The 471159-nt window shown below is 37.4% G+C and overlaps 2 protein-coding genes across 5 annotated transcripts; both read left to right on the plus strand.

The window, feature by feature from the left end:
- Positions 1 to 7254: 7254 nt before the first annotated feature.
- Positions 7255 to 454652, plus strand: grid2 (glutamate receptor, ionotropic, delta 2). Of its 4 annotated transcripts, none has more exons than XM_087792456.1 (17): positions 7255 to 8640; positions 98201 to 98356; positions 232166 to 232453; positions 244354 to 244559; positions 269540 to 269593; positions 281235 to 281408; positions 286081 to 286242; positions 294053 to 294172; positions 322533 to 322634; positions 332679 to 332876; positions 340164 to 340476; positions 365200 to 365338; positions 378045 to 378240; positions 421254 to 421420; positions 444496 to 444736; positions 450040 to 450302; positions 451960 to 452204. In XM_087792456.1, the coding sequence occupies exons 1-17, from the start codon at positions 8553 to 8555 to the stop codon at positions 452063 to 452065; spliced, it is 2973 nt and encodes a 990-aa protein (XP_087648582.1). In that variant the 5' UTR covers positions 7255 to 8552; the 3' UTR covers positions 452066 to 452204. The 4 variants fall into 4 exon arrangements, with proteins under 4 accessions (XP_087648582.1, XP_087648560.1, XP_087648575.1 ...); XM_087792434.1 differs by lacking the exon at positions 450040 to 450302 and adding an exon at positions 449301 to 449330 and having other exon boundaries at positions 7256 to 8640; positions 451960 to 454652; XM_087792449.1 differs by having other exon boundaries at positions 7256 to 8640; positions 450037 to 450302.
- A 4284-nt stretch (positions 454653 to 458936) lies between these two features.
- On the plus strand, positions 458937 to 459942 carry atoh1a (atonal bHLH transcription factor 1a). Its single transcript, XM_087812345.1, has 2 exons — positions 458937 to 459105; positions 459179 to 459942. The coding sequence occupies exons 1-2, from the start codon at positions 458937 to 458939 to the stop codon at positions 459940 to 459942; spliced, it is 933 nt and encodes a 310-aa protein (XP_087668471.1).
- Positions 459943 to 471159: the final 11217 nt, after the last annotated feature.

A 471159-nucleotide genomic window follows, 5' to 3' on the forward strand; every position in this document is an offset into this window, starting at 1 on the left:
ACCTCTCGGAGTATTTTCCTAATGGATCCTTATTGCTGCTTAACCTTTTGATGGCGTGAATTTTTAACAATCTCCTCGACTGTTGGAGAAAAACGCAGACCCATTAGAGAAAGTCAAGTTTCTCTGCTGGTGGTGATAAATTAGTTATCAACGATTAGAAAGATGAGAAAGCAGCTGGACCTCGGTTTATAAAGCGTTCTGACTTAAAAAACGGACACATTTTATACTTATTTGAAACTAAATCTTTAAAATAAGTAATTTTTTAAGATGACATAAATTCACTCGTATACCTCACCCTAGAAGCCAATTTCCACACATATTAGGATTTTTGTGGTTTAACCCTTCATTTATGAAAATTTAATGAAATACTTGTACATTTTATAAAATAATAAATAAATATATAAATACATAACTAAATAAATATATAAACTATATAAATATATAATACAAATGTCAAAAAGGAATAAATGCTTTTCCGGATATATAAATAGATATTTATATATCTATTTAAACTTTTATTTATTTTTTCATTTAGTTATATTTTTAACTTGTTTTTTTTAATTTATTCACGTTTTTAGATATTTCGTCTTACACACCGATGTCATTGGATTAATTCCTACTGCCTTGACGAGCATCGTACTTTCCCATCAATTAAATAAATGACGAAATGTAAAAATACACGACTAAATAAACGACAAAATGTATAAATGCCTGAAGTTTGAAAAGGCAAATTGTAAAGTTTGATGAATAATTAAGGGACAAAATGACTAAATGAATAAATAAATGAAAGCCCAAAGGTAAAAACAACAATTCATTAATAACTAAATGTAAAAATGAATAAAAGTTAGAACAACAAATAAAAATAAAAAACAAAAATAAAATCAGATGTCATTTATTTTGACGTTAAGATATTTATTTAGACATTTAGTTATTTAGTTGGTGATTTACCGTCCTTCATATTAATGAACATATACCATCAGATGTGTCAAACTCACACAATCTCTGTTCAAACAAGATTGTGGTCCGAACAAAGCGTGTATTTAACAAACAGAGACTGGATATACAAGTGTAATATTGTCAGTTTATTCCTTGGGGCGTAATCTGAGCTAAATATATCTGTGTTTCTTCTCCGTCAAACCCTCCAATTTCAACTGTAATCGAAACCTTCTTTACATTTCATTGACATCCTTCATCTCTGTCACTTATCTTATCTTAAACATTAGCATCTGTAATGGTCGCCTTATGCACATGTGGAGCTGTGGATAATAGAAACGTCTCAGTTAAGTGTTCAGCTTCACAACAGGAGTGCTGTAATTATTGGGTTGAAAAGAAGGAATGAAAAGGCATGTTTGACAGGAGGAATAAAAATAAAAACAGTCAACAAGAAGTTGTTATGACTCCCGCAATTAAAAATGAATTAAAGGAAATTATAGTTGGATGTTTTTTTTTTTGAAATGTGTATCATGTGATTCAATATTATCCGAGGAGGTTATGTGAACATCTGCTTCTATCTCTTGGAAACTTAATAAAAAGTAGACAATAAATGTGTGATTTAAATGGCCGTCTTGACCCGAGAGTTGCTTGATGGATTTGCCAGGTGAAAAAAAACAACAACTTCACGGCAACATTCCCTGTTCACCTGCATGAATAAACCCGCCCGTAATCGGTTACAAATTGTTCCAAAAGCCGCTGCAAGATTCCCGACTCGGTCACTTTAGATCGGCTCCCATTTATTTTCCCTAGGTTGGCTCCCAATCAATTTCATGAATCATTTTTAGAATCCGTGTTTATGTATGTCGGGAGCTTCGTGAACAGCTGCCGAATTACATTCCAGACATGCTCCGTCCCTGGCCGATCACTCAGGTCTTCTGACCGGGGTTTGCTTGTTGTTCCCCGAGTGCATTTAGAATCTAAAGGTGCTTTTGATTTGTGCCGCGTCCTCTCTGGAACTCTCTACCGCCCTTGGATGCACTCGCCGGCTACGACAGAGGTTTTTAAACATGAGATTAAGTCTGTACAAATGCTCCATGGCTGTTTTATGTTCTATATTCAATGTAATTATTGTGAAGAACTTGTTCTGTTGAAGGTTTAATTAAAAAAAATGGACTTTATCTTGCATTTTAAATGCTAAAAGTTAGTAAATGTTGGATATGAAATAAAAATAAATTATTTTTTACAGGTTCCCTCAGTTATTTAATAATAAAATGATTTTTACACTTGCAAAAAATGTTGTATTAACAATTAATGAGTTTTATATTATCAAATTGTTACACGTTGTATTTATCTGTACATATACTACATACATGGAAAAATAAGAGTTTGCTTAAATTAAAAACTTTTAGGTGTTTGATCGTTTTAGTAGCAAATCAATGCACTCTTGGTTTATGACATCCCAGATAAAAATATAAAGCAGGTTTGGTCTCGAACTTTTTAGTGCCAATCCCTGAACTCTGCTGACTGAGACACCCAGGCGGAATTAGTAATAATTTTTCACCATGTCATGTCTCAGGCTTAAGACTTTTTTTTATTTTAAAGACTGAGGACGATCGATCTGACGGAGGTTTTTGGTCTGAAACCTGACACTTTGCGCTGATACCTGACCACGTCCTAACATGTACACCCGTATCATTTCTACTATAGTGTTATCCTTGACCGTTTTTGTGAATAACCACTGAAAATGGAATGATTTCATAACTTTCGTTCTGATGTCGATTATAAATTCAGCTAGCGATGAAGTAGCGACGAAGTGCTGCACCAGCTTATTCAAAAAATATAGTCGTAATTATTTTTAATTATTTGACGATTACAAGTCTTCAACTACACATGTGTGCCTTGTGTTTTATGGATACAAATATGTAGTTACGTGTATGTGGTTTTGAGGTATATGTACAGATGCCACAAGTGTGTGGAATATATGCACCTACTGTAGCTGTAGCTTGTGAAGTTAACTAACTTGAACTTGTACACAACATACAATCTTCAGTAACACATGCGTACCTTCTGGATTACGAGTACGAGTATGGATACAGATCTCATGTTACGGGAATGTGGGACTAAAGCACCAATTCTAACTTCATAGTTAAATGCTTAATCTTGAAGTTTGAAAAAGTATAACTTATATTCCTGATGAAGTCACTTATTGAAGTTTTTGGCAGCAGTACTGGATAAAACCTCAACAATACCAATCCCCAGTGACAATCTTACACAAATTTGAGATTACAAAGCAAGAGAACTGATCTTCAACTCTACTGCTGTAACATTCTTGAAGGATTCATGTGAAAAATGGGGAAAATATGAGATGGAAATGGGCAAAGAAGTGAGTGCAGGTAGGGCGGTGTTGCCGTTTCATCCAATTAGAAGAAAGCAGGCAGTAGACCTGGTGAATGAGACAGATTACACATGCGTAGTTTCTGGATTACGAGTATAAATATGTAGTTACGTCAATGCTATTTAATAATTTGGATACAGATCTTATGTTACTGGTATGTGGGACCAAAGCACCAATTATAACTTCATCGTTAAGTGCTGAGGTCCCATCTTTCAAACTTTAATGTTGAAAAAGTATTTTTCGTCAACTTATATTCCTTTTCAGATGCATCTATGTATTAGCTCAATGTTGGTGTTTTGGTCATTTTAAAAAGGCAACACGTTGGCCTTTCATCTGAGAATATGGTTGTCCTGGAAACAGGGTTTTCTGAGTGTTACAAACAAGTCTGTAATCTTTGTTTGCTGGCGTCATCTCTAAAGTTTACTTCAAGTGTCTTTTATACATCAGTCAGGATTTCAGGAGCCTATTTCAACACTGGCCGAGTGACAAGCTTCTTCCTGGACTCAATGGGAAGCTTGATTAAAATCCCCGGAACAATCCGAGCAATTAGTCGAAATGTCTTTTTTCCACGCACGCTTTTAGATCTAAATTAGAAACGAGAAGATGAACACAAGTCGGATCCGACCGTGGGTCAATAAAAAGAATGGGATGATCATACGAAACAAGATTGACTGTGAGGGAAGTGATGGAATATTATTTTAATCTCCATAAAATGTTCCAGTTGAACTGAGCTGAACTTGAGTCTGGAACAAAAGGAATAAAAAAAACAAACCCAAAAAAAAAGAAAAAAGATTAAACTTGCAACAATTTTTAAATTATTACTGCCTCAGTCCTTATTCGAGGAGGAAATGGCAAATGAATATCAGCTTAGGATTTATGTGCCGTGGCCTACATTCTGACACCTGCTTCTAGAAACTAGCATCAAGCAGGATTACCGCGCGAGCCAGGTAACTAAATCAGCCCAGATTGTGCAGGTCCATCCAGGACGAAAGGGCTGAGAAATGAACATCGCACAAAAGGTCAAGAGCGTGATGGCGGGTTGCTTGATGTATTCATTGCCTGGGTATTGCAGCAATCACGATGAAAGATAAAGGGGTGGAGCCGGTCAAGTTGCGTTCAATTACAACAGTTGGCGCTGGTGTCGGCGGCGGCGCTCTAATCACCGCTCGACACGAACCCGTGGCTCGCCAAACAGCGGCGCTCAGAAGTCAATCGCGAAGCGCAATCTTCCTGCAAGTGCTGCCATTCATATATTTTTCATCCTCCGCGTGATCTTTGATTCATTGATCTTCCTCCCCGGTCCTGCTTTAGTCGCTCGCGATCATGAGTTTAAACTGCAATATTTATCTTAAAACGCCAGTGTTTGGATCAAGTTGAAATAATCAATGGCCTTAAAATACAACGAGGAAGAAGTGAGAGCATCTTTCACTGAATTAGTATCACCCGCCAGATTAATCCCCCTTTCCTTGAGTGCGTACAAAACAGTCCAATCATAATCTGAGGTTTCCAACCTCTTAATCTCTAATCCACAGCCTGGGGCAGATTAGGGGGCCTCAGGGAGTCCAGTTCATAAAGGAAGCCAAGAGGGTTAACTGTAGAAATGTGCACAAATGTTTAAAAAAAATAAAAATTCAGTCAGGGGTTGGCATAGAGGGGAAATTGGTTAAATCCTGTGTGACCCCTTAAAAAAAAAACAAGAAAAAAAAAAACACCCACGAAATACACTAAGCATAACAGAATCCTGTTGATAAAGACATCTGGTTATGCTCCAAGGCTTTACTCTGGTGAGAGAAGAAAACTATTTTTTTTTATTTAAAGGACGCTTTCGTAACCTCAGAAAAAGGAAGACAACATTCTGGAATCCATGTAGAGACCTTCGCATCCAAGGACGAAGACAGATATTAGGAACCAGAGTGGCACTGATATAAACCGTACAGGTCAATCTTATTGTAAGTGTACTTTACAGTTTAGATACAACTATATTGATGAAAAGAAAAACTGATTCCAGCGAATCAGCAATGAGTGAATCACAGTGTGACAGTGAGGAAAAACTTCCGTGTGGAAGGCAGAAACCTCAAGCAGAACCAGACTCGGTGTTGACGGATGGATAGAGAAAAGAGTGAGGGAGGATACAGTGAAAAGAGGAGAGTATAGAGTCGGTCAGGCAAAAGAGATTTCAGTCCTTTATTTCAGTTTTCAGCGTCGTTTTCCTTGATCCACTGTTTAGTCTGAAACAAAGACATTTGACATTGTTGTCATCATGACTTAAATTTCCTGCACTCGCTTTACAGAGCACCTCGTGCATACCGTCTCACCCACACGATTTACCACCAAAATTATAGTAACACAACTCAGACACAAGGTGTATCACCATGGAAACAAGTTCCAAGAAAATGTGTTATTCAACAACATAAAAAGGGTAACTCTTATTTAAATTGTTGGACATGTTTTGATGTTTTCTTTTAAACACTATTTCGGGCACCGTTTTTAAAGGTTTTTGGCAGCGGTATTGGATAAAACCTCTACAATACCAATCCCCTGTGACAATCCTACACAAACTCGAGATTACAAAGGAAGAGAACTTATCTTCAACTCTACTATTGTAACATTCTTGTAGGATTCATGGGGAAAATATGAGACGGAAATGGGCGAAGAAGAGAGTGCAGGCAGGGTGGTGTTGCTGTCTGATTCATCCAATTAAAAGAAAGGGGTCAGTAGTGAGACCTGGTGAATGAGACAGATTTATAGGAGTCAGAGTTGAAGATACTCACATGTTCTTCGGGCAGGGCTAGAATGAAAAAGCGGATTAAGTTAGCGAGGCCAGATGGTTTGGAAAAGTGAGGAAGAAAAGCATGGACAAGAAAGAATGTTGGAAATAACGTTCATGAAAGTGTTTTTTCCAAAAGTATTGGAAAGCAGAAAACAGAAAAAAAAAAAGAAAATAGAAAACTGAAACGGAACAGCAACCACGATAACTAGTTTAATTCAATTTTGTACTTTCTATTTTTCAACAAGATAAATCTGGTTAGTTACTGTCAGATCTCTTATCTACGGCAGACTCCTCCAGACGACTTCTTATTATCGCTGGATAACGTCCAGGTGAATTTGAGTCTTGCTTTGCAATGAGATGAATAAAATCTGTCAAAAGACTTGACATGGCGCCAAACGCTTTTAAGGCTGGTGTGCACTTTGGTTTTACCGCTATACATTAGAAACAAGCACCGAGACGTCACGAAAATCTTTCCTGGATACTTTAAAATCCTGTCAATAAAACAACCTTTTCTATCAAGCATCAGAGTAAAGTCGCATCTGAAATAAATGTTATCAATAACATTTTGTTAGTGGTTGCGTAACCGTTTATTCTTATAGATCTTTATTTTATCATAAGTGTTTTTGCAAGAATTTGAGTGATACGATACATATCACAATAAAACAATACAATATAATTTGACACTGCAGTAACAAGGATATATTTGTAGTATTGTCGAGAACTTGACTCAGTGTTGCAGGATTCACAGACCACATGACTCTTGGCGGAGTTGTAACTGCTTTAATTTGAAATTACAATATGTCTAAACATCAGCTTTAAAAGCTGCTGGAGTTGACTGTATCCTCTCGTCCTCAGTCTTGACCACGATCTTGCCGGATTTCACAGTTCCTATAGTTGGGGGGAGGAGGTTGGAATGACTGCCGCCATCTAGCGGCCGGAGGCTTAATAGCGACTCAAAAATGAACAAACACTGTGAAGATCTGCATGTTGATTGTAAATTCCCCCCAAAAATATTTTATACACACTTTATTTTAATATATTAACCATAAAACAAACATGATAAAAAAGAAAATATGACTTGAAGAGAAAAAAATCAGCTGTTGAGTATTGTCATAGAAAACATTGCGATATATCTCTGTATCGATAATTTCCCACACCTAATTTATTAAATAAAAATGTGTAGCAAACCTTCTTTTACTTTTTTTTTTACTGTAGACAAAAGCAACAAGTTACACCTTCCACAAGTGTGTTTCATAATGAGTTTCTAAATCAGTATTTTGGGGACAACTCCTCAATTTCAGTCAATTTTTATCCCAAATATCATCAGGCGTACATTCTTCTATATCTTCAACCGTTCATTCCTTCTTCTTTTAAAAATCGTTTCACATCCGTAATGTTTCCCTTTGACGCCTGACATGTCCTCCTTGAACGACAGATCAAAAGGGAACTGCTGGATTTTGATTTATCGCATCAAAAAAAAAAAAGATAGAAGATAAAAAAAAGACGATCTCCGAATGAATCGATGACCTAGATCCTTAAAAAAATAAAAAAGCTCCCGCAGATCATGTCCTTCTTCTCTGTAGCTTCACATCTCTGACTCAAACAAAAAAAAAAAGGTGATGCCAGACAGTTGGTGCACGCCTCGGCTGATCCCCATAGCTGCTCCCTCCTCCTCCTCCTCCTCTCATCCTCCTCCTCCTCCTCCTCTCTCTATCTTTCTCTCTCTCTCTCTCTCGCTTCCTCCTCTCCACCAGACTCGGTGCGGGCTGACGCGTGCAGCCGCATACAGAGTGCGGAGCCGCGGAGAGTCGTTTGCGCGCATCGTCGCAGATTTGAAGAAAAAAAACCTTCTTCTTCTTCTCCTCCTTCTTCTTCTTCTTCTCCTTCTTCTTCTCCTCCTCCTCTCGGATTACATCCATCATCCCCCACGCTATTTCCCACCATCAAGTTGAACTGGTTCAGCAAGTGGTCGAGTCGAGGAAAGGAATCCAAAAAAATATCATCCTTTCTTTTTTTCTTTTTTTTTTTTTTCTTTTGGCTGATGGGAAAAATGGAAGTTTTCGCCCGCGGGTCTGGTCCTCAGAGGATGCTGGTGACTGGTGCAGGGGGGCACTGCGTCGCCTAGGTTTGGGGGAATCACCGGTCAGTCCAACTGCTGGACCTGCTTTTTTTTTTTAATCTTTTCTTTTTTTTTTCTCCACCGGATCACCTCCTCCGCCCAGAATACCATCGGTGTGTGTGTTGAGGGGGGATTTTTTTCAACAGGGCGCCCGGGATTCTCTCTCCATCACTGATCTCTCACCGGGAATTTTCTAATGGACTAAAAAAAAAAGAAGAAAAAAACCTCCCGGATTTTAACTCTGTCAGCGGTGTTCTCGCTGTGGTGCCACTTTCAAAAAAAAATAAAAATACAATTCAATACAAAAAAAAAAGGGGGAAATAGTCGCTGACAAGATGAAAGTTATCACTGCCATGTTGCTCGTTGGGGTTTTTTGGAGCCAGGAGTGGAAGTCAGTGCTGGCGGATTCGATCATCCACATTGGTGAGTTGCTGCGTTTTTTTTTTTTTTTTTTCCCAACCCCTCCATCACCACCACGACCGAGAGCGTCTCTCTGGAAACAGATGAGACTCTCAGAAAAAAAAAGAGAAAAAACGCGTCTCTGTTTCCCTACTTTTTATTTCTAAGCCTTTTATATTGAAAACATCAAGTTGGGTCATGAATGCGCCATTGTTGCACTGGAACTTTGCCATCACTTATCCTAGTGGCTATTTCTCACTTGGTCTTTACACCTCATGACACATCTTCCCACGGAAAAAATGAACGAGTAGATCCACGCTTTTTATTCTTATTTATTGATATCTCGGTTTAAAAAAGAACAGGTGGTTCTGGATGATGTTGCAGTGCCTCTTGACGGACGCACCCCCCCCCCCTCTTTTTTTTTTTTTTTGTTGAGATTTCTGCCTCCAGCTTTATTCATGGTTTTGTGACTTTAAGACAAATCCAGAGTGTGGCGAGGATTATGTATATGTTGTGGAGATGCGAGGTTGTGCGCGTGTGTTGGACGCGCGCAGTGGGGGGATGAGGAGGAGGTGGAGGAGGAGGTGGAGGAGGAGGAGGAGGTGGCGCAGCACAGACGTGTCTTGCAAGATGAGATGAGAACGCAAGGTGGTGGTGGGAGCACATCATCCACGGTGCTGAGAGCACGTCGCTCAGCCTGGACCCGAGGAAACACTATACGACCTGTTGTGAGTGATGCATAGTGGACTAAAGCAGGTCCTTTTTTTTTTTCTTTTTCCCCCCCTAAAATAGAAAAAGTTGACATTATTTCGGCTGAAATACACAATGGAGCGACAATACATGTAGAGATGTTCCAAGGTTAATGTTTCAAGATCAGTTTTTCTCAAGCAATATCGCAGATTAAAGAGCCATGTCATGGGCAACAAGTCAAAGCTTCCCTTCATGCCGGTATAAGTGCCAACCGGTTGTGCTTCCATTTTTTATTTTTTATTTTAGTTGTCAAACTTGAAACCAGACCATCATTTTCTTCAGGCATTCTAGAAAAAGACAGATTTTGGGAGGTTTAGGCTGGATTAGGATGTATTGGATTAAGTTCAATTTCGAATAATAGTCTGTATTTTCCACTTTTATGATATATTATCATTATGTTTACATTTGAGACTCTAACTAGAAAGCACTCACAGATTTACCATAAAAAAATAGAATAAATAAAGGCTGAAATTATTACTACGTTGGGTTAATGAAGAAAATGATGACTATAAATGAATATAGTAGGCCAGTGGGACCTATATAGTGAAACATTATAGTAACAAACTCATTAAATGTAGGTTCTTCAGGGATTCAAGGATTGTTATAGTTATTTCAATACGTGTTCAAAGAATTTAGTTTTTTTTCCGAGTTATGGGGATGACAGGAATCAAAACAAACAATCATGGTAGCATTTATCTTCCTCGACAAGTCAGCCCTCTAGCCTTTCATGACTCTGTGTGCAACACTTCCTTTTGACTTTAAGGTCAACTAATGTTTCAAATGTTGAAGTCTTTCTCTCCAAAGATGCAGTAAGTCTCTCATCATGACCATGTTTTGAACTTATTACTTTATAAAGTTCTCCCCCATCTGAAATACCAGCGAACGAGAGGTTACAAGAGCGAAGTCCATTATGGCGCAACAATGGCTTCATTTCTCCTCCAGCCAGCTGTAATCAAGCCCCGCTTTGTTTATACAACGAGTCCCTTGGAGGTGGATACTTCCGGGATTGATGACTAGCAGTGACAAACCTCTATGCTTGACCAATCACAGCCAAGTGGATGTGGTTTTGGAAAACTAAATTCACAAAAAATAATTTTCAATTAAGAGTTTTGTGCCAACAAACACATACTGATAAGTACTAAGAGAGTCTAATATGAATTTAAGAGATTTTTATAGCAACACGTAACATTGCTTATATGTCGTCTTTAATCTTCCTGCTTGGAAAAGTTCAATATTCAGTTCAGGGGGTTCAGGGGGAAGTTGTGTCTGAACTGACTTTGAATATGGATCAGTTGAGCTCAGCCGTACTTCATGTTTATATTGATTTAAATGAAAAGCAAGGTAACACCATAAGTAGTAACTTGATGGTATTAGTGGATGCAATGATTTTTGGCTGCACATAACTTCCTCTCTGGAGGATCACGAGTTAAGTCATGTTCACTCCAACAGTATTGTCTGATGTACTTATTCCAGATGTTGTTGTTTTTTAAACATATTCATATTTATAAATGTTTTAGCAAAGTGTTTGCTTCTTAAATAGAGCATTTTAGATTCTTGATGAACCAAATATAGTTTAAATATATTGTATAAGTAACTTTTCTTTAATTAACATCTTAATCTTAACATCTTATTTACATCTTTCTTTTATTGTTCAATTACTTATCCTGGTTTCCTATGTCTTGCTATTAGGGCGGTTTAATAGAAAGGATACGATGCATGTGGGTCACGATACAAAAGCATCACAGTATTGTGTCGTCTCCAATATTTTACAGGACTAAAAAACTTTACATGATATTAAACGAAAAATGGGAATGAAAACAACATTTATATATTTTACTTATTTTCTGGGCAAATCTAAAAAAAAAAAGATTTATTCAATTAAAAATAAATAAATATATATATATATATATATATATACTGTATATGTGAGAGGAAAGATCAATAAAGGCATATCTTAATTTCTTCACACCACTAATGACTATCTAAGAAATATTTTTAATCTTTTATTGCTGGTGATGCAAACCCACTTTTACAAAAGTTAAAAATCTTTTTAATATTTTTTAAACATTGTTTTTTTTAAAGTAGCAAAGTGAAACTTGCTTGAAAAAGGGGTCAGATTCCAGAAATCCTATCGTAACATTAATATTTAAAAATGTGAGCTGTAACATTAAAATTTAATCTCAGTTAATGACCATTATGCGGCGGACGCAGAGGTTTTGCCCTCCTGGTCCGTCACTTCCCGTCATTATTTCAACTTCAAGGTTGTTATGACGTCTGTCTTCACAGTTACCTGTTGCTATAAACTGTTACCCAGAGATGTCAGTAGATGAATCCACCTGCTAGATTAAACCTCCTCATGGATGGAGAAACTCTGTTGTGCCGCACTTGTTGCAATAAATCACCGGCGTGTCCGGGCCTCACACCGGGAAGTTCAGGCACAAAAGGGGAGCGACGTTGATCTCACGCTCTGACAGATTGCTCGGCGACCGGATGGATTGATCGCAGCAGAAGCCACGTGTTCTACAAGCGTCTCGCGGTGAGACGCTAAAATATGACCCTGCTCGCAGAGAGCAGCAGACTTCATCGCCGTGATGAGACGCTCTTAATCCAGAGAACGTCCTACACCTAGAGGGCGACTGGCACAAGTTGAGTCGTTACTTATTCCTAGACCTTTGGCCGCCGGAGAATATGGATCTTTAATAGCTGCTGATCGCTCGCGCTGTAATTGTGGAGCAGACAGGCGTGCTTTCATTAAGCTGTCAAATGCACAAATGACTCCTGCAGAACAAAGAAAAAATATTTTTTCCTTCACATAGAAATGTTAGAATTGTGCTTTTATAAAAGAGAATAAAGGTTTAAAATGTTATGTAAAAAAGCTAATGTGTAATTTAAAAAAAAATGGAAACATTGGATTTGAAAGACTCGGTGTGTAATTACGAGCTAAAGATACAAAAATATACACACTAAAGTATAAAAGTTCCATTTTTCTGTAAATAGCTCCTTTATTCTGGCAGACAAATGGACCAGTACTTTTTTGTGTAAATTGTGAATCTTATTTTGTCTGTTTTTTTTCAAATAAATGTTTTTAAATGATTATCTATTTACTAAATACCATATATATATTCTTTTTATTTAAAATATAATTTACAAAACCATAATTTTATGGAATTATTTATTTCAATTTAATTAGAATTTATATTTACATCTATTATTTCTTTCCCCCAAAATGATTTCTTGGGTTGACCCATTTATTTATTAAAATTGAACTTTTAATTCATTTTCCTTTCTTTTTTCTTTTCCAAAAAGGATATCTTGAGCATCTGTTGGTCTATTTATTTAATTACATATTTAAATGTAATTTTAATTTATTTGCTTTTATATTAACAACCTTTTCTTTTCCCCAAAATGATTTCTCGGACGTCTATTGATCCATTTATTTACTTACTTATTTAAATTAAATTGTCTTATATTTTCTTTGATTTATTTTTATATCCATTTTTTTCCCCTAAAATGATTTCTTCTATTGATCCATTTATTTAAAAAAACAAAAAAAAACTTTTTTTTTCCCATTCAGTTATATTAATACTAACATCCCCAGAAACATTTCTTGGTCAATCATTTAATTGAATTGTCATTATTATTTATTTTAATTGAATTTGAATTCATGTATATGCAATATTTCGACCGTTTTATCTTTTTATTTTATTTTATTATTTTTTTCTTTAAAAAATCTTCTTTGTGAGATTATTTCTCTTTTTGATAGATTTTGATCTATATGAACGACCTTCAACTCATCATTGCATAACTTTTTCGGGATTTTTGGGGATTTACTTTTTACAGCCGAGCCGTATAATTTGGCCCTAACTAGAAAAGCATCTTGTTTCCTCTGTATTAGAGTCTCTGGAAAGCTAAACAGTGGAGGGATCATAATGTGTGTTAAGTAAAAGACTGAATATGTTTTTTATAAAATGGTCTTAACTGGATCTAGATGTCCTGTTTAACCAACATAAGAAGATGTAAAAGTGCAAAAAGGTCAATTATATGAAGCCAAAAATGCTAGTTTCCATTCATCCACCACTGTAATGATCATTTTCAAAGCGGAAATAAGAACAAAAAGTCCTCTTTCAACGGTTAATTGAATCGTCTTCATGTCAAAAAAAATGAAAAATATGAATATTTCAGTCAAACGATTCCACGTATGTCACACTCTCTCAGGGAGTGTAAAAGCATACGAAGCATACGTACAGCGCGACCTCCTTTACGACGCTTGAATAATTCATATCTTCCTTTGCCGCCGTACGTCTGCGACACCAGCCTCGCCGAGCCGCCCCTGATAGATGTTCCCTGTCCTCCGAGTCTCCCCAACACTTTGACGATCGACCCGCCCACGATTAATGGCATCGGAACAAATCGATTTGTTTGGCCACTAGCTTTCCAGTGGCTCCTCAAGTACCTAAGAGTGAAGTGTACAATTAAAAAGTTTAGGTTGATACTGAATGCTTCTAAAGAGTAATTTAAATCTCATGACAAGACTTTTTTTTATCTTCTTTAAGGCATGTGAGGAGACGAAGGGAAGGGAAATCTGACTTTTGATTCCCAATTAGTGCTCGAGAAGCTTAGGATTCCATGTCAGTTATTGATCGGCTGAATTGGTTCCTGGTTAGTCGAGACTTTAAGTAGGTCTGCATAAACAAGGGCTGGCGATGGCGTGGATGTGGTGGCGCTTGTAGTTGCCGTGTGATTTCCTTTTTGTTCTGGTCTCGCCACCTACACCCCTGCTCTGATCAATAGTTAATTTCCTGCCTGCTGCAGGTACTTTGAATCCCGGCGAACGATGCTCGTGTCCAGGACGACGGCAGCGGCAGCAGCTCTCGTGGAAGTGGAAACTTTACCATCAATTTATTACCCTCCGTGTTTTTTTTTTTCTTCTTTAGATTAAGCATCCCTCCATCCCTTCTCCAGAAAGCGTGTGCATCGTATTGACTCCGGGACCGCATGAGAAAGGGGGGAAAAAGTCAGATACCCAGCAGGCACGTCACATTGACATGTCAGACCTAATCCCTCTTTAATCTCTTTGTTGCCGCTAAAGATGGACCGAGGGAAATGGAGGGCGAGCTGGGAGAAGACTGGGGCGAGGAGAGGGATGTATATCAAAAGTGTCGGGAGATCAGGAAAAAAAAGGATGCAAGAGGGGAAAAAACCAAGAGCTGGTTTGTTTAGATTAAAGCCGTTTATAAGCTGCAACATCAAATGAGTGCTCGTCTACCTCTGGTTTCTCTCCCGGATGATCACCCACCAGGCGGCGGGGCTGGGGGGTGGGGGTGTGAGGACCGATGGCCTGTTGGTCCTGGACGCTGCATGTGTTGAATGTCAATGAAGTTCCTTTTTTCTTTTTTTTTTTTTTTTACGAGCGGTTTTTGGAATGACGGGCAGAGCGAGAGTGGCTGTGTGAGTGAGTGTCTTCTTAATTGGTTACACTCACGGAGCTCCTGAGATTAAGGCAGATTAAGAATCACAGAGTGATGATGCATTTTTATGATGATGAGTGTTTTCCACCACAAACCCAGGATCTTGACAGTTGGTCTGACCAATACGATCAGAATAAAAAATTGCTCATCCCTTGTTTAGTAAATGTACTCCCCCATAACAAATGATGGATTAAAAAAACAATTCAGATTTTTTTATTTTTTCTCATTTTTGTAAGTAAGTAAGAAAGTCATCTATATTTGTAGAGCGCTTTTCTAGACCAGGGTCACAAAGCACTTAAACAACCAAAACAATACCCAATAAAAAAAGAAACATAAGACAAACACAGGAGTCTAAGAAAGCTTAGGAGCAACAGCCTGAAAGGATTTCTCTCCTCTGGTCCTGAAGTGAGTTCAGGAACCATCAGTAGATTCTGATCCACAGACCTCAGAGCCCGAGCTGGGGTGTAAGGCTGGATCAGATCACTGATGTAAGGATGAGTCTGACCATGAATAGATCTGAAAGTAAGAACCAGAATTTTTAAATTGATCCTGAAAGAAACTGGCAGCCAGTGAAGAGTTTTAAGGATCGGAGAAATGTGAGTTCTTCTACTAGAGCGGCTCAGAATTCTTGCTGCAGAGTTTTGTATCAACTTCAAGCTCCTTCTTGTTTAGACACCAAAATAAACTGTTACAATAGTCCAGACGAGAAGAAACAAACGCATGAATTATAATCTCCAGATCATGTTGTGACAACATTTTCCTAAGTTGACATGTCTTTATCAAATACAACACACAGGTTTCTCAGGCTCAGTTTGACAGACTGACCTAAGTCACACAAGTACTGACTCAACCCTGGAACCTTATCATCAGGAGCAATAACCAGAGTTTCAGTTTTGTCCACATTTAGCTGCAAAGTGTTTTCACTCAGACATTGTTTGATTTCTAGCAAACAATTGACTAAGCTGTTAAGCCTCTGGTATATATTTATTGTCGTTTTTTTTAAACCCAAATGTCTACTTGAGAATTCTGCTAGTTTAAACTTTACACATTTTTTTTTTTTTGGTCTGTCTCTATATGAATCTTTAAAAAATATTGTATTGGCCCTGATGACCCGAAAAAAAGGATTATGAACAAAAAATACGAATCTTATGTATTTTTTGATAACATAAAGCAATCATTTAAAAAAACATTTAGTCTGTGTTTTCTCACTTTGTAACCCGTGGGCCATTAGTGGCCCGTGACATGATATTCCGCGGCCCTAAATTCGACGTTGAGAGACGCGCAGTATATGGCTTTTTGAGATTGGTTTAAATAAACATTCAAATAGACAAAAATGGCTCAGATTTACACAAAACATTCAACAAAATAAATTGTATCAAAGACATGATAAAAGACCCCACATACTGTGGGCAAGTCTGGTAAACATGTGACCTCTGTTGGCCCCCCAGCCAGTAGAGTTTGAGACCCCAGATAACCACGATGTTTTACTAGAGAAGATATCATGCGGATGTTTGTCTGCGACTGAGAAATAATGACCAAACTCTGAGGACCGACTGGCGTTCAACTCCGCCGCCGTATCTTCTGTCACGCCGCGTTAGCGTAAACCTGAACACAAACAGAAAGAGGTTTGCGCTAAATAAACGACAGGCGGGGGAATCCTGGGTGTGTATCGAAGGCGTTACGTATCGTCTGAGCGGCGCCGGGACGAGAGCTGACAGATGTGCTGGCCCATGCTGACTTTGACTGAGGAGATTTAGCACCTCATAGTTTTGAATCTGTGCTGTGATTCACTGAGGTGAAAACTGCATCTTGTTTCGTCCGTGTCGGCAGTATTTCAGGCGCGCATCCTCGCGACGAAGAAGAAGCGAGATGGACAGTGGGACTGACGTCTGCACCCGGGTCACTGAGGCAGAACCCGGGACACTGTGGCGAGGGAGAGAGGGAGGCGATACTTAACTGTAGTTTTTAAGGGCGACGATCAAGCCGAGGTGGTTTTCGCTGCAGGTGCTTCGTTGCATCGTGACGATCGGTGAAGCGGCGAAGAAGGCAGATGGTCTTGAGGAGAAGGACTTGCATATTTGAGACCACTGTCTGTGTTTGTGTTCATTTTGTTGCTACTTAAACACAATTATTATCATCCAGGTAAACTTGTAGAAAGGTTGTTGAATTTCGATGCTGCTATTAGCACGTTAGCACGTTAGCATGATGTGTCACTGATGATGGATTGATGCCACTCTTGGTTTCATCTTCATATTGTACTTATTTCTTAATATCTTTACTAGCTAAGTTGCTATGTTAGGAGGTCACGTCTTTTTAGCAGATTTTTTCCCCATTGATTGACTAAATCAATTGTATACTATCAGAGAATATTCTGTTGCACTACGTACATGTTTAAGTTTGAGTATAATGTTTGAATGTTTGTGAATACTTCCCCAGAAAAATCGTTTTTCTCTATTCTCTTAGCAAATCCTGACCAAATAGAAGTCACAACATTGACTTTCTAGTCGAAGCCTTAGTGCCGTCTCAATTTTGTTCATGAAAAAAAGGTGATATTCTGTAATGGAAAAAACAAATGGACAAATGTATAAAAAAAACTGAGAATCACTTTAAAGTCATAAGGAGCGGCAGCCAGGATTGATACAGAAGGACGTGACAACTTTAAGTAATTCCCTCAAGGACGACCAGAAGACGACGCCCGTTCATGACGAATCACATCCTGCATTATGATTAGACTTCTTTAATCATTTTTTCGTTCAGTTATTGAACCCGTGGATTTTATTACGATTATATTTGAATGGAGATATTTCTCTTTTTTTTCCAGCTGGCTGTAATCCACGAACACTGATGATCTACTACTGAAATGTGCAGGAAACAAAAAAGCTTGAAGGCAGTTTTTCTCGTTTATAATCACTTTTCAGTGGGTATTGATTTCCTATATTCTTACCTTTTGTTATTCAACGATGGAAACATCATTAAAGCTGAGACTTCATTTGGTGGATTTGCGTTATTTCTTTCGACATTTGTCACAAAGTCAATTCCCTCCATCTTTATTTTTCCACCCTTGTAACCAATTCTCCTTTATCCTTAACATCTAGTTTGTGACAAAAAGCTTCTCTGCAGCTCATTTTTATCAAACTAAATACACAAATAAATGATGGTATCATGAATATTTATTCAAAAAACTGCCCTGACCAGGTGTTCTCCAGTCCGCTGATCTGATTTGAATTGTTTGTGAGGCCCTGAAGTATTAAGGTTTATTATTCAGCACATCCCACTAATACACAACAGAATTGAGAGTCAAATCTCAGACTCATGTTCCGCTAACTATAATTTCCTTTTCCTCCTGTTGATCTGTTCCAGTTTTAGGTCAGCTTTGTGAACATGACCTTTTAATGACTATGAGGTAAATGTTGGAAAGATTGAAAATGGAGATCTATTCTAAAATATCCCTTTTTTTTAAATGCTAGAAAAAAGGTCAAAATAATGTTTAGTTTTGGAATTTCAACATCTTTTATTATGTTATCAGTCACGTTGGTTACAAAATTGGAGATAAATCCAGGCGGTTAACCCTTGTGTTATCTCAGGGTCAAGGTCAGAGTCAAATGAAGAGTGTTGATGTCAATTCCTAAATGTTAAAAAATATTTTCCTGGGCGCCTTGTTTTTAATTCAGTGTTGCATTGGATGACATTGGTTGCTCTTTATTTTAATCTACAAAAGAAGGTAGATCTTGATGTTGACATTTCCCCCCCACAATCATTTTCACATCATCCAACATAGGGCTCGGTATCGAGCATAAAACCAGTATTGACACCAAAACCTATCTTCCGATAGCGATTCCTAAATACTTTTTTTTTATACCGATTTTATAAGATCAATTTGGAATTTAAAGAAAATGATTGACTGTTTTCCAGATTCGTTAAGAACCTCTTAAGTGCTAAGATCTTAGGAGAATTCGTAAGAACACTGTGATAAGGATGTGTTGAGTCGCTCTTGAAATTGAAGATTCAGTTAACCTACACTTTACAGCCTTCTAAGCAACCAAATGCAATTTCTTATTGAATTAAATGAACAAGTTTTCCACAGAAATCTGCTAATGAGTTTAAAGTACTACTTTGACTAAACAGTTAAACATTAAACAATCATTGAGTCCAATAAATTCATAAAAAAAACAACAATACACACTGCAATTAATCAATATATAATCAAATGACACTAAGAATCATGCCTGAACTTTTGCTACATTGATCGTCATTTGCGAACGATGCATTCAAGGGCGTAGGGATATTATAACAAAATTAGAAAAAACTCTATAACTTAACTGTTTCTGCTCTAATTAACCAAATAAACCATATACAAACGTATAGGTTTTCTAAGTCCTTGTACAAACACACCAACAACCCTGTGATATTTCAAAGATATGAAGGAAACGGATGCCTTTGAACTCACCATTGATCAAAGGCTTTGCCAAAGTCCACTTAGAGCTTCTTACAAGGCTTCTTTGGATTGATCTTAAGGTTCTTCTAAGACGGCAGACACACCTTCTCAGCCTAACCCTTCTTAAGAGCCTTCTTACATCCTGAAAAAGAGCTAATGACAAAAGACACGAAAGATGAAGCATGTTTCCGTGCTCTTTACTACCAAAGCATTTCGTTTGATGCCATAAAAGAGCCAAAGTTCGATACCAAGCTCTAATCAAACTCAGGGGAATTAAATGTGTATTTATTTCTTTAATTTTGATGTAAACCAACAAAGCTCTTGGATCTTGTTTTGTTTATTCATCAGAGTGCTTTTTCTGGTGCAAACTTTACATTTGGATACGTGTCTTGTTTTTGCAAGTGTACTCCTTCACACACTTTCACTCTCATTTCCACAAATGTAGCTTCACCCTGCTGTCCTCAAAAATATATGGCATCCCATAAAATATTTCTTTTTTTTTGCTGAGCAGCATTTGTGCATGCCAGGCTTAGCACCCCCTATGGCTACTGGTTAAAAAAACAACAAGAACACAAGCTCGCCCTGCAGCAGTGTGATAATGTGCTTTGGCCGCACACAACCTCAAAACATCAGGTTTTCCTTTTTCTCTGAACCAGAAGAAAAAACGCTGACAGTCTTGTGCAGTTCATTATGAATCCGAAGACGAGTTCGACACATATTTTCACTGGTGAACTGCCAAAAACACAATTTCTTTTTTTTTTTTGTTGCTGCGACGTCTTGGCGTCCCACATATGATCTCCTGGAGGCGGGCCAGTGGAAACAGCCAGACATGGTGAAGGACAACGGGTTGTGAGAAACCATGGGGGTCGGGGGTCGGAAGTATTTGTATCGGTTGAAGAACGCTTGCCGTGCAAAAGGTCTGTGTAATCATGGTAATGACGAGAGGAAAACTTCAAAGAGCACTTTCCATTCCTTGGCGTCCGCCCAGTTTATCCTCCGTGCGCATGCATGTGCGTGCATGACTAGATTTGCATTGAAGTGTAAGGACTTGGACGGCCGGAGTCGCCGCGATTCACGCTGGAGCTGGAGCTGGAATCCTTATTTACATTTCCACCTCCCCTCGTTTCCTTTTCACGCCATCGGAATCTGTGCCCGGGCGCGTTTGGACTCCAGCTGAAGGATGCCCTGGTTGTTGTTTAAAAACGTGTGTGAGCATCTCGGGCCATGCATACGCATCCGTGCATTAAGCCGTGTTCATAATGCATGTTCCGCATGCCTCTCTAAGTGTTCTCTGGCAAACATGCCCGCGTGCGGCTGTGTGCGCCTCGTCTGTCGCTTCATTGTTTATCGTTCGCTTCGAGTGACCAGCCGACCCCCTTCAGTAGCACCGTAACAATTTCCTCTTTATATTTTATGAAGATTTCTGTCTGCACGATGCTTTTGTCTGCAAAATAAATCAAGATTTTTTTATTTAATTTATCAGATATTGGAGACTTTTCTGGCTAGACTGCTGCTGGCTTTACGTAAGGAGTTACGTGAATATATTCAGCTGTGTGTGTCCGTTTAAACACATGTTAACACTTGAAGGCCCGATAGCAAATATGTTTGTGGTATCCCCTGTGTTGTCTCTGGGTCAAGGTGACTTGAGGGCCCGATAATTAATATGTTTGTGGTATCCCCTGTGTTGTCTCTTGGTCAAGGTGACTTGAAGGCCCGAAAACAAATATGTTTGTGGTATCCCCTGTGTTGTCTCTGGGTCAAGGTGACCCGAAGGCCCGAAAACAAATGTTTTTGTGGTATCCCTTGTGTTGTCCTTGGGTCAAGGTGACCCGAAGGCCCGAAAACAAATATGTTTGTGGTATCCCCTGTGTTGTCCCTGGGTCAAGGTGACCTGAAGGCCCGAAAACTAATGTTTTTGTGGTATCCCCTGTGTTGTCTCTGGGACAAGGTGACCCGAAGGCTCGAAAACAAATGTGTTTGTAGTATCCCTTGTGTTGTCTCTTGGTCAAGGTGAACGACCTCCCTGGCTTCCGGAAATACAGGCAGTGGTGGAGGTCCTTCATGTATATATGTATATATATATATATGTATTTTAACAATATTTAAAACTAGTGATAATCTGATAGAGCTTCATGAAGCAGTATGATTATTGTCAGAGTCCACCAGATGGCGGCCTCTGAACTATTTTCCTTTTGTTTTTAACAACTGTTCCAATGAAACATCACATCATTTTTAAACTGATTGCGCCACCTACTGTCCTCGAAACCACATGACACTTATTCATGAAGCTTCATCAGCACATCACTATTTAATACATATTAAAAAAAAAAAATCTGTTAATTCCTGTGATTCTGAGTTTTTTATTTTTATTTTCAACATTTATGTTTGTAATTTCACATTTTTTTCTTTTTTCTTCAGACCCTTACTAAAGCAAAACTAAGTAATTGAGTTACCCAGGCAGTGTCAGGTATTTCAGCAACAATTCAATAAAAAAAACATTAAAAAAAATAAATCACAAGACAGGTGGATATGAGCTGCTTGGCAGAGGTCTGTGCTCCACTGATATATATATACTGAACATATTCTTCTTGCGTCTTCTTTTGCTTCCTTTGTTCCACCGAACCACTTGAAAACCGGGCCTTTGTCTGAAGAGAAGAGGCTGACACTGTATGGAAGTGATTATTCACAGATATTCTTCGCTGACTGAAACAAAAGCGATCCGATGATTAAAGGAAAACAGCATCATTATTTGAGAGCTAAGCAGGTGTTCCTCGTTGTTAAACTTCATAGCTGTGATAAATGATTCTTCTATTGAGATATTAAGGCAATGTTGGCGTAAACAATTTCTGACATTCAACAGAATAAAAAAAAGGTTATTATCTTCCGACTGTGAGCTTGTTTACGCTTTCACTTTGTAAATTTGTCTATTTCCAGATGTTTCACTTTTTCCTAAATTGAGACAAAAGGTGTCTGACTCTTTATTAATGGATGCTGTGGGGTTTTGTTACATGTTTGTTCGTCTGGCACACTTGGCAACGCAACGTTGGATTACATGTGCCCATCTGGGTTGCCGTGTTCAATCCGTGTCAATTGTTTTCCTGGAGGATCTGGTGAATGGAAATCGAGTGGGAGGTGCAGCTGCAGCATATGTTCAACTTGAGTTTTGTTGGTTTAATGAAATTACTTTCATATCTTTGATCATCTATGTGTGTCACTTGATGTCAAAGTGTGTAGACTGTGTTCTGTAGCATGAAATAACATCAATTAAGCATGAAGGTTTCTCGGAATGGTTAAGATGCTATTAAGAGCTACAATCTTCTTAGGAGCACTCTTAAGAATGCTGTGGAAAGAAGGGAGTTTCCCCCAGAGTTGCCCTTTGCCCAAGAAGATGTTTCACCAAGATGGAAATGTAAGATCAAGCTGATGCATTCTTAACAGCCTTCTTAGCGACCTAATGCTCAGAGATCAAGAGGTGTCAGGGAAATTCTTATCCTCTACTTAAAAAAAAAGAAATTAAACATTGCTCAATGTAGAATAAGAACAAGTTTTATTGAATTAGACGTTTACGTTTTCCACAAAAATCTCCATAAATGAGTTTATAGTACTATTTGTAATAGCATTTGTGCTAGAGTTAGAAGAAAACACGCCCTAAGTCCACTAAGAGCTTCTTTCAAAGCTTCTTTGGCCTGATGTTAAGGTTCTCCTAAGAAGGCAGTTAAGAAAATTTTCTGGGAAACTCCCTTATCTTTTTTCTCCTTTTGAGCCGAACCCTTCTTAAGAGCCTTCTTAGGTCCTTAAGAACGATCGAATCTGGGAAAAACAGCCAATGACATTCCACACATAGTACAAATCTTGAGTTTAATTTTTCTGCTCGGCCATGAACTGTCTTTATTTTTTATATTTGAAATAAATAATTAAATGCATTTGATTTCGGATATAAATTGTTTTATTTAATTTAGAAATTCAACTGTTGTATATGCAAACTATACTGTAAAGCAGACCTGGGGGCCACATGCGGCCCTTTGACTGTATTTATGCGGCCCTCGTAATGTCAAAGTATGATCGTGTATAAATGGTTCTAATGCATCTAAAAAGTGTATTTTGTATTTATTATTAATTTACTTTTTCCCTCCTTTTTGTGTGTAATTTTTTGAGTTTACTGTATATTAATCCCTCAAAACATTTTTTTTAAGTTAGTTGAAGAAGTGTTTTGAAAAAAACTCAAATATACAAGAATAAAATTGCTGCTTATTTAGCTTAATAAGTGTCACAGCCTAATGACAAATGTCCTTTTTTTTAGGGAATTCCTCGTCTTTCTTTTTGCTCGACGGCCCCTAACAACATTCACAGAATTAAATGTGGCCCTTGAAGAAATTTAATTCCCCACCCCTGCTGTAAAGTGTCATTATGAACAAGCTGAATAATTTAAAATGACATAAATTAAACTTTTTTGTTGTGAGACGTGAACATTTTTAAGATACGACCTAGTGTGATCCACACTAGTTTTATTTTGGTACCACGGAGGTGGAGGCGAGTCCTCCTCAAAGGCTTAACGTGAGCTAAGAGAGGTGCACACGATCCAAAAGCAAAAATATTTTCCACTACTTTTATTTCCATCTCATCCTCCCCTGCAGTCATAAAAAGAAGTCACGTAAACACTTGATGTCGTGGGTTGTAGTGCGCTCCGTATTTACCACAGCCAAACTGCCTTCCTGTGCATCCATGCAGATCAAGATACTGTTATGACTAGCGCAATTCAGGCCCTCGGGCTAAACTGCGTCACAACAAATTGATTCATGCAGACATCATACGGCGAAAACAATATTGGGTAATAAAAGAAATATGTAGTGTGGCAGAGCTGGAAGTGTTTTCTAGAATGTATCGCACACAGTTTTGAAAACATATGGACTGATGACCGATATTTATTTGCGAGATCGAAAAGTGCGATTCACACGTCAACAATTAGCACCTCTTAATGTATATTCCGGTCTATAGGTGCCGCGTAATTTTTCGCACGTATGTTAAAGTGCGAATGAATGTGTGGGTGCTGCTCGGGTGTGACTTCATCTTCGTGGCATTATAGCAAACGACAAGACGAATAAGACTCAACTTTAACATTATACATTGAGAAATAAGTCGACTTATTGGTATGAACATTTAATTCAACAATTAATTTTGATCTTTGGTGATTTATCAACCCTGGTCGTCTGCGATTAATATAACATTAAAAGTGCGGCTTTGCAAGAATCTAATCAAACGCTGGTTCTACCAGTAGTCAGCCGACCACTAGGGGGCAACCACATGGTTCATATGTGTTACAGTTGTCAGCTTTATTCTCACTTAATCACGCTATGAAAGAAGAAATAAAACATGCCCTGTAATTGCAATTCTTGATAGTATATTTATCTAGTTCATTTCATTATACACTTTATAGTTGTAATATTTATTGTTATATAAAAACGTTTTCTTATTTTGTTGTAATGCAATAAAAGTATGGATATTTTCCACCAAATCATGAACATCAATGACTAATAATAGTGATTAAAATATCAAAATAATCGTTATTTATTATAAAATTAATTATAATTTTGAGCGTAGTCTGCCTCTCTACTTATAAGTATACTACAACTTCAATTTATTTTATTTGAAGTGTTTAATGATAACTTACTTATCTGAAGAGAAAATACATCATAATGTGTGTACTTTTGTTATCGACAATAGTTTCATTGGTACAAGAACAAAGTGCAAATAAAAGAACATAGTTGACGTTCAAATATAAAGAAAATACTTTAAAGGAAAGAACACAAAGATTAACATATAATAGCATCATCCTTTTACAGTGGTCTTGCCCCCAAATTCAGAATTATACAGTCTAATAGCACAAGGAATAAATGAATGAATTTTCACTGTTTTGTTTTGTACATAAACTGCTTTTCTTTTCCGATCAAATAACTCAAATCATTCATTCATTTGGTTGCTGCTTTGGACATCTTTTGCTGACATTCCTGCCTTTTTTGTTTTTGGCTGATTTACATATGATCTTGTTATAAGACTACAGGGGGGTTCGTTTTGTGTAAATGTGTCTAATGGGTCAAAGTAAAAATTCTTGTTCCTTAAAAAAAAATAGTATAGAAAGTAAAAAAAGGTTTCTTCAGATCGTTTATTAAAACGATGTAATAGATCAGGTTGTAAGTAAGTCATTTATATTTATAGAGCGCTTTTCTAGACCAGGGTCACAAAGCGCTGTTGTGAGAGAGTGTTTAGCACCTCGTCAAAAGAGTTAGTACCATATAACATAGTTATATTTGTTACGCACTTTCAGTTTAATAAACCTCTATTCAATTTGCCAGCTATTGAAATAAGCCTCCTCCTCCTAAACCGCTTTAATTGGTCGGAGTCATCATGGCCTTCAACGCCCACGAGACCTGGCAGCGGTTCTCCAGAGCCTCGGGTGGATCTTCAGCAGCGACGTCCTCATCGAAAGACGATTCTCTACCACACAGCCAGCAGCCAAAGCGAGTCCTAAACAACTCCGATGTGAGAAGGCAGAGCGACTCACCGATGCTGTTCAAAAGAGAGACGCATGGAGGGTTCAACCTGCTCCTCCGGTGGCCCACATGTTTAACCCGCTAAACTAGCGGACGGCTAAACCAACAAGAGGCAACAGCCTCTGGGCATAAAGCAAACTCAGCCACACATGCAGCGAACACTTGCACCCTCAACCACAAACACACACCAGCGTCTGCAGCATTTATACAAGAAGGAATAGCAGTTACATTTACATGTAAATATTTCCCATAGAGACTTTTGGAATGTACGCTGAATTTATGGACAATATACTCTTCAAATCGTATAAATACATTTAAAAAAGGAAAATGATCTGAAACTACAGAGTGTGAATTCCAGCAGCTGCTTGTTTAACTGTTGTATTATGTTTGCCTCTGTTGAATAGTTTGAACAGCCAGTTTGCTTAAGGTCAGCCACAGGAAGTCGTGGACGCATTTCATAACATAAAGTATTTGTTTTTTTGGTCCCCTCGACGCTACGAGGTCGTAAGTGTTTCACATGCAATGATTGTTTTTGTTTTTGTTCCCGCTCCGCGTTTGTGGCTGGATAACCAGTGTTTTTAAACACAATTTCAACAAACATTTTAATTTCTTAGTCATTAATTATAGAAGGGTAGGAAAGACCAGACTCGTGAAATGAACGTTAACTCACAGTATCCCATCCCTCTCCTGATTCCCTGAAAACAAATGATGACGTCATGACTTATTAAGATAATTGATCAACATTTTAAGTAAAAAAGTAAAAAAACGACGGGCCACATGTGAACAATGAGATTCTAATAAACGTTGTCTCATTCAAACATTCTGAATATATATTTTAAACATTCTGAGAATTTCTTATTGAAAAGATGGAAAAGAAACATTTTCAGTAATCATGTATTGACATTGACATTTATGTTTTATTTCCCTCATGTCATCACGCTATTAAAACCTTGTTTTACATTCAAAAAATTGTATTCACACAATAAAAAACTGTGTTTTTCCGGTTGCAAATTGCAAATCACAGAGAGACAGGGCCACATTGAATCCTCACTTTGGACACATTTAATATAAAAAGACATATGATTGAGACTGCATAGATTTGGTAGTTTGATAAAACCTTATATTTTCTTCCTTACTGTTGACAATAGAATGTCTTTATCTATTTCTTGTTTGTTTCATTAGGAGCTAAGCAATATATCATGTAATAATTACAACCTACCGTTTATATACTTCTGTATTTACTGTTTGAATAAATGAAAGACCATTTCCTAATATATATACAAAAGTAGTTTCTATATTTTGACCCCATTCACCTTTAGCTGTTAATGAACGAGGAAATACGTTGCTAAAAAAGAAAAAAAAAAGAATGGCTAATAGTTTAGATGTATTGCATAACTCTGTATATATTTGAAATAAACAATGACTTGCTCTAACAACATGATTCATTTGAAGGTAGGTTTTCATTTGCCGACGCATGAAAAGCTTTACACTTGACAGTGGATTAGAAACCGTCAGCCTCTTGTCCATAGATGGATGGATGGATAGATGGATAGATAGACGATAGACGATAGACAGATGAAGATCTTCTTTAGGAAATAAAAACAAGAACAAGAACAAAGTTCAAACAAAATAACAAAGTTCAAGGGATGACAAAGTCTAATAGCATGAGGAATGAATGAGTTCCTGACTCTATTAGTGTTGCATCATGGGAGGAGCATTCGTGCTGCATCTGCTTCTCTGCTCACTGATGACAGTGTTCAGAGGATGACTGTCATCATCCATGATGGACAGTAGTTTGTCCAGAGATCTCCTCTCAGCAACTGTCACCAGTGAGTCCAGCTTCAACAACAGAGCCAGCACTACAAGATGGTCTAGAAAAGCGTTCTATAAATATAAATTACTAACTTACATGACGTACATAGAGGCTGTGAGATACAGATCGACATCAACTCTCTCAGAAACACCTACTTTCTCAAACAAAATCACGACAAGCAATTGACCTCATGAAAGGGATGTGGGCGTGAATCTGTTTAACCCTATGAACGCCACAACCGGTATTTTTAGCTCGGATGCTAGCGACGAAGGATACAGAATACAATTTGGTTAAGCGCTCTTCGCCGTACAAGGACGAGTCGAGCCAGACGTGTGATCGATCATTTATCTTGAATTCAAAAGCCGTGGGTTGTAACCACTGGCGATGATGAGGCAATAAATAACGCACTCATTCCAAACACTATTCCAGGAAGCTGTCTCCAATTTCCCATTAATCACTTGTGTTGTTTGCGTTTCATTCACTCGGGTCTCTGGATGCTACATTAAACACGTAGACAAAGTCAGACGGGCTCCTCGGTGACAGAGATAAAGAGACAGATCAGTCCACACAAACAATTGTGCTCCCAAACATAAACGCTTAAGTAAGTGAACAACGGGTCCCATAATTCACTCATAATGCCTTCGCGACTCGCATTAAGACTCTTGACATAAGCTAACACCAGTTGAGGGACATTTATCTCGTTTAATGCGGCTCCTGAGGTACCTGGAGTAAAATAGAATTAAGCCGACGTCAACCTGAGGATGTTCAAACATGACGCTAGTAGTTGGACGACAGGTTCTTAACTCGTTACTAAACCTTGAATAAACTGTTTTAGATAAGTTCACTTAAGTCTTAATTTAATTTACAGTTTATTCATTCATACCATTTATATAGAACTTTATTGATCCCTCAGGAGGTCTACTTCGGGAAATTGTTTAATAATAATAATGAATTAATAATAATAGTTAATAATAATAATTGTTTAATTTTAAATTTGTTTATCTTTTTATTGGTTAAGTAACCGGTTGCTCATTTGAAAAACACGCTATTAGAAGTAAACTATTCCTTGATGTTGCATAATCGAGAATATGTTTCTCGGGCCCAGGGGCCAAATCTGACCCGCCCAGTCATTTTAAGCGGTCCACTGGATGGTTAGCTCGACATTAGAGTAGATTAAAGTATTAACGTTCTGATGAAGTATCATGAAGCAGTGTCATTATTTTCACAACTACCATGGCGGTCTTTTGGCAATATTTTCCTTTGTATTGAACAACTGTTCCAATGAAATATCACTTGATTTTTAAACTGAATGCGCCACCTACTGACCTCTGAACAACATGACACTGTCTCATAAAGCTTCATAAACACATCACTAGATTAAAGAACAATCAATTGGAAAACTCAACCTTCTTTACTCACTTACATGTTTCAAAAGTTCAAAATTCTCCAATTTGCAGTTATTACTTACGGGATTGATGACGCGTGGTGACAAACCTTAATGCATGACCAATCACAGCAGAGTAGGTGTGGTTGTGGTAAACACGATTTAATCTCCATTAAAAAAACAGTTGTCAGTGGGCGGAGCTTAAGCACATTTTGTAATGTAAATATTTCAAATAAAAGAGAGTTTTGTACAAACAGACACATCCTGATGATACAATAGAGTCCAACATCTATTAACACTTAAATCAACACATTTATTGTTAATATTGATATTGTGTCCAATAAAAATATCAGTGTTAAAGCTAAGATACAAAAGAGTATTGTAGATGTCGACAAGTATTCAGGGACTTCCACTCGTTGGCTGCAGTTTTACCCTCTAAATCGAAATTAAATATAAAAGCAAAAATCACTTCAAACATTGTAGAAACTAACAGATCCCATTTGTAGAGTTCTGGGCACAGACGGTGACCCAACTCTGATCCTTCAATTGTCCCAGTTAAGGATAGATTCTCAAGCTCTGTGATCTTGCTACGTAGCCTACTGCTTCTAATGGACATCTTTTAATAATTATGATTCTTTTTCCAATAATCTCCTCCATTGTGTGTTATTAAAAATACAATTAATTATCAGTTGCACCAGTAATCCTGCAAATGTCTCATTCCATTACACCCTGGTCAAGAGTGTAATTCTTGAAGCGGAATCTTGAAAAGTTAAGCTTCAAATCCTCTTCAGCCGGAACCTTTTTCCTCTCATTAACCGTCCAGATATACTTGTTTTTCCGCTCGTCTTCCGTGATACGTGTGACAGGAAATGAAACTCCGAGGGCTCTTTTATTTGACGTGAAAAATATTGTTTTAAGAAGTCGCGCAAGGTCACGGGGATTTTGCACCATTATCTGTTATGACCAGAGACACATTAAGAATATCAAGAGAGTTAGCAGGGCTTAAAACGTGGGGCGGAAGCTATAATTCGGGAGCGGTTTAGTGGTGGAGAGAGACGGGGAAAACTGGATTAGCATTGTGACGAGAATCAGTCGGTGTCTCCGGCTGATACGAAGCACACATGTAAAGCTAAAATAAGATCAGATTTTAATTAAATCTATATTTTCACATGTTTTGGTCTCACGATGTTACATGAAATGATCTAAATAATGACTAAACTGATGAAGCGTCCAAACATACAAAGTAAACAATGATTAACACATAGATTATATAAGAAGATCGTGTCACAGATATCTTGGAATTCCGAGTGTAGAAATGTTGCCTCAGATGCTGGATCAAGCTTTTTTTACCTCAGCAAAAATGTCATGTGCTTTTTTTTTTTTAATCCCAAAATGCTCACGTGCCGAACTCATAAGCCCGAGTGTGTCTCCCTTGATTCATTCCATGAAGATTAATGTCAAATGGAGACGGATAAAAATGTACAATTGTAAAAATGAATGAAGTGCTTCGCCTCATGCGGACCATAGTTTGGACTCATTTTCTTCTTTTGCACGTAAAAAGAAAAAGAGAAAAAAAAGGAGATTATTTTTCATCTACATCTGGTAGTATGTATGCCTTTTAATTGAAGCGATGTTACGACAGTGTTTAATTCAATTGCGTCTCAGTGGACTTAAAATTAAATATCAGTTGGGGAGAGTTAAACAGTGAAGAAACTTACATTTCATCTCTTCAATGCGATGATTTTCTCCCTCTGAGCGAGATAATGAGGCTTTTGATGACCAGAAAATGAGCCGTCGTCCAATGAAGAAGTTTAAACATCTTCGGTAATAGAGAGTTCGACTTTACAATAGAATATTAACAGTCATAGCACCAGATGGATTTCATTAGTTTCACTTGTATCTAAAGTTGATTCTAACATTTTCATTTTAATTTAATTTTAATTATTTAGACGAAGGAACGCTGCAATTTTCGTCCCCACGGGTGGAAAATAAAGGTTGACTTTGGACAAGCATCTATAAATTACTTTATGAAGCCACTTTTCTTAAATATCATCCTTTGATCTGCCACAGCAATACATTTTAATGATAAAACTTAAGGACTTTTCTCACTATTTTAAGGTGAGATTCAAATATATACGTTTAATTAATCAATCCTTTGAATGCCGTGGAAAAACAACAAATAGAGTCATGAGTAGAGCAACTTCAATTAATCAAAAATTCTCTAATGGGAATAAAAGGTTTCCTCTCTGGGATTCAAACCTAAGGGTGACGTGCTAAGAAAGCACACCAGTGTGTAACAAACGTTCCTTAAATCCAAATGAAACCACATAACAACTCCAAATTCCAATCACTTCCAAGTTCAAAAGCCAAAATATCACATTTTCTCCACCATATTGTGAATTAGATTTACTTCTGCAGATGTCAAAAGTAAAGACAAACAACTATTTATTTAAATTTTTTTACCAGTTAATTGAAAAAACGGGTTAGAGCACAAACTGTGCAATCGTAAGAACTAGTTAAAGTTCAACTTAAGTGAGTCTTAAATAGATGTTGAACTCTATTGTATCATCAGTATGTGTCTGTTTGTACAAAACTCTCTTTTCATTGAAATATTTACATTAGAAAATGTGCTTAAGCCCCGCCCACTTCTAGAGCTAAAATCTTCTTATCATAACCACGCCCACTCTGATGTGATTGGTCAAGAATCAAGGTTTGTCAATACGTCTCTTTGATCCCTGAAGTCTCCACTTCTAAGGGACTCATTGTATAAACAAAGTGCGGCTTGATTACAGCTGGCCGGAGGAGAAGTGAAGCCATTATTACGTCATCATGGACTCTGCTCTCGTAACACCTAGTTCGCTGAGATTTCAGACGAGGAAATATAAAGAAATAAGTTGAAAACATGGTCATGATGAGGGACTTACTGCATCTTGGAGAGGAAGACTTCAACATTTGAAACATGGGAGTGAGTCAGGAGAGTTGGAGTTTCACATGAGTTGACCTTCATGGTGGCAATTGCTAGTATTTCTTTGTCACATTTGACTTGAAATTGGTTTCTTGTTTTCACTATGTTTTGTAATCTGAATGTTTTATAAAGCCGGTCAATGTCGTTGACTTGTACTCTACTTCTTTGACCTTCATTGCATTCATTCCTCTTGGGAGTCACAACTTAACATGCAACACTTTTTTCACCGTCCTGTGACTACGAAGGGTCGTACAGGTGAGTAACCTGACTCTCACGCAGGGGAACAGAACTGCCTGCTCATGCCGTCTTGTTGCTCAGGGGTCACCTCGGTGGAATGTACACAAAATTGTCTGTTCAGCGGTTCACGTACCACCAGGACCATTACGTGTTCTCACACAGCAAATGCGAACTATTACGTGTTCTCACACATTTCTGTGCTCAATATGAAAAGGCAATGATCCTTTTGTAAAAACATCACAGTGCTTTTTAACTGCTGCGGAGAAAGAAAGGGAGACTGTTGTGTTTTTCTTAAAACGCCTAATGCCTGGACAGAAGTGATTATGATTCAAACCTTTTTATCCTTTTAATAAAGTTGACATTTTGTGAAAGGAATCACAATCACACAAATAAACTCCATTTGACTATAAATGTTTTGTAATATAACCTCTAAAAGCAAAAGATATTAGAAAATGTTCCGTTCCATTTCTTTTCAATAGAAAAAAATGAATAAAAGATGGTATTTTGTTGGTGGTTAGGAAAGTTTTAAAGGAATAATTCACTTGTATGGCTTCTAACCAGTGCTGTCAGGAGATAAAAAAAGAAGATGCAAAACCAAAGGTAAAGAAAACCCCCAAAAACACATAGTAAAAAATATTTTAATACAAGGCAAGAGATAAAAGAAATGATATTGTGAATGTAATGAATTATCGCTTTTAATCGCATACTTTTTACAAACTACTAACTGCTGCTTATTTTAGCAACAAAAAAAAAATCATACATTTTGTGAACATTCTTCTTCAAAATTGCTTAAACATTGGCCGTATTAAAGTGGCTTCAAAAGTGATTTTATTCATTCAATTTTCTTGTAATTCAAGTGTGAATTTTAGATGCAGGAAATTTCTCTTCTATCTTTTATTACTTAACTTTCTCTTGAGCAAAATGCAACCTCTAATCTTAACCATATCGTATCCCTTGTGATGTCTCTGGGTCAAGGTTAACGACCTCCACCCCTGCATGTGTATTTTTTGACCCAGACATAACAAAATGGATTCAACAAACACATTTGTTTTCGGGCCTTCGGGTCACCTTGACCCAGAGGTAACACAAGGGTTAAGGTTGTCAGGTACCAATTCATTTATGATATCATTTTATTCTTTGTAAGCTTTAAAAAAATCATCATTTATATACATATTTTTATTGCAATGATTTTGTTTTCATAAAAACCACATAGAACTCCTTGGCAGAGGTATATCCTCTCTCTGTGTTCTACTTAATACATGTCTCGTCCTCTTCCAGTAAACCCCCCCCCCCCCAGATTAAATTGTTAAACTTTACTTAACAAGTCTGGGAAGTACAATATGACTAATAGCATGTATAATTGTATCCGGAATTAATCACACAGAGTGCATAACCACGTTCATGTAATCCCCCCGAAACCCCCCACACACACCAGTTATATGCAAATCTTGATAATTCCCATGTACTGCACCGTCACACAAACACTGATTCTGACCTGCACGCCATGTTGTTTAAGATATTCATATTCCGCCGGAAAGCCGACTCGTCTCTCCTACGACTCAGCGTGTTGTTCATCAGAGTAATGGCCTGACAATGAGTCAGCTTTTTTTTTTTGAACCTGGCAGTGCAGCCGGGCCAGCGAGAGCGAGGCGACCACCGCCGGACAAATGCGTCTCTTTTCGTGGTAAGATTCCAAGAAAACCCCGGCGTGGTGTTCGTGCATTTATTTGGTTTCCCCGTGCAAACGTGAGTCTGAGGGAATGCCCGTGGCAGCGCGAGACAGGATGATGGAGCACAAACACATGGTTATCTGCCGGGATGAAGCTTTCTGCTTCTGCTCTTTGCCATCAACTGTTGGCGGAGGTTTCTCCGCACGAAAAAGGATCACCTGCCCCACTTTTAATTAAGATACCTTCAGGAAAGTTAAGTGATTCTACCAGGAGAGAATTCTGCTTTCGATTACTTCCCCCCGAAGGAAAAAAACGAGGAGTTTGTCCTTTTCCTTCAGTAGCTAGATTACTTTAGTGACACATTCCTGAATTAATTCACAGCTTTTTATCTAAAAAAAATATATAGTCAAGGTTACCAACGACTGCCTTAATATGTCTTAGATTCTTTATTTTTGGGGAGCTTCGTATGTGTTTTTAAGACACGTCATGTGGAAAATGCTTTTCTTTTTCTGGACCGAAGACATCATCGCTTCTGCTCCCGTCAACGCCCGATGGGTCGGAAACATGGGTGTCGAGGGGTGAGGATGAGGCTCGGCAGCTGTGAGGACTCTGTCAGCAGGAAGTGGGGAAAGGTCGCTCCTGGTACTGGACAGGTTTCTGACTCGTGTTTGAAAAAGGTTCTGGTGTCTCGTTCGAGTGAGCGGACGACTGGGATGTGAGTTCAAGTGATGGAAGTGATGCTGTTTCTTGTGTCTTGTAGGGTTTTGCTGCATATTTAGTTTAATGTCCGTCAAATAAATGAAGCTTTGTCTTATGGTTCTGGTCAAAAAGAGCTACAGTCTAGACTCTGTACTCCCACAGTCATTAAAAAATATAAGTACTTAAAAGGTATATATTTGTTATTTACAAGATCTACTGAACCAAATATAAATAATACCTAAAATAAAAAATAATAATAATAAAAAGATAAACGTGATTTTAACAGGTTCAATTATAAGTATCAATTTGTTTTATATGACACAAGAGATAGATAAAAAAATGTCTATAATAATAGTTAAGACTTAGATGCCACAACCCTTTTTTTTTCTCCAAAACTTTTTTTGACATTTTTGTTATTTATAGTGTGTGCAAAAGTTTTTAAAATAAAACTGGCTACGTCAATTGAACATGTAGACCTACTTAGTGCACGTACCAGAATTTTAAAATTGATCCTGAAAGAAACTGGCAGCCAGTGAAGAGATTTAAGGATGGGAGAAATGTGAGTTCTTCTACTAGAGCGGCTCAGAATTCTCGCTGCAGAGTTTTGTATTAACTGCAGGCGAGACAGCTGTTTCTTTTTAAGAATCGCTTTGTGACCCTGGTCTGGAAAAGCGCTCTACAAATATAAATGACTTACTTACCTTTTAATACCAGTAAAAAATAAACCACCTACTGTAAAGTCTACTGTAATTCCTGCGATTAAATTGCGATGTTGATTGGAATCACAAAAAAAATGTTCAACCATGATTGATAGCAATGACCTCAATGGATTAGCAGGTGCTAGTTGGAATCCGTGACTCGCTTGCACAACACACACAGCAAGAGTGAGGAAAGAAAAATGGCTCACAGCTCTCCTTCAAAAAAAAGGGTGGAACCAGATGGTAACTAGGAACGATCCCAGAATAAAATAATCTATTCCTTTTCCTAAACATTTCCTGAAAACGTTGTTAAAGAGTTTTTTTTAAAACTTTGATTTATTAGCTAATAAACTAACAAACATTGACATCGAGAGGGCATTTAAAATGATTAAAAATGTCAGCAACATTAAATAACAAGTGAAGTTGTGCATACAAATTTTAATAAAAATGTTTTTTGGAGGCTGAAGGAACTGAAATATGATGTATACTTCAATAGCCTCCCTTCGAATACACTTTATTTCATATTTTTCCAACCCGATAAATGGTCCAAAAAGTAAATTAAAAAAAAATAAAACTTTAAAACATTATTATACAAACCCCTGAATACTCTGCATACAAGAGATGCAACAGGAAACATGGAAGGTTAAACCAGAAGAACGATTGTACGTCTCCATATCTTTGCCCCCGTCGACTACGTCGTCTCACGGGCGTCTTTGACGGACCACCAGAGGTCACCGAGGAACACGACTGGGATTGTAATTACCTGTCTGCCAGTCTGCCTCCCTATCTCCTTCAAACATCTCAGTCGTTCCCCGGTGTCGTCTTTCCTTATACATATAATCAGCGTTGGTAACAAAGCTCGTGTTTGATGTGACTGTTCACGCTGCGGCGCTGACGTCAAACACCAGCCTCGGATAAACAATAGGGATTATGCACAATCGCAATTTTCCGGGAACAGCGGGTACAAACTCACACTTTGTTCCCTTTTGAATGTCCTACGATGAGTAGAACGCCACGGCACACTGCAATGTTGATACAGTATTGCTTTATTTAAAATTGAGATAATTATAATAAGTATAAAAAAGAGTTTTCAGCAATTTAACCAGGCTTTCTTTTTTTTTTGAAGCCGCTTTTACTCCAACCACAGACGTGACCAACAAACACAGGCAACTGAAGATAAAATGAGATTAAATGCAAGTTTTACTCCATTTGGTTTAGAAATATAGGCGTCAATTAATTTGCAAAATATTAAGTTTAGACGAAACTAAATAAGCTTAAAGATACATTTCCAGCATGCATTAAAATACATAAAATAACCTGTATATGACAAAATAAATGAAAAATATGAAGACCAAGATTCAGCTCATAAATTACAACTTTGTCACCAGTGACGTCAGTATAAGTTGGATTTATTATTTGTCAAAGCTGAAGAGCAGTGGTCCCCGACTTATAACTTCCTAAAAAGGGTTTCATTTAGAAAAATAAATCTCTAAAATAACATTAATGTTTGACTCTTGTCTAGTGAAAACGAGTAAAACAACAAACTCTAAAAAACAAAACTTCTATTTCAAAGTCTTTATTCCATATAAATAATTAAACAGAAATTCACACTTTGGCACAAAGTTTCTAAAAGCTAGAAGACACACACATACACAATACCATCGTCGGCGTACAAACATCTTGTTGTAACCAGTCCAGAGCATTATGCTCAGATTGTATTTTTCCGTGCACTTCATTGTCATGCCGTTGTCATTTTTCTTCACTTTTTTTCTATTTAAACGGAATATAATCATTATTAGACATTTAACTGGTCTGCGGTACAAAAAAGGTTGGGCACCCCTGCTTCAGAAGACACATTAAAACGTTGTCCATTATAAACAGAACCAAATTTTGTCAGTGTGGTCACATAAAAGTATTTATTTGATGTATAATTTGATTGGTTTTTATTATTTTTGCTCGACTTGGGAGCAGATGTGGTGAAAGGCTTTTCAAGTTAATGACTCACATCACCAAAACATTCATAAAACTATATCAAAATCCTGAACGATACCAAGATGCAATCTGAAAATGAAAATTTTATTGGGTTTTTCTTCATTATTCTTTCCCATAAGACAAGAAAAAATCACATTACCTCCTTGGGGGAGGTAATGATAAAATAAAACAAGGCGATAAAACTTGCAAATGTTAATGTTCTGGGGTTGTAAATGAAGAACTCTGCTCTTTTGAGCTTAAAAAATAAAATAGTAATGATGATAATAACACAGTTTTTCCCCCCTGTTGTTCAAGTATTCCTCAAACCAACACTTGAGTCACAGCGAGTCACTCAGACGACTCCAGAACATTTGACGGGGATATCACAAGTGATCCAGCTGCTCTGGAAGGGAACCATCTTTGAAACTTTTTGCATTTGAAACTGTTAAAAAAGCAGTTTCTCATGCACTCGGTCTTACCCCCATGGCTTTTCGCACGGATGATTTATCTCGCTGGCATAAATAAACAATGCAGAGAAATGCAGCCCACAGCCACGGAGGGGAAAAACCACGACGTCGGAGAGAATGCAATAAAAAAAAAGTGAGTCTGAAACTTTGCTGATGTTGAACATTTCCTGCAGACGAGCTGTCGTAGTCGATCGCACGAGTCCAGGCTGATGAATGATTTAGCCAAAACGGTGCGAGAGCGTTTAAACATCGCTCATGGAGTGGAAAACGTTTCGGAGTCAAAGGAAGGGAAATATGAGCGGATCAATGGTGTTTCTTCAAAGCTTATTAGGGATTTTTTTTTTTTTACCAGAGAGAGAAAAAATGTTGAGCCTGTCAGACTGAAAACACGTCAAACATGGAGACGAGCGCATGTCAACATTTCCCCGGCTGCCCTCCAGGTTCGCCCGAGACTTGTCACTTAGAGGAAAAAATCTCCCAGAGAATTAACCACTAAAAGCTTTTATTTAGTTTGACTGAGGCGGATTATTGGATCTCAGAGTTTGACTCCCAAACTTCACAGTTGTTTTTCAGTGTCCTTTAAATACTGTTTTGTTAATACTTCGATAATATCACACATGAATCATGCAGATTTATATAATTTTCCAGTTTTAACCATTTGTTGTTCAACACTTGGTGTGATCTACGGAACTCAACAAATACATATATAAGTGTTTCTTTACTATTTAGGACCATAGTGTATGTAAAATATACAAGAACATACAGATGGCAACTTCTTGTATTTTGGGAAAATGATCTGTTGAAATCATTTTTTTACGAGATAGAGAATGTTTTTTGATGTGATATTTTCTTGAATACTCAACTTCTAAACAACTAAAAAAATACTGTACTCACCAGGGCCGGGTCTAGGCAGGGGCAAGAGGGGGCCTGGCCCCCTCAAATAAATGTTGTGCCCCCTCAAACTTACATGTAAGTAAGTAAGTAACAGCACAATGCCCCCTCAAGATTTGTAGCTGCCCCCTCATACATGCCTGTCTAGACCCGGCCCTGGTACTCACTGTTCTATCGTTTCTTTCAGTCTAACCAACGCATGTCCAACATTTCATTGTGTTTGTTAAAAATGAGAGGGAAAAAGACAATATTTTTAATAAAAAAAATTAAACTTTTATAAATGTCACACAAGCTTAATGACCAGACCACAAAGCATTAGTGCTAGTTCCCAAAGTTTGATAATTCATTTTGTGTCTTTTTCGCAAAACTTTTTTTGGTGGGGGTGATTTTTTGTTGTTGTTATGAACGCGAAATGTTCCACTATTAAAATGTAGCTCTCCTAAAAAAAACAACTTTAGACAATGGTGTGGACCAATATGATTCTTTATATTACGATATTAATCAATACCAACCAGAACATAAGCGTTGGTGATTTAACGTTGACTATAATTGAGTAAATAATGAAAAATGTTTGACTTGTCAAACTAGATTAAATGTTGTTTAAAAATATTCACTATGACTAAATACTTGTATTTACATCGACCCAAATGAAGTCATTGTTACAGTTTAATTAAAAACAACATAAAGACAATTTCGCTTCAAAGCATTAACACAGATGAGTGTGGTTTTTAAATGGTGAATTCAATAGTGTCAAATCAAATTAACAACAGAAAAAAACAAAAGTTTATTAAAATAAAGTCAACTGGACATATTAATAAATAACAGAGCAGTGTGGGATTAAAACAAACCAAACATTTTGATCTTTTATCTGCGTCTAGAATAATTAGAATCTTCAGAATTGTGGAATGGATTGAAAAACAAACTTGTTTTCTTGGTATTTACCTGGTCCATCTTGGTCTAGTCATGGTTTCTACACTCTCCGGTCTTGGTAGTGATTTGTTCTCGAGTGAGGCGTCTTGCATTCTAGACACTAAAGGATCATCTCCTTACTGTCTGTTTTCTACCAAATAACTGAAAAACACATCTAAAAAAATGTGATTAAATATTGAAATGTTCAACAGATTACATCATTCAGATTTCGTTGTGAATTACCATCAGGATCCAAAAATCATTTAGAGATTTGACGTTCTCTCTGCTGACACAAGTTTTCCCATAAAGCTTGTTGCTATCATTAAACTTTAATTTAATGGTATTATCTGAATTTTTTTCGTAGCTTTCAGAAATGTTCCCAAAAGGTTTAAACATAATAATAATGTGGTTGGATCTTGGCAAGCTTGGCCATGTTCAATAAAGAAGATTCATCAATTATTTTACTTTTATACTTTCATGTGTTCGCTTCACATAAACTCACTGCAACAAACACTGATGAGCGACGCAACACAATTAGCAACTTCTGAAAGCTTTCAGCCTTTAATCGACCGCCATGATTCTTTCTCTCATTCTTATCTCTGTCCTCAGCTGTCACTGTTTCCTCATCTCCTATCAGTCAGCGTTTGACATGTCAAAGGTCTTAGTATGAACCGAGCTTTGAAAACACAGAGCGAATTCTTTTCAACACGTTTCAATCGACCTACCAAAGTGTTGCTGGACGTCTTTTTTTTCAAGGCTAAACAGAACTTTTGTCGGACCATGTTTAGCAACACCGAAAATAATTGTTAAATGTTTTATTTAAAGCAGTAGTACATAACATTTAACTTGACTTTGTTCGTATTTTTTGTTATAACTAGTTACAATCTTGACTCTATCGCTATTATTTAAACAATGTTTTTTTTTTTTTAATTATAGTCCGGAGAGTCATGTGACCACCAAAATACTTCACAAAAATGGGTCAGAGACATTGGTTCCATATCAAGTACTTAGAGACTTTTTGAACTTACCATGAAGATAAAACTAGAATCATGCATATTGTAGCTTTAAGACTTTTTTTTCCTCCACAAAAACAAACTTGTCAATGTTTATGAATGAATTACTTGGTTGTTTTTAAAATAACGGCCACAATATTTTCAATATAATTGAGGAAAATAAACAAAATCATCAGATTCTTTCCCGAGTTTGAATCTCAGGGCGAAACAAAATGGCTAAATCATGATGAAAATCATTTTACTCATTAATTATTGTCATATCTTGTGTGCTCCTTGGCAGAGGTATGTGCCGTCTCGGCGCTCTGTTGTGCTCTTGCTAGAGTGCAGATGAGTCCATCTAAAAAATGAGCTCATATCTCATATGCCCTTTGTGTTTTTCGTTCGCTATATCGGGGAGCGTTTGTGGTGTTCAGTGTCCGTAGAAAATCATACTGACAGCGGATAATTCTGTTTGAAGGGTCTGTTTAAAAAAAAAAAAAAAAGGAGGCACAGAGGAAACTGCCGTCGTCACAGCTTCTAAATATAGTCGTCCCCCCCCTGACATACGAGGGCTTCATTCATTTTTATTCCTATTGTTCAAGCAAAACAAGATGCCAAAGAGCACAGAGAAAAAGTTATACAATCAGCAAATGAATTATAAATTAAATCCTTTTTTGGGAAAAAAGAGAAATATAAATAAATAATATCAAGAAAAGACCTTATTTATTAATGCTTATGTTTGTCGATCTGTACTTGGCCTGCTGAGTGGAGCATAGTTACTAAAATACTGTATTTATCACTGTAAATCAAATCAAATAATTAATAGAATATATAGACATCACTGTGTCCAGACAGGGTCACACCAAACGACTGATTCCTCTGGCAGGGACGTGATTAACTTGTCATCCGAGTGCAGGATGAAAAAAAAAAAATCTCAATTTTAAATTGGTGAGTAACTTCAAAGATAAGCAAGTTAGTCATAGTCACTGATGGCTCCTCCGAAAAAAAAAAAAAAAAAGGGCTTTGGTGGGCTGCTGACTGCTCTAATCTCTCCAAACTTCAAAAAGATGTGGACTTGTAATAAAAAAGAACATTGCACAGCACAGAACTGCTTAGAACAGCAGATGTGGCATCGCCCACAGAACAATTCCGGGCTCCGAATGTGGCTCATCATTCAGTGGCCGGCGTCGCAGCAAAGTTGGAATAGGTAGTGACATATCCAGGTCACGGTTGTTACGAGTGAATATGGTTTGTGACTGCTGTTTCAGGTGCTGCGCGGGGGGAAAGGGAGTTCTGTTCTGATGAAAAGTTTCTTCCTGGATTCAATCACGGAATGATGGAAGCCTTAGATTTTGAGGTTTAATTTCTGAGATAAAATATGTTCATCTCTATTGAGAAGTCTTTATAAAACGACTGTATATCTGCTACGAATACACCCACTTGCTTATGTTCGTGACTATGTGTCGGACAGAAAAGTAGATTTGATGAGTCATAAAAATGTCAAAAGATTGTTTGTTGTATAGATGATCAATGAAAAATAAAGTAACATCTTAACATATCTCTCTAATGTCTCAAGTATAGCTAACTTGATTTTAGATTCGTCAACATTTTCTTTTTCTTTCATTTTATTTCAAATGCGTCATTCTATTCTCTGAAATTCGAATCATGTTGTAGCTGGAGTTCAGACACTGGATCCCCACAAATACTAGTAGTTCTGTGGGTGATGGTTTTGGTCATTTTTATGGAATTTTCAGTTTGTTTTTTTGGGATTCTTGCACTGAACCTTGTTCTATAACGATGAAGGGAGAGCATGGGAAGTGTTTCATATGTTAAAATATCTCAAATGTATACAAATCAACGTTACTTTTTAGAGTTATAGACAGAAATGTATGTTCATTTTAATGTAGCCACTGGAGCTCAGTTGTCTTCGACTTCATCTTTGTCCAAAAAGACACTTAAAAACATCCAAATACCTCCATACTGCTCGTCTGGTACGGCCATTTTGTATTTAAGTCCCTACATACGAAATTGTTCCAGCAAAGTTCGCTAAAAACAAACCTAAAACTTGGACTTTTCAAAAGTTTTTCAGTTAAGATTCCTCATGTCAAGGCTACAATACAAGAGTATGGAGGTATTTGGATGTTTTTAAGAGTCTTTCTGGACGAAGAGGAAGATGGAGTCAACTGAGCTCCAGTCGCTACATTAAAATGAACAAACATTTTTGTCTATAACTCTAAAAGGGAACAGATTACTCTGAAAATAATCCCAACCCTTAGCCGACATGAGGGTGAGTAGAAAATGAGTGAAATCTTGGGTGAACTATCACTCCAACTATTTGATCAAATACACTTCACTATCAAATGAAGGGCCCATAATATCATGTAACGAGACGAAAAAGCCCACAGGCTTCATGTTTGCGTAGAAGATAAACACTTCAGTTCGAAGTTACTCATCAAGTTATTCCCAAGTCACAATCCGGAGGATGTTGGAAGCTTAAGAATACATATTTCAAGATCTTGGGTAAAATCAATCAATAGTATTTATGCTACATGTACTGTATATACATTTACATAAAGCTCCGTCTGCAGTCAACAATAATGTTATTCAGGTCTTAACCGCTGCTTGTTTCAAAGAGGTCAACTTTCTGCTGGCTTTAATGAAATAAAAGCAAAAGTACAAAGCCAGGAATGAAAGTGTTTTCAAAGAATAGCGGCTCTAAGTCAGCCCCCTGATAATGTGAATTTGACATGGTGTGAAAAATATCTTTGACATTGCTTTCAAGTCTGTTTGTTTTATGCGGAAAAGTCTAATTTAATCTCATTAAGTAACGTCAAATCCCTCCTTTGGTACATATTTTCTGCGTGCAGCCCTGAATACTCCCACTGGACCAACTGTTTACTAAAAGTGTCAAAACATAAGAGATTCAATTCAAGATCAGAGTGTTTAAAAAAAACTATCTCAGCTGGGTTTTGAGCCAGATATTTGAGCGTACATGCATTTAATTTTAAGTTAAACAAAAGTAAAAAGCTGAAAGTCAAACAGTCTTTGTAGAGTACGTTTCATGCAGTAATAAAAGTTATAAGTCAGTGCTTGGCCACTAGGACGTTCAGCTCGTCTTTATATTTATTTAAGAAATTTAATTTAACCAGAGGATTATTTTTTACTTTTTGGTTTTTGCATTTATAGTGCTAGTAAAGCACTTGGACAGCACATGCCCGTGCCAAGGAGCCCATTACACACAAATTAAATAAAAAATAAAAAGGGAATAAAACCACTTACACTATTCATAAAATGTGTTGATTCAGCAAATATTTGTCCAACTGGTTGTTTATTTAATATTGTTAGGAGGTGCCAAACCTTTAAGACTCAACCACCAAGTACTTAAGTAAGTAAAGGTTATTTGTAAAGTGCCTTTCTAGACCAGGGTCACAAAGCGCTTTAACAATCAAAAACAATTCAGAGTTAAAATATATACAGAAAATCAGGGAAAAGCACAAATAAAAATGTCTTAAGATGTTTCTTGAAGGAGTCAGTAGATCATCAAACACAGAGGGAGGAAGATCGTTCAAAAGCTTAGGAGCAACAGCCTGGAAGGATTTCTCTCCTCTGGTCCTGAAGCGTGTTCAGGAACCATCATTAGATTCTGATCCACAGACCTCAGAGCCCGAGCTGGGGCGTAAGGCTGGATCAGATCCCTGATGTAAGGAGGAGCCTGACCATGAATTGATATGAAAGTAAGAACCAGAATTTTAAAGTTGATCCTGATAAAAAGAGCAGACAATAAAATGGTTTTAAGGATCGGTGAAATGTGAGTTATTCTACTAGAGCCGGTCAGAATTGTTACAATAGTCCAGGCGAGAAGACACAAATGCATGGATTCCAACTCCAGATCATGTTGTGACAACATTTTCCTAAGTTTAGAGATTTTTATCAGTTGATGGAAACAGTTTCTGGTCAGTTTTCTGCAGTGTTGAACTAGAGACATGTCTTTGTCAAATACAACACCCAGGTTTCTCAAGCTCAGTTTGACTAGTACTGACTCAACCCTAAGTGAGTTGCATTCTCAAAAAACTCCTAAGAAGTACGTTTTTCAATTACCAATATTATATTTTGTCTTTTTAAAATAAATTATCTATGCTCTTTAGTCAAGTTAAGTGGTTATTACTTTTTCCTTCAGAGTCCTCAATGGTGAACAGCAGCGGTGAGTAGCCATACAAGTGAATGATTAAAAAATTGGATGAAACTTTTTATTTCACGTTTGTGCACAGACAAAACAATCAAAGTAAAAACATCTGATGGAGCTAATGATGTCTTCTACTCCCATGGTACACAGTGATGACACAATGGCCCCCAGATCTGGACGCACAAAAGAAACCTGAGCGAGTCTGTTCAATCAATGTCACAGTGCCCCGTCAGTCAAACATGCAGCTGCCGTGCCATTAGCGGCGGCTAATGCTGTGTGGAAATGGAAATCTTCTTGATTTAATCGTTTGGAAACACAATTAAGTGACTAGAAAGCCACTAATGCCACCATGGGAATGACATTCTCTATGGTTAAAGGTCTTCTGCTTCAGGCTTTATCTGTGAGGGTCCAGGACCAAACAGCTTCTGATGTCACCACGAAAAAAAAAAGCTTTTTTTCTCCAGTTTAAGATGCTCGGTGTATGTCGGTTACTTTAAAATTCAACACCACTTTTTTTTTTTTCCGGCTACACACCGCTGTGACCCGCAGGTCTCTCACTGAACACTGTACCATCTTCTAGGAAATCTCGGCGTGTCAGTCGAGGTCATGTATAAAAGCTTGCATTCTCCGACATCTTTTAGTTTATTCATGTTCTGTCAACGCCGAGCTGCGAGACTTGGTTACAAAACGTCAGGACGCCGATGCAATGCAGCAAGAAAACATTCACGTCGGAGGAGATAGAACTTGAGTTTTTGGACGTCGAGTGAAATGATTGTGGGATTAGATTTTTGCAAGAGTAACCGGGATTAATTCATAGGATAATCAGGCATTTGTCGTCCTTGGTTATAAAGCCTGATCATCCCATGACCTGACCTCAGGAAAGAAGAGATTAATGAATGATATTTACTGTTGGTTTACAGCAGGGGTGTCAAACCAAATCACACCAGGGGTTCAAATCTTGTGTCAGTGCAAGTTTTGGGCTGAACATAATAATAATAATAATATATATATAGATATATGTTTTCCTAATAGGGTGTATGATTTTTTTTTTACTGTCGTTTCATTCTCTGGGACTCAATTAAATATAGATTATTTCAGTTTTTTTTTCTTGTTCACCAAACACATTCCAGTTGTAAGTAAGTAAGTAAGTAATATTTATTTATATAGCGCTTTTTGAGACCAGGGTCACGAAGCGCTTAAACAATCAAAACAATACTAAAAAAAAAGTACATACTTTAAAGATCAAGATAAAACTGAGAACAACACAGGAGTTCCAGAAAATCAAGGAAAAGCCTGAACAAATAGAAACGTCTTAAGATGTTTCTTAAAGGAGTCAGTAGATCCATTAAGCGCAAAGAGAGAGGAAGATCGTTCCAAAGCTTAGGATCAACAGTCTGGAAGGATTTCTCTCCTCTGGTCCTGAACCGTGTTTAGGAACCATCAGTAGATTCTGATCCACAGACCTCAGAGCCCGAGCTGGGGTGTAAGGCTGGATCAGATCAGTGATGTAAGGAGGAGTCTGACCATGAATAGATCTGAAAGTAAGAACCAGAATTTTAAAGTTGATCCTGAAAGAAACTGGAAGCCAGTGAAGAGTTTTAAGGATCGGAGTTCTTCTACTAGAGCGGGTCAGAATTCTCGCTGCTGTTGTACTCGTATTGTATTGACATTCACAATGTTTTTGACCTTATCTTGTCTAAAAGCATCACAAATTCAACATGAATCGATGTTAATTTTGAGTCACTCGTCCAGCGGGCCTCATAAAATGACTTGCCTGGCCAGATTTGTACCCCGGGCCACGAGTTTGAGATTTTGACATGTGTTAATTGGCACCCACTCACCGGGACGCAACCCGATACAGGTTAAGAAAAAGATAAAATTCACTTCATTTCTATTGATAATTATCGTCTTTAATGTGTTGAAAAAAAGACTAGTTTTTGTTGTTGCACAGAAACCAGCTCCTTCTGACTCAGAATTATCTTTCTATTTTATTAATTAATTAATTAATTAATTATAATATTATTTTATTATAGTTTCAATTTGTTCAGGCTTTTCCTTGATTTTCTGGAACTCCTGTTGTGTTATCAGTTTTATCTTGATCTTTAAAGTATATACTTTATTGAATATTGTTTTGATTGTTTAAGCGCTTTGTGACCCTGGTCTGGAAAAGCGCTATATAAATAAGAATTATTTACTTACTTACATTAAACAGTGAATTGTATTTTTATCATGCTGTTTTATTCTTGCTGTCATCAGAAGATCGACCCTTTAACGTTGTAATGTTATAAACCGGTTTTGTGGTATAAAATAAACCAAAAAGATGTAAGAACCCTGGTGTACGGTACTAGAGCGTGAAGTGCGTTATGGGGTTAGTTCTGTTATTACTGGATTGATTTTAAAACTATAAACAAGACCTTAGAAATATGATATACCTTTTCAGTTTCACTGAGATACTGTGATTTTCTACTCACCCTCATGTTGACTAAGGGTTGGGATTATTTTAAGTGTAATCTGTTCCTTCTTAGAGTTATAGGTAAAAAAGATCGTCCAAAAAGACAAACTTATAAACTTCCAAATACCTCTATACTGCTCGTCTGTAACGTCCATCTTGTATTGAAGCCTCGACATGAGGAATCTGTTTGTGGTACCCAGAGACAACACAATGGATACCACAAACACATTTGTTTTCAGGCTTTTTCTGAGACTCCTCTGTTGTTCTCTGTGTTATCTTGACCTTTTAAGTATTTATTTCATTGGGTATTGTTTTGATTGTTTAAGAGCTTTGTGACCCTGGTCTGGAAAAGCGCTCTACAACTATATCTTACATACTTACTTACTTAAAAATATAATTTTTAAAACTTTTTTCCTTTGTGTGATTGCAGCTGGCTTGAGGAGTGAAGCCAATATTATGTCATAATACACTCCGCTCTCGTAACCTCTCGTTCGCTGAGATTTTTAGACTGGGGGAAAAACATGTGAGTCAGGAGTCAGGAGAGTTGCGTATTCAGGTTAAATGACGCATAACTTTGAAAGAAATCGCAAACAAAACTAACTTTAATTAGTGTATAATACGTACTTTAAGGTCATTTAAGGTTCTATGAGTACGAAGCTGCTACCAGTAGGTGGCGCTCAAGAATAATGCATCAACATTTATTATGATGCATTAGACAGACATGAAGTACTCAGGGTTAATATACAGTTTCCAGTCTATGGTCAACATAGTAAAATCGACATACATTTTTTTTACCCTTGTGTTGCTTCAGGGTCAAAGTAACCCTAAGACCTCCCTGGCTTCCACAAATACATATGCAGTGGTGGAGGTCGTTCACCTCTCCATGTTGTTCCCGCGCCAGTTTCCCTCTCGCTGTCATTATAAGCATCACCTGGTTATGCAGGAGCAGTTTTGCATCTCGGAGCTGGGCTGGAGGACACTTCCTGGCCCACTCCTGCCTCCTGAGCCGAGGCGTATGTCAAGCAGAGCCTCCAGTCTCCAGGCGGCCAAGATTGTGGCTCAGACTTCTCACAGATCTCCTCCACAGTGAAATGATCCGGAGGAAATTCCTCTGTCCACCGATGTCGGCGAAGTAACTGCAGCGATAAAACCAGCATCTGAATCATACACAGCCCCGGGGGGGGAGCAGCATTTCTGGAGGAAAATATAGACTTTGGAGTGAAACTTGAAGAATTGCAGTGTGTGGAGGGATGGTTAAAGAATTAATGGCCAGACCAAAGACATCACTTTCTGCGCGACTGAGGTTGCTAAATAAAAACAAGACGGATTGACTTGTTGTGTTACGTCGGCTCATGTTGCAGAACAACAATCTTATTCTTTTAGGCAAGTTGTAATTTTTGTCTGGGAGTAATGTATTACCTCTTACCGTCGTAATATAAGAGACAAACACAGTTTTATAAAATCACGTGAATAACTTTGATCATTCTTTTAAGTCCACAAAGGAAAGGAAATATAAAAATCTATATGTGTGTGTTTGTGTGTGTATGTGTGTGTTTGCTGGAAAATAAACATGTAGACTTCGGGCTTCTCAGTGAAAACTACCTTTCAATCCTGTGAAGAAAAAGGCTCTACAAAAATGATAGAAGACCCCCATGAAAAATCGCATCTGTACCATATTCAACCCATGTGTTTCCTCTGGGTCAAGGTGACCCGGTGTCCTGAAAACAAATGTGTTTGTGGTACCCAGAGACAACACAAGGGATACCACAAACATAATTGTTTTCAAGCCTTTGTATCACCTTTACCCAGGGATTACACAAGGGATACCACAAACACATTTGTTTTCGGGCCTTCGGGTCACCTTGACCCTGAGATAACACAAGGAAAAAAATGTATATAAATAAGGAGGATTTCTAATAATACAACTGAATTTACTCTCTCTACTTTACCTCTCCTGTCAGAGTTTTTTGGGTGTTTTGGTTTGGTAACAGATATTTTACAACTATCAGGACATTGCAAATACACAATAATTTAACATTTTTGGGAAAATGTCAGTCATATTTAATGGATTGAATGGAAGTCCCTCCCCTCTCTAGTTCTTTTGCACTAGTCACCCTCCTTGTTCGTTTGCTCAATACTGCAGATATTATAGTTTTATTTTTCGAAGTATTAAATTAAATCCCAACCCTAATGCTAAATGAAGAGAAAAATGTAATTCTAATATTTAACATAAGTATAAATATGTTGCATCAATATGATTATATTTAATGTATGAATATATCAATATTAAATAATGGAAACTAAATTACTTTTTATTCAAATGTATGGTTAATGTATGTCTGCAATTTCAATTCTTGCCTCATTTAATTTAATTTCACCTTGTTTACACTGTTTTAGTAGCTTGTGTAGAAAGACTTCAACGTAAAATCATAGATAGCTGGTGTTTTTACTTGAATGGAGGAATGTTTCACATCGTGTCTGTTACTAGCTTGACATTTATTATTTCCTCCTGAAATGCTGCTAAACTTATGACTTAAAATACTTAATTCCACATTTTACGACACCATTCTTGTAGCATAATTTGTCGTCCAACAACCACCTGATAATGGATGTGTTTTTGCCTCATATTTCGGTTTAAAAGGCATTAAATTAACTAAAAAAGTGATAAACACAACTGGCTTGTTTGTCTCTTAAATATCTCTTGGACCTCTATTGTATAATCAATACGTGTCTGTTTGTACAAAACTCTCTTATCTTATTTAAATATTTAATATGTCACTGTGCGTCATCAATCCCAGAAGTCGCCACCTCCAATGGACTCGTTGTATAAACAAAGCAGGTGTGATTACAGAGCAGTGAAGCCAATGTTACGTTATAATGGAATCTGCTCTTGTAACCTCTTGTTCGCTGAGATTTTTAGATGGCTGGGAAAACATGTGAGTGAGTCAGGAGAGTTTTCACGTTAAGTACCGCATAACTCTAAAGAAATCGCAAACAAAACTAACTTTAATTAGTGTATAATATGTACTTTAAGATCATTTAAGGTTCTGTGAGTACGAAGCTGCCAACAGTTGGTGGCGATCAAGAATAATGCATCAACATTTATGCTGCTAGTCAAGCACTTTATCTCTACACCAGTTATTACTATTAAGTCATCAGCTTCTTTCTCCAACATAAACAGACAATTTAAAATAATTATGAAGCAAATAAGCTCTTCAAAGTGTTGCGATAAATGCTTCATCAGTAGAGCTTCTCCCAACTCTGTATGCCATTCCGGGACTGCACAGTAGGGGAGCCCTGAATTCATCTTCTTTTTATTTCAAAGCCGCCTTCAAATGATTTTCGAGTGGAATTTTTTGTGGAGTAGACGCGAGTTTGAGCCTCGGCCAGAACGCCATCATCTCTGCTTGTGTTTCACTAACTCAAAAGTCGGGAGTGAACTGTGCACTATGGGTGACTATTTGTGCTGTTATCCATGCATTGAATGTCGGGATGAAAGCCGCTACGATAATACGAGCTATTCTGTTTTTTTCAAAAGAGATTACTTGGGGAGGCCGAGCTGAAAAGGGGGCTCTAATCCACATAACATGCACATACAATGACACTCACTCGTTCACAATTCATTCCTCTTGGACCTGCTCTCTCAACTGAGCACAATGCTGACATTTTCTATTCTTTAATGCTAATACTTTGTATATTCATCCCATTTTAGATACTGCAATGCGCGCAGTTTTTCTATTATATATATATTTTTATCATCCTTCAGGGGCTCCCTCTCATCCACTTGGCATGGTTTATAGAAGACACTAAGGAACACAATATCAAAGGATTAAAAACACATTTTTTCGTCGCAGCAAACGTATCCTCGCGAACAGAAAAGAGTATTCAACGTAAATGTCTTGCATTCTGTTGCTCGAAGACATGTCAGAAACTCTCCATTTGCTGGAAACGGAGACGATTCTTGACTCTCAGTCTCTTCTCTTGTCGCTCAGCTTTGATCAGCAGATGATGGCTTTGAAATTTAAATGTTACTCCAGTACAGAAGGGCGGAGCGAGCTTTTCTTCAAGGGCGAGATGGCTCAAGGAGGGCGTACACTGAATAAAAAATAAAAAAAATGTTGGATTTCGACAACTATTTAAAACATATTCGACGTCCGTCCACATAAGAGGCCATAAAAATTCTGGGAAGTAGTTTAGACCAGAGATGTTGGCAAGAATTTATAATCAAATGGTAAACAAAATAAGGCATCATAACCAGATGAGGACAGGGTCGACCAGGGTCAATTCAATGTTTTCCTATGAATTTATTCATCGCTTGCTGCCTTGAACTCTGACCTTTATACACCACTCTTGTCCAATATACTTGTATGTTATGTGTGAAACGAGGAATATCATGTCATTTGGAGGATTTACACACATAGGACTGCAGAAGTCAGCAAAAGATAACATAAAACATAAATTCCCCATTTTTTTTTCTAGTAATAGTCTTCGTAATTACATATTTAAAGCCAGTTTTAATTAAAAAAAAAAAAATCATAACTTCTTATTTTAACATTTTCGATTTGATTATGTCCCAATTTTCCTTATGGTTTAGTGTAATAAGGGGTATGGTTGCCTCGAATAATTTGATTACTTGACTAGCTTCAACTTAATCGGCTTTATTTTCAAGATGTCCACAAGTTGGTTTCAAAACTGTAACAAACAGTTGTCCATATTATAGAGTATATTCTTTTAACTTACTGAGGGGCTTTGTATTGCCGATACAATACACGATACAGGGGCAACAATACGATATATTGTGAAACAACTGAATTTACAGACAACATGAATCTTGACATGTCCTTTGTTTTGAAACCACAATATGTCCAAACTGGAGTCGAATGTATCCTCTCGTCCTCAGTCTTCGCTGGTATTTCAATGGTTATTTAGCTGTAGGGGATGTTCTGTCAGCTGCCATCCAGCGGCGGGAAGTTTAATTGCAACATAACAATAAGCAAATGGATTGAATATTTGCCAGTTAATTGTAAAACAGATTAATTTTATTTTACACCCACATCGAACTATAAAACATGTAACACGAGAAAAATAATATCGCCATAAATCGCCATACCGATATCGATAGCAATGTAACATTTAAAAAAAAAAAGTTATTTATTTTCATTTTCTTCTGAACTATATACTTATAGTAATGCATTACATTATATTAAAGTGATGTAATCAATGTGAGTTTTTTTTAGTCATTTATTCAAGTTCATTAAGGTTATTGTTCTTCTCTAGAATCTTCATTATTACCGCCAATTACAAATTGAAAAGATCATAGATATTCATTTTCCATGGATCTCATCTTTAACCAAATACAACAGTGTTGACTCATTTAGAATTCACTCACAATCAGTGTTTTGTCTTAAATTCCTGGGCGCCTCAAATGAACACGATCCTCCCCCACATCTCCGTAACGACCTGCTCCAGGAGAAAAAGACGGTATATGATCCTTTGATTCTTCCCCTCATCCGCTTCCCTTTCATCCACATCCATATGTGTGGACTCCATAGATATTTCAGACATAGTTAAACACCGCCGGCGCTGCTCATAAAGTTTAATGCCAGCTTTAACAAGATGTCAAGGTCACACTATTCTAGGAACACAGCGGGCCGCGATCCTCACAGCGGGGAGGGATGAATCTGCGATGGTCATAGCTGGGGCGGTGCAGTGCTGGGAGAAGGGAGCATTAAAGGAATTGATTATTCAGTCTTTTGAAATGTTTATCACACAGTAAAGAGACGATATATTTGAACCATACCTGCCGGTGGTTGACATTGTTGCAGTTGCCCTTCCTTCAATTACAGCCGAGTCCGCCGCTTTATGGTGTTTGATATAAAAGTGTTGTAAATACATCACATTTCATTTGCTAACTTAAGAACCAGGAGATGGATTGGAGATAAAACAGGGCCGTGTGCTTAAAGTGGTAGTTCACCTATAAATTCAGATTTTACTCATTTGCTACTTACCCTCGTGTTGACTAAGGGTTGGGATTACTTTCAGAGTAATCTGTTACTTTTTTAGAGTTATAGACAAAATTGTATGTTCATGTGTTGTCTTTGTCGAAAAGAAAACACACTTAGAAACTTTAAAATATGTCGTCTGTAACGTCCTTCCAGTATTGAAGCCTCACAGACAGACAGATACTTTATTCATCCCCGGGAGGAGAAATTATCCATCCATACAAGCATCCATAAATACATATAAAAACAATTGAATAAATACATGTATAAACAATTAAATAAATACATGTAAAAACAATCAAATAATTACATGTAAAAACAATCAAATAAATACATGTAAAAACAATTAAATAAATACATGTAAAAACAATCAAATAAATGCATATAAAAACGATCAAATAAATACATATAAAAACAATTAAATAATTACATGTAAAAACAATTAAATAAATACATGTAAAAACAATCAAATAATTACATGTAAAAACAATTAAATAAATACATGTAAAAACAATCAATAATTAGTTATAAATACAATCAAATAAAAACATGTAAAAACAATAAAATAAATACATGTAAAAACAATAAAATAAATACATTTTAAAACAATCAAATTATTAAATGTTAAAACAATAAAAAAATTACATTAAAAAAAACAATTAAATCCATACATGTTAAAACAATTAATACAATTTAAAATAAATACAATACATATAAAAAGACATAAAATAAATAATTCACCAAGTAAGAAGTGCATGTTAAGCATGAAGCATAAATGAGGCTAAAGTAGGCTTAAGGAGAAGAAGAGTTAGCGAAGACTATCAAAGAATATAGATTGAAGTAATTATCTCAGGATTTAATTACAGTTTTATTTTCTTATTTTAACAAGAAGTGAAATGGTTCCAAGTCTACATCAAAAGTTACTACTCACGGCCCAGAATCGTAAAACATTTTTAATTAATGTCCGACACTTTAACGTGTCCATTTTATTTTATTGATCTTATTCATATTAATTTCATTCTTTTTTTATTTGTAATGTCATCACCATAAACAAGTAAAGACGGTGCTAAACCAAGACATTTGTTCTTAATTCTATCCATTCGTCGGCTTCATCAAGTCCTTGCTAAGCTGTTTTTGTGTGTGTGTATGTTCACCACGGTCGGTCCCGTGACAAAAAACGAGGTGCATCAGTCTTTATGTTCATGTTTTTGTGGAGCACGCTCACGAGAGATGTGGGGAATTGCACTTTTCAGAGTTCTTGACGACTTCGCTCCCCCCGGGCTCTTCCGAGATGCTGCCGGTGCATCTTTCGGAGAGATTAGCGGCTCCTTCCGCCGGGTCTTTCTTCCCGATGCTCTTGTTTTGTCCAAATCAATAGTCTTGAAGCTTGCGTGCGATGGAGGCACTGGTACATGAAGGATCAGGGGCGGCTGCTGAAAAATTCTCTTGTCCGGTACATTTTGCTGCCTGTCCTATATAGTACATTTAGAAATCAACACAAATAATAGATAATAATGTTGTTTGAAAACATATTTTGATGATACTATAACATACTAAATACAGAACTAACCAAATTATTAAAAAAAAACGTAAGGAAAGCTGTATCATGGTAGCATTTTGCGGTGTGTATGAGTATTATATTATATTGCATTATTATTACTATTATACTCAGAAAGTATATCAATGAAAATATAGTTTATCAAGGTGAGACGTCTACAAACATACAAAATGATCAATGTTGAAGATTAGCTATGGTGTCCCACAAGGTTGTGTTCTTGGTCCAATCCTATTAAACAATTGACATGCTTCCACTAGGGAACTTCGGACAAAACGGAGGTCCTACTCGTTGGTCCAAAACATCTCAGACAATCCATAACTAATGATCTAGCTTTCTAAAATGGACTTGCTCCTGCTGCCAGCACCACTGTAAATAAACATTTTCTCCATTATAGTCTTACTTAAACAGTGAAGTGTCTTGAGATAACTTTGTTCAATAAAATTGAATTGAATTAAATAAAAATATAAAAAGATAAATAAATGAATTTTAAAAAACAGTAAAATCGGTGGGAGGGCAGCGCCCAAGGGCCCTCTATTGGCCAGCAGCAACTGTGAAGGGTGTCGGAAATTTGGCAAAGCAATGGATCCCTGAACACCCAGCAAGGTTCGAAAGGATGTTTCTTGATTCTCTTCGGTTCGAGCCCAGACTTTAACATCTTCTTATGTGTTTTTCTGATCTTTGTCTGTGATAGTTTTCATATCATGTCGGCACAGAAGCGAGGATATATCGCATCGTTTTCCTTCTCTAAATACCACGGACCTCCCCTAGAGTACTCGCACCTGCGCACGGAAATGCATGCAAGCAGGATTATTTTTTTTTCTTTTAGGTAAAAGAAAAAAATATTGCATTAAAATCGATATCGCACATATTCCCAATATCGTGCAACCATAGTTTCTACGTTCCCCCTCATGAGTGTTGCCTTACGCCGCTCCTCTATTTCTCACCAGCAACCACTTACACTTCATTTACATATATCATTCCCAGACATGTCCCCTTATAGAACGTACATAAAGAAGATCTACTGCCCATGGTAAATCACAGGAAGCCAATCTTATCTGGAACAAGATGAGTGGCTGCGGAGACCTGAGGCTGGATGAAGGCTTGATTTACACATGTCGGAGTAGACTTGATTTCATCATGAGCCTGGCGTTGTCAGCCCGACGTTGAGTCATTCAGGAACGTTGCGATTTATGCTGCAAGAATGAAGCTCAGGAGCTGCAAGAATCGGAAGTATAATCAGGCAATACGCCCAGATTTAAATCCATAGTGTGTTGACCTGGTGCTTGTTTACCTTTATGCCTCATTATCGTATTGGGTTTACAGTCCTAGATATGGACTGTGCTTTGACCAGGAACTTGTTAGTTTGGTAACAATTGACTATAATGATCTAATAAGGATTTACAGTAGTTCATGTTTTTCTTTTGGTATTGTCAGACTTTAGTCATCTATAACAGATCGATAGATCGTTGACTGCATATCGAGAACATTATTTTATTTCTGGTTATTGCTTTTGGGGATAAATACTGTATAAGAAACCCACCTTTTTTAACTGGTTTATTTGACTGTAACTCTTGTTTTATAGTTACAGTTAGTTCCCTTGAATTTAATTCAAGGGAACTAACTGACCTGCTCTAGTAGGAGAACTCACATTTCCCCGATTAAAACTCTGCATTCTACTGACTCCTCCAAATAGCATCTTAAGACATTTTCATTAGTGCAGGTCTTTCCCTAGTTCTCTGGGACACCTGTTTTTGTCTCTATGCTGTCTTGGCCTTTTAGAGTTTTTAATTCTGTATGGCTTTTTTTCCGTGTATTGCTTTGTATTGTTCAAGCGCTTTGTGACCCTGGTCTAGAAAGGCACTTAACAAATAAATGTTATTTACTTACTTACTTACCTTGAAAAACAAAACAAAACTGAGTACTTTTTTTCACTTTTTAAACTGTTGTTTTCAATCTGTTTGCATGGTGTCCTTGTGTGTTCTAAAAGGTGCCTTTACAAATAAACAATAATGACTATTATTATTTATTTTACCATTCAGTTGAAATGATGAGTAACAAACAAGTAAAAAAAAAGACTTTTTCCCTTCCTTAGCTATTCTACACATTTATAACAGCTATGTTACGGGGTGTAGTTAAGCCTAAAGGCATCTATAGAATTAGCTTACTTGCAAAACAAACAATATCATTGATATGTCAAGAACAGTAGTTGCGGTAAGCTTTTCTGGGTCAAGTAATTTTGCTTAAAACATTATTTGTTTTTAAAAAAATTAAAGGAAAAAACTACACTTGCTATGCTTATATTTAGTTTTTTTGATAAATCACTTCAATAGTAACTACTCGAAGAGTAGCATTTACTAAGAGGTTTAATGAAAGGAATGGCTTGAAACACAAAAAACGTACAAGAAAATCAGGAACATAAAAAACTGTCAACAATAGAAAAAATAACACTAAAACATCTTATCCATTGACTTTGTTAACCATCACTGAAGAGACTTTATAAGCACTGTATTTTTCTCCTGCTACTGATGCAATAAACTTGACTTTGAGCGGTGATACAAAATCAACAAACAAATCAGTGTTATGTGTCTAATAAATCTCCCTCAGAGATGTTTTTACGAGCGAGGAACAGGTGTGAGTTTGAGTCAAATCTTCATCCGTGTTTTGGAGAAAACATTTACCGCTCGTCTGCGTTAAAGGATGCAGATGCTCTTTCTAGTCTGGAAATGTCATCGATAACAATTTCCTGATATTGATAAACACAATAATGGCCACATCCCAGAAGTTGTTCGGGGAAAGAAAAGCATCCGTGCTTCGCTCCGGATTGCTCAGCGGACGTCTAAAGATAACCTCAGTCTCAACCTCATTCCAACATAAAGATGATGAGCTCTATTTAAGTTGGCCTGATTAGACGTTTGCGCATATCTGGGGCTCCTATGACCCACTACCATATCTAGGCCTTGTTCTGCCGAGGATGTGAGATAGTTTGAGCTCACTCTGTCTTCCTGTCCTCAACTTTTTTTTTACTCAGCAAGGACAAGCTTACAACGTCTCCTAATCCTGATTATACAGAGGCAAACTCGGAGGCATTTCTGATGCCTCTGCTCTGTCAAGCCCCTAAACTAATGTACAAACTGTAATATCTAACTATAATAAATATACCGTATTTTCCGCACTATAAGGCGCACTTAAAAGTCTTTAAATTTCTCAAAAAACAACAGTGCACCTTATAGTCCGGAGCACCTTATATATGAACATTACTTGGTGGGTGACTTGTTTACAAACACTTTCGTGACTCTGCACCGACTGAGCCGACATGCCGTAGGCGCATTACGTCATTGTGTCATCACAGGGTGGGATTAACAACGTCACATCATGGCGGCCGGCTATGGAGTAAGATTACTGCCACCATTTTGAGCGAGTTTGTCTTGGTTTTTGTACATTCACTACATTTTTTTGTACTCTGCTGCGCACTCAACCAGTCATACACGTGCGTTAAACATGTCATACACGCGCGCTCTAGCCGTCATACACACGCTCAACTTCACTGCAGCACACTCTCAACATTTGTCTGCTCACAACACCAGTCTCAAGCGCTGCTGCTTGAAGCCTTTTAAACATCATTTGAACAATGTTACCATGGGAGTGAACGGAGTTGTCGGAACGATTAATAAAGCTTGACTTTATCTAACTCTTTTTTTTGACATTCCGTTTAGCACAGCTCCATCTAGTTGATGCATAAACCAACACCAGTCAAACGTTTGAATGTATCTTTTATTTTGTGCGCCTAATAGTGCGGAAAATACGGTAAATTAAGGTGTTTTTAAAAGTGCCTGGTGTCTTGCAATGCTTAACATCCTGCTTTAACCTGTTCTTTGTCGGATAACTAATGAATTATTTTCCTTATTTCCACAGTATTAAGATCTGTTTAGAAGTTTCCTGGTTGGCAAACTGTGGGTGGGAAGAAAATAGCATGCTAACGTTAGCATCTTTATTTTATTTAATTACATTTAATATATATATTTTGTTGTTTTTAATTTATTTATATATATTTTCCCGATTAATACTGGGATTGTGTATGGACTACATCTGTTTAACAAGCACTACTTATGTATGTCATTTTTTTTTCAATTTAACCTTTATTTAACCAGATAAGAAGCTTATTGAGATCAAGCTCTATTTCACAAGGACGACATGGCGAAGAAAGGCAGCAGCACACATCAATGTTAAACAGAAAGGAAGGCCACAAAAACAGAACAAACACTAAATACAGGAGTGGAACTAGACGAATAAAGTGCAGGAGTTGTTGTCAAAGTAACAAGTTAAAAACAGAGGCTCTGTTCTCAGTTTCGTTGTCCATCTATTAATTCGGAGTGAAAAGTTTCTCACAAAGCAATACACACTTAGTTAGAGAAGCACAAAACAAGCACTTACCCTCCTTTATTTAAAAGTTGTTTTGGCTCACGGCAAAGCTTCATCACGGCCGATCGAACATTTCTAAACAGCGTCTTGAACACACACTTAACTACTCAGTGGTCAAGATGCGGTTCTAAAAAACTGACCACTGCGCAAACGGTGGTCAAAGTTGTGGTTGAACCGATATTGATCCGGGAAACGCATGTTTGGGTGGTTTTTGTGTACTTGTCGCTCAAGTATTGGGGAAAGAAAAAACAGCTGACACATGGAGCGGAAACATGGACACGAGTACTGCCACTACGTATTTTCTGCTCGATAAATTTACACGACTCCAGAGACTTGTGTGTGGGACGTGTTAATAGATTTAGGAGATGTAGTAACAAAAGTCAAAGAAGTAAAACTTTTACAATCAATGACTGGTCTGAGATCTCTTCTAGAAGGTGAGGACTATCAACCCAAAAATATAAACAAAAATTAAATGCAGACTTTTGTATCGTAAAACACGTTTTGTCTCCACATTAACATGGAAGTGTTTTGATGTGTTCTATTGATTTGACTAGTTTTGTTACAAACCATGTAAGTAAGATGAAGAATCTGAAACGGAATGTTTTAAATTAAATTAAATTAGCTTTTCTAAATTGGCGAACCGACAGACAAACCAACAACAAACATTGTCCTCATCAGAGGTAATGAGTTTAATAAAATATATGAGAAAAAGCATGTGTTACACCCTAGAGGTCTTCACTGAGAATCGTCGGCAGATCAGAAATAGATCATCATAGTGTAAGAAGCCCAGAGTTTTCATCTTCTAACTAAGAGGCCCCTTGATCCATCACCGCATCTCTCTCTCCTGCCAAATACATGTGTGATTAATGCCAGTTTGTGCTCTTGAGACTGACACTGAATAGTGAAATATACAAAATCTATCTTGTTTTTTCTTTTTTTTTTAACTCTGGAAGACGTATGCGTCAATGTAACACCAAAAATGTTTCTATCCATTCATCAAATGTCCAGGATGTCGGGGGTTGCGAGCACATAATACATCACTTGTGATTCAAAGTGGCTGCGCGTGTTTATTAAACTCTTTCGTCAATCGATTATAAAGAAAAGGACCGGAGCAGGAAGTGAGGAACACAAACGCAGACCTCATCAATCATGGGCCAGAAACATTAGTTATAGACCAGGACTGAGCTGCCGCTGCTAAAGCTAATAAATGTGAGTATTATTAATCGTGTTTAGTCTTGATGTCATCCTAAGTAAATGCACGCCGGCTTGGAATAACATCGTCTATGCAGCAATATGAGGCAATTACTGTAATTTAAATCCACCTCTACAGCTCAGGAGCGCTAATGAAATATAAAAGTCAACAGGCGTGTTCATGTGTGGCCGACTTATGGGTTTTTATTCTAAGATGTAAAATATCTTTGAGTCATAGATTACTTTATTTTTAACTTGGTAAATGACAAGATAACTATTGGTATAATTAAGACATGTTGATATGACATATTATGAAAAGTTCTTAGTCCCTACATTTATTTTTAAATTAAATTAGTTTTTTCTGCCGGTTTCAACCTTACTAAATATACAGTGAGCCTTGAAGAGTTTTCAGTATGACAATTGATAAAAAAAAATGTGTATGCAAATTTTAAATTTGAAAATATATCCTTTCGAAATAGTTATGTTACACCTGAGAAGACAAGTTAATAGGTTTAGCCACAGGTTTGTTTTAAAGGATCCACATGATGTTGCGGTTCTTTAATTCTGTCTGGCGAAGCTTAGCACACAAATAACTTACTTTTGTTTTCTGTGGTTTCAGTCACCATATTGTGTAGTTTTGAACTTGGATCACGTGCAGACCGGCCCCTGCTGGTCAGGAGGTGAATCCATTTAAGACATTTGCTGGATTGCTGTGGATTTAGAGAAGGGTAGAGATGTATATCTTTATTTTAAGGCGAGCTCAGGGAGGACGGAAACCTCCCGTGGAGCAGAAGGGCAAAAGCTTGCTTGATCCAACACTGTTTTTTTTTACCTTTTTGTTTTTGCTAGTGAGGTCAATAGAGCTATGCAATTCTTTATATTGGATATAATTATAGACCTACCTTCATAGAAAAGCAAATATCTAACTTTTAATATTATAATATTTGTTACTGACTGTTTTAAAACACTTTGAGACTGCTTGACCAAGTGTAAAGTGAAATACAAATAAAATCTAGTATTATTACGTTACGTTACGGTCACAGTTGGATAAGTTCGACCTGAGTATAAAACCTTTTACAACCTGTTTCAGTGACGGTCTTAAACACACTGTGCAGGGAGCAACATTTTTTTTTAACGTTCTTTATTTAATTATATTCCAGTTGATCAGAATCCATACATTTGCATAATAATGTTCGTGGTTGACTTGACTGACGAGTGTTTGAGCCGCCGTCGCCTCATACAAATTGGCTCGGTTTCATCGCTCAACATAATTCATCCTGCCAGAACTCCTCCTCTTGCCTGGAGTCTGGTTAAACGGGAAGATTTAATTTCCAAGATGGTCGCCACGACCGTAGATGGTCTTCTAAACCAGTGGCCCTCAAATCCCTGGTACATGGGACAAGTCCCTATATATAATTTATAATATATACATCGTTACTGTTTGAAAGGTGTTTTGCTTTAAAGAAAGATGGCATTTTATCGGAAGTAGCATTAACCTGTTACAAATCTTGACAAGTAACAAGTCAAAATGATGAATGTTTTTTTAATCTGAATGTTGGTCTGTGAATAAAATGCCGACATGAAACCATGGTTAAGTAACATATGAGTTACGATGTCTACATTTTATAGAGTTAATGGGTAATGGACGCAGTTAGGTTGAAAGATCAGAGATCAGATCTGCCGATCCTCCAACCATTTTAAAAAGAAATACCTTTTAGAAGTTCCTCGTCTCCATTATTGATATTTTCATCTTTGAATTATTTATGAATCTGTAGGTGCGTGTGTTACGATTGGATCAACAAAACATCCACTTAGAAAAACATCAGATTTCATCTACAGTTTTCTAAGGAGGTTTTATTATTTGTGAAGGGATCGGGTCGATGCTCAGTCAGAGATTTGAAGAAACGCCAGCACTTCTTTGAAAAGAATGTTGTCAAGCTGTCACCTGTTGTTGAACTGCGAGACCCAAACACACGCATATAATGAGATGGATCACGGATGTGGGAAAATATTCCCTTGTAGCATCCAATCATTCGGTGGGAGTGAAGAACAACAAAAAAAAAGAAGCCGTGTGAGGTTTAGGATCAGCGGTAGAGATTGGCGGTTAAAGAGAATTGCAAATTGAGCTCGGCGGGTGGTCATGATGCAGCAGGATTCTCTCTCACCTCGCACTTGCAGGAGAGGAAACGGTGACGGAAATCAGCGGCAAGTGCGACGAAGAGAAGCGAGTGATGAACGTTTGAAGACAGTCCTCATGTTAGCGCCTGGTCGGTGGTCAAAAAAGGATGAATTTAAGGGAAATGTTGGAGGAAAGAAAAAGAAAGTGTGTGGGAGAACCTTCGCCGAGCTGAATTATGCATGTGGTGTGATTTGGTGCATGTAAACTGTCTGTAAATCTTTTATAAGCCCTGGTTGACCAAGGGCTACCGTGTGGGGAAACAAAACAATGGTGAGAACGGACAGAGGAAAAGGAGGTAAACGTTTGAAATGAAATAAATGTTTAATTAGTCGTGCGCGTGAGGTTTTGCGATGTGTTTTCTTGTGTACAAATCTTTTTTTTTTAATATCCAAGAACAGGTTTAGCTGTCTGTGCACACAGGGGAAAAGTGTGCACAAAAATAACTCTTTTTTTTTTTCTTCTTCTTCTGCAGTTCAAGTTAAAGTGAATTTCCCATTGACTGAACAAGTTTTCACTTCAAAAGAAATTATGGCTTTTTAAAATTTCATGAACGAACCCCAGTGGGCTCGCTGTGGATCAGTGGGTGGAACATTTCTGCAAAGAACAGACCATTGTTCAGCCTTAATTTTGATTAGCGACTCTAATACTTTAATAAACTGCATAATTGTATCCCACTTCTCTGCCATTGATGTTAAAGTTTGACTAAAAGTTTGGTAAATCTGAGATTTAATCCCTTCTTCCATCAGGTTGGATTCTCAGCAACAAGGTTTTGGATGTGGAGGCTTCAAGCTTTTGAAAAACCAACACTATTCTTTACACTATCGCGCTCAAAATGTGTAACAAACTTCTAAATAATTGACTAAAAGGGCAACTAATGTTGATTTAAGTGTCTCATAAATAGATCTTGGACCTCTATTGTATCATCAATACGTGTCTGTATGTACAAAACTCTGTTTTCATTGAAATATTTACAGTAGAAAATTAGCTTAAGCCACGCCCACTGAAAACACTTGTTTTTTTTCTCAAGCTAAAATCTTGTTTGCCATAACCACGCCCACTCTGCTGTAATTGGTCAAATATATAGGTTTGTCACCGTGCGTCATCCATCCCGGAAGTCTCATTGTATAAACAAAGCCAGGCGTAGTTACAGCTGGCTGAAGGAGGCCAGGAAGCCATTATACCATCATAATAGACTCTACTCTTGTAACCTCTTGTTCCCCTAGATGGAGGAAAACTTTTTAAAGTAATAACTTCAAAACTTCTATCATGATAAACACAAATAAAGTCAGTTCCTCATCACGCTGTTCCTCACATTCAGAATTGTTGCATGTAAAAATCATTATTGAATTAGGACGTAATAATCAACTAATCAATACCTTCATGAACGCTGGAGAGCAACTTTTATTCTCCTGTTTCTGTTGTTTCCTTTAGCTTTGGAAAATCTTTTCAGCAAATTGTTATCGTAGCTAAAATTCCACGGCCACAAAACCACTTACCTCGTTTTTTTGCTCCGTTAAGAGGTTTAATGTTGGCAACATTTTCCCAGACTGACCTTCGTAATAAAACAACATTTCTGGCAAATAAATAAATGTTTACTGAAGAAAAATATATTTCATCAGCTGGAAGACAAACAAACCTCAATAGTTGTTTTGTTTTTTTTACCTATTTTTGTTGGTTTACAGGTTTATTTTTTTTTAAATAAAATGACCTGAAAACAAGAGTCAAGAGTCACTGGCTAGTATTTTCTGCTTCTTTTCAAAGTGGAAAAGACTTGTCAAACAGTAATAATCACACTTAAAATATTAAATTCATTTTCTTTCTGTGCTGCCTGGTAACCATTGCCTCAAGGACTAGTGGTTTCAGACTATATCAGTCTTCTTGCAAAGTGCATCAGGGTCAAACCAGCCTGAATTTAAGATCATTTTTTTTAGTGAAACGGTGAGAGGTTAAGTTAAGGATATAATAAATGTGAGATGGTTTGGCTACAAGGACAGCCAACCAATGAGGTTCATGGACGTAGGATGGATTTGACTAGTGAGGGCTCCAACTCTCCTGACTCACTCATATGTTTCAAACGTTGAAGTCTTCCTCTCCATGTTTTGAAGTTATTACTGTATAAAGTTCCGTCTAAAACCTCTGCGAACGAGAGGTTACGAGAGCGATGTCCGTTATAATGTAATAATGTCTTCACTTCTCCTCCATCCAGCCCTGCTTACGCCACACTTTGTTTATACAACGAGTCCTTTGAAGGTGGAGACTTCTGGGATTAATGATGTGCAGTGACAAACCTTGATGCTTGACCAATCACAGCGAAGTGGGGGTGGTTATGGTGAACAAGATTTCCGTTTTCAGTGGGTGGGGCTTAAGCTAATTTTCTAATGTAAATATTTCAATGAAAAGAGAGTTTTGTACAAACATACACGTACTGATGATACAATAGAGTCCAACATCTATTTAAGACACACTTAAATCAACACATTAGTTGAACTTTAATAGACGATCAACAATCAGTAACAAACTAAATCTGCCACAGATCGAATCCAGAAAAAAAAAATCAACAATATCTAAGCTGTGTTTTGACATTAAGAAGGCTTGTTATGTAAGGGTTCCCACACCAGGAGATCCAAGAGACTGTGACTGACTCTCGCTGGCGTCAAACCCTCGGGGGATGTAAAGCACTTAACCTCAGCTGCCGTGGTGCTGTGGCTCAGTGGACTGCAGCATGGCGGTGGGTAGATCCAGGTTTGATTGGGTTTCACCTGAAGGCAGGTTCACTCTGAGACTGGTCATCCAATCACGGTGTCCCGCATTAACAGTGCGAGTGTGTGACATTAAAAATGTCACGAATGAACGAGAGTTAAACTAATGTGCCCGCGCACGTTTGTTTCTCCTCCGTCACGTGAAGAACTTACAAGTCTTCCATCACCATACGAGCGACCATCAGCAAGAACAAGTCGTGGAAGAGAAAGAAGGAAACGATGTTCAGGCAATCATTTAATGCTGAAAGTAGGTCAGTTAGAATTGAGATTGCATCAAAATGTATTAGCATATAAAGCAATATTCTATCCAGTACTATACTTTATGTACGTGAACTTTTTTTTAATCTCTAGACTTTCAACAGATGTGTGTGGCTGTAAGAATCCTTTATTTCTCACCAGGCTGAGCGTCTTTTTAATTATTTTCATTCCAGTATATTCCTCGTTTTTCTTTTTAAATATATGTACTTTGATTTTTTATGCTGGGAAGGCGTAAGAAAGAAAAAGTTTAGCACATGCGCTCATGCAAAATAGAGTTTTGTTACATATTGTGGTGTGATTGTTATAGATTTATTTTTAATTTGGAAAGTATTAACAATTTTTTAAGGAGGTTACCGTATATTTATAATTTTCAATAATATATTCTACTAGTTTATATATTTGAATTTGTGCGTGTAGATTTTTTAGGGAGGCTACAAGTCAATTAATATTTCCGATATATAACATTTCTTACATATCATTTAATATTTATTATTTTAATCTAATTAAAATCGGTCCCATTAAAAGAAATTGCCTTTGTTTGCTATTTTTTTTGGCCCTTTTCAAGTTGCGCTGTTAAATTGCAACAATATAAAAAAATGTTTTTAGGGCGATAGATATTTCATCTCATGACTGTGTTTTTTACTGTTTCATTCATCCTCTTATATCCCCAAACATCTGTTCTTTCACTGTGTGACAAGGGTGTAGTGGAAAGTTCTTCCCATGAGCGCTGTGTAAAATCATACCGCACATAATGTCGCAAACACCCAACTGGGACGAGTAGGAGGGAGTCATCATGAATAGTCATGAGTCGCTGCCTGTCGCCCTCTGTAGCGACTCAAAAGCATCACGAGAGAAGAAAGAGTGGAACAGACAAGTCCTTCAGATATTTATCTCACAAAAATCAGTATTCCGTCCGAGGCCGTCAAGGCGCGATCTGCTGCGATAAAGCCTGTTTACCGAGCGAGCACGTATCAGGCTCATTTACTCGTTTTAAGATGAACTGAAACAAGTGCAAATCTGTTTTCTCAGGTAGAGAATTGTATCAGCAATTTATCAAGACGAAAATCTTTCAAATGGTTGAAATAGCGTGATCCCCATAAGTACTCCTGTTGAGAATATTCATCTGCAATTTGTGGGGTTTACTCCTAATTTAGCTTGTTTAGGGAGAAAACCCCACAAATATATTCACAACACATTAACTTTTGTAATCATGCGATGAAGTAGTTTAACTTGAGATGTTTTAGCTTTGATGGTGAAAGTAAGCATCACATATTAACCCTAGAAGTCTCAAAAAGCAGCCATTTGGCTATCTTACCTATAAAACCCCAAGGGCAGCCGATCGGCTGGAAACCACCTGTGGACTCTCCTTTTTCTTAAGTAAGGGACGTGATCGTTGTTGCACCACAGGAGGGCAATACACCCTTCTGTCACACCCTTCTATAAGCTGCAGGTGTCTATGTCTTTTGTGATATTAACACAATCTTAATCAATTATTTTTTCAGCTTGTAACACGGCAGTAACACTGCAAGATAAAATACAAAACAAAAACTAAAACCTCATTATCAAGTTCGAGGCTTTTGTATCTAAGCTGAAAGCTTTTCTCGTCTTTTTGACAGTTTTTTTTTTACAGCTGCCGTCTTCAACGTCTCACCATCGATTAATTTATCCCAAGCTTAGATGGAGCATCTTTATTTCTGTCTTTGTGTGTTTTTCATCATGAGGGGGTTTCGTGGTGGTCAAAATCAAACTATTGTCTTGTTAAAATTTCTATTAACTTCCACCTGCCTGGTTGGCTAGAGCGCCTCTTGGAGGCTGGTTGCCCATTCACATCTGCAGGTTAATGTTTAAAAGTCGGAGATTACAAAGTTGTTTCTGACGATGTCCATTTATTTATTTATCTCATGCAAACCAAGAGACCACAGTGACGATGCTGTCTCAAACCCTGTCCTGTTGAATTATAGAAGAGTATGGAGGGGAACATCACGTATTAGAGAAAGGTTTTAGATCAAATAACTTTATTCAAAAAAGCTAACTGTTGGGCCGCCAGCTACCCTGACTTCCAGACCCTTTTTTCCAGGTATGTCTTTCTGTCCGGTGCCGGTCCAGCCTTCATGAGTAATGGTTCATCTACCAGTTCCTGATACCCAACTACAGTGGTCTTAGTCATTATACACACAGCTGTGTTTTTGGTTCCCCTTGGCCGAAACTCACCCGCAGAAACCCCTCTGGTCTCCCCCCCCCACTTCCCTCAATTAGACTCTCCACTGACTTCATTCACAGTTTGTTCGAGCTGTAAAACTGCTTCTTCTCCAGTGTGCCTGAGAAACAACTTTTCAAGTTCGAGTTCATTAGGTTTTCCATAGTCTGTGAAACTGAAATTAGCATAAACATCTTCCTCAGCGAGAGTTTGGTTATGTTTCAACGCGGATTTGTACGGAGACCATATGTCTTTGTTTTGCGAGTTTCACCCAAAGAAAGTTTGATTAAAAAAATACAAAAAACGCAGGATGTTGTAGTTGAAGTCATTGAATACACGCAGCAAACACACGACGACACGCTTAAAAAAAAAAGAAGGTTTCAAGGACAAAGAGAGACAGTAACGGTTACAATCTTTTGACAGCTCAACCTTTGGCGTACCTTCCTATGGTGTTGCATGGCTGATCTTAGTGTGCCGCGGTGTAAATGTCATGTCCGTGCATTTACACGTCAACAAATGTGCTCTTACGCCCCGTCATAACTCAAGTCCTAAACTTCAACAGGCCGCCGCCGCCGCCACTGTCTCGTAAGTGATGTCGACACGAGGCAGATTTACTGCGGAGCTCGTCCACACATCCATTGATGCAAAGAGATATATGCCGCCATCCTAAACATTGATCGCCTTCCTCTGTTTCTCTGGCTCGCGTCTAAGTGGGATTGATAGTCGCGGTGCGAGCTGAGAAAGAAAAGGGGAAGTAAGGTGTGATGGACTCGGAGAAAAGAGAGACAGGGGGGGTGTGGGAGGGGGTGAGCTAAAGTGGAGTAAAGAGAGAAAAAAATACTACAACAAAAAAAAACAAAGCAAGTGAAACATCGTGAAGCTGATTTTCCTCCGCTTCATGAAGTTAATAAACTGTCCGGGAGCAAAGCATCATGGCCATCAATCATCTGAAAGTGGAGGCAGGAGACGTAAACTGAAAGAAAAAGGGGGAAGAGAGGGAGCTGCAGGGGAACGGGTCAAGGTCTGTGGAAGAGGAAGGATGATCAAGAGAAATGTCAAACTGAAGGCAGTAACACGTTCTCACAGCCGTGTCTTCTCGGTCGAAAAGTTAAGATAATAAGTGCAGTTTTTTTTCTTTATTCACAAGTGACCTCCACCAAAAATTGAGAAAAGATTTCATAGATATTTTCTTGAATCTTGATGACGATGGAAGAAGCAGTTGATTAGAGTTTGGTGACGTTTTAAAATGATCATCTGGGTCCTCAAAACATTTGGAGATTCCTAACTCTCTGTGGTGCAGAAGGAGCAGCTCCCCTTTTGTTACTGTTGTTGTGTAGACAAGTGATTATTAACCCAACTGTCACAGTAATCCTTTAGAAAAGTGTACGTTTTAATTATATAAATACGTTTTCACCATATTCAATTTGTGCTTGATGAGTTTACCATTTTAAATATAACTTGTTATATATGTCTTGTTTAAGGCTCTTTTATTATATCTTATATCTTTTATTTATTATTGTCCCTGTTTTAATTTTTCACATCATATTATTTATTGAACACTTCAAAATAAATAGAAAAAAGTTGCTAATTTTATTTTTAAATAAAAAAAAAAAAAATCCAATATTTTTATCTTTCATTCTTTTTTTTTTAAATCTTTGATAGAATTTATATTTTTTGCTAGTATTTATTAATTCAGTATATTTTGGCACCACAGATATGGCTTCCCTGTGATTTACTTGCTATTTCTTCTTACTTCACCACAAAAGAAAAACAGTTTTTGTTCTTACATAAAGGCAAAAAACTCCTCTGTGTCTTTTTCTTTTGCCTGGACGGCCTTCACAACAGTCTTAAATAAACCTTGTTACACCAAAAAAAAAAGGCTGAATAAATAAATAAATGGCAGATTCTTTGTCGAGAAGAATCTTATCGGTCAAAGATACAGTTATTTCGTTCTAACCTTTAGAACTGCATTAAAAACATTATAAATAAACTGATTTTAGATTTCATTTTTTGACATTCATTGAAGATATTTGACTGAAGTTTAGATAGTTAAGCAGCAAATAATGCAGTATATAGTAACTCTCACACATGAAAGTTACTTCTGTTTACAAAGTTACATCAATCACAATAAAAATCTTGTTAGTAGAAAAGTGTCTCTTTCATTTCTACAGGAGAATTGAAAAAATAATCCCTCTGGCACTTCACACGGGCCTCATTATTGGTGACTTTGTAAATAGACACATTCATACAGTAATATTTTGTGTGAAATGGAGGATTCTTCCGTGCATCTTCAGTCTTTGTATTCACCTGTTTGAGTCGTAAATGAGTCTCAGATCTTGTTATGAATATAGCGTCTGCCGAGAGAAGGAACGAGTGAAGTCTAGTAATAAGAGAAGGAATCTTTGAAGTGCATGGCCGCTCTTGTTTTATCACCAATTACATTCTCGGGAATATTTCTCATGTGTTTTAATAACAAATGGTGTTAACGTCCTGGACTCCAGTGCAGTCTATATTTACTCAAGTGTGTCCTCATGATATTGTAGAGCTGCGGGGCCAGTTTCTTCAATGTCGTGACTCTCTTTTATGTCCGTATGAATGGGCTTTGATCAACTATTCAAGCACTTAATGATGCATTATGATCTTGTAGCACTTAAAGTACACTATGGCTGACGTACGAGATTTATTTCAACATGAAAAAACGGACTCAAACATCTTAAACGTAAATTTATTTGCCATTTGTCTTGAGTATTGCATTTTATTGGCGTATGACTTATGAATTTTTTAACATGGTAAACAAACCTTTCTTAGCTTTAAATAATTCATCATTAAGTTAGCAATGACTTTTCATGCTTGTTGTGCGTTTATAATAGGATTCAATTATGGGTGTGTTTATTCAGAGATTTTTCCATTTCTAATTATAAACTATGCCAATGAACGCAGCAACCAAATGGGTACGTTTAAGAGCATGTCTTTTACGTTGATAAGTTTAAGAGCATGTTAGTTTGCTGCTCATTATAATGAAGGAGATGAGCTTACCATATATTTCCATTATCCTACTTTTTCTTTTCTTCTGGGAGATGTACTAAGATCAAAAAGCATTTTGAAATAACATAAAGTAAGTATTTTACTCTTTCTACAGACTACTGTGATTTTGACATGTCTTACATTATCTTTTTTATAGGTAAAAAGATGTAATACTTCTGCAAGGTTGAGAGGTTAAAGGATTTTAAAGGGCTTTAGCCTCATGTCTATAACTTTTATTTTATTTGAATCATTTCTGGTGTTCATTGGTTGTGGCTTTTGGGGTACAGAATAGCGTGTCCCCCAAAGATTGACTTATTTCATCCTGAAAACCAGAAGAGAGACAACTAAAAGAATGGTTTCCTTCTTCGATAACAGTTTATTTTACTTTGTTCTTGACTTATTAAAGACGGGGTAGGCGTTGTCATTTTGGGTCCAACTCCCCTCTTTTTTTCCCCCCAAAAGTAATTTAGTTTACAGAGAACTTTGGGGAGGAAGCAGTTTAATGTGATTGCCATTTAACTCAAAAACTTATTCCATATGTTTTTGTCGAAAGAAATGTCAAACTCCAACTCAAGTCTTCCTCTCCAAGATGCCGTAAGTTCCTCAACATGATCATGTTTTGAGGTATTACTTTATAAAGTTCTCCGCTGTCTGAAACCTCAGCGAACAAGAGGTTACGAGAGCGGTGTCCATTATGACGTAATAATGGCTTCACTCCTCCTCCAACCATCTGGACTCTGTGCTTTATTCATACGAGTTCCTTGGAGGGGGAGACTTCTGGGATTACTGACAAGCGGTGACCAACCTTGTTGTTTGACCAATCACAGCAGACTAGGTTTGGTTATGGTGAACAAGATTTAATCTCCAGAAAAATGTAGTGTTTTTAGTGGGCGGAGCTTAAGATCATTTTCTTATGTAAATATTCAATGAAAAGAGAGTTTCTTACAAACAAACATAACATACTTATGAGCACAATAGAGTCCAAAATCTATTAAAGACGCACTTTATGCAACACAATAAGGTAAAGGTAAAGGTAAAACTTTATTGATCCCTCAGGAGGTCTCCTTCGGGAAATTGTTTTTTTTTTCCAATAGCCAGCAATTTTTCATAAACAATAAAAAATAAATAAAAAATAAAATAAGAACAAGAACATAAAGAGAAAGAACAAGATGACACAATCTAAGTCTAAAGATAAAGACAAAGAACATAGGTCAAAGAAAAACAACAAAGACAAAGGATACAAAGACTAACATAGAACAGAACATCATGATACTTTGACTCCACTCCTGCCCCCGAACTCAGAATTGTACAATTTAATAGCCCGAGGAATGAATGAGTCCCTGAGTCTATTTGTTTTGCACCTGGGAAGGAGCATTCGTGCACTCGTTCTGCTTCTCTGCTCACTGATGACAGTGTTCAGAGGATGACTGTCATCATCCATGATGGACAGTAGTTTGTTCAATGATCTCCTCTCAGCAACTGTCACCAGTGAGTCCAGCTTCATTCCAATAGGTTAAATCAATTAAAAAGGTAAATGCAAACAGTGGCTTATGAATCTATTATTGTCCTTATTTAAAAAAAAAAATCCTACAACATCATGCTGGCCCACTAATGATGTGGGACACGGGGTTATTCAAAAATGCATGACATGGTGCAGAAATATCTCACTGGTTCACACCCTTCTCTCGGATGCTACTTTGTCTAGTTCAGGCGTTTAGTTTTCGCTCCTCCTGAGACTATTTTCCTGGCAGCTGCATCATTACGGCGGGCGTCGTTGGAAACAAGCACTGCCATTACGGCTCAAATGAGGAGAAATGTACGAAAAGCCCGCGCGACGGCCCATTGATTCAGAGGGAAGATTATTTTATTTGCTTTCTCTCAAGAATACTTTTGAGATTGTGCTTGTGTAAACAGACACAGCTCATCTGTTCCGTGTGAGCACATGGACCAAAAAAAGAAACAAAACTGTCACTTCATCACAAGTCGCTTTGTTTGGCGTGTGAGCGGCGTCGACGGATGTGAACTGGTGGATGAAACACCGCACATGTTTCTTCCCTCTGTCTGCAGATGCAGCATGAGATTGGACAAGCCCAGTCAAAGCCATGCGGGATAAATTTAGCCCGTGCTAACACCCTTGGAGGCCTCTTAATAATTGAGAAGGCATCTGCTCCAATTAATGTGGCCCTCTAAATGGAATCCCTATTTAAATTTTCTCTAACTGGGTCATTCTCTGTCTCACACTTTTTTTTTTCTTCCCCCTTTTCTTTCGCTCACTGTAGCGCAGTGTGGGGGAGAACACACTTTTTCTTTACGATTTCTTATTTTTCCTGGGTTTCTGAAACATCATGTGGAATATGTTTCACAAGGCCCCGAACAGCACGAACACATCACATTGTGTGCTGCTACGGAGAGAACAGGGTGAAACGCATCCCGAAATCAAACATTTGTCACAAAGTTGAAGGACGTTTCTTCCAAATGCCAAAGCTGAAGAAATATGTCCTGAATTTCTCTTTACACTATTTTCTCTCACTAGCTCTGATGAATGATAAACACATTAAAAAGTTACTAAACAAGAATGTCAATATAACAAAGATTTAGTTTCTTAGAATGGTTAACTTAAGATAAATGCTGTTTTTCTAGTTGTATATACTGTATTTAAACTAGAAAACTACTCAAATTGAGATCAATGCTCCACCAAGCAGCTAGTTTTTACAAATATTTCGTGCTACATTTGTCATTAATATTAGCACCTGTTGGGGCATTTGAAATGTCTTTTCTTTCTGTAAAATCTTTGAATTACGGAACTTTCTTGCACAACCCAGAAGAAACAGTTTGAAATTACAGTAGCTTATCATTTAGAGACTCAAAGTTTAAATAATTGAGTCAGAAAATCTATAAATTAATAAAAAATTAATTAAAAAGAACGTCACTGGATTAAGAAATTAAACAAAATCAGGTTGTTTCTTAGAAATAAAGACCTGGAGACAGTGGACCAAAATTGACACTGCTGAGGAAAACAGACAAAAACAGCAAGACAAGAGAACCAGCCTTCTGGAACATGGTCATGTATCAAAGCTGGAAAGCTTGACAGACTTAAGGCACATCACTGGGTTCACTGGGAATCCTCACCACTTTCCAGGTTAATGAATCCGAAATCCGGACTGTGGCAAAGAAACAGGAAGTGTCCATGCAAAATAAAAGCGCAACATCTGTTCTTCGTTTAATCATTTCCTTATATTGTATTTGGTGTTGCTACATAAAGCTCAACTGAGAAAAGTAGTGGTCTGATATTCATTAATATTGAAAGAGTAAAGCATTTTTTTATGGCAGTTCTAGATTCTTGATATATAAGTTACCGCTGGGGCCAAACAGGGCACAGTTTAAGTGATCGTCGACTAAGAGTTGCAATTATTTTCAGAGTAATTTGTTCCTTTGTATAGCTAAACACACAAATGTTTGTTCATTTTAATGTAGCGACTGATGCTCAGTTGTCTTCGTCTTCATCTTCGTCCAAAAATACATTTTAAAAACATCCAAATACCTCCGTACTGCTCATCTGTAACGTCCATCTTGTGTTAAATCCAAAACATGAAAAAATGTTCCTTAAAAAACTAAACAAGTCGATTGTATATTTAAATTTTTTTTTTTAGCATTAATTTAAATAATAAAAAGCATAGTATAGACAGGAAGTACTCCTGGTAAATATCGCAAACACTTCCAGTGTAGACAGTAGACTGTATGTGTTCCAAAAATGTGTGTTGAAAATGAGTGTTTTAATTTTGGGGCGCTTAAAATAAAACAACCAAATTATATATGTAATACAGCAAAAAAAAAACAGAACACTACAAACACATTTTGATTCAATTTTTGCTTGGGGGTTAGAGATTGTAGCATATGGACCTGACCTCTGTAGGCCACTCTATAGAATCCCCTTAATCTGAATTATTCTTGTTATTGTGTACAGTAATTGTGTTGAACAAAAGGAAGCATCTTGCCACTTCAGCAATATTGTTTTTGACACGGTACTCGCTTCAATTTGAGTCCTTCACAGCATCAGTGGGACGCATCCTCACCTTCCCCAGAGGGCGTCCACACTTTGGTCCTCATATTTGGTCATGTGACTCCAGTAACAGATATTTCTCCAGCCTTGTCCTCGTCTTGTCCTTGTGCTTCACACCAGCTAATTAGACCTCTGTTTTATCTCGCTCTGTCGCTAAATGAGCCAGTATTGCCCTCTCCCTGACTCCCCCCGTCTTTGCTTTCCAGAGCAGTTAAGCACACTGACTAATTATGGCACCCTGCTTCACCTTGCTCAAGTCTTTACGCGAACAGTAGGAGACAGAAGTTACAACTGTAGTGTAATCCCTGGTGGATTTGTAGAATTTGGGCTCTCCGCTTGTGAGTCACTTTGTTTTTGGGTTAAAGAAGGTTTCTGTGTCTGTCTGTACCTTACCCATAATTCTCTTTTTAGAGAATACGAAGACGTTTCTAAGAAAGTTACCTGCGTCCTTCACATATGTAGACGCTATTTGCGGTAGCTTTTGGACGCTGCCCTGGCAAGGTACGCCCTGAGAATGAGACCTCAGGGAAGACCCAGGACACGTTGGATAGACCAAAGCTGTGTCTCAAATCGCATACTTGCGTACTTAAAGTTTTTCTAGTGCATAAGTGTGTCTCAATTCTTAGTATGCAAAATATAGTGTGAACTATATTGGTGTACTTAAATCCCCACAAAACTGAGTATGACTCGATACTTTCTACCGATCTCTTTCTTACACTTTCTACCATAAATGGCCGCCATCTTAGTGACGTTGACATTGTAAATGGAAGTTACGTCACATAACAGCGTAAATATCTGGCGAATATTTCATTTTTCATATTTCTTGATCCAAACAAAACGTGCTGCCTGCAGGTGTCGATAGTGTTCCTACAGCTGGTTGAAATCATCATTGAGTAGTAGTAGAAGAAGAAGCTGTCGCGTCATTTCCGGTCAGTGTGTAGCGGCAGTGTTTGATTTGAGACATACTATCTGTCGAGAATTTGCATACAAGTTAGTACGTACACTATCCTGATGCATAAATAGGATGCCATAAAATATAATTTTATTGGCCACAAAAAGCCCCTGGGCCAGAAGTTGGAGACCTCGGATCTACTTGTTCATAGATGCAACACTAATAGACTCAGGGACTCATTCATTCCTCGTGCTATTAGACTTTATAATTCTGAGTTTGGTGGCAGGAGTGGAGTGAAAATATGATTCTATTCTATGTTAATCTTTGTATCCTTTTCTTTGTTTTATTTTCTTTAATCTATGTTCTTTATACTTTGTACACATATTTTGTCATCCCTTGCACTTGTTTTTATGAATCTATCGTCTGTAAGTAAGTAAGTAAGTAATTCTTATTTGTATAGCGCTTTTCTAGACCAGGGTCACAAAGCGCTGTGTCTGAAGGACCTCTCCAGAGAGATTAATAAAGTTTATCTATCTATTTATCTATTTTCTTTGAAGAGGGAGTGATAATAAAAGATGGATTTTGGTAAGCCATTGCAGTGGAGTGGTTTGGAAAAGTTTATCAATTAATTTGTGTTTTCTCTTTTATTGTGTGCAGAGAAGTGTTGATTTGTTGACCGTATCATCTCGTATTGCTTGGCGTTCAGTCAAAGGTTGGTGTTGGTGAAGTGGTTGTGCAAATGAAAAAGAAAGACTAGATGAAGAGAAGAGGAAAGTGAGTAAACAACCCGACATGGATCCGTCTGTTTGTGTCACGGTGTATCACCTCGGCTGTGCTGCTGATGAAAATGGAGAGTTCTTCTTGTCTCAGTTTGGCCTTCACGGCGACCCAAATCTCATCACAGCGCCGAGTCATCGTCGGGGTTCAAAACCGGTCGTCGTAGGACTGTTGGCGCAGGAATGGAAACAGACCTGTCACCGGGGCAGAGGAAATGGAGAGATGAAAGAGAGAGGTGAGCGGAGGACAACCGGACTGGATGACGGGGATCAGGATGTGGCGGCTGCAGAGGGCGGAGATAAATCATTAAGATGGATGACTCAAGGTGGCATGAAAGAGAGACTCATGACTCCTGAAAAAAAAAGTTTCTATTATTGTGCACACAGGAAGCGTATCACTCTCTTATCGCCTCCTGATGTAGATGCTGCTGCACTTCATTGATGTCTTGGAGAGGGTTTTTTTTTTTTCCCGATGAAAACTACCAGCTTAGCTCGTCTGCCATGTTGCCAGCTGTACAAACAGATGTCTCAGGCTTAGTGCAAGTGCAATATTGACAGACTTTTTTTTTTATCAACACTACAACATGCACCAGTGGCTTTCACTGCTAACAAGTGTTGTGCATTTAGGTTATTTTTGGTGCTAAATCCCACTAGAAGTTGGAGTTTTTCCAATGTTACCGCATCTCATATGGTGTATTCACTTTAGAAGATTTTCTTTTAAACATTATTAACACATTTTATTGGTGTTTTTTTTAAGGGATTTCTTTTTAGCTCCAGTGTGCCTGGGAGATGATTTCCTCTGCACTATCTTCTCTGCTCAACAGTTTCCATTCATCATGTTCTGACTCGATACTTTTGACCCTCCCACCCAGATTCTTCTTATCTGTGTAACTCTTCTGTATACCTTCTGTTCTTATCACAGAGCTGTGTTTGTAAATCAGGATGGATGATAAGAGCAGAGATGAAATAAAGAGAGCCAAACACACACAGAGAAGAACAAATGACAACGTCGGCTGAGAGGAAATAAATTATGCAGTATGAGTTTCTTGCTTGTGTCATGTGTTTCCTGAATCATAAGTTACTATTTGTTGTCTTTTCTGGAGAACAACAGACTAATAAATCTCTCCGAGGCAATCTTTCTCTCCGGCCTGTTTTCATTCCTCACATTTCCTCTCTTTTTTTTTGCTCATTCACCAGCAAATACTACTGCGTTCGCCGCCATGTTTCTTAATAGACAAAACAAATAATTGGTTTCAAAGGCATTCCTATCCTGCTTATTCTGCAGCCTTTTAAATCAATAGTCGACCCCAGAGGATCCCTGTATTAAATTTATTTTTTAATAAAAAACAGGATACATTTCATATTACGTCCTGGACCACCTGCTGCTTTCACACTTCGCTCTTATGCTCACGACTCTGCCGCAACTGTAGCTAAGTTGAATTATGTCGTGCTAAATATTGACATGGCGACTGGACGCGGCGATATTATTCATTTCAGATCTGATAAAAACTCTAAAGCATTGTTTGGGTTGATGTTGTAGGGTGCTCTGATCAAACAATAATTAAAGGGCTGGCTCTTTTAAGATTTGAGGATGTTTTCTAGTCATTCCAATTTATACAGGGCTGGGTCGCGGGGGCAGCAGCCTCAGCAGACTTTCCATTCCCCTGTTACATCGTCCAGCTCTTGAAGTCTCTAAATAGAGTACTTAGTCTCTCGTGGAGTCATACTGGTGGTGAGGTTTCCGGGAGGCATCCCAGTCAGATGACGAAGCAATTTGCAAAATGAAAAAAAAAACAAGTACCTTCTTATCTCAATTTAACGTTTACATAAGTACTGTGTATTGGCAAGAATCCGGTGGTTTAAAATGTATTATGATACAGGGACAAGAATACGGTATATTGTCATATATATAAATTGCAATACTTTGGAACAACAGTATATTTGTAGTATTGTCCGAGTACTTGACTCTGGTGTTTGCAGAATTTACAGACCACATGACTCTTGACACAGTCGTTTACTGCTTTCATTTGTTTTGACACTAAAATATGTCCAAACAACAGCTGTATCCTCTCGTCCACAGTTCCTCATTGATTTTTTTGTTCCTAAAGATGTGGAGAACGTAATGACTGCTGCCTTCCAGCTGAAAGAAGTTTCACCGATACAAAAAAAAAATGTTGCATGTGAATTTTAATGAAAACAATTAATAATTTAATTCTAAACACGGTTCCTTCAACTGTTAACCATACAATATACAGTATATTGAAAATAATAAAATCATCTTTTGAAAAGAATATTGATATAGTTCAGTCAAACATCGATACAGCATTGTGTCTTTTTATTTATTTTATATATATTGACGTATCAATATTTTCTAACACCCCTAAAAAGTATTGTATGCTTTGTAAAAGATCTTAAGATTCTTCAATGCTCAAGAGATTTATGATATATAAAGCCAGAGTTCAGTTGTAAGTCTGAGAAAAATAACTGTGGTTTTGAAATCGTCTTTCATGTATTTATTTCTCACTGAATAAAAGGTCCAAATTGTCAAGAGAAGGTCATCAACATAGAGGAACTATTCTGTGCGTGGTACCAGATGCAGAAATACAATGTGTAAGTTATTTTAGTAAAAGCTGAATGGTCTAATACACTTTTCTTATTTAGGGACAATACAAGTTAAACGTATCATGAGAAGGAAGAAGTTAAAGCTATAGAAAATCTTTAGCTATAATCAGGATGTTATAGAAAACTGCACATTAGGACCACAATGTTTCACAATGACAGTTTGTATAAACAGCTACTAAAAAGTACAAAAGTATGAAGGTGATTTGTTTCAGTGACTCCGGCTGATGTACGATACAATGTTTCTTGAGTTTGACTTGGTTATTAATCAACCTGGGAGTGGAATAATCAACTAAGTGGCAGTTTTGGGCAGCAATTTTCATGCCTGGAACGAGGAGCGGATACTTGGAAGAATAATCACGGTGAAGTGACAAATGATTCCTTTTTTTCGCACATTATGATGGTCAAGTGTATGAAATACCGGGACGTAATTGAACAATTTCTATAGTAGAAATGTACGTTTCTAAATTATGGTAACACTAGATTTGTGTACGTTATTCAATGAATAATTATTCAAAGAAACTCATTTGAGCTTCAGAAGATCAACCATTTAATAAACCCTTGCGTTATCTCTGGGTCAAGACGAGCCATTGGCCCGAAAACAAACGTGTTTGTTGGATCCCTTGCATTGTCTATGGATCAAGGTGAGCGACCTCCGCCACCCGCATATGGATTCTGGCCTCCGGGTCACCTTGAACCCGAGATAACACAAGGGTTAAAGACATCAAAAGAGCCGAAAAGACACCACTTGGTAGTGATCGATGTGCCAAACTACAATGTTTTAACAGATTGGGTCTCATGTGAAAGCAGAAGGAAGAGAACCTCTAATTCAGATGCTTCCCACCAATGTGGCGACGCTTGAGGTTCATGCCGCACCCTTGGAGATTAGCGGGAGATTAGGTCCGGCTCGGATAACAAGGGACAGATTTGTCTTCACATAAACGGATACAGCCGTGAACACGAAGGTGAAATACCGTTATTTATTCGATGAATAAAAACATCCTGCACTCCTCGGTGATCTTAAGAAGTAGTTTGCACTTCCCAGGTACTTCTACCGCAATCTGTCGATGTCCATCTGCCAATTAGCATATCCCTCTTTCAACACCGTCTTTGCCAAAAGGGAGGAAACCCGTCCAGAAGGCCACATTCTCGGCCATCATTTGCACCACATTTGTGTACCCTTGTAAGTGATGTGTCATCGAGCCTCTAATGAATCCCAACACATTCAAAAATATGAGGGTAATGAAGGGTTTGGACCAAAACAGATTGCTTTAGCAGATTGGGATTTCTCTCTCTCTCTCTCGCTCTCATTTGCATGCACTGTGACAGAGGTTCTGTCACTACTGAACGTTCTAATTGAGAATCTTAGAAAGAGATTAACTCTATTAATGACGATGAAACAACTTCCTCTAAGAAACAGGTGTTTTTAACCATTCGTTCATTACTAGAGGAATCACTTATCAAAACTTAGCAGACTTTTCTAAGCCCGGCAGAGGGATATGAAAGCCGCCACCTATAGCTCATGCATGTCATTCCGTGGGTGTTAAGATTCCGAGGTCCGCCCACCTCACCGCGTTCATGAATAAAACAAGATCCACTCAAGAGTTCTCTGTGTATGTGTGTGAGGAGAGGTTTTTGCTGACGCCGGGCTTTTAGATGAACTCCCCCTGGTTGGCAGTATGGCGGCTTCTCCTAGCCCGGGCTGACGTTGGTGTCGCTTCTTAGAACCGTGTCTACATGCATGCATAATCACCTGGAGGGGGAGCAGCAGCAGCCGCTATGGCTGTTTTCTGTCAAGATTCACCAACATGATATTATTTGAAGTCGGTGTGGATAGTATATAGTACAGTATTTCCTTTGAAGTCATCCATAGTTACACTTTCCTTTCAAGTGACGACTTCTGTAGCCGTCACTATGTTTTTAGCTCAACATTAACTCTATGAAAATGGAAATCTGCATACAAATTGGATTAAGAAAAGGATGTTTTAGATCTGGAACATGCAGAATGGGTCTTGGGCTACCTTTGGTCCGTACTGGCCATAAATACTTGTGGTCATAGAATAACCCCTGGATCCATACTGGTTGGACTCTGCAAGGGTTGCCCTTAAACACTGATTCTGTTCATGAGTTTATGGACTAGAGGGCGTTTAAGGGTTACAGTTTCGTGATCTCAGGATTGAGATTTGATACTGTCCAAATGCAGTATAGTTTCTTAAGGTCTTGGACACAAGTGAGTGAAAAGAAATGGAGTGGGAAGACAACAGATGTTGTACAGCGATGCTGGCGCTTCTCCGATCTGTTGCGGTGAAAATAAAGCTGAGATAAAAGGCTAAACTCTCAGTATACCAGTGGATCCACATTCCTACCCTGACCTCTGGTCAAAAACTTTGGTTAGTGACCAAAGAAACAAGATCCTAAATACAAGTGGCTGATATGTTTAAGCATGGTCTTCCGGGGAGGAGGAGACCAAGGACATGCTGGAGAGACCGGCCGAGGACCACCTTGGGATTCCCAGTGTAGAAATGGAGAGAGTAGTTGGTAGGAGGGAAGTCTAGGATTTCTTGCTCACTCAGATTGCGGATAAACCCATAAATCCCAGCGAAGATAACTAAAAACAATGTTAATAGTTTACATTCCATCCAGTTCCTACTAAGACTCGCTGCTGTAATAAGCACAGCTTAATGAGTCTCATACCAAGCACATTATTGCAGCTTGACCCTGTATGAAAACGCTCTTTGTCACTTTTCTTGAAAGTGTTTTAGCAGATCATGGTTATGCATGAGTGCATGTATGCATTCATGTTTGCTTCTGTGACCTCAAGGATTTTCTTTAATTTTTTTTTTTAATTTTGCTAATAGGATCCCACAAAGAGAAGCTCATTATGCTCTTCATGACTTTTTAACTGACCCGCTGCTCATGCCTGGTAATGAAATGCCGTTATGTGTTTGTTCATATTAGTAATGAGGAGAAGAGAAGTCGCTGCAGGATCGCAACAGAAGGTATTCCCTGGGGATGACGGTTTAGGACCAAGAATGGTGCCTCGGGGGTGCACATGACAAATCTCTGGAGACGGCACAAACAAAAAAAAAAGAAGAGAGAACCGCAAAGATGTGTTGGAGGAAAATGAGGACAACAGAAGTTGCTTTGACTCTGCTGTACTGTGTGTGGGCGGCTGCTTGATAAGAAGGAAAGGAAGCACAAATTAGTAAAACAGAGTTAATAGACGAGAAATAAGCAGCGTGTTGATCAAAAACGTTCTCTAAAGTGATAGTTCACCCAAAATCCAAACTCATTTTCTACTCACCCTCGTGTTGACTAAGGGTGGAGATTATTTTCAGATTAATCTGTTCCTTTTTAGAGTTAAAGACGAAAATGTTTTTATTTTAATGTAGCAACTGGAGCTTAGTTGTCTTCATCCAGAAAGACAGTTAAACACATGAAAATATCTCCATACTGCTCGTAGTGGAAGTTCCTAGTCTCTTAGTTCCTGCCTGAAATCATACCTGATTGAAATACATTGCAAGTGTCAGTGTATGCACAAGGCTACAAGCCTAGCATCGTCCGCTAAAAACAAGCTTAAAATGTAGACTTGTTTAATTTTTTTTACGGGACAATTCCTCATGTCCAGACTTAAATTCAAGATGAACGTTACAGACGAGCAGTATGGAGGTATTTGGATGTTTTTAAATATTTATTTTTTGAACGAAGATGAACTTGCCTAGCTGCTAGCTTGGCAACGTCCGCTAAAACAAGCTATTTTATGGAACAATCTTTCATGTCGAGGCTTCAATACAAGATTGATGTTAAAGACGAGCACTATGGAGGTATTTGGGTGTTTTTCTGTGTCTTTTTGGAGAAAGATGAACATGAGCTTCAGTCGCTACATTGGCAAGGACATACATTTTTGACTATAACTCTAAAAAGGAACATTACTCTGGAGATAAACCTAACTGTTATTCGACATAAGGGTGATTAGAAAATGAACAAAGTTTGAGTTTTGGTTGAACTTTCAGACTTTTGAATGATGTTCAAAGATTCCAAATGGTAACAGTGACTGTGATTCAATTTAGAAAATGCACGTTCAAGTCCATCGATACGAAACATTTACAGGTTGGCAAAGCATCGTTCTAATCATCATTGAAGCATATTTAGAAAATCCTAATAACTCATTTTCAGTCTGAAGCTCGGTGTCGCGAGCGCCTTCTAAATCGCTTTCTGTGGCGCTAATCTGCAAGAGTAGCCTATTCTTTCGCGACACAAAGGTTCATCACCGTGGAGAGGACCGACTGTTGAGTCTCGTATCCGCTTGTGTCGTGATTAGACTTGGCCGGCCAGCTGCCTTTCTCTCAAATGTGTCCGTCAAATATCACTATTTGCTTTGATCTCCTTTTGTTTTTCTTTTAGATCCGTGGCCGTTTGTTTATTTACGAACTTATGAAAACCTGTCATATCTCATAATCTCTTAGATAAATAGAACATTTTTCAGGTGAATGACAACAAATGGATGGCCTTAAATTTCGTCATAACCTCCGAACTGATCGTAGAAGTTGTACGAGCAAATGAAGATGTGGATTCTTGGCGGCAGAGTTGAAGGTGTTGAGAGTGCGATTGTAAATCACAAGAAAAGCCCTTGATAACTGCAGTTACAGGAGGATGGAGAAAGAATCATAGAAGATGAGGAGATAAGCTGAGCTCGTGGGAGGCAGGAAGGGGTAGAAATGACTGAGATAAGTGGACGAAGAGGAGGAAAAAGTCAGAAAAGCTGGTGACCCAGACCTCGGAAGCTAAGAGGACCTTGATGAAAAAGAACATTGATAGTGGATATGAAGTGGATGGGTCTGGAAAGTCTAGTGGTTCCAGTGAGACCTGTGGATGATGTTAAGAAAGACATTCATGATGATAGAGTTCAATCCTCCAAAAATATTATTCAACTCATCCAGTAGCTATTGTCAGCCATTTTGAGGGTTTTTCTGTGGGTATTAAGAAAACTATTAAAATGTAGTACGTTATATTCTAGTTAGTTGATGAAGCTTCAGAAAGCTGCCAACAGATTCTAATGTTGTCTATTAGTTTGATCAGCTATGAAAACCGTGCAGCATTTTTATAACTGAGGGCGCAACTTACTGACCTCGAAAAACGGGTCACAACTTCATGAAGCAAACATATTAATGTACATTAATTTCTTTATTAATTCCTTAATTGTTCTCTGCTCTAAACAGTGTTTTCTAGACTTAAAGGGCTGATTTAAGTGTTTATTAAATTGATCTAGAACCTCTATTATACTCATCAGTATGTTTATTTGTGCACAAAACTCTCTTTTAATAAAGATATTTACATTAGAAAATACACTTAAGCCCCGCCCACTTAAATGCGCTGTTTTGGCTGAGAAGAAATCTGGTCTAAGAAACCACGCCCACTCTGCTCTGATTGGTCACAAAAACACAAGTTGCATTCAAGGACTCATGTTAATTTCAAACTCACCACTGAAACTCCTGTTCTGTACATTAAAAACTAATAATAAATATAAGGTTTGCTGCTTCATCTACACATTACACCTACAGGCAGAACTTACTCTCACCATGTTTATATAAATATTTATTTTGGTTCACGATTAACATGTAGGTTCTTAACTGATTTAGGGCTTCTAGGGGAGGACACCTCCACCAGAGTGATATCAGAATGTTTAATTTAAACCATGATCTCATTTGGCAAGATTTCAGACAGGGGAGAACTTTATTGAGTAATAACTTCAAAACGGAGCAACGTCATGATGAATGACCTACTGCATTTTGAAGAGGACGACTTCAACATTTACAACATCTGAATAAGTTAGGAGAGTTGGGTTTTCACATTAGGTGCCCTTTAAACTTAGACTTAGACATACTTTATTGTCAAGTATCCTCAAGTGCATTGCTTACTTACTTACTTACATTTATGCTTATAAGTGCATTGGAATAAATAAAGTTAAAAAAAAGAGAGAAAATTCTCACTAGAAATAACACAGAATAAAAAATAAAATCACAATCAAAATTGCTATAATACAGCCAATGTACATAAGTTATAAACCGATTGTGTCTCAGATTTAAATCCATTTTGATGACCGTTTGCTGTAAAATTAATATACATTTTAATGCTTCATAAGTATGAAACACTTTATACCAGGATGATGTCTCGTACCGACGAACGGAATTAAAATAATTGAAAGTACTTAGTGATGAAAATGTGTTTTTAATTCATGTCACATGTGACCATTCTGCTCGTGATGTCAAGTTCCCATTAAACATGGATTGAAAGGCGTTTCATCACACCAGGAAGTAGATGGAGGATGAAGCCATTGACGTGCAGGAGCCAGCAGAATAATCGTCAAGTGGAAAGCCTATGAAGTGGAAGCCGAATGAAGGAGAAATGAAAATGGGAGGATACGGAGGCTGTAGGAGTTAAACGGTTCAGTGAAATAGGCAGAGAAAAGGGAAAATGACTTGAAGAGGTATGAGGTGCAGCAGGAATGTGATTGGATAAAGCAGAGGAAGAAGTAAAGTGGGAGAGAGAAGAATTGGCCTCGTCTGGGAAGAAGAAAAGGGAACGAGACCGAAAAATGTATGAACCAGACAGAGACGAGATGAAGATTTGGTTGTTATTCTTTAAGTTCCAACAGACCCAGGATGTGTAATTTGTTTTGCTTTACATTTTTTTGTTGATGCTCTTTATGTTTGCTGACTTGGCAGAATGCCTTGTTTTGCATTGAAGCCCAGAATAGTTTTAGTTTTTACTTGGTGATCTGAGGAAGATTAAACATGTATCAATATCAGAATGAGACTAGATAAATATATGCATTTTTTGTATTTGTAGATTTAAACAAATAAAAAATTACGATATATATTCAGGGATTTAAGAGGTATTTTTAGATAGATATTCCTAGAGTGTAGAGACAAGAAATGTCATGGTTATTTTCCAAATATCTCATCACAATCGACTGAAGAGAAACACTTCAGCGAGATATAGGAAGTCGTTTTTTTTAATAGGTTTGAAGAAAAGCTTTTTTTCACGTGCCACAAGACTTATGTAATATTTTCCGAAGATGAATCATTAAATTTGCTTTATTTAAAACTGCAGGTGGACAACAATGACAACAATTACTGTACGTATGTTGAGTGCAGTGTTGTTATTTTTCTTAAATTTAGTCTTTAATATTGGCCTATTTTAATAGATCTTACTTAGAAAATGTGGGGGTTTTTTTCTGTATTGCATCGTATAACTTGCAGAAAAGTGATTTTTTTCTCTTCATTTTTATTTTTATTATTTTTATTTTTTATTCAATTTTTTGACTTTCCCGTTTTTTCTCCGGTCAGAAAATAGGAGATTTTTTAAATCAAGATTAAAGTCCTGTTTAGTAACCGTGCATGTACTTTCAATAATATGATGATGATGGTGAGATTAATTAGCCATTGTGCCATTTATTTGCCAACAGGTAAAAACAATATCTATGTATTTCCTGATATTTGTAGATGTTCAGTTGATTCATTAATTAATTAGTTATTTGAAACATTAAATGTGATGCATTTTATTCATCATGAATTATCTATTCATGTCATTTTTTATCTCATTTTTATATACTCCAAGCCACCACAACAAATTCCAGTGTTGTGTTTATAATAATAATTCAATAATTAAACATCATATAATGCTATTTAGAACACACAAAAACGTTGTAGATACAAATGACGAATTGATCATCACTGCTCAAAAGTTTCATTTTCACAACATCAATCTAAAGAGTCGTCTCCAGTTCAGGGATGTGTTTGCAGTCAAGGTCTCATCTATTCAACAAGTTTTAATTTAAACTTTATCATTGTTGTAACCCCAATTACGGTCCACCTACACCCTGGCTGGACCGCGTACCTCGCCGTCATTTGGCCGATCGCCAAACGCCGCTGCTGTTTTTAAAGATCGCGGACGATTAGCCGGGCCGCGGCTAGATTGGAGCTGAGTCAGCGCGCTCGCGGACGTGAGCCGGACCTGGCCAAAACACACCAATAGCTGACTGGAACAAAAAAAAAAATAGAAAAACAACGCTGTCAATTCTTTGCCCTTTGATGGATTTGCCACCATGGATGGAATCTAATCACACGGAGGATGAATTGATTACTCCACAGTGTTGGCTCGTGAATGGAGGTGAACGACTCCCTCACCAAATAGTTAGGAATTTAAAGAGGAAACAAAAACAAATGGAAAAAAAGAAATAATGTAACCGGCAACATTATCGAGCACAGCTATTGACCTTGGCCGGGACTTTCTCCGATAGCGAGACAAAGAAGTGCCTCTGAACTAAGACTACAAATTCTCCCGGCGTCTCACCTCCCTAATGGTCGAGCAAATGAATGCACACCCTACGGTGATAAGGCGGCGATTGCATAGGAAGGAAAGTCGAGTGATAAAAGTGGGTGAACGACATTTTTTTTCCTGCGCAAATCAGGTTACCTTGGAGATTTTTCCATTTACACGCATAATGATGCATGGAAATGTCTTATTATCATCCAGGCCAAACAAACACATATCTATCGGACTACCTCACACACACACACCTACACACTCTCTAGGTCTCTCTGGTGATGGTCATTAACATAATGTATGGATGCCTATTACCCTAACCTTAACTTCAAAAGCACCTGCCTCACCCTTGATAAGTCAAGCCACTAAAGCGAGTCACGAGGCTGAAGTGCACGAAGGTTCAATTACAAGCCAGCGTTACGTTTCGCCGCCACTGACGGATGGAGTTCAAACCTAATGTATCTGTCAACTCAACTATTACCCTTAGAATTGCTTTAGCCAGAAATAATTGGCTAATCAGATGTAGCGCGGGATTTATTGCAGGAAGTCTTGCGATATATTAGTCACAGCTTGGGTCACAATTGGGGGAAGCGTCTCCGTGGCAGAGCCTTAATTAGAAGAAGAGAATGAAAGCTAGATGAAGTTATTTGAGTATTTGGGCGTTATGACTATAAAGTTGATACTTTTTACTTCAACGGAGAAAAATCTCTAAACTTAGGAAAATGTTGTCACAGCATGATCTGGATCTTATAATCCATGTGTTTGTGTCTTCTCGTCTGGACTACTGCAACAGTTTGTTATGTTGTTTTCATGTCTCAACAAGGAGGATCTGTCTCGCCTGCAGTTAATACAAAACTCTGCAGCGATAAATCTGATTCGCTCTAGTAGAAGAACTCACATTTCTCCGATCCTTAAAACTCTTCAATGGCTGCCAGTTTCTTTCAGGATCAACTTTTAAATTCTGGTTCTTACTTTCAGATCTATTCATGGTCAGACTCCTCCTTACATCAGTGATCTGATCCAGCCTTACACCCCAGCTCGGGCTCTGAGGTCTGTGGATCAGAATCTACTGATGGTTCCTGAACACGGTTAAGGAGCAGAGGAGAGAAATCCTAAGCTTTGGAACGATCTTCCTCTCCTTTTGTGTTTGATGATCTACTGACTCCTTCAAGAAACATCTCGAGACATTTTTATTCGTGCAGGCTTTTCCTTGATTCTCTGAGACTCCCGTGTTTGTCTCAGTGTTATCTTGACCTTTAAAGCATGTATTTCATTGGGTATTGTTTTGATTGTTTAAGCGCTTTGTGACCCTGGTCTGGAAAAGTCCTCTACAAATATTACTTACATACTTTCTTCTCTTTGACATACTGTATCTAAAATTGTTGGTGGCTACTGAACATTTGACAAATGCCTTATCTGGGTCACGGGGCAGCAGCTTCAGCAGGGACGCTCAGTCAATTACCAATGAAAAGGATTTGGTTGTGAAACTATATAAAAAAATAGAAATATAGTGAAAAGGTCTCTCATTTGTTAGCGATTGGGAACACCCCATGTCTAACAGGAGAGCTTATCTCTCAACCACTAAACAACGTAACGAAGAAGTTAATGTCGAGACAGAACTATCAACGATGACGATACCAATGAATTATTCAATAATAAAGGCATTAATGCCAAAGTCAACAATAATCAAAACGTCAACAACTACAACAATGGCAACTTAACAACGTTTACTTCGACAATAACAACAATGGAATTTACCAAAAAAAACATGCACAAAATAACATGATAACAAAGACAACAACAACAAAGATAAAAAATAAAGAAGAAAATACCAATTATTTATTAATTAATAAAGGCATCAATGCAAAGGAGAAACATACACGACAACTGTAGAATAACGTAGAAATTAATGATATTACAACAAGATCAACAATAACAACTGTATGAAGTAACCATTGAGGACAGCCAATAATTAAAACAATATTATAGGCGAAGACCAAAAACAACAACAAACAACAACACTATATATTAGCATAGACATTAAAGAAGAGGGCAATTATAACAGAAACAACATCAATGATATCCATGGAATTTAACATTTTGTCGTGAGAATCCTGTGCGGAAAATGGCTTCAAAAGCCTGATGTGTATGTTAAATATAGTGCATTAAATAGAATATATAACCTGATGAAGAGGATATTGAGATAAACTACCAAGCTTCAGTTGCTTTATTACCCCAGAAGATCATGGAAGTCAATCCGGACCATTTTTAATTGATGCCTACGTCATTGTACAGTTGAAATTCCATTCAGTTTTCTGGTTATTATGGGACAAATAATGATGTTTTGATGTGTTTCCATGTGGAATCTGACGTCTCGCCCACACTGCATCTCAAGCTTGACCGACTTTTCCGATCTCTACTCGATTTTTTGCACAAACGCTTCTGCCGACTCTTTACCCGCCTCAGATGTATCACATTTTCCTGCCGATGACTATTCATGTGTTAAATTAACATAAGAAACGTGAATCAATGTAAAGCATGTTAGCATAAACTCCCCTCGTTCTCCGCACTGACATCTGCCTTTACTACTGTATACACAACACTTTGTTGTTTGTTCTCACAAAGCGTTTGACCCCGCGACAAACGCTGACCTCCAGCGCTCGTCGATACCATCACTCAGAGCGGCCTTTGCTTTCATCATCACAATGAGACGGCGGCATCGGTCGCGCCCTGTCAAAAAGCAGATATTCATCAACCCGGGGCGAGCGAGCGTTCGGTCCGGAGTCGTCCTCGTCCAACCGTCGCTTCATCACCGCCATCGTCGGCAACAACAGGTGTTTGTGGAAAAGACTTGAGGAATAAGTGCCGTATGCTTTCCACGCGACTCCCGCTTTGTCTTAATTAGTCCGAGTTAAAAAAGAACACCAGCGCGATGGAGACTTTTTTTTTCCAAGAGACAAGAGATGAGATGAGACTGAAGGGCGCAGAGAGACAGGAGGTGTCAGATGGAGAGGGATTTGGCAGAGCGGGTTGCTGTTTTACTTAGTAAATAAAACAGCAATGAGCTGTCAAGCAAACAGATTGCAGCCGATCAGAGTGTCATTTTTCACCGAATGAGAAGGAAATCACTCTGATTCATCTTTTTTCAAGACCTTTAAATCCATGACTTGTTTTTTTTTTTTTCAAGTCTCTAAAAAAATGGATCACGCCACAAAACCTGTGGCATTTTGCTGTTTTGCTTTTCCAAATAATAAAGGGAAATACTTTAAATGACGACCTGAACAAATATTATTCATTCATAATTCAATGTTTAACAAGGAATATCAATGGATAAATGTTTTTAAACAAAATAAATCCTTCCATAAAAACAATTAAAGGTATACTTTGCATTATTAAAGCTATTACAAGTCTAAAAAGTGAGTAGTATTGGCTTTGGTCAGTTGTTTTTCCTATTAAATTTACAATTGTAATCTTATGTTAAAACAATCAGGATGTAAAATTGAAATTACGTTTTGACAATAGAGTTATAACTTTTTATAAAAAATACACAAGTATTAAAAAATAATGAGTGTTAAAGTGCGGCCCTTTTTTATTTAACCCATTTTTTGGCCCACATTAGGGAAATTTGGGTCGGTGATTAGTTGGTTCAAAATAATATACTATAATATAATAGACTTTCTGGGTCTTATTTTAATTGACGTAATACTCAAATTTTGGTCTGTTTTCATACACCATAGTGAAGTTTAATGTTTTGTGCGGCAATTTCTTCTCCTCACTATTTTCATACCTCATTCTTATGATTGACATTTAGAGGACTATTATATAAATATGTTGTGATGACAAAAATGTAATAATACGAGTCTGATATTCATCTCTCATCAGAGTTCATTTATACCGCTGTCATCTGTCAAATCATTAGAAATATTGAATATACAGCAGATAAACTGTACAGATACTGTACTTTCTGAGGAGGCTTCGATCATTTAACATCTGCAAGAAGCTCCTCTGCATGTTCTACCAGTCTGTGGTGGCCAGTGTCATGTTCTATGCTGTGGTGTGTTGGGGTGGAAATGTTTCCAAGAGGAGTGTCAACAGGTTGGACAGGTTGATCAGGAGGGCTGGCTCTGTGGTTGGAATGAAGCTGGACTCACTGGTGACAGTTGCTGAGAGGAGATCATTGAACAAACTACTGTCCATCATGGATGATGACAGTCATCCTCTGAACACTGTCATCAGTGAGCAGAGAAGCAGAATGAGTGCATGAATGCTCCTACCCAGGTGCAAAACAAATAGACTCAGGGACTCATTCATCCCTCGGGCTATTAAGTTGTACAATTCTGAGTTCAGGGGCAGGAGTGGAGTGAGAGTATCTGGATGTTCTGTTCCATGTTAGTCTTTGTATCCTTTGTCTTTGTTGTTTTTCTTTGATCTATGTTCTTTATCTTTATCTTTAGACTTAGATTGTGTCATCTTGTTCTTCCTCTTATGTTCTTTTCTTATTTTATTTTTATGTATTATTTTTTATTGTTTATGAAAAATTGCTGGCTATTGGAAAAAACAATAAAGTTTTACCTTACCTTACCTTACCTTATAAACAATCTGCTAAAATAGCAATGAAACGTTCCCCCGTTTCGAGAAGGTCAGAATATTTCATTCAACTTCAGGGTCAAAGTTTGTACAGCAGATTATAGCGGAGATTATAGCGGAGATTATAGCAGAGATTACATCGGAGTAGCATCTCCCGCACCTGTTTGTCAAGCAGCATGAAACAGCCGATGAGATATAAACACATGATAAAGAGAAGGTGGTGAAAGACTTGCATTGTGTCTTATTCTTGTGTGACAGTGTTACAGTTTAGCTCACAGCAGGTGCGTTGTGAAGCGAGGGAGATAATCAAAAATCTTCGTTACAATCTGCGTAGAAAAATGTGCGTTAAATGACAATAACCACATCGGGGCTTAAATCCCGCAAAATCTGCGTTTTATGAATTATTACTAAAGATCGAGGATGATTGAAATTTAAAGGAATACACCGTCCTGGTGGAAATATTTCATTCAAATTTTTCCTTTAAAGTTGTATTCACCACTTTGAAATATTCATATATAATATGTTTGATAATTCCATGTGTCAGAAAATTGTGACTAAAGCACCAAAAATATCAACACCTCCATTACACAAGACTGTTGAGAATCAAACAAATAATTTTAAACAATATATTTTTAGTAATATTGTTAAAATGTTACGTATTGTTGCTTCAAAGAAAAGCGAATAAAAGTCAAGTATTTCAAATCACTTGTTAAAAAACACCACAGCTGCTGTTTAACATAAAGAAAAAACAACAGGAAGTGCATAATTGAACCCTCTCTTTCCTTTTTTCGAGTTATCTCTCACTACCAGCATGCATTGTTTATTTCAAGAGCTTCTTTTGGCACAGAGTTTTCAGCCCGTCAATACCTACAAGGAAATTAATACCCAACACTTGACGATCAGTGGACATTTACTCAATAACTGGTGGACAAACTACTTCTACACTTTCCAAAGCTGCATTGATTGAAATATAGCGCGGTTGTTAACAGTACGATTGTCACGGAACAGATGCTTCAGAAGCGGTGCGGTGATCTAGTGCCGGTCGTACGTCACTGCGCTGTTGGCCTTTGTTTTTTGTTGATAGAAAAATAAAACGGCAACACTTTTCCATTACTCTTACTGTCACATCAGAAGAGTGGATAATGATCCGGCCGCTGAACAACAGAAGCTCCGTATGTAAGAGGTAATGATGGAGTCTAAACACTTCATTCTATTCTCATTTGTTTTGAGACACAACAACATAAATCTAAGCCACGGGACTCAAACTACTGATGTATCAGTGCGGGGAGGGCACTGGACTCCATCTTTAAACAATGTCTGTTGGATAAAGATCATTGCATCCGATGTTATTATTTGTATAGCTTTGATCAAATAGTTGAGGTAGAACAGTTTAATAAAAACACAAAGTTAGAGAGAAAATGGCCAAAATTCACATTGAAAGCACACAAAAATGAACAAAACATTAAAGAACAAAATAAAAAAACAATTTTGATCAAAGAAAAACAGACGATACATTTGAAAAATCGTTTAAATTTTTATCAGATACCAGTATGTATCTAGTACCTTTGAATCGTCATTATTTAAATAAAATTCAAAGTGTAACATGTTTTTTGGTGAAGTTCAGCCGTACTTTTGAGGATTTTTCACCCAAGACACTATTATTGCTTGATAACAATGCTAATGCTTATGCTAGTGTTTATGACGGACGTGATATCGAGATGACTGAAAACTTGGCTGTGACAAAATTGAGCTGTATTATTATATATACTGAAACGACTCAGTTTTTATATACATAATTGGTTAATGTGTTTTTGGAAATGCTATATGATGATTTTCATGCAGGATGTCAGGGTTGAGGGCTGGCGTCCCTGTTATACTTTTACTTTTACTTTTTATATTGCATACCTTGTGCTCTGCCTGTCTGTTTGTTTCTACCATAAGCTTTATTTTGTTGAACTCCTTATGGAAAACCCTTTTTGGATTAAAATATATGTTTTTGAAAAATTGTCTGCTAATATTTTGGCCCTCAAACAAAAGAAAAACTTAACAAAAATGAGGCACCAAATGCTAGAACTGGTACCATCTTGGCACAGAGTAACAGTACACATCCCTACCCCAGACCCCTAGAACCTTGACATGTGTTTCTAAATCAGGATATTTATTTTATATCTGATGTTTTCACGGCACAGAATGGCTTACTAACTGTGTAACGCATAAACCAACACACTATGAATCACACTTATTTCTTTGGCATGTTAAAACAATAACAACACAGTAAACATTGCAAATTTTCAAAGTCGTTCCGACATGTTCCTGCAGCTTAATAAAATGATAAAACCTCCATTTGTTGCACAAGTCATTTGCATTGCATTTACATTCAGAATTCATTCCCAATTTAATGACTAGAGGCCACAAACAAAAGGCTTGCTCTTCCCTATCATTGTTAATGCATAATAGAAAAGTTAATGAGTCCTTGGGTTTCACACCGAATCACTTTGACCACACAGGGAAATGTGAGGCTTCTCATTAATATTGCAATGTAATAAGGACAACAAAGGCCCAATCAGAGAGGGAATATTTACAGTTGCCAATTGGTTCTGGGGTGAAATTATCGGCAGGATCCATATTTCATGAGGCATCTTGATGAAGAAGGAGCTCGTGTTTTATTTAAGTCAACACGGCAGCTGATTGTGAAGTGAAAGTGTAAACAGGCTCCGACTTGTTGAACCTAATTCAGACTTGGGCGGTTCACTGCGCTGATATTTAACCACTTCAAACAACTACTGTCTAATTTTGCTGTTTCTGCTGATAATCTTATATCAGGAAAAAAAAAAAGTGAACAAAGAAAGAAGGGACACACATGCATCTTTCTATATTCAAAACTAGCACAAACAAAATTAAAGTTAAAACACAGAATACAATCTGATAATGTAGAGTTGAGAGATCAATGTTTTTTTATTTAATGGAAATGTTTTTTTAATAATGATTTTATAAATGCTTTATTTTATAAATACATGTACATTTAAATTTAATTGTTTCAAATGCAGCACAAAAACATCAAATACAATCAGGACTAATAGTACAGGGTACTTGATTAGTACAATAACTAACTATCACTAACTGGTATATAAATACATCTTAAAAGCAAATCAATGCTTGTCCTGGTTTGTATCATGGACTACATTGTCAAAAGCCAAAGTAGCCGACAATCTCCATCTTTTTTCTTTTCTTAAGTGTTGAGCCCTGTGGTGATTTTCTATTTATTTGGATTATTTTTGTGTGTTTTTGTCCATCATATTGAATAGTTAAGTTCAAGTAGCACCAGGGGGCAGCAGTGAGGGCAAGTTGCTGTGCATGCAGGGAGTGAGAGAAGAAGAGCTGCTAATTAAAAACACCTGTGCAGGTGAGGCTTTTTGTCTATAGAGTATCTCCTGCAGCAGAGGGAGAAAAGAGGGAAGCTAAAATGCTAAAGACTAATGCTTGGATGACTGCAGAGACACCATTGGTATTTATTTTGTTGAGTTTGGAGTTTAATTTTCAAGATTGTTGCTATTTTTGGTTGAAGTTTGTTGGTTTAATGGTTAGTTGGTTAAGATGAGTTATATTTAATGTGTCCATTGCTTTGAGCTACAAGGCAGTGGATGGATTAGCTTAACTAGCGTAGCTATAGAAAAATGTTGACTGTGTTTTACATTGTTGGAAGATTTTCCATTTTATTAGTTATTTAAAATATGATCATTGGTCGACCGTAAGACAGGGAATTTTAAAATATTTTTTTTAAAAAGTTGTTTTACGGCATAACTACAAAATGTGAATTGTGTGAAATGAGATTGAATCTCTGTGAATAAGCAAGTTTCAAAAGGTAGTTGACATTATTCTGCTTCCTGTTTCAAGGTTATCAACCTTTAACTTAAATCCTTTTAAGTAAAGTAGAGAAAGGGAAATGTACGGCTTGTCAAGCGTTCTCTTGGCATTGGTTTAAATTGAAATAAATCAACAAAGAACGTGTTGTATTTGATCAGTTACACATTCAGAACCTTCCAAGTTCAGCGGGAGAACGTTATGTTTTTGTTGGAAAGGAAGTGCCTTGGTGCCAAAGAAGCAACTATTTTGGATTCAGAAAAGATGATGTAGAGTAGAGCATCGTACATCCCCACGCAACAACAACAAGCCAATTCACAATTATTAGAATATCGTAGTAGTAGAGCCTGAATTATTTTCCTATTTAAATTTATTTCAATTGTTTTTTTTGTTCTCCGACTTCTCCACCGTGCTTGAGAAAAGCCCACTCCGTCCATTTAGCCAGTCAACTATTGAATGTGTTTGCATGTTTTTGCTCTTGCAAATTGAGCCTCTTTGGGAATTCCAGTATCCTTATCTTCGCCCTTGCAGTCGGCTAAGAATTCAGAGCGAGTGAGCACAAGCGTGAGGTGGAATGACATGAGAGGATGAATGCACTGGTCTTCAGTGGGCGACAAACGGTTTATAGAATTCCATGGCTAGAGTTCCGGAGTCGCAGTGAAGGATGATTTGCATCCAAAAAGAAAGCTGGGTTGACAAAGCCATGAAGGACGAATGTTGGTGAACAAGTTTGAGCATGCACTGAAACTATTTATCTTTCCAGTGTGTTGTGTTTCTATGAATAACGGCATTGTTTCCTTTTAGTAACTACTAAAACTAGCTACTAAAGCAGGTCCTATGCATCATAATTACCGCTTCCAAGGAGAGTTTCTGAATTGTTCTGAAATGCAAAAAATACAAAATTACTAGTAGACATATTTCAATCAATACCATGTTAATTTTAACACAGGAAAACTACCAAACCCTTGTCATCTTTATCACCAGTGTTTCATTAAGTGAAAGTCATATTCATTTACATGTATGGGTTCAAACCACTGCTGCTCTTTCGGCCTTTTTCCACCAGAACCAGCAAACAAAAGAGAAAACCGCTTTATAAAACACTAGTATGAAATGTCATGTGACAATAATGACTAAGTAAGTTGATATTCTTAATTTGACAAACCTTAACGGCTAAGAATTGAAAGGGGTTTAACGACTTGTAACGCAACAGTGCTACGGTTACCAGTTGCCTAGTGGTTAAGACCGTGCAACTAATGAAGTATTTGTGAGTTTGAATACTTTGTATTTCTTTATTAATGAAGCCAATACAATTCTTGACTCATGGACATTTTCTTGATCTAATGCTATGCTCTGTTTTAGAAACCACATTGATCTCCTTGATGGAGATATGCGCTATACTTTCAAAAGTTATAAATTCACATTAATGGCTTCACTAAGTGTAATTATCGTTCATTATTAAACGCTGTATGTAAGTTATAGTTATTTGTAAAGGGCCTTTCTCGGACCAAAGCGCTTAAACAATCAAAAACAATACAGTTAACTTGCATATTTTAATGTATGAATGATCAAAATAAACTCTGGAATATAGAATTATTTTTGTGTATAGCTGAGGTCAACGTGGGCTTTGGATGTGGCTCAAGAGCGACAGGTAGATGAGTGTGATTGAGTCGTAATAATGTTGTTTCCTGGTTGAGATGCAAGAGCATAGGGTTGTTCACATATAAACCGTCCCATTGGTTAATATGTAACGACGCCCATTCATTTCTGGAGACACCTCCCATTCCCAAGACCACCCCCAGTCTCTTTTTATAGTCATTGGGGAAAAAAAAAAACCTTATGAAAAATCCAAATTCAACCATAGTATGTTGCTTTGTGATGACTTGAGTTCTCGTCAGTCATCGTTTTTTTTTTGGGCTGACTCTTTGAATTCAAAGGCTTTTCTTTTTATCGACGATGACATACATTCACGTAAGCGGGAGAAGCTATTTTGATTTTCTCTCGCATTTCCGATGTATGAGTCAGAGTTAAACATTCTTTCTGGTGAGGCTTCACGGTGGAGAGTGGTTAGCGCTGTAGCTCGAGGCGACTCCCGGGGCTGAACTTTGCTGTGTGGTTTCTTGGTCTTTCTCAAGTTAATCCTCCTACCGTACTGGAAAACAAAACGCTGAGCAATTAATAAATGAATCGAAAATTCTTCCGGAGGAGTGAGCCGCCTTGCATCATGTCCGGGGCGTCCCTCGCTTCTTATGCTTCCTGAATTCACAACACTTTCTAACAGCACTTCTCATACGTCCTGGGATAAATTATTGACCCGAATCTTTCCCTTTCTCTCCCGAAAACAGGGGCGATCTTTGACGAGTCGGCACGGAAGGATGACGAAGTCTTCCGGCTGGCGGTGGCAGATCTCAACCTCAACAACGAGATCCTGGAGACGGAGAAGATCACCATCTCCATCGAGTTCGTTGATGGGAACAACCCCTTCCAAGCCGTGCAGGAAGGTACTGTACCAAATTGATTTAACCCACTTTAACAGAAGGATCTTATGAATATTCTTCTAAATAAAATCCATTAAATATGGAATTTTTACTTCTAAAATGATCATCAGATTTCTTATGAAGCTGGTGTTTACATTCCAGTTATTATTGATGGTAGCGGTGTGTTTAAAGTTGTTTCTGATCAATGTCGGCTTGAAGTTAAAAAATAGTAATGAGAACATTCTCTGTGATACATTTTCTGAAGGACAGATGGAATAAAAGCGTGAAAAAATGAAGTTTGACGTGTTAGAATTCAACATAGATTTTCTCTTAACTCATAGCAGGCGAATGCAATGACCTGATTTTTTAAGCTTTGAGTTCTTTGGTGTGTTATTTGGCAAACACTCAACGGAGTGATCGGTACCCAGAGATGTGTGATTATGTCCACCATGACCACACTTGGGACCCTTCACTCAAATTAGGCCGACACATCACACGAGCACAGGCCAATTAGTCGAGTGCCGTCAAACGCTTCAATCAAGCGGCATATGTGTGGATGTTTCGGGATGAAACGACGGCGGCGACGGTGACGTACGGTTTTTTAAACTTTGTTCAGTCGTCTATAACATCCTACCAATACAGGAGAGAGGATTAACGCTTTGACCAAGTCCCCAGGAATCAAGAGTGGCCACCGAACGGATCTGTAAAAAATTCACCACAAAGTCAATCATGATGGCGCATACCTCTGCCAAGGGGCCTCATTTAACAGGGATTTATTATGATCCAGCTTGGACGACTTCAAATAATCAAGAATTATGTTTGATCAGAACAACAAAACTGGAGTACTACAAGTTGGAAGTACAATAATCAAAGTGCTGTTTCATGCATCATATTGACGGACCGACTTTGAAACTGCAAATATAAATGTAGCATGATGGAAAAAATGCAGGAGGCCTAGGTAATGTATATTTATATTGCTGGTCCATAATAGAAAGTTTGCAGGGTTTCAACTCTTCAAGGCTCGATCAAGATTCATTGGTCGTGAAGCTTGTCCTCATTAACCGAACACGTCCATCCATTTTATTTTTATAGGAAGTCTCTGCATGTGTTGACTTTAATCATCTGTTTTATAATGTAATCTTACCAGTGATCTTTCAGGTCACAACGTCAACATGAACATGAATCTACTTAAAGTTTAATCTTTAAGTAGATTCATGTTCATGTTGATTCAATTTCACTGGTAAACAGGCCATTTTTTTCTTCCCAGAGTTAACATGACCTTTACACAAGCGTCTTTTCTTGTCATGAGTCACATAAATTCTGGGAAAAATGCCCAGTAACTGTTCAACGGTCTTTATTCAGTCTTAAAACGGTGTTGAATAAACAAAACTAGACTCATAATGTTACCACTCTCACTCATTTTTGTGATTAATTGCCGTTTCATGAAGTCATTCTTCACGATTTTTACCCTTCTGGGTCACCGTAGTTCTTGGATAAACCATCAGGATGCCAAGTCTACCCTTGAATTTATAGGGATAAAGGATTCTACCATCTACGTCTGTTATTGACTAGATTACCTGTGAAGACCTTGAGTTGATTACTTTGTACACGTCTACATCCGAGGAGGCTTGTCTTTGATTCAGGTCTTCCACGGAAGCGTTTGGCATGGAAACAGACCTCCTTTGAAGTCTAACCCGAGCACCTCCATTGTCTTCTGAGGCATTTTGGTTAGATGTCAGTGGGCATCCAGCATTTCCGACATCTCCCTGGAAAATTAAATACAACACAACCGACTGAAGGAGATGCAAGGGGAGCAGAAAGCAGCAGGATTTTATTTTTTTTCCCTCCTTTAAACATCCAGCCCACGATAACGGCATGTTCCTGAACCCAGCTGAGTCTTTTTTTGGGGCCGTTTGAAGTTCTTACATTTCTCTCTGTAGATTAAAAGGTAGCACGCTCGTAGAGCGAGTGGCGGAGAAGCTTGACGGCTCAAGTATACCGTGGACTATATTCCGAAAATAAAAGAAGAATGGCTTTTCCTTGAAACTTACACTTGCTGTTTGCAGCTTTTCATTGTCATTCCGTAACTGTATAAATTCCCACAGGCTGGCGAGTGTTGCCGGTTCATCTCTCAAACCCGTGGGTGGCACAATGAACGCGTCTCCATTTTACCACATTTGTATTCATGTGAAGAATTTGTTTGCTTCAGTTCAGTGCCAGTCGGGGTCACTGATGTCCCTCCTCCCTCGCCGTCCTTTTGTGTGCGATTGTTGTCGGGTGGAACAACTGTCTCTCATTGTACTCGTCTGGTGAAGTGATCACGTGATCGGAACCATTATCCGTGTCCATCTTCATACGCAAAACTGTTAATGCGAGGAAACTTTTTTTTTATTATAAAAAACGCATCTAAGACTAGCTTAAAGTAAGACACTTGTTACAAACACTAAATAGTTAAGATAGATAGATGGATAAATGTAGTGTTGCATCATGGGAGGAACATTCGTGCAGTCCATCTGCTTCTCTGCTCACTGATGACAGTGTTCAGAGGATGACTGTCATCATCCATGATTGACAGTTGCAGAGAGGAGATCACTGGACAAACTACCGTCACCAGTGAGTCCGGCTTCATGTCGACCACAGAGCCAGTCCTCCTGTCCAACCTGTTGACGCTCCTCCTGGACACATTCCCACCCCAACACATATTCATGAAATATACCCTGAATATTAATGTACTTGTTAATTCTACGTGAGACTCTCTGGACAAGGCAACATTGAGAATATATTTAATTTATTAATTCTCTGTACTTCAATTAACCGTTTCGATCCTTAAAATCCCCTTTGCTATGTCTTATTTAATAAGTTCATTAAGTGGACAAGAAACTTTTAAGCTCACGAAAACATTAGAATTTTAAGGTGTCAAGAGATTTAATTTATCTCTAAATAACTGAGAACAGTCATTAATTTTGGCAGATGAAAAGATTGATAACAAGTTAAAAATGTAATTTATTGTTTGTTGTACTATACTTGATGTAGTTCTAGTTACTTACATGCTGCGGTATTTGCCTCAATATGGAAGTTATTTCATAATGAAAAAAAAAGATAGAAAAACATTAAACTAATAATGATGGAAACTAATTAATGAAATAATGTTTAATTCCTGTTAACAATGTTGCTTGTATTCATTAAATTCAGTCAAAAAAAAAAGAAAAAAAAGTTTAGTTTGGGTTTGTTTTAATAGAAAGTTCAAGCATAAAATTAATTAATTGGAAAATGATCTAAATTAGCTTCAGCCCTGATGAGAGATAATATTTTATTTCTGCTTTTTTTTTCCCGGAACACTTATTTTACTGTAGAAATAAATCACTAGAAAAAGAAATTAATCAGACTTGTTTAACCTGTGACCTCTTTTTTTTCTCTTATTTCTCCAGGAGAATAATTCATTAAACAATGTATTTGCCTTGTTCGCTAATATAATATAAACTTATGTTTGAAAGTGTCTGTTACAAGCCTATCTTAGTCAAATAAAAGCAGCTTCATCTGCTGAGGCTTCCATCTGCCAGACATTCGAACCAACATAATTTCTTGTGGTGTCAGTACAGAATAAAACAATGAAATATGATAACACACCAAAAATAAAACGGACAATCAGAACCCAGCTGTACAAGTTGTCGAAAAGAAACCAGTTGTGTCTCCGTCTTGATGGACATCTGGATTTATTATGGCGAAGGGCGAGAAAGTGCAGGTCGAGAGAGTGTCGTGCTCGTGAAGGAAACATTTAATGACACGGTGAGCGAAGATATCCAGGAGGTCGGTGTCAGAGATGAGATGAAGAACAAGAGATGGGAACTATTGACCAGCTGTGACAACACTAGAGGCAGAAACAAACACCGTCCACTTCTTCTGTTGTTTCTCAGTCCGTCCTGCTGGTGCTGATGTGCAGGAACATTATAGAAAAAAAATCTATTTCTGTCGACTTCACTAAATCTTCAGTTCTCTTCCCGGGTTCTTGAATCAATCAGTGCACGGGTGTCTCGTAGGTCCATACAATTATTAGACTGGTGTTACCATGGCAACGGAGCAGGAGTCAAGGATGAGTGACACGTTGTCAGCATGTGTTCATGTCTCAAATATGGCCACGGAAATCACCTCAGCGCTCGATATAAAGAGCTGGTGCTTAAGAGTCAAGTGTTTGAGGGATTTAGGAAAATAATAATTTTAATTTGAATTACGTTTATAAGTTTGAATCATTTTTATAAGCATTTCCTCATTTATACCTTATATTTTCATTTTGATGACAGATGGATGATGATCTCATTATGGATAGGGGTAAATAAATGATTTTATAAGATTAATGAATAACTGCATATGCAACTAATCTAAGCCACGCCCACTGATGTGACGGGTAAGTTTGACAAATGACAAATTCCTGAAGAGCAGGGCAAAAAATATATTTAAAAAAAAACTTCAACACCACATTTAATGACACTTGTTTTATTTATTTTATTCAATGATGCATGTATTTATTTTATTGTAGACTTTATTTTGGACGTTGATGAAGATTAAATTAATGGAAAGGTAAGTAGTGTTTGAATTTATAAAAGAAATGTATAATATAATATAAAAAATATACAGTATGTTCTCTCCAATTTTAAAACTATTTAATGATGTATTTATGTTATTTTATACATTGTATTCCTCTTAATATAGGTTTCTTTATAAAGTATAATTGAAATTATTTTTCACATAATTATTCAATCGTTTCTTTTTTATTTTGTCCTCCATGTAAGTCAAACTATTTTTGGGTTTCTCTTTCTTCGTATATAACATTTTTATAACAATTAAGTACAGTACATGCTCAGTAGACTTGTACAGTTCTTGTTCAGTTAAATTCTAATTTTCCTTTTTTTTTTTTACCTAAAATTTCTGACCTTTCAATAGACCTTTTATAGCGACTGACACAGTGTCGAACACACCGTTCTAAAAAGTAATTTCAGAGGAAACGTGTTCTTAGAATCAGTCGGAAACAAAATGTGTGTCTTTTCCGTGAAATTTCACGTCGACTCACTTTCATCTAACACACGTGATAATTATTAATCATCGGAGCTTTTTTCTGCAAAAAAAAACGTTGATTGCTCCTCGAAAAAGTGAAGAACATTCCCCCCTGAGAAATAAAGCATTGATTGTTTTTTTTAATTGGAATGACTGTATATTAGAAGGTTGCGTTGTTGTCATCGTCGGTCCATCTGATGTCACCCACTGACTCTTGTATCTGCCCACGTACTTCCTCTTTTGTCGTCATCTATTCATCAGTCAAAAAGTTCCACTAAAGAGCGGCACGGAGCCATTGACTGGCTTCAACGTTTGGTCCGGAAAAAACCCCCAAAACAACCTCTGATACATGTTTATTTCCTGCTCATTATTATCTTGTCTCTATTCAGTGATGAATTACATCAATCCACCTCCTCTCTAGCTGTGCGTGTGCACGGTATCCATGGCAACGCTGACACCGCGGAAGGAAAACAGCCAAACATGATGCTATTTTCTGTGTGATGGCGTCCAGCAGCTGGCAGCTGGGGAGCGACTCCAGCCGAACCCTCTCGCCGACCCGAGCGCGTCCCAGTGCACGTTGCGATCCGTGGACGGCCTGTTGATTGGCCGGCTGACAGGAAGTGTGAGTTGAATGGATTTGAAAAGTGGATCTTCATTGAGAGGTTTCTTTTCCGGGGCTCCTACTGTGCGCTGACCTTGTTCACGGCCAACATTCCCACTCTAGAAACACAAAGACCGCCCTTCAGACGATTGAGTTATTTTGGCTTTGGGTCCAACTTGGTAAAGTGTTTTTTTTTTTTTTTTTTTTTTTTTAAACCATGGAAAACAAGCGGGTAACAAATGGAAAAATCCGAGTCATTAAAAAGGAATTGTTTAAGTTTTTAGGCTCTTGTCAACTGTCAAAAAAAAAACAATAGTTCAACACAGAAAAATCAAAAAGATTGATCTCCTTTTAAGTAGAATATCAAATAAATGATAGCTGTTATGAATTATTAGTGCAGGTTATACTTAACTTAAATTATGTTGAATTGACCAAATATAACAGCAACGTTTACAACCTTTAAAATACAAAAATAAAAAATTGTTGAACATAATTGTGTTTTTTATTCTAGATAGAAAAAAAATGAAAGAAGAAATTAAATTATTTTGTGGGAAATAATAAATATATATATATATATATATTTTTAAAGCATGTACTGTATATAAATGGATACTTGTGATATACATTTAATTAATACACATGTTTCTTGTTAAAGTGAAAAACATTTAAATTATTTTTAAAGACCCATTTTTATATTTAAAAATTAAAAAAAAATATTTTTTTAATTTGCTTTTGTCACTCATGGTCCTCCATGTAAGTCATTGTCCGCCTCATAATTATTGCATGTCGTACAACAGACACAACAACATTATTGATGCATTAAACAACAAAATATATTTAGTGTCTGCTTTTTTTGTTCTGTTTAATTATTTTAATTGTTTCTCCCAAAATCAGAAAATTAAAGTATGGGGGGATTTTCTGATTTAACCGTTTTCTATATATTTTTTAGAAAAAGTCAAATTTATAGTAACGTCAGTTAAAATGTGTAAAACATTCAGGGTACTTTTAAATGTTATATTTGGAACATAAAAAGTTTTCTGCCGAGTTTATCCGAAACAAAAGGTAAAAGAAAAACTACCAATGACTCCACTGAGGCAGAATACTTGATTACGAGGTTAAAGTGTGTCACAAAATGAGTCTTTTTCGTTCTGGAGGCTTATCCGACGCTCCTTCGTCACAGGTGGCCGCAGTGTCCGAGTCGAGTCTCTTTTGTTTATCTGCTCTTCATTAAATGAATCCATCTTGTCCTCGGCTGCTCGTGATCCAAGTGATAAATAAACTTCAGCCTCCGAGTCGGACCGACGTCTTCCTCAATTTCTCAGCTGGCTTTTGCTCTGTCACGTCACATCCATCACTTCGCCCAATGATTACGGGCATCACTCTGGACGACAGTTGATGCCGGGTTTGACAGCGTTACCATAGCGACGGCTCAGACTTCCCACTCACTTGACAAAACTGTTGATCCGCGGCGACTCTCAGGTGAAAAGCCCAAGGAACGGATATCGTGGAAAAGGAGATGCGTGGACCTACACGTTTATTGGAAATGACACGGCGGGTCTTGAGGCTTTGTTGAACCTTTGCTACCATCACTCGCAATTGGTAGAAAAGAAAACGATATTCATTGTCAATAGATTGTAAGAGAAGTGAAACATTTCTCCGACAAATGTAGTTCCTACGCACACCTTGTTTACTTGTCGTTCCCCCTCACGATAGACTCCTACTGAGGCAGGTTTACCAGACGATTGCAGCATTTCCTTGAAGATATTTCTCCTGGAAAACTCTTGAAACTCTTGACGTCTTCACTTCAAGATCCCAGCATCCATCCATCCAGCCTGCAGCTGACCTCCAGAGATCTTATTTCATGAGAGAAAACATTGATGTGTTTAACCTTCTCACACTTTAAAAAAAAAGCTATACTTGTAACGCAGCTTCAGGGTCATGTCGGGAAATGTTAGGAACATCTATCTATACTCCCGTTTTTCTATTTCATGTCATTTCTCTGAAGGTAAATTTCTGGTACAGAAGATCGAAACATCATCAAGCTGTTTTTCTCGAGTGATTACTTGCAAGTTTGCGACCTCCGGCTTGTAATGTTTACGGACTATTGCCGCCACAGATGGTGGAAAGTTGTACTTTTGTAGACACAAGGTTTGTTTTGTTGAAATCGCTTTTCACAAAAGTTCACACCTTGATGCGTTTTCAAGATTTAATTCATGCATTTGTTACTCTACAATTGTCATTTCGCACAGTGTCAAACCTAAAAGTGTGAGGGCCAGAATGTTATGTGGACAACGAACATTTTGTTTTTCTTTAGAGAAAATAACAGTTTTAAGGCAATACAGTTTTCATCTCCAGTGGCTGCAAAACACTGAACACGCTGATCTTTAAAGATCATGATGTTCCTAAATGACTAAATACATTGCTAGATGGCTTTATAAGATGACTTAAAGTTATACTTCACTTATTTTATACTCGCCCTCATGCTGAATAAGGGTTAAGATTATAAGGTTATAGACAAAAATGTATGTTTATGCTAATGCTAATCGTCTTCATCTTCGTCCAAAAGTACACTTCATCGAAATAAATAAAAATCAAAATACCTATATACAGTTTGTCCGTAAAGTTCTGTAATCTTGCATTGAAGCTTCGACACAAGGAATTGTACTGGGGGAAAAAAAGCATTAAACAAGTCCATATTTTTGATTGTTTTTTTTTTTGTTGTGGAAGATCCCAGGCCATAAACGTAAATGTTACACATACGCATTGACACTTGCAATGTGTTTGAATGAGGATCAACACTTGCTAACAGACTTCCATTACAAACAAACTTAGAATATACTAACTTATTTACTTTACTATTGAGGTATTCACATTTGTTAAAATGTGTCTTTTTCATCTAAGACGAGTTAGCGCCTGTCGCTACATTAGCATTACCCAACACTAGTTGACATGAGAGTGAGGAGAAAATAAGAGAAATTTGAATTTTAAGAGGCCCTCACAGTATTGTCAGAATATGTGTGATAAATTACTTCTATTTAAATGTTCCTATTGTTTGAAAAACGCTAACGTAACAATCTCAACAACTATTTAAAGCTCTAAAAAAAAAGTTGGTGTAAAGTTATTTTTGATTTAATTAAACAAGAAAACATTTGAAAAAACATGTTTATTGTGAATATAGTAGACATAAATTCCTATCATTGTTGCTGTTAAACAGGTTATACACTTAATAATCCCTTTATTCCAGCATTATCTACGCATTTTCTCACTCATTGATGCCGTCGTTCCATTCCTGCGCCAAGGGGAAGTGGCAAAAGAAACGGGTGCTTTTGGACCAAAAGATAAATCTCGGCAGACAAACCTCTCAAGCCAAGCAGGCTTGGAGCCTTGCAGGCGGAAAAAAAAAAGAGGACTTGTTTATAGACAGGATAAAGCACTTAGTTCCTCCTTCACACCTTTTAGTCAGAACATTGTCTGACTGTCAGACGGCCAGAGAGAAGGATGGGAAGAGGGAGAATAACGGAGATGAGAGGTCACTGAAGGTGAATGGAAGAGACGCCGTTACGCTCTTCAATGCTATGATTCTAAAAAAAAAAGAAAAAGAAAAAAAAAAACAAGAAATGGATGATGGTGGAAATTGGCTAGTGGCAATCTCTGGCAAGAGAAGTGCTCAGGACACAAATGGATGTTTCTTTTTTTCTGTTTAAAATGGGATTGAATTTCTCTGGTGCGGCATAATGAACGAGGTGAGGAGAACATTTAAAATAGGAAAAAAGACTGAATATTCCAACTTGGACATTGAAAAAAATCTAAAGTGATCACCACAAACTTTTTCCTCATGTGTTAAGTATAGAATTTTACTCCAGGTCACCTAAGGTAAATTGGGATATATATATTTTTTATAATACTATATATTATATAGATTATTGATTGCATAAATGATTCACAAATAGTTTATTGTCTTTAAAATAAAATATACTTTCCTAGTAAATAATTTGATATACTTTTTAATTGTTATAATTGTCAAATGCTGCATTTTTTGCAAAATCCGAATATTTTTAATCAATAATGTTCGGCAAACTATGTGAGATTTTTGTCTATTTTTCAACTTTTGTACACTCGTATCATAAAGTCTTTTCTCAGCCTCAGCTTTTGGGATTCTGTCCTTATCTCAGGGAAAGATTGATGGTTTCCTTTTTTTGCAGCAGCAGCAGCATTAACTTTACAATTCATTTAAAATAAGTTTTTGGGCCGAAATGACGACAGAAACTGGCGACAATGGCAGCCTTTTACGAGATAAGGAATTTCCCGGTTGAATATTGTTATGGTTGTCATTGTGTAGCGTGCAAATCCCTCTCACTTGTGCAAACATCTGTATTTTCTAATAACATAAGAGTGTGTATTTTCGTAAAAACCAGACGATTCAAATGTCTCGGAGCGAAACTACTATCATTGAAATGTCAACTGGAAAAGGAAGAGAAGAAAAAGGGTGGACTAACGGGTGAATTGCAAGAGGACGGTGAAAGAGGAGAGTTTTGAAAGACTACTGGAGGGATTTGTAAGAGGTGCTGATAAGAAAGACAGGTATTATCCAGAGACGTCTGTGGCTGTGATGTGTTGTCTATTAAACACTAATGGCTTTCAAGTTTCTCTGCCGGTGCATTCGTGTTCTGGGCCATTTGTCAAACTTTGATTTTATCACTTGTCCACCCCTCCCCCCTCCACCCCCCAACCACTCCTTCCAGGCCCCCGAAGGGGATTTTGTCAACAGTCTATAAAAGCATTTTATCTTATATTTTGGGAGGAAAGAAAAAAAGTATTCATGTAGCCATGAATCAATCTTCCCTGTGTGACACTTTATGAACCTTCTGCAGAGATAAGTGCTTTACTTCAAATGCTAGATCACACTTGTTTACCCCCAACTTACACAGCCATAGATGTAGATTAAAGGAGATGGATGGATGAATGGTAGGGAAAAGAGGCAGGGCTGGTCTCTGCCATACCTATAGCATAAGAGTGAACAATTTGTGGACAGAGTAAGGCTGAAAAAGCAGGAACAACCAAGGTGTATGAATGTGATATATAAAGAAATAGTGGCTAGTGAAAATGCATGAAAATAAATAGATGGATAAAAATAACTTCCTCTCCAAGATGAAGTTATTACTTTATAAAGTTCTCCCCCGTCTGAAATCCCGGCAAACGAGAGGTTACGAGAGCAGGGTCCATTATGACAAATTCATGGTTTCTTTCCTCCTCCAGCCATCTGTAATCACGGCCCGCTTTGTTTATACAAAGAGTCCCTTGGAAATGAGGATTGATGACACGCCGTAACGAACCTTGTTGATTGACCAATCATGGCAGAGTGGGTGTGCTTATGGTAAACAAGATTTAGTCTCCAGAAGCTTTTTCTAAGGTAAATATTTCAATGAAAAGAGAGTTTAGTACAAACCGACACATACTGATGATACAATAGAGTCCAACATCTATTTACACACTTAAATCGACACATTAGTTGACCATTAATGTTTTAACGCAACATAAAAAAAACTAAAAAAAATCTTAATTTCTTAATTAAAGAACAAATGTTTTCAAATTTCACATCAGCAATTTGACAGCAAATACAATGATATTACTTCTTGAAGAAAACAAAATCTAGTAGAATTTTCCTCTACACAAACTAAGAGTTTTAGAGTCTTAATCTTCTGCCTTCAACACCACAAGAATCAGAAAAACAAAATCCATCTTTAATCTGCGTCCATCAGTTTTATGCTTCTTTGAAATTGGACTGTTGGCATTCATGGCAACTAGAGCGCCTGACAAACAGCATAACTCACTAATATTTGGAAGTGTTGATACCCACATGCTCACGATGACTGCTGGCGGATCTGACGCTCTCAGGCGTCACATGTGAACCATGACTTTCATGTTGACAACTAGGATCAGTATTGACTTCAGCTGGTGGAACCTAAATGGAGCCGAGTAGAGGTTTGATCTCAACACATTCAGATAAATCTGTTTTTTAGAATTCCGAGCCGTTTGGTGCTTGAACATTTATAAACGACAAATTCTCAGGGGCGGATACTAAACCCACGTCAAGGTCCGGTTCTCTTAATGTAACATTTATTACTGAGGCTCACAGCTCAGCTCCACAGCTATGATGGATTTCTCTCCAAGAACCTGCTGCATATCCATATTCCCTGTTCCCGGGGAACAATAATGAATGTTCACCTGATAACTGTTTATTATATTCCCACAAAAAAAACAAATGGTTTTACTTCTTCCCGCCTCCATTTCTGCACAGTTTCACATTCATTTCTGCCTACTCGGCATTAATCGTGTGCATTTCCGTTCCTCTCATTTTTAAATAAAGATGCGGCCACACCTGGACCTTCTCTACGTGCCTCGAATTTCAATCGGGTTCCCGCAGTCACAGAAGGACATCGCTTTAATTCCTCTTAAATTAAAAGTGAACTTTTTCACAGGCAGTAGAATCCACACTGGCTTCTCCGTAAAAGTAATCTCTCCTGGCAAACATGAATCTTAAGGAGAACTGACAAATTAAGTGTTATTGCTGCAGGAAGAAAAAACTTTGAGTTCTCAAAATTGATAACGTCTTAGATTGTGTCCTTTTTGTCGGTCGACCCGAAATGTTCTGTTGTTGCTTCTATGACATTCATTTGTTTTTAATCTCATTTTGAATTTCTTTAAACGGTGATGTTAGGTCTGTCTCGGTTATCTTCCATTGAATATACACTAGTGTTCAAAAGTTTGACTGTTCAAGCTGCAAATGTCTGGTTTTTAATGGAATATCTACTCAAGTGCATAGAGTCCCGTTTCCAGCAACCATCACTCCAGTCTTCTAATGGTACAATGTGTTTTGCTAATTGTGTTAAAAGGCTTAGGAGTGATTAGAAAACCCTCGTACAATTATCTTTGCACAGCTGGAAACAGTTTGCTGGTTAAAAATAAACAACTATAAAACTGACCTTCCTTTGAGCCAGTTGAGTGTTGTGGGTTCAATTGTACTCGCAAAAATGGCCAGGAAAAAAAAAGAAAATTCAATCCAACTAGTGGGAGGAGCTTCAGGAAGTGCCGGGTGAAATTTCTTCAGATTATATCAACAAATTAACAGCTATAATGGCACAATAATTTATTCTGAGTTCATTGACCTCGATTTTTATGTAGCACACAATGCCAAAGCCTTCGAGCTACGAAGGGAGTAGTTTGAGAAATACAATGCGTTTGGCTCCTGATCAGAGCATTTATCGTGGTATTACTATGGAGTAATACTACAAAGCTGCGCCTTCTTTGTAACACAGTCGTGTAGCCTCATAATATAATTCGAAAAGTACAGTAATTTTGTAGCTAACCTAACCTTTACCCTTCAGAATGGAGATCAGAAAACTTATTGCCAGTAACATACAATAACATAGACATAATGACAAAAAATGTAAAATGTTTAAAATGAATGATAATAATGGAATAAAACGAATTACATTCAATTTAATTTAACAATCTCTGGACAGCAGACGGGTAGAAAGAATTATTGAACCGTGATGTTTCTGCTCCATATTGTTCTCGGTCTACTGCCGAGGGGAGCACTTGGAACTGAGGGTGTCCCGGGTGAGAGGGGTCAGCTTCAAACCAGCATCAATTCTTATAGGTACATTTGCACAAAGTCAGGGGTTTTGTAGGAAGTACAAATATCATTCGTGATTTTGGCTGTCCCTGGTACATCGACTGTTAAAATATTTTTTTGCATTTTCTCAAGGCTTATTGTTAGACCATGACATAACTGAAGCATCTCCGAGTTTGTTACATTTTTCTGATTCTGGGATTTTATTTTTCTCAGATTGCTGAATAGACATTCTCTACATTGCCTTCATTTATAATTTCCCTCCCAATGGAGAGTTTTAACTGCATTTTTGATCCAGGAGGAAGTGTTTGTGTTACAGTTGTGTTTCTGACGACACTGGCCTGCAGTCGATGTTTTTGCAGCACCAAGTTAAGGGTCAGTCATAAGAACCAGGCCTGAAGCTCCACTTGCATTTGGTTTTAGCTTGATTTGTCAACATCTTGATTTCCTATCAGGGGGAAATGTGTGTGTGTGGGGGGGGGTCTCTCAACGCTCCCGGGTCTGAATGAGGTGTTTAACCTCTTCTGAAGAATGACTCTATGAAATTTCTGGATCAATTAAAGATGATTGGATGGGAAGCGTCCGGACGCACAAGGATTAGTGTTCGGCCTCCACACTCGCTCTAATGTGATGTGACAACGTTGCGTTTCAGACGCACCTTTGTTGATGTTTCCATTCATCTGGACTAGAGACTGTTTCACTCTTTGATCATGAAGAACCAATGAGAAACAAGATCTCTGTGATTGTTTTTTTTCTTATATTTTTAGTTTTATTTGGCACCCAATATGTTTATCAATATTTGTTTTCATACAGCAGTTTTTAAAATGTGCTGTTATACAGAAGAGGAAGCCGCAGTTACAAATCCTTCAAAATATGCGCAGATCCAGATGATAACCCGGAACTCCGGAACTGTTTTTAACTGTTCTAATGACCGGAAATATAAAAGAATAATTGTAATCAATATATTTGTTCATCAATATTTTTCCCACACTTAACATAAAACGCTGAAATAAAACAAAAAATGTTGAATTAGAGTTTTTACTGGAACAATCCAGTTTTAAATAGGATCGGATAACGGTTTTAATTTGACTTGAACATAAAGTTTTTTGATAGCACTGACTTGTTACCAGCCTTTATTTTAAATAACATTAAAGGGTTGCTTAAGACATTCCAACCCTTCGAAAACACAGAGCATTTCTTTCTTCGCTCCATTTATCCCTGAAAGTAATGACAATAAAAATCCATTAATCTTACCCAACCGTCATGAGGTTATATGTTCTAATCCACACTGGATTATAACGGCAAAATGCAAATTATACGTGTATTTAAGTCTCTGGTCTCCACTTTAGCTCAACCTTGCAGTGTTGTCACTGACTATTTTGCTTCATTTTCCATTGTATATTTGAGCCTTCATTTTCTCTTTTCAAATGCCAAAGGATTAGGAAACATAGCTTTCAATTTCCGCACGCTGCCTCTGTGCAACTCACCCCCCCCCCCCCACCCCACAGTTATTGTAGTTCAGCCCACCTGATCACTGTGTAAAGTCTGCATCGGTAAAAGCGGGATCAGTGCAAACAGAAACTGAAAAATGTGACAAATGAAAAAAAAAAAAAAAGTTATTGTGACAAATATTGGGGAGAATATTAAATATTATTCCTTTGCAAACATGAAAAATGACCCCAAACATTTTTACACACATTTCAATCTATTTTTAAATGACAATATTTATTCATATAAATGAAATTATTTGTGCACGGCATGACATTTACCCGAACGCGTTTCAATAATAACTTGTGTCACTTTTTTAAAATGTCATCTCTTCAAGAGAATGTTGTTTCAGATTTAACATTAGAAAGTCAGTTTTGGACACAAAGCAACATGCTAGCGTGTCGTACCAACAGATGCTTATCAGTGTCACTCATCTTAAAGGTCGAATAATGTGTTGATTTAAGTTTATCTTAAATAGATGTTGGACTCTATTGTATCGTCATTGTGCGTCTGTTTGTACAAAACTCTCTTTTCATTGAAATATATATTAGAAAATGTGCTTTAGTCCCGCCCACAGCTGAAATCTTGTTTACCATAACAACGCCCACCCTGCTCTGATTGGTCATCAATCCAGGAAGTCTCTACCTCTAAGGGACTTGTTCTATAAACAAAGCGGGGCATGATTACAGCTGGCTGGAGGAGTCGAGACCATTATAACATCATGATGAACTCCACTCTCGTAGCCTCTCGTTTGCCGAGATTTCAGATCGGGATAACTTTATAAAGTAAAAAGTTCAAAAAATGGTCATGATGAAGGACTTTCTGCATCTTGGAGAGGAAGATTTCATCATTTAAAACATGTGGGTGAGTCAGGAGAGTTGGGTTTTCACATTAGTTTCTCTTTAATAAACCAAATGCATCTAAAAACCAGCTCTTGTTTGTCATTAAACTTCTTCCAAAACAAGGCTAAGATTTTGATGACTCATTCCCTGCAGCTCTACGAGGGATCTATTAGTCGAGCAGACTAAAAAAAAAAAAAAAGGTTCTTAACCTCATCGTTCGAAGTGCAGCATAAAATCTTTAGTGCACTGGTTGGAATGGGAACACAACTTTCCACTCTGTCTGACACGGCTGTGTTGCAGGAGGCTTTCATGCAGAACCTGTACTCGTTTAATTTGACTAGAAAGTCACGCGGGGTTCAATTGATTTCCCCTCATCTTCGCGGACAAGCAGAGAAATAACGTTCCTCCGCGGAGCAAACTCTCTTAAAAGGCTGGTCTTCAAAAATAAAGAGCCACAAATCACTGAAGGGGTTCAGAAGAGGGCACATAAGAACGATAATAGATCCATGTTCCGTGTCGAGTATCACAGTGAAGATGCTGACAGAAAAAAAGATGATGCACTTTATGTGCTTGAGATTTTGTAGAAATCTATTCTATTTAACTTTGATTATCTCAGTGAGTCTTACAAGTCTTACAAATGAAGGGGTCTAGTTCCGAATTATTAGTATCATAAATATTAATTAACCAAAACACATTTTCAAAAATCCTAACCTAAAACACAAATTAATAGTTGCAGTGAGTCTCCATCGATTCATAATGCAGGTGTTATTACTCCCATGGAGGTCTATTGTTTTTTGTAAAGAGCCTACCTTTTTTTTTTTTTTTGTACCTCAAAGAAAGTTGTGATTACATGTTCATTAAATAGTTATATCGTAGTTTTATATTATATAGGTCTGGTTTTAGGTCTGTTTGTCACTTGTATTGCTGCTCAGGCGCCCAGATCTGTCAGAAATGGCAGAAACTCTCATTCAACCCTTGTTTTCAAAAGGCGCAGATAATATACAGTATTTATTCCCTTTGTTGTCATAAGCCAACACACTCACGGAAGTGTTTATTCATTAGATCAGTTACAGTTTCTTGATAAAAATAGTTTTTAATAACGTCCATGTCATTGCGTATATGTATAAATAAAAAGCAATGTATTCTTCTTTTCTATTCTTCTAGTAAAGTTTAAAATGCGTTAAATAAAAGTGTATCTACTGAAAGGTAAAGTATGACTCCATACTTGTCTTTTCTTCTCTTCAGATATATACACATAAAAAAGCCTTGTTTTAATATTGTTCACCGCGGCATGTCTTCTAATCCTAAATCTAAACGTCTCATCTATCTTTTGAAGTGAACATATTTTCACGGAACAACAGCTGCTCGCCAGTGTTCTCTCGATGGGGTAAAAGTGCTGTGTTTGTGTTCGACAGCTCATTTATCCTAATGTCAGCGTTGGGGGGGGGGGGGGGGGACCCATTACCCATTACCCAAAGTGAACAGTCTTTCTCATCCACACTTTTGAGCCTCAAAGCTAACTCCTGAACACACGCGTCCTCCTGGAGCTCAGTTTGGATTTGGTTGTTTTCAAATCAAGTGTCTAATCCCCGTGACCCGCTGCATTAACTGCCGACACTGGTTACGAGTTTGCTTGTGGAGTTTTGTTGTCTTGAAACGGAGGATAAAACAATGAAGCTTTAACTGATGCTGTTACTGAAACTTTATTTGAATTTATACAGCAGTTTTATATGATTAAAAACAATTTAATCGGTTTAAAAATCAAATCTGATATCAGAATTATAATGCTAGTCAAATCTTCTTATACCAAGTAGGTTAATTTTCCTTTATTGTAAAAAAAAAGGTGTTTATAAGGTAAAGTAAAACTTTATTGATCCCTCAGGAGGTCTCCTTCGGGAAATTGTTTTTTACCAATAGCCAGCAATTTTTCACAAACAATAAAATAAAAAATAAAAAATAATACATAAACAATAAAATAAGAAGAAGAACAAGATGACACAATCGAAGTCTAAAGATAAAGACAAAGAACATAGGTCAAAGAAAAACAACAAAGACAAAGAATACAAAGACTAACATAGAACAGAACATCATGATACTTTCACTCCACTCCTGCCCCCGAACTCAGAATTGTACAATTTAATAGCCCGAGGAATGAATGAGTCCCTGAGTCTATTTGTTTTGCACCTGGGAAGGAGCATTCGTGCACTCATTCTGCTTCTCTGCTCACTGATGACGGTGTTCAGAGGATGACTGTCATCATCCATGATGGACAGTAGTTTGTTCAATGATCTCTTCTCAGCAACTGTCACCAGTGAGTCCAGCTTCATTCCAACCACAGAACCAGCCTTTCTGATCAACCTGTCCAACCTGTTGACACTCCTCTTATGGATCTTGTTTGAGTTTAAAATAAGCCAAATAGCATTAATATCCCACCTTAAATAAAGGGCATAAATTGGGATTTCAGAGAAACATTGTTGCCGTCAACACAGTTCCCGGGGAAGGTCAGTTTTAACAGCGGGTTGACGGAGAGCCTGGAACTGTTTCACTACAGTTTATTATAAATGGTCGAATGGTTCAAAAATCCGTGGATGGATTGAACCGTGGCGCTCCCGCAGCACACGGGACACGTTTTTCTAGCCATTTTTTTTTAAAACTTGCCATTTTGTCAGCTTGCGGTTCAAATCTATGTTTATATTCCAACCCATTTTAATTATTTGTGTTTACATTTAACTTTCACTTTGCCAGCAATTAGATTAATTTGTACTCATTCAATACTTAATTAAACACTTTTTTTTTTAGTCATTGTCATTAAAATTGTTCAACTATAATTGCATCTAATTGCAAAAATAAAATCCATATAATCCTGCCGCTGACTAACTTGTCACGACCCTGCTGGCAGAACTACATGTTTATACAGATTTTTAATCTCAATTAGACTGATTTCCTATTTCACTTCATTGGAGCAAAGCCCGACATCCGTGATTCCTTTCACACCCGTCCACATACTTGCGTATGTGTGTAAATCTGCGCACTGGTCGCTTTTACTTTGGTTTATTCAAGTTTACCCTTTGATAAGTCACCAGCCTCGCTGCTCCTCTGTGTTAATTCTCTTCTTCATTTCGCTCTCCCCTTTGTCTTCAAAGCAATAACCATGTTAAGGTGGTTTGCAATTTTCTGTGTGGGGCTCTGGCGTCTGGAAGATAATGGCGGCTCCACCGAGTGAGCCTATTGCTTTTAAAGCACAGGTAATGAGCCCTTCTCTTATTTTCTTCTCACTCTATCACAGAGGTGAGATTTGTTTTTTTTTTTTCTTTTGGAAACAAAATGAAAGGTGATTTGTGATGAACTCTCAATTTCAAAGATGAGACTGGATCAGCGCATTCAGGTGAACTTATCAGTAAATATTGTTGAGATAATGGTGTCACTTGTGTTTCCGTGAACCTCTAAACATTTCGATTCGACCCATTGTATGATACAAAAAATGCAACAAATGATAGAAAATTACACATTGAGAGAGAAAATATGTGCAAGACACTTTTAAAGATAAAAACATGAAATGAAAAATGTGCTTATTTGGTGCATTTGAAAAACTGGTTATTTGTCTTTGTGTACCATTAATATCGCTATAGAGAACTGTTGCATTATTATTGTTTTTATGTTAATGATATTTAATCCATATTAAATAAGGATAATTTTCTATATTTCAGCTCCTTATGAAATTCTTAAGACGCATAATCCACTTGAGCTTTTACTCTCCTTTCTTATTTTCCTCTCATCCTCCGTTAATGATGGGCTTTTACCTTCCGCACAGGATGTAATGACTGCTGCCATCTAGCATCCAGAAGTTTAATTGCAACACAAAAATGAACCAAAGCCATGTATCTTAATGCATGTTAATTGTAAATAAAATTAAAAAAGATAATTACATTCATTTTATTTTATACACAGAATTATAAACCAAATAATACTATTTTTTCCCCACATAATTGAGTAAAAAAATGTCTCAATATTTTATTGTATCAATATATATATATTTTTAATCCTTACCAGTGATTCCAGTGAGCTGTCTTTTGATATGTGAAACACATGCTCGTTGCTAAAATCTTTCTAAAAACCTCATTATGCCTGAAAACATTTTTTTTTCTTCCTAACATGCACTTACTTGGATCATGTCTCATCATCTCATCCAGACCGTTGAAACCAAGAGCTCTCCCTCTCTCTAAGAGTTTTTGGGGTATTATTATTCTTTTTTTTACCTTGTATTTTCAGCTACTTAAGACAATAGAAAGAACTTTGCAAAATATCAATCTTTGCACGTCATTAATACAACCCTCAATATCAACATTTATATAGAAACCTCCATTTAAAGGAAGGAAATGAATTAATCTAGTGTAAAGTACATGTTTTATGTTTTACAAAATTGATCTATAATTACAATATTCATTATTGTTTTCTAGCAACTGCTCTGACTGTACATGTAGTAAATGTTTTACAATTATAAATATCATGACATCTAAATAAATAATTAAGTGTCAAATGCATTTTTTAAACTACTTTCCTGTCGAGCCCATTGTATTGTATTTGCATCAAGTCTCTTAAATCATTTATTTTTAAGTAAGATACCAGCATAAACCCCAGCGTAAATATTGAAACATTCGTCACCTTTTTCGTGAGGCATCCGTTTTATCTTCAGGCTTCAAAGACGCACAGCAACATTACTAAATACACTTTTGGGAAAGTTTATCTGTGTCTTTTTTTTGTGAAGTAGGTCTCGCTGAGACTTTAAAATGAAAGAAAAATGTATTTTTTAATGTAAAAACCAATTCAATTCACTACAGTAACTACAAATTACTAATTGGTAGCATAAAAAGCTAAAGCTACCAGGAAAAAACAAACCAATTTCAGAACACTCGTCTCCAGTGGTGTGTCCCAAATTTCACACCTCTGCACTTCAACCTTAAAGTTTTAAGTACACAACTGCGTCTTCATTGAGCAGTGTGTGAAAATGTTGTGCGATATGTACTCAAATGGCCAGAAAATTGACGCTAAACGTAAGATACGTCGCCGATGACGGATCTTCGAAGCAGATACCGGCGTAAATGTCTCGAGAAAACACTAACTTTACTACAAAACAACACCACAACAGTGATTAAAAAATGAAACACAACTTAATAACTTCTTTCGCTTGACAAAAAGTGCTGTCAAGTGCTGACGATAGATGTCGACTTGACGTATACGCCAAGAAGTCAACGCCCGTCTCCCCTTCATCCCCCTTAAATATTGACTTAACATGTTAACCATTCGTTCCGTTTATCCTTGAAACAGTTTTTATTTGAATACGACTATTAATATGAAAGAACCTCCATAGTTGTGTGTCGAGGGTTTGAACTTCACAGGATGTTTCAATTATTGGAGCGTTTGCATGTTGGCGTCCGTGTCGACGTTTCTTTCTTCCTCGGCTTGAATCAATTCGCGTTGCCCCAGGAAAAAAAAAAAAAAAAATCCGTGGCACTTAATGAAGAATGCCAGTCGATCAACAAACAATCGCCTGGAGTCGCCGTATTATTGTGCCTGTGTTCCAGTTGCCAAGATACCAGTTAAATGTATTGGAGAAGGGACATTTATTTATTGAGCACCGTTCATACCAGAGGCCACTGTCGTGGTCTTCACAAGGACTGGTGGGTAATAAATAAATCAATAATCAATCAATACCCTGAACTTTTCTTAAATTGCTTTGAATTGGATATACAAAAAAACATACAAATTACAACCACAACAGTTTTTGTTTGATACATACAAAAAACAAACCAATTCTGATGTATTAGTCTAATAGTTTTTAAGTCTGTTAAAATAAGTGATTAAACACGTATTGCTGATTAATCAGGATCCGTCCACCTCTTCTAGTCGTGTTTTTAAAGTATGTTGTAATTCTTCGCAGTGTGTTTGTTTAAAGAAAATTACTTACATTTTAGGGCCAAAAATTTCTCAAATCTACAGTTTTAACATTGCTTCTAATGATGGGGAAGGCAATTTTGCCAGGGGCCACATTGTATACTGTAAAGGGCCGTCAAGTTGTATAATAATATTTGAAAAAAAACGCATACAATATTGTCTTTATGGAAGGACATTGTATGACTTTGATAAATAAGCTACATTTCGTCTTAATTATAAATAAAATTACAAATAAAATATGATCAAGTCAAGTTTTTTTTTTACATTAATACATCATTTATAATATATATTTGGTATTAATATCTATATATCTGTTATACAAAGAAGGAATTAAAGGTTGATCGTGGATCATGGTGTTCTTATGTTACAATTAATGATTGGAAAAACAAAACAAAAAATATATAATTGTTAGTTAGCTCTCAAAGGCATTTGTACATGATAAATAAATACAATATAATTACAATAATATATACAATAAAAACTTAAATACAGTCAATTAAATTGCAGTTTAAAGAGTCAATGATACATTTTTAAAGACTGAATAATGGTTGTATTGCAATGTTTCTTTAGTTGTGACTAAATGGATGGAAATATACAGTGTATATAAATATATACATATATATACAGTATGATGACTCTAAATTCAATTGGCGCCCATCGCAGTCTAACTGAGTTCTTTTAGATGAAGATCGTAAATTACACTCTATTAACACAAGTCATGACTGGTTTGTTAGACAGAGTTTCCGGCTCATTCCGCAGCTTATTATCAGGCAGCGGTGAAAATTATTTTTGCTGATTGTCTCAGGGAAAAAAAAAAAACCCTTCAGGCTGGAGAAGAGGAGGAAACGTGAGTGGATCATTATCTGCGAGTGAGAAATCAAGGATGGAAAAAAAACAGGGTTGGGAAAAAACCAGAGCACTAAACATGGTCAGTCAGGGATTATGATTTGTTGTTGTTGCGCGTTTGATTGTGTTTGTTGCTAATTAGTATCTTTCCAACAACAATTAAAACCGACTATTTCATCAGCGTGGGACAAAGTTTAATGATGGTTATTGACTTATTTACATAATTATACGTCAGATAAAGGCACAGTGTGTTGAGAGTGAGGGATCGGTTGCCATGTCAACCTAACTAGACGTGTCTGACTTCTATGGTACGATAGCTGATGACATTTCTGCTTCTATTCAGATGATTGTGTCTCACCTGCATCCTGTGTAACACGTTGTCCTGGGTCGTCTGTAAATGAGAGCCATTAGATGACTATTTGAAACACCGCGAAGATCAGAGATCCATATGGGTCTCATTAGTTGAACTATAGCTGTGTGTGTGTGTGTGTGTGTGTGTGTGCGTGTGCGTGTGCGTGTGCGCGTGCGCGTGTGTGTGTGTTGAGTTTAAAGATAATGTATCTTTGATTGTTTTTGATGGAGATGCTGTGACAAATGAATGCATGTTTCACCTCCATTTATTTTTCCAAGAACATAACGTCTTCTGTATGAGTCAAGCTAGTGGACCAGCTTTACTCAGGCTAGTTGACTAGCTTGACCCAGGCTAGTTGACTAGCTTGACTCAGGCTAGATGACTAGCTTGACTCAGGCTAGATGACTAGCTTGACTCAGGCTAGATGACTAGCTTGACTCAGGCTAGTTGACTAGTTTGACTCAGGCCGGTTGACTAGTTCGACTCAGACTAGCTTGACCTGAGGCTAGTTGACTAGCTTGACCTGAGGCTAGTTGACTAGCTTGACCTGAGGCTAGTTGACTAGCTTGACCTGAGGCTAGTTGACTAGCTTGACTCGGGCTAGTTGGCTAGCTTGACTCAGGCTGGTTGACTAGCTTGACTCAGGCTAGTTGACTAGCTTAACTCGGGCTAGTTGACTAGCTTAACTCGGGCTAGTTGACTAGCTTGACTCGGGCTAGTTGACTAGCTTGACTCGGGCCAGTTGACTAACTTGACTCGGGCCAGTTGACTAACTTGACTCGGGCCGGTTGACTAGCTTGACTCAGGCCGGTTGACTAGCTTGACTCAGGCCGGTTGACTAGCTTGATTCTGACTAGTTGACTAGCTTGACTCAGGCCGGTCGACTAGCTTGACTCAGGCTGGTCGACTAGTTTGACTCAGGCCGGTCGACTAGCTTGACTCACTCCGGTCGACTAGCAAAACAAATATGATTCCAGAAGATGTTATGTTCTTGGAAAAATAAATAAAGATGTGAAACATGCATTTATTTGTCACAGCAGCTCTATCGAAAACAATCATAGATATATTGTCTATAAACTCAACGTTTCCAGGCCTGCCTCGAGGCTGGTTTCATATCTGTGCTTGGCATGCTGGGATATCACACCTATTAAGCTGTTTGCTAAACGCAGAGATACATTCTCTCTCTCCTCGTTCAGTTGGCCTACATCACCGGCTGGCACTTATTGGCCTTTTCTTGGCAGAGGTTTTTGTGATGAACTTCCACCCAGTGAGGCTTTTGTCATACATCAGATCGAGGCGGGCCAAACTAGCTCATCTCTGGGCTGGTGTTTACTCTCTCGCTCAACCTCAGTGTGACTTTCCTCTGAAGCCAGCGTTGCCTGCAGTCAATTATTTAGCAGCATTTACGGCGCTCAGAAACATAATCATCGATCCTGCGTCCGGATTATATACCGAATGTTTACTTTCAGGACATGAATTCAATGTAAAAAAAAAATAGATGTTTGTGGGATATCAACACGTCAGGAACCCTATTTTCCAGGCACACTATTGACAATGTCTCACCTGGTTTGGCTCTTCCACTGCCAGTGTTGTCGGCAGCATCGACTTCTGCCCTGCAGCTTTCATATTCCTGTGTAACTGAACCTCAACGACTTCTGACAGTTGTGATTCAGTTTTCTGCGAGCGAATGTTTACTGAGGCTTCAGAGTCAGAGATGACAGAGCGTTTACCTTCATGCTTGTCTTCCATCTCTGCTCCTTTTCTCTTTCTATCTGCTGCTTATCTGATAAATAAATAATATATTTATTTGTTGTATCTTTGGCATAACTTTGAGACTTTAAAAGTAGAAACTGATTGTTTGTTTAAAATCTTGACTGTAGAAAAAAAACACGGTATATCAGTGATGGATCTGTCCGAAAACAAATGGTTTACCATATACACGATATGTTTTTCATTAAAAAAAGCATGCACAGGAAGATTATATCAAGAATTACCTTTATCCAAAGTCAAAGTGTGTTTAAAACCTATACAAATTTGGCAAAATTTTAACAAGTAAAGAATTTTTATCTAGCAAGTTGCGTCATAATACATCTGAAAACTTTATAGGGTTTTTAATTTGACTTAATTATATTAAAGCCGCAATAGCTTTGTTCAAAAAGTTTGTTTCTGGAACCCCCTTGTGTCAGATAAGTGTAATTTCAATTTTGTAAAATGGATGGATAAACTTTATTATTACCTCTTGAGTACTCCTTCAAGAAATCGAGTTTTCAGTTCACGGCAGACAAAGGTGAAGCAAGTTTCATAAAAACAAGAACAAAGGGCAAACAAAAGAAGTTCAAGGGGATGATGAAGTGCAGAGTATAAAGAACATAGATCAAAGAAAATTACACAAAGAAAAGGACAGAAAGAAAAGAATAAGGAAAAGAAAATCTCTGTTATGCCGTTGACAAATGCTGCTTATTTTTGTTCTTCCTTTAATATGAATAAAGGGAAGGGGATAAAAAAAAGTACTTATTCCTTCATTAAAAGGACACAATTTCAAATAAAGTTTTTTAACCATGTCTTTTTTAATTGGCATTTCCCCATGAAGGCAGCAAAAATATATTTCTGTCCACACAAAAGAGGTCTCAGTCACCTTCGCACAAATTCTTTGTTGCACACTAACTAGCTTTTGGTTTCCAAGACCCAAATATTTTTTTAATCTGGAACTCACGGTAGATGATAGCCGCTGGTTACCTTCCTCCATCTGTACGAACCAACTTATTTATTAATGATAATGTCATTTAAAAAAAATCAATAAAGTTTCTAGCTATATTGAAAACATTTTTGTCGTGGCCACCTACAGCCCAAGCGTGTGTACTGCAATAGCTCTATGATTCTCTTTTTGAAGCAGGCTATGTTTTGACAACGTCAATCACAAGTTAAAACGATGCAAAAGAACACTTTGAGTTCCCGTGCCTCACTGGTGTGCACGCTAGCGTGCAGCCACCAGGACTGTCCTGATGGGTGGTTTCATTTTTGAAGAGGATGAGTCACTGGCAGTGTTTATTTCCCTCCCTCTGAGTGAAACAACGGCTCTCAGAAGCGAACACTATGGCAACAGCCTCTGCAGCCTTGGGTATGGGATCCCAGCCACATGACGATGCTTTAGAAAGAGAAAATAAGCAGCCAGACGAAAAAAAAAAACACTCTTCTTTTCTATGTCGTGAAATCATCCGTCTGTTCAGGGAAATCACAACTTCCTAGTCTGATGTTCATCGTCCATAAACGAAGCGTCATTTTAATCCACTTAAGAGGATAACGCAGGAATCGAATGAGTTCACAAGTGTTTTAGGCTGTCGCGCTGGTTGTAAAATGGCAGGATAGATTAAACAAAAAAGAAAAGAATGCATGGATAATTGATGACAGAAAATGCTGTTTAAATGGAAGGATTTTTGTTTTCAAAGACGCAGTGTTACTACAATGGTCACTTAAATAATGACAGATCTGTGCAGCAAATTTTTAACAATTTTGTAGTTTGTTTTTCAGAGATTCTTGAATTTGCAGTCTGAAATGGGAACTAAAATCCCTCATGATGAGGTTGTCGACACTCTCAGGTATAGAGATGATTGCTCTCAGTATGTTCTGACCCGCCTGCCTTTGATTAAACAAAAAAAAAAATCTTCAACACTGTCAACAGCCCCGCATGCATACAAACAATCTAATTTCATGTTTTGCCAACTGGGCACACTTTTGACTCCATGAATGCCGCTCAAAGTAATGTGTTCGGATCAAATCCTCTGAAGTGACGACTTCAGAAACGACTTGCCTCTGACTCCTGGCTGAACTGCTTAACAGATTTTTTGCTGGATGTGACTCAAGCAAGCACTTTAACGAAACGATTACAAACAAAGTTGGGAGTTCATGCATAAAAAAAAAACTCAGTTGAGTCTTGTGAAAACTAATCAGAAGCTGCTCATTAAAATCAAAGGGTGAATTTTGCTCATGCAGCAATTCTGATTGTGGAAAAGTAGGATATTTTAATTCTGAAAAGAAAAAAAATGGTGAATTGCTCTTTATAATATAATCTAAAAAATAAAATGAATTCAACCCCTCCACCATTGCATATGTGTCTCTGGAAACCAGGGAGGTTGTATACCTTGACCCAGAGACACCACAAGGGAAATCACAAACCACCTTTTTTTTTTTTTTTTAGGCCACCGAGTCACTTTGACTATGAGATAACACAAGGCTTTAAAAAAGGAAAACATAAATTACATTTCTATCTTTTTAAAGCAAAAAAACACTTGGAGACTTTATTTTCCAGTGAAGAGATTTAAGGATCAGAGAAATGTAAGTTCTTCTACTAGAGCAGGTCAGAATTCTCGCTGCAGAGTTTTGTATCAACTGCAGGCGAGACCGATCCTTCTTGTTGAGACATGAAAACAAACTGTTCCAATAGTCCTAAATTTAACTGTTTTCTTCAACTGAGAACAAATTCTAAACAGTTAAAGCTGATATATGTAACTTTTCTGTTTATTTTACTTTTTTTTTTAAAATATATTTTCTACTATGATCAGTTTAAATTTGGTCTTGAATTAATCCAGTAAAACTAAATAAAGTTTTTTGTTTTTTTTTCTCTACTCTGGCAGCAGTGATATGAAGTCACAACATTGCGGTTACAATGTAATGACACCAGGGGGAGCCAGAAACGATGCTGATAATCTTACCAATTTGTGCTTTAGCTTAATTAATCAAATTTTTATCGAGATTTTTTTGCTTCTTAACCACAGCACTGCATTAAAAAAAGTGAATAAAAATTACTTTCTGAAAGGACGTAAAAAGTATAAAGTGTCAAATTTAACCACATTTATATTCGGTCAACTAACCAATGATGAATGTTTTTTTGTTTTTTTAATGATTGGCTGTTTTGTTTATTTTGTTAACAAATGTATAAACACACCTGACTAATCTGTCACTCGGCAACATGTGTGGTCAGGTAAAGTTTTACATGTGTATTGTTAACAAGATTTTCTTTGTCATAAATTATTTAAAATAATAACATCCAAGAAGACGCGAATGGCATATTTTACCATTTTTGCACTCTCAAAGGTGACTTATTATGCATAATCTACCTCTCTTGATGTTCAATATGGTAATAGTTTGGTGAGTCTTATTGATTCTTAAGAAATCTACATTGTATTTGAAGTTACTGCCAGATACAGCCTGAAAATGTAACATCTGATTCTTTCCCATGGGCTCACTACTTGTGAGAGGGGCCAAAGGGGTACACGGGGATGTGGGCCCGGGCGGAGGAGACCTTGTTGATCCGATCCTCGGCTGGTGAATCTATTGTGACATGGAATGTAGACGGGTCGATCTATGTTGGAAAGAAAAAACATTATCATGCCATTATCAGAGGGAATCTGGTAGTTAACTAGTAGTCTAGGTATTGATGCAGCTGCATCGGTAGATTCAAGGTGCAGCAGATTTAAATTGCGGGTGAATTCACAATCCATCTGCTTTAGCCTCGGCACACACACAATTCATTGTGTTTGATTGTATCGCATTGTCAGTGGATTACAGTGATTTGCATCGTATCGTCAGGGGATTTCAGTGTATCGCAATCGTATCTTTGGGGGATTTCAGTGTATCATAATCATATCTTTGGGGGATTTCGGTGTATCGTATCATCACGGGACTACTGTCTATCGCATTTATCGTCAGGGGATTTCAGTTTATTGTATCGCAATCGTATTGCAAGGAATTTCGGTGTATCGCAATCAATTCTTCGGGGGGTTTCGGTGTATCGTATCATCAGGGGATTACTGTGTATCGCATTGTATTTTCAGGGGATGTCAGTGTATTGTAATGCCAGAGGATTTCAGTTTATTGTATCACATTGTATCGTTGGGGTTCTCTGAGTATCACAATCGTATCGTCGGGGGATTTCAGTGTATCACAATCGTATTGCAAGGAATTTTGGTGTATTGCAATCGTATTGCAAGGGGATTTTGGTGTATCGCAATCGTATTGCAAGGGATTTTGGTGTATCGCAATCGTATTGCAAGGGATTTTGGTGTATCGCAATCGTATTGCAAGGGGATTTTGGTGTATCGCAATCGTATTGCAAGGGGATTTTGGTGTATCGCAATCGTATTGCAAGGGATTTTGGTGTATCGCAATCGTATTGCAAGGGGATTTTGGTGTATCGCAATCGTATTGCAAGGGGATTTTGTTGTATCGCAATCGTATTGCAAGGGGATTTTGGTGTAACGCAATCGTACTGCAAGGGATTTTGGTGTATCACAATCGTATTGCAAGGGGATTTTGGTGTATCGCAATCGTATTGCAAGGGGATTTCGGTGTATCGCAATCGTATTGCAAGGGGATTTTGGTGTATCGCAATCGTATTGCAAGGGGATTTTGGTATATCGCAATCGTATTGCAAGGGATTTTGGTGTATCTCAATCGTATTGCAAGGGGATTTTGGTGTATCGCAATCGTATTGCAAGGGGATTTTGGTGTATCGCAATCGTATTGCAAGGGGATTTCGGTGTATCGCAATCGTATTGCAAGGGGATTTCAGTGTATCGCAATCGTATTGCAAGGGATTTCAGTGTATCACAATCGTATTGCAAGGGATTTCAGTGTATCACAATCGTATTGCAAGGGATTTTGGTGTATCGCAATCGTATTGCAAGGGGATTTCAGTGTATCGCAATCGTATTGCAAGGGGATTTTGGTGTATCGCATTGTATTTTCAGGGGATGTCAGTGTATTGTAATGCCAGAGGATTTCAGTTTATTGTATCACATTGTATCGTTGGGGTTCTCGGAGTATCACAATCGTATCGTCGGGGGATTTCAGTGTATCACAATCGTATTGCAAGGGATTTTGGTGTATCGCAATCGTATTGCAAGGGGATTTTGGTGTATTGCAAGGGGATTTTGGTGTATTGCAATCGTATTGCAAGGGGATTTTGGTGTATCGCAATCGTATTGCAAGGGGATTTTGGTGTATTGCAAGGGGATTTTGGCGTATTGCAATCGTTTCTTTGGGTGAATTCGGTGTTAGTCTTCTTTTTTCTTTCCATGTTTAAAATAAAGATTTTAAACTTTAAAAACTTAAACTTTACAGTTAAGTAAGACTACAGTGGAGAAATTTAAAACTGATCCCAGCAACTCAAAATGAGTGAAGGCAGAAATCTCGAGCAGAACCAGACTCATTGTTGACGGCCCTCTGCTGTGACTGGCTGGGAGGAAGTATGGGGGGGTAGACAGATGGACGGAGAAGATACAGTGAAAAAAAATCATAGTCTTTTATCTTAAAGCAGGTCAACCACTGATGTAATGCCACTTAATTCACGCCACATAAAGTTAGAGACGCCAGACTTGAGAGATCTTTCCAGAGGTCAGGAGGCCAGCCGAGCTGAATGTGGAATGACTTCTCTCAGCCTGTGGAAGACGCTCCTCGGATTGTTACCACAGAGTCGGCCTTTTTTTCCTCACACACTCGCTCCCCCGTCACCTCTCCGGCAGTGGCACTTATCTGGCCGACTGTCACAAAGGGCTAAGTCGCCGGTTTAATGATTTGCTCTCTATCTGATACCCTGAAGAGAAAAAAAGGGGGCCACTTGTTCTAAAGTCAATTAAAAAATCCTTTCTTTTAAGAAATCTGTCAGCCCGATAGGTAGATGCATACTTAAGTGATATTTTATTTTCTCTGATCCTGGACCCGTTATCTTTCACCTGATTTACTCCAGAATTTTAATCCGACTTTCAATTAAATTTGCATTATTGTGCTTATGAATATTAAACACACACGGTTTTACGAACCCTTTGTGTTTCTCTTTAAACTCACCAACACTGCACTAGGAGTCATTAGATCCAACGCATTCCATTTCGTGTGTGTGTGTCCGACCGTGTGTGTTTCTGCGCCCGCCGTGATCTTTTCATGGTTCACATACGTGTCGTTCGCCGCTCTGTAAGTGCATTCGCCACAGTGCGGCTCGCGTCCAATGACGGCGCTCGCTGACACCGAAACTATTCTTTCTAGATAATGCGATAAAATAATAACGTTGCCTGTCGGCAGGGATTTTGACCACATTCCAGACACTGCAGTTATTTTTTCAATAACCGAGCTCATGCGCTTTAGTCTAGTGTGTGGCCTTGCTTCGTGGCTTAAAGGCATGGTGTGTTTGTGGATAACTGGTTCGGTGGTAAATGCAGCGTGAGCTGTGGGGGAGATTTAAATCGGCTCCATATTCTCTCAGCAATGACCAAATGCCTGGAATATTATCTACAATTTTCCAGAAAATAATACTTTTTTTTTCTTCTTTAAATCACCCTATTAAACTGATGATACTAAAATATATATATATTTTTTAAATCAATACATCAAGTGTAAAAAAATCAATATATGATTATGAGATGGAGCAAACCTCTACCTCTGATTTCTTTTTTTTTTATCAGCCAGATAAATATTTAACAGCACCTTTCTTCTTGTTATTTTTGTAAATATGTTGTGTATATATAATATAGTGCAGAATTTCTATTCTATTTAGATTTTTTTCATCTTATTATTTTATTTCTGGGTGTTTTATTTGTGGTATATTGCTCTTACTGTTTAAACCGAATTTCCCCTTGCGGGACAAATACAGGATTTCTGATCTTTTCACATGATTTTTATTCAATTTTTATTTACTATATATTAAAATAAAACTGTTTCAATGATATTTTGGCGATGGAGAAAAATTCTTGCTGCTTGCGTCGAATTGTGTTGCTAAATTAATTTCTAACACGGCAACCCTAAAACAGTTTTGAATTAATAATTATAACAGATTTTCCTCATCACGGCCACAAAAAGTGTGATTTATTTCAGTAATTTGGTTGAAGTTTTTTTTTTTTTACATCTGAGCAGAGAAGCAGCAGTTAAGTGCCATAAAAGTGAACAGCAAAAGACTTTCTAAAACGCCACCTGAAATAACTTCTAAGATGGTCCTCTCTAATTGTCTGGGAAAATGTAATGATTACTTGTGAAAGCATAACCGCCGCCATTCATTGCGAGGAGAAGACAAATCCAGAGGCTTTAATTTACCGTCGGTTTAAAAAAGAAAAAAATACAAAAGAAAAAAGCGTTCACTTGGCCGCCAATATAACGGAGAACATCTCGCACATGAACGTTAAGAATAATCTAGATCTACCAGAGGTCAACAACGCTGAGCCGCGAGGCATTTTCTTAAAATGGCACTCGTCTCTAGCTCGCAGGTTTGGTTGCCAGACTTTCGAAGGTTGGTGCAGATAAATGCATAATGACACAGATAAAGGTTGTATTTTTAAACGCGTCTTACTTCACTTTACATTGTAGTACTACTATTACTGCAATTGTTCCTAACAATAATTTTTTATTTATTCCCAATAGTGGTTTATTTATGTATTTTTGGAGATGTAGGCAAAAATGTATGTCCATATGACACTTGCGAATAGCGCTAACCTCTCTTTGTTCTTCTCGTCCAAAAGGTCACACTTGAAAACATCCATTCGGTAAATATCGTATTGGCTCAATGTGTAGATATTACCAGGAGTGGTTCCTGTTTGTGTAGCATGTTGTCCTTTTAGCTTCTGCTAAAAACAACCTTAAAATGTTCTCATTTCGAGGCTTAAATACAAGATGGATGTTAAAGAAGAGAAGTATTTGGATGTTTTTAAGTGTCTTTTTGGACAAAGAAAAGTGATTGTCACACAGACATATATTTTTGTCTATAGCTCCAAATAGGAATGGAATACTCTCATAATAATCCCAACTCTTACTTGGCATAATGGTGAGTAGAAAGTGAGTGTAAAATTTGAATTGAAGAAGTTTGCATCAGCGGATCATAGGAGCCATTTGTAATACGTGATGCCTGTAAGAAAAAGTTTGAAAACCTCTGACCTTTTTGCGTTTGTTCATCATTCTGTTCCAAATTAAGAACAATACTGATTAGGTATAAATGTGCTTTTGAACCTGTTCAGGACCTTTTGTTATAATATTTAATATTAAAGACTAAAAATTCAGATTACATGTATTTTCTACTTATAAAAACATCAGGGTTAGTAAGTAATTAATTAGTATTTATAGAGCTCTTTTCAAGACCAGAGTCACGAAGCGCTTTAACAATCAAAAAATAACCAATAAAATAAATATTTAAAAGGTCAAGACGACACGGAGACAAACACAATAGTCTCCAGGTTAACTGTTGAATTTGTGTAAGTCAATTGACCTCCACTAATTAGAACGTTTGGAATCATACATTCATTCTTTTACGGGTTAAGCATTAATTAAAGCAGTTGTTGATCAAAGAACTGGAGGAAAAAATATATATATATATCTAAAACTCAACAAGTCGTTGTATCCTGGTATATGTATCGCTAATACACAGCCGATGTTCACGAGTGACTGAGGATGTTTTCCAGTTTTTACTTTCATCAGCGTTGTCATTTTTTTATTTTTTATTTTTTGCCTTCCACTCAATTTATGACCGGTCCCTCCTCTGTCCTTCAATGGGGACTCACGGTTAAAAGGCAATTACCCAGTTAGACGAGAGCAGGTGGAATCGATACGTGCACATGCTCATAGACTCACTATACATCTCTGGGGAGCACGAGAGCATTATTAAATACTTAAGTCTCCTCTTGCTTCAGATGATTACATACATAATCACACCCGTTTGTGTGTGAACTCAACATGCGTGAGTGTGGCTCCATCGGCATTAAAGCTCTAAAAGAGGTTTCATCTTTGCTTAGCATCCTTCTTTTTTTTCTGCCTGAACTGATCCACCGGCGGATTGTCCTCTGGTTTCGTGAGGCTCATCAAGAAGGGCCAGAAGGACCGTGCCCTTCTTCTCCAGCCCGCTCCGCCATTAATGTGGAAGACCGTTAGTAAATTTGATTAAAGGAATGGCTCTGTAATTTCTACAAGTAGTTAAAAGCGATGAGGCGTTTCAGCCTGTATCGGTGCCACCGGGTGAAATGTATCAGCTCCTCTTTGAGATGTAACTAGAGACATCTTCTTTTTTTTCTTTTTTTCCAAGAGAATCATTAAGCTGGTTTGTCAAGCCAATAAAAAAAAACAACTTAGGACTTTCATCCGTTTCTACTGATGAATTCATACTAGAGATTTGTGTAGTAGTGGCTGCAGCTCCTTAAAGATCAGAAAGAAGGACCTGGAATGCATATTAAATCACTCACTTTGAATACACTATCTAAAAACTAAAGATTTTCGGTTGAATTTCGATCTTTTAATTTCTGGGCTGGTTGAAATGGACTGTTGAGCATAAACCGAGAAAACATAAACGCTTAATAACTGACGTCCTTTTCCTTGATGTACGCAACAATAAAGGTGATGATAACGGATTCCAAATTACCATCTGGATCCATTAAAAAAGATCGTCACTCTCTGTGGTGGAGAGCAGTCGAGCAAGATTCTCCTTCTGTGTGTGTTGTGCGAACAGGTACTGTTAAGCTATTCCAACCATGGGCTTGTTGCATCCCATTGCCATCAGCGAAAACTGGAAAAAAAGGTTGCAATAAATGTAGGAATTTCGAATCAAGAATCGGTCTTGATGGATTTCAGTGTCCAGTTCAGTTCAGGAGAAGTTAAATCCATTTGTCTTCCTGGTTTTATTTAGCCCTCTTAATGTCCTAAAAAACTATGGCGCTTCCCACTACACAATTCCAACAAGTCCCTAATGGACTCGACTCCATTTCCAGCGGCTCTACTAGCTACTACGCCGTGGGCTGGGCCGCCATAACATAGCCCTGCTAAACCTAGATGCAAAGAATAATAATAAATATAATAATGGATTTTGTATTGCCCTTCACATTTGCTTAACAACTGTCAAAATGGTAAAGTTTTGAAACGCGATAAAGACATTAAAACATGACGAAGACATTACAAACAACACATTAGAACAGGTAGGTCTTGAGTCCTTTTTTAAAAAGCATAATTGGTGTACTTGACAGACACATTAGATCTTGGACCAAGTAACAAATTATGGGCGGAAATATCGTTCTTCATTAATCATTATTATTTTTGTTAAACCATTTCAATTCACCATGTCACCATTTTAGTGCAGAATCATCTTATTTGGAACCGCGGTGGAACAGGTACAAAAAATAGTATCTACTTTGACATACCGTGCTAGTGGAAACACTTCAAAAAACGGGTCACGTTGAGTTGGACTAGTCAAGGCTGCTATATCCGAAGCTACTACTGGTCATTCTATAATCCAACATAGAATGTTCCAGTCCATTAAGGGTTTTGAAGTGTTACTCTAGTAAGCATCAGCAATGGGAGGTGGAATGCTCTGGGTCGACGATCAGACCAATGTGAAGGTCTCGGCAAGAAGGCGGGTAAACTGACACATTGTAGAACCGCTAAGGTTAAGTTTGGGGTGACTTGACGTATCCAGAAGTTCCTTGTCATCTGTACTGTCTTCTGAGCATCAAACTTGAGGAGCTTGATGGTTCACTGAGAAGAACAAGGGGGATAGGACAAAGCCCTGATGGATACCAGTGCTGATGGTCCCTTGGTCAAAGCTGGAACAATCTACGCATGAAAAACGTCATTCTAGAACAAAGAACTAGAACATTAAGAAAAGTACCATGCAAGTCCATTTAAAGTGAGAAACTATGAACGATTTCATCTTAAAGTAACAGGGGAGATGGATTACTGTTTCCTGTCGCGCCATATTAGAAAACCATCCACCTCTGACTTGTTGTCAGACCAAATACCGAATGAGTGGCGAACAGCGCCTTAAAGGGATCCCAGCTGATGTCCCAGGGATAAGAAACATGTTTCTCAAGCTTAAGAAGCTACTTACTGTCAGACAGGAGGCTGTGCCTGACGGGAAAGCAATAATCCGGCATGTTTAGCTGCGAAAGTTTGTAAATATCCAATTTTAACCAGAATTTTCTCAGGTACCTGAGGCAAGGTGGGACCTTTAAGATGGGATAGCGTGTTGAAGATAAGATTCATCACGGATTTAGGGAAGCCTTTATCATCCAAAAGTATGCTGATGAGTGGTGTAATTCGCTTGAGCTCTGTGAAGCCAGGGATGCCTAATTCACCGCGCTAAAGATAAAACTGATTGAGATTTACACGCAAACAAGATTGTCGCAGGACATTAAGGATGTTCAACTGAAACCAAGCGGCTCTTTTTTTTTTTTTTAAGCTCAATATTGACTTGTTGTTCTCCACTGCAGTGGAGTAGTGTGAAGTGCAACACGACGAAAAAGAACGGCTGCAAACGTCTGCCCGAGGGCGACTGCGGCTCCTCCTCCTGTGGATATGAAGTACATCTGTGGGATAAACATGACAAAAACCTTCAATAAAATAGATCATATGTGCTGATTTAACCCATTGTTTGATGCCATCTTTAGATGACACTCAGCTGCAGTGTTACGTCGTAAGACAAATCTTGGTTAAGAACAGATTTGCTCTGCACACAACAATAGATGAGAGTAAACACCAGGCTGGCGCTGGCTGTGATACAGCAGATTACATGCCGTGTGATTTACATTGGAGCATTTATAAGGATTAGTCTAATGCTTTGTTGCAGATAACAGGAAGAAGGGAGGGATTTGACTGTCGACACAAACGCAACCCAAAATGTTGTTCGGAAATTAAATCTTGGGTTGCAGATTTGCACTCTTTTTTTTTTTGCTTTTGGATTATTGGACCAGAGGTTCGGTATAAACATGCACCATTATCTCACTCATAGTTGTGCATGGGAAAATGCTGAAATACAAGAATACAAAAGACCATTTGTTCCGAAACAGTCTCTGAACTTTCCTCAACCCCTGATCCGCTACAGCGTGTTTTCTTTTTTTCAGCAGCGTTCAGCAAAAATCCTGAGCTGTCATTTTTCAAGCATGACTTTCCCCTTAAAATTCCAGGGGGACGGATGTTGGGAAGCACAAGGTGACATGAGCTAAAATGTAATCCCTCACAACATTTCGTATCCGTTTTGATTTGTCAAAACTATTTTGATTATAACATTTGGCAATGCTAACGGCTAATGTGGATATGAGAGGACACTCTGGGGTGATGTTTGGTGAAAGAGTGTCAACAGATCTTAAAGGGAAGCTTCATAGGAGGATACTCTGGGCAAGTCCTGAGGGATATTATCAACACAATTGTTACTTACATTTGTCAGTAACTCGACTTAAAATGTACAGTATTTGGTTTAGCAATGAACTAGAATTCAGTATATTTTAGCCTGACAATTGGCTTATGTTGAACAATTTCCCGAAGGAGACCTCTTGAGGGATCAATAAAGTTCTACCTTACCTTACACTAAAACATTTTGAAGACGTCGCTATGTTGAACATACAAATACTAAGTTAAACTTGAGATTTAAACATTATATTGAAGGTAAACCTCAGAACACATTGAATGAGGATCTAAAATACACTTTAAAAGTCTTGTTTTATACACTAATTTAGCATGATGATGATGATGGTTGTGTACTTGAGTCACATTGTGCATACATCTGACTTTATTTAGAACATATTTAATGTCATAACTGTGAAATTACTTGTACTTGTAGCGTATTTCTGGACTATAAAGCACTCCCAATGATGAACCACAAGGGGTCTTATTTTTTTCATAAGATTCACCAGATTAGCAGGTGCATTGTAATTGTCTTCATATTTAATACGTTATTTTTTGCACATTTGTATCAAGTAATAATAGCATAAATAAATGAATATAAATAAATGGGAAACATTTTTTTTACCTGACTACCTACCTACTTCTGATTCTGATTGAGTGCTTGTAATAGTATTGAGCTTTGTAGTGTCCTTATGATACTGTGTTGACCCAGGAATAGTTTGGGTCGGCCAACATTACATGCACCGTTATTCAAGAGGATATAGTTGAGGATCGCAAGGGTTTGATGTGCACAGATAAATAAATGGAGGGTGAAGAGAGCGAATAATGAACTGCCTCATCAAAAAGCATTACTGACTTTTATTTGACAGGAAAAAAGTTTCTGCCTCGAGGTGCAGCTTCATACCTTACCAACAGATTTCTTTAAGGACCCGATACAGACGGATTTAAAAACAAAAACAGATGAGAGCTAGGAAAGTTAAGGAAGTTAGAAAAGTTTTTAAAACTGAAACTTCAAAACATAGAAACTATAAACCAAGTGTCGCAGTAAATAAAATAAAATATATTTTTAGCGAGTGTTACAAACAGAATGAATACATAACCATCTATCTATATATTGCACGTATGAGTGTTTTAAAAGTGTTTTAAATGCACTTTATAGTCCCAAATTATGTGTGTATTACTATATATTAGGGCTGTGTATTGCAATAATGTGGCGATACTATATGTTTCACGATACATGTGTGACGATACGTTATATTTATGTATATTTTAATGCCATAGGAACAACGATATTAATATTAACAAATAAACGTATATTTACAGTAAAGTGCATTAACGGCCTCAAACAACCTGGAGCAATATACAGTATCTGTAAGTGTTACATTTTTTTTTTAAACTTTATTTTAAAGCCAAAATGAGTCCAAATATTAGCTTTAAAAAGCTGTTGGAGCCTGATGTATCATTTCTTTTTCACTCATTGTTGCCATTCTGCTGATTTTGTAGTTACTTTGGCACGGAGGAAATTACGAATGTTGCCAACTAGTGGCCAGAAGTTTAATTGCAACACATAAATGACTAAACACCATGAGTATTTGAGTGTTAATTGTAAAATAAAACATAGAACAATAGAATATGAAATGTTTTTAAGATATTAAAGAAAACAAAAACCAACCAAACTAACGAAAAAAGGGAAAAAAAAAATATATATACAGTATATTTGGAGAAAGCACAACTAGTCTTTGTCTTGGAACGATCAACTGAAGTTTAAATGTTTTCAATTATGCACTTGCATTTCTAATAAATGCCATTGCAGCAGGTAGCTAGAATAAAGTAGTGCAGTTCTCTACAGTTTACCTCTGCGACCCCCTGCAGTGAGGCACAGTAAAGGACCCCCCACCATGCATCCCGTCTGCAAAATATAGGATTCAAGCATGTCCAAAAATAATTCCATGCAGACTACCTGGAAATTCTGGTTATGAAAGCTTTACTGAGCGCCATGTTTTCAGGGTTTATTTCTGAATTCACACATCCATGAATTGAAACGATGAAGCAAAATAAACGAGTAGTTTTCCTCATCATCGTGTGTGTGTGGGTTTTAAGTTAAAAAAGATGTTCTCCCTGTCGAGGTCAGTGGTTACTCTGGAGGTCCAGCCGGTGATGATCTTGATCGTCATATAGAAACAATCGATACTCGGCGCAGCTGAAGGGCACAAAAAGGGAAATATTGACTTGCGTGTGCTGCAGCGCGTCGCTCATTTACCCAGATTTGTATTCCGTCCTGGGCTCCCGTCTGAGAGGTGGGGTTCCCGTAAGCACAGTCTCGCTGACTTACGGCTTCAACTTTTGGTTTGAAAGTCAAACAGCCCTGGTGGTTTGGCTCTAATGCCATCAGTCATCCAAGCATCACGCCGCACTGTCAGTCAAAACTCCTGTCCTGAAATTGGCAGAGGTTATTCGAGAGCGCCCTTCTTTTTCCGGGGTGTAAATGTGCCAGCGCCTCATTTAGCTCACTGAAACCTGTTGAAAGCATGTCATGAATATAAAATGGAACCCCTGAAGTGGCTTTAACATCAAGAGAAAACTCGCTTTATAGAGAAATAAATGACAAGAAACGGTTTTAATTGCTGAATCAAGTCTAAGCTTGTGAGTTGTAACAATGCACCATTCTTAGTTTGCACTTTGGACTATAACGTCTTTAGTGTCTCTAATTTAGAAGCCTTTTCGCATTAAATGGTGAGCAAGACTTTTTTTTTCTACTTTAAATTGCTGCTTTTACAGTACAATCAAAAGACCAGACAATTACCTCCAAGTTAACGCCAGCATTAAAGCGAGTGAGGGGTGAAATGTCAGTGTTAGATGCGGCCACACTAGAATTATCGTTCACAGAAATGTCCGTTGTCAGTTCAACCACTCTTGCTTGTTTTGACGAGGCATTTACTCCCGTCTATTGAGCCGAGCTAACCGCTAGCTTGGGGAGCCGTGTGGTCATTTCGAACGAGCGTAGCGATCATCTAGATTTGATGGACAGTCGTTCAGTCCCTCCGACAGTAATAGATTGGACAGTTTAGCTCGAAACGTTTTGTCTCCCTGGGAAAGAAAGGGAGGATGGAGAGCGAGAGGTTCGAGAGGTCATTTCTCCTTCCGAGCACATTCATTTCACAATGTTTTTCCTCAGCACTCCCTCTGGACATCACCCCCAGTGATCATCCTTCCATTCGCCATTATGTATGTGTCAAGAATCATAAAGACTGTATTTGTGAGCTCAAGATGGAGACAGTGACGAGAGACGGCCATTAGAGGGCGGCAGACGAGATCTGTGGAAGCCGTCCTGGAATAATTAGGGTTATTCAGGATTAATTTATACTTCTATTTTTAATAATCCCGAATGTTGCGATGGAGAGAAGTAGATTGGCTGTAGCAGATTAGTTTCAAATGAAATGGTGGTAAATCAGAAGCTACAATCTGGATCTACAATCCTTTAGATGGTTTTGTCAATCTCTGAGCTGCAGTGCTTTCTTCTTTATTTGAGTGACTTCTAGAATCAATACATAATATTTAAAATGCTTGAAAAAGCATTTATTATATCAATAAATAAAATGATTACCGTAATTTCCGGACTACAAGGCGCAACCCTTTTTCCATTGCTTTGTACCCTGCAGGGTATATATTTAACTGTTATAGGTTGAACAAGAAAACAAAAAAAGTTAAAGTTGTTTACTCTGGCTGTAAAAGAAGAAGATGCTGCACGTACACTTGGTGTCAATGAATCAATGGTGAGGCATTGGAGACGGCAGCGTAAAGAACTTAATAATGGAAAAAGAAAATAAAGAAGGCCCAAACTTTAAAATGACTTTTGTAGATTGTATTTTTTATTTTATCTCGACATTTAACTTCCATGTCAAAACAAAAATCATTTTTTTCCTTTTCTTTCTGTGTAAATATCTCTTGTAATCTCTAAAAATTGCAGTTTAATCAAATCCTGGCATTTCAGAAAAAAAACATTTTTAAACTCATATCTGCAGGTGGTGACATTAGTAGTCGTGTTGCCATGTTGGCTTCTGCACAATTGGACTTCTTTTGAGCAAGCCGGGTAATAAATAGCTGATATTTAGTTGTTTTTTCTCTGTTGGGTTTTGTAAAGAATCTGGCAAACTCTGTTGCCTGAACTCTGGCATATTGATGAAACAAAAAAGGATTTTTTTTTCACATTTTAAATGGCAACACGCTCTGTTTTGGTCAAAGTTTCTTTTAGTTTTCTGTTCTGAAAACAGTTTGTGCTGACGTGCAGGAAAGAAGTGTGACCTCTATTTATAATGGAAACTTGAATACACTTTATTAAAGTTTCTATATGCATCTATTTTTGTGTAAAAACTTATGGAAACAGATGCCGTACATCCCCGCCATGTCGCCACACTGCATCATAACTCAAAGTGAAGTATGTAAATGATCACAGCCACTGGGAATATGTGTCTTGAGCTGATCAGTGATTTTTAATAAGGCAATAAGTCATGTGCCTTCTCAGGGCATCGGGGAATTGTGCTCCTGAGGTCAACAAAGTAATGGAAAATCACTTCACGGTAAGATGGAAATATCACGAGGTGATAAACGAGTGCTTTAAGTGTCGAGATAAAGATAGAAACACATGAAAACATGCAAATAATATAATCAGTAACCTATGTCTGATATGGACCATTAACTAAAAAATGCCAACTCAGCACATGGTCCATTTTTAAAAGAAAAAAGAAAGGAATCATTAATATTCATAATTCTGTGCAAGTATAAATAATAGAAATTGAATCAGAGGAATAATAAGTGGCATACTCTTTTGTAGAAGTATTTAAAGTCTTAAGAAATCATGTCTGGTGTCCTCATCTGTGGCGAGGATTAGAGTTTTTTTTTTTTTTTAATGGCGATTTCAGATGGTTTCGTCATCCCAGGGCGATCCCAGAGTGTGTAGCCTTATGAGTCCGTACAGCATCGGTCACATCTAAAGTGGACGTTTACATTAAAACCACCTCACCTGATCAGGCGAGTCGTCCTTGTCGAGTCATTTTTTTTCGTACACTTGACCGGACACCGTTTATCATGGCTGTCATGGCAACGGTCAAATTAAAATTTATAGCAGTGGCACAAGCAAAGATGTACTCATTTGCAACCTGCTTTTTAATGGCCCAACATTTAAAATAAACAGATAAAGTAAGAATATAATATATATAGTCCAAGTGAATAGCTAAGAGTAAAAAAAAAACTAAAGTTTTGCTTGTGTTAAGCATTCCTCAGGGTACTTATTAAAAAGTTTATTTATATTTGTTGGCTGCAGAAATATTTTCCTAAATGTGTCCAAGTCAATAATGATACATTAATGTAAGAATTGAATCCAAATAGACATTTTGGCCTTAAACAATATGAATTAAATTCCCTCTACTGGAAATACCAAATGTCAAAGTATAGTATATAATATAATTATTAGATTTGTATACTGTATAAAAGATAGAATCACATGAAATGCAAAATTTCAGAGCAAACAGTAACTTGACTGCATATAAAGTATCTTTAACATACGTAGGTTGTTTCTTAATAGGGAGCAAAAAATACATTTTCTCAATATTTTATTTTTTCCAGTTTTTGTAGATTCATACGTTGCTGCAGCTCAACCCAGCTAGACAGGGTGACACCCAAGGCAGTTGCCAGGAGAAAACGTATGAGTAATAAGATGGTGGTTGACAAACACAAGAAAATGCAAATCGTCCAACAATACCCTTGATGGGAGTTGATGAAAGTGCCCGTGGAGCTTGTCTCGGACAGACTGAGAGGAAGAGACGGATCCACTTCCTGCGGCGACCGTCTCAATTCCCACACTATGACCTTGGTCAACATATCCTGTCTAGTTCTACGTTTTTTTTCTTTCATGACACTGTCAGAGTGCTGGAGGCAGCTGTGGAGAAACCATGGACACTTACACACACAACAAAGCTTTTTTTTTCATTTTCTTCGTATTTTTGCTTTAAAGACGATATTTCTTTTAGATTAAAATCGATGATGAACCTTTTTGTACATCAGTGCATTAGTTCAGCTGCATTCCTGACACCGCCTTTCTCTACTTCGTATCTTAAAGCAATGTTGAAAGAATGACACTTTGTCGGCCATAGCTTCATGGAGGTCGATCTACATGGTGTGTGATTGTTTTATAAAGAAAGTTTTCTTCGAGGTCTCACTGGAGCTCGCTGTGTAAGCCATATAAATTCAAAAACTTTAATCCAGATCAAACTCAAACTTTTAGGATTTGTCAGGAAGAAATATTTTAAACCTTATTTTGAGTCCTAAACTGGGAAAAGTCTTTAAAAAATTGTTGTCTTGAAATACTGAGCACCATAGAGATTAGGAGATCAAGTACACTTAAATTTCAAAAGGTCTTTAATCCAGATGAAACTGATTATTTAGGGTTGGTTAAGGAGATTTTAATAGTTGAATAAAAATATTTCAAACCTTATTTTGACTCTTAAACTGGGTATAGTCTTAAAAAAACAGTTGTTTTAATATAGTGAGGACCGAAAAGATTAGAAGATCAACAACACTTAAATTTCAATAAGTCTTTAATCCAGTTAAAACTCGTTTTTTAGGGTTGGTTAGGAAGATTTTAGAAGTTGAATCAAATATTTGACACCTTATTTTTAGTCCTAAAGTTGGAAAAGTCTTAGTTGTTGTTGTCTTGATATATTGAGCACCAAAAAAGATTAGAAGATCAAGTACACTAAAATTTCAAAAAGTCTTTAATCCAGATTAAACTAATTCTTTAGGGTTGGTTAGGGAGATTTTAATAGTTGAATAAAAAGTTGAATGAAATATTTTAAACCTTGATTTAAAATGCTGAGCACCAAAATATGATCGATCAAATCAAGTTCATCTCCAACAGTACTCTTGTTTCACTTTTGAAAGACCAGGCAGTAACACTTGGCTCAGCACTGGACGCCCTCCTTATGTTCTTCTCCTCCAAACAATTTCTGAATTCTACAAGGCTCAGCTTTATTAGCCGAGCCCTCGCACTCTGTCGCCTGTCGTGGATTTCCCCAGAGGGGGTGACGGGATACAAATGATCACTCAACTGCATGATGAATATCCAGCATTTTCCTTCTCAGCTCTTTTTTATTGTTCCTCACTCCAAAAACTGTCCCATCAAAGCCTCTCTGTGATTAAAAAAATGACATCCACTTGGCTTTTTTTTTCTTCCTCACCGTGATGAACGCCCATTTTTTTTTTTTTTCATTTCCACCTCCTCACAAAAACCATAAACATTAGCAAACTGCGGCGCGCTACATCCATCAACACTGAGTTCTGGACTCTCTCACGCCACTTTAAGTCGATCAGTACAGAAGTCAGACAACTAATGTCCACTTTGAAACATCATAGAGGAGCTTAATTCACTCACTTCCTGAAGACTACTTTCTGGATTTGACTTCAACTTTGTGCCTTTTGTGTGTGTGAGAGTCACAGGTTCTTAACAATTCAACTGCTAAAATGATTCTTCAAAGGAACATATTTGCTTTAATTTCCTTTTTTAAATGGTGTCAAGCAGTCGTCCCCAACCACTGGGTCGAGGCTCGGTACGTGGGTCATTCGGTACCGGGTCGCGAGAAGTCATCGGAAAAGGCTTGTGGTCCATCGCCACTTTGTAATAGACAGTTGCGTTTAGTCGTCAGTAGGAACGGCTTGTACTGATCAAAAGAAATTGGGGGAAGATGATCATTAGCCAACCTAACTTAGTAATGGTTGACACAAAACTGCAACCTCCCATGATGCATTGCTGTCCAATAGTGGGCAACCACAGGGCTAGAGACCGCTACCGGTCCACGAGGCGTTCGATACCAGGCTTGTATCAATTATTATTATTGTCTTAAAGATGTTTTATTTGGAAAAACAAAAACAGGATTTTCTCCAAAAAGTTATATTAGCATGTGACTCAACAAGATACTATTTCGGTCAGGTTTACTCCAAAAAATACTCGGTGAAAAAGAGTGAATATCAAACTCTATATGGGATCACCTTGTTGTAGAGCGACCAGCCCGGGGCTCTTGCTGACTCGGCGTTTTGGCAAGATGTATTTTTATGCACTAAAAGGTTCTTTTTGCAGGTTGGGCCTTTTTTTATTTTTGCTTTATCTGTAGGTAGTGAAAATAATGCCAGGATTTAAACCTTTTGTGATGCAAAAAAAAAGGTTTGGGGACTCTACTGCTTTATAACATTGCTACCAGGACCTTTTTGATAAAATAAATTGCACAAACAACTTTTAAGTAGTAATAATAACTATCTTTTCTCTGGAACCACACCGGCTATATTTGTAGTGCAAATGATCTGATGAAAATTGTAACATTTAATATTTTTTAAAGGGCTCCATTGTGACAATTGCTATTTTTAGAACATGCCTCACGGGCACCATCGGTGGTTCTTGCAGGCGTCCATGTGCCCCCGTGGGCACAGCCTTGGGGGGTGGGGGGGGGATAAGAAAATGTAGGAGTATAAAAGAATATTTAGAAATAATATGTCAAGGTTTGCAGAATTCGAGTCGAGCTATATCGTCTTTCATCTTGAAAATAATCATATCGTCGTCGTGGAGAGTTTATCCCAGCTACTCAGGGCGAGAGGCAGAGGACCTGGAGTAGACCCATGCAAACACAGGCAGAAGTCCAAACGGAAAGGTATTAGGCTGGAAGTGAACCAACAACTTTATGTTTTTATTTTTCTGACTAATTAAATCTGGAGTAGAATTAGCTTGTTAGCCTGAAGAAACTCCTGTTTTTTAGTCTTAAACTTGAATGAGGCACTTATTTTATTGCCTCAGGTTGACCAGAAATATACTGTATTTTAAAAAAAACTTAGTTGAACCTCAGAATGAAAGGTAATACAGTATTCATGTATGCAAAATATTCTGTGTATCAATTGTTTAAAAAACAAAACAAGTATTTGTAGCTGAAGGAAAATAGATGCACATGAATCCCAGAAATCATCAGGAAGGAAAGACAAACTTTGCTTTAGCAAACAACGGATCACTGTTGCTGCGATACGTCGGCGATTCCGTTTCCAATTACGGCGTTATCTTCCTCCGTTAGTTTGCCTTCTGAGTTGAGAACAGGAGAAAAAGTTAATTTGTAAGAAAATGCGTCCATCATTCTGTCACCCCTTCCACAAATGAGAGGTGTAATTGTTCATTTCCTGTCGCTTTTGTGTTCTCATAGCACATCTTCTGACTGTTTTCTTGTCTTCACCGTCTATCAGAATAATGGAATTTAGGAGGAAATGAGCAATTATTTGCACTCGTTTATGATTTGAACCGACAGTCGCTTTCGCCGTCCTTTTCAGGTTGAACTTAACCTGGAGTTCCTGGAGTTGTAATTTGAATTTCAGCACTTGAGTCTTACAACTTGATTTATAATATTTAAGTTGTACTTTTCTTTCATTTAGACATTTATATTGTATCATTTCTGCAGCTGCTGTCATCTTGTCGTTCTCGGTAACGAATTCCTGCTGCAGTCTTGCTGACTGGAACGAGAATAAACACCCTGTGAATCCTTGAATATCTTTATATTGATGCATTTCCGCTGAGCAATGTTTTTGTCGTTATCATATGTCACAAAGTAAACACCAATGAATAAGTTGATTCTTTTTGAAAGTGAAAAGTTTTACAGTAAAAGTTTGTCGTTCACAAATAATCTTTGTTTTTTCTCTCTCTTTCTCTTGCATGTCCTCTTCAACAAAAAAAGGTAAGAGTGTTTTTGTTCTTTCATTTGATTTCGAACTTATTCGGATAAAAAAATGTGTTTTCAATTATCTTCATCAGACGGTACAATCAAATACTTTATTCCAGTTGTCACTGATAATACTCTAGAAAAACCTTGGTCTTACCTCATGGTACTTTCAAGACAAATTAAAGTTATTTGCTAAAATTTGCATTTGTTGCCCCCTTTCAACATAAGTCACTCAATTTCAACCAAAAAAAAGAAAGAAAAAAGACCCATTTAATTTAGTGATATTTTAATGTACAACAACTTGTAGGCATTGGTCAAAAATGCCTAAAAGTTGTAGAGATAACACTCGTATTGTATTCATCTTTCAGTTTGATTATCATCAGGTAGAAAAAGTACCGGTACTTGTTGCATCCACTGATCTCTCTTGGGGGAAACGATGATGCCAAACAAACAAACAAAAAAAAAGACCCTAACGGGAACAGACCATGACAATGATACGTTTTAAATCCATTCATTTTCTGCCACAGCGGGTTGGACTCCGTCCCATTTGGCTATCTGATTTGATCCAGCCAAATGTCGACTCGTATTAAGCATAACCATTTGTAGTACCGGGAATTTAATTTAGAATTTCCTGTTAAATGGGCCGAAAGGAAAAAAAAAAACCCATAGAAGGAAAAGTGGAGGCAATATTTACTCAGCTTGGATGTTGGTATTGTACGTAGCATTTAATAAATGGACTATGACGGATACTTGCTTCTTCCTAACGCAAGTATACAGATAATGGATTAAATGTGTTTTTTTCTTTTATGAAGGTACATTTATCTTATCATATTTTTAATTCCTTTAAATGTCAAACTCAAGCTGGATATTGTTGAAGGTACAACATATACTTAGTATCTTGACTAATGCCATATCCTATATATAGTTCACCCAAAATCCATATTTCACTAATTTTCTACTCGCACTTACAGTATGTCAAGGTTTGGGGATTTTTTTCAGAGTAATCTGTTCCTTTTTTTGAGTATAGACATAATTGTTTGTTCATTTAAATCTAGTAACTGACACTTGAAAACCTTATGTGGTGCTCGCCTTTAACGGGAATATCTTGTTCTGATTTTTTTGTTTGTTTGTTTAAATCCACAGCTGAGCCACACCACAGTTATCTCAGGCAAAAAAACACATCAAATAAACTTTCGGCAACAACAAACCTACTTAACATAAACTTCAAAGAAGTTACAGTTGCCTTTTAGCAAAGTAACCCATGATCATTTTCTGCCTTGAACTGCCTTTACTTTTTCTTTTAACTCTGGGATTCTGTTTTTTTTTTTTAAATAATTTCTAGTTCTCTGGTGAAAAGCAGACTTGGAAAAACGTTGTTACTCTTGTTTGCTGCCATTTAAATCTCCCCCTCTAACCACCCACTGTGATAATTCTAGCGAGACTTCAGCCAAGGCTGCATGCACTGTTGTTTTTGACCAGCCTGTCGATATGATCTCGCTCTCCGAGCCAAAATACATTGATTTAAGTTCATCATCAAAGATGATTCTGATTGGTTGATAAACCACAATGTTATGTACGATATTAGAGGGTCCTCAATGCTTTTCTCACCACTAATAAGTTTAATATCAAAATTATCAATGACCTTCATAAACATGTTTATGTTTTGTTTTAAAGTGTGAAACCAAAACAAGCATTTTAACAAGACAGGAGTCCCAGAGTATTTTTTTTTTTTTGGGGGGGGGGATAAAACTGGTAGTTTGGTACCTTTGCTATATTAAATGGAAGAAGATTTTGTTTTTAAGGCAAATAAGATCCTCCGGGCTCCTCCCTGCTACATTGACATTTTGACTTCATGACTGCTTTGGCAAAGTTGAGGGTATTAGTCAGATTTTCATTAACAAAAAAAAAAAGATTTTGACAAAATAAGACTTTCGGCTGTTGTTGCCACGGTAACAATGTACTTTTCTATATGCTATAAATCATACATCTTCCTTCAGTCTTGACAATATGTGTTGAAGTGAATTTAAAATACAATATAAGACAAAACGCCAGCAGGTAGTTCTACAAGAGAGAAAGTCTTTACCTCTCGGCGAGAGTCGGGGAAAGTTATTGAATGGCTGAGGAAAAATAGCTGTGGGAGCTTTTAAATCCACACTTTGACATCTCAGTTTTGCACCACCCACTCGGAGGCCCGGAAACCAGCACAAAGTGGGCAGAATATGAACAATTCACACATGAAAAATCGCATACACACCTCATTACATCTCATCACAATCCAAGCCAAATGATTATATATACAGATCGGCGCCGTGAAGCGCGAGTGAAGGAAGATGGATACTGTCTGCGGCGCAATGTTCTCTCGTTCACCTTTTTATGCTCAGACATACGTCTTGCTTTCCATTTGCCTTTTTGACAGCTAGTTATTCAGCCGGTTAGTGAGTTAGGCAACCTGCCAGACCATAATACCCGCGGTCTTGCGACACTTACTTAGAGTTTGAGCCATATTCGCGCCGTTATTCAAATCAACAAGAAGCCACTCCATCGCACAAAACGACGGCGATCCGGGAGACGGCGGTCGTAAATTGTCTCCGGTGGGCAATGTGCTCCAAAAAAAAAAAAAAGGCTGATTGGGACACATTGAAGAGGTGTGGTCTTCCCCGGGTAAATGGAGGGGGACGGGCCAGCGAGGAAGGGTGACAAATGAGGTCAGGGGCGACAAATGATGATGATGCGGAGGAAGTGAGAGGAAGATGTCTGGAGGTCAAAAGGGAGTATATTGTCTTGGTATTATTGTTGGAATTAGAGCGCTCGCACAAACACCCCGCGGGCCCGAGCTGAGCAGCAGAATGCCAGTGCCGCCGGCAATCGTCTCCCAATCCATCAGCCGTGTTTGCACAGATCCATCACTGTCCAAACTTGTCTGTTAGTGCAGACGCCACAGCCACTCCCACACACACACACACACACTAACACACACACGGCATCGTTTAATGACCCAACACCGCTCACATCTGGAGGCTTACTTAGGAGCCGATGGTTTTATGATATCAAACATAGAGATGTAGTGAAATCTGGCATGGATTAAACATCATTTTCCCCCAGACTTTCTTTTCCTCAAAACATTTAAAATCATTGTTCTTAACTATTTTCGATTGTTTGAAAACAAGCCATTTCCTGTGGAATTTGAAAATATTATTAAAAAAACATTTTCTCTCAACTCCCACTGCATGTGTTGTTTGTGCATCAGTTTTACAGATAAATAACGACTAAGAAAGTGAGCAAATAATGTACAATTCCTGCCATGTTTGTATGTGGATGCTGTACGTCACTTTTTTTCTATAATGGGTATATCACAGGGCATAACTTCAATTAGTGATCTATCGCATGTACAGCACATTTCACCATGAGGATTTTGAAGACCTCTAATTAAAAGCAAGTAGAAGAAAATGCTCTTCTGGCCTCATTTGAGGGAAGTTGGGATAAAATGGAAAACACATTTAATGACCAGAAAAACAACAACAACAAGTCAAGTGCAGATGTCGTTCAAAATACTTTTGTTACTATTTCCATCCGTGTCGCTGTGTGGAGTGATCAAGTGTATTTCTTTCTTCAACCTTAAATAGATTTTTAATGGCTATTGGTGTTTGTAACTTCCTGTCTTTAATTCGCCATTTTTAAAGTGGACTCTAGGATTTTGCCGATTTGCCTTCAGTTTTTTTTAGAGCCATCATTTTTACCGCCCTGTTTTAGCTAAGATTTAACCACATTATTGCTGCACTTTAAAGTTCTACATAGAGTAGCAACAGATGTAGGAATAAGGATAGCACATAGCTTAGCTATTAGCTTAGCATAAACGGCAATCATTTCCAACTCTAAAATCAAAGTAATCTGATGTACCTCATTAGAATTGACTTTTCGGGCTTAGTTATGATTTATTTTTTTGAGTCTTAATTCTGGAACATGAGATTAATTTGTCAATTTTTGAATTGAGTACAAACAGTGTAATTTTCACTGATGTTTGAATGATTGAAAGTAATTACTCATTTGCAAGAATCCAACAAAAACAACTTGAATTATTTTGAAATCCAAAGAATTTCTCATTTCTCAACAGATGGTTTAATGGCCTTGATGTTCTCGGTTTCCTGTTGACATATTCGGTTGGATTCCAAAATTATTCATGAGTGAGAATATTTAGCTCTCAATCAATTTTAAAAACCCCGGAGAAGCCTTCATTTATGCATGCTGTTTACGGTCGAAACTTACGGCTTCACGTCGCACATCCGATGAAAGTTTCATTTTTCAGAGAGATTTAATTTCTCCTGCGTGTTCACGTTCACTCAAAGTTCGGAGTGATGGAGTACGACGCAGAATTTGCTCTGAATCATCGTGAAGCATGATTGAGCCGGAGAGACACGACTGTCAAAAAAAAGCCCACGACTCATCATGATGGGAAATGGTTTGTTTTTTTTTGTTGTTTTTTTTAAAGGTTTCTGTTGACGTTGACGGTGGAAAGTCAAGCTCATCCCCGGTTACATTATCATCAGCTTGGGAAGTTTACCCCGATGTCACCTCGGGGTGGATTTATTCCTCAGACCGAATATGTCTAGATTTTCCTTCAGTTTGAGAATATAACGTTGACAGAGTTTACAGCAGAACATTATGGTCTGACTAACATGTTATTTCTACTTTCTTTAATTAAATGATTAAAAGGAAAATGTTAATGTGATTAGGCAGAGTTTAAAGATGGATGATGATGATGGAAATCTAAAGACCATGTCTGCGTTTATGGGAAGAATCTTTTCAAAGAAGTATTTTACGTAGAGTACTGAAAACTTTGTTAATATAATAATATATTTTCTACCTTCATGTGTGATTGGATCAACACAACCACGTGTTATTGATGAACTAAGCATTGGTTTGACTCACAAACTTGTATCGTTTTAATATCGGAATAAAAAAAGTTTTGAACAATAAATATTCACGTGTAATTTATGGATGTTTACACACATCAGCTCAGAGATCCCCCAACATTCAAACTTCACTCATTTTCCACTCGCTCTCATGTCAACTTAGGTTGGGATTCAGAGTAATCTGTTCCTTTGTAGAGTTGGAGACAAAACTGTTTGTTCATTTTAATGTAGCAACTGGAACAGGAAGTGGTTGTCGTCTTCATCTTAGTCCAAAAAGACAGAAAAATCAAATACCTCCACAGTCTTCGTCTGTAACGTCCTTCTTGTATTGAAGCCCCGACTTGAGGCAGTCTTCGAAAAAAGACCCAACTAAAACAAGTCCATATTATAAGTTTGTTTGTAGTGGACGTTTTAACAATAAGAAGCAATACAAACAGGAAGTACTCCAAGTAAATATTGCGAGTGTGTGTACTGTCTACACTGGAAGTGCTAGCGATATTTACCCGAAATTCCTTTTGTCGAGAAGTGTCTTTAACTCTAAAAAGGAACAGATAACTCTGAAAATAATCCCAACCCTTAGTTGACATAAGGGTGAGAAGAAAAAGTTAGAATTTTGGTTGAACTATCACTTGAACAAATCTTTTTTGAAACCAGTTCAATACACACTTGATCAACTACAATTCATCGGTTTAACCAGTTTTTTTCTTCTCAACAATGACACGAAATATCGACAATTACATTTGAATACTTTCATGTGTCCTTTGACGTAATATTGGTGATTACAAAAAAACAAATAATCTTTTTGTCATTTAGGATTATTTTAGCAACCATTTAGTTTTATGTCAAGTTTTATTCGTCAATCATATATACATATACATGACATACAGTAAAGATGAAATTTCAGTCCTCTCTGAAGCAAGGTGCAAAACGGGCAGTAAAAAAAACAAAAACTTCTAGAAGTAGCAAAGGACATAAAATAAACGGTCAACAAGACATAAATGAACAATCAACAAGACTTGTAGTAAATGGAATATCAACACAATAAGAACGTGTTTCCATAACTCCACACAATATCCTGGACAATGTCTACACCACAAAAAGCTTCAGGAGGGCACGATTATGAATGACCTCAAGGCCCATCTCGTCTCCAAACAAGCCTCATAAAATACTTGTTTGAGACTGAAATAGCCTCAAATCCTTATCATGAAAACCGAACATTCTGTTATTTATTCCCACGATTATTCCGCCACTTTGACCCGAGTTGAAATGCCTCCGGCCTGTGGCGTGACGGGAGTCGAACACCCCCTGATCTAAATCCTACGCCCGGAAAGAAGGGCGTTAACGAGGAGTGAAGCAGAAGCGGGTTGGCGGCAGCTTGTTCAGGGTTAAAGGAGAAGACGGCTTTGAAAAGTAAGAGCTTCGACGTTAAACATTCACGAGAGGCTGGACCGTTATTCAGTGGAGTTGTTTCAGGACAAGGAAATGTGCGAAGGATTTTATGATGATGATGGTGATGGTGATGGTGGTGATGATGGAGGCAACTTGGTCTTCGACCATGAAGAGCTTGCAACTCATCAGTGGAGGACAAATCAATGTCCATAGAAAAACTTTACACTCAAAGAAAAGTTTATCATCCATATTAGGAAGCAAATAGATTAACTTTAATCCAATTTTTGTTTTAAAAATGGATAAAAATGGCCCATTTTTTTTAGTTTCTTTGAAGCCGCTGTTCTATCCTGTGTTTCTTGCCTTGACGGGTGTTTCTTGTATGTAAGGAAATTGGATACATTTTATAGCCTTAAGAACATAAAAGAGGCTGTCAGGCTTATTTTTTCCGGAACAATATGAGATGTGCACCGACTGTGAAACAGTCCTCACACCAGAAAAAAAAACCCGTTATGCACTCGCACACCTGACTCCTCAAAATCCATCTCTGTTGGGGTTATCGCCACAACCAAATGCCAGCGATACACAAAAGGCATACACTTACACACCTGCACGCAAATCCAATAAATTCTTATCTGAGTGGCTTCATGGACGACTATCTCTGTCGTGCCTCATGCGTATGTGTATTTCTTGTGTATTTCTGAAGGTGCTGCGTCGATTGTACACCTTTGTATGCTTTATTTTCATGTAGTCGATACACATCTGCATTGTGTGTAGTTTGTGAGTCAAGACTCGGTTTCATCATTGATTCCATGTCCAATATTTTGAGCGTGATATCGTGGAATCTGAATAATTCGTCAATAGTTTCCTCACACCTTCCTTCTAACCTTATTTTTTTTTTGTTGGTTTCTTGATCACTATTCTTGGATCTGGTGTCCCGAGGCGGATTCAGTTATTCTTTCCAAGTGTTTTGGTCATAACTCCCCCCGGGTGGTTATGTTTTCATCGACATTTGTTTGTTTAATCGCTGTTTTTGGCTCGTAAAATGGATTATGCAAATGCTGCTTGGCACATTCCCATCTTTCTTGAAGAGAGAAGGAACGAACAGATTTTGGGTCACATTCGTGTTTGAATGTTTGAATGCAGTTTATTTAATTGACTCCTGTTCACATCTTTAAAGATTACAGGAACTTAACACATTCTTAGATTTTGTTAAAGAATTAACCTTAAATAAAATTGAATTATCTAGAAGTAGAATTGTTTTTTCTTCCACAACACAAGATATTCCCCTTAAAACAAGATCTGTTTTTTCTTGGTCTTTGATTTAAAGAAAAAAAACAATTTTTACTTTTACAGATTGAAACACTTCAATATACACATTATATACTTGTAAGAAGTGGTTTCAGACAAGTCAAGGAAACCAAGAATTTATATCTTCAAAAACTGAATGAAACATGTTCTTTGACAACATTTTTTATAATGAATATCGACACTATGCTGTGTCTCGTCAGGTCTAAAGGTTGAAGTCTACAGGAAATAAACTTAAATGAAAAAATTCAATGCAAGTTAAGTTATTAGAATTATATAAATATGACTGAAGGAATGTGTGTGTATAAATGTGTGTGTATATTTCACATTTCTCCGATCCTTAAAACTCTTCACTGGCTTCCAGTTTCTTTTAGGATCAACTTTAAAATTCTGGTTCTTACTTTCAGATCTATTCATGGTCAGACTCCTCCTTACATCAGTGATCTGATCCAGCCTTACACCCCAGCTCGGGCTCTGAGGTCTGTGGATCAGAATCTACTGATGGTTCCTGAACACGGTTCAGGACCAGAGGAGAGAAATCTTTTCAGGCTGTTGCTCCTAAGCTTTGGAACGATCTTCTTCTCTCTTTGCGCTTGATGGATCTACTGACTCCTTTAAGAAACATCTTAAGACGTTTCTATTTGTTCAGGCTTTTCCTTGATTTTCTGGAACTCCTGTTGTGTTATCAGTTTTATCTTGATCTTTAAAATATATACTTTATTGAATATTGTTTTGATTGTTTAAGTGCTTTGTGACCCTGGTCTAGAAAAGCGCTATACAAATAAGAATTACTTACTTACTTACTTATATACTGTATATACATATATGTACAGTATATATTATTTGGATATGTATACTATATATACAGTATATGTGTATATATAAGTATACTATAAATGTGTGTATATATATATATGTATATATGTGTGTGTACACGTGTATAAATAAACGTATACTATATATACATTTATTAAAAAAGGAAAATGGAATATCACATGGTCATAAGTATTCAGCCTCCTTGCTCAGTATTGAGTAGAAGCCCCTTTGAGCTGCTACAGCCATGATCTAAATAAAAATACGCAACAATAATTCAAAAACATATTTTTTGGGGTTTCAAGATTGTAGAAATATTGAAGTAACTATTGAGATAATCTTAAAATTACCTTGAATCTTGGAGTATTTATCGCACTTTTTTATCCAAGGACGATGGAAACAATTAACCTGAGGTCCATGACTATGAAGAGAACATGTCTAACTGGGTCAAATTGACTTTAATAACTGGTCAGAAATACCAGAATCAAACAATTCGCCAAAGAATCCAACAAAGTTACCAACTCACCTCTTCGCCCTCTTCGTCCTCCTATGATGGATCGGGACTTCCATGCACTTAGTTTGCCAGCGCAGAATAAATGAGACAAAAAAAAAAATACACGCACAGTGAAACAGGCCGTTCAGACATTTTGAAATCCAATTTTGAGGATCTGCACCAATTTATGCCTCTCTGAGGACCTCTATGAGCAGCAAAATCGAGGAGATCAAGAAAAATGGTCTCAACATATTTATGCGCCTCACATTCCCCCGTGGGAAGGAAAGCAAAGTGGAAAAGGTAGGACTCTGAAGGAAATTGCAAGCAGTTTCCTGTAGCTTTTTTGGGGGGGTGGGGGTAGTTTGGACAGCTTTCCTCCAACTGCAGAGGGCTCTCGATGCTAAGCAACCTGTCAAGCAGGAGACTTTATTAAAAGAGATGGAAACTGTGCTTTAAAGGAACCATCAGCACTTTTTAGGAGTATCCGTGTGCCCTTGAGCAGCCGACGACACACTTCCTATTCCTTTTATTCATTTAAACTCGGCTTAGAAAAACCAAGATCAAGTATTTGTTTGGTTGGGTTTTTTTACAAATCATTTTTTAGATAATTAAAAAAAAAAGAATCTGATTTTGTTTGGTTATATTACTATGATTTTTTTTATTTTAATGTTTCAGGATTAATCAATACAACTTAAGAAATGGCAGAAACGATGTTCGTTCAGGAATAAAAACACTACAGGGGGGAGAAAATTATAGACGAGTTTGCTTTTAAAAAATAGGAAAAGTAATTCCGCTCCGAGGTCTGCAGGTAGGAAACAATCAAATCAGTTTAATAAGTCAAAATATGTTGCCATTCAGTAATGTTTTATGGTTGCTAGGTAACACAGTAGACAACATCAGCGGTGGCCCTGTGGTTAACGTATGAATGGGAACTCGACGGTATGTAACAAGCATGTAAATGCTATTTATAGTGTAGCATGTTGTGCTATTGCTGGGCCCAGATTACAGACATTTGTTTCCTTCAACAAAACACTGTTGAGACTTGAGATCTGTGACTCATAAAATGAAGAGAAATCGGATAAATCAGATTAAAATTCATTGGATTGCTAAGAAAATTACTTTTTTTGTGTGTCTAGAAGGATTTTACACTTTTTTATTACTTATTTTTTATTCACTCTGAGGGGAAACTAGTGTTTTATTGACAAGTTAATTTTAAAATCTTATGTATTAAGTCCTGTATGTACTCTCTCAGACAAAAGTGAAGGTTAATGAATATATGTGCTTGAAAAATACATACATTTAAATAGTTAAGTTGCTGGTTAATCTGAACCAAGTTGGAATCATTCGGTTTAATTAGATTTCAACAGGAACGGCAGAGTTTAACATCAACAAATATGCTTTCTCCTTGAACTCTCCCCACTGTACTTTGATAATTCAAAGTAAAGTGTCCTCATGACACAAACGGGTTAGCATGAATAAATCAACACGCTAGCACAGGAGGAACACTGACTTTATGTGTCAGCGAGTCGCCACACGTTACTTCACAGCAACTGTACGACATCATTTTGGTCTTTAGTTGTAATGGATTTATACGCAGAAATCTCCTTTTTATCATTCTTTTAATGTCATGTCTGTTCAAGCGCTCCTCGATTCCATTGAACATACATTAATGCATAGAAATAGTCGAAATGCAGAAAGACAGGGAACAAGTAAAAGATTCTTAAATTACATTTAGCAACTAAACCGCGTTCTTGTCGCCTCGTACATTAAATATAATCGGTAAGGGGAGGTGGGTTTTCTCACTCCAGGCATTGACTTTCTTTCGCAAACGCTACCAGGAAAAAAAAAAGAAAGTGTGTCGATGTTGTACAAGTTTTCGAAAAGAGGGCCAGTGAGAATCACTACCAGGCAACGTTGCAATTTAATGGAGGCCAGCCACGGCTAATCCCTGAAGAAGAAGCAAATTTAAGTTAACCAGCTTTAACGGCAGAGCTGCAGGCGACCTCAAGTTAAACGCTGAAGTAAGCACGATTTTTTTTTCGTTTTCCCCTAAATGAACTTTTCAAATTAAACTGGACTTTCTAATGAGTAGAGCGGTGTCATGTGCCTTGTTATTCCAATCAACTTTCTTTTCGCTGAATTCATCTAAAGAAGAAACCTTGCCTTCCTCAGCAATCCACTCGGATGAAACTAGGATTAGATTCTAAAAAGAGAATTTATATTATGACCATTAATACTTCTGGAATATTAATATTTTCTGTGTGTATTTCAAGCTTGTTTTGTTGCTGCTCATTATCATGTCGTTACGCAGAAACAACTAAATGAAAGAACAAAACGAATACAAAGAAAAGACTCAAAATTAACTGTGAATGTATTTCATCATTACTAGGAGATGCATAGGTTGATGACATGATTAAAATGAAGTTTTACATTTTGTAATTTTTTAGTGATCAAACTAGAAATGGAAATGATTAGCTTTGCAATAAAAACAAAACGAGTTAAGCATAGACGCAAACAATGCTGAGAATATTTTTTTTCTTATATTGATTCGTCTTTTCGGTACATTGAAAACCTTTAAAGTTGGAAAAAGTTTAATTAAATTCATTATGGCAAGCTTTTGCAAATAATTGTATTATGTTTGCTGGGTGTAGTAACATTAAGTATATCATTTTACGCTCAAATAACCTAATACAATGATTTGCAGAATGAAATTCAACACAACTTTTTAAACATCTTTTATTTTTTTTAAGTGTAATGTCCCTTTAAACGTGCGCTTCATTTTTTTTCCTAATCCATAACGTTGCTAGATGCATTCATTCTGGGTTAATTGTTCCCTGTATACCTTGAAGATCAGAATTTTAATGTGGTTAACATTCAATAAATAAAACGACTGTATGATTTCTAATGTCAAATTTAGTGCATTTTTCAAGGCTAGAAAACACAGATAATTTAAGATTAAATGAACAGTATGTAATAAGTCTCAAATGGAATGCATCATACTTGGTGGTTAAGATTAATGATGGGGAAAGTCCTGAACCAAAGTATATAAATCAGATTTACTCGGCTAGTTATATTATTCCCTCACCAATTCTAGTTCTTAAAGCAGCTTGTGTGAAAAAGGAATGTCAGGGTCGTTTTTTTTATTTTCTTTATCACTTGAAAGTAAAACACGTGACTTTAAACTAGATCCGATTTCTATTCTTCAAGTGAAAGTGTTAATTCAAATTACTAATCTGACAACAAATGATCTAAGGTGTGAAACACTGGACTGGAACTCTGGTTTGCAGAAATGTCAGGTTATAAATTGAGGTATCGGGTAAAGGAAGGCGATCAATGACATTGATGGAAGTTGTAAAAGGACTACACGATGTGACAAGAGACAATCATCAAGAAGGGTTAAAGTGGAGGATGACTAGCTCTGGCAACCGCTGACAGTAATCGCTGCAAGAAGAAGAACCATTTGTGAAAGTCTCTTGTATTACTGTGCACTATGACATCTCACTCAGGAGGAGCTCTGGCTCCCTGCACAGTGTCGTGCAGGCATGTTTGCTATAAAATGTTGTGTGTTGGGGGGGGGGTGGTGGCCGCCTGCTGTCTCGTCTCTTTCACCCCGTTATCACCCTCTGCTGAAGTGCCGACAGCCTGTGTGATGATACTGTGATGAGCGGGGGGGGATTTGCATTTTGCTAAAGAGATTTACTGTTTTTGTTACGAGGATAACGCTCGTGTACTTATGGGTTGTTTCCGTAATGCAGAGGCTCTCATTTGGCTCTCGGAGACGAAATTGCAGACTGAGGCTCGGAACACACACTTTTGAGATGATGCGAGTCCAGTTATTTACAGTTCAGGCCAAAGGTTTGAACACACCCTTCCATTTCCATTCAATTTATTTAATTTATTTTCATGACTATTTCGATTAGATAGTAGAGTATCACTGAAGGCATCAAAACTATGAATGACTACTTGTGGAATTTTTACTCAACAAACATGTTTTAAATACCTGAAAACATATTTTAAAGTTTAGTTTCTTGAAAGTATCCACCTTTTTTCTAATGACTGCTTTGCAGACTTTTTTTTTTTTTACCTTTTTCTTGCTCAACAAGTCACCTGACATGGCTTTCACTTCACAGGTGCTTCTTGTCTGGTTTACTTGGCGTGTAGAATTGATTGACTTTTCAATGGAGTTGTGTCCATCAGTTGTGTTGTGCAGGAGACGGATTTAAACACAACCAACTTCCTTATTGGACAACTTTTAAAATTCATACTATGTCAAGAACCAATCTGCTAAATCAAGAGAAACCAGTTAACATCATAACTTTAGGAAAAAAAGATCAGCCAGACCCGAAAATGTGCCTGTACTGTGTATTATTCATCTTTTTAATCGTTTATTATTATAACAATTGTCAGGTTTGGAATCTGACGGGAACGCTTTTACCTACTTAAACAACAAATAGAAATCAGATCTGGTCACACATTTTACTTGCAGGAGAGAGAGTAGTACAGAGTTTACATGTCTGTCTGAAGTCTTTCTGAAGCGCAGAGCCGTTAGTTCGCCGTTATGCATTCGTCGCAGTTTCGCAAGCCGTTAATTATTCAAAGGTTTCAACGAAAAACAAAGTTTAATAAGTTGATGTCCTCAAGGTCGGTGTGGCCTTTACTTCTTCGGAGACGTCTTTACAGCCCTTCTTTAGCACACAAGCACTAATAAAAACATACAATCATAGAGATAATATTTGATTCAGATAAAGTAAATTTATCTCGGGGCTTTCCCGTCACAATTTCTTAAAGAAAGGCACACGGTTCTTGATCTTTCAAAACAATCTCGACTGAAAAACTCTTCAATGCTGCGGCTAATGGCAGCATCCTGTTGCTTTCACGCGGCATGCGTCCCCGTGAGTAAACGTTACGAGCGCACGAACTGCGTCGGTGTGGTGTGTCTCGGCCCCGAAGACTCCACGAGTGCACGGCTTCCATCGCAGACGACCTTCCTCTTTAGTGCCATACTGAGCCAGTGGCTTGTGCTGTCATAGTGCGGGACGCTACATTAGTCAGCAGATACGGCACAGCTAGGAGCTGCAATGTCTCCCGCTCATTACACATTACACTCCTGGATGCCATTAGTGCTCTCATTTGATCTGTGATTGCTGCGCATAAAGAGTTGCTCCGATCTCTGTGCAACATCAACAAAGCTCAGTCATTCGGCACTTTCTCCCAGAGCACGTTTATCTGGACAATCCCACCCCGGAACGACTGAGGGATAAATAAGCAAATGAGGACGAGTAAATAAAGTCTGCTCAACGACACATTGCACATCTTGAAAAGTGCTCTTAAGAGGACAGTAGCTGTTTTTTTGTTTGTTTTAAAGTTGGACCTCAGGGTTAACTCCAATTAAAAACACGTTCACTTAGTTATAGTTACCGTGGCGATGACTTGAGGCTCACAGAATTCCGAGATCTTGAATGGACCAACAAATGGAGGAAACAAGAGGTTTTTAATAATTTCATCTCACTATGTTTGTTTTTTCAAAATAACAGTTGTTTATATCTTATGATATCCCACTAGAACAGTGGTGGCCAATTACATTTCCCCAGGGGCCACATTATATACAGCAGGGGACCCCAAACTACTGTACACCACAAAATTGGCCCGGACTCCTGAACAATACCAGTTATTTTAGAGAACCTAGATAAAAACAAGTTGTTGTTGTTGTTATTCTCTACACCTCCCTATATTTTCTTGCTAAGAAATCCTGGTTTCAAAGCTACACAGTTTAGAGCCTAAAATTATATTTCCATGATATTTTCTGTGAAGACACAGGGAGGATTATTTGGTTATTTATTACACAAATTGTGTTATATATTTCCCTATTATTATTATTGTTATTACTATTATTATTTTACCTCGAAGAACCCATAAAGGGTAATTTGATTATGTGTGGCTTTCTAAAAAAAAAACCTTTAGGCACCCCTTGCAACCTTCACACTTCCTGTTACAAACTAATCCCTGACCCCCATCAGGGAAAGTTATGTCGCCCCCCCAAGAAAAAATTTGGGGACCCCATAAATAAGTGATCAGCCTAAATTTAATGGGGAGTGGAAAAGTTACTGAGAAATCTAATACAATTAAGCTTGTATTGTATAATTGTATTGTATATCACTTTTACATTTAAAAAAAATATCATACAAAAATCTCCCAAATGTATTTTTTTATTCTAATCTTCTTCAGAGTAAATTAATAATCACAAAAATGACAAAAACAAAATAGCAATGCATGATAGAAATAAAAACAAAATAATAGTTTATAATATGCACATGTCCAGATCTGCGCTAGAATGATGGACACTCAAATTGTATTGTTTACGATCTAAGATGAGAATTATATTTTGATCAAGGATGATGACAAGAAAGTCTTTCTCTATCCGCATATATAACACCATGTTTGGTCTGAAATTTTTTCTTTTCTTTTCTAGTAATTATGTTTTTCCGTTTACCATTTTCATTCTTTCTGACTGTGAACGCATCATTCCATGAGAGTGGATCCGTTCCCTGTCCTTGAGGATTGTCCAGGAGTGTCTATCATGAATCTAACTCCTCGGTTAAGATAAGAAAATGAAGACGGATGCAGGCATCAATAATGAAAAGCATAAATCAATGTTGTTGTTTATTTTTTTCCAGGGCTTGTGAACGATCTACCGGAGCATTGTGGAATGAATTATTCACTTCCTTCTGCAATATTAATTCGGGAACCCTGACAAATGACACCTTCCTCAGGAACACACACACAAACAAAAAGTCAAGCGGAATTTTTGATTTAACTCGGCTATCTTTAAAATTTTATACTTGCACTTTAGTTTTAAACTAGTCAGTACTACTCAGTAGTTCTTCCAGTTTATTACAATTTGAGTGCCACAGGTTCAAATATTTAAGCCAGAATGCACATCTCCAAATAAGTTGGTTAGAATAAAGTTATTTTAAAATCAAAAGCAAAAATTCCTCAATACAATTTCTTTCTGTGTTTTCTCTCCTGCTGCCATGTTTGGTGTAGTTGTGCAGAGAATCCCCTTTTTGAATGTAACATTTCAGACATCTGAATTCACACTTTATTTTACTCTTTTTCAACACCTGGGTAAGCCAAAAAAATAAAGAAGAAAACACCCCAGTCTCTATTTATGAGGTTCTTGGTCTACCCAATAGTCTGAAATCCTGTTTGAACCGCAAATAAGCCACAGAATGGTGTGTTTAGGTACTATCGAAAATTGGAAAATCCAAAGAGCGAGACAGAATTCTTGTTGTTCTTCAGGGAAAATGGTTAAAAATATTTTTATCATACATACTTTTTCCCTTGCCTCCAATTTTTAGAGGCATCTCTAGCGCCCCCTAACAACCCCCACTTTGAAAAACACATTGATAAAGACTCAAAATAGATGCAACTTTCAGATATAACATAAAGATTTCAAGAAAGGCAAGTCTTTAATATCTCTGAAACCTTTTAAATAGCAAGTTAATCATAGTGATTGTCAGCTATAAGTATCTTCAGATTAACTTTCTTTATCAAAAGTGTTTTTTTCGAGTTCTTTCTGCTCATCAAACATTAATATTGGTCCGTTGGTAATTTCGCTTGGTAGACACGCCAGAGAACATTTTGTTCATAAAAGTGTTAAATAAATTAACGGAAATAAAAAAAGCACGATATGGCTCAAGAAATGTTGATTTATTGCAGAAGAATAATAGTTAATTAGAGTTAGATGGTCATCCTGGAATTAACTGCGAAGCTCTGAAGTTTCTCTTTGAAGCAAACTATCTCTGAATATATATATATAAATATATACGTATACACGTATAAAATGATCTACTTTAAGTTCCGCATCCTCCCTGATTAATGAAGTTATTATATTTGAAAAAGTACAAACTGAATCCAGCGTCGCTCTGTAATCTGGCAACTGTCGCACCTCTTTGTCTTCAAAATCCATTCTGTACCACTTAGTTATTATACAATTTATTTTCCAATGGAGTTGTGATCATCAATAGCGCGGCACCGAAGGCGTTGTGAGGAGCAAAAAAAACAGATGGCTGGGTTTATTCTTCGCGGCTCTCTTTGTTGTCGCCACCTTCGATGTTTCTTTTTCATCATGGTATTTAACGTCTGCGGCGAAAGTGACTTGTGTGATGCGAAAGTCGTTTTTGTTTCAATTTAGTCTTACAAATGTATACTTGAACACAAACAATGCATGACGGAAGTGTAACCTTTACCAAAGAGATGGAGTCAAAGTCGATTCAGTTTCTCACTGACTCTTGTCGATGTTGTGCGTCCACGTTTTTTCTTTTACGACTTCTGAAGAGGTATAATCCATCTGTTTGTTTGCAATCTAATTGGTAACTTAGAAGTTTTTGATTTAAACCTTCAGGAAACTTTTACAATGGGACAGAAAATCGAGTCAACAACATTCTGTTTCAGTTTCTACAGATGTGTGTATTCTAACCCTTGCTGTTGTGTGTGTGAAGTTGTAGCCTGATAGCGAACAGGTTAAGTCATTTCGTCGTCTTTACTTGAGTCACTGTAAAACTAAACATACAAATACGTTTAATTATATATATATACAAATGAACGCATACAAATTGTATAATCTCAAAGGGAAAAGCCTTCTAGCTCGACGCTAATGTCAATGGCAGATTGCATGGTGATGCTAACAGTTGGGATTTGGTAATCGTAAGTTCGCTATAAACTTTTACTGAAAACGAACAAAAAATGATTTACACTGCAACCTTTTGAAAATGCAAATACTCACAGGCAAATGCCGCAAACTCAGATGAACCTCATGCAGTACGGAAACTCTGAACGTCCAAAATACGTGACGCAAGAAAATCAGTGTTTAACACAAACTGAAACACGTCACAGTGTCGATGAAGCCTTACATGGGCTATCCTAACTTTCACAGGCCACTAATGGCGACTTTTCGACTCTAAAATATATTGCTTTGAACAGTTATTAAACTGAGGGCGCCACCTACTGATCTCTGGATAAAAGGACACTGTTTCGAGAAGCTTCCTCAGCCAGTTTTTTTAAATAAAGTTTCAGGTCATGAACCTTTATTTAAGATTTATTAACTTGAAGTTGCTACCAATGGTATCGATGGTCTCTCGATAACTTGAAAAAAACTGTTTGACTTAAACTTCAATTACAATTATTCCGCTTAAGCAGAACAAAATAAACATTTTAACCATTAGTCCCAATGGTAGTGAGTCAATGATGAGGCTTCATGATGCTCCTTATAATTTTCAGAGCCCACTAGATGGCAGTATCTACTCTAAACGCTTTAGAAGTTTATGATTTTTACTGTACAACTTGGGAAAGTTGTGACTAGTGCAGAGGAAGTGAGCAGCTGCATCAGATCTCTTTCTTCAACTAAAAGAACATGTTGTATAATTGTGTGGTGAGTTGAGTGCATGTGGACCGAGTCACTTGATGTGAGACGTCCACAATAGCGTCAAATTGGCCATTGTGTGTTTTTCTAAAAGCATGATTTACTTGATTTCTTTGAGGCGGAGAAGTGAAGTACAAGAAGTAAAAACGTCAAAATATTTCCTGCTGCTGCAAAACTATTATTAGACTCCCTGCCCTTGTTGAGTGAATATTTGACTCGTATATTACATTTTTATTATCAGTCTTTCATCAGATATAAAAAAATATTTGTTAAAAAGGAAAGTTTATGTTCGAGTTGATAAAATATATTTTATATTTTTGTGTGAGTATAATACAACCTAAACGATGTGTAACATATTTTACAGATTACTAAATTGATCATTTATAGCTCACTATAACACCAGTATTACTGGAAGACCGGGTCTAGTCCCACATGGAGTTTTTTTTTATTTTTATCATTTTTATTTTGCTAGTTTACAGATTTGTTTCGGGCGTCTTAGTGTCAATTGTAAACAGGCTTATATAACAGAAGATCTGGTCTTTTTTTCAAAATAGAAACATTAAAAAAAATAAAAAATAATTATTAATGCAACCTAAGTTTAATTAATGTTTTTCTGTGTGGCCAGTTTATAAAGGCCTCATAAGACCAGTCCAGGACCCAGACCCCAGTGATTGGGGACCACTGGCTTGGACAACATCATTATTTTGTCAATTAATTTATTAAAAATGAAATCAATATAAGAATGTGAATTCTACTTTGTGACTTTTGGCTTTTTAAAAAGCGCAGATCTAGTTTGCCTTCAGTTTTTATTGGCAATCCATCATCTGGATTTTTTACTTTTAGACTCTGAAGTCGTGCCCGTTGAAAGAAGATCCATCATAAAATAAGAAGAGTTGGATGGATGAAGGATGATATTGTGTAAAGAGAATTCACACACAAATGATCGGTCAGTGACGTAGATGTTTTACAGGCCGACAAATAAATGCTTTTGCTTTCAAACAAACCGTCCGTGTTTAGAATAAAAAAACAAAAAAAGCTGTTACTGTCTGCATCGTCACTGCATTGATGACCACAATTAAATATCTCATATTCATAAGAAAATAGAAATGTCAACCTTATACTGAAAAAAATATATGTATTAAAAGATAAATAAAGCGTCATTAAACCCATCGTAAAAAGTAAATTACAAAAAATGGTGTTGGTCCAGTTGCTTAACATGGATTGTGGTTTAAAATATAAAAATCACTTAAATGTACATTTTAATATTGATCTTCACGCATTGACTAATGACCTTCTAATATATATAGATTTGTTTAGAATTTGAGTATTTTTTGTATGGTTAAATCTATCGAAGTTCCTCAGAAGAGGTAATGCTAATGGTTAGCATCTTTAGCAACAAAATATAACCTGGTTAATGGGTACAAAAAAAGCCTTTTTTAAATGGTCTGGAGGTTACAGACTTAATGTCAACATTTATATTTTTTGTTAATCTACAAACACGACATGCTGTACATCGATGATAACACAAATCTTAAGACCAGTCGATGCTAAGTGATGCTTCTGAAAATAGAACGTTGAGATGAGGTTCAAGGCATCTCAGGTGATAATACGTTGTAAAGTACACGTTTTAGCTCATTTAATCTAATCAATTACATTTACAATAAAGCAAAAATGCATATTTGAGTGACATCAAGTGAAATAAAACGGCTGTTGGTAACAGAGCTGTTTTTCTAGGCTAGTTATTTGTACTTATTTTTAAAAATAAATGTGGCTCCGCTGTTGTTTTTGTGACTTTGATCTACTGTAACAATAACCAGATGGAACAGTTTTCAACACTGGCTTTTAAAATGCAATTTTTTTGCATTTTGCATCCTTGACTTTGAGATATAAAACCTAATAAATTGAAAGTCTTCTCCCCCCATCATCAGCGTCTTGACTTTCATGCCGTTGTAAAAACGTTCCTCTTGAATTTCCTCTCTTGGCCACCTGCAGTTTTCAAAGGATAAAAAGACCAAAGAGAGCGAGTGTGACTGTTGTGCCAACGACTCCTGATTCTATGAAGACACGTTTTTAAAAAGTTGGACTCCAGTCAAAATAAAAGTTAAGATGAACCAGATGAAAAACTGTTTATATATACAGCGCTATCTTAAGATGACTTTGACTGTTGAAATAGAAACGCAAGTATCATAATTTAAGTAAGTTGTCACGGCTCCCGTTCTGACTCCTCAAAATGATGTACATTCAATCTCTGAGAGTGAGATTAAACACGGGGAAAAAAAAGAAAACACTCAATCGCGTCGCTCTGAGCAAACAACAGTGATTGTCTGTTTGTCTGAATTGTAGAAACAGAAGTAAAAACAAAAGTTTGCTTTGCTGCAAAACAATGTTTAATTTGTGTAATTGCTGCTGGATCAATGCAATAAGAGGGATGGTAGCAAACATGGGGAATTTTCCGGGCCTGCAGAAAAAATTCTTAGCAACACTTTTCGCCGCTTGCCGTGACCCGTGACCAAAGCCTGTGTTTACTTTAAAATCCTTCTTTTTTTCATACAGTCACACCAGCGTTCTTCATACTAATTAACCTTTCATGTAGTGTTCGCTCGCTCTTTACTTCATCTTCCGTGGCGTAGCATGCGTTCCATCCTCCCTCGTTCGCTGACATTTAGCCCTCTGATAAAGAAGTGTACTCGAGTGACGAGAGCCCTGCATGCCAATGTGTGGGTGTGAGATTGCTTCGCTTGCAAGGACACACTCGTCTCCCCTAATACACAGTAATTAACATATTGATAACAGACTTTTGATAGATTCAGCGTGGATGCTTTTCATCCATGCGTCTGTGTGTGTGTGTGTGTGTGAGAGATGCATAATTAATTATATTGCCTTGAGACGACACGTGTGAACAAAAGTTAAAATTCGTACATTTCTAGACAATCAGACGGCAAAGTAAAGATAAAAAACAGTGATTAATGGCGACTTAAACTAATCACTTTATTTTAATGATTATCAATATAGGTTTACTAGCTATAGTAGCTCGCCAGGGATGTTTATTTTGACACAAACCAGCGAAAAATATTTTAAAAGAGTGTGAAGGCCATGTAATATAGTTTTGAATCAACTAATTTGTTGATTTAAGTGTGTCCTAAATAGATGTTAATATGTGTGTTTGTACAAAACTCTCTTTTCTTTGACATATTTACATTAGAAAATGTGCTTAAGCTCCGCCCACTGAAAACTCTTCCAAACCAAACCGAAATCTTATTTGCCATAACCACACCCACACTGCTGTGATTGGTCAAACATCAATGTTTGTCACCGCATGTCATCAATCCCAGAAGTATCCACCTCACAGGGATCTGTTGTATAAACAAAGTGGGGCGTGATTACAGATAGCTGGAGGAGGAGTGAAGCCATTATTATGCCATAATGGACTCCCCTCTCATAACCTCTTGTTCGCTGTGAACTTTATAAAGTAATAACTTCAAAACATGGTCATGATGAGTGACTTACTGCATCTTGGAGAGCAAAAGTTTAACATTTGAAACATGTGAGTGACGCTGATAAAAGAAGGCTAAAAAAGCTGGAAGAGTTGCAACTTTTAAAAAGGCTTTAACTTGGTTAATATTTAAGCTACAAACTTTTATTATTCTTGTATTATCATTTAAAACCCTTCTAGGAATGAAACCAAAATGTTCCTTTGTTGATTTCAATTGTAGGTATTGTGTGTGCTCTTAATTCCCTTAAAAGTAATTTGTGCTGACATTAAATTAGTGGTATCACAACCGCAAAGTTCTAACGAAATGGCGGATCTTTATAGTATAAATATACAGGTAAACGCCTCTAGTCATTTTGTGCATGTATGGTTGGTCAGATACTCACTTGTCTTCTAAGATGGCCGTGTCACAAGTTTTTAGTGGAATTTTACCGCAGGAGATGTGTTCTAGAGAGAATCTGTTTATCAGTTGACTTACGCAGATGTCTGTCCTTGTCCTTGTTGGAACCAGACTTGCTGGCATCATCTAAAGATTGTTTTGTATCTCTCAGTGAGAGTGTCGACTTGACCTGACCTGACGAATAACTGCGCAAGTGGATTCTAAAGAGAGTGAATGATTATTTAATATGAATTAAATATAAAAGATTATCAGTTTATCAAGTGATAATTTGAAATGTGTGTTAAATCTAGATGATGATTACGGGTGAAGTTGTCAAATCCTTACAATATAATAACTATTTAAATGAATAGCAACATGGACAAAAGCACGAAGAACAACTAAACATCTAAATACTTGACAACATCAAGAAACAAACAAAACATTGTTAACTTTGAAGTAAATATTTAGTTTGTTAAGAAGCTGACTCCAGGCTGTGAAAAAAATTCCTGAAAAATGCAATCTGATTTCCGTCACATTTTTTAAGTTAATGTATAAAATAAAATGAATGTTACTGTCAAAAAAAGATGAAAATCTGAATGTAGAGGAAAAGTTAGAGAAAGGATGGATGTTGTCCACAGATCCCAGAGGAGAATGACTGATCTCTGATACTTTCATCCAAGAACATGTAAAGAAATCCGTCGACACTCATGTAACGAGTTTATTATCCCGGTTTATTCTCGACGCGTCCGGTCTTGAATCAGCTCAGGCCTCGCACGTACAGTTGGCCGACCACCGCTTGGCTGCTTCCTCTCCGTCTCTCAGTCAGCTGACCGCAGACGGACGGCCAATATCTGTCCGTCATTGTCTGGACGACCATCAGCTGGCATAAAACCCACCACTTCCACCGGCGCACACAGTCATCTGTCCCCGACGCAAGATGTCACGCCGTCACCCCAGCACGGAAAATGTATCGCTTTCAATGCCAAGCAGGTGTGATGCGGTCTCGCTGCCAAATGGTGCACACCTGTTCCTCTGGCAGGTCCAGCAACACTCAATTTCTGCAGCGGAAGCTTCTTTTTTTTTTTTTTAAAGAGGCTGCATGTAAAATGATCCATTGATGGGCTATTAGGGAAGAGAAAAAACATCACCTGTGTTTCAAGGAGGTTATTTTACTGTAAGTTTGCACACCTTGAACAGGAAGTTGACTCAAAGTGGATTGTTTGCGATAAATTAGAGATTGGAGTAATTAGTATTTGTAGAGCGCTTTTAAACCAGGGTCACAAAGCGCTTAAACAATAAAAGAAATACCCAATAAAATAAATACTTAAGAAGTCAAGGCAACTAGTCGATCCTGAAAGAAACTGGCAGCCAGTGAAGAGTTTTAAGGATCGGAGAAATGTGAGTTCTTCTACTAGATCGGGTCAGAATTCTTGCTGCAGAGTTTTGTAAGTAAGTAATATTTATTTATATAGCGCTTTTCGAGACCAGGGTCACAAAGCGCTTAAACAATCAAAACAATACTCAAAAAAAAAAAAAAGTACATACTTTAAAGATCAAGATAATACTGAGAACAACACAGGAGTTCCAGAAATTCAAGGAAAAGCCTGAACAAATAGAAACGTCTTAAGATGTTTCTTAAAGGAGTCAGTAGATCCATCAAGCGCAGATCCTTCTTGTTTAGACATGAAGACAAACTGTTACAATAGTCCAGACGAGAAGACACAAACGCATTGATTATAAACTCTAGATCGTCAGTTTATCACAAAGAAAAATGATAGTTCAGATTTAGAGATGGATGATTTATGGACCACTTCCTGGTCATTCCGAGCTCACGTTTCAGTCTGAAGGCGTCGAACACTGACACACTTTCTCTCCTTTGATCGTCCACCGTCTGATCTTCATTTCCTTCTTCCAAACCCACAGAAAAAAGGAAAAACCCCCGCGAGGGGAGGGGAAAGCCCCCCGACTGAGAGAGCAATCCCAGCGATCATTCCGCAGCATTAATTGCTGAACAATAACCATGTTTCTACCAGCCGTCACGATCTCCAGCTTGAGGTTGATTGGCCGGCGTCTCAGCGTGTGCCCTGAACGCTTCACGGTTTGATGGTCCTCTTGCGCTCGTGTTCTATCCGAGGATCGTATTGCTCGTGTAATTTTCCTGTGTCTCGCGGCTCGATAAGGCCAATTAAATGGCGACGTCAGTTTTTAGCCGTCTGTCTTCCACTTATATTCGTGAATTAGGAGGCCAACAAGGCGGTAAATAAGGACACTGGGGGCTGTCAGAGGTTGCCGGTTCAGGGTACAGCGTGAAAGAACGTCTTCATGAAGTCAATTTTATCGTGAGGTTTTGTGTCTAAATGTCTTAGAAAACTGAAGCAGAAATGGTGTCTTGTGAAAAGAAGGTCTTGTTTCTACGCTCTGATTGGTCTCGAATTGTCTGGAATGTCGGGCTTAGTTTAAAATAATTCTTAAAAAGTTTCTGGCAAATCTCTCTGTCTTTATTATTATTATTTTTTTGTTGATTTGAATGTTACATGTGTGTCAACCCGGACACATTAAGTTTTCTATGGTTCTTTACCAACCCTTAAACAGTGTTGAGTGGGCAACAACAACACAATTTAGAACCACATGACCATGTTTTTTAATTTACTAATTTAATTAAATGCTTTATGTTGTGTAGAGCTTTTTACTTTTTGTCCTTATTTGCAAAAGCCATAAAATACAGTGAGGAGGACTTCAATGTCTTCTTGGATACACATGGTCCTTCAATAACCATTGAAAGTAAACAATATGCTTCTTTATAAAAAACATTACCAAACATTTAATTATAACACATTCAGATTATTACAATTTATTTGAATTAAATTGAAATTGAAATTAAAATTTGAAATTAAATTGAAATTAAATTTTAAATGAAAAATAATAAATTAAATGATTAGTTACAATTCTATAATTAAAAATAAATATTTTAAATATATATTTAAAGTAGAAATAATTAGAAATAATAAAAAAAAAAAAAAAGGTTGTATAGAACATTTAAGTCACAACGTGTGTACTTTTTATAAACACAAAAACCAGTCAAATAAAGATGACCCTCCAATAACCAAAAGTAAAACGATATGTTTTTTCACAGAAACATTACTAAACATTTAATTATAACAGATTATTACAATTAATTTGCTAACAAACCGAGGAATGTTCTCATCCACAATAATTAATTTGTGAAGTAAAAATATCTATACTAAAAAACCTTTTTCTCCTTAAAGACCAAATATCCTTTTTGTTTTTATCTGCATTTTCATTTTTTATTTAAATGTGTATCACTTTCTTGAACGCAAATTTGTTAACGACATCACAAGTTCAACTAGTATTTAACATTTGTTTAAGGCTCTGCTGAGCCACAGAAATATATGTATGGCTTGTATTTGGCCTTCAGGCGTTTGATACGGGCTGTGAACTGTGGATTAAGTACAGCCACAAACTTCAGTGCGTCACAAGCATCATCATTAAACATGGAATGGATCATAAAGCAGAGCAAAAACAAACATAGCATGAATCATAATTAAAACTTAAAACATTAGAGTAGTTAATAATTTAAATGTTGTTTGAAAACAGCTTCTTTTTTTTTTTACCGACAGTATTTTTCTTAATTCTCAGCCATCTGTTGTTTGTGCGTTCTACATGTGTTACCATCCCTCATAGTGATTTACACCTTTTCCTTAAACACCTTTGTCAGGATTTATTTTCACCTCCTTCTTTATCCCTTTACTTTTCCACCATTATTTCTAATTAAAAAAAATAAACTTCTCCTTATTCCTACTTTCTTCTGCTCTAATTCTTTTAGCATCGCGACGATACCAATGTGGTGTGAATCTCTCACTTGATGTGTGTTTTAACTTTAAAAATCTATCATCTGTTTAACCTCCAGACAATGCTCAAATATGAATCCTCTCGTTCATCAATCACTTTTAATTTGCTTCCGTCTCTTTCGTTTCACTGTGTTTAATCCACACTTTTATCACTTACACGCCTTCATTTTTCTTCCCTTTCGTCTGGAGATTTTTCTGAAACTCTGAAATAAAAACGTTATCTTGATTCGGGGAAACTTTTCCAATAGATCACAAAAGGCAGAAGCCTAAATATTTGAGTAATCGAGTATTCTACTGAGATCGAATGGAGTAATCTGATAGTTTATATTTTGTGTTTGAAGTATCCCTTGTGTTTTCTCTGGGTCAAGGTGAATGACCTCTGTGGCTTCCATAAATACATATGCATTGGTGGTGGTTCTTCACCAGAGACAACAAAAGGGATACCACAAACACATTTGTTTTATAGCACCTTTGGGTCACCTTTACCCTGAGACAACACGAGGGATACCACAAACACGTTTGTTTTGGGCCACCGGGTCACCTTGACCCTGAGACATCACAAGGGATACCACAAACATGTTTGTTTTTAGGCCTTTGGGTCACCTTTACCCTGAGAAAACACAAGGGATACCACATACATTTTTTGGGGGGGGGCTTTGGGGTCACCTCGACCCAGAGACAACTAAGAGGATACCACAAACACATTTGTTTTTGAACACCCGGTCACCTTGACCCAGTGACAACACAAGGGTTACCGCAAACTTTTTTTTTTTTTTTTGGGTGGGGGGCTTTGGGTCACCTTGACCCAGAGACGACACATGGGATACCACAAACACATTAGTCACACGGGCCACCTGGACCCTCAGACAACACAAGGGATACTACAAACATTTGTTTTCGGGGCCAATAGGTCACCAAATATAACGTAAAAAAAATATAAAATCCGATTTGTCAAAGACAAATAAAACACTTTTACCAAAATGGTGAAATAGCGTTTCTTTGACAACCAAAATTTCAAAAGTTAAGTCTGAACAATGACTCACTAATTACACAACTCCGCGTTGGCTCGACCCGTCTCTCGGCGGCAACAACAAAGTGGAGTTTTTTCATCTAAAAAGTTGGCGACCCTCGTAGCAGAAGTTGAGCGCTTCCACGCCGCGCCCGGCGGCTCTCGCCGTAATTGCTCAGTTAGAACTGATTAAGGCAAATCGATCGGACGCCGGCTGCTTTAAACAATCAATGGCGGGGATCAAAGCTAAACAATGTGTGTGTCGATGTGTGGATGAGGTAGCATGTCTGCGCCGTCCTTCCTCCTCTTCTTTCTAATTGCTTTCCGTTTACATCCACGTTGAAAAAACAGAAAAGAGATAGTACTCTGGCTCAGGTTCGGCCTCTGGGGGATTGTTTAGTTTAATTCTAAACATCGCTTCTGCTTTACCTTCACTTGATCTACTCTGGCCACACGAGGGATGTTATTATGCTCCGAACACGAGCGCTCGCATCCCACACCTGAGCCCGGAGAGCATCCACTGACTCACCTGTGCGCGCAGGAGCGCGAGGCCGTTTCTCTTCGTTCTTCCCCGGCCCGTCGGCGCTTACAAGAGGTATCGACTGTGAAAGTCCATCCACCGTGGCTCGCAGTTAATTGCGTGAAGTGCATGTTCAAAGCTATTATTCTGGGCCCTCGTGGAGTATTACCGACACACACACACCTGCTCACACACACACACACAAATCATTAGTTTTAGGGGTGTTTAGTGTTTTCTATACCAGAGGATGAGTCATTCTGGCGCAGATGATGATGATGATGATGATGATGATGATTCCTCTATTGTTCCGTTCAGTTGTGAATTAGCTCCGATAATGCAGGCGAAAAATCAAACCACCTCTGCCATTGTGTCCATTGTTTCTCATAATCACGACGCGATTACGTCCCATTCATCTTTTTATTTAATGCTTCTCTTTGCATCTGCAGGTGGCTTTTTGTGAAGGGATTCTGGACTTTAAATTGAAAAAAAAGGGTGGGACAAGAACCGTGGAGAGGTTGCAGGATGGGTTCGCCTACTGCACTTGTTAAAATAATACATTAAATTAAATACAAATATAAATAAATGAATAACATGATTGAAATTAAAATGAAAATAATACAAGAAAATGAAAATATAAATTTAACAAGAAATTAAAATTGAAATTGAAAATGTACTTAAAAATTAAATTGATAATTAAATTTTAAAAAATCATAGTTAAAATGTTATATTTAAAATAATAATGAAATAAAAATGATAATAAATGTTGTCTGTACAGCACGTTTGTTTATAAAAACAAATCAATTAAAATGGCATAGTACATTAAAATGGCCCACTATAAAACCAGTTACATGATAAAATAAGGTATTAAAAAAATCAAGGTAAAACGGTAAATTAAGAAGAGAAATTAAAAAACCCTTTGACGAATCCAGTTAAGAGTTAAAAGGCGACATCAAAGAAAAGACAGACTATAAAAGCGCATATTTTTTAAATGGATTTAAAAAAGAAGGCGCAGACTCAGCCAGGGGTTAACTCAACGTTCAAATGCTCAACAAGTGTTTGAAACGAGATGAGGAACAGAGGTTACGGATGTTAACAATTACACACTATCAACCGAATTTAAAAGTAATTTGATACTGAACTGTAAATGTAAAATTTTGCTGGGGCCGAAAATTGTTTGGCAGCTCGTTTGATTGAGTTCGACACCCCGGGTCTAGGATGTTGTTGCTGGATATAAAAAGATTTTATAAGCTTAAGAGGGTATTTTTATTTAAAAAAAACAAACATGATATAATAAAATTGGCCTGATTAAGTAGTGATTTTTAGCAGCGGCTCAAGTCAGCATCTGGATTCAGAAAGTTTAAGGTTTTCATCGTTGATGTTGTCGACTTGAACACTGCTCTGTTTAAGCAGCAAAACATACACTTTTATAATTATTTTCCATTAATAATTGTTTTACTTTCAAACAAAAATAACTCACAGTAGGAGAATCTCGCTGTTATTTTCCACTACATTTGACACTACGCGGGAAAAGGAAACGCATGGACTGGAGTTGGAAAATATAAGTTAAAAACGTAACTTTAAACAAAGTGTACGATCAAATGACTGAACTATAATATATAAACTTACAGACTGTAGCGACAAGACTTGGCTTTATTCTTTTCTTTTTTTTTCTGCTGTGATCCACGTTTTTTAAGCCATGAAAGTTTTATTGATTTGGTTATTATTGTACCTTTTTTAATTTAGCCTGTGTAGTTCCTTTATTTATTGATACTTTAAACAGACTGAATATGAGATCTTAAATGTAACAACCGTTCAGTTTTATTTGACCATTTATTGGCTCAACTGGGTCCCAGCTGCTCGGGGCTAGACGCAGGGGACCCCTAGAATACAGACAAAAAACCCCACTGAAACACGAACACACCTACTGTCAATATCCTATGACTTTTGGACTATGAGAGGAAACCAGAGTGCCTAGAACAGATCCATAAAACACATAGAGATCAAGAAAACCACACTGGTTGCCTCAAGCGACACTTTGTAATTCCTTTTTCTACAACTTTTTTTCAACGTAGGAAGAAGGTACTCGGCCATTTTTAATGGTATACATCGTAAAGAATATATTTCCTCGCACCGCAGCTATAGCATGTTCCCTGAAATTGGTTTCTAACTGTCATGATTCAGTATCTGCTGCTCTCGCTGTATCGTTTAATCACAGCTTATCATTCGCCAGCATGATCGTATCGCAACAATTCAAGAAGCAGAAAGATATATTCAGCGCAGGAGACGTAGAGAGAAATGAGCAAAGGAAGATGGAGGCAAGAAGAGAAAAGTACAATAAAGGAGGGAACAAGATAAGGATTCGTAGATGGTGGTCTAAACTTGTGTTACACAGACGGAATGACGTGAGGAATGACCGAGATGGGCGGATAAGGAAGAGTGGTCGGCGAAAGAAAAGATGCTTTAGGATTGTCGAAGAGATTGAAAATCTGTTTACCTGTGACACTTAAACTGTGGCTCGTTCTTAAAAGCTTCCAAGATCTTCGATCACAGCCTCGCTCCCCGCGGGGTTCACTCTCCACTCGTTCATGAAGTTTCCCTGATTACGTTTGATACAAACCAACAGATGAAGTGTTTCCCATATTAGACCATTTCACTGCCTTTCTTGTTCATCAGTTAGTTGTAAGGTGAAGCTTCATGAAGCGCTATACGTTCACCTCCCACTAGATGGCACTCTGTCCCGTAGAACGTAATTCAGGTATTCTATTGTAACCTCACAACATTTTCTCAAACGTGTTCTTTTATTTAGTTTGGACCGAAAATAAACGTTTACCCAACTGCCCGAAATACCCATAAGTAATTTGGGTACAAACTGTTGTTTTGCTTTTATTAAAGTATAGGTAAAGAAATTAAAATGACAAAGGATTATGTAAGATATACATTTGAAAATAACCCAAAAAACTGTTAACTAAGATAAAGAAGTTAAAAGGAACAGACATTTTAGAAACCATTCTTGTCTGATATTTGAAGTATTGGAAAATATAGGACAATATATCGCAATACTTTTTCACAATACTGCATTTTGATTGAACAGCACTGTATCTATTTATTTATTTTTTATTGCCTCCAAATCATATTTTATCTTTTACCATTGTTCAAAAGGGTACGTTAATAATTAAATAATTTGATTTTTATTTTATATACAATTAACACATAAATATTCACTGCATTTGTTACATTTGAGTTGCAATAGTCATTATGACCTCCGTAGCAACAAAATCCTGCCAGATCCTGGTGATTACTGAGTACGTGACTCTAGCAGCTTTTAAAGCAGATGTTTGGTTACATTTTGGTTTCAAAACAAATGAAAGCACTTACTCTGGCAATACTACACATATATTTAGTTTTCTACAGTATTACAATATATCGTATCTTAACGCTGTATCGTGATATTTTCGTCCAGATTCCTGCCCCTCGAAAATACGGTTTAAATGTCATAGAACTAGTGAATGACCTGCAGAGAGCTGGGACCAAAGTAACCAAGGCTACCATCCTGCAGTGTCCCCATAAAGGCCAGTGCATGTCCAGGCCCGTCTGAAGTTTGCTAGAGAGCATTTGGATGATCCAGAAATTGATTGGGCGAATGTCATGTGGTCGGATGGTACCAAAAATCATCAAGAGCATTGAAGATGAAACATGCCTTCGGGGGTTTCAGCATGACAATGATCCCAAACACAACGCCCGGGCAACAAAGGAGTGGCTTCTTAAGAAGCATTTCAATGTCCTGGGGTGGACGATAGCCAGTCTCCAGATCTCAACCCGATAGAACATTTTTGGAGGGAGTTGAAAGTCTGTGTTGCACAGCGACAGACCCGAACTATCACTGCTCTAGAGGAGATCTGCATGGAGGAAGGGGCCACAATACCAGCAACAGTGTTTGAAATCCCTGTGAAGACTTGGAGAAAACATTGTACCTCTGTCATTGCCAACAATGGGTATAAAACAAAGTACTTTTGTTGTACTTTTGACCAAATGCTTATTTAGCACCATCATTTGCAAATAAATTCTTCAGACAATGATTTTCTGGAATTTTGAGGTATACCTATGATGACAATTTCAGGCCTCTCTCATCTTTTTAAGTGGGATAACTTGCATGGTTGGCGACTGACTAAATACTTTTTTGCCGCACTGTATGGTTTAAATTTAATCAACATTTTTACTTTTTGTTTTTTTTTCATGGGGGTCTTCTTTCCCTTAACCTGACCCAGATGACCTCCCCCAGTAACTTTCAAGCTATTTTGTTTTGAAGTCTATAAAACACACACAAAGTTTTCAACTTGGTTTTTTTTAGGAACATAGCGAGATATTTGTTTATGAATGAAATAAATAGTAATGATTATCACCGTTGAATCACCATTTTAACAATACTAATAAAAGCACATAAAACATGAATTTGATTGAAAAACAAGTGCGCCAATAATTCCCTCCAAACATAAAAATATTTAATTTTAGACATTTTGAATAAACATGCGAGCATTTATGACAAAAAGTATTGATTAAACATCAGTAAAACTTCCTGGCATTCTTTTATAATTAACCCTTGTGTTATTTCAGGGTCAAGGTGACCCGAAGACTCGAAAACAAATGTGTTTGTAGTATCCCTTGTTTTGCTTTTGGGTCAAGAAGAATGACCTCCACCACTGCAAATGTATTCTCGGAAGCCAGTGAGGTTGTTCACATTGACCAAGAGACAACACAAGGGGATACCACAAACACATTTGTTTTAAGGGCCTCCAGGTCACCTTGAACCAGGGACGACACACAAGGGATACCACGAACACATTTATTTACGGGTTAACCATTGTAGGGTTAAATGTGTTCGTGTCAATCCATAAAGTAAGTGTGAAGCTCTCAATAATGATCAGGATGTTGTTGATGAGCTGTCAGTGTGTGAAGGTGTCTCAGGAACAGAAACTAATTCATCTGGAAGAAGATTTAGCGACGGATAAAAAGTGCCTTCACTCTTCCGCTCCTGTCACTAAATCACACCACGGATCCAATAAGAAGACACGCACCAAAAAAAAAAAGTCTGTAATTGTCATCTGGGTCGTCGGAGATGTCAGCGCTAATGAAGGTCCATCCAATAGCTGTTAGCTATGATCACAGAGGCGGGTATCGAGACGTGACAGTGCCAATGAGGGCATCGGCCCGGGCAGGACCTCATGAATATAGATGAGCGGAGGAAGACGGATGCAAATTGACTGGGTTGTCTGCGAAGGTTGCATCATTGGAAGCGTGGAGATGTGAAGATGGGGGTGTCGGTTGGGTTTTCCACGTGAATGGATCGACTTTTAATGAGGTTTAACTGGCGTTGTTTTTAATTAAATCATTAATACCACTAAGAAAATCCCGAGTCAATCTTTAAGGCAGTAAATCTAAACTCATTACGGTGGATTTTCTCCATAATTGTTTTATATTGTGTTTTTCAATTGGCAATTTCCCTTTTAAAATTAAATTAATGCGTAATTTAAAATATAGCCATTTTCTTGTGTATATTTTTTAACAATATTTAAGTCAAACGTACAATAAAATACTATTTAAATATAATATATTTATAAGAAAGAATTGCAAATCAAGCCCCCGATTAGATCCTAACAGATCTTATCGATCGCAGATGTGCCGCTAATGATGGAGAAAAGATAATTATTGAGCGATGAGATCGTTTTTAGTTATGACTTTTATTCTAATGTCCTTAAATAACTATTAGAAATTGTGTATATAGCGGTTAGGTTGCTGTTAAGGCATTTCCAGTTCATATTCTGACCCACATTTTGAGAACCGTCTTCCCCCTTGAATGGGTTTTGCCATTGAGTTGATCATCTGGTCACAATCCCTGATTATTATTATTATTATTAAGATTATTTGTTTAACGTAGCGTGACAGAAACACGGGTGTAATGGCTAAAAAGGTCAGTCGACACACAGACGGACCAGGGAAGGAGAAAACAGGAATAAGAAATAAACCATATTTGAAACAACCAGGAAAGAACATGGACTAAAAACGCACTAATAGATGAATAGTTAAAACGACATAGTGATCAAAACTCTCAGACATCAGGAGATACAATAAGAAAGTCAACAGAAAGCGTGTGAGGGTTTAAAATGACACTAAGGAAATACAGAAGGAATAATGAGGAAATGTTAAACACTATGGTAAAGTACTGAGCCTTTACACCTCTGATATGTTAACTAGTACAACATAAAGTTAGAGCACTAGTTTACTTGATTGGGTTCTGATCACTAGTTTACTGGTTAAGGCTAAAACTATCACAACGCAACTATTTAAATCCATATCTGCTCTTAAGTATAGTAAACTAATTTGACCTGACTTGTGTACTAGCCAACTATTACTAGCATACATGATAAATGCTCAAATTATATGTAAGTGATTAAAAGTGTTTCCCATTAGTTAACATGTGAGAGAAACAACCTCTAGTGCTGGTTAACTTTTTCATGAGAACCGCAACTAGTAAGTGCACTAGTAAGATTTTTTTTATTCAATATATGTTAGGGAACCAGTGGGCACAGTGTCCCTCACTAGTTGACACAGACAATTAAAAAATATCACTAGTTGACATATTTAAGTCAACAATTAGAAAAATATTGTTTACTTAGTTTATTAATACTTTTCCCCTTTACTTGTATCCATTTACTAGTGAACTCGTATTTATCTTAATCTTACTTGTTCAAACTCAAACTAGTGAACTAGTAAATATGGCTCTCTTCACTAGTAAACTAGTGAGATAAAACTAGTGCAACTAGTAAGTTAACTCCATGTTTGATTAGTTAGTGGACGATCTGACACCACGGACTGTAACCAGGAATCTTCCATAGTGTTGCAGAATTGTTGATTGCAGTGGCTGCAAATGAAAGATTTGAGACAAATGGATAAAAAAAACTCGCCAGTTTCTACTGGATATATGTGAAAACAAGTGCTGTCAAAAATATTGTTGTTAAAAACGATTTAGTTTGGAGCATCTTTGGGGAGTTAATAATAAAAATGTTACAGTGAGAAATGATAAATGCAAAGGATACAATGCTTTTGCATGTTTCAAAACAACCTTCCAGCAGACGACCAGAGTGCTACAGACATACGGCGAGAGACCTCGAGAGAGACTCAAGCTGCCACCATGACTTGAAGCACAGTCTGGATCCGCCAGAAGCAGTAAACATTGAGTGGTAGACTTTGTGCCTTGTGGGCTTTTTTTTACTTCACAATAGCTTGTCCTAGTTCCGTCATCCCACCATAGAAAAACACGTGGAGAAAGAAGCACCTTTTTCTTTCTTTTTACCTTAAATGGATTAGAAGAATTATCTTGTAGTGTTGCTAACGGACAAGTGTGGCAACATCATCAGTTTGGCTTTTAACCCTCGTGGCCAAAACACTTGGCGCTCCGAGAAGGAACAACATGACGGAGCAAGTTTTCATTGCATGGTTTGGCATGTGGATTGGTAATTTGGGCAGGAGAGGCACAGTCTGCTGCCAAGGATCCATTGAATCCTGGAAGAGTGTATTATTCCGACGTCTGCTCCGGTAACCTCCTCTCGGAGAGATGAACTCACAGGATCGAAGATGAATTGAGATACCAAATGCAACCAGTAAACTGAATCTCTAAAGAGCCGGGAGACGTGTTTTTTGTTGTTTCTTTCAAAGATAAGTGTCATTGATTAATTCTCTAAAGCATTGAGAGACAGTTTAACTGATTGATTTTTAAAGATTGGATTACGGCTCAGTTTTACTCATGACAGAGTTTAGGATGGAAGCTATATTTAGCAATATTTTATCATATATATAGTTTTTTTTATATAAATGAATACACATTACATTACATTGAATGTAAAGCCAAGTTAGTGTTTACTAGCTAACTAGTGAGCAGAGAAATCTATAAGATGTTAATTAACTAATCAAACATGGAGTAAACCTACAAGTTTAATAGTTGCACTAGTTTTATCTTACTAGTTTGCCAGTGAAGAGGACCATGTTTACTAGTTTACTCATGAATGCATATGAGCTTACTAGCTGCACTAGTTTTATCTTTCTAGCTTGCCAGTGAAGAGGACCATGTTTACTAGTTTACTCATGAAGACGTATGAGCTTACTAGCTGCACTAGTTTTATCTTACTAGTTTGCTAGTGAAGAGGACCATGTTTACTAGTTTACTCATGAAGGTGTATTAACTTGCTAGCTGCACTAGTTTTACCTTAGTGGTTTGCTATCAAAGAGGACCATGTTTACTAGTTTACTCATGAAGGGGTATGTGCTTACTAGTTAAATTAGTTTTATTTTACTTGTGAAGATAACCATGTTTACTAGTTTATTCATGAAGGCATATGAGCTTGCAAGTTGCATTAGTTTTATCTTACTAGTTTACTAGTTAGGAGAACTATGTTTACTAGTTTACTCATGAAGGGGTATGTGCTTACTAGTTGCATTCGTTTTATTTTACTAGTGAAGATAACCATGTTTACTAGTTTATTCATGAAGGCATATGAGCTTACTAGTGGCACTATTTTTATCTTACTAGTGAAGAGAACCGTGTTTACTAGTTTACTCATGAAGGCATATGAGGTCACTAGTTTCACTTGTTTTGTCTTTATAGTTTAATAGTAAAGAGAACCATATTTACTACTTTACTCATGAAGGCATATGCACATACTAGTTCACTAGTTTGAGCCCATGTTTGCCTTTAATAGTAAACCAACTGGGTACACAGATTTTTTTCAGTCAATAAGAAAGATTAGGATTTAAACTAGTTCACTAGCAAGTGGTACAACAGATACAAATAACAGAAAAAAGTACCAACCATTTTTTGTTTACTTAAATATGTAAACTAGTGATGTTTTTTTTAAATGGTTTGTGTCAACTTGTAAGGGACACTATGCCCACTGCCTCACTAACGTTTTTTTCTTACATGTTTATAAGTGTAAAACACTTTAAATCACTTTTCACTTGTGATGCCATATTATTTGAGTAGTTTGCTAGTAGTTGGCTAGTAAACAAGTCGGGTCAAACTAGCTTACTATTAATGGCAGATTTGATTTAAACTAGTTGAGTAGTTAGTTTTGGCCTACACTAGTAAATTATTGATACAAAACTAAAGCAATCAAGTAAACTAGTGTGCCCACTTTATATTGTACTAGTTTATATTGTACTAGTTAACATATCAGAGGTGTAGCAGGTCGCCACTTTACCATAGTGTGTTTTTGACATTTGATATCAAGGATACTGAATAAATACTCAGCTTTCTGACAATAATCATCTTAAACCTTAGTTTTCATACTTAAAAATTAGTATATTTCAGTATTAATATGTATTCATGTAAAAGAACAGAGGTCGTTATATATTTTAATGGTCACTTATGAAGAAAACGGATGTATGGTCAAACAGGAAGTAGCCCAGGGACCACCTGGAGATTTGTTTTTGTTCCTCCATAGTTCAAGATAGTCGAGGTATACTTGACTCACCTGGGTAAAGGACATCACTTGTTGGAAAGTGGTGATAATGAAGCGGTACCATCCAAGACTTCTGTCAAAAACCTGCTTTTTAAAAAGGTCCTTAATCTGCCGTGTCATTTTGAAATCCAATCCACCAGGCTTTTGTGTTTGTGTCGACACTCGTCCCGCTCAATCTCCATGTTCTCTGGAGCCTCGTCTTATTTATTCATCGTGCAAAAAGAGCGTCTACCACGCAGAGAAAGTGGGCTCAGCACAAATGAACACGGGACAGCAAAGAAACGGAACCTTCGGCACCATATGGTCCAGTGAGCTTGTTGTAGTGATAAATGGTTCATTCAGACACCTGGTATATTTTCTTCTCCTTCTTCACGTACTTGACAATGACTGCCACACATATGGGTTCCCGAAAACCTGCCATCTGCTGGATCACTGTACACCTCAGGTACTTTTCAACCGTCGGTGTCTAAGTTCAAACCACAGTTTGAGGCGACTGAACTCAAGTTAACTCTTGTCTGTTCGTACGTTCTACTGGTGCTCGTTTGCTAAACAAATAAAATCCAATTTATAGCTTTAAATTCTGGTCCTCATTTACCCATCATACCTTTCATGCTGTTGAATCGACCGCCTTGTGACGCAACTGCTTCATCTCTTCAGCGAAGACCGTGAATTGCTCACATTAAAAACAATCTTGTGCATAAATATTTCACTTATATTTTCACTCAAACTCTGAGTTGAAATAGACTTTTTTTTTTTTTTTTTCTTCTGTCTGAGCAGATAAGAGGAAGTTGCTTTACACCCGTTCCTTATCTCTTGGCTCAGGGCGACTTTCTTTTTTCATTCTCATCACTATTGTTGGTGGTTGTTTGGCTTGAAGGAGGTTCTGGAGCTTATCAACTTGTCATTCCTACTTTGTCCTCCTCCAAACACTAACTTTGTTTCATCCTGTGATGGATGAAAAGTTAGCTTTCAGAAGCTGAACTGGAAAAGACTGATCCAAACTTCTACTTTACTTTTCTGTCGCCCTTTCTAATTGCAAACCATCAAAATAGCAAATACACAACACGTGTATTAGATATTTAAGTACTCATATTAAAAGCTGCAGCAACAACAAACACAACTTAAAACATGTTTATATTTTTACAATTAATAAAAAAAATATATATATATATAATTTATGTATTTTGGTTTGGACATTTTACTTATTTATTTTGTATTTGTTATTTTAGTTGTTTAAATTATTTTTGCTGTTTTTAATTACTTAATTTCATAGTTATTATTTTAGAATATTTATTTTTATTTTTATTTTTTGGTCATTTTATACAGTATATTAAATTTTTTTTTAATTTTAATTAGGTTCTATTACTATGTCAGTTTATTATCATTATTATTGTTAATGTTGCCAACAATTATATTTGTTTCTTTAATTATTATTATTAATTTAGATTATTTTTATATTTATGTTTTATTATATTATGTCTAAATAATGCAGCCATCAAATAGCATACAATGGTGAAAGATTCTAATGCAAAAAAAAAAACGTTTTATATTATTTAAAAATATATATATATAAAACGTATATAACCATGTATGAGATCTATTTAATTGCTTTATATTATAACACGATTGTGGATTCAAAATCATAACATTGACTTTTACACACATATATTTATTATAATGACTCTAAAGAACATCATGGAAGACCCTCTTAGTAGTTTTAAGGAAGCCTGTTGTGTTTATTTTGTGGACGACACACATTGAAACTTGTTAGCGTCTTGAAGATCAAACACTTCTCTCCACCAGAAAAGCGTCTGCGAGGGACTTCTCGGCATTAAAAGCAACATTAATGTAGTCAGAGTGGCCCTCGTCAGGACTTCCCGGAGATAAAAGTGGTTTCAAGTATTCATCACAGGGAAGGAGGAACAAAGGCTGTGAGGAATCGTACTCCAGTACGACTGCGTTGTTTCCATTGTTGTTGTATTTGGGAGCTGCCGAAGCGCCGATCTGGGGATTACGGATTCTTGCATGGCTGCTAAAAATACAAACCAAACTTCAGGCTGTCCTAGTTATCAGATAATGCTCATAAATAATAGTTCACAAGAGCAAACACACTGTAATTCTCTCAGATTTATAAGAAATTATACTCAAAATGTACAACTTTTGTCTAAACATTGCACGTCAAACCCTAAAAGAACATTTTGTCATGAAAATAAATACTTTCAGTGAAGTTTTCTTTATCAATGGAATCAATTTTGATTGTTTTCACTTTACATTTTAAAAAAAAGCACAGGTGTCAAATCCAACCCTTTAATGTCGCAACTTTCTAAACGGGAGTCGTGAGTCAAAAATACAACATTTTCATAAAATTTCACTTCATTTTCACCAACTTTCCATCTTTTCAAGGTAAAAAAAACATAGTTTAAAAACTCCCTTGAGTGATTTTCGTCGACACAAAAGAGTCCAAAGTTTGACACATATGTTATAAAAGAAGTAACTCCTGTTAATAGACATAGAAAGAGAAAATCTCATATTAAGGGATATAACGAAATATATTGAAATTATGTTTGTCACTTTTTACCTGTATGTGTGTGTTATTTTATATTATCTGAATCAATGTGTTATTATTTATGAAAATCTAATGGGGTTTTTTTCTGTCTTTCTCTCCTGCCTTCCATCTGTGGCTCCCCTCATAAAAGGTAAAAGCACTTTTTAGTTTTTTAAAACACCTCAACTCAGTTCTCTGTCAAACAATATGAGATAAAATGTATTTTCAGATGTTGTTTTTTTTTGTTACTTAGAGGAAATACAACAATGGCTTTGATCGATAACAATATTCATCTCACAGAAGAGATTTTACTTAATGATTTCTTCAGTCAAAGAGGAAATTACAACTTGTTTTTCTTTGACTTGATTGTGTTAAATTTCCTTGAATCAACACTTGTGTGCGATGAGTGTTGTGAGTGTGTGACGCATGACATGTTGTTCTCTCAGGTTGTTTTTGTCTCCGATTACCTTCCCAGAAATAGGCTTTAGGTTATGACACAAGCAGGAGTGTGTGTGTGTGTGTGTTTGGGGAAAAACCTGTGTCCCAGTTGGAGTATTTATGTTTTGTTTCCTGTTGTGAGAGATATTTGGATGTGCACACGGAAGGGATTAACAAAGGCTCCTGATACAAAACACTGGCTTCAATAGGAAAACAGTGTCGAGCGCATCAGGTCGAATGAGGCCAGTTGGTCTGAAAATGATAAGTTTTGGGTTGAAATGCAGAAACATTTTATACTGGATATGATATTTATTTACCAAATATATGATTGATTATTTCACACATACATATACAGTGTATATATATATTTTATTTTATTTACATATATTTTATTAAAGAGGTTTAGATTTGACGAGTATACATTTATTGCATGATGAAGTTTTATTTTTTTTGTGCTGCCAAATTAAATATATATTTTTAAGTACATAGTTATAATGAAACATACTTTAACACAGTTCTTTTTTGTCCCAACATTATCATCATCATCCTCAGAACTACAAAAGCAGTGAGAGAGTGCGTTCTGCTGCCAAGGGTCTAATTCAACTACTTTTTAAATGTCTTCATCGAACACAGGACAAATATAATGAATAAACCACCTTGATATAATTATTTTGTTTGCTCAAGTTCTTTCCCTGGGAATCAAACCCGCTTCATTTTAAAGCAGCATTCGATTTCAACATTAACTTAATTTTATTATTTTAATTTTTTTAAGCATTATGAGTGATGGTCAACAAACAGACTAGCCTTATTTAATACTAAACTATTTAACTTAGAGTATAATTTTCGAAATTATTGGAAGAATAATTGATTAAAGGTTGGTTTATTTAATTGATTTTGTTAAAATTCAAGCTACACTCGTGTAACGGTGTACGTCATATATTGTTAATGGTTAATTGGTAAATTCGTTTTTGTTCTCCTTTTTTTAATTTACATAAAAAAAAAGTTATATTATATATTTTCACAAAAAGATTGAATCTTGACATGTCTTCAGATAAATGATCAGAACAGAAAGTCTTTGGTTCAAACGCTCATGCGTCCCTAAAAACATCAACAACTGATCTAGAATGTATGTTCTCTGTGATTAAAAGTAAACATCACTGACGATTCTGTTTACTTTTCAAACCCGTCGACTCCACTGGTTCATATTTCAGAGATCAATGCAAAATAGATGAGTGTTGATGTGCAACAGTTTCACCCCCAGAAGAAATAATTCACATGAACAGTTCAATTATGATTGAAGTGATCACTGCGAGACTGTCAAAGAGAAGTCAGTTGTACTCATCAAGGCTTGGCAAACCAAATAACCTGGTGGAGGGTTGATGTATATTTTGACTGATTTGAGGGTCTGTCAAGTAAAAATGTGACACAATAAAGTTAAAGTTAAAGTTAAGTTTTAGATTTGCCAAAGAAAAATAGTGTTGAAACTTTTGAAAACTGACGGTTGTATAAAAATATAGAGTGAGATATTAAGACATTTATATCATCAAGTGCTTTTCAAAAAGGAATATCATAATGTAATCTTAAAGAAGAAAACTAAAGGGAAAAATGGAGAAATAATAGTTGCAGAGGTTTAGAATTGAAATGCTAGTAGAACATATTAAATTGTAAAAATAATTATCTTAATGTGTTTAAGCATCACTTTTATTAAAGAGGAAAATTAATCATAGTCTTTACCATCTGGTGGTAAAAAAAAGAAAAGACAACCATTAGCTTGTTCTACGGAAAGGTTAATGTTGGCCATTACATCAGTTTAAAGCATTTAAAGCATTTTTTATTTTAAATACAGTGCCAAAGATATTTAGGATCAGCCATTTTTAGGGGGTTGATTATTTTAGAGTAGCTTAATAAAAATCTAAACTGTAAGTTGTTGCTATTGTATTCTACCCCTTCATACATTTGTTGCTCTTTGAAAAATATAAACATTTAAGGGAATATTATATCTTTCCAGAGAGGGTTATTTGGTTATTGTTTATTTTATTGATAGTGTTGTCATTTTTTTGGGTTATTAAGAAAATATTTATATAATGATGTATCACGCTCATTTAATTCCTGATACTTTATACTTATATTTTATTATTATTTTATAGTTTTGTATTTCAATAGTGTGTGTCTAAAAGAAAACTATTAAATGTTTTGTTTGACATTTAACTCTCAAATGTTCATGTGTTCATTTGTGTGGTGCAATTAAACCTCCATCCACTAGTTGGCAACATTCGTCATTTCCTCCGTGCCAAAAAGTTATAACAAAATCGGCAAAATGGTAGCAATGAGTGAAAAAAAAAAAAAAAGGATACATCAGAGTCCAGAAGCTTTTAAAGCTGATGTTTGGACTCATTTATGCTTTCAAACAAAGTTTAAAGTTAAAAAAAAAGAAACACTGGATATTATATGTTGCTCCAGGATGTTTGAGACTTTTAATGCACTTCTTTGATAATATAAGTTTATATTTTTTGTTCATATTTCGAGAACCACTTTCCTACAAGCCCCTAAACATTGGATTAGAGAAAGTATTCACTCAATTATTTGTTGTAAAAGCCAGAAAAAGGGTTGTATATTTAAAAGAAACAATATATTGTTGTTATTACAGTATCGCAATATATCGTTGTTACTACAGTATCGCAATATATTGTTGTTACTACAGTATTCGCAATATATCGTTGTTACTACATATCGCAACATATGGCAATATATCGTTGTTACTACAGTATCGCAACATATGGCAATATATCGTTGTTACTACATATCGCAACACATGGCAATATATCGTTGTTACTACAGTATCGCAACATATGGCAATATATCGTTGTTACTACAGTATCACAATATATCACTGTTACTACAGTATCGCAATGTATGCAATATATCTTTGTTACTACAGTATCACAATTTACGCAATATATCGTTGTTACTACAGTATCGCAATTTACGCAATATATCTTTGTTACTACAGTATCGCAACATATCGCAATATATCGTTTTTACTATAGTATTGCAATATATCGCAATATATTGTTGTTAGTACAGTATCACAATATATTGTTACTACAGTATCTCAATAAATCGTTGTTACTACAGTATTGCAATATATCGCAATATATCGTTGTTACTACAGTATCGCAATATATCGTTGTTACTACAGTATCACAATATATAGTTGTTACTACAGTATCGCAATATATCACAATATATCGTTGTTACTACAGTATCGCAATATATCGTTGTTACTACAGTATCAAAATATATCACTGTTACTACAGTATCACAATTTACGCAATATATCGTTGTTACTACAGTATCGCAATTTACGCAATATATCTTTGTTACTACAGTATCGCAACATATCGCAATATATCGTTTTTACTATAGTATTGCAATACATCGCAATATATTGTTGTTAGTACAGTATCGCAATATATTGTTGTTACTACAGTATCTCAATAAATCGTTGTTACTTCAGTATTGCAATATATCGCAATATATCGTTGTTACTACAGTATCGCAATATATCGTTGTTACTACAGTATCGCAATATATCACAATATATCGTTGTTACTACAGTATCACAATATATCATAATGCATCGTTGTTACTACAGTATCACAATATATCGTTGTTACTAAAGTAATCACAATATATTGTACGGCCACACATGTATCGCGATACGTATGGTATGCGGTCGTTACACTTTTTGTGTCACAGATGGATGCAGTGAATTCAGAAGCTGTGAGTTTGTGTTAAGCATTGTGATAAAATAGCTTGACAGTCAAAGACACGGTTATTCGTTTTCCTTTCTTTCATAAAATCGATTCTTTGAGACTAGAAGAGACATTTTATCCTTAGCTTTACGACTAAAATTGTGTTTTTTAAAGCAACGTTCATGCTCAAAATGATGGCTATTTTACTGACATTAATGTGCACTACTAGTTGTTTCTTTTTCTCGTGCAAATGGGTTTGCCATCCAAGCACAAGTCAAGACACGCCGTTATACATGCGTTCACATATTCCTCAGACTTGGGCCGTCCCAGGTAATCACTACACGGTGAACAGCTGTCGTTTTTGGCAACTCGTGGCTTTAGAAAAACACAAAAACCTTCTGGTGGACATAAAAGTTTCCTGGATTAAACCCAAGTCGCATCTGGAGTCGGACAACTTTCTAGCTGAGTGTGCGTGAAGCTAAGAATAGTCGGTGACACATGCAAACGCAAGCCCAGTAAACGAGTGGCTGAAGCAGACGTCAAACTTCAGACGGAAGCTCCTGAATATGTAGAAGAAGCAAAAAAAAAGGTACCAACCTTCACCTGTTGTTGTTTTTTTTATCCGAGGGTCTGAGGGGCACGAGGCTGGCAAAGGGCCGGCTGTGACTGTCGGCACCAATCAGGGCATGCGGCTGAAGGCTGGCATTTAGGACTGATTTGTCAGGTCGACCGACCCACAGGGTCTGTGGAATAATAAGCCCTCACCTGTGGTGACGGATCACCTGTGACACGGCTCGGCACACGGAGAGAGACATGGCCACTGGCGAGCCGGGAGACGAGACGCGAGCCGACAGGAAACACAGTCGGTGAAGAGGGAGACGATGAGTGTGTTCTCATGTTCCCTGAGTTCTACACCAGCTTTAGACGGACTGGTGACTTGTTGTTAACAAGTATTGGAGCTTGTATTTATAAATGGATCCACTATAAATGATCATGGTATCGACTATGACAAATGTTAATGTTATAACCCTTAGAATTCAATCATACAAGTTTTTCTATCTCTTTTTTATTTATTTTCTATTGTGATATTGAACTGGGCCATGCAGTATGTTGTATCATAAGAACCAAACGAGCAAGAATATATATTATTGATATATTGATAAATAAAAGCATACATAATGATAAAAACTAAGAAAAAAATGAAAAAAATATATTTTGGATGCAGACATACAACAAAGGTAGAGACACTAGTTTTGTACCATATATTCAGGGTATATACGTATATATATATATATATATATATATATATATATATATTTTGTTTTCTCAGTTACTTTCACTTTCTGTACTTGTAGTTTTAAGATAGTAGTTTCTGAAGTCCTGATGTGTTTGACCTCTGTGTGTGATAAGAGAAAACATCTGTGGCCCGTTCTAGGGACCAGCATTTACATTATCTGTATCCGAAGTTTTGATTCGTTAAATTACAATTTGAAAGCTGATCTCAACAAGAAAGGTACCGTTGAAGGTAACAGAAAAAAAAAAAAAAATCAGTATCGCTTATACCATAAGATTTTTTCTCCCTTTTCCAAAATCACGGCGAACGAGAGGTTACGAGAGCGGATCCATGATTATGTAATAATGGTCTTTACACTTCCTCCAGCCAGCTGTAATCACGGCCACTTTGTTTATACAACAAGTCCCTTGGAGATGTAGACTACCAGAATTGATGACGTGCAGTGACAAACCTTGATTTTTGACCAATCACAGCAGAGTGGGTGTGGTTTAATGGCAAGAAAAACAGTGTTTTCAGTGGGCGGAGCTTAAGCACATTTTCTAATGTAAATTTTTAAATGAAAAAAGAGTTTTTTACAAACACATATTGATGATACAATAAAGTCCAACATCTATTTAGACAACACATTAATTAAACTTTAAATGAAATAATTTGCACAGTCACATATTTACAGATGCTTATGCAACTATAGGGATTGTTTTTGTTTATTAGTTTCATCAGGAAGAATCAAAACCTGCAGTTAACCCGAGTCTAGTAAGGCAAACTAGTTTAAATTCTGTCAATGAGGAACACGTTCCGAGGCTTCATCTCCCAGCCAGCCTGGTCAACTGGAGGCTAAAAGAACTTCCTGCAGTATGTATAACACCAGAGTTATGATGGCAAAAAGAATGTACCCTCCTGATGTTGTGCATTATGAATCCGCTTGACTGGAGTCGAGGGGCCGATGTTGGCAGTCACGGAGAGTTGACGCATATCACAGGAAGGTAGTTTTCAGGCCCAGTAGCAGCAGAGTTGTCAGGGGTGATTCTCAAGACCCGGTGAGAACACAGCTTCGCCTGGAAGGAATGGCAGCCCCCGTCAAGGTTGAGTTTGAGATGGTGTAAGGACGTCCTCCGAGAGATGTCAGAGAGACAGAATTATTCCTGCCACATTTCAGAATCGGAGTAAGAAGAGCCGAGAAACCATGATAGATTCAGGAGAGAAGAGTATGAGGCCCAGCACAGATCCCTGCAGGACCTCTGTCTTATGTAAATGGGTATTGAACAAAAGTTTTTAACAGCGGTAAAGAGTGGATAGTGACAGATGTCTGAACAACAAACCAATCTGGGATGTGCCTGAGTTTGTAAATGAGAATCAAGGTTGGTACTACAATTTGGTGGAGTCTTTTAAAATAGAGCTAACACTTTTTCTTCTTAAAGTCCACTTGTGGGCATTTAAATTTCCTCAGGGGCCACATTTTATACAGTGACTGTTGTGAGAGGCCATCAAGCAAACAACTAAAAATAGAAAAGTCTAAATATAATGAATCCAAACTAATAAATTAAAAAGTAACTAAAATATGGCTAGTGTATATAAACTGTCTTTTTTTGATAATGGTAAAACATTTTTTTTAAATATTCTTTTATATTCAATTGAGTCATAAAATTATCACAAATATTACATAAACAAACATACATATGCAGGTCTGTAACATTTTAAGATTTTTGTGTACTTTATGAAAAATGAAGTTGAGCCAGGAATACACTTTTAAAGACACTTTACAAAAGAGACTGAGGGTCGATCTGTTGAAGGACCACACTTTCGTATCTCAATCCGAGTAAAGTATTCATTTCCAGATGGTGTTTAAGAAACATTTACCTTTGATCAACATATACAATCAAGATGCGCTAATGACTAAAAGTACTGCAATGTAATTAAGAGTTGAGAAGATAAAGGATGATTAAAAACAACTTCTTGGCGAATTGATCAGTGACGCTGAGAAGATACCTGGAAACAGATGAATGCTGACGAGGCATTTCCACTTGGCGTGAGATTAGAAGCGGCTCTCTGGAAGAGTTTCAGTGTAATTGAAGCGTGTTTGGTTTTTTTTGTCTCCTCCACACATCTCTAACTTTCAACCCAAAAATAACCAAGTCAAGAAGAGTCTGTTCCACCATTTTTAGCAGCCAAACTGTCAAAGTGAAGTGCAGAGCCTGCCAGTCAGCAGCGCGAGCGAATCCATAGCCGGGAAGTTGAGGAGAGACACTCAGACACCCTTGATTCAGCCAAACGCTGGTGAGAAATGAAGAGAAAAAAGTGCACACTTCACTTAGCTCGGTGCCTTGTCAGACCTTCTGCGTCTTATTTTAAGTTGCATTCATCAATAATGGACACGTTGAAGGGAATAATTGATGGGACACACAGCTTCCTCTAATGCTGCTTAGTTTGACGGATGAAGAGGCAGCAGCAACGCTTTGGTCAAATCATGCTCAGTCGGCCCGCCTACACACACACACACACACATGCAAAAGCACACACACATTCGAGAAAACACACACACATCCACAAACGCACCTACACTTATTCTGATGGCTGGTTAAACATGGACACATTCCATGTTTCACGGAATTAAGTTAAATTTAACATTTTGTAGATTCACACCTTGGTATATATATTTTTTAATTAGTATGGATCGAGACTAGTTAAGACTAGTCTTCTTTTTTCTGTGCATGATCCACATATGATTTAGATTTTATCATCGAATGTATTTTTGTAAAATTGTGACTTCTGTATTTTTTTTTTAATCTGTTCCATCTAAACTTTATAATCAAAGCTACAGACATTTAAAAATGTGGTTATCAAATGGTGCTCTGAGTGGTCCCCGGGAGCAAGTTTGAAACCCTTGGTCTAAAAAGTTAGACAAAGAATCAGCTTTTGAATATATTATTTGTCAAAAATCTCTTAAGTAGATGGATAGATAGATAGAACTATATGATGTTTTTTCCACGTAGCACACAGCATATTTTCGCTATTAAAAGTATATTTATACACTACATTTTGAAATAATATATAAATCTATATATTTAAAAAAAGGGATATACACCCCATAAAAACCCTTACATAATAAATAGGTGGGTAGATGGGTAGCTAGAAAGATAGATGGATGGATGGGTAGTTGGATAGAAGGTTAGAAAGGTAGATGGGTAGGTAGGTAGAAAGGAGGGTAGGTAGAAAGTTAGGTAGGTAGAAGGGTAAAAAGCTAGATGGGTAGAAAGGTAGAAATGTAGGTAAATAGAAAAGTAGGTAGGTAGAAGGGTAGAAAGGTAGATGGGTAGGTAGGTAGATGGGAAAAGGGTAGAAAAGTAGATGGGTAGTTAGGTAATTAGACGGGTAGGTAGGTAGATGGGAAAAGGGTAGAAAAGTAGGTAGGTAGGTAGGTAGAAGGATAGATTGGTAGGTAGGTATATGGAAAGGTAGGTATATGGAAAGGTAGGTAGATGGGTAGGTAGGTAGATGGGTAGGTAAGTAGAAAAGTAGATGGGTAGTTAGGTAATTAGACGGGTAGGTAGGTAGATGGGAAAAGGGTAGAAAAGTAGGTAGGTAGGTAGGTAGAAGGATAGATTGGTAGGTAGGTATATGGAAAGGTAGGTAGATGGGTAGGTAGGTAGATGGGTAGGTGGGTAGATGGGTAGGTAGGTAGATGGGTAGGTAAGTATAAAGGTAGATGGGTATAAAGGTAGCTGGGTAGGTAGGTGGGTAGAAGGGTAGAAAGGTAGATGGGTGGTTAGGTAGGTAGATGGGTATCAATAAAACAGCCATCGATAAAAACATCCATTAATACATGTAATTACATAATTAAAAAGTTGCCAACAAAGTTCAAGTAAAAGTCCATGTTAAGAAAGAGTGAATGAAAGAAAGTGAAAAAGAAAGAGGGGATGTTGACGTTGCTGCCATCAAGAAACTTGGTATTATAAACACAAATAAAGCAAACGATCTTAGTTAATTACTTCCCCAAGGAGACCGTGTGAAGTCAATGTTTATCTGTCTATTGACAAAAATACCAAAAAAAAAATGGATGAAAACATTTCAATTAAATTTCTCAAAAAACACCTGCTTTAAGCTGCTGGTATAGGCTTAATACCCCACGACTCAATACTGACTTTTAAGTGGTAGAAAAAGAAAGAATGAATGGATCAAGGAAAACATGATTTTATTTTGGTGGCGTTCTGGAGTAAAAATTTTGAAGGTTTCGTCAAACACTTTACCTCTTTATACTGATTGTGGACGGTGTTACGGAATGCTAATGCCACCTGCTGTCCAATTGCGCCAATTGCCGTCATTGATCATTCAAATGCTAAAAAAGGTCTATAAAAGAAATGTAGTGTAATAATGGTGTTGATTTAAAAAGTCACTATTTGAGTGGAAAATGAGTAGCTTTTTCCACTTCCATATTGTGTTCCCAACAATGTTAGCAGCTCATATTTACACGACTGACATTTGTTTCTCTCTGCGAATATTATCGAACTAGTATGCGACTGTTCACGCCTCCACATCCGAAGATATACGGATATCATTTGCTGTCTAATGGGAAGTTTACAACTAAAAGCATTATTAGCTCACATGAATATTTATGTCTGCGCTCGTGTTTATCTCGCAAAGCTTTTCCTATAAATTCAATTTCCTGCTGTTAAAGATCTCGGCTTTCATCTGCTCAGCATCTTTATGATGACCCCTCAAAGGATGGCCATTTACGAGCGCAACATCTACCCGACGTTTAATTTCCCCGTTTGTTGCCGTGTTTGACGGCGTGAAAGAGCTTCCTCAGCAGCTTCTGCCTTCAGAGATGCTACTGTTATGTTATGTGCAGCGACACACGCGTGTTACCGCGGGGCATTTAAAAAAAAAAATTGTAAATGTGGCAGCAAAGGGTGTGAGAGGAGGTGAGGTCAGCCTGAGAGTGTGTGCGGGAGTGTTGCCTCTCTGGTGTGTGTGTGTGTCGTTTTTTTTTTTGCTGGCCAGGATCACTTGGGGTGATGTTCTACATCCTGATCCAGAAGCTGGTTATTCCCCAAAGCAAATAACAAAACAAAATGTAATTTGTTACACAACAAAGGCGATGTATTCTGACCAGCACCTCGTCATGTTTTTTTATCAATAGAAGACGGTGCCATGAATATTTAATAATCAATTGATGAAGTTAATAAAGACACTGTTTTTCTACTTTATAAGACAACAAATGTAATTAAACTCCATGTCTTTCGTTGCATTAACCTGTTTATCTGATTTATCATCTGTTCATTGCAAAAAATAATATTTACTAGCATTTTTTTCCTTATTTTTTGTCACATTTGATCCTTGTATAGATTGTTATTACTTTCATTTACTGGATTGTGAATGTGACGGTCAACTTAGAATTTGTTTGTTATTTGAAAATGTTTTCTTTTACAATCAAATATATTTAATTACTTCTGACCTCATATCTGTTGGTGTAAAAGACACATTTTGAAAAACAATTATTTTACTTGTTTAATACTCATTTTACTTTACTAATGTATCCAATTGCAAATCGATTTCACCTTATCTGGAGTTATTTGATGAACTAAAGCCATTCAATCAACCGTTTTTGTTGGATTTTTGTTAAATATAAGATTATTTAACCAATAAGTAGCAATATTTAACATTTTAATTCATTGTTTTTGTTTTTTTGGAAGTTACCAGAAAGTTTAAACAAAAAACTAAGATTGACACAACAGTCTTTGTTTGATAAACAAATGTACACTGTAAAACAAAAAGAAGTCCCAACATCGAAGTTACACTCTTCTGACACTAGGGGGAGTCAAAACTTATATTCTCCATTTTACATATTGGTGCTTTAACATCCTGTTAAAGTGGTTAACTTAAAATCCGGAGCTTTAATTCAAATCTAAACCTGACTTGAATGCCAACACTTCAAACATGAGTACATTAGGAATTCAACCCTACAGACATCAGACCATAGAAACTTTAAAGTAAAGCAATGTATGCTTGACATTTTGTTTACATAAAATAACATCTTAAAATTACTCAGTTACTCAATAATTTAGTTTCAGATTTTAAATTAATAATCATAATATTACCTTAAGAAACAGTTCCTACATTATTTGAGCACAATTCAATCAAAAACAATCCCAGAATCTTAAAAATACATGAACACAAATGCAGAAATGCATGTTTAAAGATGTCATTAAAGGGATGTTTATGCAGAAGATGATCATAAGTAATCCATGCATGTTTGAACAGACGAGCGCTGCTTCAACAGACAGCTGCGAAGTGATGCACCTGCAAAGTCACGCTATGTATCTTCAGCTCAACCTGTCACCATCACCAGGGAGGCTGTCCAGTCCAGTTAGTGTTTTTGCAGTGATTCTTGTTTTTTGCCATCTCCTACCGGGTTCTGCACAGGAGAGCCAAACATGTTTTGCTCATTACGTCGGCGCGCCTTTGTCAACCACTCAGCCTGAAACATAATCTTTACAGAAGCTTTTTTTTTCTCTCTGCCAAACGACTCCGTCTTCATCTAAAAGAGTTTAAAGATCATAGCTTATGGTTATGTTCACCAGATGCAAGGACATAAATCTGAAGCGTTTTCCTCACACAAGGATTTCTATTGTTTATATTGTCGAGACTTCTGGCTGGGCTCAAAAAAGAGTTTCTCAAGGGTATCTGGGCTGCACTATTGGTTCATATTTTGAACTTGATCTTTAACTGGAACAGAATTATGCAACTGCTGTAATAAGATGTTTGATGTGTTGTCACTGGGTCAATGGAAAGATGCTCCACAAAACGTTTCCAGCAGGTTTTTACAAATTCAGGGATTACAAAGTCTCCCAATTTCCAGCCGTGTTGCCCTATCTGCTGTAAAAATAGAGGTTTTTGGTTATGCTTGGATTAGCGAGGATGAAACTGCTGGGCGGCTCTTTCCAAGTGCAAACACTGAACAAGGCCGTCTGGATAAAGCACTCGCTGACATGTACACTGAAGAAACACAAGAGCTTCAGTGTTTATTATGCACAGTTCTCGTGGAAGAAAGAGAGCCACGCCTTTTGTCATTGCGGCAATATATTTATTATGAGGAAGAAACTGCAGCAATAGCTTCAAGAATCGTACAAATAAATGAATAAATAAACTGATGAGAGCAAGATTGGTGGTTCGACTGATAAAAAGATGAACAAATATCTATATTTAAGTCGGAGCAAAATCGGGTGTAAAGAACTTCTCGTACCCTTATTCAGTTTTTAAAAGATAATTACAAATAAATATAGATTTTCTGTTTTTTAACCAAGAAGCTGAAAGTAGTAATCGGGTTTAAATGTTCATTTTCGTTCTGGTACTTAGCTTTAAATAAGGCTGATTGAGCTGTTAAAAATAGGAAATGCAAATCTACCGTGCATAAATAGGCAGAAAATCATTGTTGGTTTAGTATTAACCAGCTAGACTAATATTAAAGCAGCCACTTCTGGAGTCGCATATTTACATTTATATAGACCAATGTAGATACTTATACCGATACCTTCGATACTGGTTCTATAAAGATACTATTTTCAATACCAATTTACCAAAGATCCATTCAAACACTCCATTTAATATGTTTAGTTTAATTTCTCAGCTTTGGTAAATTTCCAATCCAAGCTGTTTTCTTACAGAAAAAAAAAGATTATAACATCATTTTTCCAGTGCAAACGAACACTTGCTAATCTGTTGTTCACTGTCTTTCATCACTTTTCTTTAAACAAATCCAAACAATTCATTTTGATCACGCTTAAGTAAACTGTTACAGTATTTTTTGGTCGGTGCCACAATCCACAGCTCTATTTAACTTGATTTAAATGATAAATTCTATGATTCTTCTCATTTATTTGTAATATATATCACGTTAAACCCTAAAATAAAGAGTTAAGCAGAAGATACATGTGCATAAATATCATGAAATAATAGTCTTTCAGAAAATATTTGATAATAAATGCATCGTTGAAAAAAACGTGATGTTGTAAACTTGGCAATTGAATAACAGGCTTCACTCTAATCGCTTTTGGGACTATATTTCTAAGCAGCGACAATTGACGATCGAGCGAATAAACGATGGAAGAAAACAACCAATCGAAGTGGACGGAAGAAGATCTTTTGTTGTAATCCTCTTTTGTGTTGGCAAAGTGATCCACTAGAAACGTTCGATATCTATTCCAGCTTTAGTTTAATTCTTCTATTAACTTAATGAAGATTGACGGCCATCTAATAATATAGAGTAAGAATGGTCAAGAATATCCACAAGGATCCACAAAGATACATTTCTTAAAGCATAGGTGAAGTTTATAGCACTGAGGAGATTTCTCGATTGCTATCTTACTTCTGGAGGCGTAAAGAAATCAACTTATCGTGTCCCTAAATAATCTCTATATGCTTCGATGTGTGTCTCTTATTGAAAATACTTTCTTGAATCACATTAAGAGAATATCAAACACACGCCGAATGTCTTGACATCAACTCAACTCCATTGATTCACGAACACATTTTAGTTAAAGGATTGAACATGCTGGCGTTACCTCCGAGGGTTTCGAAGGACCCTTTTTACCTCATCCTTTTGCCTTGATATTTATATACAGCACTTGTCTTGGAGGTCCACCCTGTCATAGTCACGAGAAAGCCCTCCAACTTCAAAGAAGACGACACTGACAGCAGCTAAGCTTGTTGTTTGTGTGTCAGCTATTTAAAGTTGGGAAATGGGATGTTGGTGTTTTAGCCATATACTGTTTTGACTCGTGAGTAGCGACCTAGTAAGTCCAAGAAAACAACTTAAAATCCTTAATTATGAATAAAATCCACTATTTTCATTCATTTTCTGCAACTGATTCACTTAAAGGGGGTCACAGACGGTCTGGAGTCTATCCCAGTTTCTTCGGGCGAGAGACGGTGGACACCCTGGACAGGACACCAGTGTGTTGCAGGGCACACAAAGACACACATCCATTCACACACACACACACACACACACTCATTCCTTTGGACAATTTTCCCCAAGTTCCCAATCAACCTCTGTATGTTTATGGATTGTGGGAAGAAATCGAAGTACAAACTCCACACAGAAAGGTCACAAGTTGGCTCCCGTTGGATCTGGATATATAATTTTTTTTTCAGTTGTGTATCTTATAAAAATCCCTGGGCAACAACAGCTACTTCAGCTGGTAAGTTATAAGAATAATCCAAACAGTAAAAGTATCCAAAGAAGGTTTTTTGTCAGTGAAACTGGCAGAAAATATTACCACAGTATCCGTATGAATGGTGTTAGACGCTCACTGTGTATTGTTATTGATTGTTTGTGACCCTGGTCTAGAAAGGCGCTTTACAAATAACCCTTACTTACTTACTTACTTACACATCGTCTGCTCGCCATCGATCAATACCTTCATCAAAGCCGTATTGGAAACCTGGAACTTCACTTTTTTTTTCTCTGCCTATTCAACAAAAGACATGATTGAACTTGCAAGAGGTTAAGTCGAACAAAGAGCTTCTTCAACTTCACTTCGACACTTCTTTTTTGAGTCTTTTGTTTCATTGACACGTGTGCGTAGATGGTGCTGCTTTGTGCTTCATCGATTGTGCAAAGCCATTAGTGTCGCTGCATACTTCTTTGATTTATCTCTATAAATACGTCTTTCGCTTTTCAAAATAAAATCCCGATTAAAAAACGTAAAATAGTATCCAAAATAAATAATATTTAACTGAGAATAGTTAGTTCCTTTTATGGATGGATTCTATTATCAGGGTCTCAGCAGTCTGGAGCCTATCCCAGCAATTGAGGACAAAAGGTGGGGGACACCCTGGACAGAATGCCAGGCTATCACAGACAGAAAAACGATAATTCAATCAATTCACTTCACAAACCTCTCTTTTAGGAGAGTCAAAGGCAACTGGAGTAAACCTTTTTTTAATAAAATAAAGTGTAAACTCCCATCTTGCGATAAAGTACATCTTTGAGACGTTGATTCGTGTTATCAATTCTCCAAGGGACTAAACTGTTGACTCGTCTCTTCTTCTCAAGTATTTCAAAGAGCGCGTCTGTCTAGTCAGACTGATTTCACTCGCCCTACAAGTACGCTCATTATTTCCGTCTCAAGCACGTCGATGACTGTTGTTGACACACCTTGAGCGTCCCGAGTGTCATAATGACGAGCCGCGGCGTCGACTGAGCCTCACTTCATACACCTCGTCTGGTGCGGCGGATGATTTTGTGTCGCCGGTCGATGGCGTGTGCGACCCTCCTGGTTCCATGTTTGCCGGCGCTTTGATTGTTGCGGCGTAATTAAGTCTCCTCTCCAGCCGCAGGATAATTAAACATGGCACATTTTTTAAAAGCGCATCACGTTGTCGCGCTTTGAAGCGACGCCTTCAGCGTGACACGTGGAGAACGTTCCTCTCGTCTCTATTCCATGTGTACGTTACCTTTCAGGAACGCTTGTTTGAAGGTCTGGCTCTTTCTTGTTAAGCGGTTCTTTCCTCCAGAGAGCGTATAGTCGCCGTCGCTGGGAAGGTTTTTATTCTTGCACTGCCAAGCTATTTGAATGTTAGTAAAATATATTGAATTTATCAAACAGTTGTTTTTTTGGGGGGAGAAGGGAAAAAAGGACAAAAAAAAAACAGATTTTCCAAATGAAAGAAGTGGCATTTCAATGTCACCATCAGTTAAAATGCAATCAAAACCAACACCAAGAGACTCTTGTTAACAATAATTACATTTTTTTTTTGTTTTGGTAAATCTGGCGTCCTGAAGCTTACGTACAACTTCTTCTTTTTTTTTAAAGATATTTGTTTATTGATTTTTTACATAAAACAACCAGTACAGCTCAACAGCATAAATGGAATGATACACAGAAAATAAAAATAAAATATGAAAGAAGAAAATGTCCATCAGAAGAAGGGAAATAACATTTTTGCCGCTGTAAAAATAAAAGTATACATATATATCCACACACACTCGAACATATACAGTATATTCATAAAAGAAAATGAAAAGATGTAAAGATACATACTTGTATAATTAACAGAAAAGATAAAAAGAACTAAAACAAAACAAAATAAATAAATAACTAAAAACAAAACAACAAAAGAAAGAAAAAAAAACAAACAAACAAAACAAGCTTACGTATAACTTCCGCCGTGATTCTGTTTCTCAGGGAGAAAATCCCCCAAAGATTATTTATGCATCTTTCCCTGTCCGGAGGCTGTTGGTGGGCTAAAAAACCAGAAGAGCAGGACAAAAACATAAATAAAAAATACAGTGTACAGTACAGTATATATAATAAATACCCTTTTTAACGTAACAAAAGCAAAATCAATATGAAATCTATGGGTGTGTGTTGCAGTGTTTTTGATTTGTGTAGGTTTAGTCAGTTGGTGTCTGGAGGGGAAATATGTGCAATTAAATGTAGGAAAAAAAAATCAATACACAACATATTTGGTCCGCATCATTTACTGCCAACACAAACACTCCATCCTTGCTTATTTGTTTGGATATTCTCGACTCAACTCTGCTCTTGAACTCAGTAAATCCCCTTTAAGGTAAACAAAGAGAGTAGAAAGCAAACTTCTATTGTGTCAGGAGCTCTTATGTCATCTCCGTGGATCGCCCTGCGGCAAGAAACTGCTTTACTTTCGTCCATGTTCCGGTCCGTCCGAGGTAGCTGTTCTTGCTCTTGCGTAAAGTGTGTTGTTTGATTCGACAAATCATATGGATTTGAATCTCTTGCTCAGCTGGAATGTTCTGCTCTCGGTCCATTAAGATACCATTTTGTGTTGAAGGCCGGTGAAATGGCCAGTGCATTCCGAAACATTGGGGCGAAGCATTACTCTCACCTTCCTTCCTCTCCCGACGCCTCCTCCCGCCACGCTCATCTCTATGACAACTCTGTCCTCTGCTGTTATTTCTGCATCCGCGCTGATGACTATGAAAATGAGGGATGTAGGAAGACGCCGCATCACCGCACAGGGAAGGCTGTGAGCGCCTGCTGCAGACAGATGGAGGGAAGGGCGGGGCTGAGATATTGAAGGAAAATGATCAAACATGGCTAACCATCAATCCACGAGTCCCGCCGTTCAACCTTCAGCTCACTCTCGGGGAGAAGCCGTTGAAAGTGCGGAGGAGAGATGGATGGATTGGTAGCGTGGGGAAATGCACATGCATGGAGGTGCGAGTGGGATTCACTGATCTTTAAAATGCTTGAATCATGACTTTTTTATTGATTTTTCTGCTTCTTCATCAACATGAAATTAATGGTTTAAAATGGTAAAATTCCCTTTTCTGGCAGTCGGCAAACAAAGTGCTTCGATTCTGGTCCAATGCAATTTGTCTGTAAAAAAAACTCAAAAGATTATCTGCATACTTTGGTACGTGAGCATGAGTGCATCATTCGCTCAAAAAATAATGATCTTGCTTTTTATCGATGCCTCCCAAAGTGGTTCATACCCCCCCTGGAGGAGGCAGACCACATTGACAGCAATTAACTTGTCTGTCAGTATCGGGATCGTCCCGTATTTAACGTAAATATTATGACTCATGATTATAATTGCTATTATAATCAAATTTTTGCACTTTAATATTTAGAAAACATTTTTCACAGATCTCAAGGTGATTATAATACAAAATAAATCTCCTAAATATGCACTTTTATTAGTGTATACCTATTTATATGTCAGAGTACAGATTGGAATCCATTAGCATCTGGAATCCTACTAGTACAGATTGTAAATCCAATCCAGATTCCAAATCCTACTGGATTCCATTCTGTACTTTGACATATATATGGCATTCAAAACGTATTTAAAACCTGATTTTGATGGAATTGAACCTCATCAAAAGTCATTTTGAACCATCAACTAAAAGTCAAATCAAACCTCATAAAAGTGACATATGTCCGCTACCGACAGAATTTACGACTTGTTTTAAACGTATCATAAAAATCAATTAACTAAACCACTTTCCTCGATTCCATAAAACAGGATCCCTACATTGTATCTAATCATCATAAAAGTTAAATGGAATCCTTCAATGAGACTCGTACTCGTGCCTCAGGATTAAACCACTGATCAAAACTTGTTGTAGCTTCACCAGCAGCAGCGGTGAGAAGCCATACAAGTGCAAAATCCAATCCTCAAAAGCTTCTTTAATTCAGATTTAACATTGAAACACCACCGAATTTCAATCCAAACTATTCAAACCAGCCTTTAACCAATTTATGAAAATGTCATGGACAACGTTTATTGGTGTAAGCAGATTTATTTTATCACCTTATGAGATTTGTAGGTTTTTATCCTTTATTATCATCCAGTAGATAATACGTTTTATGTAGTTTAAGGTATTGTGCTAACTGACAAACAAACAGGATGTTGACTGAGGTAATCTTGACATTCATCTGGACGTTCTTCATCATTGTTAACTCATGTTTATAAGCGGCTCTAACTCTGAGCTAATGAAATCCAGTAAATGTTACCAACAGCTGCCTGCAACAGAAGGATGGACTGATTTACTTTATGGATATCGGACACATTGCAGGTGATTTGTGTTTTGTTGGCTGTGATCAAATATTCATCATTTCTAATGGCTGAATTGTTTTGATCGTCCCTTTTTTTTCTTCAGCAACAGAAAGTAATTTCAATGTTTTACGATAACTCAAGACACAGAACAGTGTGTAGGTGGTTGAACATCGTGCACTCGTGCTTGTCAGACTATACGTGTAAATATAATCGTTTGTGTTTCAGTCGTGGGAGTCGTTTATTCGGCATAATTATTGAAATTTCAATGAGTAATGAGTTGAACTGAAGGCCTTAAATTCATCTTTATGAAAACATTAAATATGCTCAACAGAAATAATGGAGGGAGCCCGAAAATGTATAGTAAAACATTTATTTGTGTTTGAAGTCGTATAAACTTGAGGTTGAACTGTGGATCAACTCGTGGCAGGGGTCTTAAATCAGGACCATCCAAACTGCGCATGTAGACGAGCTTGAGCCATAAATATGACTTTAATGTCGTTGAAAAAAAAAACTGTTTACAGCCTTATTTAAAAATCGCTTTAGCCTTAAAAGACTCATTTACACACGTTACACGAGGGTTAATTTGCCCATTTGATTTTATTCCTGTTTATCAGTTTCCCCTAATTTGCATAGGGGGCGTGGCTAGGTTTAGTGGCTTTATAAGTGATTTATAGGTTTAGAAGAAGGTTTGCCGAATAGACGGAGATCAGAGTCACAGGATGGCTTGGTTTTTATTAAAGAAGTCATGGATCATCAGTTTATTAAGCAACACCGAAGTAACACCAGCGCTACCAAATCATCAGACAAGACTTAATTAAAAGTTGTCTGAAAAGTTACATGATTTCCTGGAATTAAAGGGCCGTCTCAATTCACGTCATAGAACCAGATCCCCGGCCTCTTGATATACCAGAATTTAGCGAAAAATCCCTCCCTCGCCAGAGAAGTTAGATAACCATCTTAATGGCAAAAACCCATTTCCCTGGTCAACTAGTTCTTTTTGCTGACTCTTCAGATATTTCTGCTCAGGAGTAAGACAAAGAGATCTTTCGTGGCCATTTGGTCATGTGTACATATGCATTTCTGGGGGAAGTAACACTCTGACATAAGCAACTATTCAAGTATAGTCAAATATATCGTTCATGGTCTTTTTTAGCATTTTGCTAAGCTATAAGACTGCATTTCCAAGATGGCAGTGGATTGGCTTGGAAAACCATAACATCTAACAGATGAGTAGCATCTCAAATACCATGTCCATATCTTAAATAGTTTTAAAGTCTTAAAGTCTTGGCCTAATTCTTCTACACAACATGTTACATTTGTAACCAAACAATTTGGGCCTCCACACCTGTGGTTCAGCATCGAAATTTAGCATTAAAAAGCGCAAAGTAAGGAAAACCATCTAAAAGAATCGGTGGCAGGCCGTGCATTTCACACATAGGCCTTCAGTGGTGCACTTTTGAATGAATCCATCAATAACTACCCTAAGGTTCTTTATACACCACAGAGATCTGACAGTGTACTTTTATAGGTACACTATCAGTGCATTACATCAAAAAATCACTCCAACTACAGTCTGTGTGGTTTCCATGGCCACTACACACACGCTCTGCATCTGCATGAACGTATATTTAAAGGAACGTATTTAAATAATGGTGAACAAAGTAAAGTAATTCACATTGAAGATGAATTCATTTCCGCCCACCTCTGGAAAGTAACATGTTAATAAGTTAGCATTGATTCTACGCTAATGAAATTCTCGCGTCATGCTGAGGAAAACTCTTGACTGCCCTCATCATTGCAATTACAGTTTATAGATCATGTGCTCTTGTCACGTATGTCCCAGTGTTCCCGGTACATCCGATCAATGCCCCCGGACGTCAATAAAGCCAATAGTCATCCGTTCTTTTAGTTTTGCCGTACTTTCTCATTTCACCGGTCTCCTCGACGTAGAACAAAAGCTGTTTATAATTGTGTAGCGTCCTAAGCAATGGTCAGCTTAGCATGAAATTGACTTGTTTAAAGAGCCATAAACAAACGCCAGCATTAGCGGCACTGTTGCTCCTCCCTTGCATCCCTTTTTTTATTTATTGATGAGCCATCATTTTTTGTTCAATGTACAGCTGAGCTTGTGTAGCCATCCAACGATCCGTTCATCCAACCATCACTCTGCTCTTAAGATAGCTCTTCTTTTTTTTAACATACACATCAATCTACACCATTTTTAATTAGCTTTGTTCATCTGGAGATTATTTTCAATTCAAACCTCCATCGAGGAAATGATGGATGGAGAAAGAAAGTCGGCTCCATAGTTATAATCTGTGGACCCCGGAGAGCAGATGCTGGGGGAGACGGCCCCTCACGGAGGAGTCGATTAAGACCGTCTGTCGGATTCCTCTGCTTTAAAAAAGGAAAGATGGTGGAATCTTTTATTGACTGAAGAGTTTTCAAGTTGTCAGTGGAGATGAAATACTTAATTGAAATCGTGTTGTAGGATCGCCCTGGAGGAATTCTTAACTCTCCAATTATCTCCTTCATCTGCGATGATTTCTCTTCAGTAACACCCCTCGCCCCTATTTTGGGGGCTCACGGTCTCTCCCTTGTCTCTCTCTCGCTGCTTTATTAGACACATCATAATAGAGAAAACACTTTAGTCATTTTGTTTTTAAAAAATAATTTCCTTTACCGACTTTGGTGTGTTCAGTACAAATATAATTCAGATTTACTAGATTAAATAACACTAAATGAACAAACTAATAACAGAAAATATTTCACTTTTTCGGCTAATTTAAACACAGTATTCTGCTTGTATGCTTGTATCTAATAGAGTGATACAACTTTTCTTTGGGGTGTATTGCATTTTTTTTTAATGTATGTTTTGCTAAAGGTTTTGCCGGGTTGAAATAAAAAAAAGGAAAACGTATATTCATCTGACTAATACTAGTTGGTCTGATAAAGGTTCATGAAGCAGTGTCATTATTTTTCTCTATGCCACTAGATGGCGGTCTCTGCACTATTTTCCTTGTTTTCAACAACAGTGAAAAATAATATCATTTTTAATCTGATGGCGCCACCTACTGACCTAAACAACATGACACTGCTTCATGAAGCTTCATTAGCCCATCACTACCCAATACAAAGCCCTGCTTGACTCAATAGTCACCTAAATATTTGTCGAAAATATCCAAAATATGCTAAAATGTATTAAAAAATTTAATGTTTTTGTACTTCCCCTCTGAACAGAAAACTCTCTCTTTCTTAAGAGTTCTTCAACCTGCCTATTCGAGCCATACCATCACTCTTTATATGCGCTTGATGGAGTCTACTGACTCCTTTAAGAAACATCTTAAGACTTTTTTATTTGTTCAGGCTTTTCCTTGATTTTCTGAACTCCTGTTATGTTATCAGTTTTATCTTGACCTTTAAAGTGCATACTTTATTGAATATTGTTTTGATTGTTTGAGCGCTTTGTGACCCTGGTCTGGAAAAGCGCTATACAAATAAAAATTAGTTACTTACTTCCTTACTTTAGAAAGATCCTAGAATCAACCAAACCAATCCTTCCATCTTGTTCAGATGCCTCTGGAAATCTTTTCCCTGTGGCACTGAAAAAAGGCCGCAGAACAAACCCATGGATTCTTGAATTTGTTTGACTGACGAGACAGAAGTCTTGTCCGGGGTTGTAGCCGTTATAACTGTTCGGACAATGGTGGGACGTTACATAGAGCATTTGTTACATTTATCAACATTTGTTTAATTTCCAAATACAATTATATGATTGATGAGAAGACCATTGTTTTAATTTTTGAATCTTTAAAAAAATGTGTTATGATACCCATGGCAATTAGCAAGTATTTTAAATAACTGTAATATCTGTTGTTTTAGTTTACTAATTGGAGTTGAGTCAACCCAAAAATGTATACACTTTCTGAGGTACTGGGTGCTGGACTTTGTGAAAAATAATACAACCTTAGCACTTACTCACCCCAGGGATGCGTCCTGAGCCCCCTCCTGTTCACCCTGTTGACATATTTTTGTATTCTAATAATTAATTTCACTTTACGTTAAAAACAAAAGCATACAATAAAACAGATATCTAACTTCCATGATCTAATTATTCCACATTTATTCGCTCCAACATCTAGCACATCAAAAGGTCATGACTTCGACAGCGGCTCTTCGCATTGAAAACAAGTTTGTTTGCAAATGGCTTCCCCTAAAGGTTTGTTGGCCCATATTCCTGGAATGACCGGAGGTACAGCCCTTAAAAAATAGGACGAGGCATCGGTTACTACATGAATGATGGCCTGGCAGGACTGCTTTGCAGTGATTGTGGCCGTGTGAGGAAGAGAGATGAGCTAAATGTGACAGGAAGATTAAAGAAGACGAGGAGAAAGTCTCCTGTAAGTAAGAGCCTGTGTGTTGGCCGAGGAGGAAAGAACGCCGCGGCGCGATAGAAGTTCTCTGGGGTGTGTTTTCAAAACGTGTCAAGATGCTTGATGGAACACTGTTTCAAAAGGGCTTGAGATTTTGAAAGGTGCTACGGAGAGGGTCTATTTTTCAGTCTGGTGGCTTTTAAAGGGATGTATTAACCTGGCAGACGACAATGTAAGTGTGCTTGAGTCGACCGTTGCATCTTGACGTTGGTATGAATATCGTAAACATCGTAATGTTGTGTAGCGTATTGTTTAATGGATCACTTGAAGGACTATCAAACATTGTCCTCAATTTTAGTGTCTTACTTGTTTTTTAGTTTTGGTATTTAGTGTTTTTTGTAGCTTACGATATGAAAATAAATAAGTATATATTTTATTAAAAAATAAAACATGAAAATGTTCTCATTTCAAGGCTTCGGCCGAATGAAAACCCTACAGACAAAAACCCTTTATATCTTAGAAAAAAAGGTTACAAAAATGAGACTGTTTAACCAAAGGACACACTCTTTGAAACCCTTTCAACGATTATTTTCGGTCTTTATTCAGCAGATGAGTTGTTGACATCCATGGTCTTTATGGTTCTAGTATCGCATAGATTAGGAGCTCCTGAGGGACACAAAAAAAAATGTTGACAAGTCAGGTTTGTTGTATTTTTGATGTCTGTTGAAACCATTAGCATCATCCTGTGATTGCTTGATTTTAACGTGTCCGTGTTTACACGCTTTCCTGTCTGAGTGGCAGAGTTTCTAACTCAAGTGTTTATTTCAACACACTTGAGTTAGTCTTCCACTTGCCCTCATGATAAGCAGATTATTACGTTTGAGGTTTTAATTTTTCATATATTAATGCAAAAATTGATTCAGACAGAAATGGATTAACAGTGGGAAAAAAATAGAAATAAATATTAATATTAAGACTACAAGAACAGTGACCAACAATACAGTGTTTTAAAAAACAAAACAAAACATCTGTATGTTTTTATATCATATTGAACCTAAAGATTAAGCCTTTTTTTTTTTCAAACCAGAATACTAAAGCAAAAACAAAAACTATAAATAATATATATAAACACATTCTTATACTATTATATTAACTTATCAAACACAATATTGAGAAAGAAAATAGGAGTATAACTGAACAAAATGATTAGTCTATATTGCAGTTTAAAAAAAAACACACAAGGTTGTGAGACTACACAAACGTGCCATCGTTGAAGGAAAAGCTTTGCAAATAAACTCTGAAACAAAGGTGGATTTGGCCTTGAGCTAGTCACATGGTTTTCAGAGGACGACCATATGGAGAAGGAAAGTACAAGCAGTGAAAACCGGCGGAAGAATTTGTGCAAGAGAGCTGAGAAGGGAAGAGATTCATAAAGCTTGACAGTAAAATAATAATCATAATCATACACAGAGATACAGGGTTCAAGGATATGCTGGGAATGGAAGTCACAATGGAACGCATCCAGCAGGAGAAAGATTGTTCTGATGTAACATTGTTGAGTGGAGTCGACCAGATATGCAGCTGTTGCGTAAAGCCTTCATTAGGAACCACCGGGCCTGCAGAACTGGTGTGGCACACGTTGGTAATTTCGGGATTATGTCAGATCACATTAGGCTGTGACGTTATTTTATATGAAGTAGCCGCTCCATGTAAGAGACACACTGTAGTTCAACTTGTTTGTTTTGTTTTGGACAATTTATAGCATTAGACAATATAAGAGTAAATATAGAGTAAAAAGAGAATAAACATGAGAAATTATTATTACAATACAAAAATATGTCAACAGGGTGAACAGGAGGGGGCTCAGAACGCATCCCTCTGGTTAGCCGGTGCTAATGTTGTATTGTTTTAGTCAGAAAGTCCAGCATTCAATGCCTAAGGTAGTGTATGTGATAAGTGTGTTGATAATATTTTTCTATAGTCATACAGTCAACAATCGAGAATAATAATCCCGAGATAGGGTCAAGATATATTTAATTTCTGTCCCTCAATAAATTCCATTACGCAAATCATGAAACAAGCCTGTTTTTAAATTACCTGCAATCTGTGGTCAGTTCCCTGATGCATAGGTAGTTGTGTAGTTAGGGCTCTGTATTGGTAAAAATCGGGGCAATACGATACGTATCACGAAACATGTGTGACGATATTATATATTGCAATACCGTAGGAACAACATTTTCTGGATTTTACAACAAAGAATTGAGCAAATACTTACTCTTATCAAATGTGAAAGTGCTTCTCAAAATATAAACAAAAAATGTAAACTTATATTAACAATTAACAACGAACCAACCTGGAGCAACATCCAATATCCAGTCTGTTAGTTTAATTTTCTCAACTTTAAACTTTGTTGTCAAGACAAAATGAGTCCAAACATCAGCTTTAATATTGATATCATATATTATAATATCAATCGGAGTCGTAACACTAACACTAGTGATTCACCTCCTTTTAAATGCCGTTAATCTCTGTAGTTGTAAACATATTTTTACATATGAAACAATCAACAATAACATTAGTGGTAACATATAATGGGTCGTTCTGGATTCATTGATTTTCTATCTTTAATTATTACTTAATTATTGATCAATGTTTTAAAGTTATTCAAGTGTTTTATGTTATTTTGACATGCAATGAGCTCATGTCATTTATCTAGTTTAATATTAATCGTCGGCCGCTGTGGAATCATTTTGAATTGATCGGACGGTCAAGACGATGGAAAGCACATTCTGCTGACGTCACTTACGTGGAACTAAGTGTTCTCTCAATAGTGTCAAATCACTGTTGATTGATTTGATGCAGATTACGATGATGAAGAGAACATAAACGCTGCCCCGTCCTAAGGCAATAACAAGTCACCGTGATTGGCAAAGTTTAGTAATCGGACACAGTTTGAGGGTTATATGAAAAAATGCCACTGTAATAATAACCTTCGGGACGTTTGCCCGTTTTTAACATTAACCGTTGCATCCCTTCATCTAAGGGATTCTGTTCCTTTTTGAGAAAACTAGAAAACTATGGGACTTATGAGGGTTGTCAATGTGACGGACATATGTAGAGAATTCTATAAGTTAGTAGTGCAAATTAGGGTGAAAAATACTGGCTTTTTGTTGATTTCGGATTGTTTTTCTTTGATATACTGTATATTTGAGGCTTTAAACTTTAATATTTTTTAAAATGGTAAAATTGATCCTGAAAGAAAGTGGCAGCCAGTGAAGAGATTTAAGGATCGGGTAAATGTGAGTTCTTCTACTAGAGCAGGTCATCTTAGTGACAGTGATGACGGTAAACAGAAGATACTTGATACGATGTCACTGGCACGACACGTCTTCGGACCAGATGTCTGTATAAATTACTTAGTAACACTCATATTATCACAAAACCACACAACAACAATAATAACCAAAACCAAACTTAATAACTAGTTTCAATTGTTGAAAAGTGTTGGCGATGTGAAAGTGTGTAGCTGCAGTGTTTGATTCGAGACGGTACTACCCTGTCGAAATCTGCGCACTGCTCAAGTAAGTGCTCTGTCTTACAGTGTACTGTAAAGCATAGCACTTTGAGAAGTGAGAGATTTAAGACACAACACAGGTTTTGTCTCCATCTCCTTTCTCGATACTGTCTACATCACGTTTTTTTTAGGTTGTTGCAAATTGAAAACTTTATAAACATTGCCGTAACTGTACTCAAGCAAGGAGCCTAAAAGAAAAGATCGTCTTTTATGATACAACTGTCACAACTTTCAAGAGTGAATCTGATTAGGAATGTTTTTTGCTGAGTAGTTTTTTCTTCCCCACTGAGTTATCAATCCAGATCTGTTTTGCATCTTTTCATACTCTGTATATCAAGTGTGCAGAGGAAGTGACAGCTGGCTCAACCCTATGGGAGATCCACGGAGAGAGAGACTGATGTGTCGACTGTTCTAAGGCTTCTTTGCTGTCACTCTGTCGATCCATAATTAAATGAGCAAATGTTTATAGCCAATCAAACAGCACGACAACATTTACAAACAGACATTCTTTGTGTGATGTTTGCAGGGGGTCCTCGGCTGCCGTTGCGTTTGATGAATCCATTTGAATCAGCGCAAACTGTCAACTTCAGCTTTAATGATCCTAATGCAATTCCATGGCGACGCCCGTGATGCTAGTTGGCACGTCGGGACGCCCGAACACATTGAGTGTGTCACAGCCTTTAGCATCGTACCTCGTCTCTTCCCTTCTCTGCTCGGGAATGAATTCAGCGGGAAATGGTTGACGTGCTCACATTATCATCCAAACCCTGAGAGTTTTTGTTCAAGACTGTATCAAAGGATGTTGACAAAAGTTTTTCTTCATTTTGATTTACTTCATTTGTTTTTTTGTTCCCATTTCGCTTTCCTACTTTCGAAAATTTTATAAGACCTGATTTCCAGTCAACGGTTTTTACAAATCTTTAAATAAAAGGAACTTGATGCAGTGACTCAAATCGTCACGTCAAACTCCCACCTTATTGGGGTTCCACGGTGTCTGATATTTCGAGGTGAACCGGGGAATGTAAGTCGGCGTACTGCCAAATGTCAGGTCTCTGAATACATCCGTGTTGAGTTGAAATCCTGAGAACCTTCAGGAGTTCTCCATGGAGACTGTTTTCCTAATGAGATTCCCATTGAAAGGTGGCTTTTGCTCGTCTGTCAGTGGTTTAAAAAGCTCCATGACTCTGACTAACACGACGCTCTCCCCACCAACCAGGCAGATGATGATGATTTAGAAAAGCGTTTGTTAAAATTAAGATTATATTCAGTCCAATGAAGCAGAGTCGATGAAGAATATATTCTATTAAAGCCCAACTGAGATCAAATAATGACGGCTTTGTATTTCAATCTGCTTGTATCACAATTCATTAGAAGCTGTTGTTATAAGGTTGGAACATGTTTTTTATATCAGGTCAATCAAGCACTGATCAATAATACGATTGGTGTTATTGATTTATATCCAAATGAAAGTCTTATGATTGGTTTTCACAGACAAATTAAGTAACAACATTTGTATAAGGCCCAAGACGGAACATATCAAGATCAACATTTATCAAGATCAACAGGAATTCATGCACAAGGACACAAAATATTACCACAATATAAAAAAAATAGTAATATCAGTGAGAAAAATGGAACGATACACACACACACACATTATTCTTATTATTGTGATTGTTAGTATTACTGTTATTGTTGTTTTTTCAAGTTCAAAAAGTGCTCAACTAATATTATTTTTGAATCGGATGTTAAGCCATGTAACTGAGTAAAACAAGAACTATTGTTTGATAGCCTTCATACTAGATGCAAGTAAAATGATATTTATTCATTAATAGTTAAACTCTTCATAATTGAGAACGATATCTGTTAAAATGTTCAGTGTTTGGTGCCTGTGTGTACTTTTATGAGTGCTGATAATTGCAGTGAAAAAGGGCAGATAACACAGGAGTATATCAGTTGAAACTTATGATGTACAATTTTAAATCCTTTATTTGGAGTCTGTATCAAACAAGTACTGCTCAGAAGAGGAACATATATAAGAGAAGGTTCACATCAGCAATGGTTAGAAATCGAGCTCTTGGAATCTAACGCTAGCTTTTCAACATAAAAAGATTGAAACTCAGAAGTTGCTTTAAAACATGTATATTTGACTTTCCATTGACACTGTTATGAAATGGTGTATTGTGAGAACAAGCCTCTGGCGCAGCTGAAATTAATGTCATTCAGTCGAGAATCGGGCCAGAGAGAACGATCAAAATGGAAATGACTTATTTTATCTTCTTTTCATTACGGAAAAACAATTAACAAAACCAATCAGTGAAACACATTTGTGACAATCTTTTTTTTTTTTTTTTTTTTTCCTTTTTAATGTCTGACAGAAAACTTCTTCTTCAGTGTCAGCAAACTTCTGTCTTTATCATTCAATAGTCTGAAAAATAATTGAAAAATTAAAAAGTAATGAATTACTGACTCAAGCTCAAAAACACAAAAGGAGATTCGCAACAAGCTAACGCAAGTCTTCCGGTCTGGAGATGCTTGTGGGCAGATATTGCGATAAAAACATACATTAAGTCACATCAGATTGAGTTGAAACACTTTTCAGGAAGTCATGTTTACTTTATCAACAAGCTAAATACTTAAACCAAATGTTGCTGAGTTACAATCAGTATTAGCCTCTCGTTCAACTATACAAGGTTAATGTTAGTGCTAAGCTTTGTCTTTACTCGGGGAATTATACATTTATCAACTTGCTTTTACTTCATCGAACTTTTTGGAAGATTACAGAAAAATGTTAGCCGTTATAGCCCTCCCTTGCTACATAGAAATTAACTATTACCATGACCTAAATATATCGGATACAAGGAACTCTAATGATTAACACAAAACAACAAAATAAAAATAAATGACATTAACTAACATGAACAACATGTCTATATATAAACGAGAAAGCTAACCCAAAATACTATATTAAACCTTGAGGTATTGATTTGGATTAAAACGTAAATACATTTCTTATCCTTTTGTTTTGGACATGTTTTAAAAGCAATCTTCATTTTTACCTATTTTTTTTTTTTATATTATAATTGTTTGCTATAAGTATGAATATGTATGCTTTTTAGTATTATTTTCAGTATATAATGTTATTTGTATTATTTTAAGTATTATTGTTGTTATTATTTGTTTTTTGTTTTTTTATGTCTAAAAACGAATAAACTAAATTAGTTGTGTTTGATATCTGAATTTAAATTAAGTAAAGCATTAAGTGGCAAACACAAAACAAGGCTTAAAACTTTATAGCTCCCCTTGCTAGCCATCTGCTTGTTGAATTTCATTGCTAGAATACTTTTATGGTATTGGAATTTCCTGCAGGATTACAGTTAATACTTTATTTATACTTTAGAATGTTTTTATTGAAGCTTTTGCAGGCCACAAAAAATGACGTATGTACATGTTTGATGGATCAAAATCAAAGAAAACCCCCCTAAAAAAGGATAATAACTCTGAAAATGTGAGAAAAAAGTAGCGCAGAACCTCCGACCTCTTCCTCACCAGTGTTGATGAAACGATGATATCAGACACCGTAACAGTCCAGAGATGCACATCAAGCAGAATAACAGCGTCTGGTAACGAGATTCTAAAAATGTGAGCCTAGTTAAAAAGTTGACTTTCAGTCTGAAAGTTCTAACTTGGGTAACAATTGAATTTTGTAGATTTAAAGGTATCGTTTATCGCCTGTATGGCTTGTCACTGCTGCTGCGCTATGAGTGGGACAAATCTTTTTGTTTTTTCATTAGGAATCAATGTAGTAATTATTGCAAATATCCTGGATTAAAACAAAGGTCATGTGGATGCCAGAAAACGTCTGTAAATATGTATCGTTCACAAGATGGATTTACTGATGCTTATCAATTCATTCTGTGCAAGCAACTGTTTGTTTGTATCTTTAATGACTCTCCCACCACGTGGCCTCCCTTCTTCTGAAAAAAAGCTCTTCGGTATCATCCAGCTCCCGCTCTCCTGTCTCCTGCCCGGCTTCATAAAGAAGGCAGACAGATGCTAATGCTTTAATTTGGCCGACCGTCAGCCCCTCAGTCTCTTTGATACTTGAACATCTCGTCTCATCTACGACTGTGATCACATCCAGGGCGTCCTGGCATCAGCTCTGACACATTTAGGCTTTTTTGCAACCGCTCAGTTTAGCACATGGTTGCTGCTGCAAATATACATGTTGCAGAGATTTTGTCTTTTGATGCACACGTGGGTTAGAAAATGTTATTAAAATAGCTCGCGGAGAAAGGAAGGCCTTCTTCTTGGATCAAAATAGTCTTAAACTAGATATTAATCTGATTATCATAAACTACTTTAAAGTGTTTAACCTACTTATAGCAAACTAATTATTTTGATGCTTTCCTACAAGCATTAAAGCTCCAATAAGTAGGTTTAGAAAGATCGTTTCTAGCTCCCACCGGTGGCAGTAAAGTGTAACTGCAGTGCCGTAAAATCAACAATTGCCAAATAATAGTTTTTTATCTGTTCACGTGTTTGTAAAACCATAAAAAAAAATTGTTGTTAATGGGTTTTAATGTGATGTTCAGGAATTGTTTAACTATTGACTCGTGGTAAAGTGGATGATGGGAAGTTTGTCATTGACTTTAACAGCTGCAGCACAATATATCAAAATTAATCCTAATATTAATTGATTACCTTGGATGTTGCGCAATTGTTTGCTAATTTTTTTTTTTTCTGGCCATCTCGTTCATGTTGTTCTGCACATTCTGTAGTATGATTTTCTTCCACTTTATTTCATTCAAAGATGTTTGGCTTCACAATAACAACAATTCTTTCATTATAATCCAAGTTATTTTAGTGGATTGTTGTTGGCATTTCTTTGCAGTTTAACCTTCAACTATTATTAAATTGAGTCATTTTATTATCTACAATTCTTTGGTCTCATCTTTTTTTCTTTTTTTTTGTCTATTATCTGTGAAATGCAATCATTTTGGTTTCATAACACTGCGCTGACTTTGCATAAGAACCCCCCATTGTGCCGTCTCCTCAGGTGGCCTACTTTATTCCGAGACAACCTTTAGATCTGTCTGAGGCTGCCACGGCTTAATCGGAGAGACGGAAAGCGATACTTAAAATAAATAAGTTAATCAATAACTCGCTGGAAATGGCATAATATAGGAAATATTGTACTTGGAAATCACTGTGAAATGTGTCAAATAACGGTCTCTGGCTGCTGGTGACACAATTCTCTGATGTTGGATGATTTAAAAAAGCCTGGAGAGCGTGGCCCGAGTCTGGCAGGTGTCGATGACAATAAAGAATGTGACCTGAATCATAGTCCTGGTCTATATATGTCGGCTGGAGAACATGGATCTAGTTTAGGGTCTACTTTTAGTTGAACAAACATGTTCATAAAAGAATAGCAACCCATCATAAATCACAATATTTATCAAGCGTTTAGTGAAAAAGTCCACAAATCTGACTTGAGAAAAGTAAATGGATTAAAAAGACAAGATGTAAACAATACGTTAAGTAAACAAAATAGTAGTTCTATATAGTAGTAGTTGTAGATAATTGTATTTGACAAGCTTAGATTTGGAGATTTTGATATTTCCTTTATTAGTACCAAAATTGTATTTCTTCAGTAGCTTCAGGGGAAAACAAGAATACACTAAGCAAAAACAAAAAAAGATTGAATAAAAAAATGTAAATAAGAATACAATATAAATTAATTATAGATTTAAAGACGTATTGATTTCACAAATATACAAAATTTACAGTTTTTAAGTAAATACGAGTATGACATAGTTATTTACTTAAAAAAATTAACATGATTATTTGTATTTTAAATAGAGTTCTAAAGAAACCAGTTTGATTTTATTTTATTGTTTGGAATAAATGAATGTGACTTTTAATATTTAAACTTTTCCAAATGAATGCCTTATCTTTTGATTCATGATTTGAAAGCCTTTCACGCTTTTGATCTCTAAATTACATTTATTTATAAAGAATTTTGATCAAATACTCTCAAACTTTTACTTGCTGTGCAAAACTCAACTGTAGTTACTACACAATGATTTTTGTATATTTATATTCAAGTACTTAGATTAGATTCACTTCAATCATGTAATAGTTTTATTGAGAAATATCAGTTTATATTTTTAAAAACACTCTTGAGGGAGAATCTGGGGAATTTTTGAAAATCCCTTTTTGTTGCAGAAGCTTTAGCCAAAGTCGTGATCATATCTCAAAGGCGCTCACTCCCGCCAGCTTTTCCTTCAGACCTTCAGGACCCTCAGCTTGAAGCTCCTCAGTCCTCTGGCCTTGTTGATGGAGATCTTTGACAGATGTCATCTCTCACCAGACATTTCTAGGGGGAGAATGTGTGTGTGTGTGTCGGAGAGGGTTTGGAAAGAGGTGTGTTGCAGATGCAACTCCTGCAGAAGATGAACATGTATTTGTGTTCTTGTCTTCGTGCCGGAGTTAATCCTTAATTTCACTTGTCCTTGGTTTTCCTGTGTTCCCTCCTCGGCTCCCTCTGGATCACATTTTGGGCATCCGTGCCATGAAGACTTTCTTCTCCATGTTCAATAGAACCTTGATCTCTCCCGTTAATCCAGGGATTTTTATTTTGGCAGACAGCAGGGCTCCTCGGCGTTGAGGCGCTCCTTACACAGAAGCTGATAGGGAAAGATCATAGGCGGGACTTTGACAGTCCTTAAGGCTCCGATGGTATGGGATTCCACTCGTGCCTATAGATGGACGGCTGGCACATCTGGAGAGACTCCTTTAAGGTTGAGAAGTACATTCGATTTTTGAGAAACTCTCACACACTAGACGATGATTGTAGAAGAAATGAGAATATTAGTAACAGTTGGCCTGTGATTCATTCACAAGTTGGAAGAGAACAGGACCTTCGTCTTCCTGAAACCTGGGCTGTGTCTCAAATCGTACACTGCTTTACAGTACACTCTAAGACAGTGCAGTTACTTGTGCAGTGCTTAAACTTCGAAAGGGTAGTACTGTCTCAAATTAAACACTGTCGCTACACACTTACAGGAAATGACAGCTTCTTCTTCTACTACCTGACAGCACTTTTCGCCAATTAACACAAGTTATTAAGCTGTGTTTCATTGTGTTATTACTGTTGTTTTGAGGTAAAATTAGTGTTTTCCCAAGACATTTGCGCCGGTATCTCGTCCGAAGATACGTCTTCAGTGACGCAGCTTCAGTTTAGCGTCATCTACGTCACTAAAATGGCGGCTGTTGAGGGTGGAAAGTGTCTTTCGATCCACACTCAATTTTTTGGCCATTTAAGTGTACCAATTGAGTGCTCATACCGCACTACATTTTCACACACTGCTCAGTGTGAATGCACATTTGTACTCAATATATGTATATAGTATATAAGTGTAAGTGCATACCTCTGCTAAGAACCTTATTTGACTAGTATAAGCTTTTGATAGAAGATCGAGTGAAACATATTCTTTAATACAATAAATACAATAAAATATCTTTCTCATTTTCTGCCTGGTTGAATTTCTCTATGGAGATCAATAAAGTCTATTGAATTGAAATAAAGGTTAACATTGATTTTAAACTACTTTTGTCAAAGTTTGCTCATTGACGGTAGGGCAGGAATTTTTTCACTATATTTGTGAAATCAAACTGATTTTAATGCTGTTGCACAAAAATATTAAGTAAAAAATGGATTGTTATTGATTTATTTTATAGAGTTATCGTAGTTTTTGAATTTAAAGTATTAATCTGTAAAAAGGAAACCAGGTGGCCATTATTTATAAAGTGAAATGTAATTTATTTTTTATTTTATGTATTTGTGATTTTTATGTAGCTTTCAAAAAAGATGTGCTATCAGAGTACCTAAATCGATCACATGTTTATCCAACTATTATATTTGTTAAATAATCAATAGCTGCAGCACTAAATGAAATGAATAAACAACTTCTATGATTGACAAACTGGGTGGTTAAGGGCAAAATAAAGACACTCACAGTGACAAAATCACTATATGACCAATTTTTACTATGTTTGTTTTTATGTCTAATTAAGAATATAAAAACAAAATTGGTCTCCGTAGATCTTGTGTTATCGCTGAATCAATGTGACCCCGAAAACAAATGTGTTTGTGGTATCCCTTGTGTTGTGCTGGGTCAAGGTGAAGGACATTTTCAGGCCTTTTGGTCACCTTGACCCTGAGATAACACAAAGGTAAATCATCCAATAAGTTCCTTTTTTTTAAAGTTGTATTTATTTGTTTTTTCCGCCAAATTCAAATCACATATTTCTCCCTTTGAGTCCATCTTTAAATTGGGTGGATCTGATTTTCTAGACACCGAACCTCATCTTGATAAAAGGTATGTGACCTAATAAAACCTGGATCAATAATGTGTCCGTAGCAACTGAGATGTCTATAACAGTTGACCGAATATTAGTTAAACAAAAAGACATGTGAAGTAGAAAAGTAGAACATTGTCGAGTGTAGCTGTGTGATGCTCAAGAGGTCGTTGTGCGAATATGTTTTTTAATCTCGGCTTGATTTATTTATTTAATGGATCTTGAGGGACAGGCTCCTGAAGGCCATACCTTTTCATTCATACACAACGTGACTTGCAAGGTCGGTGTGGATCAGAACCAGCAACCCCAAATGTTCCCGGCCAGCCTTCGTATTCAGGCTAACACGGTTACGGTGCCGTCGGATCCCTCCAGTGTAACCTTGTTGCGGTTTCCTCCCGAGATGAAGTGCTTTGCTTTGTTTGTTTCCCACTAAACAGGCCTGAGAGACGTTGTGTTGGTTCAAAAACAAATGTTCTCAATCGTTCATGTGTGTCCTCTGACCTTTCCACGTTGCTGGGTAATAGGTCAATGAGACCTTCTAACAAACCTTATCTAAGGCAGCAGCGTCTTTAGCAGTCCAAGCACGCTCACATATCTCTCACATACACATGGGGTCCGACGCACACGCCACGACGGAGACAAAAAAAAAATGGAATAAACACAAGCATAGACGGAGAATATCATACATTCTCAGAGGGCTCCGTTAGCAATTATATTTTGAATTACGTCCAACAATGAATTAATGGGATTTTTGTGGTACATTTCGGCTCTTTCTGTACAGTTTCCTATGTTGAAGCAAAGCATTATGGTCAATTACTTTCTCCTTTCTTCTCCCAGAAAATAGCAATTCCCCCCCAAATAAACAAAAGTAAAAATTGGAAGATAAATTATATCAATAAATCTTAAAGAAACAAGAGCTTGGCATTGGTCTGTTCAAGAACACATCGAGGTTTAAAGACTAAAACAGAAAATATATACAATAAACAACGGTCGCTACATTTATATGTTTGATGTCAATGTCTGTGTTTAAGCGGCAAGAACCAACATTTGGATACAATTGTTTTAATTAAAAAATGACATTTTGAAGTTCCCAGTAAGATTAAGAAAGAAACCAACCATCTCCTGTTTTGTAAAAGAAACACAGAAGTCAATTCACAATTTTACAGCATTGCGATTACACTCTACTGCCACTGGTGGGAGCCAGAAACAATCTTTTTAAACCCACCTATTGGCTCTTTAAAAATAATGAGTTGCTGTAAGTAGGGTAAACATTCGTCAGAAAACTACATTTGAGCATGGAAAGGTTGCCCAACACAACCCTGGAATCAAAATGGCTTTCAGAGAAATAATCAATGCTAAATGTTCCGATCTTGAAGTCACCTTCCACCTGTTTTCACTTCATCATCTTCCCACGATGTCCACTCAACTCTCTTCAATGAATCATATTTGTTGCTTCTGCTCTCCTCGCGGTCTGACAATATGTAAATACTACACTTTGAGCGGCGTGCGGAATAATGAATGAATTAAAAAAGCGTGTACTAGAGACCCTTGCAGTTGTTACTGATTTGCATTTATAAAAAATAAAAAAAACACATTTAAATAGCAATATGGATTAGTGATGCATATTCATAACAGTTTTCACAAGATATGCGGTAAATAAAGAATATTAAAAAAAAAAACACTAGAGATTAATGGATGTTTGAAACATATTCCACCAGAGGACTGGCAGGAAATGAAAGGACAAATCCTCCAGTGGAGACGACACATTGCACAGAGTGTATAACATAAACTACACAAATTGATTTCACAGCCGTCTGTTATATTTAAACATATATTTCCATCTCAAAAAGAGGCTAGAAGATCATAGAAGTTAGTATTTATTTTGCTTCCCAAAACAAACTGCTTTTAAAGTTTGTTTAAGTTCAGTTTATTTCAGAAAATAATACTTTTCAACAGAAGTCTTCAAGGGAAGGACAAGTACAAAAATGTTAATTTGGTCTCACTAAACAAAATAAAATGCAATTTAATACTGGTTCATTTTATTAAGCTTCTCTCTCATTTCGAACATGAAGTTAATCTCACATTCTTTTCCTTCTCGCCATTTTACTGCAAATCTTTTTATTTAGAGGCTAAACTTTTAGATGAATTGGTATTTCTTTGGCTTCTATATATACTTAAATTAGTGTTACATTTCATTTTAAATCAGTAAATGATACATTTTCATCAGAAGTCTTAAAGGGAACATAAAAGAAGGCTGATTCAGTGCTTTTGACGCAAATTATGTATATGTCATCATCATTCAAATGGACACCCAAAAATGATGATGAAAAAGTGTTTTTGAGATATTTGGTCTATCACAAAAAAAAAAAAATTGAATGTACCAATTAATTTAATGAAACTAATAGTTCACCAAAAATTCAAAATTAACTCGGTTTCTACTCACCCTCATGTCGACTAAGCGATTGTCTTCAGCGTAATCTGTTCCTTTTTTGAGTTATAGACTCAAATGTTTGTTCATTTTAATGTAGCGACTGAAGCTCATTTGTCTTCGTCTTCTTCCTAAAAGACATTTACAAACATTCAAATACCTTCATACTGCTCGTCTGTGACGTCCATCTCGTATTAAAACCTCAACGTCTGAAATTGTTCAGTAAAAAATTAAACAAGTCTTTATTTTAAACTTCTTATTGGCAGAAGCTACCAGATCAGAATAAATCGTGTGACACTTGCAAAGTGTTTCAAAAATGTTTTAATGAGCTGTTGAGAGACAGAGCTGTTAACTTCAAAAAGCTACAAAAAGCTTAAAAAGCAGATTTATTTAATCATTAAATTATTTAGACAATTCCTTTTGTCTAGGCTTTGATTCTAGATGGACGTTACAGACAAGCAGTTTGGAGGTATTTTGATTTGTTTAACCAATCTTTTTTGGACGAAGAGCTCCGGTTGCTATGTTAAAATAGATTTTATGTGTGTTTTAGAATAGTTTAAAAAAAAAAAAGTAGAATGAGTTTATAGGGGGGGTGAACTATATCTTTAATCTTCTTTCTTTATTTTATGTTTTATCTTTATTTTGTTCTCGCTGATTTTGTTACTCTTTTAATCCACTTAAAATATACAGAGATATATTGGGAACTTGGGGAAATTGTTTTTTGGTATAAGTGTGTGAATGGTTGCATGTCTTAGTGTGCCCTGTGACATTCTAGCATCCTTTCCAGGGTGTCCCCCGCCTCTCTCCCACAGAAACTGGGGCCCCAGCTACCCCTGTAAGGGAATAAGCGGCAGAACATGGATGGATGGAAAGATGGATTGTCAATGAATATCATCCATGTTACCTTAAAATGTTCCTCTTAACCATAGAATAACATTGACATTATTACCCAGGAGTCCTTCAGTGTTTTGTTAAAACTATTTGTCAATAAAGTTGTGCACAGGATCTAATTTCCTAATCCTTGGAAAAGAAAGAATCCTAAAACATATCGTCCATTTGACTCAGTAAAAAAAGGCTGAGGGCATTAGAAAAGAAATTCAAATCTTTTCATATATAGAAAAACCAAAGCATACGTCTCGACATCACAAACTCTGAACTGAATTATGCATCTTTATGCCGAAAAAACAACACATACAACTTCCCCTGGAGATGCTTTAAGTGAAATGATCTAATATGTTGTTTAGGAGACTTTCATGCTGCCAAAACGAGATATCCAGAGGGGAACGTTGATACAAAAAACACACACATCCAGTCTTCGCTCGTTCTCTCTCCCACGTGTACAACATTTACTCGGGATGTTTCTTCCTTTTCACTTTTTTTTTTTGTAAACCGCCTTCCTCCCCTCGAGTTCTGCATCCCTCCCTCGCTGCCTGTTTTACCTCTCTTTGGCTTCTGCTGACACCCTTGAGGCACACACACGACCCACTCTTTCTCCCTCACTGATCTAAAAGGAGCGTACTCATGTCCTGCTGCTCTTCCTCCTCGTGGCTTGTTTCGCTGGAGGCGCTTGCCATTTCAGCCGAGCCGCACCCACACTTCCTCTCTCAGCGTTCCTCCCGTAACGCATCTGAAGCCCATCGCAAATCGTCGTTCCTTCCTTTTGTTTGATTGACGCGTCTCTCTCTCGCTCTCTCCGGGGTCGGGTTGAGGGGAGGAACCATGACACCGGGATTGAAGCGAGCGGAACAATTGGCAGCTGCAGGAATCGTCGGTACCATCATCCAAGGAAGGTTGCATAATGAAAGTTTAATGCCTTCCGTTTCGCAGCCATTACTATGATGACGTTAACACAACCGATAATTGCTTGTCTTGTCGCCGTAATTGTGTAGTATCTTTCGGGAGGTCCCGGGGTTATTTTCTGAATTAAATATAGATTTCCCATAAAGGACGTAATGGAAAGTAACCTACTCTAATGACTACTGAACCGGAATGTTATATCTAGGATATGTACAGTCACCCGACCCATAATGCACTGCACAAGTTCAAACATGACAGGTTCAGAAGTTAAAATATAAATAGTTTTTCAATATGTCTTCAATCTAGTTTTGCTGGAACTTGGTACTGTTGATACTCTTAACCATTACCTGACTGCAGTCAGTTTTTGTATTACAAATCTAGGTGTGGATCGGGAGCCAGAAACTAGGAGACCAAGCTTTTAAAAATTGTTTTGAAAAGTGAGTCAGAAAAGTATATTTATTCAGCGTTGAAAGCCAGTTCGGAATACAGCTGGATTTTTGTATCGGTTCAATCCGGTACCGTTGCCAAACCTGTACTTTTAAAACAATTGTCTTGCACTTTCCTTAGTACTCTTATATAATTTTATTTTATTTTTTAAAGTTTCTGAAAACTTTTTCACTCCAAATTCAGATATTATTAGATTTGAGAGCAGGAAACTTCAATTTTCTTGATTGCATTGAAGAAATTTGGGGCCAAATGTGAAAGTCAAAAGGTAATGTTTCTATATCTTCGACCAGTTTTAAAAAACAATGAGAATATTTTTCACAGACAGACAGAAATTATTAACACTAACTGCTTTAACAGCTTATTTTTGGCGTTGTTTTGGGGGTTGTTTGGGGGGGTGAGGCTGGAGTCTAGCCCAGTTTCTTCGGGCGAGAGGCGGGCGACACCCTGGACCGGACTCACAAAGACATGCAACTATTCACTTAAGCACTCATACTGATGTTTGTTAATTTGTTCTGTAATGTTTGCTTTTATTTTGAAAACTAGGAGAGGAAGTAGTTTCATGTCGAATTGGAAAGTGAGTCAGTAAGTACTGTATGTGTGTTCAAGTGGCAAAGCTGGTTAGGAATAGTTTTGTATCGTTGTTGCCGAAGCGAAAACGGTTTCCAAAGCGTTGTGTAAAGAAAGAAAGAAACATTATTTGGGATAGGCTCCAATTTATTTTACATTTTGTTATGTTAAGTTATGTTCTGTGAGTATTATTTTGCGGTTGAATTGGGTCATGTGAACATAATAGTTGGTCAATTGTGGGTGAGAATACATGCATGAGCAGCCTTGCTTTGAGTTTCGATGTGCAGTGAAAGTGATATTTTTAAATGTGCATTTGTTTGCTTGTGTTTTAGGAAAAGGTGTTATCACGGAAAATGACGCAAACACTTAAATAAGGAACCAAAACCTGCGTTACTTTTTAATCTGATTACTGTTGTTTATGTCAGATCAAGTGTCGAAAGGATACAATGATTGAATTGTTGCTTCACATATTGAGTCTCAATTAAACTGAACAGTAGTAGAGTTTTCATTTAAATGTTCATAACACCATCCAAAACTTACTGTAAAAAATGCCTGATTTTGAAAAAATGTCAATCATCAACAAAAGCAATCAGTTGTTACAGTTTTTTCTCCAAACCTGTATAATTAAAATAAACACAGACAACGATGGTATAAAGGAAATGTACTAACAGTTATTAAAGGGTTAATTATTAATTTGACCCCTTTTCTATCAAACAAATATTAATGTGCTTTGACATTATTACATGTTTTTTCTGTCAAATATTTTATTGTGTTTGACATTAGAAAAGATTATTTTCGCAGTGGAGGTAGAAGAATTGAGCCGTCCGCTCTGAGGGACTCCAGTTTAGAGGAGATCACATCAAATCATCGGGGTTCTGTTCTGGCAGACTTTCTGCCCCGGGAGGGGAGAAAAAAAAGAGTTTGAATGTTATGCTGATGCAGTTTGATAGCTGGAATAAACCTGCAGGAATTTTCACTTTTTAATGCACTCGCTTAAGGATGCGACGCAAGTGTTCATGGGAAAATGGTGTACGTGTGCATTGACTATGTTTGTCATTTTATGTGTCTAAGAATTGAGATCATTCCAAAACTCGGCTCCGCACTAGTTTAAGATTTCCCTTTTACAATTGATACAATATATATATATATTGTGATGGACTTTCTAGTCTAGTCTATTGCTGGAACATTTGAGCAAAACAAAAACTTTTAGAAAAAGATATTTGGTGTCAAAAAAATGTACATTTTTCTAATTCTAAATTATAATAAAATGAACAAACAATGTAGACTAATTACTTTTGTAAGTATAGCACCTATAAATTCTTCAATAAATAGTTAAAGAAAATGTTTGTCAGCTCGTTACAGAAATACCGGCTTCTTAACCCTTGTGTTATCTCGGGGTCAAGGTGACCCAAAGGCCCGGAAAGAAATGTATTTGTTTCATCCCTTGTGTTGTCTCTGGGTTAAGGTGCACAACTTCAGCCACTGCATATGTGTTTCTGGAAGTCAGGGAGGTCGCTCATCTTGACCCAGAGACAACACAAGGGATACCACAAACACATTTGTTTTCGGGCCTTCAAGTGTCAATTCAAGACAAGATTAAACTACACTTTATTAAAGAAGAGAAAAACAAGATGGATCGAATCACAATAAACTACAGTGGCAAGGAAAAAAACAAAAACTTCCTTTTTAACGGGCAGAAACCTTGAGCAGAACCAGACTCGATGTACTCTGCTGTAACGAGCTGGGAGGGAGAAAACGGACAGGAGGAGAGGGGGAGGAGAGACAGGGAAAGATGATAGTATTGTTGTATTACAGGTTAATTAACCTGTTCAAGTACAGACTACGACTTTTCACTCTTTGCCGCTCCTGTTTTCAGCACCTGGACAGCTCTCTTATGGGCCACCGTACACGATCAACACGTACAATAGGTTCGCAAGAACAACCTTGTCTTTCCTTTCCATTTTATTCATTTCAACTCTCACAATACAAAAGACACATTTGTCAAATACGCACCCGGTATATTTATATTATTATTGGTATTAATTCAGAGTTGATCTAAACTAAGAGGAGTTGAAAGTAACAGAATGGAGGCGAGGTTGTGGAAGCTGTCGATGAACGAACACGGCTCTTAACACGGGATGTCAGATGGGACATCGTGAACTCACAGCAGGGGGTCCATTAACGCTTAATTACAACTAGTTTGCAGGTGGAGAGGTAAACCTGTGGAGGAGCAGATGTTTGTGTCACGTTATTGCTGTGATTTAGGCGACAGAAGAGGAGAGCAGTGGTTCTACTAGTATGACATTCTCAACTAGCAAAAAAAAAAGAAGAGCAACATTTGTAGCTGTCCTCGGACTGGCTGGAGAACATGTGCGGGGCTTCTGGGAGCAGATCCGTTTGAAAGCCTGACAGCAGTGGCACCGTGAGTAACCAGCGTCTCGGTCTCTGACGGTCGCCACCGATTTAGAACAACTCCGCCAACAGACACAATTAGGTCAGAGCGGAAGATGTGTGGTCTGGAGTCAACAGGTGGAGATGATGACTCATCGACGAGAGCGTGTATTTTTGGGGGGGGATTGTCTCGTGTGAACTATAAATTACCGACCTACTCTACAATATATTTATATTTATATAATATATTTTATATTGGGTAACGTTTACTCCACCAGTTAATAGCTATAGAGTGAAGTACACGTTTTATTTAGAGTACATTGAGTCTGTGTACATGTCTTGCATCTAATTTAGCCGATAAGTGTCTTTACAGCTGCAGGCGTACACACACTAGTCTATTGCTTTTCTTCTTGTATTGATGTGTGTGTGTGTGGTTTGTGAACACAGATGGTGAATGTGGTTGTGTGTATTCAGTACACAGTGTTGTGCCACAACTCGTTTATTGAACAACGGTCCACGAACTTGTTCATATTTGTGTGTTTTGCCTGATGAAGGTTTCAAACTCTTTCAGTTCATCATTGATCAATAGGTAAAATCTCACTGTAAACATATTTTAATGTAAAGCAGAAAAACACTAGTTACGACCGAGGTCATCGGAACAGCAGCAGGAAACCCAAAGTAAAAAAACAAGGATTTGTTCTATAATCATTTTAGCTAGTTTTTTTTGAATACCTTGGGTACAGAAAAAAAATGAAAGTGTCATGTTGTTTAGAGGTCAGAAGGTGGCGCGATCAGTTTGAAAATGTTGTGATGTTTCATTAAACAAAGGAAAATAGGGCAGAGACCGCCATCTAGTGGACTCTAAAAATAATGACATTGCTTCATGAAGCTTCATCAGACCGACACTACTGTAAATGCATCATTGCTACTGATTGGTTTCTGTAATTGTATTGTATTTCACTTATCAAGTTTTTTTCATATTTATTTCAAATCGTATCAAATAATTGCGTCTGTGGCAATACTTTTGAAGTCATCCTGTGAACTTTTGAAAATTTTGAATTACGAACACAACTAAATTCTTTCAACTGAACGACTAATTTGTGAACCAGATAAACACGACAAACTGACAAACACGCTGTGGTGAGACATGAATGTTCACAATTAAAGCAGTTGTTACACAAAAATATCATAAAAAATTATTTATAATGACCTATATTACATTTACTTTTTCAAATGATTATTCGAAAAAAAAAAAAGATCCGACTTTTAACAGTATTTTCTTTTTCAAAAGGATATAAAATACACAGAGAAAAATGTTCAGATGTCAAAATAAATCATTTAAATGCCACAGATTTCTTTAGAGTACAACATTTGTCAATTTACAACAACAAAGATTAAGGGAAAATGTGGATATAATATATTGACTCTTTGTTTGATGCCCCTGTTCACATTTGCCCCCAATTAATCTTTATTATCATCAAATGTGGCCCTCTGCTAAAAATAAAAATAATAATAATAAAAAAAACGTGACTGTCCCTGCTTTGAAATATCCTAATAACTTCTTAATTTTAAGTGTTATTATTGATACAATAAAAGGATTAAAACTGAAAAAAGGAAATTTATATGTAGGGAGTTTGAAAGCAAACATACAGCAGTGTATCATCAGCAAACTGGTTTATTTCCTTTGACCTGCATGCGGTCTGAATGCAATCAGAAATCCAGTTTATTGTCATTTAAAATAAGTTTTTTAAGAGAATACATTGCCTGAGGGACAATCCTAGAAGAATCTTTACTCACTGAGTTCCTCATTTAACAACCATTTTGACAAAATCCCATTTCCGCAAAACTGTTGCACTGCATGTTAAGAGCTTTGGCTTCTCCAGTGAAGTTGATCCATGTTGGATTTATCACAAAACCAGCAAGCTGGCAACACAGGGAGGTGTGTGTGTGTGTGTGTGTCTGTGTGTGGGTTGGCAGTGATTGTTCTGTTGTGTGACTGTGGTCTAGTGGGAGGTGATGGCTCAGTCTGATGATTAAGAAACCACAGATTTAGAAAATAAAAGGCACAGCCCTATTGGGATTAAAAAAAAAAACACATTGACTTTCAATTAATTTTTAACAGTTTTCCATTTGTTGACTCAAATGTTAAATGTAAAAATACTAGTGTAAGTACAAGATGTTTTTCCACCAATTGTTCCAAATCCATTTCCCAGAAAGTCGGAAACTTCGTTGCCACGGATAAAATTATTTGAGACAAAATGATCCTGATACACTTTGCGGAGTGAGTACGTAATGTGGATGACGAAGCTAATTCTCTAAAGTATCTAATAAGTGAAGGATTAGCGAAATTGGACCATTAGACCGAGCATTGAAGATGCTAAGCTAATGCGTTGAATGGACTATGAGGCTTACGAGCAAAATAATGGATTCCTTATAATGTCGCTCGTCACACAAATGAGCGATTTAACAGAAAAATGAAAGCGTTAATTATCGTGCAGAAGTAGCTTGTGTCAAATACTGTTGGACGTTATTATTGTCTGTTTTGTTTCGACCGATGTCTGGATAGTTTAACGTGTTCATGACATGAATACGTGAATGAGTGAGAGTTTATGATCAGATAATACATTTATTGTTTCAGATTTGATTGACACTTATTATTGAAGTGAATGTTGTTGTTGTTTTGAGGAATTCCCTATCGTAGGGTTTATTATAGTTCATATTATTTTCATTATGAAATGTGAAACGTTCTCAGGACAATTTTACATTTAATATATTTAATTAAATGTATGCTATTTATATGTACGTTTATATATTCATATTTAAATTTAAATATATTTTAGCAATAACACAATCCTAAAAGTCACAAAAATAAAAGATCGCTTTCATCAAAATAAAATGTGTATAACAACATCTTTTTTAGTGTTTAAATTCATTTGAGATACAGAAAAAAAGGCATTTGAACACTTTTTTATGATTAGTAAAGGTTTGATGTTTAGAGAAAATAATGTTTTTTTTTCATTTTTAGTCGTATATTGACAGTAATAAAAAAAATCAATACTTTTACTTATAAACATCACAGCATCACTGTATAAATTAATTTCTATTTTTAATTTTGTTTGAATTTGTGCGCTTAAAAGTCTTAATAGTCATCTAGGTTAGTAAATCAATGGTACAATACAAAAAAAGCTTATTTTTTTCACATTTTTGATATATATATATATATATATATATATATATATATATATATATATATATATATATATAATTTGTTTATCCTACTAGATAATCTGTGTTTTCATGTATTTATTCATCATATTTTTTTCAAGACACTTGGTTTAGGATTTTAAAAACAAACTAGATCAACAAGTCGGCATCAGAAATAGTTATATTTGAATTCTCCTGTTTAAGTTGCTGTTATATTGCAAATTAAATGTGTTTATTGGATTGTCGAAATATCTAATAATTGTCAAAAATGTCTTATAATATACATTTTAAAGATGAGACAAGAAGTTCTACAAAAGTCACAAATAAAAGTAAAAAAAAAAAGAATTTAGATAAATAAAAATTCAGGCGATAATAAGTCAAACATGAGCTCCAAATGTCTAGAAAGAAGCGGCAACAGCGCGGTCGTGATTTTTTTTTAAAGATGGCCGCGGCGTAAACGCGAGAATCTTGCGTCGGAAGCTGCCGAGTTGGAAATATCGGTGGGTGTAATTGGCATGTGCTGGTGGAATGTTTTGAGACGGGAGAGTCGGGGAACGATGACTCCACACTGAGAGTACAATATTCAGCGACGCTGTGAGGCAACTGGAAGGAAAATCACTGCAAGACTGCAGCTCTGAGATGATTGAGACTGAAAGGCGAAGCACTTAAAGCGGCTGTTTTGGACAAGAAGTGAGATAACAGGAGAGGGTTTGGGTCGAGAGGGTCGGAGGTGTTTTTGTTTTTTTTTCCTTTGACAACATTAGATGTCGAAATGAAAAAGTGGACAGGAGGTAAATGAGGTAGAGAAGTCGGCACAGATATTTCTTCCAGAGCTCAGAAGAAGTGTTCTTCAGAAATAAATATATAAAATAAATGTACGTTAAACAAGCAAACAAAGAGCTTGGACTTGACCAGACATTGAAAAAGTAATGTATGATTTAAAACAGTTTCATAGGCCTTGGATGAGGCACAAACTCTATTTTTGAAGCAATTAATTCGAAGAAAAATGAAAAATCTCGAGGGCTTGATTGAAATCTTTGGATGAATTAACCCGATTAAAACGACTGATAATGGATAAAAGATGGAGGATAAGATCAGGATATTATTAGCCTTAAAATGATGGGTAGTGGCGGGTCTTCTATCTGATAATGTGGATCAGACATCAAGTCCAAATGATTTCCGGAATTGATTTCAATTTGTCTTTAATCATTTTTTTAATAATCATTTGAAAGTTGAAAAGTCTGAAATGGAGGCGACAATACTAAGTGGAGTAAAAAAAAGAAAGTATTGTGTTTGAAAATAAAAAAATTTAACCCTAAAATCTTCTTTCTTTTTGCTTCCCTCTTTTCCCCACCCATCCCTTACCTCCAGCCTGCGAGCTGATGAACCGCGGCATCCTGGCGCTGGTCAGTTCAATCGGGTGCATGTCGGCCGGCAGCCTCCAGACCCTGGCCGACGCCATGCACATCCCCCACCTGTTCATCCAGCGCTCTCCGGCGGGGACGCCTCGCTCCGCCTGCCCTCCCACCGGTCGCGTCCCCGGCTCTGACGACTACACCCTCAAGGTCCGCCCGCCCGTCTACATCAACGAGGTCATCATGCAGGTGGTGTCCGAGTACGGCTGGCAGAGGTTCATCCTCTTCTACGATTCCGACTTCGGTAAGGTTTATCCATCTTTCTCTTTTCAAGAAAAGCCCTGGTTTTTTAGTAGAGGAGTTTTTAAATGTTTTAATTTAGTGATAAAAGTTTTTGTAAGACATTTCTGTACATCATTCAACCCCGAAAAAGCAAACCACGTCAACCATTTTTTAACTTTCAATTAAAGAAAATCAATTCGAAATACAAAAATAAACTTTTACCACATACCGAAAAGATTCATTTTTTTTAAGTAAATTTTATTTATATTTTTTTGTTAAGTCGCTGTTTTTTTTAATTAAGTGAAAAAAAGTTTTAAAATCATTATCAAAAATATAGAATTGTTGTTGTTTAAATGCTAAAAAAAAAAGAAGACATTTTTCTACATCATTCAACCCATAGAAATTGCATAAAAAAAACAACTTTAAATTTAAAAAAAAACAATCGAAATCAAAAATAAAATTTAACCACATACCAAAGGTTTTTTGTATTTTTAAATTGAGTTAAAAGTTTTTAAGTCGCTGTTTTTTAAACATTTTGTTGTGGAGGAATTATCTCACTGAGGCACAACTGCCAGGATGTTTTTTTTTTTAATATTTTATAATTAAGTTGTTAACATGTTAGGAAGAAAATGTTAGGAAGAACGTCACCACAAAAAATATTTCAATAAAAAAAATTGTATATACAAGTGTTTTTTTTTTGGATATGGTTTGAAATTTGTGTCTGTTTTTTTAAACCCCAAAAAGTTGCATTAATAAAAATAAAAAAAATAGAAATAATCAAAGAGAAAAACGTTCAAATACACTTTTAATTAATTTAAACGGTAAAATAAACTTTGTAAAGGTAATAAAGCGCCAGATCCTGGAGGAACGTTACCTTATGAACTGAGCTGTGAAGGTTTTTACTTTTATTCAGTATTTCTAAAAAGACATTTTGTACCAAAAATATTGTGTTGATGTTTTTTTTTTCATTAAGGTCAAACAACATTTGTGAATTAGATTTACTGCCAATAATTAGAAGTATGGAAAAAGATGAAATATTTATTCTAAAATTGTTTCTTTTTTTTTTTTATAATAGAAAAATAAATAAATAAAAACCCAAAAGAAAGTGCAAATCCCAACATCACCAACATATTTTGCAGATCAAATCTCTTCATATAGTTCATAGTTTGTTACTACAATTGTTTTATGTTTATTAAAAACTGATTTTAAAATGTACAAATAGTGAAACAAGTAATCTCTAATCTCTAGTGGGAAAAAAAGAAGCCTTCTTAACGTCAACTCGAGATACGTATTTAAAGTCAAGTAGACTTTTTGAAGCCAACACCTCAAAACACAAGATTACGCAGAATTACTCCATGAAACTACAGGCATTTTCGGATATTACTGAACATTTTCTTCCTTGAATATACCATTTTCATTTCCTTTTACACCAATCCAGGAGTTTCTTGTAGTTCTTTTCATGAAAAGGTCGCATTTTTTAGGGTTCACTTCCGTTCGCTGCCATTTAAATCTCCTCCTCTAACCACTCTGCTGAGATCAAAGGCAGCCATGTCCCCGTGTGGACCTGGTGGTGGCAGGATCGATGGAACCATATCTCTGACGGGAACAATTGAAACAGACGGTTGATTAAGCTGCACAAACTCACATGATTATTGTCCCCGAGATAAACCTCGAGTGAAATGCAGAACCAACAAGTGTACAAACGTCTCTTGACAGCCTGGCAAAAGAGGAACTTCAAATAAAACCTCCCACTTCATAACTCCTCACAGCGTTGGATTGTCTTCAGCCACACTCTCTCATTTCACACTCAGTCTTTGTGCCTCTTTGTTTGTTTTCCTTTCCAATCCATTAACTCCACGAAAAAGACCAGAAGACACTTTAGAAAGTGGTCATTTTATCGAGTGCTCTGAGGTCGTCCGGTGTCACACATGCATTCACAGGTGGATGGTGTGTAATCAGTTACAACAATCGCTGTCGTGAGACTCAACTTTCAGGCGCTTGATGATGTGTTTTTTGCTTTAATTTCACTCATTAACCATCTTCATTAGTGAACTTAGGGAAAGTAATCTAACTCTGAGTCTAGCAGCAATCATCCCATAATGGGCTGAAAACTATAAAGTACTTCAGGAAACTCCCTAATGACCGTCAGACGAGAGCCTTTCCCCGCCCGGTGCTGATGGAAAACACCTGCCTTGTTCGCTTCGAGACGTTCACCACACGAGTACCGATGCTCTGGTTCCTGGAATCCATGTTGACGATTTAGTTCCATCGTGGTCCATGGAATTTCTGAGAATGATGTTCATACTTGTTAGATCCTAAGAAAAAAAAAAAGCACTTTGTTTTGAATAGGTTTTATACCAGCTAATGTGGACGCACAATTTAGAAACATAGTCAATATTTTCATTACACAGAGAAACGCCGAAGGGTGTTGACGTGGAGTTCAAGGAAGCAGATCATTACCTATGTGACTGTGGCTAACACAGCATCGAGATCAATCTGTATCAGTGGCTTTTTTCTAATGAAAAGTTCTTCTCCAACAACATATATATCATTGTTTGTCCATTTTGTGCACCAGTTCTTCTCTGGAAAATGGACGTATTCCTGTAGATGTTATCTCGCCAGCATGTCGTGAATCTCCCCCCCGAGATTTACTTCCTGAAGGAATACCCCAATTTATCCCAATGTGGATGAAGCGTTGGGGCTATAATTTGAGTCCCTTCCAGATGACGGGCCTTATCTACGAGAGAGATCCTTTTAGCCCCCTGGTCCCCCAACTGACCTTCCAAGATTCATCGAAACCTCCAAGATTATATCTGTGGAACTCTCCTTTTTTATCCTGTGTGTTATCTCAGGGTCAAGGTGACCCAAAGGCTCGAAGACAAATGTGTTTGTGGTATCCCTTGTGTTGTTGAGTGGTCAACGTGAATGACCTCCACCACTGCAAGTGTATTTATGGAAACCAAACACATATGGGCCTCCGGATGACCTTGACCCAGAGATAACACAAGGGTTGAGGCAACAGGGAGAGCTGCACAGTTTTTAGATAGAAAGATAGATATAGATAGATAGGTGTCTCTTATAAATATAGATTTTTGTCTTATGTCCGATTCGCACCGGATAAGTATTACCTGGGGACGTCTGGTAGTTTGTAATAAAAAAGTAGTAAAGAAGACGTGCGCACTGCACAGCTACAAACTAAGTTACACTACTGTGACAGGCTGTGTCTCTTCTGTAAGAATAATGTTGGGGCAAATTTATTTGCAGGGCAACGCTCTCGCTGTTGAGCGTCTGCATAAGTTGAGAAACGAAAGAAAATAAACGGTTGTCCACTTTATCTTCTCTAAACGAAGAATGCTTGGTTACACTAACTTTCCCCTTCAGTAATTGCGCTCCTATTTAGATCTGTATCTCTAGGTAATGTCAGTAAAAATGACTATTTTACAGACATCCTTTATCCCGTGTGAATGCACTTAAAATAACACAGAGGAGGGGGGGGGTCTTTTACAAAAGAACGAGGTCCCCAGGTAATATTTATCCCGTGCAAATAGGGCTTTAGTCATCCAATTAAAATTGTTGCTTTAATAAAAACACATATTTTCATCAAAGATCTTCACTTTTATTAAAATCTCAAACATCTTCAATCAAATAAAAAAATAATCTTAGTAAAATGCATTTGAATACTTCTTATTTTCAATTTTAAGTGAAGGTTCTGTTTATTAAAAAAGAAAAAACATAGCATGTTTTATTTTTTGGAATAAATATATAATGGAATAAAAACAGAAATGTACCTTCATATTTCTTAGGCCTGTTATTGACTTTGTCAGTCAGCAGTGAAGAAAAAAAAATTAAAAAAAAGTAGCATTAAATAGTAATTTTAATTTTTGCAGAAGTGCATGCTGGGAATGCCCTCCTGACCCAGCACTTTACCGCATGTATTAATTTACAATTTAATCAGGAATTATATTCTTTGCCGTCATTAAAATTAAAGATACTGACCAAGGTTTTGCATTTAAAGTGTTGAGTGAGTTTGATGAAGCTTCATGAAGCGTTCCCCTCATTTCCACAGCCCACCAGATGGCGCTCTCTACTGTATAATCCATTGATATATTGAAAACTTGGCTGTTAACATGACAAATAATCACAAAACAATGGTGTCCTGAGTTGCGACAAGGTGATCCCAACAACCCCTTTGGAGTCTGATATAAAAAAAGATGCTCCTCGCCCGGGTTACTGCTCCCCCTCTTTTCTGATTTAGCTCACAGATCCTCTGGGTGTTCTCTCAGCCACAGAAGGGTCTTTGAAGATATCACCCCTGCTCCCTAATGGCCTCACCCCTTGTTGCTGGTTGAAGGCGAGGGAAAATAAGTGGCGGCGAGAAGGACAGCCGGGCAAATTTTCTTCTTTTTTTTTCTGCGTTTTTAACCACTTCTCTTCAGTCATTGTGTTCGACAGTCCTTTGTTCGGCGGGTTTGAAAAATCTGCAGACGGCGAGTGTAGAAGGAGAAGATGTTGAATAAAGGAGAAAGATTCCCTCGAGGATGGACTATTTTTCAAGGGGAGTTTCGTGCCGAACATACACCAGGGCGTGTCCTTCCCAAAAGAATTGGCTACAACTGTCCCACTCCCTATTTTCGGCTCCAGTGGTCCGTCGTGAACACATGTTTTCTCTCTATTATCTCCCTTTTCTCTTGTTCTTCACCTCCCCGCACACCGTACTCCCACTCCGTGTATTGCTTCAATCCATTCTCTTTCCGTGTCAATGTTGTAAAACCTGCAAGTTTAAAGAGGCAAGTGACAGGATCGCTCCGGGCAAAGTCACCTTGGCCGTGATTTGTCGCTGTTGATCATCGTTATCATTTATACGCCGCGTTATTTTGGGGTGTATCGTTTGTTACGAGAGGTAACAAACCAGTCCTGAATAATCACAACTTAACCATGAAATACAGAGTTTGGTTTCTTCTTCTCTTTTCTTTTTCAATCAAAATAGATATTGGAGTGATTAAGGTAAATCCAAGTTTAGAAAGGTTAAATGCAGAAGGCGGCATTAGCTGCGGAACACGAGGGCGGAAAGTGAGTAATTACTTGTAATATTGTGAATAGTAGGCTTGTGTATTAACCTACGGTCCAGCGGTGTAAGCTTTCACTGGCAAATGTCAAGTTGAGAGAATGTTTTTTTTAAATGAATTCATCATACTTTCACCTTTAGAAGAGCGATACAGGCGACAATGCTAAGTGAATGTCTTCTTTTCTCTCACTTTATATATTTATATCTAGATATATTAGAGGTGTGCATTGGCAAGAGTCTTGTGGTACGATACAGGGACAATATATTGCCATAGAATCCAATATTAAAGAAACAAGGATATATAGTTTTACTATAGTATTGTTGAGTACTGAACTCTAGTGTTGTAGAATTTACAGACCACATGACTCTTGATGAAGTCGTAACTGCTTTCATTTGTAAATGTGTCCAAACACCAACTTAAAAAAGCTGCTGGAGTGAAGTATCCTCTTGTCCTCAGTCATTGCTGGGACCTCGGGGATTTAAAGCTTCCTGTTAGATGCAGTGGACGTAACGAATGCTTCCATCTAGCGGCCGGAAGTGTAATTGCAGTACGGAAATGAACATGCCGTCAAATATATGTTATTCTAAATGTAAAAATATAAATAATTATTTTATTTAAAACACATATTATTGAACTATAAACCATAAGAGAACTATGGTAACACTCCGGGAACATCGGGTGTCAGATACCCTGTTAAGAGCTATCTGTTCTCCGTAGGAACAGAGTCAGAGCTTGGGTCAAATAGCCGGTATTCATTTGGACTCATTTCCAGTGAGGGTTGGACCGATTCTGTTCATAACTTTTATACAGCCAAGGCGTTGAGGGGCTCAAGTTTGGTGGCCTTGGGATTGAGTCACTGCTTTTTGTGGATGACTTGCTTCTGTCGGACTGATCAGATCATGAGCTTCAGCTCTTCAGAGTCCATGGTTCTCAGTCGGAACAAGGTGGGGAGCCTTCTCCGGGTTGGGGATGAGATCCTGCCCAAAGTTGGAGGAGTACAAGTAGCTTGGGGTCTTGTTCACGAGTGGGGGAAGAATGGAGCGAGACATCGACCGGTCGTGAAGAGAGCTAAGCTCCGTAGGGTGTCTCGGCGCTCTTTTAGAGAAAGGGTGAGAAGCAAGGTCATCCGGGAGAGACTCGGAGTAGAACTGCTTCTCCTCCAAGGACAACTTCCTGGTGAGGTGTTCAGGGTATGTTCCACTGGTAGTAGACCATGGGGAAGACCCAGGACACGCTGGAGAGCCTACATCTCTCTGCTGGTCTAGGGGACGTCTTGGGGGCCGCAGGGAGGAGCTGGATGATGTAGCTGGGGTGAGGAAAGTCTGGGCCTCCCTGTTAAAGCTGCTGCACCCTTGGCCCGAACCCGAAGCAGAAGAAATCAAAATATATTAAATCCCATCCCATATACATATAACTTCAATCCCACCTTCACAGCTAGCACGGTCACATCCTCCTCCTCAGGACGGACATCCTCACTAGTTTACAGGAAGCCTTTTTTTTTTTATTTGTCTCAATATATAGTTTCCCTCATGAGCGATGCAACAACTCAAACTCTCCGCGGACGACGTTTCATGGCCCAGGAGACCAGCACTGATGTCAGGCTTGAGAGCTACAGCCCGAGGCTGAGAGTTCTCGTCTCTCATCCCTGCAAGCTTCTCACCGAGATCGCTGTGGTGAAGGTTGCAGAGGCAGCAGACTCCTTTTAAAAGATCGAGCAAATATTGTGTTTTTAAAGTTCCATTGGTACTTTTTTGTAAATTAACCAAAGTAAACAGGAAGGCCAATTTTTATTCCCCTCTTAAAATAAAGTTTCTTAAAGCAATTAATTTTCTCAATAGAAAAATAAATTGAATATAAAGGTGAAGGAAATGAAAACATCCACACTTACTTTTAACCAATCAGATTTCTTTTCAAATTCCTCGTATTCTGAGGATATTTTGTCCTCCTTCACGTAAAGTTTTGAATACACAGAGGTGGAGAAGAAAAAGACGAGGGAAGAAGAGGGAGTGCTGCGTGAGATTTCAAGGAGAAGAGATTTGGGAAGATAGGGAAGGTGAAGCGCACCTCAAAGGTGCCTGAGCCTTTCATTCAGCTTCCCTTTTTTATTCCTCCTCTTTTTTTTTTATCTGAAACAAGTGTTGGTTAAGCTCGCTGTGGGGGACCCTGGGGATGATAAGAAGAAAAAAATAAAAAAGAGGAAAAGTAGCCAGAACTTATAGCCACTGAAGAGTTGAGATTTAAATTGAAAGAGGCAATTGTGTGTGGAGTTAAGGTTTTTATTTTACGATGTGGAAGTCAACTTCCAAAGTTCCGCTTTAAGACCGAGGGAGGGGAACTTTCTTTGCTGTGACTTCAAGTGAAAAATTGATTCTTCTTGCCCCATTTTAGTGGTAACCGGACCAGAACACCTTATTCAATTTCCAGACACAATCCATATTTTAGTAGTTACTGCCCATTAGATGTCGAAACGGACAACCGTTCTTAGAACTAATCAATATTATCTTCGCCGCATAACATTTTTATGACCATTAATATTGATATAATAATATTTTCCTTTACTAATTATGTGTTAAGATACAGAAGTGTTTTAATCTACAAGGTTTTTGTCTACAGGAAAAAGTGATATATAGGTATTCATTATTAATTATATATTGTATTGTTGATTTATTTATTTTTTACTTATGCAAGTATTTTAAAGTCTGTAATAGTCCATTAGTAAAATATAAATAAATAAATACATTAAAATAAAATAAAGAGTTACTTTTACAACCATAAAACAGGGAAAGATAATTAAATGTTCTCAAGGACCACATTAAAGAATGTCACTGTGACAGAAGGAAAAACAAAAATGGGGTTAATATGAAGATAAAGCTGATGAATATGATTGTGAAATTAAATTGATTATTTTACATATTCTCAATATAAATCATATAAGGAAAAATGTTACTTAATGATAAAAAAAAATGTTATCTACTATTTTTTTTAAGAATACAAAAACGAAATACAAGAAAAATAGAATTTTCGAAAAAATTTGAAAAAGAATTTAAACAATATTTAGCTAAAATGTTTTAAAGTTGAACTGAAACTATATAAGGACCACTTGAATAAAGCCAAAAGGCCACATGGGGCCCCCATGCCGGACCTTAACATATTACATTTTTTCAAGGTGTGTCAGAATTATATAATTTTTTTTTGTGATGACAAATGATATAAAGAACCCTTGGTGAAAACCAAATGTACAGTGTCAAAACAGTATCATTGGTTTAATGACATTTCCAGTCATCTTTGGGTAGATTCTTTCAGGATTAAGACAGATTTGTTTTCCGTCTGAAAAGCAGCTCAGTCCAGTGTGTGAACAAGACAGACGGGATGAAGTTGTCTGGCCACATCTCTCCGCTTGAACATTAATGCTGCCCAACAGCTTCCTTAAAATAGATTTAACCCCGGGCTTCGATCGCACCAATCCGAGAGGAGGACGTGAGCTCAAACGAGGAAAATCCCCGAAAAACATAACAGGCAGCGACACACGAACACAAAAGCTTTTTTTTTGTTTGTGATTTCATTTTGTTTTTTTCCTGGAGAAAAAGGATCATTTGCAAGTTAAGTAGAAGAGGTGAGACGAGGGAAAGAGCGAAGTTTGACAGACAGCCAGGGAGTTTTGGAATCTCATTTGGAGATCCTTGATGTTTTCTCTAAAACCTGGCACCCGGGGGTAAACTTCCGCAACACGGAACGTGGTGAAATCTCCCATTTGGTCCATTTGATTTCTTAAAAGCGTAAAGTTCATATCAGTGTTTTCTCTGCTTGTCTCCCAGCAGATTGGGTGTTCCTGGAGTTAACTGCTTTTCCCCCGACTTCTCTTCTTTCTGCTGCTCTGGCTCTGCTTCAGTAGATAAAGCTTCTAAATCATTCCCCATCATCCCTTCTTTTTTCACACACGAGAAAAGACAGTTTGTCGGGCAAACTTCAAAAAAAAAAAAAAACAACAAAAAATATAAATAGTTATTGTTTTTTAACAAATGTTACCGCTAAGCAGTATTTTATTCTTTTTTTTATTATTATTTAAATGTCATTGAAAGCTCTGAAAGTAAGAACCAGAATTTTAAAATTGGTCCTGAAAGAAACTAGCCAGTGAAGAGTTTTAAGGATCAGAGAAATGCGAGTTCTTCTACTAGAGCAGCTCAGAATTCTTGCTGCAGAGTTTTGTATCAACTACAGGCGAGACAGATCCTTCTTGTTAAGACATGAAAACAAACTGTAACAATAGTCTAAACAAGAAGACACAAACGCATGGATTATAAACTCCAGATCGTGTTTTGACACTATTTTCCTAAGTTTAGGGATTTTTCTCTGTTGAAGGAAACAGTTTCTGGTCAGTTTTCTGCAGTGTTGAACTAGAGACATGTCTTTGTCAAATACAACACCCAGGTTTCTCAGGCTCAGTTTGACAGACTGACCTTAGTCTGTTAAACTGAGATAACCAGAGTTTCAGTTTTGTCCACATTTAGCTGAAAAGTGTTTTAGCTGCAAAGCCACATATGCTCAAGTTCTTAAGTTGAATCTTAATCTTATCTTAATCTTCCTCTCCAAGGCCTTGTCTTGCTATGCTTGAAAACTGTGGGCCAAGACTCATTTGGGAAGAAATATAGTTACTGGATTCAAAAGCAAGAACTGTGGTCGTAATAGAAATGGAATCTCTGTGTGTTCAATGCAACACTTCATTACGTCTAAACGTTCGCTTCAAATCTCCGTCCTGGCGTTACTGTAAAACTATAAACCTTTTTTTTTTTTTTTTTTGATTTTCTAAAAGACTTTATAAAACTGAGCATCCCTTTGCTTCATCAAAGAATCGATAAAGAGCAAGCAGACGAAAGTATCACATGCTGCTTATTTGACCACTTAAACCACATGTATCTGGAGACGCACACTTTTGCAGCCTTAAGGCACTTTACCGAGGGACATCATTAAAACAAATTGATTCAAGCAGATGTTTCAGAAAAAAAGTTGATATTGAAAAAATTTTCCACTCCAAGGTATTTGAAGAATCGTTCACTAGTCTGGCTTCTAACTGCTCCATCTGAAACATCATGTTCCATTTGGAACCAGCAAAAAAAAAATCAACAAGAAATGACTTTATAAATCACAGCCTAAAATTAAATCCCTATAATAAAGAACAAGTCTTAGCTGGGGTATGCACCGTATCTGTGCTTTAAAAGTTCCTCTTTTTCTTTTTTCTAAAATGTTGAAAATAACAGGATGATTTAAAGGGAAACTAAAGTGTTGATTTAATTGTCTCTTAAATAGGTTTTGGACTCTATTGTACTCATCAGTATGTGTTTGTTTGTACGAAACTCTCTTTTAATATTTACATTGGAAAATGTACTTAAGCCCCGCCCACTGAAAACACTTTATTTTCCCTCAAACTACTGTAAAATCTTCCTCACCATAGCCACACCCACTCTGCTGTGATTGGTCACGGCATCACAGTATGTCACTGCACATCATCAATCCTAGAAGTACCTGGAAAGGACTTGTTGTTTAAACAAATCGGGCATGATTACAGCTGGCTGGGGGAGGTGAAACCATTTAATTCGTCATAATGAACTCCGCTCTCGTAACCTCTAGTTCGCCGAGATTTTTAGACAGGGGAGAACTTTATAAAGTAACAGTTGGAGAGTTGGGTTTTCACATAAGTTGTCCTTTATTTTCCTGTATCTTCAGTCCAGTTGAAAAAGGGAAACCATAAAGTGTCTAGTGTGAGTCCGATTGGTGGCACTTGATTTATAATGTATCACACTGCGCCACCTACCTGTTGTCCAGAGGAATAGAAAATATAAACGTATATTTAAAAGCCCATCATGACACTCTTGGTGCATCTACTTTTATAGTTTCAAACCTGTGATGTAAAATAACGTTTTCATTTGGATGGTTTAAAGAAGTCAATTGCATTTCAATGAACATATTTGCAATACAAAACCAAACAAGTGTAGCTCAAGACTCTTCATGATGTTACGTAAATCTGTGACCATCATTATCCGCACTAGTGTGGGTTTGCAAGAGAGTAGTGGTCTATGGGTTGACATCAAAAATAACTCTGTGGAGGCGTGAACAAGGAAGAGAGAGGGCAGTCGGAGAGAGCATGTGATCTTTCCCAAAAAAAAACAAAAAAACATTATTTACCTTTTTCATTAAAAGCTGTTCCATTACCAGTGTTTCGGTAATTCTCGCCGGTCTGTTTAAGCCGCACAGCGTTTGGCACGAAGTCAGCTGCACACGAGTCTGTGCCCTCAGGTCCTTAACCAGTCTAATCAATCCTGGTAATTGTTCGGATGAGACACTGGCAGTGATGGCAATGTCATCCGTTTTCCCAATCAAGTGGTTAGCTGCTTTACACAAACACGCTCGCACATCATCCGGCACGTCATTAGTAGGACGATCAACAAAGGATTGACCTTGAATTAACAATGAACCAACTGAAGAACTGGATCCAAACAAAAAAAAAAGTTGATGATGACATTACTGTGTATAGATAAAAATAATAGAATTATTAAGAAGGCGGTTATTGAATGGTTAAAAATGAGTTACTTTGTGGGAAAAAAAAGTTGGGGATTTGTTGTTGCCATTTTATTCATACTTACGTGTGTTTATTTTTATTTATTAACTGGGTTTTACTTTTGTAAAAACTAGTTTCTCGGGCGACAACGTAGCATAAGAAGAAGAGGCAAGAAGGCGTTCGATCGCTGTGTCTTAGTAGAGAGATTTATAAATGGCCTCCGATTGTGTCCTGTATTATTCTTTTCATCCGTGTCGCATACCCTTTGAAATAAATCTCCATTTCCCTCTTGTTCGCCTCCAGATATCCGTGGCATCGAGGATTTTTTGGATCAGACCTCGCAGCAGGGGATGGACGTGTCCCTTCAGAAAGTGGAATCTAATATCAATATGATGATCACGAGTCTGTTCAGGACTATGCGAGTGGAGGAGCTCCACCGTTACAGAGATACTCTCCGCAGAGCCGTGCTGTTCATGAGCCCGGCCACGGCCAAAGCTTTCATCTCCGAGGTAAGGATGATCTATGTACTCTGTACCATGTACTTTGATGTACGGTAATGGACGGACTGCCCCCTTCTCTGCGACAAACTCGCGTGAACGCATGTTTTATTTAGGTGGAGCTATTACACTTTATTCTGAGCTTCATCAAAATGTCGTAGCTGCTCGTCCTAAGAGGCTGTTTGAAAATCTCACTCGCGTATATGAGCGGATGACGGGGTTTATGAGCTTCTCTGTATGCCGTGGAAGACCAGTTGATTATAAATAGCTTGCAATACTATCCATCAGGTTGGGAATCTCACTTAACATTTTTACTTAAACAGAGAATAGAAATCAGATCAGGCTTAAAGTCACGTGTTTTACTTGCACAATTGAGAAAGAAGAACACAGTTTACATGTCTGTCTAACGTATTTCTGAAGCAGAGAGCTGTTTGTTCGCTGTTATAACTTCAGAGCAGTTTTATAAACTGGTAATTATTAGTTAAAATTACTTAAGTTCGCTTTCAGGTCAGGAGGGAGCCAGCTTGTGACCTTTCTGTGTAGAGTTTTCCACGTGGGTTTACTCCAGGCACTCCAGTCCAAAAACATACAGCAGTTGATTGAGAACTTGGGGAAATTGTCCATAGGTATGAGTGTGTGTGTAAATGGTTGTGTGTCTTTGTGTGCCCTGTGACGGACTAGCGTCCTGTTCAGGGTGTCCCCTGCCTCTCGCCCGAAGTAACTGGGATATGCTCCAGCCCCCCTGTTATACTCGAAAGGGAACAGAAAATGAATGAATGTTGGCTTAGCATTTTCCCATCATATGAGTGTATATGAAGTACACAACTGTTTACCGTTGCCCATCTCGTCATTGTTTCAAATACGTTTGTCCCTCCACTGTCACAAAGTCACTATCGATCTCTTGAATCCTTCCCTCACTCATGAGCAAGATCCCAAGATAGCTGATCTTTTCTTTATTTTTCAAGAAGTTCACATGTTGTTAGACAAAAATATTCTGTCCTTGTTATTATCTGTATTATTTGTCTGTATTGCGATGAATGATGTTAGAAATCACGATTTTCACTCTTTAAATGAAGCAAAAAAAAAAAAAAATTCTCATTAGATTATGAATTTTTGGATTTGAAGTGGTAGGACGGGGTTCAGTCCTGAGTGTCGGCTTAATTAAAAGTGACCTCGGAAAGAGCGATCAGGATCTCATTTAGTTGAAGGCATGGCGAGAGTGGAATGGTGGAGTGGGTTGATGTCGATTACTCATGAATGTTTTTTATTAATGAATGAATAATGGGTGAATGAAACTGGGAAATTAACTGTAAAAGTATGATTTCATTCACTATTATCTCTTTGCCCCCACAAACCTTATTAATGATTATTCTATTCCTTTAATAAAAAAGACATATTTACACACAAAGAAAATGACTTGAGGTGTATAGATATTGAAGACTCATCACTCTGTGTTTGACCTATTAGCTCAGATAGCTGTGAATAAATTCTGCTGGAGGTTAAAGCTGTGGGCGTACCTCAATACAAACAATGTCTCTATAGTTCGTAAATTTTCCTCTGATATCTAGAACAGTATATTTTTCAACATGAGGAGCCACATTCAAATTTTGAGTGTTTTTCCGGGGGGGGGATACGGTTCCTGTGCTTTAGGAGAAGGAATTCATCTCTTGTCAGAATTCCTGCAGGAGTTTTCTCAGGTGAATTGCTCCGTGCATGACAACCTGGGATGAAGCCCAAGAGAGTGGGGTTGAGGAGAACGTCTCAGAATTCCCCAAGTAGACCCGTGGAAGCATCCAGGGAGTGAGAGGTCTATGCCTCCTCACTTAGACTGCAGATCCTGCTGCCTGACCAGGGTTTAGGGAGAGGAAAGGTCGGCGCCAGTTACACAATCGACTCGCTGTAGTGATGTTGAAAGTAAATCAACACGTAACTTTGAGTTGAAGGCTTTTGTAAGAGTTGGTTTGAGAACTCACGGGAGTCTTTACAATTTCCGACAGGAAAGTGGAAGGAACTACATTCTGCCAAATACACAAATAAACGTTCAGTGCGGTTATCAGTTGGCACCACATGGCAAGGGGTTTGCACAACGTTTTTTTCACAAATACATTTTGAAAATAGTCATTTTCTTTTTAGCAGGGAGTGAATACAGTGTTGGTGCTTACATGTTTAAAAAAAGAAAAAGGTACTTGGAAGTACAGAAGTTTCTCAGTAAGTTTAGAGAGATGTTCTTTCAAGATTTGAGCCGCAGATGCTTGGTTTAATGAAACAGCTGATGAGTTTTTCATGAATCAGCCCATGAGAAATTATGAAACCTCTTTTTTCATGAAACGGCCAATAAGGTTCCATAAAAAGCTGATGATGTTTTATGAAACAGCTGATGAGATTTCATTAAAACAGCTGTTGAGTTTTCAGAAAACAGCTGATGATTTTTCATAAAACGGCTGATGAGATTTCATGGAACAGCTGATGAGATTTCATGGAACAGCTGTTGAGTTTTCAGGAAACAGCTGTTGAGTTTTCAGGAAACAGCTGATGAGATTTCAAGAAACTGCTGATGAAATATCATTAAAACAGCTCATGAGATTTCATAAAAACAGCTGATGAGATTTCATTAAAACAGCTGTTGAGTTTTCAGAAAACAGCTGATGATGTTTCATAAAACGGCTGATGAGATTTCATGTAACAGCTGATGAGATTTCATTAAAACAGCTGTTGAGTTTTCAGGAAACGGCTGATGATGTTTCATGAAACGGCTGATGAGATTTCAAGAAACGGCTGATGAAATATCATTAAAACAGCTGATGAGATTTCATAAAAACAGCTGATGAGACTTCATGAAACAGCTGATGAGATTTCATAGAAACAGCTGATGAGATTTCATGAAAACAGCTGATGAAAAATTATTACAGTTGATGAAAAATCATGAAACAGTTGATGAGATTCCATGAAAAAGCTGTTGAAAAATGATTAAAACAGCTGATGAAAAATCATTAAAACAGTTGATGAAAAATCATGAAAAGGCTGATGAGATTTCATAGAAACAGCTGATGAAATTTCATTTAAACAGCCTATAAGATTTCATGAAAACAGCTGATGAAAAATCATGAAACAGCCGGAAAAATCATTGTTTTTTTTAAACGGTAGGTATCTTAACCAATAGTTGTTATTTGGCTTTGCAAAGTGAGCCAGTGAAACATTTGAATTTCTAAAAAATTATTTAAATGTCACATCACTTCAAAGCCACTTCTTTTGTCGCTAGTTTTTGATGCGAGTCAAAAGATGCGATGTGAACGTTGTTTCGCGACTTTCAACTTTCAAATTAAGTCTATTATAATTTCATACAACAACTCAAAACAAGCTTTTAGATCCGACTTCCGCACAGGCACATAGAACACACACACACACACACACACACACACACACCAGATTAATTATTCAAAAAAGTGGAAAGTATAAATTTTGCCATTTGATCTAGAAGCGTTAAAGTTTTAAAACGATGGCATTTTGGGACTTTTTTTTTTCTTTTTTTTTCTCCCTAACTGACACATCTTAGCTGAAGGACCATCAAACAGGAAAGCAATGAATCCAGAGATGACAGATGTTGCAAATTAACCATGAAGGGAAATATTCTGTGTAAAACATGTTGAATAATTCACCTCTTGAATCTGACTGGAGCCACTTGAAAAAGTTTTTTCGCCCAACTTAACATGACCTGTTTTTTTTAAGAGCTTTTCTTTTTTGAAACCCACCAACAATGACGACGCGCTTCAACACTGGTGTTTGTTTTAGCGCCTGTTTATTTGCCAATACATTCTTAAACCAATCAGAGGGAGGTTTGTTTTTCAATTCATGTTTGAGTTTTCTTCTTTATTTATTTCCCTTTTCCCTCCAACAGCTTCCAAAAAAAATGTCTGCAAAATGGCTCTGTGATGCATAACTGGCTCGTCTTGTGATGATAATAAACGGCTGCTTGGAAGGAATACATTTGTTGTTTTTTTCTTCCGAAAAGGGATGGACAGTGTTCTGTAGTGCATCTTCATCAAGTTTAATTAGAATTATTTCCATAAACACAGAAGACACAACATTCCCATTATGCTCCGGCTTCGTTGTATTGCTGTCGTAACAAGTTATTGCAACACAATGCTGAACAAATTAACTTGAGTTCCAGATAATCAAAAAATTAATAATGTTGCAATTAAAAAAACTCTGGTCATTTTTCCATTCCGTGCTAATTATACCGACTATGAGCGACTAATCATCGCCGTCCATCTGACTAATAATGAGTGGCCGCAGCAGCCATTAAGAGGAAAGTTAGATTTTACACTCCTTTTTTAATTTAACACGCATGCTCCAATGGTCCGATTCAGATGAGTTTCACTTCATTTTTTAATAAGCTGCCTCCATATGAAGTATGTGTTTCACAGTGTGATGGTTATCACTTGGAAATGGACTGCTTTATTAAAACAACAATATTGGGAGAAGACAAAAATCTGGACGGTCCGAGGTTGCGGCGGCGGAATTCCTGTGGGATTCATAAGGAAAAAAAAGAATTGTTTAGATTCTTAGAGAGGGATCTTGAAGGCACAACGGGGCGTCGACCGTCACTGCTGTTGATAACAGACATGATTCTAAAGGAAGAGAGACGCCCGATGATCTGTGCAGACTGAAGATTGGGGAGGATCCCAGGGACAGAGGGTTTTCTTGTACATTGTTTCAAGAAAAGGAAAATCGAGATGTGACTTTAAGTCAATTCCATCGTTGAAAACTTTACTCTTGTGCGTTAAAAAGAAATCATCTTTTATCTTGAATCATCGTTTTTATTTGGGGGATTTCATCTAGTAAAGCTTAAAACCAGACGATGCAGTTTTACTTCCTGCCCGACTATTACAGACTATGGACTTTACATATATTTATTAATTGGGTTATATATATTTTTTCTAAAAAACATTATTTTCCACTTGTATTTGTAAGTGTAAAGCCATTTATTTATACTGTATATCTATATCTATATCTTTATCTATATATCTGTTCACTTCTTACCAATATTTACATGCAATTGGTGCGGAGCTGCTGTTGGCCAATGAGGCGCATGTGTTTTGGTCATGTGATGTGAGACTGTGGTGGTTTGAGACTTTGACAGCGACGACTCATAAGCTTTTACAAACGATTGTTTAATCCTTTTAGTGCAACAATTGTATTTGTAAATGGGTGTTTATTGTAGTTATAGCGAGTGAGCATTGGTGAATTAACCAATTGATATAGTGCTGCTTCGTAGTATTACTGCGTGATACTTTAGTCAGGAGCCTCGCAGAGTAATATTATTAATGTAATTTTATTACTTTATAAAGTCACCTTCTTCTCTGAGATCTCGGCGAACAAGAGGTTACGAGAGCGGAGTCCATCATGACGTAATAATGGGTTCACTCTTCCCACAGACATCTGTAATTACGCCCCACTTTGTTTATACAACAAGTCCCATGGAGGTGGAGACTTCCAAGCTTGACCAATCACAGCAGAGTGGGTGTGGTTATGGGCAAGTGTTTCCAGAGGGCGGGGCTTAGGCACATTTTCTAATGTAAATACTTAAATTAAGAGTTTTTTTTACCAACAGACACATACTGACTTTAGTCATCGTTCACCAAAAAATTAAAATGTATCTGTTACGTCAACTGTAATTTAGCACAAATTTGAAAGGGGTCTAAAATAATAAAAACATGTTTATTCCAACTGTTGGAAGAGCTGGAAGGGATTAGGCTGGAGCTGTTTGAATTGAGACAGAACCCTCCAGTGGTTATATAGTGCAACTGCGACAGAAAGATTACACAACGGTTAGGAGCGTCGGTTACATGTTTAAAGGAAACTGTAAACGTTGACAATCCTATATATATATATATACAGTATATATATATATATATATATATATATATCCTGTCTAAGCATTGTTAATTATGCTGAGTACTTTAATGTCCCCGGTCCGTCTGATTAAATGTCCCTCAGAAAGGGAGGGAAATTGGAGGCATTCCAACAAGGAAAGACGGCGACTCCGTGGTGACGGTGCGGTAATTTGATCTGTAATATGCTTTCATCCTTTACGTTTTAATTCTATGTGATTGCGTGGCTTAATATCCCATCTGAAAGACGGCGGCGTATTAGATAAATTATTTGGCTCCATGCCTTTGAATTGACGTCCACGGCTTCGATTCTCCTCCTTTTTTATTTCTCGTCCGCACGCCTGAGAGCTTTGTTTAAAGCAGAGGGAACGAAGAGCTGTACAAATAAAAAAATAAAAAACATCATTTGTTTTACTTCTCCACAGCAGCTGCATGTCCATGTGTTGGGTTTGTGGTCCTGATAGAATAATAATCTTCATTTGTAATCAGGAGGAGAACAGATTTATTTTTGGTTACGCACATGGCAATAGCGATGAGATTTAAAGAAGGGACTCTGTGACTGACATATTTTAACTTGATGTCCTTGGGAATAGAAGGGGGAAAAAAAAAGAATCGACAGGATGAAGAGTAATGCATGTGAAAGTGTGCTCGTGAGATTTAATCAGAGAAAGCTGGACCTGAAGTGATGCAACATAAAACCAAACTTTCAAAAGCAACGCTGACTCCATGAACCTTAGGAATCCCATAATATTGCTGAAGAAACTCACTTTTTAAAACCCGGTTATTTTCTCAATTAAAACAACAATTCAAATGTTATGTCCTCGCCTCGCATGTCTCTAGGTTTTGGTGAATATTATGATTTATCCAAAAATGTCTGGGGGAGTTTATAAAAATCCTTCAAATGTCCGGGTTTTGAGTTTGTGAAGCGATTATGAGAAACAAAAACAAGTCTCACTTTCTTCAGCCCAGATAAGAAGACGAGGTACGTCATTTATTAGAACTTCAAACTAAAAAAAAAATGAGAACATCCTTTTGAAAAACGCTCTCGTTAACCGTTACCCCGAAATCAACCTCACCGGCTTCCATTGTGCTTTGCCGCCCAGCCAAACAATAATAGGTAACGATCACTACACAACTTGAAAAATAGGAAGAAGATTGTTCTTGTTGTAAGACTGGGCTGTATTTTAAAAAAAAAGGAAAATAATAGCTATTATTAGATACGTATTTTTTTTGGAAATGGGTTAACTTTACATTAAAAATTCGCAAAATCTTATTTTTTACACAGTTTATTATTACATAACTGATACAATCGTTTTTTCCCGAAAGAATTTCGTTAAATACTTAGAGAACTATTACAGACCATAATATTGTTGAAGAAGTTTTTTTGCTGATTAGTTTGTTCGTAAAACTTTACAAAAATGAAGGTATTGGTAATAAAAAATACTCCCTTGGAAATCCAAGTAATGCGTTTTAACTGAGTTATAAGCGTCTGAAAACCACTCGACCCGGAACAAAAACCATCTAAATTTAAATGCAACAACGGCACCCTACATTTTAGATGTGTTTTTGTTTTTGTTTTTGTTTTTTAAGGGGTGGTTTTCTCTCTAATAATACGTATCAGTTGTTTATCTAGTCCATCTAAATTTTGAAAAAATAAAGTCTGCTTTCATGCAAAGAAAGCAGTTGAGGTCACCTGGATGAGTTTCTCACATTTAATTATTATTAAATAATATGCATTTTTTATTTTTAAAAGTGACAGTAACACGAGTGAAGGACATTTAAGGATGAAACAAAAAAAACATAGAATGGGTTTAAAAAAAAAAAGGGCGATGGAGAGAAATTAATGAAGATTAGTGAAGATTCAAATTGATAAATGCAGCGACTCTGATTTATTTTACAAAAACCTCTGAAACTAATGGGCTCAGTATCTGCTGCCACACGAAATCGCCGCAGGCTTCTTTTTTTTCTTTCCCCGCGTTTATCTTCAATTAATGTTCACATGCATGGCCCAGGCCGGCCTGACTTTGAAATGTGTGTTTGTTCTGAAGTCGAGTGCAGCCGCGGAAGAGAGAAGTTGAAGGGCAGGCTAAGAAAAGGCTGATAAGAAACGCGTTATGTCAACTTTTAACAACGTTGGCGGATCAAACTGCAGTCGCCTCAAAGAAAACTTGGGAATGCAACTGTTCAATTAAAAAGAAAAAAAAGAAAAAAGAGAGAGGATGTGTGTGATGACACCGTTTATCAGTGTTGCACGTCGATATGAAATTCCGGATGAATCGTCACTAGCTTCAGCTTCCAAGAAGAAGATTTAAAAGTGACCTTCAGCTTTATTTAATCTGTGTTTACTCAGAAAATGGAAAGTTTGATGTTTGAAATGTTTGAGAAAAATCGAACCTATTTAACACAAGATAAAATTACATTTTATATTTACGCTTGAATCATTTTTAACCTGTGGGTGCATTTTTTTCCCCCACTATAATCTTTTTTTTGTTGATTATGACTAACCTTGCATTTCCTTCTCACCACTTTTCCACTCTTGGAATCATGCACTGATTTCCAATTTCCGCCCACTTACCCGGCTCAAACCCACACAGTGTTTCATTAAACTTTCATATCAACTAGTACAATTTGCCAGAAACGTCATGAAAGTTAAGAGTTTTCTCTCTGATTTTATGCAAAAGAAGTCTGCGGGGTCTCACCCTGAATGGTTACAAGGACGGGAACCAACCACCAGAGAATGTAGACCCTCCTTGTTTATCAGCCTTCTTGAGCTCGAGTGCTGCTTCAAGAGTACAGTCGCGGTAAATCACGACGAGTACGCCACGGTTAGAACAAGTTAGTGAGGGAGGTCCTTTTGATTTGTTTGGAAAGAGCACTGAGATGACGCATACCTCTGCCAAGGAGCTAAAACACAACCAATGAGTCCCTAGTAAACGTTGCTTCCACAGTCGTCAAATCCCTGATCTAGCAAAATCGACAATATTGTCTGAACAATAACTACACAATTTTGATATGTAATTCAGTAGTATGTTGTAATTTATGAAGTAAAACCCTTTGATATCATTGCTGGTTGATGTGTACAGCACTAGCCATGTGAGCAGCAGCAGCAGTGAGAAGCCATACAAGTCAATAGGGAAATTTTCAAAACCCTCCTCAGCCATCCCTGCTTGTTTTTTAAGCAGAGGTAATAAGCATTTATAACTTAATTTTAGTTTTGTATAGTGTAGAACCTATACAAGTTCAGTTCAGTTCAACCTCCATGTGACGCATCAGTCAAAAGCACCGTTCAGATTTGAATAGTTTCTTTTCTTTTTTTTCCGTCTCATAAAAACTTTTTACAGATTTATTTTTGCGTTGCATTGAAAACAAGTTAAACTCAGGGAAATATGAAGTTAACAATCTATTCCTTCAACTAAAGTTTTCAACAAACGTATAAAACAACCTGATGACATTAATCTTTCTATAATGCCCTATAATTATTTGAACAAAAGTCCGCCGTAGTTAAAGTTGAGGACATTTCGGAAGTTAATATCATGTAAATTATGGCGGAAACGAACAAATTGTGTGGAGTTGTTTGTGTGATTGTGACGCACTTCAGCGAGCAGCTGCGACGAGCCGTAATTAACGGTTTCAAGTCCAAAAGCAATAGAGACGGAGAATCATAAATATCACAGGAATGGAATTATTACTGTGTATTTTACCTCTTGAATCACCAAAAAAAAAAAAGTGGATTGTCCTTGAGCTAAAGATGGAGGGATGGTGTTCTGCTCTTGATGTTTTGTGTTGCTGGTGTGTATACTCTGCACAGACCTACAGGTGCACTGGTCACGGCTCATTACTAGTTCTGGGATGAATGGGTTGTGCGTGTATCAGAGTTTTTTTAAAGGTCACCCGGGATGTAAATAAGTATTGATGGCTGCGGTTAGAGCTTCTAATGAGGAAACCAGTAAGTACTTCACAGGCCGCTGCGATGGTTTCATTGAAAGTGTTGCTAATGTCTTTCTCACTTCGAAAAATGATAACTTGGGTTTCCTTTTAAGAAGTGAACAAACGTGTTCCGTCAGATCCACACATTAACACGGATTAATCCTTCAGCTGTGAGGAATCGCTCAGGCCGTGTTTACAAGGCAACAGAAACACTTTAATGCGACTTGTTTATTTTACAGTCAGTGTTGTGCTACGACGATTGATTGATGGAGACGATGTCGATTAATCTAAATGACCGATTCATCAGGGGAATATGCAAATGTGATTGAACGTTGCAGATGTTATTAGATATGAGATCCAAAATAGACGATAGAAAATCAAATAAAGTACTTATTAAGAAAAATATTTAGATTTTTTTGCTTGTAACACAGCAGTAAAATGGCTAGATAAAAAAAAAACATCCTACCATATATACCTTTTTTAAAGGGCAACTTATGTGTTGATTTAAGTGTCTTAATTAGATATTTTACCTCTATTGTACTCATCAGTATGTGTGTTTGTCCAAAACACTCTTTATTTAAATATTAGAAAAAAAAAAAAAAATTTCTGGAGATGAAATCTTGTTTACCATAACCAAACCCACTCTGCTGTGATTGGTCAAGCATCAAGGTTGGTCACCGCATGTCATAAATCCCAGAAGTCTCCACCTCTAAGGGACTCGTTGTATAAAAAAAGCAAGGTGTGATTACCGCTGTCTGGTGGAGGAGTGAAGTCCTTATTACATCATAATGGACTTCGCTCTCGTAACCTCTCGTTCACTGAGATTTCAGACGAGGGAAAACTTTATAAAGTAATAAGTTGAAACATGGTCATGATGAGAGACTTACTGCATCTTGGAGAGTTGGGTTTTTACATAAATTGACCTTTAAATACATTTCTACGGATTAAAAAAATAGCAGTTATACCTGCAGTAGTTGTAGTTGCTGTAGTGGTAGCTTCAGCAGTAAAAGTTAGTATAGTAATAGTAATATTAGTTATAAAAGTGGTTTTATTATGAGCAGCAGTTGTAGTAGCAGAAGTAACACAGAAGTTATAGTAATGGTTGTAATAATGGCATTAATAGTAGTAGTTGTAGTTAAAATAGTAGCAGTAGCAGTTATAGTAGCTGGACTAGTTTGGTAACAGTACGCATAGTTGTAGTAGTTGTAGCACAGCAATAACAATGGTTAAATTAGAAGTAAAAGTAGAAGGTTTAGTAGTAGTAGTTATAGTAGTAGTAGTAGAGTAGAAGTTGTAGTAGTCGTTGTATCAATGGTGGTAGTAATAGTAATAGTAGAAGTTGAAATAGGTGTAGTAATAGAGTGGAATTTGTAGTAGTAGTTGTATTTATTGTCTTAGTAATAGTAATAGTAGAAGTTGAAATATTCAAAGTAGTAATGGTAAAAGTTTAAGTAGTCTTAGTGATAGTAGAAATTGAAGTAGTAGTTGTAGTAGGGATAGTAGAAGTTGAAGTTGTAGCTGTAGTAATAGCAGTTGAAGAAGAAGTAGGGGCATTTGTAGTAGCTGCACTAGTAGTAATAGTATTAATAGTAATGGTAGCAGCAGCAATAACCGCAGCTCCAATAGTAATAATAGTTGTGGCAGTTGTAGGAGTAGTAGTAGAAGTAGTAAAAACTGTTTTAGAATTGGTAGCAGCAGCGCTAATGTTAATTGTACAAGTAGTATTGGTAGCAGTAGTGTACATTTTAGTAGTAGTTGTAGTAGTGGTAGTAAAAGATTGTACTCGTAGTAACAACAGTACATATAGTTAGACAAGTGATGTCTGTTGAGACTCTTCAGCTTCTAACTTGGAATGAAGTGCAGTCGAGCATCTCTTCCATCACATGATAACAACATGTTCCTTCATCTGCCCTCACAGATCGACGTGAACCATAATAAATATGTTCGTATGGTTCAAAACTACACTCTAGCCTTTTATTCCTCTCACTCGCTCTTTCAATAACACAGAAATGTAGCAGGCTGTTCAATTCCTCTGTAATCCATGTAGTTCTCTCCAAATGGAAGCGAGCTGTGGCCGATATATTAGATTCAAAACTGGAATTGCCTCTCGCGAGAAAGATGCATAGAGAGAAATAAAGACTTGGAGACACATAATCAAATCAGAAATGAGGAATTGCAGTTCATACCAGAAGCATTCAGAGAGAAAAGAAAAAGGGGGTGATGGAGTGCAGCGGAGAGAGAGAGAGAGAGAGGGTCTTAGATTGGACTTTAAGAGATTATGGGACATAAAAGCATGCATTGTTGAATGTAAACATCTGACAATAAAACACTGTTATGCGCTAAAAAGCTTTCACTGTGCTCGGCTGAACAGCGTCGTGCACAGATGCTCTCAAGAGAAAGATGTCTTGCCGCTCGTCTGGTGAGATTTTTGTGCTTTTTCTCCGACCACTTATCTTCATCAGTCACACCGACGTGTACGTGTGGTGCAACACGGCACTCAAAGTCTGCATTAATGATGCCCCAGGAATCCATTTTAAAAGGTTGACGGTTCATCAAATGCTTAGATTAGATTCATGTTTTCTGAAACATGCGACGCGCTATCCATGCTAGCGGGCACGTCTTACGAATACAATCAAGAAAATACAAGAAATGTGTCGTGATGATTTGAAAGGGTGGAGAGCACCTTGATATTTCATCCTTTTTTTCCTTTAAAGTTTCCACAAATAAGTATTTCAGGTGGTTTAATGGGTCAAAGTTGGTTGTTTTAGCTGAAGTAATAGTAGTCACAAGTTGTTGTAGCATTTATAGTTGTGGTAGCTGAGCAATAAAAGTGGTTAAAGTACTACCAGTAGTATTAACAGTAGAAGTTGTACTAATGGTTCTATAATTAGCAGCAGTAGTAGTTATAGTTGTACTACAAATAGTAGCTGCACTAGTAGCGGAACTAGCAGTGGTATCTACAGCAATAACAATAGTTAAAGTAGACAATACTAGTAGCAGTAGTAGAAGTTGAATTGGTAGTAGTAATAGTAGAAGTTAAGGCAGTAGTAGAAGAAGTAATAGTAGATGCTAAAGTAGTAGTAGTAGAAATTTAATTAGTAGAAGTTGAATTAGTAACAGTAGAAGTTCAAGTAGTAACAGTAGAAATTGAAGTAGTAACAATAGAAATGTAAGTAGTAACAGTAGAAGTTAAAATAGTAGTAGTAGTAGAAGCTGAAGTAGTAGTAGTAGAAGCTGAAGTAGTAGAATTTGAACTAGTAACAGTAGAAGTTGAACTAGTTACAGTAACAGTAGAAGTAAAAGTAGTTAGGGTAGAAGTTCAAGTAGTAGCAGTAGTAGAAGCTAAAGTAGTAATAGTAGAAGCTGAAGTAGTAGAAGTTGAACTAGTAACAGTAGAAGTTGAACTAGTTACAGTAACAGTATAAGTAAAAGTAGTTAGGGTAGAAGTTGAAGTAGTATTAATAGAAGTTGAAGTAGTATTAATGGAAGTTGAAGTAGTATTAATAGAAGTTAGCTTATCTCTGGACACCAGCAAGGTCACCGGTTCAGATATGTTTCTTTCTGTCTTCAGGCATGTTTTTATTCACAAAGTACAAGATCCTTCAGTAGTTTATTTAAATCAATTTAAATTCACATGTTAGTAAAATTAATTGAATAAAACATTTACTGGGATACACAGTACATGTATCAAAAAACAATAATGAATAAAATAATAATATAAAATTGCTTTCAATCAAATTGAGTATCTAACTTTTATAGCAGGTGTTGCAAGAAAGCTGATGACTATATTTTTATATAACTTTTAAAATTCTTAAGCTTGATTTTTCAATCAAACTTTGACCGACATCAGTTCCTGAGCGTCTTTGACCTTGTACTTCTTATAGTGGATGTAGTTTTTAAGACTTTTACACTGGTACGCTTGAAAGGAAAAAGACAAACTGTGTGTTCAGGAGGACATGTGTGCATGAGTTGTGAGTCTTCCAGATGAACCTGCGCCGTGTTGTTTGAGGTCAGTTCTGGAGAAGCATATGCTTTGCAGCCCGAGAGGCCACATCACATTTGTAATTGAGGATTGTAACATCTGCCTCTTTATACATTTGCAGCTGGTTCTTTCCTCCGCTGCTCATTCATTCACTCCTGCTCTCTCGTCGTCGGGCAACACAGAAAGTATTCAAATGTGTAATAAAGTCTGGGTATTACACCAACTTCTTAATTAAATAAGTACTTAAAATACGTTTTCTAAAGATTCAAAGGAACTGTTGGGAAAATGTTTATTAATTTATTTTAAAAACATCAATAAAGTTGTTAAAGAGCTTTGAACTACACATTTATGTGTCAAATGTACCATATTTTATTCATTTCCCTAGAGGTATTGACCATGGGAAGTATACACGGATGTAACAGGAGAAGAACTATATTTATTTACTATTATTTATTTATGTATGTATGTGTATGGGTGATGCCCGAACCACTCGAAAGAAATGCTTGAAAAATAGCATGTAGACGTCAAGACCTTAAAATGAATGTTTATTTGGGGTAAGAAAACTTGATCAGTTTAAGGATAAGGGAACGAAAGACCACCATGACAATTCAAATGCGTCCGATTTCTTAACTTTAAAAAAGTCACTTAAATCACATATTAAGTAAGGGACATTTTCAGAATTCCGGCTTCCATTGTTGTCTGTGAGGGTATGTTGACCCCCATTCAAATTCAAATGCGTCTAATTTTCATTATATTTCAGACTATATTTAATACAATTTTCATAATTTATTGGAGTTATTGTTTAATGTATAATATTCTATCAACCTTTTTCATTTATATAATCATTATTTTTGACAAATTTCTATATTTTGTAAATACCTGATTTACTCGGACAACAGCAGGTATTTTCAGTTATTCTCTTATAGAAAATTAAATAAAATCTCCCAATATTTTTACACCATTTCTGCTTTTATATACAGAAATATTTATAGGCTTTTAGAAATACACCGTTTATTTTTGTGACATCACTGTACATCACCTAAATCCTTGCAGGAGCCAAGGTGTCAAGTTACTAAAATATGATTAGTTCCCTCTTTTTGGTAGTTATGCTTTTGGAACTAACCCTCCTAAATGTATAATAGATGAACTCTTAACCCTTGTTTTATCTCGGGGTCAAGTTGCTGGGAACAAATGTGTTTGTGGTATCCCCTGTGCAGTCTCTGGTGAACGACCTCCACCACTGCATATGTATTTATAGAAGCCAGGGAAGTTGTTCATCTTGACAACAGACACAGACAACAGAGGGGATACCACAAACACATTTGTTAAAGTGCTTCATTGTTTTTTCATCTGCATTAAAAACTGAAGTATGCTCATACCTTCCTCTATTTAAAGAACAGATAATTTCTCTCCCCTATAGCAACTTTATGTGATTTAATAAGACGATTAGCTTAATGCTAATCAGTGTTCCTGCCAACACATATACTAGTTAAAGTCTAGTAATGTTTGTTATCTACTAATCACTCTTGGGGTTCTTGCGTGTCCGATTTATGACGAGGAACAATGAGAGACGACGTGATGCTTTGCCACAGCTTCACCGGCCGGCGTGATAGTGTGTGGCGAAGCGCATGATTGACACTTGTGGAGATAAAGTCATAACGGCAAGAAACATGGAAGACGTAAAAAGGAAGGAAACGACAATACTTAAAAGTCACCGCCTTTCTTTCCTCCTCCATGATAGATCCATCTTGATATTTGTCATGGTTGGCACACATAAACTCATTCCTCAGCTGGGACGTCGTGTGAAAGAAAGATCTGAAGGTTCATCATTTAACCCACCTGTGCTCTGGTCCTTGTGTCTTCTCTGCACTCATGGACGACTTTTAACTTGAAGGATTTAGTTTTTATCTCAAACCTCTGAAATGTTTCTCAGTGAATGGACCGTAAACAAAGGGTAATAGCTGACTTTTGTAGCCTTTAAATTAACTTATCCGTCTTGATCAGAAGGAAAAATAACAGCAAGTTAATTTTGGCAGGAACACAAAATACAACCTCTGAGTTCATGGTGGAAGTATTGTGACGGCTTATTCTATTTGTTTGAGTCATTGATCTGTTGGGATCTAAATGTCAGGTTGCATATCATCATATTCGGCTGCGGATCGATGCACAGAAAGGCCAACATGTATGGACTCACACGCTCAAGCACAGTATGTAGTTTGACTGTGATAGATGGCTCGTGTGTCGGCCCTTTTAACCTTTTTGCCACGGCGACACATATCATCGCGGGCCGCCGCTGTCCAAGCATTACATTGTATGTCAGGCAATCGCCTTAAAAAAAAAGAAGTAGGAGGCGTCGGATGGAGGAGAAGCTCGAGTGGCTCTTGAGATATTTTCTGCTGAGAGGACGACTTGGTCTGCTCTCTTACGGTTTCATCGAAAAGAAAAGCGAGCGATTGATCAATAACTCGGATGGTGTGTGTGTGTGTGTGTGTGTGTGTGTGTGTGTGTGTGTGTGTGTGTGTGTGTGTGTGTGTGTGTGTGTGTGTGTGTGTGTGTGTGTGTGTGTGTGTGTGTGTGTGTGTGTGTGTGTGTGTGTGTGTGTGTGTGTGAGCACGACTGGACCATGTCAAGACGGGGGTTTGTTGACTTTTGTCCAGGATTGACAGATTCCATCGAGCTACTTCAAACAGTTCAAGGAGTCGATAATTTTTAGCAAAGCAAGTGCTTTTATACATTTATTTATTAAGCTGATTCTTTTACTTTTTTGATGTTAACCCTTCGCACCCTTGTATAACTCACCCACACAACCATTTGTACACATTTACAAAGATACATTCTCCACATAAAGATGTATTTGTGCTTGTAAAACGGCAGTAACACGGCTGGATAAAAACTAAGCCTTACAGATAAGTTATTGGCAGTGTTTCCCAGATTTGATTGTTCCTGAGGACGTAAGAAGGCTCTTAACTATCTATCTATCTATCTATATAATATATGGGTGTTCCCCAGATGCCTTCTTAAATACCTTCTTAGGAGAACATTACGATCCAACCAAAGAAGCTTCGTAAGAAGATCTTCGTTTACTTGATGTCTGTGAAATGTTTTTTGTGTAGTTGTAAGAAAGCCCATACATTTCATATGTATTATTTGGTGTGAAATATTTAACTTATTGTGTGTTTTTTGTTAGAAAAATTTCTATATATTACATGTTGATGTATGCCATGTTTAAATGCGAATGGGCGAGTTTAATCTCATTTTATGGGTTATTAAACTCACAAATGTTATTTAATGTTTAACGGTTTCGCCATAGCAGTACTATAAACTCATCGATTCAGTTTTATTATTTTTTAGTGTGTATTTTTGAAGTGTAGGATATACATTTCCCTGAGGTTGATTACTGAGCATTTGGTCTTTAACCCTTGCGTTGTCTCTGGGTCAAGATGAACGACCTCCCTCGATTCCATAAATACATATGCAGTGGTGGAGGTCGTTCATCTTGACCCAGAGACAACGCAAGGGATACCACAAACACATTTGCTTTTCAGGGCCTCCAGGTCACCTTGACCCTTAGATAACACAAGGGTTAAGAAGGCTGTTAAGAGTGTCTTAACCAATCTGGGAAACCCATTTTAAAGTTTCAGCCGTCTGCTTTTTATTCCCTTTGGCCGTCTTTTGTATTGACTCTATTCTTTACGCTGCCGTCTCTCTATTGATTTATTGATCCTGAGGGTATGTGTGTAACGTGAACATGGACTGCCCAAAACAAAAGCTCCAGCTTGTTCTCGTTCAGGAAACTATCGATCGTTTCCACTTCCTTGCGGGAGCATCTCCCGGTAAAAAGTCCATAGATTAGTGAAACCATAAGCTAAGGTGCAGGGCTCAAAGGAAGAAAAAAAAGTAGCGGCTAATAGTCCCGAAATTAAGGTATACATAATATTCTCCTTTTGTTTCTCCTCAAGGTACTTGTTTTCAGATCCCTAATGTGTAGCCGGGGCTGCGACAGAATAATCAAAGAGACAGTAATGGCGGTTATTTCGAGTCATTTACTTGCGAGCAGGAACTATTGCGGGTCTTTTGGGGGACTCGTGTCATAATACGGTTCACTGCATGCCAAGGCAAGACCTTGTGACAAGACTTCCTGTTTACTTATTGACTTGCCTGTTCATTCTCATTTAGAGAATTTGTGTGCATTGAGTAAATGTTCAATTTTTCGAGCGCTCAAAAGGGAGATGAAGAAGCGCTAGCTTGTTTCTCTGACGTTTTTTGATGGCATCTAAATCCATCAATTAATGTGTCCACTTTCATACAACATGCCAATTTATGGGGAGTATTTCCTCCTATAGTACAAAGCATGAAGGTGTTTGAGATGAAAATGAATTTCTGGTCCTGAGGCGCTGTAGTGCTACAGTAGTTGCTATGTGCTTTACAACAATAGACTTCCTTTTCAGAATGTCAGCTCGGATTGCTTACCAAAGTCTAAAAACGGGAATGTAGGTCAACTGCAGAGTACAAAAGTGCCTACAGGTTTAAAACGAGCGCGGCCTTGTTTTTGTGCCGTAATTTTGGTCATCATTTCGCATCAGGCTCCCGAGTCTGTTGCTCTTATTGTTTTACAATACGTTCCCGGGAGCTTTGACGCTGCTAATAAAAATGATTTTCATCCAGGCCAGGGTTTTTAAAATGTATTAGTTTTACCAGAGAACTCAAAATAGGCATGGTTGAAGTACAAATACAAGTTTTTAAATGTCACACTAGCTTTTTCTAACATGATCCCATTAATCAAATGGAAAGGGCACAAAGAGAAGCTGCTAAAGAGCGATTGAACTCCTAACCCATCATAATTGGTGTCCAATTTATTTTGAGGTTCTCTTCATAATAATCTTTTTTTTTTGACATGAGATAAAATGGAATAATCTTACGTTCAAGATATTCTGCTCCAAACACAATGAGGATGATGAAGTTTATATTGATATTAAGAATGATGATAATGATGATGAAATTAATGTTGATATTGAGGATGATGATGATAATGAAGATTATTATAATGTTGATGACATTTATATTGATATTGAGGATGATAGATCGATAGAACTTGATTGATCCCTCTAGATCTCCTTCTATTTAATTATAATGAAGATTACATTTATATTGATGAGGATGATGATGATGATAATGATAAAGATGACATTTATATGGATCTTAAGGATGATGATGACGATGATGATGATGAAGATTTTATTTTATATTGATGATGATGATAATGACAAAGATGACATTTATTTTGATATTGAGGATGATGATGATAATGAAGATTACATTTATATTGATAATGATAATGATAAAGATGACATTTATATTGAGGATGATGATGATTATGAAGATTACATTTATATTGAGGATGATGATGATGATAATAATAATAAAGATGACAGTTATATTGATATTGAGGATGATGATGATTATTATAATAAAGATTACATTTATATTGATGATGATGATGATGATGAAGTTTATGTTGATATTGATGATGAAAAAGTTTATATTGATATTAAAGATAATGATGATCATAATGAAGATTATTATAATGAAGATGACATTTATATTGAGGATGATGATGATGATTATAATGAAGATGAAGTTTATATTGATACTAAGGATGATGATGATAATGAAGATTAAATTTATGTTGATATTAAAGATATTGATGATGATGATCATAATGAAGATGATTATAATGATGATGATTATATTTATATTGATAATAATGAAGATGATGATAACGAAGATGAAGTTTGTATTGATATTAAGGATGAAGTAAGAATGATAATGAAGATTACATTATATTGATGATGATGAAGATAAGGTTCATACTGCTATTGAAAATGACGGTGAAAATAAGATCAACAAAAAAATCGAATCATGTTGCACCTAATGTTAAATATAATGTTAAATGTTTTTGCTAAACCTAACCCTAGCATCACCCAAAGCACTTGAAAATACCAAAAAATAACATGAAAACTAAATGAAAAACACCTAAAAGTACTTTAAAAATCAATATAAATAATATTCAAAAGGGTAAAGCACAGAGAACCCTCTGAGAAAACACTCAATAGCAAACAAAGATGACTTCGGTTTCGAGCAAATGTCTCTTCTAAATCGTTCCAGGGACGAGACGGCGAAGGAAATGGTTCCATCACAATAACAGTGGCGCGACTCAACACCGCAGCCTCTGCACGTCTTTTAAATAATCCGTGAGGTTCGGTCATCGACGGGATCTGAGAGTGTTTGTCAGACGAGATCATTCACGTGTTTCTTCAGAGAGTTTCCATCCAAGGTGTTGATCCATCAAAGAAACTTGGACCATGAAGTGATTACACTTCTATGAATATTAATCCTGCCATAAATATGAAATGTCGGGACTTTTTACTTTTTTTTCATTTAAGTGGCCAAACGTGTTTTCGGGATTGTGTGATGGTCATGAATATTTCAGGAGGCGGCCGATAGAACGAGGGAAGGGAAGAGGCTGGACAGGCTCAAATCTTTCATGATAAATGGGAAATGTTTAAAAGACCATCACGTCTTGCGCTGACTGGAATCAATAATGATACTTTAATAACAGCCATTTGTACTAAAAATCATACCAGCGGACACTAAAAAAAAACTGGAGCTTTTCCTCGTCAATAGTTACAAATAGTCATGGATTCCAACTTTGCCGCTGATTCATGCAATCCAAGGAAATTAAATCTACATCCTTATCTTCCTGACATTTCCTCGTCCTCGCTTTCTGTCTGCATCCGTTATCTAATATTCTTCAGGTGGACTGGAGGGCTCGAGATGATAACAGTCATCAGGATCCGTCACCTGAAGAAGCAGACACTTTATCTCGCGCCACACATGCAGAAACATGACTACAAACAAATTATAGTCATCAAGAAGCAGGGTCGGCTGACAGAGATTGATAGCGCGCCCAGCTGTGAGCGACGGAGAATAAGTGGGTCTGCGGATATCGTTAGATTGTTTTGCGCCCCAACTTTTCCCGAGAGTTATCGCAGACTTTTGTGTCGGTATTTCATTTTCATAGTTTGCCGTGTGTTACTGGCTTGAGTTGTTAACTAACGGCGCATGATATTTCATTTCATTTCTAATTTGTTTCATTACACGGTGAAGCCCCGATCCTATCAAAATAAAACACCTGCTTTTGTACCACTAACCAGTTAAATGTCAGGATTATATTTAGATTATATTTTAAAAATACAATAGCCATGACCTGCAAAAAAAGGTCAAAATAATGCTGAATCAGCGAGAACCATAGACTGGTTACAACAAGTTGTTGTGTCAATTTACATCGTATGCTGACGATGGTCTTCTGTATGTGTGTGTCTCTTAGCTTGTAGAGAGTTTGTGCTAATGTGTGATTTTGTGTTTTTGTGCTAGGAAATCTCATGTCCTCAGGGGACACATCAAACAAAGTGTGTTTTGAGGGGCCAACGATAAGGAAGCCTTAATAAAAATAAACACAAAAAAACTAATATAATCGAAACAAATAGGCTAAAAGGTTTATCGATTTGATTTTTTTTTTTCTTGAAATCTGATGCTAAAAGCACTTTTTTTTCAAATATTTCTTTTTGCAATAAATACAATTACAATATGGAGGTGATGATGAGAGTTGAACCTGAATGAATAACACAAATAAAAACGAAAATAAAATAGTCATTTTCTACATAATTTGTCTGATGTTTGACATCATGAGGACCATATCAACATTGGCTCCTGGGCCACACTTTGGTCATATCTGTGTCAGACAGTCATAATACCACGAGAAATAAATTAAATAATTTTCTTAGCGTCATTGTATTAACATGCCTCACGGACCAGTACTGGGTCCTGGTACCAGTTGGGTCCAGCCACTTCCTGCGTGATGATGTCACATCCTGCAAACATAATCTTAAAAATGAACTTTATTAGTGAACGACACATTTATATGAACAAAAAGACAATTTATTTGTCAGTCGGATATTTTTTCATTTCCTGCTTCTGACAACACATAACCTTGAATTTTCCAGAATAAATGTAAAGTCGCTGCTGATTGGCTAATATGTGTTTGATTAAAAAAATCTTCCACATGTAACTGTACAATGCAATGCACAGCCTCAAGTTAATAATAAGTATAACCAAATAAATATTTGTGTACATGTATAGATAACGCACATAAAACTGTTTTAGGATGGTTCAGTTCAGCCAATCAGAGGCGTCGACACATCTATCTGGGTGAAAATCACACGGATTTATTTGTCAATATTAATCTTTTTGGATGGTTGAACGTTTCGTTCAGTCGTTGCAGTGACTGATGTCATCACAAAGGAAGTACCCTGGACTGAAATAGTACCTACACCAGCTGTAATATACTAAATATTGATGGAATATTTTGTTTAAAAACACTGCACATGTAGGTTTTTAACACAATTATCATATAATTTTTGCATATGTTTACTTATATTGAAGCAGATTTCCTGTAAAAAAGATTAAGCTCCTCCTACTTCCTCAAACACCATTTCCAGTCCAGTGCAGGACGCGTGTCTCTCTTTAATGTGGGTCAATAATCTGTAATCCCTCTCATTTTCTTCTTCCCTCCACGATTGATGAAGTCTTCTTGGTCTCGCCGACACCAGCCTGTGTTTATTAGTATTTATGAAAGGCTCCGGCTGTCCTAGATTTTTAACCCGACTCGCCCGGGGTCATCCGGGTTCACCCGACTTTGGTCATAAATCTGAAGATCCCGTAGAGATCGGGGACATTATCATGTGAATCCTAAACAAATGTGAGGGTAAATCCCTGCACGTTATTAAACTAAACCATCTCGCAAAAGTCCTACGTGGAGCCCAAATGAGAGGATTTGATCTGGGTCAAAAAGGGCCAAATGACCTTCATAATGTCTCTTCATTGTGATGATGAAAGGTTGCTGCGAAGGCTTGTTTGTGGAGATTAGCGCACAAGCTCTCACGCAGACAATGAGGCAGTTTGGATGTGAGCTGCTGCAGCTGCCCTTTCCTTAATTAGTTTTATACATCTGTCCGTCTCCAGAGGGAAATCAGGGTACAGGCTATAGAAGGACCCGGAAACACAAACAAACATCAGCTCCATTCATAACGCGCTACAATGTTTGTATCATTTCGTCTGTCGTAATGCACGAGTTAAAACTGTTCCTTGTAGAATCATTGGGGGTGTGTTGTACGGTGGCCCAGAAGTTCAAAACACATTTACAAACTTTGAAATTAAATTTGAATTCCGGAAACAAATATATACACTTTTAAACAATTTCTTGAATACAATTATTTTAATTTGTAAATTAGTTTCAGAGTTTGTACATTAGTTTTAGAGTTTGTAAATCAGTTTAAGAGTTTGTACATTTGTTTTAGAGTATTTAAATTTGTTTCCGAGTTTGTCAATTGTGTTTTGGAGTTTGTAAATTTGTTACAGAGTTTGTAAATGTGTTTCAGAGTTTGTAAATTTGTATATCCGAGTTTGTAAATTTGTGTTTCCGAGTTTGTAAATACTTTTGCTGAGTTTGTAAATTGGGTTTCAGAGTTTGTAAATTGGGTTTCAGAGTTTGTAAATTGGGTTTCAGAGTTTGTAAATTGTGATTCAGAGTTTGTAAATGTGTTTTACAGTTTGTAAATGTATTACAGAGTTTGTTAATGTGTCTAAGAGTTTGTAAATGTGTTACGAAGTTTGTTAATGTGTTACAGAGTTTGTTAATGTGTCTCAGAGTTTGTAAATGTGTTACAAAGTTTGTTAATGTGTTTCAGAGTTTGTAAATTTGTTTCAAGAGTTTGTAAATTGTGCTTCAGAGTTTGTAAATGTGTCTTCAGAGTCTGTAAATTTGTTTCAGGAGTTTGTAAATTGTGTCTCCGAGTTTATAAATGTATTTCAAAGTTTATAAATTGATTAAATATTGGATAAAGGTCATAATCATTAACTCAAGCATTTTAAATGGCAGATTTAAAACAAACAGTCTTCGCATCTTTTCCAACTTGTTCCTCCGTCGGTGAGCGAGCCATGTTGTGTGTGGACAGAATGTTTTATCGCGTCAGTGTTACGATGATGAAGTTTTATGGAGACTGTGTGGGAGATTAAACTACTATTAGCCACACTCTGTCACCCTGCGCAGCTGTTGCCTTTTGTTTATGGCGGCAAAGTGTTTTATGGCAAGTAGTGATATAGTCACCTCGACAATTATGGCTAATGATATACGAGCTGGGTTTTTACGTTGGAAGCGACGAGTTTAGTCATGGGAGCGAGAAACTAGCAATTAAGGAGAAGCAGGAATGATACGTGGAGAAGGAGGAGTGATGACGTTCGAGGATTGATTATTTTGCTCGCGGTTTTTCTCGGAGACGGTGGTGAATGTTTCCGACTATTGTTTAATATAATGTAGAAATGTTGCTTTCATTTGAAATGATTTACTGTGGCTGGGAAAAAAAAAGCATCAATTAAAGAGATTACAATGAATTAGGGAAACGGATGTGACGTGGAAACCTTGTTCCTCACCTCCAGAACCTTGTTGCCGTCCTTGTTATCCCGTCAGTTAAGTCTAAAAGTGTCCTCGCCGTGCTGTTTAACAACTGTCTGACTGGTTAGGAGTCGACACGTATGAATATTTGAGCGGCCTTATTAACTTTTCATGCGCAGCTTTTTCTTTCTCTTTTCTTGTGTCCCTCAAGGTGAAGTCAAATCTATTTTAAGGGGAGACCGTCAGTGCCTCTTCTTTTTTTGGGGGGGTTTAAATACAAACAAATGTGTGGATTTTGTTCGTCAAAGCACCGAGATATTAATAAATAAAGTACATTTTAATTGATTGATTATCTATATAGATTGATTGATCCTAAAATCTGTTTTTTTTAGTTTCTATTTTTCCAGTTGACTTCCAACATATCCGTAATTTAGACATAAAATGAATCAAACTTTATGTCTGAGATTTCAAGTCTGATACTTTTTTCTCCCCACAGTGCCTCAGGCTTCTTCATTTCCATAATATCTTCTCCAGACGTCACCTATCACATTATGTTCATCCAAGTCAGACGATTTTTTATCGTTGGTGGTTTCTCTTCATATTGAACGTCATTGTTGAGTCGATTCCTGTCATGTGTCGATGTCAATCGTATACTTTACAGTTGTGTGTGTGTGTGTTGCAGGTGGTGGAGACCAACTTGGTGGCCTTTGACTGTCACTGGATCCTGATTAATGAGGTGAGTGTCATTGTTTCTTAGAGTTTTTTGTTTTTCTTCCAGTGAGACGGTTGTCATAGCGACGCCATCATCCAGGCAACTCCATGAGAAGAGCTTTTATTATACATTTGAATAGAAAAACAACCTTAATCTTATTCAAAGATCTCATGTAATAAGGACTAAAAGATGATTTAAGCTGCAAACTGTTGCAATTTTGTGATGCTGAGAGGACTTGTTGATTTTTTTATTCTTTTTATGTATTCATAGTACATTCATAGTTTTTATCTTACATATTGTTGTTTTAAATTAAAATATATACATTCCAAAACATATTTGAACAATCTCTTAACAATGTTTTAATCATTATGGGATAGGCATTGTTAAATAAATGTGGAAATATTGGTCTTTAGCTGCTTTAAAATTCAGATCATAACTGACAAGTGCTCCTTTAGCCAGCGAGGCAGTTCAGGGTCTCTCACTGCTGCCTGCTTCATGCATCAACACTCCTGAGACAAAAGTAAATGAGTTTTTTTTCATTTTGCAGAACAGAAATCAGCTATTGTGACCATTTTCTTTGTTTTCCTCCCACAAAATCATTCCCCTGATACCATGAGTTTTCAGTTAAAATTGCATTAATCCAGTCTCTATGATTTTGTAGTTAGTAGTGTTTAATTAAACCAAAGTTTTTTGGGGGTTTTTGTTTGTTTTTATAACTTACTGTACCGATGAGGCTTATAGTAACTAGCTAACTACAGTAACTAGTTACTTATCTCAAAATTGTATTATTGAATTATCGCATCATAAACCTGTCGTTTTTGACATTGATATATAAGCGTCATAGATAACAAATATTATGTTTTTTATTATCAATTTCTCAAATCTTAAACTTTTTAAAATATGTAATAATAATTTGTTTTAAATAATCAATAGATATTGCAAAAATTAGTGAACTAACAATTTTTTTTTTTTTTTTTAAAGAGAATAAATTTTGGGTATTTTTATTATTATTATAGTCCAGAGTATGAATGTGATATTAAAGGAAATCAAGGCAGACAAAACTTTGTGCGCTGCTTGTAATTTGAAAGGCAAAACTTGTATTTACTTATTCTGAATGGCGTTTGGAGAATTAACCGTAAGGTTTTGCGAGAATCATCCAGATTAAAATGCGGCTCATTGGGTGGAGAACCCAAACTACGGCTAGCTTGACTGCAGTAAGATGTCGGTGCTGTTAAAATGTTGTTAGGGTCACGATGACTCCACCCCGATTCATAGTTGATAGTTACCGAGGAAATTAGCTGTTTTTTACCCTTGTGTTATTGCAGGGTCAAGTTGAACCGAAAGCCCAAAAACAAATTTGTTTGTGGTATCCCTTGTGTTGTCTTTGGGTCGAGGTCCTGACCTCCATAAATATATATTCAGTGTTGGAGTTTGTTCACCTTGACCCAGAGACAACACAAGGGATACCACAAACACAATTGTTTTCCCGCCTCCGGGTCCGGTTAAGAGCGTTAAGTGCAGCAACCAGTGTAAGTTTAGATTCTGTGAGCAATAAACGGCTATTTGAAGATAAATATAAAAATGAATTAATACATTTTAAACAAGGCTGGTGTATTACGGATTACAATCTGAAGTTTTTGAGGCGATTGGAAAAAATGTTATAAAGAATGGACCGGTGAAAAGAAATTTGGTACAGAATGAAAGTATTAGTTTTAAAAAAAAAAGGAAATTTACAAATAAGAAAAAACAATCATAAATTTTAAATGATTTAAATAAATCCTATCGGTGGATGCAGAGTTCTAAGCCACAACCTTATGACTGAGAGTCCGGGACCTAATTCAGTTGAAGGATTTATAGCAACAATGAACAAGAATGAAATTGTAGTCGTGAAAGTGTGACGTGTGTACGACATCCACACTGGAAACTGTAGTCCTGAGTTATGGACATGAAATAACGACTACTGTTTGTACTACAGTAATGATAAACACGCCACATTATTCTTAAAATTAATTTGTAATTGCAATCTCTACCACAGTAATTGAAGTTAATCCCAACATTAGTGACTCCTGCATCAAACAACATTTGCTCTATCTTCAAATTGATCATAGATCCACCCCATAATATCATCAATATATCCATATTTCCAACTCGCTAGTCCATCCATGTTCTGTCTCTCTGAATACATGAATGTCATAAATAACAAATACCCTCCAAAACCAGCAGGATGTGGCGACATTAGTGCACACCACCAGCTAATGTAGTGTGACTTGCTAGCCCTGGGTATAAGAATGAACTGTCGGCGCACAGCATGAGGTCCGCGCAGCAACACATGGGAAAAGTGCAGAGAAGGAGCAACTGCAGAAGGTGGAAAACTAACTATTTCGACTCTTAATTCTCTCTACCCTGGAGTGTATCTTTTTTTTCTCACTCTCAGCCATAACATGTAACTGTAACGATGTGGCTAAATGCTACAAGGCTCAGCAGACCAATTAATTGCTGATTTATGCAAAGAAAGTATGCTGCAGATGTTCAGTTTTTTGGGAGAATTGCTTTTTTTCAGTCACGTTTAAAACTCCTATTTATGCCGCAATCTCTAGTCGTGAAACGCATCGTCAACAGAATTTAAAGGAGATCTCAAAGCGGTGTATTTCTATTAATGTATTGCTTAATAAAATGTGCATTTAACGTTAATTTATTTACTTTTTTGAATCATATATTCGTCAATCGACTGTATAAAAATAGACATGATTGAAAAAAGCAGATAGGGGGCGCAGTCCGCTGCCAAGCAGCTCATTTTCCCATGTTATCGACAATGTTATCGACCACTTTTTATTTTATCTAAAAAATCAAAGATGAGTTAAAATTCAGCTCTAATGAACAATATTTTGCAGCAGGACTTGCTTACGGTAAAAACCATGCTCTACAGTTTTAAAAAGGCACTACCAAGCTTAATATAATTTTAAAAATCCCCAAAACCTTGTTGAATCCAGGCCTCTGCCAAGCAGCTCATTTCAATGTGTGTTTCCGACATAAAGTAATTGACCAAATTGTATTCTATCCATCTAAACAGAAACAAGTTAAATACATTATTATGAGGTTAATGTAGGGCTCGCCTGCACAACACAGTAGAAACCATGTTCTACAGTTTTGGCAAGTCATTACCAGGCTAAATATAATCTTATATTCATCAGCCCTTTATGAAAAATTTCCAAAGGTTCAGTTGGAATCTAGGCCTCTGCCAAGCAGATGATTTCAATGTATGATTTCTACTTAAAGTAATTTACCTCATTTTATTGTATATATATCATAAAGTGAGTTTAAAAATGAAATGAAAATTTGAGCTCTAGGGAACAGCAGGTCGTAGAAGGGTTTCACTCGTACAACACAGTAAAACCAGGCTTTACAGTTTAAATAAAAGAGTCTAAATATTATTATATATATATATATATATATATATATATATAGTATATTCATCAGCATTTTATCAAAATTTCATAAAATTCTGTTACAATTCAGGCCTCTGCCAACCAGCTCATTTCAACATGTGATTTTTACATAGATTATTTGACCTATTTTGTTTTTATCTATCTAAACACAGACAAGGTAAATACATTATTTTTTTAGGACTCACCTGCACAACACAGTAGAAACCATGCTCTATTTTTTTTAAAAGACACTACCAGGCTAAATAATATGACATTTTCATCAGTCTTTTTCAAAAACTTTTGTTCATTTTATTTATGTGAGTTAAAAAGTAAAACTAAAGTTGAGCTCTAGGGATCAGCAGGTCGCAGCAGGACTCGCCTGCACAACACAGTATAAGCCTTGCTCTAAATCTTTTTCGCAAGTCACTACCAAGCTAAATATAATCATATTTTCATTTAATTGTAATAAAAATCTCGGAAAGATTCAGTTGGAATCCATTCACTCTCAGACAAATCGAAAAAAATAACCTCCCGTTCAGAGGTAAATTCAATTTCCAAGGATACAAGCAGCAAGGACGAGCTTTACAAGACGGATTTAACTAGTAGGTAACGTTCACAATTTAAGGCCAAGATGAGGCTTGAAGGAATTTAGCGCCTCGTCTTCCACCATCACAACAATCACACACGGTCGTAGGTGCGACGTGAGCAACAGCATTTTGTCATCCGTAATGTTCTCAAGTACGGATACTTTTAGGGGGTTTAATATTCCTGGTGTGAGAGAGCTTTCCCTCCCTGTGGTTTAATATGGATGAGGGGTAACTCTATGGTTGTCATAACTCCGCTTTATCTACAGCCAGCAGTCAGGCAGCCGCACCGAGGGGAAGTTCACAGTTCATAATTGATCATCCCTCCTCTCCCCATCGCTTCCCGTCTGTTCAGGGATGAGAGGATGTTGATGAGGAAAAAAAATATAATAGTCTGGATTCATGACATGTCTTTAGTTCTTTTTAAGTCGCGCAAGATCACTCGCTATAGCCTGTCATGCTTTTTTTCATTATCTGTCGCGCAATCGCTCCGAATCTTCGTTCGTGCCAATCATGCATTTTTAGTCCATTAACCGAGTGATGAAATTAGATGAAGGTTTGAGACATTTTGTCTTCCTCGACCTGCTGGTGCATGCTAGCGTACTATGAGCTTTAATATCAGTTCTATAGTGTGTTAGCTTGTTTGCTGCCACAAACTGTTTGAATTCTGATATATGGTTACTTTCCCCAAGAGGTTTGAGTTAAGGAATACTTAAAATGTTGCCCTTTTTTTGGTTTATAGTCTTTATTGCTTTGATTTGAACAGGCCTAAAACTCCTCTCTAGCCATTCTATTAACAATACAAGTCACTTCTATGAGTTGACCAGCCTTAAGAGTCAATGAATGTCACACGACCACCAAAGATCAGTCGATCACAGATGCTGTTTATTTTGTTTTGCAAAGAAATGTACAGAAGAAAAAGTAGGTATGGGAAAATTGGATACTTTTTGAGACTGCAGTTACACTGTTCTGACACTTGGGGGAGCCATAAACGATATATCCAATCCTACGTATTGAGGCTTTAATATGATCATGATAACATTTACTTTTTCCGGCATAGTCTTTATTGAATAAGTGAGTATAAAAACATAAACTAATGAATGTGTTATGCTGAATGTTCATTATAACGTCACTACAGTTACAAGTCAATATTTGTAGATACTATAGTCGTAACGATGTGGCTTCTAAATATTTTGTATTTGTGGCAAAACACCTGAAAAAATTAGAGGAAAATACAATGTTTCAATGCAAAATAACAAATGATGTATTATTGATCGTTAAATACAAAATATAAAAATACATGGAGAACTATAAAAGGAAAATAGTAATTAAAAATATAAAAATCCTGGGAGATACAAATTGCTTCCCCATGTGGGATCTGAACATTTGATTTCGCCTGAGAAGACGCTGGGGATGAGGATCAGAGTGCAAAGTGTTTCAGTTGGACAACATACTGATAAAAAGAACTGTGGATGAGACATGTTCAGGATTCGGAACTCACTGGGAATTACAAAGAGAGATAGAGAGAGATGGACTGAGGTCAACAGAAGACCTCTCTGACCGCTCTGGTAAACAACTTTTTCCTTTTTTTTTTTCTTTTTTTTTTTTTTGCAGACAGCAAAATGCTTCAGGTCACAGGAGCTAACAAAGGTCCTGAATCCGTATCTGTATTCACCCCTGGGTTTGTGAGCGATGCATCTATTCCTGCTGCTAAAATCAAAAGTTGAAATGCGGTGAGGAAGTAAGCTACGGAAGTAACACTTTAGATTTATTACGTTGTGTCACAAAACTAAAATGCCGGTACAGACAGAAGTCAACCTGTTGAAGTGCTGAACTGTTCGTCTGCGTGATGATTTAATGAATACTACCCTTGTTAAACTATCGGGAGTCTTGAAGAGGAAAATTGAAATACACTGTACAAAAAAGTTTGCAATCAAAAGCATGTTAGATTGCTTTCATTCATATTTGCTGTTTTGATCATCTTTAGCAATGTGTGATAAATTTCCTAAGTTCAGTGTTTGATTTTTTTTCTGTTGCAAAACTGGAACTAAGTAGACCTGAGTTATGTTGAATCAGGGAGAATGAACACCTTGATTAGTACTTAAAAGTAAAAAACGCCAAACAAAAGACGAGAAACGAGGCATTACCATAGCCGGGAGAAAAACATGAAAAAAAACCAAGGAATTGAGAAATCAGTACAATTGAGAGCTATGTAGGAAACAGTAGAATTACAACAATGGAAGATGGAATTCAAGTGTTCAGAGGATCAAAATCAAACCCACCAGGAACGAAGACGATCTAAGCTATCAGAAAATACCAGGGAGGCCAACGTTGCCAGGAAACTGGTCGATCTGACACCTCGGACTGGAATTGGGACGATTAAAGCCGCGGGTGTTGATTGCAGGCTGGCCCCAGCTCGGTGTCTCAGAAAAAAATCAATAATTTGGACTTTGTGGTGGTCAATCCACGTGTAAAAACTATGTCTGTTCTGTCCTGAACCATTTCTTGACCCCAGTGATTGCCGTCACATCCCTCTTGGGAAAAGCCCAGACTTACTGTGAAGTAGAAAAAATGCATTAGCAGTTTAAAGCGTATTATTTTTGTCACAGTGTGTTTTTTTAGTTTCAATTGATTAAGAGCAACCACTGAAAAAAATATATACGTCTGTATTATAAAATGTGTGAATTTGGAAGTTAAGCCTGTCTAGAAAGAAGGTGGCGTCACGACACACCGGTCGCAATAGTTTCAACACGGATCAGGGCAGGTACTCAAAGTATTGCTGCAGAGTTTTGCAAAGTTACATTTTTGGTTGAGCCTCAGAGGCCTCCTGCTGTGCAGAGTCAAACTATCCAGGAGGTGGTTGTAATCTGCTCAGCACAGAAGGTGACTCAAGGCCTGATGGAGATTATGGACAGTTTCTCCCCCCACCTACCCCCGACCCTGCACAACTCCCCTTCAATTCCACTTGCAGCAGCTCCGAACATGTTGAGATTCACCAAAACATGGTCATGATGAGAGACTTACTGCTTCTTGGAGAGAAAGTCTCCAACTTTTGAAACATGTGAGTCAGGAGAGCTGGGTTTTGTAATATTAATGGAAGCTAATTAATTGTTTAACACAGAAAACCTGAAGACTTGATCTTACTTTAGGCTATGCTTCTTGGAGAGTTTGCGGCAATAAACACTACAGAAAAGCGTACCTTATCTCAACTGATAGAAGCATTGACACTTCCTTAGGTATAGCAAAAGTAAACATGGGCACTACTTATGGAGGCGACAGCCAGAGCAGCTTATAAATGTAACGCCTCGTCTGTCACCCACATGTCTGGAAATGTTCCTCCTTTATTAGCTTAAAAAAAGCTTGTTTTACAAAAAAAAAAACAGATAGCAGACTAGAGATGCAAGCTCACGTGTTCCGTTCAGCTTTTAAAATTCAGCACCATTCCAGACGGGCTGCAGTCTGTTCAGTATTCTCAGAGAGACTAATATTGAGAGGCAAAAGCGATGAGAGGAAACGGACAAATGCATCTTGAGAGGAACATTTCCTAAGTAATCTCCATCATTGCTCTGCAGTCTTTGCATGCATCCACATGTCTGCCTGCATGTATGTCTGCCAGCGTGAGTGTTTGTTTACATCAACTTGTGTGAGTTTGATTATTTGAGCTGTAGACAGACTTTTTTTTTCTTCTGTTTGCCTTTTCATCGGGTGCCCTTGACAGCCTGCTTTGAATGTTAATACTCTTTTGGCCCAAGATTCTGTCTTTTTAAGCAGTTTTCATGCTTCGCTTCTACTCTTTTTTTACTTATAAATCTGTATGTTTGGGCTCAATGTTTGTATCTTAATATAGCGCTTCATATAGGTAATAAAATGTAAATGTACAAGGTTCGGGACCACGAGCACCTTTACATCTTAACAAAGGTTTAGTTTGCATCATTTGATCGTATGCCTGAATGTTGCAACCGGTTTTTGCAAGTTAAAGATTGTCAGGTTAGGAGTCTGACTTAAATTTCAATCATTTTCTACTCACCCTTATGTCGACTAAGGTTTGGGAATATTTTCAGTCATTTGTTCCTTTTTAGAGTTATAGGCAAAAATGTATGTTCATTTAAATGTAGCTGGAACTCAGTTGCTTTCGTCTTAATCTTGTCCAGAAAGACACTTAAAAGCATCCAAACATGGAGCTATTTGGATATTTTTCAAGTGTGTCTATTTCGACGAAGATGTAGACGAAAAAAAATAAAACTGGGCTCCAGTCTCTACGTTAAGAATAATTTTTATAATTGTTTTACAATATTTTACCTTAAGAAAAACAAGCTTTAAATCTGCATGAATTTTGGGTGAACTAACCCTTTAACGCTTTCACTTAACGTTTGTGTTATCTCAGGGTCAATGTGACCAACACAAGGGATACCACAAACACATTTGTTTTCGGGCCTTCGAGTCACTGAGATCACACAAGGGTTAAACAAAGAATAGACATCAGATCTGGTTTGTAGTCACACTTTGTGTGAAAGAAGAAGACAGTTTCTTGCACGTCCATCTGGATTCTTTCTGAAGGAAAGAGCTGTTAGTTCGCTGTTATATCTTTGTCGCGGTTTCACAAGTCGTCAATTATCTTAAGATTTCAACCAAACACAAACTTGAATTATTATCCTCAAGATGGGGACTAGTTTTCACCCCTTCAGAGATCGTACCCTGAACGGAGACATCTTTGTTCCCCAATCACAAGCAGTGAAAAAATACAATCAGTGAGAGAATATCATTGTGTTTAAGTAAAATTTATGAACTCAGGACTTTCACATCAAAGATCATCTTCTAATGCTTCCATAATGCGAACTTCTATTATCGCTGATGACACGAGAATAATTATATATATATGTGAAACCCGACACAAAGAAGCTGCTTCACCAACAATATTAATCACCATTTATAATGTTTGTTTGCTATTGTTTGATGCTTGACGTCCTCCCATCTGTCTTCTTCATCTCACCACCACCTGCATATAAGAATGGGAAATAAAAAATACCGGTCTGAGGTTGAGAGCCTCATGAAAAAGTCATGTAGATTGCACATACAGATGACATATTTAACACATTAGCAAGCAAAACCACACGAGGCTTATTCAAACACGGCGATTCTCTCTCACACACGTGTAGATGCGGGGAAAAGGCAACGGGTGTCTCGGTCGGTGGCGGCGTTACCTCCACCAGGGACCATAAACGTCAGCTCTCATCCCATCACAGTGGCAAACCTCTGCACTTGCAAAAGAGGGATAGAGATCCATGACGGAGAGAGGAGGCATAAGATTAAGTCCGCGGGCTAAATTTAGCAGTGATTCCTCCCCGAAGGTTTGACAAGGACATGAAGAATATGTGTGATAACACACAAACAGACATTTGCCGACCCCTTCTTCACATGTACTTGAACTACTACAGCTCTCCTGGGCCAACCCTTGGTGGTAAAAGAACCTGCATGAGAGACTTATTCACCTTGGCTTTTTGATAAGCCACCAGTTGAAGCTGCGTTTGGAAAAAACTTTGATTTTTAAGAGAAGGAATATGGAGCAATTATTAATCCTCAAAAAGCCGACGATGCAACATCGGCAAACACCCGAAAGACCTCCTGATTTGTTCAGAGGGATGATTCACCCAAAAAATGTTCTATTCGCCCTCATGTCAACCAGGGCCGGGTCTAGACAGGCATGTATGAGGGGGCAGCCACAAATCTTGAGGGGCCATTGTGCTGTTACTTTCTTACTTACATGTAAGTTTGAGGGGGCACAACATTTATTTGAGGGGGCCAGGCCCCCTCTTGCCCCTGCCTAGACCCGGCCCTGATGTCGACAAAGGGTTGGGATTATTTTCAAAGCCTACAGGGTGGTGTATGTCAGTCCAGAATTGGGCTCACTTTTCATTCATCCAAAAAGATAACAAGAAACATCCAAATACCTCAATAGGTCTCATCTGTTATGTGCCTCTTGTATTGAAGGCCAATAAGTTGACAGGCCCTAGGTTACCCAAATGGTAAACCTCTCCCTTTCCACAGTGGTTTTTCAGGCATAGACCCGACTTACCTCAGTAATATCAGGCCTATTTCTAAGCTTCCATTCTTGTCCAAGATCTTAGAGAAGGTGGTGTCTGAGCAGCTGTCTTTGTTCCTGGATCAGAGCGACATCCATGAGAAGTTTCAGTCTCTCTTCTGCAAACATCACTCTACGAAGACAGCCTTGCTGAAAGTGTCCAGTGACATCATGATGTCGGCTGATTCGGGTCAATACACAGTTCTGGTTCTCTTGGATCTGTCCTCAGCCTTTGACACAGTTGATCACCAGATCCTGCTGAGAAGACTGAGGGATGAAGTGGGACTGTCTGGGTCTGTGTTAGAATGGTTCTCATCTTACCTTTCTGGGCGCAGTTTCAATGAGGTCTAAATCAGCGGATCTGTTGTGTGGAGTCCCTCAAGGTTCTGTTTTGGGTCCTTTATTGTTCTTACTGTACTTGATTCCCCTCTGTAAAATCATTCAGAGATTTCCTGATGTTTCTTATCACATTTTTGCTGATGACATCCAGCTCTTGTGCTCTTTTGATCCAACTGAGCCCCAGAGGCTGAACAGCTTAGTCAATTGTTTGCTAGAAATCAAACAATGGATGAGTGAAAACACTTTGCAGCTAAATGTTGACAAAACTGAAACTCTGGTTTATTGTGCCTGATGAAAAAGTCTGTCAAACTGAGCCTGAGAAACCTGGGGGTTGTATTGGACAAAGACATGTCTCTAGTTCAACACTGCAGAAAACTGACCAGAAACTGTTTCCTTCAACTGAGAAAAATCTCTAAAATTAGGAAAATGTTGTCACAACATGATCTGGAGATTATAATCCATGTGTTTGTGTCTTCTCGTCTGGACTATTTTAATAATTTATTTTCGTGTCTAAACAAGAAGGATCTGTCTCGCCTGCAGTTAATACAAACCCTACAGCGAAAATTCTGACCCGTTCTAGTAGAAGGCCTTACATTTCCCCGATCCTTAAAACTCTTCACTGGCTACCAAACCCTGGTCTAGAAAGGCGCTTTAGAAATAACCATTACCTACTTACTAACTTACATGGGAAATTGTTTCTAGAAAAAAAAAAAAAATTGAAACTTTAAACAACAGTGATTTAAAAATGAGTGATGAGCGATTTTTCTGGTCTGTTTAATGAAAAACATATACTGTGTTTGCAAAGATATGTACTGTGAATGAGCAAAAGTCATCTTTTTATTCTATTCTTGCAAACAACTCTAGATAAATTGAAAAACTAAATATTTATAGCAACAGGGTGGAATAACTTCCTTAGATATTTTGTCCTTCGATGTGTTAAAGCATAATTTCAGAGAAGGAAGTATTTTTTTTACTTCCTTCCTCTTGAAAGGTTTGGCCTTGATTTTTATTTTTTTTTACAATCTTGTTTCTTCATTTCTCAGCAGCTTAGCCATGACTTACCAGGTCGAACGCACTAAAGAATGCAGATACTCTCCCTTGACATTAGAATTATTTTCATTTCGCTCTCAATTTATTTCTTTATATTTACTTTTCTCCAGCATAAAGTCGGGTTGGATGCTCTAACAAGGATTCCCTCTTAACGTTTGTTTTTCTTTCCCCACCATGATTCCCTGCAGGAGATCTCCGACTACGACTTGCAAGAGTTGGTCATGAAGTCGATCGGTCGGCTGACGGTGGTGCGGCAGACGTTCCCGATGCCCCAGAACTCCAGTCAGCGCTGTGTGAAGCACAACCACAGAATCAACACTTCGCTCTGCGACCCCAAAAATCCTCGGTCTCAGCAGCTGGAGGTGAGTTGAGGATTTCCAGAGGGAACCTTAAATGAGGTTATAATAACCAATGGTTGATTCTAATTAAGCATAGGGACTTTACAGAAACAAGTATCCGCCTAAATCAAAAGACTATTTCTGTCTTATTCTAATGTTCTCTTCCAAACTATCTCTTAATCAGATTTCTGCTTAGGTTGTCTTCTTTTTGCTATTTCAGCGTTCCTTTGTCATCGTACAAATTTCTTCAAAGTTTCTGTAGAGCAAGTAGAAAGTTGCTAGCGTAAACAGCTTCTTATTCAGTCACACAAAGATACACTTAAACCTCCCGAACGTCTTTGCTGTGAGGAAAAGTCGTCACAGCTATTTAAGGAGCTCTGAATGAACCTCGAGATGTTGTAGTTCCCAAATATTCCTAAAGCATCTAGCGCACACACACACCCCCCCCCACACACACACCCCCCCACACACACACACACACACACACACACACACACACACACACACACACACACACACACACACACACACACGAGCGGAGTGAAAGGATGATGTATCCTATTCTATGAAAATCTTTTCCTTCAATCTATGTTCTTTAAATTTGCACTTTGTTCATTATCTGGACTTTGTTCTTGTTATTAAGAAACTATTGTTTGCTGTGAACTGGAAACCCAATTTCCCGAAAAAGATCCTCTTAGGTATTAATAAAGTCTATCTAATCTAATCTAATATGAACTAACTAAAACCTTTTTCATCCAATAAATAATTTAAAGTGTTTAAGCCGTTTAATGGTGTTTAAAGATGCCATCTTATTGGATTTAAAATAAGTTTATTCATTAAAATGCTCGATAAATCCGGAGTAGAACTGCGTTGTTTTTCTGCAGATTGTGATTCAGGTTGAGTTGATGCAGAAGGTTTAAGATCATACCTTCGACTGAGGGGATACAACTCACAGGGAATTAATAAATATCTTAACTAATGCAATTGAGAATCAGTTAGAACCAGGGCCGGGTCTAGGCAGGGGCAAGAGGGGGCCTGGCCCCCTCAAATAAATGTTGTGCCCCCTCAAACTTACATGTAAGTAAGTAAGTAACAGCACAATGCCCCCTCAAGATTTGTGGCTGCCCCCTCATACATGCCTGTCTAGACCTGGCCCTGGTTAGAACCTTAAATATTTATTATTAGTTTAAAAAAACAACATCCCTTATTTTATCTCAGGTGCAAGGTGACCCAGAGGCAACACGAGGAATACCATAAACACATTTGTTTTTGGGCCACTGGGTCAACTTGACCCTGAAATGACACAAGGGCTAATAGATTGGGAAGAATTGAACTGAAAGATGTAAATGTATGGTGCTATTATTTTTATTTTCTGCAGTTGCAGCCAGTTATTGGTAACAAAACTCCTTTAAAATAATATGATTATATATTATAACAATGAACGAACATTATTATATAAATGATCATTTTATAATTAGAAAAAAAATGCTAAATAATTAAAACGTTTTAAAGTAATTTATCTGTTTTCTTGGGTATACACTTACTGGTCATTGATTCCCTATATATACATATATATATAATATTCAATTAGAAAATGTGACTGTCATACATGATACTGTGTTAATGTAGGCACTAGCTCAAGCTTGACTTGCGAAGCTTAACTGAATGATATGCGTGTAAATAATTTCCACCTCAGTCGTATGTCTCGGAGTGAATCAAGAGTGTAAAGAGCTATAAAGATAGCAAGAAGCCGCACTGATGTATTCTTTAAAGAGATCAACTCGTGGTGTGTGTGTGTGTGTGTGTGTGTGTGTGTGTGTGTGTGTGTGTGTGTGTGTGTGTGTGTGTGTGTGTGTGTGTGTGTGTGTGTGTGTGTGTGTGTGTGTGTGTGTGTGTGTGTGTGTGTGTGTGTGTGTGTGTGTGTGTGTGCATCACACTGTGAAAGAATGAAAGTGCACTTGTTTAAATGTGTACGTGTTCCTGCACGTTTCTCATTCCGGTCAAGGACAATGCGTTTTTTATGTCACCAGCAACAGGAGAAGCACTAAAATCTATTATGCATAGGTGTCTGACGTTGCACGCGTGTTGAGTTTAATGGCGTGTTGTGCACGCGTGTCGATGGACGAGACGGAAACTCAGCACAGACAAAAAAAACAAACTGATCAGTGGTCATCGCGGCCCCAATTTCACACCGCAGTGAGTCACATCCAGTCGTCCTGAGCACACAGACGCACAGAGATTTCTCAGATGGAATGCAGCAGCAACTGCCCATTCAGGTTCCTGGTAAGAGAAGATATCCTTTAATGTCTGCTGAGGTAATAACCAGTAGCTGTGTGAAGACACCTCAGAAGAAAACATGTTACATAGGACATCATCTTCTCTTTATTTTTTCGAAAAACAGTGTAAAAAAAAGTATGAAAAATGAAAGTACAAGAAGCTTAATCACCTTTTATTGGAAAATAAATTAACTTTGATTGTACAAACTGGTTAAAAGAGATAAAATACAAATGAATGAGAATAGAAAACAACTTTCTTATTAAATCTGTTTTGATTCCACTGGAGGAATCCAAAGGTGTGTGTGGGTCATCCAATTCAAAACATTAATAATGTGATTAAAAGTAGTAGTTGCGAAGGTTCGTGAGATAAAAGCCGAAAGTGGTTCAACAAATGTAACCTTAAGAGTGATAAGAAGTCCAACTATTCTATTCTAATTAGGCAGAGCGCCGTGGCCGAAGGTTAAGAAAACAGTTTCCAGTTTAATTCCAGCCCCTTCTCAGTGTTTGTGTATCTTTGTTCTGCAGCGCAGAAAAATTGGTTACACATTCCAGGAAGATGTGTTCAGTAGAGTAATTTGGGGATTAGTTGTCCATTGATGTGAACGTCTTTCCCACGAATGCAAACTGAAATTTGGCAGGGGTTCAACTTTTGTTTCTAAATCGGCAAAAAACAAACATTGAGATTGTTTCATGGAGAAATTGATAGACTTGTTTATATGTTTATATGAAAATAAAATATTGGGGGAGATTTACATCAATTATGATTGAATTTTGACAACATTTTATTTACAAAACATGGATGAGGTGTATTGAAGATTTGTTTAAACATTTATACTATTTTATATTGGGATAAAAAAGGGGGATATATTTAATAAAACAATGTAATAATAATAATAACGTCAATAATAATGATGATGATAATAATAATATATTGATGACGAATCAACGGCTCATTTACAAAAACACAGATGTAATGTATTAAAGAACGTTTTTATATTATGATTCAAAAGGGATATATTAAATAATATTATTTAATAATAAAATATAATAAGGATGTAAAAATATATATATATATATTGGAGTTTTACTAATAAACGGCTCATTTAAAAAAAAAACATGGATGTAATATATTAAATACCCTTTTTAATAAATGTATTTAATTTTAGATGATGATAAATATATTTAATTACATAATGTACTAATAATATAAATATTATAATAATAATACAATTATAGAATCATTATAATAATAATAAAACATATTCGAGGAATACAAAATAATCGATTTAAACTTAATTTTATTTGAAAGATTCTGACAAACATAATAGAAGAACTGAATGAACAAAATGTTAAAAGATACTTATTTTTCTTTTTTTTTTCTCCCCGATCTTCTTCAAGGACAACTCAGAAATGCCAAACAACACATTTTAAATGAAGTCCCAAAACAAAGAATCATAACAAGTTGTACTTGAAATTGAACTATTAACGTTTAATTAAACTGCATTTTGACGACCTGTATTTTCGACATATGACCCTGCAAGAGGTTGACAATAATGGATATTTTCTGGGTTTTTAGCTGCTTCCAAAAACCCCCCAAAAATACAACTTAATGACAATGATCTTCAAATTCTGCTAATATCTATATTTGGATTTCATTTTGTACATGGTGACAGATTCTTGGTGGGAAGACCATCTGCTCGGGGCGTCTTAAATGTAGATTTCAAACAGTGTTTCCGGGGCACAGATGAAGACGCCTCTGGTGTGTTTGTGCTTCTCGGCTAACATGCAAATTTCTGTCAACACAGCCTTCGGTTTGCAAACCATAACAGCGAACGATTGTTCCAACACTTTTCACATGTCTTGTTACGCATTTTAAAGATACTTGATTAAAGGAAATAAATGTGTGTTTTCGCTGAAGTTGGCGCGACCTTCACTCTTGTCTTGCTGCCTCGAACCGTGTGCCAAATAGCGTCACCCGTCCAGTCCGCTGTGATCCGTGCAGCCATGATGTGTGTTAGTGTACATATCTGCACCGAAACATGCCCGCCTTGGTAGATTATAAGCTTGCTGTTGTCATTATATTCTCATTTATGAGGAGACCCGAGGCTCGGTAAATGACACAGTGATCAAACAGAGGCTGAACAAACGCCCCTCACTGTCTCTGTGGTGTCATTAATGTATTTGATTTATTCTTTCTATGAGGCTTCCCCGGGTGTTAATAACAAGATGCACATTTGGCACAATGTCAGCCAAAACAATCCTGTGTATGAACATGTTAATGCTTTACTATCGGGGTCTTTCATAAGCTAGCTCTGCGTCGAAGAGAAAGTAAATCAAATGCATTTCCAATGTAAAATAAAACCTTTTTTCATACAAAATTATTTAATGAATTCATTTTTTTTGCTTCTTTCTCTTTGCAGATCACGAACCGCTACCTCTACGACTCGGTGCTGCTGCTGGCCAACACCTTCCATCGGAAGTTAGAGGACAGGAAGTGGCACAGCATGGCCAGTCTGAGCTGCATCAGGAAGAACTCCAAACCTTGGCAAGGCGGCAAGAGCATGCTGGATACTGTGAAGAAGGTAGACCTTTTTTTTATTTTCTTTCTTCAGTAGAGAGGAAACATCAAACGGTGCTCGGTTGGAGAAAATAGATTTATTTAACAGGAAGGTCAATTTGTTATTTTTAAGTGTGTCTGGAATGGATCCTTGACCTCTTTTGTATCATCAGTACGTGTCTGTTTGTACAAAACTCTCTTTTGATTGAAATATATACATTAGAAAATCAAGTTTAGCCCCGCCCACTGAAAACACTGTTTTTCTTGAGATTAAATCTTGTTTATCAAAACCACACCCACTCTGCTGTGGTTTAAAAGGCATCAAGGTTTGTCACAACACGTCATGAATCCCAGAAGTCTCCACCTCCAAGAGATGTGTAAAAAAAAAAAAAAGAAGCATGTTTTCTTTACTGCTACAGGATTATTACATCATAATGGACTTCGCTCTATAATTATTTTTGCATCAATACTGGTAGAACTATTTACAGACATTTCGTACTTTGGAAAAATGTACTGCAAAAAAAAAAAGGGCCATATCCTGGGATACTCCTTTTGTACAACAAAAAATAATAGGTCAACAAAGAGTTCCATAGGAAAAACTGGAATAAATATTAGTTTATGGATTGATGAAAAGTGAAAATTGTATTTCAGAGAAATATATTTCTGGGGATAATACTGTAAATCTGGCAATTTTTTGGTGTTTTTGTCCATTTGCTTCACAACCTAAACAAATAAAGGGGTAACATAAAATATTTTCTCCTTGAAGTCATGTTCGATGACATTTTTGCTTCTTGGCAAACAAAACGAGTAAATCAAAACTATAAAAGCACTTACACACAGCAGACCTCAGCCAAGCAGCTTGTATTATTTTCAATATCTACAAATTTGTTCCATGTTGTATAAACACTAGATCCAATTACACACCAACACAATGTAGTCATACGTTCTTGGTCCTGTTAGCAATGTTTACTGAAACGTTTGTTGCATTATGTTTATTACATTAGCGTTAATTTGCTTAAAATCAATCTGGATAAACGTCTTTGAAACTCCTTATATTCAGCTTGAAACAGTTGCTACGAAACAAACCAAAAGCCAAACAGTGAGACTTAAAATATATATAAGGAATCCAGATGTTTAGAGAAAAACAAACATTATGCAAACACGGTCACCGGAGTATATTTTCCTTTAACAAATCCAACGTTGCCGGCAACAGCAGAATTATACGGTTTGTTGATTTATGTAGAAATGTTTTGGTCTTTATGACCTCAAATCACCAAAGCTCCATCTGTTTCATCGCCCCCCTGTGGAGCCCAAGTCAGTACGAGGAGTTCACTTCTCTCAGGTTCAGTGTGGCCTTGAAGTACAGTCGAAAGTGAAAATATAATTATTGATATTCAATTGTATAATTTAAAACCAAAACTTCTTGGAGAATAAATAAAGCCCAGAATATGAACGCAGAGTCAGATAACCACATACAGTAAAAAATAAATATAAAAAGAAAAAAGTAGGTTGTTTAAACAATCACTAATCAACTGTCACTTGTTCACTAGCATTAACCTGTAATGACTATATTTATATGACAGATGAGGTTATTAATAGTATTGATTCAGGCGACACGCACTCATTAATTCCATGAAGATCTGTGCGGTCAGCCATAGGAGCAACTCTTGAAATAGATGTAGAATTAAATGATATAATATTTATAATTAACAGGTCATGTGTATCTGTACTTACTACCTTCTGGTCGAGAAATGATTAAAGATAATTAACGTTGAGTTCATTTCACACCAATTAGCGAGCTAGCGTTAGCTTTCATGCAAGTGCAAGAATCTCAGCATTTTCTAAAGGATTAAACCCAAACTATATTAGATTGTCAGTGTGTTTTATGGTTTGCAAGTGAGACTTTACACCAACTCTTGTTCGGGGTGATACAGGAGAAGAAAAGAAAGTCCAACAAACTATTTTTCTTATTTTTTGGAAATGTATTTACAAACTAAGTAAGTAAGTAATATTTATAGATCTGGAGTAATCCATACGTTTGTGTCTTCTCGTTTGAACTACTGCAACAGTTTATTTTCATGTCTTAACAAGAAGGATCTGTCTCGCCTGCAGTTAATACAAAACTCTGCAGCGAGAATTCTGAGCAGCTCTAGTAGAAGAACTCACATTTCTCCGATCCTTTAAACTCTTCAACGGCTTCCAGTTTCAACTTTAAAATTCTGGTTCTTACTTTCAGAGCTACTCATGGTAAAGGAAAAAGATGTCATACTTTAATTACTTGCTTTCACTTTCTGAAACAACAAAAGCAATGATGAATCTTCCAGACATTGAATAGTATTTTGTATATCAACGTCCTACGAATCCTTCATTGACGTGAAGTAAACGTTACTCAATGTTTCTATTGCTAATGCACTCACTGCCTAAGTCTGACTATAAGTACTCAAAAACACAAGGGCCACATGTTTCTTGAAGCATATGATCGGTATGCATGTGCTATTAATAGAGATGGATATTAATCCATCGTAATTTAATTCATGGAAAATGATTTCAGATAATTCATGGATGATAAATCACATTTCTTTTTCACATGCTTTGAGCCCTGCATTTACCTCAATGCTGCCTATTTATAGATTTTATTCGGCCAGTTGACCTCCAGGAGTTGCTGGAATGAGACGAAAGAGATGTATTAGTTTTTGAGCAAATATGGGAATCAACCACACAACCACACTATAGGTGACGCACAGAGAAATGAATATGAAGCAGCTCTTGAATTCAAAATGATTGATTTGGCCGATAAAGAAGGAAATAGAGATGCCGCACATAACAACGCATCAATGGTAAGACGTTGGAGACGGTAGCGTAAAAAAACTGACCTATTAGAGAAGGACAGAAATAAAGGCCGATAAATGAAAATTAGTCTTCTGGTTGGGTTTTGTTTTTTTGTTTTCCTATAGAGATCTGAATCCATACGTTTGTGCCTTCTCGTTTGAACTATTGCAACAGTTTGTTTTCATGTCTAAACAAGAAGGATCTGTCTCGCCTGCAGTTGATACAAAACTCTGCAGCGAGAATTCTGAGCAGCTCTAGTAGAAGAACTCACATTTCTCCGATCCTTAAAACTCTTCAACGGCTTCCAGTTTCAACTTTAAAATTCTGGTTCTTACTTTCAGAGCTATTCATGGTAAAGGAAAAAGACGTCATACTTTAATTACTTGCTTTCACTTTCTGAAACAACAAAAGCAATGATGAATCTTCCAGACATTGAATAGTATTTTGTATAGCAACGTCCTACTAATCCTTCATTGACGTGAAGTAAACGTTACTCAATAATTTGGCCGATAAAGAAAGAAATAGAGATGCCGCACATAACAACTCATCAATGGTAAGACGTTGGAGACGGTAGCGTAAAAAAACTGACCTATTAGAGAAGGTCTTCTAGTCTTTAGTCTTCTGATTGGGTTTTGTTTTTTTGTTTTCCTATAGAACCGTTTTACTGCCATGTTACTAGCACTGAGGGGAAAAACGATTTTTTTATTTTTATAAAAAAGACATAATATAAAGTTTGGATTTCAATTAAAAAAACTAATTTCTCTTTATTTTCACTTCCTCAAAAAAAGTTCAAGGTGCGCAATATGCATTTGAATTTCAGAGAAGACATTTCCATTTCAAGATATGCTGCTCGTTACATGGAGAATTTGGAGTTTTCAGCTTGTTCAGTGGCACTCTAGTTGAAACAGCCAAAAAAAAAAGGATCCACCAGTCAATTCACTCACACAATCCTAACTCCTAAGTAAAAGGCCCTCAGGGGGGAAAAGGATGATACACTGACGGTTCCAAATAAGTATACACTGTGTTGTGTTTTTCCAATTCACATGCTGTAGAGATCCCATTTCGGTTCATTACAACCCCAAGAAAAGTTTTTTTTTGAGTTCGTGTTATTGCTTTCTCGACTTCATGAAGGGAGTTCTTGTCATTTGCATTGCCTTTGAAAATGGAGCATCAATCAACAAGTTCTCTTTTTTTTTCCAGCCTAGTTGAATCACAAGTGCTGCTTCAACCCCTCGGCTGTGATTTTCTATGAATTTCCCACCTTCAGTGGAGACAGACACTTGTTGTCTCTGGGTTAAGACGAAGGTTTGGCAAGTCTTTCATCCATTTGCGACGCCCTCTGTTTTGATATCGATACAGACGACTCCGGGGACGGCGGTTTCCTCTCAATGATGGAGACGTGCGAGATGCTAATGAGGGATTAGTGTCTGACAATAATACATGAAGCAGCTTTCATTACTGTCTCGGCGGTTCACCTTGAGAGTGGCCTGACATTTGCCGAGACTTTTATCCCCGGAGGGGCGACTGTTTAGACAACCCCGATGGTCGTTCTCCGCAGGACGGATTACGAGATCCCCCAGCACTATCGGAGCTGAGCTCAGCAGAATAGAATCTCATTCTCTTGAGTGTTCTCTCTCTTCTGTCACTCTGAGACTGTGGTGAAAATTGTTTTTATACCAATACTAGCAACTTAGATAAGACCTGCAATTACCGTATTTTGCGCACTTAAAAGCCTTTGATTTTCGCCTTATATATGAACATTAGCCGGTGGGTGACTTGTTTACAAACACTTTCATGACTCTGCGCCGACTGAGCCGAAACGCCGTAGGCGGCATTACGTCATTGCGTATTCACAGGGTGGGATTTACGATGCACTTCACATCATGGCGGACAGCTATGAGTGATATTACTACCATCGGTTTGAGCGAGTGTGTCTTGGTTGTTGTACACTCAAAATCACTCTGCTGTGTTCTCAACCAGTCATACACATGCGTTCAACATGTCATACACGCGCGCTGTAGCTGTCATACACGTGCTCAACTTCTCTGCTGTGCACTCAACATATGTCTGCTCACAACACCAGTCTCGTGCGCTGCTGCTTTAAGCCTTTTAAACATCATTTGAGCATCATTACCATGGTAGTGAAAAGAGTTGTCAGAACTGTTTTGTTGACATTCCCTTTAGCATAGCTTTTATCTAGTGGATGCATAACGCAACCCCAGTCAAACGTTTGACTGTATTTTTTATTCTATGCCCCTTATAATCCGGTGCCCCCTATTTATGAAAACACTTCTAAAATAGGCCATTCATTGAAGGCGATTTATATTGCGGAAAATACGGTATATTGTAGTATGAGGAATTCAATCAATATAATCAGTGTTTTGAATGACCTAAAAGGTTGACATAAACGGCAGACAGCCATAATGTAATATTCCATAATGTAGTATTCCATATAACTATTGTAGTCATCGCTATTTACACAAAGAGGAATCGACCTGATGAGCAGTGGATACTGGGAGGCGGGAAATGAAGGCGTTTGTCGGATCAATTCAACCTTCAGATGAAAACAAACCGGCTGAATTTTGCAACCACACATGCTGCCCAAAAAGCGAAAGAGAACACACCACCTGATGTGTTTTTCTTCCTCTGCTCGCTCGCTCTTCTCCCAGCGCCATATCTTTTACATCAGGTGCAATTAAAGGAAAGATAATTGTTATGAACTAACTGTTCCAATATTGAGCTGCCAACATCAATTACCTGAATCATTACAAAAGCCAGTGAAGAGGAGCTCAATGGGCTCCAGGCCTGCGTGGAAGCAAATAAACACGTCGTTTATTGAGGCTAAGAGGTGCAGCTGGTTAAGGTAATAAAATATCAGAACCGGTTGGGAACATATCAATGACGGCTAAATTGGATTATTGATGGGAAAGACTCGGAGTCATTAAATATTGACTGGAATCGAACTTATCAAAAGGGGGTAACTCTCATTAACAGTTGAGAATTTAATTATTTTTGTGATGTCCCCGTCAAAATAAAAGCATAGTAAAAGCGCATTTATCATATCTTAAACAAGTTGTATAGAATTTATATAGCCACATATTCAAGGAAACAACTATTTCACTCATCTCATTGGAATCTTCATGCTTGCTTCCCAACTTAAATTTATTCTGGTAATGAAACAGGATAAATTACTGAGTGAACACGGAATCACTCCTCAACAGTTTCAGTGTCTAATCATGGAGACTCTAGTTCCTCTGAGCAAACATATTTACAAACGGCTATTTTTATATCAAGTTTATGTTACTTCTCTTTTAAAAGGAATCCAATTAATGCTGGAGGACGTTAAGAAACATGGAAGAAACACGACGTCCATTAACTTTCTTTGCTCCTCTTTGTCACACGTACGTGATGCATTTAATGACAATGTGATTGCTATGGTGCGTTCAGGAACGTATATTATAAAACTTAACATGAAATACTATAACTGTATCACTTCAATGAAAAAAGTAAACAAACAGAAAAGACATGGACCTTCTTTACGAGGCCCCTAAGGCGACATGGACAAAGAAAAGAAAAGATCTCAGAAAGTACATAGCAATGGATAAGGGAAAAACTTCTTGTTTGTCAGCAAGTTATTTATTTTATTTAACACGAAGTTGTGTATTGTTTGTTATTGGCCTCTAAAGTTTGTTGATTGTTTACGTTTTTCACAGCTTCTTTATATTTTATTCTGTTGGAAAACTAGTAATGGAAGTTTCTATTTTAAATTAACTTACCCAACAGTCATTTTGAAATTATTTATATATTTATTTTCACATGTTCTATAATTTTTCATTTTACTCGGGGGGCCCACAAAAGTTTTCTTTTTCATCTTAGTCATGAAGTCATACAGTTAAACTCTACATAACAGCGTTCTTTCTTCCCTTTCTTTGCATTATTCCATTTAATATATGTTATTAATAATTGCACTTTGTCATCCCTTGCCCTTTGTTCTTTTTATTTGCACTTTGTTCTTCTTCTTTTTATGAAATTATTGTCTGCTTTGTACTGGAAACCCAATTACCAAAGGTGATCTCCAGAGGGATTAATAAAATGAATCTAATCTAATAAGAAACTGACCAAAAATATGTTGTGTTTAAAACAAACGTGTTTTGCTATTGTACTTCCATTTTCAATCTTAAATATCATTGCTTAAGGAGTCTTTGAATATGTATCACATATGAATAGACACAAGTGAAAGCAAACCTGTCCGGATAATCTTTGTTTCCAATATTGAATCAGCGTTACATTTGCATCATGATGCTTAACTCATAGTCGCTGTTTGCCCACTGGTAACTATTATTTATTATTATTATTTATTATTATTATTTATTACTATTGTTTATTTCAGATCTGTATAAGTAAACACCGTTTTTTTGTTGATTTTAGCTCATAACTCAACGTAAGACACAAGAGAAGCATTTTAATGAGACACAGACACATGTATTTATTCAAAGCAGATGTGTCTGTAACAGCATTTGTGTAACATATACATCAGGATATAGTTTGGAACCTAAGAGAGGATTTTTATATATATATATATATATATATATATATTTTACACTTAAAACGGAAAAAGGAAATTACAATGTAATTACATTATCTTTTGTTAAAAAGTTTGGATTTTAAGTGTGCAAAGTTCTGATGAAAATTTGAGTTAAATTAAAGAAATCAAATTGTATTTCCACCCCATAGCCCTAAAACTCCTTGACTCGGTGTCGTATATACTGTAGGCTCCACCTGCATTGAAACTCGGTTTATTTCCGTCGACTGGGGACCTTTTTTCCGCTGTAATCCTGCAGCACTATCAGCAATATCAGCGCTAATGGTGTCACAGCATAATGGCTTTCATTCCATTTTCTCCCTCAGCATCAACATCGCCAGAATAAAAAAGGAAAAAAAAAAAACATGCAGACCAAGCAAAACGTCGGCTCAGGGTTTTAACAAACATGTATCCTCTCTTTCAGTTTGGCGTGAGCGGCCTCACAAGTTTCCTGGAGTTCACCGACAATGGCACCAATCCCAACATCTTTTTTGAAATACTGGGAACCAATTACGGAGAAGACAGGGGGCGAGGAGTCAGTAGGGTAAGTGGTCGAGACCGCGCCTGCTTGTTGATGATTGTTGCGGGTGAAGGGGTAATAATTTCTCCTCACACAGGCAGAGGATATTTGCATAATTCCCCAATTCACCGTGGAATTCCACTTCACCTGGTTTCAACATTACTCTCACCTCTTAGTCATTACCTCCCCGATGCCGTGTTTACTGCCTCCATTTTTGTCTGTCTCTGAGCCAATTAACTGGAAAATGCATGAAAGTTTCGTGAAATGTTCATTATGTGAGGAGAAACGGTTCAGTTCCTGGTTTATTGTTGGATCACCATCTGGATCCGAGACTGTTTTGAAGGACCTGTCTCTGAAGTGTCTAAATTATCTTAAAATAATGCACTTACACAGCACAGCATACAATCTTTGGATCATATCGTAATAATTTACTTCCACGTGGAAGTATTTTAGTTCAATTTTAATTGTTTTAGAGTTGCTAAATATAAAGATGAACGAAGCGACTGAAACAAACGACATAACAAGAGAACAAACACCAATAATAAGGTTTAAATGTAGGACATTTATTTACCCTGTGAGAAAATCAAAGCTTCTAAGAAGAAGAACCACCATTTTCCAGGACAAAGTATTTTTGTCACGATCATCGACACACACACGTTTTCCACTAAACTGGCATGAAAACTTTTCCTGGAACTACATAATAGTGATTTTGAGTTGAACCACTTTGTGTTATAGAATCGCCTTTTCTCTTTATCTTTGGTAAAAAAAACAACTAAAAAAAAAACTCGAACTCGAACAGACGCTACGTTGTCGGCTGTGTAAATAAAGTTGTTTATTTTGAATGCACATTTTTGTCTGGATCAGGTTGCTATCAAAACATGGAGGATCAAAATATGCCATTTCGCCTGGCGTGCATGGTCTTTATATATATATATATATATATATATATATATATATATATAAAACATCAGTAGATTCTGATCCACAGACCTCAGAGCCCGAGCTGGGGTGTAAGGCTGGATCAGATCACTGATGGAAGGAGGAGTCTGACCATGAATAGATCTGAAAGTAAGAACCAGAATTTTAAAATTGATCCTGAAAGCAACTGGCAGCCAGTGAAGATTTTTAAGGATCGGGGAAATGTGAGTTCTTCTACTAGAGCAGAAGTCATTTATCTATTAATTTACTTATACATTTATTTACACATTTAGTTATTCATTTATAATAATGTAATTTATCGTCTTTCATACATGCGTTCACGGAACACAAATTTCCCAGGTCATGTACTGACAGTACTCACGTCGTAAATATTCCTAATTGTAATGACCTGCTCGTTTCAGATTTCACCTGCAGGTTCATATCGGCTCCTAACAACAAACACCAAAACACTTCAGAAGACTCATTTATACTTGATTGAATTTTAACGTAATTAAACAAATCCCTCCTCAGCCGTGTGATTATTGGGTTGTTAACAAATATATCTTCGCTGATGATTGAACCAGACCATGTTAATGAGGAAATCCTTTTCTTTTACTTTTCTTTTTTACCAAACATTGTCTCAAAACTTTACTTTTCAAACAAAAAAATGAACAGAAATTGAGTCGACATGAATTTCAGGACTTTTTAAAATTTCGCATCATGGCAATAAAACGAGATTTAATTCTCTCAAGATCAGTTTCCTATTAGTTAGTTTCATGTATATATAAAAGTGACATGTACGACAGGAACCTCGGAGAGTAATTATCGCCTGTGATTATGAATAATGTTCCGACAAACACGAGTGTGATCACCGAGAACAGAATGAATCCTAAAACCTCCTCGTAATTGCATTACGGCAAAATGCTCTCATTAGGTGCGTAATTACATCTGTGGGAATTAAATTACTCGTTATATAGTTTCCCTGTTACCGCCACCTTTAATAATTTTAACTGTCGCCGCTGAATTTCAATTAAATGTATTCACTGCATTAAATGACTTAAAGCAGGTTCACGCAGCGTCTTTTTTTTTTTTTTTTTTTTTGCTGCCATCACACATTTTTTAATGATCTTGAGCCATGAAATGGTTTCCAGCCCCTCGTTTAACAAGTCATAAAGTCATGTGAGGCATGTGTCAGCCGGAGAACGGTCAGTAAAAATGGTGACCAGCCATCCTTCCGCAGTGATCACATATTAATACAACGATAGCATTTTTGAGTGGCTTCTCGGGTAATTGGTATTCATGGCTTCAACCTACTTTCCAGTAAATTGGCTTTTTTTTTTTTTTTTTGGAAGAGAAAGACGAGGCCTGACAGTGTTGATAAAAGAAGAATCATTGGAGGATGATGCTATTAGTATCGAGCTGCAGCCTCTGTGACAGATCCCGCCGTGACAGGAGACCTGACAGGACGGAACCGTCTCTGGCATGATGGACTCTGCTCTTTGATTCATATATTTAGGAAACGTCGATATTGGATATGAAAAAGGAATGTTCATCAAATCGTCTCTCTTGCATCAGAGTAATTCAACATGGGATCCGCCGCAGTCGCACGATAAAAGGATTCCGTTCATTACAATGTTTGATTCATTCAGAATCCCCTCCTCCGAGCTTCTATTATTCAGCCTTTCCACGATTGTAATTTAGCGTCCTGGTTATGGGCACTGATGTCTCAACTGAGGGTGACCTTTCCCTGGAAGAAATGTGCTTCACTCTTGACCCAAATTAACATTAACATCTGTTATCTTTCGCCATGTGTTATGGATGGCGTGTCGTTCTCTTCTGCCGGCCGCTGTCCCTCCAGCTCGGCTTCTGCAATAATCCGCTTTGATCACGACTGAAATATGGCACCATTGAAGATTCAACTCATCAATTAATGATGTATCGGGTCCGTAATCATTTACATCCACATCCTTGAAGTGGGTTTCCAGTGTTTTAATTCATCAATCCCTCAAAATTCTATGAATATTCTAAAAGTTACATTATATTCAATAGACTTTGTGCAAAGTATGGAGCCCCAGACATGTCATGGTAAAAAAAAATGCCCACAAACTAATTGAAATTCATGAATTTAAAGGCTGGATCAGTGATTTAAGGAGGATTCTGTGACCATGAATAGATCCGAAAGTAAGAACCAAAATTTTAAAATTGATCCTGAAAGAAACTGGAAGCCAATTCAGAGTTTTAAGTATCGGGGAAATGTGAGTTCTTCTACTAGAGCAGGTCAGAATTCTCGCAAAACGAAAAGACACAAGGGCATGGATTATAAATTCGGATCGTGTTGTGTCACTATTTTTCTGAGTTTAGCAACTTTCCTCAGTCATTTTTTCACAGACATTATTATCAGGAGTAATTTAATCTTAAAGAACAGACTTACTTTCATTGTTTTCTTTTTGTTTATTTTGTATAGTCTCACATTATAGTGACTAGAGAGTTTATTCTAAATAACAAACTACCTAATGTACTACGACATTTTTAATCTCAATATATATACACAACTATTACAAACCATCATTTTTCAATGTTGAGTTATTCCTCTAAAAAATGTCTATTATGATGCCAAAATATATAAATAATGCTTCAACACTGAACTAAAAAAAGAAAGAAACCAAGGGCTGCTTATTATATATAAAGATTTTAAAACTTACCACGAAACAATGCCGTCTAGTGCAGCAGTCCTCAACCTTTGTTGTACAGCGGACCGGTTAAATGTCAAGATTATATTCACGGACCGACGTTCAGATTGATAAGAGTAAAAATACAACCGCATGACCTGCGAAAAAACTACAAATAGGTGCATGAAAAAAACATCTCACCATAACGCTGACTCAGCATGATCTGTGGACTGTTTACAACGAGGTATTTGTGCATTGGCATCTATTTTTATTCGATTGCCAACAATGTTGTTCTGTACGTGTGTTTCCTGGCTTTTAGCTTTGAGACTTGGAATGGAAGTTTAGTTTCTAAAGAGTTCATTTTCAAGAGTATATTTTACTCATTTTCACTAGTCAAGAGTCACATGCCAATGTTATTTAACAGGTTTTCTACCTGTTTTTTTTTTTTTTTTTCAAAATAAAACACCTTTCAGGCAGTATTAATCATTGTTACGGATTATTTATATATTTTTTCTTTCTGTGCGACCTAGTAAAAAAACGGACTTAAGGGACTGGGGACCATTATTCTAGGGAACTGAACCCCTTGGACTTCGGGTCCAGAGTTGTGTTCTCTAGTTATCGAGCTAGTTATATTTCAAGGCCACAAATTAGTATATTGTGGCCCAAATGAGTATATATATATATATATATATTTGTTTTTTTTACCATCTCATAAGGGCTCTGTAGTAAAGAAAGCGAAAATAAAAAATACACAAATTTGTTTTGAGGCAAAAGTTGTTCATATGGATTTTCATTCGTGAAAACCAAAAGTAGTTTTTCCCCACTGGCGAAGTCAGGACTGTAACATTTTCTCAGAGACAGAACTACAATTTATTTCAGTGAAATATAACATTTGTTTTTAGATGCATATATTTTGACTTTCTATTCACAGATTTCCTTCCACTTATTACAAGCAAAAATATATATATTTTTAGTATATGTTTTTAAGAAAACGGCAAACAAAGGAAATAACAGGTTTGATTTGCGTAATAAAATGTGTTATTATTGTTATTTATAGCTTATGTCTCACTGCATTTCTTGGCAAGATGTAAGGGGTAATCATGAATGCACACTCACACCTATCAATAAACATATATATTTTTTAATGCTGGGAGGAAACTGAACGACATGCAAGCCGAACACACAAACAAAGAAAAGCCAGGTGAGTTATCTCATCCTGAACAGCATCTAATATAAAATTGAAATAGAAAACGTCCTCCTCATCCCTACTGAGCAATAATACACAAGTGTATTCTTCTTATTTCCACCCTCCATCTTGTCCGCCATCACACTTAACACACACCGTGTGAATATAGTTGTGTAGTAGTGCAGAAAATTGAAGACACCTGAGATCAGTCATAATTATTACTGCTACACTATGGTGGAATTGGCTTTCTGCTCTATTACCCTCGTTGCCTATACACATTCACCAATATCCCTTCTTCCGCACATTTACCAGCCACGCGTTCTCTCGCGCTGACAAGTCGTCCTCGTTGTAATTGCGTTGTTAGCCGCGTGTGACATCCTGAAGAACTTTCGTGGAGAAAAAAGACATCTTTCCCACTCATAGAGAAGTTATGAAGCTAAAGCGTTGTTATCATGGAGTTCGTCTTGTACAGCCGGGGATTAAGATGACAAAAAAAATAAAAAGCGTCTCACGCATGAGCATTAAAAGTGCTGGCGTCAGCACATTTTCGTCGACGTCGCCGGGCGGTCACTTTTGCCATCTTCGCGGGGGAATCGATGGCGGCACAAAATGAACCTTTTTTTTTTTAATTGGGGTCACCTTTAATCATCCCCTGTCTCCTCCGACACATGTGCTGAATTATAGTAAGTGACTTCAGAGTCAGGAACCGCTTTCACTTGAAGAGCCTTTCATTTGATTCCCTGTTGCCTCAATCTATGGCTTTTATGTCGAGCGGCGCCGGCGTTTCCGGGTGTCTGGTACAGCCGTTAATTAATATGGTCTAATTAACCAACCGAGGTAATTGGCTTCGATATGCATCCAAACCTGGTTCTCAACTGAAATAATTACAATGAATTAAGTTAAAATACTTGATGAATGTCCAAGACGAATCGGAATGCTGAGATAAAAACACACAACTGCTGTTGTTACCGTTGGGTAAAATACCCTTAATAACATAATAAGGTGTTGGATTAAAAAAGCGAAGTAATTATGTTTGCGGACGCCGAGGGCGAGGATGGGCAGGTTGGCCGTCGCTGTTTTTTTTTTTTGGGGGGGGGGTTAGATCTGGGACAACACCAGTGGAACTGATCATAGCAATTATGCAAAACCATATCCTGCAGGGTTCGATCTCGGAGAGGATAAGAGGAAATACGAATGAGTCATGCAGAAGTAAAGATGGCCTTTCTTTGAGTCACAACCCAAAAAAAAAAATAAAAAAGAAGATTGATAGCATGGAGAGTGAAATGAATAAATCAGATGGAAAAAGCAAATCTTAGTATTGAAAAGGTGAAGAGATTGTCAGTGGCAAAAATCTCTCCAAAGAGGAAGAGATCCCCATTTCATTCCAATTTTCCACCCCGTTAGGCAGATTTGCATCTATCTGTTCTTTATTCTGTGTTTCCCTCAACTGAGGTAGCAGATTAGTGAGAGGACGAGAGGCTGAGGAGAGCAGCTAGGAGAGCAAGAGGGATGGAGAGAGGTGAGTCTTGAGAGGAACATACGAATGAACAGCTGAGTGATGTGGAGCTTACTGTCATCTCTCACTTTTACGGAACACAATAAACTCAATTTGAAAATAAATGATATAAAAGCCAGTGCTCGCCTCATTTCACATGTCTTTAGTCTTTTCAATTTAAGCTTGTTGTACTGTCACTTGAAATTTTAATGATGATGATGATGATTGCATTGTATGCTGTGTTTTCCAAAGAAATAAACAAATAATATATGTTTTTTTAAATTGCCTGTTGATATTCAACAGAACTGCCTCCATTTTTACCGTGCTTTTAAATCATGTATTTTTTATCATATTTGTTTTATGGTTTTTATATATATATATATATATATATATATATATATATGTAAGTAAGTAAGTAGGTTATTTGTATTTATACACATATATACAATAATGTGTGATTAAAATAAAGGAGTTAAATGGCCACTAGATGGAAGCAGTCTTTACGTCCTTTTGCAGCTGAAGCAATAATCAAAAGCTGCAAAAATCCCAGGGATGACTGAGGATGAGGGGATACATTCAACTCTAGCAGCTTTTTTGTTTTACATATTTTGGTTTCAGTTTAATATATTGTATTGTATCGTAAGCTGATTATGTCGTATCGAATCATATCATGAGCTCACTATATCTTATTGTAAGCTAAATATATTTTACTGTATCATAAGCGGATGATGTCGTATGGAATCATATTGTGAGATTAATATATCGTATCGTGAGCTAAATATATTGTATTGTATCTTAAGTTGATTATGTCGTATCGATTCGTATTGTTAGCTGAATATATCATACTGCAAGCTGGATATGCTATATTGAAATTTATGATGAGCTGAATATATTGTATGGTGAGCTGAATATATATTGTTTGCTAAATATACCGTATTGAATCATATTGTAAGCTGATTATACTGATAAATCTTATCGTGAGCTGAATAGATCGGTTTTTTTAATCGTATCGCAAGCTGAATATATATCATATTGAATCGTACTGTGAGCTACATATATATCGTTTCGTGATATTCGTGTATCGCTTCAGACATACTTTCTGGAGACACAACTTTACAGCTAAAAGGAATAATAAAATAAATATAAATATAAAATAAGTTTTTGTTGGGGGGGTTGCCCTCAATGGCCACCGAAGTTTTTATGATGCAAGGGATTGAAGATTTCTGAGGTACCTTTGTTATTCTAAATTAAACTCCAGAACACAGAATTTAATCATTAACATAAACTTTATCCAGGATTTAAAAAACAAAAACATATTTGAGGTCAAAAACAAGACCGTTGTGTTGTCCATCAAGTCTCATAGTGGCCCACAGGTTGGTCACTGAACTCAGGATGTTAACTCCAAACAACAAATTGTCCTTGAAAGCATCTTAAGTGAACAATCTGAGCCGATTCAAGTCATCAGGAGCCTCCGTTGACACAAATCAGAGAAACTTAAAGACAGTCAAGAAGCAAAGAAAGCAAACATTCAGAATTTCAAACAATATCAGCTGTCATACAATCCCCACGGGGAATTATTTGTAATGCCACACGAAATAACAACACCCGTGTGTAAACACTTTGGGTGACAACAAACACAATCCCACAAGCTACTTTTAGTAAGCTTCAGTGGATGCCGCGGCAAGCGCAGACAACTTTTATTCCCAGGACGTCGATCCTGTCTGTTGTTTTCTTCAAAGAGATTCGTGGTGATGTAAGAACATGTGGCTCCTGTTAAAGGCACGGGAAAAAAATCAGTCCAACTCCTCTTTCCGATTTGCATTTTAATATGGTTCGCCTCCTGTGTACTTTCAGCAGGTTTATCAGTGTTACACACCCAAACTCGCGGGTTCCAGTCCCAGGGTTGTTCTTGGCTGGGTAATGGGTGGATAGATTAATGGATGAGTGAATTGACAGGAGCACGGATATGAAGAGGAGATAAGAGGGACGCCTAATGGTCTGTGACCTGGTAGTAAACCTTACAGCAAAGATGCAGAGACGGGCATCTGGTGGAGGGGATGGTGGGGGGGTTGAAAAGGAAAAGGTAGTTTCCTTGCATTTAAAAATAAATCTATCGCTGAAGCAGTTTTTCTGTCACAAGTAAGGCTTTTATTTCCACGGTACAACAAGAGGATGAGCAATAATGACGGCATTAGATAAGTACTTCTCAAATGCTTCTGAACAAGTGAAGGTACTAAAGGTTATGTTCTCCACTACTACTACTACAACCACTTTTAAAAGCCCTCAACAACCTTGAAACTCCCTCCCACTGGACACCCGTAACAAACGCACTTACTGTTTTGAAAATACAACTAGTAAAACCCTTTTAAACTGGCTTATTCATTGTGATTCATATTTTGTAGTTTTCATTATTTTGTGTTTTTTAACTTCTACAAATCCTGTCTTAGTGTTGTCTCCTCCACTCCATTTTTAATCTGATTTAGGGTGTCCTTGTGTGCTTTGAAAGGGGCTTATTGAATAAAAATGATTATTATTACTAGGATTACGAAAACAGTGCCTTTTATAAACGTGTCTTAAGTTTTGGAAAATAGAGGGGGAACAAATAAAGATCAAACTGTTCAAGGATTCCATTTTTTCTTCGGAATGGATAATCTTTTGCTTCTGAGGCCCAGTAATATAAGCAATAGCATGACCTCCAAAAAAAAAATCTAGAATTAATATGAAAAAACTACACTGAATCAAAAAGGGCTCTGGACTTGTTACAACAAGATGTTTGTGTATTTGCATCAATGTATTTTTGATTGTATGCAGACGATGGAGTTCTATATGTTTGTGTCTGATAGACTTTATAGACCCGACTGTCAAACATAAGTTTTGTTTCTAGAGTTTGTTTATCTCATTTAACAGTCATACGACAATGTTATTTGAGAGAAAATCAGTTTCTGTAAATTAAACACCTTTAGGTGGTTTTATATAATAGAGCATTTTTTGTTCCCTGGATCGGCGCCTGATCTATTGGTCATCTTACCACTGCTTTGTCACCTCAATAGATTTATATTTAATTCCTATGACATGACAGGAGGGGGCTCAGCACACAGTCCTGAGACAAGCCAGTGCTTTGTCTTGTGAATAAGATGTTTTTTTATAAATATACACTTAAGAGTCACTTGTACCTGTCTAAGGAGAAAAATTGGAAAGTCAAACGAAAAAACACCACCTTAGATTTGACCTATTCCAATAGTGTTGAAGTCACAACATGTTACAGACGCTAGAGCTCTCAATTTGAATGGCTGAATTAGAAAATTGTGGGTTCTTGTGGTTCTGTCTTCAACCCTCTCGATGGTAATATAAAATGTAGGCTCATCAAGAATTACATTTCTAAGTGTACATCAGAAATATCCCTGATGTTTGAACTTAATAAGCGTAATAAGTGGGGAAGTCTGTGGTTTCAGGTTCATCCAGATCAAAGGGTATCAGAGTCATGTTTTAAACATGTGCTCTAGATCCTGGATGTTCATTTGAACCGATCTTGACCAGTTTCATTACCATAGAACATACACTGAGAGCCACTGGAGGCCAGTTAAAACCCAAGAGGTGTCAATCTGAGCTGAATGAAGCACATTTGCCACTTGGATTTCTAGATGGGCAGCGAATGCAGGAGTCGAGAGCTGACAAGAACCAGGACCAGAACCTATGATTTGGTTTTGGTCAGAAATTATGATATTTAGGTCAGAAATCTTTTAAAACCAACGTATTTAGAAAGAGCATCCGATTGTAAATATAATCAATAAGATTCAAATATGTGAAGGAAATGACAACATAAAGCAAACTCATAGCGTCAATTGTTTTCAAGGACTTTGACTGTAAAACTTTCACTGAGTCATGTCTTACTCTAAAATGACTATTACATGCTAATTCGATGCAGTGTTGTCATTTGACAGGGCCTGGAGGTTAAAAAAAAGGAGAGGAAAGAGACATTGTGTGGAGGAATTGACAGATAACCTGACATTAAGTGTCTGCAACTTGAAACTTGCAATGAACTTTTAAACTTTTGGGATTCTTCTTAGGGCTATATTTCTGTGTCAAATACTCCCACTGACACCAGATAGTGAGTTTTTTTGCGAGGGGGACGAACAAAGAACTTCTGTGGATCGATACGAGCCACCTGTTCATCACACGTTTTTTACCCCTTTCATTAGCATATCTTTATCTTAGTCGTGATGCCAGGGAGAGGATCCGTATGCTTCAGGAAATACTGTGATTGACTTGTTAGACCTAGTGCTAAATAGAAAAGTGAAATAATATTTAAACTCTTTAAGAGTGCTGTGGCAAAGTTTCAACTTCAAGTTGTTTTTACTTCTTTTAACTGATTTTGATCTTCTTTTTTAAAATTAGTTTACAGTATCTTTTTAAATATTTTCTAGACAGAAGTGGAGGTATAATATTACGCACAAAATGCATATCCGATACTCTAAAGACCGTCTACTTAGAAGAGAAATTAATTCAGTCACAGTTAAATGATATTGTTAAAACACAAACCCGTTATTGCCATATAAATAAATTGTTATCCCAGCAATAAAAAAAAGAGTGCCTCGAGCAGCCGGTGACCCTTAAAGGAACCACTTAAAAAAAAAAAGTGATTGTAATGTATTAAATATGAATAAAGATCAGGGACATCATCACCCATCAGCAAACATATGCTCCTTGCCATGGCTTCAGTCTGTCCACCAGGGAACGATGTGATGGTTTTATCATCATCTAGAAACTTGGTCCTTCTTTCCTATTCACATAAGATACAAGGAGTTCCACAGCGACAAGATAAATACTTAAAAACACTATAATAATTGTTTAATTTGAGGGTGTTTATTTATCAGAATAATCGTGATTTGTATTACATTCAGAATTACTCTTTTTTATTTTTTTTAAAGAATTTTTAATCTCTCACATTAACTTTACTATAACGGTATGTTATTGGGAAATACAGTTGTTGTGTGTGTCTAGTGTGTTTAGTCAGTCACAACCAGAAGTGATTGTTTTATTTCTATATTTCTAATTATTTAGACAAAAGAACATGGTGACAATGCAGGCTACACTTGGGACTTGTCCTAAAAAACAAAAGTTTTTTTCTTTACTATTTGTTCCATATATTGATTCGCAAAAATAATAAATGTAGTTTTCTTTTTAGTTTTTAAATAAATTTGGAAAAGTGGAAATTGAGTAAATACATTAATTAGTTAGAAAACGTGAAAAATTATTCTTTCTTTTTACCATCTTTTGACAGCACTAATTTAGATTTAATGTTAAATAAACCACTTGAAAAGCTTTCATACGTTCATCTTATACTTAATTTATATCAGTTATATCACATGAAAAAGACCTCATGTTAATCTATGGAGACGTTTGGCTTTTAAAATAAATGATATCACGTAAAAATAGGATGGAGTTCGACAAGCCCACACTTTGAAACATTCATAGTTTCTCGTGCAGGGCGAGATCAATCTTTTATCGGCTACATGTCTTGCCATAGTTTTTCAGAGACGTTGTCTCTCATTGTCTTTTAAATAATACAAGTCTGTCTGGTTTCTCCATTTCCTCTGAATACAACACAGTTGACATTTAACTCGAAAGAATGAAACGAGAAAGAACGGAAAATGATTTTTCTCAGCAAGCAATAAGTAAACGATTAAAATGTTGTATCCATTTAGATTACATTTTTTCTATGAATCACTCCAAATAAAACTCATATACATCTAAGTCTGATTAAACTGTAAACCATATTAGATTCTAAGTAAAGGAGATACGCTGGATTTTTTAGGTATTATATATAATAAGTGTGAGTGTAAAAACTTTATGGTTTTATTTATTTTAGGCAGGCCTTTTTTTTTTTAACTCAGTCAAGCACCTGAAAATCAAAAAATCACATCTCAAAATATTCCCTGAGACAACACAGTGTGTTCTCTAGAAAGCTTGTGCGCAGCAGAAACAAGTGTCTGTACCTTGTGTAGTGCTATACATAGTGTGTGTGTGTGTGTGTGTGCGCGTACTCACCTGCGTGCGTGTGAATCCTCCCGAGGGAATTGTTCCAGACAGATTTGCATTGGTTTGATATGCCATCCATCTTTACCTCCCTCTTCTACCACCTTGTGTAAACCCCTTTCCTTATTTCATTTCCTCTCCTCTGTTGTCCTCGCCTGCCACCTCCCTTGTTTATCCCGCCATCGGCTCTGTCAGGACAATATCTGAACAGAATTAAGATGCATATCCATGTATAAGCTAGGGTTCTTGCTGCTTTAGACTTAATGTAGGATTTATAAGTATTCCCCGAGACGTCTGTATCTAATGGTGTTCTTTAGAAAGTAGAACTGATAACTTTTACTTACAGTTGATCGGTAAAATACTGTTCAAATAAGGGGGTAACTTGAAATGGAAATTAAAAACATTACATGCAATCATGCCAATAACAAAGACTTTCGTGAGTCAACTGTGTAACTGGTAGACAAGGACTAAAAATATAGATAAATATAAAATATTAAAATATGAGTCATTCAAATTTGTTATTTGTTATATGTATATTTTTGGGTTTGTTTTTCTTTGCTAGTTCCACACAGTTGGCATTTACAGCATGGTTGGAAGCCATTCAAGTAAATGACAAAACTGTTCTTAATCCAAAAAAAAGTATAGAAACTTTACCAAAATATAATCATCGACTTCTCCTACTAGAATCATCAGATTAATTAAAAATATCTTCTTTCGTTATTTTTTGTGGTTTTGTCTCGTAGACGATCAAATGGTGACCTGGATGGAGGTCAATAATTTGGTCGATTGAGACCAAAGATGACATTTATGACAGAAAGGGATACTTTAAGCTTGAAAACACATTAATTGGCAAAGTGATTCATAAATAAAATAGATTTTGCTTGAGTATGATGGTCAGAGGAATTGTCCAAAATATTATTATTTAAGTAAAGGTTTGATGATGATGAAGAAAAAGCTTCTTTTTTGTCCACAAAAATCTTTCCTTCAACAGATTAAAATATAACATCAACACATGTATCTATTTTTTGTGAATCTATATATTTTTTGTTCATATCTCATATCACTATAGAGCATATTTTCCTTTCATTTAATCTTCCTTCCTGACTAGCCATTGCTTTACCTTCCACGTCTTGACTATTGTCCCCCTCCATCTCCGTCTGTCCTCCTGCCAGCGGAGCCTGCAGGCATTAAACAGCATTACAGCGTGTAAACCTTGGATTACAGCAGCTATAGTCATCCTTGATTCTCTCTTCAGAAATAGACAATTATGTTTATTTACACACAGCACATGCCACTAATGCGGAAAAGAGATATAAAGCGTCAGCCCTGTGGCGAAACATATATAGAGCATGAATGTACACACCGGCGTCCTGACAAGACACCCTGGTTTAAAGGGACGCTCACACCACTGCTGTTTAATTTTTCATAGTTAAAAGTTGTGAAGGACAGTCTCTCACCCTTGAGTCAGGATCCACTCCGTCTCCCTGAATTAAAGGCTTTGACTGAACCTATTAAACACTATTAGCTGACACAGAGGAGAGAGTGTGTGTGTGTGCGCACGAGCAACGGTCGTCACACACCAAATCTTTTCTCATCTTGACGTTCCAGCAACAACCCACTTGTTTTTTACCTGCATGTTCTCACCGTCTGACTGATGGTGACGGAACCAATCAGGCAGAAACATCCTGTTTTGTAGCACTTTTTCCATCTCGCCACCAGCTTCGTCTGAGTTTTGGTTCTTTTTTAGTGTTTTTCTTCGTCCTTCACACACCTTCACACAGCCATTTTTAAAACTACAAAAGATAGAAAAAGTCTCCTCTGTGTGGACATGACCTGATGTGTTACTTCAAATACATGGTTTTGAATTCGACAGCTGGTAGAAAAAAGGAAGAATAAGAGATGTATTGTAAGAATTTTTGTCCTTTTTTCGACTGCACCTGTAAAAACACTGGTCGATAATATCTAGGGACCAACCAAAACAACCATATTACAAAATGTAACACACTAGTCAACTAGTGTACTAGTTCTCTGACATGTTATTCAGTAAAACATACATAACTATTTCGCCATTTTGTCATGTCTTACAATTATCTGTTAACAAGTGACCATTGTTTGCTTCACGAGTGCATTAGTAACATAGAACCAATGCAACTAGTTAACTAAGGAGTATTGTGACTTAAAGAGTGAACTTGTAAACATGTTGCCCTCACTGTTAACCAGAAGCATAAAACAAGTACACCCAGTTAATTAATGGGGTGCAAATTGTCTTACATTTTACCTAGTCAACTATAAGTAATGGTTAATAGTAAACTAATTGAACCGTTCTGTGCTAGTTGTTCACTGGTGAAGAATAAAAAAGAAGGCCACACCAAGTAATTGTTTAAAAAGTTTTAGTTATCCCTTGATCAACAAATAGATGTATTACTGTTGCTAGACAACTAGTAAACATGTTCTGTCTAACTAAGTTACTGGTGAGGGGAAAGGGGCTGGAACTATGAAGTTCTCTTGTGCAGCTATAAATGTTCAGTGGTGACCATTTTTTTCTTCACACAATTTGACTAGTAACATTAAAACGGTACAACTAGTTACTTTTTAAGCATGGTGGCTTTGACATTCAACTAGTGAGCATTGTGACCTTCAATATCCAACTAGTATCATCTAACATTTATGACTAGTTAAACAGGAAGCTGCAAAATATCTTACATGTTACCTAGTCTACCATGAATACGGCTCAATAGTTAATTAGTTAAACTCTTCACTATTAAAACAAATTGCTCACAAAGTAACTAGCGAAGGTAAAAAAAGCTCACTATTTAACCAGTTTTCCCCTTAATAGTGAACGTTTATATGTCTAACAGTTGCTGGTTAAAAAGTAAACATGCTTGGTTCAACTAGTTTACTTGTAAGGGAAAAGGAGGCCAGAACTAGTTCACATGTGAAGCAAAACATGTTCAGTAGTGACTACTTTAAGCTCCACAAGTGGACTAATAACGTAAGACCAACTAGTAGCAAGACATCAGTAAATCCCTCACATGTAACCAAGTCAACCTTGAATTAGGTTAATTAGTGAATTTGTTGAACCATGTATATGTTATTGGTTATCTAGTGAGCGTAAACATGTTCACTAGTTAACTAGTTTAGGCCAAAATGTTCATTATTCAACCAGTCTAAGACATTTCCCCCCTTAATGGTGAACTAGTAAACATGTTTTGTACAACTAGTTAACTGACAAGAGCAAAAATAGTAGTTAGCCAGCAAATATTTTTGGTTGGCTAGTTAATGGGTAAACAGTTTCCTTCACTTGTGAAATATGAGCTTAAAAAACGTACAGTAACTTGTGGGATTAATCCATGTTTGACTAGTTAACGAAGACATTTTGTAACTTGCTATTTATTTTGTTTTTTTAATGTAGCATCAAGGATAGTGGTTCAACAATCCCTTGGTTATCCATGGATACGTCAGTGGATCTGACGGGGCTCTGTTCGTACCAACAGTCGGAACAAAAAGTCAAAATTCTGATCTTAAATACTGTTGGAGAACATTCATCTCAGAATATTAAAAAACCGAAGATGATGTGTCGTCAGTCACTCATCAGTTAAAAAAATAAAATCAAGTTAAACAACAGACAAATACGAGGGAAGGAAGTTAAAGTAAGTAAGTAAGTAAGTAAGTAATATTTATTTATATAGTGCTTTTCCAGACCAGGATCACAAAGCGCTTTAACAATCAAAACAATACTCAAAAAAGTATATACTTTAAAGATCAAGATAATACTGAGAACAACACAGGAGTTCCAGAAAATCAAGGAAAAGCCTGAACAAATAGAAACGTCTTGAGATGTTTCTTAAAGGAGTCAGTAGACTCCATCAAGCGCAAAGAGAGAGGAAGATCGTTCCAAAGCTTAGGAGCAACAGCCTGAAAAGATTTCTCTCCTCTGGTCCTGAGCCGTGTTCAGGAACCATCAGTAGATTCTGATCCACAGACCTCAGAGCCCGAGCTGGGGTGTAAGGCTGGATCAGATCAGTGATGTAAGGAGGAGCCTGACCATGAATAGATCTGAAAGTAAGAACCAGAATTTTAAAGTTGATCCTGAAAGAAACTGGAAGCCAGTGAGGAGTTTTAAGGATCGGAGAAATGTGAGTTCTTCTACTAGAGCGGGTCAGAATTCTCGCTGCAGAGTTTTGTATCAACTTCAGGCGAGACAACTCCTTCTTGTTAAGACATGAAAACAAACTGTTACAATAGTCCAGACGAGAAGAAACAAACGCATGGATTAAAAGCTCCAGATCATGTTCCGACAACATTTTCCTAAGTTTCGAGATTTTTCTCAGTTGAAGGAAACAGTTTCTGGTCACGTGTTAAGAAATGTATTGTCACGCCACAGAATGGACACAGAGAGTGTGATAGAGAGGTGACTGGCTGACAAGACATGTGTTCTTGACGGGGAAACCATTGGTTGTAGAGATTCGGGTCAAGGCTTTTTACGAGTGTCCGCACATGAGACAACAATGTGACACCAGACTGTCAGGGATCTGCAGTTCTCACTCTATCAGGGTCGACAGACGCGAGTCACAAGCGATCACCTGGATCAACGTATCCGGGGATTGAAACGACAGCCTGATCTCGGAGCGTTTATGTTGGAGCATCATCACGCAGCTCCTCCGGTTCACACCTTATTAAACAACAAAAACAAGGTTTTCCACAAGGTTTTACCTCCGTTTGTTGTTTTTAAAGTATCACGGCGATATATCAGATTACATGATCAACGAAGTTGCTGCAGTCAACAGCTTTTTCCCGCGCTTTGATTCCACGCCGCTTTGAAGATAGAATAATCTTTGACAGTCACATTTCAAAGGACAATCAAGATGCAAATATCTAACTTTTGCTTTTTCCCCGCTTTGTATTCATAGGTATCGTGTTTCTAGTCCAGAGTCAAAACACATCCACATATCCGTCCGTCCTGAAAGTTTCAGATCCTTCGTCTGAGATTATGTCATGTTTTTCCATCACACGTTCAAATCGCAATTCATCCCATTATGCTTCGCCATAATCACATTTTCTGCACACTTTTCATCCAAATGTGAATCCCACGTTCTCCCTTTATTTATTCATGAGTAGCCTCTTCAGTGAAGAGCAATAAAATGTTAAACAGCAGAAAGCAGGAGGGAAGGGAACGGATTCCCATGAACCACTCGTTGTTGTGTTTAATCCCACGGCAAGACTCAATTCCACAGCGTAATTAAGAAACGATAAAGGATGAGAACGTACAGTGTATGGAAAGCGTAATAAAATAAATGTAGAATTGAGAATTAATTCCAATAATATTCATTGTTTTCTACAAGCTATATTACATACTGTTTAATTATAAATATTTCCACCTATATTTTAATAATGGCAACCCAGTTTTAAGTCGGTAGAACTGAGATTGTCCAAGTGTGTGCGTAATGATCAGCTTCTATTCAAAGCAGTGGTCCACGAACAATAGCAGAGACGCATTTAGATGTTTTTCATATATACAGTGTGTGACCCAATTTTAAGGGCGTCAATCATTTTTTAACACTAGCTTAAGAAAAAACTACACTGTATGTTTTCTGTTGTTTTATATTCTACACCTACCTACATTGTGTTGCTCTCTAAGAAGGCCTGGTTTAAATGAAATAAAAAATTAAGTTAAGCCTAAATTAAAAGGTCGAAGCTCAGCTTAGTTGTCAGAAAGTAAATGAAAGTTACCTGACGGTTAATGTTTCATTGACTATTTTTTTTCTGTAAAGAACTCAGAGAGGGTTATTTAGTAATTCATGTTTTTATTCAGCGAGCCTATCCCAGTTTCTTCGGGCAAGAAGCGGGGGGACACCCTGGACAGGACACAGGTCTGTCGCAGGACACACAAAGACACACAACTACTAAACACACCATCGTACATACAGACAATTTAACCAAGTTCCCTATAAACCTCTGTATGTTTTTGGGAGGAAAATGGAGTACCCGGAGTAAACCCGAGCAAGAACATACAAGATCCACACAGAAAGGCCACAAGTAGGCCCCCTCCTGACCTTGAAGCAAACCGGCAACCTTCTTGCTGTGAAGGCGATAGCGCTTACCATACAAAAGTGTATTTATTTCCTGACTTTTTGTCTGTGAAGAGCCCAGAGAGGGATTTTTGGTTAAATGTGGCTATGTGGAAAACAATGAATTTTTAGTTTAGACACCCCTTCGATGGCCATCGCAGAAAAAAGGTTTGGTGACCCCAGATATAAAGTATCAAAAAAAATGAAGGATAAACTAAAAAATGATTTTGAAATTGCTGAAAAATTAATAAGAGGTGTTTGCAGGACGAGACTTCCTGAAGCGGTTGCATAAAAGCTAATACTCTGTGGCTCTGTTATCAATACGCACAATTAAATTCTGCAAACCACAGCAGAAAATTAATTAAAGAGACTTGGAAACTTGATGAAAAAGTGAAATCGCATTAAATGTGTCGTTTCTTTGATCTTTTTTTCTTTTTTTTAAAGACCAAAAAAGACTGATTGGATGTTTTGCTCTGTCATGTTCCCCCCGTACAGAATATATCCACATGCATAATTGCTAACTCCTCATGTATGTGCATGAATTTTTAAAAACATTTATATTTAACGTCTCCAGATTATCCCTGCTGTGCATTAACTGTCCCTGTGGTTTTCCTTCTTTTTTTTCTTTTTTTTTATCTCCCTCTGCTTATTCATGTGGGTTATGTAGATTCTACCAACGCTTGAAGATCCTCACACCAGTGATGTTGCAGTTTCGCACGCAAAATAAACCGAATTAAATCGCTTGTTCTTTCCGCCTCTTAGACCTGATGTGTGTTCGATCTGATGTCTAATGTCAAAATAGTTGTCAAATCATTATTAGATTTGTTTTTGTGCATATTCACGTCATCTTTTCAATGTTCTTTCAAACAATTAATTTCAAATAAGAGTCAAAGACAACTGTTACACAAAGATTTGTTTTTGGACCAACAAACATGACGGGTTAATTGAGTTACAAAGGGTTGTTGTTTAACTTTAATGGGGTTTGTTTTTTTTCATCGCACAGATAGCATGTCGTCGTAGCCACGTGAAATCGGAAAAGGCAATTAAACAGTATTTTTTAATCAGCGCGTTGTCAATCCAAAAAATAATAGTCAAGGTCCTGCAAGTTCATGTGAATCCTTCCGTGGAAAATAAACATCAAATCTGATGAGACGTTATGAGGCTTACGTGATTGATCCGTCCGTCTGGAACACCATGACTCAGTTGACTCTTTATATCTGCTCTGATACCTACAACCGAGTCAAAATAGAACTTTAAAAAATACGCACGTTGTTATTTTGGATTTGTTGTTGGGGAAGGAAATGATAGTATGAAATATGTCATATTTTTTTCCGTGGTCACATCTATCTTTGTTCTGCTCACCTTCTCTCTCTCCAAAATGCACCTCCTTACTACTTACTACTTACTACTTACTACGGAATACATTTCTTAGCTTTGTTTTTTTAATAATAATAAGGAGGAATAAAGTGTGGGAGAGCGGTTATGGGTGATCATTAAAAATGGCATGTTATTCAAATGCTTATAAATGTGGAGAATGTTGTTAGGAAAGGTTAATAAAGAGCTCAAGGGGTGATTTTAAGGCCTTAACATGTATTTGAATAGAGAAAAGAACACAACAAAAAAGAACAGTTTTGTGTTGCAATATGTTTTCATTAGGTTATTGAATGCATGTTAACCGTTAAAAAACTAAAATATTGTTTGCTTGCAGGTAGAAAAGTCGGTAACACTTTAAATTGGGAAACACATATAAACTATTATCAAGCTTTTTATTCATATGTTTATTTACACAAATAATCCACTTGAGTACTTACTCACACTGTGTTCATCATGACTATATTCTACTCTTGATAGTAGAAGTATTTGTAATTGTTAATATGTTCCATATTTGTGGCAGCATTTTAACACTTAATTCTAGTCATTAAACATATGGATCAGTCTTTTTATACTGAGGGAAAAAACTAATCTAAAAATAAGGTCATCATCACAGAAAATGTACATATTCACCGACTTATCTTTGAGTAATTAGGACGTTATTAATACTACAGTAGTTTATTTTTGTTTTTCTCCTTTAAAAGAGAAAGTATTATTAATAGGGATGTACTTATCTCATAGGAGTTACACCTATAATGAGGCGGATTTTTCACCGACGTTAATTCTTTATTATCTGTAATTATCAGTAATTAATGTGTCATTCAGCGTGAACTCCTTAACATCAAACTATCAAGTGTAGAATATAGTAATGAAGAACAAGGTGTGATTTATACTATATGAATAAGCAGTAGGAAAGAGTTGAGCTCAGAGCGTCGACTGAGTATGAGCAGCAACACGATGGGGTAGCAGTGAGGATGGTCAGTGGGGGGGGGTGCTGACTACTAATAGAAATGAAGCCCAAACTCCTCGCTGCAACAAGCTGTCCCTCCTGTGTCAGGTGATGCAGATAGAAGGAAGGAAGCAGAGCCTCAGACGGAGGACGAGTTTTCACCAAGAGAACGGAGGAAAGGGATTGAAGGACTGGAGGAGATGCGAGTGGACAGAAGGAAGACTTGGTGTGCAGGCTGTCGAGCGAGTGTCCTGACACACATGTTGCTCATCAGGGGAGGGAAAGGACGGACGTGGACAGAAGTAGTGTAACTGCTTAGCAGCTTGTCTGCGTGCCTGCCCGGCTACTGTCTCCCTGCTGCACCCGCAGACACTGGAGTGTTGGGTAGAGATGACAGAAGGAGTGTCACAGGGCTGCAAGTAACACACCAGGGTTTGGCAGATGAAACAAGCTTTGGCGAAAAGAGAGGAGATAGAGTTTGAACGGAAGGGGTGAAGCTAAGTGTCGGGCGTGCCACGCTAATGTTGTGCACACACAAAGCTCCTCTCGCTTCTGCTGCAAAGGACGTGTGATCCTGACATTTATAACAGAAGTGCATCTAAACCTAGACAATAAAAAAAAAACAGGCTGGTACTTTCCCCCAAGTTTACTTTTCAACCTTTTGTGCATGTTGATTTTTGTCCAAACCACTCGGCTGCAGCGGCGCCGAGTTCCTGGTGCTGTCATTTTTTAAATGTCACCTCTTATCGACGGCTTACTGGATTGTTGTGTTCATATGAAACAATAAAAACAAAAAGTCGCTGAGCTTCAACACTTGGCTGGCAATTCATGAGGCTTTAAAGTTTTAAGTGTAATTGTGGGGTTTGTGTTGCTTTCATCCGATACTTTGGACAAGGGTGCGACATAGGTTGTGTTATAAAGGAGTAACTTGTAGTTATAATGATTAAAAAAGGGTGGGATTCATTAAAAGATTTGACTCATTTTATTGTAGTGTTGGTCTATAAAATGAGGAACTAGACATCTTGAAAAATACATATGTAAAGTGATAGTTCACCCATCATTTTCTACTCGCCCTCATGTCGACTAAGGGTTGGGATTATTTTCAGAGTAATCTGTTCCTTGTAGACAAAAATGTTTTTTCATTTTAATGTAGCAACTGGAGTCGGTTGTCTTCGTCTTCGTCCAAAAAGACACTTAAAAACATCCAAATACATCCATACTGCTCGTCTAGTAAATTTAATATTTTAATTTTGTTTGCAGCCTAAGTTCTCAGTCTTTTAGCTCCAGCTCCAAGTGTCTCTACATTGAAACACATTGAAACAAGTGTTGTTGTTCAAGATTTACACTGATGGCCTGGGATCTTCCACTAAAAACAACCTAATTATATACATATATTTTTATTTTTTTCTTATTTTTCTATTACAATTCATCATGTTGAGGCTCTGATACATGATGGACGCTGAAGACGAGCATTATGGAGCTATTTGAATGTTTTTGAGATTAAGAAAAATTAGCATCAATCGCTACATTAAGATTCACAAACATTTTTAATAACCGATTACTCTGAAAATAATCCCAACCCTTAGTCGACATGAAGGGTGAGTAGAAAAGAGTGCAATTTTAATTTTGGTTTAACAATCCTTTTATGTACAAAGAAGCTAAAAGAAAACCAAAAACGCAGGAAAAGAAATGAAAAGCTGGTTCATGACTTCATAAGGTTCTTTTTGGAGAAAATGTATTGTCAGTTATTTAAGGTTTAGAGTCTTGTTCTTACAGGAGTGACTGTCGGACATGAACATAAATCCAGTTCTCAAACTGAACTTGTTGTATCCTAACTACACATAACTTCATCACCTCATGATCACTCCATACATCTTCATTTGTTTGCTCTAAATGAAGCAGGTGTTTCCCCACCTGTTTTTAAAACATTACCCTAAAGATGTATGAATAGCATGTGTTAAAAATAAAATGGACAAACAAGACGAATGTAAGAACATCTTGTGCAAACAGGAAGTCATGATAAAGTCGTAATGACTGCTGGGAGATAAAAAACAAACCAAAAAAAAACAGTCATTTTGCTGAAGTGCTCGGTCTGAGGCTGATGTGCATAAATCACAACAGATTCCCGTCATATTGCTCGCTACGATATCTGTCTGTTTTTACAGATGCAGCGTGATTTCCCCGGAGAGCCACATCAAACATTAAAGCTACGAATTCAACGTCGCTGCAATTGTTTTCTCCTACCATTGTCAGCACATTAGGCACGATGGTCCTAATGACAGAAGAAGAGGCTGATAATGACGGAATACAAATATCCGGGCGTGAATCCTAATGACATTACAAACAACAACATCCCCGAGTGAAGCACTTTGTCAAACTTTTTTTTTTTTTACATTCTCTTGCAACATTTCTATGGAAGTTTGGCACAAAACTAGAAAAACCCTTTTGTTCCTCGAGCCGTTTTATCAGAAGAAAGTCAAATTATTTGGCGAAAGATTTAATAAGACAGACTGAAATTAATTAATTAACATCTTGCCTTGAAAAATGAAGCATAATTTACAAGTTATGTAGCAGGAAGTGGAAAATTGTGTCTGAATTATCTATAGAAATGAAGGTAGGTGAAGAAAATGGAAGGCAGGGAGGCGGAGCAATCGTGTTTATTAAATATAAGAATGGATCAACTATTTGGAATTTTTCAGTAGATTTTTGTGGTGTTTTGTATTTCTGTCTAAATCCAGAGTATGTAGGTCTTGAATGAATCATCATTTACTGCTTAAAGTTTCCATCTAAGAAGTAACAAAGGCCACATTATAGTTAAAGCAGCAGGAGTTTGAGCCTTAATCAGAAAATATCCGAATAGTTTTTTGATTTGAAAAAAACAAAGCTTTGACGCAGGTATGGGCTGTTCAGATCATTTTTATTTGGTCTTAAATAATGGAAAATAAAAGTATTCCAGAGTTGTTTTGAGGTGAGACAGAAGACTAAATGGTATTAGATCCCGGGTGTTTACCGGATGCTTAACAAGTGAGCAAAAGCTTCTATTTACCTCCACTATCAAACATTGTGAGCCCTGTTGAACCTGCTATCATCCAAAATCTTATTGACAGACACGATTATGTGGCTCACTTCTAAATGCTTGAAAGTACCAAACAAACTTTATCTAAGGTTTGTCAATACTTCCCGACAATCCCAACATTTTCCGAAAGATCCGCTGAAGTCTCAAAACAAAGCATAGTCGCCTGTGTTTGATGGTTTGTCATCATTCATTTGAGATATGAGTACACAATAAATACTAAAGGTCAAACTTAATTGTTTTATTTACCTTTTAAATTTTACTTCAGGATGTTTGATTTATTGAGGATGGCTTGCCAAAGCTTCCTCCTCCGATCCATCTCCAAATCAATCCTCGGTGCCAAAGAACTGAAGAATTAAAAGACCTGTTGGCCTTTTGAAGTCGTCAAGAAGTATTTTGCTGTGTGTATTGCGTAACTTAAGAAGTTTCGGGGACTTAACTTAGACCTCCCCCCCCCCTGTTGGCTCTGTAGTAAGATTCAGTCAACAAGACCCGCTGCTCCATCCTTCATCACTTGGACTCCCATGAATCTGGTAGCAGGAGCCTGTCAGCTTCATGCGGTTTGAACTTAAAAGTTTTCTCAGCTGGATGCGCAAGTTACTTTACAAATAGAAAGTACAGTTTTAAAGTAGGACTGTGAAAAAGTCAACACTTGTTCCCATCAATGCTGCGCTAAGGTTATCGAACGTCAAACAACTCAGTCAAAAAGATGGAGATGATTACAGACCAAAGCAGTTTATTAGCCTCAAGTGTAGCATCACAGTGGACCAAAGCAATCGTCTACTTAAAGCGCAACTAATGTAAAAACCTAATCTGACTTTCTCACATGTTTTTATGACGTAATAATGGCTTCACTCCTCATACAGCCAACTGTAATCACGCCCGGCTTTGTTTATAAAACGAGTCCCGGGATTAATGACGCTTAGTGACAGAGCTTTATGATTGACTAATCACATAAGAGTGGGTGTTGTTATGGTAAACAACATTTAATTTACAGAAATGTGTTTTCAGTGGGCGGAGCTTAAGCACATTTTCTAATGTAAATATTTCAATGAAAAGAGAGTTTTGTACAAACAGACACATACTGATAAAATAGAGTCCAACATCTATTTAAGACGCACTTAAATCAACACATTAGTTGCATGTCAAAGTGTCTCTAGTGACTTTGGCTTGGTTGTGTTCCCAGGTTGTCAAAAGTATTGCAACCCCCCCCCCCCCCCAAAACCATGATTGAGTAACTATCCACACACATCTTCACCACAATCTTTTGAATATTTGATTTTAGTGATTCAATTATGTTTGTTTTTTTTAATTTTGCTAGTCGGCTGTAGGAGCAGTAGCTTGAAATTGCTTTTCAGAAACTCAAGACGAGAAGACAATTATATCCGTTCCCTTGCCCATTATAAATATTTTCTGAAGATTTATTATTTTAGTTTTATCTTGAGTTAATTTGCTGTTAGACATCTGATTGAAAGTTAATCACGTCTTTGACTGAATTTGAAACATGATGATTACAAAAAAAAGGGACCAAGAGTGAACCACAATCCTACAGTTTCTTTCAGGATCAACTTTAAAATTCTGGTTCTTACTTTCAGATCTATTCATGGTCAGGCTCCTCCTTACATCACTGATCTGATCCAGCCTTACACCCCAGCTCGGGCTCTGAGGTCTGTGGATCAGAATCTACTTATGGTTCCACGCACACGGTTCAGGACCAGAGGAGAGAAATCCTTTCAGGATGTTGCTCCTAAGCTTTGGAACGATCTTCCTCTCTCTTTGCGCTTGATGGAGTCTACTGACTCCTTTAAGAAACATCTTAAGACGTTTCTATTTGTTCAGGCTTTTCCTTGAATTTCTCGAACTCCTGTGTTGTTCTCAGTATTATCTTGATCTTTAAAGTATGTACTTTTTTTTTTTGAGTATTGTTTTGATTGTTTAAGCGCTTTGTGACCCTGGTCTCGAAAAGCGCTATATAAATAAATATTACTTACTTACTTACTTACATGCATGTCTGGACATGGGGGGGGGGGGGCATTTGTGGCCCTTGAGCAGATTTGATGCAGACCGTGTTGAACTTGATAAAAGATAGAAAGGCTTTTTATTTTGAATTCTATATACGATATGGTTTGATGTCATTAAACAAAGAGGTTTCTCTTCATTAACTGTGACCCTCTTCAAAAAACATTTGGACTTCCCTGCTCTAGAAGTTTAGGTTGTGTAGAGATTGTGTAGACTTTTGGACTCACTGGTGACAGTTGTAGAGAGGAGATCACTGGACAAACTACTGTCCATCATGGATGACGACAGTCATCCTCTTATCTCGTCACTTAAATTCGTAGGTGAAAAAAGGTTCCCACTTGATTGGTAGAACTCCCAGAAGTCCACGGTGTAGCTCAACAGCAGCACGAACCAGTTGGTTGTCATGACGGCTGCTTTCATTACTGCCCCTGTGTTACTCACACAATACCATTGTTAAACATAAAGGCAAAACACAGCAGTTAACAGTTCTGTAATCTTTTAGACAAAACATGAGCTGGTCTGGTCGGCGTCACTCTCGGACTCCATGCAGAGAAAAAAGGGGGTTTCGGTCTATTTTGTTTGTTGCTTATTTTATTCATTCACTGCCTATAATCTTGTTCATTTGACTCTTCCTGTGGTCGATGTTTCTAAGCCCGAGATGAACGCACACATGTATACCTTCTGATAAGAGACTCCAGTTGACAGAAAGTGTGTGTGTGTGTGTGTGTGTGTGTGTGTGTGTGTGTGTGTGTGTGTGTGTGTGTGTGTGTGTGTGTGTGTGTGTGTGTGTGTGTGTGTGTGTGTGTGTGTGTGTGTGTGTGTGTGTGTGTGTGTGTGTGTGTGTGTGTGTGTGCGTGGCACGGACTGCACTCACTCACTGTGATTAAAGGGTGTATTGAATCTGGGATTACAGCGATAAAGGGTATAGCTCATCTGTGTTTTAAAATCAACCCCAGTTTCTTCATCTCGGAGAGAGAATCTGACATTGTCTTTCAGTGTAAAAAAAAAAAAAAAAATCTACAATGAAGAGAAAATGTGTGCGGAGGGGAGGTTGCGCTACACTCTAGCTCCACATCTCCCCCATCAGGCCGAAAGGATTAACTCACACATTTTATATAGAGGCACGACGTCCTCGATGCATGAAGACAGCTGCTGTCTGGTGCGGTTTAAAATGATTCTCTCATTAAATGATAATCAAAATACCGTCGTGACAAACTGATAATGGATGATGAAATTTCCCGCTCGCGGTGGAGCCGCGGTGTGCCGTCCTGCTGATGAAATATGTGGGGATGCTAATAGGTACCTGTGAGCTAGCATATTAAATAAAAGCACACTTAATAAACCACACATTGAACAGGTTTGCATCAGCCACTGTGGTGAGTCTTTTTCCTAATGGAATAAAAGTAGTATATACGGGTTTGAAGGAAACCGTGGTCAGTTCATAATAGTATAATATAATATCGGTTCTGATATTTATTGCGGTAACCAGGTCGAAAAGTGACTCAGAGCTTGGGGCCTTCTTTCGTGGAGTCATTTAGGTTTCAGTGTGTAACATTTTGTATAAAATATAAACTTTCAACGGGTATTTAAAAATACATGAAAATGTATGTGATTCTCAGAACTCTTCGTCAATCGACATTAGAACTGGCTCCTCAAAGTCTACCTCACACAAATAATATAGCACCAAGATTATACTGACAAAAGAACACTTAGTCATTTACATTTCACTAAATTAAACTTAAAAAATGTAGTTATTAAGGCTGTATTTATTTTAATACAATTTTAAAAACCATCTGGTGCAGCCATCTTTTTAATGTCACTCCACCTTGTCATTTTAAATAAACTGAACTGAATTTTGTATTATTAGATATTTTTTAAATATCACTTTAAAGTAAGTTTTTTTGGGGTAAAAAGTTTAATTTCGCAGAAAAAAAAAGCAGTCCAAAAACTGGGTAATCCCACTGGGAAAAAAAAACGAAAACCCTTTCATACAAACAAAAGCAATTCAATCAATAAAAATATAACCGGAGCCCAAAAAATAAGGATAAATATAATTTAAAATATTTTGAAACTACAAATTAAATCTGCATTTAGTCACACTTTTAACCTTTAATTCAGTTAAAATGACATAAGTGTTTTTTTTGTGTCTCTTTTGCCACATTTTGTGAAATGTGAAAAATCTGTCTTTCAAAAATATCAGCACTTCAGTGATAACGGAGAAAAACAATTGTACAGTATTCATGATGCATTTTGGTAACATCAAAGAGAGAGGAGAACAAATATATAGGACACGAAGAAAACGAAAGCAAACAAACAAAATTAGCTATTGCAACGTTTGAGTCGACAAAATATGACATCAACAAATAAAGTAAGCCAGCAGAGAAAGTAGGCCAATGCAATATCAAGTACTCTGTGGAGGGATTTTGCTATTTTTTGCTGTTTATCTTATGAAGTAGTTTGTACTATGAACTTCCTGTTTTCTTAAATGTATTTTATCGTACTTTTACTTCAAATATGTGTCAAATTACTGCTGCACAGATTGCGAACGACCTGGTGTTGATACCTTTAACCGTGTTGTGTATTTGTTTTTGTCTCCACAGCTGGCCACATGGGATCCAGTTCATGGCTTAAACGGGACTCTTTCAGACAGGAAATTGGAAAACAACATGAGAGGAGTGGTGCTACGTGTGGTTACTGTTTTGGTGAGTAGATTGTTCCGCTGTGTTCATCGTTTTTTGATTTAACGGGTGAATAGAGGCTCGGTCGACAACGACCTTGTTCTCAACAACTCACCCCTACGTTTAAGGAGAGAATCGTTACTCTCACTGCCGAGGTGTTCTGGGTATGTCCGGAAAAAGAGGGACGCACAGGATATGCTCACAAGGTTGTCTCTTGGTCAGAAGGAATCCTGGATCAGAGAGAGCAAGTAGATGCAGCTGTGCATTGAAGTTATTTTAAAAAAGAAATGCTCCACAAGAAGCTGATTTACCAAGAGGCAAACCAATTTCAACCTCAATCTAAGACCGACACCAGTCTTCGCACATCGCCCATCAGAGTGGTCTGTAGTATGATTTCAGCTGGCAGGCTTCTTCGCGCGACTGTATGCTCGATGGAAGCAGTCGCGATGGGGTGTCGTCTGGATGATTTCAAATGTCACTTCAAATATTTGCCGATGACGCCGCTCAGGAAGGAGAGAAGAGGCGGAAACACATCTGGTTTCCGTTGGGACTACCACACATCTGAAGATAAGTCGGTCTGCAAATGCAAATGTGGAGGCATGAGAACTTGATTTAACCCTTGTGTTATCTCAGGGTCAAGGTGCCCTGAATGCCAAGAAAACAAATGTGTTTGTGGTATCCCTTGTGTCGTCATTGGATCGAGGTGAACGATCTCCTTGGCTTCCATACATACATATTCAGTGGTTCACATTGACACAGAGACAACACAAAGTATACAATAAACACATTTGTTTTCTGGTCTTTCTGTTACCTGGACCCTGAGATAACACAAGGTATACGACAAACACATTTGCTTTCTGGCCTTTAGGCCACCTTGACCCTGAGATAACACAAGGTATACCACAAACACATTTGTTTTCTGGTCTTTGGGTCACCTTGACCCTGAGATAACACAAGGTATACCACAAACACATTTTCTTTTGGGCCTTTGGGTCACCTTGACCCTGAGATAACACAAGGTATACCACAAGCACATTTGTTATTGGGCCTTTGGGTCAACTTGACCCTGAAATAACACAAGTTTTACCACAAACAGATTTGTTTTTGGGCCTTTGGGCTACCTTGACCCTGAGATAACACAAGGTATAGCACAAACACATTTGTTATTGGGCCTTTGGGTCAACTTGACCCTGAGATAACACAAGATATACAACACACACATTTGTTTTCTGGCCTTTGGGTCACCTTGACCCTGAGATAACACAAGGTATAGCACAAACACATTTGTTATTGGGCCTTTGGTCAACTTGACCCTGAGATAACACAAGGTATACAACACACACATTTGTTTTTGGGCCTTTGGGTCACCTTGACCCTGAGATAACACAAGGTATATCTTACACATATTTGTTTTTGGGCCTTTGGGTCACCTTGGCCCAGAGATAACACATTTTCTTTTGGGCCTTTGGGTAGCCTTGACCCTGAGATAACACAAGGTATACCACAGACACATTTGTTATTGGGCTTTTGGGTTACCTTGACCCTGAGATAACACAAGGTATATCACAAAAACATTTGTTTTCTGGCCTTTGGGTCACCTTGACCCTGAGATAACACAAGGTATACCATGCACACATTTTCTTTTGGGCCTTTGGGTCACCTTGGCCCTGAGATAACACAAGGTATACCTTACACATATTTGTTTTTGGGCCTTTGGGTCACCTTGGTCCCGAGATAACACAAGGTATACCACAGACACATTTTCTTTTGGGCCTTTGGGTCGCCTTGACCCTGAGATAACACAAGGTATACCACAGACAAATTTGTTATTGGGCTTTTGGGTTACCTTGACCCTGAGATAACACAAGGTATATCACAAAAACATTTGTTTTCTGGCCTTTGGGTCACCTTGACCCTGAGATAACACAAGGTATACCATGCACACATTTTCTTTTGGGCCTTTGGGTCACCTTGGCCCTGAGATAACACAAGGTTTACCACAAACAGATTTGTTTTGGGGTCTTTGGGTCAACTTGACCCTGAGATAACACAAGGTATACAACACACACATTTGTTTTTGGGCCTTTGGGTCACCTTTAATACGGGATAAAAGTCCGGAAACCAAAAAATGAACTTATATCAGGGCAGCATCTGACAGACACAGGATCTCCAGTCGTATATTTTTGGTCTCAGATTTTCACGGCAGTGCTGCAGTGGAATGTGCGAAGAATGTGAGTATCTCTAGTATCAATTGGTTGATTGAACCATGATGTAACTAAAGCTTTTTGGTTTTCCAAAAAAAAAAAAAAAAGGAGGAAAAATGGAAATGGCATGAAATGTCTAGGGTACTGCAGTTTTCTTTTCATGTAGAAATTGTTCGAGGGCACATCCGGATTAGTCCGTGTGATGTGTGGTTTCTCCAAAAAGGAGCTTCTGGAACAGATTGTTTTTGGTTTGCCTTAAGCTTGTTCTAATATACCAGTAGTCGGTGTGGAAGATGCAGCCTCCTGATAGATGGCCACGCCTGCCGTGTGACACGGAGAAGACGGGAGCGAGCCGATTCCCAAGGCATTAACCTGTTAAAGGCTGTGCTGGTGAATAGGTATTGATTAGCAAATTAGTGCCATAAGTACTTAAGATCATAGCGCTATAAGGACCGACGAGAGAATCGATGTAATTGATTTTTGAGTGCCGCATAGATTGTTGAATTGATGTCGAGGCAAGATGACTCAATCGCTGGGACCAAGGGGGCGGGACGGGGGTTTGCGGCAAAAAAAGAAATCAGCGTTACAAATGTGGTTGGAGGATAATTGTTCCGATCTTAAAATACACCCATCAACCCAGGATTCTTACAAGGAACATGTTAACCGTTAACATGTCCCAGTGGTCACTTCCTGTAGCTGGGAAACGACCATTGATTCTGTGATCAATGTCCCAGTTACTTATGTGCAGGTCTATTATTAATTGATTCACGTTTGGTTTTTAGCGAGCATTTACTATCACACTGACTTATTATTGACATGTACGATCATTAGAATACATAAAAAAAGCGAGATTTGAAGTTGACATTAATTTCTACCCACTGTGAAATACTTATGCTTTTGCTAAAATGGCCGTTTTTGTGGTTATTTTTCTTCTTATCTAGCATAATTTTGGCCCGTTTTTGCCACCTTATTTTAACTGCAACATTGGTATTTTTCATTCATATAGTTACCCTTACCCTGGACACTATGGTGTTACGTGTTTAGGTTGTTTTTTTTGGTGAATTTATAGTAAGTAAGTAAGTAAGTAAGTAATATTTATTTATATAGCGCTTTTCGAGACCAGGGTCACAAAGCGCTTAAACAATCAAAACAATACTCAAAAAAGTACATACTTTAAAGATCAAAATAATACTGAGAACACAACAGGAGTTCGAGAAATTCAAGGAAAAGCCTGAACAAATAGAAACGTCTTAAGATGTTTCTTAAAGGAGTCAGTAGATCCATCAAGCGCAAAGAGAGAGGAAGATCGTTCCAAAGCTTAGGAGCAACAGCCTGAAAAGATTTCTCTCCTCTGGTCCTGAGCCGTGTGCGAGGAACCATAAGTAGATTTTGATCCACAGACCTCAGAGCCCGAGCTGGGGTGTAAGGCTGGATCAGATCACTGATGTAATGTATCTTTAAAACTACTAGATGGGTTTGAAATACATTTTCAGAAAATGCTGAGAATGTTGTCATTTTTAACAATTATCACTCTCTGTGGTGCAGAATGGGAAGTTCTCACATGCAGTGTGTTATGTTAGTGTGTTTTGGTACCAGCTCATCACCCTCAACAATTTTTCAAATCCAAAAACAATTTAATCAAATTGTATTGGTGGATAGAGAGTAAAAATAATAGGAGTTTAAATGAGCATAGCTGGACTCAAACCCAAATCAAAACTCTTGAGTTTCCCTAAAATCTCATTAAAACTTCTCTTGGTACGATATTTCTTTGGGAAAACCAACATTCTTTCACTCAGAAATATTTGTCAAGAATGGAAATGAATCTACTCCTAATGCTTGCTGAATGTACTTCAATAGTACTAAATGCACCGACAAAGACGTTAATAGCTTTAAGTCAACTGTGAAATTCAAATAAAACCTGTGGATTCAAGGCCTCCCCTCTAGCTATGTTATTTTTTGTTACATTGATTAATCTTTGTGACACTACAATTCTAAATGTTCAAGTTCAAACTAATTAAGTTGTGAAAAACCCTCCACAAACATAATCAGCTCAGTAAATCGTGACTAATCCTCTTGGAGTCGCCCCAACAGCCTTTTGCACTTCACACTCTCTTTAGACTCTTTTCCCCACCTTTGTTTACTGCCATGAATATTTTTCGAGTCGCAATCCGAGATTATACCAACAGCCGACGGCTGGAGATGAACGTTTCAACTCGAGTTCACAGTAGTTCAGAAGGGACTCCAGACGCATTTGGGTTCCTCAAATAATCTGTTTTACATCATAATAAAGTAAGCCCCACGATCACCCTCGAGAAATCCCGTAGACGAACACGCCGGGAAGAAAAAGTATTGTGACGGATGAGTGTGTGATTTAGAAGCCTCCTTACCCTCGTTTATCATTCAGACATCTGTAAAGTGTAGTGGCAGAGAAGTGTCTCGCCGCACATCCTAGAGGACAGACATGCTTTATAATTAACAGGCCGGTCATTAATTCAAACGCTGAAGTGAACATCTATGGAGGAAAAACTGAGCTGAGCTGAACCCGGGAGTTCTAGTTGCCAGTAAAAAATGGATGTTAAATCAAATGACAAAATGCACCATTAGCTCCCACTCGAGCTAACGTCTCATCATATTTCCAGGTAAAGGTGAGGTGAGGATAAACACTCAGGAAGAGATTGCTCAGAACCAGAGTGTAAAGTCGTTTAAAAGGGGCTCAATATCTTAAACCTTATTACCTTAAAGGCCATTAAGGTTGGTTAGATTCCTCCATTAAAGGAATAATATTGCTGAATGAGCTTGAATAAAGCTATGGTAATTACAGCGACCAGAACGTATGCGATTCGAAAGCAAGCTTTAGAATGTTGTCCATGTCTACGAAGGGGCACTAAAAGGTTGCTAGAAAGATGGTGCTGTCGGCGGCGGAATAACAACCACCATTGCTGACTCGTAAACAAGCTCATGACAAAACTTTTTTTAATGGAAATCTTCAGTTTCTATCTTAAAATGTATTTCCTCTTTTTGTTATGTCTAGGCTATTGTTGTACGACTATAGAATTACTTTAACACTTTAAACAAACATTTCTGTCTTGCTCCTTTAAAGAATGAAGTCTCTAAAGATCAACACATTTGTTTTTTTGGTTTGTTTTATATATACAGTTCCAAATGTTTTGTCATTTACAGTTTTTCTTCTACAACACTTCCTTTAATCATCTTTTCTTACACATTAAACATGCACGCGCACTAACACAATCACTTTTAACTAGGGATAGAACGATAATCGGCCGGACCAATTATCAGCGCCGATATTTGTCATTTTGAGGCATATCGGCATCTGCCTTTTTGATAATCCGACGGACGATAAGAGATCAATTTATTGTTGACTTTTCTGACTCCAGTCACTACTCGGTCTCCAACTTTGCCCCATGCCTCTATGATGTTTAATAAAAAATATGCTTAAAGTAGGGATGCACGATTTATCGTTTAAAAAAAATCACGTAGCCTCCTTGACTACTAATAATCGGTATCGGTATCGGCTCTAAAAAAAACATATCGGTCTATCTCTACTTTTACCTGTCTTACTGTTAAACATCAACACTGTTCAGCAGTACAAGCCGAACACACTGTAAACATAACAGATTTAAAACCTAAAACCTGAGTGGATATGACCTTAAACAATCTACTTCCCGGACAATAACGTTGACTCCAACTTCGCCGCGGCAACAACTGACACATTCACGCCCGTTAGCTGCTAGCATGCTAACGTTAGTATCCGTTACCGTCAAATATACTCGCCAAAGTTTGGTTCTTCCCTTCATTCAACCACATCCTCATCACACAACATTCTTTATAACCGTCAAATCAGCTTCGCATCCAGCCACACGTACCTGTAAGACATAACTGTTGCAAACTTTAAGTGCAGATTTATTTACACTCCTGCACCTTTAAAATTCCACCCATGAGCACCCGCACGCCCTAGTGGTCGTCCAACGAATCGCAACTTCCCAGGCATTCTTGCTGGACAAAAATAATCATTTTAAGTTATAGTACGTTCTCTCAATGGACGTTCGCTTTTAAACATCTCTATTTAGTTTTAATGTCTAGGCAGAAAACTCAAAAGGACCACAATGCTCTGCAGGGAGATTTCAGGATGTTATTTCATAATTGAAGGCTTTCCATAAATACTTATGAAATCCTGAAGAGAACAAAAATGACGCTTTTCATTTTAAGTAGTTTATAAGGAGCTTGATTTCTCCACCACAGCAGCAGATTAAGCTCCTTTATCAGCTATTTTAAACATTGACTTGACGTTAACTTCAGATTCATGCATTAAAAATTGCCAAAATATATCTGGAAATTCGTTTTTATGTTAGGTTAGGTTAGGTAGAACTTATATTGTTTTTTTCCAATAAGCCACAGCAATACAGCAATTATTTATAAAAATAAATAATAATAAAATAAGAACAAGAACAAAGAGAAATAAAGAGAAAGAACAAGATGATAAAATCTAAGTCTAAAGATAAAAAACAGATCAAAGATCAAAAAATCTTTGGCAGTTGAGGTTCCCAAATGTGTTAAAATTGTAATTAAATTAATCATAAAACTGCTTTAAAATGCATAACATGTTCAAAAATATATATTTTTAGTTTCCTATCGAAGCTACATAATTCGTTGTCTCCAACAAAGCGAATTATCTGACTATCCAGCAGTTTTTATTCAAAGTAGAACCAGAGGAAATGTTTTATAGGTGCAAAAAAAACAACTACTTTACTGAGTTAATTCTGTAGGTACAATCCTCCTATTGGGTAATTACTGCATGACCTGAATGCACTGAATCACCAAGTTATTCCATCAATGGATTTTGGATTTCATCCCAAGACGACAATACCAGAATCCATCGTCTTCAAAATGGGAATGGATGGTTCAGGGAGCGTGAGACAATTTTCCCACATGACTAGGCCCCCTCTAGAGTCCAGACATGAACCCCATTGAGAGTCTTTTCTGATGTGCCTGAGAAGTCTGTGTGCAGTTACTGGAGTCGATATGAATACAAGATCGAGATTGTTGGTTGATTCAGGAAGGCGCTGTAGTGAAAGCTAAAGACGATCCTATGAAATAATGGTTTGTGACCAAATTGTGGCATCAAATGCTCTTTCTTTTTTCATATATATTTCCTTCTGGTTTAAACATGGACTCCGACATCATAATAAGATTCACTGCTCACAGTCAGACAGCAGCGTTTCTCCTCAGACGACAGCGAGTCATAATTCTTGTCAAGGGTAGGGACTTGATGGACACGAGCCACACATGAAAGGGCAGATGCAGAATATGAGCGCGAGTGATCACAGGGTCTTGGAGGTCGGCGCAAAATTGGAAAGACAAAGCGGAGATGAAGGAGAAGGTCTCCGTGATGCACACAGATGTGCACTGATATTGCAGAATGACAGGGGGAGACTGTAGCCTCTGCGGGTGTAATGGATGAATGGGCGACGGAAGATAAGGCATCCTCGGCATATGTTGAAGGAGAAGGGAGGCTGCTGTGTGGAAAGACGCCAAATGCTGTATATCACGACTGCTGAAGAGATGGGACTGCAAGAGAGAGAGGGGGAGGTAGAGATGGAACACAAGAAACACTTACTTTGGTTTACAGAGTTAAGGAATGGAAATGCACATCAAATACACATTTGGGATGAATTTAATGAGTGAGCTCATGCTTTTATGCATTTGCACAAAGAAAGAATTGTTATTAATAATTGATATCTTGACAGAAGTAAAATAAACTGCCTGTTTTCTGTTGTATGTTATTGTATTTATCCACTTTTTTTTTTTCATTTTTCTCTGTACATTCCCAAAAGTTTGCACAACTTTGTATTCTCGCATTTTTCAATTTTTAGACAAATTTATCTGTAACCGGTGCGGCTTTAAATTGTACTATTAGGATTCCTCTACTAGAAGAGTACAATGCTACTGTTTTGGGATCTGAATATTGGAATTCCAATGTGTCCTAGGACAAATGGGAATTCCACCAGGACAATATCCAATTCTAATAGGAGAAATTCGGATTACATTAAAATGTTATTTTGATATAATCCAACCCTAACCCATATCAATATTAAGGTCGCAGTTCAGTAGCAGGATTCCAATCTGTACTGTGACATATACAGGTGATGACAATCTAAAGCCATTGCTTTTATACTCATTTAGTTTCCTAAAACCGGTTTCTGCTGCTTTTCAGCTTCCGGATCACCTTCAATGTCTTCCATATATATTGTTTTTTTGCAGAATTTACAACACAATATCCGGCTGTGCATATTAGCATGTCTTTATCTTTCGCTAGGTTTCCATTAACTAAGGAAATTAAGGGTAAACCATGTTAACAAAAACACAAATATTATGAAGCAGCTTTTGATGATTTTAAGAAATTTGCAGAAAATTTTATTACAAGTCACTTCGACCAGTTTGTTACGAAATTTCTTAGCAATATTTCATTTAAAATATTAGACAATACAAAAATGTTTTTCATGTTTCTTTAGAAGTGTCGCTGGATGTGCTATTCAACGGAAAACTACCTTGCTAAACAAGCATAAGCTAATAGGCAGGATCAGAAACTTCAAACTGATAACGGTGTCTTCAATAAGAAAAGCTTATTGTAATCACTTTATACGTTTAAGTGTAACTCAGTATTGGTTTTGAATTGGGAAAATCCATTTAATAAATTCATGTGAAGTTCAAACTGTAATCTAGTTTCTATACGACTCAATGGTAATTTGATTTATGGCATGTTCTTTATAATTATTATCCGGATTATTTTAGCCAACGTAAACGTGCACACATACACGAGCGCTGGGCAGTGATTGATGGCTGCTTGGAGCCAGAGAGGGTCTTAGCATGCACGTCCACTCTCCCCCTAATAGCTTATTGAACGGCTGCAGCTAGCAAGGATTAGACACCAGCAAGTTAATGCATTGATAGCCTTTCGCGTGTGAGGCTGTGTGTTTGTGTGCATGTCTGTGTGCGCTTTATGTGCAGCCGGCATCCACTCAATAAGACACCAGCGCTCATAAATCCACAGATTGTACTGGCCGGAAAACATTTAAGTCATCAATAGGGATTTATTAAACTGAAGCAGAAGGGGAGAGATCCTGAGACGCAGCCGCCATAATTAAAAACGACGACGGCTCCGGCTTGTATCCACCATTATATGTCTTCTGTCCTCTCTTAACCTTCCCTGTGTTCTCTGCCAGATAATTGGCTAAAATGTTGTTTGGCTCAAACGCAAAAACTACCCTTTAAATGCCACGTAGATATAGAGGAGTCAAGAGTTTGCCTTCACGAGTAGAGCAGCAAAATCATTCATTCCATCACGATATACTCACAATGGAATCAAGGCTACCTGAGCTTGTTCAAGCATCTCCAATTTCTTCTGGAGGTTTCCCCAAGTGCGGTGCCGGTGGTGGCCACCGGGCAACCCCGGCACACCAGATGGAGCGATAAGTCTCTGTTCTTGGAAGAGGTTGTTGAGCTGAGGTGGCAAGAGGAAGAGAAATATGGAAGTCGCTGATAAAACGTTGCCACGACAAAAGATAAGAGAAAAAAAACCTGAAGGTCATTTATTTAATTCAAAAGTAACCTCCCTTCTTACATAATCTCTGTGTCTTTATTCAAAGTGAAAGATACAATTGTCCGCATTTTAAAGGTCAAACATTTTTGACTTCAACACGGGGAATACATTCCAAATGTGAAATAGAGTTTAAGTGATTTTGACAGCGAGAATATGTGCAATGTGGCTCTCGGAACAACTGTGGGATTTTTAATGCTTGACTGACTTTGTGTCACTAATAATTCCGTGTCGTTCTTTTCTCCACAGGAAGAGCCATTTGTAATGGTGTCTGAAAACGTCCTGGGGAAACCCAAGAAGTACCAAGGCTTCTCCATTGACGTCCTGGACGCTCTGGCAAACTACCTGGGATTCAAGTATGAGATCTACATCGCGCCCGACCATAAGTATGGCAGCCTGCAGGCTGACGGCCAGTGGAATGGACTCATGGGTGAATTAGTCTTCAAGGTGAGTTAGAAAAGACGAGCAACGTGATCGATGGTAGCTGTTTTTCCAAGGGTGAGGAGCCTCTCCCCTGGGGACCACCAGAGTTCACAAGATGATATGATTTAATAAGGTTCTTTATTATTCTAATATTTTCAAATATATATATATATATATATATATATATATATATATATATATATATTTTCTTTTAAACAAATTTGATAAAATGTGAACAAAATATATCTGAGTTTAAAAGTTTCTGAAACACCATGCATAAGATGTTTTAAAAACACTAACACAACAATAAATGTATAGTTAAAACCCATTTCTTTTATTTTTCTTTTATAAAAACCGATTACAAAATAGCAATTAAATAATAAGGGAGGAAGACAGGAGCCCCACTGTCCCTTACTAAAATATATATACCTGGATAGTTATATATGTCGGATCAACATCAATATTTCTCTGCTATTTTGTTTCTTCAATTGAACTTGGGAATTACATATACTGTATATATATATATATATATATATATATATATATATATATATATATATATATATACAGTATATATATAGTTATATATATAAATAAATTATATATATATATATATATATATATATATATAACTATATATATATATACAGTATATATATAGTTATATATATAAATAAATTATATGCATACATAGATAGTTAAAATTGTTTGAAAGTATGTTTAAGAAAATACATAAGATGTATTAAGAATTCTAAAATTTTCGTTTTAAACCTTTTTACGTTTTTTATGAAAGAAAACTACTTAAATTAATAAATTAAATTAATAAGGGAGCTTGTGAGGAGCTTCACTGTCCTATGATGATACTGCAAGACCTGTATCATTTTATTCATGTTAGATACATTTTATTTATTTTTGTGCTCTTTTGATTCTTCAATGGAAATTTAGAAATGCATAAAAATAAAACATAATTTGTATTTCTGTTGTTGGCCAGAAAAAAAAACGTGGATGCGTTTGTTGGGGTTTTTTGGCGGGGGAGGGCAAAGGTTAGAAAGTAATGGCCCAGCACCTTTTTATATTTATTTTTTTAAAGCACAGGTTACAGTTTGGATCATGTTTTCAGATAATCAGAGATATTTAATGTTAAAAATTATATTCCAGTTTATTTGGGTGAAAGGACACACATTTGAGTTGGCAGCATCTTTACTATATTTTCAGTGCTTTAATCTTTGGTCTTTTTGAACCTCAAGAGAATCCATCCAATAATTTGCATAACCAACATGATGTGAGTGTTTAATAAGCTCTAATAAATTACCTATTTAGATTTTTAGAATAAATACATTTGTTTCAGGAATCTCTGCACCGATTTATTTCACAGGATAAGTTGTCTCTATGGAACTAAGAAATTCTCTTGTATTTTTGTCTCAATTTTACTAAAACATTAACGTCCTTCTAATAAATGAATGGTCGTATTTCTCCAAATAATCCAATGGTTCTTTGAGGAGTAGTTCCACTTTGAATTTCAATAGTCCTCTCATAACAATTCATCTCAAAAGTTTAAATTGTCCCATTGAAGCTCAACCGTTTGAAAACTACTTCACCTCAAGTGAGCCTTGAGTGCAGACAAGAAACAGATGAGTCAGATGGCGAAAAAATTGGTATAACACTGGAACAAAAAAACACAAGTGCAGTTACAGAAGTGCAAATATCGTCTCAAAGCTTTTAGAGACAGTGGAGAGCCGACGGAATGGGGGATGATTTCGACTTGAATTGCAACAGATGCCGTAGCCCACGGCTTCTTCCAATCCTTCCCACAAACAGTAAATAGTCGCTACACGCCATTAGCTCCAGTTTTTGCCTCTTCCCCTGCTCTGAATATAATTTCAGAATCGATCTTTCATGCTGCCAGGTTTCGTGCCCTCAACCTAAACTCTGGAGTCTGTTTCTCAAATGCTCGTGGCAGAATGAATTTTGGTGACCAAAACAAAACAAACACAGATACTGTTAAAGTTCAGTTAAAGTTTGTTGTCACCAAGCCCTTTACTTCCTTTACAAAGTATTTGTTGTATTGTTGTGGCAGGATGGGGCCCAGAGGAAGCAGAAGGCACAGCAGTGACGGGATGAGAAGGTGTCTTTATTGAAGTTTAGCAGTCTCAGAGTAACGGATCAATCATTTATTGGCAATGCACCCGAATCATCGAGAACACCGCAGCATCATCGAATACATTTCAGTCTCAGCACATTTTATAGCATCGTCCAAGAGGGCAGTCCCCTTGACGACAACTTACATGATTTCTCGGTAATCAAACGTACGTCAGCAATCCAGATGTTTACTCTCTAAGTGTCCCAAAGTCTTGGCTCACTGAGACCTTTGGCAAAAACAATTCTTTCCTTAAATCAGCTGAAATCCTCCACAGTATTTATTATTAAAACATTTTTTTGTGAGTCACTCACATGTTTCAAATGTTAAAAATCTTCCTCTCTAAGATGCAGTAAGTCCCTCATCATGACCCTGTTTTGAACTTATTACTTTATAAAGTTTTCCCTCGTCTGAAATCTCAGCGAACGAGAGGTTACGAGAGCAGAGTCCATTATGACATAATAATGGAATCACTCCTTCTCCAGCCAGCTGTAATTACACCCGCTTTGTTTATACAATGAGTCCCTTGGAGGTGAAGACTTCCGGGATTGATGATGCGCAGTGACAAACCTCGATGCTTGCCCAATCACAGCAGAGTGGGTGTGGTTATGGTAAACAAGATTTCATCTCCAGTGTTTTTCAGTGGGATAGGCTTAAACACATTTTCTGATGTAACTATTTCAATGAAAAGAGTTATAAGAGTTTTGCACAAACAGACACATACTGATGAGTACATTAGAGTCCAACATCTAGTTAAGACACACTTAAATCAACACATTAGTTGGTTTTTTAAACAATGATGTCAATAATAAATGTAGATTAGTTGCACAAGGGGCACCACAGAAACTCCTAACGGCTCTTCTGAGCAAACACTGAGGTGAATTTATCAACCAACACTGCGTCAGCTAGAGGGCGTCATCGCTGTTAAACCGCACCAGAGGGTCTTCTAGGAGACATCATGACGAGCATTAAGGCTTACCTCAAGTCTTTAACACCTATCGAGCGTGTGAAGGTTGGACTCGACTCCAAGGCAGAGTTTTCAGGCTACCTCAGGATCTCAAAAATGTCTCAATAGTTTAAAGAGGATTACATGCTGGGAGCCCATTTTGGAATTATTGGAAGTGAAGAAATGGACAAGTCTTTAAAGGGGACCTGGAATAGCTTAAACTTATGAATATTATCAGATCATATTTAAAAAGACAGTTTTGGCTTCCTCTCAAACAAAAACAAGATATTTCCAAACTGTAAATTGGAAAAAGCCTGCCAATCATAGAGGCCAATCACTCTTACGCCATCTTGGTCTCGCAATTTTAGGAAATATTTCAGGAGAGAAGGTGTAAAAAAAAAAGAGACATCCTGCAAATTAATGTTAAATCGAAACAAAACTGACAGAAGACATTTTTTTTCTCCGCATTTTTTTCAAAAGGTTAATTTAATCCATTGATCCTTTGGATCAAAGTCTTAAGGAAAGTCCGAAATCTTTCCTTTTCCCTTAACCAGTGTGGCCTGATATTAATCTAATGATCCTCTGTTTGAGCTACATGAACAGGTTTGGTACAAGTAAGCTTAAGCTTACATGTTATTGCGACAGTAGAAAACAGAACTATAAGTCCCATATAAATCATAAAAATATGAATGAATGCTCAACCAATACACATCAGAAGCTCATGAAGAAACAGATCTGGACAATATTTCTCATCTCATATGAGCCAAACATCCGTTGGCATTGAAGGGTTCCACTCCTCATTGTTCAACTGAGCATTGTTCTGTAGGAAGTCCTCATTGGATGTTGCAGTCAGTTTGATGTCTGATGAAATCCAAGGGAAACGCAGTCTCAGTATCTCACTCCATTCATGTCCAGATCAAGTTGGCTTGCAGAGTTGGCCAAATTAGAAAGGTATCCAATGTTAAAACGAAAACACTGAAGACTTTCAAGACAACCATAACAAGATTATGACTACAAATACATTGTGATGGTTCACAACGTATTTATGTTGCCGTTTTTTCCCATTATTTTGCTGGTGATAAATAGAGCTGGTGCCTGAGCAGTAGCAGTGAGAAGCCATACAAGTGGATGAAAAATAAAACCTTCAAATCTAAATGGAACTCCAAAAACTCCAAAAATCTTAGTTAAACAGACCTAAAAGTATGTTAAAAATAAATTTGGAAGTCTATCAAACCTTAGTCTTTCATTAGTGGGACTAAAATCAAAATGTGCTCCAACTATCCTCACATGAATGTTTCTTCAAATTGTGACTCAACCACTTTGACAAAAACGTCCTAAAACCCACTAGTATTAAAACATTTCCTGGAGATTTCATTCACATCAAGTTATTTTGGACGACCGCAAAACATTTGTCAGGAGTTTGTTTTCATTTGCGGAACTCTTTGTCACTCAGATTCTAATAGTTTTTCTCTGACCATGTGTTTCTTAAATTATTTTCTTTGTCCACCCCAGACTGTGACAAATGTACCTTTTAAAAAAAGAAAATAGCTCTCAGGAAATAGTATAAAAGAAGAGAAAAATACAAAATGGGTATAGCTTAGAAAGTGCAGCAGGTATTTCGTTTTCCTCGGTCAAATAGAAAGGCAGAAGACATGAGAAATAAATTGAGAGGTATAAATAACAGCCAAACCTTAAGATACCTCCCATGTTTTCTCCCTCGCCAGGATCTGTGAAGCTGCATTTTAAATCATTAAGACAGGATGATTGGCATGAAAAAGTCATTTAATCTGACAGTCAAAATGCTTTGCATAATGCTCCGCAACCAAAAAGCCTTAACCCCGGACTAATCTGATCACAGATGGGAGCGACTCGCCTCCTGTTCGATCTGAGACGTGATGGCTTTTCCACTTCAGAAATGGCAGCTTTACGTTTAACGAAAACAGAGATGTATTCATCGCTTTCATCTGGAAATGAGATTAAAAAAAACAACGCTCGCTTTAGATCGTACATGTAGGTTTCATCAGGGACACTCGGTCCCAACGTGCATTTTCCGAAAGCAATTCCTCATTCCAGAGTTGTTTTATAATGTCTCCATCTGTCTCCGGGTCCTGCTCCGTGGTCCCTGTGCCATCGGAAAAACCCTCCAAAGAAAAGCATTTTACTTTTAAGACAGCCACTCTAATCTGCAGTCATCCTACATTTGTAGCTCCGGCGTTAACGCTGTCGTTCCATCTCTGCGTCCCGCATTCCAGCGCCGTGTCAAGGCGGCGTGGCCTATCACACACTAATAATAAGGCTCAAAGGATGAAAATGAAGGAGAGCAGCCACTAATTCAGTTTTCCTGCATCAGTCAGCAAGCAGGTTTGTCTTCTGTAAATCCAATTATAGGAGATAATTGTTGCCCGTAGCGCTCGCCACGAGTTCTCCACTAGCTGACCATCACAGTCGCTGTGATTACAGATGCAAGAATGCGCACGTCTTTGCGTTTCCTTGACCTACAGGCAACCTGAAGGGTTTCTCTTGGAAATGATTCCTCACTTTATGGTGATTGCTACTCATTAGATTGTGAAATTACATTTGTTTCCCTCCTGCCGTAAGCAGTGTGAAGCCTAAAATCAGTATATTGCGGTAACTAAAAAATGCACCTTTTACTATCATTATCAAAATTTTTTCAATTAAGGTGTATTAATTCGAAATTTAAGACTTTAATGAATACCTAAGGGGGACTCTTTCAGGTAGGGTCTCGAGTATCAACTAGACTTACTTTTGTTGAATGGTTGACAATAAAAGGATGTTATGAATGGGAAAGAAATTTGGGAAGAAGTGGAGACAATTTCAAGGTTAAGCAATGATCATATTAGGGGATTATTGGTAAGAGTGTGTACATGTGGCTAAAAAGGGTCGATATGTTTCTGATAGGAATTGTTTCCTCTAAGTAAAATAACTTCTCGATAATCGGCAGCTATTTGCGTCATACACCCTGATGTCCTCATGGTTTCTCAGACTTTTATTGAAGAAGGAAGTCCTGGCCTGCTCCTCACTCCAAAGCCATTGAGGCCTGAATCAGTGCAATGGTTGTGGTTGTGCGTCTTTGTTGAGGACTACAGATGGAAAGTAGCATTGTGCTAAATCTGGTGCAGCCATCTTTTTAATGTAACTGCACACTGTCCTTTTCAAATAAACTGAACTGAACTTTTGTAAACACTAGATAAGCAGCTCAATGCAGTCTAGACATGGTAATCTGGTCCTTTCACATGAATCCAGCGAACATTATCATAATCACACCTCCTGCTTCATGTACTCATTCATTTACGTTAATGTATGAATTGTTGTCCTATTCACATGGAACCTTTCATATGAGTCACCTTCGTCTCGACATTTGTACATTATCACCGTGTCTGAATCATGGTCATTTTGTGCTTATTATGATACAGAAGGATGACTTTAATGATCATTCTAGATTATCAGAATTATTTCCATATATCTTTTTCAAGACAAATACGGAAAATCCCTCCGAGCTTCTGCTGTGACATCCATGGCTTCAGCCAATTAATGCGTTTTTTTCTGCGACGCCTTTCTTCCACAACAAGAAGACCAAAGGCCATTAATGCCAGTCGCTTCATTATCGTGTCGTTATCCATCGTATTTTTATTTTATCTTTCGTTTCAACGAGTGAAAACACCGACCGTTCCCGACTAGTCTCAAAGCATTTCCGCTTTTCACTTCTTTGTGGCGTCAACACAGATGAGCGACGCTGCAGCACCACCCGCTGTTATGTGGGAGAATAACGTCTCGCACATGCGCAAGAACGTACACTTTCGCCGACAATCTCTTTGGTGTGTTCAGAGGCATTTTTTCAAGGGACGGGGGCAGACTAGGTCAGACTGCTCAGCCACTTTTTCAAGAACATTCCATGTCTTTGGGTCCTTTTTCCTGAATTATTGGACCTACCTCCTCAGGATTCAACAAGTTATTTTGTTGGCCATATTGTCCACATGTACTCACTTTCTTGGTTAGAAACCTGCAATAATGTCTGCCATTTATACCAAATATAATATGTATTAAATGTATTTTGCAATCAAAGTTACAAAGAGAGAGATAAACCATTGCAACTATGAAGATATTTTTGCAGAGGGAAAGAAAGAAGAAAACCTATAATATGGTTGTCTTTGCCGATCTTCTTCCTGTCGACACATTAAACCTTCCTCTCTCTTTTCACCTCTTGCAGCGAGCGGACGTGGGACTCGCTGCCCTGACCATCACACCTGAGCGAGAGAGCGTCGTAGACTTCACCACACGCTACATGGATTATTCCGTGGGCGTTCTGCTGCGAAAGGCCGAGCGCACCGTCGACATGTTCGCCTGCCTGGCACCCTTCGACCTGTCTCTGTGGGCGTGCATCGCCGGTACCGTGCTCTTGGTTGGCATCCTGGTCTACCTGCTGAACTGGCTTAACCCACCCAGGCTGCCGATGGGATCCGTTTCTTCCACGACTCTTTACAATTCCATGTGGTTCGTTTATGGCTCCTTCGTCCAGCAAGGTAGGTTGATTTTTTTTTATAGTTCTCTCTAGTGTATTGTCTTTTTGCACCATTAATGGATCTAGAACTCAAACAAAAAAGAAGATAAAAATGATGAAAGGATGTTTAATTGGGAAAGAGTCCGTTTTTAATGCCAACGGAAATACGCTGATCTTGAAGGCTGTCCTTGTTTTACAACTTTCTGCCTGGAAAAAAAAGGATTCCAAAATGTTGGTGTGATGGCCTCAGTATACAAAACATCATCTGATTTACTGTTTTGAAGGACATTTTCACTTTCGGCAGAATGTTGTATTTGCTTTTTTTTCCCCCCACATAAACTGTCATTACTTCAAAGGACTATAACTAATTCTTTGAAAACTCGGACTAACTAAACGTGCTGGAAGATTCGGTGAGATAAAAGCACAGATAATGGACTATGATGAATGAAAAGCATTCCTGAGCCGAGTGATTAGGGAGGGAGTTTTAAATGGAAGAAACAAGGGCGACTATCATAGTGGCATCACCTTTTTTTAAGATGACTATTCATAAAAAAACGAATAATAATAATATATCAAAGATCAACTACAGAATAACACTTGAAAGAAAAAGTATAAAAGTTTTTTAAGGCAGAAAAAATGGGTGGTATCAGTGGATAACTGTACTTTTTCTAAAGATAATGTCCGGTAGTTTTTTTTTGTTTTTTTTTAGCAAATAGTTAATTAAGTAGTTACTATAGTTAATAGTTAATTGTTTTTTCGGTGGTGAAGCTGTAATTGCTTTCCTACAGACGTACCAGATTTCGTTGGCTAATGTTTGGACAGGAGTCTTTAAACTTGGCACGCTTGGTGGAGTTATGACCAGATATGTAACGCAAGAGCTAAGAGGGCAAACGGTGTGGATGATCTGAGAGTTACCGGCATGATCCCCCTGCTTGACTTGTTCCACCCGTCTGACCTTAAATCTGTAATCCATTTGGAGAGGGAATCCAGCGAGTCTGAAAGGTAGCGAAGGAATTCAGGCAGACGATTCCAGATGCTGCGGGTCATAGCTCAAGCCCTTCTTAGTGGTGTCATACGTTTGTCTGATCAATCCTTCAATGGTATAAGTGAAAAAAAAAAGGTTTAAATTTGAATAGAAAAGCTCTTGTCTAGAAATATAATGTCAAATGACGACGTCAACGGTGTGACCTTTCCTCTCATTGGATCCAAGAGAATAAAAGGGAAAATACATTTGATTTCTAGAGGTTTGAATGCTGCATATTGGCCTCGTCCTGGGTATCTACCTTGAATCCAGTGGAGGATATCAGAAAATTGACAGGAGGGGAAGGATTTACAGTAAAAATCTGTCGCTGCAGGAGCAGAACCATGTCCAGGAGAGAAAAAAAGCAAGACAGAAACTCAATCGCAACAATTGCTTTCGACGATTCAAACGTCCACAGACGACCTCGTGAAAACGGTCTGCTGTAAATATTTAGTTTTCTCCGCCACAGAATGAGGGAGCAACATTCATTATGGCAACTACTAAAGTTTTTTTTTTCCCTCACTGCACATCTGTGGAACACTTGAGACTCTGAAAAGGGAACTGATGATGAGCATCCCTCCATAATGGTGTTAATGGTAATGATGATTCATGCTAATTGCTGTTTGATTTTGGGATTCTTTCTCTTTTTAGTGCTAATTAGCTACAAATGAATCAACGGGGGGAGAAGTGGGTTCTAATAGGAGCAGCCAGTTGGGTGGAACAGGCTTTTATAGCAGGTGCACAACTTTGTGTGACACTTGAGAGTCCGGAAAAACAGTCTGATATGTTGGGGGTCATGTTGGTAAAACCATAATGATCGGTTGAAGGAAGAAACAAAACAAAAACCAGAATGCATGACGTGGAAAATGACACAACGACTTCTCTTCTGATGGTACAGATAAACGACATGACATAAATAAAACGCTTGTGGTCCGGAGGAAACACAGCTCACCCACATGGTGTATACAAAACTAATAGATAAATAATATAAAAAAAGGTTGTTTTTTTGGTGATTTAATGTTGCATTATCTTCATATAAACTTGGTTAGCACCAAAATCTAAGCAAAAAAAAAAAGCACAAACTATTCCCCTGAACCTTCGTGAAAAAAATATTGTAATTGGATAATTTGTTTGTCAGACTTTCTCTTGATAAAGTGCGTCCGTCGAGCGGAGGGTTGCAGGAAATGCCAAAACGATTAACTTGATCCTTTCCTTCCGTAATGCACAGAAATGAGTAGGTTTTCCTGAAATCTTTCGGCTGGTTAAACGGACTCAAATAAAGTACAATCCTGGAAAAAATAGTTTTATCCTTGGTGACCATTTGTGTTTTGAGTGAATTTTAACGATACTTATCAATGTGGTAAACAGTTAAGTTAAACATAACTTTTGAAAATTAAAGTAAAAATGTATAATTAAAAAAAAAAGAGTAATACTAGATGTATGCTTGTATTTATATATATTTATTATCTTTTTATAGATGTCCTTCCACACAAAAGCTCAAAACAAAATGAAAGTGTCCTGAGAATAAAATCTTTTTATCTTCACATCTTTATCTATCTTTAAAAGACATCAATAGCTCCTATATTCTTTTCTCAGTGCCCTGATTTCTTTATTATTCCCCACTTTATTTCTACTCATGCCCTTCATTTATTCCTTCTTGTTTATCTGTTTGCTCTTTCATTCCTTCACACCTCTCCCTCTCGCTAATCAGGTCCTCAGTGTAGCCGGCCAATTGGCTGTCTGTTTACAACCTCTCTATTTTCTGTGGGTGTGTGTGTGTGAAAGTGCAAGGATGGGATGGAGGGAGTGAGTAAGAGCTTTGCCTGCTCACTAAGGTCAGCAGAAGCACTAAAGGGGGATGTCTACTCCATAAACTATGTCTAATTGGTCTCAAGGAGAGTGAGGATGTCGGAGCAGAAAGGATGGAGGAAGACGCGGCAGACATCGGGAGGAAATGTTTATACGACACATAACTTGTGTATTCAGAAGGCATCATCCAAATCTTGGATTTGGCGTAAAGCAAACAGTGCTACACACACGAAAATCGAAATGAGGCGTTGAATAATGGCTCAAAGGTTAATCAGTGTAGTGTGGACATATGTAATTACTATTTTTATATTGTTGACTCAATGTTTTCTAAACTACTTCGCCACAAACTGAAGTTCTATCTCGGCTTCTTGTCTACTTTCTCTACATCAAGAGTTCCAAACCTTTTTGTTTTTTCTGTGGAGTAGATTCATTTCAATAGTATTTTCTCGGACTGATGTTGAGATAAAACTCAAAGAAAAAGCAAAAGGAATGGCATGAAAATTGCATTTCACCGTGACACTGTCAGTCCTGGGTAGGTCTCACTGAAACAAGATGGTCTGATATAGAGTTATTTTACAGGCTTATTCTTTTATAATTTGTAGTTGATTTTCTGAGACTCCTGTGTTGTTCTCTGTGTTATCGTGACCTTTTAAGTATATATTTTACTGGGTATTGTTTTTGATTGTTTAAGCGCTTTGTGACCCTGGTCTGGAAAAGCGCTCTTTAAATATAAATTACTTACTAACTTACTTACTGAGAGTCACAGCTTGATGTAACTTTTCTTCATTTAATATAACACTTTACAGACAGTAAAAAAAAAAATATATATATATATATATATTTTCGCCATCTTACTGCTGGCCTATAAAAGTTCCTTTTCACTCTTTAGTCATTGATCAAATCTGACGGTCGTCTCCATCCTACCTGCACTCTCCTCTTCATCTCCTTTGATCTCATAGCTCTCATAGACACATAGATAGATTGACTTTATTAATCCCTCTGGAGATCTCCTTTTGGGAGAACAAGAACAAATTGCAAACAAAAGATGATGAAATTAAAGTGTTCAGAACATAGATCAAAGTAAATAATGCAAATAAAGAATACAAAGATTAATTTAGAGTAGAATAACATCATCCTCACTCCGCTGCTGCCCCGTAGATTCCGAATCATACTGAAAGCACGAGGAATGAATATGTTCCTGAGTCTATTAGTGTTGCATCTGCAACTAATAGATTGAACAAGGAGGTAGTGGCTAAAAATATCCATTAGATAGATAGATAGATACTTTATTCATCTACTTACAGAAATTCACGGTTCAGCAGCTCCAGAATATGTTACAAGAATGTTACATTATTCAGTTTGTACCTCTCTCTTTCCTGCTCATATACGCGTCACTCTCAAAGTAAATCACTATATCATCAGCAAACATCAAGGTCCATCCATCGCCACAGTGCCTGCATAAACTATTAAAATGCACTTTCTAAAACTGTTAACATTTACTTCTTCGGTTAAAGGAATAACTCTTTATGGTATCTATGTTATACACTTTTTAGCCTGTTGTTAATTCTGAGACTACCTCTTGGAAAATAATACTCATTAAACTTAGTAAGTTAATTCCACATATTTATTTTTTTAAAGGAATAAAAACCTTATACAAATTGAATATTAATAAAGTTTATTGTGTTCAGCCCCTTTTAATAAAACTCATCTAAACTTTGCCGTGTCCACGTGAATCTTGAGCTATTTTTGTATGTCACCAGTGTCTGCTACAATATTCATCTTTCTGAATTTGGAGGGTTTTCTTGCACATCAGCAGTCTGGTTTCTGTGAACACACTGCGGCGGTGCCAGATGTGTGGAAGTGTAAAACCAGCTTATCAGGAGTTGATGTAAAAAACCTGCACTCGTGTTAATGTGACACGTCTTTGAAGTTGTGGAAAGGTTTAGGAAAAGGCGGTAAAATGTTTCCTGAAGAGATTAATTATCAGTCGGGGCTTTGCTCCTGCCAAGGTTATTCTAATATTTTGGAGAACGGAGGATGAGGCCTGGGATGAGTGAGTCACACTAAAGAGGGAGGAAAAACCTGAGCAGCATATTGACGAGCACAGACCTGGTCACCTGGAGGGGATTGAACCTTCCACTCATTTGCAGGCTCTTGCGCCCCATGTTTGGAGATTTCAGGCAACACAGCGGGACGTTGACTTGAAGGGTTCGCTTGTTGAGCACCAGGCTAGTTGAGAGGTGTTTCGGTCTGAAGAAAGTTTTCAAAGCTGGAAGATGTGAAAAAGTTTCCTTCACTTCAATCAAAAAAAACGTTTTGAAGCTTACGAGAATGAAATGACTCCTTTTTTACGATATTTATCAAACTTATGGGGAAAGAAATGATGATTTTAAAGTACATTGTGGCAAAGTATCTTTAACATCTGCTAACGTATCAGTAGTGAGTTATGTATTAAATAAGGAACATTAATTACAGAATGAAATGTATGTACGTATACCAATACAGGAACACCGATACAATATATCGCGGTACTTTAGTAGCAAGGATATATTTTAAGTATTGTCGAGTACTTGACTGTGGTGTTGCAGAATTTTCAGAGTCTTTTTAAAAAGTGGTAACTGCTTTTACTTGTTTTGAAATGTCCAAACATCAACTTTAAAAGCTGCTGGAGTCGACTGTATCCTCTCGTCCTCAGTCATCCTGCGGGATTGAAATGTTCCTTTAGCTGCGGAAGACATAATAACTGCTGTTGGAAGTTTAATTGCAACACGAAAATGAACAGATGCTGTGAATATTTAGTATAATATTTATGTTAATTGTAAATTTAAAAGTATTTTAAAACACTTATTCAACTAGTAACCATTAAAGAACTATGGAAACATAAAATAAAAAGATATAGTGATGTCGAATAGTGAGTGTCATGACAAAAAATATCGCAATATATATTCTGTTTCTATATCTTGTATCACCAGTAATGTCAGGAATTTGTATCAATAAAGATACTAATACAATCTCTCAAAATGAACTTGACTAGAATCAGTCAAATCTTTTGAAACTAGATTAAATCGGATCAAAATCACTTTTATGTCCTGATACAACTCCCTGATCATCATCTCGGTCCAGATCTACAGACACAAGCCAAGACAAACAGAAATAATATCATAAAATTGCCAATTTCCTCATAATGTGACGAAGAAAAAAGGGATTTTATTGTGTTGTTGTTGGATTGAATAAAATTCCAAAATATTTTTGCAGGCCATATACATGATATGAACACCAGAAGAGAAGAAAAAAAAAGTTTTGAAGTTATAAGGTTGGATTTTCAGTGATGGGAAACATCCAGCCTGAGGCGAGCGTTTCTGACACATGAGAAGGATCTGCAACAATCAAAAACTACTCGCCAGAGTCTGGAGACAGACGAGCCGATCACCTGACATGAAAGAGAATATCGGCTGATGGAGATCTCTCTCCGTGACTCCTGCAGCCAAATACCACACGCTGATGTTTGGCTCTCGGGCGCTGGATTACAACTGGAGTTATTTCAAAGTACTTTTTAACTTCTTTGGTACCATGTTTTAGTCTTTTTCCAACAGTATTTACTAGGATTTAGTTTAGTTGAAGGTTTAGATGTAATAAGTTGAACAGTTTCAACAAGTAAATAAATCAAAATACAATGTAGAACTGAGATAGGAAACGTGTTTTAACTAAAACTGTGTCAAGAAATTGAGCTGTTGGTTTAATAAACTGTCAATCATCGTATCCAAGTGAGACTGATTGCTTCGTTCCAGTATATTCGACACCTACGTAACTTTCCGAGCTGCCGTTTCTGATCGGAGCGAATAAAAACGGGAGAGCTTGACAGCCTTGATATCAGAGGTGCGATGAGCCTCGGCTGTTATCTGCATCTGCAAACAAGCGACAAGCTGTGGTAATTAAGGGAGACGTCGACGTATGCAGTCACCGGTGTGGGCGGGAGAACCGCCGGTGTTTCACATTCTGGATCTTGTTAATAGAGACTTTCTAACACTGGCGTGGATCAGAGTGTTCCCAGCAATTTACAGTAACGCATGACCCTGGCTTGACTTGTGTAGTTAAAGGAGTAAACACACAGTAGATCCTTGATACGCCAGTCTTCCCACTTCCACATTAGCACCCGCATGTCAACGTGTATTGTTGTTCAAATGTTCAGCTGTCAACTGTCAAGAATCTGCTTTGACTTTCAACAATTTCCCCCTTTTTTACACAAAGAAAAAACATTTTTACAGGATTTGTGTGGCGTTTATTTACGCTGCTAGAAACATGATCTCTGAGCGATTAAAAAATAAATTAACATCTTTTACTAATCAATAAAAAATATATTAACTTAACAAAAGATGGTGTCAGATTTGGAATCGAACTTAACAGAGAGATATCAGAGGTATCAGAGATGGTTTAAAGTCACAATCATTTTACTTGTACAAGGAGCAAATACAGAACGTAAGTAAGTAAGTAAGTAATATTTATTTATATAGCGCTTTTCGAGACCAGGGTCACAAAGCACATATGTATGTCTGCAAGATTTCTCTCTGAAACCACAACTGTTTCGGTTGCATTTTTATACTAAATCTTAAGTTATTGATTATCTGAGAGACACAAGCAAAATGTCACAACCAAAAAAAAAACCCAGATTGGAATGAATAACAACTATTTTTAGATGAAGGACAAAAAGGTTATCTGAGTAAACCTAGTACATATGATTTGAGGTGATCCCCCCTACATTCCCTTTCCAACTCAAACCCAGCAATGATAAAAACACGACAAGTTACGTTCACACGTGTGGATAAGTATATGCAATAACATACTCAAGGTCAGCTATTTCCCCTTAGATAGTTATTATTAAAGATGAAGATGTGGTTAAGGTTGTAATGGGATGAAAACTAGCAAAGCATCGTTTTTCAACTTTTGACTCACGATATACTTTGTCTAGAAAGGCGCTATAGAAATAACTATTACTTACTTATTAACAACGGAGCAACATTCTCGGCTCAAGATGAGCAAGTAAAACACTAAGTTTTGTAATTCTTAACTTCCCTTTCAAGGTAGTGGAATTATCCCTAAATTGTTTGTATCATTAGATAACCAGTAAATATGTTTATACTAAAAGTTTTGTTGAACTTTCCCAGAGTTTTGGACCAAAAACCCTTTATAAAACCAGCCACATTTCTAATGGACTTTCGTTCAATCATCGCTAGTGTTCCATTAGGGAGTTTGTTGTCTCGCTGTTTTCCATCTAACAATTTAAAACTAACTTCCCAGTGAGGAAGCCAATGGCGAACAATAATAATACATATAATAGTGACATTTTTCATTTGCCTGCATGCAGGAAGTACATTGAACATCACTAGTTTTATATAATGTGTCTACAAAGCTTCCCAGAAGTTCCTGGAAGATTCCCTCGTCTTACAGTTACACAAAAATGTATTTATTTTAGTGATTTGATTGTAAGTTTGTTGTGTTTTTTGGGGGTTTTTTGCAAGGAATTTGCAGCCAGTGAACTTGTAAACAGACATCATGTCGAGTCAAACGAATTCTGTACTTTTGACCGGTTTAAGGTAAACAAAAACAGCAATGAGGACAACATAAAACCCATAAAACCCGTCATGTAGAACTGTCCTTAAAAATCCCCTGTTTTTTCCGTATGTAGCTGCTCTCTCAGCACATCGTTCCCTCTCATTAGGGCGGAGGAGGGAGCGAGAGCGTCTCGGCCGGTCGTGGAGAAGTTTTGTGCGGGAATGAGAGCATATGTTCCTGTTCGCTCCTGCAGCATTGTTGCCATTCACGCCGCACTCCCTCAATTAGAGGCAACTTTATGGAGTCGAACCAACACACACACACACACACACACACACACACACACACAACTTCAGTGAATTATTTGTTTACGCCGTGTGAGAAAAAAAAAATGCCCAAAAACACAAACAGACACACACAGAGTCATGTCCATAGGCCATAATCAACACTTTCATCTCTCCATCTGCCCCTCTCCACAACTCTCCCTCTCTTTTTTTTTCCTCCCACACAGTCGGCTCCTCCTTCGCTCTCAGGCCCCCTACTGGCCGACGGCCTGTAAGACCGTGCATATGTTTGCGTGTCATTTTCCCGGGTTATCTTCTCTCCTCCTGCCGGATGTCATCCCTTCATCGTCTCCCTGCGACACTTGAAGCTCAGTTCTCGGCGCTAGTGTTTCCGTCGCTCCCCTCCCCTCCGCCCTTGTTTTTTCCTCTTCCACTCTATCGTTATCTGCTTCTGCTGTGCCACGCTGCTGGGAAACCCGCCTTATCATAATTTTCCTGCTCTCTCTTTCTCTATCCCTCCCTTTATGACTTCCTCTAATCCATTATCCCACTCTAACGACACAGTGGTGCTGCTGTGAAGTGGACCCAGCTTTTTTCAGATGCCCATGCCTCCGGACTCTGCTCCTCTATCTCCTCCTCCTTCCTTTTTGCGCTGTCCTTCTTTCCGTCTCACACTGACTGCAGAGATGTACCACTGTGCAGAGAGAACGTCTCTCTCTGCGGTTCCATTAAAATCCTCTTTTTTTCTTCTTCTTTTTCCTCCCTTCCTTCTTCCCTTCTGGTCCATGTGGTGTCTGCAATCAGTGACAGGGTCTTTGTCACTCCCTGCTCTCTTGTGTCTTCTGCAGCTGCTCCTATTTCTTTTTTTCCTGCCCTCCTGTTATTGTTCTTATAGCTGCTCTGAATTCCCAAACACTATTTGTTCACACTCGTCCTCATCATGCTCAATCCATCCATCCATCCGTGCATGCATCGCTCCAACCACAACCCTCTCTCGTTCTTCTGCACACCATCCGATTACTTTCAGGATTTCACTTTATTTATCATCCTGTCTCGACCCGCTTCTTCAAACTATCTATCTTTTAATCCAACCTTCTAATCATCCATCCGTTATTACATCAATCCAACCACCTTTCAATGGAAAAAAATACCACAGATCATCCATCCATCCATCCATCCATCCATCCATCCGTCCGTCCGTCCGTCCGTCCGTCCGTCCGTCCGTCCATCCATCCATCCATCCATCCATCCATCCATCCATCCATCCATCCATCCATCCATCCATCCATCCATCCATCCATCCATCCATCCATCCATCCATCCATCCACCCATCCATCCCCCCTTAGAACCAAGAATGCTTATATTATTAGATGAAACGATTCTTCGGAAAAACTCAAACCGGGAGAAATTGCGTCAAAATGTTTTAATGTCTTAACCCTTGTATTATCTGAGGGTTAAGGTGACCCGGTGGCCCAAATGTGTTTGTGATATCCCTTGTGTTGCCTCCTGGTTAAGGTGAACGACCTCCCCGGCTGCCAGAAATACATATGTACAATGCCTGGTCCATTTTGACCCCGATGCAAAATAAAAAAAGGGAAAGATTAAGTCTGACATGAGGGTTAACTATTATATTATGAGGCGAGGGGTCGAAACTTAAGGGTGATCAATGACCCTAGATCTCCTATCTAAGAAGGGCTGCCAATATCTCACTATTTTCTGCCCAAAACACAACAATAAACTTACTAAAAAAAAAAAGACTTAAACGGTTTAAGAGAAACACACAATAGTGCGATTTATTGGTGATTAGTTGATGCCACACTTTAGTCGTTTCAGGAGCTCAGTAGGTCAAGCTCTTATTTTGAAAATAATACGAGATTTCACTGAATAAGTTCAGAGCCCAAGATTACAGAGCAGAGAGTGGATATTGTCTATGTGCGCCATGCACACTAAATGGGCATACTAAAATGTCCTGCAGGTGTCGCTAGTGTTCCTACAGCTGGTTGAAATCATCGTTAAATAGTAGTAGAAGAAGAAGCTGTCGCATCATTTCCTGTTAGTGCGTTTGATTTGAGACATACTATCTGTGGATAATTTGTGTACTAGTTAGTACTACACTCCTGTGTTGTTCTCAGTATTATCTTGATCTTTAAAGTATGTACTTTTTTGAGTATTGTTTTGATTGTTTAAGCGCTTTGTGACCCTGGTCTCGAAAAGCGCTATATAAATAAATATTACTTACTTACTTACTATCCTGATGCACACTAACTTCTAGTATACTAAGAGAAGTATGCGATTTGAGACACAGCACTAGTGTTAAGAATCAGAAACATCTTTATTAACAGTGATGTCAGGACAAAACAGAATTTTGTAAAAAAAACAAAACAGGATTTTTTTCATGGTGAAGTGGAAGAAGCGAGGAAACCTCATCAACCTAGAAGAACCTTCCTTGCTGCCATCGCTAGAATTCAATTCCCGGCGTTTAAAAAAAACAAAGCAACTTTCTAAATCAGGCAAAGTGTAACTGTGTTCGTCTCTCATTGTCCTGACATCACCCACGGAGCTATTCTTCTGAGCGGACAAACCTGACCTGCCTGAACACCTGTCGTAAAAAGAGAATAAGGAAGGACTCTCCGGATGTACGAGTCGACAACAACCGTCATTATGTCAACCATTTAAAGGCATACAGTGGAATCATACTTCAAAACATCTTGCAATATCCCGAGGCTTCTCCCCTTTGGTGTCATTGGGGGGTTTGTTCCCTGCTGAGGCTGCAATGCTCTTATCCCAGGCTGTCAGACATCAAGTGTAGAACCCTGTGGCAACTGACGCCATCTCCAGAGAGGATCTTTTGTGTCTGGATAAGGTGTAATCTTCTCGCAACCTCTTCTCACAATAACCTGGTCGGGTGTTGAAATGTTGTTTGTGAAGGGAAAAAAAAAAGTATTCATTCAATGTTACCTCATAGAAAAAAGGTTTCAGGTTCAATTCCGACCAGTTGGTGACACCCTCAAGTAGAATTGAATGGGTCACCTATCCACGATATCTTGAGACCAGTTAAAAAAACCTGGTTGATGCCAGTTTATGTGGAGCTGAAACCCTAATTATACCACCCGTAAAAGGTTAGTACTTTAATAAGCTGCTACGTTATCCAAAACTCTTAAAGCGCTAAAGCAGTCAGGGAGTTCACATCACTGTTAAATGGTGGCATCATTTATGCTAACAAGGCGTCCCACTCTCAGTTACCCCTAGAAAAAAAAAAAAGAAAGTCCCAAAACACTGTAAAATGGGAGCAAAGGGGACGGAGAATTAATGGAGGATAAGCAAGTGAAACGAGATAAAACAGTGGGAGAGCTGAGTGCTCCACACCTTGTTAGACACCTTGTTAGTGCTCACTCAGTCATTATGTTGTCTGCTGAGGCAGAACTTTGTGATAATAACCAGGGTTCAAAAGCAACACCAAAAAAGAGAAAATCGGTGCAAGAATCGTGGAAAACAAGAGGAGAGTGGAGAGAAAATAAATGCCAAAAAAAAGAAAAGGTTTCTCTTGCTTTGAAGTGTTTATTTTATCATAGGTGGCGACCTAGTTTCAAAAACATGTTGTTAATTTACATTTCTTGTTGCGTCATTATTGTTACTTAAAAAACGCTTCTTTTTGCAAATATTTTCTATTTCTCAACTTTAATAACGGTGGCAATAAACCTTGATAATTATATTTCCACTTGTCTATTAATAAAGTTCTGGGATACTGTGTCACAAACTTGCCATCTGGAGTCTCGCGGTAGACGGACAAGCCTGGAAAACATCCTTTAAACTGACCGTGGGATGGCCAAAGCAAACTCATCCAACCCCTGTACCCCAGGGCAAGCGCTCGAAATTGAGTCTGGCAAATGCATTTGCTCTCGCCGAAGGAAGATGCTAGACGACAGGAAACCCACTTTGGCTGCTTGTATCATAAACCTCAGCGAAAGTGAAATTTAAAGTGTTTTACATCAACAATATTTACTGACCGTTTTTGAATGTTCTGATTCATAAAAGCTGCTCAAACAGATCAGAATTTGTTGATAATTTCTCAATACATTTGCTTAAAAACATGTATTTTTAAAAATGTTTTTAAATATCAATAGTACTTTAAATTTTATTTTATTTTCATATGTTTCACTTACTTTCCCTCAACTAACAAGGATATCTTTACTTATGGACATATTCATTGATGTCAAAGTACAGTGAGGACACATGAATAGAGAACATGGGAGTGAAGAATGAATGGTTTGGTGGAAAAAACGTTAGAATTAAGTTAACGTGTAGAAAGAGTATTTCAGTTTTATCCTCAAATGACGGTAAAAAGAGATGAAAAAAAATGGAGAAGAAGGATTAAGGTGTTATAACACTATTACAGGTATTTTAAAACATTTTTTTCATATTTTTTAATTTTTATACCTCTTAAAATAATATGGAATTTTGAAAAAATAATCCTTAATAAAAATGGATGTATTTTCTTTGTCCAACAAACACCAAATCACCAGTGTTCTTTTTATTTTATTTTTCCCACAAATATCCTATAATACTTATTTGGCAAAGATATTAGGTTTATTAATTATTAATATGATGTCTTTTTTTATTATATGCCATTTTGTAATATTTTTCTTCTAGTCATATTTCATCTTATATTTTAGAATTTAAGGAAGTAAACATGATAACAAGACGAGAAAAAATATATATATTATTACTATTATCTAAGTAAGTAAGTAAGTAATTTGTATTTATATAGCACTTTTCCAGACCAGGGTCTAAATTTTATGAATAAATATCTACATTTGATGGGTTTTTTCACCAGTATTATTGTTTTTTTTAAAGTTAAATACTTATTTTTTATCTACAATACAAAGTAATGCATCAGGATTTTATGTTTATGTGTGTTTTATTCACTGAGGAAATACTTTAAGAAGTCCAAGTAGTAAAAGTTGTTTTATTTTATTTATAATTTGACCTTCACGCATGTGTTTGTGAATCTTCAGGATGAATATATTAATATTTTTGTATTTATTCTAGTATCAAAAGTGTTATTATGAGCCATTTTTCCTGAAGACTGTGAAACACAGAGTGTAAGGCAGTCGATCTTCAGGGTTAAAACACAAAAACGCTGAGTGTGTCTTTAATGAAAAGAAACTCTCTTTGTTATGTTCTTACATGTCAGAGACCTATTGATCTGAATATTGAATATTGCTGCTGAATAACTTGTAAATACGACATTTCTGCTGACTGCTCCATATTTCTCCCTTCATTTCCTGGTTGCAAAAGTGCTGATAAAGCTCGAGAAGGAGGGGAATAAACTGGTACTTCTGTAATAGGAAGTTGAGCTATTTTGGCAACGACACACTATAAACCGGTTTATCATAAGTCACCACACGTTGCAGGGTGAGAGCTGGTATTTCACTGCTTGCTTTGGCTTCATTTATTCCAGCAAATAAGGAAGAAAATAAGTTATGTGGAGCCGGAGAAGTGGCCAGTTTTTTTTTAAGAGTGTGTATAAGCGATGATGCAGCAAGTTGCTCAGAGTGTTTGTTGACTGAGTAGAACTCTTGCAATACTTTCCCAGAGTTCAGCGTCAGTGTCAAATACCGTGAAGGAAATGATTTTTTTTTTTAACTGCATGACCTGGAGCTTTAAAATAGTCATGAAGAATAAAACATCTGAAGTTGCTTATGTTAAAGAATCACGGCAAAGAGTAATTATATAAAAAATATAATTAATATCATTTTTTGCATAATACTACTTTATTCATCCCCAACTCCAATTAGATATATATTATTTACACTATTATAGGTAATACATTCTATTGATTACAGTTCATTTATATTTTCATACCTGTCAATATATTTTAGCATTTTGAAGAAATATTTTTGCGTAAAATAGAGAAATATATTAATTAATTAAAGTTGTTTTTTTCTTTGTCCACCAAACCTGAAGTTTAACTTTTAATATCTTATTATAGTTATTTGGGAAGAATATTTAGTTTAATTATTCATATGATTTTTCTTTTTTTCAAATGTTATACTTTATATATTTACTTCCTTTCATTTGTATTGACAATAATAAAACAATAAAAAGTATAAAAAAAAGAGACAGACACACAAAACAGACAGAGTTTTCATATGTAGTACTGAGTGACCTTAGGAAGTTACCAGGATGATAAAAAACTGTCATGACAGCAGCAGTAATAGTTGTAAATAAATGTTCATACTGTATTTGGCAATGGCGCAGAGCATATATCATGGAAATCTGTGCCCTAAAACACATACTTTTGTTTTTTAAGTTCATTTAATTTTAATTTTTGTTGAATCTTCAGTTCTTTCCTGAAGTTCTTCGCTGTTCGACTTGTCAGCATCATGGAACAATAAAGTTGCGTGTGTTGACAGGATCTTGGCAAACAGTCTTAGCCCTGAATGAATGTTCCATTTTCTCTACAATTCAATCTTTGCAGACATTTATGAAATAACTTCAATTCAACTTTTCTATTGAAGCAAATGACATTTTAAGTCGGAGAAAAGCTTCTACTGTGGTTTAAAGATCATTGCTCGCGTTAGCTTCATTCTGTTGTCACGGCGATGATCCCCAACCGAGTGGAGGAACAACTTTCATTGGCATCTTTTAATTCTCTTTCTTTTTGTGAAATTGAGCCGAAGACCATTTGAGCAACTTCCCTCAGGCTGACTCTGAATTCTTATCGCAATGGTCGCATTAACCTGTAGGTTTACTGATAACTGTTCTTCTCTGTCGAGAAATGAACGATCTACTCGTTCGATATAGTGCTGAAAGGTTTCTAACATTCATAGATTAAACATAAACTCTGTAGTTGCTTAACATCAGAGATCTGTTTGGACAAATTAAAGATTTTTATTGAGCGACATTTTTTCTTTGTAAATTGATTTTAATCATTGAGAGATTGAATGGAGACATTTTTTTTTTTTGCTTTTTTGGACTATGTTATCTAGATTGTTTTTTAAATGATTATTAAAATTGTTTTTGTTTTTTATAACAATACTCAAAGAGAGCGAATAAAAACAGTTCGTAAAAATATTAATAAAAAACAAAGTTGACCCAGACAGTAAATATTAAAAAGAAAAAAAAAATCGATTGAGTTTAATAAAAATAAGTAGGAGTGATATTTGTAGAGTGCTTTTCCAGACCAGGGTCACAAAGCGCTTAAACAATCAAAAACAATACCCAATAAAATATATGATTAAAAGCTCAAGACACCACCGAGACAAACACAGGAGTCTCACAAAATCAATGAAAAGCCTGCACGAATAAAAATGTCTTAAGATGTTTCTTGAAGGAGTCTGACCATGAATAGATCTGAAAGTAAGAACCAGAATTTTAAAATTGAACCTGAAAGAAACTGGCAGCAAGTGAAGAGTTTTAAGGATCGGAGGAATGTGAGTTCTTCTACTAGAGCAGGTCAGAATTCCTGCTGCAGAGTTTTGTATAAACTGCAGGCAAACAACTCCTTCTTGATTTAATTTCTATTTTTAATAGATTTACTCAATTGATTTTAACCATTTTAATTCATTAATGTAATTTTTCCACCCAGGACATGTCAGCCTTGTCACTTTTCAGTTCTTCTCAAACAATGTTTTATTTCTTTTTTTTTCTCCATCTTTTCACAATCGTCTTCATCCCCGACCAACTTATCGAATCATCCTCACCTTGAAGAAACGCTTATTTAATATTTATCATCCTTCTAAGCTCTTCAAAGAGAAGTGAAAGCACGCTGTGGGAGGAAGGAAAAAAAAAAATCTCAACTGTAGTTCTTCTGCCAAATCCACATCACCATCTTGACACTTGTAGCAGCTGACAGCCTAATAGAAGCCGACTCGGGGAACAAAAAAAAAAAAAAGGCGCTTCTCGCGACTGTGACGCGTCCATCAGCCGAGTCTCGGCTGTTTTACAAACTCACCGTTGAGGGTTCGTGGGAAAATAGTTTATGGAAAAGTTGGATTAGTTACCGTTCATTATCATGATTTATTCATGATATAAAATCCTACGTATAATATTAAGATCTGTCATTATCTATAAAACTAATCATGGGTGTCATGTGATCACCGACAAGTTAAATGAAAACACACTAACACATGTTTAGTGTCGCTTTACTTCCATTAGGACGACAAATTAAATCAACACAAGATAAGAATATCTTCGACGTGCAGCCGAGAAACAATCAAGATTGTTTTTGCTGCTTCAACTTTTCTTCATTTGCTTCTACAAAACTCCTTCTATCATACATGGAAAAACACATTTTTTATTTGTAATCCTTTTTTTTCTGTGTTTTTTAAGCAACATTTTTAACATAGCACCGGTGTCTGGAATCATCCCTCAGATGAAGCTGAACTTTTAGTCTGATTTTTCTTTAATTTTTGTTTTACTTTTGCGTTAAAAAGTAAAAAATGTAAATGGTATCAAATTGTCCTCACCTCACTAAATAAAAAGGTGGTTTGTTGAATTTTCCTTAAGCAGCCACTTAGTGTACCTTGTGGAAGAATGAATACTAGAATGAAAAAAAAGGGAAAAAAGAAAGAATATCAAAAAACAAATTGAATTGTGGAAATAAATATGAGTTTAATAAGGTTGATATTGTTGATGGATTTACTCCTTACTTGTAGTTTCCTTCAATTTTGAATCGCATTTTTTTCTTAAATATTTCTTCGTTTGATGGACAATAAAAATATATATTTGGCAAAAGAAAAAGGAAGGAATACATATAATTGTGTTTGTAAATGAGTGTTTCTAGGTGTGGAAGACAAAACACAGACCCACAAAAAAATCCTTGAAAACTTGAGCATGTTATTTCTTTTTGGAAATGTAATGTAAATAGAAAGTTTTATTGAGATTTTTCAATAAAAGTTTTGAATAAACATATAAAAAATATATTTCAGGTCAGTGTTTTTAAACTTTTCTCCCCAAACAATTAAAAAACAGCTAGAATGGAAACTACTTTGATGCATAAGTAAACAAAACTGATGATATACAATCCACCCACTGACTGAAAGTCTACCTGGAGCTACAGTAGATCAGCTGAATCCCAGCGCCGATGAAACTCACTTTTTCTCTGAGGAAAAAACAACTTTTTTAAATCTACTTCTCAACAACATGTTAAAGCACAAATATAAACTTGCTAATATAATCATAAAGATCATCATTTTAAACTCAGGACTGAAAAATGTTTAATCATCCAAAATACATGTTTGTATTTTAACCACTAAACTTAGTTTGAGTAGCTGAGGAGTCTTTAAATTCTGCAGCGAGAATTCTGACCCGCTCTAGTAGAAGAACTCACATTTCTCCGATCCTTAAAACTCTTCACTGGCTAACAGTTTCTTTCAGGATCAATTTCAAAATTCTGGTTCTTACTTTCAGATCTATTCATGGTCAGCACTTACATAAGTGATCTGATCCAGCCTTACACCCCAGCTCGGGCTCTGAGGTCTGTGGATCAGAATCTACTGATGGTTCCTGAACACGGTTCAGGACCAGAGGAGAGAAATCCTTCCAGACTGTTGCTCCTAAGCTTTGGAACGATCTTCCTCTCCCTCTGTGTTTGATGATCTACTGACTCCTTTAAGAAACATCTTAAGACATTTTTATTTGTGCTTTTCGCAGATTTTCTGAGACTCCTGTGTTTGTCTTATGTGTCTTGATCTTTCAAAGTTTATATTTTAACTGTGTATTGTTTTTGATTGTTTAAGTGCTTTGTGACCCTGGTCTAGAAAGACGCTTTACAAATAACCTTTACTTACTTACTCACACTATGCGGTGGTGAAAATTTGGAATTATGCTTTAGATATGAAACCATTTCCCTTAGTTGCACCTCAGACGTTTGCTACATCATGTTTTTCAAAAACTGGCGGCGGCGGCTTCCTTTGGTCCAGCTAACACATCCATGCACTTTGATGACTGAATATTTCCGTGAACACATGAAAGACACTTTTCTCGCACTTTGTTGTTCTTCGACGCGCTCCGGGGTGCGAGTGAATGGAATTGTTCAAATGTTGTGGTTAAAAAGAAGTTGCGTCATTTGAGCAGGATGATGGCGGCGTCATGGGAGCTGACATCAGCTTCGTCACGCTGGGTTTTTCATTTCAACTTTTTTTCAGTTGGTTACGGCTCTCTTTCATGCAGCGGCAAGTGCTTTTAAGAAAAGCCTCTGACATGGTTGCATTTTGGGTCAAGGTGACCCAGTGGCCTGGAAACAAATGTGTTTGTGGGATCTCTTTTGTTATCTCTGGGTCAAGAATAACAACCTCCGCCACTGCATATGTATTGCTGGCCACCGGGTCACCTTGACCCAGAGACAACACAAGGGTCCTTCAAGCGACAGATCTCTGTTGTCACTTGATAATGAAATAAAAGCATTGATTATTCATGGTTGCGGCGCAAACAGTTTTGAACACCTCCTGTGATGGATCGGAACCTTGAACACGAACACATCCTTGGGTCGTCTCGTCGGTCGCCTCCTGTTTTTCCCGAGAAAAATAACCTTCTCTTCTCATGGCTGATGTTCTGCCTTTGATCTCATTACGTTGACGCTGAAGTTCAAGAGTCAAACACGGAGTCCAGACACAGCAGGAGCTCGACACGAATACACGTCAAATAAATGATATGGTTTTTATTCAAACACCTTGTACCACCCAGAGGTCGTTTCAAAGTGAGTCGGATAAAGTTTTTTTAAGCCGTTAAAACTTTCCTTTTAACTCGTGTCGACAACTTGAAATAATACAGATCAGCGTTTCTGGCTAAACTGAAGAACTGTGAAGCCAAAAAATAAATCGCACTTAGAACTTAAAAGAACATTTAATGAGATTTGTTGAGTTTCTGTGATTGTGTGTATATTATTGATCCACTTGTTTGGAAAGGATAATTAAGAAAACATTCCCTTCCTGTCTACAACACCACCAATGGAACTGACAAACTGTGAAGCCAAAAACTAAATCGGAATCAGAAACTTTTTATTAGCAATGTTAGGAATAGGAATTTTATGTAATGCTTTTCAACATAAAACACAAAAAAGAACATCTTTATTAGGTAACTGCTATTTTAGTCATTGCGAAAAGTTGACTCTAGTTTTTACTCTGTTATTATATGTTGGATTTTCCTTTTTTTTGTTGTTGCATTAAGAAGAATAAATACCAAAATTTGTTCAGCTTTACTTTTATAATCGGATTGACATGCATGCATTAAATTAACACTTTAAATTTGTTCTAATGCTATAAATATAAAAACAATTTTTAGCTTGATATGTTCACTTTAAGTCAGTAACAAAAGATACCACGACTATCACTATTAAATATCATTATTTATTACTTGTTAAAATGTTGTACATTTTATTTTAATTTGTATTTTACTGTGTTTATTCATTCGTATCTTCCGGATGTTACTGTGGAAAAAATAATTTAGTTAAATTTTAGTTTAAGCAACATACTGTCGTTTTACTTTGAAAAACACGGTTAATTAAATGTTGTTAAATTCCTGGTATTATGTGTAAATGACCGATCAACTTGACAAATCGTATTCAAAAAAAGTTTTGTCTTTATCTAGCACTATATAATAACATTTTTATTTCAATGTAAGAGTCTTTTAGATCCATGTTCGGGGTCATTGAACGACTCTAGCCGCCACAAAATTGAGACGAAAAACGAAATTTGAAATCTTCACGCGTTCGACCTCCGCCAGACTCTCTCCAGAGACCCGTAGAGAAGGTGCTGAATTCCCTCCTTAAAACAAGCCGGGTGAGGTAAATTCAGTATTTTATGGGGGGGAAAAAACTGCTGCTCGTCCTCTTTTGGGGGTTATTTTAGGCACGTCGGGCTCAGCGGAGACCACGAGGCAGAGCAAGAGCAGATGGACAGATTATAGCTTCCCTCCGGACTAGAAACAGAATCAGTATCCACGAGTCTCTGCTGGTGGAGCAGTCTGGAGGAAAAAAGACACTCGCATGGATTTAGACCCAAAAATGAGGAGAAGTTGCAGCCGGGACTGATTGAATTAAAGGTGGAAGATAAGGATTAATAAGTGCAGCTGTTAGCGGGTCTCGTACGAGCGCGATATCAAAGAATCTTCACGGCAGATTAAAGTCTTGTTAATCTTTTTTTTTTTAAGAAGTAACATTACACACTTAAATCTTAATATATTTCATTAATTGATCCTTTTCAACGCTCAGAGTTGATCTATAGTATCACTTGAAACAATTCTGCCACGTCTCTAACTTTACACTTCCATCTTGTCGACACATGACATGTTCTTCTTATATATATATATATTAATATAATAATCAATAACAGGAGTTGCTGAGTGAGCCGTTACGACTTTTCTGTGAGCAGAGCCGTGGCCTTTAGGTCAAAGACCTCAACGTTTTATTTATCCAAGCTGTCGTTCACTCTGAAGACGCACTTACACTGCTGTGTATTTGTGCTTTAGATCGCACACACTCCTCTAATGCACAAGTTGAGCAGCTGTCGTCTTCAATGTCTCGCTGATATTACTGCGCACTGACATCCTTCTGGGATATATATTTTTTTTTTTCTATTTTTTTAACTGCCTGAAAGCTGGAGAAACATCTTGTTCAGAGAAGCGTATAAGTGGAGATTATGATTGATGGATGGATTTCTTTTTTTTTCTATGGTCAGCTAGAATCTTAAACTTTTTTTGTGACATCAAATGTCTTTTAACTCCTTAAAACTGTGAAATGATGGCGATAATACTTCTGGTTACACTGACAATGTAAAGTCAAAAGTTATGCTTTTCAACAGAAATACATAAATTAAAATGAATTACGTAGTAGGTAAATGTATTTAATACATAATCTAAACAAGTTTACAACAGTTTTTACTGTTTTGAAATGTGTTTGGATTTTATCTTTTTTTTATTTTTGTCGCCGCTTTAAGAAGTATAAGTAAGTAACTAAGTAAGTAAGTAAGTAATATTTATTTATATAGCGCTTTTCGAGACCAGGGTCACAAAGCGCTTAGACAATCAAAACAATACTCAAAAAAGTACATACTTTAAAGATCAAGATAATACTGAGAACAACACAGGAGTTCGAGAAATTCAAGGAAAAGCCTGAACAAATAGAAACGTCTTAAGATGTTTCTTAAAGGAGTCAGTAGATCCATCAAGCGCAAAGAGAGAGGAAGATTGTTCCAAAGCTTAGGAGCAACAGCCTGAAAAGATTTCTCTCCTCTGGTCCTGAGCCGTATGGAGGAACCATAAGTAGATTCTGATCCACAGACCTCAGAGCCCGAGCTGGGGTGTAAGGCTGGATCAGATCAGTGATGTAAGGAGGAGCCTGACCATGAATAGCTCTGAAAGTAAGAACCAGAATTTTAAAGTTGATCCTGAAAGAAACTGGCAGCCAGTGAAGAGTTTTAAGGATCGGAGAAATGTGAGTTCTTCTACTAGAGCAGGTTAGAATTCTGGCTGCAGAGTTCTGAATCAACTGCAGACGAGACAGCTCCTTCTTGTTAAGACATGAAAACAAACTGTTACAATAGTCCAGACGAGAAGAAACAAACGCATGGATTAAAAGCTCCAGATCATGTTCCGACAACATTTTCCTAAGTTTAGAGATTTTTCTCAGTTGAAGGATCAGGAACATTTGTTCAACTTTTTTAAACTTTTGTGATGTGGTTGAAAGACCTATATATTAATATCAACGTCTCCAGTTGGCGCTCAATCCTTGAGTTCCAAAGCCCACTCGGTCAATTCAGTTACAAAATATAAGGTATAATAATCATATATAATATAAATATCATTCGTAAATTCCACCTATCATTTTGTTTAGTTTGGTTCAGTTTAGTTCAGTTTATTTTAAAAGGACAATGTGCTGTCTAAGGTTTTTATTTTTAAATGTTTTATTATTAGCTGAAGCTCATCAGTAACAAGTCGCTTACTCTGGCAAAGATACTTTTGTTCATATCATTACGAAAATGTAATTGTAGATATACTATGATGTTATTTTTAAGAGCACATTAAGTGGGATTTGTTGAGTTCCTGTGATTGTGTGTAAATTATTGATCAACTTGTTTGACAAAAACAATTAAGAAAACATGTCTCTGTTACACAAACATCACTTACTGTCACAAAACCATCAATGGAACGATCTTTAATCAATAATAATTGCATCGCATCAATATGTGTATCTATATATATATATCTATATGTGAATAAACAAACCAGGTTCATCAATCTTTTTTTTAACTGAGCGTCCCAGCATGCATTGCAGTAGAAGCCAGTTAATGTGATGGTATTTAAAACACTAAATATTTATATTAAGTTGTGTACATTTTTATTTGCTTTTCCTTGATTTTCTGGAACTCCTGTGTTGTTCTCAGTATTATCTTGATCTTTAAAGTATATATTTTATTGAGTATAGTTTTGATTGTTTAAGCGCTTTGTGACCCTGGTCTGGAATAGCTCTTTATAAATACAAATTACTTACTTACTTACTTATATTATTTATATTCTCTATTTGTTTAAGTTTGAAATGATAAGTTAAAAAAAAAGAAAGAAAAAAACTTTCAGAATAAAAAAAAATTATAATAATAATAATAATAATAACAATAATATTTGTTGTAGTGACATTGAAAAATGAAAATAAATAATACAAATTCAATAAATAGAGATTAATTAATTAATAGAAAAAAATATAAAACATTGAAATGTAATTCAATAATAATCATGTTGTGGACAGCAGACGGGTAATACAAAATAAAATTAAATGAAATTTGAATTTGAATACAATTCAAATTTAGAAAAACATTACATTGAGAACTAATCAAATAATATTCATGTTCCATACAGTGTATAAAGAATTTCTGGTTCCTACTCTACTTATGTAATCTGAACACATATTTTAAGTCCACATAACATCCTGGTCTTGCGTTTATTAGTTTCATACGATTTTTCCTTGAAAGTGAGGATTTTATTTTATTTTTTTGGCCACAACTTTTTTACGACAGCGATCGTTCACACTTGATCGAACCTGAATCAGTCGCTATTGTCTGCAAAGTGGTTGACCTTTAAAATACGAACCTGAAAAGCTCTAAAGGCCAAACATTCCTTCATTGAAGGTCAAAGTAGAGCTTGAAGATTAAAAAAGCCATAAAATTAAGAAAAAATAATGGGTGTTTTTTTTTCTCCTCAGAATTGTTTTATTTAAATGTGAGAGTAAAAGTCTACACAAGGATTATTCCCTCCTCTTCTATGTTTGTTCTCCCAGTGAAGATTAATGACAAATACCAATAACCCAAGTGTGAACAAACAAATGCAATATTCATTTCCACTCCTGAAATCCCGTATCTTCCAAGGAAAGCCACTTACAACACGTTGAAGGAATCTTCACGCGACTGCAGCAGGAGATGTTTGAACGCCTGCAGGCGGCTGGTAAAGTCTGATGTCAACAGCGAAGATATTGCCTGAGAGTGAAGGAGAGCGATAAGAAATTCAAATTAAATCAAATGTTGCTCACAAACGCAGGAAAGGCCTGAAAGGAAAATGGAGGAAGAAAAAAAAAAATGGAATACGGTGAATAAAGAGGAGGGGTGAGATAAAGAGAATATTGGATTATGTAGGGTGTCATATGTATTATTGAGTCTCCCGTGGGGGGTGATGGCGGTGGGTGGGTGGGTGTGGGTGGGTGTGATCCCCTCTGCAAGGATGAATGAGGTTAATTTCTAATAGACTCCAATAAAAGCCGTCGGCTGCGAATCAATCATTAGCGCGTGTGCGGTTCTGTTACTCGTGTGACGAAGCCGTTCATATTTCATAATGGCCTCTTCCCTCCACACCTTGATGCTCCTCGTGGCACGAGACGCCGCCATCGCTCTCTTCCTGCCGCCGTTATTTAGCTCCGTGCACATTATTGTGCGATAAAACATTTACTTTCTTTTTCTTTTAATTTATTTTTATTGAGATGTGTCGGAGACGTCACGAAATGAATGTATGAACGATGCCTGTATTCCCTGATCACACATCCCATAATAGTTTTTTTTCTTATTGAAAATATGTTGTTGTTTTTTTCCCCTGCAGGTGGTGAAGTGCCATACACGACCCTGGCCACCAGGATGATGATGGGCTTCTGGTGGATGTTCGCCTTGATCGTCATCTCCTCGTACACGGCTAACCTGGCGGCGTTTCTGACCATCTCACGCATCGAGAACTCCATACAGTGAGTGTTATTGGATTCATATTCCTGTCAAAGTAAAAGGACCAAAATCGGCACAGAACGTGATTAAAGCAGCAATACGTAACATTTTTTCACTTTATTTTGTTCATATTTTCTATAATGATGGTTTAATTTTTTAGCATTTATGACTCTCTTGCTATTCCTTTAATGATCTTTTGTCATTGATGTCATGTGACCACCAGTCGTCCATACAGCAGTCGGTCCAAGAGAGTGTTTTCATATAACTTTTTGAAGTCACCAGAAACTGATACAACTAGATCCTTTTTTATCTTATTTTGAAAACAAATCCACATGCTGTATTTGGCAATAGCACAACAGAGATGCGTATGGTGTTGCAGGTACAATTTTATGACGCAAGGGGTCACCAGAAACAAGATATTTCAACTTGCGTATTGTCACTTTAACTATTACCCGCTCTTAAAAAAAACAATACGACCTCTCGTACTTTCCTTCATCGTGGTAGATAAGTCGGAATTTGTTACTTTTAATGTAGTCAATCGTGGCAGTAGATCTACAGTCATTGATCCATTGGCCCCTCCAGCCACTTTCTCAAGCCCCTACTTTCTCAGGCCCCTTTACCTGCTTTCTCAAATGCTTAAAAAGAATGTTGCGAAAACTAAAGTCGTACAAATATATGGGGAATAATTTAGACCAATGCAGCGTACCCAAATATTTTAGATGAAGGTCTTTGCTAAAATTACACAAAATATACTTTATACTACTGTTTAGTATTCAGTATCCTTTAATGTATTTTCATATAATGTATTTATTATTGAATATGTACTCTATTGTTTTTATTGTTGCTGCTGTAAGAGGGAATAATAAGTAAGTAAGTAATTTATATTTATAGAGCGCTTTTCCAGACCAGGGTCACAAAGCGCTTAAACAATCGAAACAATACTCGATAAAATATATACTTAAAAGATCAAGATAACACTAAGAACAACACAGGAGTTCAGAAAAAATCAAGGAAGGAATATCTTATCTTATCTTAAAATAGTGTAACATTGACATTTCATATTTTATTAGATCATTTCTCTTTACTTTTTATTTCAAATAAAAAAAAGCCTTTTTATTTGTATCTTTAGAGGGTAACTAGTTGAGCACCTGTTGCTAAAATACATAAAATACATAAAAGTCCCTACTTGTTTTCTTTTTTATTTAATTCAAGCAGGCAGAAGTAACTTTCCTTACATGACACACATTTTTAATCCCTCACGTCTGCCTCCTTCATCCTTACGAGTCATTTCCTGTTGGACTTAAGTTCCGATCCTTCATGGCGATTGCGTGAATAATGACCAGTTATACGACACCAAGAATGTTTATGCATGTTTCTCTCGCTCGAGTTTCCAGCGCTGCTCATTTTCTCAGCCTCCACACACACACACACACACACACACACACACTCCCCAAAGCTGCTTGTCTTTAGTTTATCTTCCCCTGTGATAATGTTTGCCCACTTCTCTCCTGGTGGCACGAGGAAGCTCTCATCCCTCATTGGACTAATCATCTGCTGAAGCATCCGCTCTGCCCGGCAGTGCCACAGTTAATTGTGCTTGGCTTTGGAATAAACAGCATTTATTTCGAGAGATCTCATCACGATCTGTCTCTAAATTTGTTTCCGTCTGCTTTGCAGCTCTGGGTTTTTTTTCCCTTTGGCCAATATCCTTCCCTTTAAGAGGTCCCGTCGTGCATATTTGATTTTTGTGTGGGATCCAGAAATACGATTATTTTCATTACATTCCAGGCTTTTATTCGTCTCTTTAGGATTCATCAGGTGGGTGGCTGACTTGGAAACAGTTGCACTTCTGCGCTTTTTACACGAGCTATAACAGGTGGACTAAAGGTGGTCTTATTGTCAGGGTCATGTAATCAACGTGCAAAGAATAATCTGTTAGATTCATCTTTAAAACTCATAATAGATACATTTATTTTAATCATGCATCGTTTTTCTGAAACCATAAATTAAAGAATAGGAAATTAGAGTTTTTCTTATTGAATTGGGGATTTAAATAATTCATATTTTAACCTCTAAAATGCTCAGTGATATTTGACCAGGTTGGCTTCAGCTACCGCGAGCTATGCTAGCAAGTATAATATTTAAAATAAAACATTCCTAACTAAAGGTTTAGTTCAGCCAAAAATTCACTCATTTTCTACTCACCCTCCCGAGTGTTTTCAGTGTATAAAGTGGACTGGAAGTGTTTGCGATATTTACCCAGAGTACTTCCTGTCCGTTTAGGATGTTGGCCTCCTAGTAGCTAGGCCATAGTAGCTAGGCCATAGTAGCTAGGCCATAGTAGCTAGGCCCTAGTAGCTAGGCCCGAGTAGCTAGGCCATAGTAGCTAGGCCCTAGTAGCTAGGCCCTAGTAGCTAGGCCATAGTAGCTAGGCCATAGTAGCTAGGCCCGAGTAGCTAGGCCATAGTAGCTAGGCCATAGTAGCTAGGCCATAGTAGCTAGTCCATAGTAGCTAGGCCATAGTAGCTAGGCCCGAGTAGCTAACCTTGCAGCTAGCCTAGCAGTGTCCGCTCAAAAAAAGCTTAAAGTAAAGACTTGTTTATGTTTTTCCGGAACAATTTCGCACGGCGAGGTTTGACAACCAGACAGACATTGCAGACGAGCAGTATTGACGGTATTTGGATGTTTTAAGTTTGTTTTTTTGGAAGATGAAGACAACTGAGCATCAGTTGCTACATTAAAATGAACAAACATTTTGGCCTATAGCTCTAAAAAGGAATGGATTACTCTGAAAATAATCCCAACCCTTAGTGGACATGATGCTAAGTTTAAATCTTGAGTAGAAGCTTCACTGTTGCTGAAAAAAAATGTGGAATTCATGCAATTAAATAAAATGTGTTTAAGCTAATTCACCTTTTTCAAATAAAACATTTTTTACAGAAATAAATCTAGCAAAAAAAAAAAATCCTGTTAATTTGTTTGTTCAATTGCCTGCTTGAGACAAATATTAGCATTTGAAATATCACTGATATTATTAGTCAGACAGATTAAAATGCAGGTGGCAGTTGCCCACAAAACACAAAAAAAGAAAGTGGAGCTCGAGCTGCACAAAATCGATGGTAAAATGAAACTTGAAAAATAGAATGAGCTTCGTGTCTGTAATTAACAGTTTCTGCAATTTGTTAAATCGGTTTAATTGTTTTTTTTAAAATTGGCTACACAAGTTGTTTTTGAAGATTTCTTCTTTTTGTTTTGCAACATTTTTATCATTGTGAATTTCCATTTAGAAGGTTGTTAAAAAAATAGTTAGTTTCCAAGTATAGAACAAGGATCGTGTCTCTTACAAAGTTGTATAGTTAATATAAAGTCACGTTAACAAATTTAAGTAAGTAGAATATTAATGGAGAATGTTAATATATATAAAACATCATAAAGAACACAGTGTTGATGTGTCAGTCACTGGATCTTTGAGCGCTAGAGGGAAGAAAAAGGGTTAAAAAAAAAAAGACGGAGAGACAGGAAAGAGGCTGTGGAGGAAGGATGGAGGCGCTGTGGTTCCCAGTGCACCGCCAGGATAGCCGAGGCTTTTAAATATTAATGCTCTTGTTTCATCCTGGAAATGAAATAACAAGCAAGCATTCACAGCCCTCTCTGGACAATTTCACGCGTGGATGTTTCCCCTCAATTTCAACAGCAGCCCTTTAGGAAAACGGTGAAAGATTGAAGAGACGTGAAGGAAGCCGATACAAACCGGACTCGACCACTGGTGGACGAACTGGTGTGTGAGACCAGAAGTCGGTAGCAATTTTAGAATGGACGACAAAAAGGGACACATTCTAGGGCGTGAAGGGCTTTCTGGTACGATTTTTACACCGAGTTTGTCGCGTGACATGGAAAACAAAATCACCGGAGCAATATGTGCTTTACGCACCGGCAGGAATACACATCTGTGACGCGGCTAGAATTTTAACCTTCATTTGAACAACCAAAAACAAAGTTGGAAACTGGATCTTGAATGTCTACCACGAAAAAACTTCTTCATAATATTTACTGTTTTAAAAGCTAGAGCAACTAATATATAGAATATATAGTAATATATTGAATTATTGGAATAAGAATATCAAACTCTAGGTGTAAAACCAAATGTATTCATTTTAAATAATATTCTATTTTTTAAATCATAATATTTAATATAATTAAAAATCATCCAATCACATTATTCTATAATAACACTTTTACATTTAAAAAAAAAAGTCGAATTATTTAATTTAATATACAATAAATATCTCATTCAACCTTTCAATATAGAAATTATTCAATTCAAATATTCCCAAAAATTATTCAATGGTTTAAAAAAAATGTAAAAAAAGAATACAGCTATTCAATATATAATGAAACTGATCTATTTCTGCAGGAGATTTCCAGGATTTTGATGGGAATTGTATATTCCTGGTTAGAGACGCTTTGGTAAATGGATTTTGGACCTTAGAGTGATTGAGATTAAAGCCGATGACTTGGACTACTTCACTCCAAACCTTATGAGAGGAAAAAGCCACAAGTCGAGCTTAAGCTACATTTATGGCAATAACATCGTCAAAATAAAGACGATGCTTGGCATAAATTACATTTTTTACCTTTATATAATGATATATAAAGCTTTTTTCTCATGTTTTGACCATGTTTCTCTCATGTTGTACTGTTACCTTTTTTTAAAGATATTTTTATTGACACTTTTTAAAATTGTTACAAATTCAGACAGGAATTTCAAGCTTAAAACAATAAAACAGACCCCCCCCCCCCTTCGAAACCCCCCTTCAAACGAAAACAAATCACTGCACTTTACATTCAGTATAGTACGTACAGCCATGTATACATTTTGAGGTCCTTATTTGTTGTCCTTACTCTGATACATCATTTTGTCTTGTAAAAGGCAGAGATGGATAAAAGCATTACACTCTTTGTGTAGTGTTGTTTTTCCGGTTACATACTAAGTATACACAGTAAAGTTGTGTATAGACAAGAATCTGGCGATACGATACGTATCACGATACACGTGTGACGATACGATACGTATCACGATACACGTGTGACGATACGATACGTATCACGATACATGTGTGACGATACGATACGTATCACGATACACGTGTGAGGATACGATACGTATCACGATACATGTGTGACGATACAATACGTATCACGATACACGTGTGACGATACGATACGTATCACGATACATGTGTGACGATACTATACATAGTGCGATATAGTGCGACACTGTAGGAACAACGATATATTTCACATTTTATCTGTCTTTTACAACAAATAAATGAGCAAATACTTTCTCTAATCAAATGTACAAGTGCTCGTAGAAAGTTCTTCTCAATCTATCAGCGACGTGAAGAGCCTGAGTTTCCGGGACGACATCGTGAAGTTGACAACAACGAGACGAAGATGGTTTCATGGTTGATTCTCCCACGTCCGAGTGACCAACTCTAGACGTGGAAAATGATAATGAAGAAGCAGCATTAAAAGATCTATATTAGCATGAATAATCCAATACGATCAAGGGCCAATGAGCGCTTTAATTGCGGGATCTCGGGTCAATCCTCGGATCAGCAGAGAAGATATGAAAGACGTCCACGTCTCCGTGTCCCTGGTGGGCGTCTTTAACATTCGTGCCGGTTGTTCTGCCACCTACACACCCGGCCGGCGAGGACTTTGCGGCGCCGCACATCGCCGAGGATTCCGTCGCATTCGGAGTTCACGCCGAGTTCACTTCCCACCTGTGTGTGGACAATCATCTTCTCACAAAGGAGGGCAATAAGCTGTGACCTTGGTTGCTATGGTAACCGCGAACGGAGGGCAATGAGGCAGGAAAACTATTAACACTTTCAGCTCCTTATGTTTTCTCCTGTTCGATCACAAATGTCTCTGTTTTTTCTGTGTGGACTGAAAAGATAGAAAGTGAAAGGTGCAGTTTCTGCAATATTATTCACTTTAAACTTAAGGCACAGGGGCCACATTGGGCGGATAAACTAATGTTAAGCGGTCAGAAGGTATTTAAATACACTGTTGAGTGATTTTAATGACGACACCGATATTTATTGTTATTGTGTCGAAATAAACATGTAAACTATTTTTCTTTTTTTTAAATCTTTTTGTCAGTTTATGGTTAAGCTACTTTAAAAGTTAGTTATTGGATTTAAAATGATTAAAAAATGAGAGTACGAAGAACAGGATATTACATTTTGTTGGTGTTTTAAACTGGCATCTGGACCCAGCCAACTTTATAACTATAAAACATAAATAAATAAATGCTGCTTGGAATATGTCTGCGCTCTCCAAGTGCTTTTCTAATATATTTATTTTATTGCAAAGTATTATGGGTTGGACATAAAAGACACAAAATTGTTCTGTAGTGTTTTTCTAGACACTGTTAAACTCTTTGACCTCTTAAACAACATGATTATTATTCAATAATTAACAGATTTGTTTTTTTATTCATCTGAATTTTAACCCTTTGAAATTACATTTTTCCAATTTTTTATAAAAGTAAAAACTTAAGGTCGCATTAAATCAACAACACATAAAAAGCTACTTCTTTTTTTTCTCTTGAAAAAGTTTTAAAGATGATTTTCTAAACTTTTCAAGAACTCCTTCTACCCGGATTAGATATATTGTTTAATTCAATTATTTTTATTAATTATTTATTTATAGGGCATTTTATGGCATAGTCTCTCATTTTAGTGTAGTCTATTGTGTTTTATTTTATTATTCTCTTTTTATTTCATTCGTATTAGTCCATTTATTTATCCTTTACTGCCGCAATAAAAGTTTTCGGGTTCTAAACCGAAGTAAACACGAGTGAACAGGTCGCAGGAAGTTGGAAAGAAATAAAATACTGTATTTAATGTAAGTTTTAAACGGGCTCGCTCCATTACTGAGCATCGCAGGAGTTCAAGCCTCACAGGGATTCATTTTGAATCCAACTCTTCTTAAACGACTGACCCTGAAACACCCGAACGGTTTGCAAAGGATCAGAGGCTGCTTTGAATGCTCTCAGGTACTTGAATTTTTATTTGTTCCCCCGGATGAATTAATCTGCGGCTCGCTCCAGTCATTCTTTGAGTCGTCGACTGTGACTGCGACACGAGAAGCTTCAGAGAGGACGGTCACCAAGGTTTGTCGGAGAACAAACACCGGAGTCGCTGTCCTTGACACGACGGCTCGACTCTCGCACACTGAAGAAGTGCGACGACTGTCAGGTTCCATATTGTTTTCCATTATCATCCGACTCTTCTCAGCGGGAGACGACAAATATTTACTGATGCAGGAAATGCGTATATGAAACCATCCTGGAGGATGACGGCTACGTGAATAAGAGATGACTCTGAATAAAATCACGCTGGTTTGATGGTTTTCATCTGCAAAATAATGCAATTATTATGCATAAATGCATTATTCGGCTCCTGTCGGGATAAATATCACTAATGATTTGACTTAATTATGTTCTTTCTTCTTCGGGGAACGCTGCTCTCAATATGTGTTCAATGATTATTGTAAAGAAGAAAAAAAATAGATTTCAAGGGACCGGAACGACCACTGTCAAATCACTTACATAGAATTGATAAATTCAATTGCTGTTTTTATTCAGGCAAGGAATAAAAAGTACACATGATGATGATGATGATGATGATGGAGTGTTGACGTCTTGTTCCAAGTAGAAAAATATGAATCACATTTACCTGATAAATCCACAAAAATGTCTTGTATATAGAAATTAAGATATTTTTTGGTAACTTGTATTAAAACATTAAATTATTCTTGTTTCTAGAAACAAAGACTGTCTTTTAAACCATTTTTAACTTCCCTCGAATAATTCAAGCATTATTTTTGTCTGCGCCTCTTAAAAAAAGACCCCTTTTATATTTATTATTTATTTATAATATTATTTTTAATATTATTTAGGTTGCATGGAAATCATTTATTACGAGATTCAAGTCGTAAGAAAATCATTTATTAAGAGATTAATGTCGTACAAAAATGCATTCATAACGAGATTAATGTTGCCCAAAAAAATGCATTTGTTACAAACTTTTTGTACAATTTTAATGAATAATAAATGTAATTTAAACCACTTTCATGTAATAAATTACTTTCGTAAACTTCAATCTCTTAATAAAGGCTTTCGTTTTTTTTTACTTTAATCTTGTGATAAATGTATTTTAATTACTTTAATCTCATAATAAATGTATTTTCATTACTTTTATCTCGTATTAATTGACTCTTGTATGACTTAAATATCATAATATATGTTTTTTTATTACTATAATCTCGTATTAAAGTTATTTTTATTACTTTTATCTCGTATTAAATGACTCTTGTATAACTTCAATCTGGTAATGTACTTTTAAATACTTCAATCTCGTAATAAACGACTTCCATATGACTTTAATAAATTATTAATGTATTTTAAAACACTTAATTTGTCAATTTAATCTCGTGATAAATGTGTTTTTTTTATTCATTTTATCTCATGATAAATGCCATTCGTACAAGTAATAAATGACTCTCGTACGCTTGAATCTCGTGATACATGATTTTTTTATTATTTTAATCTCGTAATAAACCACTTACATACGAGTTAAATCTCGTAATAAATGTTTTTTATATTACTTTTATCTCGTAATAAATGACTTTTGTACTACTTTAAACTTGTAATCTGTTTTTTTAAGACCTAAACTTGTAATAAATTATAAATAAAACAATTATTTGACTAGCTCAATACTCTGTCATTGAATTGAATACACAAAAGAAAAAAAAATCAAAGTAATTCTCTTTTTATTAAATTAAATTTAAGACTTTTCATGACCTTTTGGATAATCTTTTTTTTGTACATAAAGTGAAAAATAACACGAGTTGCCGCTCGAGCGATTCACATCCTGCGTCGGCGCTGACAGGCAAACGTATTCTCGCGGGAGTCGACGGCGAGTGCGGATTATTAAGGCTCATGATTAATTGACAACAATAAAACATTCACGGCCGAGTTCATTAAAATCTGCAAAGCAATTTGTTAAATTGGGTCAGCGAGGAAGAAGAGGAGGAACACGGCAAAGCAAAGGAGGAGAGCGCGCGGCGACCTTCCATAAAAGCATCGTCTTTGTTACTTGTTTTCTTTGTTGTTGTGTTTTTTTTTTGTGAATGAGCAACCGTGTTGTAATTAAAAGTTCTTCCGTGGCACAGCTTTGGGATTGTATTACAATCAGTTTAATGAAAAATTGAAAGAGAACATACTTGTTTCCTGTCAAACACAACACGCGTGACATGGAAGTCGTCTCTGGACGCCACCGGTGTCGCTCACAAACACGGAGTAATTAGTTCAGAAACATTTCTGCGAGGAATTGACTTTGTTTTAATCTTTGATCATCGGGCCCCTGAGTCGTACCACTTTCTCCACTCAAGTCCCATAATGCACTGCAGCCATCGCAGCTCTGGCAACGTTTAACCAAATTCAAATCACATCCCCTGAATAAAGGGCTTCATGTGATTCAATAAAAAGTGGATCATTTTTTGACTCCCCTGAGGTCCGAATGACAGTCGCTAACATAGCGATGTGTTTACCTCTAACTTCTGAAGCATCACCCGTTATTTACATGAAGCTAATGCAAGAGTACGGACCCGATAAACATCGTCTGTCATCGTCTGCTACTTTCCTTTCGCTGGAAAATATTCCTTTCATGGACAAACATTCGCTCAAGAAACGTTGTCCCAATGCAGCTGGTTATTATTTAATTGGTGTTACTGATCAAATGCATTTTAAGGGAAAAGAACAAAAATGAATCATCTTTTTCTTCCTTAAATTGAACTTGTTGGACCTTCATCTAAAAAAAAAAAAAAACCCACTAAATATACCAAATATAATGTTTCAAGATCTAAATACATATTGTTTAAAATAACTTTCTACTCGAGTAGTGTCAGATGTTCATCTTCATGGAGAGTTTGGTTCTGCTTGAGGTTTCTGCCTGTTAAAACGGTTTTTACTCATAAAAAACATTTGGACCAGTTTCTTTATTGAGTTATTTAAACTGTTAAGTTAATATAACTTTGCACTTTAAATACAGTTGAACTGAATTAAGAAAACATTTAATGACATGTTGCCTAAGGCCAGAAAACGAATGTGTTTGTGGTATCCCTTGTGCTTAAAAATAAATAAAAACTTATCTTAAAATACGGAATATAGTGATATAGTGCAAGGCTCAGTATCTAAATATATCGTTTAAAATTAAACTTGTGTCTTTCCATCTCAATGAAGAGTTGGTTCTGCTCAAGGTTTCTGCCTGTTAAAACGTTTTTTACTCATCAAGTTATTTAAACTGTATAGTCAATATAACTGTGCACTTTAAATACAATTGAGTTGAATTAAGAAACAATGTAATGACATAAATAAAAATAAATTATCCTTTTTATGTTTGTTCTCAGTTAAGGTCTAAAATATTTCAATAAAATTAGTTGGTGATGCTGTAATGTTTTCACTGACATCTATAAAGTATTCAGTTTTCCAAACCATTGCGTTGTCTCAGAGTCAAGGTGACCCGAAGGCCTGAAAACGAATGTGTTTGAGGTATCCTTTGGGTTGTCTCAGAGTCAAGGTGACCCGAAGGCCTGAAAACGAATGTGTTTGAGGTATCCTTTGGGTTGTCTCAGAGTCAAGGTGACCCGAAGGCCTGAAAACGAATGTGTTTGAGGTATCCTTTGGGTTGTCTCAGGCGTCAAGGTGACCCGAAGGCCTGAAAACGAATATGTTTGTGGTATCCCTTGTTTTGTCCCAGGGTCAAGGTGACCCAAAGGCCCAACAACAAATGTGTTTTTAGTTGTCTCTTGTGTTGTCTCAGGGTCAAAGTGACCCGAAGGCCCAAAAACAAATGAGTTTGTGCTATTTTTTGTCTTGTCTCTGGGTCAGGATGACCCACAGGCCGGGAAACAAATATGTTTGTGTTATCCCTTGCGTCTCTGAGGGAACAGAAGGGATACCACAAACACATTTGTTTTCAGGCCTTTGGTTCACTTTGACTCTGAGACAAAAATCAGCCTTTTCTGTACAAAAGGTTTTCCAAATATCTTTTTTAACTGTTTTTAATTCCAAACTTTTCTGTTCTGAATGTATAAGTACTAGTGAAATGAAGCGAAACAAAAATCAGCGGGTCACTCCTCCTTCAGCCGATTGTCATGGAAACCGATCGATTTTCTTTTTTTTTGCTATTTATACACGCCGTGTGGTTTGTTATCAAAAGAAAACTGCATATCATCATATCCATGTGTTTCGGGCGCTTCTTTAAACTCCATCTTTAAGTTGATTTGTCTAACATTGTTTCTCCACAGTTGTATTGACATCTCTTTGTCGTCGAATGTCTGTGATCACGGTGAGAAAAAACAGTCGTTTAGAAACAAAGTCAACAGACGCATGTTGTGTCGCTGCATACAAAGCAGCAGAATAGCCAAAGGTGGGACTATTTTGCACATAACGTTTCAAATGGAAAAATCACATCTCCATCCATTCATTCTTTGCTCCGGGACACTGCCAGTCAGCCGCTCTCTTATTCCACGGTCGGCAGGTTTGTTCAATAGTATTTTTTTTTTTTTTTAATCTCTGTTGTGTATTTAGTTGGTAAATAAACATGTTTTTTTTATTTATTTCATGACAATATTCCCCTCACAGCACAAGTTTTTCTTTTCCACGTTCGTTTTTCTGATTTGTTACCCGACGGCCGCAGCAGGCGCTTTTCCTTGTGAGTTACATAATATTGTGGTTATCAATCAATTCCAATAAACGGCGGCACACGACGTCTCCGTCCTCCTTTCATTCGCTCTGGTGGCGTTCCGCCCCCTTTCGCTCGACAGATATGATGTGACACTTTAATCAAAACACGGTCGGGATGTGTGGGGGTGTGTTCGAAGAAGTTCAGATGCTGTAAAATCATCGCCCGGGGAAAGTGTAAATAACTTTGTAATGTTTTAGTTTTTGTTTCGTTTTTTTTGCTGCTGTCAACTGATTGGAAAAAAAAAAAAGCAACAAAAAAAACAATTTTAATTGAATTTCCATCTGCTAATGTAGAAGGAGACAATTCAAGGGTGGAAAAGCGTTTTCATTTTCTTCTTTTTGTTCGCTCGGCAGATGTCTATTATTATATAATTAAAGGGAGAAGAAGTTCTGTTTGTATTCATTTACAAAAGCACTTATCAGGTAAACTTTGTCGTTTATTTATTCCAAAGTTGGGGGACAGCAGATCTTACTTCTTCATGTTTTCTAGAAGTGATTTAAACCTTTTTTTTTGCTTCCATTAAATCCGCTTAAAAGATTTACATTGGGGTAGAAACGCAAGGTTTATCAATCACGGTTTGACAGCAATTTATGACGTTGCGAGTAGGCGACTAGCTTAAGACACACTCAGGTCTTGAGATCTTGTTTTGCACTTGTCGGTCCGTCACAGGCGTCCTCGAGGACTCCCAGGCAGTGCAACATGAATCCAAACACATCTGATGTGGTCAGATCCTGTAACTAACTTTTAATTCTCCGGCCTCCTTCGTTTCCCTGCTGGCGAGCAGACTTCTTGTCAGCGTTTGGATGAATTTCAGTCGTGCCCTAAAACTGTCATGACTCAGATGAAGCGGAGTATGAATGCTAATTTTTTATTTTTTTTATTTTTTTTCACCTTTCCTCCCCCTTAGGTCTCTCCAGGACTTATCCAAGCAGACGGAGTTGCCGTATGGCACGGTGCTGGACTCGGCCGTCTACGATCAGGTGCGCTCCAAGGCCATGAATCCCTTCGAGAGAGACCCCATGTACTCGCAGATGTGGCGGATGATTAACCGCACAGGTGGCGCCAATAACAACGTGGAGGAGTCGAAAGAAGGCATCAGGAAGGTAAGATGTGACATCCGAACAAAAGTGCTTTGACGGGTAAAAACGGCTGCAGACAATGAGGAGTCTGGATGTGTTATATTGTCTCCGGGAAACAACAGAACAGGTGCGGAATGGGTGGAAGAGCAATTATTGGGGTCTTCTTGCAGGGCTTTTCACATTCAAACACTTCCCTGACATCACTTTACTACTGTCAGCGTGTGTGCGCTTCATATTTGAATCCACTCACCGACTCTGACAGTCACATTTCCCAGAGGAAGTTCATTTCAGTATGAATGAGAAGTTCGACTGTCCGGACGTCAGCCGGTGTTTACGGAGTAGACCGGTCCAGAGCGCGGTTCTTCTTCAATGAAAAACACACTCGACGCGAAATTTACTCTGGATTTATAAGACTCGACTTGCCTCTTGACTAGAAAAACACAGAGACAATGCATACCTCTGACAAGAGGCTCATATCGGATGACTTTATAGAGACACAGAGTACCATCAAATTAATAAAACGTCTCCCACAATTCAAGAGTTGCCTCGACTCAAGGCAAAGCAAATTAAAACTTTTGTCGCTGGTGATAAAAGCACAGCATCCAAAGAACAACAACAACACAACATAATTGGGTCAGCAGAGTTTTAATAGCTCTATTTTTCGTCCTGGAAACCCCCCCAAAAAACAAAAAAAATGTATAGCCATCTTTAGGGTAATGAATTTGAAGAAATACAGGGGGAAAAACTGAACATTTTAAAGTACAAAAACAAAATATGAATTCTGTCTGTCTGTTAGCAAATTATGTAAAAACGGATGCATTTAATTGAACAAAATGTTGCTACCATGACAACAGATGACTTCCTTTCTGTTGGTGTCCTGAAAAACCGTCTGGATCCACACATTATTTGAAGGTTCGTCACTCTCTATTAACAGAGAGCTGCAGTCTCCTTTTGTTTCTCTAGCATGTGTGTTGTGCAGGTGAGTTCTTTTTTATCGATGCTGCTAAAGAAGAGAGAGAGATGGATGGATGGATGGATGGATACACGGATGGATGGATGGATGGATACATGGATGGATGGATACATGGATGGATGGATACATGGATGGATACATGGATGGATGGATGGATCGATGGTTGGATGGATACATGGATGGAAGGATGGATGGATACATGGATGGATACACGGATGGATGGATGGATGGATGGATGGATGGATGGATGGATGGATGGATGGATGGATGGATGGATGGATGGATGGATGGATGGATGGATGGATGGATGGATGGATGGATGGATGGATGGATGGATGGATGGATGGATGGATGGATGGATGGATGGATACATGGATGGAAGGATGGATACATGGATGGATACACGGATGGAAACACGGATGGATGGATGGATGGATGGATGGATACACGGATGGATACACGGATGGATGGATGGATGGATGGATGGATGGATGGATGGATACATGGATGGATGGATACATGGATGGATGGATACATGGATGGATGGATACATGGACGGATGGATACATGGATGGATGGATACATGGATGGATGGATGGATACATGGATGGATGGATGGATGGATGGATGGATGGATTGATGGATACAGGGATGGATGGATGGATACACGGATGGATGGATGGATACATGGATGGATACATGGATGGATGGATAGATACATGAACAGATGGATGGATGGATGGATGGATGGATGCATGGATGGATGGATGGATGGATGGATAGATACATGAACGGATGGATGGATACATGGATGGATGGATAGATGGATGGGTGGATACATGGATGGATGGATGGATGGATGGATACATGGATGGATACATGGATGGATGGATAGATACATGGATGGATGGATAGATACATGAACAGATGGATGGATACATGGATGGATGGATAATTTCTATAAATGAGCAATGTAGCGTAGGTCTGCACCCTCTGAGTGCTTTTCCAGTTTATAAATGAAACGTTTTCATACATTAACAAGCGATTGCTTTACGATGATGCAACTCTTTGTAGTTTCTTGACCATGTGTTTTTCCTGTAGCAACACAGTGTGTGTAACACGTGTGACGCTATAAATCATTGACATTCCACCAGCGTGTGTTTGTTGTCGGGGAATGGATCCATGTAAACGATCTCATAATGCACAGATATGGTTCGCGTGGTTAAACGCTTAAATCCCTCGCTGGTTAGCCGGCATCATCAACACCTGACTGCTGCATCTCATTTAGCTTCCACGTCTGAGCGTCGCTCGCGAAGCTTCGAGCGGCGTCCAGACGAGAGGAGCAGGAGGTGCTGCTGGACCTCTGGGACGAGAGGGAGGCTCTTACGTCGGACTCATGACGCACACGATGATGATGTTTGTCAAGAGTCGTCGTGTCTGAACTCTGGATTGTCGTTTAGAGCCTCTCTTGGATCAGATCTTCACACGACCACCCTATTTATATTACTATTAAATCAATAAAAAAGTTTTCTTTTTTATCAATTGCAATAAATCAACATCAATTTCACTTATTTATATTAAATTTATTTATATATTTACTAAATACATTTATTGCGGTTACCTCTTAAATAGAGTTTTTCTTCCCTCTCTCTTCCAGTTGGACTCATGAATATTTTTTATGTTCTTCTGTTTGCTCTTGTTGGTGCATTAAAAATTAAGAAGTTGCTGTTTAGAAATGTTTTTTTTATTGTTTAGCTACTGGCCGGGAAACAGCATGGCAATAACTGCTGTTGTAAGATTCTTATTTATTTGTTATTAGGTTGTAAACAGAACAAACGAACTTGACTCGATCTGATCCAACACACGAAAACAATATCCATCAGTCAACAGATAGTTTGGACTCACTTTGCTGAGCATTGTTTTTAAACAAAGAGCTGTTTGCAGTCGTATAACCACAGAAAGATTCCATCTGGGTTTACGACCACTTAAGACCCCCCTCACATCCCCCAGACCCCCGCGCCTCCCCCCTAAAAAAGCAAAACCACACATTTCATAGCAGCCCTTTATTGTGACGAACCTAATACACACCTGTGTAGTAACTAATGCTGTTGTCCTCAACACGGAGCACAAGATATGTAGAGGTTTCTCAACGCGCAGTATTGTTTGGGTGACATAAAGTTCTGTTTCCCTGTTTCCTCACTATAACCACGCTGTCTAATCCACATCTTGAGGATCTGTCTTGCCTGCTGTTAATACAAAACTCTGCAGCGAGAATTCTGAGCCGCTCTAGTAGAAGAACTCACATTTCTCCGATCCTTAAAACTCTTCACTGGCTGCCAGTTTCTTTCAGGATCAACTTTAAAATTCTGGTTCTTACTTTCAGATCTATTCATGGTCAGACTCCTCCTTACATCAGTGATCTGATCCAGCCTTACACCCCAGCTCGGGCTCTGAGGTCTGTGGATCAGAATCTACTGATGATGAACACGGTTCAGGACCCAAGGAGAGAAATCCTTCCAGGATGTTGCATCTTACATCTTAAGACACTTTTATTTGTTCAGGCTTTTCCTTGATTCTCTGAGACTCCTGTGTTTGTCTCAGTGTTATCTTGACCTTTAAAGCATATATTTTATTGGGTATTGTTTTGATTGTTTAAGCACTTTGTGGTCTACAAAAGTGCTCTACAAAAATTACTTACTTACTTACTTAATAATAGTGGTAACTAGACAATTCCCCAACCAGGAAATTGTGAGAGTGCGCTTTGCCTTGTTACGAAAAAACTATAAAAGCTACAAAAGAGTCAAATCCCATGTTGGTAATTTGGACTTTTATCTACAGTTTGAAGTCCGAATGGTTTTTCTACGTGAACGTATGCCGGAGCAAGAGATCATTGAAGAAACATCGCAGATTTGCGGGGGGTTTTTACCTCGTACCATTCATTCCTTGTGGGAAATTTAACCCCAGTTTTTCGCGACCTAAATTTATATTCTAGTGAGAAAAAAATAGCAGTACGAGTCCAATCATGCCACATATTTTAATATATTTGTTGTTTGTATGCTCTCATTTGTGAGGGGCGTGAAAAGGGGGAATAACAGTAGTGCGCTGGTGAGCACAGCCATTAATAATAGTCATAGAACTGCTTAACTCATATGTGTCAAATCTGGCCAAGTCTGTTGGTCCACCAGTTTTCTCAGAATCGAGGTACGTTAATGTTCATGTTGGTGCCCTATAAAGATGCCAGTGTTTAAGATAAGATAAGCAACGAATGTCAGTAATATGAGTTATACTGAAATTAGTTTAGTTAAGGAGGATAAAATTAAGATAAATTGAGCCTTAAAGATTAAAAAGACAATATCAAAATCAAGACTCGTACTTCCTGCTTGGTTCTGTTTTTTTGTGTGTCATATTGTTTCATTCTCTTATCCTTTTCTGAAACCACAAACTATTCTTATGTTGTGTTTACAACACTGGGATTGTGTTAGGTGGAAATACATTTAGTTTGGCCCCTTACCTGGACTCCTTGTTTGGCCCCTTGTTTGATTGAGTTTGACACTCTTGGCCAAGTCAACGAATGTAGCAAAAAAATATCTGATTAAAAGAAAATTTTTATGACTTCTCTGGACCTCTTTATGGATATTTCTCAAAAAATAAAATGAGTTCATAAGCCTCTCGTGAAAATGACATCAATCCCTTTAGCTGTTGGATATTATGGGATACATTTTTAGAAACACAACACTGTCAGTTACAAATGTTTTTGCTTTGCTTTTAAATGAGCTGAATCTCCACTAACTGATCTATGTCGTACCAAACATTAAGACCTTTTTGTTCCACATCTTTTGCCACTGATTCTATAAAAACTGTAAGGGAACCATGTGGAGAGAGAAATAAATAAAGTCGCTCTCTATGTTGTTTTCCTCCGACGGGGCTCCAGGAGTGTTGACAAAAAATTCATCTTTCTCTCTCTCTCGCTCTGCTCTGCGCTGTCATGGCTACATCACAGCCAGCAGAGATCAGCTCGAAAAAAAGGTGACAGCAGGATCAACACAGGACTAATTCCCAGTCGATGAACTCGCTCGCCTGTGTGATGCTGAGCCGCGGCGTTCAGTCTGCAGAGTGTTCACAATGGAGAGCTGCACTCCATCAGCGACCGTCTGCTGCCGGCAACATTTTCAAGAGCCTTTTCTTGCCTGCTAATGAGGCTATTACGGCAAAGTAGGGTTGTGCTTTATAGATCCCTCCTTCAGCCACCGGTTGATATCTGAGCCGTGAAATATTTTTGATATGTAAAGGTTTCGTGGAGACGTAGTGTATCAATAACCGTAACGTTTTACGCCAGGGCCCGTGAGCGATATTACAATTACACTCGCGTGTCGAGGCTACGGCGAGAAGATTCGGTCTCACCGAGGATGTCTCTATAGATGTTTGGTTAATAAAAAAAAGAGGATTTAAGTGACTCAACGGGATAGAGAAATATTGGACTAGATTTGCAAACTTACACTTCCCCCCTCGTTTTTATGGCGCCATCAAGCAGGAAATGCCAAATTCTGCGAGAATTATACGTTGATTCGCCAATAAATTGAGAGGATATGGAAAGGTCAGACAACCTGAGGAGTTTCTTGTCTTATTCCGGCTCTTTCTCTCCTTAATTGGGCTGTTTATTTTTTAAAAGACAGACTAGATCACCGGCATGCAACTCGGTCGCCATCTTGAGAACTTACAAGTCAGAATTAGCAGCAGGTTTTTGTTGTTGAACACCAATTTTAAGAGAAAACAAATGTGACAACATGACTTTCCCATGAATCTTAACATTTGGTTCTTAGTTTTGCTTTAATAATACTGATCACAAATGAACCCTCCAAGCACATTAATGGCTATGTAAGAGTAGCTATAGCTTAACGTATGAGCATCAACAAAAGACACATTTATTAGTAGAGAATCTCAATGACTACCACTGACTAACATTGGCAATTCATTGAAAATGTAGGATACTTAAAGGACCCTCATTTCAACTAAGGGTTGGGATTATTTTTAAGAGTAATCGGTTCTTTTTAGAGTTGTAGGCAAATATTTAATTCCATGCTAATGTAGCAGCTAGTCTTCATCTTTGTCCAAAAAGACACTTAAAAACATCCAAATAGCTTCATACTGCTCGTCTGTGACGTCCATCTTGTATTGAAGCCGCGACATGTTCCAAAAATGTTTTTAAAAGTCTATATTTTTAGTCTTCTTTTTAGCGTCATAACCCAGAGTATCACCGTAAATCTTGCAATGTCTTTCAATGAGGAAACACAGTCTGAGACTGAGAGCTTCCGCCTCAAACAAACTTAAATAGAATATACAGACTTATTTACAAGTTTTTTATTAGCCAGTACGGAGGTATTTGGATGTTTTTAAGTGTCTTTTTGGATGAAGATAAAGCAGAAGACAACTGAGTTCAAGTTGCTTTGTTAAAATAAGCATATATCTTTGCCTATAATTCTGAAAAGGAACTCTGACAATAATTCAAACCCTTAGTCGACATGAGGGTAAAACAATATTTAATTTTGGGTGAACTAAACCTTTAACTAGCTTTAATGCCTGGTTTATTAGTGGTTTTTCATTCTCTGACTGACTCATTTGCATGTATTTAAAGGCAGCATAGTGCTCTCTAGTGGTGTGCAAATGCACTCTCATCTGCATTCTTGTTGAAAGATTATTTTGGATTGTTTTACTTCTTATCCGGATTATTAGTGGTAGAATGCCAAATAAATTAGTCCAGGCAGTGATTTTATTAAATTTTTAATGTGATATTTTGGATTTTGGTTCACTCCCTTTTGGTTCCTCTGCTCTCACATCTATTTCCCTCTGTGTGTGGAGTCATTGCTCTCCAGACCTCATTCTCCACCTGCCGCCCTGTCCTTCCTCACAGAGTCTCTTTCAGCCGCTTTCCCCCACGTAAAATAAACCTCTCACCGCTCGCCGCCACCATTGTCTCGTCTGTGATATGGATTTCTCCCCTTTTCGGTTCTGATTCCCCGCAAGCAGAGTCATGTCATCCCTGATCAGTCTCACACACAGAAGGGTGAGTGTGAGCCTCGGTCCGTGACCGAGGTGTTCAATAGTCGAGGAGGCGTAACACTTCAGACGTGATGTCTCGTTAACGCCGTGTCAGAAAGACAAGAGCTGCTGCTCGCCGTTCTAGAAGGCACTTGAAGCCGCTCAACCCGTGGCTGAGACTCTTGTGCAGCCTCGCTTCCCAAGGCTTTATCAAGTCAAGAGACCTGAAGCTTCTTGTTGGTTTACTTCCAGACTTTCTTTGACTGCGTTTCGAAAAGGTTGTCTGTATACATAAGACATAGGGAGGCCAAGGGGAAGTGAGATGTAAATTATTTGAATCACATACTAAATAAGAAAGATTAACAGAATTTCTTCTCCTTTTTCTAATTGCAATGGAACGGACATGGAGGTGAGGAGAAAATGCTAATCTGTTCAATATCAACGCTAGTTATACTATATTAAAAAACATATTTAATAAGGATGATTTCCATAATTTCAGTTCCTTGAGGTGAACGTACTCTTTTCTCTCTGCAGATTCTTCCTGGTTAATTGGATTTTAAATCTTCTTCTTTTTTTTTAATCTTTTGTCATTTATATGATTCCCATGGCGATTCAATGAATATATTCTTCTAATATTCCTTTTTTATCAGACCCTTACTTAAGCAAGTCTAGATACCAGGCAACTCTTTTTTAGGCTCATAAATGATCAAATAAATGGAATAATCAAGTGATGAAGTTGTGTTTTTTATTATAATCTGTACATGAACATGATATATTACGGTCCAATTTAGACAAACCTGATTCTCAGATAAACGTAGACATCTAGTTCTGCTCTTTCTGAAGCTTGAACACTCATGGCTGATGGAGTATATTCTCGCCCCTTGTAGGTTGCATTGTTGCTACTCCTTTTACAACTTTACAACATAGTGCACCGCCACAGCTGAAGTCCTTAAACAACAGGACGCTACTTCATGGAGAAAGTGACAATTTAGATAATCAACATCATCCTGTCATTTGTGGTAATGTAACAAACAAAGATGTCAAACAAACTGGAGGTTTACATTTCTTCACTTTATTTCTTTAACAGAAAGAAACGACCAATTATGGTGGAAGGACAGATGGATGGATAAGAGGATTGTTGTGTGGGTGGATGGATGGATGGACAGATGGATTGATTGATGGATAGATGGGTGGGTGGGTGGGTGTATTGGTAGGTGGGCGGTTGGTTGGTGGATGGGAAGATGGATGGATGGATGAATTGGTAGATGGGTGTGTTGGTGGATGGGTAGATGGATGGATGGGTGGGTTGGTAATTCGGTGTGTGGATGGATGGATGGATGGATGGATGGATGGATGGATGGATGGATGGATGGATGGATTGGTAGGTGGGTGTGTTGGTAGGTGGGTGTGTTGGTGGATGGGTAGATGGATGGATGTGTGGGTTGGTAGTTGGGTGGATGGATGGATGGATGGATGGATGGATGGATGGATGGATGGATGGATGGATGGATGGATGGATGGATGGATGGATGGATGGACGGTAAGCCTGTGAGAACCATAAAATGCTATTTCCAAATATAATCTGCAGCTCTCTCTCAATTCATTTTAATTAGGTTGTAAATTAGTTTTTCTTGCGATCCAAACCATAAACAGACACTGAAGTGCGACAGATGTTGTTACTTTGATTCTAACCAACGTAGCAGAAGCTCTCACAGTCAAACTAGGACAACAAACCATCACGATGGAGCGTCAACTTGCTTCCCCATATGCAGCGCTTATAAATATTCAAAGACATGGACCCGCTCGCACCCTTCTGTTGATCTATGAATCTGTGGCGACTACTCAGTCTGGCCTCGAGAGAGACTCTGATGACTGCTGAGTGATTTCAGAGTTGAGTGGATTGCCAGTTTTGAGTGATTTTCTATCTGTTTGACTTTCCACACCCACCATTTGAAGGTTCCACTTTAGAAATTGCATCTTTTTTGCCCATCATCATCATCATCATCATCATCATCATTGCTCCCCTGACTTATATCCATGAAGGCTTATAAAAAGAAAAGGCTGTCCCCTGACATTTATTAAGGTTGACCAAAACCAAGGCCAGAGGAAGTAATGAACGGCTTTCCTCCCGCGATACAACGTCTCGGTCGAGTCTAGATGTTGGCCGATGATTCTCAATGATCCTGAATGTTCTGCAGCCCACTGGGGGGCTCGCAGACGCAGGAGGTCTGAGTGATGTTGAAGTTAAATGGTTCATACATATGCACATACCTGCCACAGCATTTGCACATTGGAATCTCTGTTCGGATGCAATCCTCATTCCTCGGATGTGAATTTCAAATTTGTTTGCGGGGTATTACCTGAAAAAAGATCTGACCCGGGTGGGTGCACGAGGTCAACCAATCAACAGTTGCCAGGAACTTCAATCTTCAATTAGGTTTACAATCACCATTCGGTTCAGTCAGTCAGTATATAATGTTCCCCTCTAGGAAATTGAATTTCCCACCCCTGACCTAAGGTTTTATGTCCACTAGGGCCCAAACCTTTTGCTACTACATATTTTCCTCATTTTGATGGGAATATACCAGTCAGAATATCTAGTTGGATGATTCACCGGGGCATCCTAAATACACCTTTATGAATACATTATCTTATATATATTTGTTCATTTTAGTTTGTTTAAATGGGGAGTAGTTCTAAACCAAGACAAAAGGAGCTCGGACATGTTTTCATTATACTTTTTTACAAAATAAAAAGCCATATTTCGACAATTTTAAAGTTCAGTTACATTTTGAAATACTGTTCCTCGTAACGCACACATCATAAAGGACCACAAAACGGTGTCTTTACCATCTAATATATCTTTAATATTTTCTCTCAAGTTTGATGCTAGAAACGGCTGAGTCTCCTCTTGTGTCCTCAAATATCCCTCAATGGCTTCTCAAAGTGAACTGGTCATGTGACGAGGTACATCACGTTCTGTATTTCAATATCCAGACATAGAAACGTCTGAAAAATCTCCCCATGAAAGCAAACCTGTTAGTGATATCAAAGACTTTGGCACTATGTAGATTTCCGTGCAGTTGAAGTTTAATGTGTACTTATTCCATATCTATTTTTTTTCCAAAATGTATTTGTTCATTAAATTTTGAAGTGAATAGTCTTTAGGTAAAAATACAACCTTCAGGAACTGGACACAAAATCAAACTGTGAACTTGAAATAACATTATCTTTAATCTTAACAATCAATTATACAAATATAGAGTTTTAATAATCAGCTAAAAAGTTAAAAAGAAAGTTACACGAATAAATCTTATTTTCTTCTTTAATTATGCTATATATATTGTTTTTTTCTTTAAATTAGTTTTGATCTAAATTCAGTCAACTATTATATTATTATTGTAGTAGTCCACTTCTGATTGTACCGGTTTTGTACTTGGGATACTGCAAACCAAACCAAAAAATGAATGTTTGAAAAAAAAAAGACCCGTATTAGTTTAATGTATTTCTTTTTATCTCTTCAAGCATTAGCAGGAAATAGCCTGACTTGTCCTTGATGGGCTAAACTCTTATACGCACATTACCGATTACTCATTGCCCCCCCATCACCATCTGCCCATTTGGCATAATGACTTCAGAAATTGTGATGAAAATTGTCATCACATCTTCACCTCTGCTTCATATATTTCCAGACTGGAAGTAAGAAGCAGTTTAAAGCTTTCACCAATTTGCTGTAATGACTTTCATGACAATGATAAAGACGACGGCGACTCCGCCGTCAGACCGAGCCCATGGTGAGTCAACCAAGACTTGTTAGATATTCCTGCCCTCGATGAGGCTATCTTGACACTCATGAGAAGGATTGAAACAATGCAGGGTGGGGGGCGGATGATGGGAATAGAGTGGAGGGACGAAATAGATGGTAAATGGGTGCATGGGGAGCAGGAACGGGGGAAATTGGGAGCGAAGTACAGACTGAAGGATGCGTAGATGACGGCGGTTCAATGACAAAAGTGAAGAAAGGAAGATGGAGACACTGAGAAAGAATGAGGGGTCAGGGATTTGAAGTGTTGGAAGGTAAGGCGGAGGAATTGTAAAGAGATGGACGAGAACAGACGGAGGAGACGGGCCAGACAGAGGACATTGGTCGCCGTTTTCTACCGTTGCGTTAATTCATTTTTCTCCATCTTCTTAATGGACTCTTAGGCGCATTACTCAGTGGGTTTTAAACCATCAAATAAAAAAATAAAAAATCCCATCAACCATTAGGGAAAAGATTTAGGTGTGCCAGACAGGAGGAAGGAGGCGTAATGTGTCCAACTGCAAATAAGAACACCCCTGCCATGATTATAATGCTCGGAGTGGCCTCTGCCATCTTCTCCCACTCACCATAAAGCTATTATTTTAAGGACAAGTAAGGTGAGTCGCGAACAAACACAACGTGGGTTGAAAGAATGGAAGTCATAAATTTCGGGGGATGAAGTCTTCACGGATTGAGAGTTAGAGAAGAGAGAAGATTAATCGAGTTGCAGTTTTGGGACTATTTTTAAGATGCAAAACGACAAGGATGTTTCCCTGTCTTGCTCCCCTCATATACATCGCTCCCTCTGTCTTTGTCATCCGGCTGTCACACTAGTTTCATTCCCTAGATTTTGACACCAAAGTGCGAACTCTCCAAATTCTTATCTTTGTGACCAAGTGAAGCGAGTGTGACGGGAGGCAGTGGATGGGAAACAATCTTTAAACGGAGCATATCCGTGAGTCTTACCTCTGGACTCTTCTGTGTGCACTGAAAAACCACAGAGTAACTTACAATGAGCTATGATTCATGATACAAAGTATAACCCCCTTTTCTTACTTTCAAGTTTGTCAAATTTTCAAATAGGGATCATCCATTATAGCAGTGGAAAACCACACTTTGGTGTGGATCTACTAAATGGGACCAAACCTTAGTTGCATTAGAAGAGGGCAATTCACGTATTCACCAATGAATAATAAACTCTGGTCCGGAAGTGTGTTCAGGATCCATCGGGGTGTAAGGTTGGATCAGATCACTGATGTAAGGAGGAGTCTGACCATGAATAGATCTGAAAGTAAGAACCGGAATTTTAAAGTTGATCCTGAAAGAAACTGGCAGCCAGTGCAGAGTTTTAAGGATCGGGGAAATGTGAGTTTGTGTCTTTGTCAAACACAACACCCAGGTTTCTCAGGCTCAGTTTGTTAAAACTGGTCAAGGTCAACCAAGGGGTAGTGGATGACTAGCTGGGTAATCTGGAAGGGAATATGGTAACAGGGATGGATTTGAATCTAAAGGTTAATGATGGAATTAGTAAAGGTTTAGAGGTGGTGGCGGATAAATGGAGACATTACTAGAACATAAGATGTCAATTCACTAATAACTGAGAAAGGCCATCAATCGATCTCCATTAAGTAATTTAAGAAAGCAGCTCTAGAAGGTTTAAGGGAAACTGAGGAGAAATAAATAATTAAGAAATTGGTCTGATTTACACTTTGCCTTAAAGATAAGATGAAAATAATAATCATTTTGAAATTATTTTTTATTATGAATGATACATTTAATTGTCAAAAACCACATTTTCATAAGAACTTCCTGTCCGGAAAAAATGTCCCGAATTTTAATTTGAAAAATGTTTTATAAATGTTATCATTTAATTGGATATTCACAGAATACTATTTCTAATCTTCAACATGGAAAAAAAAAAGATACAAAGTGTTGGTTTCATCTCAAAAATACTTGGAATTGTTATCGAGTAGCCGAGCTATCAATTAAAGCATTCAGTTTGAATCTTCACTTTTGCAGTAGAAGTAGACAGTAGAAAATGTTCTTAAGGTAATGCTTTTTTTTATATTCATAAAAAAAACTGCATAGTATCATAATATACTTGAAAAGCATCACTTTTTTACGTGTTTGTTATGAATTTGTCGGTAAGATTTCTACCAATACCATTTTTCATATACAGTTTTGAACCTTTTAACTGCATTTTGCCACATTTTTTAGGTCTATTGTTTAGTAATAACATGTTGTCCCCCCCTCCACTGTGCACTGTGTGTCCATAAGTTGAGTGTCATATTACTGCAGCTTCTCCAGGAACACCAGTTTGTAGTCAATATGAGATCCTGAGGCGTCACTCTCAGTGTGTGGGTGTTTTTGTCTCTCTCGGCGTGTGTTTCATCATCGCCCGTCTTTAAGGACCTCCTGCCAACCTGCCATTGGTTAGGGAGTTGCTAAGGTTACTCTTGAGCTGTCTCGCATCTCCGAGTTTTCACAAACAATGCTTTCAGGTCTCGTCTCAAGGTTGTCTGCGACTCCATGAGCGTCGTCGCTTCCTTCTCAGATCATACTGTACCATTCTCATGTTCCGCCTTTGTCTCAGTTTAATTCTCCTCCAGATTGTCCTTGTCAATGTCGCCGCTAATGTCTACAGTCTAAATCCAAAATAAAACTTTTATTCATGAGATTTTTATAGAAAATTAGTGGATTGTATTAAACCTTTCAGATGCTTTTAGAGAAGCGTCTTCTGCTGCTCCTGACCACTGCCAAGTCTTCTGATATTAAGACCAGAAAATACCTTTATATCTGCTGGGTCTCTTTATTTAGTGTTTCCCCTCCCAGTGCAAATCAGCCTGACAAAGAAAGAGAAAGACCTCATCCTGCAGAGTCTGATACCTCATTAGGATTCAACACAACAAGCCCAAACGGCAAACATATTTCCCTGCTGTTCTAGTCCTTTGCTTGTGTGATGACAGGGTTTCTATGTTGTGACTCAGATTTGGGGATGAAAAAAAAAAAAAAAAGGGAAGAATGTGGAGGAGTGTACTTTGGTTGTTGGGGAAAATGTGTCGGGTCGTATTGAAAGAGGCATTTTAAATAGAAAAATGATGGATGGTGCGTCAGGAAATGGAGGAATAAACGTAGATGTTATCACCTCTGTATGCAGCGGTGATTGATTAACATCAGCCGTGTCTTTGGGAGATGTTATAAATGATTCTGGGATGAAGGGAACGAGAGGAGTGATAGATGTTATCAGGGTTAAAAAATCTACTCTGTCAAAGTTGCCTTTTTAATCGACTCCAAAATGATGTCGTCCTACATTACAAGTAACGAAACTGTTTCCTGTTGAAAGTTGTGGACCACATGGTTGTGAGTTTGATTCCAGCTTGTGTCCTTTCTGTACACAGTTATTTATGTTCTCATTTCTTCAATGTCACCCCAAGACGTGAGGGTCGGCTTCAGCCACAGTTAGGTCACAAGACAAAGCATAATTGTAAAAAGTGTTTAATATATTTGGGTGTCGAGATTAATATTAGTATTTTAACATAGTAAAGGTAATCAACTAGATGTATTGAAATTGCAGAAATATATTACCTGAATAAGAAAATGGTTGTCTTTTCTGGGGTACTTACTAAACGAGATTTCCAGAATATCAGCTCATTTTGTTCATTTGAAAAGCGAGGCAGTAAACTCTCCCTGAAAATGTAAGTAAGTCCAATTCCAATCAAGTTTGTACTTTATTAAATAGAAATGGGTTCCAATAATGTCAGCTCCTTCCGGCCCATAATCTACCTGAATTTACTCCCTTCTCTCTGGAGTGTTTTGGGGGGTTTTCACGTTAAATTTTAATGTCCGTGCAAGGCTGTGGGTTTCAGCTAGTTTCATATTAGTTTTCCTAAATTGATCTTATAAGACAAACCTTAAGTTTTTTTCTTTTTCCTGGCCATAATTTAATTTAAATCCTTTCATTTATGGATGGCCGTTTACCCCATATGCGTCATCAGTCTGTATTACTCATGGCCTCGGACGCAAGGGTTCGATCCCCGGCTCGGTCAACTTTCGTATTAGCCACAATAAAATACATTATTTTGAGGGTTAACAAAATGCTAAGGAATAGGCTAACTCTTTTTATTACGTTTTGTTTTGACATTGTATACTGTATATTCTCATATTATTGTTTATTCTGAATGTACTACGTTAGTATTTCTATGATTTCTTAGACTAGAATAGGGATGTAATATAGGGATATTAATTAATTTTGTTTCAGACAATAATAGTTGTTCTGTCCTAGTGTCCTTTTAGGAATTCAGAGTATGCATTAAACTGAGTTAAAGGATCGTAGAAAACACTCGACAGGGAAAATTGTGCTGCAACTCAACTCCACATACAGCCCCGCTAAACTAAGGTATTACCCGCATACGTTTCCTGGACAGTTGGGTAAGCAACCTAGTATCTACCTAGTATTTCACAATAAAATCATCAGCAAATAATGTTAATTCTCAACAATTTGGCCTTTAATAGTGGTGTATAAATATTCAGACTTTTGACAAAATACAGTTACTATCTAATAAGAATATGTGGAGTCACGGGTTGAACCTGGGACTTCTGGGTGCAGAGCCATGTTCTCTAGTAACAGAGCTATCCAGGCTGGTGACTTGTAGGGCCAAACTACCATCCATGAATTAAAGGGTTTAAATGTAAATGAATTAATTGTCATGGCTGGCGCTCAGCATTTTTTATCCTGTAGATTAATGGGTAATCATTCGTTAACCATAAATGTATTCGTCCTTACCGATATTTAGCTTCGCCTCCATCACCAGTAGTCATTACTGCTGCTAACAAGCAATGGTAAATTGTTGGACAGGAAATCAACCAATTGACTCTTTTATTGCAGGAGTGTAGATTTGTGGGGTCGGCGTGTTTGTAAAAAGAGTTAATGGGCTGCTTTTATTAGGTGTCCGGTCTGTTTTCTCTGAACCCAGAGAGGTTAACAATGTTGCCTGACTCATCCATTCGCGTTTGTGTTCCTCTGTTGTTTCTTCTCCGGGTGGCAAACTAGTGTGGAGTAGCAATTAGACAGTAAATGTCTTGATCAACACACCTTCACCACAGTCTCCGGTGGGAGCCGAGGACTGAACCAATAATCTCCGGATTGCAAGCGCACCAGCGAGAGGTATAAACATCAGCGCGTCTCATCAGGACATTTTCAATCTTGTGGGATATCAGGCAGCAGAAACTTTGTCTCCATTTTGATTTAGTCAGACCCACCTGAGGATTTTCTTATCACTCGTCGCCGCGGCTTGACTCAGATTAAATTGTGAAATGGAATATTCCAACGGGGAGTCACGATATCTATCCTCCTTTTTCTGACTAATAGAAGGAGTGAGACACACTGAAGGGAAATCTTCCAACAATCATTACCAGTGTCAAGAGGATAAGAACATTTCGAGAGTGAGGTTTAATTTCTTCATCTGGAATTTTCAATCCAATTCTGAAAGCAGATCCTTCTGTTTCCCTTCAGCACACGACACGCTGATATGAAGTACAAATATCTCAGCGTTTTAAACAAATGCTTAATTGTGTTCACATCATTTGAGAAATCAAACAAAGTTTTAATATAGCAATATTTATCATTTTAGTGTGCCTGTTTTAAACTTTCTAGCTGTTATTTTAGCAAAGCTTTTCTCTACGTAACCAACCCATAGGGTCTGACAGTGTCCATGTTGCAGAGAACGTGTTTTCATATAAAGTACTGAGAGACTTTCAGAAGTACCAGAAAGATCAAATGAGAAACTGACACAATAACAAATGCAATCTGGTTTTCTTTAAAAACAATATCAATATTACACTGACAGTATATCCAACCTTAAACAGAACCTGCTGCATGTAAAGTAATAATTACCTCAGCCAAGGAGGTATATGAGGTAATGAGTACTATCTGTTTTTCTGATTATATCTCAAAAGCAGAAGAACATATTTTAAGGATACATCAGGAAATATTTAATAGACAAGTAAAAGATCATTTATTAAAGCAGGAGTTTAGTTGTTTCACCTGAATTTAGAAAAGTTTTGAAGGTTTGGCCTTGAATAATTATCTTGATAAAACATAATATAAACAATGTTAAATATTGTTTAGTGTTTTGCAACTGTTTGTAACCACAAAATATGTACTATATTAAATACTGTGTGTTAAAGTAAATGGGAGAAATGGTTAAAATGTCTACCTTGTATGTAGATATGTAGATGCCGGATTCAAGGTCAGGGAACCAAAATCACTCTTAAATCTGTTGGATTTATTTGATTGTGTCGTGCACCTTTAGTAAAATCTACTAAAATTAGCTTCTTGATTGAGCTAAACGGAACCTTTGAGTTCTTCCAGTTTGGCTGGTGATTCTCCTTGTTCTTAGAAAACTGTGTCCAATGGCCAGAGATACTTTCATTGATACTATGAAAATGGTGCAGGTCACCTATTCAAGAAGTGCCTCATGATGAACAACTAGACTGACAAAAACATATCATTGTTTATTACCTAAATATATTCAATCTTCTTTTTATATACATAAATGTACAAGGTTCACTTTACCTCCTTAACCTGGATATTGAGGAGGGGAAATTAATCTCTCTACGAACTTTACACTAAGCGCATCCCAAACGTCTCTCCCTAACCACTGTGTTATCCCAGAGTCAACACAAGGAATACCACAAATAATATTTGTTTTAAACACTTGGGTCATCTTGACCCTGAAATTCACTTTTATACCTACCAACCTACACAACCTACACAGATTATCTAACTAAAGAAACTCAGATTCCAAATTAGAAAGTTAAGAAAATGTTAAGTTAAAAAGTTAAAAAACTTAAAGTTAAAAAGTTAAAAAATTCAACAAAAAAAAATTCCACCAACAGCCTTTTTCCAATTAGTTCAAATTTGTGTCCAGAAACCTTTCTTAGCCCCATCGATTTGGTCACCACCGGGATCATTTATTCTACCTCCCTTTCACAAATCTTTACGAAAAGATGTGGATTTCCTTGCCCACAGGTTGCAGTGTTTGGCCCCTAAAGCCAATACAAGTTCCCAAGATCTCCAATTATTACTTCTCCTAAGAATAAATCTCTTGAGTTAAGACACAAACTTCATGTCACCATATCAAGGAAATTAACTGAAACAAGTATCTAATTGTCAGCATTGGTTTTGCCAGAAAGTTATGAGATAACACACACTATTATTTGGCTCTGTGTAGTCTTTTAATATTTAGATCCTTATAAAGACTTTCCAACAGACTTCCTGAATTAGCACAATTGAAACGTGTTAATGTTCGGAACAAATCTATTTGCTGGAACCTAAACCTCGCCTCTCAGACAGAATAATATAAAATATAATTCAAATCTTTCATGCCAACCCAATTCCATTTTTCCCACAGCTCCAAAATGAATAAAGTCCACGATACAAAGATAGCCATCATTAGCACATTTCTATGCCTTCAGAAGATTTAATGCACTCAGTCTGGCTGAGGGAAATATGGAGGGAAGCACAAAAAGCAATTAATCGGATGGAACAAAGTTGAGAAAGTTAGACAACAGAATTAATCAGGGACCAAATGTCCTCGCTTAAACTTAAAAGAAAGGCATTCTTCATTTGTCTTCTTCACATGTGGTCGCTCCAGTGACCTGAAGCCAGTTAGATAATATCTTAATTTTCCAGATAGAATTGGAAAAAGAGAAGTTGGGCTGGATTTTTGGGGATCTTGTCAAACTTAGAAAAAGATTAAATGTAATGGATAAAAAAAAGATCGAAGAGAATCATTACAGCGACGTTTTTCTTATAAGACTGATTAAAGACGCTAATTTTCCATGTAACCTTAAGTATTCCTGCTTCATTCATGCTCTCATTACCCTTGTACCGTTTGATCTTCCATTCATCTTCATCATCTTTCATTCCATCCTCCATCCTGGGCGTGAGTTCAAGGTGTATCACATCCGTCCTGCACAATTCTCTGCTCGGTCTCACTCTCTGCTGCCCCCCCGCCCCGTCCATGTGGCTTCCTGGGCAGCCATCCTTTGCATCTTTATCTCTGTCTGCTGGAGAGGCAGCGGCCCACTGCCAGCAACTAATGGACTTTTGGAAAACAGAGACGGTCATGCATCACAGTCCAGAGAAGTGGGGGAGGTCGTGTTTGTGGTGAATCCGAAATGCAGAGTGGTCTTGCCAGGATGGAGGAAGATGTACGAGGCGAGGAGATGCTGTGAGGAGAATTTTTCTTTAAAAGGTCTCGTAAAACATCGGCGGGAAATGATAAAGAGTGAGAAAGAGTTGGATGTCAAGCGATCCAATCTGTAATGAGTTCTGTGAGCCATTCCGGTTCAACAAACAAATAATTCAAGTAATTTGCCTGTGCTGCTGTGTTAGCCAGCGCCAGCAGAACGTGGAAAAAAAAGAAATCATTATAGAATCATAAATTATATAAATTGGAAAAGAGCGCAGGAAAAATTTGAGGGAAACAATTTCACAATCTGACTTGGTCTTGTTTGCAAAGAGAGTAATATTCAAATATACAACCAAGAAAATAGTACTTGCTGGTCTATTATTGGGGCAGATAACCAAAAAGTGATTTTTTTTTTCTAAATAAGCCCTATATTTGCTATATAATATGGCAGTGATTTCTCAAGATCGGCACCACTGACAGCTATTTTAAACGGAACTACATTTCCATTTACGATAGATAATATGTAACAGGAGCTTTACAGTTGGTACAGTTATAGAGAAATGCATACGGATCATCTGGAAAAATCCAGACTAGTCAATATGGCTGCCTTTTTCAAGATAGCCACTATAGACAACTATTTATACGTTGCTTATATATAATATATTTCAAATTAACAATGAATACTGTATAAGCTTCACATTTGATACAGTAATAGCCAAAGACAAAACAACTAAATACATATATAGACCCTCGGAAATTATCAATATGACAGCCATTTTCCAAAGGTTTGCCATTGACAACTGCTTTTAGATAAATATAACAATAAATATATTATGATAATGATCATATATAAGGGATATACGGATACAGGACTTGGGAAGATGCTAAAATGGCAGCGAATGAGCGAGAAATGGCAATTCAATCAAATAAACATCAGAATTGCTCAAATGCAATTCAAGTCACAAAATATGTGTATAACTAGAACTCGGAAAAATCTATTCAGCACCCCCCTCACTGTAACAAAGAGATATACATTTGAATGCATTTTTTGCACTGCACTACCTTCAAACCCTTCTTTCATTGGTGACTGGCTTGCATCCTAAAGGCATGCCCAGAGGCGTGTATAAAAACCCTCACATGTCTTAGACTAGCACCATTTACACTGTGAAGGTAGTTCTAGGTGTATATACCTGCATCTGACTCCCTCCTTGATAAACAGAGTTCTTTACGTGTTTTCTAGGGCAGCCCTTGTGAGTGGGATAGACAGAACATTATTTTTCTTGACTCACATGTGCATTGGCTGGTTCGGTCAGTATAACAAACCTCTCGATTGTACCTGTAATACCTTGTGGGAGATTATCTAGTGCAGAGGTTACTCTTAACAGTGCCTGAGAAAGTTCTGGAAAGACCGTCTAATGCAATGTCAATGCATGAAACACTAGAGTTACTTTCGACTTCTCGCAAGGTATTGAAAACCTTTCTTTTCAAACTGAGCTTTTTGTACAGGATCGTGATTTCTCAAAAGGCCCTTATGTCAGAGAACTCGGCAACAACTCACCTTCACTACACTACACCCGGCTCTTCTATTCAAGACATGTAGACTTGATCGACTGAAGACTGATGCTGTTTCTGCATCTTGTCTGGTTTCTTCTATGTAAAGGACCCACTCAGGAAAGTTGAAGATTCCGGCCCATTATCACCAAAACTTGGAAATGTACCTGTAAAAGTTTGGACGTCAGGTCTGGCTGTATTTTTCCGGTTTGATTTAAGTCCGACTACAATTATATGAATACTAGAAACTCTTTGGAAGTGTCTAGACGTCATACTTGACAATGATGCAGCTGTAGTTTTTAAAAAGCATTGTTAAAAATCTTGTGAATAATTGATTCCTTCTTTCCCCGGCTGTAGTCAGACGTGTGATTCAGAAGCACATCTCGTTGCTCAAGCTTCTCTCATTCTTGTCTAAACATATAAAAACCCACTGAAGCTTTGTTTTTCATTTTTAACATCTTTTGCTCTCAAACACGAGCGGTATAGTCTGCATTGTTACACCGATATAATGGACTCTTATGGTGATATATCTTGCCGTCTGCTTCCTTATTTCATACTGTCCAGATTCGAAAGTGTCTCCAGAGAGCATCAGGGTCCGGACCTTTGACCTGAAACGATTTCACTGCGCCGCCTACTGAGAGGCAGTTGGCCGGCGGGTTCACCGAGATCATTTCCACACCCAACACGTAGCAGCGTTCTGTGGCAAACTCATTATCCTTGTCACTAACCTCAGCACTCGCCACTTCGAGTGTACCTGCAGCCTGGGAGGGCAGGGAGTCTATTTGCAGTCAGGTCTTTAGAATTCAACTCTGGTAGACTCTCTCTCTCTCTCTCTGTCCAACCCCACGGTGGATTTCTTTGAACCTTACGAGCTAAATAAACTGCCGTTATCTGGAGTTTGACCTTTGCTTTTCCTTTGATCTTTGTTTGTTCATAAACGCTGTGATTCTCTGTGTTTCTACTTGAAAATTTTCTAAACATCGTTGATACGAAAGAGTCTTTAATGATCATGGGTAGTAAGGAGTTAGCGGCACCAAATATTGCATTTTTTCAATATTGACTATCAGTTTGAAAAAGACAATCGATGCCTTCCTTTTTCTGCTCATCGCCCATTCAGGGGTTTTGGGGGTTCCCAGAAGAACTAAACATAAACATTTTAATGCATCTTTGTTTTGTTCAGAAGTCAATCAAAATACACATGTTTATGCCATATAGTTCTGCTGTATGGATCAACTAGTAAATGAGGCTGAATTCTGCGCTTGTAGAAACCGTTTTCTGCTCCTTCAAACCCTCATTTAGAGGCCAGCAGCTCCCTGAAAATCATTACAGGGATCTCTGTGGGATGACCAGGACTCCTAGCCCATCCAGGAAACACCCCAGCCCCCCTTCCAGTTGTACCTAACACCTCTCTTTTGGAGCTGGTATCCTCCCCAGACGCCTGAAACTACCCCTCTGTGGCCTGTGGCTCTACTCCTTCTAGTTGCCCTAGTTCTTCACCCCATTGCTAACAGAAGGCTCTGAGGCTTTTTTTTTAAATGTGTTCTTGTTCATAGGTTATTACCCAGAGCTCCTGACCATCGGAAAGGGCAGGAACATAGATCAACCATTAAATCCTCTTCAACAGACAGTGACACAGGGTCCTCAGTCCCGCACTCCATCATTGTATCTTTCCTGAACCAGAGTTATTTGAACTCCACCACTTGGGACCAAGAGAGCAATCTTGGAGAGCTGAAGTGTGTGTTCCACCCATAGCCATGTTAGCGGTGTGCTCTCTGACTCCGAGCCAATGATTTCTCCCGAGCTTTGAACCAGCAGTTAAACTGAACACCTTTGTCATTGTAGCTCAAAGTTTAAATCATTTCCATCGACGTAAAGACCACTCTTTCCTTAAGTCTATTAGCATAAGTAAGATGTGATCCAATACAGACAGTTCGTATTTACACAGTTCTTGTGTTGGATTGGCCCTTAGTTCCAGAAAAAAAGGTTCCCTGAGTAGAGAGTTTTTAATGGGCTAATTTTGCGTCTATGTCTCTTTGACTAAACCACAACTGTTTGAAAACAACAGCATAATAGCGTTTTCTCTCTCCCCTCTCTCTGGTCTTTCATTTGAAATGTCAACACTTCACAACAATGACACATACAGACCACAAAAGATGTTTGTTGAGCGGTTGAGGTTGTTACAAATACCATCACAAAAATGAAGGCTGCTCTTTCAACAAAAACAATTGAGAATCGGCCGCGAAACAAAGACTGACAAACACAAGTGTAGCCAACATTAAAGTGATAGGTTAGCCAAATTTCAATCCTTTTCTACTCACCCTCATGTCGACTAAGGGTTGGGATTATTTCGTAATTCGTTCCTTTTTAGAGTTATAGGCAAAAAATTAAGTCAATTTTTTTGGTCTGGTCTGCTCATTAGTAACGTCCCTCTTGTATTGAGGCCTCGATATGAAAGATTGTTTGAAAAAACTTGAATAAGCGTGTATTTTTAAGTTTGAATAGGAAGTTATCAGTCTCTTAGTTCCTGCCTTGATGTCTTTTTACTTATTTAAACACATTGCAAATGTCAGTGTGCAAGATTTATGCTGATGAATTAGCTGCTAGCCTCTTAGCTAGCGTAGCAGAGTCCGTCAAAACAAACTTAAAATATGGACTCATTTAGGTTTTCCTGTACGATGTTTTTATAAACTGTATATCCAACTGTATATGTATAACACTTGGATCAATATGGCGTGCAAATAGTGACTTAATGCTAGAAAAAATATGTTATTATGTAATTAGTTATGTAATGCCACGTTTAATAGCAATGTCGAATTGTAGTCAAGTGTGACTCATAAGTAAAACTCAATCTTATCATCGAGTAGAACCAAACGTTGAAGTATTTTTCTTTTTGCTCGACATTTTAAGGTTTCTATATAATTTCGTACAACGCATGACCACTGACTCTAAGGTCTCCATTTTTACCGATGGGCAAGGCTATGTAAAGGTTTTGTGCCATACTTTTACAAAGCATATCCTTATCTTCGGATACTTTTCTAACCGTAATTCACGACACTTATTTGGACATAACTGCACGAGTTGAAATGCAATTAAAAACAACCTTTTTTTATTACCTAAGACTGTTTTTCTCTTGATGTCGGACCATTCAATTAAAAAAACCTGGATCATCCAGTTGGAAACTAATTTCCAACTTTGCGTTCATGCCCATCTATTAACATGATTAATTGTATAAGTGTGTTTTAAATGGACTGAAATCTTGTTGAGAGAAATCATCTCAGCTGAACAGACGTACTTCTGCCGTTGAATAGATTTTTCATCTGATAAATGGATACGACTGTATAATTACAAGTGAGGAAAATAGATCATCTAAATTGTTCTCTCCTCACGACTTATTCCGCAGTGTCTCTGAATCACTCTTAGCTATATTTTTTTTTAGGACTTTGTATATGTCAGTGATATGATCTGTTGAGGCTTCAATGAAAAATTCAGTCGGTAAAATGAGACGTGTGTGAAAATTCCCTGTCATCTAGGTGCTGCCTCACATGAGAAAGTGAAGTTAAAAAGCTTTTTGAAAGAGTGGTGAAACTTTTTCAAACGGCCCTCTGTACTGGAGTACAGTGTTGAAAAGTACACACCGTGTGCTCGCCGTGTGCAGTGTCATTATTTTATAAGTACTTAAGACATCGACGACAATCTCCTCTGACCACTTGGTGGCAAAGAATTCCACCAGCAGCGCCATAGGAACGGCATTAATGATTATTTATAAGAGACGACTTCGCCGCAGTGGGTCCAATACCCCCATGCTGCATTTGATCAGCCTTTTCTAGTCCTTCCTTGGATCTGCAAGTGTCCAGTAAAGTGTTGCAGCAGTGGACTGCTGTGTGTTGAGATTTATTTATTTTTTTGGCTCATGATCTCCGAGAGGCTTTGGAGGGTTTTTTTTTACTGCTGCTGTTTGTGATCCAGTCCGCTTTCATCCCCTCTGGATTCATCTCTGTGAGATGTTCTTCACCCTCGACTGCGCAGAGAACACGTCTTTTAAATTCCACGCGTGTTGTGTGTTTTTTCATTCACTTAAGGTCTGTGTAGGTTCTCCGCCGCCACAAAAGAATTAATGAGCAGAAACATCTATGGTGGAACGGAGACGTGTAGGACGGGCAAGTCAAGCCTGCAGAAGACTAGACTTGAATATATGTAGAATTAAGTTTGGATTTTTTTTTTTCACAAAGATAAATAAGAGTTAGGAATCAGATCAGGTTTACAGTCACATGCTTTACTTGCAAGTGAGAAAGAAGAACACAGAGTTTACATGTGAGATGATAAAACTGTGAAGAGGGAAGGTAAAATTGATGCACATATATTAAAAAATTCCCCAGAGAGGAACCTTGGTAGAAACATAATTAGAACAGTAGCCAAATAGAAAAAATAATGCAAAGTGATTAAATTAAGACGTGAGAAAAAGGCATTGCTAAACTTACCTAATGCCATTTTGAAAATGGTGCTAAAATCCCGAGCTAATTTCGTGTCATATCATATTTTCCAACTTCGTATGTTATTATAATTATATCACTTCTGGTCTTGGTTGAATCCTTTGGAGTAATGAATGGCCTAATTAATTGCTCAGTGCTTTAGAAATAAAAACAGACAGACATGTAAACTCTGTGTTCTTCTTTCTTACTTGCAAGTAAAAACTTTTAAACTTTAAAGCAGATCTCATTTTTATTCTTTGATTGAGTCAAAGTGTTTAGTCAGATTCATTATCTGACTGAAACATACGTGTTGCCATGGAAACAAAGACAAGGTGATATGAAAGAGATGAGACTCTGACACCATCATGTGCGTGTGTGGAGCAGAGGCAGGGTCATTATGGGATTGATGACTAGATCCGCAGTTATTTATAACCAGCGGTAGGGATACATTGGATTATTCAAATGATTCAAGCTAACTTTTTGGGTTTTTTCCACACAGTTGCTTCATTAATCACGCTGACATTAGCACTCTTACATAAGTAGTTTTCATTGTGTTAAGTGTGGGTTGCGTTTGGAAACAAAAGCACTAAAGCAGTGAGTGCTTTCGTCGAGATTCTGTTTGACAAGATGAAGGGCTCGATAATTTAGGACCAATTTCAAGACACTCTCCAAGCCTTGGTATTGACGCTTACATTTAGTGTGTCCACGGAGCATGATCGCACAAGATTTTATTAGTGTTCTGGAATTCTCCAAATGATTGTCTGGGTATTTCTTTAACCACTGTTTACACTTTTTTACATAAAAGATAAATCCTTATGTGGCCACAAAGAAGTAAGTAACGGTTATCTGTAAAGCGCCTTTCTAGACCAGGTTAACAATTAAAAACAATGCCCAGTTAAAATATATACTTTAAAAGGCCAAGACACATAAGACAAACATAAATAAAACTGTCTTAAGATGTTTTTTGGAGGAGTCAGTAGATCATCAAACACAAAGAGAGAAGAAGATCGTTCCAAAGCTTAGGAGCAACAGTCTGAACCATCAGTAGATTCTGATCCACAGACCTCAGAGCCCGAGCTGGGGTGTAAGGCCGGATCAGATCGCTGATGTAAGGAGGAGCTTGACCATGAATAGATCTGAAAGTATGAACCAGAATTTTAAAATTGATCCTTAAAGAAACTGGCAGCCAGTTCAGAGTTTTAAGGATCGGGGAAATGTAAGTTCTTCTACTAGAGCAGCTCAGAGGTTGACCCGGAAGTTTTGTATTAACTGCAGGTGAGAGCTCCTTCTTGTTTGGACACCAAAATAAACTAGTCTAATACGTTTTCTCAGTTGAAGGAAACAGTTTCTGGTCAGTTTTCTGCAGTGTCTAGAGACATGTAGAAAGTACAAACTATCTTCAGAAATAACAGGTGATTTTTAAATACTTAAAAATGCTTCATGATTAGCAAATATTTTGAAGTTACCGCTTAAAGAACGTTGTACCCCAAATACACAAGTTAACCGGTGGCTAACCATGAGTAAAATATTTAAGTACAGCATTGCTCTGTCTGTCATGTGTGATCAATTTGGTTTGTTGATGATGTCGATTGTTCCACTTGTCTGGCTTTTTTCGCTTCAGTTGTCACGTCATAACAACATAATGGCTGCACATTAAACATCGCTGGTGTCCCAGGGCGACCGGACTTTATTTTAAGCAAGGGCTGATTGCAGTGCAAATAAATGATTCTAATATCGTCTGACAAAATGTCTAAAAGTTCAGAGTCTTGTTAGATTTCCATTGACTGAAGGATTGGTTCAAAGTATATTAACATTCATGTTGATATTGTGACCTTTAACGATCCCGGTGTTTGAGCAGAGATTATAGAAACCGAGATGAATGATTGAGTGTCCAGGAATTCAAAGAGTTTATCACTGACAGTTTGGTAAATATCATTTTTTTTTCCAGGCACTAAACATTGACTGCTGAGATGTTTTGCCCTTTTTGTGATTGAGTTTAACACCCCTTTTTGGGAAAACAGAAAGTACTTTTAGGTCAAGGCTGCAGTATTGCAGTTTAGGCACAATAATAGCTTGTTGGATAAAAGCCAAAGTGCCAGATTTTTCTTCTCTAGAATGATGACAAAACTGGAAATAGTATTATTATAGGTGTATTAATGGTCAGATTGTGATGCATAAACATAAATACATAAGTGGAATGTATTCCGGGGCCTGAGAAGGAGAGAAAGAACATGAAAAAGTGAGATAGTGATGGAAGATCAAGTTGGAAACAAAGGTTGAAACCTAAATTATTAAGTTTAAAATAGCATGGAAGCTGTAAATCTACAAAAATATTCACATATTACACAATTCAACATGCGTGATGATCCAAATATTCGCCTTTTATTCATCACTCTCATTAGTTTGCACATATTTCAGTGAGATAAACAACACTTTGGGTGATTTGTCACCAGACGGACGCCCGGACGACGGTGGATGAAAGGAACAATTTGTTCAAATCAAACAATCCAAACTGAGCCATCAAACAAAAGGGAGACAATAAAATAATATATTCTCCTCTAGATCCTATTAAGAGTGGCATGTTAGTTTTGGCTCACTGATCTGTCACGGATGATCCATCTCAACAGCATCTGTCTTCAATTACTCATCACTTCCACTATCGCGTCTCTCATCAGCTTAACGGGGCCCGGGCGAAGATTAGCATAGAGCGTGGCAAGAGGCTATTAATTGTTTTTTTTTCCCGCTATTCTTCCTGAAGACAGCCGAGGGTAATTAAACGACAGGAGAAAAACAAAAGCCAGCGAAGAAGTTGTCATGAAGCGTCTCCAGGGACCCAAGCAACTGTTGCCACGGGAGCAAACAGTTGGACGGATCGCCTCGAGAGGGATCGTCGCCACCTGTGTGAGGGTTTCACGCTCTAATATCCCATGTTCATCGTCTGTGCCGAGCTAAATCGGCAGAACAATGAGCGTTGTACAAAACAAGAATCGAGCTTTTTTGGTTTAGAATAGAATTATATATTAGGGCTGTCTAAGGGCTACATGTCGTCGCTGGTCTGGTTTTGACTAATGCGTTTTTAATGCATTATGTAATTCAGTTAAGGTGTGCTTTGCCATTAAAGCTAACTAAGCTAAAAGCCCATAAAGCTTCAAACGTTGAGATGTGTTTAGTTAGGGCAGAGCGTGGCAAAGACTCTTATTTATGGGTATAGCTTTATATTTGTCGTAGTGCTTTTATATCATGTACATAAAATACAATATTACAACATTTTTTCCACAATTAATATTCCTTTTTTTTGCATTTTACGTATTTAATTTTAATTTGTAAAATAAACATGGCCATATAAATTCAAATTAGGACTACATTTTATTTTCAGATTTTTAGAATGTTTTTTTTTAAGTTTTCCCATTATTTCCAATTATTTATTTGTCCCTTTCTTCTTTTGGCTTGACGGCCCCTTGTATAACATTCACAGTATATAATAGAGACATGTATTTTGAGTTAAGTTCCTCTTTTATCTGGACATGTCCTCTTTTTGGTAATGCCTGTCCAGGGTGGAAATGTACAAAATTCCTTCAAATGTCCAGGCTTTTAGTTTATCTAGCATTTACATCATCGTCATTGTCACATCTCATACCATATTATATTGAGAGTAAATTCACATATCCATCTTCAGTTTAACCCCTATAATAATCGGACATCAGGACTAGACCCAATAGCTCTATCTGAAAAGAACATCACCCTTGATCTGAAGGATGTGAGTTCAATTCCTGGACATTGTCATTTCACAAGTTTATAAAGAGGTCTTATTGTGTCATGGCTGCAATCGAAATATATATCTTGACCTCTCTTTTTTTTGGTGTTAAGACATTATTTATATATTTTGCATAAGAAATAATAAGAGATTATTAATTAATATTTAACCTACCTCTTTTCTTTTTTTCTTTTTTGTTTGTTAGTTTGTGCATTATTCATATCGATACATCAAACCAGAGCAGTTATTCCAGAGAATGACCTCTGATTTTCTAAGATGTGTTGGACTAGAAACATTACAATGCATTTTGTTAAAAAATTTGAATATTTATACAGAACTATTACAGGCCATATTTTGGTTTAGATTATATACAATTTTGCTTATTGTTTTTTGGGTGATTTGCTTTGGATAAATGAATGTATTTTTTATAAAACAACTTTTTATTTTAAGAGGCCTTTTAAGGTGTATTTTGTTGTATTCAGAATATGTATTTACATGAGTTAGAAGTCCATAAAAAAGACCAAAAACCCTAAACATTTTGCAACAACCTTTCTTTGGAGATCCAGAATATGGTCAACTTAGTTTAGTGTATATCTACTAGAATCCCACCAAACAATACTGCACCCAGACGGCGCCATGCAATGTCATGACAACTTCTTAATGTGACTTTAGCACAAAGACTAATCTTTTGCGATAATATAACATAATTATTAAAAAGACTGTCAAGGAAGGAGTAAAGTGACAACTAATGTGCTCTTTGAATAATGATACAGTGTCTTCTTTTTGAAAAAACACTAGATAAAAAGTCACTAGAAACTAGAAAAGTCACTCTGATCTACTGATTCAATGAAACAGGGCTTAGTTTAAATGGAAAGCGCCATCTAGTGGCCTTTTAAAATGAAGACACTGCATCATGATACCTCATCAGATGTTTCATAAGCGCCTCATCAAGCCATCACTACGTTGAAGATAATCCATGAATAATTTGTAAGATTTAACATGGAAATATTTACACAAAAAACGATGGGGATATTTGGCATTTTTAGCGCGATTATTGACTTTCAGCTTGTGAGGTAATTCTTCGAAGTTACCGAAAGTAAACTTTCTTCGCCCAAGGCTGACGGCATTTGTTCTATTACTTCTATTTCATACCATCTGTCGTCATGTTTTCACTTGCCAATGTGTGTCCCTCTGAGCTGGAATAAGTGGAAATGGTGAGATGCTGTCAAGACGTCCCCAATGTATGTTGAGACGTCGCCGTCTACAGTCAATGTTCAACGACCTCAGAAACCAACGGAGCCAAACAAGCATATAGGACAAGAAAAAAAAATGATCCATGCTGGTGCAGGAATTCTTTTGGGATGGAGACGATCGAGAATTGCAGAAAACACATCTGAAGTGATGAAGAAGCGTTAAAAAAAAGTACATATAGACAACTTCTATTTCTAGCCATCAATTTACCCTTTTAAATAACATGATTTTCTAAGATTGTTTTTCATTTTTATCATATAGAAAACTAAAGAAACGATGGATGATAGAATCTACCTTATAATTAGTTTGCGATTGAAATAACGGGTGTGTTGAAGCGAGCCGGATGCGAGGATGCATCACGATGCATGGAGAGTGTGTGTAGGGCACAGCTCTCCTCTGTGACATGATTGATTTGTCTGCGAACAAATCTTATCCTAATTTGAATCTTCACACAGGAAGACAGCCATCACACACCAGGGAATTCTCCCACGAGGGAGGAGGACTGCTCATTCTAAAAGTGCTGTGATTTGTTAACTGCAGCTCCAGATAAAGCACTTGTGGGACTCATGGAGGATCAATGGAAGAAGATGGGAATCTAGCAAGACAGTGGACTTTTTGTCATAAAATATTAGAATTGTTTTTTTTCACTTTTTATTGAAAGAAAAGTGGCACTTTTACCCGTAAATAAAATTTCAATTTTTTTTCCTACTGATATCACCATTCATGAATGAGGTTGAAGATTCGTTTTTTCACGGATAAAACAGCCAAACATTTTATTCGTAATCATCTTCAGGCTTGTTATGAAACAACGACACAGAGGTTTGAGTATTAAAGAAATCTTGTCAAAAGTCTTTGGAGAATAAAAGCGATATTTAAAATATTTTGACGAAAAAGAGTTGAGCTTTTACACCAAAGATAGCAAGAATCTAAAGAAGATTCTCATTTTTTTTTTGTCCACATGGACCAAGTCAGTTTTGAATTGGTCATGTGACAAGTAAGGGGTGTGTATTGGCAAGAATCTTGGGATACGTGTCACGATACAGGGGCAACGATACGATATATTGTGATACTGTAGGATATATTTGTAGTATTGCTCGAATACTTTCCTCTGGTTTTGTAGAATTTGCAGACCACATCACTCGTAACTGTTGTCATTTGTTTTGAAACCGAAACATTTCTAAACACCGGCTTTAAAAGCTGCTGGAGTCGACTGTATCCTCTCGTCCTCAGTCATCGCTGGGATCTCGCGGAATTTTAATGTTCATTTAGCCGTGGAAGATAGAATGACTTCTGCCATCTCGCGGTCAGAAGTTGAATAGCAACAGAAAAAACAAACAAATGGCATGTATATTTAATGTATGTATGTGTGTTTAATGTATTATTTATGTAAATTACTTTATTTTAAAACCACTTTATTGAATCATACACATAAACAAACTATGGTAAAACACATAAACTAGGATTTACAAGCCTAAGATGAAAAAAGTAATAGTTCAATACAGCATTGTGGAAAAGAATATTACAATATATCACCTCCTCCTTACTTACTCCTGGAAGCATAAAACCATTCGCAATATTTGCTCTTTTTTTTTTTAATACTCAGTTGTTTAAAAGTCTATGGGCTGAATCCCGGCCGCCAAGTTATTTGATGTGGCCTGCGGACGGTTGGCTCGAAATCAAAGTAGATCAATGTTCTTGTTGACCTCCTGACCTGCCATATAAACATGTCAGAGTTTAGTGTTTGGTAAGGAATAGAGATTATTGATGTAGACCAAGGGTCTTAAACCCAACTGGCTTGGGGGCCACCAGAGGGCAATTCTCGAGGAGAATCAGCCACAGGTTCAAAACGGTACACTGAACAGAATCGAAAAAGGTATTTTTCTAAACGTTCTTAACGTTATTTTATGTCTCATCTTTTATGGATTATCAAGAAACTGTTGAAGTCAGTTTTTATCTTCTCACTTTGACAACCTCTACTTGATAAGAGCTACAAACTACCATCAACACGAACGAGTGCAATGATCGCAAAGTTTTAAGTGATGAGTTTGATGCAGACCCGAGCTCTCTGTTATTAAAAAGATATATTACTGCCTTTATTCGGCATGTTTTCGTTAAAAAGCCATTATTAAACGTGTTTGGAAAATAAGCCGCAGAGGCAGAACAACAGAGAAGGAAGCGGGCGAGAGACGGCAGGAATTTAATTTAGTGATAATAGATCTGCTCAATTTTTCCATGTCAACAGACAGGTCGAATAAAGTTATTAGGATTCAGAGGGAGCTGTCGCGTTACGTGTGCGCTCCAAAAAAAAAAAAGACTTTATTCAAATGACCTTCAGGCTTTTTTTTTTGTTGTTGTTGTGCTTGTTAGTGTCGACTGTGTGCTCGTCTGGTTCTGGGAAACAATTAGAATGAAGCTCCGCTACACAGGAGTCATAACAACAGAGGGAACATGTTTGTACTGGTTTCAAAGTGTTTTTGAAGATTTTTTTAGAAATACTTTTGATGACGTCACCAGGAAAAGGTGGTGTGTCCCAAATCACACTTAATATTTGGAGTACACATGTGTGTCTGCCTTGAGCAGTGTGACAAAATGAAGTGCGCCTTCAGGGCAGACACCAGATGCAACACTAATGGACTCAGGGACTCATTAATTCCTCGTGATATTAGATTTTTTAATTCTGTGTTTGAGGGCATGACTGGAGTGAAAAGATGATTCTATTCTATTTTAATCTTTGTATCCTTTTTCTTTGATCTTTAGATTTAGATGGTGTCATCTTGCACTATCTTTTTATTGCACTTTGTTCTTGTTCCGAAGAAAATCTCCGGAGGGATCAATAAAGTTTATTTAATCTAATCTAAAATGTCTTGAGAAAACATTAATTATACTACAGAACAACAACACACATCAACAATAATAACACAATGAAACACATCTAATTCACTTGTTTCGATTGGCCAAAATTGCTGCCAATATTTGGCGATCCGGTTATAACGGCCGGTTATAATCAACGTTAAAAAGTAGTAGAAGAAGAAGCTGTCGATTAATTTCCAGTAAGTGTGTAGCGATGTTGTCTGATTTGAGACAGTACTACCCTGTCAAAATTTGGGCACAGTGTACTGTAAAACAGTGCACATATAGAAGTGCGCACTTTAAGACACAGCCATGGTTTGGACTGTCACGGATGTTCACTTAAGTCATTGGAATCTCCAAAATGGTAGAAGCATGGACCTTAAAGTCACATGCTGCTTCTTTTTCCCCCTTTTTTTTTCTTAACTCCAGAGCCTGTAAGTTCGAAGCCGAGGGTTAGCCGAGAGAGTTATCATATAAACAAGTCGAAAACACACGTTCTCCTCAGAGTGTTTAGCTGTTCCTCCCTGTGTTTCGCTCGCACTAGGTGTTTTTGTGATGGAAAACCTCCAGGAGCGAGAAAAGCTAAGAAACAATTCTGACCGGCGATATTACCCCGAGTGACTGAGAGTGCTGTTGAGAGCAAAGAAACCATCATAAATCAGCAGGAAGTCCCGGCTGCTGACCAGGCCCTGCCTCTCCTTTTCAGATAAATAAACCTGCGGTGTCAGTGTGTTTAGTAGCAGAAGTCAACTTTTCTGGTCAATTTGCAGAATATATTTCCCATTTTACCTTCAGTTCAACCCCGTTTTTAATTTATTTCTTTGTGGATTTGTGATGGATTTCTACTGGTCGGCTCGCATGGATCGAACATGAGGCCCGGGGGGTACAAAATATGCCGCCAAGTCGTTGTGTGTGGCCCGCCGGATTTTTGGCTCAAAATTAAAGTTTATAAGGAACATAGATTATACAGATACTTATTCATAGAACAAACATGTTGTTTTTTCAAAGATAAATCACCAGAAAGTCCCACCCACATCCAGCTATTTAATTATTTGTTCTTTTTTTTAAACCAGCAATGTCAGTGTATTGTGTGGTAGAAGCTGTATTGAGGTTCAGGTACCACTTTTCTGTTCAATTTGCAGAATGTTTTTCCCCTATTGAGCGTCAGTTTAAACCCTTTTTTTTATCTATTTTATCCTTTTGGGAGATTTGTGGTGTATTTCTACTGCTCTGTTCACAGGAATGTAAACATTAGGAACGGGGGCCAAAATATGACCGGCCCAGTCCTTTTATTTGGCCCGCCTGGTTGTTGGTAAAGAAATCAAGTAGATAAGGAATATAAGTTATAAAGAGGCTTCCAAAGAACCAACAAGTAGACATTTTCAAGAGCAAATCAGTAGAAAGTCCCACTTTGCATCCTGGTAAAAAGAGGTAGGACATCTTTTAGATTGAAAAAAATATTTGTAAATTGTTTTAAGTCAGGAAAAAAAACTGTTTAAACTGTTTTCCCATTTCAGCCCAACCTTTTTTTTAGATGATATTTGTGTGTATGTGTGATGTTATGGATATATCATCAGAATCGGAATGATATATTTTGAAATATAATTAATGAAATAAAATACATTCAAATTAAATAAATAGATAACATATAATATGATTTCATTAAATAAGGAACTTGGACTTCAAATTTGGCATTTAAAAATTACTTCAGTCTTTTGTCCATTCTCTTCTCTTGGCCCTTCTAGCGTTCTCAGGGTCAAGGTGACCCAAAGGCCCGAAAACCAATGTTTTTTTTGGCCCTGAGATTACACAAGGATAACCCATGTTAATTGAATACTTCTACGAGTTGTATTGTTTAAAATCTAGTATATCCGTGAGCCATCAAGAACGCAGCAAAACTAACTCAAAAACAACACTTTTGCAAATCTCTGTCATCCAGATTCAGATTCCATTTATAACCTTAACTAGTGTAATGAAGTGTTAATGTTGTCACACAGGAGTCGCTTTTTTTTTTACCTTTCCAGACAAAACCTCTTTCATTTCTTTTGCATCAAGTGAGTCAGATGGTGCAGCTCTTCATCGCATCGTGTTCTCTTTCATCAGCGGCCCAGTTTCATGGGCGTGAAGGCAAACCACAGGTGGACTGTGTTATTCTTTTAAGTGCTTCGCTTCTGTCGGCAGGGAAAGCAAATCGCTGGGTATCAAAAGGTGCGTGTAAACAGTTTAGCCTCGATATCGTCATAATTGAAGTGCGATTTGTCGCCAAATTGCTCTTCAAACAAACGTAGCATCTGAGTCACGAGATTAGCTCAGTCAGGTGATCCAGCCTCATGAATAATGACTTTTACAATAATACAGTGGTATTTATTCAGCAATATTTTTAATTGCTTGCATTGAAACAGCATTTTTTTTCAACTGGAGCGCGGAGACAAAGATATATCGTGCCCTATTATCCATCTCAGCCTTTAATTCAAATAACACGGGCAGACGTTTTAACAGGCGCGACCTTTCACGATTGTTACCAGGGCTCGGAAGGTGTCGGCAGCTGCTTAGTCTTCACCGGCGGAAAGTGTCAGTGATCGATCGCATTCTTTTTTTATTTTTTTATTTTAGCTTTTTGAACAATGAAACTTTGCCTCTCGTCTTATCAGACAAAACTTTTCCACCCCTTCGCAACATGTTTTTATAGTTAGAAAAGTTATTTAATATGATGATGATCAGGTATATATTTGAACTTTATTTTGTGGCTCACCTTCTACACTAAAATTCCAATTTTATTTTCAACTCTTTCCCTTCTTAAATGAGTTGGAACATTCTTGTTTGATGCCAAGAACTTAAATCTACCATTTCAATTGTCTTAGCGAGTAGATTTAAGAAGTAGCAGCAGCTATTGTCATGGTAGGACAAAATGATTGAGTTTGTTGCCTGGAAACATCAATTGTTTCCAGAAACTTGTAATGAGAAGGTGATCCATTCTTAAAGCAGGTATTACGACAACTTCTTTAAACGCCACATTTCTGCAGCTTCATTTTTCAATAACATTTCTTTCAAACTGTTGAATCATAACGTGTTTCTTTCAAGAGACATTCAATGATACTTTATAAGAGAAAATAAAGACCACATTGAAAGCACAATGAGCGACAGTGGTGAGAAATAACGTTCTTTTAAGAGACAGAAACCGTAGATAGAAGATCTCTGAAGCAAAGCAAATTACAATAAAATGATCCAGACTGTGGAAACTGAGAAGCGGAAATCGTACCTTGATACATTGGCAATGACTTTCTTGGCCTATTGTTAGTTAAATATAAACAGAGCAATGAAGATCCAGATGGTTGTAATTGAACACCGACCCAAGACCCATAAGGTTTTTAAATAACTATTATTTTGCCAACAGAAAGACAGACGGAATTATCGTTTTAAAAATACTATAGACAAAGAACATTTTCGAAGAACAAGTAACGTCAAAAGAAGAGTTTGATGGTCTCTCTCAGAACCAGCCCAAACCACGATTGGGCCCTTAGCAAAAATTTCCTTTGGCCCCCCCCATACATTTGACCGCCACATTTATCATGTTATATATTTTTGTTTACACACAACACAATAAGCTGATCAATCACTTTTATTTAGTTTTTTTTAAATCCTAGAAAATTGAGCAAAAGTTGTGCAAAAAACAATACCAACCAACAACAAAAATGAATGATATAAATTAAATACTTAAATAAAAACAAAAAGAATACAAAAATGTACAACATAACAGTTATGTACAACAAAAAAATGTTGATATTATAATTTTTGGAAGCTTCCTAGCTTTTCAGGAAGAAACATAATTTATTAAAAATAATAATAATAATTAAATGAACATAATATCCCATAGAATTGGGTGTTCATGGTGCGGCCATTCGAGAATCTTTCCTGTGATCGAAGCTTTAGCGACAAAAGTACGCTACATTGTTAAAAAGCTACACACTTCCCTTTTCTATACAACTCTCTTTAAAGGTCTTCAGAGTTTCTTCTTCGTCACAGTCAGCTAAACTGACACCACCATGCAAGTTCTTCCTTAAAGCAAAGAGATACTTTGGACAAAGCTGTGACCAATATAAAGAATAAAGTTCCTTATCAATTCCCTTCAGACGCCGATATAAGTCATCAAGAGTTAAAGTCGGAGTAGAGTAGATGAATCGTAGCGAGCCTCCTGAAGATAAGCCAACACAGCGGTGTGCTTCCTCAGCCTTATCTGGCTCCGCGAGGCTCGACTGTTAACAAGTTCATGTGGGTCGCCTAATTGATGACACAACAACTGCGACAATAATCAGACCTGAGCTGTGCTGCGAGCAGCAGTTTGGGAGGTACGACTGCCTATAATCACATAATTGTCATTTGAGGTCTGATCGTTAATTAAGCTTGAAGTCGGGGCGAAGGGGAAGCGGCTCATGTGGAGCGCCACCCATGGTCCCCCGGAATCAAGCTCTCGCCGGGAACAGAATTTCATTAGCTCTGGTTCACGTGTGCAGGTATAATGTACTGTTAAAGACCTCATTATAACTATATTAGATTTGTTTGTTGGGTATTTTATTTATGGTGTATTATTTATTTATATGCCATTTAATTGTAATGTCTGTTTTTTTATTTTAATTTATTGTGTTTTATTTTATTTATTCATATGTTTTATTTGTAATTTATACATATTATTTTCATTTTTTTAAAATATATATATTCTGTAATTCCACTAAAATAAATCCCAGTGTTGTTGCCTCACCACTGGCAATAAAAGTTTTCCAATTCTGATCAATTTTATGTATGGATTATACAGTACTTTTTCCTTGGGGGGGGTCATTTTAAAATTACTCAATTTTTCTTGTTGTGTATTTATTTTTTAAAAAGAATTAGATAGTTCTGTAAAAACAACATCAGCCAACCTCCACCTCAAAATTAACCAAAAATAATAAATGATGAGGCAAATAAGAACAATTATAATAATTCAATATAAATAATTAAATAAAAAAAGCATGTGCCAGTTCCATACATCCACTTTTGGCTTAATCTATTGACATTTAAAAATGTTTATTAATTTGATTTTCATTAGCCTAGACCCAAAAATAGGCTTGTTATGAACTCGTTCAGCCTGGGTATAATAATCCGATTTAGGTTTTTATATCATATTCATTACCAAAAAGGTTAACGTTATAAAAATGAACAAAAAAAGTGGGTTCACCAGACTGGGCTGGAAGCCACTTTTTCTTGGCCACTATGATACTTCCATTCGATTCAATAAACATGTGTATAAAATACGCAAAATTATAAACAGGCACTTAATTAAGATCTCATTGAATAAGCCTCAACTTAAGAGTCGATTCACGTTTAAAATTCACGGCACGGCGTTGGCACTTGATGTTTAATTGATTGACAAGTCTTAAGCAACTGCAGGGGTATTTAATCAAGGTATTCATAAATACTGACGCAGTCTTCATGCTGTTAAGTTTATTTATACAACTCATGCTTGTCTACATCGAATCAACCAACACACATTTTTTTTTTATTATGTAGTGAAATGTAGTCCATGAAACTCAAACAAGGAATTTAACCTTTTGATGTAAATTGTTTCGGAAAAAATGTTTTTTTTTTCGCTTTATATTTATAAATTCCACCCATTTTAGGCTGAATTTCTCAGTGAACGCCTGGGATTTTTAAGTTCGGGAAAAGATCATGAAGCAGAAAAAAGAGATGTAGGGTGTAGTTACAAACATTTAATGTAGAATACATGGTTCTACACTAATGTCAATGTTTTGTTTTTGTCAGCATTTCTGGTTCTACGGGAAAGCCGAGACGGTCGCCGCACGTGCCTTTATTACAACGTACAAGATTGTTTTTGCAATAACCATCGTCAGGGGAGTTGTTTCCTCTGCCGACGGTCCGGTTTCCTGTTCGCTGAATTCTATAAAAATTCACTGAGCTGATTTTAATGACCTCATGTGGGAGCAGTGTAGCATATACAAAGAGAGGAAATTGGAAAGAAAGTGGCCACTTTAGGACTCATTTAGCGGAGATATTCAGTGTCTCTGAGCATATTCTTTTTGCCCACCTAACCCCCCCCACGCGATGAGTATCTGTATTGCCAACAATAACACAAGCTGATACGGATCTTTTTCCAATATCCAAGATGGAGCCCAAGACAATGAGCGGCCATATTTACTTTATTAAGACACGGTGAATGTCCTGCTGTTTAGGATGACATCATGTTGTTGTTTACAATAGTAAATGTGCTCTTTAAAATTAATAATGAACCAAAAAAAGGGGCTTTTCAGTGACGCATGAAAGGTCCGCCATAATGGTGGAAATAACATGATAAAAACATATAAGTTTGGAGTGGAAGCTGTGTGTTTACTAAGTTAGAAATAAGTATTTTTTACTTTTTGTATTACACAGCCAAATATTCAAATATTTAATAAATGTCTGGACTTAAAAATGTGAATTATTTATCTTGGAGAGCTCATTTTTTTAATACATTTGACGGCCATTAAATAAAAACCGTCAAACTGTGTATTGTTGTCATAGTGTCATATAAAGGGTTAATTATTAGGTTGAATTAGATTGACTTTATTAATCCTCTTAATTCTTAAAATTCTTAGACAGTGTACATATAGAAATATTAGAAATATTATTTCAAGCTGAGAATAAAAGTCTTCCCAACTGTATTCAACATTTCTTTAAACTGAGAGAAAATCGTTACAATGTAGGAGGGTTGTGTGTCTGGAATATGTAAAGTGAGAACTAACGTTAAATATAGATAGATAGATAGATAGATAGAATACAGATTTCATTTTTGTTCATTATGGAATGGAATAAGTGACGAACTGAAATTGTGTAGAGCACTGGTGAGTTTCTAGAAAGCATTGGAAGGTAAAATACCCAAGGATTACAATTTAAAATGACTGAAACACGAACTTTTTTTGTGTGTTTTCTTCTATTTTGTATAATTTATATTTTTGGTTATTTCATGGATAGGATGTATAGGATTGGCAACAGTTTGTTTAAAGTTTTGTGGTGAGAAAATGTCGAGTGGAAGTCTGTATGTCGATAGTTGCCAATTGATTGCACATAAACGAAGTGTTTTGTATGGTAACCAAAATAACACTATTCATTTGTTCAGTTAATCCTTCTGGAGATCTCCTTTTTATATTTGGTGTCCAGTTCACAGCAGAAAATAGAAGGTACCGAAGTTTCATAAAAGCGAGAACAAAGAGCAAATAAAAAGAACAAAGTTCAAAAAGATGACAAAGTGCAAATATAAGGAGCATAGATCAAGGTAAATAACACAAAGACCTAAAAGGATACAATATAAGTAAGTAAGTAAGTAATTTATATTTTTTAGAGCGCTTTTCTAGACCAGGGTCACAAAGCGCTTTAACAATCAAATAATACTCAATAAAATATATACTTTAAAGGTCAAGATAACTCCGAGAATAACACATGAGTTTCAGAAAATCAGGGAAAAGCCTGCACGAATAAGAAAAACATCATCCCTTCACTCTTCTCCTGACCCCAAACTCAAGAGCTATAAAGTCTAAATCTATCTCATAAGAATTGAAAATAATATTCATCCCAAAATGTTCAATTATACAATAAAAAAGACTCGAACAAGAGCATGTTTGTGTTTCAAGGAGGTGTTTTGTCTGGTAAATTCTGGTGTAGTTCACTCTGTTTGGATTCGTTTTATTGAGCCAAGTTTGTTCCCGAGGAAGCTGAAGATACACAACAGTGTTGGTAATAAAGCTACAATATTCATTAACTTGAATTATGTAACAACACGATAAACAACACGAGCGATAAATAATGTGCCTGTAGAGCGGGACCACTGTTTCTTTGGTCTGGTGGATTCTAGTCTCATCCCAGGAAGAAAAGAAGGATTAAAGAGAGTAATTCATGATCCGATGTTTTTCTTTTCGAAAAGAATGTGACGTCCTTGCGTAAGAGATTGAAACTTTTGTTCATCACCTTTTCGTTCTTTCTCCCTCAGGCAGATCAGTCGTAGTGAAGTTATCCCCGACCTCTCGTCTGATGAGCAGATGGTTGCAGACATTAGCAAACGATAACTGTGTTCAAGTTTAATCTTTGATTCAGTAGAATTTTTTGACTTTTAGATTCAGATTCACTAAAATGATGCTGAAGTGCTGAAGATTGTGTTTTTAAAAACAACACCACAGGCGTTGGTTCTTCATCCGTTCCCATCCTTTGTCGGAGGTCAAACGGATCCAATAAATACCAAACCCATTAACCATGTGAGGAGAATAAGAATGAAAACGAAGCCTAATGTTTGTTTCTCAGGCACGTGTGTTTGTCATTTGTTTAAAATCACTTCCTACTTTATCACTCAGGTAAAGTGTTTTCATGCGATCGTGACTAATCCCGCCGTGTCGGCGCTGAGGTCTTTGGATTCCCGACGAGTTCTTGATGCGACTCTATTGATTCCATCGACTTAAATGGATGTAAACAAATGTTCATTTATTAAAATTGTTTTCTCGTTGGATTTCCACACAGGGTTGATGGAAGAGCTTGTTAAATAAAAACATCCAGCATTAGAGAAGGAAGAGTTTAGGTTTGTTTTTAGATAAAAAGATCATCATTAATGCTTTTCTTTCCCTTTAATTGTTTTAATAATAAGTGTAGCTATTCTCACAAAAGCCTCTTTGCAGGAAAATGGCTATTTAATACTATATAATACTTCTCCATTTGGTCCCATTGTATTTAATGGTGGGCTGGCTGACTGACTGTAAAAAATAAATAAATAAAAGTAAGAAAAAAAGCATTTGTCGCTGACAAATTACATGTCCAATCTCTGGACTGTAAGTCGGAAGACGGTTACAGCTGCAATATATCCAAGGACAAGTCGCTACGCTTTACAGTGCAGACAAGAACGGGTTGATTCAAGCAAATGGAAAAAAATCAAAGAATCTTCCTATATGACTGCACTTTATGACCGATTCTTGTTGCGCAAACATGTCTGACTTTTAAACTTTAACACCACTTTAAAAAAAAAAAGCTTGTTTTAGCGAAAGAAAACATTTAACAATTTGGTAGCGAAATTGTTCGTCTCTTTTCACTGTTTTTCTCCATTTAAAATCACTGCCAAACAAACAAACTAAAAGCTTTTTTGGTCTTTACCAGTAACTGTGGAAGAACCCAGTTGAATATAAATTGTAAAGTTGTAAAGTGCGTTTCCAGACCAGGATCACAAAGCGCTTGAACAATCAAAACAATACACAGCTAAGAATACAAACAAATTTAAATTTCCTGAACCGTGTTCAGGAACCATCAGTAGCTTCTGATCCACAGACCTCTGAGCCCGAGCTGGGGTGTAAGGCTGGATCAGATCACTGATGTAAGGAGGAGCCTGACCATGAACAGATCTGAAAGTAAGAACCAGAATTTTTAAATTGATCCTGAAAGAAACTGGCAGCCAGTGAAGAGTTTTAAGGACCGGGGAGATGTGAGTTCTTCTACTAGAGCGGGTCAGAATTCTCACTGCAGAGTTTTGTATTAACTCTTCTTGTTTAGACATGAAAAATATACATAAATATTAGCATAATTGTACAGAGACAGCAAAAATACATTGAATCAACATTGATACATTGTCAGGCAACATTGATTTCTAAAATATAAACAACATTGAAAGTACTGGCTATGATCAACATTAAAACAATGTGGGTTTTTAACCAATACTAACACTGAATTAACATTTATTCAACCATATTATTATTATTATTATTATATGCCTTGAATACTTTGATACCTAGCTTTGTCGCAACTGGCCACAGATGTCCAAATCCCCGGCACAAATGTCCCCTCTCCCACCATGTATTTGTTGAAAGGAAGTCAACTTTGAATACCAAAACTAACCAATTTGACTAATAATCAACATTGAATCAATTTAATTTCTGGCTAGCATCTTCTCTACAGATAAACAGGTGTCTTTCATGTCAATTAGCAAAGGGCGCTAGCTAGAAACTAGAAATATATAACTAAAATATGTTTGATTGATATTGTTTTTCTACACTGTCACAGCTACACAAGGATGACCAAACATATGTAACCATTACTAAAGCAACATTTTATACCGATGTTATTATTATTTTTTTAATACTTTTTTTTTGTATTTCAGGTGAAATTTGGTCGGTTCGGCTTCGTGTGGGACGCGGCCGTCCTGGAGTACGTGGCCAACAACGACGACGACTGCTCCTTCTACGCGGTCACCAGTCACGCCCCGGATCGTGGATACGGTATCGCGATGCAGCACGGAAGCCCTTACAGAGACGTGTTCTCCCAGAGGTAGGAACTGCTTTTATTTGAAGTTATGCAAGTTTTTCCTTAGCAACGTCCATATTCACTCCGTCATGGGTTGAGTAGACGTTTTTAATACGGAGCGCTGCAGCAATAAAAGGTGTCCCTGTGCGGCAGATCTAATCCACTCTGTAGGTCAAACACATTGTAAAAAAGGCAAATAAATGTGCGTCCTATTTACATATATAAAAAGGGAGGCAGATGGCACTTTCACAATTGGTGCGGTTTTGTGTTCGTGGAATTCACAGACACACAAATAAGTTCATGTAAAAACTCCAAACGGTTTAGTTTAATGTGATCATCACGGAGTCACACCATCAGGGTTTATAGCTTCCTCGTTGATGTTTGCTGCGGGGATTTTTGTTTTGTTTCTTAAAACCCCTCTCGGTTTATTACAACTACTTTCTGGTGTTTATTACTGATTTGACTAAAGTGATTGTGCCTTTTTTTTATAGTGGGGCTCAAGTTCTCAGATCATTAAATTACTTAATATTATTACGGCGTCTCGTGGTTTTGCATACACACTGACTAGCATAGCATATTAGCTAGCCTTTGGTAGCTTGACCGGCAATATCTTCAACGTTGATAACGGTTTCCATGGAGATAAAAGGGGACAAAATGTCGGTATTCAGAAATGACCCTCGACCATCTTTCATTTTATTTTATTTTACAATTTAATGTAGAATAATACAGTTTAAAACACAGACTCCAAGCCGCATAAAATGCATTCACTGCTAGAAACACAATGGGTTTGTTTAGATGCTGTTGGTCTCCTTAATACTTTTGGAATATTCTTATTGTTTTCAAGTATTTTGTGTCTATCCGTCCTTGTGATGTAGCATCCTGTCCCCTCGTACCTCTAGAATAGGGATTGGCAACCTTTATTTCATAAAAAACTGATTTTTCCGCCATTTTAAACTCACTCTAGACAATCTGTTCAATTCATTTTATGGGGGAATTAACTGTAGCTTCAGTTAATCTGTCATACAAAAACCAAATTAAATCAATATACCACATTGATATTGAGTCCATACTGTCTACACACATAAGTCTAGCATGTTAGCCTTTTATCTTACGCTACAAACAAGCTTTAAAATATTTTTAACGTGTGTTTTTGGACGATAAGGACAAAGTAGCCCTTTGCGACCATAATATGGACATACATTTTTGTCTATAACTCTTAAAAAAGAATCCAAATCCTTAGTCGACATGAGGGTGAGTAGAAAATGAGTGAAATTCGAAGAAAAATGTTGTTTCTTTAGAATGTTTAACTCTCAAGTCAGTACATAAAAAATGGGTAATATTAGTTACTATGGTGTGAAAGACCCACACGTGACTATGGAGTCATGGCTTGTGGTTCCCTGCTCTAGCTGGTATAACTTCCAGAGCACAAGGAATAAGCAATATCATCTAGGATTTATTTTGTTTATCTCATCCACCCAGGAAGGAGACGATGAGGTTCTTTTTATTTATATACTTTATATCTCTGGTGTTGTTTTTCGGTTCTATCTTGACATTCTCTCATACGAGGTTCACGAAGCATAGAGGAAAGGTTGAAAGGATATTAAATTTCAGGTGCATGCCCTGACAACAGGGTTGGAGAAAAAGGCTTTGCTAAGATGAGAAGCCAGTGGAATGACGTATAAAACCCCAAATGAAATATGAAAAGATAACTGTATATTGTGTATTAGTTATAATGACATAAATTGGTCTTTGCCTAATCCAACCTGTCAATCTTTAGGTATGAAAACGGTTGTTTTATTTATGATTTACATAAATTACAAGGTTGGATATTAAAGGTAATGGCATGGAAAATTGAAAGTTACCAGACAATGTTAGTTAAGTCAGAAACGCTGAGGGTCAATGTGGGCGGATATGATCAGCTTACTTATACCAACTGGCACCAAAAGAAAAGAGCGAGAAAGACACTTTCTGGTTATTTGACTACTTTTTGAATCACTCAGCAAGAAGAGCATTGAAGGAATAACATGGAGACTGGGATGGGGCCACTGGGAGGAATTATATAAACTGCTAACATCTGCCAAAGCTGTTAAATACTTCTCCAAGGCTGATATCCTTCTATTCAACTGTTTCTGGCACAGAAGCGAGCAGTTCTTACACTTGTGTGCTTTGTCACGCTCTTTTTAAATCTTGAAATTTGCAAATTTTCAAGAAACTGCAAAACAAAGTAACAAAACCACTTTGGCCTTCAGCTCTCTTGTCTCCGTTTTTAGATTCTCGCTTTTTTTGGGGGGATTTTTGCGAATCTGATTTTCCCTTGCAGCATTTAAACGTCTTTATGTCTCACATAGTTGTCTCTTTCATCAGCAGGATCACTCTTCTGCTGCTGCAACATAGCAGACCCACAGTTTCTTTTTCATAATTATCACTTAATTACTTGAAATAAACCACTAAAAAATGCATTAGGGTTTTACTCATTTTAAATTCAAGTGTCCTTTTTAATGACCTAACAACACCATCTGCGGTCATTTGTTAAATTGCTTTGTATTCATGAAACACAACAGTAGTAAAAACCAAAGATTAATAAAAATACATGTGCTATGTTATCAAAAAGATGAGGATAAAAAAGCATGTAATGGTGAAGGTACTGCATTAAGGTGAAGGTGTGTTTCTTGCTACGCTATGACAGGTTGTTGTTCAGTCGGACGGTGTTTGGGATGAATGACTAGTGTTGGCGTTTCTGTGGCCTCAGAAGCCATTTGTCACAGTCAACGAAGAGTTGGGGAATCGGTGCGCATCAGTCAAACGTGTTGCATTTCCTGGCAATTGTTGGAAAAACTGACATTTGTGCTGTGCTCGTTTGGAATGGTTTTGGCTGAAGTTGAGCTTCCGATTATAATCTGCAGACAGGTCCAGAGTGCCATCATAAATTAGGCAGAATTACATCAGGCTTAACCAATCTTCCAATAAACGTTAATTCATTTTCATTTATTTGTCGCCAACCATCTCTGTTTATTAGGGCTGTATATTTGAAAGTGGATATATTGTGATACATTGTGATACTCTAGGAACAAGGATATATTTGTAGTATTGTCAAGTACTTGACTCTGGTGTTGCAGAATCTACAGACCACATGACTCTTGTTGAAGTCGTAACTGCTTTCATTTGTTTTGGAAACAAAATACATCCAAACATCAGCTTTAAAAAAGCTGATGGAGTCGACTGTATCCTCTCATTCTCAGTCATCGCCGGCATCTTGGATGATTTCAATGTTCATTTAGCTGCGGAGGACAGAATGACTGCTGCCATTTACTGGTCAGAAGTTTAATTGCAACAGAAGGACGGCGTAAATATTTGCATGTTTATTGTCAAAACTAAAATATTTTTATTTTGAAAAAACATTATTGAACTATAAACCATAAACAAATATAAACCATAAAGATATATCACCATATCAACATTTTTGAACACCCCTACTGTTGACCGAGATGTTCAAAATTCCTAAAATTGCGGCTTTTAAGAAAAAAAAAAAAAAAGTAAATGCAACATATTATTTGTACTTATTGTGATGCTTGTTAATATTTACAAAGATGTTGAAGTGATTGTTCCATTAAGAACCACAGATTAGCAATTGTGTGTAGTCAATGTCATCCATCCATCCATCCATCCATCCATCCATCCATACATCCATACTTCCATACATCCATCAATCATCCATCCATCCATCAATCATCCATCCATCCATCCATCCATCCATCCATCCGCCAAAGTAAGCAAACCTAGATCTTCCTTTACCTGGACACCTCTTCCAGATCTTCCGGAATTATAGTCTCAATTGCTCAATGTCACTGTCAAGATATTAAGATACATAAACTTGTAACTTTTGATATGATTTTACTCTTTTGATCTAAATTTGAATTTATTTTAGATTGTTCAACAATAGCCAAACATGTTTTGGTTTCATCCAATCTACTATAATATACTGTGTCTTTGTCTTGTCTTGTCTTTTTTTCTTTGTTGTTTGTTTATAAAAATATGTATTTTTAAGTTTGAAAAAATGTGTCATTACATCTTTGAAATTTCTTTCCATAACCATTTAACCTGTAATAGTAATTTGTTTCAAATTAAAGTAGTTGAATCAAAACCAGACCTCTGTATATATTTGATATATCTGTCATTTGAATCCTAAGCATCCAGGGATGCTGACATTTACTCCCTTTCCACCATCGCTCGCTCCCTTCCGGTGATATAAGGATACCAGAAGCTTTGCTTTGACTGCACTGTGTTTATGCAGAATAGGTTGATCTCAGTATATTCAAACATGCTTTGAATAAATGCTGTGAAACTTTCTGTGTGTTTGGGGCTGTTTTCTGATTGATGAGTAGAGAGTTGCAGATCCACCCAAGAAAAGAAAAAAAAGAACTATAGCTTAAAGACATGGTCCGCTACTTTAAACTGACAGCTACTGACAAGTTCTTTTGAAGTGCTAAGGGGAAAAACAAGGAAAAAGAAACTTCACGGCTTGTGTTTGTCTGTGGGTATTTTTCATGAAAATTTTAAAAAGCTTTAATCCATGCCAGATGGACATCTTGAGGGTGCTGAAGTTTAAGATGATAAGCCTCGGGCCAACCTCTTTATTGGGCATAATGAAAGCTGTAACTTCTTTTGCAACAATCTCATTTAAATGTTGGGCATGTATCATCGCAGTCATTGCCCCTTAGTTAATCAAATTATGTTTCATACTTTCGGTCCAAATCGTGACAATATCTTTGCACTTAAATTGATTTTGTGGTAACTTGTTTTCTTCGTTTCCCCTCTGGTCCGTTGAAGCCCACAAGACCCAAGCAGGGAATCGTACGTACCTTATGGATTTGGCAGTAATGACAAGACTTCAACAATATATATTGATTTGTCCTGCTGTAAGATTTGTTGGCCGCCGGCAAGAGATCAACGGTGGACTGATAAAGGAGTGCTGCTAAAATAAAGTCATAGCACACGCTCCATTTCTTTGGGGACCAGAGCGGTTCACTCGGTACATTACGCTTCGGGGGCCAAAGTGTAACTATGACAAATCATTGCGGCAATCAGAGTAACAGCTCACCTCAGAGAGCTCGGTGAGCGTTTACCTGGGGCGGCGTTCACTCACTTATCTGTTGCCGGGTGGCTGAAGAAACTTCCTTTTCCCCCCCCACACCATTAGCAAAGTTCTCTCGTGGCTTCGTGACACCGCTAGTAAATTTCGGAGATACAATCTTAGCCCCGGGTCAGCCTTCAAGTTACCTGAAAGTTGGATCCGTAAAAAAAAGAGTTAGCCACTGAAATGGAAAGTTGTGGACATCGAATTGAAAGTAGGTGAATCGCTTTTGTCGAGCGCCCCCTGTTTGTCGTCGCGAAGTATAAATAGAGAATTTGTTTAACATGAAGAGTTTGTTTAGCTACATCCAGATTGTGAGGACGGCAGTCTTTCTCTAGTCCAACCCATTTAGAAAATACGGAAGTATTTCCAAGATAAACCAGGAGGATCATCTCATCTGAGTGGGTCTGCCGTTGGGATTCCACCAGATTGAACCCCTCATCACAGAAGCTCCCAGATGTGCCACTCTCAAGATGACCCAGTCACTGCAACTATGACTCCGTCGACTGAAGGAGGTGCTGTTCTTAACTGAGCTTCTCCCGGTTCGACCAAGATTCCCACTCACATCTCTAAGAGAGGATCAAGAGACCCTCAAGTGAAACCAGAAATTGATTGCTGGGATCTGTTATCTTGTTCTTTTGCTTCTCAAACCGAGGGCAAGAACCACTAAAAAAGGAAGGCATCCCTCGCTCTCACCCTTCACCCTTTCTTTCTTAGTGAAGATCAACCCAATATATTGGCTTTTTCCCAGTAACACTTTCTATGAAGGTATCTTGTATTGTGCAGTACAAACAAATTCATAAGAAATTAGCAAGCAGTTCTAAAGATTTAAAGAAAATATTAGGACATTTTTGGTCATGTATGGCAACTTAATAAAGTAAGGTTGGAACACTGTCTTGTAGTAACAATGTAATAACAACTAATACAATATTACATTCTAAAAAGATGTAAACAAAAAAAAAAAAAAAAAAAAAATGCAGTTATTTGTACCAACAATATATAGTGTTGACTTTTTACTTAAAGCTCCTTATATCAGTCTTAACTTTAGCATTATTTATTTATTCAATATTGTGTCTTAAACCATATTAAGTTAAAATAGATAAATGTGTAACTTCAGTTCATTCTATCAAAGCACAGTCTTCACTTTTGCACTAATTATGAAAAATATATAAAGTCTGGATTTATTATGTATGACGTCCACTACTAATAACACTTTACTCAGCTGTTTTAAGTTTACATTTATGATTATAATGTCTTGTGTCTTATGAATGCATTTGTAATGCATTGGAAAATGAGACTTGATTCCAACCTCTACATCACTGGTGTCAAACTTCAACTTTTCCGACCAACCAATTCATTTTGTCGCAGCGTCTGCTGAAAATAAATATCAAAGTAGATGAATGTTCATGTCGATAAGGTGACCTTTAAAGATGCCAGTGATTAAGGTAAGATACGGAACAGAGATTATGGATGTCAACACTTATACAGGTCCTTCTCAAAAAATGTGTAATGATAATAATTGAACTTTCATATATTTTAGATTCATTGCACACCAACTGAAATATTTCAGGTCTTTTGTTTTTTTAATACTGATGATTTTGGCATACAGCTCAAGAAAACCCCAAATTCCTATCCCCAAAATCCTTTCGCAGAAATGACTGCTTCAATGCGGCATGGCATGGAGGCAATCAGCCTGTGGCACTGCTGAGGTGTTATGGAGGCCCAGGATGCTTCGATAGCGGCCTTAAGCTCATCCACAGTGTTGGGTCTGGTGTCTCTCAACTTCCTCTTCACAATATCCCACAGATTCTCTATGGGGTTCAGGTCAGGAGAGTGGACAGGCCAATTGAGCACAGTAATACCATGGTCAGTAAACCATTTACTAGTGGTTTTGGCACTGTGAGCAGGTGCCAGGTCTTGAAATGAAAATGAAATCTTCATCTCCATAAAGCTTTCAGCCGATGGAAGCATGAAGTGCTCCAAAATCTCCTGATAGCTAGCTGCATTGACCCTGCCTTTGATAAAACACAGTGGACCAACACCAGCAGCTGACATGGCACCCCAGACCATCACTGACTGTGGGTACTTGACACTGGACTTCAGGCATTTTGGCATTTCCTTCTCCCCAGTCTTCCTCCAGACTCTGGCACCTTGATTTCCGAATGACATGCAAAATTTGCTTTCATCCGAAAAAAGTACTTTGGACCACTGAGCAACAGTCCAGTGCTGCTTCTCTGTAGCCCAGGTCAGGCGCTTCTGCCGCTGTTTCTGGTTCAAAAGTGGCTTGACCTGGGGAATGCGGCACCTGTAGCCCATTTCCTGCACACGCCCGTGCACGGTGGCTCTGGATGTTTCTACTCCAGACTCAGTCCACTGCTTCCGCAGGTCCCCCAAGGTCTGGAATCGGCCCTTCTCCACAATCCTCCTCAGGGTCCGGTCACCTCTTCTGGTTATGCAGCGTTTTCTGCCACACTTTTTCCTTCCCACAGACTTCCCACTGAGGTGCCTTGAAACAGCACTCTGGGAAGAGCCTATTTGCTCAGAAATTTCTTTCTGTGTCTTACCCTCTTGCTTGAGGGTGTCAACGATGGCCTTCTGGACAGCAGTCAGGTCGGCGGTCTTACCCATGATTGCAGTTTTGAGTAATGAACCAGGCTGGGAGTTTTTAAAAGCCTCAGGAATCTTTTGCAGGTGTTTAGAGTTAATTAGTTGATTCAGATGATTAGGTTAAGAGCTCGTTTAGAGTACCTTTTCATGATATGCTAATATTTTGAGATAGGAATTTGGGGTTTTCTTGAGCTGTATGCCAAAATCATCAGTATTAAAACAACAAAAGACCTGAAATATTTCAGTTGGTGTGCAATGAATCTAAAATATATGAAAGTTCAATTATTATCATTACATTATGGAAAATAGTCAACTTTATCACAATATGCTAATTTTTTGAGAAGGACCTGTACATTGACGTCCATTAATAGTTAAAGTGAGATCGATAGGAAAATGACAATCCCTGTTTAAGACAGTTTACATCATTTAAAATGTGTTCCTATGACAAAGAGTGATAAAAGTATATTAGCTGCTTGTGTGATGGAGTTTGACACCCCCCCGCTCTGGACAAAACAATCCCGTCAAGGACAAACATTGAATACGTTGCTGGTGTGTCAATGCATTATGTGTCTGTTGCTGTCATCCAATCGTTTCCCTCAATTTAACTGTCACTCATTCATCAAACCCATCCTGCACACCCATTCAATCTGTTATTAATTGCCATTAATGAAAAAGACTAAACTCTCTCTCTCTTCCTTTTGTTCGCGGCCCCCCCTCCTTCTCTAGATGTGTTAATGAGGGGTTAATGACCGTTTGCCTTGCGTGTGTTGTTTATTCTAGTTCAACTGCATAATCTGTTCCAGTTCACCCACACACTGTGGCTTAATGATGCTTCATTTAAAACTTTGCTGACAAATTGTGTGACATTGAATCTTCAGAATGCTAATTGTCATAATTAAGCTTTGTAAAGTTTACTCTGGAGACGTAACACTTGGCGTCCTCGCTCCCTGGGATTTCGATGTGAGTTGTCGAAACAATGTGGCGTCTTTATTGCTTCGAGCGAGACCGCTTTGGTAGGGGGAGCTGTGGGGACATGTAGGCCTTGTTTGTGGTCCTTTTATTTCCATTCTGTGGCTGCAACACAGGGCCTGGAACTCGTCACCCCAAAGCAAGTTTAGTCCAACTGCTTTTCTTGGCATTATTAAGCTGAAACCCTTTAATCTATCTCCCGAAATCATCCGTGAAGCGTTTCCCCCCTTGTAGCCGGTCTTACAATCCCATAGATCAGCAGTTTTGGTCCAGGGGGACTCTAAAGCCGGCCAAATGAAATGGGAAGCTCTTAGGGGCTGTGGAAGGAAAATTTAATGTGGGACAATTCCTGGTGGAGTCAATTATGCGACTACACAAAAGCAATCTGTCGTTGTATTTTAGTCCGTCATCCTACAAACATCAGATGTTGAGAATGGTCAGAGAGAGGCAGCGCATGGATTGAGCTGCAGGGTAGTTACAGTACGCTAACACAGGGAGCCTGAGCTCGGTACACAAGCTAAAGCACGAAGCAATCGACTTTTGCATGTGTTGGTCGAATTTGGTCTTTTTTAGTGTCAATTTTTAATCTAACACGTATTCATTTATCTTGCATATTGGCACTTGGCTACGTCCACTAAAAACTTTGAAGATCATTCTGATTATCCCTTCAAGAGCCAAAATTTCCATCCATACACGTGACCTGAATAAGTTGACACTTGACATCTCTTGAACCGTGGAAGCATCCGAGCACATCCTAGGGGCACTCGAAGGTCAAATGTGCAGCAAAGTCACTCCATTTATTTATTTATTTTCCGGGGGTTTCACTGCACCAGTTGGACGCCTCAAAGAAACCACTAACCGGTGGCTCCTTGGGGGCAAATAGCTACATGCTCAGCTGAAAGTCTTTCCAGCTACTGCTGTAGGAAGCGGCCCCCAAAATGTCAACAGAACCCATCATCCACGAGCGGCCAAGAAGCAATTACTAAGCCCCCGAAACCTTTTGACCTGTCAAGGAGTCCAACTCGACGCTGTAACTCTCTGGAGTGTCGATATGTTCGCAAGGAAAAAGGAGAGTGTTCTTTAATCAAGTCTCTGGAAATAGTTAAGAAGATCTATTTCTAAGTTTGTCAGTAGTTGGTAGTAACTAAATCTCTTAGTTTCTTAGCGGCAACATACCATTCTTTTTTTATATATATAAACTGCACAAGTCTTTAACCTTTTGACTTTATCTCTAACACAGCATAATTATTCTTTAATTGTGTTTGAATTGTTCTTGCAAGGTTACTTTGTAAAGACGGTCAAGGTTCGGGTTACTTTATTATTTGTTATCTTTGGTGATAAATTATCGAGCTCACAAAATCTTACCGTTTCTCACTGATTATGCGTTTCCTAATGACGGCCAAAGCTGTTAAATATGTTTTAGTTTCACTCAGAATCTCTCTATTGGGCCATGGAACTGTTCTCATAATCCTAAATGACTCAATGTTCCTGTTAACCTTTCTTAATGGGTTCATCTTTATTCAGTGATGGGGATTTTTTAAAAAGTTTTAGCCGACTGCAAATTAGTTTGACTTGGAATTTGACGCGAAATCATCAAAGAGAATGAATAATTGGCTGTAAAACGAGTTAGGAAAAACTCATACTTTAGACATTGAACGTTAAATAAGATTGATACTATATATTCACAGCAGACTTCCTGACAATCAATGCCAAGAATCCAGACATCCTTTTTTTCTACACTTTTATATTCAGTATGCTTAAAAAGTCAATATCCATCCGAGCACTGGTGCGAGATGGAGGCCGGGATGTTATCAGTGCCACTAGAAAGCAGCTGTGAAAGTGGTCACTCAACCACAGGCAAGGTCAATAAACAGAGTTCTGTCATTCAGCCTTTCTGTATTTGCAGACCTAAACAGGTACCAAGTAGAAACTGCATTTATCTGATTTGACTCAGACTGCCTCTAGTTTTTCCAGACATTGAGATATTGAAGTGTCGCTGTGGGTCGATAGGTTTACTTTTATTTACCTAAAGACAACAAGAAAGATCCATTGCACCCCATTGACTTTTCCATTTCTGATGCTTGTGTCCTGATAGGTATTGTCAGCACTGCTAGTCTAACTGCTGTGACTGAGAGTGACGCTTTAGACCACTTGACATTTGCTTCCTTTTGTTTGCACTAAAAACGTTTTGCATCATAAATACAAAATGTCAATTTAAATTAAAAGCGGTATAGGTGATATTGGAAAACGGTTTATGCAATATTTTATCTTTGGGTTTTATATATATATATATATATATATATACACCTAAGGTATTCCTAAAGTGGTGTTCCTTAACCCACAATGGCCATGGATGGGAATGGGGTAAAGAAGGGGCCCTAAGATGCATTCTTAACTTCCTTCACAGGGGAACCTTAAGCCAAAGAAGCTTCGAAAGTAGCAGCTCTTAATGGGCTTAAAAGTTGTTCAATTACATCCTTAATATCTGTGAAATGTCACAGGGCTGTTGACTTTTTTGGGTGTAGTTGTTTGTGGAAAGCCCATATGTTTAATATGCTTTACTAGTATGTTATGCAACTGTTACACTACAGAGTTTTTTCATTTCGTTATAAAATTCCTGCACCCTTAAATGCATCATTCTCATATGACAATCAGTACAACAAAAGTAGAGGCGTTTCTCAAAGTCGCATAATTATATATATTGATTTATTGTTGTGTTTAAATGCAAAGGGGTGAGTTAAATATTGTTTTATGGATTAATTACAATCACAAAGATTTTTTAACGTGTAATGGTTTAGTTATACTAGTACTTTAAACTCATACATGCAGATAGGCGAGTGAAACTTAAATGTTTAATTTAATAAAAGGCTGTTTTTTTTCATCATTGAGCATTGCTTTATTATTTGGAAATGCACGGGATATACATTTCCCAGAAGGCCTAGGAAGGCTGTTAAGAGTGGGTTATCTCAATCTTTCCTTCTGAGTGAAAGGTATTCTCTAAGCAAAGAGCAACTCTAGGAAAACCATCCTTCTTCTACAGTGTTCTTAGGGGCGCTCACACTTAAGATCTTCTTAAACAATCTGGGAAACCCGGCCAATACTTGTCAATATGCTATAAACAATAGTCATAAGTTTCATCAAATGCAAAATGGAGAAATGTGTTTTAACCTCAGGATTTTTCTATTGGAAGTATTTTTTATAATTCAAAATGAGATATAATTGAATATTATATACAATTTATCATCACCTTAAAATTGTCGATCAGCCAAGAGGTCATGCTTCTGTATTTTGGTGGGATTTAACCACAGCAAGGTGGTTTAATGTCGCTCACTCTACCGGCTTTTATTAGGTTGGTTACCGAGCTGTCAACAAAGTCTTGTTCTCATTTGAGCAAGTGACAGCAGGCTGTCATCTCACTGTAACAAACTCATTTTAGCCTAACACCCTGTCTCTCATCTCTCCTCCGGTCTCATCTCATCTGGCATTGTTTTCTTGTTGGTTCATTTCCCTTTTCCTTGGCCTTCAGTCCCTCCTCTCTTTTGTATATCCTGCACCTTTTCCCACTCTCCTTCCCTCTCTCTCTATAATTTCTTTGTCAGCCATCCATCCTCACCTAACATTCTCATTTCCTTGCACATTTTTTTTCCCTCTCACCCCATCACAGACATCTATCCCCACTGTCAAGACATATTCCCTTCACCTTCACAGAGACCTACTCTCCACAACTTTCAAAGAGATTGCTTTACAGTGGTTGCAGGTGGGATGGGGAATAATCTACAGGAGTGCATTTGTGACCAAGAGAATAAGTGTTTCTCAGACTTCCTCTGCCCTGTGGTTCCTCACAAGGTTGTTAAAACATTCAAGGGATAGCTACTTATGTCACCTACAGAGGACTGGAATAAGTATATCAAAATAAAGCGTTCTAAACTTGATCCCAAATCCTTGTCTTTGCCTCCAAAGGGACAATATTAAGATTGTAAAAAATCATTCAGTTTGGTGTTGGTTTGCCCTTGTTGTCATTTGTGTTGCATTTAAATTGAATAATCCAGGTTACAAACACGGTGTTTGAAAGTGACTGATTCATATGTGTAGTTGTGGATTTCTAGAAACATTTGTAGCTTCAAATGCTCCAGTTGGAGAATCTACACTTCAATGTTCATTATCAAACAGAAAAAGAAGCGAAATGAAATCAAACAAGTTGATTTGTTTCAAACACAGTCACACAAGGGGACAAAATATTTTGTCAGACAAGGTTTGTTGGACAAAAATATCTGTAACAGGAAGTGTGAGTCTTATTTTGGTATTGTCGTTACACTCTTGGAGGCTCAATTTATCTTAAAACATCTGTTTTCTTCCTACTTCATTAAATACTTTCTTCAACATTAGTTTGACTCTATAATTCTTGACATCAATAATCCATGTTTTCTATTTTATACTAAACACTGACATCTTTATTAGTCTCCTTATAAATGTGAACATAAAGCTACTTTGATTTTTCCTAGTCTACAGGCCTGTTTATTAAGTCATCTTGACTGAAACAAGATGTGAAACTGGCTAAAATCTAGCCTGTTTTGTCAAACGTATTAATAAATACAACAGAAATTATATTAATATTTAATTTCCTGTCTATCTGCCAGTGTAAAGTATCTAAAAGAAAAGTGGTTTTGTCACCACAAACCAATGATCGGTCCAGGTCACACTTATGTTTGAAACTTATGTTCACTCATATGTTTGAAAATTGGTTTAAAATTCATGATAAGAATCGATGAATTCTTCCCTCTTCACAAACTTCTTCATATCTTTCCAAAGATGTAATGAGAATGGAGTTGTTTTTCCATCCGATATAAACTCCAGGTTACATAGAGTACAGTTTGGGGATTTTAATAAGCAGCATATGAAAAATGGTCCACTTCCCGTAACATTAATAGATGGAGGACCTCTGGGGAAATCGCTCACGGCGATGTTGTGAAGTTAATTCTGAGACAAAGCAAGAAAAGGCGAAGATCGATAGTCACTGGCAAATCATCCCATATTTAGGTTCCTTGTATGTGTCGGCTCCTGGTTTTTATAGTTCATGTCCTGCTTCTATTCCGGCTTTAATAAGCTGGAAGTTTGAATAAAACAATGGATCAATAGGTTTGGCTGCAGTGAAAAAAAGGAGCATGACATTAAAAAGAAATGCACTTTAACCTCAATCCACTGCGGTAAAAACTTGCAGTGTTGTAGTTGAGCAGAATTTATAGACGTCCTATGGATGGTCCTGCAGAATCGAGGCAATATTTGTATCTGCTGTGTGTTTAAAGAGGCAATAAAGGAGAATGTTTTTGTTCAACTGAAGATCATTGCCTTAATATATCTCCAGAGGGACGTATAGCAAAGTTGATCAATACCACTAACCCTCCAATCCGTTTGCCTCGTACTAAACTAACACTTTTTAAAACTGGCTTTATAGCCTCTTGGAGCCTCTGTAGGCTCTCAAGCGTTATTTCAAGTCAACTACAGCACATGCCTGCATAACCACCAGTGCTGCGGCCACACAGTGTTGTTTACCGTTTGTTTCCTGAATACTTTAAACTCTTGAATTAAGAGAAAATGTCACCTAAAAATACCTCACTTCGTGACAGCTTCTCGAGTCATGTCTGATATAAGTACAGATGACTCATCGCTCTTTTCATTCCCATTTTCCAGTGATTGTTACAGGCAACCATTTTGTGTCTGATGATATATTAAGTTCATCAAATGGTTTTCTCTTAAATTTGTTTTATTTCATCAGAGAAACGTCTATATGGTGACGATAGTGGTTTAAAACTTTAATAGCAGTTTCCTTGTTGAGACCTTTTACCCAACTGACTAATAATATAATTCAATTTCTGGGAAAAGTGTCACATTTGCCATTAAATAACTAAATAAAAGTGCAGGCAACGGGGCCAAAAAGGGGGCCAATCATCAGTCGATGTCAGATTAAAGCTCTAAAACTAGGTCATGTAGAATTGAACATCAAACAAACTAATTTTGGTCATTTATTACGTTCAACTAAATAGAAGTAATACCTTAATTAGTTTTGAAATAATCTTTCTCTTCTTTCTTTCTATATTGAGTATTTATTGTGTCTCAAAACTGTAAAAGGTATTGAAATAAAATACATATATTTCAAAATATTGGGAGAAAAGAGATTAAAAATGTACATGTACATGTTTGAACTTCTGTTTTTTTATTTCAATGTCATGGCACAATTAGTTTTCTCATTTTTCATTTCCTTTTTTTCATCCTAATGAAACTTTTTTTTGTCTGTTTTCTTTGTATTTTATTTGCTGTATGCACCTTCATAAGAGTCATGCTAGAAATGAGACGGACTTTATTGTATTTTTTCTCTGTAAACATGTCCATCGGGTCGTCTTTTGTGGTTGAGTTAAAGACTTGATTTAATTAAATCATCTTTTTAAGATCTCATGAACTTTGTTTTGGGCATTAATTTGTACATTATTAAATGAATGGTAATCTTAATCCAAACATTGACGCCTCAAACATTAATGTCATTGTTCTATGTTAGTAACAGAGACTTGTCAGTCTTCTCATTTTAATGGATTCCTTGAACCATCGACTACACCTACGCTTTTTTTTTTCCGACTCTGACTCATTGTGTCTTCTTCTCTCCTCCTTTGTGTGATCTCGGCTCACTGTGCCGTACTTCAAATGACAGCCGACCTCTGAGCCTCCGCCTTATTTTACACCTTTATTTTCTCTCTATCTCGTCGGCCGGTTGTTCCCTCCCTCTGCCACAAGTCCTTTCCCTCCCTTCATCATTTTTTTTTTCCCACGACTCAAGTCAAATCATAATGTGTGATCATCCCACCATCAAGGCTGCTGCTGTTAAGTTGCCATGGCAACATATAGTCCATGCGGTAATGGTCACTGCGGAGAGAGTGCAGGAAGGCAGAAACAGCAAGTCACACACACATCCACTGAGATGACACACACTTTTTTTTTTTACCTCCAGCAGTTGCTAGAGTGTTAGAATCTTCTAGCACTAATGAATAAAGATCGATAAATAGCATAATTAGCAGTATTAATGGAGGTATTTCCCAAGTCTGCAGTGGTCAGTGTCTCTGAGGTACCAATTTAAATAAAACTGTCAAATCAGGTTCTCTACACATGAAAAAAAAAAAGGTATCATCGCACACGGAGCGTCACCCCCGACTGGCTTCCCTCCGCCTTCAGACATGTTTCTTCTTGAGAGACGGGCGACTGCCAAATTGGAGATCAAGCAGATGTTGTAAGCCGAGAAACCTTTGACTCAACGCGTGTTTTTGTCAGGCTGCTCGCTGTGGCCTTTCATCATGTCAGACCGGAGATGGAGATAAATGAGTAGAGCGCGGAGGCTGCTCTATCGCGAGCGCGTTTTCAAAAAAATGGCGATCGCCGAGGCCACCGCCGGTTTCCCACGCACGTCAGTTTGTTTCGCACCTACTGCCGACACGAGTGGGCGTGACGGTCACCAATTGGGGGAAAGCTGGATGTCGGTGAGTCAGGTTGACGGGGATTTCAAATAATCAGGTCCGGTTGAACGTAACATCGATAACTTCCCTTGTGGTACTACCATGTATATTTATTTATCTACATTAGTATCGACCTTGTTTCTATTTTTATGAAACACTTCTGAGTCTGGCTCTTATCATCTGGTCTGGTCATATAATGTCAGCCAGTTTCAATGAGCCCTGATAACTCTATTAATGCCAAATGATAGATAATGCGCTCCAGCGATCGTCGGGGGTGATAATGGTGATGAGAGTGATATCTCTGACTCGAGTGTGTGAGATCTCGACGGGTTTTTTCTATCTGGTCGTGCCGCGTCTTCATGGTTGAGGGGGTTTTTGTCAGGTTTTACTTTCAAGCCCTCGAGACGAAGACACTGAAAGACACCGGAGAAGGCTGGTTCATGACTATATGTTGCTTACATAGAACAAGAAAAACATTTAGCAAAACTTGTTATATATGTAGCGTAGATTGTAATGTGGCCCCTTGTTGTCAGAGTAACACTGTTATCTTTAGAAACGTGATTTGTTTTGTATTTTCATAATTTTTAAGATGTAATTTCTAAAAGAATATATATATTTTAAACTACATGTTTGCTTTGAGTTAATTAATCCATATTGTCCATTTTGTGAGTAGTTTCCACAAAAAAAAAAAAAAAATCATAATAATAGAAAAGAAAATTATTCATTTTTTTCCTGGGTTGACGACCCCTTAAAATACTCACAATATGTAACTTTTGTTGTGGAAAGTGACAGTTTGCTGATAAACATTTAATAGTTTCGTTTTATTTATAACACAAGCAAATGTTTCATTATCCAACCAATGCCATGATCAATATTTAACAATAATTTTGTAAAAATGAGTAAAAGTAAGATTTATTTTACTGACATAGGTGAAAATATCTGCCAATTAAATACATGAATTTAAGATATGCAAGATTATAGTCTAAAATAAGTTCCTATTCATCACGGAAATGGTACTATTTAGGTAGTTATGTAGTATATTAGGTGTGATGAGATTGGTAGTTGTTGCATTGCAGACTCATTCTTGCATCAAACAGTGTATAATTCTATTACATTTTCAATGTAAACTTGAGAAAACTTAGCCTTGTAAGAATGTCAAACTGTGTGTTTTTGTTAGAACTTCTCAAGTACCAACGCTTAGAAAAGAGTTTTGTGTCTGGTCGAGAGGAAAGGACAGGTTTGAACCCCATCAAAATTCTCGAGAATATTCACCAAAAGGTGAAGGGAAATCAAATCCCTCTCCGGCCTCTCAGCCATCTATTTCTCTCTCGACCCCTAAAAACCATCTTCTCGAGGTGACAGCCAACACTTGTGTGGGTTATACTTTGTCATCTTGACGGTTATTTCTGTTGTTTATTTAGTAGCTTACTTAAAAATAGCACATCTAAGAGTGAGCGATTCATATCATGTACATATCAATACTACGTTTGTTTAATCCATTCATCAATAAATATGATCTGCTTCAGATCCATTTCCAGATGAAGGTTTCTGTCGCTTTTCACAGATGATCACAGATGTGACAAAAAAAAACACATCTTCGTAGCGTCGCCACTGAAGTACGTCTGACACTTGTGACAGAAGTGAGATAAACACGCCTCTTATGATAATGATCGTCGTGTCACTTCGAGTGGGATGAGAAATCATCAGAAGAAAAGCTGATTTGAATGATGAAATACATTGTCACATGCTTTCATGTTGCGTTGAGTTGTCATTCGAGAGCCGTGTGTGTATCGCATGTCACTGACGGAGCTACTCTAGAGTGTGTTTATTGTGAAATCCCTCCATGTGATTTTGACGGTCGGATATTCCATCAACTGTTAGATATTAACGTAAATACTTTTTCTTTTTAAATATACTTAAGATCAAAAAAACACTTTTTATTTCTCTTTTGGTCTGAAATTTTCCTTTTGTTACCCCGGCAATAGAATGTGAAATAAAGTTTTTCACATTGTCTCAGTGGGTTCATGGGAGTAATCTGTTCCTTTTCACAGTCATAGACAAAAATGTTTGTTCATTTTAATGTAGCGACAGGAGCTTAGTTGTCTTTGTCTTCATCTATGTCCAAAAATACACTCAAAAACATCCAAATACCTCCATACTGCTCGTCTGTCACGTCCATCGTGTATTGAAGCCTCAACGTGTTCTGGAAAAACGTTAGTAGGTCTATATATAATTAAAGCTTGTTTGTAGCAGATTAAATCAGTCTCTCAGCTGCTGCCAAACGTCTTTCCTCAGACAAACACCTTGCAAGTGTCAGTGCGTAAGATTTAGGCTGATGGCCGCTTAAAAACATCTTAAAATAAAGAGTTTGTTTCTAAACAATTACTCTTGTCGAGGCTTCAAGACAAAATGGACCTTACAGACGAGATCCATGGACGTGTTTGGATGTTTGTGTGTCTTTTTGGACGAAGATGAAGACAACTGAGCACCGGTTGCTAAATTAAAATGGATATTTTGATCGATAAGGAACAGTTTAATCTTAAAATAATCCCAACCTTTATTTTTTTATTTTTTTTGAGCACGACCTGTCTCCTTTGCCTGTTTTCAACTCTGCTGTAGCACTTTGAGCTCCAAAAAGATTCTTCGCAAAACATGGAATTCCCTCAACAAAATGATGTTCACTTATAAACCGCTCAACTTGTACCGCTCTAGTAGAAGAACTCACATTTCTCCGATCCTTAAAACTCTTTACTGGCTTCCAGTTTCTTCAGGATCCATTTTAAAATTCTGGTTCTTACTTTCAGATCTATTCATGGTCAGGCTCCTCCTTACATCACTGATCTGATCCAGCCTTACACCCCAGCTCGGGCTCTGAGGTCTGTGGATCAGAATCTACTGATGGTTCCTCACACACGGTTCAGGACCAGAGGAGAGAAATCCTTCCAGACTGTTGCTCCTAAGCTTTTTATTTGTTCAGGCTTTTCCTTGATTTTCTGGAACTCCTGTTGTGTTACCAGTTTTATCTTGCCCTTTAAAGTATATACTTTATTGAATATTGTTTTGATTGTTTAAGCGCTTTGTGACCCTGGTCTGGAAAAGCGCTATACAAATAAAAATTACTTACTTACTTACTTATTTATAGTTCTGTGTAAATATTCATATTTTTTTACAATTTCTCTCTTCTAGTCTAACAAATCTTAGATAAAACTGAGGTTTATCACTCAAAGTGAATACTATGTTGAATGCAGTGTTGATCGGGATTGGTCCATGTCCCCCCGGAAAGGCCAAACAGCACCCCAAAAAAAGAGGTTATGTCCGAATAAAAGAGGACATGTTGCCCCCCCTGCATTATGCATCCTACCTTTTTCCCCTTTGCAAATCATTCTCACCATTTGATTGCGAGAATCCAAAGAAGTCTCAGGACAATGTCTCTAAATGATGTGGCGGGAAAAACGTTTTGAGCTCGTTTAGCTGATTTACATTGAAACGAGGCGCGTTTCTGCCGCTTTTGTGGACGGAATTAATTGTGTAAACCCGTCGTGCATTTGCATTTCCTGATTGATTCCGTGTACTCCGTCAGGAGGATAAATGAAGATGAGAGCTGGGCTCCGTCAGTGATGTTAACACGCTGTCATTGAAATTGCAAAGAGGGGGTTTTGGCCCTCGAGGGGTTCTGTCGGTAAGTGCCAGCATCTGTCTTGGCACACATGTATGAAACCTCTTAATGACCGTCTTCGAACATGGAGTGTAACGATCCCGCCGCTTCTCCTCATGAGCCGCCAATGGAATCTGCTCTTAGATTCACCTTTTCGTTGGCTCTCCTGCACCAGAACACCTCTGGTAAATAACCAGCAGTGTGTGTGTGTGTGTGTGTGTTTGCGTCGCTCTCTTACCAACCGAAATGAACGAGCCAGTTAAATCATAAGCTGAAGGCTAACAGAGGGACCCCATCAACCCCTGAGCTGTATCCTCTCTCCAGTCATCAATCGTGGGACTAAAGCTGGCCTGCATAATGGCACCGTGGCAGTGTAGTAGCACTATGCTGCAAAACATATTAATGTTGCCTACAATAAGTTTGACAGCCCAATATGGTTGTCAGGGATCACGGGGGATCACAGTGGTGAAACACTGCCCTCCAATGGAGGACGGAGGAACTACAAGTCAGGCATTTAATTGCCTTTATATTTAATTTAAAAATCATTTTATTGTGATTATAGCCTGTAACCGAAAGATACGGTATCGACGAAAAACTTTCTAATCTTTACTACAAAGAATACTCGATTGTAATTGTAACAAAATAAATAAGAGAAGAAGAGTACGTATTTCACATGCATTATTATATTTCATTAAATATCATTTAATTTACTTTATACTCCTTAAGGAAACCTGAAAATACGTTATCAACAACACACCTTTCAATCTTAACTATAAAGAAAACTCCAATAATAAATAAACGTACCTCTAGAAATATAAATAAATCTTCCTCTATCCATCTAATCTATTCAATATATCTTATCTTCCTGGACTCTACTTTTTTTAATGAGTACAAAGGATAGAACAAGTTGCTTATTAAACATTTACAAAAACATTATTTTTGTTTTCTGGCTGTTTTCAGCTAAGGATACACATCAGTTTCATTTTTTTCTAGCATGTAGCTTAAGCTAATGATCCACTAACTTCTGTTTTTCTAGCATGTAGCTTCAGCTAGTGATCCACTGACTTCTGTTTTTCTAGCATGTAGCTTCAGCTAATGATCCACTGACTTCTGTTTTTCTAGCATGTAGCTTCAGCTAGTGATCCACTGACTTCTGTTTTTCTAGCATGTAGCTTCAGCTAATGATCCACTGACTTCTGTTTTTCTAGCATGTAGCTTCAGCTAGTGATCCACTGACTTCTGTTTTTCTAGCATGTAGCTTCAGCTAATGATCCACTGACTTCTGTTTTTCTAGCATGTAGCTTCAGCTAATGATCCACTGACTTCTGTTTTTCTAGCATGTAGCTTCGGCAAATGATCCACTGACTTCTGTTTTTCTAGCATGTAGCTTCAGCTAATGATCCACTGACTTCTGTTTTGCTAGCATGTAGCTTCAGCTAAGGATACACATCAGTCCTGTATTTAATAGCATGTAGCTTCAGCTAAGGATACACATCAGTCCTGTATTTAATAGCATGTAGCTTCAGCTAAGGATACACATCAGTTTCATGTTTTGCTAGCATGTAACTTCAGCTAAGGATACACAGTCCTGTAATTAATAGCATGTAGCTTCAGCTAAGGACACAAATCAGTTTCATGTTTTGCTAGCATGTAACTTCAGCTAAGGATACACAGTCCTGTAATTAATAGCATGTAGCTTCAGCTAAGGACACAAATCAGTTTCATGTTTTGCTAGCATGTAACTTCAGCTAAGGATACACAGTCCTGTAATTAATAGCATGTAGCTTCAGCTAAGGACACAAATCAGTTTCATGTTTTGCTAGCATGTAACTTCAGCTAAGGATACACAGTCCTGTAATTAATAGCATGTAGCTTCAGCTAAGGACACACATCAGTTTCATGTTTTGCTAGCATGTAACTACAGCTAAGGATACACAGTCCTGTAATTAATAGCATGTAGCTTCAGCTAAGGACACACATCAGTTTCATGTTTTGCTAGCATGTAGCTTCAGCTAAGGATACACATCAGTCTTATGTTTTGCTAGCATGTAGCTTCAGCTAAGGATCCACACAAGTCCTGTGTTTTCTAGCATGTAGCTTCAGCTAAAGATACACATCAATCTTATGTTTTGCTAGCACTTAGCTTGAGCTAAGGATACACAACAGTCTTATGTTTTGCTAGCACATCGCTTCAGCTAATGATACACATCAGCCTTTTGTTTTGCTAGCATGTAGCTTCCATTCAGGATACATATGAGTCTTATGTTTTGCTAGAATGTAGCTTCAGCTAAGGATACACATCAGTCTTGTGTTTTGCTAGCACATAGCTTCAGCTAAAGATACACATCAGCCTTGTTTTTCGCTAGCATGTAGCTAAAGCTAAGGATACACATCAGTCTTATGTTTTGCTAGCACATAGCTTCAGCTAAAGATACACATCAGCCTTGTTTTTCGCTAGCACATAGCTTCAGCTAAGGATACACATCAGTCTTGTGTTTTGCTAGCATGTAGCTTCAGCTAAGGATACACATCAGTCTTATGTTTTGCTAGCATGTAGCTTCAGCAAAGGATACCCATCAGTCCTGTGTTTTCTAGCATGTAGCTAAAGCTAAGGATACACATCAGTCTTATGTTTTGCTAGCACATAGCTTCAGCTAAGGATACACATCAGTCTTATGTTTTGCTAGCATGTAGCTTCAGCTAAAGATACACATCAGTCTTATGATTTGCTAGCATGTAGCTTCAGCTTAGGATACACGTCAGTCTTATGATTTGCTAGCATGTAGCTTCAGCTAAGGATACACATCAGTCTTATGTTTTGCTAGCATGTAGCTTCAGCTAAGGATACACATCAGTCTTATGTTTTGCTAGCATGTAGCTTCAGCTAAGGATACACATCAGTCTTATGTTTTAATAGCACATAGCTTGAGCTAAAGATTCAGGTCAGTCTTATGATTTGCTAGCATGTAGCTTCAGCTAAGAATCCACGGTCTTATTTTTTGTGAGAATGTAGCTTCAGCTAATGATCCACTGACTTATGTTTTGTTAGCACTTATTTTCCTGCAAAGGCTGTCACAGCAAAATTTCCCGTAACATACTTTTTGATTTGTTAGCATGAAACTTTAGGAGAATTTTTGTTTTTTAACTGTATGTTAGCATGTAGCTTTGCAATTTAAAAAAATAGGTATGCGCAGTGATCTCTGTCTGTCAGTAACCTTACATTTGTGTCCTTCCCCTCCAGGATCCTGGAGCTCCAGCAGAACGGCGACATGGACATCCTGAAACTCAAGTGGTGGCCGAAGGACAGCCCGTGCGACTTGTACAGCTCGCTCCAGACACGCCAGCACACTAACGCCCTGGATATCCAAAGCTTTGCAGGGGTCTTCTGCGTCCTCGCCGCCGGCGTGGTCCTGTCCTGCCTCATCGCCATGGTGGAGAGCTGGTGGTCTCGGAGGAAGGGATCCAGAGTCCCGTCCAAGGAGGTGAGAATCGTTGGGATGAAATACAATCAAAAGTGTAGCACTAGCTTCAGTGTGTGGGTTAGAATTCCCATCTACACGAGGACAAGCGTAAGGTCATTTATTGGCTGCAACACTGACTGCATGACCCACTTTTGACAGAATCAGATGCTAACATTGTCACGTCCCATGACCTTAATAGCCATAAAACTTTATCACCACCTGATTCAAAGTGAAACAAATATTTGTCAAATATGGAAACGACATTAGGAAAAGTGAGAGATGCCTCAAGCTGTTTTATTAAAATAATAATGACAATAAAAACAAAAATATATGTATATATGATGGTAAAATAATGTTTTAAATATGGTTTAGAGAAAACTATTTAGTTGCTCAGATAAAAACCAGTGAAACAATCTTCCAAAATAAAAGCATGTTTTTATTTTGGATCCATAAAATTTGTTATCAGCTCCATGTCATTGGCCGAGACCGGATACTGGAAATCATTTCCACTGACTCACTCCGGCGTACATCCTTCTTACTCTCCTCGACAAACTGGTTTGCTCGATTCTCCAATAATGGACTCTAATTGTTGAACTTTGTGGTCATAGAAACACTTGACCTTAAAACACAGGAACTACTTTATCTGCACAGATGCAGCTTTGCTACCGATTACAACTGTCAAGGAATCCTTTAAATCATCGATCGTACGTTGATGGCTAGTTCTGATAAAACTGTCAATCATACCTCACAAATGTGTGAACAGTGATATCACACCAAGACTACTTATTCAGGACTTCAGAATAAAAGCCTTCCAAAAAATTTAAGTCTTCAACCAGACAGACATAGAAGTTTTTTACAGAATTTAGGAATTATATCTGTTTGAATAACGGATCAGATTAAACAGATCTAAGCTAGTTTTTACGTCTTATAATAACTAAAACTTTTCTTATATGACTGAATGACGAGCTACATTCACTTGACAGGTCCAGAAAATGGTCTCATTTGATGCTTTTAAGAGAAAAAGGACGCCCAGATGACATGTTTATAGTTCTTTAAAAAGGTCTTGAACACGAATAATGTCTAAACAACAAACTAAACAAGTAGGTATTTTCATCCTGTAGGATTTTTTGACTGTTTAAAAGCAATTAAAGTCAAATTTCTGTCTTTCAAAAGCTTGAAAGAAGACATTTTAAAGATGTAAATACAAGATTTCCTGTTTTTGTAGTGTAACAGACCACGGCCTGCATTATATAATATGCATACATCAACCAAACAAACAAACAAAAAAGCACTGAGATAGTGCATACTTCTGCCAAGGGCTCTCATTTGCGATAACTTAAGGACCATTAATTCATTAAAACGTTTTTTTTAAACACCTTCAAAGTGTTTTTGCGGTATCCCTTGTGCTTCCAGGCCCTCGGGTCACCTTGACCCAGAGATAACACAAGGATTAAGTGCGTTGGTACGTCCTCAAGAATATGTATTAACCTCCTTGGCTGAGGTGATAATAGAACGAAAAGTCATATGCGGTCAGACAGTGTAATGAAGAGTCGGCATATCTGTGTCGGATCAGGTTACCAACTACACTAATCTACTCGCACTAACACAGAGGAGTGTTGAATGGCAATTTTCCGCACCGCTTCCTTCAAATGATACTCAGTCAAACTCCTAATGAAACCATTTTAATGAACGTTCGAGTGAATTGAAGACTGCACGGAAGTAAGTCGTCCATATTTGATTCGCGGGGAAAACAATGAAGACTTCAATTGTTTGATATCAGGGATCATTTAATCTGTTTATATTCATCTAGTTCTCCAGTTTTGATCTGTTTATGAAGCCGAGAGGAAGGTGCTAGAAAAGATTTCAGGAAGAGAAGTTTGTACCAGTTTCATTTTAGATCAAGCAATGTCAGAGAAGTTACATTTTTTAAGACTATGAATTAAGAATGAGAAACCCCAACATAAATTTTATTCAAGGTTACTGAAACGAATTTGTCTCCAATGTTTTTAACTATAATTTATCTATTTTTTACCTCTGTTTTTACTATTACGAAATCCTCTCTTCTGTTATTTTTATTTTCGGATATTTGATTAAGTTAATCTTTGTCCAAACATAACCACAAACACTTTTAAAAATTAATTGAAAATGAATAATTCGTAGAGTAAAGTGTTAATATATCCTGTGAAATCGACATTAAATTTCTCCCTTCTTTGATAATTTTGACCAAGAGCCAGAGTTTCCCGTCCTCGCCCCACCGAACAGCCCCCTGCCCGGTCGCCGGCTTTAATCTGTCGTTCAGACCAGTGGTCATGTTCACCAGTGGTCAGCCACAAAGAAACCCGACCATCAGCATCCTCTCAAACAAAGTCCGAGACAGAGGCCCTGAACCCCCCACCATCATCTTCATTAGAGGAGCAGCTTGTGGAATCAGGCTCCAGCGGTGAACCTGAGGGTCTCGGAGTGATTGTCAAGACGTGCTCAAGATTATCGCGATAAAAATAGATAAATCAACATTTGATCGGATTAACCTCGGGTTCGGTTTTAAATACTCCAGTAGCTGACAGACCTTTAAAAAAAAAAAAGAGGTTTTCTGTTACCATGGCGACCATCTGAAGAGGTCAGTCAGCCGTTTCTGTTTTTGATAGTTGACCCCTGACCTTCATCCGGCCAATGCTATGACCTATTGATTGCAGTTGGCACATGGTCGCCTGTGGAGATCAATGCTTTTCAGAAGATGCGTCTAGAATTGTCGTCTATTATGTCTTTAGACATGGATTTACTCAACTCCGTGTTAGCTTCTAAACTCTCGATAAACTGTGACAAGAATTCTAAACATGTGTTTTAAGCTCTTATGGTAGAACAATTAAAAGTGTTTAAGGGAATTAAATTCAGGCCATTAGAGGCTTCAAAAAAGATCGGACGGAAAGAAAGTGAATTCTTCTAAATGGGACGTCGAGGCGGTAATGATCAATGGAAAATAAAGAAAAAGATCCTCATCGGTTCATGAAAGGTTATAGGCTCTAAAATAGCGGGAGGATCAGTGCAACAAACAAATTAGTCTAAACTTTAAGGCCGGTACTTGGACGGAAATTGCTTTTGCTTTTGTCCACTGCATCACAAATTTGTATGTATTGTTTTGTTGTTTAAGCGCTGACCCTGGTCTGTGAAAATAAAACTTACTTAATGACTTTATTTCATAGATATTGGTCAATCTAACAATCTGACCCACATTTCTAATTTGAAAAAAAAAATGGAAATAGTTATATCAGTTATAACAATAATGTTTTAATTGAGTTTAGACTGACATAAAGATACTTAAATAAGTGTTAAATCTGTATTAAAGTAATTTTAAGTAACCAACCAGATGGTTGTCTCAGAAATCTAAGAAAATAATGTTCATGTTGATATGGTGACCTATAAAGATAGCAGTGTGTTAGATAAGTTAAGAGACAAATTATGATTAAGATAAATAGTGCCACAAAGATAAGGCAAATTTAAAATCAGTCGAAGTGACCCTAAGACCCAAAAACAAATGCGTTTTTTGGTATCCCTTGTGTTGCCTCTGGGTCTAGAAGAACAACCTCCCTGGCTTCCATAAACACATATGCAATGGCTGTTTTTTTCTGCTGTTCAAGTTGTTCACTTTGAACCAGAGACAACACAAGGGATACCACAAACACATTCGTTTTCGGGCGTTCGGGTCACCTTGACCCTGAAATAAGACAAGCGATATACAGGTATACGCTTGACACCCCTGCTCTAGAGAGAAACGACTTGCTTTCCTTTTTTGAGGGGGGTTTTCATTATGCTAACAAAATTAAAACAATGCTTGGTGTATGTTTTTCAAAATGGTAGTAACATCACAAAAATTCAACCCAAAAAATGCCATAAAGAAATATTTATAAAAAAGTTAATCTACACCAAACTGAAAAAGGTATTGTAGTAAAGTTATTATCTCATAACCACTACATGGAGGGGCGCGAACTATGACCAACACAATCCATCAGCTGTTCCCCAGATGAACTGGCACACTTCACACTCTCGCATGCTTCCATCGCACGCTCCCATCTGACCCTCATCGCTCGTGCCTGGCTTGCGTCGACGAGGATCGTGTCGTTCATGTCGCCAAATCTCTTTCCATCCACACGCTACAGTCGTCCTTGTTTCTCCTGCTGCGGCATAAGTGTGTCTGCGGACAGATTCAAATGACACACACACTCATTCTTCCTACTCACGCCATAGGTTTCTCTGCTCTCTAAGCTGCATTTGTGTGCTTTCTTGTACATTCTAAAAACACACCTTTATGTACACGCATCTGTTTTTTTTATGCTTTGACTGTGGCTGCTCAGCGTCTGTGTGTGTGCTTTGCTAATGTGTAAGATCTTTAAATATCTTGGCTGGCATTTCATTCTAGCAACAAATAAGTCAAATGACCACAACTTAGATTCAAAGGACACATTGTTGAACTGTGTTTTTTTAATCATAATCTAATAGTCATGTTACGTTCGGTTTATCCACTTTACTTTAAGTACTTATCATCGTTTGGATTTAATTTTGGTTGGTTTTGCGTTGGGTTTTGCAACAGAACTCAAGTTACTGCTCTGGATATCTCAAGGTAAAGTGAACAGTAGTTGTAAGTTTTATAAAAGTTTATTTCCTGACCTGATATTAAGTGCATGTGATGATAACGATAGTTTGTTTTTTAAATGTGGTTTAAAAAAAGGAAGAGTTCTGTCACTGTGGGGACGATGTCTGCAGAAGAATCGTTGAATCATTGTCAGAACTCTTCTTCTGTTTTTTTTTTGGTCCATATAGTCATAGATTAAGAATGAGTAGATCTGGCTCTTCATCCTAAACGTTGATCCAGTCTGCTCATTCTAACTCTATAATTGTGGCTTAAAGCTCTCATATTTTTTTGTTTATGTTTCTGTAGATAAGTACTCTGTGTTGAGGGGTGTAGCGGGAGAGAGTGTGAGAGAGAGAGGGGTCAGAGGGCAAAACAAATTGCCAGTTAAAACGTCTCCCCTTTTCCAGGTATAACAACTCTGTGAGCGTCCATCGTGAGGACGCCACACAGAAAGAGCTGCTTAAATGTGTGTTTGCTGACTGACTGCCATGTCTTTCTTCTTGCTCACCCCCCACCTGTCCGTCTCTTTTTTACTCTCTCTCCTTTCACCTTTCCATCCGTCCATCTGCCTGACCGCCGCATCTCTTGTCTCCGTCTGCTCGTGCTTTTTGCATCTGCCTTGCATGTCAACACACATCTGTATGCGACCTCGTCCACCTCTTTGAACCTCCGACACACACCCCTTCCCCACCAGAAGCAGGCAGATGGTCCGTCCGTCAGGCCCAGCGTCGAGCCGTGCCCGCACACCCCGAACGAGCACCCCCTTAACCTGGGCCAGGCCCAGAACCAAACCCCCAACTCCTCGAACACCATCGTCACGAACCCCCGTTACCAGCCCCCGGCGTGCTGCGACATCCCCTGCGCCTTGATCGTGCAGCACTCCTTCGAACCCAGCAACCCCTCCGAGCTCACCCCCAAAATGAGAATGACCACCTTCACCACCGCGCCTCCGACGCCAAGGTTATACATTCAATAGGAGATTTAATGAGACACTTTGGTTAGTAAATAGTGACATGGGGTCATATTTGAATGTTATTTCTGATCACATTAATGCATTGATTTATGAACTGGTTTGTTCCAGTTGCAGTTGAGTGTAGTGAGCCTTTTATCCACTAGAGAGCAGTGTATCACAACACTAGATGACAAACGAGTCCTTCGCAATATATAGATATTTTTATACTATTTTGCTAATACAGATTTTTATAAATACAAATGCCTGAGAAATCCCTCCCATGCATGACGGCAGATTTTATTTTCACATCCCCCTCTACCTTATAAAGACCCACCACACTACCCTACATTTGGTGTGTATGATAGTGTTGAAGCAAACATTAGCCCCTCTTCGTCTTCTCCTTCCTCCTGCTGACCCCTCCTTAGATGGCAACCGAAGTGAAGCAGTGTCGGGCCCCCTCTTTCTTTGAGGCAAACATGGTAGGGCCGAGCAGAAAACCTCCTATAGCACGGTCAGTAAAGCTATCGTTGAACCGCACCACAAACCTTTGACCCCCGCTATGCCCCCACCCCCGGCCCTGGTTACCCACATCTTAATGGGTGACGACAATGCTACTGGACAAGTTTAAATATCCTTTAAAAGATAGTTTTGTGTTAGGAATGTGGTCTTATTGGTTAAAATATGAAAGAAAAAGACATTGCCAAACAAAGTCCAGTTGCCCTGTCTTAGCCGCCTTAGATGACGTGGTAACCTGGGAAGTACTTTGGCACCGACCCGGTTAAAAAAAGTCTCCCGACTCCCCTGTTTTTTCGTGGTTGTGCCTAAACCGGACTATTAAAAAGAATATCTCACAATTTCCCTCAAATCCCCCGTCCACTGTCCTCGTTCACCACACCCTGATCTTCTGAGCTCCCAGGTTCACGCATGAGTCAATGTCACCATTTTGGAGATAAGTTATTCATAAGATTTTTAAGTTCCATTTCACTTAAGATAAGTAAGTACATGTGTTTTTTTGCCTTCTATAAAGTGACATAATGTGTTTATGGTCAGTTATATTTGATGGTCATGATTATCAATTTTGAAAACTCACTTGAAAAGGAGACGTTTATCTCAATGTGAGTCATAAGGTTTTATCTTGAACCTGATCCTGTACAGAAAGATTAGTGATGCTCAGTATTCACAATTTAAGAATGTAATTTTCTTAACAGCTGATTGTTATCAGTTGCATTAATACTGTGCATCTCTAAATTTTTGAATGAAGCTCGACCCTGGACTTGAGTTTCAGATCTGTACGTCATACACTCTGCACCCTTTAAAGCCCTAGTAGATGTGTTTGTGTATCTGTTCCTCTTTCTCAATGATCACAGCTCAGAGTCTGTTTCTATATCCCTCCCTTCATTCGTTCACTCCTCCCTCGACACTAATTTCGAAATACTTTACTCACTGCACGTTTCATCTTTTGCCCATTTTCAATTGTTAACTCTTTGACGGGTGACATTCCCGAACGCTCACCACGACACGATCCTTTTTTTATTTTTCCAACTTTTCCTTTCTTTGATTTCCACCTCGACCCTCGGCCTCTCTTTCGTTGTCATTCACCATCGACGCTTCCTTTTCTTCACCCGACCTCTAAACACGACCCCCCCCCCCCCTCCCCACCTACAGGACGATAAAGAGATCGACCTGGAGCACCTACACCGCCGGGTTAACAGCCTGTGCACAGAGGACGAAAGCCCCCATAAGCAATTCTCCACCTCTTCCGTCGATCTGACCCCGCTGGACATGGACGCGATGCCCGCCGCCCGGCAGGCCCTCGAGCAAATCAGCGATTTCCGCAACACCCACATCACCACCACCACCTTCATCCCGGAGCAGATCCAGACCCTCAGCCGTACTCTCTCCGCCAAAGCCGCCGCCGCCGGATTTTCTGCTGGTTTCGGAAGCGGTGGCGTCGGCCTTCAAGACCACCGGACTGGCGGGGTGGGTCCCTTCAGACAAAGGGCCCCCAATGGCGGCTTTTTCCGCAGCCCCATTAAAACAATGTCCTCGATACCATACCAGCCTACTGGACCGGGACCCAACTTTGGATACGGCAATGATCCTGACCGGGGAACATCTATATAAGTTGGTTCAGGTGGTATAAAGAGTGTGGAGGGGGAGGCTGGGGGAGTGAGAGTAGAACTGGGGTACGGTCAATGAAAAGAGTCCCAAAAAAAAAGGCATCTGTGTACATAGGAATCTTTCAATTTTCAGTTCTGCTTAGGCGCTTGTATACAGAAGATTGAGTGGTGGGGGACTGATGTGGTCGAAGGGTCCTGAGTTTTTGCTTTACCGTTGTTCTTGTGATTGTTTGGGGGGTATAATTTCGGGGGAGACTATGTGTGACATGGGGGTGTTTTCGTTATTGTTTTGGTTAAACAAGACCACATGTGGTGACCCTGATCGAAAAACTTCACTAAGTTTAGATGTTTCTTCTCATGTCAACAAGACTGTGACTCGAGGCGTCCTTGAAGCTACTTTGGAACACTATCAAAGGCATCGACGACATGGAATGTTGTCTTTCATCCTGGAGATGGTGGAAAAAGAGGTTTTTGTGGTTTATTTTGCAAAAAAAAGCCAAGACAGTCTTACTAAAGCCTTCTTCTTCTCGCTATCAGGAGCCCAAAACTTGATCTAGTCACGCTCTCAAAACAAGCAAAAACAGCTTGACGTTAAAAAAAAAAAAAAACGACTGCTGGTGAATCCATCTTTCGAGTGCAACAACATGACACTGGAGAAAATGACACGTCGTCTCAACTTTTTTGCCATTTTGGATGCGAACCGCTCCACTACGCTTTGATGCACATTGTCGACGCCACTGCACTGCACCAGTGCCCACAGACTTGTAAGTGATTGTACCTCGATTTCTTTTTCTCAGATCAGCTTTTTTCAATCAAGGTCAGATCTTCTGACCTGATAAGAGAAGGACACGATTCAAAAAAGATATGACTTACATAAGAAGAACAACAAACAAAAAAAAGACAAGTGAAGACATATTCTGTCTCTTTTTGTTTTTTGACGCGGGGAAAAAAAAGTATATTTTGATGAGTGGAATGTGTTTTGATCAGGAAGTACAAAACCAACATTATTCTGAGCTGTCTGGGGTTGTTTTTTTTTTTGTTTCCTCTCTGTAAACTTTATTCAACTTCTAAAAAAAACAACAAAAAAAACTGCTGTACTCTTTGATTTCGTATCTCACCATCATTTTGGTTTGTTTATTTGCCTGGTTCTGCTTCATTTCAGGTCGGCTTAAGCGGCTTCACGCCCGGTAGATTAAGTCCACGATTCATATCTCGATCAGTCAGACTGAGGTGTCGAGCAGAAGCCATCGCAGCAGAAGCTTAAGAACAAGCCTTATATGTCGGAGCAAACAGACACAATATATCCTGGAGAGCTGCTGGAAAAAAATGTCTGGGAAAGCGAGGGAGCAATAACTCCTTGAAACGTTTTCTTAAATGGTGATGTCAGGAGGGGTGAAATTAACGGCTGCCTTTTATGAGATGAGAGACCATTTCATATATTTAGTGTTAAGGGTACTGTTTATTCTACTTGTTTTTTAAAGTGCCAATTAATTGAAATCAAACCATTAAGGTGCATTTTTTCAAGGGAGAAAAATTAACAATATTTTGTGGATTAAGGTCGGGGCAGTAAAACGAAACCCTTCTTTTTTAACTAACACTGTATTAATAATGTCAATTGTTTAGATTTTTTTTTGTTATCTTTAGAAACAGCCAGATGTTGTGCATATAGAGAATTCAAGCAAAACCACAGACCCCATTAGGTTTTCGTTTCCTTATCTTAGGATACAATAATGGCTACTGAATGACACGTAGGACATTTGAAAACAAAGTTTTATTTAATATAAATAAGAGACATTATTCAAAAATGTATATTTTACATGTTGATACTATTTTGTTTAACAGAAATGAAAGTTTATCATGAAAGAGCTTTTTAGTGTTGAGTTAGTTTCCCATAATCCTGCCCACGATGGACAGAAACACACACGAACAAGCGCTCTGTGTTTTTTCCTCATGACATCCCCAGTTTTTGATTTGCTGGCTAAATAACAAGTGACAAGTTGATTAAAAAGAACGCATGCAGAAACTTGCTCTTGCGCTATCTGTTGCCGTTTTTTATTTCATACATAGGACAGGATTTACTTGACGATTTACAGAAGATTTATGATGTACAGTATTTAATATAGGCCTATTTTGATGTATGTGTTGCATATTATTCAAAACTGAACAAACTGGGGCCTCTGTTACAAGTGGCGAAGCTTTCTGTGTATAATTTGTCTAATAAACAGGTTTTCTACAGAAGGTTTTTCTTGCGTTCTTTCAGAATTGAAACTTCACGACTGATACTTAGTTGTCACTCACTCAAGTTAGTGACAACTGAAATGATTTCCTGCCTTCTGGGATGGACAGAACAGAAGTTTTCGGCGTCTTTGCTCGCTGAACATGTGTTTGGTAAACAAGTGAACTATTATCTGAGGCATTTAACATCTGAGTGAATCGTTTGGTTTCTCTAAATTGACCTGAATATGTCTCCTAAATAATAAAACAAGTCCTCAACCAACCAAATCTTTGGCTAAGAGAAAGGGCTAATCCATGGAAAAAAAAAAGATTCCATACTGTAGTGTCAAATAGAAGCATGTGGTTATTAATTTAATTATACATAAAATGTTGTTGCATTTGACAACATAAGTTCTTATTTTCAACATTTTAATGTGACCAAGGTGATGTCATTTAAAATTTAAATTGTCATATACATTTTCTTAACCTGATTTTAGAAATAAACGGTTTGTTATTTACTGGAATGCACAAAGATGTGTAGGTAAGTAAGTAAGTGATTATTTGTGTGACTGCAGCTTCCATTATTATCAACTAGCTAAGCTTGCAAGTGTTCAGTTCAATCTTTCCTTCACTATACTGTTGAAATAATTACAGACCATCTTACTACCAAAATGACTGAATAATTTATATTAAATGGGGTTGCAGCTTGACTCCTGCTATTTATATTGACAGTGAATAATGCTATATGAAACAATTAGATTAACAGTTCTGATAATTGAAATACATAAACTTTATTTGATTCTCGTTCAACCCTGCAGCTATGATTGACTTATCAACTTTTAGTCTAAAGGTAAGAACTTAGTTTTGTGTTTGTTGTTTTTTTTACAAACTATTTTAGTTTTTGGTGGGGATTTCTTTCCATTTCATGTTACCGATGACCGTGTCAGATGTCACTTGACGATGCGCTATTATATCCACCACTCCTTTAATCCTGCACTTCAAAGGCCAGTAGCTGCTGTTAACAGCTGGATAGATTCAATGGAGACCCAAGTTCAGTGGAGCTCATCGTTGCAGTACCTCTGACTGGCCTGTTAGGAGCGCTGTTTGAACTCTCCTCGCGTGATGTCCTCCAAAAAAAAGTTATGGATGTGGAATTTAACTTTAACAGGCACGTGAACACAGGATACAGAAAATGAATATTTTTAAATGTAACTTTTTGAAGTGCTGGAGGGACCATCGAACGGAATCTGAGCTGATCCAAAAGGTAAGACGGTTTTTTTTTTCCAAATATTTTTTTTATAATATAGATATAATCACTTTATTCTATTTATTCATTCATTGTCTACCGCTTTATCCCTTACCGGGTTCGCGGGGAGACTAGAGCCTATCCCAGTATCATAGGGCGAGAGGCAGGGGGACACCCTGGACAGGACGCAAGTCTGTCGCAGGGCACACACAAATACAGACAACCATTCACACACACACTCATACCTATGGACAATTTCCCAAAATTCTCAATCCACCTCTGTATGTTTTTGGACTGTGGGAGGAAACCGGAGTGTCCGGAGTAAACCAACGCAATACGGGGAAAATTAATTCACAGTTTCATGAAGTGTCAAAGACAAAGAAATGTTTTAATATTTGTTTCAAACTTTGTTATTATCAAGAAAACACACAACAAATAACCTTTACTTATTTACTATAGAAGAGAGTCAATCTTTCTGAGGAGGTTTTGTGTTTGTTTTTTGCTCTTGATGCTGAGTTCCAGCAGGTGGCGCTCTAGCCGACTGCCTTTATAACCTATAGGTCAAGAGCTGACCCTGGTCATCAGAACTGACTTGGGAAGGAGGGGCGACTGTCGCATAAAGTTATATAAATATATATTTTTGTTACGTCATAAAAGTATAATAATATTCCAAAAAATCCTCCATTAGAGTCCAAGACCCTCGCGGTCAGACCCGTCAGGGTCCGTGGGAGGGGATGGCATCTCTGTCCGGCGGCCCTCGTGGACACGTCGCGTCGTGGTTACCCGGGAGACGTGGACGAGGCGCGTCAGCACGCAGACTCCTCACCACCACCACTGGAATGGGAGCCCCCCGCCCCCCCTCCCTCAGAGGGAGCCCCCCACCCCAGGCGTGACCAATGGAACATAGAGTCTCCATTGTGGCCGCGACACTTTAATAATCGCCAGCCACAATATCCAACCTGTCGGTAGCTTCAGGAGCTCGGCCCGGTCCGTTGCTCGGGGGGCTCATAGGTGGGACGTGGTGGGGGGGGGGGGGTTGTGGGGGGGACCCTCGGCGCCAGGGCCCGTGATGAATAAAACATGGTCCAGATTGATGCGTGGGTATATTTAGTACACGTCCCCACTTTTAGTACAGTTACGGTAGCCCGATTAATAGTCTACCGTAATAACCCTGAGTGATCCTCAGGTGGAGTCCATGGGTCACACGCAGGTGTAAAAACGTCCCGCTGAGCAGCTCCTTTGAGGAGGTTGAACCCGCAACTTCTCCAGGACTTTCTGTATATAAGGGAGAGAGTCAGGTCTTGCTCGTATCCGGGCAGAAAAAGAAAAAAAGGGTTCGACCCCTGCTCATGTTTCCGTTCCCCCGCGAAGAAGCCCCTTTTTTTTTTACTGACAGGGCGTTACAGAGCGTCGGATCAAAAGGGTTCTAAGGTCCGCGACAAAGGGAGATGGAAACTGGAGAAGATCTGAGCGAGAATGAACTGACAATATAAGCGCGCTCGCCCCCAGGAGCCGCGCCGCGTCCCCTCACTTGACTTTTCGGGCGTTTTTTTTTTTTTAAATCATTCTCTTCCCAGACTTGAATATGTATTAAAGCAGATGACTTAAACCATATCTGTATTATCATGCTGATCGACGAAGTTAAAAAAAAAAATGTAGTGCCCATATATCATATTTAATTCTAACTACCTAATTATACGGTACGTTAAAAAAGTTAGGTTTTTATTGTCAATCCCTTTTTTTCCCCAATGAAATAAGACGAATAAACAGTTTAAGTTGAAGGTGTTGCAAATATAAGTTGCATTTTGATAAATTGGTATATGTCTACATCTCCAAATCAAATATATCAAATAAAAATACAGGAAGTACAAATCTATATTAACAATTACAATGAGCCATTTGAAAACACTCCATTCAATTGAATGCGTTTTAATTAATTTAAAAGTACAAAAGAAAAGTGAACCCATGCATTTGTAAATGTAATATTCACTTTAAGATTCAATCATTCCATCTTCCCTCTGTGTTTTGTTTTGTTTTGTTTTGTTTTGTTTTGTTTTGTTTTGTTTTTAATATAATATATAATATATATGATATAATAATAAGTTATTATCTGTGACCAATATATAAAATATTTCTGTCAAATAAGTTAAACATGGTTTAAAATTAATCTCGAGTTTCGGAAGTTAGTTCAAGATGTTTTTTTGTTTTTTTTAACTTAAAAAAGTTATTTATTTTATGTTGAAAGTTTGCCCATAAAGCGTCAACATATCTACTGTTTCCGCTTAAGCTTTACATCAATAATGTCAACTTGGGAGAAAAAAAAGTTCTGACAATAAATGTGTTCTTAATGTTCTCAAAAAATAATCTATTCATTTTTGGTGATAATAGTTTTGAAAATGTGTATTGTTTTATTTTTTTAAGTTACAACTTGAATCATTGTTTTGTTTAAAGGCCCAACTTTATAAAGATTTTATGTAACTGTAAATAATCATGTTTCAATGTTATTTATTATTTTCAACGAAAACCTTGTTTCCATTGATCAACGCTCATAATATAAAACACTGACTAAACAATACTCCAGAGACGCCATCACACCGCTTTTCTTCCGCGTCACTCCCGCACTAAAATAGCCACGCGCACAGGTGGCAACGTCTTCCGCGTCACGCGCCGTTCACGCTCCTACCTAAAGTGCCGCCGTGCGTGTGCGTCCTGTGGGAGGTTCCGCTTACCTCCCCTGTGGAACACACCCCACCTCACCCGGTGCGGGTCTCCAGTGAGGGGGGGGGGGGGGGTCAGCACCACCACCATCCTCATCATCATCATCATCATCACCTCACCTCCTCTCGTGGGCTTTGGCCGCCACTTCCCATTGGACGACAACACGCGACAAGCGCGCGAGGGGGGGCTCCGAGGCGCGTGCCGCTTCTTAAACGAACGACGCGCCTTCAGACAAACAGTCCCGCACGCGACACCGACGCTCAACAGGTGCGCATCCGATCCACTGCGCAAAAAAAAAGAAAACAACTTTTTTTTTTTTGGTTTGTTGGAATTCTCCCGGGAACATGACCGAGTGGAGCAACGACACCGGGATCTTGCTGGAGTCCATAAGCTCCGGGATGATGGCGGACGGTGGCACCGACCCGCGCTCGTGGCTGGCACCTGGCGCCTGCGCAGAAAGCTCCAACGAATACCTGCGGTTGTCACCTTGCCCGAGCATCGGCTCTTATCACGGTAAGAAAAGCTTGTTAAACGACTATAAAAGTAGTTTTTTTCAAGTTCTAAATTTATTTTATTGATTTTCTAGAGAGTGGCTCCCCGGGGTCCATGGGTCACCCGAGCCCCCCAAGTTACAGGAAAACCTCCAAAAGCATCTCGTCCGCCTCGATGAAAGTCCGGGACCTGTGTCGCTTGAAGGCCAGCCTGTGCAGCCAGCAGGACCCGGACGACCCGAGCCTGCGGCACCGGGCCCCCTCCGGCAAACCCGCCAACGGGGTCCAGAAGCAGAGGCGCGTCGCCGCCAACGCCCGCGAGCGCAGGCGCATGCACGGACTTAACCACGCGTTCGACGAGCTGCGCAGCGTCATCCCCGCCTTCGACGACGACAAGAAGCTGTCCAAGTACGAGACCCTGCAGATGGCCCAGATCTACATCAACGCCCTGGCGGATCTGCTGGTGGTTCCGAGCACCTCCTCCTCCTCCTCTTCCTCATCATCATCCTCATCATCCTCCTCCAGCAAGTCCGGGACGAACTCGCCAAAAAGTGATTCCCCCACGGACTCACCCGGGCCACCCGTGCACGTGAAGGTGGACCCGTTCCGAGCCGCGTTCGACGAGGCGACCTTCAGCACCATGGTGGAGGAGGCGATGCGCTCTCCCTCCTCCTCCTCCTCCTCTTCCTCCTCGGCGCCCGGAGGAGGGAGGAAAGCGTCCCCCCGCAGCGACGGAGAGTTCTCCCCAAACTCGCACTTCAGTGACTCGGACGAGATGGTGATGGAGATCCACTCGAGCGAGGACGACGAGATCCCAACACAGATGAAGCTGCACCAGCATCACCTGGTGTCCTTCTAGACGAGACTTGTGTCAACGAACAAAAAAAAAGACCCTTTTTTTTATACCAACATGAGTGGAAATTATGTGAAATATAGGCCTAATAATTCGGTTCTGCCAATAGAATTCAATTGCCGTTACCATGGAGACGTGGGGATCCCTCTGCCATGTCACACTGCCACGGTCATCTCCCACGTCACTCCGACCAAAAATAATCTTTTATGAAAAAAAAATTCAGCATTTTTACAAATTAAATCTTTGTTTGTTTTATGGCTTTTAAAAAAAACATATTGTCCGACTTCAAAAGTTTATAATGTGCACTTTAAATGACTCGAGCCAGAGGCTTGGAAAAAAAGATGCTTTTGAAATATAGTTTGTCATCTGTTTGCTGTTAGAGTAGAACTGCCAATTCCACACATAGCCTAATGTAGCCATCATTGCTGCCTGCTTTTGTATTTTTCTTTTGTATCTAAACATGATCGTGTGTCTTTTGCTTTCACTGGATGAGATTAATTGACATGTATTTATTAATTATTTTTTTTCTATTATATTTGTCTTTTTGTTGTTTTTTACCTACTTTTAGAAGGATTTCCATGAGAATAAAGCTATAATTTTTGCCATTGTTTTTAGTTTGTTTTGAAAAATAAAACTACAAACGAAAACGTACTTGTTCCACCTTGTTATTCCTTTTTTTTGGTGTGTGATTTTGTGTGATGAGCTTTTTATTTAGTTTAAATATATATAGCGCAGAATATCGACAGAATTTTGGAGGGATATCTATTGGGAAAATAATTGTTTTTTTAAAAATACTAACGTTTAGTTTTTTTAGGAGGAAAATGATGTACATGTCCTTCTTTCGTCCAGTATCTCAAAACAAATACTACGAATATTTAGTTTTTAATAATGATAACCAAACATAATTGGTTTAATTGTAAATACTTGCATGTTTATATTTACGAAATAGACTGAAATAATAACCAATTAATTCTGGATTTTATTTTAATTGTATTTCTATAAAATATTTTTTATAAAATTCTATAAATTCGAGTAATATAGTGCTATTTTAAAATACAATGTCTGGATAATCTAGGATTTCAAAATATATTCTTAGTATTGTGTTTCATCATAACGATTAATATAAAATACAACGAATAATTAAACAAAAACTTATTTTAACTCTTCATAACATCATTCTGACTAAAATTTCACCATCATTTTTGATGCTTTAATTGTAAACATTTAACGATTTTAATTTCATTCAAAATGTGCAAAGGATTCCCCTGTTTATAACTTAAAATAATTAAAACTTCTTGTTGTGACTTCGTGTCTGTATTGGTCCCTCTAAATAAATATGAAAAAACACTTATATTGTTTTTATTTTCATTACAAATTAAAACGTAATAGAAAAATGTATTTAATCAATTAAATTTCTATATCACTTGAGTTTTTATTTTTATTGAATTTATTTGACGTGTAAATTACTTTATCTGTAGTCTACGAAACAATTTCCAAGCGTGCATCCCGAGGGAAGAAAAACAACTCCCGTGCACGTAATTCCATTCCATTATTCCAAGATGCAACACTCGATCTCCTCTTGTATAATTCATAGTCAACAAACGTGAAACGTGGCCACCACGCGCTCGCTCCCCATATGTCGCGTGCGCACATCACGACAACAAGTCACGCAGTTTTATGTGTTTTTTTCTGCAACTTAAAAAAAATAAAAATGTCTTCGCAACATTTATGCGCGTCTTTTTTTTTTTTGCTGCGTCTTTGTGTCGCGTCTACGGCGTCCGTTAAGTTTTAATTTACTCTTCCTCAACTATTGTTGTCAGGCTCGTGCACAGAGGTGTTGGATGGCCCCTGATGGAGCACGCGCTGTCAGCTGGTGAGCGCTCGCGGGCCCCCGCCGTGTCCCCGAGGACCTGAGTAAACACACACACACACACTCACACACACACTCACACACACGTGGATCCAAACTTTTATTCTCTCTCGTTTCACTCGTGTTCACCTGCTGCGTGACTCAGTGGATTCACTGTCTCGACCTGCAATTCAAGCCCAGAACTTGACGACAGTACGACCCCCAAAAAAAAACACTTCTTCAATAGAGCTCTGGCCACGCCCACCTCAGACCCAAAATCCGTTAGAAGATATGATCAATTATTTACTACATTTATTCAGCTTGTAGTAACGACATTATAGTACAATCTGCATAGTAAGTCAAACACAATGTATTTAAAAGTCAATTCACCATCTGAAATGAAACGCACGATAAGTCTCTCCAGATATTATTATATTAATATTCAATAAATCCCATTGCACTTATTTTAAGGTAAGGTAAAACTTTATTGATCCCTCATTATGTGTTGTTATTGTTGCTGCTGCGGTTGAAAACCTTAAATTTATTTGAATTTATTATGTCAAGTTGTTGCACTTGTATTAGGTAAGTTGAGTTTAGAAAAACAATTATATCTTAGTTAATTCTTAATTGAATTAAGCTCAATTTTTATTTTTTTTTGTGTTTTGTTGTTGTCCTCTCAAACAAATAAAACATTTAATTATGTTTATTATGTCAAGTTTTTGCACTTGTACTGGGGTAAGATGATTAAAAAATAAATACATTTTAAAAAAATCATATTCTATCTTTATTATTCTTAATCCATTTCAATAAAACTCAATGTTGAGATTTTTGTGTTTTTAAGGCTGTTTTTGTTGTTGCTGTCTACTCAGAAATACAACATTTAGTTTTATTTAATTAATTATGTCAATATTTTTGCACTTATATTATGGTAATTGAGTGTAAAAATATGTTACTATTTTAATATATATAAATAATAATATTAATATTTTGTGATGCACCTAATTCTATTCAATTAGTTAAGTGTCAAAACCCCCCAAAAAAATGTTTGACCTTTTTTGTTTTGTTTATATAAGATCAGTAAAAAAAACAAGAAGCATCTTAATTGTATTGTATGTTCAACTATCCTAATACAATTAGGTGAAAAAAAACTACATTATTTTAAACTGACTGATTGTTATTTATGCTGCTGTTTTGTTTATTGTTTTCTATGTACTTGTATCTATTTTTCATGTACTTAATGAAGTTGTACAATATTTATAAAATAATATCTAAATATTGTAGCAATTTAGCAAAACAATCATATATATTGCTGATGTTTTATTTGCTTTGAAAAGTAAACCAAAAGTAAGAGCAGCATTAAAAACCACATTATCACAACAACTAGTAGCGTATCTTTGTTTATATTCACCTGTTATTAGCCAACGATGTTGCTACATATTAGCTCGGGGGGAAAAAGCTCCAGCACAATAAAGGTCACTGTGGAGTGAGTGGGTGTGCTGCAGGACAGGAGGCGTTGGCAACATGTTCCACTCATTTCAATACATATATTCAACAACTCCTGCATTCCACAGCTCCACGTTTAATGAAAAGAAAGGCGCTTGCATTTTGTATGAGATATGGGGAGCTGAGCTGTCCAAAAAAAAAAAAAAAAGCCACCAGTCGCTCTCTCTCTCTCTCTCTCTCTCTCTCTGGGGACCCGAAACAAAGGGCAGAACTGGGCCATAGTCTCCATCTGCTGTCCCGTCGAGAGAGAGGGTGGTGAGTGAGGATGCCATGCAGACAGACACCGAGGAAGAAAGACACGCTGCAAGTGGAGGCAGCAACAGGAGTATTGTTCCTCGTATCACCTCAGTATTTACATAGTACTCGGAATAAAAGATCTGGATGAATGCAGGTCGTGGATCCACAGACCATTGGCGGGTCCATTGACAAGCTAATACTACTTATACTTATAATATCAATGATGTAAATGTAATTTCTATATCATATCGTGGCTATTGTGGCACTGCTACATGCTAATAGCTAAGCTAAGAAGTATTTATGTTTAAAACATACTTAACCTGTCAGTTTAAAATATGAGTGACCTTGGCTCCTGCAAGGGTTTGAGTGATGGCATCTGCTACCTAGGTATTAAAACCCCTAGGTATTCAACAAAACAAAATCCGTGAGGTAGTCGTAAAATGGACGACATTTATATGACGACATTTATATGACGACAGTTGTTTAAACCTGCAAACCCAACATTGCACACAAGGTGTTATCCCTCTCAGTAACTGTGACCTGCTGCTTTGCCGCCCAGCCAACCCATCATACCCATCGGTCACTTTCGAAATAACAACATAGACGTTCAATTTGTATATAGTATTTAAGCGACCAATTGGCAGATGCTTTAGCTTTAGCGAGGCATCATGGGAGATCATTATTTGGTACCATAAGTAAAGTGGGTTCAGTAGTGATTTCCTTTCACTTATTTCTGTGTTTGTTTTCAGGTTTATCTCAAATAAATCACTAGTTTTTGTTTAAATCACATCGAGAACAAAGACAAGGAGCTTACAAGCAATTTATACATTTAAAAAATCTGTAAAACAGTGAGACCGGCTGTGACTAGGGACCTTCGTATGCGTAAATCCTTTTTTTTAAAAAGGGGAGTATTTGGTTGAATATGCAATTTCTTTGTTGGAATGAGGGCTTTGAAACATTTATTTAATAACCAGAGCTGCCAAGTGTCACGCTTTGATCAATTCTCACACCACCCTTGACTTTGTCACGTTTATAATCTTTATATAATTTTTTTTTCATTTTGGTGTTAATGAAGCCAATCAGGCAATGCACCAATGCAATTTTAGCCAATCAGAAGCAGCATAAGGCGGGTCTTGACGTCTTTCTTTCATCACACCAACACACAACACTCATTGTAACTTTACAATATTGTAACACAACAGCGCCAACACCGTACGGCAGTCAAGATGTCCGTAGTTCGTGTTTCTCCACATGTAAATCAAGTTTAATCGAGAAACTTCCATATTCTCGCTTAACTTGGCGGTAATTTCAGAAGGAGGAAGTTAACATCCGACTTTCAAATTAAGAGCATAAATCAGTGGCGTCTGCCTTGTTTTCCTTTATTATCACAGTGATAGTCGGTACTGCTCTGCTTAGCACCCAGTTTATAGGTTCCAGATCATTTAACATGACAAGCTTAAGATGCAAATTAATAAAATATCAAAAAAATTGAATTTAGCATTTTATAAAAATTGATAATTAAACATAATTACATATATGTCATTGTCAAAGATCACATAGTTATGCCACTTTACAATCAATGACTGACTCAGATCTCTTTTAGATTATTATCCAACAAAATATTATAACATTTGTAGACTATTAATAATCCTATTTAACCATCTTAGACATGTGACATGGTCAAAAATGACAGGTATATGACACTATAGGAGGCACATAGGGGACGGACATCAGTGTAAACCAACATTGAATGAATATTGGCAGCTTTTAAACAGTGTTTTTGCTGGTGTCCCACGGTGCCTCCGGGGTCCGCCTGCAGCCGTCAGCTCCCTCAACAGACACCACAGCTCCTAGTGTTGTCATGTACCGTAGCGTAACCTCAAGCGATCACCCACAATGCAGCTGTGATGCAATGCGCACCTGTCGCATCGCTTGATCCGATTCAACGAAGCCATGAATTCTTAATGAGGCTCTTTTGATGCTGCAGGAGACAACGTCCATATTGATGCTGTTAACTGCACTCACTTCATGACTTTGTAAAGTTTCACGATGCCTTTACATCGACAATACTGAATTACTCCTCATGTTTGATTACATCTCGGAGGAGAGGAAAAAACAAAGACCACACTCTTCTTTTCTGATGTTAATGATGTGGATTTAAAGCAGCCTTCAGCTGGAGGCTTCAATAGTAGCTGCGCTTGTTTAAAGCTACTGTAGCTGCTTCACTAATTAAAGGACCTGCTCGACAATCATTGTCATTTCCTGGTTAATTGGCATCGGTGGATTGATAGTGATTGATCAGGAAGTGGTGACAGTCAACAGAGTCGTCCTTGTCTTCAGCTCAACAGTTGGGACTTTAGAATGTTGTAGTTCAGGTTCTCTCGCTAAGATAAAGTGTGTCGACCTGTAATCGAAAGGACCTCTTTCTAGTCATTTTTACCAAGATCATGGTGAATAGAACACAAATAATTATGAAAAACATTTCCATTCAAAATTCTTATTTTTATGAAGCAAAATTCAAGTTCTTGCAAGGGTTGTTAGAAAATATCGATTTGGCGATATATGGCGATATTATTTTCCATTATACTGTATCGATTTCTTTCCCATTCAATTTTTATTTATTTATTATAATTATTAATTTACAAATAACATACAAATATGAACTCTGTGCAAATTTTTGCAATTAAACTTCCTGCGGTAGTCATTAAGTCCTCCGCAGTTGCAAAAACATTAGGGTGACTGTGGGCGAGAGGATACATTCGACTAAAAGCTGATGATTGAACATGTTTTGGTTTCAAAACCAAGTAGTTACGACTTCATCAAGAGTCAAGTACTCAACAATACTACAAATATATATATATTTTTTTGTCCACACATTTTTATTGATAATGCAACAGTTGGATTACAACACAGTCATATTAATGCGGCTTTATTTTTACTTTTTCCTTCGAATAAAAATTCAAACCCCTTCCCTTAACCGTTTCTGTTGAAACACTTCTGTCAATGTGAGTAAACAAATATCTATTTGTAACACATATTTCAAGAAAAACATATCAAGAATGAGCCATGATTGAGCGTCAAGAGTCAATATGACTCTTTATTAAATGGGGGCTAGGGTGACTGGCAGACTATCTCAACAGCGGGGTGAGGGAGAATGAGTATCTTCTGTTTCTATCCAAAATCCTGACTTTCAGAGAGTTTAAGAAATGATTTCCAGTGTGTGTTAAATCGATTGCCAGGATCCTCTAATAGCAAATTTGATCTTTTCAATTTTAAGGAATGACATTGATCCAAGCTTTATGGGTTGGCGGTGCAGATGGTTTCCACATCAATAGTATCCTCCTCCGGGCAATCAGAGATGCAAAAGCGACAACATTTATTTGGACTTTATTCAACCTGGGCAAAACTGATGATGTCCCGAATATACCTACGTGTGGTGATTTAATTGAATCAGACTTAACAGGGCGCAACTTGAACAAGAATTCATCATTCTGAGGGCCTAATCCCAGAATGCATCAGATAAACTAATTTGAAGTCCACCCTCCCACTTCAACTTTCATTAGGAGGAGACACTAGAAAACTGAGATGTGACCCTTTATTAGGAAGCAGTGGAATCTCTTCTTCCTGCAGGGTGGCTGAATAAGTCTGGCACCGACAGTGCCGTTCAGTGCTATCAGAGTGAAAAAAGATTGCTCAATAACCACTTGGCCTTATCTTTATTCTGGATTAATTCAAACTAGCCATTTATGAAACAGCTACATATCTCAAAAGCTTTATTTTGTGTTCTTTAAGTGCCACTTAAAAGATAAAGTTACATTTCCTCATTGTTGATAGTGATTAATTTCGGAAGTGTCTGTGCAGTATCTCATGAATATATTTTGACACGATACATCCTGTGAAAACACAATCCTTAAAAAGTGTGGAGGGCTGCACACACACACACACACACACACACACACACACACACACACACGTAGACACCGGGGAAGAAGATCGTTTATCTCTGTGGTGCACTTCATGAAAGACGTCTGTGGGTGAAGCTCGGTCTCCTGGGTCTTTGTTCTGGGCAGGGTTTAGCTCTTTGTGTCCGCCACCTTCAAAGCAAATGTACATGAACACGAACATGAGGCTTCTTGGGTAACCGGCCCATTGAAGACCAGCACAATGGCTCTCCCAATTATCCTCATTGCTCAATGCTCCTGCGGAATCGGTTACCTGCTTTGTGTGCGACTACTTTGTGTTGTATGTGTGTGGTGGACGAGACTGGTTAAGCATTTTGTGGGTCGGCTGCTTTAATTAACTAACTCAAGTAGAAAACATCTTTAATGTTGGATTTAACCCCTAAAATCATGGTTATAATTTGGTTTTATTTGTTTATACATCCAAGATATTTTCCCAATTATACAATAATCAATTGAAATCATTCTGTTTCTTTCGTCACCGAGATATTTCAAAGTTGTCCGGTGTACAAGTACATCCCACTGTGGGCGAGCGTGTCGTATAGTACTACCTCCCCAATAGGAAAAACTCTTCGACTATAAGGCTATTTACTCCCTTTGACACCCGTATGACTTCCAGCAGGTCGAGTTACCGGGAGCGTGCGGCGTGTTCCTCCTCCCTTAGCCGGGGGTTACGAGGCCCCAACACTGTAACTGACTCTGCGAACATGAAAAGAAAAAACTTCGGAAGTCATTTGGCCTGAGGCGCCGATCCATCTTCCTCACACCTTGAAACATCAGAGGTATGTTTGGAGCGTACAGGAGGGTCAGCGGTGGTTGGACTGCTGTGGAAGTCATTGAACAATTGCTAGGGACGCCTCCCGCCCGACCCCCCCCCCCAACCCTTCGCACGCCCTTTCACTTGACACCGGTCATTTTCACCGCGGGTAACCTCAGCTGTCAGTTGGACGGAGCAGACATGTGCGAGAACATGGAGGCGTCGGTACCTGAAGAGTCAGGAGGATGGAAAAGGCTTTGGCAGGAGTGAGCTGATGAGTTGTTCATACTGATATGACCTTGAATTTGGACTATCTTGTTTTATAACTGAGCTTGTTGGGAGCCAAAATGTATGTTTAATGGAGATGTGTGTGGACCTAGCTTGGGTGCCATCCTATTTCTACTGGGGTGCTATTAGACTCCCTAAAAAGATAGTCGGGGATTGCTTGACCCGCTTCAGTTTGTAATTCGAAATCAGGTGACGAAGGCATCATGTGGTGCAAGCTGGCCTCTTCCGATTGGATGACCCTCCCATATTGCGATCCAATCAGATCGCCTTAATATTCACGTGACTGTGTGAGCGTCAGCTTCCGCGTCGGCCATGTTGACGATGACGTGAAGCCGTAACGATGGGGCGGAGATAGCAGGGACCAATCAGCGCCAAATTTTTAGAATTCCAAACGGAAGCGAGTCAAGCGATCGGTTTTTGGCGGGTAGGGAGTGTAGGAGCCCCTAGTATGGACCATCTCTAATGGCACTTTTGCACTACACAGTTCCAGGTTACTCTACACCAGTGGAAAAAAAACTTTTTTTTTTAATGCAGAACGTTAAAAATGTGTACATTTGTAAAATTTTATAATAATTTCTGCAAACACACAAACCTTCATACTATAACCCTTTCAACCTCATTATGCTTTACATTATATGAAGCTTTGTAACCCATAACATGACTCTAACTCTATTTTCTCACTCTACTTTTAATTTCAGTGTTCAAAGATCGTCCTCTGCAGCGAAGTTATCATTCCCTGATACCTGCACTTGTCTTTCATCCCAACTCATTTTATCATCACACATCATCCTTTCATGCAACATTCTAATAAAGGTATCAATACAATAACAACATATAGAATTACAAAGTTGATATTAATTCAAATCAATAGTTTGATGTTTAACTAAATAATAATAACATTTTTGTAATAACACTCAAGTCAAAAAAAGTATTCTTAGAGTCTTTCCTGCTTTAAAACTAATAAGGTTTTGAGAATAAATGTAAATAAAAGAAGATGGAGGTCTGGATGACTTTTTTTAATTTTTATTTTAATACAAGAAACACTTAATATTCACATTATTATGGACAGATGTGTTGTGCAAGATTTATTGAATCATGATGATCTGGCGCGAGCCTCAAACTTAGATGATAATTAAAAGTAAGTTAGTAAAGCGTTACCGTGTTATGACTAAACTTGTTTAAAGTATTTTTGGTTGCCCTGAAGTTTGTGAAATTTAAGTTTTAGCGCTGACGTCACAAACACTGAACTCTGCGCTCTCAGCCTTTATTCAACTAGTATTAAACACAAACTATTTATTGGATTGAGGCAGATTCCAATGTTGAAGTCAACATTAACACTTACAAGAACGTTTGATATTGTTGACTTTCATGCGTCGACTGAAAGTTTCTCTCGTCTCTACAGAACAGCAAAGTTAACGGCTTTGTTTTGTTTCCTCTTGTTTCTTCGATCTGCTCATATTCTTTGTCGTGATTCTTCTTTAGATGCTTAATATAGTTAATGGTGTTAAATCTTGTGAAGCGATTTTTTCTCTCCTCTGTTGTTAGCTCTGATGTTAGCTCTGATGTTAGCTCTGCTGTTAGCTCTGTTGTTAGCTCTGATGTAAGCTCTGTTGTTAGCTCTGTTGTTAGCTGTGATGTTAGCTATGTTGTTAGCTCTGTTGTTAGCTCTGATGTAAGCTCTGTTGTTAGCTCTGTTGTTAGCTCTGATGTTAGCTCTGCTGTTAGCTCTGTTGTTAGCTCTCATGTAAGTAAGTAAGTAAGTAATATTTATTTATATAGCGCTTTGCGAGACCAGGGTCACAAAGCTCTGTTGTTAGATCTGATGTTAGCTCTGCTGTTAGCTCTGTTGTTAGCTCTGATGTAAGCTCTGTTGTTAGCTCTGTTGTTAGCTCTGATGTTAGCTATGTTGTTAGCTCTGTTGTTAGCTCTGTAGTTAGCAGTCGATGCTTCACCAGCGCCGGGGCGGGACGTCAGTGCAAATATCGTTTTAAAACTGCTTGGATCTGATGCTTTGATCGCAGCTTTTTCATTGTACCAATCCAACTTTTGGAGGATTTTGTTCATTCTACAAAATTGCAGGTTGTTTAGTTTTTCTTGTGCAATCTTCAAAATTGATCTGCAAATTGCAGACTGCAGACGAGTATTTCGAACACTGCTCTACCTGGTTTGTTTCCACCGGTCCTTCTACCTACTCGTGCAACAAAACCTTTGAGCAATGGTGTACTTACCATACACAAAATGATCTGGACCTCATGGGCCATGAGGCAACTTTTCAGACCAACACACCGTATTCCTTCTGCACTGTTTTAAAAAAAAGTGCTTCAGTGACATTCCTCTCTGACTAATAAGCGTCCTGGAGAGTAGAAAGTCAACTTTTTAGTGCCACCTCGGCTTGGAATAGAAAAGTATCTTGTCGGTGGACATGCAACACAAACATCAGATCGGTACAGTCCAGCTCGATATCACAAAGAAATCTTCTCGAACACGGTATTGGTGTCATTAAACCGGAAAAACAAATGTCATAGAAACGATACAAACAGCGTATTCGTTCATTTGGAGGAAGTAGATAGTGGAGAGGCAGCCAAGCAACACCTCAGCAGGGGAGACAAATCTGGTTTATAAAGCAATAA

This window comes from Callionymus lyra, chromosome 1, assembly GCF_982586985.1.
Source record: "Callionymus lyra chromosome 1, fCalLyr1.hap1.1, whole genome shotgun sequence".
NCBI classification, from domain to species: Eukaryota; Metazoa; Chordata; class Actinopteri; order Syngnathiformes; family Callionymidae; genus Callionymus; species Callionymus lyra.

What these genes read in the sequence shown, in the direction of transcription:
- grid2 (XM_087792434.1), top strand. Translation starts at nt 8,553, where the DNA reads ATGAAAGTTATCACTGCCATGTTGCTCGTTGGGGTTTTTTGGAGCCAG. An exon ending in CTTCTACGATTCCGACTTCG is followed by an intron (nt 232,454 to 244,353) that starts GTAAGGTTTATC and finishes GTTCGCCTCCAG; the next exon opens with ATATCCGTGGCATCGAGGAT. An exon ending in ACTGCTCTGGATATCTCAAG is followed by an intron (nt 449,331 to 451,959) that starts GTAAAGTGAACA and finishes CCCCACCTACAG; the next exon opens with GACGATAAAGAGATCGACCT.
- atoh1a (XM_087812345.1), top strand. Translation starts at nt 458,937, where the DNA reads ATGACCGAGTGGAGCAACGACACCGGGATCTTGCTGGAGTCCATAAGC. An exon ending in GAGCATCGGCTCTTATCACG is followed by an intron (nt 459,106 to 459,178) that starts GTAAGAAAAGCT and finishes TTGATTTTCTAG; the next exon opens with AGAGTGGCTCCCCGGGGTCC.